Source organism: Chlorocebus sabaeus, chromosome 15 (assembly GCF_047675955.1).
Source record: "Chlorocebus sabaeus isolate Y175 chromosome 15, mChlSab1.0.hap1, whole genome shotgun sequence".
Taxonomy (NCBI): Eukaryota; Metazoa; Chordata; class Mammalia; order Primates; family Cercopithecidae; genus Chlorocebus; species Chlorocebus sabaeus.
This window is the reverse complement of record NC_132918.1, coordinates 77,385,329-77,962,044: the sequence shown is the minus strand read 5'-3', so window position 1 is coordinate 77,962,044 and position 576,716 is coordinate 77,385,329. Positions and strand designations below refer to the sequence as shown.

General features: G+C 43.3%; 5 protein-coding genes, 1 long non-coding RNA gene, 1 other non-coding gene and 4 pseudogenes across 15 annotated transcripts; 5 read left to right on the top strand and 6 right to left on the bottom strand.

The window, feature by feature from the left end:
- Nucleotides 1-39,944: 39,944 nt before the first annotated feature.
- Nucleotides 39,945-40,817, top strand: LOC103241831 (large ribosomal subunit protein eL30 pseudogene; annotated as a pseudogene).
- Nucleotides 40,818-47,373: 6,556 nt separating this feature from the next.
- On the top strand, nucleotides 47,374-48,385 carry LOC103242060 (immunoglobulin-binding protein 1 pseudogene; annotated as a pseudogene).
- A 54,336-nt stretch (nucleotides 48,386-102,721) lies between these two features.
- Nucleotides 102,722-152,302, top strand: DYNC1LI1 (dynein cytoplasmic 1 light intermediate chain 1). Its single transcript, XM_038002960.2, has 13 exons — nucleotides 102,722-102,962; nucleotides 103,167-103,240; nucleotides 131,065-131,181; nucleotides 131,866-132,096; nucleotides 135,750-135,919; nucleotides 139,661-139,754; nucleotides 142,715-142,850; nucleotides 144,594-144,705; nucleotides 147,816-147,875; nucleotides 148,004-148,048; nucleotides 148,670-148,790; nucleotides 149,705-149,860; nucleotides 151,378-152,302. Exons 1-13 carry the CDS (start codon nucleotides 102,817-102,819, stop codon nucleotides 151,485-151,487), a joined length of 1,572 nt encoding a protein of 523 aa, XP_037858888.1. The 5' UTR covers nucleotides 102,722-102,816; the 3' UTR covers nucleotides 151,488-152,302.
- Nucleotides 152,303-172,743: 20,441 nt separating this feature from the next.
- CMTM6 (CKLF like MARVEL transmembrane domain containing 6) lies at nucleotides 172,744-196,929 on the top strand. The gene is made up of 4 exons (XM_008009374.3): nucleotides 172,744-172,986; nucleotides 183,638-183,814; nucleotides 190,221-190,319; nucleotides 194,142-196,929. The coding sequence occupies exons 1-4, from the start codon at nucleotides 172,849-172,851 to the stop codon at nucleotides 194,277-194,279; spliced, it is 552 nt and encodes a 183-aa protein (XP_008007565.1). The 5' UTR covers nucleotides 172,744-172,848; the 3' UTR covers nucleotides 194,280-196,929.
- Nucleotides 196,930-219,922: 22,993 nt separating this feature from the next.
- CMTM7 (CKLF like MARVEL transmembrane domain containing 7) lies at nucleotides 219,923-283,911 on the bottom strand. 5 transcript variants are annotated; one of them, XM_073023674.1, is made up of 6 exons: nucleotides 283,515-283,748; nucleotides 232,444-232,620; nucleotides 225,227-225,325; nucleotides 222,337-222,418; nucleotides 221,931-222,030; nucleotides 219,923-220,522 (listed from the first exon to the last, which is right to left on the bottom strand). In XM_073023674.1, the coding sequence occupies exons 1-6, from the start codon at nucleotides 283,671-283,673 to the stop codon at nucleotides 220,339-220,341; spliced, it is 801 nt and encodes a 266-aa protein (XP_072879775.1). In that variant the 5' UTR covers nucleotides 283,674-283,748; the 3' UTR covers nucleotides 219,923-220,338. The 5 variants fall into 5 exon arrangements, with proteins under 5 accessions (XP_072879775.1, XP_008007562.1, XP_072879776.1 ...); XM_008009371.3 differs by lacking the exon at nucleotides 221,931-222,030 and having other exon boundaries at nucleotides 283,515-283,911; XM_073023675.1 differs by lacking the exon at nucleotides 225,227-225,325 and having other exon boundaries at nucleotides 283,515-283,749.
- A 22,061-nt stretch (nucleotides 283,912-305,972) lies between these two features.
- On the bottom strand, nucleotides 305,973-432,057 carry CMTM8 (CKLF like MARVEL transmembrane domain containing 8). Of its 4 annotated transcripts, XM_073023672.1 has the most exons (6): nucleotides 431,617-432,034; nucleotides 409,591-409,698; nucleotides 396,353-396,421; nucleotides 319,095-319,268; nucleotides 308,649-308,765; nucleotides 305,973-306,750 (listed from the first exon to the last, which is right to left on the bottom strand). In XM_073023672.1, the coding sequence occupies exons 1-6, from the start codon at nucleotides 431,761-431,763 to the stop codon at nucleotides 306,667-306,669; spliced, it is 699 nt and encodes a 232-aa protein (XP_072879773.1). In that variant the 5' UTR covers nucleotides 431,764-432,034; the 3' UTR covers nucleotides 305,973-306,666. The 4 variants fall into 4 exon arrangements, with proteins under 4 accessions (XP_072879773.1, XP_037858887.1, XP_008007561.1 ...); XM_038002959.2 differs by lacking the exon at nucleotides 396,353-396,421 and having other exon boundaries at nucleotides 431,617-432,030; XM_008009370.3 differs by lacking the exons at nucleotides 396,353-396,421; nucleotides 409,591-409,698 and having other exon boundaries at nucleotides 431,617-432,057.
- Nucleotides 410,908-413,428, bottom strand: LOC103241826 (keratin, type I cytoskeletal 18 pseudogene; annotated as a pseudogene).
- A 65-nt stretch (nucleotides 432,058-432,122) lies between the features above and the next one.
- LOC103241824 (uncharacterized) lies at nucleotides 432,123-487,530 on the top strand. 2 transcript variants are annotated; one of them, XR_012095605.1, is made up of 6 exons: nucleotides 432,124-432,846; nucleotides 433,355-433,453; nucleotides 437,773-437,998; nucleotides 475,388-475,541; nucleotides 479,045-479,244; nucleotides 479,605-487,530. It is a non-coding gene; the product is annotated as an uncharacterized lncRNA (long non-coding RNA). The 2 variants fall into 2 exon arrangements; XR_005241930.2 differs by having other exon boundaries at nucleotides 432,123-433,453.
- Nucleotides 475,636-479,047, bottom strand: LOC140713504 (small ribosomal subunit protein uS2B-like; annotated as a pseudogene).
- A 9,803-nt stretch (nucleotides 487,531-497,333) lies between the features above and the next one.
- On the bottom strand, nucleotides 497,334-497,433 carry LOC119626099 (small nucleolar RNA U13). The gene has a single exon (XR_005242287.2). It is a non-coding gene; the product is annotated as a small nucleolar RNA U13 (small nucleolar RNA).
- Nucleotides 497,434-499,792: 2,359 nt separating this feature from the next.
- Nucleotides 499,793-564,240, bottom strand: GPD1L (glycerol-3-phosphate dehydrogenase 1 like). Its single transcript, XM_008009367.3, has 8 exons — nucleotides 564,091-564,240; nucleotides 543,680-543,857; nucleotides 533,254-533,394; nucleotides 531,353-531,491; nucleotides 522,919-523,031; nucleotides 510,348-510,581; nucleotides 509,788-509,894; nucleotides 499,793-502,680 (listed from the first exon to the last, which is right to left on the bottom strand). The coding sequence occupies exons 1-8, from the start codon at nucleotides 564,135-564,137 to the stop codon at nucleotides 502,584-502,586; spliced, it is 1,056 nt and encodes a 351-aa protein (XP_008007558.1). The 5' UTR covers nucleotides 564,138-564,240; the 3' UTR covers nucleotides 499,793-502,583.
- Nucleotides 564,241-576,716: the final 12,476 nt, after the last annotated feature.

The following is a 576,716-nucleotide window of genomic DNA, read 5'->3' as shown; positions in this document are numbered from 1 at the left end:
GGAATGTCTTAATCTCCGCTCACTGCAACCTCCGCCTCCTGGTTCAAGTGATTCTCCTGCCTCAGCCTCCCAAGTAGCTGGGATTACAGGCGCCCACCACCATGTCCAGCTAATTTTTTGTATTTTTAGTAGAGATGGGGTTTCACTATGCTGGCCAGGCTGGTCTCAAACTCCTGACCACAGGCGATCCACCTGCCTCGGCCTCCCAAAGTGCCGGGATTACAGGTGTGAGCCATCGCACTGCACCTGCATGAACTTTTAAAAGTCCTTCTGTACTTGAAATTTGCTAGGAGAGTAGACCTCAAGTGTTCTCACAACACACACACACACACACACACACACACACGGGCCAGGCGCAGCGGCTCATGCCTATAGTCCCAGCACTTTGGGAGGCAGAGGTGGGAGGATCAGTTGAACCCAGGAGTTTGAGACCAGCCTGGGCACCACAGTGAGACCCTATCTCTACAAAAATTTTAAAAATTAGCTGGGTGTTGTGGTGCATGCCTGTAGTCCCAGCTACTCAGGAGGCTGATATGAGAGGATGGCTTGAGCTTAGGAGGCTGCAGTGAACTGTGATCATGCCACTGCACTTTGCACTCTAGCTTGGGTGACAGAGAAAGACCCTTTTTCTTTAGCTTTTTTTTTTTTTTTTTGAGATGGAGCCTCCCTCTGTTGCCCAGGCTGGAGTGCAGTGGTGTGATCTCGGCTCACTGCAACCTCTGCCTCCCAGGTTCAAGCAATTCTCCTGCCTCAGCCTCCCAAGTAGCTGTGATTACAAGCATGAGCCACCATACCCAGCTAATTTTTGTATTTTTAGTAGAGACAGGGTTTCACCATATTGGCCAGACTTGTCTCGGACTCCTGACCTCAAGTGATCCACCTGCCTCAGCCTCCTAAAGTGCTGGGATTACAGGCGTCAGTCACTCTGACAGGCCAGAAAGACCCTTTTTCAAAGCAAACAAACAAACAGAAAATGGTAATTACGTGAGGTGATTGATATGTTAATTAGCTCGCCTGTGGTAATGATTTCACAATGTATAAGTATATCAAGACATCACATTGCATACCCTAAATATATGCACTTTTTATTTGTTCAATCATACCTCAGTAAAGCTGGGGGGTGAAGAAAGGTCGTGTCAAGTTCTCCTTCCCTTGAGTCTGGGTTGGCCTTGTGCTCTGACCAATAGAATGCAGCAGAAGGGATGCGGAGGTAGTTCTGGGCCTGGCCCTTAAAAGGCATGACAACTTCCATTTCTCTCTCTTGGAGCTCAGCTGCCATGCTGTAAGGAGGCTCAGATTGTTCTGCTAGAGACAGAGAGAGAGAGATAGTGAGAGAAAGAGAGAGAGAAGATGTGGAGGAGAACCAAAGTATTGCAGCTGACAGCCAGCACCAAGGTTCCAGACATATGAATGAGGCCTCCCTGAATCATCCGGTCCAGCCCAGCTACCAGCTAAATACAGTCACGTGAGTGATCCTAGCTATATGAAAGCAGAAAGCCTGCCCAGTTAACTCTGAGAATTGTGAAAAGTAATAAACCATTGTCTTTTGTGTTCTTTTAATATCTAATTTTTAAAATTGTATAATTCATATGCCATGTAAATAATCCCTTTATAGTGCACAACTCCATGAGTTTTAGTATATTCATAAAGTCATGCAACTGTCACCACTATCTATTGCAAAACGTTTTCACCACCCCCCAAAGAATCTCTGTACCCATTAGCAGTCGTTGTCCGTTTCTCCCAGCCCCCAGCCACTAATCTGCTTTCTGTCTCTTGAGATTTGTTTATTCTGGACATCACATATAAAGAGAATCATACAATATGTGACCTTTTATGTCTAGCTTCTTTAACTTGGCATAATGTTTTCAGGATACATCCACATTGTAGCAAGTATCAGAAGTTCATTCCTTTCTATGGCTGAATAATATACCATTGTAAGAATATATTGGGCCAGGTGTGGTGGCTCAAACCTGTAATCCCAGCACTTTGGGAGGCTAAGGCAGGGGGATCACGAGGTCAGGAGTTTGAGACCAGCCTGGACAAGGTGAAACCCCATCTCTGCGAAAAATATAAAAATTAGCTGGGCATGGTGGCACATGCCTGTAATTCCAGCTTCTTGGGAGGCTGAAGCAGGAGAATCGCTTGAACTCGGGAAGCGGAGGTTGCAGTGAGCCGAGATCATGCCATTGCACTATGGCCTGGGCGACAGAGCAAGACACTGTCTCGAAAAAAAAAAATCGCATTCTGTTTATCTGTTCATCAGCTGATGGACATTTGATTTGTTACTGTTATTCAGCTACTGTGAAATAATGTTATGTAAACTTTCATGTGCAAGTTTTTGTATGATATATGTTTTCTCTTGGATCTGTAGCTATGAGTGAATTGCTGAGTCATAGGGTAACTGTTTAATTTGGGGGGGAACTGCCAAACTGTTTTCCAAAGTGGCTGTAGCATTTTATGTTCCCACTAGTAGTGTATGAGAGTTTTTATTTCCCCACATCCTCACCAACACTTGTTATTGTGTTTTTGATTATAGCTATCCAAGGAGAATGGAAAGGGTTACCTTATTGTGGTTTTGTTTTGCATTTCTCTGATGGCTAGTAATGTTGAGCTTATCTTCATGTGCTTATTGGCCATTCTACATCTTCTTTGGAGAAGTGTCTATTCAAGTCCTTTGCCCATTTTTATATTGAATTATTTGTCTTTTTTTTTTTTAAGAGTTGGGGCCTCACCCAGGACTGGAGTGTAGTGGCTCAGTCATAGCTCACTGCAACCTTAGTCCTCCCACCTCAGCCTCCCTAGCAGCTGGTAGCTGGGACTACAGGCACGCGCCACCACACCTGGCAGATTTTCCCCCAAAGTAGATTATTTGTCTTTTTTTTTTTTTTCTTTAAAGACAGAGTCTCACTCTGTCATCCAGGCTGGAGGGCAGTGGTGTGATCATAGCTCACTGCAGCCTTGACATCCTGGGCTTGAGCAGTCCTCCCACTTCAGCCTCCTGAGTAGCTGGGACCACAGGCATGTGCCACCATGCTAGTTAATTTTTTAATTTTTTTGTAGAGACGGGGCTTACTGTGTTGCCCAGGCTGGTCTCAAACTCCTGGGCTCAAGTGATCCTCTTGCCTCAGCCTCCCAAGTGCTGGGTCTACAGGTATGAGCCTCCATGCTTGGCTATTATTTGTCTTTTTAAAACAAAATTTTTTTGGCCAGGTGTGGTGGCTCACGCTTGTAATCCTAGCACTTTGTGGGGCCAAGGTGGGTGGATCATCTGAGGTCAGGAGTTCAAGACCAGCCTGGCCAACCTGGTGAAACCTCATCTCTACTAAAAATACAAAAATTAGCCAGGCGTGGTGGCAGGTGCCTGTCATCCCAGCTACTTGGGAGGCTGAGGCACTCCAGCCTGGACAACAGGAGCGAAATTCCATCTCAAAGAAAAAAAAATTGTTTTATTGCCAGGCACAGTGGCTCACACCTCTAATCCTAGCACTTTGGGAGGCTGAGGCGGGTGGATCATCTGAGGTCAGGAGTTCGAGACCAGCCTGGCCAACGTAGTGAAACCCCATCTCTACTAAAAATAAAAAAAATTAGCTGGGGGTGGTGACGGGTGTCTGTAATCTCAGCTACTTGGGAGGCTGAGGCAGGAGAATCACGTGAACCTGGGAGGCGGAGGTTGCAGTGAGCCAAGATCATGCCACTGCACTCCAGCCTGGCAAGAGAGCAAGACTCTGTCTCAAAAACAAAACAAACAAATAAACAGAATTATTATTTCTATTTTATTTATTTATTTATTTATTTATTTATTTATTTATTTATTTATTTTGAAACAGCGTCTCACTCTGTCACCCAGGCTGGAGTGCACTGGCGTGATCAGGGCTCACTGTATCCTAGACCTCCTGGGCTCAAGCACTTCTTCCATCTCCGCCCCCAGAGTAGCTGGGACTACAGACACGTGCCACCATGCTCAGCTAATTTTTTGTATCTTTAGTGGAGACGGGGTTTCGCTCTGTTGCTCAGGCTGGTCTTATACTCCTGGACTCAAGCAATCCGCCTGCCTCAGCCTCCCAAAGTGCTGGAATTAGAGGGATGAGCCACCGTGCCTGGCCTGTTTGTCTTTTTATTGTTGAGTTGTAAAAGTATATATTCTGGATACAAGTGTTTTATCTGATATAAGATGTACAAAAATGTTTAATCTATTATTTGTTTGTTTTGAGACAGGTCTTGCTGTCTCGCCACAGGCTGAATTGTGGTGATGCAATCATAGTTCACTGCAGCCTTAAACTACTAGGCTCAAGCGATTCTCCCACCTCAGCCTCCCGAGCAGCTGGGACTGCAGGCGTGCACTAGCACACCTGGCTAAGCTTTCTATTTCATTGTAGAGACAAAATCCCACCCAAAATGCTGGGATTAATATCAGGTGTAAGCCACCATGCCCGGTCAGTTTTTAATCTTACTGAAGTCCAATTTATCAACTTTTTCTTTTACCACTTTTGCTTTTGGTGTCAAATGTAATCAACCACTGCCTAATGCAAGATCATGATTTACTCCTATGTTTTCTTCTGAAAGTTATAAAATTATAAAGTTTTAGCTCTTACATTTAGGTCTCTGATTCACATTGAGTTAATTTTTACATATAGTGTGAACTATAGGTCCAACTTTATTCCTTTCATGTAGATGTCCATGTTATTCTTTTAAACTGCTAAGTTTGAAGATGCTTTGTTGTGCAGCAACAGGTAACTGAAACATCTACTAATTCATTTCCCCATCTGATTCAACCAACCAAGGTCTGTGCATTCTATTTCTTAAATAGGCTGGATCTTCCCATTCTCACTGCCACTCCATTCCTAAGCCTAAATCCTTTCCCACTGAGACCAGCGCCACTTCAACCTTGTCATCTTTTCTGTTTTCCTCCAGAATGCTTCCATTTTGCCAAAGATTTAAAAAAATACGAATCGAATTATATCAGATTATATCGGATTAAATCGGATTATATCCACACCCATTTAAGACAATTCAATGCTCTTAGCACCAAGTCCAAACTCATTAAAAAGACTTTTTCTTTTTCTTTTTTCTTTTTTTTTTTCTTTGAGACAGAGTTTCGCTCTTGCCCAGGGTGGAGCGCAATGGCGCGATCTTAGCTCACTATAACCTCCACCTCCCAGCTTCAAGTGAATCTGCTTCAACCTCTGGAGTAGCTGGGATTACAGGCGCCTGCTACCACACCTGGCTAATTTTTTGTACTTTTAGTAGAGACAGAGTTTCCCCATGGTGGTCAGGCTGGTCTCAAGATCCTAACATCAGGTGATCCACCCGCCTCGGGCTCCCAAAGTGCTAGGATTATAGGTGTGAACCACTGTGCCCAGCCTAAAAGGACTTTTAAGGCCCTTCACAATCTGTCTCTGACCTCTGGCTTCATGTCTCCATACTCCCCGCTTTGGCCATATTACTGGGGTTCTTCAGAGGCACTACATTGTTTTTTGCATTTGCCATGGCATTTGTCTATAATCCCCTTTAGCCTCCACCCCACATACTTTTTTTTTTTTTTTTTTAAGATTGAGTCTCTCTGTCACCCAGGCGGGAGTGCAGTGGCACAATTTCAGCTCACTACAACCTCTGCCTCCTGGGTTCAAGTGATCCTCTTGCCTCAGCCTCCTGAGTAGCTGGGACTACAGGTGTGCACCATCACGCCTGGCTAATTTTTGTATTTTTAATGGAGATGGGGTCTCACCATGTGCCCAGGCTGGTCTCGAATTTCTGACCTCAGGTGATCCACCTGCCTTGGCCTCCCAAAGTGCTGGGATTATAGGCATGAGCCACTGCGCCAGTCACACACTCTCTTGTGTAGGCAATGCCATCTCCTTCCAAGGAAGGACAAGTGTCATTTTCCCAAGAAGACTTTTTGACTGTCAAAGACTGTACTACCAGCACTTTGGGAGGCCAAGGCGGGTGGATCTCGAGGTCAAGAGATTGAGACCATCCTGGCCAACATGGTGAAACCCTGCTTCTGCTAAAAATACAAAAATTAGCTAGGCATGGTGGCATGCACCTGTAGTCCCAACTACTAGGGAGGCTGAGGCAGGAGAATCGTTTGAACCTGGGAGGCAGAAATTGCAGCGAGCCAAGATCACGCCACTGCACTCCAGCCTGGCGACAGAGCGAGACTTCGTATCAATAAAAAAAAAAAAAAGACTGTACTAACACCTTTCAAATCTTCTATTACACTTTGGGGACAATCTCTTGGCACAAATCCCCTTGTTACCACCCTAACTGTAATCTCCAAATTCTGCCTTTAAATATTATCCATATTGTATTTCCATTAATTTGTATATGTGCCTGATGCTTAGTAAGCACTGTAATATCTGTGAGCACACAACTTTAAAATATAACTCCTCACTGTATCAGGCTGTCAGTCTTTACTTTTGTATGGCCTTTGATGGTTTCATGCAGAGTTTATACAATTATTTCTCTTTTTTTTTTTTTTGAGATGGAGTCTCGCTCTGTCGCCCAGGCTGGAGTGCAGTGGCTGGATCTCAGCTCACTGCAAGCTCCGCCTCCTGGGTTCACGCCATTCTCCTGCCTCAGCCTCCCGAGTAGCTGGGACTACAGGCGCCTGCCACCTCATCCGGCTGGTTTTTTGTATTTTTTAGTAGAGATGGGGTTTCACCGTGTTAGCCAGGATGGTCTTAATCTCCTGAGCTCGTGATCCGCCCGTCTCGGTCTCCCAAAGTGCTGGGATTACAGGCTTGAGCCACTGCGCCCGGCCTATTTCTCTTTTTATCCTTAACATTCCTGTGATATGGATATTCATACCTGTTTTATAGATAAGGAAATGGGGGCTTTTTTTGATTTCCGAAAAGTAAATCTCTATGCAGATACAAAATATTGTTGATAGGCTGGGCCTGGTGGCTCATGCCTGTAATCCCAGCACTTTGGGAGGCCGAGGGGGGCGGATCACGACGTCAGAAGTTCGAGACCAGCCTGGCCAACATGGTGAAACCCCATCTCTACTAAAAATACAAAAATTAGCTGGGCATGGTGGCGGGTACCTGTAATCCCAGCTACTCCAGAGGTTGAGGCAGGATAATTGCTTGAACCTGGGAGGTGGAAGTTGCAGTGAGCTGAGATCATGCCACTGCACTCCAGCCTAGGTGACAAAGCAAGACTCTGTCTCAAAAAAAAAAAAAAGCAAGGCGTGGTGGGCAGATCGCCTGAGGTCGGGAGTTCGAGACCAGCCTGGCCAGCATGGTGAAATCCCATCTCTACCAAAAATACAAAAATTATCCAGGTGTGGTGGCAGGTGCCTGTAATCCCAGCTACTCGGGAAGCTGAGGCAGGAGAATCGCTTGAACCCAGGAGGTGGAGGTTGCAATGAGCTGAGATCGCGCCATTGCACTCCATCCTGGGCAACTGAGCAAGACTCCGTCTCAAAAATATATATATATATTTTTTAATAGAAGTATTAATAATACAATGGGATTTTCTCTATTATATCTGTATTTTGTAATTCTGTGTCCAATTACCAATGAAGAGTGTTTTTCAATGATCTATTGGTGCCATCTCCTGTGGACATTTTAAATTTACATGTGAAGAAAAAATATATATTTTAGATATACTTTTATTACTCTTTAAAACATAAATCCAATCAATTATTTCAACTATAAGTATAGGGAATTTGAGGAATAATATTTTTATCATCATCATCATTATATTTCAAAACACTGCAAAGTACAGAATATAATATGATAAGTCTGTTTACCACCCAGATTGAAAAAAGCTCAATGTTTGCCACATTTACTTGGGATATTTTATTGAGGAATATGCAGGTTAGTCCAGGTGTGATGGCCCACACCTGTAATTTCACTACTAATCAGTCTGTAACTGTCTTTTTTTTTTTTTTTTTTTTTTTTTTTTTTTTGAGACGGGATCCCTCTCTGCCACTCATCCTAGAGTGCAGTGGCACGGTCATGGCTCACTGCAGCCTTGATCTCCCAGGCCCAAGCATCCTCCCACCTCAGCCTCCTGAGTAGCTGGGATTACATGCATGCGCCACCATGTCAACTTATTTTTAAATTATTTTGTGCAGATAAGGTTTTACGATGCTTCCCAGGCTGGTCTCGAATTCCTAACCTCAAGTGATCTGCCAGCTTCAGCCTCCCAAAGTGCTGGGATTAGGGGCGTGAGCCACTGCTCCCAACCGCTTTACCTTTTTTTTTTTGAGATGGAATCTTGCTCTGTCGTCCAGGCTGGACTGCAGTGACCCAATCTTGGCTCACTGCAACCTCCTTCTCACAGGTTCAAGCAATTCTCCTGCCTTAGCTTCCCAAGTAGCTGGGATTACAGGCGTGTGCCACCACGCCCAGCTAATTTTTTTTTTTTTTTGTATTTTTAGTGAGACGAGGTTTCACCATGTTGGCCAGGCTGGTCTCAAACTCCTGACCTCAAATGATCCGCCCACCTCGACCTCCCAAACTGCTGGGATTACAGGCAAGCGCCGTAGGGCCCAGTCTCCTTTACTTCTTCTTCTTCTTCTTTTTTTTTTTTTTTTTGAGACAGGGTCCCACACTGTCCAGGCTGGAGTGCAGTGGCGTGATCTTGACTCATCACAACCTTGGCCTCCCAGGCTCAAGTGATTCTCCTGCCTCAGCATCCTGAGTAGCTGGGTTTACAGGCGCATGCCACTACCGCCCAGCTAATTTTTGTGTTTTTAGTAGAGACGGTGTTTCCCCATGTTGGCCAGGCTTGTCTTGAACTCCTGATCTCAAATGATCCACCCGCCTTGGCCTCCCAAAGTGCTGGTATTACAGGCGTGAGCCACCGCACCCAGCCCCTTTACTTCTTTAATCATAGTTTCCTTTAGTTTGTTCCAACATATCTCTAACCACTATTATACTTTGAAGAATTTGTTAAATCTGAAGTCTGGTTGCTCTCACATGCAGTATCTGTTGCCTGTTTTTTTGGTTCGTTGCTCGTTTTCTAGTGTGAATCACACTTTCCTGTTTCTTTGTATGTCTACAATTGTTTTTGTCAGAAACATTTTAGATAATGCAATATAGTAACTCTGTATACTGTCCCCTTCCTCTGTTTATTTATCTAGTGACTGGCTAGGTTTTTTAGTGTAGTCTGTTCTCCCTGCCTCCCCTCACTGTGTCAGGCTCCTCACGGGAAAAGACTGCTGCTCCTTAAGGGAAAAGGCTGCGTGCCCACTGTCACTCCAGGATGACAGTGGTTTTAACTACTTTCTTAGTTCCATTCCCTTATTCTGGGAGTTCAGATATGTTTTCTTACTAAAACATAAGACAATACTTTTTTAAAAATGGGCAAAAGAATATGAAATAACTATTGGCTTTAATATTCACATCATTCTATATTCAATATTTTTACACCAAATGCTCTACTGACATTTGTAGACACACACCTTTTTTTTTTTTTTTTTTTTTTTCCCTGAGACAGAGTCTCACTCTGTCGCCCAGGCTGGAGTACAGTGGTGTGATCTTGGTTCACTGCAACCTCTGCCTCCCGGGTTCAAGCGATTCTCCTGCCTCAGCCTCCTGAGTAGCTGGGATTACAGGTGCCTGCCACCATGCCCAACTAATTTTTGTATTTTTTAGTAGAGACGGGGTTTCATTGTGTTGGCCAGGCTGGTCTCGAACTCCTGACCTTGTGATCCGCACGCCTCAGCCTTCCAAAGTGCTGAGATTACAAGCGTTAGCCACTGCGCCTCTTTTTTTTTTTTTTTTTTTTAACAACAACAACAAAAAAGTTGCCCAGGATGGAGTGCAATGGCACAATCTCAGCTCATTGCAACCTCCACCTCCTGGGTTCAAGCGATTCTCCTGCCTCAGCTTCCCGAGTAGCTGGGATTACAGGCACCTGCCACCACACCTGGATAATTTTTGTATTTTTGGTAGAGATGGGATTTCACCATCTCTTTTTACAAAAAAAAAAAAAAGAAAGAAAGAAAAAAGAAATTAACCGGTCATGGTGGTGTGTGCCTGTAGTCTCAGCTACACAAGAGGCTGAGGTGGGAGAGTTGCTTGAATCCAGGAGGTGGAGGTTACGGTGAGCCGAGATTATGCCACTGCACTCCAGCGTGGGTGACAGAGTGACCCTGTCTCGAAAAAACAAATAAAAAAAAACCCAGAAAACTTTTTATTTTTATCTAATTTCAGACTTAGAAAAAAGTTCAGAGAATTCCCATATACCTTTCAATCAGCTTCATCTAATACTACCTTCTTATATGTCATAGTGTAGTCATTAAAACCAGGAAATTAATCTTGGTATAACTCAGGCATACATTGTTTTATTGCACTTTGCTTTATTGTGCTTTGCAATTTTTTTTTTTAAACAAATTGAAAGTTTGCGGCACCCCTGCATCACACAAGTCTGTCAGCACCATTCTTCCAATAGCATGTACTCACTTTACGTCATAGTGTCACATTTTGGTAATTCTCACAATCGTTCAAACCTTAGTAGTATTATTATATTATTGTATCTGTTATGGTGATCTGTATTTAGTGATGTTTGATGTTACTATGTAATTGTTTTGGGGTGCCATGGACTGTGCCCACATAGAACAGCAAGGTTATTCATCAATATGTGTGTTCTGACTACATCGTGGATCGGCCATTCCCATATATCAGGGTTCCCCAACACCTGGGTCACAGACCAGTACCAGTCCATAGCCTGTTGGGAACCCGGCTGCACAGCAGGAGGTGAGAGGCGGGCGAGCCAGCAAAGCTTCATCTGTATTGTATTTACAGCCATTCCCATTGCTCACATTGAAGAATTTGTTTGTTAAATCAATTTGAGCGCCACCTCCTGTCAGATCAGCAGCGGCATTAGATTCTCATAGGAGTGTGAACCCTGTTGTGAACTGCACATGTGAGGGATCTAGGTTGTGTGCTCCTTATGAGAATCTAATGCCTGATGATCTGTCACTGTATCTCATCACTCCCAGATGGGACTGTCTAGCTGCAGGAAAGCAAGGTCAGGGCTCCCACTGATTCTATACTATGGTGAGTTGTAAAAATATTTCATTACCTATTACAGTGTAATAATAACAGAAATAATGTGCACATTAATTGTAATGTGCTTGAATCATCCCCAGACTACTTCCCCATCCCCCAGTCCATGGAAAAATTGTCTCCATGAAACTGGTCCCTGGTGCCAAAAAGGTGGGAACTGCTGCTCTCTCTCCCTCTTTTTGGACCTTCGTATCCCCTAAGACACAGCAATACTGAAATTAGGCCATTTAATAACCCTGCAGTGGCCTCTGAGTGCTCAAGTGAAAGGAAGGGTCCCACATCTCTCACTTTAAACCAAAAGCTAGAACTTTCAGTACAATTTTGAACATAAGCAGTGAGAATGATTAACCTTAGTGAGGAAGGCATGTTGAAGGCCAAGACAGGCTGAAAGCCAGGCCTCTTGCTCCCAACAGTTAGCCAAGTTGTGATTGCAAAGGAAAAGTTCTTGAAAGAAATTAAAAGTAGTACTCTAGGCCAAGCATGGTGGCACACACCTGTAATCTCAGTGCTTTAGGAGGCCAAGGCAGGAGGATCACTTAAGCCCAGGAGTTCAAGACTAGCTTGGGCAACATAATGCGATCTTATATCTATAAAAAATAGAAAATAAAAATTAGCCAGATGTGGTGGCATGAGCCTGTAGTCCCAGGTACTCAGGAGTCTGAGGCAGGAGGATCGCTTGAGCCCAGAAGTTCGAGGTTGCAGTTAGCTGTGATCACACCACTGCACTCAGCCTGAGCAACAGAGCGAGATTCTGTCTCAAAAAATAATAACAAACAAATAAATAAAAGTGCTACTTCAGTGAACACACAAATGCTAAAAAAGTAAAATAGCCTTATTGCTGATACGTAGAAAGTTTGACTGGTCTGGGTAGATCAAACCAGTCACAATATTCCCTTAAGCCAAAGCCTAATCAAGAGCAAGGCTCTAACTATCTTCAATTCTGTGAAGACTAAGAGAGGTTAGGAAGCTTCAGGAAAAAGTTTGAAGCTAGCACAAGTGGATTCATGAGGTAAAGGAAGGAAGCCATCTCCATTACATAAAAGTGCAAAGTGAAGCAGCATGCACTGTTGTAGAAGCTGCAGCAAGTTACCCAGATCTAAGATCATTGGTGAAGATGGCTGCACTAAACAACAAATATCCAACGTAGATGAAGCAGCTTTATACTGGAACAAGATGCCATCTAGGACTTTTATAACTAGAGAGGAGAAGTCAATGCCTGGCTTCAAAGCTTCAAAGGACAGGCTGACTCTCCTGTTAGGGGTTGATGCAGCTGGTGACCTTAAGTTGAGGCTAATGGTCATTTACCATTCTGAAAATCCTAAGACCTTTAAGAATTGTGTTAAATCTACTGTGTCTGTACTTTACAAGTGGAACAACAAAGCCGAGATGACAGCACATCTGTTTACACATCTGGTTTACTGAATATTTTAAGCCCACTGTTGAGATCTACTGCTCAGACAAAAGATTCTTTTCAAAATATTATTGCTCATTGACAATATACCTTGTCACCCAAGAGCTCTGTCACCCAAGAGATGTCACCCAAGAGATGTACAAGGAGATGAATGTTGTTTTCATACCTGCTAACACAACGTTCAGTCTACAGCCCATGCATCAAGGAGTAATTTCAACTTTCAAGTCTTATTATTTAAAGAATATATTTTGTAAGGCTATAACTGCGATAAATAGTGATTCCTCTGATGGATTCAGGCAAAGTAAATCGAAAACCTTCTGGAAAAGATTCACCATTCCAGATGCCATTAAAGAACACTCATGATTCATGGAAGGAGGTCAGAATATCAGGATTCATAGGAGTTTGGGAGAAGTTGATTCCAATCCTCATGGAAGACATTGAGGAGTTCAAGACTTCAGTGAGAAGTCACTGCAGATGTGGTAGAAAATAGCAAGATAACTAGAATTAGAAGTAGAGCCTGAACATGTGACTGAATTGCTGCAACCTCATGACAAAACTTAAATACATAAGAGATGTTTCTTATGGAAGAGTAAAGAAAGTGGTTTCTTGGCCAGGCATGGTGGTTCACGCCTGTAACCCCAGCACTTTGGGAGGCTGAGGCAGGCAGGTCGCTTGATGTCAGGAGTTTGAGACCAGCCTGGCCAACATAGCAAAACCCCATTTCTACTAAAAGTACAAAAATTAGCCCGGTGTGGTGGTGGGCACCTATAATCCCAACTACTCAGGAGGCTGAGGCAGGAGAATCACCTGAACCCAGGAGGTGGAGGTTGCAGTGAGCCAAGATTGCGCCACTGCACTCCAGCCTGGGTGACAGAGCAAGACTTGGTCTTGAGAAAAAAAAAAAAAAAGAACGTGGTTTCTCGAGACAAAGTCTACTCCTGGTGAAGATGCTGTGAACATTGTTTGTTTTGTTTTGTTTTGTTTCGTTTTGTTTTGTTTTGAGATGGAGTCTTGCTCTGTGGCCCAGTCTGGAGTGCAGTGGTGTGATCTCAACTCACTGCAACCTCCGCCTCCCAGGTTCAAGCGATTCTCTTGCCTCAGCCTCCTGAGTAGCTGGGACTACAGGCATATGCCACCATGCCTGGTGAATTTTTGTATTTTTTGTAGAGACAGGGTTTCACAGTGTTGCCTAGGCTGGTCTTGAACTCCTGAGCTCAAGGAATCTGCTTGCCTCAGCCTCCCCAAAGTGCTGGGATTACAGGTGTGAGCCACTGCAACCCGGCCAGTGATCATTGTTGAAATGACAACAAATAATTTAGAATGTTACATACATTTAGTTAATAAAGATGCAGCAGGGTTTGACTCCAATATTGAAAGAAGTTCTACTGTGGGGTAAAATGCTATCAAACAGCATCGCATGCTGCAGAGAAATCTTTCATGAAAGGAAGAGTCCATTGATGTGACAAACTTCACTGTGGTCTTACCTTAAAAACTGCCACAGCCATTCCAACCCTCAGTAACAACCACCCTGATCGGTAAGCAGCATCTACATGGGGGCAAGACCCTCTAACAGCAAAATAATTAAAAACTTGTTGAAAGCTTAAATGATTATTAGCATTTGTTAGCAATAAAGTATTTTTTTTTTTGAGACATGGTTTTTTTTTTTTTTCTTGAGACACGGTTTCGCTCGTCACCCAGGCTGGAGTGCAGTGGCATGCTCCCTATTGCACTCTTAACAGACTTAAAGTATAGTATAAACATAATTTTTATATGCACTGGGGAACTAAAACATTTATGTGGTTTGGTTTATTGCAATACTTTATTGCAGTGATCTGGAACCAATCCTGCAATATCTCCAAGGTGTGCCCATACTATCATCTAAAGCATAGAACTTATTCAAATTTCAGCAGCGTTTCCAATGATGTCCTTTTCCTATTCCAGGATTTCACATTCACATGGCATTTAGTTATTATTTCTCTCTCTCTTTTTTTTTTTTTTTTTTTGAGACAGCGCCTCACTCTGTCGCCCAAGCTGGAGTGCACTGCATGACCATGACTCGCTGCCGCCTCTACCCCCAGACTTGAGTGACCCTCTCACCTCAGCCTCCTAAAAAAAAAAATGAGGTGAGTTTGGTGGTGTGTACTTATAGTCCTCCCAAGTAGCTAGTAGCCAGGACTATAAGCACACACCACCACACTCACCTCATTGTTTCATTGTTTTGTAGAGACGAAGTCTCACTTTGTTGCCCAGCCTTCTCCTTAGTCTTTTGCTGGTGTTATTTTAGAGTTAGGGTCTTGCTCTGTCACCCAGACTGGAGTGCAGTCACACAATCATAGCTTACTGCAGCCTTGACTTCCTGGGCTCAAGTGGTTCTCCTGCCTCATCCTCCCCAGTAGCTAGGATTATAGGCATATGCCACCATGCTGAGCTAATTTTTTCAAACCTTTTTTTTTTTTTTTTGAGAGACAGAGTCTTGCCGTACTGCCCAGGCTCTGAGTTTCTCCTAATGTCCTCAGTCTTTCTTTATCTTCCAATGATCTTGACAGTTTTTGGAGACTACTGGTCAATTTGGAGAAATTTGGAGAAGGCCCCTCAATTTGGGTTTGTTTGATGTTTTCTCATGGTTAGAACAAGGTTATGCATTTTGGGAAAGGATATTACAGGAATACAGCCATGCATTGCTTAAGGACAGGGATACCTACTGAGAAACGTGTCATTAGCTGATTTCATCATTGTGTGAACATCATAGAGTGTGTTTACACAAGCCCGGATAGTAGATCCTACTACACACCTAGGCTATGGTGTAGCCAATTGCTCCCAGGCTACAAACCTGAACAGCATGTTACTTTACTGAATACTGTAGGCAACTGTGACACAATGGTAAATATTTGTGTACCTAAACATAGAAAGGACACAGTAAAGGATAGTACAAAAGATAAAAAATGGTACACCCTTATAGAGCACTTGCCACAAATGGAGTTTGCAGGAGTTGAAGTTGCTCCGAGTGAGTCAGTGAGTGAGTGGTGAGTTAATGTGGAAGCCTACGACATTGCTGTACACTTCTGTAGACCTTATAAGCACTGTACACTTGAACTACACTGCATTTATAGAAAACAAAATTTTCTCTTTATTATTTATACATTTATTTATGTAGAGACAGAGTTTCGCTCTTGTTGCCCAGGCTGGAATGCAGTGGCATGATCTCAGTTCACTGCAACCTCTGCCTCCCGGGTTCAAGTGATTTTCCTGCCTCAGGATCCCGAGTAGCTGGGATTACAGGCATGTGCCACCATGCCCGGCTAATTTTTGTATTTTTAGTAGAGATGGGATTTCACCATGTTGGCCAGGCTAGTCTCAAACTCCTGACCTCAGGTGATCCACCTGCCTTGGCCTCCCAATGTGAAAGGATTACAGATGTTAGCCACTGCGCCAGGCATTATTTATTAATTTTTTAATTAAAAAAAAGAGACAGGGTCTCACTATGCCGCCTGGGCTAGTCTCAAACTCCTGGGCTCAAGCGATCTTCCCACCTTGGCCTCCCAAAGTGCTGGGATTACAGGTGTGAGCCACTGCACCTGGCCAGAACACCATTTCTCTTCAATGATAAATTAACCTTAGTTAACCCTATAATAACAATGCCTGGCTGGGTGCAGTGGCTCACGCCTGTAATCCTAGCACTTTGGGAGGCCAAGGCAGGTGGATCACCTGAGGTCAGGAGTTCGAGACCAGCCTGGCCAACATGGCGAAACCTCGTCTCTACTAAAAATACAAAAATTAGCTAGGCGTGGTGGCGAATGCCTGTCGTCCCAGCTACTCGGGAGGTTGAGGCAGGAGAGTTGCTTGAACCTCAGGGGTGGAGGTTGCAGTGAGCTGAGATAGTGCCACTTCACTCCAGCCTGGGCGAAAGAGCGAGACTCTGTCTCAAAACAAACAAAAAGAAAAACAATGCCTTCTTCTGGAATACCTGCTGAGGAACCTGCCTCAGACTGTTTTACAGTTAACTTTTTTTGTAATAAGTAGAAGGAGTACACTCTAAAATAATGATAAAAGTACAGCATAGTAAATACATAAACTAGTAACATAATTTAAAAATACTATTACCAAGTATTATGTGCTGTATATAATTGTATGTGTTATAGTTTATTTCTGTACAAGACAGAAATGAACTTTTTTTTTTTTTTTTTTGGAGATGGAGTTTTGCTCTTGTCATCCAAACTGGAGTGCAATCGTGCGAACTTGGCTCACTGCAACCTCTGCCTCCTGGGTTCAAGCAATTCTGTCTCAGCCTCCCAAGTAGATGGGATTACAGGCGTGTACCACCATTCCTGGCTAATTCTTGTTTTATTAGCAGTGACGGGGTTTCACCATGTTGGCCAGGCTGGTCTCAAACTCCTGGCCTCAGGTGATCTGCCAGCCTTGGGCTCCCAAAGTGGTGGGATTACAGGCGTGAACCACCGGCCCCGGCCAGAGCCCTCTATTGACATGTGTCTGCACAGTTATCATGCAAAGGAAGACATGTTACATGTAAAAAGATGGTGGTTGTAATATTCTTTGAAATAGCAAAAAATTGGAAAATATCTCACATGATCATTGTGGAAGATTGGCTAGATAAATAGAGACTACTCCATATCATGGAATACTAACTACCATTAAGGAAAAGGTAGAGAAAACAACTTAAAAGGGGAAAATATATATGAAAAACAATGGTTTTCAAAACATTGACTATCAGGTTATAAAGGACAGTGATCCTTGTGGACATGCATTTTACATATGTATTGAATACTTTTGTGCCTTTGCTTGTACATGCCTAACTTGAAAACACACATTTGCCATTGACCACTAGGTGGTACCATATCACAAATTATTCTACAGTCAGGATAGGCATTTTTAAACAGGTTTCTTGTTTTGAGAGTGTCTGATAATGTCTCCCTCAAAACTGTCAGGTTTAAACCTTGTAGGTCCAGTTCCAATATGAATGTAAAGAACTTAGCTGAACTACATACATAAGTAACCACATAGTGAGACTGATTGGGGTCTGTGTTCCTCCACTCAACTTGTATTTGTTGTGTCTGTGATGGATTAGCCACTATCTTTCTGATACATCTGAGAGAAGAAATATCTCTTCTCTGACTTATTTCTGTCTGGACTACCAGATATCCCTACGCATACCATCTCTTGTTTCTCCTCCTCAGTTCAACTGGTTCAGTCTGAGAACTTTATTGACTGTGGGTACGTCTTCCACCTTTGCCCTTTCATTTATCAATAAAACCAAAGAAAGAACAATAGTCCATTTCCTTAGGGTGGTACAAAGAGGCCAAGGCCTCACTATTTATAGCAAATAATGCAAGTGGAAATAAACCTAGGTATCTTGTCCTGCAGGTAACTTTGTTTTGGATCTTTGCTACTGTTTAACTTCCTTTGGTGACCAGCCATATTTCATTAACCTTGCAAGCAGTTGGACCTTGCTCAATTGCAGGAAATGCTGGGAAATCCCACTCAGCTGTCGCTACATCTTGTCCCAAAGCACTTGTAGACTGGCAAGGCTTGTTATCTGACTTCCTGTCATGGTAATTTGCTTTATCTCATGTCCCTTATCTTTTATTTCATTTTATTATTTTTTTGAGACAGGGCCTTGCTCTGTTGCCCAGGTTGGAGTGCAATGACATGCTCACAGCTCACTGCAGCCTCGACCTTCCAGGCTCAAGCGATCCTCCCACTTCAGCCTCCCTAGTAGTTAGGTTTATAAGAATGCACCTCCATGTCCAGCTAATTTTTGTTTGTTTGTTTTTGTACAGACAGGGTTTCACCATGTTGCCATGTTGCCCAGGCTGGTCTTGAACTCCTGGACTCAAGCAATCTGCCTGCTTTGGTCTCCCAAAGTGCTGGGATTACAGGCATGAGCCACCGCGCCTGGCCATATTTCATTTTTAATTGACAGATGATAATTGTAGATATTTATGGGGTAAAGTGTGATGTTTTGATACATGAATACATTGTAGAATGATTAAATCAGGCTAATTAACATATCCATCGCCTCACATACTTATTTCTTTGTGATAAGAACACTGAAAATCTCACTGAGCAATTTTGGAAGATATAGTCCACTATTATGAACTATAGTCACCATGCTGTGGGGTGGCTCACTAGAACTTACTCGTCTCGCCAAACTGATTAACAGTTCTTCTTTCCCCTCCACTCCCTCCCCTTGGCCCCTGGTAATCACCATTCTACTCTCTGCTTCCATTAGTTCCATTACAGGTGAGGTCATGGGGTGTTTGTCTTTCTGTTCCTGGCTTAGTGCACTTAGCATAATGTCCTCCAGGTTCATCCAAGTTGCCACAAATGACAAAATTTTCTTTTCTTTTCTTTTTTTTTTTTTTGAGACGGAGTCTTGCTCTGTCGCCCAGGCTGGAGTACAGTGGCCGGATCTCGGCTCACTGCAAGCTCCGCCTCCCGGGTTCACGCCATTCTCCTGCCTCAGCCTCCGGAGTAGCTGGGACTACAGGCGCCCGCCACCTCGCCCGGCTAGTTTTTTGTATTTTTTTTTTTTAGTAGAGACGGGGTTTCACCGTGTTAGCCAGGATGGTCTCAATCTCCTGACCTCGTGATCCGCCCGTCTCGGCCTCCCAAAGTGCTGGGATTACAGGCTTGAGCCACCGCGCCCGGCCCAAAATTTTCTTTTCTTTTTTGGGGTGCTGAATAGTATTTTATTCTGTATGTATCTTACATTTATTTGTATTTATTTATTTATTTACCTATTTATTTATTTATTGAGACAGAGTTTGCTCTTGTTGCCCAGGCTGGAGTGCAACAGCACGATCTCGGCTCACTGCAACCCCCACCTCCCAGGTACAAGCGATTCTCCTGTCTCAGCCTTCCAAGTAGCTTGGATTACAGGCATGCGCCACCATGCCCAGCTAATTTTTTTGTATTTAGTAGAGACGGGGTTTCACCACGTTAGTCAGGCTGGTCACAAACTCCTGACTTCAGGTGATCCACCTGCCTCGGCTTCCCAAAGTGCTGGGATTACAGGCGTGAGCCACTCCGCCTGGTGAGGTACGATACACTTTCAAACAACCAGATCTCATGAGAACTCTACCACCAGAACAGCAAGGGGTAAGTCCACCCCCATGATTCAATCATCTCCCATCGGGATATTCTAAGATAGAGTCCGAGAGATAAGATTCCTGGGTTAAAAAATGAATTCATATGTAACTGTGCTAGATATAGACAGATTCCTCCACACAGGCTTTACTAGTTTGCATTTCCCCGCAACATTTGACTGTCTGTTTCTGCACAAACTTGCCAAGAGAGTATGTTGTCAAACTTTAGATTTTGTCCGTATGGGAGATGAGAAATTGTCAGAATTAGTTTAATTTTCTCTTATTATGAACAAGGTTGTGCATCTTTTCATATGGCTAAAGGACATTGCATTTTGTTTTCTTGTGAAGTGTCTTTTAAAATCTCTAGTCCATTTTTCTATGAGGTTGATGGTCTTTTTCTTCTCTCTACATTTCCTAGATCTGCCCATTGAAAAGGTCTAGAAACAGTGATAAACCAAAGAGAAATGAGCACCCCAGGCACCCAGCGAGTGGTTTTCAAAGACCATTTCATACTGGGAAACTCAAGACTCTTTGGGGAAAATGGCTGCTTCGAAGTGTGGGATAGAAAATGAAATATGCAAAATAAGCCTGGAGCATCTTGTCAAAGCAGCTTTCTAGGAAGCTATCAAAGAGGTTGGTGTCAAAAGTATTCAGAAATCACCTTAAAGAGGTTGCACTGGTCAAATGTGAGATAATCTGAGTGTTAAAAAATGCAATGGATGGTTCCATCCTGGCTAACACGGTGAAACCCCGTCTCTATTAAAAAAAAAAAAATACAAAAAATTAGCCAGGTGTGGTGGCGGGCTCCTGTGGTCCCAACTGCTCGGGAGGCTGAGGCAGGAGAATGGCATGAACCCGGGAGGCGGACCTTGCAGTGAGCCAAGTTCGCGCCACTGCCCTCCAGCCTGGGTGACAGAGAGAGACTCTGTCTCAAAAAAAAACAAAAAAAGAAAAAAAAAGAAAAAGAAAAAAAGAAAAAAAATTGCAATGGATTGAAACACATAAAATAAATGTAAATTCATGAGTTTATAGTGCTGCTCAAACAAATTATTTAGTCACCGTTGCAGGATGGTAGAAAATAACTCATTTGGAAAGCTTGGAAATAAAAGTAGAGAATCAGGTATGTTTGCTGCCTTTCCAGTACCGCCATTTGGTACAGTACTTCTATGTCACCAAATAGTAGGTGAGGGGAAGTGGAAGTGTTCTTTATAGAAGTAGTCCAGCTGATACACAAAGAAGAAATGAAAAAATTGGAATATAACTACATGTAAATCCCTAATGGAGTTATCGATCTATTATTGACCATCAATAGCTGATGACGAGAGAGAAAGTTGTTATGTGCCTCCTAATTGAAGAACACAATATGAAGCAGTCTTGGCAAAAAATCAATCAAGCAAGCAAGCAAATAGACAAAACAAAACAAAAAAACAAAGTTGATTAAGCCTCTAGATCCAACTACAGAAAATTTGGAAGGCAGAAGAACATAAATAAACCAGGAGGAATGCAATCAGCAAAATTGAGTCAGCACTTTCTAATAGAATTTTCTACAATGATGAAAATATACAATATTTGCACTGTCCAGTAGCCGTTAGTCAATACATTGTACGGACATATCTGTAAGCCAGGTGTGAGCTTTTTGGCAAAGCTGGTCATAGGAGAGTCTACATAAGACCATGGATGTGTATTGATGGAGGGGCAGCAATGCATCAAGAGTAGGTGTCAAAGGAGGAGTAGATATTGAACAAGTCAGAGCCATGTGCCTATATGACTTACTTATGCCTTCTAGGCATGCTTCATTCCGTATCATATATACCACCACCATCTGATGATGGATTGCTGCACATGCCCCACTTCATGGCTTGGCAGGTGTATTAGTCCGTTCTCACACTGCTATAGAGACATACCTGAGGCCAGGTATGGTGGCTCATGCTTGTAATCCCAATACTTTGGGAGGCTGAGGCAGGTGTATCACTTGAGGTCAGGAGTTCAAGACCAGCCTGGCCAACATGGTGAAACCCCATTTCTACTCAGGCATGGTGGCAGGTGCCTGTAGTCCCAGCTACTTGGGAGGCTGAAGCAGAATTGCTTGAACTCGGGAAGTGGAGGTTGCAGTGAACTGAGATTGCACCACAGCACTCCAGCCTGGGCGACAGAGCAAAACTCTGTCTCAATGAAAAGATGGCTTGGTGCGGTGGCTCATGCCTGTAATCCAGACACTTTGGGAGGCCAAGGCGGTGAATCACCTGAGGCCAGGAGTTCAAGACCAGCCTGGCCAACATGGTGAAACCCTGTCTCAACTAAAAATACAAAAAAATTAGCTGGGCATTGTGGCAGGTGCCTGTAATCTCAGCTACTTCGGGATGGTGATGCAGGAGAATTGCTTGAACCCAGGAGGCAGAGGTTGCAGTGAGCTGAGATTGTATCATTGCACTCCACCCTGGGCGACAAGAGAGAAACTCTGTCTCAAAAAAAAAAAAAAAAAAAAAAAAAAAAGGACATAACTGAGTATCTGAGACTGGGTAATTTATAAAGAAAGGAGATTTAATCATTTAATCGACTCACAGGTCTGCAGGCTGTACAGGTTTCTGCTTTTGGAGAGGCCTCAGGAAAACTACAATCACGGCAGAAAGTGAAGGGGAAGCAGGCACATCTTTGCATGGCTAGTGGGAGAGAGAGGGAGAGAGATAAAAAGGGGAGGCGCTATACACTTTCTTTCTTTTTTTTTTTTGAGATGGAGTCTCGCTTTGTCACCCAGGCTGCAGTGCAGTGGTGCAATCTCAGCTCACTGCAACCTCCGCCTCCCAGGTTCAAGCAATTCTCCTGTCTCAGCTTTCCCAGCAGCTGGGACTATAGGTGCGGGTCACTATGCCTGGCTAATTTTTGTATTCTTAGTAGAGATCGGGTTTCACTGTATTGGTCAGGCTGGTCTTGAACTCCTGACCTCAGGTGATCCACCTGCCTCTGCTCCCCAAAGTGCCGGGATTACAGGCATGAGCCACCATGACTAGCCAAAATCAACTCAAAATTACTTAAAGACCTTTTTTTTTTTTTTTTTTAGATGAAGTTTTGCTCTTGTTGCCCAGACTGGAGTGCGGTGGCACGATTTCAGCTTACTACAACCTCCCCTTCCTGGGTTCAAGCAATTCTCCTGTCTCAGCCTCCTGAGTAGTTGGGATTACAGACATGTGCCACCACACCTGGCTAATTTTATATTTTTAGTAGAGATGGGTTTTCACCATGTTGGTCAGGCTGGTCTCGACCTCCTGACCTCAGGTGACCCACCTGCCCCAGCCTCCCAAAGTGCTGGGATTACAGGAGTGAGCCATTGCATCTGGTGAGGTACTATACACTATACACTTTCAAACAACCAGATCTCGTGAGAACTCTACCACGAGAACAGCAAGGGGTAAGTCCACCCCCATGATTCAGTCATCTCCCATGGGGCTCCTCCTCCAACATTGGCAACTATAGTTGGACAGGAGATTTGTGTGGGGACACAGGGCCAACTCATATCAGCAGGTCAGAGAGTTCCTTGTTCATAGAGTTACAGTCATGCGTCACCTAACAACAGTGATGTGTTCTGAGATATACATCGTTAGGTGATTTCATCACTGTGTGAACATCATAGAGGGTGCTTACTCAAAACTAGGTGGTATAGCCTACTACATACCTAGGCTATACGGTATAGCCTATTGCTCCTAGACTACAACCTGTACAGCATGTTACTGTGCTGAATGCTGTAGGCAACTGTAACACAGTGTAAGTATTTGGATCTCTAAACACAGAAAAGGTACAGTAAAGATATAGTATAAAAGATGAAAATAGTACACCTGTACAGGGCACTTAAGAATGGTGCTTGCAGGACTAGAAGTTGCTCTGGGTGAGTTAGTGAGTGAATGTGAAAGCCTAGGCCGTTACTGTGCACTACTGTAGACTTTGTTTTATTTATTTATTTATGTATGTATTTATTTATTTAGAGATGGAGTTTCGCTCTTGTCGCCCAGGCTAGAGTGCAGTGGCATGATCTCGGCTCCCGGATTCAAGCGATTCTCTTGCCTCAGCCTCCCGAGTAGCTGGGATTACAGTCATCTGCCACCATGCCCGGCTAATTTTTTGTATGTTTAGTAGAGATGGGTTTTGCCATGTTGGGCAGGCTGGTCTCGAACTCCTGACCTCAGGTGATCCGCCCGCCTTGGCCTCCCAAAGTGCTGGGATTACAGGCATGAGCCACTGTGCCCAGTCACTACTGTAGGTTTTATAAACACTATACACTTAGGCTATGCTAAATGTATAAAAAATATTTTTTCTTCAATAATATTTTTACCTTATAAAGTTTAAGAAACCTTTTTGACTCTTGTAATGACACTTAGCTTAACATACAAACACATAGTGCAGCTGTACAAAAATATTCTTTCTTTATATCCGTATTATATAAGTTTTTTTTTCTATTTTAAAATTTTTGGGCCGGGCACAGTGGGCAGTGGTGTGTGCCTGTAATCTCAGCACTTTGGGAGGCCAAGCTGGGTGAATCTCTTGAGCTCAGGAGTTTGAGACCAGCCTGGGCACCATGGTGAAACCTCGTCTCTATGAAAAATATAAACATTAGCTGGGCATGATGGTGTGTGCCTGTAGTCCCTGCTACTCAGGAGGCTGAGGTGAAATGATAGCTTGAGCCCAGGAGGTTGAGGCTGCAGTGAGCTGTGATTGCGCCACTGAACTCCAGCTTAGGTGACAGAGTGAGGCTGTATCAAAAAAAGAAAAATTATTTTGTATTTTACTTTTTAAATTTTTTGTTAAAAGCTAAGACACAAACACAAGGCTGGGCACAGTGACTCATGCCTGTAATCCCAGCATTTTGGGAGGATGAGGAGGGAGGATCACTTGAGCTCAGGAGTTCAAGACCAGCCTGGGCAAAATGGTGAAACCCCATCCCTACTACAAATACAAAAAACTAGCTGGGCATGGTGGTGCATGCCTGTGGTCCTAGCTACTCAGGAGGCTGAGGTGGGAGGATCGCTTGAGCCTGGAAGGTAGAGGTTGCAGTGAGCTGGGATTGTACTACTGCACTCCAGGCTGGGCAACAGAGCCAGACTCTACTTCAAAAAAAAGAAAAAAAGTAAGACACAAACACAAATATTCTCCTAGGTCTACATAGGGTCAGGGTCATCAATGTCACTATTTTCTACCTCAATATTTTCTCCCACTGGAAGATCTCCAGAGGCAATAACATGCATAGAGCTGTCATCTCTTATGATAACAATGTCTTCTTCTGGAGTTCCTCCTGGAGGACCTGCCTCAGGTTGTTTAACAGTTAACCCCTTTTCCTTTTTTAATGAGTACAAAGAGTAGACACCATGATTAAAAATATGGTATAGTAAATACATAAGCCAGTAACAAGTCATTTATTATCATTATCAAGTATTATGTGCTTACCTAATTATATGTGCTACACTTTTATGCAACTGGCAGTACAGATTTGTTTACATCGGTATCACCATAAATGCACAAGTAATGTGCTGTACTACAATGTTATAACAGTTACAATGTCACTAGGTGACAGAAATTCATTTTTAGAGTTTTTAAATTTTTACTTTGGTAGAGACAGAGTCTTACTGTGTTGTCCAGGCTAGTCTCAAACTCCTGGCCTCAAGTGATCCTCCTGTCTTGGCCTCCCAAAGTGCTAGGATTACAGGTATGAGCCACTATGCCCAACCTTCCAATAGGAATTTTTAAGCTCCATTATAATCTTATGGGACCATTATTGTATGTGTGGTTCATGATTGATTGAAATGTCATGATAAAGCACATGGCTATGCTTGACTTCCCATAGTCAAACATTCAGTCTCTAGCAGGGCTTAGTAGTAAATCAGAAATTGCTTCTTAAAAGGAGAATAATTAACAGCAAAAGAGGGCATGACTTTGCTCCAGAATTATACATATGTGTTCTAAGATTCTCCTCCTGGGGCTCACCAGTGGCTTGATCTAGTGCCTTAAAATTTTTTTTTTTTTTTTTTTTTGGCTGGGCGTGGTGGCTCACGCCTGTAATCCCAGCACTTTGGGAGGCCGAGGCGGGCAGATCAAGAGGTCAGGAGATCGAGACCATCCTGACTAACACGGTGAAACCCCATCTCTACTAAAAATACAAAAACTTAGCTGGGCGTGGTGGCAGGTGCCTGAAGACGCAGCTATTGGGGAGGCTGAGGCAGGAGAATGGCGTGAAGCTGGGAGGCAGAGCTTGCAGTGAGCCAAGATTGCGCCACTGCACTCCAGCCTGGGTGACAGAGTGAGAGACTCCGTCTCAAAAAATAAATAAATAAATACATAAATAAAAGTAAATAATTTTTTTTTTTTTTAACCAAAGAACATTCAAAGTGTCATGTGTCCAAAGGCCCAAGTGGCACAGTGGCTTGTACCACAGCCTGGATTTGCTGCAGAGTCTTTTATTGCTTTGGGACATCACTCAAAATTGGTTCCTTTACGCTAAGTGGGTTGGAGCAGCACACCCAAATATAGTATGTTTGCTTTCAAAATCCCAAGAAGCTAAATCTATAAAATCCTTAGAAGAAAATAGGCATAAAACTTTGTGACCTTGGATCGTGCAGTAATTTCTTAAAGTACAGCAACCAAAGAAAAAATAGATAAAATGACTTTATCAAAATTAAAAACTTTTGAACATCAAAGAACACTCTCAAAAAAATGAAAAGACCACCTACAAAATGGGAGAAAATATTTCGAATATTATATATCTGATAGGGTCTAGTATCTAGAATATATTTAAAAACTCTTACAACCCTGTGATAAAAAGCCCAATTTAAAAATTGACGAAGGATCTAAACAGGCATTTCTGTAAAGACATACAAATTGCCAAAAAGCACATGAAAAGATCTTTAACACCATTAATTGTTAAAGAAATGCAAATCAAAATCACAATGAGATACTGCTTCATACTCACTAGAATGGCTATAATAAAAAAGATTGACAGTAACAAGTATTGGCAAAGATGTGGAGAAATTGGAACCCTTATATATTTCCTGGTCAAAATGTAAAACAGTACAACCACTTTTGCTAGCAACTTGGAAGTTCATAAAAAACGTAAACATAGAGTTACCATGTGACCTAGCAATTCTACTCCTAGGTATATACCCAGGAGCATTGAAAACATATGTTTGAGGCTGGGTGTGGTGACTCACACCTGTAATCCCAGCACTTTGGGATGCTGAGGCAGGTGGATCACTTGAGGCCAGGAGTTCAAGACTAGCCTGGCCAATATGGTGAAATCATCTCTACTAAAAATGCAAAAAATTAGCCAGGCATGGTGGCACATGCCTGTAATCCCAGCTACCTGGGAGGCTGAGGCAGGAGAATCACTTGAACCTGGGAGGTGGAGGTTGCGGTGAGCCAAGATCGCACCACTGCACTCCAACCTGGGTGACAGAGTGAGGCTGTCTCAAAAAAAAAAAAAGTCCCCCAAGTACTTATACATACTTATATATAAATATTCCTAGCAGCATTATTCATAATATTCAAACAACCCAAATGTTCATCAACTCATGACAGATAGATACACAAAATGTGGTATATCCATACAGTGTAATGGTATTCAGTCATAAAAAGTAATGAAGTAGTGATACACATGACAACATGGATTATCTTTTAAAACATGTTAAGTGAAAGAAGCCAGCCTCCAAAGGCCACATATTGTGATTCTGTTTATAAGAGATGTCCAGAATAGGCAAATCCATAGACATAGAAAGATCAGTGATGGCCAGGGGCTGTGGGGAGGACTGTTAATAGGAATGGGCTTTTTCGGGGGGTGATGAAAATGTTCTGGAATTCGATAGTGGTGATGACTGCACAACTCTGTAAACATGCTGAAACCCATTCAACTGTACTTTGTTCTTCTTTAATCTGAAAGTAGTTCTTCAGTTTTTCTTTGTTATTTGTGACACTGACACCTTCGAAGAACACAGGCTGGTTATTTTGTACAATGTTCCTTGATTTGAATTTATCTGAAATTTCTTCATGATTAGATTCAGGTTATGCATTTTTGAGCAGAAATGATGTGCCCTTCTTAGTGTATCATTTCTGGAGACACACAACATCAGTTTTCCTGATGTCACTTTGTCCCAATATTGATGATGTTAACTTGGATCATTTGAGGAAGCTTGTCCAGGTTTTGTCACTGTCAAGTTACTATTTTTCTTTTCACAATTAACATGTAGTTTGTGGGAAGATACTTTGATACTATGAAAATGACTTATTCTTCATCAAACTTTCACACATTCATGATTTTCTAAATCCTCTATGGTTTAAAATGACTTGTTTCTACTCACACTAGAGACTGTTTAAATGTATTTGTGTTTTACTCCTAAATTAACACTGCTAGCTTTACATAAGAATGTTTTTCAAGAAAATTCCTGATACTCTGAATATCCTAATCAAAAGGGAAGCATCCAGGCTAAGAAAAATTTGCTACAAATAATTAAAAAACAGTAGGGGCCAGGCACAGTGGCTCACGCCTGTAATCTCAGCATTTTGGGAGGCCGAGGTGGGTGGATGATCTGAGGTTGGGAGTTTGAGACCAGTCTGGCCAAAATGGCAAAACCCTGTCTCTACTAAAAATACAAAAATTAGCCAGACGTGGTGGCAGGCACCTGTAATCCCAGCTACTCGGGAAGCTGAGGCAAGAGAACTGCTTGAACCCAGGAGGTGGAGGTTGCAGTGAGCCGAGATCCCACCACTGTACTCCAGCCTGGGCAACAGAGCAAGACTCTATCTTAAAATGAACAAACCAGTAGGGTGCCTTCTCTTTTCTGTTCTCTTTTGTTTTCAAATGTAAACTCTATGTCTAGACATAGAAATGAACACACCATTGTTCAGTATAATTATATCCATGGTTTATGGGGCTGAATCAGTCTGGTGGGGGAGGATTGACTAACAAGGAGGTTAACAGAATTTCCTCCTTCCCATTCAAACACAGATTGGAACAAATACAGGTTTGGAAATGAAAAATAATGTTTTAAATGCTTTTATTAAGGTTATCATTTGATTTTTTTTTTTTTTTTTTTTTTTTTTTTTTTTTTTTGTAGTCCGGGTGATGGTGCGTGCATGCAGATTTATAGAAAAGCTAGTGGTTTAGGAGACATTCTGGAAATAAAATACTACAGAAGGAAGTGATTGGGCTCCTTCGATTGATATTTCAGCAGCACTGCTTCCTGGCTACATGTGACCCTAACTTAAGCATTGTAAGCCTCAGTTTCCTCATCTGAAACATGGTGGGGGTAACAGTAGTACTCAACTTATGGTTTAGCAGTTTAAATGAGACATGTCAAGCACTTGCTGTGGAATTGGCACCTAGTAAGTACTCTGTAATGTTTGTTATTATTGTCCTTATCATTGAGCAACCTTTTTTTTTTTTTTTGAGACAGGGTCTCACTCTGTTGCCCAGGCTGGAGTGCAGTGTCATGATCTCAGCTCATTGTAACCTCTGCCCCTGTACTCAAGCGATCCTCCCATCTCAGCTTGCTGAATAGCTGGGACCACAGGTGTGCACCACCATGTCTGACTATTTTTTCGTATATTTAGTAGAGATGGCGCCTCACTATGATGCCCAGGTTGGTCTTGATTTCCTGAGGTCAAGCAATCTGCCCACCTCGGCCTCTGAAATTGCTGGGATGATAGGCATGAGCCACTGCGCCGGCCTACATTGAGCAGTTTTAACTGGGCTGGGGTTATTGCAGTGACAATGTTTTTAGAAGGGAGATTATTGACATTACAAGGCTGAGTGCACAAGCTTAAAATCTTACCACTGCCTATTAATTCTATCAGTGTACCCTCATTCCTTTTGGGCCATGAAGGAATTTGTAGCTCCAGTTGTTCCAATCAAAAAACAAAAGGCCTGAGGACATGACCACCCTCCTGAGCTGCCTTAGAGAACTGAGTCTTTGGCCGGGCGCGGTGGCTCACGCCTGTAATCCCAGCACTTTGGGAGGCCGAGACGGGTGGATCACGAGGTCAGGAGATGGAGACCATCCTGGCTAACACGGTGAAACCCTGTCTCTACTAAAAAATACAAAAAACTAGCCGGGCGAGGTGGCAGGCGCCTGTAGTCCCAACTACTCGGGAGGCTGAGGCAGGAGAATGGCGTAAACCCGGGAGGCGGAGCTTGCAGTGAGCTGAGATCCGACCACTGCACTCCAGCCTGGGCAACAGAGCCAGACTCCATCTCAAAAAAAAAAAAAAAAAAGAGAGAGAACTGGGTCCTGGAAGGGACAGGAACAGAGGCAGGAGAACACCAGCTCTAGAAGAATAGTTAAGGGAGTGGCCATAGCACCCAACCCCTGGGCTTAAATCTCACCTCCAGGAACAAGTGGTGTGAGCTTTCATTATTTGTATCACTCTGCTACTTAAGTATCCCCATTTGTAAAAAGAGGAGGATTATTAATTACTCTTTTTTTTTTTTTTTTGAGATGGAGTCTTGCTCTGTCGCCCAGGCTGGAGTGCAGTGGCGCGATCTCAGCTCACTGCAAGCTCCGCCTCCGGGTTCACGCCATTCTCCTGCCTCAGCCTCCCGAGTAGCTGGGACTACAGGCGCCCGCCACCACGCCCGGCTAGTTTTTTGTATTTTTAGTAGAGACGGGGTTTCACCGTGTTAGGCAGGATGGTCTCAGTCTCCTGACCTAGTGATCCACCCGCCTCGGCCTCCCAAAGTGCTGGGATTACAGGCTTGAGCCACCGTAATTACTCTTTATTAACAAGAGAAAAGCAAACAGAAGATTAGCAGTATATCTCCTGTACATATGAGAGATACCCAGAGAAATAAGTAAATCTCCTAGAGTAGATCTCAAAAAGTTGTCTTAGAGTTCAGGCTTAAATACCATGTTTCCTGAAACAAAGGAAGAAGGGTATGGGGAAAGCCTGTTTAGGGAGAGACGATCAAGAAAAGCATCTGAATAAGGGCAAGGTTTGTTATGACTTTTCTTTTTTTTTTTTAAGACTGGGTCTCACTCTGTTGCCCGTGCTGGAGTGCAGTGGCTCTATTGCAGCTCACTGCAGCCTTTACCTCCCAGGCTCAGGCGATCCTCCCGCCTCAGCCATCCAAGTATCTGGGACTGTAGGCATGCGCTACATGCCCAGCTAATTTTTGTAGAAATGGAGTTTTGCCATGTTGCCCAGGCAGGTCTCAAATTCCTGGGCTCAAGCCATTTGCACACCTCAGCCTCCCAAAGTGCTGGGATTACAGGTGTGAGCCTGTTACGACATTTTAAGTCAATTATTTCTCCATTGATAAGAGTCTGTAGTGATTTAGTTATCCTTCTCTTTCTGGTGCAGAGAGAAAGACACCTTTAAAAATGGAGATTTCCTTCATAAATGTCAGTTTGTCTTTCAAAAGGATAACTTTTCTGAGCTTCTCCTGTGTCTGCAGTTTCTCAGAAATAATCCTTATGCCAAAGGGGCACATCTGGGGTGGCATATTCTGGTCTTCTACAGTCATATTTTAGGGTGGCATGTCCTGAGCCCCACCAATAGTATTTTCTATGTATTGCACTGTGGGGAATTTAACAAAGGCAGTGGATTCTAGCATTGTTAACCCCTCAATAACTAGATGCATACCAGTTTTTCCTCCTACTCAAAGAGAACAGCTGGAGTTGGTTCCGTGTGTGCACAACACGGAACTGGATTTTTACCAAGGGCTGGCTTACTCAGTGCCAGGCACTGTTCTAAATACTTAACATGCATTAACTCATTGAATTTTTTTTTTTTTTTTTCCTAGCAGACAGGTGTCTCCCCATCACCCAGGCTGGAATGCAGTGGCATGATCATAGCTCACTGTAGCCTCTAACTCCTGGGCTCAAGCGATCCTCTTGCCTTAGCCTCCAGAGTCACTAGGATTACAGGTGTAAGTCACCATGTCCAGCTTTACTCAGTGAATCTTAACCATAAGCCTGTGACATAGGTTATATTAAATTTCTGTTTTACACAGATAAGAAATCTCAGGCACAGAGAGGACACGGTAAGAGGTGGAGCCAATTCAAACTCGGGCAAGTTTAAACTTTTAATAAGTAGGCTGCCTTTTAATATCTGGAAATATAAGCAGGAGCAGAACCTAAGAAGAGTCAGATCCTCCTAGCTGGTTATTAGGCACTTATGTCTTGACTTATGGAAACAGAAGGTTGGCATCCTGGGAGGTCACTGACCTCTTTGTAGCTCGTCCAAGCTAGAGTCTCTGTGCAGATAGAACACGTTGCTGTCCTCTCTGTGGAGACTTGTATAACTGGGGCAGGAGCGGAGGAGCCCATGGTGCTCAAAAATAGAAGAAAATGGTAAATAAAAGCTTTACAAATCAACAGCTGTCAGTGGATTCTCATAGATGAAAACAAGCTCATCCTAATTTGTTAAATTTGGCGACCTGAGGTACTTGCTGCTCAGCTCCTCCACATCATGTTCCCCCCTTTTGACCATCTCTTCCAGTAGTTGCTGCAGAAACTGGCTGTGAACAAGTGTAACCCAACGATACCTTGCCTCAGCTGACCTGTGTATCTCTTGCTTTCTGCCCCTGGGGCTTCCGAAAGCCGTGCTGCTGAATGGGATGGCTGCAAGAATCTGTTCAGCCATGCGGTTGCATTGGCAAACCTGGAAGTTCGAGAGTTAACACCTTATGGTGTAACTGTTGACCAAGGGGAGATAGGAACTAATAGATAAATAACCCTTCTTCTATTTTCTGGCACAAAACTGAGGCTCGTCCTACACAGCTCCTTAGAGTCCCCAGTGGAATTGAGCTCCAGGTGCCTACAGCAGTGACCTTGCAACACATCCTTGCACTGGCATTCCTTCCTTGTTTCTCTCTTGTCCCCAGATCTCTTCCCAAAACAAACTCCCGAACACATATCCTTGTCTCTGTTTCTGCTTTTTTGAGTGGAGCTTGGGGTAAGACATCCATTGTTGACGTTAGAAAATGCAAGGACTTCATGTTGTCACATCTTCCAATTTTTCAGGAGAAAATAAACGTTTACCTTTTTGTGTGAAATCTCCTGATTGTAAATGGATGTCCCAAATACATATAACATTGTCCAGATCAAATATTCATCAAACTAAATATGAAAGCAACCTGAATATAGTGGTTTGTAAATTTTTTTTTTTTTTTTGAGACAGAGTCTCACTCTGTCACCCATGTTGAAGTGCAGTGGCGTGATCTCAGCTCACTGCAACCTCCGCCTCCAGAAGTGATTCTGCTGCCTCAACCTCCCGAGTAGCTACGATTACAGACACACTCAACCACGCCTGGCTAAATTTTGCATTTTTAGTAGAGACAAAGTTTCACCATATTGGCCAAAGTTGGTCTCGAACCCCTAACCTCAAGTGATCTGCCTGCCTTGGCCTCCCAAAGTGCTGGGATTACAGGCATGAGCCACTGTGCCCGGCCTTTAAAATTCTTTATACCTAGAAATTGAGGATACAGTAATGGAAGGCCTTTTTGTTAATTAAACTTAAAAATTATAACTGTTTGGTCAGGTGCAGTGGCTCATGCCTATAATCCCAGCACTTTGGGAGGCTGAGGCAGGCAGATTGCTTGAGCTCAGGAGTTTGAGACTAGCCTGGAAAACACGATGAAATCTCATCTCTACCAAAAATACAAAAATTAGCCAGTCTCATAACCTGGTCTCAAAATAAATAAATAGATTAAAATTTTAAAAAACCTGTTTTATAGGTATTCACATTTTATCAAGTATTTTTATATACATTACCTCATGCAATAAATTAGAGAATTCTTGTTTACAGATCAAAATAGTTGGGCTGAAATACCAAGGTATGAGAGGACAGGAAAAGTGAGAAAGAAACAGAGACCTTGTGGCCTCCCCAACATTCGGGGCCATTTGGGACGGGTAGGACATCTGGCAGACCACTAAACCTCCACCCTTTTGAAGCTGTAAAATCTCATTCTGTTTGATTGATTTGCAATATCACCACATCCCTTCTTAAAGTATTAGTTTGCTTTTTGCCTTTTCTTTTTGTAAATTTTGAAGAAACGATTTGTGGTTTGGGGATCACTCTGAGCATTACTGCGATTTGGATGCTTCTGATTATTCTTTTTTTTTTTTTTTTGAGACGAAGTCTCGCTCTGTCGCCCAGGCTGGAGTGCAGTGGCTGGATGTCAGCTCACTGCAAGCTCCGCCTCCCGGGTTCACGCCATTCTCCTGCCTCAGCCTCCCGAGTAGCTGGGACTACAGGCGCCCGCCATGTCGCCCGGCTAGTTTTTTGTATTTTTTAGTAGAGACGGGGTTTCACCGTGTTAGCCAGGATGGTCTCGATCTCCTGACCTCGTGATCCGCCCGTCTCGGCCTCCCAAAGTGCTGGGATTACAGGCTTGAGCCACCGCGCCCGGCCGCTTCTGATTATTCTTTAACGATGTGGCAATTATATAGTTCATCTGTCACTGTGTAACAAATTTCCCATGATATGGCAGGCTTAAAACAATATGTGTAAACCCTCATGATTCTGTGGATTGACTGGGCTCAGCTGGTGGGTCTCCTGCTCCTGTGATATCAGCTGGGGCTGTAGTTGCCCTGGGGCTTCATTGGGCTGGGAAGCCTAGCTGGCTGTCACGGCTCACAGCTCCAAGCTGGAGCTCAGCTGGGCCGCTCTGATGAAACGTCTACACGTGGCCTCTCCACGTGGCTTGGGCTTCTCACAGCATGTGTCTGGGTTCTGAGAGGGAGTTTCCCAAGAGTGAGGATTCCGAGAGGGAGGAAGCAGAAGCCCAGAACTTTTGCTGGCCCAGAATTAGTACACAGTCACTTTAGCCACAGTTCTATTGGTAAACCAGTCACAAAGCCCAGATTTAAGGGAAGAGAAATAGAGTGCACCAAGGAGTTTGTGGCCGTCTTTAATTTCCTTTGGGAATTAAACCATTTCTTTCACAAAAAAAATATTCTCAATTACATCTATCTGATCGGGGCAATTCTTACGTTTCTCTTTTGCTGAACCTCAGATGTAGGGGGCTGAGTTAGTGATGTCATTGTTCATGACATCATTATCACAGTCCACACAAGACCTCTTGCATTTTATTTCTTGATCCTCTTGTTACTCCCGTTTCCCTTTCCATCCTCTTCCCACTGCTGGCAAACACTCGCAGGCATTTAAAATCCACATTTTGTTTACCGGTCTTCCTTCTAAATGTGTATTGTTGATTTGTATGCATGTATTTTGAATTAACATAAATGACATTCTCATAAGTACATCAGCACTGTTTTAAAGATTTGTTCGTGTTGCTATATATTTATTTAATCCCTTTCTTCTAACAGCTGCATGGTGTTCCACCATATTTTGCCTATTGACTCCTCCAGTGTGACCTCTCAGACTGCATCCAATTTCCCATCAATACAAACTACACTATGATAATACTGTTTCCTTTGTCTTCAGATGGGCCAGTATCAAAATTCCTTTGGGATATTTAACCAGGAATAAATTATGTGGTACAGGGTAAGCTTATTCCTCTTTTTTTTTTTTTTTAAAAAAAAGAGATCTTGAAAAATCCCCAGTGCCAGCCAATAGTTGTATTATCCATCTTTCTAATTTTTGCCAGAGGTGTAAAGTGAAATCTTAATGGTCTTTCATTCTTATTTCTCTGATTACTAACGAGTTTGAGTATTCCAGCATATGCTTGGTATAGCCTGTTTAGTTTTGCCTTTTATTAATTACTCATTTACTGGGGTTCCTGTCTTTTTCCTGTTGATGTATGAATCTCTTATATATTCTAGATATTAGCCACTTAGCAGTTTTAGACATTACGACTATCTCCTCTTATCTTGTTACTTGTTTGTTAACTCTTGCACAGTGGTCTTCACTACATACGAAGAGTTGATTAAATTTATCACATTTTTGTCTTATGGCTTACGCTTTTGAGTTTCATTGAAGAATTCCTTCTCAACATAAAGTCTCCCACATTTTCTTACTTAACGTTATATATTTATTTTCAAATTTAGGTCTTTAATCCATTGACAATCACCTTTGTATGTGATATTAAGTAGGAATCTAGCTTTATTTTTCCCCAAAATGTGGGCCAGTTTTTCTAAGAAATTTTACTAAATGACCACCTCTTCCCTCCTTGCTTTGTGGTGCCAGGAAGTGCCATATTTGTCATGACTTGGCAGAACCTTCTTGAGAATACAGACAAGCCAGAAGAAAACACAACTGAGCAATAGAGAGTGAGGCAGAGATGCTATTGTTTGTAGTCTTGATATGTCTAAAGCCAGAAATCCACTTCTTCATTTTTGCTGGGTTTTTGTCCTTTGTAACTAAAATGACCGTTACAACCATGATGTCCTAATCTCGCTTCTATGTAGAGAGCTAATTTCATATCCTGCTGAGATTCAAATGACAATGATAATTCCAGTTAACATGATTTATTCTTACTTGTATCAGTTAATTGAATTTGTGATATGGTTGGTTGGATTATTTTGTTTCTTTTTAACTTGAGACAGAGAAATATGCAGTTTATCATTATTTTTTTGAGACAGAGTCTGGCTTTGTCGCCCAGGCTGGAGCACAGTGGTGCGATCTCGGCTCACTGCAACCTCTGCCTCCCAGGTTCAAGTGATTCTCGTGCCTCAGCCTCCCCAGTAACTGGAATTACAGGCACCCAGCACCACGCCTGGCTAATTTTTGTATTTCTAGTTGAGACGAGATTTCACCATGTTGGCCAGGCTGGTCTTGAACTCTTGACCTCAAATGATCTGCCTGCCTTGGCCTCCCAAAGTGCTGGGATTACAGGCATGAGCCACTGCACCCGGCCAAGACAGAGAAATAATACAGTTGAAATGTGGTTTTTTGCTGAGATAACTGGGAAACATTTTGAGAAACTGGCAGATTTTGAGAAACTGACAGTTTTTCCCTATTAAAAGTTCACAGGAAAAACATAGGAAAAAAATATGTATATATTTTAGAGACAGAATTTTGCCCTGTTGCCCAGGCCGAGTGCAGTGGTGTAATCATAGCTCACTGCAGCTTCAAACTCCTGGGCTCAGGCAGTCCTCCTGACTCAGCCTCCTAAGTAGCTGGGACTAAAAATGTGTGCCACCACAGGCAGCTAATCTTTTTATTTTATTTTTTAGAGATGGGGTCTCGCTATGTTGCCCAGGCTTGTTTTGAACTCCTGGCCTTTTTTTTTTTTTTTTTTTGAGACGGAGTCTCGCTCTGTAGCCCAGGCTGGAGTGCAGTGGCCAGATCTCAGCTCACTGCAAGCTCCGCCTCCTGGGTTCACGCCATTCTCCCGCCTCAGCCTCCCGAGTAGCTGGGACTACAGGCGCCCGCCACCTCGCCCGGCTAGTTTTTTGTATTTCTTAGTAGAGACGGGGTTTCACCGTGTTAGCCAGGATGGTCTCGATCTCCTGACCTCGTGATCCACCCGTCTCGGCCTCCCAAAGTGCTGGGATTACAGGCTTGAGCCACCGCGCCCGGCCTGAACTCCTGGCCTTAAGCAATCCTCCCACCTTGGCCTCCTAAAGCATTTGAATTATAGACATAAGCCATTGTGTCCGGCTAGGGAAAAAAACATTTTGAGCTTGGGGTAGGCAAAGATTTGTTAGATACAAAACCAAAAGCATAATCCATAACAAAATTACTAAATTAGAGTTCTTCAAAAGTCAAACTTTTTTCTCTTTGAAAGATACTGTTAAGAGATGGAAAAGGCAAATTATGGCCTGGCAGAAAATATTTATAAGACACTTATCTGATAAACAACTTGTGTCCAGAATACACAAAGAATTTTCAAAATTCAATAATAAAACAACCTACCCAATTTTAAAAATGGGCAAGAGATTTGAATGCTCTTTACTAAAGAAGATGTATAGATGGCAAAAAAGCACATGAAAATATGTCCAACAACATTAGTCATTAGAGAAATTAAAACCACAATGTGATATTACTACATATTCATTAGAAGGGCTAAAAAGATTGACTATACCAAGCGCTAGTGATGATCTGGAGTAACTAGAAGTCTTATATACAACTAGTGTGAATATGAAATGACCAAACACTTTTTTTTTTTTAGACAGGGTCTCACTTTGTTGCCCAGGCTGGCCTCGAACACATGAGCTCAAGGGATCTTCCCACCTCAACCTCCTGAGTAGCTGGGACTACAGGAGTGCTACTGTGCCCAGCTCCAAATGATCAAACGCTTTGGAAAACTGCTTAGCGTAAGTTCTCCAAAAGACATTGTATTTGTTTCCTAAGGCTGCTGTAAAAAAGCACAAATTAGAAATGTATTGACAGAACAGAAATCTATTCTCTCACAGTTCTGGAGGCTAGAGGTCCCAAAACAACCCTGTCGGTAGGATTGGTTCTTCTGAGGGCTCTCAGGGAGGGTCTGTTCTGTATCTTTATCCTGGCTTCCACAGATGGCTGGTAAGTTTTGTCTTTCCTTGGTTTACAGCATCACTCCAGTCTCTCCCTTTGTGGAGTTCTCCCTGTGTGTCTCTATTTCAGTTTCTTTCCTCTTCTTCTATAAGGATATCAGCCATATTGGATTAGAGTCCCCCAAATTGAATATGACCTCATCTAACTTTGCAGATATCTGCAAAGACTATTTCCAAATAAGGTCACATTCACATGGACCAGAGGTTTAGGACTTCATATATACTTTTGGAAGACGCAGTTTGACCTGTAATATACATGTACTCGAATATTCATAAAAGCACAATTTGTAATAGCCTAGAACAGCAAACGATCTCGCTACTCATCAACAGCTGAATAGATAAATAAATCATGATATAGTCATGTGATGCATACCATAATACAATAAAAATTACCTACAACTATGGACAATATGGATGAATCTCACAAATAAAATGTTGGATAAGATAAATAAAAGAGCATATACTGGCTGGGCACAGTGGCTCACTCCTATAATCCCAGCACTTTGGGAGGCTGAGGCGAGTGAATCACTTGAGGTCAGGAGTTCAAGACCAGCCTAGCCAACATGGTGAAACCCCGTCTCTACTAAAAATATAAAAATTAGCGAGTGTGACGGCGCATGCCTATAGTCCCAGCTACTCAGAAGGCTGAGGCAGGAGAATCACTTGAACCTGGGAGGCAGAGATTGCAGTGAGCCAAGATCGTGCCACTGTACTGCAGCCTGGGTGACAGAGTAAGACTCTATCTCAAAAAAAAAAAAAAAACATTCTTTTTCACAGATTTTGTTGTTGTTGTTGTTAAGATATAGGATCTCACTGTGCTGCTTAGGCTGGCCTTGAACTCCTGGACTCAAGCTATCCTCCCATCTCAGCCTCCTAAGACTACAGGCTTGCAGCACTATACCCAGCTAAGAATTCTTAATTTGCCTCCTTAAGAGAAGTACATCAATAAATATGATTTCTTCAAATGTAGCAACTCTGAAATATTCACTTAGAGTCCCTCAGAAATCAAAAGAGGTTCAGACTGCTTAATTTTTTAGGCTCTTAGTTTTATATATACACAGAAATGCACAGACAGGGTGACAAATATTGTGTGATACATTGTGTAATGTATTTTATATTTTTACATTTACTAAATATAATAATTGTAACATAAAAGAATTCCAGACAATGTCAATGATGTCAAAAGTCCTAACATAGGTCCTTCTCACTGTGAAGGCACTATTCTAGATGGTGGAGATACATAGAGAACAGAATAGACAAAATCCTTGCCTGCTAAGAGCTTGCATTCTAGCTGGCAGGAGACAGGCAATAAACAATAAACATAAGAAATATGCTAATTCTGTGGTATGATAGAGGGGATAAGTCACCATGGGAAAAAAAAGCTAAGCAAGGAAAAAGTGTTCAGGGGAGACGGGGAGGGACGATGTTTTAATGGGGTGGGCAGGGTAGACTGCCTTAAGAAGGTGACAGTTGAGCAAAAATTTGAAGAAGAAAAGGGAATGAGCCATATGAATATCTGGTGGGAGGGGGGAATCACTTCAAATAGATGGATGTTCCAAAGGCCCTTAAGATGTAGCCATACTGGCATGTTTGAGGCAAAACAAGGACAAATTCCATTTGTATAAATGGAGAGAAATATGTGTGAAGGAGAGTAGTAAATGAATCAGACAGGTAAAGGGCATTCAGATTATACAGAGCATCTTAGGCACTATAAGAACTTTAGCTTCCTCTCTGACAGAAATGGAAAGCCATTGCAGGGATTTGAGCAGAAGAGTGACATGATCTGATTTCCATTTTATTATTTTGAGGCAGAGTATCATTCTGTCATCCATGCTAGAGTGCAGTGGCACAATCATGGCTCACTGCAGCCTCAAACTCCTGGGCTCAAGCGATCCTCTTACCTCAGCCTCCCTAGTGGCTGGGACTACAGGCATGCACCATGATACCAGGCTAATTTTTAAAATTTTTGTAGATACAGGGTCTTGTTATGTTGCCTGGTCTGGTCTCAAACTTCTGGCCTCAAGTGATCCTCCTGCCTCAGCCTCCCAGAGTGTTGGGATTACAGGTGTGAGCCATCACCCCATCCTGACTTCCATTTTAACCTAATTTTTCTGGCTGCTATGTTGAGAATAGATTTTAAGAGGCAAGTATAAAAGTAGTGAGACAAGAAAGGAGGTTAATTAAGTAATTCATGTGGGAGGTAACAGGAGTTTGGATCCGGATGATAGCAGAAGTGATAAGAAATGGTTACACTTGGATATATTCTGAACGTAGGGCCAGGAGAATTGGCTGACAGACTAAGATGGGTGAGCAGGAGGTAGAAGAGAAAAAGAAGAGTCATGGAAGATGCCAACCCAAGAACCAAGATGTGAAAGAGGGCAGACTGGGTAAGTTTGAGGCAGAATATTAAGAGCTCAGTTTGAACTTGTTAAGACTGAGATGCCCTTTTTTTTTTTTTTTTTTTTTTGCTTCCCGGCCATCTTAGCGGCTGCTCTTGGTTGAGGTCTGTCCTGCACCTGAGGCAGGAAGATGGTGGCCACAAAGAAGACAAAAAAGTCTCTGGAGTCAATCACCTCTAGGCTCCAACTCGTTATGAAAAGTGGAAAGTACGTGCTGGGGTATGAGCAGACTCTGAAGCCAAGGCAAAGCTAAATTGGCCATTCTTGCTAACAACTGCTCAGCTTTGAGGAAATCCAAAACAGAGTACTATGCAATGTTGGCTAAAACTGGTGTCCATCACTACAGTGGCAATAATATTGAACTGGGCACAGCAAGCGGAAAATACGACAGAGTGTGCACACTGGCTCTCATTGATCCAGGTAACTCTGACATCGTTAGAAGCATGCCAGAACAGACTGGTGAACAGTAAACCACGCAAAAATTTTCCTTTAATAAAATTTGCCTGAGCTTGTTTTTTAAAAAAAAGAAAGATTGAGATACCCCATTTGTCTTAAATAAAGATATTCAGTAGACTATTGAGTTCATGGTTCTGGAATTCAGGGGAGAGGATGTCTGTACTAGAGATGCTTGTGAGAGTCATCATCATATAGTGATATTGAAAACTGTAAGATTTGGATGAGTTTGGCATGAGAGTGAGGGTAGAAAAGAGACTCTCCTGGCTAACATGGTGAAACCCCGTGTCTACTAAAAATACAAAAACAAAATTAGCTGGGCGTGGTGGCGGGTGCCTGTAGTCCCAGCTACTTGGGAGGCTGAGATGGGAGAATGGCATGAACCTGGGAGAGGGGAGCTTGCAGTGAGCCGAGATCGCGCCACTGCACTCCAGCCTGGGCGACAGAGCGAGACTCCGTCTCAAAAACAAACAAACAAACAAACAGATCAATAAAGCAGAATAGAGATCCCAGAAATAGACCCACATAAATATAGCCAACTGATCTTTGACAAAGGAGCAAAGGCAATATAATGGAGCAAAAAAAGTCTTTTCTTTTCTTTTTTTTTTTTTTTTTAGACAGAGTCTCATTCTGTTGCCCAGCCTGGAGTGCAGTGGTGTGATCTCGACTTACTGCAACCTCCACCTCCTGGGTTCAAGCGATTCTCCTGCCTCAATCTCCTGAGTAGCTGGGATTACAGGAATGTACCGCCACTCCTGGCTAACTTTTGTATTTTTGGTAGAGACGGGGTTTCACCATGTTGGCCAGGCTGGTCTCAAAATCCTGACCTCAAGTGATCCACCCACCTCAACCTCCCAAAGTGCTGGGACTACAGGCATGAGCCATCACTCCTGGCCAAAAATAGTCTTTTCAACAAATGGTGCTGGAAAAACTGGAAAAACAAACAAACAAACAAACTCAAATCTAGATACAGATCTTAAACTTTTCACAAAAACTAATTTAAAATGGATCATAAAACTAAATGTAAACCTCAAAACTCTAAAACTCCTAGAATGTAGCATAAAAGGAAACTTAGATGACTTGGGTATGGCAATAAATTTCACTCATGGTTATAGTAAGGATTAAACAAAATAATACTTTAAAATATTAGAACAGTGCCTGGAATGTTTGCTTTGCATAATCCCGTGTTCCCCATTGCTATGAAGAAATCGTGTTTTGGTATATTCAATTATATTTTAATTGAACCACAGAGGCCATTTAGCAAGCCCATTAGTTAGATAAATTTTTTGACATACAAATAAATTATCTCTTACTTGATCTGTTTAATTAAAAAACAAAACAAATAGTTCTTTTTTTTTTTTTTACAATGCTATCTTGGGAACTGTGAGGTCCCCTGTCACTTGCCCCTGGGTGTGCTCCAGGAGAGTGACACAAGGAGCCTGAAGGTCACCTGACCCAGTGTCACTCACTGGCTGCCAGATGGATTCATAGCTGAGGTTTTTGGTAGGAAAGGAATTCACAAAACATTTTTTTTTTTTTTTTTTTGAGACAGAGTTTTGCTCTGTTGCCCAGGCTGGAGTGCAGTGGCGCCATCTCGGCTCACCACAACCTCTGCCTCCCGGGTTCAAGCAATTCTCTTGCCTCAGCCTCCCAAGTAGCTGGGACTACAGGAACACGCCACTACACCCGGCTGATTTTTGTATTTTTAGTAGAGATGGGGTTTCACCATGTTGGCCAGAATGGTCTTGATCTCCTGACCTTGTGATCCACCTGCCTCCGCCTCCCAAAATGCTAGGATTACAGGTGTGAGCCACTGCGCCCGGCATTCACAAAACATTTAAAAATTTTACTTGCCAACATTTAAAAATCAAGAGATTTCATATAAAAACTTGATTTCCAGACTTAATAAATTGCAAGATTCTGCAACCCTGGGCCTGAAACCCTGTAGCACAGCCTTCTTCTGTGGTACAGAATAAAGGCTTCCTCCTTTAGCTGTGCTGGTGTCCTCCAGTGCAATACGGCCCTACTGTTTCCAGCCCACTTGCTTCTCTCATTTGCTCCTCCCTGGTTCCTGTAGTCACCTGAGTTTATAACTTCTAATTATTTCAATCTTTCCCTTTTTAGATGTGGAGGCCGAGGTCCCGTAGAGAAATAGAGAGCTGGAACTGGAATCTTAGCCATCAGACCAGGGCTCTTTTACATGCCTTGTGTTGTTTATTTTATATTTGGTTGTTTTGAGAAAAAGATGATAGCTTTAAAAAAAAAAAAAAAAAGGTAAGACATAGTGGGGGGCCGGGTGCGGTGGCTCATACCTGTAATCCCAGCACTTTGAGAGGCTGAGGCTGGCAGATCATGAGGTCAGGAGTTCAAGACCAGCCTGGCCAATATAGTGAAACCCAGTCTTTACTAAAAATACAAAAAAATATTAGCTGGGTGTGGTGGCATGCGCCTGTAGTCCCAGCTACTTGGGAGGCTGAGGCAGAAGAATCGCTTGAACCCGGGAGGCGGAGGTTGCAGTGACCTGAGATCACACCACTGCACTCCACCCTGGTTGACAGAGCAAGACTCCAGCTCAAAAAATAAAAAAAATAAAATAAAAGACATAGTGGGGAAAACTAAAATTTAGAGATTTTTAGGCACCATTTAGGTGATTAAATTGAGATGAAGGAAAAAGTGGAGGTCAGTAGAATTCTTTTTCTCTGTAGAAAATAGCTTTATTGTTGGCCGGGCGCGGTGGCTCACGCCTGTAATCTCAGCACTCTGGGAGGCTGAGACAGGCGTATCATGAGGTCAGGAGATTAAGACCATCGTGGCTAACATGGTGAAACCCCGTCTCTACTAAAAATACAAAAATTAGCTGGGCGTGGTGGCGGGCGCCTGTAGTCCTAGCTACTCAGGAGGCTGAGGCAGGAGAATGGCGTGAACTCGGGAGGCAGAGCTTGCAGTGAGCAGAGATCGTGCCACTGCACTCCAGCCAGGGAGATGAAACGAGACTCCGTTTCAAAAAAAAAGAAAAGAAAATAGCTTCATTGTTTTGGGGGAAATGATGTATGTTCAGTGCAAAAGATTCCAGCAATACAGATAAGTACAAAGAAGAGGGTAAAGATTCCCCCAAATTTCACACTTCACTTATAATTTCCATTAACATTTTGATACGTAAATTTCTACATCCCCTCTTGACATATTTATAGATACACTTAATCTAACACCGTCTCAGCCAGGGATTATGTGTGAGTGTGGGGTTTTAGAGTTCCCACATAATCTTCATCAGTTTCCCTCCAACCAATTATTTGATATAGCCAATTGGGATATTTTTCAATTATATTAAGGTGCTATGCAACTACAAGGTCAAGCCTTCTTTGTCCCAACTCCCTTCCAATGAGATTGTTATGCACACATCCAGCCCACCTATATAGAAATTCTGAAGCTGCTAGATTGCATGTTTTTCTGAATGAGAGTATCCATACAAGTCACTCTCATTATGTTCTGTAATTTGATTTTCCCACCAATAATACTTCTGGAATATTTGTGTCTAGTATATAAACCCAGACTTTTAAAACCCCCCACAAATTTCCCTTTTAAGAACACCTTCAGCATCCTCAAGACAAGCTAGTTGGTCTCTTACACAGACTTTGCTCCATCTGATTGATGCCTGGGAAAATGGGAACAGCTGATTGAAACCCATTATGCACATTCAAGTCTGTTTGATTATTCACAATAGGCACTGATGAGAACAATTAGTTTCTCAATGATTGTATTAGTCAGGATTTGCTGCAATAATGCTGCATAACAGACAACTCCCAAATGTCAGTGATTCGTAAGAACAAATATTTATTTTTCACTCACTGGTCTGTGCATTGCAAGTGGGTTGTCCAGGCTCACTTGGGCTTAGGTTTGGGTCTTTTCTACGTGTTTCTCATTCCAGGACCCAGGCTAAGTGGGCAATGGCTACTTGGGGCATTCCCTCCTCAAAGCAAAAGGCAGAAATGCAGGAGGTCATGCCAAATTTCACAAACTCATATAAAGTCTCTGGTTAGATATAGCATATGATATATCCGCCCACATTGTATTGAGGCAAGAGAATGGGAGGCAGGAGGTTGCAGTGAGCCAAGACTGTGCCACTGCACTCCAGCCTGGTGACAGAGCAACTCCGTCTCAAAAAAAAAAAAAAAAAAAAAGAAAGAAAAAAGAAAAAACAGCCTGAGCAACATAGTGAGAACCTGTCTCTATGAAAAATTATTTTAAGCATAAAAAATGATAAAACAAAACAAAAACGAAGATATACAAATGGCCAATAAGCACATGAGAAGATGCTCAACATCACTAATCATCAGGAAAATGCAAATCAAAAACACAGTGAGATACCACTTCACAAACATTACGATGGCTATTATTAAACAAACAAACAAACAGAAAATAACAAATGTTGGTAAGGGTGTAAAGAAACTGGAACACAGGTAATTTGTGGTAGGAATGTAAAATGGTTCAGTCACAGTAAAAAACTGGTGGTTCCTCAACAAGTTAAACATAAAATAGCCATATGACCCTACAATTGCATTCCTAAGTATATACCAAACAAATTGAAAATGAGCACTCAAACAAGTACATGTACATATTCATAGCAGTACTATTCACAATAGCCAAAAAGTAGAAAAAGTGTAACTGTCCATCAATGGAGAATAAACAAATTATGGAATATATATATACAATGGAATATTACTCAGCCATAAAAAGAAACAAAATACTGATGTATGCTACAACGTGGATGGCCTCCAAAATATTATGCTAAGTGAAAGAAACCAGATACAAAATGTCACATTTTGTACAATTCCATTTATATGAAATATCCAGAATAGATAAATCCACAGAGACAGCCTCAAGCGATCTTCTCATCTCAGCTTCCTGAGTGGCTGGGACTATAAGTGCATGCCACCATGGCCAGCTAATTTTTTTTTTTTTTTTTTTTTTGTAGAGATGGGGTTTCACCATGTTGCCCAGGCTAGTCTCAAACTCTTAGGCTCAAGTGATCTATCCACCTCAGCCTCCCAAAGTGCTGGGATTACAGATGTGAGCCACTGTGCCCAGTCAAAAAGGCTACCTTTTAATTAGAAAGGCCACACTCAAGCTGGACACAGCAGTACATGCCTAGTCCCAGCTACTCAGAAGGCTGAAGTGGGAGGATGGCTTGAGCCCAGGAGTTCAAAGCCAGCCTAGGCGACATAGTGAGATCTCATGCTTTGAAAGAAAAAAAAAGTAAAAGAAAGGCTACACCCAGAGAGTCCAGTTTTAGACAACTTGAGTTGGAAGCACCTGCACCACATCCAAGTGGAGATGTTCAGGAAGCCCCTGGGTATAAGGCTCTGGAGTTTAAGAGAAAACTTGAGGCTAGAGAAACAGTTTTAGAGAAATTAGTACAGAGTTAGTAACTGGAGCTGTGGAATTACATGAGATGTCTCAGAGAGTGCCTTCACATTACCCTGTTAGAAAACGAAATAAGAAAAAACAACCAATTGTTTCTTTATGGACAAATCGCCAATTTGGCAAGGTAATAAACTTGGTGAATAACTCAGACTTTCTTCCTTTGAAATGTTGTTACATTTTAAATTTCCAATAAACCAAATTGGTTAGGTCACCAAATGGTCTACATGATAAATTACACATATATGTTATTCTAGGAGTGTCAACCTAAGTGTCAACAGTGGTTGTGGCAGAGACTGATGGTAGCCTCCTGCAATCTTCCTCTTCCTTAGCATTAAGAATCCTGATTATCTTGGCACGTTGATGCCCAGATTACTAATTCATTGTCTTCACTTCTTATAACTCTATTGAGATTTTCTATTTCTAGGTTATCTAATTTGTTAACATACAAAATCTTTTGTACTTCTGTAAACTCTGTGGTAATGTTCCCTCTTCTATTCCTGATTTCAGAAACCTGCAAGTTCTCTCTTTTTTCCTAGCCTAGCTAAAGATTTAGCAATTTTGTTGATCTTTTCAAAGAACCAACTTTTGATTTTGATTATTTTCTCCATTACCTTTCTGTTCTGTATTTCATTTATTTCTGCTTGAATCTTTATTATTTCCTTCCTCCTACTTGCTTTGGGTTTAATTTGCTCTTCTTTTTTTTTAGTTTCATAATGAGGAAGGTTGGCAATTGTTTTGACATTTTTCTTTTTTAAAATTGTAAGTACTTACAGCTATAAATTTCCTGTTAGCACTGTTTTATCAGACTCCCATAAGTTTTTGAACATTGTGTTTTCATTTTTACTCAACTCAAAGTATTTTCTAATTTCACCAGTGATTTCTCTTTTGACCCTTTAGTTATTTATGAATGCATTGTTTCATTTTCACATATTTGCAAATTCCCCAGATTTCCTTCTGTTGTCGAATTTAATTTTATTCCATTGTGATTGGAGAAGATAATTTGAATGATTTCAATCCATTTACATTTTTAACATTTTTGATATTTGGGAGGCTGAGGAAGGAGTATCACTTGAGCCCAGGGGTTAAGTCCTGCATGGGCAAAATAGTGAGATCTGCCTCTCTTAAAAAGAAAACACATCCTCCCTCCCCAAGATGGCTGCTGAAGATGAGTCACTGTTGCCGCGGCTCCCGGAACTGCTCAAAACCGGCAAACAGCTTCTGGAAGAAGTTAAAGTAGCGACTGAAACCACCTGTCACCGGATAGTCCAGGAGGTGTTCAAGGGCCCGGACCTCTTTGAGAAGGCTCCCGAAATGTTATCGCAGCTCGACTTGTTCAACTGAAATGAAGATTTGGAAGAGATTGCTTCCACCGACATGAAATAGCTGTTGGTGCCAGCGTTTCAAGGAGCCCTCACCATGAAACAAGTCAACCCCAGCAAGCGTCTAGCTCATCTGCAGCGGGTTCGAGAACACTTTATAAACTACTTAACTCAGTGCCATTACTATCATGTGGCAGAGTTTGAGCTGCCCAAAACCAAGCACCACTCAGCTGAAAATCACACTGCTAATTCCTCCACGGCTTATCCTAGCCTCCTTGCTATGGCATCTCAAAGACAGGCTGAAATAGAGAGATACAAGCAGAAGAAGGAGTTAGACCATGGGTTGTCTGCAATGAAATCTGCTGCGGAAAGTGGTCAAGCAGGTGATGAGCGTGTTCATGAATATTACCTTCTTCACCTTCAGAGGTGGATTGATACCAGCTTAGAAGAGACTGAGAGCATTGACCAGGAAATAAAGATCCTGAGAGAAAGAGACTCTTCAAAGAGGCGTCAGCTTCTAACTCATCTCTGCAGGATAGGCCTCCAGTGAAACCCTTCATTCTCATGGGGAACGCGGCCCAAGCCAAAGTATTTGGAGCTGGTTATCCAAGCCCAGCAACTATGACAGTGAGTGACTGGTATAAACAACATCGGAAATATGGAGCATTGTCAGATCAGGGAACAGTCAAGGAAACACCAGAGGAATTCAGGAAAGCGGCTCAGCAACAGGAAGATCAAAAAGTAAAGGAGGGAGAAAATGATGAACACGCTACAGAGTTTGGGAGTGGGATAACTGGAAGGACACCCATCCTAGGGGCTACGGCAACTGACAGAACATGGACTGATCTTCCCACAACACCACAGGACTGCAGGGTGCACACCTCCCCCGCCAAGGAAAACCATGCAGTCTCCTCCTCCTTGGGCTCCTGCTTCAGCTGTGTACAACGAAGGCAAAGATTCTAAGTATTGCTTTGCATTCGATGAAGTGTCAAGTGATTAACTAAGTGCGCATTTGTACCCTAGATGATGTGAGCCAGCAATCTTGTTTTGGCATCATCCTTCTCATCATGCTGTATTCCAATTTCTTAAGTGGAGAGAAAAGAGTGCCGAGAAATGACTCTGTTTAATCAATGGCTGTCTGAATTCTCTGAAAAAATAATAAAATTCCCTTCTATTAAAAAAAAAAAAGAAAAACAGTGATAGATTTTGATATGCATTTTATGGCCTAACATATGTTCTGTCCTAGAGAATGGCCCATATATACTTGAGAAAAATGTATATTCTGTTGTTGTTGGGTGGAGTGTTCTATAGATGTCTATTAGACCTAGTTGGTTTATAGTATTTATCAAGTCTTCTATTTTCTTCTTGATCTTCTGTCTAGTTGTTTTATCCATTACTGAATGTGACGTATTGAGATCTCCAACTCTTACTGTTGAATTGTCTATTTTTCCTTTAATTCTGTCAGTTTTTGTTTCATTTACTTTTTGGCTCTGTCATTAGGTTAATTATATTTATAACTGTTATACTTTCTTGAGGGATTGACTCTTTTATCATTAGAAAATGGCCTCTGAGTCTCTGGTAAAAATTTTTTGTCTTGTCTATTTTGTCTTATATTAATACAGCCATTTTAGCCCTCTTTTAGTTACTCTTTACATGGTGTATCTTTTCCCATCCTTTTGTTTTTAAGCTCTTTATATCTTGAATCTAAAGTGTGTTTCTTGTAGAATGAAATAATGGCGTTTGCAGCACCTGGATGGAATTGGAGACCATTATTCTAAGTGAATTAACTCAGGCATGGAAAACCAAACATCATATGTTCTCACTCGTAAGTGGTAGCTAAGCCATGAGGATGCAAAGGCATAAGAATGACACAATAGACTTTGGGAACTTGGGGGAAAGGGCAGTAGGGGGTGAGGGATAAAAGACTACATGTTGGGTATACTGTACACTGCTCAGGTGATGGGTGCACCAGAATCTCAGAAATCACCACTAAATAACTTATTCATGTAACCAAACACTGCCTGTTCCCCAAAAAACCTTTGAAATAAAATAATAATAACAACAACAACAATAATAATAAAAATAAAGTGTGCCACTTGTAGACACAATATAGTTGGATCACGTTTTTCATCAGTTTTGCCAATCTCTGCCTTTGATTGGAGTGTTTAAACCATTTACACTTAATGTAATTATGAATAAGAAGTTTTATAATTGTCATTTTCCTATTTTTTCCTATATTGTTAAATATGTTTTACTGTACCATTTTTATTCCCTTGTAATTTATTTTAGCATTCTTTGAGTTATTTTGTGTTGCCTTAGAGATTACAATTAACATCTAAACTTAAAACAATTTAGTTTGTATTAATAGTAGGTTAATTTCAATAGAATGCACAAACTTTTTTCCTGTATAGCTCATTCCTTCCCTCCCACTTTGTCCTATTATTGACATAAAAATTATACCTTTATACATTTTATACCCATTGACATAGATTTGTAAGTATTGTTTTATGTAGTTATCTTTTAAATCAGATAGGAGAAAAGGAACATTTCAAACAAAAATTACCTTTATACTGCTTTTTGTATTTACTTATGTAGTTACCATTACCAGTGGTATTTCTTTATTTCTTCATGTGGGGAGAGAATCTGTAAACAGGGCTAATTAAAATGTAACAAGGCTCACTGTTTTTTGTTTTTTTAACCATGATTCAATCAATTTCTTCAAGAAATGCTTTTTGTATTGTTGCAAGCCTTTGATTAATATCCAGTGTTCTGAAAAAGTTGATTTTGACTATTTTTGTCAGTATTTTTATTACTGTTATGGAGGAGTAGATTTTTGGAGATCCTTATTCTGGTGTTCCCACTCCAGTGCTCACCTAAACATTTTATATTTCCCATTTTTTTCTGGCAGCTATGGCGCTGTATGACTGAGTTTGGTCAATTAGTTATAAAATATATTGTGTGGCAGCTTCTTGGAAAGTCACCTTATCACAGATGTGGCGACTCACACCTGTAATCTCAGTACTTTGGGAGGCTGAACTGGGAGGATCACGTGAGTCCAGGAGTTTAAGATCAGCCTGGGAAACATAGCTAGACTCTATTTCTATTATTTATTTATTTACTTATTTATTTAGAGACAAGATCTCACTCTGTCACCCAGGCTGACGTGCACTGGTGTGATCACAGCTCCGTATAGCCTCCCGGGCTCAAGCAATCCCCCAATCTCAGCCTCTCAAGTAGCTGGGACCACAGGCATGCATTGCCAGGCTCAGCTAATTTTTAAATTTTTTGCAGACAGGTTCACACTCTGTTGCCCAGGCTGGTCTTGAAATCCCAGGCTCAAGTGATCCTCCTGCTTTGGCCTCCTAAAGTGCTGAGACTACAGGCATGAGCCACTGTGCCCAGCCTATACATTTTTTAAAATTAAAGAAGAAAACAAAAAAGAGAACCACTTTAAAAGGACATGGCCTTTGTACCTTTCTTGTCTCATTTCTCCAATCTGCTACTTGGAATGTGAATGTAATGACTAGAACTCTGGCAGATATCTTAGACCATGAAGATGGGGATTATACCTTAAGAACGATGGAGTGAAGATCTGGAAGTTGATGGATTATGATGGCTTTGGAACCACTGTACAGGCACTAGATAGCCAGTGGACAGACATTTTATATTAGAGAAATATTCTTCTGCTTTATTTGATGTTATTTTGGATAATTTTTCTGAGTAATTGTAGCTGAAATTAATTTGACTCATATAGTAGCTATTACTGGACTATAGCAGTATTCATGATTTTTATCTATTTCTCTTCTCCTTCCTTCCTTCCTTCCTTCCTTCCTGTAGCTGAAATTGATTTTGACTGATATAGTAGCTATTACTGGACTATAGTAGTATTCATTATTTTTATCTATTTCTCTTCCCCCTCCTTCCTTCCGTCCTTCCTTCCTTCCTTCCTTCCTTCCTTCCTTCCTTCCTTCCTTTCCTTTCCTTTCTTTTCTCTCTCTCTCTCTCTCTCTCTCTTTCTTTCACAGAGTCTCGCTCCTGTAGCCTAGGCTGGAGTGCAATGGCGCGACCTCGGCTCACTGCCACCTCCACCTCCCAGGTTCAGGCGATTCTCCTGCCTCAATCTCCCAAGTAGCTGGGATTACAGGTGCCTGCCACCACGCCTGGGGTTTCACCATGTTGGCCAGGCTGGTCTCAAACTCCGGACCTCAGGTGATCCACTCGCCTCAGCCTCCCAAAGTGCTAGGATTACAGGTGTGAGCCACTGTGCCCGGCCGATTTTTATGTATTTCTTTATATTTTTTGTATTACCTAGTTTTCCCATAACTAGTATCTATTACTTTTTTAGTCAGAACAAAAAGTATTTCCATGTAAATAAATGCATATGGTAATATTAATGTATATACTAAAACGTACATATATGTATTTAATATATAAAATGTTTATACATGCATTTATAATATATGTCATATTGGTATATGTATTTCTATATTTATTCACACAAAAATACACACACACACATATATTTCCATAGTTTTATGTTTTAGAAGATTGAAAACTGTCTTCTATTAGTTGGTCATATATCAGATGGATGAATTTCCAAAATAACTAGAACACAGTCACAACAATCAAGCAAATCAATAATTCAATCCCAAAACTTTGTTTCAGTTGCTATGATGGGGAGAGACAAAGATAAACAAGAGCTGATGGTAGAAATCACAGTGTTTGGGAGATGAGATGAACGGAGATTTGGCAAAGGCATACTATTGAAATAAGAAACATTGACACAAGTCAGTAAAGCAATATCTGCAAACCTTCCGCTCTACCTTTTCTGGAGGGACACAACCCACGCAGATCCAGGGACTCATGTTATTTCAGTGTTCCTGTAATATTTACAGTAGTGCCTTTAGTTGTTTTCTCTGACTACTATATGATTGCAACCAGGTAAGCCAGTTCTGTAGCCAAAACCATCTGGGAGGAGCAGCCTGGAGATATCTTGGAAAATAAATAAATATGACTCATTTATAAAAGCTAGATGACTGCCATACTTGGCCCTGGGTAAAATATAAGAGAATACGATTTAGGTGAGATTAAAAACAAAAGATCAGAATAAGCACTTCTTTAATCTATTTGAGAATAAGAATTTTAAGCCTCTCCCTGGAGCTTTTTACTTAGAATACTGAATTGCTCATGTTCTCTTTTTCCAATATTTTATTTTTTATTTTATTATTATTATTTTTTGAGTTGGAGTCTCACTCTGTTGCCCCAGGGGGAGTGCAGGGTGGTGATCTCCGCTCACTGCAAGCTCCGCCTCCCGGATTCACGCCATTCTCCTGCCTCAGCCTCCGAGTAGCTGGGACTACAGGCGCCCACCACCACGCCTGGCTACTTTTTTGTATTTTTAGTAGACACAGGGTTTCACCATGTTAGCCAGGATGGTCTCGATTTCTTGACCTCATGATCTGCTCACCTCGGCCTCCCAAAGTGCTGGGATTACAGGCGTGAGCCACTGCGCCCGGCCCCAGTATTTTATTTGTATTAGCTATACGTGCATACATTTTAAAAAACAAAATATTAAAAAGTTCAAAATCACCTCTCCTTTGCTCTCCAGTCCTACACTCTAGAAGCAACTACATTCAATACTTTTATTTGTTTATTCTTTTCTTGTTTGCATATTTTTAAATAATATGCATATTGTGTTATTTTCTGATTGATCAAATTTAGACATTGTGTATAGCTTTCTGAATCAGGCAGCTTCAAGTCAGAAAACTAAAACCCTTAGCAAATTTAGTAGCGAAAATTTAATACATTCATAAAGGGGTTGGAACTTCAGTTCCTTTCTTTTCTTTTTTTTTTTTTTTTGAGACAGAGTCTCACTCTGTCGCCCAGGCTGGAGTGCAGTGGCACGAGCTTGGCTCACTGCAACCTCCACCTCCCAGGTTCAGGCGATTCTCCTGCCTCAGCCTCCTGAGCAGGTGTGATTGTAGGCACACGCCACCACGCCCGGCTAATTTTTGTATTTGTAGTAGAGATGGGGTTTCACCATGTTGGCCAGGCTGGTCTCAAACTCCTGGCTCAAGTGATTGTCCACCTTGGCCTCTCAAAGTGCTGGGATTACAGGCGTGAGCCACTGCACCCGGTCCAGCCTTCAGTTCTTAATTAGGGGTGATTTTGCCCCCTAGGGAACATTTGGCAATTTCCGGAGATATTTTTGTTGTCACAGCTGGGTGGTGACTGTTGGTATCTAGTGGATAGAGTCTGTCAAGGAATGCTGCAACTCATTTTATAATACACCGGACAATCTCCGAAAACAAAGAGCCATCCAGACCAAAATGTCAATAGTGCTGAGTTTGAGGACCCTGGCTTAGAAAACCTGGAAGGATAATTAGGGGAAGTGGAGGTACCCTTAACTTAAGCAACTGCAGAAAACCATTATTATCTCCAGAGCCAGAGGGGCTCTGTCCACGGCAGAAAGAGTGGGAAGGAGAAAAATCCTGGTTTCTCCTTCACTGCCATCCTCCAATCCCTGGCTACCACTTCCTATTGGCTGAACTCAGCCAAAACAGTCATCGAGATCTTGGAAGCATAGTTTACAGAAGTAGCCTGTGCAATATGAGCCTGGGAAGGGGAAAGGCAGGAAATGAATTTAAGAACAAATAGGCAAATACCCAGCATATCCTCCCATTATGGATGACGAGGATCAAATTCTATTCAATGGCTTTCCCTTTATGTATATATTTAATATTAATCATATTATAATGAATAATGTTGCTTATTTATGTTGAAAAATGTTGCTAATTGTAGTTACATTTTCTTTCTTGTACAACTTTTTGTTTTTTCTGGAGTTAACAACCTTTTTGTTTGTTTGTTTCATTTTCTGTGCATGTATCACTAATTATTCCCAAATTACCCATTAGGTATATAAGACTTTTTCAATATTTTTTTTTCTGGTTCATTTCTTCAAATGCATTAGAAAGTATATTCATTTAATTTTTTTCATTGCCCTCCTTCCTAGAACCCTCTCTCCTTTAGCCATTGTTCATTGAAAATGTCCATAAGTTTCCAAGTCTTTTTTTTTTTTAACCCATTTATAATTTAGAAAAAAAAAAGTGCAGCTCGCTACCAGTGCAGGGTTCTTGGGGCAAATGGGAAATGGTTAAAGAAAATTTACTTCTTTATACTCTCCGTTGGCATTTCTTTGTTAATCACATCATTTTCCACGATGAAACAGCCACACAATAAATAATCCATCTCTTTCATTTATTCTGTCCCAGAATTGGCAGTAGTCCCAGGATCCTGTGTTAATCATGGGATGTGGCAGTCCATAGATGGGAAGTCTGACTTAGTAAATTAAATTCAGGTACCTTGCCTTTATTATTATAATTGTAATCAACAATGTCGGTGCGCCACCCTCATCCCCTATACTGTGCTGACATCCCCAGCCTCAGCTACTATAAGCATTGCCTGCTAATGGCACAAACGTATGCTTTTCTCTGGAGAACTGCTCTTGGTCAGTGGGAGCCAATTTACCTAGAAATGCTTGGGAGGTTATATTTTCTATCAGGAGGGCCAATGACTGACTGATATGGGGGCAGGCAGATAAACAAATGATGAGCCCTTTCCTTAAAGACGATGACTCTGTGATGTAATTCACACCATCCATGGGATCAGGCCGAAATTAGACTTCAGCTGAAACCCTATCATTATTTAACCTCTGCCCCTGCTCTATCCTTTACCTTCTTATAGGTTTCTACTGAAAGTACATCTTCAATATGTCTCTAGTACAAGAATCCCTGCCTTGATACCATTTGACCCAGCCATCCCATTACTGGGTATATACCTAAAGGATTATAAGTCATGCTGCTATAAAGACACATGCACACGTATGTTTATTGCAGCACTATTCACAATAGCAAAGACTTGGAATCAACCCAAATGTCCATCAGTGACAGACTGGATTAAGAAAATGTGGCACATATACACCATGGAATACTATGCAGCCATAAAAAAGGATGAGTTCGTGTGCTTTGTAGGGACATGGATGCAGCTGGAAACCATCATTCTCAGCAAACTATTGCAAGAACAGAAAACCAAACACCGCATGTTCTCACTCATAGGTGGGAATTGAACAATGAGATCACTCGGACACAGGAAGGGGAACATCACACACTGGGACCTATTGTGGGGAGGGGGGAGGGATAGCATTAGGAGATATACCTAATGTAAATGACGAGTTGATGGGTGCAGCACACCAACATGGCGCATGTATACATATGTAACAAACCTGCATGTTGTGTACACATACCCTAGAACTTAAAGTATAATAATAATAATAAGAAGAATCCCTGCCTTGGTTTCTTCTTCTGGGAGCTCAATTTAGACAGTGATGAACATTTGATATTTTTGGCCTTCATTCCCTCTTCCTAACAGAACCAGAGTTTCTTATTCTTTTTCTTTTTCTTTTTCTTTTCTTTTCTTTTCTTTCTTTCTTTTTTTTTTTTTTTTTTTAAGACAGTCTTGCTCTATCGCCAGGCTAGAGTTCAATGGCGCAATCTCGGCTTACTGCAACCTCTGTCTCCTGGGTTCAAGCGATTCTCCTGCCTCAGCCTCTCGAGTAACTGGGACTACAGGCACACGCCACCATGCCCGGCTAATTTTTTGTATTTTTAAAGTAGAGACGGGGTTTCACCATGTTGGCCAGGATGGTTTTGATCTCCTGACCTCGTGATCTGCCCACCTCGGCCTCCCAAAGTGCTGGGATTACAGGCGTGAGCCACTGCACCTGGCCCCAGAGTTTCTTTTTTGGGAAATCTGCTTCTTTTCCCTCTTTGTGGACAGTCTTGTGTCCTCTTCTGTGGACAGTCTTGTTGTGACTGTAAATCTAGGTACTCGCCCTTCCATCTAGAAGCTGAAGGAGTTACTGCATGTTCCTTCCACCGGACCCTTCCTCTTATTGCCCTGGTACAGCAGGCCCAGACACATAATCTCAATTTAGCCAATTCGACACTGTCTCCTGAGATTATGAGTTTTGAGTGAGTTAAACAAAGACAGAATAGCCTGTTGAAATTGACTTATCTCAGCATAGGCTTCTTCTGGACCCTTCTGTGGTTCTTGCCCACTTCCAAGTTATTTGGAGGGCCTTTTTGGAATGCCCCAAATCTTTTGGTAAATTCTTTCGTGTAAGTTCTCTCAACTTGAGTTATCTTGTTTATAATAAAAAGAATCATAAATAATGCAGTTATCTAATTTTTTTTGGTTTATATGCAGAGTGAAAAAATCTGGAACCAGATCACTAATTCAGGAGATGGGAGACTCAAGGCTTCTAATCTTAAAAAGGAAAAGCCTACCTGGATAGCCCTCCTTGCTTCAATGAAAAGGTAGGAGTTTGCAAAGCTTCTCTCACCTGGTTAAATTATACTTTGATCTTTTGTGAGATGCTGAACCAGATTCTTCTCTTAGAAAGCTGGTGTCTGGCTTTTAGTCTCAAAACATGCATCTCCATCTGAAACCTCCTCTCAGCTGGCATTTTTTCTTTTCTGATATGTTCACGCACCAGCCCTGAAAATAGAGCGATTCAACTGCATGAAGACAGCTGCACTTACTAATAAAAATATCTTCTGAAAGAAAATAGTCTTTTTTCTGAGTGGAATTTTACTCCAGAAATTGTTCAGTTTTGGATTGTAGGGAAGGAAATGAGCTCAACAGAAAAACCAAAATAGACACACATGATTGCAGAGGATCTAAAGACAACCTCCTGGTCTGAGTTGCCAGGCAACTGTCTCTCCAAAGATGCTGTCATTTTAATTTTATACAATAATTAGGTACCCAAATTTCTGACTCAAGATGTTTTGGGATAACAATGAATTCATCTTTTACGATTTTTTAAAAGTACAAGCAGAAACTTCTTTCTTGCTTGGAGTACATGTTTTACTGTTTATTTGTTTCCCCCCCACCCTGCCACCCCACCCCGCCCCACCACAGTATCTTTGTTGTGTTTCTTCAAAACAAATAAGTTTTCATTTCTTTGGGATGTTCTTGCTGGATCCTGCTGAGAATGGGGATGGATGGAAGAACACTTAGGATGTTGATTTCTAGCAGCTTCAGATTCTGATCCTATGGTTATTAAGATGTTTTATCCACAGGGAGTGAAAGAAAAATATTCCACATAAACATCAATATTCCACTTAAAACACCAGTCATGGGAAACTTGGCCTTATGATTAGACGCAAGGTCCCTGCACCTAAGTAAACAAAATATTAGGCCAGGAGCGGTGGCTCATGCCTGTAAGCCCAGCACTTTTGGAGGCTGAGGCAGGCAGATCACTTGAAGTCAGGGGTTCGAAATCAGCCTGGCCAACATGGCGAAACCCCATCTCTACTAAAAATACAAAAATTAACCAGGAGTGGTGGTGCTCACTTGTAATCCCAGCTACTCTGGTGGCTGAGGCAGGAGAATCACTTGAACTCGGGAAATAGAGGTTGCAGTGAGTGAGATCACACCACTGCACTCCAGCCTGGGCAATAAAGCAAAACTCGATCTCGAAAAATAAATTAAAACAAAACAAAACAATTTTTTTTCTTTTCTTTCTTTTTCATTTTTTTTTTTTTTTTTTTTTTTGAGATGGAATCTTACTCTGTTGCCCAGGCTGGAGTGCAGTGGCGCAATCTAGGCTCCACCTCCCAGGTTCAAGCAATTCTCCTGCCTCAGCCTCCCAAGTAACTGGGATTACAGGCACCCGCCACTGCGCCCAGCTAATTTTTGTATTTTTAGAAGAGATAGGATTTTGCCATGTTGGCCATGGTTGGTCTCAAACTCTTGACCTCAAGTAACCCACCTGTCTCAGGCTCCCAAAATGCTGGGATTACAGGTGTGAGCCACCACATCCAGCCCTGGACAAATAGCTTTCTAATTGGCCTTCGCATATCCACCCTAATGCCCTCCAGCTAATCTTCCGTATCTCGGTCATCTGATCTTAGGGCTCTCCTGCCTCAAAAGTTTTAATAGCTTTGATTTTTATCTGTGAGGGTTCATTTGCAGACAACTTACCTATGACTCTTTCCAGTAAAAAGGAGTTGATACAGGGAATTAAGTGCTTATGAAACTGTTGGGAGGACTAACGGGGTGGGTTCTAGGTTGGGTCCCCAGGAATGACTTTCAGGATACAATAGAACTGGACTGTTAAGGGAGCTGTTATCTTCATCCCAAATGGAGAAACTGGAAGCTGCCACTGGAACTGTGGGCTCTAAAGCACACGACCTTATCCAGGGATGAGGGCATTGCTACTGCTATACTTGCTGGCTCCCGAGTAATGCTGCCTCTCCTAGATCTGCAATGGCCCAATGAATAAATATATAAATTTTAAAAGACCCCCACATGCTCTTAGAACATTGGACCCCTTGACCCCAGAGCCCTTCGTAACTATGCTCTGGACCGTGCTCACCAGCAGAAACTGCAGAAACAGTGAAGCATGGGCTTGCCTCATCTCCACCTTCCAAGCCTCATTTAAGTGAATCCGATTGGCTGAATCTAGACGCCTCCAGTGCCCTAGTTGCAAGGTGTTTGTGAATGTAGGTTTTAGCTTTCCAGCCTCTGCAGTCACATCAAAGGGTAGAATGGATGGGCACCAATCTGTCACACTCTTGCTTTTAGGATGGAAACCATTCTTCATGTGGTTTGTAAGCCTTTTCATGGTCTAGCCTCTATCTCCCTCTTGGCCTTATCTTTCCCATGCTCCCTTCGCGCCGTTCACGCTCTGCCTTTCAGTCTTTCATATGCGCCATCCTCCCACTACGGGGCTTTGCACATGCTGTTTCTCTTCCCGAAATACTCTTCATCTACACCCGCTCCTCTTGACCTAGTTAATTCCTATTTCCCCTTTCAACTCAAGTGTCACTTCATTCTGGAAACCTTTGCAGCCTTCCCATCTCCTGGCCACATACCCCAGCTACAGGCTCTCATGGCACCTAATAGCTTTCCTTGGTAGACCCTTGCTGCAATTGCAATGTTGTAATTGTCTGATCATTTCATTAATTGGCTCCTCCACAAGGGTGTAGGTTCCAAGAGATTACAGACCTCATCTGTTTGTGCTCCCCATGTTCTAGAAGCATAGAGAAGAAACTTAAATTCCTTTAGGGGGAAACACTGGAGGTAAAGGGGAAGGAAGGCTGTTATGTTTCATTTTATATCTTTCTGAACTTTTTAATGATTCATGTACATGTATTTTAACCTTAAAATGTGTAGTAGAGGCCAGGCACAGTGGCTTAATGCCTGTAGTCCCAGCACTTTGGGAGGCCAAGGTGGGTGGATCAACTGAGGTCAAGAGTTCAAGACAAGCCTGGCCAACATGGGGAAACCCCCTCTCCACTAAAAATACAAAAATTAGCCAGGCGTGATGGTGCATGCCTGTAGTCCCAGCTATTCAGGAGGCTGAGGCATGAGAATTGCTTGAACCCGGGAGGCAGAGGTTGTAGTGAGCTGAGATTGCGCCACTGCACTCCAGCCTGGGCACAGAGTGAGACTCTGTCTCAAAAACAAAAACAAAAACAAAAAAGTGTGTAATAGAATTGAGGTGGAGGAGTATTTTCCCAGAGTGATTCAATTTCAGGGCCAGAATTAAGGACTTTGAAATCTTCAGAAGTTGACTTTCAAAAATCTATTAATTTCTAGTTAACTTATTGAAATTGCCTTTAAGAAAAGCCTAGAATAGGTATAATTTTCATGGAAATCCTCCTCAATAAAACAGAAACTTTTCTAGGAATAAGATCCTTCCAAAAAGAAGGAATCCCAGTTAGAGAAAAATGTTAAAGGATGCCACCCCTAGCCCTGGACCCATGAAACTCAAATTCTGCTAGTATAACAACAAAAACAGTGCTACTGTTCCTTCCACATAAAGTGCTACTGTTATTTTCTCTTTACTACACTTTCTAATTACTCTGTAATAAACACACTAAAAATCATAAAATTTAAAGTAAAAAAGAATTAATGTGATTACAACTATTCTAACATTTTTCTCTATTGAACCCTTTGAAAAACAGTTCACATAGATACTAGTACGTGAAGGATGGCTCCGAAAGACAATAATGAAACTGTGTCATTTACATAATCATCTTGCGAGTAGAAGCATGTGTTTTACTGCGTTCTGGTGCTACCAGTCATGTTAAATCACAATTCCAAGGAACAGCAGGGAAGGATTTAGAACTTACACTCAATAATGGGGTTGAAATGTGGACATTTCCTTTCAGGAAAAGGAATTATTACTGTCAAATCACCCCTCTGGCCTAAGACCAGTAGCTTTGGTTAGAGGCAGCAAAATAAAAGGACCTGAGAACACCCCAGCATATCCAGGGCTGTACTCTGAACACCAAGGGCTATGAGAGAGGAAAATCCCTAGACTATTCTAGAACCAAGGATTTTGTTGAATCTTGACGTTAGGAGAAAACTTGGGGGTCATCATTCTAGTCTAAACTCTGTCCCAGTTCAGAAACTTCTTCCTAACATCCTAGCCAGATACTTGTTTGATACGAGTGTAAACACTTAAAACAAGTTAAATAATTAGACATTAGCAATTAACACTTAAACCTTTTAACAAGTTAATACCAAGGGATCATTAAAAATAAGAAGTTGAAGGACCACCTGGGAGCATTCAATGGAGAGTAAGGGCCTCCAAGAATCCAGTGAAAGTATTTCTTCTCTTTCTTCTCCTATTGTGTTGAATTTCATCAACATTGCTTGAGTATGTGGTCTCTGGAGGAAAAACAAATTTATACTCCCCTTGCTTTTGTTTATATTTCTTCTTCATCAAAGTTTCCTCCCAATTAATTAGCCTATCCCATGACCTATCTTTGTTTCTTAAATGTAAAACATTTTATATACTAATTAGTGCTAAATTGCTTTAAGGCTTAAAAAAAAAAAAACAACCTTGGTGGCTCACGCCTGTAATCCCAGCACTTTGGGAGGCCAAGGCGGGTGGATCACCTGAGGTCAGGAGTTTGAGACCAGCCTGACCAACATGGAGAAACCCCATCTCTACTGAAAATACAAAATTAGCTGGGCGTGGTGGCTCATGCCTGTAATCTCAGCTACTCAGAGCCTGAGGCAAGAGAATCGCTTGAACCCAGGAGGCGGAGGCGGAGGTTGCGGCATTGAACTCCAGCCTGGGCAACAAGAGTGAAACTCCGTCTCAAAAAACAAACAAACAAACAAACAAACACCCTTAACTTGAATTTAGGAGGTCGCTGAAATGCAAGTCAGGTTGGTTAATACACTTACACAGCTAGTGAAGTAAACCATTTGGGCACCATCTTTGATTTCTCAAGTCACACTATTCAGCCTTACTCCATTAACTTCCTTTCTTTCTTAGCAACTCTATACTCTACACCTTCCATTGCCCAGTTTTGTTCTCTTAATTTAGAAATCGTAGCAATTGCAGTTTAGGAATTTTGCTAAATTTTGCTTCATTTTGCTAAATGAAGAGACGATGACTGTGCTCAAGATTTAGTCTTTTTTAAACTGCTATAATAAACCAGTCCTATAAGTAAGGAGAAAGAAATTTGGAGATATGTTAATGAACTAATCATACATGCTGTTGCTACAACTCTTCCCAAGCATCTTGAGAGAGAAAGCCAAAGAAATCAGGTTTGTCATCATCACAGACAATTAGGCCAGCAGAAGGATGTTCTCAGGCACAAAACAACTGGTTTTGCTGGCGGCAGCTTCTGTTGAATCATCAGTAAAATTTAAACAACATGTTGGAGTAAATGGCAAGAGTCAAAACGGGAGAAACCCAGAGACATAAGTTAGTCCTGTCTTCTGCTTATCAGCAGAACAGTCCGTAGTTATTTTAAAGTAATTTGAATGTTCAGACAAACAGAATAAGTTCTTTAAAGGATTTGCAGGTATGGCAGCTTAGGTGGGAAGTCTGGGAAAGCCAGAAGCTTAGGAATAAAACATATGGAGGCAAAGAAAATGCTTTTGTGAGTGAAGGAGAAAAAAATGGACTTGAACTCACAAGAACTGTGAAATGTTCTCATTTTTTTGCCATTTGAGAAGGATCTGTGACAAGGATGTGTGTTACTAAGGGTGTCACTTAATAATGGAAAACAGAGTCTATGAAAAACACTTAAACATGTGAGGGTGTGACAGCTAATGAGAAGGAGGCCTTCTCTTCCTGCTTCCAAAGCATGACCTCATTTTGCCCTCGGGTGGCTGAAGTGTATGCATCAAAGCAGAGAACCATCTGAACATGGGAGCACGCCCACTAACACTGCTGTTAATTAACTCTGGACCTGTGAAAACAAAGCACATCCTCACTCTGAATATGGAAAAGCTGAAGACAGTGAGCTCTTGCTTAGCTTTTTGGATTCCATCCTTGCAATAGCAAGACATGGCACCATTTGTGGAGGCCCACTATGTGCCAGGCATTGCTAGGCCATCATACTCACTATGGCACAACATCTCCTGAACAATTCAGTGAGATTGATGTTATCCCCACCCCATTTTTTACATGAGGGAACTGACTCTCAGAGAGCAAAAATGAGTTGCCCAAGACCACAGGGAGTAGAAAGCAGAGAAGACAGCCTTGTCTGACTCAAAATCCCAGGCTCTTTGCTGCTAAGAGATGTCTGGAAAAATAGAAAGTTGTTTGCTGCTTCTCAGAGCTGCAGAAAGATGTCCATAGCCCATCCCTTCCCTTCCTTACTACTTAGTAGCATTTCCTTGCTAAGTGTGTGTGTGTATATATACATATATATACACATATACACACACACACAGCAGTATACAGCAGGTCCTTGAATAACAGCTGTTCTTTTTTTTCTTCTTTCTCTCTCTTTCTTTCCTTCCTCCCTCCCTCCCTCCCTTCTTCCTTCCTTCTCCTTCCTTCCTTCCTTCCTTCCTTCCTCCTTCCCCTTCCCCCGTCTCCCCTCCCCTCCCCTCCTCTCCTCCCTCCCCTCCCTCCTCTTCTTTCCTTTCTTCTTCATTTTTCTTTTTTTTTTGAGATGGAGTCTCACTCTGTTGCTTAGGCTGGAGTGCAGTGGCAAGATCTCGGCCTCCTAGGTTCAAGCAATTCTCCTGCCTCGGCCTCCCGAATAGCTGGGACTATAGGCGAGTGCCACCACGCCCAGCTAATTTTTGTATTTTTAGTAAAGATGGGTTTTCACCATGTGGGCCGGGCTGGTCTCGAACTCCTGACCTCAAGTGATCCACTTGCCTTGGCCTTCCAGAGTGCTAGGATTACAGGTGTGAGCCACTGTGCCTGGCCCTTTCCTTCTTTCTCCTTCCTTCCTTCTTTCCTTCCTTCCTTCCTTCCTTCCTTCCTTCCTTCCTTCCTTCCTTCCTTCCTTCCTTCTTCTTTTAACTAGGAATTAAATTATCAGTTTTATTTGTCAAGAATTCACAACATAATGACTAATTGTATGTTGACAACGTTGAACTTTACCAGAGTCTGTGATTCTGGAAAGAAGGGCCCCGACCTCCGTATTATGGGAAATGGCTTGCTGCAAAGGGATGACCACTCTTTTGATTTATAAGACCTGGAGCAACCCTCTTTATTTGATTTAGTAGCACTATTTCCTACATGTAGTTCATCCTAAATTCACGTGGTAATTGAGGTTGTCATTTGTGTTAGCTAATTGCCTTTATCCAAAGGAAAAATTAAACTTCTTACAGCTCTTGAATATAGAGATATAGTAGGTAGTTTCAGCTTGGAAGCAAGTGCCTAGACTGAGACAGGGAGATAGAAGTGTGCTATTGACGCAAGAAAGTGCCATCACTGGGGCTTTACCTGGGAAATAATTCAACTGGTGAAGTTAAACAATAATCTTTCATTGAGCCTGGGCGCAGTGGCTCATGCCTGTAATCCCAGCACTTTGGGAGGCCGAGGCGGGTGGATCGCCTGAGGTCAGGAGTTTGAGACCAGCCTGGCCAACATGGCGAAAACCCGTCTCTATTAAAAGTACAAAAAATTAGCCAGGCGTGGTGGCAGGTTCCTGTAATCCCAGCTACTCAGGAGGCTGAGGCAGGAGAATCCCGTGAACCCGGGAGGCAGAGGTTACAGTGAGCCAAGAAGGTGTCATTGCACTCCAGCCTGGGCAACAAGAGTGAAACTGTGTCTTAAAAAAAGAAAAGAATCTTCCATTGAACCAGAGCTGCTCCTTCCAGAGCAGGACTAACTCCTAGGCGTGCCCAGAGTCAACCCCTTCCTTCCTTCCTTCCTTCCTTCCTTCCTTCCTTCCTTCCTTCCTTCCTGCCTTCCTGCCTTCCTGCCTTCCTGCCTTCCTGCCTTCCTGCCTTCCTGCCTTCCTTCTCTCTCTCTCTCTTCTCAGCCTCCCAAGTAGCTAGAACTACAAGCACAATCTACCACATCTGTCTATTAAAAACATTTGTTTTGTAGAGACAGGGTCTTGCTATGTTACCCAGGTTGGTCTCAAACTCCTGGCCTCAAACAATTTTCCTGCCTCAGCCTCCCCTAGTGCTGGAATTACAGGTGGGAGCCACTGCACCCAGCCAACAGCATTGTTTCATTCAACATCATTTCATTATAATGTCAAAGAGAAAAACAATTCATTCCTGGCCAGGGCCACTGTCTGTGTGGAGCTGGCACATTCTCCCCATGTCTGCGTGGGTTTTTCCCCAGTATTCTGAGTTCCTCCTGAATCCCAAAGATGTGCACATTAGGTGAATTGGTGTATCTAAATGGTCACAGTCTGATGAGTGTGCGTGTGCACATGAGTGTGGCCTGCGATGGAATGGGTCTTGTCCAGGACTGGTTGCTGCCTTGCCCCTGAACTGCTGGGATAAGCTCCTGCCACTGCAACCCTGAACTTGAATAAGCAGGTTGGAAAATGAATGAATAAAGAAAAACTATTATAAAATAAAAATGTGTAAAGTATCTGATCATCATACAAATGCACCACGATAAACAATGTGGGACAGAAGCACCTGGTGGGCCCTTCCTATGTGTGATTGTTTATGAGCCCTATGGTGGCGGGAGGTGCTCCTCACAACTTTCATTTTGCAAACATTGATTTCTTGATTTATTCCACAGCCACTATAATCACCATCACTCATTGATTCCCCCAAAACTGGGTAAATGGTTATCTTACTTATTTTTATTAATTTTTCTTTTTTTTTTTTTTTGAGACGGAGTCTCGCTCTGTCGCCCACGCTGGAGTGCAGTGGCCGGATCTCAGCTCACTGCAAGCTCCGCCTCCCGGGTTCACGCCATTCTCCTGCCTCAGCCTCCCGAGTAGCTGGGACTACAGGCGCCCGCCACTGCGCCCGGCTAATTTTTTTTTCTATTTTTAGTAGAGACGGGGTTTCACCATGGTCTCGATCTCCTGACCTTGTGATCCGCCCGCCTCGGCCTCCCAAAGTGCTGGGATTACAGGCGTGAGCCACCGCGCCCGGCCTTAATTTTTCTTAAATGTATGAATAACTCATATTTATGTCCATGTTAATATTATAAGTGTTTATTTAGAAGTTCGCTGATGCTTTTGTGACCAGAAATATGCCATAGAAATTTAAGTCTTGTTTGTATCATCTAGCCTATGGTAGAATTGGTTTTGTTATACATCGTTTCACTTGAAACCTATCGATGACAATAAGTGAGGATTTCCCGTGTGTGTACATCTGTGTGTGTATATGTTATAAAGGTATGTATCCTGTTCGTTCTGTTTCTCTGGAGAACCTTGTCTAGTACATTAAATGTGGTTCCCAGACCACCTCCGCCAGCAGCAGTGTCTCCTCAAAGCTTCTTAGACATCTGGAAATTCAGGCCCCGCCCCAGACCTACTGGATCAGAATCCCTCCTTTCAAGCTTGAGAAGCACCAATCACCTTCCTCACTGTTACATTTAATATGGGCCTTTAATAAAGTGCTAATTATCCTGCAGCAGATAGCGATTCTGAGAAATAGTTCCTGTGCCCTTCATTAAATCTTTGACTTTCAAAGGAACAATCATTTCTACACACCCCTTGCCAGCCCCAGAATCCCCATCAAGGAAGCAGGGGGAAGAAAAGCAAGGAAGTGTTTTCAAAGGGTTTGCTGATAAGGCTTCAGGCAGCTGCCCTGACTGGCACCTGGGTAGTACAAGGTAATGCTAAATATTAACACCTAAGAAGATTAGCACAGATTGCAGGAGGATTCTAATTGGGTTAAAGGTCACTTGCTTACACATCCCTTCAGTTTGAGGGAGCCTCGAACCGTGTGGGGGGAGGGGCCTCAGAGTGGATGTGGCAAGGCAGGAGGCCAGGAGGAAGAGCCCAGGCACAGTTCTCGTGACCTCCTGTGGGGTGTGAGCTCTGCTTTCTTCCAGCCTCGGTGGGGACCGGTTATGGGGACTCTTCCAGAGAAGAAGGTGGATAAACACGGGAAGGGCTTCTTGAGGCTCCAGGTTTTGAGCTAGAACAAGAGGTTACTTGGCAGAGGAAACTATTCAATAAGAGATAAGAAGAAAAAGAGTAAACTTAAAATAGAGGCAAGAGATTGCTAAAGAGAATAAAAAAGTCAAGATGGAGGAAAAAGAAAGAAAAACTTCTGCATTCCTGCAACCATATAATATTATCTATTTTTTTCATTGGGATCATTTTTTTGTTTTGAGATTTAAACACCGTTGCCTCCAGCTTCTGATTCCTTAGAAGTCTAAAGCTCTCCCGAAGTTTTTTTTCAGGTTGCCAGGAGCTTATGTTCTCATGATCCCATCAGGTTTACAGTCTACATGCCTTTCTAATGCTTGAGTCTCTTCTATGAAATCTCGCGCAGTGAAGGTTCCAGGTACAATACACAATTGAATACACACAATGATTCTGCCCGGGAGAAATGATATTCTAATTATTTTACAGATAAGAAAGGAAATGGTGGCTCAGAGAAGTGAAGAAATCAAGCCAAGGCAATATAGCCCGTAAACTGAGGAGACTGGATCTGGATTCCAGTCCATCTGATGTGTCGTAGTCGGATATATTGATGGTCCCCAGTGTCCCACGCCTCCTGGTGTCTGTACCCTGTGTGCTCCCTTCCTCTGGACTCTGGACTGGGCCTGTGACTTGCTTTAGCTAATGGAATCACTGTTGAAGGCCTAAGCTCTTGGTAGCCTGAGCTGCCTTGTAAGAAGGCAGACTACCCCGCTGGAGAGACCACACCAGTACTCAGATGACAGTGTGAGCGAAGCCCCAGGCACATGACCTCAATTTAAGGGATCCCATTTGTCCTTGGCCTTTCCAGTGATCTCAGCTGAGACCTCAGATGTGTTGGATGTTAAGCTGCAGCAGACAGCGCATGGAATAGATATGATGAAGCTGTGCCCTCTTCAAATTCCTGACCCATAGAATTGTGAAAAATAATACAATGCTTGTTGTTTTAAACCACCGTGTTTGGGGTAGTTTGTTATGTAGCCATAGCTTAAAAAGACACACACTGCTGTCCTGTGGCTGAGGAGAGTGAGATAATGATGGGCTCACGCAGTCCCCGAATAAGGACAAGAGAGCAGGGTTAAGAGTGGGTTAAGCAGAATTGTGCGGGTGGCCTGCAAGGGTGGAGAGAGGAAAATAAAAAGGGTATAATTATGCAGTCCTCTAGCAGGAGAAACAAGAACTGACAGAATTTTTAACCTTAGGTCAAATACCTTTGTCAGGCAGCATTTCTGGCCCAGTGCAAATCCTCATAACAGAATTAATGAGTATGACTCTTAGCACTAGATCAAAGAGAGAATTAATGAATGGAAAAGGAAAAGGCAAGACACAGAACCATCTATTTTAATTTAGACAAGAAGATAATAGACCAAACTATTTACAGTGGCTCTCTCTAGGTGGCAGGATTACAAATAATACTTTATTCTTTTGTATTCTCTTCTAGATTTTCCACATTTTCTATAATCACCTTTTTAAAAATTTAATCTTTTCAAATTTTCTTTTTTTTTTTTCGTGGTCACTTCTTTATTTTTGATACAAATGTACATGACACATGTCTTGACAATCAGCCTACCCAGCACCACACAGGTAGGGTCTGGTCCCTCAGGGAAGAGGTGGGACGGGGAGAGGAGCTGGTGGGTGCTGCCATCTTCCTCTCCGGGCTTCCCAGGCTGCAGCAGGTTCCAAGGCCTCCAGAGGGTGGAAACGCAGCAGGTGCAGGTAGCAAATTTTCAATATCTAAGAAATATAAGTACATGGATTTTTAAAACTGTCATACGGGCCAGGCATGGTGGCTCATGCCTGTAATTCCAGGACTTTGGGAGGCCAAGGTGGGCAGATCACTTTGAGTCCAAGAGTTCAAGACCAGCCTGGGCAACGTGGCAAGACCCCATCTCTACAAACATGGCAGGACCCCATCTCTACGAAAGATACAAAAAATTAACCGTGAGTGGTGGCACATGCCTGAAGTCCCAGCTACTCAAGGAGGCTGAAGTGGGAGGATCGCTTGCCTGAGCCCACGAGGCAGAGGCTGCAGTGAGCCAAGATTGCGCCACTGCGAGATTGCGCCAGCCTGGGTGGCAGAGCGAGACCCTCTCTCAAAAACAAAACAAAACAAATTGTCATACGTACAGTGCCGCAGAAAGGCACTTACCCTCTGCCCTATCTTTCCTCTTTCCATCTTGTACCCTACAGGCAACTCCTTAAAACTAATTCTGGTTTTAGTTCTTTGAGCGGTTAGGTCCACATGTCTAAAAATATTCTTGCAGTTCTATTAATTGGTTTATTAACCAGAGGCATCTACTCGTTTCCTGATACAAAATTCTTACCTTTTTTTTTTTTGAGACAGGGTTTCACTCTTGTTGTCCAGGCTGGAGTGCAATGGTATGATCTCGGCTCACTGCAGCCTCTGCCTCCCAGGTTCAAGCAATTCTCTTGCCTCAGCCTTCTGAGTAGCTGGGATTATAGGCGCCTGCCACCACGCCCACCTAATTTTTGTATTTTTAGTAGAGATGGTTTTGTCATGTTGGCCAGGCAGGTCTCGAACCCCTGACCTCAGATGATCCACCCCCCTCAGCCTCCCAAAGTGCTGGGATTACAGGCATGAGCCATGGTGCCTGGCCAAAATTCTTACTATTTTAATCAACATGTTTATTACCTACTATATACAGGCACCATCAGGTACTGGTGAGAGGGTAGAGAGTAACAGAGAGAGTTTTTGCTATTTCAGAGCATATATTCCAGTAAAGGGAGGTGGTTCACTAAACACAAATAAATAAATAATATCCAATAAGAAAAAGGATGAGGGAGAAAAAAAATTGGGTGTAGGATAGAATGGTTGAGTGTATTTTTCCAAAATTGGCTGCAAAATATCTCCCACATGCTTATCTAGCATATTGCCACTCACCTAGAGGTAGATTTTATTTTCCTTACCCTTGGATCTGGGTGTGTTGGTGACTTACCTATAACAAAGAGAACACAGCAGAAGCAATGCTGTGTGACTTCCAAGGCTAGGACATGCAGTGGTGGTGAAGTTCCCCTCCTTTGCTGGAATAGTTGTTCTTGAAACTCCCCAATGCTGACCAGGCATGGTGGCTCAGGTCTATAATTTCAGCACTTTGGAGTCTGAGGTGGGCAGATTGCTTGAGCTCACGAGTTTGAGACCAGCATGGACAATATGGCAAAACCCCATTACTGGACTAGTCATATGATAGAATACCACACTGCAATAAAAAGAATAAACTACTGAGGTAGCAGCAATAGAAATAATTTTCATTATGTTTGGTGAAAAAAAGACATACACAAGAAAATATACTTTTTGGTTTATCTGAAGATCAAGAACAGGCAAAACAGATCAATGGTGATAGAAGTTAGAATAGAGATTATTTCTAGGAAGAGGTGGATTGACGGGGAAGGAGCATGAGGAAGTGTTTTGGGATAGTAGTGATGTTCTATATCTCCAACTGAGTGACAGCTGCTCTGGTGTACACACATGTAAAGAGTCAGTGAGCTGTTCACTGAAGATCAGTGCACTTCAAGCACTCATTGTATGTGCAGTTGGCCTTCTGTATCCGTGGGTTCAACCATCCATGTTATTCCTAAATGCTGAAATTCAAGAAATAGAGTTTACATTATTATGCAAATATTACTCCTGGCTGAGTCAAGTTGGATGACAGAAGTACATTTCCTTCACAACAGGGCCAATCAATGCCATGACCTCTGTAATCACGAATATTCTTTTTTTTTTTTTTTTTTTTTTAAAGACAGAGTTTTGCTCTGCCTTCCAGGCTGGAGTGCAATGGTGCCGTCTTAGCTCACTGCAGTCTCCACCTCCGGGGTTCAAGTGATTCTTCTATTTCAGCCTCTTGAGTGGCTGGGATCACAGCATACACCACCATGCCCTGCTAATTTTTTGTATTGTTAGAAGAGACGGGGTTTCACTATGTGGTCAGGCTGGTCTCTAACTCCTGGGCTGAAGTGATCCACCCATCCAGGCCTCCCAAAGTGCTGGGATTATGGGTGTGAGCCACTGCACCTGCCATCACTTGAATATTTTTAACATCCAATTCAAATTCTCTTTTATTTCTGTATCAGTTAGCATTACAGTATAGCAAATCACTCTTAAATTTAGTGGTTTGAAATAACGATGGCAAGTCTATAGGTCAGCTAAGCAGTTCTATGGATTTGATTGGGCTTGGCCGATCTCTGATGGACTCATTCCCATGTCTATGGTTGACTTCTGAATTCAACTGAAAGGCGGATTAGGATTGTCTTGGCTTAGTTTTCCTCCATGTATTTCTCATATCTTTCCAACAGGTTAACCTGTGTGTTTTCTCATGGTGGAACTTCAAGAGAGAAAGCAGAAATATGCAAATATTTTTTCATGCTTCCCTCTTACAACAAGTTTGTTATCGTGCTACTGGCTTAATCAAGTCTCATGGCCAAGTCCAGAATTGGGGTATTTGCAGGGAGACTACAAAAGGGTGTGGACACAGGGCAGCCATTAATTGGGCCACTAACGCAATCACTCTGCACTTACACTACCAATTCCTCAAAACCATACCACTTCTTCTTCTTCTTCTTTTTTTTTTTTTTTTTAGACAGTCTCACTCGGTCTGGAGTGCAGTGGCATGATCTTGGCTCACTGCATCCCGGATTCAAGCAATTCTCTTGCCTCAGCTTCCCAAGTAGCTGGGACTGCAGGTGCTCACCACCATGCCTGGCTAATTTTTGTATTTTTGGTAGAGACAGAGTTTCACCCTGTGGACCAGGCTGGTCTTGAACTCCTGACCTCAGGTGATCCACCTGCATTGACCTCCCAAAGTGCTGGGATTATAGATGTGAGCCACCATGGTTGGCCTGCTTTATACTTCTTGTACATTTATTTCCCAGTGTTTCTAATTGGTTCTTTTTTTTTTTTTTTTTTTGTTGCTGAGAGAAGAAACATGCTTTCTTCACTACATGACTAATATCATTATCTTCTTATTCTTTTCTCTTTTTTTCTTTTTTTACAGACAGGGTCTTGCTTTGTTGCATAGGCTGGAGTTCAGTGGCATGAATATTGCTCTTTATAGCCTCGTCTTCCTGGGCTCAAGCAATCCTCCCACCTCAGCCTCCGTAGTAGCTGGGACTACAGGTGTATGCCACCACACACGGCTAATTTTTGTATTTTTTTTGTAGAAATAGGGTTTCGCCATGTTGCCCAGGCTGGTCTTGAACTCCTGGCCTCAAGCAATCCTCCCACCTTGGCCTCTCAAAGTGTATTATTTCTATTGTTCAAAATTTATTCCATGCTTCTTGAAAGCATTCTTGTGGGAGTTCACTGAGGTTTTGATTGAATGTGAACTGCATGTGTTTAGGTTGCTTAAATAGCTGATATCTTAGAGTGTCTTTTCATAGCTCTCCTCGGGAAGTTCCACTGTTTCTTATATACTACATCTTTATTCTGCAGAAAGAGGAGACAAAATTTCTAAGACTTCTCATGAATGATAATAAACGCGATGCTAGTATAAATCTTGTTCCTTTATTGGTGATCTTTTTTGTTTCTTTATTGTTTCTTACCCGCCCCTTCAGCTTTGCACTGTATAATTTATTTTACATGAGAGAGGAATAACCTCTCTTGTTTAAACTACTGCTAATTTTTCTCCCTGTTTTATGTACCTAACCTTAATTGTAACAATTATAATTTGGCTTCTGCCTGTCAGCCTGGGATCCTTCTCCACTGCAGCCATCGCCTGCATTGTTTCTGAGTTGCTTCCCTTTCTGTGTTTCATCTGGAGAAATTCCACTGGGCTTTTAAAATATCTTCCATGTCTTTTTCACATGGTCAATCTTCCCTCTAGTTTTTCAAACACATGGAAAACAGAGTAGTGGTTTGAATGTGCTTGTCTGCTGAATCTAACATCTGTAACAATTAGTATCTGCTACACTAACTGGTTTCTCTTATCAGGGTTTCCTGCAATTACTCTCAAAGGGCTAGATTGTCTTCGGTTGGGTTTCCCAAGAAGCAGACCTTAACACAACGATGTGAGTTGGGGCTGATGCCAGAAAGACTAGAAGAGAGCCTGATGGGCCTGACCAAGACTCCTGAAGTTAGAGAAAGCTCTTAGAAAAAACTTCTCAGGTGCTTGCGGTAGGAAGTGGATGGTGTTTTTGGAAACATAAGTACGGCTGTGACAATGTCTGCAAAATACATCCCATATCTGAGAGTCCAAGTCCCCATTTAATAAATAACGAAAGAATGAGCCAATCTCATGAAAGCACTTTGCCCTTGGCCAGGCGCGGTGGCTCACGCCTGTAATCCCAGCACTTTGGGAGGCCGAGGAGGGTGGATCATCTGGGGTCAGGAGTTTGAGACCAGCCTGCCCAACATGGAGAAGCCCCATCTCTACTAAAAATACAAAAGTAGCCAGGCGTAGTGGTGCATGCCTGTAATCCCAGCTACTCAGGAGGCTGAGGCAGGAGAATTGCTTGAACCTGGGAGAAGGAGGTTGCAGTGAGCCGAGATCACGCCACTGCACTCTAGCCTGGGCAACAAGAGCGAAACTCCGTCTCAAAACAAAACAAAAACAACAAAACAAAACAAAAAAAAGGACTTTGCCCTTTCTAATGTGGGTTTTATTGACTCAGTCTGACCCAGTGGACTGTTTCTCCTGAAGGTTTATTTTTGCTCCAAGGCAGTCCACCAAACCTCGTGGTTCCAAATGTAGGAAGAGATAGTTTATCTTATTATGTGTAGTCAGCTGATGAAAAAGATACCCTTTCAGGCTCCTGAGAACCAGAAGAGTATATCCTCCCTTCTGGCTGGGAAGCCAGCTGTCTAGCCATTCTATCTTCTGTGTCATGATGTAATTTAATTTCTAAAAACAACCCAAGTCCAGAGTCTGATGGCCTGGCCAAGTCTCGTCCATTTGTGCTCTCTCAGAGACGCTTGTCAAGGGCTTACATTTGTGCCCAAAAGAAATGGTAGATAATAGCCAAAAATTGCAAATGACTTAACCTGTTTGAAATTCAGTTCCTTTATTAGAAAAACAAAGAGCATGTGGGGGGAGATAATCTCCAGGGTTTCTACAAGCTTGAGGTCTCTGATTCTATATGGTGGCAGATATGGCCTGCGACTCCACAGCCAAGGGGGGTCATCTCTGTATGTCACAGATTTCCACTGAAGACCACTGGTAGGAGATGGCCCCTTACAACTCAGTCCCAGACGTCTGGCCTTCTTTCGACTCTGTAATCTCACATCTGAGAGTACACCCCAACAAAATACTCAGATGTCAAGTGGTCAGTACAAAAGTGTTCACCACAGTTACTGTAAATGGAGATTCACAGAAGAATCACCAAATGGTTTATGGAACACCCAGCTGATTAAATATGATTCGGACAATAGAAATATTTCAAAGAATGTTCAGTGGCATACAGAATTATTTATACAGCCTATTAGACACCATATAAAAAAAGGATACGGGCTCATGCCTGTAATCCCAGAACTTTGGGAGACCGAGGTGGGCAGATCACCTGAGGTCAGGAGTTTGAGATCAGCCTGGATAACATGGTGAAAACCTGTCTCTACTAAATATACAAAATTAACCAGATGTGGTGGCACATGCCTGTAATCCCAGGTACTCAGGAGGCTGAGGCAGGAGAATTGCTTGAACCCAGGAGGCGGAGGTTGCAGTGAGCCAGGATCGTGCCACTGCATTCCAGCCTGGGTGACAAAGTGTGACTCTGTCTCAAAAACAAACAAGCAAGCAAGCAAACAAACAAATAAACAAACAAAAACAGAATATAAGGCCAGGTGCAGTGGCTCATGCCTGTAATCCCAGCACTTTGGGAGGCTGAGGCAGGCGGATCACCTGAGGTCAGGAGTTTAAGACCAACCTGGCTAACATGGTGAAACCCCATCTGTACTAAAAATGCAAAAATCAGCGGGGTGCAGTGGTGCATGCTTGTAACCCCAGCTCTTTGGGGAGCTGAGGCAGAAAAATCACTTGAACCCGGGAGGTAGAGGTTGCAGTGAGCCAGGATCATGCCACTGCACTCCAGCCTGGGTGACAAGAGTGAAACGCTATCTCAAAAACAAACAAACAAAAAGCCAGGATATAAAACTATATGCTCTACGTAGAAAGATCCAACTGATTCCAATATACAATCACATTATAAAAGAGCTGAAATTTATATATTTAAAATTATATATATATATTTATCAATGATTATAAGATGGAATTTTAGTTTTCCTCTTTATCTTTTTCGGTATTTTCTACATTTTCTACAAATACCAGAAATATGTATTATTTTTACAAACAAGAAAAAAACAAGTGTTTTTTCTTTTCAGAAGAATTAAAACAGTACACATTTGGACTTTTGTATTTGTCTGCAAGAGTTCTAATATGGGCACCAGGCACTATTCTGAACATCTTTTACTCACTGGATTTAATTGTCATGGTTGTCATAGGTAATTAGCATTGCTACTTGCATTGTCTAGATATAATGATGGAGTCTGAGCCCCTATTCTTTCCTGTATCTTGCAAATCCTGCTGTCTCAGTTTTTGAGTGTCAGTGGTGTCATCTTCTGCCCAGACTTGTGCTGACACTAAAGAGAGAGGGTGACCTCATTTACTCTTAGTGCCGTTGGAGTTGGGGGATGGGAATTGCAGATGATGAGGCCTTTAATTCCACACTGTGCTTGCTCCATGGCTAGTACGTACAGCTGGATTTTCTGCTACTTTATTAAAGGCAAACAGACCTTGCAAGGCAAAAATGGTTTTCCAAATGACCATACTGTATATCTTAAGTGAAGAATACATGGTTCATTTATGAACCCAACTTTGACCCTTGTAGCAGATGCTGTCAGTACCACACCCATATGTTCTTTGCCTACCCGGAGGACTTCCTATGTCTCTCTGTTCTAGCACTCTCTCTGTCCTTGCAGCAGGAGTTGTTCAGTCCACTTCAGAGTAGTTCAGAAGTGTCAGGTAGTTAATGGCCCAGGAGCAGCTCTCAATCACTGAGGGATGGGCACTGGACTATGAATACCTCAACTCTCTCACTCCACAGTGGGAGAGTTTTGAGGCATGCTCCTGCAGACTCTCAGCAGGATTACAACCCATTTGCCAGCTGGGCACGGTGGCTCACGCCTGTAATCCCAGCACTTTGGAAGGCCGAGGTGGGTGGATCACTTGAGGTGGAGTTCAAGACCAGCCTGACCAACATGGTGAAACACCGTCTCTACTAAAAATTCAAAAATTAGCTGGGCATGGTGGCACATGCCTGTAATCCCAGGTACTTGGGAGGCTGAGGCAGGAGAATCACTTGAACCAGGGAGGCAGAGGTTGCAGTGAGCCGAGATCATGCCACTGCACTGCAGCCTGGGCGACAGAGCGAGACTCCATCTCAAAAAAAAAAAAAAAAAAAAAAAAAAAAAAAGGAAAAAAAAATTGCCTACAACAGAATTATTCCTTTTTTTTTTTTTTTTTTTTTTTTTTTTGAGATGGCGTCTCCCTGTGTCGCCCAGGCTGGAGTGCAGTGGCCAGATTCCGTCTCCCGGGTTTATGCCATTCTCCTGCCTCAGCCTCCCAAGTAGCTGGGACTACAGGCGCCCGCCACCTCACCCGGCTAGTTTTTTGTATTTTTTAGTAGAGACGGGGTTTCACCGTGTTAGCCAGGATGGTCTTGATCTCCTGACCTCGTGATCCGCCTGTCTTGGCCTCCCAAAGTGCTGGGATTACAGGCTTGAGCCACCGCGCCCGGCAACAGAATTATTCTTATTAACATATGCTTTATTAGCTTTCCTTCCTTCCATGTCTCCCTTACCCACTCTCTCACTTTGGTCCTGAATAAACGATTTGCCCCAAATTCTTGCTTCAAGGTCTGCTTTGGGGAAATACAAACTAGGAGAACCTCATTCCTTACGTATCTGACAGTACTCACAGGGTATCACTTTTACCGCCAAAAAACCAAGGTGAAATTAGGGGGACATTAAGTTTATTTTGATAAACATAGACCATGAAGCTGGAAGGTGTCCTAAATTCCAATGGTCTAAAACTTTCTAAGTTGGGTATTTTTAGCACCAGTTTTTAAAACCCTCAGTGCAAGTAAGCAGCGAATCATTTCATGTTACTACAGAGAGAAAACTCTTTCTGGACAATGGCCAAAAAAGAAATGACAAGAACCCACTTCATTTCTCTAAAGGGTTGAAGATATTTCCCCCTAGGCCAGCAAGAGCTTTTAAATTATTGTGCCCTAAAAATAGCATTCTCACCTGAATGGGTTATAAAAACTGAAATGATGGGTTATTTTCATCCTCCTCCAGAGCAGCTGCTCAGGAACTCCGAATGTGAGAGGAGATTATGCAATGACTTGGTACTGTCTTCGCCTTGCCAAAGCACATCATGGTTCTCCTGTGACTAGCTTTTGAGGTAATGCAGTAGGACATTTCAGGATCTATGCCTGGAGGGAAAGAAATGGGTGAAGAGTGGGAAAGACAAAGAGAGGATTTGAAGGTCTGGAAGGATGTAAGATGAACAAGTCTAGAGAGCTAATGTATAATGTGACGACATAGTTAATAAAATTGTGTTGTATTAGGGATTTTTGTTAAACAAGTAGATTTTGGCAGCTCTTGTTACAAAACAGAAGTATTTGTGAGATGACAGGTATGTTCATCTGCTTCATTGAAGTAACCATTTTACTATCTATTAATATATGTATCCCATAACATCATGCTGTAAACTTCAAATATATACAGTAAAATTAATTCAGGCTAGGTGCAGTGGGATTAAGCCTGTAATACCAGCACTTGGGAGGCTGAGGCGGGCGGATTGCTTGAAGTCAGAAGTTCGAGACCAGCCTGGGCAACACAAAGAGATCCCCATCTCTACAGAAAGAAAAAAAAAGATTAGCTGGCAGTGTGGGCCAGCACTTGTGGCCCCAGCTATTCAAGGAAGCTGAGATGGGAGAATCGCTTGAACCCAAGAGGCGGAGGTTACCCTGAGCGGAGACTGCCCCACTGCACTCCAGCCTGGGCCACAGAGAGAGGCTCTGTCTAAAAAACAAAACAAAACAAAAACAAACAAACACACACAAAAACAGATAAACTGATAACAAGGTAACTTTCTTTTTCTAACCACAATAGGTGGCCGGGCAGCAAACTCAAGGCCTGGAGGGCGGGGGCAGCTGGAAGCAGTGGAGTGGCCACCTGGTGGGGAGGCAGCGGTCCCACAGCCCCAAGCCCCAGTGAGAGTGCCTGGGGCTCAACCCTCGAGGCTGCCTCGGGTGCCAGCGAAGGCCTTGGTGAAGGCCAACCCTGACGTGATGCTGGCGGGACAGAGAACAGTCATTCTGGCCTGAGCCAGGGAGCTGTGTGTGGAGAGGGAAAGAGGAAAACTCTCCAGAGGAGAGATTTGGATAATGAAATAGAAGCTGTGGATGAATCTGCTTTTCCGGAAGGTCCTTTGGGTCGATTGTTCAGCGGTGCAGGTTCCGGGCCTTCATCTGTATCCTTCAGCTCGCCCCTCTCCGCAGGCCTCAGCATTGAAGAACAGTCTTGGCACTTGCATACATACTCTTCTTGTTCTATTCTCACCCACATCGGGATAAGCCACGATCGCAACCACTGGCTTTTCGGTACAAGATCTTTCACAATGTGTGTCCATCTTCCAGTCAGGCCTGGATGCAGCTGCTGCTGCTTGGAGCAGAGATGAAGAAAGTGTTCTCCTTAAGTGGCTTACTGAATGATGAGGAGCAGAATAAAGGTCTTTGATCAAAAGGGAAGGGGAGGGGAGGGGAGGGGAGGGGAGGGGAGGGGAGGGGAGGGGAGGGGAACTGTTGGTTACTGGGCTTAATACCTGAATGACGAAATGATCTGCACAGCAAACCTTCATGACACATGTTTACCCATGTGACAAACCTTCACATATACCCTCAAATCTAAAATAAAAGTTAAAAAAAAAAAAAAAAAGAAAATCTGGAAGGAACTAGGGCTTTGTGGGGCCTTAAGAATAGGGCCTCCAGGATTGTCCCAGTTTATGCCTGTCATCCTGGTGTAGCTATAAATAACCTCCTCTTTCACTCTCAAAAGTGCCTTGGTTTGAAATAAATTATGTGGTCACTCAGCCAGTTTAAGGAGACAATTGACTTGCTTAGCACTGTCTTTATGTCTCCCTATGGGGTAGCTTTTACTATTCATTGTTTGCCCAACTCTGAACACATCCAATTGTCACTCAACCTTCTATTCCTGGTGTCTTGCAAATGATGGGTATATAAAGGTGTTCGTTGAAGGAATGAAAGAATGGGAAGAGGCACTACTTGTTGATGGTAATTGGGACCTGGAATCACAGAGTTAATTTGGGAAGAGACCTTCAAACTCATCTGTTTGTAGGTGTGGAAACTCAGTCTCAGAAATGTGAAGTAGCTTGCTCAAGGCCATATCGTTACTGGCAAATCCAGAGCTTAATGTTTCAAAACTATTACTACTCAAAATGTGGTCCCTGGATGAGTAGTACCAGAAGTACCTGGTGGTCTGTTAGAAAGGTGGAATCTCAGGTCCCACCCCAAGAACTATATCAGTGTCTATGAAGGAGCCGATATTTTACCCTAATTCCAGGCTAATGAGTTAGGCTGTTACTGTTTCATGGATGCCGACAGAGCACACAAGCCCCGGGTCAGAGATAAAGGATTTTATTACTCTCATCACAACTGGCATCATGAACATAATGTTGTTTTTAATCAGTTCCCGATGTCTCCCAAGTCTCATAGGGGAGATGTGGAGAGGCCCAGGTGATGCTGGGTTTGTGTCACAGCTGAGACACGCTAAGATTAGGGAACTCACTGTTTTTATAGTGAGCAGTAAACAAGTCTGCTCTTGGTTTTTTGTTTAGGGTGGGGGGTGCTGGGGAGGGAAGTTACTTCATCCCACAATGTTACTCTCTGCAACAATAACCCTATGAATTGGTCCTGGTAATAAGCAGCCAGAGTCTTGCATTCTTGGGATACAGAGCAAGAACATGTAGGAGCATTAAGGGCCCACAGTGCACTGCTTCTCCCAAGAACCTACGGAATCCAAATCTGCACTTTTTTTTTTTTTTGAGACGGTGTTTCGCTCTTGTTGACCGGGCTAGAGTGCAATGGCGCGATCTTGGCTCACTGAAACCTCCACCTCCCAGGTTCAAGCGATTCTCCTGCCTCAGCCTCCCGAGTAGCTAGGATTACAGGCATGCGCTACCACGCCAGATAATTTTGTATTTTTAGTAGAGACGGGGTATCTCCATGTTGGTCAGGCTGCTCTTGAACTCCCAACCTCAGGTGATCTGCCTGCCTCGGCCTCCCAAAGAGCTGGGATTACAGGTGTGAGCCACCGTGCCTGGCCAAAATCTGTATTTTAAACAAGATCCCTTAGCGATTTGTTTGTACGTTAAAGTATGAGAAGTGCTGTTCTAGACTGCATGTCCAGAGCACCTGCTGTTTACAAATTAAGCCATCCATATACATGGAATCAACCTAGGACTCATATCATTACCACATGATATGGTTTGGCTGTGTCCCCATCCAAGTCTCATCTTGAATTGTAGCTCCCATAATTCCCACGTGTTGTGGGAGGGACCTGGTGGGAGATAATTAAATCATGGGGATGGTTTCCCCAATACTGTTCTCATGGTAATAAATAAATCTGACAAGATCTGATGGTTTTATAAGGGGTTTCCCCTCTAGCTTGGCTCTCATTCTCTCTTGCCTGCTGCCTTTCGCCTGCTGCCATGATTGCAAGGCCTTTCCAGCCATGTGGAACTGTGAGTCCATTAAAACTTTTTCTTCATAAATTACCCGATCTTGGATACGTCTTTATCAGCAGTGTGAAAGTGGACTAATACACCAGAATTTGCATCTCTTCCTCTCACACCCCTATTCATTTTCACTGGCCCTGACTTTACAGTATAACAATGCCGGGGAAGGGAGAGGGGAAAAGAGTCAAGAGTGGAGAAGAAAAAGAGGAGCTCACACAGTAAGTTCCCAACAGGGAATCATTTTTCTCATATAACAAATCCAGAGATAGTAGTTCAAGACTAGTATGCTAAATCCACAATGCCATTAGGAATCCTTATTGTTTTCATTTTTCTGCTTTTTCATCCTTAGCTTTTGGCTTTCATCCTCATGATTGCAAAATAACTATTGCACCTCCAGGCATCACGCCTTTATTCAAAGTAGAAAGGCAGAAGAGAAAAATCCATGTCAGATGAGCAGTTCCTTTCTATTATTAAAATAATGATTTTGCTGAAGCCCCATGCAGTGTACTTTTGTCCAAATTCCATTGTCGAGGAATGGGTCACATAGCCCACACCAAGCTATAAGGGAAACTGGGAGACTATGTATTTTAAGTCGCCCATTGCCCCTGAAATAAAGTTGCAGTTTGCTTAGAGAGGAAGATAAGAGTGGTGGATATTAGATAGACAATTAGTAGCTCATGCCATAGAGCCCACCCAAGCACACTGGGAATGGGGAGGGAGCAGGGGGATGTCTGGTCCCAAAGTTTATCACGAGGAGTAAAGAGGGCCATTGGCCTTGGCCTTGCAGTCACAAAGGGCCTCAAATTTAGTCTTTTGGCTTCACATATATTCAATCATTGCATTTTGCATGTATATTAAAATTATAAATGTATTTAAGGTAAATTTAATACACAGTACATTTTAAATAATTCTCTTTTGCTTTTTTTTTTTTTTTTTGAGACGAAGTCTTGCTCTTGTCCCCCAGGCTGGAGCGCAATGGTGCGATCTTGGCTCACTGCAACTTCTACCTTCTGGGTTCCAGTGATTCCCCTGCCTCAGCCTCCCGAATAGCTAGGATTACAGGTGCCTGCCACCACGCCCAGCTAATTTTTGTATTTTTAGTGGAGATGGGGTTTCACCATGTTGGCCAGGCTGGTCTCGAACTCCTGACCTCAGGTGATCCACCTGCCTCAGCCTCCCAAATTGCTGGGATTACAGGCGTGAGGCACCACACCCAGCCTTTTTATTTTTCTTTTTTTGAGATGGAGTCTCGCTCTGTTACCCAAGCTGGAGTCTCGCTCTGTTACCCAGGCTGGAGTGCAGTGGCACCATCTCGGCTCACTACAACCTCTGCCTCCTGTGTTCAAGCAATTCTCCTCCCGAGTAACTGGGACTACAGGCATGCATCACCATCACTCAGCTAAGTTTTGTATTTTCAGTAGAGATGGAGTTTTGCCATTTTGGCCAGGCTGGTCTCAAACTCCTGAGCTCACATTGATCTGCCCACCTTGGCCCCTCAAAGTGCTGGGATTACAGGCGTGAGTCACTCTGCCCAGCCTCTTTTGGCTTTTCTTTACTAAAAAAAATAAAAAATAAAAAACACAAAACTTCCAGGAGTTTAAAATATAGCAGTAACCTATGTCTCTCTTATTACGTGGCCCTTTTGCAATGGCATAATTAGTAAGAATGGGCAGTTGATGGAGTCCCACATATATCAAAAATAATTATCCTCTGTGATCTGGAGAAGTCAATGGGGCGAAGTAGGAGCAAGGCAAAGCAAGAGACATTTGGTGTTGTAGTTTTGGCTTTTTCCATGGGTGGTAGAAGTTGGATATCTTGGGTCTGGGAGCCATTTCGATGGCTTTATATCCTATCCAAGGCACTTCTCAAGGCAGAACAAAAGTAAAATTCCTGCCTCAGTGTAACCAAAGTCTGTTCTCTTAAGCAGAAGTAGACTGAATTCTGAGTCAAGATCATGACGCCCAGAGTGGCTACTTTCCCCTGTTTCTCATTCCTCCCTTTTTATTAACTCACTCCTTGAAGGAATCTCAGTCAGTATGTGTGTAGGGCAGATGCTGTGAAAGGGAAAGTTGCTATAGTAGGTTCAGTTAGAGCAAATTGGAGCACTGAACTTTAGCTAGTGTCCACTTACTCCAAATCTAGGCACCCAAAGCACCCCTAGCCCATGGTTCCCCATGCAGTACTCTGGCTGCATCACCTGCTTCCCTCTGATTATTAGAGAAAATACCAATAATGTTAGGAATGATGCCTTAGGTCCTTCTACTCAAAATGTGATCCACAGACCAAGATTATCTAGGAGCTTATTAGAAATGCAGAATCTCAGTCCCGCCCTCTGATATTCTGAACCAGGATCTGCATTTTAACACGATCCCTAGTGATTCGTGTGCACACTGAAGTTTGAGAAGTTCAACCTTAGCTGTGTTTGAGCCAAACTGTGTTTGAGGTTTGAGAAGCTCAGCCTAACAATGTGGTCTTCAAATCACACATCTCTTTGCTCATTCAGCCACTTATGATTGTAATTTGGTAGCTGCAGCAGGAATGCCTACCTCAACATCCTTTTCATTCCCTTCCTAACAATAGAACCTCCACTTTATTTGGGGTAACAATGTGCCTGGCTAAAAGACTACACTTCCCAACTGCCCTTGTAGCTAGATGGGGCTATGAGACTAGATCTTCATCAATGAAGTGTAAGTGGAAATATTTATGGGACTAACAGAAAGTCTCTTGAAACTCAGGGGATGTATCCTTCTTTTTTCTTTCCTCCTTATTGCTGCCTGGGACATGGACATCATGAGTGACTTCTAGCAGTCATCTTGGACCATGGAGTGACCTTGAGAAAGGAAGTTACAGGTTGAAGATGACAGAGCAGAAGAATGAAAGCTTATAGTTCAGATGACACATTGAAATTACTGAATCTATTTGGACTTACATATGACCAGACTTCCTTTATGGGAAAGAGAAATGTCTGTCTTGTTTAAACCACTATAATTTGGGTTTTCTGTTTCTATAACTGTTATTTGTGTGTCTAGAACTTACTGGCAAAAATAATTTGCCAGATGTTCAGCTCCTCAGAAAGGCGTCTCCTTGTAAATCAATAAAATAGAATTCTAGTTTATACACCAGTCTCTCTGAACTCCACTAATGTGAATCTGTCCCTGAGAGATGACCTGGTGACTAAGTGCTGGGGGCAAGGCAATAAGGGTGCCAGCTGGGGAGGAATACTTGGTGGCCAGCTGGTCCCTCTCAGGCAGCACACCTTGCTTTTCATTTTCTTCTAACCTTAATATGTACAATTAGCAAGAGATAGAGGGAAAACAAAAGGCCTACCTAATTTCAGACTGAATAATCCATTGTTCAATCTCTAAGAATCAACTTATTTATAAACTATTTCCTGAGTTAGGAAGTTAAGTGGTCTTTGTCTTTGAATGTTCTAAGTAGAACATTCATCTCTTTTGAAGGCTATTGTTGTATTCTTATTATTAAGCATGCAGAATTTCACTGTCATTCTGACATCTTAAATCACTTTCCACACTACAGGGATGAGTGTTAATAATTAATATTTGTATTATGCTATCTTATGAACCCTTTTGAATACTCAGTTTATTTAATCCTCAACAGCCCCATGAGTAGGTATTCAACCCATTCATCTATAGATGAGGAAACTGAGACTTAGAGAGATTAAGTAATGTACCCAAAGATACACAGCTCAGAAGTAGCATTTTTCCAGTCTCCTTGCCACCATGCCACACTGCTCTAATTCTATGCAGAGACTCACATTATGAGGCCAGAGTACATGTGGATGGGACATATTGGGGATGTGGCACATAGAAACTTTTTCAATCACACCATGTAGACATTGCATATTTATACATGCAACTGTCTATTTACAGCTGCAGGTTACACATTGGCTGCAAGCTGGTTTAGTTTTTCTTTTCTGAAGAGCTAGAAAGCACAAGAGATTATCCACATTACCCCCTCATCCCTCAGACTCCGAAGTCTAGAGAAGTAAAATGATTTATCCAAGATCTTAATTAGGTACAAGTCCTAGACTATACACCCCAAACCCCTTAACTCCATGAGAATGAATGTTCCTTCTAAAACATCATCATGATTCGCAGTAAATTCTGAGCAGATCATGGATATCACAGCAATGTTTTGGCCAAGATGAAAAAGTACTCTGGCTTGATAGTTGTATCAAGATGCAATCCTGGTTCCTAGTTAAATCTGGCCCTGACTTCCAGTCATTAACACCAAAATGAATCATTGGCTTTTCTGGGACCTGCATATTAGTACAGGAATTAATTCACTTAGAAGCCACACCCTGCACAGCAGCTCTGGTCTTAAAACAGCACATAACTTAACCTTCAAAATACTGTGGTTTTTTTTTTTGTTTTGTTTCATTTTGAGACAGTGTCTCACTCTGTCACCCAGGAGTGCAGTGGTACAATCTCAGCTCACTGCAGCCTCGACCTCCTGGGCTCAAGCCATCCTCCCACCTCAGCCTCCTAAGTAGTTGAGACTACAGGCATGCACCACCACAGCTGGCTATTTTTTGTACGTTTTGTAGAGATGGGGTTTCACCACATTGCTCAGGCTAATCTCGAACTCCTGGAATCAAGCGATCCGCCTGCCGCAGACTCCCAAAGTGCTAGGATTACAGGCATGAGCCACCGTGCTTAGACAATACTTTGAATATGTATTTGAAAAGAGCCTGAAATCAATCACAAGGTACCTTAAGACATAAATATTACTCTGTGGAGCTACAGACATGAAACTGGCTCTATGTAAGCTCTAAACCGTCAACTTGTCTTCTGATGTAGGAAGAGCTAGCTGTTCTTTTGAGCACCAGATGAAGTAGTTAGACTTCATGTTGTAGTTACAGTTAGACTTCATGTTGTATGAAAAACTCCGTATCTTTATATGCTAAAAGCATATTCAATATGGTCAAGATGTCCCCACCACAAAAGGTAGGTGAGCAGTAATATGCTGGTAGGCTGGCTCCCTGAAATAAAGCATCCTGATTTGTAGCATTTGCTGATATCCATGGTGTAAATTTCCCCTATGGCCAGATTGAAGCTCCCAACATAATGTAAGTGAACACAGCATTGGGAAGAGATGCACTCTTTAGCTCTGGCACTTTACTGAGAGTCCAGAACTGAGATTGACTTAGGGGTCTGTAGATTCGTATCTCCCACATTGCTCTCATTCCAGGACATATGCTTCTTGTCCAGAACATAAGTCTGAACCGTTTAATTTTTTCTTGTTCTTTTTTGTGTTTTGTTTTTTGGACCAATGCATTCAAATGAGTCAATGCAAATAGACTGCATATGTGATTCTTCTTTCCCTTATTTGAGAACCCGCAAAATTCGTTGCATCTTAATGAAGATCCAGCGATATTCACCCAGGTCATTTGCGAACCAACTGTTTTTGTGACATCCTGGTTGAATTTATGAAACACAGAAGAACATGCTCGCCCATATCCACCTCTGCAATGCTCCCAGATTCCCTACTGCCCTGGTCTCTCTAGGTAAACAGAATGAAGAGCTAAGTTCATACCAGCTGCAGTTTTAATATCCCCTAGCTGTGTAAATGAATGGATGTTAAAGCCTTATTTTTTCTGTTCCTTAGTATGACATTGGTGGATATTATTTATGCAGGCAATAAAAAATTATATTATTGTGTCACACTAAAAATAAAAATTAGAATATGCAAGCATTTAATTTCCATTTTTGGCAAGAAGCTTTTTAAAAATCTTTTTATTGAAGTTCACATACATATGTTAAATTATATAATGTACATTAATCTTAAATGCACAGCTTGATAAATTTTTACCTAGGTACACACATATAACAACCATCCAGATCAAGAACTAGAACATTTCCATCCCAGAAGTCTCCTCCTCATGCCCCTCCCCAGTCAATATATGCCCCTCGCCAAGGTATTTTAATATGTTTGTTTGAAGATAGTTCTTAATCGTAAACTCATAATAGTAGAACTGGTCCAGAATGCCTATTGTACAGATGAGGCAATGGAAACTCAGAGGTTAAGTGGCCCATTCACACTAGTTTGTTGTCTGGGCTAAGTCTAGGATTCAGCCTAGCCCGATGGCTCTTAAAGGGTGCCCCCAGACCAGCAGCATCAGTATCACACGTGAATTCATTAGAAATGCAAAATCTTACGCACCCACCCCAACCTAATGAATTAGAAACTCTGGGGTGGGACTCAACGATCTGTGCTGGAACAAACCCTCCAGTTGTTTCTTATGCTCATTCAAGTCGAAGAACCAATGGACCACACCGAAGTCTATAAGTCAAATATTAAAGTTAATAGAGTTCTTGTTTAATTGTGAGATTTTACTTAATACCAGGCATGAAATAGTTTTAAGGGGGTGCTTAGGAAGCATGGGTGTCCGTCTATCTCATTCAGTCAGTATAAAAAGGTACCCATTATCAGCATGATGTGGAAAAAGAATATGGTCTTAGTCCGCCATTCATTAAATGTGTAGATTGAGCAAGGCACTTAATCTCTTTGAGACTATTACATTTGTTTTGTATAATGTGTGTATTAATATATCAATAGGTGTGCATTACCTTATTTTTAGTAGTTGTATATGTCAAATATTTTGTAATTAAAAATTGAGGCGGGACGCAGTGACTCACAACTGTAATCCCAACCCTTTGGGAGGCTGAGGGGTGGATAGGTTGAGCTCAGGAGTTTGAGACCAGCCCGGGCAACATGGTCAAACCCTGTCTCCATAAAAAATACATAAATTGGGCGGGCATGGTGGTGCGTGCCTGTAGTCCCATCTACTCAGGACACTGAGGTAGGAGGATGGCTTGAGCCAAGGAGGCAGAGGTTGCAGTGAGCCAAGATCGCACCACCGCATTCTGGCCTGGGCAACACAGCAAAACCCTGTCTCAATCAATCAATCAATCAATCAATCAATCAATAAAATAAAAATTGGAATGAAAATTTTATATGGGTTCAAGAAGGATTTCAATGAGATAACTCAAGAAAAGATAACCAAATATTGTAAAATAAGAGAAGAAACTCCTTGAAATTTTACCACACAGAAAGGTCAGGTTAGACACATAATAATTTCCCTTTATTTTGAAAAGTTTTTAGGTAATTATGAGGTAGAGCAAGCTATTTAACACTCTTGTCCCTTGGTTTTTTCTAGTAGCTGAACTATGAAGTCCCTTATAGCTCTAGTATTTTATGAAATCCTAGAACTCAAAGCACTTTTTGAGAGCCTAGAATTCAGATCAGCTTGCCAGGGGTGCCCTGCTCCTGGCAAAAGTTAAAGGCAGTTTATTTCTGTCAGAGATAATTAAGCTGGGAGGGCTTAGAATACAGGGGACAATTTTAAGGATGTAATTGAGACCTAGAGCTGGCAGACCAATTAGGAACCAGCTGGAGCAGTGAGAGGAGGGATGCCGTGAATGTCATAGCTGCTGATAAGACAATGACTGTTCTGCCCTCCTTGATAACAGCAATGTTCAGGGAGCAAGTGTATTTACCTTGTTCTTAAGTGTTGGGTTATTTTGAATTCCACTTTAATAGTTACCTCATTGCCTAGTAAAATTGGATAATAATTAAAATACACACCATAAATTCAATGTCATTTTTGAATCAATTATTATGACAGTATTATGGTTATGTTTTTTAAAGTTAGAGTCCTTTTTAAAAATTATTTTATTTATTGTTTTTTTGAGACGGAGTCTCGCTCTGTCGCTCAGGCTGGAGTGCAGTGGTGTGATCTTGGCTCACTGCAACCTCCCCTCCTGGGTTCAAGTGATTCTCCTGCCTCAGCCTCCAGAGTAGCTGGGATTATAGGCGCATGCCACCACACCCAGCTAATTTTTGTATTTTTAGTAGATACAGGGTTTCACCGTGTTGGTCAGGCTGGTCTCAAACTCCTGACCTCATGATCCACCCACCTTGGCCTCCCAAAGTGCTGGATTTACAGGCGTGAGCCACTGCACCCAGCCAAGAGTCCTTATTTTTTAAAGATATGCATTGCAATATTTATAGATCAAATACTATGTCTTGAATGTGCTTTAAAATAATTCAGAGAAGGAGGAAGAGGAAGGAAGGTAAACTAAAGATTGGCCATGTGCTGATAACTACCGAAGCCGAATGATGGGTATGTGGGGTTCATTATATCACCCTCTGTACTTTTATGTTTAAAATTTTCCATAATAAAAAGGGTAGAAGAAAATAATAGTAAAATAAAATGCTTCAGAATTAGCTCCTTTTCTCAGTTATCCATGCCTGCAGAAATCCCATCCACTCTGTCTCCAAGTCCCATTGCTTGCCTGGGGCATTTTCCCAATCTGTTTGCTCGCCATCTGGTCTGAATTGATTTGCTTGCTATGCAATGACAAACTTTTAAACCAATGTTGATGTTGATTTCATCAAGTTAGAATTCTAAGAAGTTTTCAAAGGAAATTGGACTTTTCCATTCTTTTAGGAATGGAAACTATCACAACCCCTCCATACTGGACAGACCAATAAAGCATTTCTTATAGAAAAATTGAACACACACACACACACATATATATATATATATATTTTTTCAGTTGGAATCTTGCTGTGTCACCCAGGCTGGAGTGCAGTGGTGCGATCTCGTCTCATTACAACCTCCACCTCCCGGGTTCAAGCAATTCTTCTGTCTCAGTCTCCTCACTAGTTGGGATTACAGGTGCATGCCACCATGTCCAGTTAATTTTTTCTGTATTTTTAGTAAAGATGGGGTTTCACCATGTTGGCCAGGCTGGTCTCAAACTCCTGACCTCAGATGATCCACCTGCCTTGGCCTCCCAAAGTGCTGGGACTACAGGTGTGGGCCACCCTGCCCAGCCTGAACTTATATTTGTTAAGCACCTACAGTATGCCAGGTACTATTTTAGTATACTATTTTTTATTTGATGAAAATTGATTTAATTAGAAATAGATATTATTATCTCCCTCTTAGAGAGGAGGAAGTTTGACCTTGCCTAGGTCACACAGCTCACCAGGATTCCAGTTCATAGAAGGATAAATCCAAAGCTTATGTTTTTTCTATTGTGTAACCGTGTTCTGCATTCAGTGATACAAATGTCCACCTGGAGGCTTGTTAGAGATGAACCTCAGACTCCACCCCAGTATAACTGAATCAGAATCTGCATATATATATATATATATATATTTAAGACAGAGTCTTGCTGTCTTAAAAAAACTGGAGTGCAGTGGTAGGATCTTGGCTCACTGCAACCAACCTCCACCTCCCAGGTTTAAGTGATTCTTGTGTCTCAGCCTCCTGAGTAGCAGGGACTACAGGTGTGTGCCACCATGCTGGGCTAATTTTTGTATTTTTAGTAGAGGGAATTTCACTATGTTGGCCAGGCTGGTCTCGAACTCCTGGCCTCAAGTGATCCACCCACCTCAGCCTTCCCAAGTGCTGGGATTACAGGCATGAGCCATGAATCTGTATTTTAATGAGGATCCCAGGGTATCTGTGTGCACATTTAAACCATTCAAAATTGAGAAACTGTGCAATAAAAAAATAGCCTTATAAATTTATCTCAAACATTTCTGCTAACATTTATTGAGCTCCTACTATGTTTCAGATTTGTGTGGTTGTTTATTCCTCAGAAGAATCCTAATAGAGTTGAGGAAATATGCTTTGGCATTTAAGGAACTCCAGTGACACAGAGCTAATTAGTAGCAAGAGTCTAAATTTGAACTCGCCTTCATCTGATTCTGGAGCATGGACTCTATAATCCATTACCCTTACCACAAACATTAAATCCAAACATTCTGTATCATCTAAATAATGCAAATTAACTGCCATGCTCCTCAATTTAATATTAACATAATTTGATTCAAGACTTACCTTTGATGGGCCAGGCATGGCGGCTCACACCTGTAATCCCAGCACTTTGGGAGGCCAGGGCGGGTGGATCACCTGAGGTCAGGAGTTTGAGATCAGCCCAGCCAACATAGTGAAACCCTGTTTCTACTACAAATACAAAAATTAGCTGGGCGTGGGTGTGGACTACATGTCTGTAGTCCCAGCTACTCGGGAGGCTGAGGCAAGAGAACTGCTTGAGCCCGGGGGGCGGAGGTTGTAGTGAGACAAGATCGTGCCACTGCACTCCAGCCTGGCTGACAGAGCCAGACTCTGTCTCAAAAAAAAAAAAAAAAAAGACTTACCTTTGATGAGGAGGACAGTCTAAAACGTTGGACTCAATATAATATTGCTGTTACTTTAGACAAATCTTTAAACTATGAGTTCATGCCGCCAATGTTTCTTAGACTAGAGCCAGTGTATCCAAATAAGAATACATCAAGGCTGCCATGGTGGCTTATGCCTATAATCCGGGCACTTTAGGAGGCCAAGGCAGGCAGATCACTTGAGCCCAGGAGTTCAAGACCAGCCTGGGTAACATGGGGAAATCCCGTCTTTACTAAAAACACAAAAATTAGTGAGGCGTTGTGGGGTGAGCCTGTAGTCCCAGTTACTGGGGAAGCTGAGTTGGGAGGATTGCTTAAGCCAGGAAGGTCGAGGCTGTGGTGAGCCACGATTGTACCACTGCCTGATCTCAGTTCACCACAACCTCTGCCTCCCAGGTTCAAGTGATCCTCGTGGCTCAGTCCCCCGAGTAGCTGGGACTAGGTGGCACAGATGCATGTCACCATGCCCAGCTAATTTTTGTATTTTTACAAAAGACAGGGTTTCACCATGTTGGCCAGGCTGGTCTCGAACTCCCGGCCTCATGTGATGTGCCAGCCTCTGCCTCCCAAAGTGCTGGGATTACATGCATGAGCCACCACACCCAGCTCGCTCGCTTGCGCGCGCGCGCGCTCTCTCTCTCTCCATATATATACACACACACACACATACACACACACACACATAAATATATTTTAGGCTGGGCATGGTGGCTCATGCCTGTAATCCCAGCACTTTGGTAGGCCGAGGCTGGCAGATCAACATGGTAAAGCCTTGCTTCTACTAAAAATATAAAAATTAGCTGGGCGTGGTGGTGGATGCCTGTAATCCCAGCTACTAGGGAGGCTGAGGCAGGAGAATCACTTGAACCTGGGAGGCAGAGGCTGCAGTGAGCTGAGATTACACCACGGCACTCCAGCCTGAACAACGACAGCAAAACTCCATCTCAAAAAAAAAATATATATCTATATATAATATTTCATATAATATATGAAAATATGTATCTATGTATCTATATATAGATACATATTTTCTATATAGAGATATATATTTTTCTATATATAGATATATATACATATAGATATATATCTATATGTATATATGGATATATATTTTCATATATGAAAATATATTGATATATTTTACATATATACTATATCAATGTATTATATTGATATATATTTTATATATGTATATCAGGGTGGAAATTTTACATATATATGTATATATCAGAGTGAAAATTCCAGTAGTTTATTTGGATATTCCTCATTTATCAATATGTGAACTGAATATAGGATGAAGCTGACCCCTCAAAACAATCCTGGGATTTATTCAGGAAGGATTATAAAAGACAAAGTGCTTCTTGATTCCACTTTCACATTACTAGACAACTTAAGCTTTTGTTTTCAGTAGCAAAAAGTTTAGGATCCTTAGAATCTCCTTAAATATCTTCAAATAAACAACTTTGTAATATTGTATGGTGTAAAAGAATGGATTCATTTTGCTTATAAAAAAATTCCCACTGGGCAACTCTTTCATCCTCTTTCCCATGTGAGGAAAAAAGAAACATACATAATGTTTTGGTTGGTGAAGAACGTAATAGACTATAATTCTAGGCTTACTTTTAGTAAGAGCAATAAGAAGTCATAATTAGCTCTAAAGTAGACTAAATTGGTATGAATATGAAATCACCTACAGCTACAAAAGAGAGCACATTTCTAAAAATACCAGAGAATTATATTTTTTTCTGGTTTGGCCTAACGCAGAGCCTCCAAAGAAGAAAAACTTAATTACCTTTGTGATCTAGTGTTAGCAGATCTCAATCTATAAAATAAGTTATTAAATATCTTCTCCTTTAGGAAGCAAAGAGGGCGGTAGAGTGTTACACTGGAAATCGGAGAACTAAGTGGCATTAAAATCACTATCTAAATAAAAGTAATGAACTTGAACTTCAGAGTATTTGATTACAAGAAAATTAGATCCTCCTAAAATATGTATAATAAATATGCAATTAACAATACATTAGTCAGTGGACCTTTTTCTTTCCTCTTTTCAGTGGCAAAGAATAGATTAAAACAGTGATAACTAAGCACCCTAAAATTCCTATCTGTTTAGCATTGAAAAATGTGTAAGTAGATAATTAAAACAGTTAGATGAAGAATACTTCCAGCCTAAAAAATAAGTCTCTGTGTTTTCCCTGTGCATCTCACTTATTGTCCACTCAAGTTGCTGTATGAGTTGATTTTATAGGTTACTATCCTTCCATTCATCACCCATTTTCCAAGAATGAATATGGAAATTGTGGTGAGGAGTTCAGTCTGAAATGAAGGGCAATTCCACTATTACCTTATCCTGGAATTAAAAAAATAAATATTCTGGCCAGGCGCGGTGGCTTATGCCTGTAATCCCAGCACTTTGGGAGGCCGAGGCAGGCGGATCACCTAAGGTCAAGAGTTCGAGACCAGCCTGACCAACATGGAGAAACGCTGTCTCTACTAAAAATATAAAATTAGCCGGGCATGGTGGCACATGCTTGTAATCCCAGCTACTAGGGAGGCTGAGGCAGGAGAATTGCTTGAACCTGGGAGGCAGAGGTTGCGGTGAGCCAAGATCGTGCCATTGTACTCCAGCCTGGGCAACAAGAGTGAAACTCCATCTTAAAAAAAAAAAAAAGAAATCAGAGAGGTTTATTTCTGAATGATACATTTCTAAGCCAATGAAAAACAATTTCTTGGCCAGGCACGGTGGTTCATGCCTGTAATTCCAGCACTTTGGGAGGCCGAGGCGGGAGTATCACCTGAGGTCAGGAGTTCGAGACCAACCTGGCCAACATGGCAAAACCCCGTCTCTATTAAAAATGCAAAAAAATTAGCTGGGCATGGTGGTATACTCCTGTAATCGCAGCTATTCGGGAGGCTGAGGCAGGAGAATCGCTTAAATTCAGGAGGAGGAGTTTGCAGTGAGCTGAGATAGAGCCATTGTACTCCAGCCTGGATAAAAAGAATGAAACTCCATCTCATAAAAACAAACCACAACAAAACAAAACAAAAATTTCTTTGTAATGTCCTAAAGTATACTTGGGTATGCGTGTGCACGCTCACACACACACACATACACCAGTACTTTTTTTTTTTTTTTAAAGAAATGAGGGGCCAGGCATGGTGGCTCATGCCTGTAATCCCAGCACTTTGGGAGGCCGAGGTGGGTGGATCACGAGGTCAGGAGATCGTGACCATCCTAGCTAACGTGGTGAAATCCCGTCTCTACAAAAAATTAGCTGGGTGTGGTAGTGCACCTGTAGTCCTAGCCACTCGGGAGGCTGAGGCAGGAGAATGGTGTGAACCTGGGAGGCAGAGCTTGCAGTAAGCTGAGATCACGCCACTGCACTCCAGCCTGGTAGACACAGCGAGACTCCGTCTCAAAATAACAATAATAAGAAAGAAAGAAAGAAAGAAAGAAAGAAAGAAAGAAAGAAAGAAAGAAAGAAAGAAAAGATTTCACATTAGATGTAAAAATAAAAGGGCTTTTTTTTTTTTTTTTTGAGGTGGAGTCTCACTTTGTCACCCAGGCTGGAGTGCAGTGGTTCGATCTTGGTTCACTACAGCCTCCATCTCCTGGGCTCAAGCGATTCTCCTGCCTCAGCCTCCCGAGTAGCTGAGATTACAGGCATGCCCCACCATGTCCGGCTAATTTTTGTACTGTTTGTAGGGATGGGGTTTTGCAGTGTTGGCCAGGCTGGTCTTGAACTCCTGGCCACAAGTGATCTGCACTTCCGCCTCCCAAAGTGCTGGAATTACAGGTGAGAGCCACTGTGCCTAGCCCTTTCTGGGGTTTTCTATGAAAAAACCAACCCACCAAGAGAGTCCATTTCACTTTGTCTTAGGTATTTCTCCATCTCTTTATTTGTGCTAAGATACGATGTTCTGTGAGGGTTCACTTGACAAAAATTCCTAGGTGAGAAGTAAGAGGAAGGATAGGTCTATAATTAGAGGAGCTGGCGACTGCGAAATGAATTAGATACCCATCATTTCATTCTAAGGAGGTACTTAGAATGAGATAAACACGACTCAAAGGAAAGCAAATATAAATGACCGTGGGTGTTTGCTCTGTCTTTAATGGCATCCCTGGTTGGGTCTGCTGGGAGAGATGGCTCGCAAAGACTCTGCCAATTCTAGCATTACCAGTTTGTCTCAAATGTCAGGAACGTTACCAAAAAAAAAACAAAAACAAAAGATTCATATATTGTGTAGAGGATGGGACTATTTAAACTCAGAGGTCCTTTTCAACGCTATCATTTTAGTTGCTCATAGAGTGAAACTTTAAGGGTCCACTCATCTTGCTTACTTCCTTTTTCTCTTGATTTTGGCCTTTCAGCCAGCATTTAATACCAACTGTGACTGCCACCATTTGGTGCCACGGGTGAAGCAGGTTTTATCTGAAAATCTGCTGGTGGCAGCCTGTGGAACTGATGCAATAGGAAGCAGCCTAAGTGGCAGCTGCCTTGCTCTTGTTCCCAAACACGGAAGTCATCCCCAAAAGAAAGAGGAAGTGGTTCTACAGTCCCCGGCTCCAGACCTACGGAAAGTTCCCCTCCCAGTCAAACTAGTTTTCTGCATCACTTTTGTTGAGATAGAGAAATACCCAATGTGACCTTGAGAAAGCTGATGAGTTTGCAGAGGACGCTGGTTGACAGAGAGAGGAGAGAAGAGAAGCAAGCAGAGAGGAGAGACGTGTAGCTCTTGGGAGACAGGAAGCTGGAGAGAGGAGGAGCTGTCTCTCTTTTGGCTGGTGTTCCATTTCCCACTTACAGGCCCTGAGGTTCAGCTGAATTAGAAACCAAACCAAAAGACAGAGTCATCTGGGATACACCCGGGGAATCCCAGTAGGACCTGAGCACTTCCCAGATATAACATGGTAGTATTACTGATGAGCCTAAGGAAGCCAAGGGCCTTTAGGAAAACATAAATCTATATTTATATAACTTGTTAAAATAGGAAAGGAGTGGTGTGTATAATATACTTTTAAGTGATTTATATTTTTAAAATGGTTAAGGCTGGGTGTGATGGCTCATGTCTGTAATCCCAGTGCTTTGAGAGGCTGAGGCAGGATGATGGCTTGAGTTCAGGAGTTTGAGACCAGCCTGGGTAACATAGTGAGACCTTGTATCTACCAAAAAAAAAAAAAAAAAAAAAAAAAAAATCAGCCTGGGTAACAAAGCAAAACCCTGTCTGTATAAAAATTTTGAAAATTAGCTAGGCGTGGTGGCGTGTACCTGTAGTCCCAGTTACTCAGGAGGCTGAGGTGGGAGGATCACTTGAATCCAGGAGGTCGAGGTTGCAGTGAGCTGAGATCAGGTCACTGCATTCCAGCCTGGATGATAGAGTGTGACTTTGTCTTAAAAAAAAAAAAAAAGAGCTGGAGCATGGTGGCACATGGGTACAGTCCTAGCTACTCAGGAGGTTGAGGGAGGAGGTTCACTTAAGCCCAGGGGCTCGAAATTACAGTGAGCCATGATTGTCCCACAGCACTCTAGCCTGAGCAACAGAGCAAGACCCTGTCTCTAAATAAATTAATTTAATGGTTAAAATATCATAAAAGAGAGCTCCTGCTTTCAGGTGTTGGAATGAAGAATTTTTATCTTCTCTTAAATACACACACACACACATACACACACACAAGCATGCACACACGCACCCACACACATATTCTGAAATTTTGGAACACTGGTAACAAGTAGATTCATTCATTTATTCATATTTTCAGCAAATCTTTATAGAAGGCCTGCTATGTTCCAGGTACTAAGTGCTTGGGGTACATTACTGAAGAAGATAAAGATCCTTGCCCTCACAGAGCTTGAGTTCTACTAAACAAGTAAATCCTATACTATGTTAGGCAATAATAAGTGCTATGGAGAACGAAAAGAGAGCAAGGTAAGGAGAATCTGGAATTTCAGAGGTGAAGGGCCAGGTTGCAATGTTAAATGGGGTGGTCAGGATAGACATCACTGAGAAGTTGAGAACGGAGCACACTCACTGCAGGAGAAGAGGGAGTTGGCCAACTGGCTACCTTGGGGAAGACACTGGGATGGACCTCACCTCCTTACCTCCTTCAAAACAGAAGGAAAGGCCTCAAAGCAAAGAGACGCACAACAGATTCAAGAAACAGCAGCGGGGCTGAAGGTGGTTGAAAGGGGGAAATTGAAGGGAAGAGTGGAACGGAGGTCAGAGGGGCAGTGGGGCCAGATCCTGCACGGCGTTATGGGTCATTGTAAGGTCTTTGGCTTTTCCTCCAACTAAAATGAGGAGCCACCGTCGGGTTTTGAGCATAGAAGTGACGTGGTCTCACATTCTTAAAGGATCACTCTAGATGTTATGTAGAAGAGCCTTTTACAGTATTTAGGCACGAAATGATAGCTCAGGTCAAAGGGTATCAGGGGAAGTGTGGTAAGAAGTTGGATTGTGGGTATGTTTTGAAGGTAGAGACAACAGGATTCCTCATGGATTCAATGTGTCTGTGAAATAGAGAAGTCAAGCATGATTCAGGTTTTTGGCCTAAGCAACAAAGCAACAAGGAGTTGCTACCTAATGGGGAAAGCCATAGGTAGAAGATTATTTTGTTCCCATAGAACAGAAGTTCAGTTTGGGGCATGTTGAGTTTGAGATATCTATTAGATATTGAAGTGGAGATGTGGAATAGGCAGTTGGCTATATTAACTTGGAGTTCCAGATGGAGCTCTGGGCTGGAGCAATAAATTTAGAAGTCTTTATCATGTAGATGGAATTTAAAGTAGTTAGACTGGATGACATCACCAATGGAGTGAGTATAGAGAAAGAAGAGGAACAAAGACTGAGTCCCGAAGTCCTTGAACATTAACAGTCAGAAAAATGGGTAAAGAAAAGGAGACTGGGAAGGAACAAGTACCAAGGGAGGAAAAACACAAAGAGAACATGGTGACCTGGCAGCCACATGAAGGATATCCAGAAGGAACGAGCAACTGTATCCTGTGTTGTTGATAGGTCAAAAAGATAAGGATAAAGAGCATACCATTGTATTGAGCAACAGGGGGGTCATTGACAAGGGTAAGAGCAGTTTCTGTAGAGTCACAGGGGTAAAAGCCTGATTGAAGTGAGCCATAAGGGCAAGAGGGAAGAGGAATTTAAGATAGCATAGAGAGAAAATTCTTTTAAAGAGTTTTGCTGTTAAAGCAAGGAAAGAGGCCCGGGGTGGTAGCTCACGCTTATAATCCCAGCACTTTGGGAGGCCGAGGAGGGCAGATCTCCTGTGGTGAGGAGTTCAAGACCTGCCTGACCAACGTGGTGAAACCCTGTCTCTAATACAAAAATTAGCCAGGTGTGGTGGTATGCACCTGTAATCCCAGCTACTCAGAAGGCTGAGGCAGGAGAATCGCTTGAACCCAGGAGGCAGTGGTTGCAGTGAGCTGAGATTGTACCACTGCACTCTAGCCTGGGTGACAGAGGGAGACCCTGTCTCAAAGAAAAGGAAAGAAATGTAGTAGTAGCTGGTGAAGGAGTGGGGTTCAGAGAAATTTTTCTTTCTTTTTTTAAAATTAGAGAATCAATAGTATGTTTGTATGTTAATGGCAATAATCTAGTGGAAATAAAAAATGATTATATAGAGAAAGAAAGGGAATAATTGTTGGAACGATGTCCTTGAGTTGAAGTTAGGAGATGGGTTCTAGTGCATAGAGAATGCTTTAGTATAAGAGTATGGATTATTGGCCGGGCGCGGTGGCTCAAGCCTGTAATCCTAGCACTTTGGGTGGCCGAGACGGGCGGATCACGAGGTCAGGAGATCGAGACCATCCTGGCTAACATGGTGAAACCCCGTCTCTACTAAAAAATACAAAAAAACCAGCCAGGCGAGGTGGCGGGCGCCTGTAGTCCCAGCTACTCGGGAGACTGAGGCAGGAGAATGGCGTAAACCCGGGAGGCGGAGCTTGCAGTGAGCTGAGATCTGGCCACTGCACGCCAGCCTGGGTGACAGAGCGAGACTCCGTCTCAAAAAAAAAAAAAAAAAAAAAAGAGTATGGATTATTCTTTTAATACTTAGAAGGAGGGAAGAGTAGGAAAGTGCAAATAATGGAAGGGGGATAGATGTGTTAGTGGGAATCTGTGGAAGTTGCAAAGGATTCCAATAAGGAGAAAAAAAAAACACAACAAAGATTCAGAAATCAGAATGGCTTTGGATTTCTCAATGGCAGCACTGGAATCTAGCAGACAAAGGGGCCAAGGCTTTAAAAACCTAAGGGAAGATAGCTTGTAACCCAAGAATTCTACACTTAGCCAAACTATTATTAAGTGAGGATAGATTAAATGCATTTTCAAACACAGGAGGTGTGCTAGATACCTTGTTTGCCCCTTGAGATCCTTCTCTATTCCCACTTTGTGCTCAGGGAGGTAGACCTGCATGGGTTACCTCACTTGGGTCTCTTGCCCTCAGGCTCCTGGGTGGGTTTGGTCAAAGTGTGACACTGGTAGGAGATCAGGGGGCAGAAAGAAAGAGATGGATACTGTGTTCCTTTACTGAAGACTATAGATCTTGGTGGGCAACCCTTTCCAAACACTCCTTCCTCTATCCCTTTCAGGCCTAAGGCTTCCTGCTATTGCTAGTCCTATCTCTTCACACTGTTCACACCTTTGTAAACAGTCCCTCCATTAAGCTTTCCTCTAGCACCCCCTTAAGAATGCCATTTTTCCTCTGGTTGACCTTGACTGGATACACAGGTATCCAAAGACTTACCAGTGAGCCTTTTTATCATAAAACTATTGGAGGAAGTTCTACACTAAAACAAAAAGACACGAGATTGAGGCAAAGGGAATCTCCTGAACAATGGTGAAAGATAACAGGATGACAGCTGTGTATACAGTTTCAGAATAACCAACTCAGATGTAGCAGGCCAGAAGGTTCTTAAAGGTGTCTTTAAGAAGGTAAAAGTGTTAAAATATCTAACAAGGAGTTTTACACAGCTGGGACAGGAATTTGAAACTGAATTAAAGACATGGAAATCTAAGCAAATGAAAAAGAAGATGGTTGGCCAGGTGCAGTAGCTCACGCCTGTAATCCCAGCCCTTTGGGAGGCAGAGGTGGGTGGATCACCTGAGGTCAGGAGTTCAAGACTAGCCTGACCAACAAGGTGAAACTCCGTTTCTACTAAAAATACAAAAATTAGCCAGGCATGTTGGCAGGCACCTGTAGTCCCAGCTACTCGGGAGGCTAAGACAGGAGAATTGCTTGAACCCAGGAGGCGGAGGTTGCACTGAGCCAAGATCGTGCCACTGCACTCCAGCCTAGGCGACAGAGCAAGACTCTGTCTCAAAAAAAAAAAAAAGAAAAAGAAAAACAAGATGGTTATTAATTTTAGATGTAAGAAAACATTGGGCAATAAAGAAAAAGCAATCATAGTATAGAAAACAGGTCAATCATCAAACAGCATTTATGCAACAAAAATTCCAAGGGACTGCTGAATTATTTCCTTTTATAGACTTCCTCATAATATATAGCTTCCCTATTTTTGTAATGTGAAGCTTTTCACAGAAGGTATTTACCAGAACAGCACCTAAAATTACCAGGACATTTATTTTAACATGATTTGACCTAGGTCATTTTACAGACTAGATAGTAAAAAATCTCAGTTTATCTATAAACTTCTGATCTGTGTGACCTGGGGTAGGTTACTTAATTTCACTGACCCTTACAAAGTATGAGGATTGCAAATATAACACACAGAGTGCCTGGCACATAGGAGGCATTCATAAATGACCACTTTTGTCAGCCACCTTAATGGAAGAATGCTGGTTAGGGATATTATAAAACCACAAGGAATACAACTTTGACCTCAGCTTAGGTGGGGAATTGAGCATCTGGAAGTCATGAGGTGTTAGAAGCCTGACATTATTATAAAAGTAAACACTTCTCAGACTAAGCAAATATGATATGGAACTGACAACAAAATTGAGGGGAAAATGCTCTGAGGAAAAAGATGACTGAAAGAATAAAGTAGACTAAACTGGCTTTCAGAGGGGCCAAGAGCAGTATACAGCTCTCCTTTAGAACAGTGACATAAAGACTCAGCTTCTCCTGGTGGTGTAGGACTACTGGGGAGGGTTCTGGTTCCTTTCCTAAGTATACAAACAACAAAATCAAAAGTTTTATTTTATTTATTTATTTATTTAGTGACAGGGTCTTGCTCTGTCACCCAGGCTGGACTGCAGTGGCATGATCGCAGTTCACTGCAGCCTTGATCTCCTGGACTCAGGTGATCCCCCGACCTCAGCCTCCCAAGTAGCTGGGACTTGGCTAATTTTTTGTATTTTTTTGTAGAGCTGGGGTTTCGCCATGTTGCCCAGGCTGATCTCGAACTCCTGGACTTAAGCAATCTGCCCACCTTGGCCTCCGAAAGTGCTCGCATTACGGGTGACAGATAAAGAATTTTAGCTCCAAGAGTTCTTTAGGCCCATCACTTCTAGAGGTTGGTCAGATATTAATGGTTTGAAAGGTAAAGAAAGTCATTGATAACAATTAACATGTGGTGAGCGCTTAAGATTTGCCAGTCGTTATTCTAAGCCATTTTACATGAATCATCCCGTTTAATCTTCACAACAATTCTAGGTCCTTTTATCCTCATTTGACAGAGAAGGAAACCGAGACTCACGGAGGTTAAGTAAATTGCCTAAGGTTACACAGCCAGTAAACTCAAAGAGCTAGACCTGGACTCAGATTTGCCAGCCTCCAAAGGCTTCCAGACTTCTAACTGTAACGCTAATATACAGCAAATAGTCTTTAGTTGTGGATTTTCTCACTAGCATAACAGCATTGATCAGGTCATATTTTAGCAAGTGATTTTCAAATATGAAGTGATAGAGACAACGTACAAAGGTCAGGCAATTTTAAGCAAATGCTCTTACAGGTGTGTATTAGGATAGAGCCTTAAAACCATTGACTCCTTCTAAACATGGAGTTCAGACATTCGAATACATTTACCTAGTAAAGTTCTAATAGATATTTTAGGGCTAGTATAAGGCCATCCATGTATTCCCAGTGTCAACTGTGCTCGACGTAGTAAGTGTGGAATTAATGTCTAGTGACCGGTTAGATGACCCGCGTAGTGGGTCTTTTCAAATCTCACATGGAGGATCTCATACAAAAACATCAAGAACATTAAAGCAAGCCCTGACAATAATTTTTTTAAAATAACAGTCTATTTCCAGGGTAAACGATTACTTTGTCACGACGCTGCTTAGGGGTGGGAGAACCTGCTTCTGATGTGGGTCCAGGTTGAGGAACACTTCGCTACTTGAGAATGCAAGTAAAGTCCAGAAATCCAGGACCACAGCAATACTCCAGTCCAGGGTTGCAGGGCAGCCTCTTTACCAGCCGGGCGACCCATTTCTATCTAGGCGCCCGCGAAGCGCCGGTGTGGGCGGGGGACCGCTCCCAGCCTGAACAGTGGGTGGGCCCGCAATGACAATGCAGGAATTCCGCGCCTGCTGCAGGGTTTGGGGATCTGTCGGAAGGGCGGGAGGGAGCACTTTTCACCTGACACACCCAACCCCCCTGCTGCAGCCCAGGGCCGCGGATGAACGGAAGGCAAGCGGTTCAATACTGTCAGATCAGTGCACTTGAGCTGCAGCAGAGCGGCCCACCCCGCCGCCCGAACACGCTCAGCCCCTCCGAGCTGGCCAGGCAGCAACGCACGCGCAGTCTGTTCTCGCTCACTCCATCAGCCCCGGCCCGGGGCCCCGCCCCCGCACGCCCCGCCCCGCTCCCGTGCGCTGAACGCCCCATATCCGGGTTCCCGCCGCCTCCACCGCCGCCGCCTCAGCCGCCTCGCATATTTAGTCTTGCCGGGAGTGGTGTGATTCCCGATCAAGATGGCGGCAGTGGGGAGAGTCGGCTCCTTCGGTTCTTCTCCGCCGGGATTATCTGCGACTTACACAGGCGGCCCCTTGGGCAACGAGATAGCGTCGGGCAACGGTGGCGCCGCGGCAGGCGACGACGAGGACGGGCAGAACCTTTGGTAACGACTCCACCCCTCCCTCAGCCCCGGCTGGTTCCCCGGGCCTTGCGCGGACGCCCTGGGATCCCGTGCCCGCTGGAGCTCGGCGCCGGGCCCGGCCATTGCGTTCCCGGCAGCCCCATCCCTGGCGCGCCGAGGCCGGGTCCGTCCCTCCCGCGCTGCGGCTCCGGCCTCCGGCCTCACCTACGCCTTGCTTCCCGTTAGGTCCTGCATCCTCAGCGAGGTCTCCACCCGCTCGCGCTCCAAGCTTCCTGCGGGGAAGAACGTGCTACTGCTGGGTAAGAGTTCCCTGCCTCGCCCCGCCCCGCCTGGCCCCCAGCGGCCCGGGGTACCTGGTCCGCCGGCTAGCTCGCTGGCTCTCTTTGTGCGGACAGCCGGCCCAGCCCCGCCCCGCCTCCCGACCTGTCGCGGAAGGCTGGGCGAGAAGGGGAACCCGAGACCCTCGACCCAGGACCTACGGGGACCCGCCCTCCCTCAGGTTCCTCCTCCTCCCCGGGATATGGGGGTGGCCCTGACAGCCTCCCCTGGGAAGGACAGAATTCGATCGCTCATCTGAGGGATTCTGGTGGCCTAGGGTTTATCTAGAAATTGACAGTTTTTCTTTCATCACAAAATTGGTAGCAGGAGGCTCTTTGCAAGAACTCCGGCGCAAATGGCTTGCCATTAATATTTAATAGCTGACTCTTTGTATAATTGACAGAAGCTACAATTAAGACCTGGCGATAAATGTTCTTGATTCAGTGTTCTCAGGTACAATGTGCTCGTGTTGCAGCTACCTTAACTGTCACATGTAATTCTGAAATCTGTAAAGGACAGTAGAACACACCTTTCTAGTTAAGTCTCTTCAGCCAAATGGATGTAATAGGGAGAAATGGTCCAGTGTCAGTTCTCCTGATTGTTCTGTATCTCTTCGGCTCTCTGAAAGTTGTGTATTCTGTTTCTTTAGTGACTCTGGGGGTGGGGATAGAGGACTGAGGGAGAATAGTTCGCAGGTTCGTATTTTTGCAGGCTTAGGTCCTGAATCATTTATAGGAGAAATTTCTCTCTATAGTTCTTTACATGCAAGATAACTGAAGTTTGGCTTATACGATGATTAAATTTAAAAACTTTGGTGTTTGATATCGGCTCAATACCAGAGGTTCTTTTTTTTTTTTTTTTTTTTTTTTTAATGTCCACCTAAAAACAGGAAAGGAAACAAAGAAGTCAAATGCTACTTGATAGGCTGTATGGTTAAATATGAATGTTTACACAGAAAAAATTACTTTTTAAATGGACTTCTGCCAAGCAAGAATATATGATTATTGATATTCTTTAAAGCTGCATGGAGCTAGTTGAAAAATTAGTTTTTACTCTTGTTTTTAATGTGATTGAAAGCACCTACTGCAGATTAGCCTGGATTGAGTCACTGTCCTATCACATATAAGCCCTAAGATCTTAAGCAAGTTGCTTGACATTTATAAACCTCAGTTTCTTCATTTTTAAAATGGTTGTTATGGAAATAAAAATACCTGCCTCTAGGGTTGTGGGGGGATCAAATGAGTTAATGTTTGTATAGTGATAATATTTGCAAGTGATATATTTATCTTAAACTGAATTAGAAAATATTTGTGCTCAGAACTTTTAAAAAAATTGAATTAGTGCCTTCATAAGTGATATTAATAGGGCAAAAATAAATTAGGCTCCAAAAGCAAAAAATTGTAGAATATATTTTTAATTTACTAATTTAAACAAATTACCACTCATTACTAAGCTAAAATGGATTTAAGATCATATGACCTCATTGAAATCGATTCTATTTTAATTACTTTAAGTAAGACTTATTTGGAAACACTGCCATGGTAAAGGTAAGATTCAGTAGTTTTATTCTTATTTTATACATTTCCTCCAGTTATTTCTGCATATTAGATATTGCATAGATTATTCTGTTTGTGGTAAAACAAAAGTGGCAGTTTTGTTCATTTTTTGGTATACCGAATTTGCACTGAGGTTGTGCCATGGTTTTTTTTTTTAAACCCCCCTTTGACACTGGGTCTGTGCATGGGACTGAGTGTTCTTAGAGGTCCCAGCCTCCTTCACGCCACCATACAAGAATAGATTAAATTTCCTTTTTTATGAACTTAATAGTTCATAAAGTTCCATCTAGTATCAGGTAATAGCTTGAAACTTAGTATTTTTCTTTCAGTACTGTTGGGATTTTCATCAGAGTCCTTTTCAGCTTTGGAAGAAGCTAATAACTGATTTGTATACTGGTTACAAAAATAGAGTTAACTTCTAAGATACCTCTGAAGATTTCTTTCAGACATTTTACTATCACATATGGCAGCATTCACTCTGTGCTGGTGGAGGAAAGAAATATACAAATAGGGACTGTGGTTTTCTTTGTTATGAGTTCGAAGGTGCTAGGCAGGAGGATGCTTGGCCCTAATATATCTTTCATGAATGCAGGTGGTCTCTGGAGTCTCTTATTTTAAAAAACAAATCTAAAGCCAGGCACAGTGACCCAGCCTGTAATCCTAGCATTTTGGGAGGCTGAGGGGTGGATTGCTTGAGCTCACGAGTTGGAGACCAGCTTGGGTAATAATGGTGAAACCCCATCTCTACACAAAATTAAAAAATTGGCCTGGCATGGCAGCTTCTGCCTGTGATCCCAGTGCTTTAGGAGGCCGAGGTGGGTGGATCACCTGAAGTTAGGATTCCAGACGAGCCTGGCTAACATGTTTAAACCCTATCTCTACTACAAATACAAAAATTAACTGGACGTGGTGGCATACACGTTACTCGGAGGCTGAGGCAGGAGGATTGCTTGAGTCTGGGAGGCGGAGGTTGCAGTGAGCCAAGATCGTGCCATTGCACTCCAGCCTGGGTGACAGAGTAAGACTCTGTCTCAAAAAAAAAAAAAAAGAAAGAAAAGTTGGGTATTATGGTGCATGCCTGTAGTCTCAGCTACTTGGGGAGGCTAAGGTGGAGGGACAACTTGAGCCCCAGAGGCAGAGGTTGCAGTGAGCTGAGATGGCACCATTGCACTCCAGCCTGGGCAACAGAGTGAGACCGTGTCTCAAAAAATAATACTAATAAATAAAGTAAAACAAATCTGAGCCTTTTGCAAGGCTTTACATTTCAGAAACAACCTAGAATAGGAACAATGATATAGACCTAAGTACTCCCCTCACAACACACACAAATGGCAGTTTAGCTTTCCACATGCTCTCTTCTCCTACTACCTGATGGGAGAAAAGGGACATGACTAGTAATGCGTGTATGTGTAAGAGCCATTCTCAAAGGATTTTAATACAAATCTCATTTCACCTCCTCTCTCCTCCCAGATCAGGGCACCAATTTATAGATGGGTAATGAATTGTAGAGACCTGTTGAGTGGATTTTCCAAGGTCACACAACATAAGGGCCCTATTCTGTGACTCTGGCATGGATTTCTGACTTGATAGAAGTTCCCACAAGGGAGAGAGTGCCAGGTACAAAACTCTTTCTACTCAAAGCCTGTCTTTGAGCAAACGTACTGATAATTATTTTAAAGGAAAATCCAAATATTTATTGGATTCTGGGATGCAGCTCTCGCCATGGCACTTGTGTTTAAGTAATTATTTAATCTGCCTAGGCCTGACTTCTAATGAAATCCAGAAAGTCTATGATATTAACTCTTCTTTCTTGAAAGGTTTTGAGAATGGATTTCAGTAAGATTTGTTTTTAATAAAGGTAGAACTTCTTGCGCATGTATTTTAAGTAGATTCTAACTTCTAAATTGTCCTTTTTAAGAACTACATTTTCATTTTTACCTTTTATATTTAATTACTTTTAATACAATTGATTATATTTTTTGTTTGTTTGTTTGTTTGTTTGTTTTGAGATGGAGTTATCCTGGCTGGAGTGCAATGGCGTGATTTCGGCTTACTGCAACCTCTGCCTCCTAGGTTCAAGCAATTCTCCTGCCTCAGCCTCCTGCGTAACTGGGATTACAGGCATGTGCCACCACACCCAGCTAATTTTGTATTTTTAGTAGAGACAGTTTCTCTATGTTGGTCAGGCTGGCCTCCAACTCCTGACCTCAGGTGATTTGCCTGCCTTGGCCTCCCAAAGTGCTGGGATTATAGGCATGAGCCACCTCGCTAGGCATATTTGTATTTTAATAGCTGCCTTTAAAGGCAGTTTCTCCATATTGATTACTTTCCCATGTTTTGATAAGAAAACTCCCTAAGGAAAATAATAATTAATAATACCTAACATAGAGCACTTACAGGTACTAGTCATGTAAGGATTGTTTATGTACTCTGTCCCCTTAAAGATCAGGAAACAGACACAGAATTTGTGTTTTGTTTTTGAGGCAGGGTCTTACTTTGTCACTCAGGCTGGAGCATAGTGGTATAATCTCGGCTCACTGCAACCTCTGCCTCCTGGGCTCAAACCATCCCCCTGCCTCAGCCTCCTAAGTAGCTGGGACTACAGGTGCATGTCACCACTCCTAGCTAATTTTTGTACTTTTTGGAGAGATGAGGTCTCACTCTGTTGCCCAGGCTGGTCTTGAACTCTGGGCTCAAGCAGTTCTCCTCTCACCTCAACCTCCCAAAGTATTGGGATTACTGGGGTGAGCTACCACACCCCGCCAGACACAGAAATGTTAAGTAAATTGTCCTAGGGTTACATAGCTAGGAGGCAAAATCAGTATTCAAAATTTTGCAGCCTGAGGCCGACCCTGTGGCTCCTGCTTGTAATCCCAACACTTTGAGAGAGGCTCAGGGGGTGGATCACCTGAGGTCAGGAGTTTGAGACCAACCTGGCCAATAATATGGTGAAATCCCATCTCTACTAAAAATACAAAAATTAGCTGGACATAGTGGTGGGCTCCTGTAGTCTCAGCTACTCAGGAGACTGAGGCAGGAGAATCGCTTGAACTGGGGAGGCAAAGGTTGCAGTGAGCCGAGATCGCACCATTGCACTCCAGCCTGGGTGACAAGAGTGAAACTGTCTCAAAAAAAAAAAAAAAAAAAAAAAAGTGTGCATCCTGGCTCCCAGAGCTAGTACTCTTTTTTTTTTTTTTTTTTTTTTGAGACGGAGTCTTGCTCTGTCACCCAGGCTGGAGTGCTGTGGCTGGATCTCAGCTCACTGCAAGCTCCGCCTCCCGGGTTCCCGCCATTCTCCTGCCTCAGCCTCCGGAGTAGCTGGGACTACAGGCGCCCGCCACCTCGCCCGGCTAGTTTTTTGTATTTTTTAGTAGAGACGGGGTTTCACTGTGTTAGCCAGGATGGTCTCGATCTCCTGACCTCATGATCCGCCCGTCTCGGCCTCCCAAAGTGCTGGGATTACAGGCTTGAGCCACCGCGCCCGGCGAGCTAGTACTCTTAATCTATACAATCTCCCTAAAGGAAAAGAGCTTCCCTTGTAAGTAAGCGATGCTTAGCAGTTTTTAAGGAATTTTATCTGATTCTTCTGGGTGTATATCTTTTAGTGCAAACAATATCACTTATTTAGATTAATTGAATTCATTGTCAACAAAGATGACATATGTAACCCTGGTCCCAAGCACAGTGCCTGGTTTTTAGATAGGACTTCAGTATAACTTTTTGATTTGCGGTGTGAATTAATGAAAACTAGCTGGTCCTTTGTCAAGTCATATAAGCCTCATCTTTCTCATCTGTAAATTAGACTATTTGAATTTAGTGATCTCCAAAGCCTTGTTTGATCTGACATTTTATAAATTTTCTTGTTTTAATCTTGTGAGTTATTGAATATTTTTTTTTGTTTTTGAGATGGAGTCTCGCTCTGTCGCCCAGGCTGGCGTGCAGTGGCCGGATCTCAGCTCACTGCAAGCTCCGCCTCCCAGGTTCACACCATTCTCCTGCCTCAGCCTCCCGAGTAGCTGGGATTACAGGCGCCGCCACCTCACCCGGCTAGTTTTTTGTATTTTTTAGTAGAGACGGGGTTTCACCGGGTTAGCCAGGATGGTCTTGATCTCCTGACCTCGTGATCCACCCGTCTCGGCCTCCCAAAGTGCTGGGATTACAGGCTTGAGCCACCGCGCCCGGCCCTGAATGTTTTTAAAGAAATGTTTTAAGGCATATTGAAATTGGGTTTTAATTAATATAGATGTGGGCCATTTAATTCCCCCCAGGAAAGAAATGTAAAGTCGCTATATTGTTCCCTGAAGGTATTAGTCCGCGGTAATATGCAGCAGAAAAGTCCCACAAAATGCTGAACATCATTAGTAAATACATGTGAGTCTTTTTTCCCCCCCTTCAGGAATAAAACTCTATTATGCTTGAGCTATTGTAGGAAACCTTAAGATATACACAGTGGAATTCAGAGATCTGTGCAGAGAAGTAACTTGTAACTGGCAAGGGAGTGTATGGTTTTCTATGTGAGGACTGATTATAAAAATAATGAGAGTGTTCAGTCTAAAACTATTGATTTGTGGAGGAGCTGGGGTTAAAGATCATCAAGGTTCCATGAATTATGCTGTTTTCTGGCATGACTGGTTTTGGGAATATGATGCAAGGAATAGACTGTTACCATATATATGATATTGAATTTTTTCAAAGAATTAACATGAAATTATTTATTACATGTTTATTATATGTTACGGCTACTAAAAATACACCAAATATAAAGTGTTTTGAGAGTAAGATGGCATATTGGCATCTTATAATAGGGTCAGCAAACTTTTCTGTCAAGGGCCAGATTGTAAATAGTTTAGGCCTTGTAAGTCATATGGTCTCTGTTGCAACAACTCAGTTCTGCTCTTGTAGTTCCAAAACAGCCATGGATAATATGTAAATGAATGGATACAGCCTTGTTTCAATAAAACTTTATTTACAAAGACAGGCAGCAGGCCAGTTTTGGCCTGTGGCCTGAAGTTTGTGAACCTCTGTGTTTGTTTGTTTATTTATTTAGAGACGCGGTCTCGCCTTGTCACCTAGGCTGTAGTACACTGGCACAATCATAACTTATTGCAGTCTCAAACTCCTGGGCTCAAGTGATCTTCCTGCCTCAGCCTCTTGAGTAACTGGGAATGCAGGCATGTATTCCCACCATGTTGGCTAATTTTAAAAATTGTTTATATTTTTCTAGAGACAGGGATTTAGTATGTTGCCCAGGCTGGTCCCGAACTCCTGGGCTAAAGTGATCCTCCCACCTGTCTCCTGAATCACTGGGATTATAGGTATGACGCACAGCCCTTGGCTGTGTTAGGTGATTATTGGCATCAGTTTTATCAGTAAGCACAGATGCCAGTTAATAGAGATTTCTAGTTAATGGGATATGGTGTGTGGCACATAATAGGTGGCTAATGAATATTTGTTGAACAAATGATGGACAGTCTTTACTTAAAGTATCATTGTTATTCCAGTTAGGTATAGTTTGAGCACAGGTTTAAGAATTGTTAAGAGGACTTCATATAATATTTCCCCCAGTGCTACTGTCAAAAGCAGAAACCAGAACTGGCGAATCACAGATATAGGCTGGTAGAGCAGTAATTCAGCTGGTGTGAAATCCATGTGAGAGAGAATGTCAGCAAAAGCACTTAGAAAATATAAAACAGAAAGGAGTCTTGAAATAGGAAAAGAGAAGTCCAAAATTTAGTGTGGGACCCTGTCACTAATAAGTAAGTGGCCAGGCGTGGTGGCTCAGGCCTCTAATTCCAGCACTTTGGGAGGCCAAGACAGGCAGATTACTTGAGGTCATGAGTTCGACACCAGCCTGGCCAACATGGTGAAACCCCGTTTCTACTAAAAATAGAAAAATTAGCCAGGTGTGGTTGTGGGCGCCTGTAATCCCAGCCACTCGAGAGGTGGAGGCAGGGAGAATTGCTTGAACTCAGGAGGTGGAGGTTGCAGTGAGCCGAGATCACGCCATTGCGCTCCAGCCTGGGTGACAGAGCAAGAATCCATCTCAAAAAAAAAAAAAAAGTAAGTGACCATGGACTAACATTTTTGGGCCTTATTTGCTTTATGTGTAAAATCAAGACAGTGGCTATTAGAAAGACTCCCCAGATTATCATTTTATTCTTTTTTTCACCAAACATTTATTGGAGACATGTCATATATAAAATGCTTTAGTGAATCATCTGGGGTAAACAGGATGACTGAGACTCAGCTCCTGCCCTCCAGGAGCTTATAAACTCCCGTGGGGAAGAGACTCAAAGTAGTAAAGATCAAGTATGCCAGTATGAAATGATTGCTAAATAGGTCACAAAATATTTTGTGGAAAAGGTGGTATTTTTTTTTTTTTCTGAGTTTTTTAACTCACCTGACCAAAAGTCTTTTTTTTTTTTCCCCTGTGGTATGCTTCCTTATTTATTTTATTTTATTTTATTTTTATATTATACTTTAAGTTCTAGGTACATGTGCACAATGTGCAGGTTTGTTACATATGTATAGTTTTGCCATGTTGGTGTGCTGCACCCATCAACTCGTCATTTACATCAGGTATAACTCCCAATGCCATCCCTCACCCTCCCCCCCATAATAGGCCCCGGTGTGTGATGTTCCCCTTCCAGAGTCCAAGTGATCTCATTGTTCAATTCCCACCTATGAGTGAGAACATGCAGTGTTTGGTTTTCTGTTCTTGCGATAGTTTGCTGAGAATGATGGTTTCCAGCTTCCTCCATGTCCCTACAAAGGACACGAACTCATCGATTTTTATGGCTGCATAGTATTCCATGGTGTATATGTGCCACATTTTCTTAATCCAGTCTGTCACTGATGGACATTTGGGTTGATTCCAAGTCTTTGCTATTGTGAATAGTGCTGCAATAAACATACGTGTGCATGTGTCTTTATAGCAGCATGATTTATAATCCTTTGGGTATATACCCAGTAATGGGATGGCTGGGTCATATGGTATTTCTAGTTCTAGATCCTTGAGGAATTGCCATACTGTTTTCCACAATGGTTGAACCAGTTTACAATCCCACCAACAGTGTAAAAGTGTTCCTATTTCTCCACATCCTCTCCAGCACCTGTTGTTTCCTTACTTTTTAATGATCACCATTCTAACTGGTGTGAGATGGGATCTCATTGTGGTTTTGATTTGCATTTCTCTGATGGCCAGTGATGATGAGCATTTGGAAAAGGTGGTATCTGAGTACAATTTTGCTAAGTAGGGTGGAGAGGAGAACAGCCTGTGAAAAGGGCCTAAAATCCAGAGAAGAGGGCCTAGGCAGTTTAGGTATGGTGGAAGGAGCCCTGACAAAAGCCACAAGATCTTTGAGTCAGCCTCCCTATCCTTTGAAGCGGTGGAGTTGTGGACAAATTAGAACCCCCTGACCTGTAAACTGAGATTATTTCATACATTATTTCATACGTCATGGGATTAAAAGAACCAAAAGAAATTATGTCTAAAACACTTTCCTCTCACAATTGGAAATCACTATTTTAAATGATGAAAGTAATGCATGTTTCTTGCCAGAGAAAGAAAAAAAAAGAAAAAGGTAAGAAGATAAAGTGAAAATAGCCGTGCTCAGTGGCTCCCACCTGCAATCTCAGCACTTTGGGAGGCCAAGGTAGGGGCATGGCTTGAGACCAGCCTGGGTAGTACAGCAGGACTCTGCCTCTACAAAAAAAATTTAAAAAATAACTGGTGTGGTGGCACATGTCTTTTGTCCCAGCTACTTGGGAGGCTGAGGCAGAAGGTTCATTTGAGCCCAGGAGTCCAAGGTTGTAGTGAGCTGTGATCACACCACTGCACTCCAGCCTGGGTGACAGAGCGGGACCGTGTCCCAAAAGAAAGAAAGAACATGAAAATAATGCATGATCCTACCACTTAGAGGTAAGTGTTCATTTTTTCTTATTTATTTATTTTTTATTTTTTAGAGAGAAAGTTTTGCTCTGTTCCCCAGGCTGGAGTGCGATGATAGTGTAATAACAGCTTACTGCAGCCTCCAATTCCTGGGCTCAAGTGATTTTCCTGCCTTAGCCTCCTGAGTAGCTGGTACTACATGACACCATACCTGGCTATTTTTTGGAAAGATGAGAGTCTCACTATGTTGCCCAGCCTGGTCTCAAACTCCTGTGCTCAAATGAGCCTCTGTTCTTGGCCTCAAAGTGCTAGGGTTATAGGTATGAGCATCTATTAACATACCAGGTCGTGTTCATTTTCTCTATGTGAATATTTTTTTCTGAAAAATAAACTCATGATTTATATTACTCTTTTGCAGTCAGATGTTTTTTTAACTGAAGTTAAGTGTACCATGGTTCACTTCATGTAACATGAGTTTTTTTCATGTGAATAGATATGGCTTTATCTTTCTTATTGACTGAATAGTATATATAGCTATACCATAATTATAATGGATTGGTATTATAATGGACAGATTATTATTGTTATACCTCATTTTCCACTTGCCCCGTATTTTCTTTGGTTGGGATAAGTTCTCAGAAGTGGAATTGTTAGGTCTTCTAAATCTTTCTGCATAAGTATTGTCAGTCTTCTAGGAAAGTTGTACTATTTTACTATTTTACTTTTTTTTTTTTTTTTTTTTTGAGACAAAGTCTCGCTCTGTTGCCCAGGCTGGAGTGCAGTGGTGCTATCTCAGCTCACTGCAGCCTCCACCTCCTGGGTTCAAGCAGTTCTCCTGCCTCAGCCTCCGCTGGGACTACCAGCGTGTGCCACCATGCCGGGCTAATATTTTGCATTTTTTAGTAGAGACGGGGTTTCGCCGTGTTAACCAGGATGGTCTCCATCTCCTGACCTTGTGATCCGCCTACCTCGGCCTCCCAAAGTGCTGGGGTTACAGGTATGAGCCACCGTGCCCGGCCACATTTTTACCATCAGTATGTGAGAGTACTTGTTTGTTTAGCACCATTGCCAATACTAAGTATTATTCATTTTAATCTTTGACTACCTAGTAGGTTAAAAATTTGCATCTTAATATAAAGATGATGTAATTGTAGAATACATACCGTATTTGATTAAGAACCATTGCTTTAGTGTGACTTTGACCTCCTAGGGCATGGGAACTATTAATAGCCATTGTAATCAACCACTGTGGTTAGCATTTACTGATCTCGGTAGATATTTATTGGATTAAACTAAATGTTTTCTTTGTTTTTTTTTTTTTTTTTTTTTTTGAAACAGAGTTTTGCTCTTGTTGCCCAGGCTGGAGTGCAATGGCGCGATCTTGGCCCACTGCAACCTCCGCCTCCCTGGTTCAAGCTATTCTTCTGCCTCAGCCTCCTGAGTAGCTGGAATTACAGGCATGAGCCACCACATCTGGCTAATTTTGTATTTTTAGCAGGCGGGTGTTTCTCCATGTTGGTCAGGCTGGTCTCAAACTCCCGATCTCAGGTGATCTGCCTGCCTCATCCTCCCAAAGTGCTGGGATTACGGGTGTGAGCCACCGTGCCCAGCCAACTAAATGTTATTTTTAATTCATATCTAGACAGCCTGTGGGAGTAAGGAAAATGATTAAGGATAAGTTCTATTTTTTTTAATGTAATGTAAATTGCTGAATGATCAAAGGTGGAGCTTTGGCTAGCTGCAGGGATAGGAACTATCGTGTATTGTGTCTGTGACTTGTGTTGAGTGTTCTGCTAGGTGCCGTATTATGTAGCATGTTTACTGTTTTACAGGAAAGGGTTTTAAGCCCCAGGTTACACAACTGAACTGGAATTCATTTTATTTATTTTTTGAGATGGAGTCTTACTCTGTTGCTCAGGCTGGAGTGCAGTGGCACGATCTCGGCTCACTGCAATCCCTGTCTCCCTGGTTCAAGTGATTCTCCTGCCTCAGCCTCCGGAGCAGCTGGGACTACAGGCATGCCACCACGCTTGGCTAATTTTTGTATTTTTAGTGGAGATGGGGTTTCACGTTGTTGGCCAGGCTGGTCTTGAACTCCTGACCTCAGTTGATCCACCTGCCTTGGCCTCTGTAAGTGCTGGGGTTATAGGTGTGAGCCACCACTCCTCGCCTTGAGCTGGAATTCAAAATTGGGTTTGTCTTTTTGCTCTACAGGCACCCCTTGACATGTTGGAGGGATGTAGTCATAAATAGGCATGCATAAATGTTTATTTACAGTCACTTTGTCTGTGTCCTGCATTTGGTTAATAGTCTCTCCCTACTCTTAGCTGCCAATGTGAGGGAGGATGATGCCCTCTAGGAGATGGGGAGCACACCAAAAGTCCCTCACCTTACCTGGGTCCTCCAGATAACCTGTGAAGGCCATGCAGAAGATATATGCCACAAGTAGTTCAGTGAAGACCCCTCATGACTCTTCTCACCAGAGCTTTCAGATAAAATAGGATAATTTATGTCATATAAGGCCAAATCAAAAATGTCAGCTTTACAATGTTGATATTTCAATTGGATAAGGAAGGGATATAGCAGATTAGAATTCCCTGTCTCCTGATGATCATGATGCTGGGGACCATGTCAAACAGTGGCATGCGTACTTGGGAAGTGTTCAAGATAGCTATTATCATTAATGTGTTTTGTGTTCTTAATTGTTTTGCTTTGACTACTCATTTTTCACAATTCCTGTTTTTATTGTTATATATATATTGTTATATATTTTATTGTGATATTGTTATGTTTTTATTGTTTTTTATATATATGTTTTTATTGTATCTTATATTGCTGATGTAAGATACAAAGGAGTTGGGCCGGGCATGGTGGCACATGCCTATAATCTCAGCATTTTGGGAGGCCAGGGTGGACAGATCACTTGAACTTAGGACTTTGAGACCAGCCTGGGCAGCATGGTGAAATCCTGCTCTACAAAAATATACAAAAATCAACCAGGCATGGTGGATGCACCTGTAGTCTCAGCTACTCAGGAGGCTGAGGTGGGAGGATCACCTGAGCCTAGGAGATCGAGGCTGCAGTGAACTGAGATCTTGCCACTGCACTCCAGCCTGGGCAACAGAGTTGCCCTGTCTCACACACACACACACACACACACACACAGAAACTATATATATACACACACAAACACACATGTATATACACATATATACACACATATACACACATATATGTATACACACATATACACACACATATATACACACATACACATATATAATACGCATATATATACATATATATTAATTTTATTTCTAGCATATTACTGATCAAGAAGTAATGGATGAATCTGGGCACAGTACCTGTAGTGCAAGTTACTCGGGAAATTCAGGTGGGAGGATTGCTGAAGCCTAGAAGCTCAAGACTAGCTTGGGCAACATAGCGAGACCCTGTCTTTGAAAAAAAGAAGTAGTAATGGATGATAATTACGTAAAGTATTTTAAATCCATCACTATAGAGATGGTCTGATCTTACTCTCCTCCATTTAGAAGTTGGGGAACAAATGGAATTATCTGACCAGGTTTGCACAATCAATAATGACAGTGTTGCAGTTAGAAGTCACATTTCTAAGTCTTCACAGTTCTAATCTGTTAATTGTTGTTATTTTTTGAGACGGAGTTTCGCTCTTGTTGCCCAGGCTCGAGTGCAGTGGCACGATCTTGGCTCACCGCAGCCTCTGCCTCCATAATCTCGGCTCACTGCAGCCTCTGCCTCCTGGGTTCAAGCGATTCTCCTGCCTCAGCCCTCCTAAGTAGCTGGGATTACAGGCATGCACCACCACGCCCGGCTAATTTTGTATTTTTAGTAGAGACAGGGTTTCTTCATGTTGGTCAGGCTGCACTCAAACTCCACTCAAACTCCCAACCTCAGGTGATCAGCCCACCTAGGCCTCCCAAAGTGCTGGGATTACAGGCGTGAGCCACCGTACCCAGCCCCCTGTTAATTGTTATTATAAAGTTGATGGAGATTAAGTTCTATTGTTGAGTTAGAGATCTGTCAGGGATAAAACAGTATAACCCTGTACTGTTTTGGTGACCATGTGTGGAATTTGAGATTTTTTTTTTGTTTTTTTACATTTTTAAAGAGATGGAGGAATAAAACAAAAATGTGTAACAGAGACCTATGTGGCCTGAGAAGCTTAAAATATTTGCTGTCTAGTCCTTTACAGAAAATGTTTTCTAGCACCTGCATGTAGACATGAAAATAGCTTTATTATAATAGTATTGCTTTTGTGAAATTTTTGTTGTTGTTGTTTGAGACAGGGTCTTGGCTCTGTTGCCCAGGCTGGAGACCAGTGGTGCAATCACAGCTCACTACAGCCTCAGCCTCCTGGGCTCAGGTGATCCTCCCACCTCAGCCTCTTGAGTAACTGGGGCTATAGGTGTGTGCCACCATGCCCACCTAATCTTTGTGTTTTTTTGTAGAGATGGGGTTTTGCCATGTTGCTCAGGCTGTAATGAAATGATTTGTTTTTTTAAATATGCCCTCTTTAAGAAAATCTAGTATATAAACTTGCAAATTTAGATAAAATCTTCAGAAAATAATTTTAGCATCATCACCTAAAGGGTTTTTTATGGAAGGGCTTTCATCCAGTCTTTGAATAGGAACTCTACTTGTGTAATTGTACGTTTACACATCATTAACTATTTGGCTGGCAGTCTTAAAACTGATGTGTCTGTTTCACTGCCAGCTGAAGGCCAAGGAACTGAAGATAAGTAGCTGGATTATTTCAAGCATTGTTTGAAACCCCTTTTCTATACTTGCCACTTTAAAGGTGTAGAATAATGGTGTAGAATAAGGTAAATTTTTTTTGTTTTATTTTACTGGAGCTATTAGGTGTGTTGTGTTTTCCAAACAATAACTTATAATTTGGTGACTTAATTTTTTAAATTGCTTGTCATTAAGCATTTTTAAATTTTTATTATTTATTTTATTTTTATTTATTTATTTTTTTGAGACAGTCTCTCGCTCTCATTGCCCAGGCTGGAGTGCAGTGGCACTATCTCGACTCACTGCAACCTCCACCTACTGATTCAAGCGATTCTCCTGCCTCAGCCTCCCAGGTAGCTGGGATTACAAAGTGCCCATTACCATGCCCAGCTAATTTTTTTTTTTTTTTTTTTTTTTTTTTGAGACAGAGTCTTGCTCTGTTGCCCAGGCTGGAGTGCAGTGGCTGCCTCCCGGGTTTACGCTATTCTCCTGCCTCAGCCTCCCGAGTAGCTAGGACTACAGGCGCCCGCCACCTCACCCGGCTAGTTTTTTTTGTATTTTTTTAGTAGAGACGGGGTTTCACCGGGTCAGCCAGGATGGTCTCGATCTCCTGACCTCGTGATCCGCCCGTCTCGGCCTCCCAAAGTGCCGAGATTACAGGCTTGAGCCACCGTGCCCGGCCTTTTTTCTGTATTTTTAATAGAGCTAGGGTTTCGCCATGTTGGCCAGGCTGGTCTCAAACTTCTGATCTCAGGTGATCCACCCGCCTCGGCCTCCCAGAGTGTTGGAATTACAGGCCTAAGCCACCGTGCCCAGCCAAGCATGATTTTTAAACATATCAATGTCAAAGGGCAAGTATCCTGAACTTTAAAATGTTTTATCCTTCTAATTGTATAGGTGAATAAAGAGAAGAGGGTTCATGATGGAGTTTTTAGTATCTTCAAACATTGTGCAGCTTGGTTGTGGCAAGGCAGCTAAGGACTAACCCTCGGTCCAATGGCTAGAAAAAGTTTTCCTAAGTTTAGTGAAGGAGGAATGTATTATGAGCTTACACTATTAATTGATCTGTTATTGATGAGAGGTGGCCATTTGAGTTTTATATATGTGACCAATGAATGATTTTAATAGATTGTGATAAATGGCCAGGAAAAGCATATTTATGAAGTATATTATGAAAATAGAGACTGTGGTTGGAATCAAGAAGTAGGAAAGTTTGGGCCAGTTACCCTGGCTCATGACTGTAATCATAACATTTTGGGAGATTGAAGTGGGAGGATTGCTTGAGTTCACGACCAGCCTGGTTAACATAGGGAGACCCCATCTCTACAAAAAATTAAAAAATTAGCCAGGCATGGTGGCACACCCCTGTAGTCCTGATTACTCAAGCTGAGGTGGGGGGATTGCTTGAGCCTGGGAGGTTGAGGCTGCAGTGAGCCATAATTGCACACTGTACCCCAGCTTGGGTGACATAATGAGACCCTGTCTCAAAACAAAGAAACAAGAAACCCACAAAGCAACAAAAAGAATATGAAGGTTGGTGAAAAAGCTATACATAAGATGTAGTTTCTGTTTTTGGTGAGCAAGCAATCTCCTTAAAAGCAAAGACTTTATATCTTGCTAACTGTTACTCATTGAATGAGGGGCAGACCTGACACACTTATAGACTGCTGGAGGAAACACATGTATAAGATGACCCTCTGCAGTACAGTGTGCTAGAAGTCTGCAGTGGGCTATTCAGAGCACAGAGAGGGCACTTAACCAAACACGTGGAGTCAAAGAAAGCTTAGACTAGAAGAAGATAGTGTTCTCCCAGGTGAGGGGAAGGGAAGAGTATTCCAAGAGAAGTGATGGCATATGTGAAGGTGTAGAGTTGGGAGAGAATGAGGCCTCTGACTCTTTCCTGAAAGAGATTGTGTGTCTAGAGCCTAGTGTGTTGGTAGGGGACATGGTGAGCAATGAGCAGGAAAGATAAGGGAGCTTTCTGTAAGAATGTTGACCTTTACATTTTGCCCTTTACCTGTAAGAACAGTAGGAAGACCTGACAGGTTTTTTCCTCACATCTTAGGAAAATTCCAAACATACAGAAAAGTTGAAGGGATTTTACAGTTAATACTCATATATCTCAACCTAGATTCTACCATTAACATTTAATACATTTGCTTTATCTCATGTGTCCTGCTCTATTACCCATTTTTTAAAAATGCATTTCGAAGTAAGTTGCAGATATCAGTGCACTTTCCTCTAAATACTTCAGCATATGTATCATTAACTAGAATGCCCTGATGAAGGGTCTTAAGAGGGAGAGTGGCATGATGAGATTGGTTCAGGAAGATCACTCAGCTGCAGATGGGAATGGATTGGGGGGTGGTATATACTTACTGAATGCTCACTTTTAAGTGGTGTGTTAATAGAGTGAGGAGAAGAGAACTGGGAGGAGGCCATGTGTTAAGCTTTGTGCCTAAAGACATAAAAAGAGAAAAACAGTTTAACAAACAATATAATTGGAAGATGTGTATAACCCTAGAACAAGACTGCATCTTTGCAGATACCTCGGATCAGATTCCTGGAAAATAGGAGATAAAAAAATGGGATTTTGTTTACAGAATCTTTGTCGTCTTTAGCTTTTTAGACCTTTTATAAAACAGATCTGTTTTCAAATGTTGCATTTGCCATCAAGACAAATTATGTCAGACTGCATTTAGGTGTAAAGAAAGCGAAAGCTACATAATGCCCTGAGGGGTCTTAAGAGGATTTTGAATTGAAGTTTAAGATGTATGAAAAGAAGAAATAGCCTTAAAATGTTTATAAAACATGAATGTTCAATTTTCAATTACCAGGACCTGATGAGATGGCTCATGCCATAATCCCAGCACTTTGGGAGACTGAGGTGGGCGGATCACTTGAGGCCAGGAGTTCGAGACCGCCTGGGCAACATGGTGAAACCCCGTCTCTACTAAAACCACAAAAAGTAGCCAGGCATGGTGGTGTGCGCCCATAGTCCCAGCTGCTTGAGAGTCTGAGGCAGGAGAATCGCTTTAACCCGGGAGGCAGAAGTTGCAGTGAGCCAAGATTGCGCCATTGCACTTCATCCTGGGTGACAAAGTGAGACAAAAAAAAAAAAAAAAAATCAAAAATTTCAATTACCAGATGTTATTAAAGTTGATAAGTGAGAGAGGAGGAAGAGGGGTTGATAGAAATTTTGCTCCCAGAAAGATTTCGTTTCAATAAATAAAATGCTTCCGGAAACATTTTAAGAACCTTCTTCCTGCCAAAGCACTGTGTGAGGTGGTCAGAATATTCTTGGAAATAAGTTTTTGTTTTTTCCTTATTCTGTTTACCCTAAGAGCTGAAGGGAGTTGTACCCTTGCAGAGGTTGACCTGAATTCTCTTCGGAGGCATGGAATATTCTGTGCTACCACCAATCTTTGTGACTATAGCCTTGGCCTCAGTTTCCCCATTTGTAAGAAGAGGGGATTTATTACAGTTCCTTGTAGCCCCAAAATGCTGTGTTTATGAAATGTTATTTATTCTCAATGTGATCATTTCTAATTTGTTACAAGAAGTGAGAAATTCTGAAATCACAGGGTGGGGAAATAATCTGAAACTACCATGTTTAACATACTACATTTATTTGACCATATGCTCTTTCCTTTTTCAAATTTTATGTTGTAAAGTTTACTTAAAACATATTACAAAGTACTGAATGTTAAGAGGAATAGCTGTCATTTAAAATTCTAGCAGAGAAAAAACTATCAGCATAGTAAAACAAACTTCTGGTACTTCAAGTTAGATTCAGAAGACTAGGAACATATCCACCTGTCACTCAGAGGAAGTCCACAGAGAAGAATGCATTAATTCATTTTTCTTTCTCTTCTGAAAATAGCAGTGACTCTTGGAAGTGGAGATAACTGTTTTCTTCAGTGAGTCATGATACAAAATATAAAAACAGTCTTTGTTGTCATTGTTGTTGTTGTTACATAGATTAGAGATTTCTGTGTTGCCCAGGCTGGCCTCAAATGCCTAGCCTTGCCCTCTTATGCACCAGAACAATAGCCCTGAGCCACCACGGCTCCCAAACAGTCTTGCTTTAATGGTCTCTAAAGACATCAGCACTGTTGAGTATTAGGAAGACTGTGCCTTGGCATTAAATTCCTATGAATTTAGACCTGACTCTGTCATTTCCTACCTGTGTGAACTTGGATAAGGTACTTAACTGAGCCTCAGTATCCTACCTGCCAGATGGGAGATAATCACGCCCCTTAGAGTTGTTGTGTTAGTTATTGTTGGCAGGATACTCTTGCAGATAGGCACTCTGTAAGTGTTCACTGCTGTATGCTGCTTGCTGCTTCTGTAGAGAGGGAAGTGGGAACCACTAGTGGCTCCATTTGACTAAGGTATGGGCAAAGGGACATAATTCTAGTCTTTAATTTTTATTGTATGGAAACATGTTGACTTCATCCTTTTTCTGTCCTAGTTTTTCAGGCCTTTGCATTTCAAACTCGTTAATATATAATATAGTTTTAAAATACTCTCAAAGTAGGTAAGGAGACAAAATTTGTATCCTGCATTCAAGGATTTGTGAAACTTAGATCAATTTTTGGCTGCAACTGAATTGATAGCACTTTTTTATGGTTTGGTTTGGGTTTTTTGTTTTTGTTTTTGAGATAAGTGTCTCACTCTGCTTCCCAGGCTGGAGTGTAGTGGCATGATCACAGCTTACTGCAGCCTTGATTCTCCCATGCCTGAGCTATCCTCCCACCTCAGCCTCCTGAGTAGCTGGGACCACAGGTGTGCACCACCACACCTGGCCAATTTTTCTATTTTTTTTTTTTTTTTTGTAGATAGAGGATCTCCCTATCTTGGATCTTCTTGCCTTGGCCTCCCAAAATGCTGAGGTCCATGCCCAGCCAATAGCACTTTTTGTTGTTTGAGACAAGATGTGTCAGTGGCTGCTCTGTAGGAGGCTTAGAAGTATACATTTTAGGCTGGGTGCGGTGGCTTACGCCTGTAATCCCAGTATGTCTGGAATTGGTGAGTTCTTGGTCTCGCTGACTTCAAGAATGAAGCCGTGGACCCTCGCAGTGAGTGTTACAGTTCTTAAAGATGGTGTGTCCGGAGTTTGTTCCTTCAGACGTTCAGATGTGTCTGGAGCTTCTTCCTTCTGGTGGGTTCGTGGTCTTGCTGACGGGTGAAGCTGCAGACCTTCGCGGTGAGTGTTACAGTTCTTAAAGGCGGTATGTCTGGAGTTCGTTCTTCCCGGTGGGTTCGTGGTCTCGCTGGCTTCAGGAGTGAAGCTGCAGATCTTCCTGGTGAGTGTTACAGCTCATAAAGGCAGTGTGGACCCAAAGAGTGAGGGGCAGCAAGATTTATTGCAAAGAGCGAAAGAACGAAGCTTCCACAGTGTGGAAGGGGTCCTGAGGGGGTTGCCAATGCTGGCTGGGGCAGCCTGTTTTTATTCCCTTATCTGACCCCACTGACATCCTGCTGATTGGTCCATTTTACAGAGAGCTGATTGGTCTATTTTACAGAGAGCTGGTTAGTCTATTTTACAGAGAGCTGATTGGTCCATTTTGACAGAGTGCTGATTGGTGTGTTTACAATCCCTGAGCTAGACACAGAGTACTGATTGGTGCATTTACAATCCTCTAGCTAGACATAAAAGTTCTCCAAGTCCCCACTAGGTTAGCTAGATACAAAGTACTGATTGGTGTATTTACAAACCCTGAGCTAGACGCAGAGTGTTGATTGGTGCGTTTACAATCCTTTAGCTAGACACAGAGTGCTAGACAGAAAAGTTCTTCAAGTCCCCAGTAGATTAGCTAGATACAGAGTGCTGTTTGGTGTATTTACAAACCCTGAGCTAGACACAGAGTGCTGATTGGTGTGTTTACAATCCTTTAGCTGTACATAAAAGTTCTCCAAGTCCCCACCAGGTTAGCTAGATACAGAGTACTGATTGGTGCATTTACAGTTGGTTAGCTAGAGGTAAAGGTTCTCCAAGTTCCCCACTAGACTCAGGAGCTCAGCTGGCTTCACCCAGTGTATCCCCCACCAGGACTGCAGGCGAAGCTGCCCGCCCATCACGCGCCATGTGCCCGCACTCCTCAGCCCCTGGGCGGTTGATGGGACCGAGCTCTGCGGAGCAGGGGGCGGCGCTTCTCAGGGAGGCTCGGACTGCAAGGGAGCCCACCGTGTGGGGGCGATTGGGGCATGGCGGGCTTTTGGTCCCGAACCCTGCCCCGCAGGGAGGCAGCCGAGGCCTGGCGAGAACTGGAGCACAGTGCTGGCAGGCGAGCACTGCTGGGGGATCAGGTGCACCCACCACAACTGGGCCCTGGTGCTAAACCCCTCACTGTCCTGGGCTGGTGGTGCCGGCTGGCCACACCGAGTGTGGGGCCCGGAGCCCGCACCTGCGGGAACTCGTAGTGGCCTGTGAGCTCCGCCTACAGCCCCAGTTCCGCCCGCTTCTCTCCCTCCACACCTCCCCACAAGCAGAGGAAGCTGGCTCCAGCCTCGGCCAGCCCAGAGAGGGGCTCCCACAGTGCAGTGGTGGGCTGAAGGGCTCCTCAGGCGCCGCCAGAGTGGACGCCGATGCTGAGGAGGTGCTGAAGAGTGAGGGCTGCGAGCACATTGTCACCTCTCACCAGCACTTTGGGAAGCTGAGGCAGGCAGATCACGAGATCAAGAGATCCTGGCCAACGTGGTGAAACCCGGTCTCTACTAAAAATACAAAAACTAGGTGGGTATGGTGGCGTGTGCCTGTAGTCCCAGCTACTCAGGAGGCTGAGGCAGGAGAATTACTTGAATCTGGGAGGCGGAGGTTGCAGTGAGCCAAGATTGTGCCCCTGTACTCCAGCCTGGCAAGAGAGGGAGACTCCATCTCAACAACAACAACAACAACGAAGTATACATTTTGGTGTGAAAGGAGCAGAGTTTATAGGCACGTTTGTCACATGTACTTTTTAGGTACTAGGGATGCAGCAGTGAACAAAATAGAAATGCCTGTTTTTCTGGAGTTGCTTTTGAGGTTGGGGGAGACTAAGTAAAATACATAGTAACTTAGTAGGTTCAGTGGAAAAAAATAAAACAAGAAATAAACAATGTTGGGAGGTTGTAATTGTAAATGAGATAGGGGAAGAAAAGGTGGAGGTCTCAGTGACTCATGCTTGTAATCCCAGTGCTTGGGAGGCTAAGCGGGAGGAATGCTTGAGGCCAGGAGTTTGAGACCAACCTGGGCAACATAGCAAGACCCTGTTTTAAAAATGAATGAATGAATGAAGAAAGGTAACAGAGTGAGACCTGTCTCTAAAATGAATGAATGAATGAATAGTAAATGGTTGTTTGTAAGAAGGAATGAATGAATGGAGGTGGTCAAGGAGGCCTACCTGAGGAGGTGATATTTGAGGGAAGGCAAAAAGGAGTTTAGGCAGCATGCAGATATCTGAAGGAACTTTGTTCTAGGTGGAGGGAATAGTGGATATAAAGGCTTTGAGGCTGGACTCTTATATTAATTATGTAAGTCAATGTTTTGGGGAAAGTGGCAAGATGATGATAATGCTTTGTGCATATTGAAATGTGAGGTATTCATGGGACATCCAGTAGTAATGACTAGTAAGCAGTTCAGGAGAAGCTGATCCTTGAAGGAAGTCTGTGGGTCACCAGATTTTAGGTGGAATTGAAGTCATGGATATGCAGAGCCTCTGGGAATTACATATACAGTGAGAAGAGCAGAGGACTGAGGAACGAACCCTAGGTAACAAATGTTGGGTAGGGGTAGAAGAGCAGTCTGCAAAAAGACTTAGGACCAAACACTTCAGAGGCAGCTGGAAAAGAGGATGATGTTTCTGAAGTTATAGCCAGGCAGTCTTCTCTGACTTCTGTGTCTGCCTTTTCTCTGCCAACTCCCAACCAAAACAGCCTTTGAGTATAGTTGTCTCTGCCTCCATACCTTAGATCAGAACTACCTCATTTTTTGCTAGGACTCCATTAATAGTCTGTTGTCTAGTCTCTTTACTCCTAAACTTATTCTTGTCAGTCATTCTTCCACACTTTTCCATAGTAGTCTTTCTAAAGTACCTAAACTGTGCCAGTGGTTCCTCATTTTCAGAATAGTCTGACCTTGTCAGCCTGGCATAAGATGCCCTTCATGATCTGGCCTCTGTTTGTTTTCACCTTTTGTTTCCTTTCCCCTTCACATCCTAAATTTCATGCATTCAAATTATTTGTCCTTCCTAGAACGACTCTTCTTTGCTTCTGGGTCTCTGTACCTGGTTTTCTCGTGTGTTCTTACTTCCTGGAATGACAAACTCTCCATGGTTCATTAACCATACAAGATTTGGCTTAATTGTTACCTTTTCTGCAGACTTCTGACTTCCAAGCAAAACCAGGCTCTTCCCTCTGGGCTGACTTCCTGATTTGTTGCATATATCTGGTGTAGTCCTAATGACAGTATCTTGAAACTGTTTCCTATTTGTTATCACCTTCCAATTTATGAGCTCTTAGAGGACAACAATGTTGATATAAGGATCTTCACATTCTTAGTGTATGGCTTAGTGTAATAAATGTCTAATGCAGTGGTTTTCTTTCTTTTTTTTTTTTTAATTTGCTGTTAATTTTTTTTTTTTTTTTTTTTGTAATTTAAAAACAGATAGAGATGGGATCTCACTTGATCACCCAGGCTGGTCTTGAATTCCTGGGCTCAAGTGATCTTCCTGCCTCGGCTCCCAAAGTGCTGGCTTTGCAGGCATGAGCCACCACATCCAGCCATGGAGTGGTTTTCAGTGTGGCCTCTGTACCAGTGGCATCAGCATCTCTGGAAACTTGTTAGAAATGCAGATTCTTAGGCCCCACTCAGTATTTACTGGATTAGAAACTAAGGGGATGGGCCCCAGTAATCTGTGTTTTAACAAACTTCTCAGGTGATTCTGATACCTTATAACAAATCCTGCAGGTGATTCTGATAGTTCTAATAGTTAGAAAATTATTAAATCGTCCAGTGAAATGAATGATTGACAACATTCACAGAGAGGAATAAACTCTGATCTCATGATAAGTGGAGGAGAACCCTTCCACTTGTGTTCAGTCTTTAGAAAAAGGAAACAGCCATGCCTTAGTGATGGCTGCAAGAGCTTAAAATAGTGAGCATATATAGTTACATTGACAGTTTTGTTTGTTCGTTTGTTTTGAGATGGAGTTTCGCTTTTGTTGCCCAGGCTGGGGTGCAGTGGTGCTATCTCAGCTCACTGCAACCTCCGCCTCCCTGGTTCAAGCGATTCTCCTGCCTCAGTCTCCCGAATAGCTGGAATTACAGTCATGCACCACCATACCTGGCTAATTTTGTATTTTTAGTAGAAACGGGGTTTCTCCATCTTGGTCAGGCTGGTCTCAAACTCCTGACCTCAGGTGATCCACTCGCCTCGGCCTCCCAAAGTGCTGGGATTACAGGCGTGAGCCACCGTGCCTGGCCAACTGTATTTTGGCTCAAAATCTGTTCTGAATCAACTGACTTAAACCTTTAGAGATCAAAAGGAAGACACAAGCTTGTTATTGAAAAATTACCCATAATATCACCATCAGAGATAACCAAATTATCAATAATTATTTCTAGGTAATATGGTTTCTATTCTTTTGCTTAGATTTGTGAGATTTTCTGCAGTTATGTATTTTTTATTTGGAAACCTTTATATTTAAGTAATTTCAAATATTAATATTTTAAGAAATAAGTTGAAATAAACTCATCTGAAGTTTTTACCCTTATGAAGATATCTTTTCACTTTTTTAAGACTGACAAAAATTGTGTATATTGTGTACAATATGTTTTGAAATGTGTGTACATTGTGGAATGGCTCAATCAAACTAGTGTCTTTTCATTTTCTAACATTTAAAGTGGGAATTAAAGAAATAAGATAAATCCTGGGTCATATTATATGTAGTTTTACTTAACTGATTACTGCTTATTTTATGGATCTGTGTATGCTTTACAAAATACTTACTGAACATTGTGTTGTTCAGTAAGCTTCTGTTATAAGGCTGGGCACTAGGTTTTTACTTACAGTGCAAAACATTGTTTTTGTGGGATAATCCAAATTAAGTTGATATCATGTTAACTTAGAGGATTTCTTTCAGGAAAGTAGCCTGTCATAAGAGTAAAAACTTTAAGAAATCTTGATTCTTTTCCTAGTTCTAGAACAGATTCAGGCTCCTTTTGAAAGAAGATCTTCATAGATCTCTTCACATGGTATTTAAATTATTTTTATTATATAAAGTCTAATGCTTGTGTCTACTCAGGCAACTAGATATACTTTTTTTTTTTGGCTTATGGTTCCCAAATAACTCCAAACCCCAAAATTATAAGTTAAATGTACTTATAAATTAAATGCCATAGAAACTATACTAATTTATATAAGTACTTATAAATTAAATGCCATAGAAACTATAGAACTTGATAAAATTCAAATTAGCAACATTAATATAACAACTGATGTTTTGCTGAAATTAAATGCCAGTGTTGGGTTTAGTAATAGAAAGAAATATTTTTATATTTTATTTTTTACTGGTTATTATTTTCATTTTAAGCATTTTAGACATGATCGTTATGGGAATCATTGTCATCATAGATATTACTGTTTTTAAACCTAATCTGTTTTGTTGATTGGCCAGTTTAATTGTACATTGTAAAGACAGTACTGAAAAATACTAATTTAATGTCAAATTCTTTTTTTAAATTAGGTTAAATTGTATGTATTTACAGGACATGAAGTTTTGGAATATATATATGCGTTATGGAATGGCTTAATCAAGCTAATTAATATATATAGTACCTCACATAGTTGTCATTGTTGTGAGAACACTTAAAATCTATCTAATCTCTTGGCATTTTTCAGTACAGTATATAGCTAATAACTATAGTCACCATGTTGTACAATAGGTCTCTTGAAGGTATTCCTCCTGTCTAACTGAAATTTTGTAACCTTTGACCAACATCTATCTCCCCAACTCCCTCCTCCACCATGGCCCCAGTCCCTGGTAACTACCATTGTGTTCTCAACTTCTGTAAGATCAACTTTTTAAGGTTGCACGTATGAGTGAAATAATGGAGTATTTGCTTTTCGGTGCCTGGCTTGTTTTATTTAACACAGCAGTCCCCAGTCTTTTTGGCACCAGAGACTGACTTCATGGAAGACAGTTTTTCCATGGACTGGGTGGTGATGTTTCAGGATGAAACTCTTTCACCTCAGATCATCAGGCATTAGTTAGATTCTCCTAAGAAGCATGCTGCCTTGATCCCCAGGTATGTGCAGTTCACATTAGGGTTTGGGCTCCTATGGGAATCTAATGCCAGCACTGCTGATCTGACAGGAGGCGGAGCTCAGCGATAATGCTGTTGGCTCACCTCCTGCCCCATGTGGCCTGGTTCCTAACAGGCCACAGACTGGTACCCGTCCACAGCCCAGGGGGTTGGGGCCCCCTAATTTAACATAATGAAGAACCTTCCAGGTTCATTCATATTGTTGCATATCATGGAAATTCTTTCCTTCTTTGAGGCTAAATAGTATTGCATTTTGGGTACGTGTGTGTATAATATATTTGTGTGTATATATTATATGTACATATACATATGTACATATACACACATACACATACCAGATTTTCCTTATCTATTCTTTTGTTGATGGAGTTGATGGACAATTAGGTTGATACCATATCTTGGCTATTGTGAATAATGCTGCAGTGAACATTGGGAGTACAGATATTCTCTTTAATATATTTACTTCCTTTGGATTTCTTACTGTCACCTTTTTTATTGCCTATGTAAACGTACAGTTATTACTATGAAGTATTAGAAAATGCTTCATAAAAAGAACCAGTCTGCCCAGTGCAATTGAATATGGACTTGACTGCTCTGGGATACTTTGAATTTGGCGTGCCTGTGTGTTGACTCTCTTTTCTGTTCTGTCTGCTTCACTTGGCTTCACCTTGGCCCCAGCAGGATTATAAACACCATTGCAGAGGTGGGCACTGCAATCTTGTGGCAGCATTCAGATACAAAGACCTAAGACGTATTTTTTTTTTTAGCTTAACATGAAAATGAAGACAATTTTTAAATTCTCAGAGAACTCATAGATCTCTAGGAATAAGTCCTTAGATCCAAGCAACTCCAGTTTTATATCTATAAATACTATTACTATGATTCTAATAAGTCCATAAACAGTAACATATAAGTAGCATTTAAATACTCACAATATAAAAAAAGCACTCACTGAAACATTGAACAACTAGCCTAGTTTTGTTTTGTTTTGACAAGAGCCTCGCTCTGTCGCCCAGGCTGGAGTGCAGTGGCGCAATCTTGGCTCACTGCAACGTCCACCTCCTGGATTCAAGCAATTCTCCTGCCTCAGCCTCCTGAGTGGCTGGAATTACAGGTGCACGCCACGGTGCCCGGCTAATTTTTTGTATTTTTAGTAGAGATGGGGTTTCTTCATGCTGCAAGGCTGGTCTCGAATTCCTGACCTCGTGATCCACCTGCCTTGGCCTCCCAAAGTGCTAGGATTACAGGCATAAGCCACCGCGCCTGGCCTAGTTAGCCTAGTTAGCCTAGTTTTAAACCTTTTTAAAAAAATACTTGTGTCAAGTTTAAATCACATGATTTTCTGCCATTAACACTTTTAAGTCTATTTTTAATTTTTGTCTGTTGTACATTCCCCCTACACTTTTTCTTGCCCAACTTTTTATCCCCATTTTCTCCCCATCCCTCCTGTGATGTATTTTTTATGGCTTCATGGTTCTGGTAAGGGTCACAGTTCCCTGTCCTGATGTTCAGGGAACTGATTGATGCACCATCCATCCCCCTTGATTGGCCCTTAGGTGGACATATAACTCAAACTGGGCCAATTAAGAGTCTTTAACTGAGGTTCTTCAGAGTGAAAGCCAAGAGTAAGAGTCTTTTGTTCCTTGTAGATTAAACTGGGATGACATGAGAGTGGAAATTCCTGAAACCTAAGGTGTTTCATTTTACCTTCTCATCTCCTGAAAATTATCCATAGAGGAAGTCATTTGCAATAGGATAGGACAAGATTTAACAAGACCGGGAGGGAGAATCCTGGTCATGATGGAGTCTGCATCTTTATCTCTTTTTTTTTTCTTCAGACAGAGCCTCACTCTGTTGCCCAGCCTGGAGTACAGTGGCACAATCTTGGCTCACTGCAACCTCTGCCTCCCAGGTTCAAGCAATTCTTCTGCCTCAGCCTCCTGAGCAGCTGGAATTACAGGCATGCGCCACCATGCCTAACTAATTTTTCTACTTTTAGTAGAGATGGGATTTCACCATGTTGGCCAGGCTGTTCTCGAACTCCTGACCTCAGGTGATCCGCCTGCTTCAGCCTCCCAAAGTGCTGGGATTATAGGTGTGAGCCACCGCACCCAGCCAAGTCTGCATCTTTGATACTGTAGTTGCTCCATTATATTTCATCAAATTGTCTTTTTGGTTGAAGCTAGTTCCAGTTGGGTCTTTCACTTGGTACTAGAAAGCATCCTTAAATAATCTGTGTTGTAATTTATAAGATGTATCCTTTTTTTTTATATCTAGGTGAAGATGGAGCCGGAAAAACAAGCTTAATAAGAAAAATTCAGGGAATAGAGGAGTATAAGAAAGGAAGAGGACTGGAATATTTGTACTTAAATGTGCATGATGAAGACAGGGATGGTGAGTGTCATTTGTAACAAATTTCTGAAGTCTGTTGTGAGGTGCATTGCCATTCACATTAGTCTTTGATTTTTTTTTTTTTTTTTTTAGTGTGTAATTTTTTACTAGAAGTTCTGTGATGTCATGCTGGTCAAGAAATAGCTATGTTTAGGCATACTTTTATTAATTTGGGATTGGGATTCGTATATGATACTTTTAAGCATCTTAAGCTATCCTGGTGTGCAGATATTTCTTTCCTGCCATACTTAAAGAATCTCGATTTTTCAGCTCATGTTCCCTCAGATAGTGATTGTTTTGTTGACTCCCATTTCACCTTCTAATTTTCTGATAAAAATATTATCTACTCAGCTTTTATCTGTTAGCTATTTTTTCTTCTGTAGATCACTTGCCTTCTCATTTTTGTATATAATATCTTGGTATGCATATCTCTATCTGCTGATGGTAAAAACATAAACAAGTTATGCATCCTCTGGTTTTAGATTAAGAAATATGAAGTAGAGGATGCTACAGTGAAGTCATTTTAGGCCTTTAAATAAATTGGTAGATGGCCTAAATTGTTGAATTTTGTCAAAGCCAATAGCACATCTCCTGTGGAGATGCACTAAAATACCAAGTGGTACTGTTAGCTGGATGATGAAATTACTTAATCTTGTTGCCTTGGTTATTTTGTTTTGTCTGTTGTAGATCAAACAAGATGTAATGTATGGATCTTAGATGGAGACCTATATCACAAAGGCCTCCTTAAATTTTCACTGGATGCCATATCTCTGAAGGATACCCTAGTTATGCTGGTTGTTGACATGTCAAAGCCTTGGACTGCTTTGGATTCTTTACAGAAATGGGCAAGTGTTGTTAGAGAACATGTTGACAAACTGAAAATCCCTCCTGAAGAAATGAAACAAATGGAGCAAAAGTGTAAGTAGTCTAGAAATAGTAATGTAGGTTTCAAAAACAAAGTGTCTCAGCTGACTTTAATCATTAGAAATTTTTGACTATGAAAAAGGTTTAATGAAGTAAGCATATTGTAAGTACTTTTTTTTTTGAGACAAAATCTTGTTCTGTCACCCAGGTTGGAGTGCAGTGGCGTGATCTTGGCTCACTGCAACCTCTGCCTCCTGGGTTTAAGCTATTCTTCTCCCTCAGCCTCCTGAGTAGCTGGTATTACAGGCGTCTGCCACCATGCCCTGCTAATTTTTGTATTTTTAGTAGAGACGGGGTTTCACCATACTAGCTAGGCTGGTCTCGCACTCCTGACCTCATGATCCATCCCCCTCGGCCTCGCAGAGTGCTGGGATTACAGGCGTGAGTCACCGGCCTGGCCTGTATCTACTGTTTTTAAAATTCTATTTAGATGATGTGCTAGGTTTTAATATAGTTTCAAATTAGAAACATAAGACACAATGGTAAACTGTTTAGTAGAGATGCCTTGTCTCCTTGCCAAAAAGCTGTGTGTGTTCATTTTGGAAAGTAGCTTTGCAGGGTGAAAAAATGGAATCTTTCTTCAGCTGCTCATTTTCAGCAGTTTCATTTTTTAATTAGTAATCTTACTGACCTTGTCAAAATGAAATGTGCCTAGAAAGATGTTGACAGTATACATATAAAGATATTTAAATGGTTTTATGATTTACAAAGTACATATTTTATACATGCTCATGTGAATTGGAGATTTTTATGGGAATTATGAAAATTATATGAGTCATTGCTAACGGGTTTGTAAGCCAGTAACATTTTTTATTTACTTTTTTAAAATTTTTGAGTCAGGGTCCCACACTGTTGCCCAGGCTGAAGTGCAGTGGCACAATCTTGGCTCACTGCAACCTCTGCCCCCCAGGCTCAAGCCATCCCCCAACCTCAGCCTCCCGAGTAGCTGGGACTACAGGCACGTACCACCATGCCTGGCTAATTTTTTTATTTTTTGTAGACATAGGGTTTTGCCATGTTTCCCAGGCTGGTCTTGAATTCCTGAGCTCAAGCGATCCACCTTGCTCAGACCCCCAAAGTGCAGGGATTACAGGCATGAGCCACCACATTCAGCTGCCTGTAATATTTTTTAATGTCACTTAGAGTTCTTCATTTGCCAATATCGTGCTTTGCATAAGAAAATACGTAGGTGGGCCAGGTGTGGCGGCTCACACCTGTAATCCCAGCACTTTGGGAGACTGAAGCAGGTGGATCACGAGGTCAGAAGTTTAAGACCAGCCTGGCCAAGATGGTGAAACCCCGTCTCTACTAAAAATACAAAAAAAAAAAAAAAAAAAAAAAAAAGGCCCGGCATGGTGGCGGGCACCTGTAATCCCAGCTACTTGGGAGGCTGAGGCAGAGAATTGCTTGAACCTAGGAGGCAGAGAAAGACTCCGTCTCAAAAAACAAAAAAAAGGAAATACATAGATGAGCTCCTTTGTTGTTATTTACTGACAGTAACTTTTAAAGAGAAATTGACAGCTTGCTGGAATTTATGTGTAAGAAAACAGTAAAACTTGTATGTACTAAATCATTGAAAGGGATGTCTAAATACTTTTAATTTTGTTTGTTTGTTCGTTTACTATTGCCTGTGGAGTTTTTGTTGTTGTTCTTCCCTAAGTCTAGATTTATCCTAGAGTAGTAGTTGTTCAACTGTGGTTCCCTGGACCAGCAGCACTAGTATCAGTATAGCTGGGAACATGTCAAAAATACACATTTTTCACTCCCCATCCTGGACCACTGAATTAGAAACTCTTGAGGGTAGAAACAGTAATCTGGGATTTGACAAGCCTTTGAAGTGATTCTGGTGCATGATAAAATTTGGTAGCCACTGTTAAAATTTGGTAGCCACTGGTAGCCTCTGATCTTAAGCAGTCACCAGGGCTGCTGAGGGTAAATACAGACCCCTGTGTTTCTGGAGGGAACGGTGCCCAACTGTTCGGGATTCCCTATTCCTTGACCCCATGTAAATTCAGAACAGTTTTCCTCCATATGAGTCAGTCTTCATGATCCAAAGATCTGGCTCATAATTACTTAAAGAGAAAACACACATTTTTTTTCTAAGTAAGTAATAATGCACATTCTTTGTTTTTTGAAAATTGAAAATAGGGCTGGGCTCAGTGGCTCATGCCTGTAATCCCAACACTTTGGGAGGCCAGGGCAGGCGGATCACAAGGTCAGGAGTTCAAGACTAGCCTGGCCGATATGGTGAAACCCTGTCTCTTCTAAAAATACAAAAATGAGCTGGGCGTGGTGGTGGGCACCTGTAGTCCCAGTCCGTTGGGAGACTGAGGCAGGAGAATCACTTGGACGCAGGAGGTGGGGGTTGCAGTAAGCCGAGGTTGTACCACTGTACTCCAGCCTGGTGACACAGTGAGACTCCATCTCAAAAAAAAAGAAAAAAAGAAAATAGCCAGTCACCGTGGCTCACCCCTATTATCCCAACACTTTGGTACGCTGAGGTGGGAGGATTGCTTGAGCCCAGAATTCGAGACCAGCCTGGGCAACATAGTGAGACCCAGTCTCCACAAAAATAAAATAAAAAGTTAGCCAGGTGTGGTGGCACATGCCTGTAGCTACTCAGGAGGTTGAGCTAGAAGATCACTTGGGTTAGGGCTATAGTGAGCCATGATTGCACCACTGCACTCCAGCATGGGTGACAGAGCAAGACCCTGTCTCAAAATAAATCAGTAAATCAGTAAATCAGACTTTTGTGTATTTTTCCCAGTATTTTTATTTCTAAGCTGGAATCATACTTTGGCTTTATATATATCTCTTTTAATGTTACTATTTCCTACAATGTTAAATATTCTTTGAAAACTTGACATTTTATAGTTGTGTATAATTTTTTCTCATACACCATTTTAATCCTATGCTATGGACAGTTTGTTTCTAAATGTGTTTTGCTTTTAAACATGAAGAAGAGTTATATGGAAATCCCTGTGTGTGCATAACTGATTATGCCCTTGAGAATTCCTAGGAGAATAATTACTGAGTCCAAACATACATTTTCAAGTCTCTCGTTATGTTCACATTTACTTTATATTTTTTAGTGACAGTTTTGACAACCTTGCAAATAACTCCTAAAAACTGATCGGCACTGGTAATATTTCGTTAAGTTGTACCAGGGTTGCAGAATGAGCATGGACCAAGATTGAGCCTAGGTAAAAAAGGAGAGACCTGAGTAAAGGGTTTAGTGAAAGGAGTTAGTATTAGAAAATCATCTAGGCTATCTTTTAAGTTGTGGGATTTTTTCTCCCACATTTATTTTTGTTTTATCCGTATAGTGCCCTTTGTGAATTAGAGAAGGTAGAGAGACAAAACTAATTGTGACTTGGCCAAAATAGTTTGCATAAATTGAGCCAGGTCTAGATAGAACCCTACTTTGTAGAGCCATCCCATGCAGTAGTAGTATTCTGCCTCCTAATTATTAATGTGGGTTTGTCGTTTGTATATTCTCTTTAAAATAGGTTTCTCAAACCCTTTTTGTTTTTTCTCTTACACAAGACTAAGTATAAATTGGAGTAAATTTTATCTTTAGATTATGGCAAGAAAAGTTACCTGCTGAAATAAAGCAATTTCTAAATTGTGTTTACTTTGATTTTCAGTGATTAGAGACTTCCAAGAATATGTAGAACCAGGAGAAGACTTCCCAGCTTCTCCCCAGAGAAGAAATACTGCGTCACAAGAGGACAAAGATGACAGTGTAGTTTTACCTCTGGGTGCGGATACACTTACACATAACTTGGGCATTCCAGTACTAGTAGTTTGCACAAAGGTTAGTTTGCTTCCTAGGGATTCTGCTACTGATATTCACTGAGGATGAACAACTGTTTTGTTTTCCAGGTTTTTTGGAGTTAACACATTAGTCTCCTAGATGATTTTTTGTTAACAAATAATAGTTTAAAGTATTGAATGATATTAACATGTTGCTTTTGTGGTCTTAATTATAGTTTCTTTGAAAGAAAATGTTATTTCAAATACTCATGATTGAATTTCATTTTCATAATTCCCATTGAACTTCATTGTATGATCAGTCAGTTTAATAGAAATAATTACAGGTAAAATGATAGTTTATTGGTTTTTATAAACTTGTTTTTCAACATTTTTTTTTTTTTTTTTTGAGACAGAATTTTGCCCTTGTTGCCCAGGCTGGAGCACAATGGCACAATCTTGGCTTACTGCAACCTCCACTTCCCAGGTTCAAGCAGTCTCCTGCCTCAGCCTCCCCAGTAGCTGGGATTACAGGTGCCCACCACCACTCCCAGCTAATTTTTTGTATTTTTAGTAGAGATGGGCTTTCACCGTGTTGGCCAGGCTGGTCTCAAACTCTTGACCTCAGGTGATCCACCCACCTTGGCCTCCCAAAGTGCTGGGATTACAGGTGTGAGCCACCGCGCCCAGCCTCAACATTGAATTTTTATATGTTCTCTAATATCAGAGGATTATGTACTTAAAATAAACTTTTAAACTTGTAGCAGTGCTCATTATATGAAGTTGACATGCAGTTATCAAGTGTTTCTGGTTTTTAAAAAGGTTCTGATAGGATCACTATTATCAAAATTATATTATTGGTTATTTCACTGTATATGTTTTGTAATAAAATTAAGTTTCCTTTAAAAATAATTAATAGAAGACCAGGTGCGGTCGCTCAAGCCTGTAATCCCAGCTCTTTGGGAGGCTGAGGTGGGTGGATCACGAGGTCAGGAGATGGAGACCATCCTGACTAAAACCGTGAAACCCCTCCTCTACTAAAAAAATACAAAAAATTAGCTGGGTGTGGTGGCGGGTGCCTGTAGTCCCAGCTGCTCGGGAGGCTGAAGCAGGAGAATGGCGTGAACCTGGGAAGGCGGAGCTTGCAGTGAATCGAGATCATGCCACTGCACTCCAACCTGGGTAACAGAGCGAGACTCTGTCTCAAAAATAAATAGTTAATTAATTTAAAAATAATAGATCAGCTGGGCGCGGTGGCTCACGCCTGTAATCCCAGCACTTTGGGAAGCCGAGGTGGGCGGATCATGAGGTCAGGAGATCGAGACCATCCTGGCTAACACGGTGAAACCCCATCTCTACTAAAAATACAAAACATTAGCCAGACGTGGTGGCGGGCGCCTGTAGTGCCAGCTACTCGGGAGACTGAGGCAGGAGAATGGCATGAACCTGGGAGGCAGAGCTTGCAGTGAGCCGAGATCATACCACTGCACTTCAGCCTGGGTGACAGAGTGAGACTCTGTCTCAAATAATAATAATAATAATAATAATAATAATAATAATAAAAATAATAATAAAAAGATCAAGTTCATGTTCTCCCCACTTGGTCCTGAGTGTTATTTTTACTGTTTGTAAGTCATGGAATAGTTAAGAAAATGACAGAACCTAAGTCCTTTTCAGACCTGAAATTAATGCTTTTTAATATGTAAAATTTGCGCATATAAAATTAAAGGAGGGTATAGAATTTATTCATTGTTGGAGTAAAATTGATTAAAATATTTAAAACCTACCTTAGGTTTTACTTTACTACAAAAATGATCCATAACAAAGGAATAGAGTGACAGCATTTAAAATAATTAAGTTAAAGTCTGCCATCTGCTTTCAAGTGGTGGTTCTGGTATAGTTGTTACGTACACCTTTTCTGTAAAATAGTATCTTAAAATCTCACACTGAAATCCTTCTGTGTGATTTGTTTTTTATTTTGTTTCGGTTGGTGAAGAGCTGTTTACTGAAAGTTGGTTCCATTTTACAGCACTACTTGCCTTATGAAAAATATTAAAAGAAAAATGTTAAGCTTAAAGGGTCTGGAATCAGTATCAAGTGAGTCATAGAGTCATAACATTTTCAAACCAGAAGAGATCATCTACTGTATTTCATAAAATCTAAGACACTATCAGATGTATTTCAGTTTATGAACTTTTAAAATGGGTTAGGGGTATGGGGAAATGTGTGTTTCCAAAGGGAGAGAAGTGTGGTGGTTCAACGCCATCAGTTTAAAGACTCCAGAAATGGAGATTTCAGAGTGACTAAGTTTCTTGTCTTAAGTCCAGATTCTCTGATTTCAGTTAAAATATTATTTTATTTTATTTTATTTTTGATATGGAATCTTGCTCTGTCACCCAGGCTGGAGTGCAGTGGCGCGATCTTGGCTCACGGCAAGCTCCACCTCCTGGGTTCACGCCATTCTCCTGCCTCAGCCTCCTGAGTAGCTAAGACTACAGCCCCCGCCACCACGCCCGGCTAATTTTTTTGTATTTTTAGTAGAGATGGGGTTTCACCGTGTTAGCCAGGATGGTGTCAATCTCCTGACCTTATGATCCTCCCGCCTCGGCCTCCCAAAGTGCTGGAATTACAGACGTGAGCCACCGCACCCAGTCTTAAAATATTTTTATTTAATACTAAACCACCATGCCTTTCCAAAAGTGTCGTTAAGTCAAAGTATAGTAATTATTTTTAATCATTTGAAATCACTGTATTTGATAAAATGGGCAATGAAATGCTCATTATAATTATGTAATGAGACTGTTCTGTGCCATATATATGTTTTTATTTTCATTTTTATGGAGAGTTTTGCTATGTTGCCCAGCTAGCTTTGAACTCCTAGGCTCACTCCTCCCCACTCACCCTCCAAAGTAGTACAGATGCGTACCACTGCACCCTGTTAGGTCTTTTTTTGTTGTTGTTACTTTGTTTTATTTATTTATATATATATATATATATATATATATATATATAGTGTGTGTGTGTGTGTGTGTGTATATATATATGTAACAAAAAAATACATAGCAAATTTAACCTGAAACTAATATTGGGTGTAATGACCATTATTAAATGTTTATTTTTATATTTTACACCTTCAATTCAGAAGTGTTTTGGTGAAATTATTTGGATGTTGTGATATTTGAACATGACTTCTTTGTATTTTTCTTAGCATTTTTCTGTAGCAAGCAGCATTCAGAATTGTCTTATTGATTGTACGGGTGACATTTCAAAAATCAGTTGTAATTCCTTATTTTGTTATTAGTGAGATTGTAATAAGAGTGAATAAAAAGCACCAGAAAAGAAGGTCACTTGAGAATTATCAGATAAACACAGGAACAAAGAAGAAATGGTGAGAAGTAGAGACTCCCTGGATATGCAGAAGTGTTTTATAAAACTAAAATGGATGTTAGATCTTTTAAAACTTTGTTCCAGGTTATATAAGTAGTTGAGTTAGCAAATATGATTTCTTAGAACATGCTAGGCTTGTTATTCTTCCTTCCCTTCTGTACTAAAACTTTCTCTTTGGTATTCTGACCAGATTTAACGTTAACATAGAAGTTAATGCTTTTTAAAAAGATAAAATTATCCGTTAGTCCCTCCAACTAAAAGTTCATAGAGTACTTGATATTCTGTGTCCTGCTGTTCATTTACCATATCAGAGTGGTACTTTTATGATGTTCCCCTATCCAGAATTGAACTGTTTAAATTACTATATTTAATTTTGATTATTTTAAATGTATTATTGTTAATTATTTTAACTTAACAGTGTGATGCCATTAGTGTATTGGAGAAAGAACATGACTACAGAGATGAACATTTTGATTTTATTCAGTCACATATCCGAAAGTTTTGTTTACAGTGTATCCTTTTAAATACATTTATTGATTCAGCGTGCCACTTTACCTTTTTTTGTTTTTTAAAGTTAAAAGAATTAAATTGATGGACTTGAGAAATTCTGTAAACATTTCTCCTTCTGCCTCTGGTTGGAAATTTCATTTTAATTCCCAAATTATTTATATTTGGATATTTCGAGATAGAAAAGCAAATATTGAAGTATGTTACTTTGATTTGCTGTGTTTAAAGTATGCTTAAGAAAAATAATTATCAATTGTATGTGGAAAAGTCTAGTAAGCTGTATGAACAGATCTGATTGAAAAACTGTATTTGTTGGTGGGTGGTAGGGCAAAGTCAATATTGCATTTTTTTGTGTTTTCATTTTTAATTTATTTAGTGTGTTGTCATCTTCTCCACGTATAGCCTAACAGTGGTTTCAGAATCTGGGTCTGCCTATCTAGACATATTGGATTAGAGTATTCCAAAGGGAGGCTGGAGAATCATCTATACTTTAGAAACCTTCCTGGAAAATCTATCATAGAAAGTCTTGTTAATCTAGATTGCAAGGATTAGGTAAGCCAGTGAGTAGTAATTACATCTAAAAGAGGGAGAAAATGAAAGTTAACAGTGAATACTTTTTAGAGACTTTACTGTTGAAAACTTAGTTACACCTTGAATACACTGAAGAGTAAACTCACCAACCCTCTTGGATCAGATATTTTGCAGTTGCATTCCCCAGCCAAAGCTTTTGAGTCTGAAACGTAATGAAATGATATTAGGAATAGATAGTAATGAGTAATACACACATGTTTATAGTGTCTACAATTTATAAATCATTTTCATTAGTGGGCATTTAATTTAAGGACCACTTATAGAAAGCCTGAGTAAGATCACTTGACACTGATAGTTTCCCTTTCCCCTTTTCCCTTCTGTTCTTTCTCTTTATGGGCCTTTCTCTTTTGTCACCAAATGGCTGAGTTGGTTGAGTTAAAGGATACTAGTCTACCATAATGCCTTCAGAAATAAAATAAAAAGTGGGAGTAATTGTAGTATAGGTATCTGTAGCCCTTTTTTAATGTTATCTTTGGGGATTAGAAAATTTGAGAATAAACAGTCTCTTTAATCATTTATTTAATGCTATACTTAAAAATGTAAATACAGGGCCGGGCGCAGTGGCTCATGCCTGTAATCCCAGCACTTTGGGAGGCCGAGGCGGGCGGATCACGAGGTCAGGAGATCGAGACCATCCTGGCTAACATGGTGAAACCCCGTCTCTACTAAAAATACAAAAAAATTAGCTGGGTGAGGTGGTGGGCACCTGTAGTCCCAGCTACTCGGGAGGCTGAGGCAGGAGAATGGTGTGAACCTGGGAGGCGGAGCTTGCAGTGAGCAGAGATCATGCCACTGTACTCCAGCCTGGGTGACAGAGCAAGACTCCATCAAAAAAAATAACAATAATAGTAATATAAATACAGAAATGTAATCAGAAAGGAAGCTTTCTACCAAAATAATTAGAGACCATTAGAGCCAGTTGATTTTAAAAGATTACAAAATGTGAGAAGTCATCTCAAAATAATGAGGTATGTATTTATCAGTGACTGACAGTGACAGTTCAAAATCACTTTTATTAAAGTTTTAATTGCAATGTAAGTTTTTCAGTTACAGAAATGTTTCAAATTATCATAATTTGGTTTTCTTTGTGGGGAAGGTCATTAATGCAAAGTTCATACAGTTAAACTTTTGCCTAAGATTATGTTTGTCTCTACCATGTTAAAGTTTCATATCAAAGTAAGTTTAGTAAGTTGTATTTAGCAATACTGCTTTTAGGTTTATAAGCCTCAGGTCATGTCCCAGAAAATATGAGCATCCCAGTTAAGAAGTTAGACTGTACTCCCAGCATTTCCCCCTCGGCCTAGGTCACCATCTCCCTTGGAGAAACAAAGGCCAGTGCTAGAATGTGGGTTGTCATTAGAACTTCTGGGAGCCACTCTGAACCCATCAGTGGTCAGTGGTCACATTGTCCACGTATGTCTTAATATTTACATCCACTGTGTCTTTTGGATAAAAGGTCATCTTCATGTGAGGTTGTGTGATTTCAAGTTTTGTCATGAAATGTGCTTTTGCCTTGGGTTATTCCTGAAAGCTTCCTCATTGGTACCTGCTGGTTCACCTTTCAACATTGGGTTTCTGAGGCCGGGCGCGGTGGCTCAAGCCTGTAATCCCAGCACTTTGGGAGGCCGAGACGGGCGGATCACGAGGTCAGGAGATCGAGACCATCCTGGCTAACACGGTGAAACCCCATCTCTACTAAAAATACAAAAAACTAGCCGGGCGAGGTGGCGGGCGCCTGTAGTCCCAGCTACTCGGGAGGCTGAGGCAGGAGAATGGTGTAAACCCGGGAGGCGGAGCTTGCAGTGAGCTGAGATCCGGCCACTGCACTCCAGCCCGGGTGACAGAGCGAGACTCCGTCTCAAAAAAAAAAAAAAAAAAAAAAAACATTGGGTTTCTTTTGCCCTCTGCAATGAGTGTCCTGAGCCTTATCCCTGAAGTCTTAATTCCTGTGTTTAGTAAAAACTACAAAGAGGCAGTGTTACATACCATTTTTGTTGAAAAGGCAAACAAAACAGCTGTTGATAAGTAATATCCCCTCCATGAAGTTTAGGAAAGTTAAAGTCATAAAAATTGTCCTTTCATGTGCTTTAAATATAGAAGTAGTAGTAGTGTCAGTATTTCTAGATTTACCTTTACTTCTTAATGAGACTTCTACCTTCCTAAGTTAAATTGATCATGTAAAAATTCTTTTATCAATTGTAGCCCATATGAAGGTAGTATTTTTTACTTTTGAAGTTCTTGATTACCATATAATATACCTTTAGAGTTATTTCTGAAACCAAAATGCATAGAAATGAAAGTTAAGCTGAAAACAGAATTTTATGGTATTTGCTCATGATATTTGTCCAGAATTTTCTTTAACCATATTATTCAGATGGTGCAGCACTTATTTACACTTCAGTAAAAGAAAACAAAAATATAGACTTAGTATATAAATACATCGTTCAGAAACTATATGGATTTCCCTATAAGATTCCTGCTGTTGTTGTGGAAAAGGATGCAGTATTTATGTAAGTGCACTCTTAAATACATAATTTTATCATGTATTATTGCTACTATTTGATGGTGAATCATTATTTTCAGTTTTGAGTTGGGACCGATAGACCTTTCCATGATGAGTAAGTGACAATCTATCTGTTCCTAGATTGGTTTTTGTTTATAACCTGTCTTGATTTATCTATTATTGCCTTTTAGATTTACTGCTGGCCTGAGCCCTTTTTCAAAGGTTTTTACTATTATAGCTAAACTGTCTACTGGGTGCCTGTATTAGTGTATTGTATCTGCTTATTCTTTTTTTTTTTTTTTTTTTGAGACGGAGTCTTCTCTGTAACCCGGGCTGGACTGCAGTGGCCGGATCTCAGCTCACTGCAAGCTCCGCCTCCCGGGTTTACGCCATTCTCCTGCCTCAGCCTCCTGAGTAGCTGGGACTACAGGCGCCCGCCACCTCGCCCGGCTAGTTTTTTGTATTTTTAGTAGAGACGGGGTTTCACCGTGTTAGCCAGGATGGTCTCGATCTCCTAACCTCGTGATCCGCCCGTCTCGGCCTCCCAAAGTGCTGGGATTACAGGCTTGAGCCACCGCGCCCGGCCATCTGCTTATTCTTTAATTGATTATGATAGATAAATGGCCAAATATGTGATCTAGACATGCTTTTAAAAAGTTACCTGGCTGAGCACAGTGGCTCATGCTTCTAATACCCAGCACTTTGGGAGGCCAAGAGCGGATCACTTGAGGTCAGGAGTTCGAGACAAGCCTGACAAAGATGGCGAAACCCCCTCTCTAATAAAAAAATACAAAAATTAACCCAGGTGTGGTGGTGTATACCTATAGTCCCAGCTACTTGGGAGGCTGAGGCCCAAGAATTACTTGAACCTGGGAGGCAGAAGTTGCAGTGAACCGAAATTGCACCACTTCACTCCAGCTTAGGTGACAGAGCGAGACTCCATTTCAAAAAAGAGAGAAAAGAAAAAAAAGTTACCTGAATAGTCCAGGCGCAGTGGCTCGTGCCTAAAATCCCAGCACTTGGGGAGGCTGAGGTGGAAGGATTATTTGAGCCCAAGAGCCCAAGACTAGCCTGAGCAACATCGTGAGACCCTATATCTACCAAAAATTTAAAAATCAGCCAGGTGTGGTGGTACGCGCCTGTGGTTCAGCTACTTGGGAGGCTGAGGTGGGAGGATCACTTGAGCCTGGGAGACGGAGGCTGCGGTGAGCCATGGTTGAGCCATTGTACTCCAACCTGGGCAACAGAGCAAGACTCAGTCTCAAAAAAAAAGAAAAGATAACTGTATAAAATTAGGAGGTAATAATTACTGCCCCCTTCCCCCAAGTTAACACCAATGACATTTGTATTATTGGTAATCTTTTTTTGAGACAGGGTCTCACTCCTGTCGCCCATCCTGGAATGCAGTGGCGCAATCTCGGCTCACTTCAGCCCCTACCTCCCAGGCTCAAGCAGTTCTCCTCTCTCAACTTCCTCCTAAGTAGCCGGGACTACAGGTGTATGCCACCATGCATGCCCAGCTAATTCTTTTCCTTTTGTATTTTTTGTAGCGATGGGGTTTTGGCATGTTGCCCAGGATTTCATTTTAAGTAGAAATTAGTAAAACGTGGACATCATAATAAAAAGCTAATTCGTTTTCCATAATTGTTCAAATTGACTTCATAAAAGTGTTCCTTTTACATGATCTTGGACTGAATGAAAAAATGACTATATAAACGCTTGAGAATTTACCATATGTATTTCTTTCCAGTCCAGCAGGGTGGGATAATGATAAGAAAATAGGAATATTACATGAAAATTTTCAAACATTAAAAGCAGAAGATAATTTTGAAGACATCATAACTAAACCACCTGTTCGAAAGGTAACCATTTTAGTAAATAATTTCAATATTTAGACTTTAGACTGAGGGGAAGTCCATACTTCAAGATTGAAGGTAGAAAGGCAAAAATGTTCTTTTTCCATTTGGAGGCTTTCTAAGTATAATTTGGGTGTGTTTCTAATGTACGGTTTACATAAGGATTTGTTTTAGCAAAATATACATCAGCTATTCAGCTAATTAAATCTCTGCCCTTGGCATATTTATATTAGCAATTGTTAGTGCAGAATCCATATTCTAATATAGTGCCTTGGAAATCAGAGATTGGCATGAGTGAATATGTGGATCTTACAGAGCTTGAATAGGTAGAAGCCGTGAACTTTCCAATCTAGAGCTTGGCCAAAAGCCAAGAAGACATTGCTAGAATAATTCTGTTGGTTCTCTCTTTTGAGGCAGGTCTTGGATCTTCTCTCCAGTTAGTTACCCACATTAGCTCACAGCTATCCGAGAACTTGCAATTTTTTATATTGTTTTAGTTTTTTTTTTTTTTTGAGACGGAGTCTCGCTGTGTCACTCAGCCTGGAGTAAAATGGCATGATCTCAGCTCACTGCAACCTCCGCCTCCCAGGTTCAATCAATTCTGTCACCTCAGCCTCCCAAGTAGCTGGGATTACAGGCACCCACCATCTCGGCCAGCTAAATTTTTTTGTATTTTTGTAGAGGCGGGTTTCACCATGTTGGCCAAGCTGGTCTCGAACTCCGAACCTCAAGTGATCCGCCTCCCTCGGCTTCCCAAAGTGCTGGGATTACAGGTGTGAGCCACTGTGCCCGGCCCAGTTTTAGTCTTAACTCTGTTAAATCAGATCCCAGAAGATACACTGCTTTCCTGTATCTTGATTTCATGTTAAGCAGTGTATAGTGTTCTGTAGGTAGAGATGTTTCTGAAAGCTCTATAAAAATGAGTATTTGCATAAATAGACTATCCCTAATCTGAAAATCCAAAGTGCTCAAAAATCTGAAATACTTTAAGCACCAACATGACTCTCAAAAGGAAATGCTTATTGAAACGTTTTGGATTTTCAGATTATGGATGCTGAACTGATAAGTATTAATGCAAATATTCAGCAATCTGAAACACTTCCACTTCTGGTCGCAAGCATTTCGGATGAAGGACACTCAACTTGTGGTACTTCTCACTGTCTGACTTTAATCTTGACATACGTATCAAGAAAAAATAATTTTGATTTAGAGTGTTCAGAATCCAAACACTCATAACATAAAGCATCCATCTTCTGGGTTATTGTTAGTAATAAGAAAAGGTCAGCCAGGCGCGGTGGTTCACACCTGTAATTCCAGCCCTTTAGGAGGCCGAGGTGGGCGGATCACGAGGTCAGGAGTTCAAGACTAGCCTGACCAACATGGTGAAACCCTGTCTCTACTAAAAATACAAAAATTAGCCAGTCATGGTGACGTGTGCTTGTGATCCCGGCTACTTGGGAGGCGGAGGCACGAGAATCACTTCAACCCAGGAGGCGGAGCTTGCAGTGAGCTGAGATGGCACCATTGCACTCCAGCCTGGGTGACAGAGTGCGACTCCAAAAAAAAAGAAAAAATGAGGCCGGGCGCAGTGGCTCACGCCTGTAATCCCAGCACTTTGGGAGGCCGAGACGGGTGGATCACCAGGTCAGGAGATCGAGACCATCCTGGCTGACCCGGTGAAACCCCGTCTCTACTAAAAAAAAATACAAAAATCTAGCCGGGCGAGGTGGCGGCGCCTGTAGTCCCAGCTACTCGGGAGGCTGAGGCAGGAGAATGGCGGGAACCCGGGAGGCGGAGCTTGCAGTGAGCTGAGATCCGGCCACTGCACTCCAGCCTGGGCGACAGAGCGAGACTCCGTCTCAAAAAAAAAAAAAAAAAAAAAAAAAAAAAAAAAAGAAAAAATGAAAAGGTCAAATGAAAAATCAGTTGGTGTGGTATTTGGTTTGGATATTTATTAAAAGAAATGCATACATAAAAATAAAAGAGCAAAAATATTTTGCATTCTTTTACTAACAGATTATGCTTTTTTAATTTATCTTTTTCTTTTATTCATTCCACAAATATTTATTGAGTATCACCTCAGGCCCTGTTTAGGTTCTAAGTGCTAAATGGGAAGGAGAGTGATACATACAATAAACCAATACATAGACACCTGTCAAGTAGTGATAAGTGCTACAGAAATAAAGCAGGGTGTAGGGAGAATAAGCGAGGGGACTGAGCTGTGAGGCATGCTGTTTATGAACGCTGGGGGAAGGTCTTTGAAAAAGAGGGGAGAATGCTGAAAGCAGAGGGAACTAAAAGTGCACATGCCCTGAAGCAGAAATGTATGAGGAAGACAGAGCAAGAAAGAGCTGTGAGGAACGTTAGAGTGCTAGGAGATGAGAGGCAGAATTAAGTTATTGTGGGTCTTTTATCATTAGGCTACAGTAAGGACTTTAGGTTTCATTCTGAGTTAGACGGAAAGCGATTGAGAGTTTGAGCAGGGGAGTGATATAATCTGACTTAACCTTTTAAAAGAATCACTGGCTCCTGGGAAGAAAATAGATTGGGTATGTGTTATACAGCAAGAATAGAAGCAAGAGACTTTGCAATTCCTTTTCCTAATTACTCAGCTCATAGAAGAGCTATTATATTTTGATTTCGGAGAAACAAGGGACAAATTGCATTTCACTTAACTAGGATATTACTGGCCCTTTTAAAACACCGTAACTGCTGTTTAGCAGATTTTGTAAGCATGATTAATATGCTTGTGACTCTAGGGTTGTGCTGTTCAACACAGTAGCCACTTGCCTCATACGCCTTTTAAATGTAAAATTAGATAAAATTAAAAATCAATTCCTTAGTAACACTAGCCACATTTCAAGTGCTCAGTAGCCACTGGTGGCTAGTGACTGCCATACTGAACAGCAGAGATATAGAACATTTCTAGAACTGTAGCTAGTTACTGGACATCTCTGCTGGAGGCCTTGGGTAGGGCAGCTCACATATGTGAACGTAAATATAGTATAGGTAATGTTCAAATTCTTGAACTGTTTTTTAATTAATCTAGAGAATAAGTTACTAATGGTGTTAGCATAATATATTAAACTTGCTCATTTGTGCATTGCTCATTTCAGTTTGTACATGAGAAGGAAATTATGGCAGAAGATGATCAAGTGTTTCTTATGAAGCTACAGGTATGAAATTATATCAGAAGCAGACTTAGTATGGTTAATAAGTAAACTGTTCTTGTGTGTATTTTTTAAAAAAATACACCAGTATATGCTATGAATGTCTAAACTAGGATTATTTTGGTTTTTTTCAGTCCCTTTTAGCAAAGCAGCCACCAACTGCAGCTGGAAGGCCTGTGGTCAGTATTACAAATTTTGACAAAATGATTAAAATGCAGTACATACTATTTTAGTTCTTTTTTCTTAATTATGTACATACTTCATATGGGTGTGCTTTGATATAAACTTGAATTCAGAATTCTTCTGTAATTTGTGAGATTTTAAAAGTGTAAAGATCTATTGGTAACATTTGTTGTGTGTCAATACTCAGCCATTTATGTGTCATTTTACAAATTCTCACAACCACCTTATGAGGCAGGGCTGTTATTAGCCCCATTTTGCAGATGAGGAAATGGGAGCCTTAGGGAGGACATTGTGGCTTGCCTGAGATTATAAAGCTAGTAGAATACAAGTCCAGATTGGAAACCAAATCTGACTCCCAAGCTTGTAACTATACATCGTCAGTCAATATGTTCTTTATTTTCTATGAAAGGAAAATCAGTATGTTAAGATGTAATGAGCCTCTGTCTGGCATTCTCTCATAATGAGGACAGGATTGCTAACAATTTGGTCAATGACTTGCATATAAAAGTACCAGCAGAACAGGGGATAGTTGCAAAGTAATTTCTTTTTACAATAATAACTTTTGTGAAAATGGAAGTTTCAGGTTTTTATAATTGTATTTTCCTATTTTTACATAGGATGCCTCACCAAGAGTCCCAGGAGGCTCCCCGCGAACACCAAATAGATCTGTATCATCTAATGTTGCCAGCGTATCGCCCATCCCTGCTGGGTCAAAAAAAATTGATCCAAACATGAAAGGTACATCTCTTTTTAGGAGATAACAAGACGATACATTTTACGATAGAAATCTAAAATTCCACCTTTTGCCATAACTATTTTCATTCTTGTGCAGTATCTTTTAGGCTTCGTCTCTATGGACATATAATCTCATAGTTAACCAGACTGTAAACCATTTTACAGTGTATTTGTGATGTATCATTTCCATGATAGAAGTTTTGTTATATTTAATCACTTTCCTGGTAGATCATTGAAGAAATTCACAATTTACACTATAGTAGGTAATCTGCAATTAACATAAAGAAAAAAATGATATGCATAATAGTTATTTCTGTAGGAACAATTGCCATAAGTGGGATTAGTAGGTCAAAGAGTTTATGTTTTTATGCCTTTGGATAATATTCTTTCAAATGGATTATTCAACTTTGCATGTCATCAACATTGAGTGCTGCAGTTTTACCACAACCTGATTAACATGCTTTAAATACTACCTAATAAGAGTTTTTCCCCTAGTATTTTCCTTCTATTTTTGTTTCTCTTCTGTGAATTTTTTATTGCTATCATTTGCCCATTTATCTCTGGGAACTGCTACTGGTTTAGGATACCTAATATTTGAGACAATTTCTCAACAGTTCTATTTTTAAAGAATTCTTTTCAAAAGGGAGATATATATTAGTATATAACATCTTTTTGTTTAAAATACCTTTGACCTTTTAAAAATAACATTCTAATTTTTAAATAATTACACTCTTAAAGTTTACTCATTAAAGAAATTACTCAGCATCAAAAGATCAAACTAGACTTGAATTTGGAATATAAAACTCTTAAATTTTAAGTTTATTAATTTTCTGTGTGTGATTACTATAATAATAATTTATGGAAAAATCTTATGTTTTGACTAAAGCTTTTTGTTTTTTGTTTTTTGTTTTTTATAGCTGGAGCTACAAGTGAAGGCGTTCTGGCAAATTTCTTCAACAGTTTGTTGAGTAAAAAGACTGGCTCTCCAGGAGGCCCTGGTGTGAGTGGTGGTAGCCCTGCAGGTGGGGCTGGAGGTGGAAGCAGTGGTTTACCGCCATCTGCCAAAAAGTCAGGTATGCGTATGGGGAGCAAGTCACTTTTTTTAAAATAACAGCTTTATTGAGATACAATGAAGTTCACTGATGCATAATTCTGTGGTTTTGGTATCTTTACTAAGTTGGGCAGGCCATTACCATAATCTGATTTTAGAACATTTTTATCTCCCCAAAAGAAATCTTGAATCTTCTCTCTTTCTTCTGTGGATTTGCCTATCTGGACATTTCATGTAAATGGAGTTATACAATGTATGGCTTTAACAAATGTTTTTGAAAGTCATACATGTTGTAATATGTATCAATACTTCATTTCTTTTTTTTTTTTTTTTTTTGAGATGGAGTCTCACTCTGTTGTCCAGGCTGGAGTGCAGTGGCATGATACTGCAGCCTCTGCCTCCAGGGTTCAAGTGAGTCTCCTGCCTCAGCCTCCCGAGTAGCTGGGATCACAGGCACCTGCCACCATGCCCAGCTAGTTTTTGTATTTTTAGTAGAGATGGCGTTTCGCCGTGTTGGCCAGGCTGGTCTCAAACTCCTGGCCTCAAGTGATCTGCCCACCTCAGCCTCCCAAAGTATTGGGATTACAGGTGTGAGCCACCACACCCAGCCTTCATTCCTTTTTAATTGCTGAATAATATTTCATTATATGGCTATACCACATTTCATTTATCCATTTACTGGGTGATGGACATCTGAGTTTCATCTGCTTTTTGACTATTATTAATATGGTGCTGCTTTGAACATCCATTTTTGTGTGGATATTTGTTTGTAATTCTCTTGGGTAAGTACCTAAGTGGAATTACTGGGTTGTGTAGTAACTCGGTTTAAACAAAGGTTTTGAAGAACTGCCAGAATGTTTTCCAAAATGCTGTATCATTTTAAATAGTCATCAGCAGGTTAGGAAAGTTTGTTTCTCCATATCCTTGCCACATTTTTATTGTCATCTATTGTTACCACTCATCTTCTCTAGATGCTAAATTTTGGTGCTGTTTTCTGTTTTACTGTTCTTATTGTCTTGTGCCTTAAAAAAAAAAAAAAAAACCTTTATGAGGTTAAATGATAAGTGCCAGTTTTAACTCCATTTGGTAACAGATCTACAATTTAAAATGAGGGAATTTGTTTTTTCTTGAAATGTATGTATTTTTTATTTTTTAGACAGAGTCTCACTCTTGCCCAGGCTGGAGTGCAGTGGTGTGATCTCAGCTCACTGCAACCTCCACCTCCCGGGTTCAAGCAGTTCTCCTGCCTCAGCCTCCCGAGTAGCTGGGATTACAGCAGGGTTTCACCATGTTGGCCAGGCTGGTCTCGAACTCCTCACTTGAAGTGATCCTCCCACCTTGTCCTCCCAAAGTGCTGAGATTACAGGCGTGAGCCACCACATCTGGCTTGAAATTTTTTAATTAAGGGTTGTTTATATAATTTAGTGTGCTAAATAAAGTTAATGAAAGTGTTAGCAATTTTTAAATGAAGAGATATTGGTGAAAATGATACTTTCCCTTATATCTAAATCTTGTTGCTTTTCTTTTTCTTCAATGTAGGCCAGAAGCCTGTCTTAGATGTTCATGCGGAACTAGATAGAATTACACGAAAACCAGTTACAGTTTCTCCCACAACACCTACATCTCCTACGGAAGGAGAAGCTTCTTGAAGATACCAAATAAAGCCATTTATTCAGTTTTCTGGGATAAAGTAAACATGCCTCTGCCTTTTCCTTCAAAAGTGGAATTAGAAAGCTGGAGTGCTTCTTCAGATGGACTAAATTTATGTCTTTTTTTGTGTGTGTGTGTGTGTGGTTGCCCATTTTTTAGAAGGAGCTATACAGAAGAAAAATTACTCTACATTATGTAGGATTGCTGTTTGCATTGCCATTTTGCATAAGGAAGTAATTTTTGATTTTGAAAATCTCAAAACTTTTAGATCTGAAATAACAACCATGTGATCGTATTCTAAAGGCTATTTAAAACGTAAAAGGGTTTAGGGGAAGGGCAGAAAACATGCAATCTGGGCATTGACTGACTTGGAAGTCTAAGCTTATTTTAGTTATAACTATTAAAATCATTTTTAAAAATTTGTTAGTTTTGCTGACAGAGAAAAATCGTCAGTTGTCAGATTTTGCACACCAAAATAAATGTACCACCACACACGGAATATGCTAAGAAAACTATCAGATAGCGTTTGATACACTAGTCATTGTCTCAATCACTGATCCTGTAAGTTGTCACCAAAATATGATTTAGAAATACTGGCCAAGGTGTTTCTTTAACTGAGAAGAAAAGAAAGCACACTGCCTAAATGTGTAAAAGAAAAATGCAGAGGTTATTCAAATGTAAAGAGGTAACAATCTTTGGATTTGTCTATACATATATATATATATGGCTTTGCCTTAATATACCCCCTTTTTTGTTTGTGACTTTCAACTGTAATCAGTTAATAAAGTATTTATTCTCTGCATTCAGGTTCAAATAACTTGTTGCATTCTCTTATGTTTAAATTTACATGTGTCAACTAATAAATGAGATTCATTAGTACAGTCATCCCTCGGTATCCATGAGGAATTGGTTCCAGGACCCACCTCAGGTACCAAAATCTACAGATGCCCAAGTCCCAGATATAAAATGGCATAGTATTTGCATATAACATTCACATCCTCCTGTTTACTTTAAATCATCTCTAGATGATAATACTAATTCACTGTAAATGCTATGTGTATACTTATACTGTGTTGTTCAGAGGAAAATAACAAAAAAAGTGCCTGTTTAGTTGCAATTTTTTTTTTCAAATATTTTCCTTCTGCCATTGGTTCAATCCATGGATATGGAACCCACAGATACAGAGGGCTGACTAATTTAAAATGTTTGACCTAATTAGTAATATAATTATTAAGCATTCTGACCTAAGAGATAAATGAATACATGAGATTCCCTATCCTATAAATTTCCTTAATTTGGGAATTTGCCTTGGTCAATACATCTTCCTCACAGGCCTGCCTCAAACTGTAGGATCGTATGTCAGCATATCTAAGTAGATAAAAATATAGCCTTTTATCATTTAATGGGAAGAAGTTGTTTTAAAAGCTTGGCAGTTGCACTAACACATAGCCACTCCCTTACAGGTGAGAACACCTGTTACTGAGTGCGCTTTTTCAATACTTAGTTTTCAATTACTGTTTTAGAAACTTCAGTAAGAACAAATGGATCTTTTTATTGAAGTTCAGCTAAAGAACACATCTACATTTGACCTGAGTCATTTATATAGTTGGGGGCAAAATGGTTACTGCCCTTTAAATTGGTCTTTGTTGCTACTTTGAAATCAATATTCCGAAGTTTTTTTAAACAAAAAGTGTGAAGACAGTACTTCTCTATTATCTAACACAATCACTTCATTAAAACTTTAAAATCTATTTAGTCTTAACAGTATTTGACACCTTATATTTAATATAAATGTTAAAAATACATGAGAGTATGGGTATGGGTGGTTCACACCTGTAATCCCAGCACTTTGGGAGGCTGAGGTGGGAGGATTGCTTGAGCCCAGGAGTTTGAGACCAGCCTGGGCAACATGAGACGACATCTTTACAAAAAGTTATCAGGGTGTGGTGGCACATGCCTGTAGTTCCAGCTACTTGGGAGGCTGAGGTGGGAGGATCACTTGAGCCCAGAAAGTCGAGGCTGCAGTGAACTGTGATTGTGCCACTGCACTCCAGTTTGGGAGCTAAACCTTGTTGCAAAAAAATACATATATATATAATACATATGTATAAATATATATATGCATAGATGTATATGTGTATATGTATAGCTACATGTATAAATATAGATATACACGTGCGTGTATATGAGAGGATAAAATGGTGTTCATGGACATACAAAAATTTATGAAAACATTTTGTCTGATAAAATATTTGAGGTAGGCCGGGCACGGTGGTTCACGCCTATAATCCCAGCACTTTGGGAGGCCGAGACGGGCGAATCACAAGGTCAGGAGTTCAAGACCAGCCTGGCCAATACAGTGAAACCCCATCTCTACTAAAAATACAAAAAAGTAGCTGGGCGTAGTGGCGGGTGCCTGTAATCCCAGCTACTCGGGAGGCTGAGGCAGGAGAATCACTTGAAGCTGGGAGGCAGAGGTTGCAGTGAGCCGAGCTCCCACCACTGCACTTCAGCCCCAGTGACAGAGTGAGACTCCGTCTCAAAAAAAAAAAAAAAAATCTGAAACCTATTTTTGTACCATTTTTTTGCAAGTAAATTTGTTTTAAAACTATTTGTTTTTAAGCAAACTTTATTGAAGTACACAATACAGAAAAAATGTACAAGTGTATGGTTTGAAGTATCACAAGGTGACCACATATAACCAGCACCAAAATAAGCAACAGAACATTAGCCAGCACTCACAGAAGCTTCCAGTGTGCCCCCTCAATCAGTATCACCACCCACCAAGTAACCACTGCCTAACTTACAAATACGCAGATAAGTTTGGCTTATTTTTAAGCTTTATATAAATTGAATCTTACAGAGTTAATATTATTTTAGTGCCAGGCATCTTTCAATATCAGGTTTGTGGTTAATCCATTTTGTTGCATTTATCAATAGTTATTGCAGCATGTTATTCCATTGTGCAAATATAGTATCTATTATGCTATAGATGGGTATGTATTAGTTTCCTGTTACTGCAGGAAATTACCACAAATTTGGTGACTTAAAACCGTACAAATTTATTATTTTACCATGCTGGAGGTTAAAAGTCCAAAATAAGCCTTACTTGGCTAAAGTTAAGTGTCAGCAGAGCTGGCTTTTTTTTTTTTTTTTTTTTTTTTTGAGGCTCTAGAAGAGTATCTGTTGTCTTTCTTTCTGGCGTCTAGAAGCTGCCTGCATTCTTTGGCTCTTGGCCGCTTCTCCAAAGCCAGCAGCCTAGCATCTTCAACTCTGCATCCATCACATCACTTTCTTTCTGATCTCCCTGCCTCCCTCTTGTAAGGATTGAAGTGATTAAATTGGGCCCCCTTGAATAATTCCATATACCCTCCCTCAACACTTTAAATATTTCACTGCACTCTCTTGCTTGCATTGTTTCTGAAAAGGAATCAGATGAAATTCTTATCTTTGCTCCTCTAAAGGGGCTTTTTTCCTCTGGCTTCTTTCAAGACTTTTTCTTTAATTTTCTGCAATTTGAATATGATATGCCTAGGTGTAGGGTGTTTTTTTTTTTTTTTTCATTTATTTTCATTTTATTTTATTAATTTAATTTTATTTTTTGAGGCAAGGTCTCACTCTGTCACTCAGGCTGGAGTGCAGTGACTCAATCAGGGCTCACTGCAACCTCTGCCTCCCAGGCTCAAGCAATCCTCCCATCTCAGCCTCCCTAGTAGCTGGGGCTACAGGCATGCACCACCACACCCAGCTAATTTTTGTATTGTTTGTGAAGACAGGGTTTCACCATGTTGTCCAGGCTGGTCTCAGACTCCTGGGCTCAAGCAATCCTCTTGCCTCGACCTCCCAAAGTGTTGGGATTACAGGTGTGAGCCACCGCACGCAGCCCATTTATCTTTCTTTCTTTTTTTTTTTTTTTTTGAGACGGAGTCTCGCTCTGTCACCCAGGCTGGAGTTCAGTGGCGCCATCTCGGCTCACTGCAAGCTCCACCTCCCGGGTTCACACCATTCTCCTGCCTCAGCCTCCCCAGTAGCTGGGACTACAGGCGCCCACCACCACGCCCGGCTAATTTTTTGTATTTTTAGTAGAGATGGGGTTTCACCAAGTTAGCCAGGATGGTCTCGATCTGCTGACCTTGTGATCCACGCGCCTCGGCCTCCCAAAGTGCTGGGATTACAGGCATGAGCCACTGCACCTGGCCCATTTATCTTTCTTTTTTTTTTTTTTTTTTTTTTTTGAGACGGAGTCTGGCTCTGTCGCCCAGGCTGGAGTGCAGTGGCCGGATCTCAGCTCACTGCAAGCTCCGCCTCCCGGGTTTACGCCATTCTCCTACCTCAGCCTCCCGAGTAGCTGGGACTACAGGCGCCCGCCACCACGCCCGGCTAGTTTTTTGTATTTTTTAGTAGAGACGGGGTTTCACCGTGTTAGCCAGGATGGTCTCGATCTCCTGACCTCGTGATCCGCCCATCTCGGCCTCCCAAAGTGCTGGGATTACAGGCTTGAGCCACCGCGCCCGGCCCCATTTATCTTTCTTAATGCTTCCTGAACTTCATGGATCTGTAGTTTGGTGTCACATTAATTTGGGGAAATTCTCAGTCATTGCTTCAGATACTGATTTTGTTCCTTTCTTCTCTTGGTATGCCTACTATCTATATATTACACTGTTTGTAGTTGCCCCACAGTTCTTGGACATTTTGTTCCTTTGTGTGCGTGTGTGTGCATGTGTGTCTGTTTTCTCTTTGCTTTTCAGTTTTGGAAGTTGCTATTGACATGTCCTCCAGCTCAGCAATTCTTTCCTCAGCTCAGCAATTGTCTCCTTCAGTTCAGTCTATTAGTGAGCCCATCAAAGGCATTCTTTGTTAGCTTTTTCTTAGTCTCTAGCATTTCTTTTTGATACACTCTTAGACTTCACCTCTCTGATTACATTACCCTTCTGTTCTTGCATGTTGTCTACTTTTTCCACTAGAGTCCTTAGTGTATTAGTCATAGTTGTTTTAAATTCGTGGTCTGAAAATTCCAACATCCCTGCTATATCCCAGCCTGGTTCTGATGCTTGTTCTGTCTTCAAACTGTTTTTTGTATGCTTCACACTTTTGTGTTAACAGTTGGATATGATGTACAGTAAAAGGAACTCTGGTAAGTAGTTCTTTAGTGGTATGTAGAGAGAGGAAGCTTTCTATATTCCTATGATAAGGTCTCAGTTTTAGCAAGCCTGTGCTCCTGGGATGTAAACCTCACAAGTGCCTTTCAGTACCCCCACCCCTTTTAGGTGGGACAGGATGTCTAGAAGGGGCTGGAGTTAGGTGTTTCCCTTCCACCAGGTTGGTTTGGCTCTGATAAAACCTCAACAGGTGAGACTGTGGTAGAATCGTTTCTCTTGAGGACAGGGCTTGTTAAGAACAGAATGCTCTGGCATATTTCAAAATGGTTACTTTTTCCCCCTCCCCTACCAGAAGCATGAGAGATCTTCACGGTGAGATCTTCACTCTGATCTTCACTGTGAGAACCTGGGAGAGCTCCTAGAGGTAAAACTCATGAAGTGTGGGGACCCTCTTATGACTGGGTCTTTGTAGAATTACTAACTCACACACTTACCCAAACTGAGCCTCTGAGCAATTCATCACAGTTCAGATTCCTCTGTCCCAGTACCGGTTCCCGCAGAGGTGTATGCCCACTGGTTTCTGCTCCGGTAAGTTGTGATTGTGTGTCACTGGTCTGCCTCCAACTTGGGAGGCACTGGTTTGCCCTGTGACCATTTCTCTGACAGCTCTATTTCTTTTTTTTTTGAGACAGAGTTTTGCTCTTGTTGCCAAGGCTGGAACACAATGGCACCATCTCAGCTCACTGCAACCTCTACCTCCCGAGTTCAAGCGATTCTCCTGCCTCAGCCTCCCAAGTAGCTGGGACTACAGGCGCCTGCCAACACGCCCGGCTAATTTTTGTATATTTAGTAGAGATGGGGTTTCACTATGTTGACCAGGCTGGTCTTGAACTTCTGACCTCAGGTGACCCACCTGCCTTAGCCTCCCAAAGTGCTGGGATTACAGGCGTGAGCCACCACTCCCGGCCCTGACAGCTCTACTTCTTAGGACAAAATGATGACCTCAAAACTCCTTACATGCTCAACTGGAAATCTTATTTATCCCCCTCAAGATCCTCAGTCATATCTGCAAAGTTTCTTTGCCAAGTCAGGTAACATTTGCAGGTTCCAGGGATTTGAAAGTGGACGTTTTTTGGGGCACTGTTACTCAGCCTAACCACAGGATGCCTGGGTGATTTTTAGTATTTCAATTGTTATTATGAATGATGCTGTTGTAAACACTGTTGAATATTTCTGATGGAAAGCATGTTTTCATTTCTGTTGGGTGTATATGCAGGAGTGGATTATTGGGTCCATAGATTATATATGTTTCCAACCTTAGCAGAGAAAGCCAAAGTTTTTCCAAAGTGGTTTTGAGAATTCCCATTCTTGGGAGGAAATATTTGCAATCATAGATCTGAGAAAGGCCCAGTATCCAGAACATATAAAGAACTCTTACAATTCAATAACAAGACAGCCCAATTTAAAGATGGGTAAGGGATTTGAAGAGGCACTTCTCCAAAGGAGATATAAAAATGTAAAATAAGCTTGTGAAACGATACTTAATGTCTTTAGTCATTGGGAATATGCCAATCAAAACCACAATAAGATACCACTTCACAACCACTAGGATGGCTAAAATAATGAGTGTTGGTGAGCACTTGAAGAAACTGGAACCCCCATCCATTGCTGGTGGGAATGTAAAGTGGTGCAATTGCTTTGGCAAACAGTTTAGTGGTTCTTCATAAGGTTAAATGTTACCATATGACCTGGCCATTCCATGTCAAGGTTTATACCAAACAGAAATGAGAACGTATGTCCTCACAGAAACTTGTATACAAATGTGTACAGCAGCATTATTCATAATAGCCAAAAGGCAGAAGCAACTCAAACATCCATCAGCAGACAGATAAATGAAACGACATATCCATACAATAAAATATTACTCAGTCATGAAAAGAAATGGAGTGTCGATGTGTGCTACAACATGAACGAACCTTGAAAACATGTTAAGTCAAAGAAGCTAGTCACAAAAAGTCATGTTGTGTGATTTCAGTTATGTGAAATATCTAGAACAGCAAATGCTCTGAGACAGAAAGTAGATTAGTGGGTTGCTAGAAGGTAGAGAAAGGAGGAAATAAGGAGTGGCTGCTAGTGGGGTTAATTTGGGGGGTAAGGAAAGTACTCTGGAATTACATAGTGGTGGTAGTCGCACAATCTTGTGAATATACTAAGAACTACTGACTTGTACACTTCAAAAGGGTGAATTTTGGGCCGGGCGCAGTGGCTCACACCTGTAATCCCAGCACTTTGGGAGGCTGAGGTGGGTGGATCACGATGAGGTCAGGAGATCAAGACCATCCTAGCTAACACAGTGAAACCCTGTCTCTACTAAAAATACAAAAACTTTGCTGGGCCTGGTGGCGGGCGCCTGTAATCCCAGCTACTCGGGAAGCTGAGGCAGGAGAATCGCTTGAACCTAGGAGGCGGAGGTTGCAGTGAGCTGAGATCACGCCACTGTGCTCCAGCCTGGGTGACAGAGTGATACTCCTCATCTCAAAAAAAAAAAAAAAAAAAAGGTGAATTTTATGTTAATTATATATAATTTTTTTAAAAAGAATTTCCATAACTTACCAGCAACATGAGAGTTGCAGTTGCTCCACATCCTTGTCTACACAAACTATTGACTGTCTGCAATTTTAGACATTCTGCCGATGTATGGTAGGATCTTGTGGTTTAAATTGTATTTCCTTGATAGCTAATGAAATGAAACATATTTCATGTTTACTGGCTTTTGGATATCCTCTTTTGTAAAGTACTTGTTTAAGAGTCTTGTCCTTTTTGGAGGTGGAGGGGGCGGCTATATGACTTTTTCTTATTTATTTATTTATTTGAGGCAGAGTTTTGCCCTTGTTGCCCAGGCTGGAGTGCAATGGCGTGATCTCGGCTCACCATAGCCTCCGCCTCCCAGGTTCAAGTGATTCTCCTGCCACAGCCTCCCAAGTAGCTGGGATTACAGGTATGCCCTCCCACGCTCGGCTATTTTGTATTTTTAGTAGAGATAGGGTTTTTCCATGTTGGTCAGGCAGGTCTCGAACTCATGACCTTAGGTGATCCACCTGCCTCGGCCTCCCAAAGTGCTGGGATTACAGGTGTGAGCCACCATGCCTGGCCTGACTTTTTCTTTTTTTCTTTCTTTCTTTCTCTCTCTCTTTCTTTCTCTTTCTTTCTTTCTTTCTTTCTTTCTTTCTTTCTTTCTTTCTTTCTTTCTTTCTTTCTTTCTTTCTTTCTTTTCTTTCTTTCTTTCTTTCTTTCTTTCTTTCTTTCTTTCTTTTTCTCTTTCTTTCTTTCTCTCTCTCTCTTTCTTTTTCTTTCTTTTTTTTCTCTCTCTCCTTCCTTCCTTCCTTCCTTTCTTTTTTTTTAGTCTCACTCTTTTATCTCTTCCTTTGTAATGTCTTCTTGTTTATTACACCTATACTTCAATACAGAATATTATAGAACTCGTGAGAGGAAACACCTTTAATTGTTCCCCATCCCAGAGTAAAAACTTTCAATATTTCACCATTAAGTATATTTGCTGCATGCTTTCTGCAGAGACTCCATCAAAAACGGAAGTACTCTCAGATGAGAACATGTCCTGGCAAAAAAAAAAAAAAAAAAAAAGGAAGTGCTCTTTTTCTGTTGTTTGTTTGAGATGGAGTTTCACTCTTGTTGCCCAGGCTGGAGTGCAGTGCACAATCTCGGCTCACTGCAACCTCCGCCTCCCGGGTTCAAGCAATTCTCCTGCCTCAGCCTCCCGAGTAGCTGGGATTACAGGCACGCACCACCACGCCTGGCCAATTTTGTATTTTTAGTAGAGATGAGGTTTTTCCATGTTGGTCAGAGCTGGTCTCCAATTCCCGACCTCAAGTGATCCGCCCACTTCAGCCTCCCAAAGTGCTGGGATTACAGGCATGAGCCCCACCTGGAAGTGCTCTTTTTTTCTAGTCAGTTTATGTTATGAGTTTTATCATGAATGGGTGTTTAATTTTATCAAATGCTGTCTTCATCTATACAGATTATTTTCTTTTTTTCCATTAGTGGTATGAGTACATTATCTTTTGTTTCTCTTTTTTTCTTTTTTTTTTTTTTTTTTTTTTTTTTTTGAGACGGAGTCTCGCTCTGTCGCCCAGGCTGGAGCGCAGTGGCGCCATCTCCGTTCACTGCAAGCTCCGCCTCCCGGGTTCACGCCATTCTCCTGCCTCAGCCTCCCGAGTAGCTGGGACTACAGGCGCCCGCCACCTCGCCCGGCTAGTTTTTTGTATTTTTAGTAGAGACGGGGTTTCACCGTGTTAGCCAGGCTGGTCTCGATCTCCTGACCTCGTGATCCGCCCGTCTCGGCCTCCCAAAGTGCTGGGATTACAGGCGTGAGCCACCGCACCCGGCCAGGAATTCAAGGATATTTTTAAAGATATTTGTATTTTACTTGGCTAGACTTAAAAAAATTTTAAACGTATTTCTCAATCAGCTGAAGATAATTAGAGAGCAGATGGCAATAGTCATACTTTGGGAAATTGCAGATACACACACACACACACACGCAAATACTTTGAGAAATTGGGGATACACACACACAGCATGAGAGAGAGAGAGAAACAGAGAGGGAGAGAATTACAAACACATATACACATTTGGTTGCGCTCTATTACCACAGTCTTTTTAGAATTAGTTGGCAACAACTCTTTTCCATCTTATCTTGGGTTAGGAATATTTTCTGAAAAATACAGTAATTCTCAAATTTTTTGGTCACAGGACTGCTTTGCACTCCTACTTATTAAGGACCCCAAAGAGCTTTTGAAAATGTTTGTAATATTCATCTATATTTACCATATTAGAATAAAACGTAAAACATTTTATTCACTTATAAATAACAAATAAATTTTTTATGGGTTAACATAAATAACATTTTTAATGGAATATAACTTTCCCAAACAAAAAATGTATTGAAAATAGTGTCATTGTTTTATATTTTTGTAAATCTCTTTAATGTCTTGCGTGATAGAAGAACAGCTGGATTCTCATATCTGTTGCATTCAATTTGATGTGTTACATTGTTCTGGTTGAATTCTATAAAGAAAATCCAGCTTCATAGATATGCAGGTGAAAAAGATAGGAATATTTTAATAGCTTTTCCAAATAATTGTGAATTTTCTTTTTTGAGACTAAAATTTGACAAGCGTTAGTTTTTTAAGGATTAAATACAGTGTGGAATCCATTGGTCTATCCTACCCTTTTTAAAAATTTTATTTATTTATTTATTTATTTGATTTTGAAACAGCTCCATCACCCAGGCTGGAGTGCAGTGGTTCCATCTCAGCTCACTGCAACCTCTGCCTCCTGGGCTCAAGTGATCCTCCCACCCCAGCCTCCAGAGTTGCTGGGACTTCAAGCGGGCATCATCACACCCAGCTAAGTTTTTTGTATCTTTTTGTAGAGATCGGGTTTCACAATGTTGCCCAGGCTGGTCTTGAACTCCTGGACTCAGGTGATCCACCTGCCTTGGCCTCACAAAGTGCTGGGATTACAGGCGTCAGCCACCACCCCTGGTCCTATCCTACACTTTAAATAGATTATTACCCCATGTGAGTTTGTAATATCAATTTATTGGTCTTTTAGAAAATACTAGTTTACTGAGTTTCAAGGATCTTCTAAGTATTGATATTTCGTCAAAAACAAAACACACACACACACAAAACGATCTTCCAAGTATTGATATTTCTTCAAAAAAATCACACTGTAGTCTGACACGGTGGTGAACACCTGTAGTCCCAGCTACTCAGGAGGCTGAGATGCAAGGACCATTTGAGCCTAGGAGTTTGAGACCAGCCTGGGCAACACAGGGAGACTGTCTCATTAAAAAAAAAAAAAAAAAAGTGCCATCTGTTAATATTACTACTAATCTCACTAGAAAAGTCTAAGTGTTGGGAAGCTATCAAGTTCACTGGTACATACAAGTGTTCCAAAATGCTAATTTTACTGGAAAGTTCAAATGTTATGAATGGCAACAAATACTGTCAGTTGTATTCCTTGTATTGACAGGCTTATTTTGTTCATTTTTGAGAAAATGTCTGCCAAATACCTAAATCTGGAAACCTGTTCTTTCAAGTAAGATGGTTAAAAAAGTGGCTAGTTTTGCTTACTTATAAATAGCATGAGTTGTTCTTCTAGAGCTGCCATTGTCACTCAGCGTGCAGCAGAAATGCTATATGTGTACTTCCTATCTTATCATATAGAATTGTAAAAGGACTCATACTAAATGACTGCATTTTAACAAAATTAATCATTTACTTGTTCATCTAGGGAATTTTTAAGTGAAATTCGCTTTATTTTTTCCCATGTAGTGGTGAAGAATACAATGACTACAAATAGAGTTTGGCACCACTGTCTTGTTTCGTGCTATGGTGCTAGCAGTTTTACTCCACTAGCAGTGCAAACAAATGTCCTCACAGTGAAAAAGGCAAATGACCTCTTAGTAGTCTTTTGAAAATAGTCTACCTTACACAACCCCTGTAAGGAACCCCTGGTAGTCTACAAAAAATACAAAAATTAGCGGGGTGTGCATGCCTATAGTCCCAGCTACTCGGGAGGCTGAGGCGGGAGGATGGCTTGAGTCTGGGTGGCAGAGGTTGCAGTAAGCTGAGATCGAGCCATTGTACTCCATCCAGCTCTGGGCAACAAAGCAAAACCCTGTCTTGGTTGGGCGCGGTGGCTCACGCCTGTAATCCCAGCACTTTGGGAGACTAGGGCAGGCGGATCACAAGATCAGGAGATTGAGACCATCCTGGCCAACATGGTGAAACCCCATCTCTACTAAGATACAAAAAATTAGCCGGGTGTTGTGGTGCATGCCTGTAGTCCTAGCTACTCAGGAGGCTGAGGCAGGAGAATCACTTGAACCCGGGAGGCAGAAATTGCAGTGATCCGAGATCGCGCCACTACACTCCAGCCTGGCGACAGAGCAAGCCTCCATCTCAAAAAAAAAAAAAAAAAAAGACATGAACAGACAAATCAAAAATAACATAAAAATGGCCCTTGATATGAAAATGTGATCAGCTTTCCTCATGGGAGAAGTACACATTAAAACTACACTGAGGCCAGGCACGGTGGCTCATGCCTGTAATCTCAACGCTTTGGGAGGTCAAGGTGGGTGGTCAGGAGTTTGAGACCCACCTGGACGACATGGTGAAACCCTGTCTCTACTAAAAATACAAAAATTAGTTGGGCGTGGTGGTGCATGCCTGTAGTCCCAGCTACTCAGGAGGCTAAGGCAGGAGAACTGCTTGAACTGAGAAGGCAGAGGTTGCAGTGAGTCATGATCATGCCACTGCACCCCAGACTGGGCAACAGAGTGAAACGCCATCTTAAACAAACAAACAAACAAACAAAAAACTACACTGAAATATTATTTCTCCCTATTAGAATGAAAAAAATTCAAAGGCTTGACCACACTGTTGGAGAGGCAATGGAGAAATACCTGCACTTCTTCACTGCTCCTGGGAGTGCCATATAGTATAATCTCTAGTGAAGGAAATGTGCAGTTTAACAAAATTGCATATGCCTACTCAATAATGACATGCCTAGGAACTGACCCTAAAGATACAAAAGTAATACAAAAGTATTATTCACAATACAAAAGTAATATTCACACATGTATTAATCATTTGTAACTGCAAAATAGTGGGAACAACCTAAATGTGTATGGATAGGAAACTGGCTAAATAAACTGTGACATAGCTACGTGATGGAGTAACTACAATTTTTTCAAGTGAAATTGATTTCTATGAATTGACATAGAGTACCTTCTAGGATGTATTGATAAATGAAAATAAAAAGTACTAATATATATGTAACACACATACACATTTGTATCTGTCCCTTTCCACTAAAGAAACCCAGGAAAGATAACCAGAAACTAACAAAATTTGTTACTTACAGTGGAGGGGTGGGTGGGAATCAGGTGGAAGGTGTAGAGACTGAGTGACATTTCTCTAAGTGAACCTTTTGTATGTTTCTACTTTTTTTTTTTTTTTTTTTTTTTTTTTTGAGACGGAGTCTCGCTCTGTCGCCGGGGCTGGAGTGCAGTGGCCGGATCTCAGCTCACTGCAAGCTCCGCCTCCCGGGTTGACGCCATTCTCCTGCCTCAGCCTCCCGTGTAGCTGGGACTACAGGCGTCCGCCACCACGCCCGGCTAATTTTTTGTATTTTTAGTAGAGACGGGGTTTCACCGTGTTAGCCAGGATGGTCTCGATCTCCTGACCTCGTGATCCGCCCGTCTCGGCCTCCCAAAGTGCTAGGATTACAGGCTTGAGCGACCGCGCCCGGCCATGTTTCTACTTTTGAAACCTTTATCAAGGTTTCATATTTTCAAAAAATAAAATTTAACCAATAATGAAGACAAAACCTCTAAGATTGATTCTATGACCTGCAATGGCACTCATTATGAGGTCAGACGGTGTTAGGGCTGCCTGGGGATGATGGGGTCTGCAATTTAAATTGCAAATTGGACCCCACCCTTTCCCTTCCCCAGGCACTCAGAAGCTCCTACCTTTCTTTATCACATCCCTCACTCACGTGGTCAAACTGTCCTGGACTAAAATACCCAAATAATGATGGAAGCAAGGAGGTTAAGTGACACACCATCTTTTCCCCCTAACGACACCTAAGAACTGACCCTGCACTGGTTTACAGAAGCCTTAGCATTCCTTTGCCTTTGTGGCCCTCTGCTGGTGTAAAGAAAATGTGGAGGTTGATGATGTCACTTGCTTTTTCTCTAGTCTAGTTTTGTTGGGAGAGGAGCATTGATAAGCTGTCTTTCCTAGGAGATCTCTGATCCAAACTTCTTGCTTATCTGGTATTCTTGGGCACTTTGTGGAATTTGGAAATATTCATACAATTTAAGACTTTTCCTTTTCCTTTGCCTTTCACATCACTGCTCTTGTCTCCTGCTCTTTAACCACTGCTTTTCCTTGGCTCTTCTTCACCTTCTTTCCTACTCCCTCCAAAGTTCTAGCCTCAATCCTCTTCTTCCTATAAGTTCATCCCTTTAGCACTTTTATGGCTGTAACTATTCAGTTCTATGAGTATTTCCCAAATGCTTTATTTCCTCCCTCCAATGCTCCAGATCCTTTTTTTTTTTTTTTTTTTTTTTTTGGAAACAGAGCTGGTGCCTCAGCCTCCTGAGTAGCAGCTGGGATTACAGTCATGCACCACCATGCCTGACTAATTTTTGTATTTTTAGTAGAGACAGGGTTTCACCATGTTGGCCAGGCTGATCTTGAACTTCTAGACTCAAGTGATTGGCCCATGTCGGCCTTCCAAAGTGCTGGCATTACAGGTGTGAGCCACCACGCCCAGCCTCCAGATCCAAATTTGAAACTATTTATCACAAACTCCACTTGATGCCCTTTGGCACCTCAATCTCAGTATGTCCTAATCTGAGTTCTTCATCTTCCCTTTGTTGGAACAAATGACCCCAGATCTGGAAATAAGGATTACCAAGTGCCCTTTCAATGTCATACTAGCACGGTAGTTCTCAAAGTGTGGTCCCTGGACCAGCAGCATCACCATCACCTGGGAACTTCTTAGGAGTGCAAATTTTCAGGTTCCACCCAAGATCTACTGGGTCTGAAACTCTGGGGGTTGGACCCAGCAATCTGTGGCTTAACAAGCCTTCCAGGGGATTCTGATGATCCCTTAAGTTTGAGAACTACTGAACTAAAGCAGGGGCTAGCAAAGCGTGGTTTGTTGGCCAAAGCCAGCCTACTGCCTGCTTTATTTTTTTTTATTTTAATTTTTAATTTAATTTTATTTTTTTGAGACGGAGTCTCGCTCAGCCGCCCAGACTGGAGTGCAGCGGCACGATCTCAGCTCACTGCAACCACAGTCTCCCGGGTTCAAGCGATTCTCCCATCTCAGCCTCCTGAGTAGCTGGGATTACAGGCACCCGCCGTTATGCCCGGCTAATTTTTGTATTTTAGACGGGGTTTCACCATGTTGGCCAGGCTGCTCTTGAACTCCTGACTTCCGGTGCTCTGCCCGCCTTGCCCTCCCAAAGTGCTAGGATTACAGGCATGAGCCACTGTGCTCAGCCTATTGCCTGCTATTGTAAAAGTTGTATTGGAACACAGACACACGCATTTGTTAATATATCACCTACAACTACTTTCATTTTATAACAGAGTTGAGTTGAGTAGTTCCGACAGAGACCATATGGCTCTCATAGTCTAAAATAGTTACTATCTGGTTCCTTAAAGAAAAAGTTTGCCGGCCCCTAGACTAGAGCATTGTCTACAAAACCCTCCTAAGGGTCATCTGATGGTCTAGGGAAAGACAATTTTCTTTGAGTTAGTATTTATTACTGACTTGGGCTCAGATTCTGTAATTAAGGTATCAATTATAGAAAATTGGTAAATTGCAAATGATTTTTGTTAGAGGGAGATAAAAATGATTTCTCTGTGTTAGAGTTCATCACAAAGCTAACAATTTTATTGTTCGGTAGACCATTAACCAGTTTTGGATTTAACCTAGCAATCTTATTGTAGCATTATTTTTTTTCTTTCACTGAATACACCCACACCCACACACACACACACGTCTCTCATATCCTCCTCTAAACCAGTTTTACATTCTTCTGATTACTTGACTAATAAATTAGGTAGTTTTTTTGGTGTGCAATTTTATAACTTTATTTGATGTATTTAATGATCAGCAATTAGTTCTCATCCACACTGACTGTCTGTAGATTTTTTAAAGTGTTGCCAGAGGCGGTGGCTCACGCCTGTAATCCCAGCACTTTGGGAGACCGAGGCGGGTGGATCACGAGGTCAGGAGATGAAGACCATCCTGGCTAACACAGTGAAACTCCGTCTCTACTACAAATACAAAAATTAGCCGGGCGTGGTTGCGGGCGACTGTAGTCCCAGCTACTCGGGAGGCTGAGGCAGGAGAATGGCGTGAAACTGGGAGGCGGAGCTTGCAGTGAGCCGAGATTGCGCCGCTGCACTCCAGCCTGGGCGACAGAGTGAGACTCCGTCTGAAAAAAAGAAAGAAAGAAAGCAGTAACAGGTACATAAGTAGCCAAATAGAGCTTTTTTGGTGAATCTTCATCCTCATTCTGGATAATCACACGTGGATTCGGTATGTGATATTCCTTATTCCTTTGGCCCAGACAGCTTTGTTGAGCCTGGTATCAACTCGCACATCTCATCTGGAGCTCCCATCTCCTTCATGGCAAATTTCTGAATCTCTTTGAATGCCCAAGGGGCATGCTTCTTGAAGCCCACTCCATGGGTGTGCTTGTGAATGTTGATGGTGTATTCTCCGGTCACCACCTCGTTGATGGGGAAACGGCCCTTTTGCTCTTTGCACACTTCTTTGCGGGAATCATTCTGCTGGGTCCAAGCTGGAAAGGCAATATTTTATTTTATTTTATTATTTTATTTTATTTTATTTTTAAGACAAGGTCTCACTCTGTCACCTAGGCTGAAGTGCAATGACACAATGGCACAGTCAAGGCTCACTGTAGCCTCAACTTCCCCGGGCTCAAGCGATCCTCCTACCTCAACCTCCCAAGTAGCTGGGACTACAGGCCTATGCCTCCACACTCAGCTAATTTTGTATTATTATTATTATTATTATTATTTTAGAGATGGGATCCAATCTGGTCTTGAACTCCTGGACACAAGGAATCCTCCTGCCTGGATTACAGGCATGAGCCTGGTCTATTAATAAGTTAGATAAATCTTTGAAGCATGCTTACTATATGCTTGTATGAAAGTTATCTTTTTAATTTTTTGAAATTTGTACTTTGACACCAACAAGTGTTACTGCCTCCTATATTACCTCTGTCTGTTATTATTCTCCCTCCATCTCTTCGTTATCCAGACTTGAAATATTGGCACCTGCTCCAATTCCTTTCTTACTCTCTAAACAAATCAGTCCTCAAATCTCACTGGTTTTACCTTCAATGTTCTTTTGGCGCCATCCCCCTGACTACCGTCAGAGTTTAAGCTTCTATTCCCTCTCTCCTGAAGTTTTATAACAGCCCTTACCTGGATCTCTGTAACCAGTGTGCCTAAGGCTGCTAGAAAAATATCACCAAGGAAAAGCTCTGATAATTTCACTCCCCTTCCTAAAACTTGCTGCGGTTCTTCATTACCCAACAATAATGGAAAGGCCCAGTTCCTTAGCTTGATTTTCAAAGCCTTCCAAAATTTGATCTCCAGCTTATATTCCTTAACTACTCTGTCTTTCCCTGTTCCCTTCATTCACTGTACCTATGCACACTTTCTTTGCCTTCCTTCATACCACCCTACTGCCTGAATACATTCTGCCCTGTATCTGTATGTCCACACCGAAGTATAGTTTAACCCCAACTTGAAGCTCCACTGTAGTGATCCTTTTAACTGAAAGTTATCTCTCTCTGCTCTGAATTAGCAACATATTTAATTTGTATCTCTTCTATAACACATATCTCTTTCTATTTTGTAACATAGTCCTTTGTGGACATTACTGTGATATCACTGTAGGATAGCGTCTATAATCTAACTTTGTATCCACATTATTGCCTAACTGTGCTAATATCCATAAGAGAGCCAGTGAAAAATTGTTTAGCAGGAGCTGCTGAAAAAATTAAACTCTGAGCTGAAAAAGTAGTACTGAGGCAGGATAGGTAGTCAAGGAAGTGCCCCCAACAGTCAATACAATAAGCCTTAGCATTTGAATTGTGATTGAACTCAATCGAGCCAAGCTATCTTCAATAGGGAATTTCTCCTGTAGACAGCATGAGCACTTTGATTTTACCGTCCTCAAACTGACCCTTTGCTCATTATAATAGCATAAAACACACCCCTGGGTGGAGATTTACGATGCTAATGGGACACCTGAGGGATGAACATGCGTGCACAGCTACTGCACATGTGCAGCCAGAGGACCAGCCAGAAGATGCTTACTACTAGGTTGGTGCAAAAGTAATTGTGGTTTTTGCATTTAAAGTAACGGCCAAAACCACGATTACTCTAGCACGAACCTAACGGTAACACTTCTTCCCACCTCCTTATGAATAATCATGCAAATAATACATGATTAGCAATAATCTCCAGCAATAATCAACGCCATCTCATCCTTTTGAGCAGCCTGCCCTGAATTCTGTCTGTCTCTCAGGGTGTGATGTCTATTCTGTATTTAGTTTTCAAAATATTTTTTTCTTTTGCAATAAATTATGCTGCATCTCTTTTGCTGTGTGTCGCTTGTTTAAATTATTTTAAACTAAGAAGAACTGAGGTCTTGCAGCAGCCTCCAACACTACCACATTATTTTTTGAATGTCTGAAATCCCATCAAATTATGTTCCCCAATCTCTTCTTGTGAATGTTTTTCTTTCTTTTTTAAAAAATCAATATCTATTTTTAAAGGAAAACAGTGAATATTCTTTAAAACCTAAATTTAGTGTATCTTCCTTTCTTCTTTTTGTTGTATTTTTTTTTTTTTTACCATAAATAAGATTTCTCATTTCAACATAGTGAGTCCCACCATTTGACTATTCAGTTGTTTTATTCATTAATGAGGGTGACAGTTTTCTGTGTGAATATGCCCATCAAAAGAGTTTCCTATACAAGTATTTGCTCATGAAGCACTAACATTTTTATTTGGTCTTTTAATTTATGAAGAAAATGTAAGGGATGCCCATTTCTTTACCTGGGTGAAATATTAGTCTCTAAATCCTGGGCACCACCAAATCATTCAGAGCAAAGAAAATATGGCACGTCTACTGTCTACTACACAATGGCTCTCACTTTTATCACATTATAAAACAGTGTTTCTCTATGTGGATGGATTTGTTCCCAGATTCACATGAAGAGCTTGTTACAAAAGTATATTCCCAAGCCCCATCCACATTCAGAATCTTTGGGGCTAGATCTCCAAGAATCTTCATTTTAAATTAACATCACAGATGATTCTTTGCCATCTTGGAGTTTATGAATCACAGGCTAAATTCATGTCTTCTTCTAAAAATGCAAAGAGAAGCAGAGACCCCTAGAGAATTGCATAAGCGTGCCCTAAACGAACCAAGAGGGTTGATGAAGTCTCTTCGTCTTCCCTCTTGTCTCAAAGTATACTTCTTTGTAACTTTCCCCCAATACTTTATTTTGAAAATCTTTAAACATATAGAAATGCTGAAATAATTGTACAGTGCACACCCATATTACCGTTAATATGTTACTGCAGTTGCTTTATCAAAAATGTTTGTGTTTTGTGTTTTTTTTTTGAGACGGAGTCTCACTCTGTCGTCTAGGCTGGAGTGCAGTGGTGTGATCTTGGCTCACTGCAACCTCCGCCTCCTAGGTTTGAACGATTCTCCTGCCTCAGCCTTCTGAGTAGCTGGGATTACAGGCACATGCCACCATGCCTGGCTAATTTTTGTATTTTTAGTAGAGACAGGGTTTCACCATGTTGGTCAGTCTGGATTTGAACCCTTGACTTCAGATCCACCTGCCTTGGCCTCCCAAAGTGCTGGGATTACAGGTGTGAGTCACTGTGCCTGGCCTATCACAAATCTTTTATCCATCTCTCTAGTCATCAACTCATCTTAATTTTGGATGAATTTCAAAGGAAATTTTAGACATCAGTAGTGTCCAATTTGGGAGGATAGTGACTTGAAGAATAACAGGACAATGAATCCTTGTAGCCCTGGTGAAAATACAGTGGCCTTCTTTTGTTGGACAGAATTGGTGGCATCTTGGCCTTGAGAGGACATTCAGAATGCATGTAATCAAAGACAGAAGGGTAGTTCTGGCTGGTTCAAGGTGGCCCCTGCGGGGCAGTATCTACTTGTCTCTATTCATTTGAATGGGAGTTTTCGTTTGTTACTGGAAGAAGAAAGGGAGGTTTGGGGCCACGGAGAAATGTAGCAGCTGATGGCAGCAGAAACCCTTCTCTCTTCCATAGGTTTTGAGACTCCAATGGAGAGATGAGTTAGAAGCTGACGTTTTCTGGGTTAGTGTTTAGCAGCAAGGTTTCGAGTCAGACCGCTTAGGCCTGCATTCCAGCTGCTCCTGGCTGTTTGTCCTTGGATATGATCTCAGCCTCTTGGCCTCAGTTTTTTCATTTGAGAATGAAGGTAACCGACTTTATACTGTTGAACCTATATTGTTGTGAGGATCCTGTAACTCAATCAACTTTAGTTGCTAAAATATAATTGCATTCCTCCACAAGTTCATACAAAATTAACATACGTGACTGTAGCAGTTGGTGACCAAGAAAGAGACAAAGGAAATGATTTTGAAAAGTGAGCCTAAATGGAATTTGGGGAGACGCGGGAGGAACCATCCTGAAAGTCCTTACAGACAACTCATTGTACTTAAAATGAAATCCGAATTCTTCTCTTGGTCTGTAAGGCCTCCACATTATCTGGCCTTTGCCTACATCTCCATCATCTCATTTCCTCCTGTACTTATCCCTAGCGACACAGGCCTTTGGGCTTCAGATTGAACCAAACTCATTTGGTCCTCGGGACATTTGCACTTGCGTGAAAGGCTCGCCCCAGAACTTTACAAGCCTCGCTTCTCACACTTTGAGTCTCATTCAACTCAAAGATCATAGTCCTTAGAGAGGCCTTTCCTGACCACTCAGTTTAGTAGTGGCCATTTAAGTAGAGCACCCAATTCTCCATCCTTTTCTCCTTCTCCTTCCTCTTCTCCTCCTCCTCCTTCTTCTTTTTTTAACTAAATTTACCAACCCACCAGAGGTGCTGAATCCATTATTTTCGTGTCATATTTTCACATCACACTATTTTCACGTCACTTATCACTATCTGAAATTACTATTCATCTGTTTTCTTGTTTATTGTCTGTCTCTGTTACTAGGGATCCTGTGATTTTGGGGGGTACTTGGCTGTCACCCAAGCACCTAGAACGGGGTTCACTACACACTGAAAGTACGCAAAAATATTAAGTGAATGAACGAATGTCAGGGTGAAAGATGGAGGGAGGTGAGAAACCCAGCAAAGGCTCACAGAAAGAACTCAATCCTTGGATGAAAATAGGAAGAATCCCAAGCGCTAACAGGCAAGTTTGCTGAGAAGGGAGCAGGCGGGCCGAGGGCGGGGGCGGGAAGGGGCGGAGTCGGGCGGAAGAAGGGGAAGAGGCCCAGGAAGTGACGGCCGCCTCCCCGCTACCGGGGACTTCTGGAGTCCGAGAAGTCAGCGGTCCGGTTGCTGCGGCCGCCGTGCTCACCGGCCCGAGGCGATGGAGAACGGAGCGGTGTACAGCCCCACTACGGAGGAGGACCCGGGCCCCGCCAGAGGCCCCCGGAGCGGCCTCGCTGCCTACTTCTTCCTGGATCGGCTCCCGGGGCCCCGGCGCGTTCTCAAGGGTTTGCAGCTGGTGAGTCCGCGGTCAGGGAGGGCGAGCCCAGGCCGGGGAGCGGGGTCTGGCCTGGGCTTGGGAGGCCGCCGAGCTGCTTCGTTTCAGCTTGGTTGTTCAGTAAGAGGCGGTTTCCACACCTCTAGTTCCTTTCCTCTCCGCCTGGGGAGGGGGGCGTTACCCTCCGCCCTTCCGCCGGGCGGCCCCCAGTCCCACGGCGCTCCCCATCGGGATCCCACGAGCTGGGGCCACCCAGTATTAGGCGGGCTCAGGAAATGCGTCGGAGACCCAAGTCAGTCACTTCAGCATCTTTCGCTCATCCTCTGTGGCGACTTTCCTCTCTTCTCTCTGCTGCTACTCTGCATTATCGCCCACAGTGCCTGCATTTAGACTGTGAAGCGCTTTGTGTTTATCTTTCTCTGGCTCTTGCGGTTTTCCTGCGGCGAGCCCATGGGGGCAGCTTAACTTGCTGGACAAAGTCCTGCGATACCACGCGTGGCATTGAGATGTGTGTGTGTGTCCAGTAAATTGTCCTCTAAAAGTTTTATATTGACTGGAAAATAATTATTTCAAAATTGAGCAATATGGATTCTAAGTGGAAAGTCGAAAGGACAGCTTTTTGTGAGGATGTGCGGAGAGCAGAGCTAGGACATGGTATGCATCTTTCCGTTTTACTGAGTTTCTTTTAAGCAGTTAAAGTACCATAAACCTATTAGTGAAAACATCAAAGCATCTTTGGGATTTAAATTATTCACTTTACAGTCGTGTTGAGCTCCTGTGTACTGTTTCAACCACTGATGAGCAACGTTTTCTGCAGTAGAACCAGTTTAGGAAAAATCCGAATGCTTACAATGTTTATGAGTTTTGTTTTGTTTTACTTTGTTTTGTTTTTTAACCATTCTAAGTAAAAATTAGCTCATTGGTTTCCTTGGAAATAAATTCTTACAACTCAAATGACCAGAAGTTAAATTCTTAGAACTCAGGTGACCTACTTTTATTGAATAGAAAAACAGAAGTCGGAAAATCGGCTGTTTAGCGATCAAAACGATCACATCTGCTGATGACTGGGAAATCATTTGAAAGGAAGGGATAATGCCGCCTATGGAACCCAGTATCCCTGTAGGTAGTTCCACACTGGCCACCTTTAATTTATTACGAGGCATCGGGGGCTCTTCCCTGCCACTGTTCCTTTGCATAAGCTGTTCCTTCTACCTTCTTCCTTCTGCTCTTCTCTTGTGAGCTGTCATATGATTTTTAGGTATTAGCTGTATTTCTCTGCAGTAAAGCTAAAATTTTCTACGTGAATAGTAGAACTCTTTAGAACAGAAAAGAATATTCATCTGAAGCTTTTTTTTTTTTTTTTTTTTTTTTTTTGAGACGGAGTCTTGCTCTGTCGCCCAGGTTAGAGTGCAGTGACGCAATCTCGGCTCACTGAAACCGCCTCCCCGGTTCAAGCAATTCTCATGCCGGGTAGATGGGACTACAGGCACGCACCACCATGCCCGGCTGAATTTTTTTTTTTTTTCCCTGTATTTTTCATAGAGACGGGGTTGATCAGGCTGGTCTCAAACTCCTGACTTCAGGTGATTTTCGCTCCCCGGGCCTCCCAAAGTGCTCGGATTACAGGCGTAAGCCACTGCGCCCAGCCCATCCGAAGCATTCTTGCTGCTCAAAAAAATCATCTGTATTGGTTTGCTGCCCACAAAATCTCCTGTTTTCAGTTGCCTTTATTTTTTTTTCTTTCTAATAAAAAGTGGCAAAGCTAAAGTAAATTTTCTCATTACCTTCTTATAGTTTAGTAAACTGTAGTTTCGTATCTTTGGACTAGAACATAATCAGTTTCCTTCCTTATTGCTATTATAGAAGAAAACATGGAACAACCAGAAATGGTTGTGGTAAATGTTATACTTGGACACAGAGAAGATGAATTTGCCTTAAAAGATCGTTAGATTGTATTTGTTCTCCATGATTCATAAGAAGAAATGGAAAAAGAATAAAAACTAGTATCTCTTTATGAAATCTATTTATTTGTTTATGGGGAGATTATCATGTTACAAGAATGCCTTTAATATGGAGATTTAAAAGTACTTTTTCATTATTGCCTTTCACTTTGATGGTTGTCTTTTTGTTCCTGCTTTGTCTGTTTTGATAATGTCTTATCTCTTCACAGTAACAGTATATTACAGGAATTATCCAACAAGTCCCAAGAAAGTTACATATGAAGTCAGTAAAAGTTGTCTTCCAGCCTGGGGCTATAGGCAAGGCCTTGAATCACATTCTTCCTTTAGATAGATTGGTTGTTTTACTTTAGATGTTTACTTTTTTAAAAAAACTAAACAGAATTGGGAGCTCCAGTAAGGAAACAACTGTAATGGAGAAACCCATAATCAGAAGAGGAGGTGTTTTAACAAGGGACCTGCAAACCCTGTGAAATTTTATTCAAAATATTGTACACTTATATGTTTGAGTATATTATTCTGGACCCATAAATCTTAACAGGATCTATAAGATCCTACAAGAGAAAAGAAGCTTGCTCTGAAACTTAAAAACCAGACACTGTATATACTTAGGAAATTCTTACATTAGAGTCTTTGGAGGTTGAATTGGATTACCTCTGAGGTTCTTTCCACTCTTAAAATTTTTTTTTCAAACCTCTGAGACTCCATGGGGTTTGCTATTACAGAACTGAACATTGAAGGGATAGAGAGTGGAGCCTGTATACAGAGGAGATTAGATATAAAAGAACGTAGCTTCTCTGTCTCTTGAAGTTACATAGCTGTGTCTACCATTCAGATATGACCTAAATTTTTTTAAAACCCTGAGCATCCCCCAACTACCATTCACCCTTCCAGAGCTGAAGAAGAAATGCTCAGTTGAGAATTCAGTATAAGGAGTTACTGGAGTCCTAACTGTATGCAGTTTTTCAGTTTATACTATCCTTAGATTTGTCCATATGTTCATGTTTTATTTTGTGAATTTTTTTGAGGGAGTTTTTGTTTTAAGGGGAGAATTGACGTTTGGTAACCTAATTGCTTGCTGATACGCTGGTGCAGTGACCTAAATATGTGTAATTTTCTGTGCAACAAGCTCCACATTGTGTCCATGCAGTCAGTTGACTGTCCTGATAGCTGCACAGTACTGGGATTCTAGTCGCTCATCTGGCAAGCAGTTTTAGAAATCACCAGTGATTTTTCAATTTATTACATTATAAATGTTACCCTATAAGTACCAAGAAACAAATTACTTAGAAGCATTTCTTATATTAATGCTCTTTTCATTATTTAAATATGAAAACTGATGTGTAGTAAATTGAAATGTTCTATTTTTACCTTGAGGAAGATCCATAATGTCAGCAAATTATATCTTTGAACGTTTGTAAGAGTAAATATTTGCCTAAGGCAAGGGAGGCCTGGACTGTTTCTTCAGACCAGTGGATTTTTAAATTTGAACTTTACTTACAACTACAAGGTTTTTAATAGTAAAGTTCATTAATTTATAATTCATATCATTTTGTAGATGGAGCCTTATAATTAATGACAAACATTTAAAAGTTCTTTTTATGAAATATAAGTAGTAGACTGTTAAATTAATGGAGAATTCATATTTAATATAGTGACCATTTTAAGGAACACTTGAAATTTCAGAAAAGGTAGTGAAACTGAGGCCGGGTGCGGTGGCTCATGCCTGTAATCCCAGCACTTTGGGAGGCCAAGGCGAGCAGATCACAAGGTCAGGAGATCGAGACCATCCTGGCCAACATGGTGAAACCCCGTCTCTTCTAAAAATACAAAAATTAGCTGGGTGTTGTGGCGTGCGCCTGTAATCCCAGCTACTCAGGAGGCTGAGGCAGGAGGTGGAGACTGCCGGAGCCGAGATCGTGCCACTGCACTCCAGCCTGGCAACAGGAAAAAGAAAGGTAGTGAAAAAAAAAAAAAGGAAAAAGAAAGGGTAGTGAAACTGAAATGGAGAGACAGATGCAGGATAGTAATTATCCAGTGTTTAAATAACCAGAGCTGTAAGATCATCTTTTAGTCACTGAGACTTCCCAAATCTGTTGATGCTAGCAAATTGTTTTTAATGTATGATTTAATACATTAAGGGAAATATACAGAACTGTGGGTTTAACTTCACAAAGCCAGTCTTACAGGGAAAACCTACACAAACATACATACTCGTAAAAGGAATTTAACAAACATTTCATGGGGAGAGGAAGTACAGAGTGGGAGTCAGAGACTTGAGTTCTTGTCTGTGCAGAGCTAACTTGGGGCTTAACTGTCAGTAGCTTAATTCCATCTTTGTAAACATGACGGTGGGAGACTATGCCCTCTAAGGGCCCTCCTGACATTAAAAGCTTGATAATTCCCTTAATTATATTTGGGTAAAATTTTATGTCATTAAAAGGAGTTACATTGGGTATACAGTTGTTAGGTACTTAGCTTAATATTCAGTAAGCAATATTTAGTGTGATGACTTCATGCTATTGAGAACAAAACTGTTTACCAAAAAATAATAATTGAGCCTTTTTACTTACGGGTTACATTTACTATGAACTTCTTAGCTAATTCAGTGACATTTTTCTCTCTTCCTATTCTTGACCACTTTGGCATTTAATGCTGGCGACCACTCATTTCTCGAAATTCTTCCTTCAACTTTTACACTTTTTTTTTTTTTCAAGATGAAGCCTAGCTCTGTCACCCAAGCTGGAGTGCAGTGGCGCAGTCTCAGCTCACTGCAACCTCTGCCTCCTGGGTTCAAGCAATTCTCCTGCCTCAGTCTCCTGAGTAGCTGGGACTATAGGCGTGCACCACCATGCCCAGCTAATTTTTGTATTTTTGGTAGAGACAGAGTTTCATTATGTTGGCCAGGCTGGTCTCAAACTCCTGACCTCGTTATCCACCCGCCTTGACCTCCCAAAGTGCTGAGATTACAGGCGTGAGCCACTACGCCCGGGCAACTTTTACTCTTTTTTCTTTTTAATACAAAAAAGTGTCTGCTGGCGGGGTGCGGTGGCTCACGCCTGTAATCCCAGCACTTTGGGAGGCAGAGGCGGGTGGATCACAAGATCGGCAGATCGAGACCATTCTGACTAACACGGTGAAACCCCGTCTCTACTAAAAATACAAAAAATTAGCTGGACGTGGTGGCAGGCGCCTGTAGTCCCAGATACTGGGAAGGCTGAGGCAGGAGAATGGCGTGAACCCGGGAGGCAGAGCTTGCAGTGAGCCAAGATTGCGCCACTGCACTACAGCCTGGGCGACAGAGCAAGACTCCGTCTCAAAAAAAAAAAAGGTGTCTGCTTACCAAAAAAAAAAAAAAAATCAACTAAAAATATTAAAACCACTTTCCTACCCCTCATACTGCCAGATGTCACAGTGTGATAACAGTTTGGAGTATGTTTACCTGGTGCTTTTTAAGGAGTTTTCTTTTTTCTTCTTTTAATAACACTTCCTGTGGCTTGCTTATCCTCTGTTAGTTGCTCTTTTCCCTCCTATACTCAAACTGTAGAATTCCTTAGGCCCTACCCAATCCTCTGTTCCTCCTGTTTTCTAACCTACTAAACCAGGTAGGCGTTCCCTGCTGCCTTTAATTAGACATCCATATTCCCTTGCATGATCATCACACAACCACACCCAACTCCTAAACCATTTTTTTCTTCATCCCCATCCAGTTAGGTCAGTTGCCTTATTATCATTTTTGGATTTACTATGCAAATTCTTGCCCTTATGAATATGTTTTTTTTCATCCTCCACCTAGAATTAGCATGCCATCTGTCTCTCCAGGTTCTGTGTGTGTCTCTACCTGGTTTGAGTCCTGCTTTTCCACTCATTCTTCTCCAGCTCCTTAGAACATTTTCTTGAGATTTTCTAACCTACATATAATGAATGCTCAGTTAATGTGGTATAAAATGTGTGGTTAGTATTGTTTCTTGTACACTGAGCTTATTACTCCATCATTACATCTTCCTGTACATAGAACAGTGTTGGAGTGTTGCTAATTCAAGTACACTTTGAACTAGCAATTGTATAGTGCTGTGGGAGCTTACAGAGGAAGGTTAGTAGCCTCAGAGATGGGTAGTCAGAGAATTTTTTTTTCTTTTTTTTTTTGGTGGAGACGGGGTTTCACCATGTTGCTTAGGCTGGTCTCAAACTCCTGAGCCCAAGCAATCCTCCCGCCTTGGCCTCCCAAAGTGCTGGGATTACAGGTGTGACCCATCGCACCTGACCAACAGAATTTCATATTGACTATAGCTGGTAGTGCCAATTTCTTGGCCTTTAACTTGAGATGGGAACTAGTAAATGTCCAAACTTTCTTTTTTTTTTTTTTTTTTTTTTTCGAGATAGTCTCGCTCTGTCACCCAGGCTGGAGTGCAGTAGCGCCATCTTGGCTCACTGTAACCTCCACCTCTTGGGTTCAAGCAATTCTCATGCTTCAGCCACCGAAGTAGCTGGGATTACAGGCATATGCCACCATGCCCAGCTAATTTTTGTATTTTTAGTAGAGACGGGGTTTTGCCGTGTTGGCCAGGCTGATTTTGAACCAGGTTGGCCAGAAGGACTCAAGTGATCTGCCCGCCTTGGCCTCCCAAAGTGCTAGGATTACAGGTGTAAGCCACTGTGCCCTGCCAGATGTCCATACTTGATATTGTACTCCTTCATTCTCTTAAGATGTCCAGGCAGAATGCCTCTTACTGTTGCTCTGAGGCAATAGGTCAGTAAGGTCAGTAAGAATGACACCTGTTAATACATTTGGAATAGGACTTGTAATGACTGGAGACTGACTGCTTCTGGACAAGCTGGATCCCATCCTTTTTTTTTTTTTTTTTTTTTTTTTACCGAGAATAGACAAGCAGCCTGTGTCGGTCCTACAGATAACATTTTATTGCCATATAGCCTTCACACATGAGTGTGCCTAGTAATCTAATTGTAACATGAATGGTTCAACTATTCCCAGACCCTAATTAGAGTTTTAGGCTGGTATCTTCTCTCAGTTAATTGACTTTTATACACCTGAGGCATATTTTGTAAATTTCTCAGAGAGAAACTTTCAAAACTTGGACAAGATTTAACATAGAGGCAAGAAAAAGGCAAGTGAAATGTCAGATATTTAGTATTTTATTAGACCATAGTCATGTTAGAACTCATCCTGTAATTCTGATTATAGGAGACTAAGGAAGTGTCTTTACACAGTGGCCTTCTGGGATTTGTCTTGGTGTTGTCACTTTATATCCTGTGGTGTAATGATTGGGAGCGCCTTACCTAACACCTGTCTGAAGGAAGTTGTTTGGGACGTGCTGGGCTATTTCATGCTTCACTAACTTACAGGAAATCAGAGGGATATCTATTTTTTTTCTTTTATATAAATTCTTTGCTGTTGTGGGGATATATACATTTTGTGTAACCAGTAGGAGGGAGAGGAAATCCCTTAAAGGTTTGGATACCAGTACAGATTTGAATTTTTTTTTAAACTTTTTATTTTGAAATAATTATTGATTCACAGGAAATTGCAAAAAAAAAAAAAAAAAATACAGGGAGGTCCCATGCACTCATTTGTATGTGCATGTGTGTGTAATTCTGTGTAATTTTATCACATGGATAGGTTTCTATAATCACTACCACAGTCAAGATACAGAACTGTGCCATCAGCACAGGCTTCCCTGTGCTACCCCTTTGTAGCCACACCTTTCCCCTTTCTCTTGGCTGCCACTAATTTGTTAGCAATCATTATTTTTTTATTCTAAGAATGGGCCGTGAATGGAATCATACAATATGTAACTTTTTGAGATTGGATTTTTTTTTTTTTTTACTTTGAATAATTCTCTGGAGATTCATCTAGGACGTGACATATATCAAGTTTGCTCCTTTTTATTGCTAATATTCCATGGTATGGATGTACACAGTTTTAACCATTGGACATCTGGGATGTTTCTAGTTTGGGGCTACTATGAATAAAATTGTTATAAACATTCATGTACCGGTTTTTGTACAAATGTTAAGTTTTCATTTCTCTGAGATAGATGCCCAAGAGTTCTGTTACTGGGTCATATGGTAGATATATGCTTAGTTTTTAAACAGTTCAGCTATGCTGAACTCTTGTTCAGGATGGCTGTACCCTTGACTCTTTTTGATGAAAATGTTTTGTAGGATAAGGTATTTTCTATTACTATGAAATGTATCTGTTGATTTTGGTAACAATCTTCTTGCCATTAACCTGTCTGCTTGCTTCTACTGGCCTGACTGGTGTGAGAAGGGAATTCCCTTTAGCCTCTGACTTAGGTCATCAGTCGTTTTGATGGTTTTGGCCCTCAGCAGGAAATTCCCTCAGCTTCCACAAAACCCACACAAACTGCCCAAGCAAAATATTCTTCTTCACTCTCTTCCCTTCTATTTCTAGAGAAGAGTTAGCCCCAAACCTGAGCCCTGAATCCTATCTTTAGGGAGCCATTTTTCTACCTCTGTCTTTAGATCGACCCATCTTAGTGGTTTCTGCGTAAGTATTTAAACATGCTCAGTTCTCCCCCATGTTGAAATTCCCTTCTCTTTGACCTCATCCACTACTGCCCTATCTGGCCATTCTTTCCCAGCCACACTTACTGCCTATGCTGTCTCTCTTTCACTGCCTTACCCTCCCCTTATTTCCCAATACACAGTACTGTCATCGAGCTTCTCTCCCTGACTACCCTGGAACTTTTCTTGCTGATGTCACCGGTAACCTTCTTGTAGCTCAATCTAAGGTAGGTGTTTCAGTGTTGTTCTTACTTGACCTCTAAGTAGCATTTAGCACTCTTGATTACTTGTGTGTTTGTGCATGTGTGTGTGTAAATACTTTTTTCTTGGTTACTGCCCCTTTGATTGCTGCTCCTGGTTGTCCTTTGCTGGTTTCTTCCCTTCTGCATATCCTAGAAATCTTCAGATTCCTCAGATTTCCACATAAGGCTATCTTTCCTCCTTTGGGTCATCTCACCCTCCCACTCTGCTGCCTCCCACATCTTTATCTGCATGTTAGACCTCTCCGTTGAGCTCCAGACCATATGTTCATTTTGCTTTCCAACTACATCTTCACCTAACTCTTCCACAGACCTCCTCAATCACAGCATGTTTAAAACTGAATTTATTCTTTCCCCAGCACCCTTGCCTTTTAAAAAGAAAAAAACCTGACTATTTCTTCAGTGAGGACCAGTATGTTAGTATCACATACACAGCAGTTGGAAGTAGTTAAAACCCACTTGCGTGTAATTGAGTTGCCAAGTTAACCAGAGTTAACATTCACCACACCAAGCATCCTGACCTCACACTGGTCACCCACAGCCTGCCATGGCCAGTAGGCGTCTCATTAGCACACCCGAACTCCTGCTTCTGTTATCAGTTGAGTGTGTTGTTCCCATACAGGTTTATGCTAACTATACTTTTATGGCCATACAGTTAAGTACTACAAAGCTAAAACTGAGTGTGAAAAGGAATTTTTTTTTTTAAACTAAATTGAATGCTTTGGAAAGACTGAAAGATAAGTTACTAAAATATTTATCTGCCATGGAATTAAGGAAGAGCAAGGCAACTGTAAAAGGCTGGTAAAACTAGTCTGACTCTAGAAAGATTCTGAACTCTGTTTCTCAAGTGTTTACCATGTCACTTCACTTCAGATAACATCAGTCTGGAAGTGCTAGTCCATAGATGATGAAAGTGAGTTATTCAGAAAATGTGGAATTCCAGTCAGCAGACCCATAAAGAAAATACTCACTCCAAAAGATTGTTAATAAATGTGCATTTTTAAGTTAAAATGTTTAAGGTACATATGTGTTATCTTATGTTCCATATTATTTGTATGCATCTTGTCTGATACGAGCTTTTGCATTCTGTGCGATAAGAGCTTCTGCTGCATCTCTCAGTAATTGCCACTCTTCTCCACTGCTGCTCTCTATTCGCTATTATTTGCCCTGATTTCCTACATCAGCTTCCCAGTTGGATGTCCACCCCAAGGTTTGCCTTACCTCTGGTGCCTTCTCCATATTGTAGCCAGTGAGAACTACTGAAAGCATAAACCTGATCATTGTCAACCTTTACTTTAAAACCCTTAAAATCCAGACTCTTTGATTAATGAGGACATTTAGATCCGGCCTCAGCTTACCTCTCTAGCCTCATATAATAATTTTTGTGCTGCCGTTCTCTTCCCTCAAACTCTATACTTGAGCCGTGTTGATTTGACTCACTTTGGCAGTTCAGTTGGAGGTCAGGGTGTGTGTTGTCTGTATGTTGGGTCAAGGGGCAGGTGCTATGCTCTCATTTCTGAGCCTTTCTATGTACTGCTTCTCTGCTGGGAATTTCTTTCCTTAATCTTTCATCCCCCAAACTGACTCTGTTCTTCAAGTCTCAGCTTTCTCCTTCAGGAAGCCTTTCCTGACCCCAAAGTTGAGCTTCTCTCCTGTGTGCTTTTATAACAATATTATATATTTCCCTTGTTCTGGCATTAGTACACGATGGGTTAATTCTTTATTTACCTGTATTTCCTTCAAATCGGCCAAACTAAGTTCTGTGTAGATGAGGTTTATTCATTAATCTTGTTTGCCATAGTCTCCTCATTGTAAATATTTGAGTAAACGTATTATTCAGAAACAGCTTTCTAAATACTGTAGGTTCTCTGAAAAACACTGAAGTGAAATGTTTTTCTTCATTTGTAGTTGCTGTCTCTGCTGGCCTTCATCTGTGAAGAAGTTGTATCACAATGTACTTTGTGTGGAGGACTTTATTTTTTTGAGTTTGTAAGCTGCAGTGCCTTTCTTCTGAGTCTCCTTATACTGATTGTGTACTGCACTCCATTTTACGAGAAAGTTGATACCACAAAAGTAAAATCATCGGTAAGCATGAGAAAATATCATCCCCATATTAAGAGCATAGCTATTTTGTAATCTGGCATAGTTTTATTGTTTAAAGCAGTAATGTTTTCAAAACTCAGCAACGTGAAAAGACAGTATCCCTTGTTCCAACTCGCTCTGCTTCTAAGCACCTCTGGTTTTTCCTACCGAGGGGATGATAGAGAGGGAAAGTGAGATTAGAGTGAGAGTGGCAGACACTGCCAATAGTTTACAGTTATTGGTAGTTTAATGTAATTCACATTCGACTTAAGCCTAGGATTTTGTCACTTCTGATTTCTCACTTTTGAGTGTCACTCATTGGTTCTACAGTTATTAATTGTGTGCCTTTATTACATGCCAGGCATTTATATGCTAGACACTGGAGATAGAGTAATGAACTAATGTGAAATATTTCTGGAGCTTTAAAATAAAACATTTAAAGCTTAAAGCTTCAGTGATCAGGGAAAATAAAGCAACATGTAATTCTTCCTATATTTTGCTTTAATGGTATTATGAAAAGTTGTCTGTGAGTGAATTAAGAATGCATTTGTTGAATTTATTCATACATTTTCTTATAAAAATAAAAAGTACTTGAGAGTCTTATTTTTTACAAAATTAGAAATGCTTAACTTTTTAACACTTAGTATGCTGACCCGATAAGGTTTTTTGTTTTGTTTTGTTTTTGAGATGGTGTCTCACTCTGTTGCCCAGGCTGGAGTGCAGTGGTATGATCTCAGCTCACTGCAGCCTCCGCCTCCCAGGCTCAAGCAATCCTCCCACCTTAGCCTCTCCAGTACCTGGGACTATAGGTTTGTACCACCACACGTGGCTAATTCTTATATTTTTTGTAGAGATGAGGTTTTGTCTTGTCGCCCAGGCTGGTCTCAAACTCCTGGACTCAAGTGATCCACCCACCTTGGCCTCCCAAAAGTGCTGGCATTACAAGCGTGAGCCACCGTGCCTGGCCCTGACCCTGTTTTTGAGTATAGTTGAATGTGTGAGATGACATATGAAATAATTTTTATTTATTTATTTTTGAGACGGAGTCTTGCTCTGTCACCCAGGCTGGAGTGCAGTGGCACAATCTCGGCTCACTGCAACCTCCGCCTCCTGGGTTCAAGTGATTCTTCTGCCTCTGCCTCCCAAGTAGCTGGGATTACAGGTGTGCACCTGGCTAATTTTTGTATTTTTAGTAGAGATGGAGTTTCACCATCTTGGCAAGGCTGGTCTTGAACTCCTGACCTCATGATCCACCCTCCTTGGCCAACCAAAGTGTTAGAATTACAGGCATGAGCCACTGCACCTGGCGAAATAATTTATATATTGAGCAGTTTACTTCTTTAGTAGCATTTGAGTTGTCAGTAGTAGTTTGTGAAGAGTTGTACGTGTCAGGGTTGGCAAAATAATCCACATCTTTGAGGGAAGGGATTATGTAGATTTTGAACTTTTTTTTTTTTTTTTCTTTTTGAGACAGAGTCTTGCTCTTGTTGCCCAGACTGGAGTGCAATGGCAGGATCTCGGCTCATTGCAACCTCCGCCTCCTGGGTTCAAGCAATTCTCCTGCCTCAGCCTCCTGAGTAACTGGGATTATAGGCGCCCGCCACGGCTAATTTTTGTACTTTTAGTAGAGAAGGGGTTTCGCCATGTTGGCCAGGCTGGTCTTGAACTCCTGACCTCAGGTGATCCGCCTGTCTTGGCCTCCCAAAGTGCTGGGATTATAGGCATGAGCCACCGCAGCCAGCCTTTTTTTTTTTTTTTTTGAGACAGGTCTCGCTCTTTTGACCAGGCTGGAGTGCAGTGGCATGATCACGGCTCACTGTAGCCTTGATCTCCTGGTCTCAAGCAATCCTTGTGCCTCAGCCTTCTGAGTAGCTGGGGAGTAGCTGTGACTACAGACGTGTGCCACCACGCCCAGCTACTTTTTTTGATTTTTATTAGCCATGAGATCTTGCTGTGTTGCCTAGGCTGGCTTTGACCTCCTGGGGTCAAGCAGTCCTCCTGCCTTGGCCTTCCAAAGTACTGGGCTTAGAAGCGTGAACCTATGCCTGGCCCGATTTTGAGCTCTTACAAATAAGAAATAACAGTATAAAAACAAACCAGTAAGATTCTATTATTTTAGATTAATAAGCAAGCATTAAATTATATATTGATTATACACCTAAGATAGTTACTTTTTTCTGTATAACCTTTTGTACCTCTTGAATTTTGTGCTATAGGAATCTATTACCTTTTTATAAAAATATATTCTAAGTTAAAAAATAGACTGGAGTGGTGGCTCACACCTGTAATCCCAGCACTTTGGGAAGCTGAGGCAGGAGTAGCACTTGAGGCCAGGAGTTCAAGAGCAGCCCGGGTAACATAGTGAGACCCCATCTGTACAAAAAAAGGAAAAAATTAGCTGGGCATGGTGATGCGTGCTTGTAGTCCTAGCTGCGCAGGAGGCTGAGACAGGAGGATCACTTGAACCCAGGAGGTCAAGGCTGCTGCTGTGCGTTATAAATCACACCATTGCACTCCATCCTGGTGACAGAGTGAGACCCTGTCTCAAAAATAAATAAATAAATAAAAGTTTATACCAAACAGTTAAAAATTAACTTTGAAAAACAAGTTGAGTCTGAACCAAATCTATCAAGCATTTTATGAGCACACCTACACAGTTCTTGGTATAGTCAGTATGTGACCATTCTGTCATCGGGGCTGGTAATACAGGTAGCTGCTGTCAGCATGGATGTACTGTGTGCCAATTACTTTATGTGCTGTGATTTAGAATCCTTACACCTTATGCTCCATTTCTCTTTGAGGAAACTTAGGTTCAGGGTGATTAAGGAACTTGTCCAAAGTTAACACAGCTAGGATGGAAAATAAACTGGATTTGACACTCTGTGATCGAGGCAGACTTTTTTTTTTTTTTTTTAATTTTTTATTTCACTTTAAGTTCCGGGATACATGTGCAGAACGTGCAGGTTTGTTACATAGGTATACATCTGCCATGGTGGTTTGCTGCACCCATCAACCTATCATGCTAGGTTTTAAGCCCCGCATGCATTAGGTATTTATCCTAATGCTCTCCCTCCCCTTGCCCACCACCCCCTGACAGGCCCTGGTGTGTGATGTTCCCCTCCCTGTGTCCATGTGTTCTCACTGTTCAACTCCCACTTATGAGTGAGAACATGCGGTGTTTGGTTTTTATGTTCCTGTGTTAGTTTGCTAGGAGCAGAATCCTATTAGAACCAATGCCCTACCATCTTGAGGTGCTGTCATGGCTAATACCATCACTATAGGAATCTCTATGACAATGACAACAAGACTCATTTTTTTTTATGAAATGTATATTAAGAGGATACAGATACTCCTTAGAATTTTTGTTAATTATATTTGTAGTCTTTGAACATTTTCTTTTTTACAGATGAATATACCATAAGATTTGGACAAGGGAAAAGTTCTCAAGTATCTGAGCTGGTTGATTTATAGTTTTAATTTGTAAATATAAATATATATATAGACACACACACACACCAAATTCTGACTGGAAAAATTTATATTAAAAAAATTAAAAGTAGAAATCATTTTGTCATTTCTTATCTCAACAGTGAAACAACATCACCATAAAAATATTTTTAGAAATGTTTAGTTTTTATTTTAATGCTGCATCTGTAGCGTTTAAAGCACACTGATCATTTTGACAAGAAACGGTATTATAATATTGTCCAGTTTAGTATCATTTTGACAAGAAACAACACTGTAATATTGACCAGTATAGTATAATGGTGGAACCTGAAAAAAGTAAAACACTTATTATATCAAACTTGAGCATTTAAAAAGTCATTTTAGAGTAAATACTAGTTTAAAAATACTGAGAAAAAAGAAAAATTAGTCCTTTCATCCTAAAATAGCTTTTGTATTATTTTGCTGTATTCCTTTCAAGTCTTTTGTTTCCATTCGTAGGTGATTTTTAAAATTTAAATGATTTGTAATCTTAGAACATATATTCTACTTTTTACCTAATATCATAAGGATTTCATGTTTGTTTGCATGGTTTAAAAATCACTTTTTACTGTCTGCATATTAATACACTTAGATTTTAAATATTTTTTCATGCAAGAGAGGTTTTCTGTTTTAGAGGAATGTGTTTTGAGTGTGTGGTACTGGTGGTGCCTAGAGAGGAATAACTTTTTTTTTTTTTTTTTTTTGAGAAGTCGTCTTGCTCTGTCGCCAGACTGGAGTGCAGTGGCGCAATAGGAGCTCACTGCGTCCTCCACTTCCTGGGTTCAAACGATTCTCTGCTTCAGCATCCCGAATAGCTGGGATTATAGGCGTGTGCCACCACGCGCGGCTAATTTTTGTACTTTTAGTAGAGACCGGGTTTCGCCATATTGGCCAGGCTGATCTCAAACTCCTGACCTCAGGTGATCCGCCCACCTTGGCCTCCCAAAGGAATAATATTTTTTAAGAGAATGTTTTCTATCCCATGCCATTGCAGTCACAGTCTATTAGGAACAACAGTAGCCAACATTTTTGGGACATTTACATTTACTAGTGGTATATAGCTCAACATTTACATTTACTAGTGGTATAGCTCAGATTTGAACTCAGGTAGACTGGCTCTAGAACCCATGTTTGTTGAACACTGCATTATTGTCTCAAAATGATTGTCTTATTTCAATTAACTTGAATGTATTCTAAATATTAGTAAATATAATTTTATATTTATATGCAATAAATTTGAAATAACCAAAGGAATTAAAAAATAAAGTACTACAAGGAAACACCTTTTAGAAGCAGAGAAAACCTCCTTGTTTTTTTTTTCTTTTTTGAGACAGAGTTTTGTTCTTGTGCCCCAGGCTGGAGTACAATGGTGCGATCTCGGCTCACTGCAACCTCTGCCTCCCAGGTTTAAGTGATTCTCCTGCCTCAGCCTCCCAAATAGCTGGAATTACAAGCGCCCACCACCACACCCATCTAATTTTTGCATTTTTAATGGAGACGGGGTTTGACCATGTTGGCCAGGGTGTTCTCGAACTCCTGACCTCAGGTGATCCACCCGCCTCAGCCTCCCAAAGTGCTGGGATTACAGGCGTGAACCACTGTGCCTGGCGAGAAAACCTCTTCCATTTTTTATAAATGTTAAGTGAGTGACGGTTTAGGAATTTTGTGTTAAATAGTTTTATTGATTTTTTTTTTTTTTTTTTTGAGACAGTCTTGCTCTGTTACCCAGGCTGGAGTGCAGTGGTGTGACCTTGGCTCACTGCAACCTCCGCTCCTGGGTTTGAGTGATTCTCCTGCCTCAGCCTCCAGAGTAGCTGGGACTACAGGTGCCCACCACCATGCCCGGCTATTTTTTTTTTTTTTTTTGGTATTTTTAGTAGAGACAGGGTTTCACCATGTTGGTCAGGCTGGTCTTGAACTCCTGACCTCGATCCGCCTGCCTCAGCCTCCCAAAGTGCTGGGATTACAGCTGGGAGCCACTGTGCCCGGCCAGTTTTATTGGTATTAGGTTTAGTGGAGTTTGCAGTTCAGAAAACTCAAAAAGTATCAGACTTTGGAGTGGCTATCATTTTACCAAGTTTCCCTTTCTGAATCAAGTATATATGTCATTACTGTTTTCAGTTGGCATATGAGAGCCTTGTGAGATAATGCCTGAGAGAGCACTTGGAAACCCATGAAACATCTCATGATTGTAAGCTGCATTATGATGATATATGGAAGTTTTATGTAGTAGATAAGCTCATCATACAGGCTCACTGTGGATTACCCACTTGGAACAGTTGAAGGCAATATGTTATTCCAGAAAGCTTAAGTGTCTAAAAAACACACTCTTGGCATACATCTATTTAATAATGGGTGGTTTTTAAAATTCTCTCTTTTAGAAAGTGCTTTCAAAGCATTGGAATACTCTCAGAGATGTCATCCTACCATAAAATACTTTGAAAGGAAAGACAAATGCTTTTTTGCTGGAAGCAAGATGGAATTGTAATAAATGCTTTGGCTTAGATAATTGTATTATGTCCCAGAGAAAAAGAGGCACACACAAACACTTGTGCACATGCACACGAGATCTTTTCCAGGACTGATTTTTTTTTTTTTTTTTTTTGAGACTGGATAACAAAAAACGTCCCAATTAGCTGGGACTACAGGCTCATGCCACCTCTCCTGGCATAGGGGGCTGTTGTTATTAAAAGATTATCTTGTAATGTGTTCTCTCAATATGCCCAGCCCAGTGTGGGTACTGTTTATTTTACACAGTATTTATTGAATGCCAGGCTTATTGAAAAGTTAGAAGTTTGGGTATGTAAGTTTGGATTGTATCAAGAAAAACAAACAGCCAGAGCTTTTTAAAGTTAAAAATGAAAAAGTTCATTTCCATGAATCTAACTATTGTATTCCTTTTGTGTTTTGTATGTATGCATAGGATTTTTATATTACTTTGGGAACAGGATGTGTGTTTTTGTTGGCATCCATCATTTTTGTTTCCACACATGACAGGACTTCAGCTGAAATTGCTGCTATTGTAAGTACCTTGTATTTTTAACATTGCTTATTTTTGTTTCCTTAGAAATATGGAATTTGGAGGGTACTTGACAAGTTATACAGCATGTTAGAGTTGTTTTTCTTTTAACTTATTTTTTAGTGTAATTTTGAACAGAAGACCTTAAAGCAAATCAATATGATAGCCTTTGAAACCTAGAGCCTATAGAATTTGACGAATTTTGTTTAAAAAAAATCTACTTACTCCGCATATCAATGTGTTATTGCTAATGGAAGTGGTAAAATTGACTTTATTTTATATTTCTCCACTTTCAGTACAATAAATGCACACCTACATGCCAGGTGCTATTCTAGGTATGGAGAATATATGGGAGAAATGATTCAGAGGCTCAGCATAGAAAAGGAGACGGAAAAGTAAAATTGTAATGGAGTTTGTTAAATGAACCAATAGAAGTTATTCTGAGACTGGGTGCTGTGGCTCAGGCTTGTAATCCCAGCACTTTAGGAGGCTAAGGTGAGAGAATCACTTGAAGCCAGGAGTTCAAGACCAGCCTGGGCAAGCAACATAGTGAGACCTCATCTCTACAAGAAGAAAAAAAAATTAATAATAAAAAAGTTGGTCTAGACAGCAGTTTTCAGTGGGTTATACATATCCTTAAAGGTTCACTAGGACTTTTCAAGGAGTACGAGGCAGAGATAGTTTTGAGGAAATTAATTTCCAGCTTTTTAATCTCCATATGTAATCTTTTTTAAAACTAGTATGTCTGAGAATTTATCTCTGGTGAAGGAGTCTCACCAACTCTTTTCCACCTTCCCATTCACAGTCGCCACCCACCTTGCCCCGTCAAAAAGAAAAAATACTTGCGTGTCCTGAATCTTGCTGCATTAGTTCCTTCTTGCACTGCTATATAGAAATACCTGAGACTGGGTAACGCATAAAGAAAAGAGGTTTAATTGCCTCATGGTTCTGACAGCTCTATAGGAAACATAGCAGGGGAGGTCTCAGGAAATGGCAGAAGCCATGGCAGAAGGCAAGGCAGAAGCAGGCACATCTTACGTGGTCAGAGCAGGAGGAAGAGAGAGAGTGGGGAGGTGCTACGCACTTTTAAACAACCAGATCTTTCAATAACTCACTCTTACAAGAACAGCACCAAAGGGGAAATCTGCTCCCATGATCCTATCACTTCCAACTAGGCCCCACCCCCAACATTGAGGATTACAATTTAACGTGAGAATTGGCTGGGGACACAGACCCAAACCATATCACTTACTGTGGTGGATTACCCTGAGTTGTGAAACAAAACCCTTGAGTACAACAAAGAGACAGTTGAAAATAAAGATCCAATTTTTATCCGAAATTCTTGGGGTCAGAATTTTTTTTAGAATTCAGAATATTCTGGATTTTAGAAAGGTAGTGCTGTACATATCGTATATTACACAACACCCATTTGAGGGCCTGGGATAGTACTCTGTCATCTAACATTGGTTTATCTGAAATAAAACATACGAATATTTATAGTAAAAGAGATAAGAAAAGACTGTAAATAGTCTTCGTGTCAATTTTGAGCCAAGTGAATCATGAAAACCTTGAGTTAATGTAGTTCTTTGGGTTTCGGAATTGTAAAGCAAGGATCATGGCGTTGGACTGGTGCCAGTGCTGTGAACTTGAATGACTAGCAACTGGACGACAAATTGTCTTGCAAGTCAGCTGGTTTCCAACTAATACTTTATTTTTAACAAAATTAAAGTTAGGCTGGGCGTGGTGGCTCATGCCTGTAATCCCAGCACTTTGGGAGGTCAAGGTGGGTGGATCACGAGGTCAGGAGTTTGAGACCACCTTGGTCAACATAGTGAAACTTTGTCTCTACCACAAAAATTAGCCGGGCGCGGTGGCGGGCGCCTGTAGTCTCAGCTACTCGAGAGGCTGAGGCAGGAGAATCGCTTGAACCTGGGAGGCAGAGGTTGCAGTGAGCCAAGATTGTGCCACTGCACTCCAGCCTAAGTGACAGAGTGAGACTCTATCTCAAAAAACAAAACAAAAAAAACCCAAAAAATTGAAGTCGTAATTAATAGAGTTGTCAGCTAATACATCATTAAAACTGCTTTTTATGATAGAAAACTCAAAAGGAATTCAGAGAATTGCATGGCTATATTTACCTGTTCATGTGACAACAGTTTCGTAGCACTTACATGTGTAAAAACAAAACATAGAAATAAAATTAACACTGAATCTTGATTCATTCTAGCAATAAGCAATATTTATTCATGGGTACATAAACCAATAGAAGAGAAAAATCAAAGTTTTAATAGGGCTTTATGGTTAATTTCAGTTTCGAATCATTTTTGTTGCAGAGGAGTATGAGATGGTGATAAATAATATTATGAGTATAAAAATACGTTACTATAAAATTCTGTGGGGAAAGTGAAATGAAGTTGAGGAACAATTGAGTTCCAGTGAAAAAATTTACAGCTATAAAAAAAAAAAATTTGGATTTTAATTAGATGATGTATTAGACTGTCCCAGTATTTATATTTCACTGGGTATATTTAGTAGTGACTGGTAGTTTAAAAAGCCGATATTTATAATATGCTGGACATTACCTTTTGTATCTATTTAAATTATGAAAAGTTTTACAGACAAGTGCACGAGGAAGTCCTTTTTGTTTTTTAAATTCAGAAGTGTGTAAAGAGCTCGAAGATCGCTTGTCTGGAGTATGTAGTATAGAGGGCCTTATATGGACTGGAGAGCTCTTTGAGGCGATCAGAGACAGCTTCAAAAACAAGGGTGACATTTGGTCTGAGTTTGATGTATTTAAGAAGATTGCCAGGAAAATAAGGGGATAAATGCCATCAAGTGAAAAATAAAGATTCCAGAGGGAAAACGACTTGACTTTTGTGGCGGGGGATGGGAGAGTGGGAGGCCTTGATAATTAAATTTACATCGGATATGTTGGGGATATCTGGCGGAATTAATTAATTTGGAGCTCAGCTTACTTTGTGGTAAAATGAGGTGGAATGCATATTCTTTAGAAGGGGGAGGACAGGTCAGGAGACTGCAACAGACTGTAAGAGAATGTTATGAATAAAAATCGTGGAGATAGAGAGTATTAGATTTGGAAGAGACTTTAGCCATCACCTACATCAATTTTCTCTTTTTTACAGAGCACTTATTTGGCCCCCATATCCTTAAGGGTTTTGCTAGTGGAGAAGCTAAATTTGAAGCAGACGCATGGTCTTCTGTCTCTTGATAGAATTCTCAGAATGTTTGATCATATTTTAGAAGAGAACAATTGAGGAAGTGACTTAAGGAAGAGGAAGTAGGTAGTGGCGTTGTGCCACTGTGTCATTGCAATGTGACAACTGGAACGTGTATTTTATTTAAGTAACCTAATAGTATCTTCAAAATGGAATTTCTGTTTTGATATTAATAACTTTTTTCATTTTCACCTAGACTGAGTTGCCTAGTCACATTTCCTTATCACATCTGTGGGTCAATCTAACAATGCAAATATTCTTGTGTTCTGTATCATTTTTTAGGATTTAATGTTTATCTGTTAACCCTAGTTTCATATATTAGCCCTCTACATATAAACATGCACACCTAAGGCAGCACATTAGTACTTTGTGGGACTTCCGACTGATAGCCATTATTCTGGAAGTTTTTCTAACTTCTTTCCATTTTTTGATGACTTAAAAAATTTTTTTTTTAACATTAAAGAGTAGTTGTGTATAAGATAAAATTCATAAACATCTTGCTTATATGAAACACTGTCCAAGCCAAGTAGGAAATGTAAGATTATATTCCAAAATTCCTCCTATAACCTTTCCTCATTTTTTTCCTCAGGTGTTTGGATTTTTAGCAAGTTTTATGTTCCTACTTGACTTTGCCATTATGCTGTATGAAAAACGACAGGAGTCCCAGCTGAGAAAACCTGAAAATACCACTAGGGCTGAAGCCCTCACTGAACCACTTAATGCCTAAAGACTCTGGGGAGCACATGTTAACTAAGGTAGTGACTCTGCACTGTGGTACTTGAGCCCTGGCAGAAGCTCTTGTAAAATCTGTGTAATTGTTTAAACCACTTCTTTCGGAGAGCAAGAGGAAGGTCAAGTAGGCAGTTTTATCAATATTGTGTCAGCCACCACAAATTAGGCCAGCTAAGTTAAAAAATTAAAAAAAAATGACGATTGAAACTTATCTCAAATGGAGATTTTGGTGGGAGGAGGAGAGAACAGTTGTTTTTTAAATCACACAACTCAAAGGTTGATAAATGATTCTGTCATTCTGTTACAGGTCATTCTTTTACTAGGCTTAGCTTCCAAGTGATGCTTTATAGCTGTATAAACGTGATTATATTCATCTACTTAGAAACTGTTTTATTTTTAAATTAATTTGCTTAGCTGTTTGTTTTGATGCTTAGATTATGTTTTGTTAATGGGAATTTAACATATTTAAGAAACCAATATTTAAAATGTTGGTCTAGGTTTTTTTCCTTAACATATATTACCAGGCTTCACTGTATTTCACTCAGCCTTAAATTTTACAATATTTTTGGATAACTGTTATTAATTCTTTCTGAGACCTTGGTATAGCCTATAAAATGTATGGAGATGTTGGTATTTTGTGTGTATAGAAGCAACAATATCAGCAACTTCGTGTTTATACTTCACGTTGGTTGTTGATGTCAAGTGAGAAAGAGATTGTTTTGTAACACATAAAAAAATGGAAGAAACTGATACCACACCTAAGGACCAAAGATAAGAAAGACTTTTTGCCCAAAACAGTGAAAGTAATTATAAAAACAAGCTTTGACCACTTACCAAGTATCTGAAGAGATGAGTTCATACTATGATTTAGAAAGTGGTTCAATTCCCCTGTTGGCATATGATTATTTTTACTAAAATTAATACAGCTCTGTGGGTCTTCCTTAATGTTTTCTTTGAAGCCAGTCTGTTTTTTTAGGACCCCAGCCTTTCGTTTTTCATTGTTCGAGATGCCTCTTTTCTGTCTCCTTATCAGATGGAAATGGAACTATGTGCTGCTGCTTCATCTAGCAGAGGTTGACCTCTGGCTCTGACGCTTACTTTTTGTCAGTTGTCTTTAGGTGGTCCTGAATCTTGGGCCCTTTTAATTGTGAATACTGTGTAGCAGGATCTTGAGAGTCCTTGTTCTAACATAGGCATTGGTCTAGTTTGTCTTTGGCAAGGAACATCTTAAGAAAGTAAATATCCAGGGAACCCTGCCCAGACTAATACTGTTGGTGGCATACAGGAGAATCAAGCCATTCTCAAGAAATAACTTCATAACCAGAATTGTCTGTTGGCTAGCAGCTGTCACAGGTAGGCAGGACGCTTGGGATATAACCTTTCTGTCCAGGTGGTTCACAGACTAGACCTTTCTTATCCTCCTCCTGGAGTTTTGACCTGGGACTCTAGTGTTAAGATGATGAGCCCGTACATCAGGTCCTTCTGCACTTTGGTAGAAGTCTCCCAGGGTAGGTTTCCTATATTTGAAACAGTGGAATCATGTTTCCAGGGATAAAGTTGAATGACCTCATCCTTTTTTTTTTTCTCTCATCTGCCATTTGTGTGTCGTAGATGGGTTTTAGTTGCATGAATGTGGCTAATGTGGTTCTCAGAAATTGGTCAGTATGGCCTGACATAGCTTCTGCTCTGTCTTACTGACTCAGTACCTTTAGGATTTGTTTCAGAGTTTGGATACTAGTGTTAGTGGTAATGTCACCACTGTTTAGTTGGGAGATAATGAAACCAATCATGGATGCTGTTTTTATTGGGCATATCATCTAAGAAAGGAGAAATAGCTGAGTCTTGGGTCTAAGAATAAGGACTGATTCAGAAAACTAGTTTATGATAGGTCGACTAGAGTTTCACATCAAACCGTACCATTGTGATTTTTAATGTCATCTAGACCTATCTAAAATTCAGAGCATATCATCTGGCCTTCCTCAGGGTCGCCACCCATGCATTGGGCTTAGTCAAGATTGACAGATACATTCTCAGCTGGCCTGACATACAAAACATCTTGTCATTGAGCTTAAGTTCTGCTTGTTCTGAGGTTTCACCTCCATGTGTTTCATTGGTACAAAAGTGGATCTCTTAGTTGGTCACTTCATTCTTTCTTTTTCAGAAAGATAGTCTGTTCACTGGTAGATTTGGTCACTCTTAGAGTCTTCCTTCACATTGTTTTTTATGGGACCCATGAATGGTTAGCCTTTCTTTTCTATTGTAGCAGGAAATAGTAAAAAGACCATTGTAGTAAATACGTTCAAGGGGAACTTGGGACCAGAAACCACTGTTACGTACAAAAAATGGCAAACTCAATAAACTCAAATTTAAAATAATTTTTAAATTAATAGTTATGATACATTTAATTTTATATTTTATACAAATAGATTGCTTAGAATGGTTCTCAAGAATTATAAGGGAAATGAACTCAGTACAAAAATTTTATAATTACTTATGTTTTGTTTGGGGGCTGGGAAATATATTTTTACATTGTTTATAGCCAATCATTTTTATATTTGCCAATTTAAATCTTATGGGTCTTTTTTTATCTCTCTTGATGTCAAATTTTATAGTCTTTTAAAATAAATCCATTTAATTAAAATGTTCATACCTTTGTAAGTGTTTATTACAGAAGTGTGATGTTTAAATGAAACGCTGTCTCTGTAGTTGTGGGAGTTGCTGCACAATCTTGTTGAGTGCCTATGTAGAATACTAGATTTTGGATATATCTAGGATAGAAAAGAAACAAAACCATTTCCCTGGGCTGTCTCTCTTGTTGGAAAGTTAGAATACACGTTTAAACAACATTTTCAGGGAACCACAGAGGAAGACTTACAAATGCTTTTAAATACTTCCAAAGAAGCAATTTAGACTCTGTCACATTTCTAGATGTAGCTAACAATGCTAAAAACAAAATAGGCACATTCTGTTAGGAACTGTTCAATGATTGGGAAAATGTGAAGCAAAACTAGGGTGGTTTCTGGTAAAACTACAACTATTTGTGTAGTTTGCAAAATTCCTGCCTCCACCCTCTATGAGAATAACAGGATCTTTATAGTCATCAAGAACTCACCAGGATTTGTACATTCTTCAGAGTTTAGAGTTTTGTTTTGATAAAGCGCATTGTATCAATATGCAATAAGTTGCAAGGAGCAGAAAATCTAATTAAATGTGTCTTAAACAGTAAGAAAAACTTATTTCACAAGACATCTGGGTAGGGCAATTCCACATTGGTAAATTCAGTGGATAAATTATTCTACAAGTACAGTAATGTGTGTCATAGAAATTGATATAATAAAAGGGGGAGGCTGGGTGCAGTGGCTCACGCCTGTAATCCCAGCACTTTGGGAGGCTGAGGCAGGTGGATCACCTGAGGTCAGGAGTTCGAAACCAGCGAGGCCAACATGGTGAAACCCTGTCTCTACTAAAAATGCAAAATTTAGCTGGGTGTGGTGGCACATGACTGTAATCCAAGCTACTTTGGAGGCTGAGGCAGGAGAATCGCTCAAATCCCAGAGGTGGAAGTTGCAGTGAGCTGAGGTCGTGCCATTGCACTCCAGCCTGGGCAACAAGTGCAAAACTCCATCTCAAAAAAAAAAAAAAAAAAAAAAAGGAGAAGTATTATCTTTTCCCCAACATTTTTATTAACTACTTTTTAGAATTTTTGAATTTTTTTTGTTTGTTTTGGAGACAGAATCTCGCTATATCCTTCAGGCTGGAGTGCAGTGGCGCCATCTTGGCTCACTGCAACCTCTGCCTCCCAGGTTCAAGCGATTCTCCTGCTCAGCCTTCTGAGTAGCTAGGATTACAGGCGCGTGCCACCACACCCTGCTAATTTTTGTGTGTTTTTAGTAGAGACGTGGTTTCAACATGTTGGTCAGACTGGTCTCGAACTCCTGACCTCAGGTGATCCGCCTGCCTTGGCCTCCAAAAGTGCTGGGATTCCAGGCATGAGCCACCATGCCCGGCCTGAAATATTTCAAGCACTGGAAGCACAGAGGATAATACCTGTTGTAGACTCCACTCACCTTTAATAGATTATAACATTTTGCCGTATTTGCTTCAAGGTTGTAACTCTGGTTCATTCATTTTTGAATGCTGTTTGGTATTTCATTGTATGAACATGTCACAGTTTACTTACTCTCCTACTGATAGAAAAATTCTAACAGCATTTTCAGCTTTTGACCATCTTAACATTACAGTGAACAAATGTATTTGAACATCTCTTCTTGTGCACATGTGAAGGCTTACATGGTGGGTAAGTACTTAGAAGTTAAATTGTTAGGTGAGTCAGAAGGTACGTTATGATTTCAGCATGACTAAATATTTCCAAATAGATCTCCAAAGGGTAGACCCAGTTTATATTTCCCTCAGCAGTGAATGAGGTGCTGGTTTCCCCTCTCTTGTCCTGCACTTAATATTAGTTCAACGTAACATTTTTGCTCGTCTGGTACTGAAATGGTGGCTCATGTTTTTTTTTAATTTATTTATTTATTTTTTTGTATTCTTCCTGTTTCTGGTGAACCTGATTGTCTTTTCACTTGTTTATTGATCGTTATTTCTCAGAAATAGGAACAATAATCTGAAAATTCATATGGAAATGCAAAAGACCCTGGATTGCCAAGGCAATCTTGAGGAAAAAGAACAGACCTGAAATTAGCCAGGCGCAGTGGCCTGCACCTGTGGTCCAATCCACTCAGGAGGCTAAAGTGGGAGGATCGCTAGAGGACTCTAACAGCATTTTTGCCCAGGAGTGTGAGGCTGAAATGAGCTGTGATTGTGCCACTGCACTCCAGAGTGGGTGACACAGTGAGACCCCATCTTAAAAAAAGAAAAAAAAAAAGCCAAGCATAAAACAGTTTTGAAATTGTACTATCAGAAATTTTAAGATTTGATCAAGTCTGTTATTAGCATAGGTATTATAAAATACCCAAGAAAGCCAGCAACAGACCTATACATGTATATCCACTTAAACAGAAGCAACATGTATGTCAGAGAAGGGGCCACCTGTTGAAACAATAAACTAGATGGTGTGAGGCATTGACACAATACACCAAAACCAAGGTAGCATCAAGTACTAAATATAAGATGTAAACCTTTAAACATTTTAGAAAGTATAGAATATTCCTTTTTTAAATTAATTTTTTATTTATAATTGACAATTTTACATATTTATGGGGTACAGTGATGTTTCAATATAAGTGTGCATTGTATCAAATCAGGGTTTATCATATCCATCACTTTAAATATTTATTTCTTAGCGGTGATAACATTCAAAGTCTTCTAGCTATCTTGAAATACACACTACATCGTTGTTGTTTGAGACAGGGTTGTTTTGTTGCCCAGGCCGGAGCACAGTGCAGTCTTGACCCCCTGGGTTCAAGCGTTCCTCCCACCTCAGCGCCCCCAAGTAGCTAATTTTGTAGTTTTTGTAGAGACGAGCTTTGCCATGTTGTCCCAGCTGGTCTTGAATTGCTGGGCTCAAGCGATCCTCCCAAAGTGTTGGAATTACAAGGGTGAGCCACCACTGGCCCGCCTACATTATTCATTACTGTAGTCACTCTGCTGTATAATAGAACACCAGAATTTATTCTTCCTGTCCAACTGTAACTTTGTATCCATTGACCAACCTCTCCCAGTCCCCACTACGGCAAACTCACTACCCTCCCCAGACTCTGGTAACCATTATTCTACTCGCTAATTCTATGAAATCAACTTTTTTAGACTCCACAGATGAATGAGATCATGTGGTGTTTGTCTTTCTGTGCCTGGCTTATTTCATTTAACATAATGTCCTCCAGGTTCATCCATGTTGCTGCAAAAAAAAAGCAGGACTTCATTGTTTTATGATTGACCAGTATTCCATTGTGTATATATATACACCCACACATGCCACGTTTTCTTTAGTCATCTGTAGATGGACATTTGGATTGATTTTGTATCTTGGCTATTGTAAATAGCACTGCAATAAATATGGGAGTGCAGATAGCTCTTTGACATACTGATTTCACTACCATTGAATATATTCCCAGTAATTACACTGCTGGATCATATGGTAGTTCTGTTTTTAATTTTTTGAGGAACCTTCATACTGTTTTTCATAATGGCTGTACTCATTTACATTCCCACCCACAGTGCATAAGCGTTTCCTTTTCTCTACATCCTTGCCAACATTTGTATTTTTTGTCTTTTTTTTTTTGAGACAGAGTCTTGCACTGTCGCCCAGGCTGGAGTGCAGTGGCGTGATCTTGGTTCACTGCAACCTCCACCTCCCGGGTTCAAGCGATTCTCCTGCCTCAGCCTCCCGAGTAGCTAGGAAGACAGGCATGCACCAACACACCCAGCTAATTTTTGTATTTTTAGTAGAGATGGGGTTTCACAATGTTGTGCAGGATGATCTCGGTCTCTTGACCTCGTGATCCACCCGCCTTGGCCTCCCAGAATGCTGGGATTACAGGCGTGAGCCACTGGCAGCCGGCCCTATTTTTTGTCTTTTTAATAGTCGTCAATGAGATCATAGTTCATTGTGGTTTGATTTGTATTTCTCTGATGATTGGTGATATTGAACATTTTTTTCATCTATCTGTTGGCCATTTGTATGTCTTTTCTTGAGAAATGTCTATATAGGCGTTTTGGGCATTAGTGTTTTTTTTTGTTTTTTGTTTGTTTTTGTTTTTGTTTTTGTTCTGGGTTATTGAGCTGTTTGAGTTTCTTGTGTTTTCTGGATATTAACATCTTGTCAGATGGATAGTTTGCAAATACTTTTCTCCCATTCTATAGATTGTCTCTTCACTCTATTGATTGTTTCCTTTGCTGGGCCACAGCTTTTTGGTTTAATGTAATTCCATCTGTCTATTTTTGCTTTCATTGCCTGTGCTTTTGAGGTCTTATTCAAAAAATCCTTGTGCAGTCCAATTTCATGAAGCATTTTCCATTTTCTTGTAGTTTCGCAGTTTCAGATCTTTTAAGTCTACAATCCATTTTGAGTTGATTTTCATATATGGTGAGAGAGGGGTCTGTTTCATTTTTCTGCATATGGATATCCAGTTTTCCCAGCACTATATTTATTGATTTCCTAAGTTACCATTAACCAGCACCATTTATTTAAGAGATTTTCTTTTCCCCAATGTATGTTCTTGGTTCCTTTCTCAAATATCAGTTGGCAGTAAATGCATGGATTTATTTCTGGGTTATCTGTTCTATTTCCTTGGTCTGTGTACCAACCTCCAAATTTGTCCTTCCTTCCCTCCTTCCCTCCCTTCCTCTGTCCTTTCCTTCCTTCCTTCCTCCCTCTCTCCCTCCCCTCCCTCTCAGCAGGGTCTTACTGTATTGCCCATGCTGGAGTGCAGTGGTGTGCTCTGGCTCACTACATCACTGCAGCCTTGAACTCCTGGGCTCAAGCAATCCTCCCACCTCAGTCTCCCAAGTAGCTGGGACTACTGGTACACACCACCATACCTGGCCACCTTTTACAAATTTTTTGTAGAGCTAGACCTCACCTATCTCTTGCTTTTTTCTTGGAATTGCATTTAATTGGAAGATTAGTTTTGGGGGAAAATGGCATCTTACTGGTTGAACTTCACATTCATGAACATAGAATCTCCATTGATTTAGGTATTTTATTATTTTTCAGCAATTTTCTTTTGTTTTCATAAAGGTCTTACATATCTTTAGTCAGATTTATCCTAGATACCTTATTTTTATAGTTACCCGGAATGAGATATTTATAAGAAATTACATATTCTGATTAGCAAATTACATATTCTGATATGCATACTAGCATATTACTAGTAAAAGTAACAGAAGATGTCAGCAGGTTTGCTGAATATAAGATCAATAATCAAAAATCAGTTGCATTCCTAATACTCTACACACCTCTACTAGTTCGTCTATGGATTTCTGTCAGATGTCTCACATTCTGGATTTATCAATTTCTGTTATCATGTTATTTAACTTATTCCTTTATTTCCATATTTCCTGTAAACTGAAAGCCCTAAAGGCATGCTTAAATTCAGATTAAACTTTTTTTTTCTGTATTCTCTGATAATAACCACACTCAGTGCACACTTAGTGGGGTCAGGTGCTGACCATGTGTTCCCCACTCACTGTGAGGTTTCCCATCAACTTTTTAGCTAAAAGGTTTCATCCATGGATCTTTGCCTAAATCAGTTACTTTGTTAGCAGTTGCAAAATAGCAACTTTATAATTCTGTAATTCCTGCCACTTTTCTTTGCTAGAATTCCTCAGTAATAACATACTATCAAATTTTTAGCATGCATATTTGATTTTATAAAGATTTGTAATATTAATCAGAACTCCTGCTCATCTCCTGAATAACACTAAGAGACCTTAGAATTAATGGCCATCAGTTCTTCTCATGTACTATGTTGTTACTGCCTAGTATTTTACATTTATCTTATCAACTTCCTAAATTAACTATTAATGTTGTTTTATGCAGTCATTACTTATTTAGATTTACCAACATAGTTTAGTCTTTGCATCCCACCTTATTTTTGGTTACTGTTTTCTAACTCTGGTGTTGGATGTCCTTTCTGCAAGAGTGAAATTTCATTTTACCTTTACTCTTAAAAATAGCTAAGGTGGGTATAGAATTCTAGATTGAGGCCGGGCGCGGTGGCTCAAGCCTGTAATCCCAGCACTCTGGGAGGCCGAGACGGGCGGATCACAAGGTCAGGAGATCGAGACCATCCTGGCTAACACGGTGAAACCCCGTCTCTACTAAAAAATACAAAAAAACTAGCCGGGCGAGGTGGCGGGCGCCTGTAGTCCCAGCTCCTCAGGAGGCTGAGGCAGGAGAATGGCGTGAACCCGGGAGGCGGAGCTTGCAGTGAGCTGAGATCCGGCCACTGCACTCCAGCCTGGGCGACAGAGCGAGACTCTGTCTCAAAAAAAAAAAAAAAAAAAAAAAAGAATTCTAGATTGATAATATTTTTTCTCATTACTTCAAAGATATTATGTTATTCCATTGTCATCTGGCCCCGATGTTGCAAAAAGCTTGATGTCAGCCTGCATTCATACTAGGTAATCTTTGATTCTTTTAAGATTGTATCTTTGAATTTGGTATTGAGTTTCACTGGAGATGTCTGTGGATTTATTTTTATTTAACTTGCTGGGGATGTGTTGTGCTTCTTTTTTTTTTTTTTTTTTTTTTTTTTTTTGAGACGGAGTCTCGCTCTGTCACCCAGGCTGGAGTGCAGTGGCCGGATCTCAGCTCACTGCAAGCTCCGCCTCCCGGGTTTTACGCCATTCTCCTGCCTCAGCCTCCCGAGTAGCTGGGACTACAGGCGCCCGCCACCTCGCCCGGCTAGTTTTTTGTATTTTTTTAGTAGAGACGGGGTTTCACTGTGTTAGCCAGGATGGTCTTGATCTCCTCACCTCGTGATCCACCCGTCTCGGCCTCCCAAAGTGCTGGGATTACAGGCTTGAGCCACCGCGCCCGGCCGTGTTGTGCTTCTTTAATCTGAGGAATGAAATTGAATTTCTGGAAAATTCTCATCTATTTTCACTTGGAAATTTTCTTATTTTCTCTCTTGTTCTAGATTCCTTATGAGATGTATGTGGGCCTTTGTCATTCAGTCCTCTAATATTTAACCTTCCAATTTTTTTTCTACTTTTTTAATCTCTTTGTGCTGCAGATGTTTGAAGATGGATGATAGCCTCAAATGCTAATTTTTTTTCTTAAGCTGTTTTTAACTTATTCATTGAATTTTAACTAATTTGCTATTTAGCAAGTCTATTGAGTTTTTGACTTCATATACTACATTTTCTTTGAAACCATTCTATTAAGATCTTAAGTTCTTTTGGTGCTAATTCTCCTGTTTGTTGGATTAATGGAGTCTTCCTTCTCATATTGGTTCCATTTTATCATTTGGGAGTGTGACTCTAAGTTTCCAGTGGCTCAGTCCTTTTCATTTGATCCTCAGGTACTTAATCACCTCTGCACTTGGCATAGCCTCTGGATACCTTGCCTAGCCACCTGTTGCCCTCCTTCTCTCATCTGAAGACAGAACATTTAATGCCCAGAAGGATTGTTCCACTAGAAGCAGAATGGGACCTGCCGTTGGCACTGGACAAACCCATGTCAATCCATTGCTTTTCCTTTGGAATCCTCTTACGTTAAAACTCAGGTTTATGTGGGCTACAGAGAAACCAGCCTCTGTGGGTAGGTGGCATGGATGCAGACCCTGAAGTTTTAAATCACCCTTGGGTCCAGGTGCGGTGGCTCACGCCTGTAATCCCAACACTTTGGGAGGCCAAGGCGGGCAGATCACTTGAGCTCAGGAGTTTGAGACCAGCCTGGGCAACATGGCGAAACCCCATCTCTATCAAAAATACAAAAAACTAGCCGGGCGTGATGGTGCAAACTTGTAGTCCCAGCTACTTGGGAGGCTGAAGCGGGAGGTGGAGGTTGCAGTGAACCGAGGTTGTGCCACTGCACTCCAGCCTGGGTGACAGTGAAACACTATCTCAAAAAAAAAAAAAAAAAATCACCCTTGGCACCTCCTGTATCTGTCACCACAAAAAATGATGAATACTGTCACGCCAAAACTCAGTGGCTTAAAACAAAAACTAGTTCATGGGTCTATGGTTATGGTTTAGGCCGCAGGGCTCTTACATATCTGGGTGCAGGCTCACTGGTGATGGGAAGCTCACGCTTCTGGGTCAGCTTGTTGTCAGCTGGGGAAACTGGCCCCCCGTGTGTCTCTCATATCCCTTCCGCAGGCAAGCCTGGGAATATTCACTTGGCCGTGGCACAGGGGCAACAGGGACAAGCCCCCAAAGGTAAGTGGTTTTCAGGCCGCTTTTATCACATTCGTTAGCATTCCCAAGCCCAGGGTCAGAGGGAGGAGGTTCTACAGAGTGAGGGGGCAAAGGGCATGGTAAAGGGAGGGATGGAGGATGGGGCCATTCTTGAGCAGGCACTCATTCCTTATATCCCACTCATCTATCTATTTCCTTGAACTTGTGCCCTCAAAATCAAGAGCAGTCGCTCCTGCCATCAATGAGCATTCTCTGATTAAAGAATATTTTTACTGAACAAGGGAATACATTCACACAGTGAAATACAGAAATTCTCTACTGAGATGGAAAGCTGTCTAGCTTAATATGACATTGTGCTTCGTAGTACAGATAAAAGTAATGCACTGGGGAAACGAGCAGATTAGAAGTTGAGTATGCAGCCTGGGCAGCATGGCAAAACCCTGTCTCTACAAAAAATATGTAAAAATTAGCCAGGCCTGGTGGCATGCGCCTGGAGACCTCGCTACTTGGGAGACTGAGGTGGGAGGATCACCTGAGCCTGGGAGTTCGAGGCTGCAATGAGCTGAGATCACGCCACTGCACTCCAGCCTGGGTGACAGAGTGAGACCTTGTCTCAAAAAAAACAAAACAAAACAAAACAAAACACAACATGTTGAGTACGCACAGTTCCTCAAGCTTTCATTATCCCACAATTTATGCTGGACATAAAGAGACTACATGCAGAGAGGGACCTGACCCGTGGTGCCTCACGTGTTTATAGGGAAGTTGGAGGAGGCAACAGTACTTATGCAATTTTATAAGAATGAAAGCCCCTGGTAGAGTAATAAATGGCTGTATTCAAAAAGGGGCTTTTCCAAAGGTTCAGGGGCTGGACTCAGTATGTTAGTCCACTGCGCTGATTTGGACCTTTTCAGCCATCTCTCCAATAAGCTACTAACATGAGGGAGGAAACAAACCTCCACGCCATCCACATTTGTCTTAACCCCTGACCCTTGGGGTTCTACAGCTGGGCTGGGTCAGGGGTGACATATTTAACAACATGAGAACTGGAAGAGTAGTAGAATCTGGACATTTGGGACTGTTGTTCATACCTGTAATAGAAAAAGAGAGAGTGATTCACTTCCCCTTGGTCCCCATGCACTTCTAGGGTCAAACATTTACACCAGATCACTTGGGATCTGTCATCCTGTCTTAGGGATGACCCAGGTTGTCCTTTTTTCTGGACCCACGAGCTGCCATTTTGTTATAAGTACATAGCAGGCAGAGGAAGGTGGCCATAGAACACCTGCTTAATAAAGTATCCAAGTTTTAGTCTGTCCACAAAAATCTGAACAAAATGAACCATTCATCTATCCATTGAAGGGAGCTCGGGTAAGCACAGGGAATTATCAGCTTGTACAACTTGTAAATAGATGAAGATGGACCAGCTGTCCCTGTAGAAGTCCGCATTGAAGAGTCCAGTATAGTTGGCAGATAATACAGTCTTTGCAGTTAAACATGGCCTCCATAATTGATCACTGGGCATCTCAATCCTTTATGGTGGTTCCATGCCTATGGTGGATTTGAGCACAGGTTGATCAGTCTGTAATGGAGGTGATGGCCATGTATGTTTGATTGACTTTTTCACTCTAAATGCTTTTCACTAGATGTGGTTGCTTCATATAACCATATAGATAAATACTGAGTTTGTAATTAAATAGTTACATGTCCCCAAGGTAAGTGCCACCCAATATATGGTATGTCTTCTCTGGTCCAGTCCTGGTTGGCCCAAGGATCTGACCATACAGATGGGCCATTAGTGACAGCCCATGCAGCATGTTTAATCTTAGGGCAGTACTCTCTGTGGCCAGATGTCCCATCTGGAGTTCAGCCCATTGCACAGAGTGCCCACAGCTGTGGGCCATCACCCTTGCGCCATCACTGGATGGCTGTAGCATTCCAAAGGCCCTGCTTGCTCAGAGGTGGGTGAGCTCTTTCTTCAGTGATGCTTTCTTGTCAGGTGGCCTATTTCACAGGTGGCACCTTCATTAAACCAGCAGTTTTGGTAAAACGGTAGGAAAGACACTATTTTTGTCTCCTGCGTGGGCCACCACCTGTTTGGCCCACCCAGAAGATGGCTAAAGGCTGAGGAGCAGGGTTTGGCCCTTAATTGGAAGATCCATTTTCTTCTCGTGATGGGATGTTCTGGAGCTTGTCCCACCCATTTATGAAACTTGGTTCAGAATTGCAGGATGAGAATGTCAAGCTGAAGACTGTTTTGTATAGGTAGGGCTCAGTGATGCTGGCAGTGGCTTCTCAGCAGCAGGAAGAAGTCTTCAAGTTCAAAAGGTCGAAGACTAGAAGAACCAGAGAAGTCTGGTTTGCCAAAGGCTCTAATCAACCATGCAGTTAGTCCCAGACCCCTGTAGTTCCTTGAGGTCTGAAGGAAATAGAGGCTCTAGGGCAAGGCTTCTTTTACTGCTTTCTGGGCTGATTCTAAGGTTCTTTGTTGTTTGGGCCCTCACACAAATGCGGCCACATGTCTCATGAATTGGGGGTGGAAGCTGTAGGAATGAATATTCCTAGGTTGGGATGTACTGTCTGGGGGTGGAGGCTGTAGGAATGAATATTCCTAGGTTGGGATGTACTGTCTGGGGGTGGAAGCTGTAGGAATGAATATTCCTAGGTTGGGATGTACTGTCTGGGGGTGGAGGCTGTAGGAATGAATATTCCTAGGTTGGGATGTACTGTCTGGGGGTGGAGGCTGTAGGAATGAATATTCTAGGTTGGGATGTACTGTCTGGGGGTGGAAGCTGTAGGAATGAATATTCCTAGGTTGGGATGTACTGTCTGGGGGTGGAGGCTGTAGGAATGAATATTCCTAGGTTGGGATGTACTGTCTGGGGGTGGAAGCTGTAGGAATGAATATTCCTAGGTTGGGATGTACTGTCTGGGGGTGGAGGCTGTAGGAATGAATATTCCTAGGTTGGGATGTACTGTCTGGGGGTGGAGGCTGTAGGAATGAATATTCCTAGGTTGGGATGTACTGTCTGGGGGTGGAAGCTGTAGGAATGAATATTCCTAGGTTGGGATGTACTGTCTGGGGGTGGAGGCTGTAGGAATGAATATTCCTAGGTTGGGATATACTGTCTGGGGGTGGAAGCTGTAGGAATGAATATTCCTAGGTTGGGATGTACTGTCTGGGGGTGGAGGCTGTAGGAATATTCTAGGTTGGGATGTACTGTCTGGGGGTGGAGGCTGTAGGAATGAATATTCTAGGTTGGGATGTACTGTCTGGGGGTGGAAGCTGTAGGAATATTCTAGGTTGGGATGTACTGTCTGGGGGTGGAGGCTGTAGGAATATTCTAGGTTGGGATGTACTGTCTGGGGGTGGAGGCTGTAGGAATGAATATTCCTAGGTTGGGATGTACTGTCTGGGGGTGGAGGCTGTAGGAATGAATATTCTAGGTTGGGATGTACTGTCTGGGGGTGGAAGCTGTAGGAATATTCTAGGTTGGGATGTACTGTCTGGGGGTGGAAGCTGTAGGAATGAATATTCCTAGGTTGGGATGTACTGTCTGGGGGTGGAAGCTGTAGGAATATTCCTAGGTTTGGGATGTACTGTCTGGGGGTGGAGGCTGTAGGAATGAATATTCCTAGGTTGGGATGTACTGTCTGGGGGTGGAAGCTGTAGGAATATTCTAGGTTGGGATGTACTGTCTGGGGGTGGAGGCTGTAGGAATATTCTAGGTTGGGATGTACTGTCTGGGGGTGGAGGCTGTAGGAATGAATATTCCTAGGTTGGGATGTACTGTCTGGGGGTGGAGGCTGTAGGAATATTCTAGGTTGGGATGTACTGTCTGGGGGTGGAGGCTGTAGGAATGAATATTCTAGGTTGGGATGTACTGTCTGGGGGTGGAAGCTGTAGGAATATTCTAGGTTGGGATGTACTGTCTGGGGGTGGAAGCTGTAGGAATGAATATTCCTAGGTTGGGATGTACTGTCTGGGGGTGGAAGCTGTAGGAATGAATATTCCTAGGTTGGGATGTACTGTCTGGGGGTGGAAGCTGTAGGAATATTCCTAGGTTTGGGATGTACTGTCTGGGGGTGGAGGCTGTAGGAATGAATATTCCTAGGTTGGGATGTACTGTCTGGGGGTGGAAGCTGTAGGAATATTCTAGGTTGGGATGTACTGTCTGGGGGTGGAGGCTGTAGGAATATTCTAGGTTGGGATGTAGTGTCTGGGGGTGGAGGCTGTAGGAATGAATATTCCTAGGTTGGGATGTACTGTCTGGGGGTGGAGGCTGTAGGAATGAATATTCCTAGGTTGGGATGTACTGTCTGGGGGTGGAGGCTGTAGGAATGAATATTCCTAGGTTGGGATGTACTGTCTGGGGGTAGAAGCTGTAGGAATGAATATTCTAGGTTGGGATGTACTGTCTGGGGGTGGAAGCTGTAGGAATATTCTAGGTTGGGATGTACTGTCTGGGGGTGGAGGCTGTAGGAATGAATATTCCTAGGTTGGGATGTACTGTCTGGGGGTGGAGGCTGTAGGAATGAATATTCTAGGTTGGGATGTACTGTCTGGGGGTGGAAGCTGTAGGAATATTCTAGGTTGGGATGTACTGTCTGAGGGGGTGGAAGCTGTAGGAATGAATATTCCTAGGTTGGGATGTACTGTCTGGGGGTGGAGGCTGTAGGAATATTCTAGGTTGGGATGTACTGTGTGGGGGTGGAGGCTGTAGGAATGAATATTCTAGGTTGGGATGTACTGTCTGGCAGCCAATTTTGCTGCTGGGTCACTTTTCTTCTTCTTCTTCTTCTTTCCTTTTCTTTTTTTTTTTTTTTTTTTTTTTTGTAGTTTGTGGCTATTACAAAGTTTTTATTGATTTAATTGTGAAGTATCTATTTGAGCTGCGACACAGCCCCCAAGATGGTCACTTGAAAAGCAGGGCACTTGGGTTTTATCCTTGCTCAGGGCCCACCTGTCTTTCGTCAGTGGTGCTTGGGTGGCATGTTTTCTCTGTGCAGACATGACGGAAATGCCTGCCCATACGCCACCAGTTCACACTGTACTGGGTTTGTCCAACCCCCGATGCCATATCACTGGGAAATTCAGGGCAATAAAAGTGTGCTATATGCTGTGCTGGTGAAAGCAGGGGGATCTAAAATAATGCATTCGCAATACCCTAGGTTGCAAACCAAGTACCAGGTAGGATGGCAGCAAAACATTCCTTCACTTTTATTATGTCAGCACAATGGAAACAAAAGGTGGCCACACTCTTGTTGAAGCTTCCCTAATCCACAGTAGAGTTCCCAGCATCCATTCGACAGACAGGGATGTTCAGCTTAAAGAAAGCTCTGTATAGGCCAGGCGCAGTGGCTCCTTTGGGAGGCCGAAGCGGGTGGATCACCTGAGGTTGGGAGTTCGAGACCAGCCTGACCGACATGGAGAAACCCTATCTCTAGTAAAAATACAAAAAAATTAGCCAGGTGTGGTGACTCATGCCTGTAATCCCAGCTACTCGGGAGGCTGAGGTAGAAGAATTGCTTGAACCTGGGAGGCAGAGGTTGTGGTGAGCCGGGATAGCACCATTGCACTCCAGCCTGGGCAACAAGAGCAGAACTCCATCTCAAAGAAAGAAAGCTCTGTATAGCACCTCTTGTGGGTATAAAACCTGTGTGAGAAGACCAAATACTTTTTCTTCTCCCAGAAAGAGGCATTGTTTCAAATGTTATGCTTGGCAAGCTTTATGAGTAAACACCGTCCTGGGGTATATATCTGACTGCTCCTGATATGAGTCACCAACAGGGGTCACAATAAATGTATCCAGTGAACAAGTTCTTGCAAAAGAAGCACAATCCAGGCACACACACACACACATACCCTACCTCACAAAACCGCAGCCAGTACGTAGTAAGTTTAGGAATATTTAGGGCTTCCTCCTGGGTGGGAGTGAATCAGAGGATGCAACCCCATATCTAATTCTTGTCCCTCTGCTGTCATTTGCCCCAGACTGAGTTGTATCAGCTGAGACTTAGATCTTTGCTCCACAGGAACTGTGACATCCACTCCAGGTTTTGTATCAGGTCATCTGCTGTTCTGAGCACCCTTACAGCCCCCTAGTTAGTCCAGCTCTGCCTGTCCCTTTCATTCCATCCATACCTGGCTTTCAGCCATAATGTGTGTTATGCAGGGTTTTTTCCTGGGCTTTTTTTCCTGACATTCAGTGGCCTCATTACTCAGGGCTTGCATTTTGTAAGAAATCCACCTCTTTTTCAAATGACTTGCTTGTTTGAGAAGTTTAGTGGCTGAAGACTCGTTTTGTCTCACCCATCCCTCTGGGGCCTTGAGATCTTTCTCTTTCCAGTCCCCTGGCCAATCAGCCAAGCCGTTCACCACTCCCTGAGTCTGTATATTTTCTTTCCAGCAGATGATCAGATGCACTGCCCAGAGCTTTGCCCACTGGGAGTGTTTCCTTTCAGTATTTCTTTCAAGGCTATCCCTGGAATAAGGCTATTAGTGCAGCCAGCACACATTTTCAGCTTGTATCCACGTGGCCTGCTGAGCCATCATCATGAGTGAAGCAGGGAAGGAGAGTGAGCCAGTATGAGGATATTACTGAGTTAGCCACCACTGTGTGATTGGTTGCTCGATCCCACAGGACTGTCCTCTGAGAAGCTGTGTAAAATGTGCCTCAGGGTGGTCTGGTCCAGGAGAGAAGGAGGAAGAGTGCACGCACTGGTTCCTGTGTCCCATTGGTCAGTGTTACCGCACAAGGAGTGAATTCCCCTGCGCTTGCGAGTTGCACTGTGTGGCCGCTGAGCAGGTCCCATGGCAGTGTCCACAGGAAAGCGCCAAGGTGACAGTTGAAGGCCCAAAGCACAGCTATCAGGTTATGCTGGCATGGCACGGTCATAGGCCTTGCAGGGCTGGCACTGCAGTGGTGGCTGGATCAAGAGATAGGTGAGCCAAGAGGATGTAACATGTTGCATAATGGTGAGTGAATAAAGTCTGGAAGATTACATACAGCGTGGTATCTTTTCCATTTAATTATGAAGTACCAAGATTACAAGATAACGCAAACCCTTGATGAATGGGGGATCTGGGAGGTTACCTTGGGAGGGGAAAGATGGGAGGGTGATGAGCTGAAATAGCATATTGTTACAGTTAAATGTAAGTTGTCATGATTCTAGCTTCAGTGCTGACTATAAACAAAAAATAGGGAGGGAGGGAGGAAGGAGGCCATGCATGGACCATGATTAGAGTGTAAGAGTGTTATAAACTCCGGATGATGATTAATCTGTGTACCTGAGGTTCAGATAAAACGTGCAGGCTGGGCGCGGGGACTCATGCCTGTAATCCCAGCACTTCAGGAGGCCAAGGCCGGTGGATCATGAGGTCAGGAGTTTGAGAACAGCCTGACCAACGTGGTGAAATCCCGTCTCTACTAAAGTACAAAAATTAGCCGGGTGTGGCTGTGGGCGCTTGTAATCCCAGCTACTCGGAAGGCTGAGGCAGGACAATTGCTTGAATCTGGGAGGTGGAGGTTGCAGTGAGCTGAGATCGTGCCACTGGACTCCAGCCTGGGTGACAGACTGAGACTGTCTCAAAACAAAACAAAACAACAACAAAAAAACGTGCAAGTGGATGCTTCTAATGTGAATCCTGAACTTAGCTTTCCAGAGGTGTGGCTCTCCGCAAGGGATGCGGCGGCTATGCTTCCCGATGGCCACCAGGGGACGTGCGTGGCCAAGAGCGGGCGCGTCGCGTGCGGGCTCCCGCAGCCACCTGCGCGGTGGGTTTTGTTTTCGCTACAGGAGAGCTGTGTCCAGCTGGGAGGAGTGGCAGCAGGCACAGCTGTTGGCCGGGGACCCCGGGGGCTCCCCAGGGAGGGCCTCCGCCCAGCGCGCTGCCCCTGGGTTGGGGAGGAAGCATCTGCCAGACGGGCGGGGCCCCGACTTCCCCGAGAACTGCCAAGACCCTGGGGCAAGCACTGGAGGGCCCTGCCGGGAAGGGTCGCTACATGGGGGCAGGCTGCTGCAGCTAGGCCCCAGCAGGTGTGTTTGGCCTGAAGTGTATCTTTGAAAAGATACTTGGCAACATTTAAAAATCGGGAACTGTTTAGCCTGGAAATCCAGATGACCATTTCTCTGGGTCACTTGGGGCATCTGGCAGCACTTGGACAGCAGCTCGCTCCACATGCACCCCTGCCCGGCTGATGAGATTTGTCATAGTTTTGGTCAAATCAGTATTCCGCGTGACGATTATCTGGCTATTATCACTATTCGAAACTGAGCCAGGTGGCACACTTCATGCTGTGGTAACATTTCCTTTTTTACACAACTCTACGTGGAGTATTATTATTATTATTATTATTATTATTATTATTATTTTATCTTTTTGAGACGGAGTTTTGCTCTTGTTGCCCAGGTTGGAGTGCAATGGTTGATCTCGGCTCACTGCAACCTCTTCGCCTCCCGGGTTCAAGTGATTCTCCTGCCTCAGCCTCCCGAGTAGCGAGCATTACAGGCATGCGCTACCATGCCCGGCTAATTTTGTCTTTTTAGTAGAGATGGGGTTTCACCATGTTGGTCAGGCTGGTCTGGAACTCCCGACCTCAAGTGATCAGCCCACTTCAGCCTCCCAAAGTGCTGAGATGACAGGCGTTGAGCGACCGCACTCGGCCTATGTTGTTTTCTATGTACATAGAATATGGCAATAAAACCCAAACAGTCCACCGGTTGTCTCCCCAGCCCTCCTCCAACCTGGGCCCTTTCCATCCGCCTGCTCCCCGGTGGTTCCTGGCATTTCCCTTTATGTGAGTGGTTTCCACTTTTTTTTTTTTTTTTTTTATAGCAGAGAAATCCCCCTCTTCAATCTAAATTATGCATGAAACTCCATTATATAAAACGGGAAATATGGTATGAATACCAGTGACTAATTTACATTGATAACATTGACTTATTATAAAGTTAGTGCATAGGAACAATGGGATTAATTTGGAAAGTCCACAACTTGGATAAGTAAGGAGATAACTGCAGCTGCAGCTCCACGGTCGGATTCGTTCCGCGGCTGCGTCTGGGTTGCCCAGGATGGAGGAGTCCAGGCTTGCCCAGTGGGGTGGCGGGCGGGGTTTTTAGCAGCTCGCTTCACACTCTGGGTGGCCTTGCACTGACGGTGGCTGCACGAGGTGAATTACCCCCGGCAGGGGGCACGGAGGCTGAGGGGCTCCCAGTGTCCGTGTTTGCTATTGAAGGCTGGAGAGTGTTTTAAGTGTTTGCATATATTTTACTCATAAAATCGGGTATCTGTGAATCCGAAGCACCTCTGAGAGTTCACAGGATGCAGCTTCAGAAACTGCCACAAAGGAGGGAAGTGGTGGTTGCTGAGGATGGGCCCCAAAGACCTGCTGTGTTTCCATGGCAACAGAAGTTTGCTTTTCATGCTAGTGAAGAGGCCTGCAGGTGGGTGGCCCAGAGAATGGGCCAGCTCTGGGTCTATCTTCCCCCACCTGGGGCCTCTTCAGTGGCCTGGCTGGAAGCCAGGCTGAGCTCAGCACCAGGCTGTGGCACAGGGGGCGCCTCAGGCCCGGGTTAAGGGGGCCCCTTCAGGAACACACTTGTTCTCCCTCTGGGTCTGTCTGCAGACATCCAGCTCTGGCCCTGCCCTGTCATCCCAGCAGCCCGCAGTGGGGTGGTCCCAGGCCACGCCCAGAAGACAGCCAGGCCTGGGCTCACACCCAGCTCCATCACTAACCTCCCTTCCACTTGGCTTTCTCCTTGGGTCTCCCTGTTTCACTGTCCTTAAAGATTGGGAGTTCTATTGCCACAGGCCCGCCCCCCGGCCCCCATTACGGAAAACCCCACAGATGCTGCAGTCTTCCAGAGCCTGGCTGAGCAACAGTTTTCTGCCACTCTTATGGGTAATGAGAAAACCTGGCAGAAGCGTGCCCAAGGGATGGCACCGCTCTCGGCCTTCCTTCCTCCCTCCCTCCCTAGGAGCATGGCCAGAGAACTGGCTGCTTGTGGAGGGGGATGTGAGCAGACCGCTGTCGGCTTCATCTCCCAGTGCCCCTTTTGGCCACGGGTGCCAACACCCTTTCCTGGGGCCTCAGGTTGCCATGATGGCTCTCCTGGCTCCCTGCCCTTCCCCCCATGGGCACACCCCTTCCTCCTCTCACATCTTTGCTTGGACCTGCCTGGCTGTGACTGCTCTGGGAGCAGGGGTGGTGGGTGCACGGTTTGGGTTCCACAAGGCGCCTGGGTTGAACAGCTCCCAGAGAGCCTGGATTAGAGAAGACAAATGCACCCACAGCTGTGTTCTCCAGGACCCAGAATGCTTAGCTGTTAGAACATGGGGTGGCTGCTGTTGGGCTGTGGGTTGCCATTTTGGGTTGGTGTAATTTTTGCTCTTTCAGCTACTGAGGTGCCTCGACATAGGTCCTGAATTGACTTTTTTTTTTTTTTTTTTTTTTTTAAAAGACAGAATCTTGCTCTGTTGCCCAGGCTGGAGTGCGGTGGCTTACTGCAACCTCCACCTCCCAGGGTCGAGGAATTCTCATGTCTCAGCCTCCTGAGTAGCTGGGACTACAGGTGTGCATCACCATGCCCAGCTAATTTTTGTATTTTTAGTACAGATGGGGTTTCACCATGTTGGCCAGGCTGGTCTTGAACTCCCCAGGTGATCTGCCCACCTCAGTCCCCCAAAGTGCTGAGATTATAGGCATGAGGCACTGAACTTGGCCCTGAATTGCTTTTTTAAAAAGTATGGTAAAATAAATAAAATTGACCATCTGACCCATTTTTAGGCGTACAGTTCAGTAGCATGAAGTGCATTCATTCATACTGTTGTGGAACCACCATGACCATCCAGCTCCAGAACTTTCCATCTTCCCAAACTGAAACTGTACTCATTCAATAATAACCCCCGTTCCCCGCCACCGGCCCCGGGCAACCCCCCTTCTAGATTTTGTCTCCATGACTTTGACCGCCCTAGGTACCTCCTGTAAGTGGAATCATGCAGTGTCTGTCTGTCCATGTCTGGCTTATTTCACGTGGCATAACGTCCTCGGGTTTCATCTGTATTGTAGCTTGTGGCAGAACTTCCTGCCTCTTTAAGGCTGTCTGTATTGCTTTTGAGTAGTTTATACAAGTATAAACAGTACAAAATACGGAAATCTCGAGATCACTATCTTCTTCAAACTCCTCTCCTTACCTCCAGCGGGGCACAGAAACTCAGGTGTTCCCCCAGGTAGCATGAAGCAGCCCCTTCATTTCTGCAGCTTCTCCTCCCTGGGGCAGCAGGAGTACGGTCACCCTCCTTCCAGTGAGCTCCCTCTTCCTAGTTCACAAAGCTCTGTGACATCTGGCCTCAGTGGGAGGGGAGTGGAGCACGTTATTGTCTCACCTGTCCCCTGGGGCTGGAGAGTGCTTGTATGTTCCTCGCCCCAGGCCCCAGAGCTCTGGCCAGCCTTCCTCGAAAGCTCCCAGGATCCAGGGACTATGCTGCTCCCCACGCCCTCTGCTCTGCCTCTGGGTCTTCTCCACAGTGCCCAGAGGGGCAAGGGGCTCTGAGGGCTGAAGCCAGAATTTGGGAAGGGTCAGGAATTCGAAAATACCAAGACAGGAGGCAGTGGAGGTGCTTTTTTTTTTTTAATCAACTTTTATTTTAAGTTCCAGGGTACATGTGCAGGATGTACATAGGTAAACATGTGTTAGTTACACAGGCAAACGTGTGCCATGGTGCATGGTGGTTTGCTGCACAGATCAACCCATCACTTAGGTATTAAGCCCAGCATCCATTAGCTCCTTTTTTTTTGAGATGGAGTTTTGCTCTTGTTGCCCAGGCTGGAGTGTAATGGTACAATCTCGGCTCACTGCAACCTCTGCCTCCCAGGTTCAAGCGATTCTCCTGCCTCAGCCTCCCAAGTAGCTGGGATTACAGGAATATGCCACCACGCCCAGCTACTTTTTTGTATTTAGTAGAAACGGGGTTTCACCATGTCGGCCAGGCTGGTCTGGAACTCCTGACCTCAGGTGATCCACCCGCCTCGGCCTTGCAAAGTGCTGGGATTACAGGCATGAGCCACCGCGCCCAGCCCATTAGCTACTTCTTAAAAGGATCTTTCTTCCAATGCAGCTGTGGATGCAGTGAGAAGTAGGGTTTACTTCAGACACCCGCCAACTGACACCATTTCTCATCTCCTTCCTCCTTCGGTGAAACCAGCCTCAGACTTGCACCCACCCTAGAGCGTCTTTGATTCCAACAGTATCTCACAAATATTGCAATGCACACACACCACTGGGACTTGGTTATGATGCAGATGATTCTATTTTAGTTGGTCTTTGTGGGGCCTGGATCCTGCAATTCTAACCAGCTGCCAGGTGATATCCACTTTGTGGACAAGGCTTAGGAATTCCTGGCTCCCATTTCAGACCTATTGCATCTCAATTTCTTGGAGGAAGGCTGGTCGGCTCCCCCAGGGCACGCTGCACTGTGATGAGTTAATGCCTGGGTTTAGAGGCTGATCCTCCATGGGGCAGCTGAATGGTACTGCCCCCCTGGCTTAGATATTCACTGCCTAGGGTTGAAGCTGTGTCCAGGGGGAGTGAGTCACCATAGGAAAACCAGAGGGTCTCCTTCTTCCTACTGTCAACAGCATCCTCAACTGCCAATGGAAAGCCAGCTGTGTGCAGAGGTTGCCAAGATTACAGGGGCTCAAAGGTGCTGGCCCTGCTTCTAGAACGTCACTGACTGGCTGGGGCGCCACCGGGGCTAAAAGAGCTGAAGGAGCAGAGGATCGGAAGGTCATTGTCTTTTTTCTTTTTTTTAGACGGAGTCTCGCTCCGTCGTCCAGGCTAGATTGCAGTGGCACAATCTCAGCTCACTACAAGCTGTGCCTCCCGGGTTCACGCCATTCTCCTGCCTCAGCCTCCCAAGTAGCTGGGACTACAGGTGCCTGCCACCACGCCCGGCTAATTTTTTGTATTTTCAGTAGAGATGAGGTTTCACCATGTTAGCCAGGATGGTCTTGATCTCCTGACCTTGTGATCCGCCTGCCTCGGCCTCCCAAAGTGCAGGGATTACAGGTGTGAGTCACCGCGCCCAGCCCATTGTCTTACTTCAAAAGTGAAAAGCCAGTGTCCGCTTCGGGGAGGACCCCCACAACTCAGCCCAGAGCCGGCTGCTGGGGTATGTTCACCCACCCAGTTCCCTACAGGTGTCTCACCTTGCCCTCTGTCCACCATGGGTCCCAGCGCTCGGCTGAAAACTGCCCTCAGCTTCCAATCTTGACTATAACAAAATTTAAGGTCCAGGGAACTAAAAGTAAATTATGTTCTCCAGCTCCCTCACACCCAGGCGAGTCAATCACTTTTGCAACATTCACCTGCTCATTTCCTGTCATTCTGGTACCTCTCTGGGGATTAAGATAACGCTAAGGTAAGCACGCTGCTAGGTTACTGAATTCCAGGAAGGTCACAGGCAGGCAGGATGGGCTTCTTCTCTCCATTACACAAAGGGGGAACCAAGGTTCAGCGAGATGACCCGCACCATGTCGGGGACTAGTCAATGGCAGAGCTAGACTCAACCCCACATCTGCTGGCTCCCAGCCTTTCTTCCCATCATCCTTAGCTCTTTGCTTAAACATTTACTCCCTGGTGCTAGGGATGTGGCTATTTAGAAGGTGTGGTTTTACCAGACAGTTTTTGAGAGGTCACAGAAACCCTTGTTTCTAAAAAGGCCCTGTGGGCTCCAACAGCCACCCCTCAGCCAAGCTGCTGGCTGCACGGTCCGCTGCTCGCTGTCTGTGGAGGCCTCACCTGGCTCTGCGTTTTGCTTTCCTTCCTCACTGAGCAGACTCTGGCTCCTGCTACTACTCCTCCAACTGTCCTCCACCCAACTTTGCCCTCTTAGAGGGAGGCTCGAATGGTTACACCTGGATCCTCGTTGCTTGGCGAGGCCCACATTGTCACTACACGGGCAGGGGGCTCCCAGACCCACTGCCTCACCTGGACCGCGCCCTCCTCAGCTGAGGCTCCTCCATTCCATTGCCCTGGAGGAGCCGACCGTGCCAGGGTCAGCTCAGCCGTGTTCCTGCTCCGGCCCAGCTGCTACACAGGATCCCCCCCCGTTAGCAGCACAGGGCTCCAGATACACCACGGGTGCTGCTTCCTTAGATCATCCCAGACAGCCCGATGCCCCAAGCTGGCCAGCAGCCACAAGAGCAGCCCCAGAGCTCCAGCTCAAAGCCCACAGGGGCTGCCTCCATTTCCGGCAACACTCAGCAGAGGCAAGGATGGGGCTGGGAGTCAGACGAACCTAGATCCTGAGCCCACCTCCCCACTGGCTTGCCCTGTGCCTTGGGCTAGAGCCCCGATTTCATTTCTAAAAATGTGGTCCTATAACCTGCCCCCTTGGAGTCACTATCATTGCTATTGGCTGTGGTCGTGAATGTAGGTGCTTGCACACAGGGTTGCTCAAACATTGTTCCATCCCTCCTTTTTCTAGCCAACTGAGCAGCTCAAGATCAGGGAAACCGCGCATTTAGGGCAAGATCATTAATCATCACAGTGTAAACACAATCCTTAGCTTGCGCTAAAGCTCTTTCCAGGAGAAGGAGGACGTGAATATAAATGAGAACCTGCACATTTACCTAAAACTCAGCCCTGCTATACCATCCCCCAAGATGGAGAGAAAACCTGAAGTTCAGCAGTTCAGCAAGGGGCACCCTCAGAGCACGGGTGGAGGGCCACGGGCCAGACACAAGCTTGAATGGAAACTGTTTCAGGCCGGGTTTTACGGTCTTCATCTGGTTCAATAAGAAATCCTTGTGCAACTGGCCGAGTCAATATTTTATTAAAAAACGCATAAACGTGTACAATGGTAACAAAGGCAGAGACGGAGAGGAGACGCAAGATCTCCTTAGGGACAGGCTAACCACATAGTGTTTCTACAGGCACGCCTCGCTTCAGGAAAGAGGGTATCTCTAAGACTGGACTGACAAGCTAGATAAATTAGGAGGGGACTTTGTTTCTTAAGGCGCTTCACTCCCCCCTGAGGAGTGAAGTAGAAGGGATTTAGGCAGGAGTATTCACAAACCCCTCCAGCTGTGCTAAGTGGGGTTCATCAGTACCTGAGGTGGTTCTAGAAGCAGGAAGGCAGAAAACAGATTTCCCTGGAGGCTGCTTTCCTTTTCCAGAAGGGGAGGAATAGTCTCCCCGGAAGGCTGGAGGAAGAGTTTCTGGCTGGCTCAGGAGCTCTGGGAGCTGGCTTCCGGGGACAGCAGGAAGAGGGGGCAGGCCTTTCCTGGTTCCCACCAGCCTGACAGGACTTTGGCACGGGAACACAGGTCCACAGGCCTCGCCTGGAGTACACGTCCTCTTTGCAAAGCTCCTGAGGGGCCCAGGGGTTGTGCCCTCATCAGACAGCTGCATCTTGGGAAGGAAATGGCAAAGTCAGGACAGCTTGCCAGGGATGTGGTCCACCCACAAGCCACACTCCACAGGTTTGACTCCAAGTTCTGCTCGGGGGGCACCTCTGTCCTCCACCCAGCGCTGACTTTCACTGAGATGATTCTATTTTTTAAAAATACATTTCCAAACAAGAAAAAACTTCGGTAGCACAGAGGAGACTCCCATCCCCACGCCCCACACCTCAGTCTTACCTCAGCAGTAACCTCCATAAGCCATTTAGTTGTTTCTTTTGGTGATTCTTCCATAATTTAAAAAACCGACTTATACTAATATTTATAGATTTATCCTGTTAGACATCACCTATTAACTTCTTTTTCCCCCTACATTCTCTACTTTTAAAAATCTTCTTTTTTTTCTTTAAACGGCTTTACTGGGATATTTTCATAATTCACATACCATACAATTCTCCCATCTAAAGTGTTTTTCAGTATATTCACAGGACTCCGCAACCACAATTTTAGAACCTTTGCATCACCTCAAAAAGAAATCTCATCCTCATTAGCAGTCACCTGAGTCCCTCCCCCAAGCCCCAGGATCCTCATTAGCAGTCACCTGAGTCCCTCCCCCAAGCCCCAGGCTGCCGTAGGTCTACTTTCTGTCTCTGTGAATCCGCCTGTTCTAGACAATTTTTATTAGAGAAATCCTACACTCCATGGCTTAGTGTAGGATTCCATGAGTAATGCCTTCAAACAGGAGGCAAGTTAAATAAACTGCCCAGTCATGCCATGGACTTAATGCTGCAACCCACGGAGCCACTAAGAATTCCTAATGATGCTGGGAAAATGTTTGATAGGTGGCTAAGGAGGAGAAAAAACAGGTTATGAAACAGCACATGAAGTTTGATCCTTTTAATAAAAGCAACAGATACGTATTTTTTCAGAGAGAAAATACCGAAAGGATAGATACTCAGTGCTACTTCTGGGTAGTGTGATGACAGATGGCTTTTTCTTAATTTTTTAAAATACATTTTTCTTTTTTTTAGAGACAGAGTCTCACTATGTTGCTCAGGTTGGTCTCAAACTCCTGGGCTCAGGTGATCCTCTTGCCTCAGCCACCTGAGTAGCCGATACTATAGGTACATACTGCTGTCCCTGGCTCAGACGGTTTCTATTAAAAATATGTTTTTATCTATATTTTTTAAAAACCTACATTTTATTTTTGTCATTAGAAAACTTAAGAAAAAGCTGGCTGGGTGCGGTGGTTCATGTCTATAATCCCAGCACTTTCAGAGGCTGAGGTGGGACAACTGCTTGAGCCCAGGAGTTTGAGACCAGCCTGGGCAACATGGTGAGACTCCATCTCTTAAAAAAAAAAAAAAAATTGAAATTAGGCATGGTGATGCTGCACACATGTAGTTCCAGGTACTCACGAGGCTGAGGTTGAAGGATCACTTGAGCCTGGGAGGCAGAGGCTGCAGTGAGCTCTGATCGCATCACTGCACCAGCCTGGACAACAGGGCAAAACCCAATCTCAAAAAAAAAAAGAAAAAGAAAAGTAAAGAAAGAGAGAAAGCAAGCAAGCAAGCAAGAGAAAAAAGCTTGGCCACCCAAGGCTGAAATGCTAGGGCATCCTTGGATGTGTGGAGATGGGCATGTGAGGGGAGATTCTGGGGCCACATCTCCCCCTTTGCCGGCCCCTGTGCTCTAATACTACTTCTAAAGTCCCCTTGGGACACAGCCTTCTCAACAGCAGGGTTTGTCCCTATGGCTGAAGTCAAGAACAAGCCATCCCCCTGTTCCCGAGAGATCCTCTGTGCACAGATAACCAGAACTCACCTGTGGACTGGGTTACACATGAGATCTTGTAGGACAGCCATATGCTTGCCATGCAGAGGAAGGTGGCCATGAAACCAAAGATCTGCAGTGGAGAGAGGGGAGAGGAAGTTCACAGGCCGTAGGGCCAATTACTCAGGCAATCCTGTCTGCTTCTCATCTCTGCACTTGTTCCCTTCATGCCTCTGGCCAGAAAGGAGCTTGGAGAGTCATCTAACCCAACCACCTCATCCTGGATCAGGTGCAGAGAGGAAGCCCCAAGAGGCCCAGCCACTGGCCCCGGTCCCCCAGGTTGGGCCAGGTCAGGGCTGGCAGCCAGGCCTCTCGGTCTTTTGGCAGCCTCAGTGCCTGGTTTGGGTTTACATTTACAAGAGAGCTGGGGCTAAGCCAATGGACTTGGATTATCCTAGACCAGTAGAGAAGAAAAGGGTGAAATTTTAATTTGGGCTTAAAAAATCTGAACGTTCACATGATTTGTGGTGTAGTGGCGTTGTTCGCATTTTATCTGTAATGGTTTTCTGTTCCGTTCTGGCTTTACAGCCGTATAAGAGCCAGAAGCCGAGGCCTTTACATCTAGGTTTATGTTTGTACATATTAAACAATATTAGACTAAACTAAGTTAAGGCAGCACCCTTTCCCTTTCTCAGGGTCATCCGGCGCTCAAGTGTGAGGAAGGCTGACCTAGCCCAGCCCCCTCACTTGTAGATGAGATTCGGGTGCTGGGAGAGGAAGAGCGCCTGTGGGCAGGCTCATCAAATGGTCCAGGGAGAGGCAGTAGCTTCTTCTGGAATCTCTGGGCTTTGAAGCCTGCAGCCGTTTTCCTTGCTTGTGAACAACACTGGGAGCTGCAGTGGTGAAAACTTACTGACCACTTTACTACCTGCCTACCAGGGTGTGAGGCTCTGTGGGTGTATTGATTCCTTTAACCCTCACAACTCAGCTGGGCGGGAGCTACGATTACCCACCCCTGCTCCTCCATTTCACAACTAAAGAAACAGAGGTACAGGCGGTCAACTATTTTGCCAAAGGCCACAGAGCCAGCAAGGGCCAGATATGGGATGGGAGCCCAGGAAGCCTGACTCCAGAGTCCGCGCTCTGCAGTACCCGGTGCCTAGGTATTCTCGGACCCACGCAATGGCCTCCACTTCACTACACCAGCACTGGCGTCCGGTGAGAATGGCACAGGGGCAGCTAAAGGGTAGGATTTTCAACAAGGTTTGGTTTTCTTTTCAAGCCCAGATGCTGCTTTACATAAACAGCTGCCCCCACTTCTTCCCTGGGTTCCTTTTCCTGGGCTCCTTTTGTACCAGTTGTCTGCAGCACATAATTAGCCTATTAAGAGCCTGTCCCGGCCTCTCATTGTCTTTTCTGCACAATTAGCACATTATATACCATCCCAGTCTCCAAGTGTCTGCATTGCATAATTGAACAGTTTATTATATTGCTACAGAATGCTATTCTAGACTACAATGCCTTGTTTGCTAATTGTTTCATGTGTCTTGTCTCCTAAGCTAGATGACCACTTTCTTATAAGCAGGGACCATATTTGAAAAATTTCTTCTAACTTCCTCATAGCCCAGGTTTGGTCCTAGGTACAAAACAGCGTATGATGAATGTTAGCTATAGACATTCCAGGGCTAAACAGTTACGTGCAACCTGAATTACCAAACACAGTGGGAATCTCCCCAAGTGGGCCCGGAAACACAGTGGGCACAGGTCTCCTGCATGCCTCTTTCAGCACCCTGCACTGTAGCTGGGCAGGTGTTAAGCTGCAGGGGGCAACCATCCCTCTCTTCAGAGAGGGCAGAGAGAGGGGGAAGAGGGGTGGGGCGGTGGGCTGTGGGAGGGCCATGTGGAGCATCAGTGTTGGGAGGTTTGGCCACCCTCTACAGTGACCTTCTGCCCCCATGCTGACCTTCAGAGGACAGACTCCATCCCTCAGTGGAATTCCAGGAGCCAACCCACTCCCAGGCCAAAGTCTGGAAAGTTTTGGTAATATGTGTAAGTGAAGGACAATGAATGTCACATACAGAAAGAGCTCTTCTTTTTCTCTTTTTCTTTTTTTAAGACACGGGGTCTCAGTATGTTGTCCAGGCCAGACTCGAACTCCCGGTACAAGCATTCCTCCCGAGGGTCTGGGACTACAGGTGCATGCTGCTACATCTCGCTTCAGAGAGCTTTTCATAAAACTCATTTTTAAAATCTTGTCTACTCATCAGTGAAGCCAATCAGTGTTGGCCCACAGGTCACTGAACTAGAAACAGCTAAATCAGAAATCAGATGAATCTATGACTCTTTAAAAAATAGTATATACATCTGTATGTATATACATATATATGTATGTATATATCTCACAGGACTGTATTTCTGTATATTTCCATCTGCTTCTATTTATGGCTATCAGATGGATCAATTTTTGCCTCTGAAAGATACAGGAGTATTATTTCCTGGCCTGAATGCTGTTAAAAATCAGGAATGGCAAAGCTCAGGCTCATGGCATGTATCTCTAATTGATCACAGTACATTTCCCACTGGGCCCAAAAGAGGCCCCAGAATCTGTCTCCGCATAGTGTTGAGGCAGCCAACGAGCAAACGATCAGAGTGGGTGTGTGAATTAAAACCTGCTTGGCCCCCTGATTTCAGTAGTGGCTGTAAGAGAGAGAGGCCTGGGCTGCTGGGGCTCTGAATTTGCCAGCAGCCCTGACAATCCACCTTCTGGGACTGGACGCCTCTGCTTAAGGCTCTTTGAAGAGAGCTGATGACTGGATCAAGGTAGGTGTTGATTCTATGAAAGGAATGCCCCAGAAACCAAACCCTTCTCTTCCCCCATCAGGAAGAAAATGAGCATTTTAAATATGAACTCATTCCTAAAGGCTCCCCAAAACGTCCTCACCGCTCCGGCTACCAGTCCGCTCTGATTGTAACTCTTGGAAGCTGCCACGATGGAGGCGATGAGGAGGAGCAGGGTACCGATTAAATAGTGCAGAAGTTCCTGGGGGCAGAAACAAAGCAAAGAAGTGGGTAGGGTGGTCTATTCCTGGTTCGGGAAGAGCAACTGGGCATCAGAAGAGATGAAAAGAAAGGGAGACAGTGACGCTTCCTCTTCTCCCTTGCAACACGCAGATGGGATGAGCAATGCAGCTCGCAGGCAGCCAATGTGGGGGCTGAACAGGAAGAGGCCAAGCAAGACAGAAGTGATGCCGGGCAGGTGGGAAGGGAAGAGGACAGAGAGAAAGGAAGCTTCCGGTGTGAGCAGAGATAGCCACTAAGGACTCCTCTACTCCTGAGAGCAATATGTGGACAGTGCCTTCACCTTTGGCTAAAGCTACTAAAAGGCAAACGAGCTTCTTGCAACTTCCCGGCTGGAGAGTTTAAACAAAGCTCCAGCTCTGAGAAGCACAGTGCCTTAAAGAGATATTTGCCTTTCTCTTCTGCTTCAGAGAAAGTTCTGGGCTAACAATATGCTGGTCTTGTGTGACTGACTGGAGTGTCTGCCCACTATGTGAACGGCCCCGAGTGTGGACCTGAGAGGTGTTCATTCCCAGGGGCCTGTCAGACTCAGACTCTAGAATGAGGTCAGTGGCACTTCCGTGACGTGCCTGTGGATGTGTGGTGGCAGCTGGTTTTCTCACTCCTGAGCCTTCCTGCCCCCTCCTTTTTTTTTTTTTTTTCAGTTGTTCCCTCTTCTCTTTTCTCCAGAAGAGTGCCCTCCCGGCCAAGCTCTGCCGATGAATCCACTGGCGGGACCAGTTCCACCTCTGCTTCTTGCCTTAGCCCACGGGCTGTGTATCTCCACCCCACTCACTCATCATGATTAATCAGCATCCTTGCAGGCCCTGGATGAGACCAGGCCTTTCAGTAGCGAGGGAAAGCTTCCACCTCACCCTCTCTCTTTCCCATTAAACATCAGATCAGAGAAGAACTGAGGCTGGGGGCCACTTCCAGTGCTTGCCCTGAATCCAGGGTACATCCATGTTCAGTTGTCTTCAATGAGAATTTAGAAATCATTCCTTCATGAAGTTTTGTCCCTTAGGGCAGGCAGCTATTAAATTTTGGAAAAGCATTCCAATTTAAAGCTGTAGCTCCTCTCAAAGCTATGTAAAATCAAAGACCCTGGTTTCTCCCTTAGTGACTAGAAAGGAATATCACAAGATAGATCACAGAGATTTTAACTAAAGAGCAGATGAGTAACTGCAAGTTCCCCACCTCCAAGATTCTCACCTATTAAGACAGAGGAGGATGACACGGGGCAGAGAAAACCTACTTGAGAGAATCCTGGCCGGAAGTACCTGCATAGTATCTAACCAGAAATGTGTGGCTGAGTCTGTCCTTCCAACTTTCACTCCCCACGCAGCCCACTCTTGTGCTTGTCGCTGAGCTTCTGTTCTCTCCTTTGCTTGTTCAGTATCTGCATCAGGTAAGCCCCGGAGGAATTTGTTTTCAAAAGAAGCAGAAAAAATGCCATAGCTTTGAAAGGGTCCTTAGAACTTAGAAACACAAAGGAAATTTCTCTCAAGATAACAGTGGGTAATATGTTAAATGTGAACAATTAAACAATCTAATCAAGATGCAGAGGTGGTCAGATTGGATTAAAAAAACAAAGCAAAACAAGAGATAACTACAGTATGTGCTGTCTATGGGACAGAGACTTTATATTCAAAGATAAGGATATGGCATGCAAACGACAACCAAAAGAAAGCCAGGGTGTCTGTACTGCATTAGACAAAATAGAATCGAACACAAAAAAAGTTACTAGAAATAAAGAGGGACATTTTATAATAATGAAAAGCTGAATCCATAAGGAAGATATAACAATTATAAACATATATACACCTAATAAAAGAGCCAAACCACATGAAGGGAAAAATGAAGAAAACGAAGGAGAAAAACAGACAATTCAAAAATAATAGTTGCAGAATTCAATATCCCTACTTTCAGCAATGTATAGAACAACCAGGAAGAAGGTCAACAAGGAAACAGAAGATTCAAACACCACCATAAAATGACCAGACCTAAAAATCCTGTATAAAAACTCTATCCAACAAAAGTATAATATGCAAATATACAACGTATAAAATGTACACAGATGTACATTATACACCTTCTCAGATGTAAACAGAACGTTGTCCAGGATAGACCACATATCAGACCATAAAACAAACTTCAATAAAGGTAGAAGGACTACAAAATATGTTCTCTGAATACAATGGAATCAAATTAGAAATCAAGAGCAAAGGGAAATCAGGAAAATATATAGAGATTAAACAACATATTCCTAAATAATGAATGGATCAAAGAAAAAAAATCGTAAGAGAAATTAGAAAATACCTGGAGATGAATGAAAATGAAGATATAATATACCAAAATTATGGAATACAAGTAAAACAGTTATCAGGTGGAGATTTATAGCTGTAAATGCCAATATTAAAGGAGACGGAAGGTCTCAAATTAGATGATGACCTTCCACATCATCTTAGTCTGTTTTGCATTGTTTTAATAAAGGAATACCCACAGGTGGGTAATAAATAAAGAAAAGATGTTTATTTGGCTCACGGTTCTGCAGGCTGTATAAGAAGCATGGCACCTGCATCTGCTTCTGGCGAGGGCTTCAGGGAGCTTCTATTTCCTGAAGCAAAGGTGAAGGTGAGCAGGCATCACATAGCAAGAGGAAGGAAGCAAGAGAGAGGGGAAAAAGGTGCCAGCCTCTTTTTAACAATCAGTTCTCATGGGAACTAACAGAGCAAGAACTCACTTATTACCACTAGAACAGCACCAAGTCATTCATAAGGGATCTGCCCCCATGATCCAAACACCTCCCACTAGGCCCTACCTCCAATACTGGGAATCAAACTTTAACATGAGATTTGGAGGGGACAGATATCCAAACTATATTATACATTAAGACACTAGGAAAAGAAAATCAAACTAAACCTAAGGTAAGCAGAAGAAAGAAAATAATAAAGATTAAAGCAAAATTTATTAACATAATAGGAAAACAATTAAAAAAATCAATGAAACCAAAAACTGGTTCTTGAAAAGATCAACAAGATTGACAAATCTTTAGCTAGACTGATCAAAGAGAAAGAGAGAGAGAAGATGCAAATGAAAGAGGAAACATTACTACTGCATTACAGAAATAAAAAGGATATAAGAAATACAATAAATTGCATGCCAATAAATTCAATGACTTAGATGAAATGGACAAATTCCTAGACATATATACTACTAAAATTGACTCCAGAATAAATGACACAATCTGAAAAGATGGTAAAATTAGAGTTTGAATTAACAATAAAAAAAATTGCCCACAAGAAAAGCCCAGACCCTGATGGTGCCACTGCTGAATTCTACCAAATATTTAAGGAATAATTAATACCAATTCTGCACAAACTCTTTCAAAAGATAAAAGAGGAGGGAATATTTCCTAAATTATTCTGTGAAGCCAGTATTACCTTGATACCACAACCAGATGGACATCAGAAAAAAAGAGAACTACAGACCAATATCTCTTTTAAATACAGATGCAAAAAATCCTCAACAAAATATTAGCAAACTGAACATACCAGCATATAAAATGGGTTATACATTATGGCCAAATGGAATTTACCCCAGGAATGCAAGGTTGGTTCAACATACACAAACAAATCAGGCCAGGTGTGAGGGCTCATGCCTGTAATCCCCACACTTTTGGAGGCCAAGGAAGGATGATCACTTGAGCCCAGGAGTTCAAGACCAGCCTGGGCAACATAAGGAGACCTCATCTCTACCAAAAAAAAAAAAAAAAAAAAAAATTAGCCAGGCATGGTGGTGCACACCTGTGGTCCCAGCTACTCAGGAGGCTGAGGTGGGAGGATCGCTTGAGCCTGAGAAATAAAGGCTGCAGTGAGCCATAATTATACCACTGCACTCCAGCCTGGATGACACACCAGGATCCTGTCTAAAAAAAACAGAAACAAAAAAACGAAAAACAATGTAAGACACCATATTAATAATGGGAGAAAAACTCAGCACCTCAGTAGTTATAGAAAAAGCATTTGACAAAATCTAAGGCTCTTTTATGATAAAAACACTCAACAAAGTAGTGCTAGAAGGGAACTTCCTCAACTTGATAAAGGGCTTCTACAAAACACTCACACCCAATGTTATATTTAATGATGAAAGAAGGAATGCTTTCCTCCTAACATCAGGAAAAAGATAATGATGGATGCTCTGCCATTTCTATTCAATATTTGTCTAATTTATTCAACTAATTTCTTGCAATAAAGCAAGACAATGTTATGGCATCCAGATTATAAAGGAAGAAGTAAAAATATCTCTATTTGCAGATCCTGTTTATAGAATATCCTATGGAATCCACTAAAAATATATTAGAAAAATATATTAGAACTACTAAGTAGTTTAGCACAGTTGAGGACACAAATCAATATGCAAAAAGTAACTGGACTCCTGTGCACTTGCAATGAACAATCTGGAAATAAAAATAAGAAAAAAATCAATTTAAAATAGCACCAAAAAGAATAAAATACTTTGACACAAATTTAATTTTAAGAGTTCAGGCCAGGCACAGTGGCTCATGCCTGTAGTCCCAGTATCTTGGGAGGCTGAGGCAAGAGGATTGCTTGAGCCCAGGAGTCTGAGGATGCAGGGAGCTATGATCTTGCCACTGCACTCCAGTCTGGCTAACAGAGCAAGATCCTATTTCAAACAAAACAAACAAACAAAAAATACTTTTACTCTGAAAACTACAAAACATTGAAAGAAATAAAAGATTATCTTAAAAAATGGAAAAACTTTCCATGTTCATGGATCATATGACTTAATATGACTAGGAGAGCAATATTCTCCAAATTGATCTATGGATTCAACATAATTCCTATTATAATCCCAGCTGATTTTTGCAGAAATTGAAAACCTGATTCTAAAATTCATATGGAATTGTAACGATCCAAATCAACCCTAAAAAAGAAGAACAAATTGCATATTTCCTAGTTTTACAACTTACTACAAGGCTACAGTAACCAAAATAGTGTGATAATGGCATAAAGATAGACATATGGATCAATGGAATAGAATTGAGAGTCCGGAAATAAATCCATGTATTTAATGTTCAACTGATTTCAACAAGGATGCCAATACCATTCAATGGGGGAAAGAATAGTCTTTTCAACATATGGTGTTGGGATAATTCGATATCTACATGCAACAGAATGAAATGAATCTTTACCTCACACCCTATGCAAAAAACATTAACTCAAAATGGATCAAATATTTAAATATATGAACTGAAACTATAAAACTCTTGGAAGAAAACATAGAAGTACATTTTCACAATTTGAATTTGGCAATGGCTTCTTATATATAAGAAAAGCGTGAGCTAAAAAAAAATAGATAAACTGAATTTATCAAAATTAAAAACTTGTGCTTTAAAGGACACCATTAAAAGTGAAAAACAACAGAATGGGAGAAAATATTTTCAAGTCATATAGCTGATAAGGGACTTTTATCCAGACTATAGGAAGAATTCTCACAACTCAATAATGAAAAGACAAATAACCTAATTAAAAAATAGGCAAAGGACTCAAATAGACATTTCTTCAAAGAAAATATACAAATGGCCAAAAGCACATGAAAAGATGATTAACATCGTTACTCATTGGAGAACTGAAAATCAAAACCACAGGAAATAACACTTTACACTCACTAGAATGGCTGGAATCAGAAAGTCAAGATAGTAAGTGTTGGCAAGGATGTGGTGAAATTGGAACCTTCATACACTCCTGGTGGGAATGTAAAAGTGCAGCCACTCTGGCATACGGTCTGGCAGTTCCTCAAACAATTAAACACAAAGCGACCATATGACTCAGCAATTCCACTCCTAGATATATACCAAAGAAAAATGAAAATATGCCCACACAAAAAACTTACATATGAATGTTCATAGCAGCATTATTCATAACAGCCAAAAGGTAAAAACAACCTAAAGGTCCACTGATGATGAATGAAAAACAAAATGCAGTCTGGTCTATCCACACAATGGAATACTATTTGGTTATAAAAAGGGCTGGCATGGTGGCTCATGCCTGTAATCCTAGCACTTTGGGAGGCCAAGGTGGGAGGATTGTTTAAGGCCAGGAGTTTGAGACTGGCCTGGGCAACACAGTGAAACCTCATCTCTGTAAAAAATGCAAAAATTAGCCAGGTGTGGTAGCATGCACCTGTAGTCCCAGCTACTTGTGAGGCTGAGGTGGGAAGATCACTTGAGCCCGGGAGGTTGAGGCCACAGTGAGTCGTGATCACGTCACTGCACTCTAGCCTGGGTGACAGAGTGAGACCCTGTCTCTACAAAGAAAAAAAGGAATGAAATACTGATACATGCTACAACATGGATGAACCATGAAAACATTCTGCTAAGTGGAAGATGCCAGTTACAAAAGACCACAAATACAATTCCATTTACAGGAAATGTCCAGAGTAGAAAAATTTTAGAGACAGAAGATTAGTGATTGCTTAGGACAGGAGGGATGAGTGTTAGGGAGGTGACAGCTAAAACATATGGAATTCCTTTCTGAAATGATGAAAATGTTCTGAAGATGACTGTAGTAATGGTCATACAACTCTGGAGATATACTAAACTCCATTGAATTGTACCCTTGAAATGGGTGAACAACACAGCATGTGAACTGCATCTCAATGAAACTTAAAAAAATAATACAGTGGGAAGAAACAGTCTAGCAACTTCTGACTGTCTCTTCAGCCCCTACTAGTCCCTTTTAGCCAGAAAATCTTATCATTCAATCCTCACAACAGCATCAATACTCTTCCTTCCGTGTTCCTTTTCTCAACTCATACACACACAGCCATTCTCTGTTGCTTGAGAACATAAGCACGAGGCAATAGTCACAGCCTTCTTGTAGCTGGAAAGTGAGTTTTAAAAACCAGCAGGACATCAGGCAGAGATGTTCACCAAACAATAGGAAATTCAGGGCAGAGGCAGCAAAGAATGGTTAAAGAGGTGAGATGGGCAGATGGGAAAAACTCCGTCAGGTCTCAGTATGCCAGCTAACATCCTGACTTGTGCACGAGGAGGACAGGGCCAGGCCACTCTCTTACCGACAAGGGCCAGCTGATACAGGTGAGCACGCGGTAGAAGCGGAACAGGTGGACCAGGTAAAAGGCGAGGATCATTATCAAGTCGCAAATGGTGACCACTTCAAAGTAGCTGTAGGCGCTGTAGTTGGTCCACGAGGCGCTCCGCAGCACGCAGATGAAGGCAATCAGCAGGGTGACCTGCCACATAAATAGAGACATCAGAGAAATGCTTGCCCAAGACGGGCACCCAGGGAATAAACAACGGAAAACAAACCAAGCATCCCCCGGCAGTCCAAAATTGAAGAACTGCTATTAATACAACTCAGGTTATTTCCACACAAACTGGCTGGAAGGTTGGAAGGTACAACTTCATGTGGTACACACTTTGAAAACTACACGCTGGCTGTGAACACTGGTGACGGCAGAGACTGACTTTGTCCTCTCTGAAGTTCGTTAGACTGTGCTGGCAGGAAGCCCCCTCAGAAGCAGCAGGAAAACAGTAAAATATAAAAGCAGAACCATCCCTTTCATCTGCTGGATATCCACAGAGCAAAGACGACAGCGTGATGCTGACCTGGGGTTTACACATTAGGTCCAATTGTATGAAGTTGCCAATATTTGATGGTTTTTGACCTACAAAGATGGCAATTCATACCTTATAGCTATCAACTGACAGATAACAAGTTACCATTTACTGATGTCTGACATACATGATCTCATTAAGGCCATGCAGAACCCTGCCAGGTAGACAAAATCATCCCCGTGTTCATAAGGGTAGACTGAGGCATGCAGGTTCAATCTCAGTCCAAGGCTATCTGGCTTGTAAGCAGGAGAAGTGGGATTTGAAGCAGATCTGTCTGACTCTAAGGACCATGTTCCTCCACGTCAGATGGAGTTCTACCTCCCAAAAGTGTAAGCTCTCATCATAACAAGCCAAGAAAGGTGGACGGGTTCTCAACCCTGCGGGAATCCTGTTTAAGAGATGAGGCTGCTCACCATCATGGCATGTGGTGAGAGCTCACTAAGAAATATCGCAGCACGAGTGAACATGCTTAACAGCCTGCTACTGGATTAATAATCAGATGAAATATTATTAGCAATGCATGAGTACAAGAGAGTAGAATGAGTAAGAGTCAGAGCTTCTGTGAAGGCCACTCAAAGAGAAAACCTGTCTACTCCATGTAGGGGACAAACCAGTAACACACAGGGTTCAATGTGTGTAAAATCTTAGAATCTATTTTATTTATTTATTTGTTTATTTTGTTTTTGTTTTTTTGAGACAGGGTCTGGCTCTGTCTCTGAGGCTGGAGTGCAGTGAACCAATCTCAGCTCACTGTGACCTCTGCCTCCTGGGCTCAAGCCATCCTTCCACCCTAGCTTCTCAAGTAGCTAGGATTATAGGCGTGTGCCATCATGCCTAGCTGATTTTTGTATTTTTAGTAGAGATGGGGTTTTGCCATGTGGCCCAGGCTGGTCTCAAACTCCTGAGCTCAAGCAATCCGCCCGCCTTGGCCTCCCAAAGTGCTGGGATTATGGACGTAAGCCATTGTTTCCAGTCAGGAATCTATTTAAAATGCACAACCAACTTAGGAAAAAAATTATTTTATACTGCCTCTTTCCTATAGAGGAGTGTTTTTTTTTTTTATTTTTCCTTTGACATGGAGTCTCACTCTGTCGCCCAGGCTGGAGTGCAGTAGCATGATCTTGGCTCACTGCAACCTCTGCCTACAAGGTTCAAGTGATTCTTGCCTCAGCCTCCCGAGTAGCTGGGACTACAGGCATGCAACACCATGCCCAGCTAATTTTTGCATTTTTAGTAGAGATGGGGTTTCACCATGTTGGCCAGACTGGTCTTAAACTCCTGAACTCAAGTGATCCGCCTGCCCCAGCTCCCCAAAGTCGCTGTGATTACAGGCGTGTGTGCGTGTGTGTGTGTGTGGGGGGGCGGTATGTGAATGGGTGTGCGATTTTGTGTCCTGTGGGACATTTGGCAATGTGTGGATATATTTTTGGTTTACACAATTTGCGGGGATGGGGGTTGCGACTGGCATTTAGTGGGTAGAGGCCCAGGGTGCTGCTAAACACCCTGCAATAAATAGGAGAGCTCCCATAGTAAAGAATTACCCAGCTCCAGCCCCAAATGTGGCCCCTCAACTACAATACTATTGTTGAAAAACTGCTGTAGAAAATGTCAGTCTACAATGAGAATTAAATCACAAAATGGGGCGTGGTGCAGTGGCTCACGCCTGCAATCCCAGCACTTTGGGAGGCCGAGGCAGGTGGATCACCTGAAGCCAGGAATTTGAGAAGCCTGGGCAACAAGCAAGACCCTGTCTCTACAAAAAATACAAAAATTAGCTGGGCATGGTGGCGTGCACCTGTGGTCTCAGCGACTTGGGAGGCTGAGGTGGGAGGATGAATTGAGCCTAGGAGGTCGAGGTTGCAGTGAGCTATTATTATGTCACTGCACTCCAGCCTGCAAGACAGAGTGAGAATGCGTCTCTAAAAAATAAAAATCAAATCAAATCACAAAATGGATCTAACTCCAGTTAAAACAGTTGATGCTGAAATGCTCCTAGTTTCTAAAGCCCCTTGTGGCTAGCCCGCTACCAAGATCCTCAGCAACAGGTACAACAGCTAAGAGAGGACTGTCAGCCGGAAGCCTGAAGTGGGCATGGAGAGCGCTCTGCTTACCAGATCAAAACAGAAGAGTGTGGCTCTGACACGAAGAGTCCCTCAACATTTGTGTATTTCCCTTTGCTAATGAGCAACGCCAAGTGTTTTCATTTTTTCGGTTCCTCTGAAGCTAGCCAGCCATGGTGATACAATGAATCACACCTCTGCCTTACTCAGAAGTGTGAATGATCGCCAGGGCTTAGCTGCTACCTCAGTCTTACTTCCAGGCCACACCTACACGGGGAAGTCTAGGGGTCTTCCCAGCCCCACACTGACCTCCTCATGAACTCAAGAAGTATTATTCAAGGCATGACTGAAAATGTAGATAATGTGCAATTATGCAGTGTGATTCCTAGGTAAAGAGGCAATTTTGCATCTAGTTTAATGCAGAGATTAAAATAATTTTCCAACTCTTCGTTGAAGACAAAGTTAGCTCTTTATCATGGTGACACAGGGATGTGGAAGTTTCCCAGCGCACAAAAGGGGCCTGTGCAGGTCTTCCCGCTCCGAGCTTCCAGGGCTGAGTACTGTGTGACAGGAAGTGCATTCCTGCTCTGTTAGAAACATCTCAAACCTCCCTGGGAAACGTGCTCATGAAATAACACTTCCTGAATTCGGTTCACTTGGCCTATGGCCGTCTACCATATGCCTTTCTTTAGGAAAGCCCAATTTTAGAAAATCGAATTTAGCCAGAGTATGGTGTGTGCTTATGCATGCTCCTAAAAGCTTCCTTTTTGCCCAGGGATTCATTCATTCCAAGTTTAAATAGCCAGCATCTTAGCCAGCACATTAAATTAAAAACAAAAAAAATTTCACTGACATCAAACTTTTCAGAAATCCTTCTAAAGCCAGTAGGTAACTTCTGCAAATGCTGGGGCCCCCTGAATTATTTAGAGGCTTAATTCCTGGGTGTCAAAATAATCTGTACAACAACCCCCTCCCATGACATGAGTTTACCATATAACAAACCTACACGTGTACCCCTGAACTTAATATACAAGTTAAAAAAAAGGAAAGGTGACAATAGAAGAAAGAACAAGACAACAGTGGGGAAAAGGCGCTGGGGTGTTTATCCTTGCCCTCCTCCCGCCAGCTCTACCCCTCTCAGGTGTCTTCATGTTCCCAGTTAGAAAAGCAAATGAACGGCCGGGCGCGGCAGTTCACGCCTGTAATCCCAGCACTCTGGGAGGCCGAGGTGGGTGGATCACGAGGTCAGGAGATCGAGACCATCCTGGCTAACACGGCGAAATCCCGTCTCTACTAAAAATATAAAAAATTAGCCAGGCGTAGTGGCAGACGCCTGTAGTCCCAGCTACTCAGGAGGCTGAGGCAGGAGAATGGCATGAACCCCGGCCTGGGCGAAAGAGCGAGGTTTCCGTCTCGGAAAAAAAAAAAAAAAAAAAAAAAAAGCACATCAACAGACACGCCTGAATTGAGAGACGACTGGAGGTAGGGGTTCCAACTTGAGGACCGAGTGAAGCAGCTGGGAGGCTCCTGGAAGACAATGTTTCTGTGTAGAGTGACTTCCAAGTGATGCTGTCCAAAGGGTTCACTTGTCTCTTAAGGTGCCTTCTAGCTCCTCTCATAACGGTTTCTTATTTTATATTGAACTGTCATAAAAATAAAATATCTAACATAAATGTCCAGGAGTTTATTTCATTTATTTTATTTTTTTGAGATGGTGTCTCACTCTGTCGCTAGGCAGGAGTGCAGTGGCAACATCTTGGCTCACTGCAATCTCCAACTCCCTGATTCAAGGGATTCTCCTGCCTCAGCCTCACGAGTAGCTGGGATTACAGGCATGCGCCACCATGCCCGGCTAATTTTTGTATTTTTAGTAGAGACAGAGTTTCACCATGTTGGCCAGGAGGGTCTCGATCTCCTGACCTCGTGATCTGCATGCCTTGGCCTCCCAAAGTGTTGGGATTACAGGTGCGAGTCACTGAGCCCGGCCTATTTTTTTCTTTTGAGACAGAGTCTTGCTCCAGGCTGGAGTGCAGTGGCGCAATCTCCACTCACTGCAACCTCTGCCTCCTGGGTTCAAGTGATTCTCCTGCCTCAGCTTCTTGAGTAGCTGGGACTACAGGTTTGTACCACCACGGCCAGCTAATTTTTGTATTTTCAGTAGAGACAGGGTTTCACCATATTTGTCAGGCTGGTCTCAAACTCCTGACCTCAAGTGATCCACACACCTCAGCTTCCCAAAGTGCTAGGATTACAGGTGTGAGCCACGGTGCCCAGCCATGTCCAGGGGTTTTAAAGTAACACTGCAAGAGCCCTCAACTCAAAGCAAGGGTCCCACAGACCAGCCATGACACCACAGAGTCACTGGAATTAGAATTCCAGATTAAAAACATCACTCCCCGAAACCCGTGTCCTTTCTGACTCCATTCTGTCAGAATTCTTACTAGAAAGATTATTTTTTTGAAGGAGCAGAGGGTTTAAATTTCACAAGAGATGAAGCAAGCTGACATGATCTGAGAAAGTGACGGTCCCCTGAGGACTGTGGAACCAAACTAGTCTGGTTGCAGCTTGAGTGTACACCCGCAGCCAGCCAGGTGCCAGAAAGTTTGCCCAGGTTCTCAGCCTGGCTGAGTATCCTTCCAGAAAGAAATGAGATTTTGATGTCTAAGATGAAAAACTCTAGAGAAAACTCAAGAGGCAGTTTTCAAGAGATGCCTGCTTCTGAGCTGGGCTGGGGAGGTGTCTGGTGGTCTCAGGACCCTGTCTCCTGCCACCCATGCTGGGGAACATTTCCTCAGCAGACCTGAGCCCTCGTGCCTCTGCCAACTCTGATCCACTGAGTGTGCCTGTGTCTGGCTAACGATGCCGCCCAGACACCTTCTGTTTTGGAAGCCCTGAGCTGCATGCTGGTAGGTCACCCAACCCCACTCTCCCTGCGTCTGACCTTGGAATGAAACTTCAGTGAGAGAAGGCAGGAGGCGGAGAAGTAACTCATGAAAGCCAACATCAAAAGTCTCAGACCCAACTCTAAGAGGCTTTCCAGGAAATCCCCAGGATATGAAAGCCAGGCTTGTTCAGAAAGTCAGAGATGCGGATGAGGATGCAGTGCCTGGAACCTGCATTTGTAAATGCAAGTGGGCCCATAAATGACTGCTTGGCAGTGGCAGACAGGAAGAGGAATGTGGTATGCTCCCAACTTTGGCTGAATTTTGCACTGAGTGTAAGGAGATGTACCCGTGCCTCCCTGTTAAAGTCACCATCATCTGATAGCCTTTGTGCAATCTCATTAACACCCACTGGCTGAGAAACCTGCCCCGTGGCTTCCTCTAGGTCCTGTCTCACTCACCAACATCAGAATCTTGCCCCAGGGTCCTGCCCATGGCCCTATCCTCCCCAAAACCAAAACATAGTTCTGTTTTGTATCTACCAATGAAAATGCCATAGAAACCCGAGGGAGGGAGAATAATCTAGGAAACATGTCAGGGGTCCTGAGCTCTGGGACTTGGGCAGGTCAGTGATGCACCACTGGTTTCTGAATGTCACTGCACAGCAGAGTCACCTGTTTACAGCATACCGAAAACCAGATTCTATGTTTGTCCACGCTGGCGTTAATTCTGGAAGGACATAAGAATCTGGTAACAGCACTTGCCTCTGGGGAGGGGAAGTGATATGTAGTAGTTTTAAAAATCCACTTAGTTTTCTTACATTGTAAGAATCACATATTAAGTTTCAAAAAAGCAGTTTTAAAATAACACATCTTAGAGATCTTTAATGTCATGCAAATATAATTTTACCTTTCTCTTTTCACTGGCTATATACTATTCCCCAGTACGGCAGTGGCTTTATTTAACCCAGGGTTTCTCAACCTTGGCATTACTGACATTGGGGGCTGGGTAATTCTTTGTTGTAGGTGGCTGTCCTATAGGTTGTCTTATCACAGCATCCTGGCCTTTACCTATGAGGTACCAGCCTTTACCCAATCACCACTTGCAACAATCAACAATGTCTCCAGACATTGCCATAGGTCCCCTGGGGGGCAAAAATGCCTCTGGTTGAGCAGACCTACTTAATCTTTTATTGGTGGGCATTTAGCACATCTCCAGTTTTTCATTAATACAAACAACCTGGCAAAGCATTAGACGTACTTCTTGGTAACTGTATGAATATTTCTTTTTTCTCTTTTTTTTTTTGAGATGGAGTCTCTCTCAGTCACCCAGGCTGGAGTGCAGTGGTGCAAGCTCTGCTCACTGCAAGCTCCACCTCCCAGGTTCACGCCATTCTCCTGCCTCAGCCTCCCGATTAGCTGGGACTGCAGGCGCCCGCCACCACGCCTGGCTACTTTTTTGTATTTTTAGTAGAAATGGGGTTTCACTGTGTTGGCCAGGATGTCTCAATCTCCTGACCTCATGATCTGCCTGCCTCCGCCTCCCAAAAGTGCTGGGATTACAGGTATGAGCCATGGCGCCCAGTCTCTGTATGAATATTTCTGATAGATTCCTAGAAGTGAAATTACTGAGTGAAAGCATATGCACATTTAAAATTTTGTTGTTTGTTACCAAAATGTTATCCAAAAGAGATACCTGTCTCCCTCCACAGGGAATCTTGCCAACACAGATGAACAGTATTTAAAAAGAATGGAAATAATATCTTATTTGAATTTTCATTTCCTTAATTACTAGTGGATTACATATCATTTCATATGTTTATTGGCTGCTGCCTTTTCATGTTCTTGGCTTAATTTTCTATTGCTTCTATTTTTATTATGAATTCAAAGAACTCTTTATATTCTAAATACTAACTTACTTAGTCTCTTATAGATATTGCAAATATATTCTCTCCATTTCTCATTTGCCTTTATTTTTAGTCTTTTGTTTGACTAAAGTTAAAAGTTTTTATACAGTCAAATCTATACATCAGTTTTTATAGTTTCTGGGTTTTGTGTCTTGTTCTCTATCTCAAAATTATTTAAAAAAAAAAATGGCTGGGTGCAGTAGGTGTAATCTCAGTGTTTTGGGAGGCCAAGACAGGCAGGAGGATAACTTGAAGCCAGGAGTTCGAGACCAGCCTTGGCAACATAGTGAGACCCACATCTCTACAAAAAAAATTTTTTAATTGGCCAGACCTGGTGGTATGCACCTGTAGTCCCAGCTACTCAGGAGGCCAAGGCAGGAGGATCGCTTGAGCCTAGGAGTTAGAGGCTGCAGTAAGCTGTGGTTGGGCCACTGCACTCCAGCCTGGGTGACAAAGTGAGAACCTAACTCATAAATAAATAAAATAGTCTCCTACATTAAAAATAAATATTTGCTGCCTTTAAAAATATACATACAATTTTTAGCTCTTTAATCATCTGGGATTTATTTTATTATTATTATTACTATTATTATTATTATTTTTTGAGATGGAGCTTCACTCTTGTTGCCCAGGCTGGAGTTCAATGGCGTGATCTCGGTTCACTGCAACCTCCGCCTCCCAGGTTCAAGCAATTCTCCCACTTCAGCCTCCCAAGTATCTGGGATTACAGGTGCCCACCACCATGTCCAGATATTTTTTTTGTATTTTAGTAGAGACAGGGTTTCACCATGTTGACCAGGCTGGTCTCAAACTCCTGACCTCAGGTGATCCACCCACCTCGGCCTCCCAAACTGCTAGAATTACAGGTGTGAGTCACTGCGCCCCGCCTGGGATCTATTTTTGTAGATGGCATGAACTAGAGCATATAGTAGGGTTCTGACTGTATCTAGTCAGTCAGTCGACTGTATTAACCTATCTACTGGACAGCTCATTCTTTCCCCATTGGTTGAAATGCCACCATTAATAAAAACTTCTATCCACTGTCCAATCCACTGTCCGCACAGCAATCATCATCAACTTTAGAACACCTTAAAGTCTTAATGTAAAACCCTTCGATAGTCCCATACTCTTGAATCAGTTTCAGCATCCTCTAATGAGGCCCAGTGGAGCTGCAGGTTCTGATCCCAGCTACCTCTGCTTCTCTAAACACATTGGGTTCCTAGAGTTCCTCACACCCTGCCCCTCAGGAAGGTCCCGAATATTCTCTTAGGGTACCTTTGCAACCTGTACTATATCTATGTTTGTTGGTTAACTTGTTTACTGCTAACCTCCCCACCTAGGATGCAAGCTCCACGAGTACAGGGACCCTGTTGGTTTCACTTGTATCCTTTATGTGTCCTGCACATAGTAGGCGCTCAGTTCAACACTGGGTGAATGAATGGTTCCTGGGCTCATCCCATCATCCTCTGTGACAGCTCCATGACACTCTGTTGCATTTAAAAAGCCCACCTCCCTCCTTCACTGGTCTGTAGGACTTTAGGAGAGAACTGTGCTGTGTTTTTGCCAAACATCAATTAGGGACCCAGCACAAGGTCCCTTGTGACTAGGAGAAGAGGTGATTTTGGAGGCTGCCCTCAGAGCATCTTTCCACTTGGTAGAATGTGCTCATCAAATGCCCCCAGAGGGTGCCATTCAGGCTCTCCAGGCAGACTACCCAGGGTGTGGGTATGATGTAGGGATTCAGGTTCCAGATTCTTGGCTAGTGATGGGGCCAGAACATTCTCTGCTTGTTATTCAAGCCAGGCCACGTTCTCTTCATCCCTAACCGATTTCTCACAACAGGTGCAGCCCAGACAGATGGCCTGTACCCCAATCACATCACTGAGTCACCACTGTACTTCACTGGCAAAGGTCGTCAGGATCACATTTAGAAAGATCGGGCTGGGGCCAGGCGCAGTGGCTCACACCTGTAATCCCAGCACTTTGGGAGGCCGAGGCAGGTGAATCATGAGGTCAGGAGATCGAGACCATCCTGGCTAACACGGTGAAACCCCGTCTCTACTAAAGAATACAAAAAATTAGCCGGGCGTAGTGGTGAGCGCCTGTAGTCCCAGCTACTCGGGAGGCTGAGGCAGGAGAATGGCGTGAACCCAGGAGGCGGATCTTGCAGTGAGCTGAGATTGTGCCACTGCACTCCAGCCTGGGCAACAGAGCGAAAAAAAAAAAAAAAAAGAAAGAAAGAAAGATCGGGCTGGAAAGCTCAACTTGTCAAAAATGTCACTGTGTCCAAAAGGACAAGAAGCACCATTGACACTTATTGTGTAGCAAACCTGGTGGTTTGGTGCTTGTGTTGAACTGAACTGAAATCACAAATTTTGGTTTGCAACAAGCAATGGTTTTTCTCTAGCTGGTTTCTCTTTCGGTGTCTGACACAATTTCCTGGTTTCTTTTGGGGCTGACTAAATTTCAAGACAGCAAAAAGAGCATTTTCTGCCGCTCAGTCTTGTCATCACTGCAGGAGGACATGCTTCTTTAGACAGGCATGAGAGCGAAAGGACGGGGCTGTGGACGGCCATCTCCACAAGAAAATCCCTGGAGGAGCAGGTCATCAAAGGGAACCAAGGGCAGCGGACACAATGTGGGGATGGCACAGGGCATTGAGGATTGAACCCCAAAGAGAGGGGTATCTGCTATGGCTATCAGCATGAATCCTAGGATGACAAGAAGAGCAAAAGTAATCACTAACCCTGATTGTACGCTCACCGCGCACCAAGCTCTGTGTGCCTTACATCTGTGTGCCATCATAGCCTCACAAGCTTACAAGGTAGGCACTATTAGTCTCCTCACTGTATAAAACGGAAGGTGAGACACAGAGACATTGAGTTATTTGAGTTGATCATACAACTAGTGCATCCAGAGCCAGAGCTGGGACCCAGGCAGCCCAGCTCAGCAGGCACCCTCTTCAGGGCTGCTGCCTCTTGTTGCCATAGCAATGATGTCCCTCGCCATAGAGGCTGTGGCTCCAAAGGGTACCCCGGCCTCACCACTGGTTATTGACATGTGGTCACCAAAAGTGAACAGCATAGCGAGGAATGGGCAGGGAAAATGTCTGGGGGGTCAGGGCCATGGGAATCCCCAGGGGCAAAGGAAGCACTAGCCGAGGCAGGGCGGAAGGTATGGAAGCAGGGAGTGATTTGGGAAGCCCATGGTGGGAGGAGGCAAGTGGAGCGGCAATCATCTACTGAACACCTGCTAGATACCAGGCAGCGCAATGCTGGTACATTTAATCCTCACAACTGTGGCCAGGTGGCACTCTGCCCAATTCCCAGATCTAAAGAAAGTGAGGACCAAGGGCAGGTCACTCACCCAAGGAAGATCACCTAGATGGCAAGTGGTGGAACCAAGAAGCAAATCCAGGTCTATCTGAATCCAAGGCTCTTAAGAGGGAGCACATCCCAGAGGGAGGCCTCAAGAAGTACGCTTGGGCTGAAACAACTCTGTGGTTTGAGCTTGTACCCACCCCCAGGGTAGGGGGTGTCTCCTCTGAAGTCAGCAATGTTGACTGGGCTGGTCTGGAACTCCTGGCCTCAAGTTATCTGCCCACCTCAGCCTCCCAAAGTGCTGGGATTACAGGCATGAGTCACCGTGCCCGGACTAAAATTTTTTTTTTTTTTCCAGACAAAGTCTTGCTCTGTCGCCCAGGCTGGAATGCAGTGGCGCAATCTTGGCTCACTGCAAGCTCTGCCTCCCGGGTTCACGCCATTCTCCTGCCTCAGCCTCATGTAGCTAGGACTATAGGGGCCCACCACCACGCCTGGCTAATTTTTTGTATTTTTAATAGAGACGAGGTTTCACCGTGTTGGCCAGGATGGTCTCGATCTCCTGACCTCATGATTCACCTGCCTCGGCCTCCCAAAGTGCTGGGATTACAGGCATGAGCCACCGCGCCCGGCCCCTAAAATTTTTAACTAAGTTCATCACAACAGTCCTAGGGGGTAAGTACTACTATCATCTTTTCATGTAGAAACTGAGGCACAGAAGGTCAAGTAACTTGCTCAAAGTCACACAGCCAGGTTAAGGAGCCAGGCCTGGGACCATGGCCTGCAGCTGCAGAGTCCCTATTCCTAAACACTATGCTGCTCCATTGCAGGCTGCACTTGCTTGTATACAGAGCCCCCTGTCCCAGCTTCTGGCCTCTGTTTTCAGTCAAGGGCCTAAGTTCTGTCCCACCTGGGAGTGAGCACTGAGAGCTAGGTGACAGAAGGAAAGTCCGTAGTTTAACACTGCCTCAGATTCCCTCACACTGGCCAGCAGGGCTCTGGGACTCCAACTCACAAGGCTCAGCCCATTAGATAGGTTGCTCATGTCAAGTCTCTTGCTTTAATAAAAGTGTTACTCTAGTTATAGAAACAATACTTGCTCACTGTAGAAATTAATTCAGGCAGGTGTCTATTTAAGAAAACAAAAATTACCCATAATGCTACCCCTCAGAGATAACCACCTCCTCTGGCATTACGAGGTATTTATTTTCATGTATGTATGTTTCAAGCACATATGTACTATTTCCTCTTTTCAAAAACGGATCATACTGTACACATAGTTTTATCCTCTGCCTCTTAAAAAGATATTTTCTCATTTGCAGACGCCACCCATTCAATTCAATCCCCTTATCACTGCCCAGGAAGTTGTATATTTTACCTGTCTGCTTACTGTCTGTCACCCCAGAATGTGAGTCCTGTGATGATCTGTTGTGTTCACTGTTGTTTTACCAGTGCCAGAAACCTCGAATGGTATATTGGTTCTCCATAGATATCTGCTGAATAAGTGATTGAATGAACAAATGCAATTTTATATCCTTTTTCTGAGGGCCTTCTGTAGCCCAGGCACTGTGCTGGGCCACGTTCTTACTCCGTCTCCACGTACTGTCTAGAGGAGAGGTGAGTAAAGAAACACAAAACCATCACCCTGGTGTGAAGTCTTCTCTCTAACATGTGGGATGAGAGCAGCACGGTCACTCTCTCTTGTCCATCCTGAAACAAGTAGGGGCTTTATACTCAGAAGCAAAGGGTCATCAGGAGCGCTGTGTCACACACACACACACACACACACACACACACACACACTCAGATCAGGGCAGAATGATGCTTCAGTTGGAGACAAGCAGCCTACTAAGCGCACAGCCCATCGAGGCTGCCTCTGATGACTGCATCATCAACTATGTGCACAGTCTGACCTTGTGTGCACACAGCAGGGACTACATGGATTCCCTGTTTTGTCCCTAGTGCCCAGCACATAGTAGGCTGTCAATAAGTCACGTAGAACTGAATCTGGGGTTGAATCAAATTCTCAACAGTAAAAATGGCCAGCAGGCTGAGCATGGGCTCTTTGGGGTATGTAATAGGGAGTAGCCCTGAACACATGTGCTTTTATTTATTTTATTTTATTTTATTTTTTTTGAGATGGAGTCTTGCTCTGTCACCCAGGCTGGAGTGTAGTGGCACGATCTCGGCTCACTGCAAGCTCCACCTCCCAGGTTCACGCCATTCTCCTGCCTCAGCCTCCCGAGAAGCTGGGACTACAGGCGCCTGTCACCATGCCCGGCTAATTTTTTGTATTTTTAGTAGAGACGGGGTTTCACCGTGTTAGCCAGGATGGTCTCGATCTCCTGACCTCATGATCCGCCCGCCTCGGCCTCCCAAAGTGCTGGGATTACAGGCGTGAGCCACCGCGCCCGGCTGCTCACATGTGCTTTTATAAAGGCATCAGCAGAATGGGGACTGCCTGAGCAGGCACCGCCATGACAAGCAGGCACGCTGGCCAGCAGTTTAGACACATACTGTAATGATTGCAGATGAGATGAAACAACGCAGGATCTGCTTCACAACAATATGGGGGCAAATGAGTACAACGGATCTTTGGGTGGGGGAGGTGACAGAAATGTCAAAAATTGGATTGTGGTGATGGCTGCACAGCTCTGTCAGTTTACTAAAAATCACTGAATTGCACACACTTAAAAAGAATGACTCTTGATATTAATTTGTATCTCAATAAAGCTGTTCAATAATATGGCAGTGAAACCACAGCTCCACAAGGACTGACCATGAGTTGGTGACTGTTGCAGTCGGGTGACAGGTATACAAGTGTTCACTGTGCTATTCTCTCTACTTTTGTGCATGGCTGAAATTTTCCATAAAAAGTGTTTTAAAAATACACTGCTCCAGCCAGCCGTGGTGGCTCATGCCTGTAATGCCAGCACTTTGGGAGGCCAAGGCAGGTGGATCACTTGAGGTCAGGAGTTTGAGACCAGCCTAGTCGACATGGTGAAACCCTGTCTCTACCAAAACATAAAAATTAGCTAGGTATGGTGACACACGCCTGTAGTCCCAGCTACTCGGGAGGCTGAGGTGGGAGGATCACTTGCACCCAGGAGGTGGAGGCTGCAGTGAGCCGAGATCATGCCACTGCACTCCAGCTTGGGTGACAGAGTGAAACCCTGTCTCAAAAAATAAATAAAAAAAAAATACACTGCTCAATAAGCTTAGAGAAAGAACTAACAGTCATTAAGACAAAAGAGGGGAGGGGGAAAAAAGGATTCAGATTTGCAGTCATCACTCTTCCCCTAAAGGCGTGAGAGGAAGTTGTGAATTTATTCTTTTCATTTTTAAAACTATAAAATAATAATTCTGTTTAATAAGCAATTTGAACAGTGTGATACACAATAGGGCTTCACCCAAGAGTAGACAACGATTTTTGGTTCCTTTCCATAAACTGAATGAAAGTGCAATAGTTCACATTCTGACCACAGCCAGACCAAACAATGAGGCTCTCCGGTCACAAGTCACCAGTGCAAATACCAGCGCAGAGCCTAGGTGGGAGCAGGTCTGATGCAGTCAAGCAAACCTTGGCTGGTGTCTGAGTGGGGCCAGGTGGGCCGCAGGTGGACAGCTGTCGTCTGCGGCTTTCCATGACTCTCAGGTGCAAGGTGGGCTGAACACAGCTCATCTAAGTCTCTGTGAAGACCAGAAGAAACCTTCTGGAGCAACGACGATCAGGACTGGCTGGAAAAACCACCCAGCTGCTTGGATCAACTTGGCAGCGACGAGAGCCTGAGGTGTCTGGAAATATGTCTGGCATGGTACAATTTGACAAGCCAAACAAAGATGTTATATAAGCAGAAAAAGGAGCAAAAGGGCTCACACTAAGATGAGACTGACTCCTTACAGCCAAAGTCCAGGCTGGCTTAGCCCCCAGCAGGGAAGAAACCCCACAACACCTCAGCTTCGCTCCTTTCTAAACCTCTCACCTGCCTGAATCTCACAGACACCCTTGACTTCCTACTCTCTAGAGGCTCAGCACATGCTTAACCCCCTTCCTGACAGCTCACTGAAACTCCTGTTTATTTTACATTTCTCCTCCATGAGGTACCCGGATCCGGTTGGTACTGAGAGGAGGAGATGAAGGGAAAATTCACTGTCAGGCAGGTGGCTCCAGGAGTCGGACTCTGAGGCTGCAGGGAGGACTGAGGCTGCACTCTGGCCACCTCTGGCAATGGGGTTTGTTGCAAAGGGCCTGGGGAGCCTTCTCAGCACCTCTCAGGCAGGCTTTGGAGAGAGCTGGCGGGCCTTCCTCACCACTCAGGGTATAGCCACAAGTGGCCATCCTTCTCTCCTGCTCCTGTGTGTCCCTGCCATGTATTCTGGGACCCAGCCTCTCTCACAGCACACTCTTCACAGGGAGGACCGTATTTACCAGTCACTTCATGGGCCTCCGACCTTCCTTGTGTCCAGACTATGGCTAATGCAGTCCCTGCTCTAGCCAGTTTGGCCCAGGGTTAGGTGATACCACACACTGGCATAGCTTCCTCACAAGAGGCTATGGGCATGATAGACACGTGAGAGCTTGATCTAACGATCTATTCTAAATACTACAGAGGTCTAATACAAACTCCACACAAAATGAGGCTCACTGAACATGCCAAGGAATAGCCCCAAACTCCCTTTCCAACGTCTGCTTCTACTTTCCCATGCGTGACCCATGTCCAAATTGAAGTAGACTACAGGTCATTCTCCATCCCTTAATCCGCGCCTGCCAAACTCCTGCTTCTAGATCAGATTTCCAATCGAACTTTCTGTGATGATGGAAATGTTCTCTACCTGTGCTGTCCAATATGACAGCCCATGGCCTCCTGTGACGACTGAGCCTTTATGATGGGCTAGTGTGACCAAAGAACTGAATTCTTGATTTGATTTTCATTCATCTAAATTTAAATAGCCTCATGTGGCTAGTGGCTATGGTATGATACACTTCTAGACCGTCTAAGAAGCACTCTGTGCCCTCCTGGTCCCCATACTGAGGGCATCTCTCCTGCCCATGCTTTCTCTAGCATGTGCCACAGCTCCTTCCAGTCTCATTCTCACGCCCTTCATGAGAAGAAACTTCCTTCAGATCCAGGCAGGGTTTGGGTTTCTTTGGATCTCACAAGGCGGCCACTCAATAAAAGAACTCACTATGTGTTTGTCCTACTCAGTGGGACCAGACTTTTGTCCCTCCTTAGATTAAGTATTGGGCTTCTAGGAATGGCTACTCAGCTCGTCTGGAGAAGTCAGTAACCTTTCATAGATATTAGCCAGGGAGTGGTCCCTCCAGCCATGCCCTGAGTTCATTTCTATGTAAACCCAGTTGTATTTCCACTCAGTTCAATGGCTGGTGCCATTTTCAAGTGGTGTGGCTTTAACTTTATCATGTCTCAATTTCTTCACCTATATAATGGAAGTGATCATATACTCTACAAGGAAGTGATGAGGGTAAAATCAGTTAATACATATAAAGCACTGTGCTTGACACAAAGTAAGTATATAATATAGCACATTATAAAGTACATAATAAGTAGTGAAATAACTACTAACATTTAAGGGTTGATGGTTGAGCTTGGGTCTAAAAGGCACCTCTGGACTTAGCATTAAAGTATCGAATATCTAAAAAAAAATGCATATTCTGTGACCCAATAACTTCACCTCTAATAATTTTAAAACACTCATGCATATAGGCCAAGATTTATTTACAAGAACAGTCATGACAGTGTTATAAAAGTGGAAAAATTACAAAACCTGTAGATATGAAATAGTACTTGTTAATTAGAGAAATTATAGTTTAGCCTTATGACAAAATACTATGTAGCCATTAACAAAAACATTCACCTAGCAAAGAAAAAAAAAATCAGGCATAGAAGTTGTAACTCCACCCTTTCCACCACCCTAATAAAACCACAGATAATATATTTAAAGAAAAGTACTGCGGACAAAATGCTAACTGGGACTCTTTGGGGGTCACGGTATTATGGGTGATTATTTCCCCTTCATGCTTTTTCTGTGTTTTCTAAACGTTTGTATTAAAAATATTATTACTTTTGTAATTGTGAAAAATGTAGCTTTAAATAATCATGCTTTCATAACATGGGAAAATACTCATGACATAAATATTAAAAAGCTTAAGAAAGACTCATGGTGTGAAAATACAACCACTGAGAGAAGAAATGGAAGCCAAGGGCCTGGTGTGTTAACTGTGGTTAGCTCTAGTTTTAACTCAGGGTTTTAGGTTAGGGGAGCAGATATTCTAGTCTGCTCAGGCAAATCCCAGTTTTTGTTTTTTTTTTTTTTTTGAGACGGAGTTTCACTCTTGTTGCTGAGGCTGGAGTGCCATGGTGCAATCTTGGCTCACCGCAAACTCTGCCTCCCAGGTTCAAGCGATTCTCCTGCCTCAGCCTCCTGAGTAGCTGGGATTATAGGCATGCACCACCATGCCTGGCTAATTTCATACTTTTAGTAGAGACGGGGTTTTTCCATGTTGGTCAGGCTGGTCTCAAACTCCCAACTTCAGGTGATCCGCCCACTTCAGCCTCCCAAACTGCTGGGATTACAGGCGTGAGCCACCGCACCCAGCCAAATCCCAGTTTTATGCTTGTGACCAGGTGCCGACCGGGGTCCTCTCCTGCTCAAAAGTATCCTGCTAAAACTACACACCCAACCTAATTATAAGGAGTTCTAAGGTGTTTTTCTAGACTTCTAAATTCTAGTGAACTCAATGTGTTTCCTTAATTCCAATTTGTACCTTTCTATATTTTAGTGTTGTTGAGATTGGAATGTACTATACAACAGATTGGCACTCTTCCCCCACCAACCTAACAAGTTATAAAAATCAATGATCTTAAGGTTGGGGGGAGCTTAGAATTGAGGAAACAGAGCATGTTAATTTACAAATGAGAAAAATTTAGAAAATACATTAAATGCTCTTTTTAAAAAATTTTTTTCCTGGAAAGTCAAGATTCTAAGACCTGGGTAACTAGATAAAATCAGACAGATGAAATCCCTATATACAGGTAGGGTCTTACTGGGATTAGGAGCTCATGTTTCCCGCAGGTTCCCTGATGAGGCCAATAACAAAATAAAAGGGAGTGACTGCCAAGACATCTTCTCCAGGACTGGCAGGAGTGGGGCAGGATCTATAGCCCTTGCTGAGACATAAGCTTTTTTTTACAAGGAGCTGAAATAATACCAATAATGATAATTAGTTTCATAAATGGCTAATAGTCATTAGGCACTTATGTGCCAGGCACAGGGCTGTCAAATTATTATGACAACCCTATTATTCCCCTCATTCTGCAGATGAGGAAACTGAGGCACAGAGAGGCTCTTGCTCTAGGCCACAGAGCTGTCTGCACAGAGTTGGGCTTCAGTCCTTTCCATCTGGCTCCAAGGTCTTCTTAACCACTGACACTGCTTCTTGCCTCTTCTATGTTTTTTCTACGTTTTGGGCCTCTGGCCTCTGTTTTCAGCAAAGCTCTAACTGTAAAGGTTTCCCAGGACAGTGACTCATGCCTATAATCCCCGCACTTTGGGAGGCCGAGGTGGGCCGATCTTTTGAGCTCAGGAGTTCGAGACCAGCCTGGGCAACACGGCAAAACCCGTCTCTACAAAAAATTGAAAAGTTAGCTGGGTGCAGTGGTGCACACCTGTGGTCTAGCTGCTCGGAAGGCTGAGGCTGGGAGGACTGCTGGAGGCCTGAGAGGTTGAGACTGCAGTGAGCCATGATCATGCCACTGCACTCCAGCCTGGGTGACAGAGTGAGACCCTGTATCCCCCCCATTGCAAAAAAAAACAAAAAACAAACCACCTTTCCCCAAGGCCTCAGTGGTCTGGGAGAGGGGGCAAGAGGCTTAAACAAGCTCCCTGTAACCAGATATTCTTGGTAATGGGATATAAAAGAACACCCAACACTGCATTCATGTAGCACGACTGTGTTTTCCAAAAACGGCCACTGCGATACTCTTAGTCTCATATGCTCTTGCAGAACCTTGCCACTCCCCATCAAGAAGTACAATCTGTTTCCTCTCCCCTTGAAGCTGGGCAGGGCTTGGTGGCCGCCTGTAATGTGATGGAAGTGACAGGACGTGATCTGTAAGGCGAGGTCGCAGTCTACCATACCAGTTCTTTCTGGTCCGCACTCTCAGGCTGCTCGCCCTAGGAACCCTGGCACCATGTTACGGGAGGCTTAGAGCACGGGAGCGGCCATATGTAGGTGTTATGGCCTATAAGGCCCCCAGCCAGCATCAACTGTGATGTGAGACAGTAAGCCTTCAGATGACTCTGGCCCCAACTTTCAAATCTTCCCAGCCCAGGCCTCAGGCATTGTGGAGTAGAGATAAGCTTTCTCCACTGTGCCCTGCCTGGATTCCTGACCTGCAGAATTTGTGAGAGTAAGTGATTGGTTTACACCATTAAATTTTTGAGTAATCCGTTACAGAAAAAGCACTTAAAGAGAAAAAGGCCCTATCTGGCCTCTATTGAAAGTAACATATGCACCGTTCTGGGTTTCATGTTTTGATTCTTTGCACAGGGAAGTTGAAATCTATCCAGAGGACAGTCACGGGCACAGGTGAGAGAGACACCATCTGTGACCTGCACCTGGGGGTCTGGCTTAAAAATGCATCCTCAGCAGATACTCTCAGGATGGCTCAGCTAAAAGGCAGCTGTCACCTCTGAGAAGCTTGTTACTGAATATTATAGAATGAAACCACCCTGGTGGCCAAACCTTGAGAAAAGTGTGAGAAACCCACACCTCCATACTACATTACTGCAGTTCTGCTCGTTCTGAAATCTCTGCAGGCTAGAGACTCTGACAGGGCTAACTGCTGGGCCTGGGGCATCCACGCTCTGCTTCAGGTCAATGAAGAATGTCAGCGACAGAGGCACTTTCGAGAGCTCCTAGTTTTGGCTTCCCAGTAGCCACAGAAACTGAGAAGGAGCAGTAGGAAGACACAGAACTTCTGCCTCCACCCTCCTCTCGGCCCCTACCCCTGAGCAGCTTATAAGAATCATTTACTCATGTTCTAAGATTCCATCTGAAAAGAGAGTTCTATCAGCAAATATATCTACATATTGATTTTTCTTAAAATGAAATGTGGCCACTCTTCAGTGCCACAGCAGAGGAAGGTCCTTTTGAGTTTGGTGTGCTCATACCACCCAACGTGTGCTTCGTGACAATGCAATTATCTGACCACTTTTCCCTACTCAGCTGGCCTCAGAAGGATAAGAGGCACATGTACAGTGCTGTCACTGCAGTTACCCCAGCTGAAACCAGCCCAGATCGGATGACAGCAGCCAACCCCCAGCCACAGAAGCAAGCCTAATTTATAATGAGCGCAGTCAATCCCCAGCTGACCTCAGTCATGTGAGCAATGAACTCTTATTGTTGTATGCCACTGAGGTTTTGTGCCCAGTTATGATGGCTGGACTTATGATAGTTCAACTTATGATTTTTCAACTTTACAATGGTATGGAAGTGATACACATTCAGTAAAACATCAATAAATTACTTGGGTTATTCAACACTTTATTACCAAATAGGCTTTGTATTAAATGATTTTGCCTAACTGTAGGCTAATGTAAGTGTTCTGGGCATGTTTCAGGTGGGCCAGGCTAAGCTATAATGTTTGGTAGGTTGAGGGTATTAAATGGATTTTTGACTTAACAGGACTTTTAACTTACAATGGATTTCTCAAGAGTAACCCACCATAAGTTGAGGAGTGTCTATATTTGTTATCCAGCAAAAGCTAACTGATACATCTGTTCACAGAATTTTCCTGGTTTCCCAGTCAGGCAACCCTAGCTTTTAAAAAGGAAAGGAGAATGAAGTGATTCATTCAAGGATTATTTATTGACGGCCAAACACATGTCCAGCTCTGTGCTTGGCATTAGGGATACGAGACGACACTGGTTGCCATTTTGCCAAAGAGAATCCTAAGGAACCTTGACACAGAAGAAATAGTTCTGCTGCTGAGTACTTTGGCCACTACCCTGGGGAAATAAATATTTGGAGAAGCTGTGGGGCCAGTCCCAGCAGGAGGCCTGGCACCCAGCCCTGGGCCCGTGCCACAAGTGAGTGCCTGTTGAGTTTCACAGTGTGGGTGTAGGCCGCCTTGATTAAAACCCCAGGCAGCACAATGCCAAATAAGTGCCAGCCTGGGGAAGAAGAAATTAGTCTGGGATAAAAAACGACAAAGCAAGAATACAAAAGCCATTAAGGGATTTGTAAGCGTGTGTCACGGATGAAAAATCACTATTGTGGAGAACGTGTGATCATTGCATGGTGCCCTGTGGGGCCTGGGGAAGGAAGTCTGAGTGTTAGCCAAAGGCTGGCCTTCCATCAGAGGAAGGTAGGCCAAACGGGAGCAATAAAGCATGGCTAGCAACCCCCACAGGTCAGACAGTCATTCAACACAGCCAGTAGGGGCTAGTTAACCCCGTTGGGCCTCAGTTTCCTCATCTTTGGCATGAGGGACAATAATCAAACGTACCACAAAGAGTTGATGAGTTAATACAAGGATTAAATGAACGAATTCAGGCAAAATATTTAGAACAGCCTGGTACTGCTCCAGTAAATGCTCAACAAATGTTAGGTATTAAAACTCCTTTCAGAAGTTTGTTGGGAGGAAAAAAATGGGATAATGTTTGAGGTCTTGGCACAAAGTAGCACAAAAGTGATCATTCCTCTGAGTGCAGTGTGTTGTCACCAGGAGATGAGGACAGCTTAGACACGGACCCCGTCCTAAATGGTAAGGAGCTTAAGATGCAGACGCAAGTAATGGCAACAAACCAGGGGATAGATACTACCAGAGAGCTACAATTTGTGAGGAATAGAGGAAGGAGGTGGTCAGGCGTGGCCCTGATGAAGAGCAGACGTGGCCCTGGTGTGGACTCCACAAAAGCATTCCAACACACAGAGAAGGGGAATCAGAGGCTTCTGGTAGTGGGAACACAGCCAGAGAAGGCACAGGGGTGGGAAAGCACAAGAGTATATTTGGGAACAAGAGGGTTGTTGTCCATATTAGGCAAACGGCACAGGTATGTGAAGAGGTGTGATGGGAAGCAAAGCGGGCGGGATGGAGTGGGGATCAGATTCCAGGCTGAGGAAGCAGATACGCTGGGTGGGCAATGGGGAGCCAGTGAAGGTTACTGAGCAGAGAAGAGCCACAGCAGAATTGTTCTTGAGGAAAATGAATCTAGTAGCAGGTGGACTGGAGATGGGAGAGAAGAGACACAGAAGTCAGTTTGTAGGAGGCTGTGTCAGTTCTAGCAAGGTAATGGGGACTGAAATCAGAATACTGGCCAGAAGAAAAGGGAGAGGAGCTGGGTGGGAGAGGAGCTGGGTGGGAGAGGAGGGCAGCAGGTGGCAGGAATGTCCCAGGGAGCCTCCAGGGACCCAGGCTGCATGGTGAGGTGGGGAGCAGGGTCGCCTCCAATGGGAGGGTCCAGACAGCTGGTGAGACCAACAAAAAAACTCCCCCGACTTGCTTGGCTGCCTCAGATTGTTGACAATATGCTCAAGCGATTCCATCCATGCAAACTCTTCCAGAAACTAAACCGCTGAGTCAAGCAAGCAAGGCAGCAGGCCTTGCCACTTCTGCAGGCCATTAGCTGGCCCCCTCTCCTGCCCCCAGACCCAGCTCTGAGGAACAACACCCCGGAGAGGGCCTTTCCCACCTGCTCTCTGGCCGCTGTATTTGCTAGGGAACAAAAAGCCAGCTGTGGTAAACCGCCCTTCAGTCAGGCAGGCAGTGGCGTGGACACCTTGCCCCTTTCTTCCTCTTCCAGCCTTTTCAACCGTTCAAAGGCATGACCACTGTGACCTGCAGCCCAGGGGGAGCTGAAGTCATTTCAGAAGGCGGGGAAGAGTCAGCCTGTATTCTCCTTTGCTCTCTCAATTTTGAGTCATCTAAGTGCCAAGTGAAAACAAAGACCTCCCTTCAGAAAGTTCCCCACCTCCCTGGGCTTCACTTTTTAAAAATAACCTGTTAGGCCAGAACCTGGTCACTGCCTACATTTCCCCTTGCCCTGCCTGCAGGGTCATTCTCAGGCCTCCTGGCCACTGCAAAAGTCTCCTGGTGGAAAGACAAAGAAGGCCTTTCAGTCCCCATGAAGCGGACTCTGCCTCCGCCCTGATCTGGATGCCTCTGGAGGAAACAGGGGGGCCACAAAGAGACATGGAGGAAAGGTTCATCCTCAGCAATACCTCTCATGTGCCTCCTAATGGAGAACTAGACTGCTCAGATAAACACAAATAAATTGTTCTTCTAAGGTGACAACAGGGACTCAGCACTTGGTAGGACCTCAATAATGTGAAACAAATCAATTTGAATCTAGCTACTGGACTCAAATACTTCTTCCTAAATCCTGTTCCTGAATTGAGTTGCGTAACTTCATGTTTTCCTAACATGTAGGCAAAAAGGAGAAACACAGAAAGCCAAAAGAACACCAATCACAGAGAGAGGAAAGAGAGACCTGGATTCAGAATAACCCACACTAGACTATGAATACATGAATATCTCAAAAGGAAGGATGCAAAGTGGGTTGAGTCATTAACAAGCTTACAGAGAAACTCCAGGCTATCAAAAACCCTCCATAAAGTATTAGCATATCATATCCAACATATATAAGAAACATAAATGCACCACAGCTAAGGTTTGTCACAGGAATGCATGACTGGTTCAGTACTTCCAGATGTTTCAAAGGTATATGCCTTATGAATAGACAAAACAAGAAAACTCATATATTAGTATGAATTGAGACAGAAAAAGCATTTGACAAAATTCAATCTCCAGTCATGGTAAAAAACAAACAAACAAACAAAAAAAAAAAAAACTTTCGGCAAGCAAGGATAGGAGGGAACTTCCTTAACTGAGAAACGCATCTACAAACCCACAGCTAACTCATACTTGGTGAGACACTGCATGCTTTCCCCTAACATAGGGAACAAGGAAAGGATGTCTTTTCTCACATTCTCATACTGCTGCGAGTTGCAATAAGGTAAGAAAAATAGAGGCATATGGATTGAAAAGGAAGAAACAAAACTACTTCATTGGTAGACAACATAATGATCTATGTAGAAAATCCCAAAGAATCTACTAAAAACCTCCATAGAACTAATAAATAACTTTAGTAATGTCATGGGATGCAAAATCAGTTTACAAAAATCAACTGCATTTCAATATCTTAGCAATGAACAACAAGTTAAAAATTAAAAGCAAAGGAGAGGACTATTTACAATAGCAGCAAAAAGGGAAATATTTATTAGGTGTAAATCTTTTACAATATGGTGAAAACGATAGAACACTGGTGAAAGAGATCAAAGACCTGAATAATTGGAAGGGCTCACCGTGTTCATGGATTGAACAACATGGTATTGTTAATGAGCCAATTCTCCTCAAATGGATATGCAGGTTCAACACAATTTCAATCAAATCCCAGCGATAGGCTTACTGTTATTTTTGTAATATTGGAAAACTGATTCTAAAATTCATATGTAAAGGGCAAGGAATCAGAATAACCACAACAATTTTGCAAAAGAGCACTATCCAATTTCAAGATTTACTATTAAGTTATGGTCATCAAGACAGTGTGGTACTGGTGAAAGCACAGACAAATAGATCAATGCAGCAAAACAGACTCCAAAAATAGACCCATATGAATATAATCAGCTGGTCTTTTGAGAGAAGTGTAAAGTAATTCAGTGGAGAAAGGATATCCTTGTCAACAAGTAGTGCTAGAACAACTCGATATCCACATATAAAATAACGACCCTTGGCCCATAATTAACTCCTTATACAAAAATTAATTCAAAATGGATCACAGACCTAAAATATAAAACTGTAAAACTTCTGGAAGAAAACATAGGAGAAAATCTTTGTGACCTGGATTAAGAAAAGAGTTTTTAGGTAAGATACTGAAAACACAATCCATGAGGAAAAAAAACTGATAAATTAGACTTTATCAAAGTTTACTTTTGCCCTGCTCTTTTAAGAGACTAAGAGAAAGAAAAGGCAAGACACAGAGCAGTGGAAATATTTTGTAAATCACATTTCTGACAGAGAACTTTATCCAGAATATACAATGAATACTCAAAACCTAAAAATAAAAAAACAAGAAGCCTATTTTTAAAAATGGGCAAAAAATGTGAACAGATACTTTACCAAAGAGGCTATGTGGATGGTAAATAAGCACATGAAAAGGTGTTCAACATTATAGTCTTTAGGGAAATGGAAATTAAAACCACAATAAGGACACGCACGGTGGCTCACAACTGTAATCCCAGTACTTTGGGAGGCTGAGGCAGGTGGATCTCTTGAGCCCAGGAGTTCGAGACCAGCCTTAGCAACATAGGGAAACCTGGTCTCTAAAAAAAATACAAAAATTAGCTAGGTGTGGTGTTACACGCCTGTAGTCCCAGCTACTCAGAAGGCTGAGATGGGAGGATTGCTTGAACCCAGAAGGCGGAGGTTACAGTGAGCTGAGATCGTGCCACTGCACTTCAGCCTGGACAACAGAGTGAGACCCTGTCTTAAAAAAAAAAAAACCCAAAAACCAAAAACAAACCACAGTAAGATATCATTACATACCTATTGGGATAGCTAAAATTAAACAAAATCCAAACTAGAAAATTCTGATAATATCCAATGCTGGCAAGTGTGGTAAACAACTAGAACTCTCATACATTGCTATGGGAATGCAAAATGGTATAGCCACTGTAAAAAATAATTTTGTAGTTTCTTACACATTTGAATATATACTTAACATACAAACCAACAAAACTACAGATAGGTATTTACTTAAGATAAATGGAAACTTACATGTATATACACAAGAAAAATGCGTAAGTGAATGTTTATAGCAACTTTATTCATAATTGCCAAAATCTGGAAACAGATGTCCTTCAACTGGTAGACAGACACATATCCATACAGTGGAACACTACTCAGTAATAGAAAGAATATTTTTATTATCCATGTGATAACATGGATTAATTTAAACCCCTTTTCCTAAGTGAAAGAAGCCAGTCCCAAAGCTACATATTATATGATTCCATTTATATGCCATTCTGGAAACAGCAAAACTATAGGGATGGAAAACAGATCCATGGTTGCAAGGAGTTACAAGGTGGGGAAAGGGCTGACTACAAAGGGGCAGCATGAGGGAACTTGAGGGGGATGGAACTGTTCTGTACACACTGTGGTGATGGATGTATGACTCTATGCATTTGCCAAAACCCACAGAACTGTTCTAAGTGTTCTGAAATTGATTGTGGTGATGACGGTACACACTCTGTGAATAGACCAAAAACTACTGAATTGTCACTTTGAATCGATGATTTCTATAGTATGTGAATTCTATCTCAATAAAACTCTTATTTAAAAAACTTAAAAGAAAAAGACATCCGCCAAGAAATGGCACAATCACACTACTGCGGAATGAGAGTTAGATTGTGAAGAAGAGATGAAATTCAGACGTCCCAGCCCTTAGTACACTTTGTAAGAAGTTCACTTCATTTCCATAGAGCTTTTTCAGAACTCTTCCTTTCTCTGCCCCGGAATTTCTTGATACCAAAAGAAAACCTTCCAGCAATGCCATAGCCCCCAGTACTCACAGTTCATCTACATCAGAGCCCAGGCTTTTTTGAGCTTGCCCAGCAATTCATTCTTAACAAGTACATATGATTGGGCACGGTGGCTCATGCCTGTAATCACAGCACTTTGGGAGGCCGAGGCGGGCGGATCACAAGGTCAGGAGTTCGAGACCAGCCTGGCCAACATGTTGAAACCCCGTCTCTACGAAAAATACAAAAAAAATCAGCCCGACGTGGTGGTGCATGTCTGTAATCCCAGCTACTCGGGAGGCTGCGGCAGAATTGCTTGAACCCGGGAGTGAAAGCTACAGTGAGCCGAGATGGCACCACTGCACTCCAGCCTGCGTTGCAAGAGGAAGACTCTGTCTCAAAAACAAAACAAAACACAACACAAAAAAAGTACTTATGTGCACATATATATCATGATTAGAACAATGCTGATCTCAAAAAATCTCCCCCTACTTCATAAGAGAAAACTGAGATCAAGAGAGGGGACGTGATTTACCCAGGATTACCCATCTAGTGGGCAGCAGAGCCAAGAGTCAACCCAATGCTCTTTCTTCATCACCTTGATGTCTATGCTAAGTCAAAAACACGAGCCTGGCATGTATGATATGCTCTACAGATGACAGCTAAATGCAAAATCAAACGTCTGAAATGCCTTGAACAAAGACCAAGTGGACTCTCTCCTCATGCGGACACAGACCTGTGCTAATCTAATATTCTTATCAAAGGGACTAGCATAGATTTGTAGAGGCAAAGTGGAGGTGCGCAAAGGGAAAAAGGAAATGAAGACCTTGTAGAAAATATTATGAATATGGAATAGCAAGAACAGACTCAGCTGACTTCTGGAGAAAAGATTAAAGATCTCACTAGACTACTGAAAGGAGGTAATAAAATAATAACTAACATTCACTCAGAGCTTAAATACTTCAGAGAAGATCTGCACAGTAACCCTGTGCCGGTAATATTATCACCCCCATCTCACGGAAGAGGGAACTGAGGCACAGAGAGGGTAGGTGACGTACCCAAGATTTCACTGAGGAGTAGGAATCCAGCAGTTCCACTGCCCCAGTTTCCCTCCCTTATCAGGAGATGAAGAGCAGCATGAAAGAAAGTACTCAATCCCAACAGGAGGGCCTACTGAAAAGGCAGCATGAGAGTGGAAGATGACCTGCAGGTGTCACAAAGGTGCTGATGGTCTCAGGTCCCTGCTGGTTTGCTTGACACAAGGCAAGGGAAGTTATGAAGGTGGCCTGTGATCTGTACGGCAGTGAGAAAGTCACTAATCGACATTCTCATCCTTTAGAGAGTGCATCCACAAGGGGACATGTTAAAATGCAGGTCCTTGGGCCCCTCAGCCAGAGTTATTATTATTATTATTATTATTATTATTATTTTGAGATGGAGTCTTGCTCTGTCACCCAGGCTGGAGTGCAGTGGCATGATCTCGTCAGCCAGAGTAGTTCTTAATCCAGTAGGTCTGAGCTGGGGCCCAGGAATCTGCATTTTGGACAGGTTTACTTCCCTCCCCAGCCAAAGTACTTTGGCTGGTCCCTGGGCTAGACTGTGGACAACCTTGGCCTCTACAGAAGAGAGGAAATACAGATTAAGAGCCTGGGTTTGGAGTCAACCAGTTCTGGGGTCAAATTCCTATTGCCTCTTAGCTGTGTGACCTGGAAAGGCTATGTAACCTCCCAGGGCCTGTTTTCCACCTGGAAAGTAGGGGTGACAAATAGTAACCCACTTAGAGAGTTAGCTCTTCTAATACCTGAAAAGCACTACGCACACTTCCTGGCATGCATCACATGCTCTGCCCACAAGAGCTAAATGCAAAAGTAAAACTCTCACTGGGTCCATGCAGCACTTCTGTTGTCGTAAACAATTGGCAAGTTCCATATCGTAACATTCTTGGGTTATCATTTCCTCTTCCTTAGCTGAATTTTCTGGAAGGAATCTCTTCCTGTGTATGAATCAGAAACTCAATACAAGCCACACTTCCCCAGCGTCCCTTTTCCTCCCATGAAGCTTCAATGGTAAAGTTTCTTCGCCTCTCCCCTTGCCCCAGGGATGGAGACTGACATTGACCTAAAGTGGACATCTGTTCAGGGGCAGATGGTCTGTGCAGTCTGAGTATTTATTATCTTGGTAATTTGTACTTCACCTCTTCCTAAGGTAATGAGGCAATAAAAGGAGCCTTAGTAAGAAATGCCAAAGATGCGGGGAAGAGCAGAGACTTGCACCAAACAGAAGCTGTGAACACAGTGGTGAAATACAGTAGTGCTGAAATACAGTAGTAAAGAAGGTGCAAACTTTCAAAGTCAATGGAGAGTGAAGAATGAAAACTGAACCAAGAACATGTAGCTTGGTCATTTGGGTCTGGGGTGGTGGAATTCCCTGGAAATAGACTCAGAGAAAGATACTTGCATTCAAAAAGTTAACTGGGGAGTACTCTCCAGGAGATAACAGTGGGAGAGTAAGCCAGGCAGGACCAGGTGGAGGGAGGATTTGAGCAGTCATAATAAAGGCCTTGGCTGATGCTCTGAGGAGTGCTGAAGCTAGGACCGCTCTTCAGAGTTTTCTCTGTTGAAGCAAGGAGACCAGGCCTCCCTGACCCGCCACTGACCACTGGATACAGGCTGTCCCCAGGGAGAGGACAGGCATCATCTTGGGTGAGGAGAGTCCCTTTGGTGGACATCGATTTGTGGGGAGGGACTCGGTAAGTCACATTCTTGGAACCTGCGGGGGATGAATGCCTCAGCAATAAAGGGGATATCTGGGCACACAACAGTATGTTCACTGCAAGTGTTTAAGTGGGCTCTTTCCCCAAAAAAGTAGTTAAAAAAGAATAGAAAAATCTTGGCCCGGCCAGGCGCGGTGGCTCACGCCTGTAATCCCAGCACTTTGGGAGGCCGAGGTGAGTGGATCACAAGGTCAGGAGATTGAGACCATCCCGGCCAACATGGTGAAACCTCGTCTCTACTAAAAATAAAAAAATCAGCTGGGTGTGCTGGTGCATGCCTCTAGTGCCAGCTACTCGGGAGGCTGAGGAAGGAGAATCACTTGAACCCAGTAGGCCGAGATTGTAATAAGCCGAGATCGTGCCACTGAACTCCAGCCTGGTGACAGAGCGAGACTCCATCTCAAAAAGAAAAAATCTTGGCCCAAACTTGAATAGCCACAAAGGAAAAAGCTGCCCACGGACCAGGAACCCCCATGCTGGGGTTCCTAAATGGGGGAGAGAGAAAGCTGTTGTGTCAAACCAGTAACATTTGAGAGTTATTTGTTACAGCAGCTAGTGTTGCACTAACAAAAAAAAATGTAAAACTATGAGAAATGCTGTGAATAAAAAAAACTGGGTGCTACTAGAGGAGTTATAATGGAGATGAAGATTAGTTATTTCTGAGTACAAATGAAATGGACCAAAGGTGTGTTAATAGTATCTTCTAATCACTCTAATCTTATAGCAGTTAATAAATGAATGTATCAATGAATCAGCTAATTCATTTGTTCTGATATGTCAATGTCTTTAAGGCCATATTCATGTTACAAATAGAGATTATTTTGAAATCAACACACTAAGTTATATATCCTATGAATAAATATCTATCTCTCAGAATTTATCTTAAGGAAAAGAATCTAAGTCAAAAGAAAACTCTACTGCATACTGTAAAACAGGGATTGGCAATTTCTTTTTGGTAAATGACCAAATAGTACACATTTCAGGCTTTGGGGGCCACACAATCTTTATAGAAGTGCTAGTGCGAAAGTGGCCATATGTAATACATGAATGAATGGGTCTGGCTGTGTTCCAATACAACTTTATTTACAAAAACAGGTGGAAGGCCAGATTTGGTCTGTGGGCTGTAGTTTGCCAACCCCTGAAAATGTTCAGAATAATATCATTTACAGTAGCTAAAAGCTCAAAAGCAACCTACATGTTTAAAAGTGAGTGGTCACGTAAATTTAAAAATATCCACTTAGATGACTGTATATATTATGCGCAATTATGAAGCTTTTATAGCAACAGGGACATTACCAAATACTAAATTTTGTAATAGAAAAATAAGCAACAAAGCGGAATCTATTATTGTCAGTAGGGTAACAGCCCTGCAAACTTCACACATATTCTCAAACAAGGGCCAAAATATAACATTGTAGAAACTGTGGAATGGTGGGCCTATGGGTGAATTTAGTTGTTTCAAATAACTTTCAGATTTAATTATATTAATATTTCCCTATTCATATTTGTATAATAACATAAACATCTCAAAAACTTAAAAAAAAAACACGCTAGACCTATAAAATCCTTCAACTTAAGACCCAGATGAAAGAAAAACTGCTGGAGAAATTAATGATGCAGTGAGTGTGTGTGTGTGTGTCAGTCTCAATCTGTCACCCAGGCTAGAGTACAGTGGCATGATCTCAGCTCGCTGCAACCTCTCTCTTGGGTTCAAGCAATTCTCCTGCCTCAGCCTCCTGAGTAGCTGGGACTAGAGGCGTGCGCCACCATACCCGGCTAATATTTTTACATTTTTGGTAGAGATGGGGTTTCACCATGTTGGCCAGGCTGGTCTCAAACTCCTGACCTCAGGTGATCCATCTGCCTCGGCCTCCCAAAGTGCTGGGATTACGGGTGTGAGCCACCATGCCCAGGTTACAATGGATATTTTAATTTAGGTATATTAACATGCCCACTGCATCATTAATTCCTCCAGCAGCTTCTACGAGGCAGTCAGCTATGGTGGGGATGCTGGCAAAGCCCAACAGAACCACTACCATTTTTGTGGCTAACAGCTCTTCCATACTTCACCACTAGCAAAAAGCCTACTTTATGAACTGACCAAGAAGATTGCAAACCCTTTACTTTCTCTCCCAACTCTGGGCCTTTGCAGAGACTGTTCTCTCCTCCAGGACACCCTTCCACCTTTTCCTCCTGCCTTGCTCCTTCCCGTGCATTAGGTCTCAGCCTGGAGCTTCGTTCGAACTCCTGACCTCAAATGATCCACCTGCCTCGGCCTCCCAAAGTGTTGGGACTACAGGCGTGAGCCACTGCACATGGCCAAGTCGGGGTGTTTCAATGGCCACTGGAAAAACAGTTGTGTAGTTATCACTGCCTATGCATGTGGCAAGGTCAGACACACCAGCATCAAAACGTGTGGCATAGGTGCCAGCAGGAGGAAGAAAATCCCAGAGACAAGAGTAGAGCACCTTGACCCCTAGGGTGTGGGACTGATGGCAGGGACAGTGACTCAGGGGTCGCTTAGCATCATTCCCAAAGTGGGAGTCAAAAGCCAGTGCACAAACCCAGCACTGATGGCTTGTAGTTTTTGTATGGATTCTTCTGAGAAATGCTGCACGGCTCACACTCTTGATGGCATAGAGGAAAATAGCTCGTGTAGAAATATTCTAAAAACAAAAAGATTTAGAAGAGAATGCTCTGGCTGTAAAACAAGTTTTAGGGATATCTTAACCAATTTATTTTTCTTTACCTATTTTCCTTTTTATATATTCATAAAAATATATAAAATCTATTTAATTAAAAGTCATTTCAATAAGCATAAGACAAAAATTCTAAACGATAAGAAAGATTTGTGTTACCACATAATAAATATTTTTCTTTCTTTCTTAGGGAGTGCCTAAAACAACGGTGCCTTCAATGTGGTGAAATACCATCCTTGTTTAGGGTCTTGATTTTCAGCGACAGAGAAGCCGGCTCTGTCTCATTCACAGCTGTATCCCCTGCGGGTGACACAGAGCTGGGACACAGCAGCCATTCAATAAACATCTGATGAAGTGACTTAAGGTAGCGCCTCTGCCAGGCAAAGAGCCACAGCTAGGACCACACCAAATGGCTAACACTCGAGTGAGGAATGGTATTAGAAACTGAGCTTGCCATTTCTGGCATTTGATTCTTTTAGCCTTTAATCCAATATAGTAATGCCACTCTTCAGTGTTTCCTGGTGTTGCTTTAAATTAGAAACCCTGCCCTGACAGCCTGATGAGCTGACAGACACTTCTGTCATCCCTCTGCTTGTCTGTGTTTGCTTCTGCTGTTTTGATTGTGAGTCTGCCGAAACCTGTCAACTCAACTAAAGAAAAAAGAAAGGTGCTATCACAACAGGCTAGCAGCTGCTACAGAAACTGCATCTCTATCGCAAACTGTGGAGGGGAGGGTGGGCTGCTCCAGGACAGGCATCCTAGCCTCTCTTTGCTGGGGTACCCACCTGTGCCTTCTCCCAGCTTCTTGGCCCACAGGCTTGAAGATATGTGCCCCAGGCCCCATGGCCTGTTCTGGGCCCGGCAGAAGGGCTCTTTCCACTGCTGGGCCCACACCCCAGCCCCCTTCCTCAGCACGTGTCTGACACAGCATTATTTCATCTTCTGGAGGAGACCCAAGTCTCTCAAGCACTTCACCCATGCTGACTTTTTGGAAAGCAGTGTTATTACCAAAGGCCTTGTCAAAGAAAATACGCATGTGTTCATTTGCAAAAAGATTATGAGTATTTCCTGTGTTCCAGGTACCACCTTAGGAACTGGACACCCCGTGGTGACCTGAACAGAAAGATGGCTGCGCCTCTGCAGCTCAGGGCTTGGTAGAGAGGGCCCACCATCAACAGGTAATTAAGTGAACAAAGGGATTCTGGCTGGCAAAGTGCTGGAATGCAATCAGAACCAGGAGACAGGGTAGAGTGATGGTAGCAGGGTGGTGCAGGGGAATACTTAAGCTGAGGGGCTGGGGAAGGCCCTTCTGAGGCAGGAGAGGGGGCAGTCCAGCGGGGAAGCAGGCACACCCTAGACCTGGGTTTGTTTTTGTTTCCTCACTATACAATAGCAAAATAAGAGTACCTAAATGATAGGGCTATTGTGAGGATTAAATGAGGTGATTCACATCAAATTCACACAATAAGATTTGGTAGTTAGCCATTGTCCCAAGGAGGTGACATCTGAGCTAAGGTTTTTTAAAAGAACAGGACATCCAGCAAAGCTCAACTTTAACTATTAACTATTAACTTCAGATAAGACACCTGCAAAAGGGACTTTGGTGAAAACAAAAGCATTCAAATTGAGACAAGTTACGCCAAACATGATTTCTTTTCTTTCTTTGTCTTCTGCCTTCAGTGTAGCTACAAAATGCTGAGAATCAGAGGGTCCCACCAAACCGACTTTAATATCCAACAAAGGCACCGCTCTGTCCTGGACTGTTCACAAATGTCGAGGTCATGAAGAATAAGAAAGACTGAGAACCTGTTCCAGATTGAAGGAAATTAAAGATGTGACAACTGAATACACCTTATGATCTGGGATGGGATCCTAGACCCAAGGACATTAGTGGGTCAATGGCAAAATCTGAGTAAAGCTTGTAGATAAGGTAATAGCATTTGTGTTATTACTTTCCTGATTTAAGTAACTGTACTGCAGTTACGTAAGAAGGGGTCTTTCTTCTTAGAAAACGCATGCTGAAGTACTGATGGACAAAAGAGCATGATGCCTGCAACTCACTCTCAAATGGTTCCGAGAAAAAAATAATAGCATGTATACAAATGGAAAACAATCAAATGTAAAACGGTAACAAATGGAGAACCTGGGGGAGGGAGATATGCGGAGTTTTTTGTGCTGTTCTTCAAAAGTTTGTATAAACCTGGGATTATTTATAAATAAAAAGTTACAGCCGGGCGCAGTGACTCATGCCTGTAATCCCAGCACTTTGGAGGCCCAGGCGGGTGGATCACAAGGACAAGAGGTTGAGAGATTGAGACCATCCTGGCCAACATGGAGAAACTCCGTCTCTACTAAAAATACAAAAAATTAGCTGGGTGTGGTGGCGCATGCCTGTAGTCCCAGCTACTCGGGAGGCTGAGGCAAGAGAATTGCTTGAACCTGGGAGGTGGAGGTTGCAGTGAGCCGAGATTGCACCACTGCACTCCAGCCTGGCGACAGAGTGACACTTTGTCTCAAAAAAAAAAAAAAAGTTACAAAAATGTATAATTAAGAGACTTAAATCATCCTATATGTCTACAAACACTAAAAAGATAGCAATCAATTCACAACTAGTAGACTAAGCAATACTAACTTGACCACTTTAATACATATGTTTTTGGGTTGCAGTAGCTCATCTTTAAAGATTCTACTAGGGGCTGGGCGTGGTGGCTCACGCCTGTAATCCCAGCACTTTGGGAGGCTGAGGTGGGCGGATCACGAGGTCAGGAGATCGAGACCATCCTGGCTAACACTGTGAAACCCCGTCTCTACTAAAAAATACAAAAAAAATAGCCGGGCGTGGGGGCAGGCGCCTATAGTCCCTTGGGACTGTCCCAAGTACAGCTACTTGGGAGGCTGAGGCAGGAGAATGGCGTGAACCTGGGAGGCGGAGCTTGCAGTGAGCCGAAATTGCGCCACTGCACTCCAGCCTGGGCGACAGAGGGAGACTTCGTCTCAAAAAAAAAAAAAAAAAAATTCTACTAGGATGCAATAAGATTTATTTGGCATTCTAATGGTTTGGGGGAATCTGGGGATACTTTATTCATCATCTGTGGAAGGCTAGAAGCCGTGCTTCTTTGGAATGTACTTTCCATCTTTTGCCCCCACCCTGCCATCTGAGAACCACTCTCTGATGTTTTCTTCTGTCTTTATTGTTCTGTTTTTCTCAGCAGAAATTCAAGGACTGCTTCTGTCATTGAATAAGCTACCAAGGAAAAAGACTCCCTTGGTGCCCTGTTCAGATTCCCAGGTTCCCTTTCACCAAGTCTGTGCATCCATCCCCCAGCTACTGCAGGTGCTGCTGCTAACTTGTTATGCTTGCACCCTTCTGCTAGTGGTTTCCACTGGACAACTAGAGCTGTCTGATTCAGAGATCCCTGGGAGTTTATGTACCCTCCTTTCTGGTCTGTAGGCAACGAAAGGTGTACAAAAGCCCAGCTCCCTTGCCTCAGAACAGGGCAATCTTTGTGGTGCAGTTCATTCTCCAGTGTTGCCCATAGAATCAGGCTGAGGCTGGGCTTCTGAAACACGTCTTTGTCCTCCTCTTTCTACCCTTGCTTTCTTTCCTCATTCAATAAACCAGTTGCACAAGAATCCCCATATCTAGTTCTGCTTTTAGGGAAGCTGACTTGAACACTCCGTGTTAACGAACCTTGGGAAACACTAAGAAAAAAGCTAGTCAAGCAGGTCTTCTTGTTCCCGACTTAGACTCCTCTGGTTCCTAATATGCTAAAGAAATTTGAGTGGGATATGAGAGCAGTGGAACTCTGAACACTGTCTCAACACTAAGTAGAGTCATGAGAGCAGCGGAACTCTGAACACTGTCTCAACACTAAGTAGAGTCCTTCTCCATGACAGCGGACATGGAAGACCCCTAAAACCTGCTGGGAGAAGATCACAAGTTGATGTTTGAGAACGTGAGTTTCAGAACAGATGAAAAAATGTTCAAACGCATGCAACATTTGGTGCAAGTCCTCCACTTCCAGGAGTTGCTCCTTCTCATATTCTTGTACACACACAAGACTATGATATGTACAAGAGTAACCATTACAGCAGGCTAGATAACAAAAGGGGGAAATACCCTAAACGGCTGTCAATAGGGGACTAGTTAAATAAATATAGTAAATCCATTCTCTGGAATACAATGCAGCTATAAAAAAGGAGGAGAATGAGGACACTTTCTGAATGGATATGGAATTACCTCCAAGTCAGAAAGTTAGGTTATAAAAGTACACAGCAGTGAGTGTAGGTATGCTCTTATCTGGCACAGGAAGGGAGGCCGACACAGAAGCGTGAAACAACTCCTAAAGGTTACACAAGAAACTGGTATCACCAGTAGCCTCCTGTATATTTCCAGAGAGGAAAACTGAAAATTGGGGGACTTTGGTACATTCTGAATCTTGATCATGTAAATGTTATCTATTCAAAAAAGTAAATACAACTTAACAATGTACAACCACAGTTATTGTTTGCATCAGGATTTTGCTTTGGACTTGCTCCAAGAAAACACCACGGAGAAGAGGCTGACAGCCTGGAGATGGAGTCAGTCTGTATAACTTACAAGATATTTATTTGTTTGTTTATTTAATTTTTCAAGACATGGGTTCTTGCTCTGTCACCCAGGCTGAAGTGCAGTGGCACAGATCAGAGGTCACTGCAGCCTTGAACTCCTGGGCTCAAGCAATCTTCACGCCTCAGCCTCTCGAGTAGATGGGCCCACAGGCACGCACCACCACACTTGGCTCAGACAAGATAATTAAACTCCCTGCCTCAGTTTCCTCATCTGTAAAGTGGGAATACTAACATCTCATAGGGATATTGTAATCATGAATGAGTTCTTGCATGTAAAACAAGCCACAGGATGCCAAGAGCAATAACTTGATACATGGATTTACTCCATATGAATCTAATGATTACGTGACCAGAGCCCAGTGATAAACATGGCCACTGCCCCTGCTGCCCCCTGCACTGCTATTGCTCCATCTTCCCTTGCTGAGGAGCAGCCATCAGAGTTCCAGCTTTGATGCAGGATAAAAAGGCTTTTGTGAGTGCGTTACTTATCTATTGCTCTACAACCAATTACCACAAACTTGGCACCTCAACACAACATTCATTTATCATCTCACAGTTTCCATGGAGCAGGAGTCTGGGCAGAAGTCCACTGTTCAGGGTCTCACAAGACTGTAACAAGAGGCTGACCAGGCTTGGGGTCCTCTTCTGAGCTCACATGGCTCTTAGTGGCTTTCAGTTTCTTGTAGCCACAGGTCTGAAGTCCCGTTTTTTTTTTTTTTGAAACGGAGTCTCGCTCTGTCGCCCAGGCTGGAGCACAGTGGCGTGATCTCGGCTCACAGTGGCGTGATCTCGCCTCCCAGGTTCAAGCAATTCTCCTGCCTCAGCCTCCCGAGTAGCTGGGACTACAGGTGCCCGCCACCATGCCCGGTTATGTTGTATTTTTAGTAGAGATGGGGTTTCACTGTGTTAGCCAGGATGGTCTCGATCTCCTGACCTTGTGATCTGCCCACCTTGGCCTCCCAAAGTGCTGGGATTACAGGCGTGAGCCACTGCACCCAGCCTGAAGTCCCACTTTCTTGCTGGCTGTCAGCTGAGGGCTGCTCTGCCTTCCAGGCATGACCCTTGGATGCTTGTGACATGGCCCCTCACAGGCTCGCTCTCAACAAGGCAGTTTACTTCTTCAGGGCCAGCAGGAGACTCTCTCCCTTTGGGAAGGACCCAGTACTTCTTTTAAGGCTTTTACCTGATGAGGGCAGGCCCACCTGGGGAAAACCTTTTGATTAACTCAGAATCAACTCCTTTGAGACCCTAACTGCATCTGCAACATCCCTTCACCTTGGCATATGACATCCTGCCACCTGTGCCATATTCCATTGGTTAGAAGCAAGTCAGAGAATTCACTCACACTCAAGAGGATGGACTTACACAGGATGTGACTGACTAGGAGTCACCCTCAGGTGTGCGTACCATGGTAGGCTAGTGTGGGGGACTGCTTTCTGTACACAGAGAGACAGCACACCACGGTGGAAAAAGAAGACTTGCTGGACCTGGGTTCAAATGCTGGATCCACAACTTAATAGATGTATTCAACTTTGGACAGCTATGTATTTAACTTTTAACCTCTCAGCTCTGTTCAACCAAAAGGAGGAAAAACTGAATACTCCACAGAGTCATTAGAAGAGTTAAACAGGCTGGGCGCAGCGACTCACACCTGTAACTCCAGCACTTTGGGAGGCCAAGGAGCAGGGATTACTTGAGGTCAGGAGTTCGAGACCAGCATGGCCAACATGGTGAAATCCCGTATCTACAAAATTACAAAAATCAACAGGGCATGGTGGCATGCAACTGCAATCCCAGCTACTCAGGAGGCTGAGGCAAGATAATTGCTTTAACCTGGGAGGTAGAGGTTGCAGTGGGCCAAGATCAAGCCATTGCACTCCAGGCCGGGCAACAGAGTGAGACTCTGTCTCCAAAAAAAAGAAAAAAGAGAAAAAAAAAAAAAAAAAAAAAAAAGGAAGAAAAGGTAAAACAAAGGGAAATTGCATGTAAAATCACCAGACATAGTAGAGCAGGAATTGAAACTTTAGATCCCCTCTCTCTTCCCAGTCCTTCCTGGAGAAACTTAGAACTTAAAAATGAAGATAATAATAATGTTGGGTAATGTGAAAATGCTTCCTAAAATATGGCATATACTTAGTCGGTTCAATACCCCAGGGAGGGGTTTTCCCCACTCCAGCCAAATTCATCTCTGGCAAAGGATGAAGTCATCACTAGTACCTGCTGTTATGTCTCAGCACCTCCTTCTAGATCTGCCACAGCCTGCCCATCAAGCAAGAGCCAAATGAACATAGAGTACGACCAAGTAACGGACTGAATGCAGTGATCACAACACCATTTTCAAACAGTGTTTAATGACACAGGAAAATATACACAACATAATGATCATAAAAAAAATACTCCAAATTGTCCTTTTAAGAGCTCAAGTGGTAGACTTGGACCGCCTGGCTCCAAATCCACCTTCAGTATTTATGACTCTGTGCCTCAGTTTCCTTGGTGAATTGGAGATAATGATACGACCCACCCCATAATATTGTTGTGAGGATTAAGCAAGGTAACATATAAAAAAATACCTAGCCCAGCTGGCACTGTGGCTCATGCCCGTAATCCCAGCACTTTGCGGGGCCGAGGTGAGCTGATCGCTTGAGCCTAGGAGTTCAAGACTAGCCTTAGCAACACAGCAAAACACAGTCTCTACAAAAAATTAGATAGGCATGGTGGCCTGCGCCTGCAGCCCCAGCTGTTTAATACTAGGGAGACTGAGGCAGGAAGATCGCTTGAGCCAAGGAGGTCAAGGCTGCAGTGAGCAGAGATAGCGCCACTGCACTCCAGCGTGGATGACAAAGTGAGACCCTGTCTCAAAAACAAACAAGAACAACCAAAAGCAAAACAAAATAAAACAAAAACCACCTAGCCCAGTGGCTGTCACCTAAGGAGGTCAAAGTACTATTATTTAGTTAAGTACCACTCTCATAACTTAAGAGGAAATGTTTAAAGAGACTTCTTCACAAACCATGTTGAGAGCTGACGCTGGCTTCTCAGGGAATAAAGGAAATCTGAAGAGGAAGAAGAGACTGAAAGTATTCAGAGTTCACACTACAGTAATTCTCTCTGCTTTCCAGAAGGCTCCACTTCACTCTGTACCCAAAAGCATTTAATTAATTTCTCCTTTTCCCCTTCCCATTTATTTCAGAAGGAACTTCATTTTTCTCTTTAAAAAAAAAATGAGTGGCCAGGCATGGTGGCTCACACCTGCAATCTCAACACTTTGGGAGGCCAAGGTGGGCAGAACACAAGGTCAGGAGTTCGATACCAGCCTAGCCACATGGTGAAACCCGTCTCTACTAAAAATACAAAAGTTAGCCAAGCGCAGTGGCCGGAGCCTGTAATCCCAACTACTCGGGAGGCTGAGGCAGGAGAATTGCTGGAACCCAGGAGGGGAAGGTTACAGTGAGCTGAGATCATACCATTGCACTCCAGCCTGGGCGACAGAGCGAGATTCTGTCTCGAAAAATAAAATAAAATAAAATAAAAGAGCATAACACAGCTTTTAAGCTTCAGAGCAACCCTTTGGGAGTAGTAAGTGGAAACTGCGGGTTACCGCCTCTCTGGTTATCAATCGGTCTTTCCAACTATCTGAAGTAAACTGGCAGGGCGCCTGTAATCCCAGCACTTTGGGAGGCCAAGGCGGGTGGATCACTTTAGGTCAGGAGTTCGAGACCACTTTGGCCAACATGGAGAAACCCCGTCTCTACTAAAATTATAAAAATTAGCAGGACGTGATGGCCCGCGCCTGGAGCCCCAGCTACCTGGGAGGGCTGAGGCAGGAGAATCTTTTTTAAACCGGCAGGAGGAGGTTGCAGTGAGCCAAGACTGCACCACTGAACTCCAGTCTGGGCGACAGACTGGAGACTTCTTTAGACTCCGTCTCAAAAAAACCTAAACCAAACAAACAAACAAACAAACAAAACCTTTGCTTAAAGTAAACTAAAGAGAGAGGGCTCGGCAGAGGGAGGAGCGTGACTGCCCCAGGAAAAGGAAGAGCCGCGTCACTGCCCTTGCTGATTTAAACACAAGCCAGGTGAGGCGCGTTTTCTGCAGGAGGCTGAGAAGGGCTGTGCTCGCGATTTCCGCCCAGGAGCGCGGGGTGCCTGGAGCAGTGCCCGCGTCCCAGCCCCCTTTCCCCTCCGCAGTCCCCGGGCTGCTGCCGGCGCTGGGCTCGAAGCCAGGCCCTTCCCGATCCCAGGAGTCGCCCCGGACGCTGCAAGCCCTGCCAGGGAATGAGCAGCGAGCCCAGGAAACCACTGAACCAAAGTGGTAACAAAGAAGGCCAGCGTGCGCGGGCGGCGGCCGAGCCAGGCTTCCAGGGCCGCACGCTGGGCCGGGCGCGAGGCAGATGGCAGAGGGGAGGAAACAGATGGCTGTCCAGTGGCGCTGCACAGGAAGCGCCAGGGCTGGCAGGAAGACAGAAGGGCGGCCTTCGCTGCAACGAGAATTTAAATAAATACACCGGCCCACACAAGGAATCCCCCAGGATTCCAGGGTCCTGGCGTGCTGGCGGGGGCGGGGGTCTCTAGGGCCCCTGCAGTGGAGAAAACCAACCCCGAACCCCTCCTCTACCCGCTTTCGCCCTGGCTGCCGGGAAGCCTGGAGGACCTTGGGCTGGTGTTTCCATCCCTATCGCCTCACTCCAGCCAGTGATTCCCAGCCGGAGTGTAAGTGGTTATTTGAGGTGTCCTGGATGGGAATTCTTGCCAGTGATTACTAAAGCCTTAAGCTCTGCAGCCTGAATAGATAAGGTCTTCCACAAGACTGGAACTTCCATTCTTCAAATATATGCAGATACTGAGGCCATTACTTAAATAGAAGAACATTTAAAAACATTTTTGAATTTTCTAGTCTGTCTGTCACTGTTCCTTTTCCAAATCATCAGACACCAAAAATACGATGACAGCTTAAACACTATTACTATCACACTTGGCTCCTTGAAACTCCTGGATGATAAAGGGGTGCTCATTAATTTCTAGATGTTAAAAAGTCTAGAGAATTGTTTTATGCCAGCCACCTGAGTAGGGCAAGAGGCACTTCATTTCTCTCTCAGAAAAGGTCAGTGCGGTTTATCCTGAAGAAGTATTTACAGATGTGTACACCAGGATTCTCTACAAGGAGGTTCATCACAGCTTCCTTTGTATGCAGGCAGAACTGGAGGCTCCCTGAGCCACAGTGTACCATGCTACACACAACCACAGTACCTCCATGACTGGCCACGACAGCACTGTTAGAAACCAAACTGCAGATGAACAAAATGCACCACATATTAAACAAACAGCAAGAGAAGCATTTACAGCCAGGCATGGTGGTTCATGCCTGTAATCCCAGCACTTTGGGAGGCCAAGGTGGGCGGATCACGAGGTCAGGAGATTGAGACCATCCTTGCTAACACGGTGAAACCCCGTCTCTACTAAAAATACAATAATTAGCTGGGCGTGGTGACCTGTATCTGTAGTCCCAGCTACTCGGGAGGCTGAGGCAGGAGAATGGCTTGAACCCAGGAGGCAGAGGTTGCAGTGAGCCTGCGCCACTGCACTCTGGCTTGGGCAACATAGCGAAACTCCATCTCAAAAAAAAAAAAAAAAAAAAAAAAGAAAAAAAAAGAAAAGCATTTACAAAATATGTATAGAATCATCCTAGTTTTGTTTAAAGCAAAACACCACCAGCTGGGCATTGTGGCTCACACCTGTAATCCTAGCACTTTGGGAGGCCGAGGCGGGTGGATCACCTGAGGTCAGGGGGTCGAGACCGGCCCGGCCAACATGGAGAAACGCCATCTCTACTAAAAATACAAAAATTAGCCGGGTGTGGTGGCGCATGCCTGTAATCCCAGCTACTTGGGAGGCTAAGGCAGGAAAATCGCTTGATCCGGGAGGCGGAAGTTGCAGTGAGCTGAAACCGCGCCACTGCACTCTGAGATCACACCATTGCACTCCCACCTGGGCAACAGAGTGAGACTGTCTCAATTAAAAAAACAAAAAACCCACCACCAAAATTATGTGTATCTACTATAAAATAGTTTTACTTTTTAGTCTTGGGGAAGAGGGAGTGGGTGAATCTATTTTCTTCTTGTTCTCCCCAAAGTCTCCACAATGAACAAGTATTACTTTTATTAGCAGGAATAAAGTCAGTAACTTATTTTATTATATTTTAGTTTTGCATTTGTTTGGTCACTGATGGAAAGTAGTTTCTTGTCAGGAATGGGCTGAGGTCAAAGAATCTTGGCAGTTAGGTTCTTTGCTGCTTTTTACTCTCCAGCTTCCAGGAAGTAGGACACGGGTGTGCAGACTGTACTTGGGAACCAAACTAGACCCCCGCCTCACCCCCGCCATCCAGGTCTAAAGCAGAATATAAAGGGGTGGGCCCTTCTGGATGAGGCTGGGCTGTTCTGTGCTAACAGGTCTATTCACAGCTGTACCAGAGGCAGACATCCCCCACAGCTGAATTCCACTTGGCACCTAAGCTGTGAACTCCCAAAGTGAAGCCTGGAATTGCCCAGGCCTCTTAGAGGGTCTCTAGGACCCACCCTCCTGACAAGAAACCTTAGTGTACCCCCCCTAGCACCCAGTCTGGGAAGGCTCCTTCAATCTTATTTCAGACAAAACACCCTTTTAGGATATAAAGTATTTTGCACTGTCAAAATCGCACTGTCAAAATTCCAGTTTGCATTACTATTCTGAAATGAATAAAATGTAATATAACCCTAATCCCTGTGACAACCAAAAAAAAAAAAAAAACTTCCATAAAATTCCAAAATAACCCCTAGGGGGCGGTACAGCCCCTAGTTAGGAGTCCCTTCATGAATGGTGAGTTGATAGGATGCTTTGCTGATTTTTCTTAGACTAAGGACTATATATTTACCAAGATTTGGCAGACCCTGGGGTCTGGTCCCTGCACACCTCCAGTCTCATTCCCAATACTCCCACCCTGTTCTCTCCCCTCCAGCCCTAGAGATACTCCTCCCTTCACTAAGAGCCAGGGTCCATGCTCTTTTCTTTTTTGGGGGGATGGAAGGACAGTGTCTCGTTCTGTCACCTGGGCTGTATGGAGTGCAGTGGCGATTACCACTCACTGCGGCCTAGACCTCTGAAGCGATCCTCCCATCTCAACCTCCTGAGTAGCTGGGACTACAGGCACGTGCTACCACATCCATCTAATTTTTGTATTTTTTGTAGAGACTGGGTTTCACCATGTTGCCCAGGATGGTCTCAAACTCCTGGGCTCAAGCCATCCGCCTGCCTCAGCCTCCCAAAGTGCTGGGATTACAAGCATGAGCCATTGCGCCGGCCAATGCTCTTTATTCTGCTTGTGATGCAATTTCCTCATGCTCACATCAGATGTCCCTTCCTCAGAAACACCCTTCCTAATCCCCAAAAGGTCACACCCCCTAGTATATGCTCTATACCACTGAGTACTTCTCCTTCATAATTTGGAACCGGTTTGTAATTACATATTCATGACCATTTCGATTAATGTTTATTTTCTCTATTTGAGTATAAAGAGGCTGTCTTCTTTCCACAGTGCCCTAGCACACAGTCGTGATCACCTACTAGTTAGCTGATCACAGCAGGTGATCAACAAATATTTGCCAAATAAATAAATGAACCTCCCGGAAGATATTTAGATTTCCATCATTGCCGCTTGTGAAATACATTCTGATTCTCTGTCCATGTTATGGTTATGCAAATGTCACAGTCTGTTTTGCTGCACAGGCAGAAAGAGTCTATCTTGTTAATAGCTGTATTTCACACAGCATAAGATTAAGAGCATAGCAGATGCTCAATGGATAAGATGGCACCCATTTCTAAGTGTCTGGGATGGGATGATTAAGATAATTACCCCAATACTTTCTCATTTCTTGCTACATCTTTTTCCTTCCCACCCCTAACATATCACTTATCTCTAACTTAAACATATACTGAATAAAGGCACTAAAGGGGTAAATGAGCCACTCCCAATCTGAAAAACTTACACTCATCTGTCAAGATGCAATTTAAATATCACCTTTGCCCTCTGACCCTCTTCCATAAGGTGGGCAACTATCAGAACTTTTACCTTCCTGAACAGCCAATTTTGGTACTTGTTCATCCCCTCAGCTTGTCAGAGGCATCCTAACCAGAGTGACTCCATCTTGAATAAAGGCCAAGAGAAATCTGCTAGGTTACATTCCCAGGGGGTTGGGCACTCTTGGTCACAAGATGTTTATGGCTGAGGGAATGAGTTAATAATTTTTTTTTTTTTTTTTTTTTTTTTGAGGCGGAGTCTCGCTCTGTCGCCCAGGCTGGAGTGCAGTGGCCGGATCTCAGCTCACTGCAAGCTCCGCCTCCCGGGTTCACGCCATTCTCCTGCCTCAAGACTCCCGAGTAGCTGGGACTACAGGCGCCCGCCACCTCGCCCGGCTAGATTTTTGTATTTTTTAGTAGAGATGGGGTTTCACCGGGTTAGCCAGGATGGTCTTGATCTCCTGACCTCGTGATCCGCCCGTCTCGGCCTCCCAAAGTGCTGGGATTACAGGCTTGAGCCACCGCGCCCGGCCTTTTTTTTTTTTTTTTTTTAAGACAGTCTCGCTCTGTTGCCAGGCTGGAGTGCAATGCCACAATCTCAGCTCACCGCAACCTCTGCCTCCCGCGTTCAAGTGATTCTCCTGCCTCAGCCTCCCGAGTAGCTGGGACTGCAGGCGTGTGCCACCACGCCCGGCTAATATTTTGAATTTTTAATAGAGACGGGGTTTCACCGTGTTAGCCAGGACGGTCTCGATCTCCTGACCTAGTGATCTGCCCGCCTCGGCCTCCCAAAGTGCTGGGATTACAGGCGTGAGCCACCACACCCGGCCTGAGTTAATAATATTAACTAACTAAATAAAGACCCAGAACTTATGGAAATGTCCCAGTACTTTAAGAAGAAAAAGTATTCTTAGTTTAAGAATAGGTTCTGCTTTTAAAATAATGGCCCACTCATAAATTCTCACTAAGATCAATAATCACATAGGAAAGTAACAATACTAATAGCTTGTCACAAGCTGACCACAAGCTTTTGTAATAAAGTACACTATTTTTAATAACCTGTATAAGCAAGCATTGTATTTGCAATGGGTGCGTTCCTCCTTTTGCTTTCTGAAGACTCTCTACTCTGTAACTGAGTCATCTCTAGTAACTATCTTGACTTCACTATACTCTACAACTTGCCCCGATTTTTTTTCTGCATGAGATCCAAGAACTGGCTCTTGGGATCTGGGACAAGACCCCTCTTCCCATGACAAGCTGAACCACAGATTACTTGAGGGCAAGAACTTTGTCACAGTCATCTGCTTCTGCACAAATGGAGATGAATGTGGCAGTTATAAATGTCTGCTGAATGAACAAATAGATAGGGAGTGTTGGCAGGGCCACAAGCCCCATCCTGGGGCCTCCTTAATCCCACAGCAAAGATATCTAGACCCCTTCAGATCCCAGAGCATCCCTTTCAGCTCAGACCCTTCAGGCACTCAGGGGATGCCCTTCAGCCCACCTTTTGTGACTCCTGCAGGGGACTCCCCTTCTTCTAGGAGTGGGTGTGGCGGGAACACCACAGGGATTTCCTGAAGTGTAGCTGTTGCCTCCCCACACCCAGTGGCTGCAGGCAGCACACCTTGCCCCCTCACACTCAATCGACAGGTCTGTTTACATAATTACATACCATCCAGTTCACTCATTTAAAGTGTAAATCTCAGTGGTTTTTAATATATTCACAGAGCTGTGCAACTATCACCATCACCAATTTTGTTGTTGTTGTTGTTGTTTTTGAGACGGAGTCTCGCTCTGTCACCCAGGTTAGAGTACAATGGCTCAATCTCAGCTCACTGCAACCTCTGCCTCCCGGATTCAAGCAATTCTCCTGCCTCAGCCTCCGCAGTAGCTGGGATTACAGGCGCCTGCCACCACATCCAGCTAATTTTTGTATTTTTTAGTAGAGACAGGGCTTCACCATATTGGTCAGGCTGGTCTCGAACTCCTGACCTCAGGTGATCCACCCATCTTGGCCTCCCAAAGTGCTGGATTACAGGCGTGACCCACCGCACCCGGCACCATCACCAATTTTTTGAACATTTTCATCACCGCCAAAAGAAATCCCATATCCATTATAGCAGTCACTCCCATTTCCTTTCAACCCCTGCTCCCTGACCTAGGTAACCACTAATCTACTTTTTGTGTCTATGCATTTGCCTATTCTGGACATTTCATATAAATGGAATCATATAACACGTGGTCTTTTGTGATTGGCTTTTTTTCACACCTTACTGTTTTCATGGTTATCTATATGGTTACAGGCATCAGTACTTCATTCTCCCTTTTTATGACTGAATAATATTCAATTGTATGAATGTACCACCTAGTTTTAGTTGCTGTTTATACATTCATCTTTTGATGGGCAGCTGTGTTGTTTTCATTTTCTGGTGATTATGAATAATACTATTATGAACACATATGAACATGTAAGTCTTCATGTGGACATCTGTTTTCATTTTTCTTGGGTAGAGCTGGGAGTAGAAGTGCTGGGTCACACGGTAATTTTTGAGAAACTGCACAGTTTCCCAAAGTGGCTGCACCATTTTTGCATTCTCATCAGCACTGTATCAGAGTTCCAATTTCTTCACATCCTCCACATCTTCATCACTTGTTATTTTCTATTGTCATCTCCGTGGGTGTGAAGTGTTATCTCACTGTGGCTTTTATTTCCCTAGAACTATTAACAAGCAACAACTCTGCCAGAGTTATGAGTTTTAGAGATCAGGCCATTAGGTCTGGATCGGTTCCACCACTACTGCTAAGAGCTGTGTGACTTTAGTGTCTCTTTAACTCTTTAGCTAGTTTCCTTACCTATCAAACATGTTACTTCACTGGATTCTTAGAAACATTTCATGAGATTATACACACATGGTATATAGTATATAATTACTAGAACATTATCAAGAACAATAATAGGGTTTAAAAAATATAGCTATTAAAAAAAAGAGTCTCATACAGGTGCAGTGGCTCAAGCCTGTAATCCCAGCACCTGGGGAGGCCGAGGTGGACAGAGCCCTTGAACCCCCAAGTTCAAGACCAGTCTGGGCAACATAGCGAAACCCTATCTGTATCAAAAATACAAAATTTAGCTGGGCATCATAGTGGGTGCCTATAGTCCCAGCTACTTAGGAGGCTGAGGTGGGACAACCGCCAAGCCCAGGAGGTCAAGGCTGCAGTGAGCCATGATGACACCACTGTCCTCCAGCCTGGGCGACAGAGCAAGACCCTCTGTCTCTCTCTCAAAAAAAAAAAAAAACAGTCATTTAGCCGGGCACAGCAGCTCATGCCTGTAATCCCAGCACTTTGGGAGGCACAGGCAGGGGTGGATCATGAGGTCAAGAGATCGAGACCATCCTGGCCAACATGGGAAACCCCATCTCTACTAAAAATACAAAAATTGGCTGGGTGTGGTGCTGCGTGCCTGTAGTCCCAGCTACTCGAGAGGCTGAGACAGGAGAATCGATTGAACTCGGGAGGCGGAGGTTGCAGTGAGCTGAGATTGTGCCAATTAACTCCAGCCTGGCGACAGAGCAAGACTCCCTCTCAAGAAAGAAAGAAAAGGCCGGGCGCGGTGGCTCACGCCTGTAATCGCAGCACTCTGAGACGCCAAGGTGGGCGGATCACGAGGTCAGGAGATCAAGACCATCTTTGCTAACAGAGTGAAACCCCGTCTCTACTAAAAAATACAAAAAAAAAAAAAAAAAAAAAAAATTAGCTGGGCGTAGTGGCGGCGCCTGTAGTCCCAGCTACCTCAGGAGGCTGAGGCGGGAGAATGGCATGAACCCAGGAGGTGGAGCTTGCAGTGAGCTGAGATGGCGCCACTGCACTCCTCCTGCACTCCAGCACTCCAGCCTGGGTGACAGAGCAAGACTCCCTCTCGAAAAAAAAGAAAAAGAAAAAGAAAGAAAGAAAGAAAAAAAAAAGAGTCCTTAAAGTCAAAAGTCAAAACTTGTGACTGTGTCTCTACTCTGAAAAGGAAGACCGAAGAAACTGAATTATCATGGCCAGAAGATTATAAAAATTACACACGTATAAATGACATGTCAAGTATACACATTCACTTAGAAACTCATTTTCTAGTAATGGTGGACCCAGAAGAGGCCCAAGACAAGGGAAGTCATTCTCCAATGGAACAGCCTTTGCAGTGATTTCTTAAGACAACGTGTTGGCAGATCTATTGATCAGATCATGATGAAAACATTTCATGAGAAGCTGAGGACAAAAGGGTCAGCCTGTTCAGCATGCAACTGAGAAATCAATAGTCAAAATGAGAGACCCATAGAAAGAGAGCCCAATGGGTGCCATTAATTTAGCTGCTTCTGTCCTTCTCCAATGTTAAAACTTGGCTAAACAAGCATTTTCCAGCAAAGAAGACAAATGAGCCTCAAATGCCCAAGCAGAGCCTTAGAAAGGAGGAGAAGGGGGAAAATAGGGAGGAGTTAGACAAGAGGCCCAAGCAGATAGCCCTAACTAGGACTAACACGGCCATCCTGCAAGGGCAACTTTGCTCCCAGAGGGTCTGATCAAACAAGCCTGCGGCAGTGATGGGGAATCCTCCAGGGCAGGTGTAAGACTCCTCAGCATGGTTTTAAGAGGGGCACACAGAGAAGCAGGAGCCACATAGAGAAATTCTTCAAGTCTTTGTTCTCTTTTTTAGATCAACAGGCCCCACTCTTGTCACTTGTAAATTGGCCCAAGGGCCACAGGCCAGAGGCTAGCTGAGGAGCTTAAAATGAGATGGAGATTTCTCATCTCCCAATATCTTTATTCATCAAAATCATGGACCACATGAAGGCTTCTAATCTCCATTACCCTTTCTTTGTATCTTTTTTTTTTTTTTTTGAGACAGGATCTCCCTCTGTCATGCAGACTAGTGCAGTGGTGCAGTTCACTGACCTCCTGGGCTCAATCAATCCTCTCACCTCAGCCTCCCAAGTAACTGGGACTAGAGGCCTCTGCCACCACACCAGGTTTAAAATTTTTTTTTGTAGAGATGGGAGTCTCGCTATGTTGCCCAGGTTTCATCTCCATTATGTTTGTGTACCAAACTCATAGACCAACAAGGAGACTTTTCATCCCACAATATCTTTGTCCAGCAAACTCATGGGCCAAGATGGAGGCTTCTGATCCCATTCTCTGTCTACCAAACTCATGCCTTCCAATGCTCAGGTAGGGCCTGTCTCACCCCAGCCCTTCTTTTAAGGATGGTGAGATGGGCTGATCTCTTCTATTTGGCTGATCAGATCTCTTAGCCTGGGCCAAAAAATGCCCTGCTCAAACCCAACAATGCTCAGCACCAGATTTTTTTTGTACGTTGCTAAAATGCCTCTATTCCTAATTTTTGGTTTATCTAGACACACTTCCTAGGGAGGCAGGAACTCAGCGCCCCTTCTCTTTAGGTCTGGCCCAAGCAAAACATGAGGGCCACCTTATGCACACTCAGTGTCTGGTATAGCAGTGCTATAGATGCACAGACGTCCTGTGCCCAACCCCCTGGGGCCAGTCCACCTTAGTAGGCCCCAGCTTCTGGGTCTGTGACCTTGTCCGAGCCCCACACTCCTTTCCCCACACCTCTTTTTGAAACTTACCGCTCCCCTCCCCACCATTCTTGGTGCAAACATTACAATGGTGGAGAGTCACAAACAGCCCAACCCAGTTTCAAAACACATCATACAAACGGAAAAGGTGTTTTTTAAAGAAGAAAAAAACGGGAGGGGAGAAAAGAAAAGAGTGGGGAACAAGAGAATCGGCCAGGCAACGTCTGGCCTGGTAGAAGGCCCTTGTGCTGAGCTGGTCACAATCCAAGCCCAGACACTCATCCTGCCTGGCTCCACGGGTGACTCCCATTCAACAGTCTGGCTCCCCGACATGAGTACCAGCCCCTGAGAACAGGCCTTTCCCAACTGACCACCTGTCCTCCAGAGTCCCCTGAGACCCGGGCCCTCCCTCGGAACTTGAGAGCGCAGGGGACCAGGACGGCCGTCTCAGTGGTCCCAGTTCTTTTTCCCTACCATGGAACGGAAGACCCTCTGACCTCCTCCTTCGAGCGAAACTGCACACACAGCAGGGAAGCCCTGCCGCGCTGGGTTCGGAGCAGAGAGGAGGCCGTGGACGGGGAGGAGGTAGGGTTTCGCTGCCTCAGCGCCGCCGCCTGGGCGACTCTTCCACCCCCGACACGGGTTCGAAGCGGCGCGGCCCAGAGAAGAGGAAGAAAGACGGAAAGGAACTAAGCCCGTGGCTTCAGTCAGTAGGAGGGTCAGGCTCCGCAGGGGGATGGCCGGAGAAACTTGCAACCCTGGCGACCTGGGTCCGCGGGAGCAAGGTCGGGGGCGGCGCTGGGGGCTGAGCTCTAGCGCGGCGGACTGAGCTCCAGCGCCGGGGCTGCGGCCGCAACTTTCCCGGAGGAAGCCTGCCGCGAACTTTAGCGACGCGCTCCCCCGCCCGCCGCGCGATGCTCCCTGGGCTCCGGCCCGGTCCAGCCGCCCGGCGCGTCCGCTCCCCGACCCCTGCTTTCCCGGGACGCCTCGTGGGACCTCGGCCTCGCGCCCCGCGCTGACTTACCATCTGCGCCACTTTCAGCAGGGCCGCGTGGGTCCGGGGATAGCTGGGGTCCAGCAGCCCCTCCAAGGGGCTCGCGCTGGGCTGGGCCGCGCCGGCCCCGGGTCCGAGCGCGCTGCCGCTGCTGCACGTGGTGCGGACGAGCCCGGCTCCGTGCGACATCGCGCGGCCCCAACTCGCTGGCCGCCTCCCCGGACGGCTGCCCAGGGGCCAGATACGGAGGGCGGGCTGGGGGCGGGCTGGGGGCGGGCTGGGGGCGGGCGGGGGCGGGGGCGGGGCACCCGGGTCCCTGCCCCGCAGCCGGAGACTGGGAGCCGCCTCCGGCGGGATTCAGCCGGTGACTGGCCAGCCGGCGCCTTCCAGAAAGGTAGCGGCAGTCCCGGCCCTCGTAGATGCGCGGAAGTTGAACTGGAGCGAGAGGAAACCGGATGCCTTGGGTCGTGGCCTCTCCGAAGTGGGTAAGGCCCGGACCACAGCTGGTACTGAGCCTCCTGGGATTTTGTGTGGGTGTGGCTGCGGATGTGTGCCGAGAGCACTTTACTGAAGTTTAACTTACATACAGTGCGATGCCCAGACCTTACGTGTTCAGCTCCACTAATTTTTATATATGTGTACACCTGTGTAACCGTCGCCCAGATCAACAAATAGAGCGTGCCCATCACCCCAGAAAGTTCCGTGGTGGGCCTTCCTGACCTACCTTCCTTCCCTGTCCCCGTTCTTAAGACCTCTCCCCATCCAGCCTCAGGCAACTACTACAGTGTATTCTGCTTTCTGTCACTGTAGGTTCATTTTGCCTGTTCTTGTACTTCATAAACTTGAAGTAATACAGAATATTCTCATTCAACATAACAAATTAGAAGATCCATCCTGTTGGGAATATAAGTAGTTCATATCAGTTCCTTCCTTTTTATTGCTGAGTAGTACTCCACTGTGTAAAGATACCGTATTTTTATTTTTTTTTATTTTTTGAGATGGAGTCTCGCTCTGTCGCCCAGGCTGGAATACAGTGGCCGGATCTCAGCTCACTGCAAGCTCCGCCTCCCGGGTTTACGCCATTCTCCTGCCTCAGCCTCCTGAATAGCTGGGACTACAGGCGCCCGCCACCACGCCCGGCTAGTTTTTTGTATTTTTTTAGTAGAGACAGGGTTTCACCGTGTTAACCAGGATGGTCTTGATCTCCTGACCTCGTGATCCGTCCGTCTCGGCCTCCCAAAGTGCTGGGATTACAGGCTTGAGCCACCGCGCCCGGCCGATACCGTATTTTTAAAAAGTTTACCCAGTTGATGGACACCTAGCTTGCTACCTACCTACCTGCCTGCCTGCCTGCCTGCCGGCTTGCCTACCTCTCTCCCTCCCTTCCTCCCTCCCTCCTTCTCCACCTCTCTCATTTCTTTTCTGGCTATAGTGACTATTCTGTTACAAGTTTTTTTTGGTGGATACAAACTCTCATTTCTCTGGGATAAATATCTGCAAGTGAACTTACTGGTTACAAGGAGAGCATATATTTGCTTGTATTAGAAGCTGTCAGCATGGGCAACATGGCCAGATCCCATTTCTACAAAAAACAAAAAATAAAAATAAATTAGCTGGGCTGGGCGCGGTGGCTCACACCTGTCATTCCAGCACTTTGGGAGGCCGAGGTGGGCGGATCACGAGGTCAGGAGATCGAGGCCATCCTGGCTAACACGGTGAAACCCCGTCTCTACTAAAAATACAAAAAAATGAGCCGGGCGTGGTGGTGGGCACCTGTAGTCACAGCTACTCGGGATGCTGAGAATGGCGTGAACCCGGGAGGCGGAGCTTGCAGTGAGCTGAGCTTGAGCCACTGCACTCCAGCCTGGCGACAGAGCGAGACTCCCTCTCAATAAATAAATAAATAAATAAATAAATAAGCTGGGCGCAGTGGCACATGCCTGTTCAGGAGGCTGAGGCAGGAGTAGCCTTTGAGCCCAGGAGGTTGAGGCTGCAATGAGCCATGACAGCGGCATTGCACTCCAGCCTGGGCCACAGAGCAAGACCTTGTCTTAATTAAAGGAAAAAAAAAAAGAAAAGAAAAAGCTGTCAAACAGCTATCCAAGTGACATTCTATTCTGTATCCCTTCTGGGTTGTTTGAAAAATGAAGAGGCCAGGCGTGGTGACTCACGCCTATAATCCCAGCACTTTGGGAAGTCAAGGCATGAGGATCCCTGGAGGCCAGGAGTTCGAGGTTGCATTGAGCTATGATCTTGCCACTGCACTCTTGTCTGGGGGACAGAGTGAGACCCTATCTCTTAAAAAGAAAAAGAAAAAAAAATAAAAATGAAGACAGGCCCGAACAGGACTACCAAAACGAGGTATGTTATCAATGTTCCTTTTGAGCAGTGTCCCTGTGGCCATACTTACATTTATTCATTTGGAGATAACATCAAACAATCTGGCTGGGTGCGGTGGCTCGTGTCTGTAATCCCAAAGTCAAGCTCATGAGCCCAAGTTTGACGCCAGCATGGGCAACATAGCGAAACCCCATCTCTACAAAAAATACAAAAATTAACTGGGCATGGTGGCACATGCCTGTAGTCCCAGCTACTCAGGAGGTTGAGGTGGGAGAATCACTTGAGCCCAGGAGATTGAGGCTGCAGTGAGTCGTGATCACAACACTGTACTCCAGCCTGGGTGACAGAGCAAGACCCTGCCTCAAGAACAAAGCAAAACAAAGCAAAACATAAAACTACCTTTGTAAGTTTATTCCCTGCCAGTGCTGTCTTGTCATCAAAAGAGTTTTCAATGTGGCGAAGTCCTAATAATTCTTGTTTGTGGATGATACCCATGTAATCTCTGTTTTGGCAAGTCTTTTAGGTGATTCTGATGCACACTCAAATTTGAGAACCACTGTCATTGCCAGAGTCCACTGCAGTTGAGACATTTGGGGATTTATTACACTATTTATTCCACCTTTATGTACATTTGACAATTCTCATGACCAAAATAAATTGCCTTCCATGTGTGTCTTCTCTGTAGAAACAGTCACAGCTGCCTGGTACCTCCATTTCTTTCTCTGTAATACAGGAACAATTGCATCTAGGGGCTGTTGTGACAATGTGATAGATATGCAGGCGTGCTGTGACATTTCTGGCTCTATACCCACAGGCATGAAGTTAGCACTGTGTATGATTTTTTATGTAGATGTACATTTCACTCCTGTACTTGTCCAAGGCTTCAGGACCCACAATGGAGATGACAGGGCATCTTTGTTGAGATGACGGTTTCAGGGAAGCAGAAAAAACAAGTGCTGGATCATTTCTCCTTTGAGGGGCCTTTATCCAATTCAGCAGTCTTCTAACAGTGATTTTCAATGTATAGCCCCCCGACCAGCAGCACCTGTGAACTTGTGAGAAATGCAGATTCTAGGGGCCCACTCTGACTTGCTGAATCAGAAACTCTAGGGGTAGGGCTCAGCAGTGTGTGTCTTGACAAGTCTTCCCAACCCCACCCTCACTCCCCACCCCCTTCACCACCATTCTCTGCAATTCTGATGCATACTCAAGTTTGAGAACAACTGTCACTTTCTGAGTCTGTTCAGAAACATTGCTGGGCTTTTCTGCCTGTTGTTGACTAATGCACCACCCACCTCTGATAGGAAATAATCATTGTCCTGGACACTCTGTGTTAATCACTTTATTATGAGCACTTAAGAGCTTGAGCAAGATGCTTGCCAGTGCAAGGGCCATTGCTGGCCTGACTTACAAGAAGAGGCTTCAGAGGCTTGCCAAGTGCACTGAGATGTCTACACTAGCATGTTGTCTGCTAGGTGTGAATAGCTGCCCCTTGGGAAAGCAAGGTCTTAGGCAAAGGGCTTCATAGCCCACTTTAAAGATGTCACACTCTAAGAGGGAGCCAGCCAGGTCAGTGACCTCTGAATACCAGGTGAGAAATCAAGATGTCCAAATTCTCCTTTTCTTTGCACCGAGGGATTGCAGGTGGCTTATTAACAGTTTAAAGCTTCAATTCGAGTGGTACTCTGACTACAACTCTTTTTCACCAGTGTGCTTATGATGTTATATCTGATCAGATATAATGAAAAAAGTAATAAAATTAGAGTTGACTCTGTATTAGTCACGGTGCTTTTGGTGACAGAAACTAAAATCAAGCAAAAAGAAGAGTTCATTCAAGCTGGGAGCAGTGGTGCCTGCCTGTAGTCCCAGCTACTCAGGAGACTGAGGTAGGAAGATTTCTTGATCCCTGAAGTTCCAGGCCAGCCTGGGCAACATAGCAAGACCCTGTCTTTAAAAACAAAACAAAACAAAATAGGCTTGGCATGGTGGCTCATGCCTATAATCCCAATACTTTGAAAGGCTGAGGCAGGAGGATCATTTGAGGCCAGGATTTTGTGACCAGCCTGGGCAACATAGTAAGACCCCCATCTCTACAAAAAATTAAAAAATTAGCCAGGTGTGTAGTCCAAGCAACTTAAGAAGCTGAGGGGGGGAAGATCACTTGCGCCCAGGAGTTCAAGGTTACACTGAGCCATAATCGTGCCACTGCACTCCAGCCTGGGCAACAGAGTGAGACCTTGTCTCAAAAACAAACAAACTAATAAAAAGCAAAACAAAATAATTCATTGGCTTGAGTAACTGTGATGTGCAGAGGTATAGACCCACTTCAGGCATGGCTGGATCCAGGTGCTCCTCAGGCACAGTCAGGACCTCCATCTCCTGGCTTCACTTTGCTCTGTGTTGGCTTTTCTGTCAGGCAGGCCCTCTCATGAGCTCTGACAGCTCAGGCTTACATGATAATCCCACCTTCGTTATAACAGCCTGTCTTTTCCACTGGCTCTGGTACCGTCTTAGTCTGCTTGGGCTGCCATGACAAAATATCACACAGTGGGTGACTTCTCAGCAAGAATTCACTTCTCACAATTCTGGGGACTAAAAGTTCAAAATCCAGTTGCCATCAGGGTTGGTTTCTGGTGAGGCCTTTCTTTATAACTTTAGATGGCCACCTTCTTGCTGTGTCCACACATGGCCTTTTCTCTGTGGGCACGGAGAGAGACAGAGAGATCTCTGGTGTCTCTTCCTAAAGGGACACCAGTCCTATTGGATTATGGTTCCACTCTTATGACCTCATTTAACCATACTATCTCCCCAAAGGGTCCATCTCCAAATACAGTCACATTGGGGAGTAGGGCTGCAACATATGTATTTGGGGCAGGGAGGACACACGATTCAGTCCATAATAGGCACTATCTCTCATTGGTCCGAATATGGGTCATGGTTCCATCTTTCAACGAATTACTATGACCAGAGAAGTGGAACATTTTTGGTGGCCAGGTCAAGTTCTACCTACCCATGAAGCTGGGGGTGGGATAGTTTCAGCCCAGTAGAACCACAGGAACTGAGTGAGGAAGGGGTGGTTCCAAAAAGGAAAATCAGGGTGCGAGTATCAGAAAGGGGAGTGAATATTAGGCAGTGTTATGGACTGAATGTTTGTGTCCCCCCAGCATTTATAAGTTGAAGCCTTAACACCCAATGTGATGACATTTGGAGATGGGGCCTGTGGGCAGTAATGAGACTTAGGTGAGATCATGAGGGTGGAGCCCTCAGAGGGGGATTGGTGCCCTTATAAAAAAGACACCAGAGAGCCTGCTGGCATTCTCTCCACCATGTGAGAATACAACGAGCAAGTAGCCTTCTGCAAGCTAGGAAGAGAGCCCTCAACAGGAACCAAATTGAGGAGCACCTTGATCTTGCACTCTCCAGACTCTAGAACTATGAGCAAATAAATTTCTGGTGTTTAAGCCACCTGGCTATGGTATTTTGTTAGGAAGTCTGAGCTATGCCAGGCAGGCAAAGGCATCAGGTATCCATGAAACTCTTCCAATATCAGTCTTTAAAATCTTTTTCCAGTGAATTTATTTATTTTTTGTTTATTTATTTAGTTATTTAGATGGAGTCTCGCTGTGTCGCCCAGGCTGGAGTACAGTGGCGTGATCTCGGCTCACTGCAAGCTCCACCTCCCAGGTTCAAGCCATTCTCCTGCCTCAGCCTCCCGAGTAGCTGGGACTACAGGCGCCTGCCACCACGCCCGGCTAATTTTTTGTATCTTTTAGTAGAGACGGGGTTTCACCGTGTTAGCCAGGATGGTCTCGATCTCCTGACCTCGTGATCTGCCCACCTCGGCCTCCTAAAATGCTGGTATTATAGGAACGAGTCACCGCGTCCGGCCTCCAGTGAATTTGTAAAAGTTTATTGGGTTCTGTAAATCAGTCAAACTCTCAGGTCCTTCTGAGAATCCCCAATCAGCTGCCTTATATCCATTGGAAATGTATTGCATCAGGGTGGCTCCTGAGCCAAGGGCAGCCCATCAGTGGGTTGGCCAGTAGTGTTTGGAGTGGCCTTATAAGGGAACTTTGCCTAGTAAGAGTGGGAGCTCCACTGATGATCCTGTCTCCTGCGGAGTTTGAATATGAGGCATTGAGAGGGATTTAGCAGTTGGGACATAGAGAGAAGGTGGAAGCCAGGAGGCTGGATGGGCCATGGGAGGAAATAAGAAGGGCAGAGCAGAAGAGAGTGGCCCAGGCCCAGCAGAGGGAGAGCGGCATGTGCCCACCACAGTGGGGCCAGCCAGGACACCTGGTCTTTAGGGCCAGGTGGGACCCTGAGACCTTTGTCTTTGTGCTACCTGGCTGTGTGACTGAGAGGCAGGACTCTGGAACCAAACTGCCTGGGTTTGGCCCTTAGTTCCATCACTTGCTAGATATGCAACCTTGGGCAGGCCTCTCTGAGCCTCCATTTCCTTCTCTGTAAAGAGGAACAACAATAGAAATGAGCCCCCAGGGTAACTACGAGATCTAAATGGGATAAGAACTATGGAAACTGCCTAGAGTAGCGTCTGGCTCATAGTAATAAATGTGACTGATTTTATCATTTTTCCTAAGTCCTTATGTATGGAACAATGAGGATTCATTATCTGAGGGCTGAGGGGCTCCTGTAGGTTGCCATTTCCATAACCGTAAGCATCAAAGACCATCTTTAAGGGTGAAATAAAAGACTTTTTGGATTTAGGTAATCCAAGGAATTTTGAGAGCTGCTGGGGAAAAGTTTTACTGAGAGAGGAAGGGAGGAGAGGAGGATTCACCTTGTTATTTGCTCACAACCCTCACTCAGCAAATGTTACTGAGAGCCTTCCGCATGCCTGACCGAACACTTCCCAGAAGAATTCCCTCCCCCAGGGAGTTAGTAACCATAGCAATACAGGGAAATAGAGTCCGATAACTGAGGAAGCTGTGGTCGTCATCTCCGTTGGGAGGAGTAGAGGTCTGGGCTAGACGGTTCCCTGTTTGTGTCCAGCATTATTTAGCAGAGTGCCTGGCCCAAAGTAGTACTGTTTATATTTGTGGGATTAATGCAGAGCTGTAGCATCCCTGTAAGGGACGGCCCAAAGCTGGGAGTAACCAGCTTGTCTTGAACTGGGAGGAGAAAGTTTCAAAAAAGAATTTGTGCTTGGAACTAGGTCTTGAAGGGCGATTAAAAATGTATGGGGTGGGCAAAAGAGGGAATGACACATGTTGAGAAAGGAGGCATGAAACCGCACCATGGATTCCAGGCATTCCCAGTCCTTTGGCGTGACTGGAGTGTGGGGACATGGGGAAAAGGGCTGGGGGCCTTGGCTGGAGAGATACCACAGGACTGTGGATGCCCACCTTAGGATTTGTGCTTTATGTAGACAGTGAACACTGTGAGGATCAAAGGGGTTAAGATATGTCAAATACTGAGAACTGTTGCTGATAGTAAGATGATGAGTATGATGATGATAATGAGATCTCTGTCTTATCTTTCCTTATCCCATGCTGTCATTTGCAATCACCTGTGAAACCTATGAAAACTGTCCCTGCCCAGGCTCAGCCTTGGAGATTCTGATTCAGTGTGCTCAGGCAGGGGCTGGACATCCATGTTTGGGAAGAGTTGCACGGGTGATTTCGATGCATATATGACCCTGGTTGAAAACTGCTAACCTGGCAAATGTCCACCAATCTCACCAAGTCCAGCCAAAATGTTACGGCCTCTGAGAAGCCTTCTTTGAGTGATGAGTAATCCCTATGGCAATATTTACTGAGCATCGACAAAGTGCCAGGCCCTGTGTCAGGCACATGCGTACATGTTCTTTGCGCAGACTGAGAAAACAGGCAATATGTATGATAAATGCTAATGATAAAAGTGGGGTACTATGGGAGCCCATGGGGTGATACCTTACCCTGTCAGGGATGTGATGGGGAAGTCAGGGAAGGCTTCCCGAAGGAGGGGCCATCTTAGCTGCATACTGAAGGATAAAGATGTGTTAACCAGCCTTGGGTGGGTAGAGAGGAGAGTTCCAGGTAAGTACTTGGGCATGACAGATTAGAGGGTATGAAGTTCATGCAGGCTTAAGCATGAGGTCCAAGAAGTGGGTGGTGCTACCTGAGGCTAGATAGGTGGCAAGATAATATGGCAAATGTGGGTGAGCTACCTCACTCCTGTATGCACATGCACCCAGCCCTCTGCCCACACTGGAAGTGTGTGTGACATATCTCACTTAAGTCTTGGCTGACTCTTTTGAGACTGGGAGCTCATAGAAAGAAGAAGTCATGTGTGGAAACTCGCCAGTCAGGGTTATGCTGCCTTGGGTTTAAATCCTAAATCTGCCACCTACCAGCTCTGTGGAATCGGGAAATTTCTAAACCCAGATGGGACAGATGGGTCACGCTTTCCCATCTGTCCCAATGGGGATGAAAACTCATACCTATGTTTCCTAATCCAATTATTTTCTGCTGCAAATCAAAGCAACACAAAGGTTTGTGGCTTAAAATAATCTGTTGTTATCTCTCATGGTTCTGTGATTTGACTGGGCTCAGCCGGGTGTTTCTCATCTGGAGTCTCATGCTGTTGTAGTCAGAATGCAGCTGGGGATACAGTCATCTGAAGGCTCAGCTGGGTTGGACATCCGAGATGGCTCTTACATGGCTGACAGCTGATGCTGGCAGTTGGATGGGAGATCAGTGAGGGCTGTCACTGGAATGCCCACGTGTGGCCTCTCCACATGACTTGGGCTTCTCAGAGCATGATAGCTGGGTTCTGAGAGGAAACATTGCAGAGTAGGTATTCCAGGAAGCAAGAAGAAGCTGCCAAGACAGATAAGGACTACGCCTGGAACTGAACATCATTACTCCCTCTGTGTGCTACCAGTCAGGGCCTGCCCACATTGAAGGGGATGCTGAAATAAACTCCACCACTGGATTAGGAAGGTGTATGATGATACTGTTGTGATCATCTTTGGAAAACAGAATCTGCAAAGCCTTCTGTGAGGATTCAATAAATTAAGGCATGGAAAGTCCTCAGCACAGTGCCTGGTACATACTAAGTCTTCTGAAGTGTGCAGGCTCTTCTTGGCCTTCATCCTGACATCCTCAGCACCAATCACAATGCCTGGTATGCAGTAGTGGAGCTTTATAATTTTTAAATTAGACAGGGGGAGACCTGTTTACTATTTAGTTATGCTTAATTGCTATGCAGCCCAAGAATAATTATGACTGTCATTAAACAGGGAAGATCAACTTCACTCTTCTATTAAATTGAGTCTAACTCTAAACATGAAAGCTCAGTCTGCATTATTTGTTGAGCATGCAGAATAACTGTCTACTTAAAAATGGGCAACAGGCCAGGTGTGGTGGCTCATGCCTGTAGTCCCAGCACTTTGGGAGGCCCAGGCAGGTGAATCACCTGAGGTCAGGAATTCGAGACCAGCCTGGCCAACATGGCAAAATCCCACCTTTACTCAAAATAAAAAATTAGCTGGGCGTGGTGGTGTGCATCTGTAATTCCAGGTACTCAGGAGGCTGAGACAGGAGAATTGCTTGAACCCAGGAGGCGGAGGTTGCAGTGAGTCAAGATTGTGCCACTGCACTCTAGCCTAGGTGACAGAGCAAGACTCTGCCTCAAAAAAAAAAAAAAAAAAAAAAAAAAAAAAAAAAAAAAAAAAGTGGGGAATAAATTAGAGGAAACATCTGGGAATTCAAGAAAAAAGTGGAAAGAGGACTGGATTCAGATTTAGAAGACCTGGATTGGAATTTAGGGGCCGCAGAGCCATTCTGCATATCAGTCTCCACATCTGCAAAATGGGGTTCACATATCTTACCTCACTGGGCTAAGGACTAAATGAAATTTTACTTATTCAGGTATTTGGTGCCCATTAGTGGCCTCTGAAATAGGCTGGGATGAAAGTGGTTGGGCCTGGCATGTTGGGAGTATTGGCAGACAAGTGCAAACAGCACTTTGAGCCAGAACCTAGCAAAAACAAAACAAAACAAAACGCCCCTCTGGGTTGCCCTTGGCTTAGTCCCACCCTCTTTTGCGTAGCCCTCGCCCAGCTTATGTGCATTGTCCAGGGTCCCCTCGGGTTCCCAAAACAGAGCTCTGTGCACAGTTGCAGGTGGACAATAAAATTTGCTAACAATTGTTTCCCGGCTCTGGCAACTTGTACTTAGTTCCAGCCGGCAAGAGATGATTTGGCGCTGAACTGCACAGGTGGTCCCTGCATTACCCAATCTCCCCGCAATGTATCTCTAGAAAAACCAACATAAAGTTGACTGTCAACCAGCAGGCAGATCACCACTGATGTTTGTGTGTTTCGACATGATTGGCAAAAAGAGGTTTGACATTGGCCAGTGAGGGCACGCTGACATTTCATGGGTCAGGCAGTGAAGCTTTAGACAGTTGACTCTCATTTTTTGATGACTTCCTGTGTGATTATTTGCCGTGTCTCCCCAGGTAGACAGACCGTGGCCTCCCTGCAGACATTTTGCTTCATGAGTGCTCTCTATTGGTTATAACTTGCAGGAGAGTTGCTTCCTCATGCTTTTGGCTGTACCTGCAGAAAGGGCGGGAAAAGGGGAGGAACCCCTCATTTCGTAAACAGTGAGAAGGTCTGCGTTAAGGCCAGTTTTGCTTCTCTTGACCTCTGGAATAAGCAAGTGGGACTCCAGCTGCTGGCCTGCCTGCAAGTGACATTGTCCGGACCTCAGTGATTGCATTTGTGAAATGTTCACCCAGAAATGGGTTTGAAATGTTGAGAAAGGCCGTCAAACACCACACAAGTGTAGGGTATTATTAGTCTTTATGCTAATGCTTTCTGCCAGAACTGGTCCTTTTTTTTTTTTTTTTTTTTTTTTTTTTTTTGCGACGGAGTCTCGCTCTGTCACTAGCCTGGATTTGCAGTGGCACAATTTGGCACACTGCAACCTCCGCCTCCTGGGTTCAAACCATTTTCCTGCTTTAGCCTCCCGAGTAGCTGGGACTACATGCGCAAGCCACCAAGCCCGGCTAATTTTTTTTGTATTTTTAGTAGAGATGGGGTTTCACCATGTTGGCCAGGATGGTCTCGATCACTTGACCTCGTGATCCGCCCGCCTGGGCCTCCCAAAGTGCTGGGATTACAGGCGTGAGCCACCGCGCCCGGCCTAGAACTGGTACTTCTTTATGAAGCTACCAGCAGAGAAAGGAGAGGAAAAAGTGGAGACAGAGAGACAGGGAGACAGACAGAGACAGAGGGAAAATACATGTATCTGGGGAGAAAAAAGGATTACCATTTGTTATGGGCTAAATTATGCCTCGCCTGATCCGCCACCAAATTCGTATGCTAAAGGCCAAACCTTCAGTACCTTGGAATATGACTGTATCTGGGGACAGGGCCTTTACATAGGTAATTAAGTTAGAATGGGGTTGGTAAGGTGTGCCCTAATTCAATATGACTGGTGTCTTTGTAGGAAGAGGAGATTAGGAACAGGCGACACGGTGAGAAGGTGACTAAGTGAGGACACAGTGAGATGGTGGCCGTCTGCAAGCCAAGGAGCAAGGCCTCAGAAGAAACTCAATCTGCTGACACCTTGATCTTGGGCTTCTAGTCTCTAGAACTGTGAGAAAATAGATTTCTGTTGATTAAGCCACCTAGTCTGTGGTATTGTGTTACGGCAGCCCCAGCAAACGAATATACCATTTATGTTTTGCATTCAGGACCAATCAAGAATTCTTTCAGAAAACAAATCTCTTGATCATTCTCAAAATATCAAAAGCATTTTTTAAAACATTAAAAACTGTTTTTATCCTTAAAACTTGGGACTATCTCTTTGCCTTTTTTCTGAATGTAAATATATTATAAAACTGTAAACATAGTAACAATAAAGAGGAAACAAGCAAGAAAGATAAAAGCCTTTTAACTAAGGCTTAAACTTTTTTTTCCCTGTCTATCTGAAACTTTGTACCCTTTGACCAACATTCCTCTCTCCTCCCCCTCGGCCCCTGGCAACCCCCATTCTATTCTGCTTCTGTGGAGTGTGACTTCTTATAAAGTGCGATCATGCAGTATTTGTCTTTCCGGCACCTGACATGTCACTTAGCATAACGTCATCCAGGTTCATCCTTGTTGCAAATAACAAGATTTCCTTCTTTTTTTTAAGTGGAACAGCATTCCACTGTATGCCCACATTTTCTTTATCCATGTGTCTGTTGAAGGACATTCAGGTTGCTTCCATTCTCAGTTATGGTGAGTAATGCTGCAATGAACACGAAAGTGCAGATACCTCTTTGACACGCTGAGTTATTTTCCTTTGGGTGTATACCTAGAAGTGGGATTGTTGGATCTTAGGGTAGTGCTATTTTTAACTTTTCGAGGAACTTCCATACTGTTCTCCATAATGGCTGTACTAATTTACATTCCCACCAACAGCGTGCAAGGTTCCCTTTTCTCCTTATCCTTCCAAACGCTTATCTTTTTTGAGAAAGGTTGTTCTAATAAGTGAGAGGTGATACCCCACTGTGGTTTTGATTTGCATTTCCTTGATGATTAGTGATGTTGAGCATTTTTTCATGTACCTGTTGGCCATCTGCATATCTTTGGAGAAATGTCTGTTCAGGTTCTTTGCCCATTTAAAAATTGTGTTGTTTTTTTCTTGAGTTCCTTATATATTTTATTGTATTTACTTCCCTATTAGATTTGCACTTTGCAAATATTTTCTCTCTAAACTTAAACATTTAGTTAAGACCAAGTTTAAGTGCTCAAGCATTAAGGATCATGCCCTAAACTTATAAGAGATGCTGCCCTTCAGCCTGTGCCAGCTCTCATTTTATATACCATTCCAACAAGTCTAGTGAAAATTAAGAACACTTCATTAGAAGGGGTTAGACTGCTGCAGAGGGGAGATGTACGATCATAAAAGAGAGACTGTACTGTCAGTCTGGACAGTGAGGAAAGAGCCTGTAAATCTATGAAAAGTAGACACAGGATTTAAGAATGAGGCCATTTGGGGTGGTACTTTGTTGGATTACAGTATTATTCATAATGAACATCATCCCTTATTTTATTTTTAAAATTTTATTTCTTTTTTAGAGACAAGGTCTTGCTCTGCTACCCAAGCTGGAGTGCAGTGGCATGGTCAGCACTCACTGCAGCCTCGAACTCCTGGGCTTAAGCAATCCTCCCATCTCAGCCTCTCAGGTAGTTGAGACTATAGGCATGTGCTACCGCACTAGGCTAATTTTTCTGTTGTAGTTATTTTTTTTGTAGAGACAGGGTCTTGCTATACTGCCCAGGCTGGTCTCGAATTCCTGGACTCAAGCAATCCTCTTGCCTCAGCCTCCCAAATTGCTGCGACTACAGGCACATGCCATCATGCTCAGCTATCCCTTATTTTTAAAAAGTTAAAGTCCCGTGTTATTTAAGAAATCACAGAAGACTATTACATGCTATACATTGTCTAAGTATGGTAAACGAATATTCTAGAATTGTGTAAGACAGCAGAATAGTGTGAATGCAAGAACTTCTCTCCATGTAGGGTAGGAATACAAATGTAAATTCTCATAGTTTTTTTTTTCCTACTATACATAAGTAAACAGATGTAAATTTTCACAATAATCTTGTTACTCAAAATTTGTAAATGAGGGATTTGCAAGCAGGCAGCCACTGAGTAGATAATAACCTTTAAAGACTGAAATCCACTTCTTTCACGCTTAGCTCTCTTTCTTACTTTATCCATGAAATCTTTCGTAAATGAGATAAATGATGACCAAAGCTGACTACACTTCCTTCCCAAAAAAAGGCAAAGGCAACATGTGCAGTCCTCTCAGTGGTCCTCATGCAATTGCCCAGGCTGCTTATTTGCCTTTGCAAAGAGGCTGGAAGATTTTAATTTTTCCACAAGTAGGATCCTGATTATTTCAACCTAGTAAGACTACTGCTTTATCTTGTCTTTTAGTTAAAAATATTTATTTCCAGATTATGAATGTGTTTTATGCTTACTGGAGAAAATTGGGAGAAATACAGAAAAACAAAATAAAAAATCACCTTGCAATCCTGCCACTCTTTACTACTCAAGTTTGCTCTGCCTTTTGTAAATTTGAAGTTACACCATAAATATTTTCTACTAAAAACTCCTCGTAAACAGTTTTTAGTGCTACTGATATTTTTGTGTGCACAACTTTTCTCCATTATGTATTTTTAGAAAGACAACATGTTAACTGATCTTCGATTTCATAACCAATCTAGCAACCACGGTTCAGCACAGCTTGAGAAATGTATCTGTTAAAAATACAAAGTGGAGTCATTAATAATGGTGTGAGCTGATTCTGATTCTGAATAATCTTGGGAGGGGATATTGGGAGTAGATTAATTTCTGAAGGCTCATTGAGTAGATTTAACTACTTACTTCAGCTTTCTCCTGCCGTTAGGGTTTTAGGCTGACTCCAGTTGTTTCCCTGGATTAAAGACATGATTAACATCTTTCTGCATCAATCTTAAACTCCTAAGAGATACATCCTCAAATCAAGGGAACAAACATATATATGACTTTTCATATATAATGCCAAATAGATTTCTGGAAATGTACTACCTTATCCCCACACCTTGCAGAGTTTTCACTTGGTTCCTTTCCTCGCAGTTCAGATGTCTTCAGTAAACTAGGCTGGAGGAGTTGGGACGGAGTGAGAAAATCTGTGTCAGCCCAAGCTATTCTAACTGTGTAACCATGGGCAAGTCATTGACCACTCAATGGAGCCTCCATTGTCCCTATCAGATAAATGGAACAGTGGACACCTGCCTAATGTAAGGCAAAGATATATTTTTTTTTTTTTTTGAGATGGAATCTTACTCTGTTACCCAGGCTGGAGTACAGTGGCAAGATCTTGGCCTACTGCAACCTCCGCCTCCCAGGTTCAAGAGATTCTTCTGCCTCAGCCTCCCGAGTAGCTGGGATTACAGACGCCCATCACCACGCCCAGCTAATTTTTTGTAGTTTTAGTAGAGACGGGGTTTCACCATGTTGGCCAGACTGGTCTCAAACTCCAGACCTCAGGTAGTCCAACCGCCTCGGCCTCCCAAAGTGCTGGGATTTATGTGAGCCACCGCACCCGGCCAAGGCAAAGATTTGAGGATCAACCGATATTATGTTTGAAACTCAAGTATAAAGTTGTAGGTTGAGTTGTATGAAATTGCCATTTTTGTAGGACAGAGTCTAATAGTGACCATTTCACGTGGCTCAACCTAATACCGTATCATTAAATGGTTGGAGGTTATTTGGCTCCACAGCTCATAAACAGTCATTTCTATATTCTAGAAACCCATGTACTGGTTGTGTGTTTTCCCAGGTACCCAGTTCATTAGCCACCTGGTAGCTGCTATTTATCAAGCACTGTTCTGACAATCTATTTCTGGGCAACACAGATGCATCCACAGATTCAGCTCTTCACTTCCAGGTTCCTGGTGGCCTCATCACCCAGCTGTAGCCTCCTGCATCTCCTGGCAGTGTCTCATCCTCACAGCTGTCATTTCACAGACCTCTCTTAAGCTTGCCCTCTCTACTGGTTTACCTCTATTGTCTTCTGACTTGATAACCCTTCACGGTGTTCCAGGACTCTTCTTTAACTTCCTAGTCTTTTCACTTCAGTAGACATTTAATTGAACACATACTACATTCCAGGCACTGTGCTGAGCTCCAGAGGGAAGATGGGGATGAAACCTCACCTTCCCAGCTCTCCAAAAGATCACAAACCAGATGGGACATAGGAGGTAATAAACAATTCAACAGCATGGCAGATGGGAGAAGGGCTACAGTGGACATTTTTAAATATCCCACTTTTTTTTCTTTTAAAATCAACTTGATCAAGCTATAATTTATATTAAAATACACCCATTTTACGTGACTATTTTGTGAGTTTTGACAAATGTATACAGCCATGCAATCCCCACCACAATCAAGATGTACAGTATTTGTCACCTCAGAACATCTCCGTGTGCCCCTTTCTAAGCCAACGGCTCCACCCCTATTTCCAGGCAACCACTGATCTGCTTCCTGTCACTACAGCTTTGTTGTGCCTTTTCTAGAATTTCATATAAATAGAATCAAATGATTTTTTTCATCTGGCTTCTTTCATTCAGCATAATGTTTTGGTGATTCATCCACATTGTTGCCTGTATCAGTAGTTTGTTCCCTTTTATTGCTGAGCAGTATTCCATTGTATAGATACACAATGTATTCATTCACCATTTGATAGACATTTGGGTTGTTTCTAGTTTGGGGCAACTATGAATACAGTTGCTATGCATATTCTTGCACAATCTTTTGGTGGATATATTTCTTATGGGTAGATATCTAGGACTGGAATTGCTGGGTTGTAAGTATGGTTTAACTTTGTAAGTTATTATACCATTTTACATTCCCACCAGCAATGTATAAAAATTCCAGATGCTGCATAACCTTGCCAACACCTGGTATTTAAAAAAAAAATTTAGCCCTTCTAGAGGGTGTGAAATAGTATCTCATTGTGGTTTTGATTGCACCATATTTGATATCTAAGTTCTTTTTCCTAAATGCCAAGAGTTTAGGTCTAGACCTCATTCCCAACGTTCTTTGGCACTTAATGCTCAACTTACCTAGAGAGAGAGAAGCCACCTCTCCAGTGACTATTTGCCTTTACGACAACACAATACGGTGGAATTCTCCTAAGTTAAAATGGCTGGAGGCCAGATGGTTCGTGTTCCTCCTCCACACTCAGCTTTCCTATTGCAATGGCCAAAGACAGGTCACGCGGTGCTCCTTTGAGTACCCATCCTCCCAGCTCTTTCTCTTTCTAGGATTTTCCCATGCTGTTGCCACCTTCAGCAATAACTTTAGGAAGGCCCGAGTCACTTTCAAATGGGCTCTCAAAATGTCCCTTTATGTACCCTTCTACTGCTAAATAGCACTGGTGCTAAAGGTGGCTCCTCTTATCATCACTACCATCTCTACAGGCCCCTGTGGTGACTTGCTTGAAAGCTGTTTGCCAGGATGTCCTGTGTAATGGTGACAATGCATGTTGTTGCAAGTAATGGAAATTAGTTTAAGTGGGTAGAAATGCTCATGTAATTGCAAAGTCAAAGGTTGGTAGCATTCAGGGCTGAACTGATTCAGTGGTTCAATGATGTTGTCATTGATGAAGTTTCTTAACACATCTTTATTCTTCGTTACTGTTATCCTATGACTGACTCCCCCTTGTGGTCACAAAGTATTTGCAAACGACTTTCTGGCTACATATTTTCTCACCCAAGGAGAGGACTGTTGGTTCTAAGAGCTCCATCAAAAGAGCTGCAGGCCAGGCGCAGTGGCTCACATCTGTAATCCTAGCACTTTGGGAGGCAGAGGCAGGTGGATCGCTTGAGCCTGAGAGGTTGAGACCAGCCTGGACAACATGGCGAAACCCTGTTTCTACAGAAAATATAAAAATCAGCCAGGCGTGGTGACACATGCCTGTAGTCCCAGCTACTCGGGAAGCTGAGGTGGGGGGATCATCTGAGTCTAGGGAGGTCGAGGCTTCAATGAGCCGTGATTCTGCCACTGCACTCCAGCCTGGGTGACAGAGTGAGACCCTGTCTCAAAAGAAGAGAAAAAAAAAAAAAAAAAGAGTAAGCACGGATTTAATAATTCCACAGTCTATACAAAAATCAAAACATCACATTGTGGCCAGGCACAGCTCATGCCTATAATCCCAGCACTTTGGGTGGCTGAAGCACAAAGATCGTTTAAGCTCAGAGTTCGAGACCAGACTGGGCAATGTAGTGACACCTCATGTCTACGAAAAAAATAAAAAATTAACCAGGTGTGGTGGTAGATGACTGTGGTCCCAGTGGTCCCAGCTAGGCTGAGGTGAGAGGATTGCTTGAGCCCCGGAGGTTGAGGCTGCAGTGAGCCATTATTGTGCCACTGTACTCTGGGTAACAGAGTGAGACCCTGTCTCGAAAAATATAAATAAATAAATAAATAAATAAACAAATAAATAAAATAAAAAGAAAACCCCCCAAAGCCACATCACATTGTACCCACAAAATACATACAATTATTGTCAATTAAAACAAAACATTTAAAAAAATGAAGGAAAGGAAGTCATTTGTTGAGCACCAACTGTGTGCCAGGTGCTTTAAATATATAATACATTAACCCCAGCAGTTGATATGCTTGCTCTCCACACTTGCTAGCTAGATGACTTTTATAACATTTTATAAAATTGCTTAACCTCTTTGTACCTCAGTTTCCTCATCTGTAAAGTGAGGATAATCTAGTATCTACTGTGCAGGGTTCCCCTTCTGAGAGTTAAATGAGATAATAGATGGAAAGCCCTTTAGTACAGTGCCTGGCATAAAGGGTCAATGTATATTACGTAACACACACGTACACAGCATGCCTCTTTCCCAGAACTCCCAAGCAAGCCCTGGGTCACATGACCATCTCTGAACCAATCACTGTGGCGGAGGGTGGTCTCATGCTGATGAGCTGAGGCAGAGCCGTAGGCTACATTCCTAGAGTGCTAATGGAGTCGGCCTCTCACAAAACACTGGGGCTATAAGAGGGTGTTCTGGATACTGAATAAAAACTAGGGCAGTTTGAGACTATGAGGAGGAAGAAAAGATGCGGAGGAGGCAGCCACAAGGTTCACTATGCCCTGGGTTCATTTAGCTATTCTGAATATTCTAGCAAAAACAATGCTGCCATAGATAGGAAAGTTTTCTCAAAACATATCTTCCAAATGGAATATCTTTTTAATCAACACCTTTCTTCCCACTTGCCTTCCTAAGTTTCTGAAAAGTCATCACTCTGTGATGCCAAGCACTTTCTCCCAAACCCTATCTTCTTTTATATTTACCAAAAACCCATGTTTATATACTCCCCAACTTATAACAACATACATTATAATCTTCCCCATTATTCTAGGTCATCATCAACACTGGAAGTTATCTTACCTTCCTTCCCAGGTGTCTGCTTACAATTCACATTTGGCGGCAGATGTTGCCAGCAGAACATTCATGTGCATCCAAGTTAACAAGTGCTCAGGCTGCCACCTTTCAGAGTGTGTGTGCTTGTGTGTGTGTGCGCATGTGCTTGTACGTATCATATGTCCAGATTTTTTTTTCTGTGAAAATTTATCTTTTCAATTAAATTTCAATAAAACCAATTTTTTTCTGTGAAAACTCATCTTTTCAATCAAAATAATAATTGTCTAGAGGACAAAAATATGGACTTTAAGTTGATTATCTACCCAGGGCTGCATCTTCAGTTAGCATTTCTAAATGTCTACCTTCTATTACAGAGATACTTCAAGTATTTATAATCTTTTTTGTGCTGATGCCCTGAAGGGATTTTCCTGTGAAGGCAGCAACTTAAAAATAAAAAATAAATTACTGATATCGAACATCCTCTTCTCTAGATTTTCTTGTAGTTTTCAAAGGTTGGCCAAATATTTATCTTTTGGGAGAAGAAAGTTGCAAATAGCAATAAAGAGAGATTAATTGCCTAAAGCATTTTATTGATTTGCCATGAGTGGGTAAATATATCAAGTTAAAAACTCACTGTGCTCCGCCAAAGAGGACATGAAGGTTTTGGAATGGCTGAGAGGTGAATGCAGATGGCAAGTGCAGATGGCAGAGATGAGTTTAAGTACCTTGTATACTATCCCTGTAATAATATTTTTCAAGCTCCCAGAAACCTATGCTTATGTTGACTGCATTGTGTGTGGCTTTGTTTTCTCTTGTTATTAGAAAAAAAAAATTAAAGCAAACCCAATACACAACTTACAGCTCCAATCTGAACAATGGAGAATCATTTTGTTGTCTAAAAACCTATACTTAAAGCTTATTCATGAACGAAGCCTCAGTATTCAAAAGATGAAATAATAATTTTTCAGCTAAAAATAAATGCTTTTTGCTGTTGTTTTAGTGAACTCTCAGGTAACATAAAGGATCATGCTTCTGAAAAAACACCAATAAAATAAGACAGCAAGTGCCTCTGCATGGACACAAACTAGGCATTGTTCTTTTGAAACAGATGCCTTGGTGCTACCAGTTCAAGAAAGAAGTAAAATTACAGTCTACTTGAAGAACATTTCAAAGTGTGGTTTATGGCACTCTTCACCCGAGAAGTTACATTCTATAAATGTGGCCATCATTATAGAAATGACACACACATGCTTGCATGGAGCATAAACGCACACTTCTTTCTGTTTCCAGAAGCAGGCCTCTGTAGGTTACTGTTTTTCTGACTTTTATGGAGTGTTGTTTGCAACATAAAGTACTTGAAAAACCCACAGGGTATGTGAAAGGTGCACATGCTTTTGTGAGTGTGAGAGGGAGAGCTGGACGGAAAGGCAGAGCATGCCAACTGGGACTAGTTATTTCAGCTTTTCTGCAAAATCAGTGATGACGGCCAGGCGCGATGGCTCACGCCTGTAATCCCAGCACTTTGGGAGGCCGAGGCAGGAGCATCACCTGAGGTTGGGAAATCGAGACCATCCTGGCAAACACGGTGAAACCCCGTTTCTACTAAAAACACAAAAAAATTAGTCAGGCGTGGTGGCGGGCGCCTGTAGTCCCAGCTTCTAGGAAGGCTGAGGCAGGAGAATGGCGTGAACCCAGGAGGCAGCGGAGCTTGCAGTGAGCGGAGATCGCGCCACTGCACTCCAGCCTGGGCGACAGAGTGAGACTCCTTCTCAAAAAAAAAAAAAAAAAAAAAATCACTGATGACTGGGAATCAGCTCCCCAAAGATCACAGCACCAGCTGCCTACAGGTCTGTGCTATGGAAGCTCCGCCTTCCATGGCTTGCTACATTTTGGGCACAGAGTGGCCTTGTGTGCCCGCCAACACCACCCACTCACACACATCCATACCCTACACTCACCTCTCATTTTTGGAGCTCCCCTCCCCACTACCTCTTTGGGGGGGCCTAGTCCACAACCCCAGAACATTCTTCATTGGTACTTTCAAAGGTCTGTGGTGGGTATGACTAGACACTGAAGAAATCTCAACTCTCCTGTGTAGGGGTAATCAGAGCTTGGATACGGAGTTAGAATCAGAAAAAGAGAACCAGCACAAACAGAAAAACACAGCACTGCTAAACAGGTGAGAGACCAAGAGGCAGAGGCCATGGGAGTCATATCAACAGAGCGCACAGCTTCAGCTTTGTGCATTCTCATCAACTACACTAACGTTTCTGTGGTTTTTTGTTTTTCAAAAGCTCATATTGAAAAGTCATCCAAGATACACTGCTGTACTAACAAGAACCGTCCTACCTAAAAACACTTCCTCTAAGTACATACTGCCTTGCTGAGTTCTTCTCCTTACCTGATAATATCTAATAATGATGTTACAATGTTTTTGCACTGAAGATTTGGAATATTGAAACCTTTTGGTCCAGCAGTGTCTTATTATGTTTTTCTTTTTCTTTTTCTTTTTTTTTTTGAGACAGGGCCTTACTCTGTTGCTCAGACTGGAGTGCAGTGGCATGATCACGGCTCACTGCAACCTCTGCCTCCCAGGTCCAAGGGATCCTCCTATCTCAGACTTCTAAGTAGCTGGGACCACAGGGGCGCACCACCATGCCCGGCTTATGTTTTGTATTTTTGATACAGATGGAGTTTTGCCATATTGTCCAAGCTGGTCTCGAACTCCTGACTTCAAGTGATTCACCCACCTCAGGCTCCCGAAGTACTGGGATTATAGGCATGACCCACTATGCCTGGCCCAGCCCAGTAGTTTTCATAAAAGATAGTACACGTCTTACTGTGGTAAGCAATTTTTTTTTTTTTTTTTTTTTTTTTTGAGACACAATCTCGCTCTGTCACCGGGCTGGAGTACAGTGGTGCGATCTTGGCTCACTGCAACTTCTGCCTCCTAGGTTCAAGCGACTCTCCTGCCTCAGCCTCCCAAGCAACTACAGGCGCCCACCACCATGCCCAGCTAATTTCTGTATTTTTAGTAGAGACGGGGTTTCACCATGTTGGCCAGGCAGGTCTCGATCTCCTGACCTCGTGATCCGCCCGCCTTGGCCTCCCAAAGTGCTGGGATTACAGGCATGAGACACGGTGCCCAGTCAGCAAGATAATTTTAAGATATATTCAATATATTCAGATATTTATCCTTTTAATGGTTATATATTTTTTTCTAATGCATATTAGAAAAAACATCACAAGCACGTCAGTCACTGCACTTAGTAGCATAACTTCCCATGAGCTTATCACTGATGTCCAAGGCCAGGTCTGAATAGGTGCTTTCTGGGGCAACCTGTTAGCATATGAAAATCATGAACACTGATCGATGATCCCCAGAACTGGAGAGATGAATCTCCTGCCTCTTTGCCCTGGGACTATGGATAAGTGTCTCCTGACAATATCATACCATGCAGCCCTGTGAAGAGGGAGACTTCCCAGCCTCCTGCCAGCCTTGACAGCCTAGCCTCCGGCTTCAACAGTAGGTCTCCTTTCTCCAATCAAACACATTAGTTGGGATTTTGCAACATTTAATCAAAAAAGAATCTGGCATCTTAAAAGTTAGGTTTACAAACTTGATACATTCTCGATATTAGCAATTTATCTATTTAAACATTGTCTAAGAAAATACCATCTATGAAGACATTAATACATTAATAAGATACTTAAGAGTTCATTATAAGCTACAACACTGTGCAAATAAGTATCCAGTTTAATTGTAACAAACCACAATTTGTGAGCAAATTTAAGAATATAAAAAACATTAATTAGTTAAATACAATTCTCTGGGAATATACATTATACCTACAGCTGTTTTTACAGTGAGAGTCTTCCTTTTTTTTCCCTTTTAATTATCAAAATGGTAAATCACTGTATGGTCCTGGATCTCCATGCTATAAAACTGAAATATGTATTTCCAGCGTAGCAGATGGTGACCAGGAAGGCAAAGAACTGGAGAAAACAAAGCATAATAGAAGTGGGGTTTAGGGCACATCCTAATTAGCAAAAGTTATCATTTCACCTCCATTGAATCATGCACTCACTACCTTCTCTTGATACCAGGCTTTGTCATCTAAAACTACTTTATTGGTTCAATTACTATCCTTCTCAAATGACTTCTGGCTATGCTGTTTTTATTTTGGAGAACATGTGAAAGCCTGTAGTTTTGCTCAAATAACCTCAGGGAGTTCACTTAGGAGTGAATGCAGAGGCAGTGCATCTGAGAAAAGTGTATCATTTCTAATTTAGCACAGACAACCTAGGTCCAGGGTACAATCTGGGATTGCTACAGTGTCAGTTCACATAAATGAGTGGAGTGGGCCAGAGTCAGCAGTGAGCCCACATGGTGTGTGTGGTGTGAACAGGGAGGAGGAAATGCAGGCGCTTCTGAATTAATGGGGCAGCGTCCACCCAGTTCTAGTCCACTCTTGCTATGTGTTAACTTGAGCCCAGTCTTGACGAAGCTTGTGATTTTTAATGTCACCGGCATCCATGTGCTCTACTTTTATTTTATTTTGTTTTTTTGAGAGGGAGTTTCGCTCTTGTTGCCCAGGCTGGAGTGCAATGGCATGATCTCGGCTCACTGCAACCTCTGCCTCCTGGGTTCAAGCGATTCTCCTGCCCCAGCCTCCCAAGTAGCTGGGATTACAGGTGCCCACCACCACCCCCGGCTCATTTTTTAGTATTTTTAGTAGAGATGGGGTTTCACCATGTTGACCAGGCTGGCCTCGAACTCCTGACCTCAGGTGATCCACCCGCCTAGGCCTCCCAAAGTGCTGGGATTACAGGCATGTGCCACTGTGCCCGACCAATCTACTTTTAAATAGAGATCTTCAAATAGAAATAAAAGTAAAGAATATGATGAACCCCCATGTACCATCAATTAGCTTTGACATAATCATTCTGGCATTTCTGTCTAACTGCCTCCCCTCCTCCGATAGGCTTCTTTTGGAGATGGGCTATTTTAAGGCCAATCTCAGAGAGATTCTTAATACCAGTATTTTTTTTTAAATTAGAAAAATAATACACACTTATGGTTTAAAAATGCAAACAGAAGTATATAAATTAAAAAGTAAGGTCAGGTGTGGTGGCTCACGCCTGTAATTCCAGCACTTTGGGAGGCCAAGGCTGGAAGATCACTTGAGCCCAGATCCAGACTAGCCTGTGCAACATAGCGAGACTTAGTCTCTACAGAAAGTGAAAACATTAGTTGGGCATGGTGGTGCAGATTCTAGTCCCAGCTATTCAGGAGGCTGAGGCAGGAGGATGGCTCAAGCCGAGGAGTTCCAGGTTGCAGTGACCTATAATTATGCCACTGCACTCCAGCCTGGGTGATGGAGCAAGACCCCTTCTCTAAAAAAAAAAAAAAAAAGAAAAGTAGAAGTTCCTCGTCCCACTCCCCTCATTTCCCAATCCCATTCTCTAGAAGGAACCTCTACTGGTATATATTTTTCTGGGCATTCTCAATGCATAAACAAATATTTTTACTTTTAAAAAAAACTAAATGGAATCATATTCTGTTCATTTTCTGCAACCTTCTCCCACTTAATAAATTATAGGCAGTAGAATTATTCTTAGCATGCTTTAAACAGTTTTTCTCCCTTGAATTCTTATCTTGTTCCAGTCATTCAGCATTCATTCACTCAAGCATCTCCCAGCCTTTTCCCACTTCAGGCCAGGAGGGCCCCTGCCCCCTGCCAGTTTTAGATATTTTCAAACCAATAAGCCAACTGCTAATTTGTCACTACTGCAAGCGCTGCTTTTTCCTGCAGATGACTCTATCCTCCCCAGCCCCAAGCAAGCCTTGGAGAGGGAAGAGGACGATCATGTGGGGATGGAGGGCTACTCACCGATGAGGCCGCCCAGCTGTTGAAGTTGTGACTGTCCCTCTCGGAGGAGACGGAAGATGCATCTACAACAGCGGCAGAGAGGTACAAGACGAAGGCACTGCCGTTAAAGCACAGGCCCTGGGGGGGGACACAGGGGCAGAGTGTTTAGGGAGAGGGGAGGGTCTGCACATCTCTGGACTTCAGAAGTGACCACGGCTGTACCTCTGGTGTGGGAAGGGGCCCAAGTGGGACACCTGTGGGAGGGTGGGAGACAAGGCGGTGGGAAGGCAGCTCTCAGGGCCTTGGGGAGGCAGCAAGTGCGAGAGGAGAGGGTTTTACGGCAGCTCACACCAGATGCCACCCCCTGCCCCCACAAGACACTGAGACTGCATGCCGCCCCTTCAGTCATTTTGCTTCTTCGGTTTGCTCCTGAGCCTCATCTCATCCAGATGTCAGCCAAGCTGACACTGTCTGAGGATGGCAGGCAGCAGTGGCGCCCACTCAGTGGGCTCAGCCTCAGCCCCTGGCCCTCAGCAGCAGTTGTGGTCCTTGCATGTGTCCCTGACATAGAGGTGCAATAGAGTGCCCCCCCAAAACAGACCCAGCTGACTCCCTAACCCCCTGTTCCAAACAGGGAGGGATATTTAAGTGAGCTTCTCTGTCCTAGCTGTAAGTTCTTAAAAAGGCGGTTATAGACACTATTACAGCCCTTTGGGAACTAACGTTACCCTTGGCTTAACCTTATTTTTTCCTATTTTTAGAGAAGATATGTAAGTCCCGGTAGGTATTTGGTTTTCAGTTATGTCTAAACTCTAAGAAACCATGCTCTGAACCATGCAAAGCTGGGTCCTGCCTGAACAGGGGAGGGGCGGTGGTGAGGTGAAACCAGAGCAGAAACCAACTGGGGAGGAAGGGGGATGCCTCTCAAGGAGCGGGCCCTCTGTGGTCTAACATCTTTCCCTCGGTAACTTGGAGACAGAGGAAGGGGTAGGGGAAAGGGAGGAAGCAATCTTTTTCTTCTCAGAGAAAAAAAAGGTACATAGAATTTTCCCACTGCAGGCCCTAGCATTGTGGCAGAGGTTGGATGTCTTTGTCACCAACTCCACCTGTGCTCACATTGTCCCCGGGTCAGGGCACTTCACCTTTAAGATAAGGGCTTCATCACAGTCAGACCCAGGGTCAGGCTGCCGAAACTGTCCCCTAAGAAGCCCTGGTCTCACTGAATGACTCATTAGGATTGTTGGTTGTTTTTTTTTGTTTACTTTTTGGTCTAGAAACACATCTGTGCATTCACACAGAAGCTCTTACTGGTATTTTTCCCCCTTATCACCTCTTAGAATATAGAGTTACGCACATTTAGTACTTGCCAAGCCATTTAGTCTTGTCTCGCCACTAATACTTCATAATTTAACTTTTTGCCTATTGATGGGCATTTCAATGTTGCTAATTTTTCCAGGATTACAAATGCTACTGCAGTGAACATCTTTGAGGATGTGTTACAGGGCTGTCGTGCATGTCTAGTTCTTTATACAAGGAAAGAATGAGAATGAATGAAAGAGAATTCAGGGAAAGCTCAGCCTGGCCAGAACGGCCCTGATGTCCCGGGCCTTGTGCATGAACCCATGTGGATGAGAGGGGCAGAGGGGAGATGGGGGAAAGAAAGACTCTGAGTCTAGGGCCTGTGAACATGCAATGACCCCATCTCTCAGTAAGGATGGCCCATTTTTCTGAACTCTAGAGAAACAACAAACTGCTATTTCCCTTGGAAAGAAATGGGGAAGGGGAAGAAGCTTGGTAGAGACGTGAGTAGAAAGCAGGGGCATTCTCCTGCTGTGCACTCCCCACACTGGGGGCTCTGCCAGGTTATTAGAAGCCTCTCTCAGGCACTATCTCACAGTACCTAACTTTGTGACTTCCCTAGTCTTGTTTAACATTCCCAAAAGTAAACATGTCCAGGGGAATGCCTAGGTTGGAGGAAATGTAGTGAAAATAAGTGGAGGGATGAAAGAAAAGAGAAGAGCAAAGAAACCAGGATCATCATAAAAGTTAAAAAAAGAAATCTGGGCTACAGAAGTGAAGGAGGGATACGTGAAGCTTCAGAGGGCTCTAGAATGTCACTGAGCTTCATAGAAACATGAGGTCTTGTTGCTATAGAGAAATAGGCCCTGGATCAGAGAGTCTTCAAGTTGGAAAACCTTATAGCTCCTCCAACTGAAATGCCAGTTCCCTGGGCCATGGTGAAAGAGAGCTACAAGGAAAATATAGTAACTTAAAATTTCCGCTGGGTGCAGTGGCTCACACTTGTAATCCCAGCACTTTGGGAGGCTGAGGCGAGTGGATCACCTGAGAGGTCAGGAGTTTGAGACCAGCCTGGCCAACAGGGTGATGCCCCATCTGTACTAAATATACAAAAATTAGCCGAGCGTGGTGACAGGCACCTGTAATCCCAGCTACTCGGGAGGCTGAGTCTTGAGAATCACTTGAACCTGGGAGGGGAGGTTGCAGTGAGCCCAGATCATGCCACTGCATTCCAGCCTAGGTGACAGAGTGAGACTCTGTCTCAAAAACAAAACAAACAAACAAACAAAAAACCCAAAAGGTTTCCAACTTCTTTTTTTGGAGGAAGGGAGGAGAGAGAAGTCCACTGTTTTCTGAAAGTCAATCCCTCCTTGGTATGAAAATGTTCTCTCTTTTTTTTTTTTTTCCTTCCTCAAATACTGGCTTATTTTTACCCAGCTACGCATAGTACTTGTGGACATATTAAGATAAATCTCAGGTCTCAAGATAATGGAAAGAAGCCCTGAGATAATATACAGTTAGTAAGTTTGGCTGTGGTGACATGGCCCAAGATGGTGGCTTAGGAAAGAGAGTTCACTCCTATCTAAGGCGTAGGCAGCCAGAGCTGGTCCGGCAGCCTCAGGGTGACAGGGACACAGGCTCCATCCTCAATACTTGGTCATCTCTAGGGTCTCACCATTCTCCACATGGCCCGGGAGGTGTCCCACTACCACAGCAGAATCCCAGCAGCTAGGAAGGGGAGGTGGGGGAGGAGAAAAGCAGCAGCCTCACTTTAGGGCCATGAAGCTTCACACATCACCGCTGCTAACATCCTCTCAGCTGGAACTCAGTCCCAGGGCCCACCCAGTGGCAGAGTGGCCAAGGCTCAACAGAAACTTCTATTACTACAGAAGAAAACGGATACTGGGGAATAATGAGCAGCTCCTGTCCCTGGTGTTACATCTAATCAGACAGCTAAGAAGGCAAGATTTTCAGGCATCTGATATTGGGTCTTCAAGAGTTTAAAGACATAGCTACCTAGGTTCACCATCTGGCATACCCAAACTGCCGAAAATTGAAGGGAACAGTTGGGAAGGATGGCTCCCCTGGAGCTTCACCTGCCTTTCTTTTTAGCATTTATTTAAATATCCCTCTTATTAGTATAATCAGCATTGTACACATCTTTTCCATCAGAGTCCATTTCTTTTCTCTCTTTTTTTTTTTTTTTTTGAGACAGAATCTCACTCTGTCACCTAGGATGACTGCAGTAGTGTGACCTTGGCTCACTGCAACCTCTGCCTCTTGGGTTCAAGTGATTCTCGTGCAGCGGCCTCCCAAGTAGCTGGGACTACAGGCGTGTGCTACCACACCCAGCTAATTTTCTGTATTTTTAGTAGAGATGGGGTTTCACCGGGTTAACCAAGATGGTCTCAATCTCCTGACCTCATGATCTGCCTGCCTCGGCCTCCCAAAGTGCTTGGATTACAGGTGTGAGCCACTGCACCCAGCCTAATTTTTATTTTTAGTAGAGACAGGTCTTGCTATGTTGCCCAGGTCTTGAACTCCTGGTCGTAAGTGATCCTCCTGCCTTGGCATCTCAAAGTGCTGGGATTACAAGGCGTGGGCCACTGCACCTGGCCCAGAGTTCATTTCTTAAGGGTGGTACGGATGTCCTCCTCACCTGCGGCTTGCTTTTCTGGCTCTCTAGTCCCTATTACCACACATTAGTGGAAGAGACACTCATGCTTGACAGAAAGTTGGGTCTGGGCAAAGGCTGAGAAAAAGGTATAGGCTGATGCTGGATAAGAATCCCCTTTTCCCTCCCCACCTTGTCTACAACCAGCTAGTAAAGGAACTCAGTGCTACTAAAAGTACAGGAGTGGTATCAGCACTATCCGGAAATCTGTCAGAAAAGCATGTTCTCAGGCCCTACCCCAGACACACTAATTCAGGTCTGTTGGGAATCTCCATGTAGGTTTCATCTAAAAAGGTATATTTTGAATCCACAACCAAAAAAGAAGTAAGATATAATAAGCAACTAGAAGAAGGGCTGCTGGATCCAGGAGATGGGCCAGTAGCGCTCACAGCTATGTGGCTTTGGGCAAATAACCTCTTTAGCTGTTTCATCGGTGGCAGAGCTGCTGGCTGTCCCCTGCTGTTTCTCTCTTTTTATATGGTAACGGAGTTTCCAGCTGAGCACATGGCCACCTAAAAATTCCACCTTCCAGCCTCCTTTGGAAGGAGATGTGGTCAGGTGACCCCGTTTAGGCTAACAGAATGTGAGCAGATGTAACATATGCAATGTCAACACTATGCCTTAAAGGGAAGAAGTGTGCCCTTCGTTGCCCACTTTTTACCTTCCCTCCCCCTGACTAGGATGTAGATGTGGTGGCAGGTGCTGAAGCTGCCACCTTGGACCACAGGCCAACTGTTAAAGATGGCAGAGACACAAGAAAGGAGGAACCTGGGGCACGGGTAATCTTATAGAATGGGTGACTTACCTTGGGACTATCACAGGAGAGAGACATAAGTTTTAAACCAATGCTATTTTGGACCTCTCTTATAGGGATTAAACCTACCATCAAACTGATTGTACTCCATTTACAAAATGGGAAAAACGATACAAATCTCATCCATCTCAAAGGAGACATATTGCTAAAGATTTGTGTAAACTATAAAGTATACACAGTAGCTTACTTTTCTTATTCCTGTTTAAGGATTGTATCAGCTAGAGGCCAGAGGCAGTCATTTAGAACTTGACTGTGCCCGTCAAGCTAAGGCGTTTGGATTGACTGGTTAAGAGGAGACAGGAAGACTCAGTGAATCCTGATTATAACGTGATCCCACCAGGTGACAGCAGGGACTGAGGCCTGTAGGTTCAGGCAGGCTGGCTGGAGACAGTGCCAACAGGAAGGTCTCATTTTCTGACTCTCAGCCCCTGCTAATAAGTCATGTGCTCAGTTCTGGCACCATCATTAGTAGAAGGGCCTCTTGGAAGATTTGTAATAACAAATGGTGCTCTTTAGAGCTGCTGTGCTAAAAAGACTGCCAAGACCCAACATCTGGGCTGGCACTTCCTGCTCAGGATAGCACAGTGGAAATGGCTACTTCCAGGGGCAAGAGAAACTGGAACATCTGTGTATACTGGGAGCCAAACAGACGCCAAGGTTCACAACTGTGGTTGGTATTAGAAGACCTGCATTCCATTCCTGGCTCTCAAGCATCCTCTCAGTGTCCTAGTTTCTTCATCTGCAAAATGGAAATAAGGCATTCCATCTTTGCAGAGTTACTATAAGGATTAAATAAAATGATATAAAATATAAAGGACCCAGTGTGACATCTGGCACACAGCATGTACTTAAGAAATAGTAACTGCTGGCCAGGTGCAGTGGCTCAAGCCTATAATCTCAACACTTTGGGAGGCCAAGGTGGGCAGATTACCTGAGGTCGGGAGTTCAAGACCAGCCTGGCTAACATGGTGAAACCCCGTCTCTACTAAAAAATACAAAAATTAGCTGGGCATGGTGGTGGACACCTGTAATCCCAGATACTCAGGAGGCTGAAGCAGGAGAATTGTTTGAATCTGGGAGGCGGAGGGTGTAGGGAGCCGAGAATGCACCACTGTATTCCAGCCTGGGCGATAAAGCAAGACTCCATCTCCAAAAAAAAAAAAAAAAAAGAAAAAGAAAAAGAAAAAGAAAAAGAAAAAGAAATAGTAGCTGCTTTTACTGGTAAAGGGAGACAAATGCCCCTGCTCTCTGGAGCTCACAAGGCTTGCAGTGAGGTCAGCAGGATGAGCTACAGAGAATGAATCCTCAGGAAACACACGTGTGTAGACCCTAGTGCTTGGTGCTATGAAGAAGGCAAATGTTATTGCTTTGACCTTTTAGCTTAAATCAGATTTGCTGGAAAACCTATCCAAGCCTCCCTGAATAAATGGTATCATAACAGTTGTGGCCCAGGAGCTTCGAGGTGCCAGTAGGAACCAGCTGTGGTTCCTGCTGCACATTAAAAATGGATATAGGTCACTTTCTACCTCCCTAGACATATTAAGGGAATGAGCTATTGTTAAGATAAGACTCCAATGCAAAGTTCATGCCTTATCAATGGAGGCGCTACATGGGAGATTATAAAACTCTGGTTTCTGCAGTGGTCTCCCAGACAAGTTCCCCGGGGACTAAAACCAAGTCTACCAATCCCTTCTCTGCAATCGTAGATTCCCTAAATCCTCTGAAAAGCAAGGGTAAATTCAAAAGTCATTTGGCAGTAAAAGCTGACCTGAGCTGACGTGGGAGCAATGTGGTCCTCATTATCCCTCTTAGCAGGAAAATCCACGTGTTCTTGCAGAAACATGAATTTGTCTCATTACAGTGCAGTCCCAGACTCAGGGGTACATGTCACATATTGACATAAATGCACCAAATTACCTTATTACCTTTCTAACATTTAGAAGAAAAAAAAAAAACCTCTTAGGCCAGGCACGATGGCTCATGCCTGTAATCCCAGCACTTTGAGACCGAGGCAGATGGAGCACCTGAGTTTGGGAGTTTGAGACCAGCCTGACCAACATGGAGAAACCCCATCTCTACTAAAAATACAAAATTAGCCGGGCATGGTTCTGCACGCCTGTAATCCCAGCTACTTGGGAGGCTGAGGCAGGAGAATTGCTTGAACCCGGGAGGTGGAGGTTGCAGTGAACCGAGATTGCACCATTGCACTCCAGCATGGGCAACAAGAGTGAAACTCCGTCTCAAAAAAAACAAAACAAACTCTTAATTCACATCTGACCCAAAGGTTTTGACTCAGGGATTATGGATCTATATTTTTTAAACCAGTGTTTCCCACACTTTAGATGCCTAAGAATTATCTGGAAATCTTGTCATAATAGAGATTCTAAAGCCCTCTACAGAATTTCTGATTCAGTCAGTACAAATCAGGATTAGAGTAGGGCCTAACATTCTGTATTCTTAATAATCTCCCAGTGATGCTGCTGGTCCAGGGACCACACTTTGAGTAGCAAGAGTTTAGGCAGTCCAATTCGGCACCAGGAGCCTGTCAGCTGCCTCAGCACGAAGTCCCAGCCTGACAGTTGCTACGCTCCTGATTTGTGCTGGGACACGACAGTTGGGCTGGGATCTGAATCCCCCACAGGCTGTTCTGTAAGAGATTCTGCTGGGTAGTAGAAAATACAGAAGTTTAGTCAGAGTCTTTAGTTGTTAACAGATGGAAACTTTTTCCAGTCTCCACTCTGGATATTTGGTTAACACCATGTGCCCAACTCACAAATGCTTTAAGAAGTTACAAAGGTGTATTTATTTGTAACAGTAAACATAAACCCCAACCAGAAATCAGACATGTTTGACCTGTAGCTTCTGCCAGCAGCAAATGAATTTTAAGAATATGGCTGTAAGCGTTTTAAAATTGGGAGAGTTCACACCAAAGCCCAGATTTCTAGATCGCCTTAGAAAACAAACAGAACATTTAGCAATCCTGGGAGCACATTTCCAGCTTATTTATTTGTGAAGTGAGAATATTCTCAAGTTGTTTAAGATGCTAAGAAAGTGTGTCTGGGTGGCAAGGTTCAATACCATGCCGAGTTTACTCACTTGTAAGACCTGACTGGTGCCTCATGCATGTGAATGTACAACCCCTGACCTGGAGGCTGACAGCCTTGCTTAAGGGGGATAATGATTAAACCCTTCTAAAGGGACTAGGAGTCCTGGTTTCCTGGTGTCTGGTTGCAGTTCTTACCTACCACTCAGGCAGAGGAGGCCTGGAGCAGGATGAGATCAGAAAAAAAATGCAGATGGAAGTCAAGAGATGTGGACCCCTGCTGTGTGTAAATCTGTGCAAAGTCATAAGACTCCAAACCTCAGTTTCCTTATCTATAAAATGGGGACATACCTTATGATAATAAATTCTGATAATGCAAATCAAAGCATTTTAAAACTAGGGGTGCCGGAAGAAGGCATTGTTAATATTCTTTTTAAAATCCCATTAAAGGCAATATTTTTAAATTTTTAATGTAATAAATCAGGGAAGGAGTTTTAGGCTTGGAGAAGAGAAAGGCTATATATGATCTAGACAAGAGGTCCGTAAAGTATGGCTTGTGGGTCAAATCTGGCCCACCGCTAGTTTTGTTTTGCTTTTTTGAGACAGAGTCTCACTCTGTCACCCAAACTGGAGTACAGTGGCGTGATCTCAGCTCATTATAACCTCCGCCTCCTGGGTTCAAGAGATTCTCCTGCCTCACCCTCCCGAGTAGCTGGGATTACAGGTATGCGCCACCACAACAGGATAATTTTTGTATTTATAGTAGAGACAGGATTTCGCCACGTTGGCCAGGCTGGTCTCAAACCCTTGACCTCAGGTGTCTACCCAAAATGCTAAGATTACAGGCGTGAGCCACCGTGCCCATCCACCATCAGTTTTTGTAAATAAAGTTTTACCTGAACACAGCCATGCTCATTCATTTACAAATTGCCTATGGCTTCTCTCAATGCTGCAGGCAGAGTTGAGTGGCTGGGCCATGGGAGTATAGCCCAAGACGACTACAATACTTACTATCTGGTCCTTTACAAAGACAGCATGCCAACTGCTGATCTAGATAACATACTAGAAATTGAGACTCAGGCAAAAGGGGAAACAAGGGTACTGTCTATTCCTCCATCCCAACAATTTGCTCCCCTACTACACTGTCCAAGTTCCTCTTCTTTCAAGTTCACAGGCACTTTCTTCAAGACCCACCCTAGAACACAACTTTCTCCAAAATGGCATTCCTTAAATTCCAACCAACTTTGATTATTCCCTCATCCTGCGCTTCTGTAGTTACTATTACTTCAAGGTGCTAACTGTTTTTGAATCCAGCATCTAAACGAGTCTTTCCCTCCGGACGCCCACCTGAGGCAGCAAAACACCAGTTCTGACAAGGCTGCTTCCCCCACCCTAGACCGTGATTAAGCACCTTGTTTGGAATTACTTTTCAAACTTGCAACGCTTTCTTGAAAACCTTAATAAAGAGTCCTTACTTTTGGATTTGGGGAAATGGTCAAGAGTCAGTCAAACTGCTTTTGTGAAATAAAATAAGACTTGTTTTCCTGGGGGACTTAGCAACATAGAAAGAACAAAGCCAGGTGCATTCTGAACAATGATAGTGGTGTCTGAAAGTCTGCCAACTTAACTTAGTCTATAACTACAAATAGACTATATTTCAAATTTGGTTCATAAGTCAGTTATTTGGAATTAAATATTTTTTCTCACATATTGGTTGAAAACAGACAAAAAAAATAGTATCACTGGAGAGCTCTGTTTTATACATAAACAGATGTGGTACCACTGGAATTTCTTTTGTAAATCATTTAGCTACTTTGAATTTCCCCACCAGATTGTCAATGCTCTTAAGGCAAGGGGAACCCACCTTCCATCTCTGTGAATCCACTTAGGATGTGTGTGTTCGATCTCCAGGATGAAGCTAAATGTCCCTTCCTCTCTGAAGAGTTCCCAGTCATCCTAAGCTGAGGTGGCAGCCTCCATCACACTTTCTACACAGCCCCACTGCAGTGTGTGCCACAGGGTTTTGTATCTTCTCATTTTCTTACCTGTTTCCCCTGGACCGCATGTTCACCATCCTGCATCCAGCATGGTGCCAGAGCCAGGATGAGAATCCAGTCATTCCTGACAATTCTATTTTTCAAATATAGAAGAACACCTAGGTGTTCTAATTTCAATTTTCATTTGCATGCTAACTCCATACACAACGTGCTCTAGCATCAAAGAGCTGTGATGTACAAAGGGTTAAGGCCACAGCCCCAGGAGAGGTTTGTAGGAAGCATGACCTGCAGAGGTTGGTGCCCTGACATATTTATTTCCACGTGACATTGTTCACAGGGAAATAATAAAATGAGAGTCTACATGAGAGAACCTGGCTTTTCTTGATTCAGTCTTCTGAGAATTGGTTTGCAATTCTGCCTGAAAGGAATTTCTGGACCTTCTGATGTGCCCAGTTTCACACCCAGCTGTAAGCCACTTGAGAGGCACTTAGAGGATGTTGAGATTGTCTGCTGTGTCGGGTTCTCCATGGTATGGCCCACCTTTTTTGGGCAGAGAGACAGTCTTGGATTGACTAGTGGAGGACTAATGCCATCCTACCGAGCAGGCACTGGACAAGACCACCACCCACGGCTTCCTTACCACTGTTGTCCAGGGCACCTGGGGAATCCTGGTGTAGGTCATTGTTATGTAGACAATGAGGAAGAAGACGGTGAGGACCCAGTAAAATACAGCTACAAACATGACCCAGCCAAATGCGGGGACCCGGAAGTACTCAGTTCCAGCGATAAGCGTCCATACCAGCAGCCCCAGAACCTGTAAAGTGGTAGAAGCAGTGGAGAGAGGAAGGGAAAGTAGAAGATAAAGAAAAAGAAGGAAGTAGGGACAAAGAAAAAAAAATTATACAGAATGTCAATTACAACTTATTTATTTATTGATGTATTTGAGATGGAGTCTTGCTTCCATCACCCAGGCTGGAGTGCAGTGGTGCGATCTCGGCTCACTGCAACCTCTACCTCCCGGGTTCAAGGGGTTCTCCTTTCTTAGCCTCCTGAGTAGCTGGGATTACAGGTGTGCAGAACCATGCTCAGCTAAGTCAATTACAACTTTCATGCATATATCCCCACCTTCCCCTGCCGTGACTTAAAAATATTACAGGGTTTGCAAACGCATGTGCCTACAAATGCCAGGAAGGTAACCATGGCAGTCCAGGCAGGGATCAATAATGTCTTGTTTTAGGGGGTTCTCTTAAAATTCAGCCCTAGCTGATAGTTGTGGGCTGGTTTTGCCAGGTCTCCTCCACCCCAGGAGAACACAGAAACTCAAGCTTGTACATAATAATCTTGATTTTAAATATGAGCACTAATCAGGGGTTTTAAAACACCACTTGGTGAAAAACAACATCCATGGCTGGAATTTGCTCCCAGGCTGATACTTGCCAAGGAAACAAGACTGCAGGTGCACTTGGAGGTGGTCCCTGGAGCTGATCTGCTTTCAAGGGACGAACCTCTGGGCATTCCCTGCTGTTCTCACAGATGGCCAGTAACATGTGGTCTGAGACAGCTTTCAGAAGAGAGAATGAGCAACAGCCCAGTCCAGATGTAGACACTATTTTACCACACGTTGTGCATTTACCCCAGCAATAGTCATCCAACTGCTGATGAGGAAGACCATACCCAAACAAATTAACACCACTCACTGACTAAAGGTAGGCTTCATCAAGGAAAAGGAAACTGAGCTAAACTGTAGGTGTCTTGAGTCCTGGACAAAGGAAGGCTAGAGCAAGGTATGCACTCACATTCTAGCACCTTCCAAGTGGACTTTATTCCTAAGTCCCAGAAAGTTGAGATGTGAACCACATGCCCAGGACACAGTAACAAGAGTCCAGGGTGGGTTTTAGCCCTGCAAGTCCTGGTTTGCTGTGTGTGACTTAGGACAAAGAATTTCATTTCTGGTTTAGCTTTCTTTGTGGTATATGAAACAAAATACTAAAGTAACTCTAATCACCAGGCTTGGAAGACAGATTTCCTTTATTTGTTTAACACAGGAGCACCTACAATATCTGGGCTTCCTGCTGTCAGGCTCCAAGGACAGTGCTATACAAATTGTATAGATCCTGCTTGTAGAGAACTAAAGTCTAGTGGAGGGAAATACCTGACAGATTACAACTGTGGCAAATGTTATGAAGAAGGTAAAGGGTATGATAAAGGTCTGTGGTGGGGGAAATGACCTTGCTGGCAGGCACAGGAAGCATCGGAGAAGTCCAGGCTGAAGAATAACCTGAAGGCTGAAAGCACTGGCGAGACAGAAGCGGGAAGGCAACGTTATAGGCAGAGGGCACAGCGTGGGCAAAGGTCTGAAGGTGGGAAGGGCTCTGCTACCTTCTAGAACCTGTAAGAACAAGTAGTAAGTTAGGATATTGGTGCAAAATGTTAGAGACCTGAGGAAGGTGAGATGATATGAGCCCAGGAGGCCTAGAGATTTTGTGCTTTATCCAAAGGGCAGTGGGAGAGTTTTAAGCAAGAGAATGTTAAGATTAGGCTAGATTTTTTTATAAAGCCACTCTGGCTGCAGGTAGAGAATGGACATGTGGAGGGGAAAGGGGGAGCAGTGGTGTGGAGACAAATTCAGAAAGCGTGCAATAATCCAAGAGGGAAGAATATGAAGTCTTCAAGACCAATATGGTGGCAGTGAATATTGAGGAGTGAATTCAAGACAAATTTCAGCAGATGGGACTTTAATGGATTAGATATGGGGTTGGGGGAGGAGAAGGGAGAGGATACAATGGAATGATCCCTAGGTCTCTAGAAAGATTTCTGGAGTAGATCAGGGTTTGACTTGTTCTGTTGGAACAGTGGAAGAGGAACAGGTTAAGGGAGTGTTGTTCATGAGTTAAATTTTCAAACTACTCAGTTTGAGGTAGTTGGGGACCTTCAAACAGGGATTAGAAGAAGTGGATGGTGAAGAGAGAAGACCTCAGGCCATTCTTTAAGAAGGAAGACTTCCTGTGAAGATCTTGAAGCCATCAGACAGGTTTCCACGGGACATGTTAAACCGCTTCCCAAGAGAAGCCACTTTTCCGGTACAGTTTGGGTGCCTGTGCCGGGGAACAGCTAAGACTCTAAATGTTGTTGTTTCTGCTCTTTAGATTTGAGCATCAACATTCTTTTATCTGCTTGATATTAGTATATGAATTCCAGAGACAAGATGCTTAATGGAGATGTGCTTTTGTGTTTACATCTGTGGCAACGACACTTATTGAAAGTGAAGACACACAGAATGGGATATAATTCCAGAAGGCGCTAAGCCTCACACTAATGAGGTTTTTGGCCCAAACTGATTCTGACAGGTAATCTATACAATGTGTTTGACATTCTGTTGGATCAGTAAGACTGGTAATAGATGTAATCCGGCATGGCAGCGTCTGAAACATTTCAGGCTTCTTGATTGAGATAGGGTCAGAACGGCCCTTTGTGGATGATTCACATAGGAAACATAACAGTGAGTGAAGAGGCACTGTAGATGTGTTGATAGTATCTCTCTGTGTGATCACAAGGGCTTAAGAGTTTCCATCACAAGTCTGTATCCAGATAAACAGGCTCAACTCACAGCTCTTGGCTCTGAATGCAAAAACGTTTTTCATTATTAACACAAGTGAAGCCTGCTGTCCCGGGCTGCATTGTCTAGTTTGCTGGCTGTGGTCATCTTTTACACAAAGGCACAATATTGTTAACTGAGCCGTCTTTCAAAGAACAGGAATACTTGACACATGACCTCACAAGCAAACAAAGTAAAAAGAATGTCTCTGTCAAGAAAAGAATTGTTCTACCCAAGTGAATTTCCTAGGTAACTGAAATATATCAAGAAGCAAACCTTTTATCTCCACCATAGCCAATACTGATAAAAACCACTCTTCAAAAATGTTACTCATCTTCTGCTTTAAGATAAACCTAAATCTTTATTTGCTTAGACTACAAAAATACTGTTTGTTTTTGTTTTCTCTGATAAGCATTATAAGCATTTTTTTTTTTTTTTAGGCTAAGACTTTTTTTTTTAATGGCAAAACTAACCTTTCAAAGTGATAAATGCAGGTAAAAAATTAACACAGGGCCAAGCACGGTAGCTCACGCCTGTAAATCCCAGCACTTTGGGAGGCTGAGGCGGGCAGATCACAAGGTCAAGAGATCGAAACCATCCTGGCCAACATGGTGAAACCCCGTCTCTGCTAAAAATACAAAAATTAGCTGGGCGTGGTGGGGCATGCCTGTAGTCCCAGCTACTTAGGAGGCTGAGGCAGGAGAATCGCTTGAACCCAGGAGGCAGAGTTTGCAGTGAGCCGAGATTGCGTCACTGCACTCCAGCCTGGGTGACAGAGGGAGACTCCATCTCAAAAATAAATAAATAAAATAAAATAAAATAAAATGAAATAAAAAACACAGAAGTAGGCCGGGCACAGTGGCTCACGCCTGTAATCCCGGCACTTTGGGAGGCCGAAGCAGGCGGATCACGAGGTCAATAGATCAAGACCATCCTGGCTAACACAGTGAAACCCTGTCTCTACTAAAAATACAAAAAATTAGCCGGGCGTGGTGGTGGGCGCCTGTAGTCCCAGCTACTTGGGAGGCTGAGGCAGGAGAATGGCATGAACCCGGGAGGCGGAGCTTGCAGTGAGCTGAGATTGTTCCACTGTACTCCAGCCTGGGCGACAGAGCGAGACTCCATCTCAAAAAAAAAAAAAAAACAACACAGAAGTATATAAAGAAATGACAACCCCATCCCTATCCACCAGTTATAAAAATTCAAGAAAAACCAACATAAACAATTTTGTATTTACCCTTTCTAGCCTCTTTCCGAGCATTTATAACCACTGCCTGCACATCTTTCTTTTTCTCCCGTATAAATATGGATCACTCTGTTCACGGAGTCTATAACTTGCTTCTTTCAGTCAGTAATACCATAGAGGACAACCTTCCACACTACTACACACGCATCTCTGCCAATTTTAACAGTTGCTCAGTCTTCCATAATTCATGTAACCAATCCCCCATTGATGGAAATTTAGGTTGTCTTCTTTATGTATGTACAAAAATACCCAGAAACATTTTTATAACCTATGCCTTTGTATACCTGAATTCCAGGAGATGTCTAGGAGGAAAATTTCTAGAATACATATTTTAAGCTTTAGAGGTACTACCAAATTGTTTGGCAAAAGCTTGTACTAATTTACTGACCGGGCACAGCAGCTTACGCCTATAATCCCAGCACTTTGGGCGGCTGAGGCAGGTGGATCACTTGAGGCCAGGAGCTTGAGACCAGTCTGGCTAACATGGCGAAACCCCATCTCTACTAAGAATACAAAAATTAGCAGGGCGTAGTGGTGCGTGCCTGTAATCCCAGCTACTAGGGAGGCTGAGGCAGGAGAATACCTTGAACTGGGGAGGTGGAGGTTGCAGTGAGCTGAGATTGCACCACTATACTCCAGTCTGGGCGACAGAGCGAGACTCTGTCTCTAGAGGAAAAAAAAAAAATGCTTGTATGAGTTTATTATCAGTATATGTATGTTTTCCATCTTCACCAGACTAAATTTCTATGTTTTAATGGCTAAAAACCTGATTTTAAAAAACAGAACTCTCACTGTTTTAACTTTCACTGCTGTATTGAAATATAGCATAAAGAAAAGTATACAAATCCTAAGTGAACAGCTTGGGGAAGTTTCACTAACTGAACAAACCTGTGTAACCAGCATCCAAATGAAGAAACAGAACACTGCCAGCGCCTGAAAACCTTACCCCCATTTCTAGTTACTCCTCTCCTCTAAGGGTGACAATTGCCCTGCTCTCTATCATCCTAGATTAATTTCTGCTTTTGATCTTCATATAAATGGATCCTATAGTATTCAGTCTTATGTCTGACATCTCTTGCTAAATACTGTGAGAGAGTCATCTGCAATACCGAAGGTAGTTCCTTCTTTCTCCTGGTTTCTCAAATTTGACCATCAGAATCACCTGGAGGGTTTGTTGAAACAAATGGCTAGGCCTACCACTTGCCTGTGATTCAGGTCTAGGATGCATCTGAGAATCTGCATTTCTAACAAGCTCTCAGGTAATGCTGATGCTGCTGGCCCAGGGACTACACATGAAGAACCACTGATGAATAGCATCTTGTTTCTACTTTAATTTGCATTTTTCTTCATCAGTGTCAAGGACAGTAGAGCATGTTTTTGAATGCTTATAATGCCATCAACCATGTAGAGTTCTCCTCTTATTTCCTGATAGTTTTTCTTTTTCTTTTCTTTTCTTTTTTTTTTTTTGTCAGTGTGTGTGTGGTTTTTTTTTTAGACAGTCTCACTCCATCACCCAGGCTGGAGTGCAGTGGTGTGATCCTGGCTCACTGCAACCTCCGTCTCCCAGGTTCAAGCAATTCTCATGCTGCAGCCTCCCCAGTAGCTGTAATTACAGGAGTGCACCACCATGCCTGGGTAATTTTTTGTATTTTAAGTAGAGACAGGGTTTCACCATGTTGGCCAGGCTGGTCTCAAACTCCCGACCTCAAGTGATCTGCTCGCCTCAGCCTCCCAAAGTACTAGGATTACAGGTGTGAGCCACTGCACCTGGCCAGCCACTATGCCTGGCGTCATAGATTTTTAAAAGTCACTTTCTGATTTGTAGAGATCTTTACTAAGAGAGATGGTAACCAACCATATATGTGGCAAACATTTTCCCGATCCAGTTTTATTTTTCAAAGCCATACAGTCTTTTTTCTATGGAAGTTTTAAGTTTTTACATTTTTTTTTTTTTTTTTTTTTTTTTGAGACAGGGTCTCACTCTGTTGCCTAGGCTGGAGGGCAGTGGTATGATCAAGGGTCACTGCAACCTCTACCTCCTGGGCTCGTGATCTTTCTACCTCAGCCTCAGGAGTAGCTGGGATTACAGGAATGCACCACATCTGGTTAACTTTTTGATTTTCATTTCTTTGTAGAGATGAGGGTCTCGCTATGTTGCCCAGGCTGGTCTCGAACTCCTGGGCTCAAGTGATCCTCCTGCCGTGGCCTCCCAAAGTGCTGAGATTATAGGTGTGAACCACCATGCCTGGCTGACATAATTGATTTTCTTTAACTCTTATTTTTTTACCTTCTTAGCAAGGTCATTCTCAACAGAAGATTACAAAAACATTCTCCTGTATTTTTATAGTTTTGTATATATGCTTACATCTTTACTCCAACTAGCACTGAGTTCTATACATGGGGTAAATAAAGGCAAATTTTATTTTTTCTAGCAGATAGACACTTATCGGTGTCTTCCCATATATTGTGGCAGTTTCTGGAATCTTTATTCCATTCCATTCACCTGTGTTCATCTGCTGTGTCAGTGCCAATGACTGTAGCTTCAACATGTATTTCATGTATTTTAGCATTCTTGGAAAGTATATCAGACTGAACACCTAATTTTGCTCCCTCCAAAAACCCTTCTAAAATTTTCAAGAGGATGGGTTGAATAGGAAAAGAGACAACAGTAACATTTTTAGAAGCTTAGAACACAGCCAGGTGCAGTGGCTCATGCCTGTAATCCCAGCACCTTGGGAGGCCGAGGCGAGTGGATCACCTGAGGTCAGGAGTTCAAGACCAGCCTGGCCAACATGGTGAAACCTCATCTCTACTAAAAATACAAAAATTAGGCCTGACATGGTGGCTCATGCCTGTAATCCCAGCACTTTGGGAGGCCGAGGTGGATGGATCACCTGAGGTCAGGAGTTCGAGACCAGCCTGGTCAATATGGTGAAACCCCGTCTCTACTAAAAATAAAAAATTATCCGGGCATGGTGGCACATGCCTCTATCTAGTCCCAGCTACTTGGGAGGCTGAGGCAGAAGAATCACTTGAACCCGGGAGGTGGAGGTTGTAGTGAGCCAAGATCACGCCACTGCACTCCAGCCTGGGTGACAGCGAGACTCCGTCTCAAAAAAAAAAAAAACAGACTTAGAACACATATGAACAATGGATAACTGACTTAATGACCCTGAGAAAGCTGAGTTCTAAGGTGGTTAACAGGTAAGTCAAGAAACAAACCAACTTCACTGCAAAGTCTAAAAAGACTCAGGTAGCTCTAGGACAGAAAACGAAGGTTGGGGGTGGGAGAGGAGCAGCTAAAATAAGGAGGATTGGTGGGAAGCTGTTTGAAAGTCGCTAAGTCCTTACCCTTTGCTCTACTGCAAGCTGCGAGTTGATTGCCCCACTTCTGTCATTAGTGTAAAAGTTTATTCTCTAGATTAGGATTCCTCAGTCTCAGGCATATTGACATTTTGCATCAATAAAATTCTTTTTTTTTTTGAGACATAGTCTCGCTCTGTCGCTCAGGCTAGAGTACAGTGGCACAATAAATCTTGGCTCCCTGCAACCTCCGCCTCCCAGGTTCAAGTGATTCTCCTGCCTCAGCCCCCTGAGTAGTTGGGATTACAAGTTGGGATCACACCCAGCTAATTTTTGTATTTTTAGTGGAGATGGGGTTTCACCATGTTGGCCAGGCTGGTCTAGAACTCCTGACCTCCAGTGATCTGCCTGCCTTGGCCTCCCAAAGTGTTGGGATTACAGGCGTAATCCACCTCAGCCTCCCAAAGTGCTATTATAGGATTACAGGCATGAGTCACCATGCCCAGCCTGAAGAAATTTTTTAAATTGAAAATCATCTCACCTCTTGCAGCTCTCAGTGAGCTGATTTCAACTGCCCTCCTCTGTCCTTTGTGTGTACTCTCCTACCCCCACATCATCTGTATTCGAGTATTCTATGGACTAAGAAAACAAATGTCAGGTTTTTGTTTTTGAGACAGGGTCTTGCTCTGTCACTCAGGCTGGAGTACAGTGGTACAATCACAGCTCACTGCAGCCTCGACCTCCTGGGCTCAAGTGATTACCCCACCTCAGCCTCCAAAGTAGCTGGAATGACAGGTGCATGTCACCATGCCCAGCTAGGTTTTAAATTTATTGTAGAGCCGGGGTCTCACTATGCTGCCCGGGCTGATTTCGAACTCCTAGACTCAAGTGATCCTACTGCCTCAGCCTTCCAAAGTGCTGGGATTACCGGTATGAGCCACTGATTCTGGCACAATTTTCAAAATCTTCCAGAAAGACAATAAGTTTGTCCCTGAGGACTCCCTGCGGTATCTGCGAGCTTTGTGACAGCTATTCTGCTGCTCAGAGGAATTATCTGATAGCAGTGTTAGAAAGTCTCATTTATTCAAATACCTACTGAGCATTATTAGGACACAGGTTTTCTAGGCACTGTTGCTGGGGCAGGAAATGCTACGTTGCTATAGGACATCAGTTGGCTGATTTAGTTTTGACTTTAGCCTTGACTGGCAGAAGTACCATTATTGAAAATATACTCTAGCCTTGAAAACAGGTAACTTTTGACAATTAACTAGGCTAACCTAGAAGCAATGCACCAGCTGTTCCCATCTGGCTTCGCATTGCTCTGGTGAGATCTCAGCATACCTCTGAAATACCTCATTAGATTTTAAATCATTTATCATACTAATTCCTTGCAATGAAGCGGCATTGGAAATCAGTGATTGCAGATTTGCTATTATGTGGTCTGCCAGAAGAGAACCAACCACTATTACCGTGCCTGGCAGTTCTACTTCTGGTGCACATTTAATACGGCACACATGTGGCAACATTCATTCATTCAAAAACCTGAGGTCTTGGCTGGGCGTGGTAGCTTATGCCTGTAATCCCAGCACTTTGGGAGGCTGTGACGGAGAGATCGCTTGAGGTCAGGAGTTCGAGACCAGCCTGGCCAACGTGGTGAAACCCTGTCTCTACTAAAAATACAAAAATTAGCTGGGCGTGGTGGCACATGCTTGTAATCCCAGCCTCTTGAGAGGCTGAGGCAGGAGAATCACTTGAACCCGGGAGGCAGAGGTTGCAGTGACTTGAGATAATGCCACTGCACTGCAGCCTGGGTGACAAGAGTGAGATTCCATCTCAAAAACAAAAACAAAACACCTGAGGTCTCAATGGCAGTACAATGATGGGGAAAAAAGACATGGTGTCTGGCCCTAGAGAAGGTATGTCAATTGATATTTAATTATAAGCTATAATAAATCCTATGAAAAGAAACCATGCTGATACAAGAATGTAAAGCACAAGGACCCAACCCAGTCTGGAAGGTCAGAGGAAGTCAGAGACAAATAGGTGAATGAGTTAGCCAGGCAAAATTTGGGTGGTGGGAGGAATGCCAAAACTCTGAGACAGACACCCCAGCTGGTGACATGGGTCTTTTGGCGGTCTTGACTTGATACATGAAGACCAGGTGGGAATCCACTTGCAAAGAAGGCCTGGCATCAGACAGCAGTCTCCAAGGATGGCACCTTTTCTTAAAGCCAAGACTTATCCCATAGTGGTTTGAAGGCCAGAGAATGTTAGTGTTGGACTGATTAACTCATTTCACACGTGAAGAGATGCTTACAAATGAAGAGAAGTCCAGCACACGTTCAGAAGCAACCAGCCTAGGGTCATAGAGCTAGTCAGGGGTCAAAGCAGAACTAGTGTTCAGTGGCATCTTCCAATCTGGTGCTATTTTTATTTACCCTATAGTCTTCACTGTTTGATTCCCTGTTCCTTCCTCCTCCTTCCTGTCTCACTGAGGTGACACTACCACACATGGTAATAGCAGACCGAAAGGCAGAGTTTGCTTCATGGGGAAAATCCTTACTGTGGAGTCAGTCTACCTGAATTCCATTAGCCTTCGGGCAAGTTACTAACCCGAGCTTTGGTTTCCTCAACTGTAAAATGGGGATACAGAGGCTTCCCTCCTAGGGTGTGCGAGGACAAAATGAGTTAATCAGTGTATGCACAACAGTGCTTTCGAGGTGCTGTGGCAACTATTACTACTATGCTAATATTATTGCCAGGGTTTACAATGGTTCTTAGGAGGAACACCTCTCTTGTTTCTCAGGTAAAACACCTACTTTTCTCTGTAACTGAAGCTTTTTACACTTGTGTGGAGCCAAGAAGTCTATTTCCAGCTCCCTGGATGTACGGACTGAGCCTGAGAGTTCTCTCATAAGTAATAACGCCAATACGATGCCAGGCTAAGTGAACCGTGAATGCTTAACCCTGAACCTCTGTCTTCCCTGCCCTGTGTGGACACCTGAATGCCACATGGCCCACCTCAATACCATGGTGAGCATGCTCCTGTTCCTGTTTGGTTAAATGGTATAATGCCAAGGCCATCTGGCCTGGTAGGAAGAGCGGGGCTTTGAACTGTTACCACCTGTGTGACTAGGCAAATAGCTTTCATCTATTCAACCAATATTTATCGAGGACCTATGTACCCAAGCCCCTGGTAACAGTCTAGTATCTACTATGGAGTAAGGAAACGCTTCTTGTACCTTACCTCATTTGCCCCACACAGCTAGCCCCCTAAAATAGGTTTTTGTTTTTATTTGGTTTTTTTTTGAGATGGAGTCTCGTTCTGTTGCCTACGCTCGACTGCAGTGGTGTGATCTTGGCTCACTGCAACCTCCGCCTCCTGGGTTCAAGAGATTCTACTGCCTCAGCCTCCCGAGTAGCTGGGATCACAGGTGTATGCCACCACGCCCAGCTAATTTTTATGTTTTTAGTAGAGACGCGGTTTCCCCATGTTGGCCAAGCTGGTCTCAAACTCCTGACCTCAGGTGATCCGCCCACCTCGGCCTCCCAAAGTGCTAGGATTGTAGGCGTGAGCCACCACACCCAGCCTTAAAATAGGTTTTATCATGATGATTTTATAGATAGGAAAACCAAGGCACAGTGAGTTAAAAAACTTAGTCCAAGTTTATTTATTTTTTTTTTTTTGAGACAGAGTCTTGCTCTGTTGCCCAGGCTGGAGTGCAGTGGCAACCCTGGTTCACTGCAACCTCCACCCCCTGGGTTCAAGTGATTCTTCTGCTTCAGCCTCCAGAGTAGCTGGGATCAAAGGCACATGACACCACACCTGGCTAATTTTTGTATTTTTATTAGAGAGGGGGCTTCGCCATGTTAGCCAGACTGGTCTTGAACTCCTGACCTTAGGTGATCCGCCTGCCTTGGCCTCCCAAATTGCTGCTGGGATTACAGGCGTGAGCCACCATGCCCGGCCTCAAGTTTTACTGTACTACACATCAACACCATGCCGCAAGTAATTTAACTCTTCTGTGCCTCAGTTTCTTCATCAATACGTAGAGATAATACATATTTTCTAAAATCCACATAAGACAATAAGCTCTACAAATGATAGTTGCTATTGTGATTAATACTTTAAAATAACAGAGCAGTTTGGCAGACCATAAGCCTGCCTTAGAGGAATAGGCTGGTGTTTGAGACAGAGAAGCCGGCTCCTGCCATGTTCTTAGGGATGGGACATTACCTGGAATGCCACCAGCCAGTCCCTTCCCATGTGCAAGGTTCCGGGCATATGGAGATTCTAGTAAAGGCAGCAGAAGCCTCTACGCAAACCCACTCCCACTTCTGCAAAACAAGATGCCCAGCAGCTGCCCACCACTGTTGGCCCACTAGGGAGTGCCATCTTCAGACTGAATAGGGCTGATCACGACAAGGCCTTTTGAAGCGCTGGTCTTTCACATGGCATCTTGGTTAAGGACAAGTACATGGAAAACAGGATGGCAACTAATCCTATTTGCTCTGATGGCTTAAACATCTAAGTTAGAGAGCACGGGGCTCTTAATTCAATGAATTCCAAGAAATCTTGCAAGAAAGGTGACATATTACAGAGTCTGACATAGGAGCCTTATTGAGTCAGTAAACAGGCTGTGGGCACCTGCCACAGGCTAGGCACAATACTGAGTGCCCAGGGTACAAAGGTGAATGAGGCTTGGGTTTCTGCACAGGAGGAATTTGCCATCTAGTGCAAGAGACAAACACAATTCAGTTCTTTCTTTTCCACCAGGGGTTGGCAAACTTTGGCCCATGGCCACATGTGGCTCATTGTTTTGTATAGTCAATGAACACAGCCATGCTTATTCATGAATGTATTATCTATGGCTCTTTTCACACTACAACAACAGAATGTGTGGCCTCTTGGCGATAAAGCCTGAAATATTTACTATCTGGCCCTTTATAGAAAAGGTTTGCCAATTCCTGTTTACCACCACATACACTCTTTGCCCTAGGAAATACACACACATGCACATATATATGTCCTTATGTTTTTGTTACCTGTTTTTCAAATCAGGTTATTAAATATATCAAGCCGGAGACAATTATACAATGAAAGAGTATACCTCTTTCCTGGACCATCAAGGAGTTACATTATCCTCAAACTGACCTCTCCCTACATTTGTTTTCCAGAGTCAAAGGGGGCTCTTCAAGCCCCAGTCACCTCCACTCCCATCCCAGGTTCGGAGCCCTTCTGTTTAGCAAGCATGGCGACCGCCTTCACTTATCCACTAGAGGGTATCCAAACACTGCTTATGAAAGACTAAGGAGCTACAACCAGACCCTGTTCAATGGAGAGAGATCAGAGTTTACCATCTGTCTGAATGAGTTCCTACACTTAAAACGCCTTGCACAGAGGTGGCAGAGCATGGAAGAATAAACTCGACTCTCACCCATTAGTACCAGACGTTGCCTGGAAACAGATCTGACAAGAAATGCAGTCAGCTGGCTAAGGATGAATTAGTACAAAGACTTGGAAGGGCAAATTTAATCCACAAATTCACAGCCTCCTCCTTCTACCCCTGCAAAGTTCTTTTTATTTATGTATTCATCTTCTTGAGATGGAGTCTTGCTCTATAGCCCAGGCTGGAGTGCAGTGGTGTGATCTCGGCTCACTGCAAGCTCCGCCTCCCAGGTTCACGCCATTCTCCTGCCTCCCGAGTAGCTGGGACTACAGGCGCCTGCCACCTTGCCTGGCTAATTTTTTTTATTTTTAGTAGAGACAGGGTTTCACTGTGTTAGCCAGGATGGTCTCGATCTCCTGACCTCGTGATCTGCCCACCTCAGCCTCCCAAAGTGCTGGGATTACAGGCATGAGCCACCGCACCCGGCCTACCCCTACAAAGTTCTTACTGAAGTGTGTTTAATACTTTATAGGAGAACTGTGTGGAGCATCAACCAGTACAACCGAAGGGCTTCAGGCCTTGCTGCTTTCTCCAACAAGGCACTTGGCCTCTGGGCTAGAAAGGTAGTTTTTAATTGGGAATGGAGAGCTGGCCTTTAGGAGAAGCATGTCTGGATTGTGTGGGAGGATTTCGAAACACGTGGTCGTCTGTTTTCAAACACAGCATGAAGATGGGCATCTCCTTCTGGCCCTCTCTGACCTTTTCTGAAGTTCATCTGTAGGATTTCTTTGGGTACACTACTCCAGAACAGAACAAAACTTGAGACCTAGATGTTGCTAGTAATTTGTGAATTACCTTATTCTTGCTTAGGACTTTAGTCTCACATTCTACAATCAACTAAAGACCGGCACTGTGACAACACCACAGGACCCTGAATTTTCCCAGCAGGCAAGGGAATGGAAATCGGCCTACTGGGCTGGTTTTAAAATATGCCCACAAATTCTTTGACGCTCTTCTTGAAGGTAAGCTGGACTCCTGACTTGCTTTTGATAAACAGAAATGTAGCAGAAATGATGCTATGTGACTTGGGAGGCTGCGTCATAAAAAGGAGATAGCATCCCCCAGCTGTCTCACTCTTGGGTCACTTCCTCTGGGGAAGCTAGCAGCCACGTTGTGAGGACACTCAAGCAGCCTTGCAGGGAGGTCAACATGGAACAGAAATGAAGTTTCCCACCAATAGCCAGAACCAACTTGCCAGCCACGTGAGTGATGCTGATTCTCCAAACTGAATCCTTGGAAGTGGATTCTCCAGCCCCAGTTAAACTTTAAATGACTGCAGCTCTGGCTGACATCTGATGGAGCCTCAGGAAAACACCTGAGCCAGAACTGCTCAGCCAAGTTGATCCTGAATTCCTTACGTACAGACACTGTGAGCAATAATAAATGTCTACTACTGCTTTAGGCCATTACATTTAGGGGTAATTTGTTACACAGAATTAGATGACCAATATACCAAGTACCATCCAATTTTGCCTTATATACAATAGGTAGTGTGTTAGCTACAAAGCCTGGAAGACCCGGGTTTGTCACTAATTTGCTGTGTGACCACAGGCATAACTTTTCTCCTCTGAGCCTTGGTTTGTACCTCCACAAGATGGGTACAGCACCACCTAGGTTGCTACAGGGTCTTAAGGTGTTTTGTGATCTACAAAGATAGAGGTAAAAGCAGTGATATCAGTCTCATGTTTTTTCTTCCGGAGAATATGATTTAATGCTTAGCAGAGTTGATTTCTTAGCAGTAGTGGTCCTAGGGTACTCAGTCAGTGAAAGAGAGGAGTGGGAGGTATCCCATGCCTGTAATTAGAACCACTGGGCTAAGGGTGCTGAGGAACTGCAAGAGCAGAGGTTGGCATGCTTTTACTGTAAAAGGCCAGGCCGGGCACAGTGGCTTATACCTGTAATCCCAGCACTTTGGGAGGCCGAGGCGGGCAGATCGCAAGGTCAAGAGATCGAGACCATCCTGACCAACATGGTGAAACCCCGTCTCTGCTAAAAATACAAAAATTAGCTGGGCGTGGTGGTGCATGCCTGTAGTCCGAGCTACTCAGGAGGCTGAGGCAGGAGAATCACTTGAACCCAGGAGGTGGAGGCTGCAGTGAGCCGAGATTGCACCATTGCATTCCAGCCTGGCAACAGAGCAAGACTCCGTCTCAATCAAAAAAAAAAAAAAAAAAAAAAAAGGCCAAATAGTAAATATTTTTGGCTTTGTGGGCCACATGGTCTCTGCCACAACGACTCAATTCTACCACTGTAGCATGAAAGCAGTCATAGACAGTATGTAAATGAATGGGAGCAACTGTGTTTCACCAAAACTTTCTTGACAACAGGCAGCTGGCAGGACCTGGCTGCTGGGCTGTAATTTGCCAACCTCTACCTTGTAGCCTTGGCTTCTCCAATGATGTGGTCCGGTCCCAGTCCAGCAGGATCAGCCTCCCCCAGGAGCGTGTGAGAAATGCAGACTTTTAGGTCACACCCAGACCTGCTGAATCAGCATTTCTGGGAAGGAGCCCAGCAAGGTGTCTTCCCAAGCAGGTCAAGTGTTATTAAGAAGCACTATAGACCGGGCGCGGTGGCTCACGCCTGTAATCCCAGCACTTTGGGAGGCCGAGGCGGGCGGACCACAAGGTCAGGAGATCGAGACCATGGTGAAACACCGTCTCTACTAAAAAATAGAAAAAAAATAGCCGGGCGCAGTGGCGGGCGTCTGTAGTCCCAGCTACTCGGGAGGCTGAGGCAGGAGAATGGCGTGAACCTGGGAGGCGGAGCTTGCAGTGAGCCGAGATTGCGCCACTGCACTCCAGCCTGGGCGACAGAGCGAGACTCCGTCTCAAAAAAAAAAAAAAAAAAAAAAAAAGAAGCACTATATTCTTCCCTCTTTCTCATGGGTTGCTCCACCCACCAGGGATTTAAGAGGAATACTGGATGCTGATGACCCAATCCAAGATCTTCTCAGGACTCACAAAGAACACAAATCTTCCCCCAGAATCAGTGAAAAACACCTGGATCATGGTCCTGGATCACCAATAAGTAAAGTAGCAGCCAGCCCCAGCCAAACAGCTTAGAGTCTTCAAGAACACTGAACAAACTGTGTGAAAAGAAGACTCTTAGAGTGAGAGGATTGGAGTTGGTGATATTCCAGGGCCACCTCTGTCTGTGCAGGCCTGGATGGTGTTGTCTGTGGTCAGATGCTAACCTGGCTCCCACATTTACTTACTTCTTTAAACACTTTTCCATTTCACATGTTGGTTTCTGCTGTGGTTTGAATGTGTCCCCTAAAGTTTATGTGTTGGAAACTTGGTCCTCAAATGCAGCAGTGTTGAGAGGTGGCATTTTTAGGAGGTGACTGGATCATGAGGGCTCTGCTCTCACAAATGGATTAATCCATTCATGGATTCATGAGTTATCATGGGAGTAGGTTTGTTATCACAAGAGGGAGGCTGTTTTAAAAGCCAGTCTGGCTGTCCCTCGTGAGTCTCCTTGCTATGTGATGCCCTGCACCGCCTCAAAACTCTGCAGAGAGTCCCCACCAGCAAGAAGGCCTTCATCAGCTGCAACCCCTTGGCCTTGGAATTCCTGCCTCCAAAACTGGAAGAAACAATGGTTTTCTTAATAGATTACCCAGTCTCAGGTATTCAGTCATAGCAACAGAAAACAGACAATTTCCTTCTATTTTGGTGAAGCGGGGGGATAAAAGGCAAAGAGGAGAAGGAAAAAATGAATGCTATCTCCTAAGGAACAGAACTGAGATAAAGGCTTACAGGAAAGAAACAACAGGAAAGAGGATGAGAGAGTAGTGAGGAGGAGGCAAGAGTCCCTATAAAAACAGCTTTTTCCATTTCTGTGTGGGAGAGAAACGTTTACTGAATGACAATAAACGTCTCACCTCCAGTACCATCAGTATTTGTATAGGACGTCACCAGTTACATCACTCACATCTCATTTAGCCACACAACAGTTGTATGATGGAGATATGATCGTCTCTATTTTAGAGAGGGAAACCGAGGCCCACAGCAGTGAAAGGCTATGTTCAAAACTATGTTCTGCAAAGCTGCTGGAGCCTTGGCTGAAAGCCAGGTCTAAGGACTCCTTTCTGCTACAGAGCCTCCCAGCACTGCCTCAGGTCCACAGCTCAGTTTGAGGTCAAGATAAAATCTTACATGTACAAGCCTTGATTTGTGCCGACTCCACTTTATCACAGGTCCCCTGAAGGGACTGCACAGAGCCTGAGAACCGGCTCTACTTGGGATAGCTCCACCTCTGTCCTTCTACCTTTAGGCACTAGGGAGGAAGATGGGAGGGAGGGAGGGACATCACACAAAAAGGTTCAGATGCAGTTGTACAACTGTGCATGTATCAAAAGTCACATGGCTACTCTTTAATGTCAATCTCAAAAGAAATGAAATAAAAATCAAACAAGGAGGATGATGAAATGCTTGTTTCCACCAAAGATGCCAAGCATTTGCCCCAGCGCTGGCAGGTGTGAGAATCCATGTCCTCGTGCTGAGAGTCGCTGCCCTGGAGGGCCTCTCCCACTTGGTCAGGGCTGCTTTCTGGAGTCTGTCATTCCCTCAGTCCACTTGCCCTCTGGATGTTTAACTGCCTCTGAGTGCAGGAAGCAAGACTGCGCTTCATCTTCCAGGGAAGAGTTCTGATCTCCCGCCCCACAAGTATCCTTGCTTTTGTGAAGCTGACAGGGCCTGGCAGACAGACATGCTCTTTAGGAATCTATACTCCTTTGTCATGTCCATTCTTAACTCTAAAATTCCTGGGTTATTGGACCTTCTTTCAAACAGAAGAAAACTTGGGAGGGCCTTGAATCATAATGATCAGTCCAGGAAACACACGAGAACAGGTGACCTCCAACACATCTGTTCTACCCAGTTAGCCTTTGCCCCCACAGCTGCCAGCTGCACCAGGCTCAGTAGGGTCCAATGGCCAAGGTCAGTAAACTCATGGCTGCAGAGATGGAGAGAGTTGACCACCTGGCGCCTGAAAACAAGTTTAGGAATGTCAAGCCCTCCGTGGAGGTGAGTCTGACTGCACACATTTCCATGTGGCCTTTTCCCCAGGCAAGCTGGTCTGCTTCCGACGGGAGATGTGCAGCTTACTAGAGAGTTCCACCACCTACTGCGCCTGACTCCGACATGCCACAGTGGTCCTTCTTTGTCTACACCCATAAAGAGATGAGCACAAATACACTCAAGGTGGGGAGAATGAGATGTACAGGAAGGCTTCATACTCTCCCAGCTCTCCCAGGAAAGGAGTCGGATGGGGGTGCAGCCTGATGTCAGCTTGGCAAACCCACCAGTGCCCCTGGAGACCAAGCCAGGTCCTTGCTTCCATATCTGACATAAGAGCCCTGGCAGGACAGAGTTCTTGCCCCTGGCCAGGCCTCCCCACTTGGGCACAGTATGTCAAAGGTATGCTATTACTCAGGGAGCAATAGTAGGCACTGAGGCACTCAGGTAGGCACTGAGAGACCCAGCCCCCAAATGTGCCAGCAACATCTCCCTACCCTCCCTCCCTCACCAAGATGGCCCAGGGGCTAGGGGAGCAAGAGTGCAGGACACCCTTGGCCTCACCTGGAAGGCAGGAGTTGGCCTAGGATTTCAGTTTTCAACTGAGGCAGTGGAGGGCAGGCATGAGCAGGGGATGTCACAGGGTAGTAACAACACATCTTCCTGCAGCTTTCACTTTACACAATTTTTTTTAACTGTGGGGGGAGGTGCACTTTAAGTAGAAAGAAATTTAAAATTTAATTGTCACATTAAGGCAAAAGAATCTGACAAATACAAATTTGAATGTATTTTTAAGAGAAAAACTTTTTGGCTTCAAAAAGTTCAAATTGTGCTGAATTGGGGAGTTTCTGGGACATGCTCCTTCGCCCTCTTTTTTTTTTTTTTTGTTAATAGACTATTTTTTAGAGCAGTTTTGGGTACACAAAAAGTGATTGGGCCAGGCATGGTGGCTCACGCCTGTAATCCCAGCACTTTGGGAGGCAGAGGCGGGTGGATCACCTGAGGCCAGGAGTTTGAGACCAGCCTGGCCAAGACGGTGAAACCTCGTCTCTCTACTGAAAGTACAAAATTAGCTGGGTGTGGTGGTGCACGCCTGTAATCCCAGCTACTCCGGAGGCTGAGGCAGGAGAATCGCTTAGAACCTGGGAGGCGGAAGTTGCAGTGAGCTGAGATTGCACCACTGCACTCCAGCCTGGCGACAGAGGGAGACTCTGTCTCGAAGAAAAAAAAAGAAAAATTGATTGGAGCATGCAGAGTTCTCACATATCCCCTTCTCGCCTCCCTGAGCTCCCCTATAATTTGTATAATTGATAAGCCAATTAATGACACATTATTATTGACCAAAGCCCATAGTTTACATTAGGGTTCACTCACGGTAGTAGGCACTCTATGGGTTTAGACAAATGTATAATGACATGTATCAATCATCAGAGCAGCACACAGTATTTTCACCACCTAAAACAGTCCGTGCTCTGCCGATTCATCTTTCACCTGCATCATTTCTAACCCTCGACAACTGGTAATCTTTCCAATGTCTCTGTCCCTTTTCTTTTTTTTTGGTGGAAAAATGAATATGGAAATACTGTGCTGCAGTTACAAGACATGGATTAGGTCTAGCAAAATGGTTTGGTCTTTAGAAGAGTGCTAAATGAGAAAGGATTAAAAAGAAAAAAGAAATGTGTAGCCCAGTGCTTCCCAAACATCAGTGTGTACACAATCACCAAGGATCTTGTTAAAATGCAGGTGCTGACCCCGCAGGTCTGGGATGAGGCCTGAGATCTGCATTCCTAACAAGCTTTCTGGTGATGCCCGTGCTGTGGGTCCACAGAACATACTGAGCAGCAAGGAGCTAGATGAGGAATCACACAATTACAACCCAGTAGCCAAATCTGGCCACAGTGTGTTTGTACGGCCCACAAGCTACAAGTGGTTTTAAACAGTTGGAAAAAAATCAAAAGAATATTTTGTGACATATAAAAATATGACATTCAAATTTCAGTGTCCATAAATAAAGTTTTATTAGAACATAGCCGTGCTCATTCACTTGCATATGTCGTTGGCTGCTTTTGTGCTACAATGACACAGTAGAGTAGTTGCAACAGAGTCCATATGGCCCATAAAGCCTAAAATATTTACTATTCTGGCCCTTTACAGTTTGCCAACTGCTGCTCTAGACTGCTACCATCTATGCATGTTAAAAGCACACACATTCCAAACCTTCTTGTTTTATAAGAATACATACAAACAGCATATACATCAAACACATATTATTAATGGTAACCCATGGGAGAAGGGGAGGGAATAACAGTAAGAAACAAGAATAAAAGGCAACAAACCAAACAAGGGGGGCCTTTTGAGGACCAAGGAGGGTACAGTGCCATGAACTGGGTGGGGAAGTTAACTCTTTTCCCAAGTCCAACAGAGTTTGAGAATCACCGACCAAGATTGTCTCGCTAAGCATTTCTCTCCTGTTATAGGGATCCCCTAGAGGCCCCATGGAATGGTCTCTATTTTCAGAGACTGGCTGCTTTATACAGATTCAAGAAGGATCCAGGCCATTGAGGGTGCTCAGGACAGCATTAGAAGGCACTTCCCTAACCAGCCTGAATTCATGTCTCAGCAACCTTGTTTCTCAGCCCCTCCCCATGAGGCCTTTACCCTACACACCAGATATCCATTCCTATCACCTCCTTCTGTGCCCCTCTCCAAGCTCCCCACCCCTCATCTCCTGACTCCTCTCTGCCACTCCTCAGGTATCAAAACCCACTGTGGTTTTGCTTGAGATTCTATCCCAGCTAATAAGCCCCCCCTCTCTTCCAGCTGGGTTTCACGTGGCAGAGGTCACCTTCCTTATATACGCCTGAGGCTACTGATGCTCAAAGGTAACTGTCCCCACTGCAGGTCTGCAGCAGGTGGAACTAGAAACCAGCACCCCAGCTTTACATTTTGTGCTGCGTCCACTGTGACGGGCTGCACCTAACCCAGCCCCATATGGACAATGTCTTGCTTTTCTAATTGCTCTGTACTTCTGTAGGATTTCAACTTTTTCATCCAAAATTTGCTTGAATCCTCATTTATTTTACGGTTGCCTCACAATTTAGGTATTGCTTTTTTTTTTTTTGAGACGGAGTCTCGCTCTGTCACCCAGACTGGAGTGCAATGGCGCAATCTCGGCTCACTGCAAGCTCCGCCTCCTGGGTTCACACCATTCTCCTGCCTCAGCCTCCCAAGTAGCTGGGGCTACAGGCCCGAGTAGCTGGGACTACAGGCGCCCGCCACCATGCCTGGCTACTTTTTTTTTCTTTTTTAGTAGAGACGGGGTTTCATCGTGTTAACCAGGATGGTCTCGAGCTCCTGACCTCGTGATCCTCCTGACCTCATGATCCGCCTGCCTTGGCGTCCCAAAGTGCTGGGATTACAGGCTTGAGCCACTGTGCCTGGCCAGGTGTTGCTTTTTTTTCCTTTTTATTCATGACGTGTGTGAGAGTGTGTGTGTGTGTGTGTTTTCAAAAGAATGTAACATTTAACACCTTAATCATTTTTAAGTACACAGTATAGTAGTGTTGACTGTCTGCACACTGCTGTGTAGCAGATCTCTAGAACTTTTTCATCTTGTAAAAGTGAAACTGTAGATGCACTGAATTGCAACTCCCCCTTGCACCCTCCCTTTATCCCTTGGCATTCTACTTTCCATTCTACTTTCTAAGAGTTTGATTAGATACCTTATATAAGTGAAAGCATGCCGTATTTGACTTTCTGCGACTGACTTATTTCACTTAGCATGATGTCCTCAAGGTTTATCCATGTGTAGCATATAACAGAATTTCCTTTTCTTAGACTGAATAATTCTCTATTGTATGCATATCCCACATTTTCTTTACCCATTAATCTGCTGATGTGCATTCAGGTTGCTTCTAACTCTTGGTTATTGTGAATAATGCTGCAATGAACATGAATGTACAAATATCTCAAGATCCTTTTTTTTTGTATGGTTTATTTGTTCATTTTTTTTTTTTTTTTTTTTTTTTTTGAGACGGAGTCTCGCTCTGTCGCCTAGGCTGGAGTGCAGTGGCCAGATCTCAGCTCACTGCAAGCTTCGCCTCCCGGGTCACGCCATTCTCCTGCCTCAGCCTCCCGAGTAGCTGGGACTACAGGCGCCCGCCACCTCGCCCGGCTAGTTTTTTGTATTTTTTAGTAGAGACAGGGTTTCACTGTGTTAGCCAGGATGGTCTCGATCTCCTGACCTCGTGATCCGCCTGTCTCGGCCTCCCAAAGTGCTGGGATTACAGGCTTGAGCCACCGCGCCCGGCCCATTGTTTTTTTTTTAATCAGCTGAATATAAGATTCAAAATCCTGTTTTTAATTCTTTTGGATCTGTACCCAGAAGTTGGATTGTTTGGTCATATGGTAAATTTTATTTTTAATTTTTTGAGGATCCTCCATACTGTTTTCCAGAGTGGCCTCACCATTTTACACTCCCATGAACAAGGCACAAAGGTCCCAATTCGCCACATTCTTGTCAATACTCATTATTTTCTGTTTATTTATTTTTAAATTATACTTTAAGTTCTAGGGTACATGTGCACAATGTGCAGGTTTGTTACATATGTATACATGTGCCATGTTGGTGTGCTGCACCCATTAACTCGTCATTTACATTAGGTATATCTCCTAATGCTATACCTCCACCCTCCCTCCACCCCATGACAGGTCCCACTGTGTGATGTTCCCCACCCTGTGTCCAAGTGTTCTCATTGTTCAATTCCCACCTATAAGTGAGAACATGCAGTGTTTGGTTTTCTGTTCTTGCAATAGTTTGCTGAGAATGATGGTTTCCAGCTTCCTCCATGTCCCTACAAAGGACACGAACTCATCCTTTTTTATGGCTGCATAGTATTCCATGGTATATATGTGCCACATTTTCTTAATCCAGTCTGTCATTGATGGACATTTGGGTTGGTTCCAAGTCTTTGCTATTGTGAATAGTGCTGCAATAAACATATGTGTGCATATATCTTTATAGCAGCATGATTTATAATCTGCCGATTATAATCTGCATGATATATATTATAATCTGATTATAATCTGCATGATATAATCCTTTGGGTATATACCCAGCAATGGGATGGCTGGGTCAAATGGTATTTCTAGTTCTAGATCCTTGAGGAATCACCACACTGTCTTCCACAATGGTTGAACTAGTTTACAGTCTTACCAACAGTGTAAAAGCGTTCCTATTTCTCCACATCCTCTCCAGCACCTGTTGTTTCCTGACTTTTTAATGATCGCCATTCTAACTGGTGTGAGATGGGATCTCATTGTGGTTTTGATTTGCATTTCTCTGATGGTGAGTGATGATGAGCATTTTTTCATGTGTCTGTTGGCTGCATAAATGTCTTGTTTTGAGAAGTGTCTGTTCATATCCTTCACCCACTTTTTGATGGGGTTTTTTCTTGTACATTTGTTTGAGTTCTTTGTAGGTTCTGGATATTAGCCCTTTGTCAGATGAGTAGACTGCAAAAATTTTCTCCCATTCTGTAGGTTGCCTGTTCACTCTGATGGTAGTTTCTTTTGCTGTGCAGAAGCTCTTTAGTTTAATTAGATCCCATTTGTCAATTTTGGCTTTTGTTGCCATTGCTTTTGGTGTTTTAGATATGAAGTCCTTGCCCATGCCTATGTCCTGAATGGTATTGCCTAGATTTTCTTCTAGAGTTTTTATGGTTTTAGGTCTAACATTTAAGTCTCTAATCCATCTTGAATTAATTTTTGTATAAGGTGTAAGGAAGGGATCCAAATTCAGCTTTCTACATATGGCTAGCCAGTTTTCCCAGCACCATTTATTAAACAGGGAATCATTTCCCCATTTCTTGTTTTTGTAGGTTTGTCAAATATCAGATGGTTGTAGATGTGTAGTATTATTTCTGAGGGCTCTGTTCTGTTCCATTGGTCTATATCTCTGTTTTGGTACCAGTACCACGCTGTTTTGCTTACTGTAGCCTTGTAGTATAGTTTGAAGTCAGGTAGCGTGATGCCTCCAGCTTTGTTTTTTTGGCTTAGGATTGTCTTGGCAATGCGGGCTCTTTTTTGTTTCCATATGAACTTTAAAGTAGTTTTTTCCAATTCTGTGAAGAAAGTCATTGGTAGCTTAATGGGGATGGCATTGAATCTATAAATTACCTTGAGCAGTATGGCCATTTTCACGATATTGATTCTTCCTATCCATGAGCATGGAATGTTCTTCCATTTGTTTGTGTCCTCTTTTATTTCATTGAGCAGTGGTTTGTAGTTCTCCCTGAACAGGTCCTTCACATCCCTTATAAGTTAGATTCCTAGGTATTTTATTCTCTTTGAAGCAATTATGAATGGGAGTTCACTCATGATTTGGCTCTCTGTTTGTCTGTTATTGGTGTATAAGAATGCTTGTGATTTTTGCACATTGATTTTGTATCCTAAGACTTTGCTGAGTTGCTTATCAGCTTAAGAAGATTTTGGGCTGAGACAATGGGGTTTTCTAAATATACAAGCATGTCATCTGCGAACAGGGACAATTTGACTTCCTCTTTTCCTAATTGAATACCCTTTATTTCTTTCTCCTGCCTGATTGCCCTGGCCAGAACTTCCAACACTATGTTGAATAGGAGTGGTGAGAGAGGGTATCTTTGTCTTGTGCCAGTTTTCAAAGGGAATGCTTCCAATTTTTGCCTATTTGGTATGATATTGGCTATGGGTTTGCCATAAATAGCTCTTATTATTTTGAGACACGTTCCATCAATACCAAATTTACTGAGAGTTTTTAGCATGAAGGGCTGTTGAATTTTGTCAAAGGCCTTTTCTGCACCTATTGAGATAATCATGTGGTTTTTGACTTTGGTTCTGTTTATATGTTGGATTACATTTATTGATTTGCATATGTTGAAACAGTCTTGCATCCCAGGGATGAAGCCCACTTGATCATGGTGGATAAGCTTTTTGATGTGCTGCTGGATTCAGTTTGCTGGTATTTTATTGAGGATTTTTGCATCAACGTTCATCAGGGATATTGGTTTAAAATTCTCTTTTTTTGTAGTGTCTCTTCTAGGCTTTGGTATCAGGATGATGTTGGCCTCACAAAATGAGTTAGGGAGGATTCCCTCTTTTTCTATTGATTGGAATAGTGTCAGAAGGAATGGTACCAGCTCCTCCTTATACCTCTGGTAGAATTCAACTGTGAATCCGTCTGGTCCTGGACTTTTTTTGGTTGGTAGGCTATTAATTATTGCCTCAATTTCAGAGCCTGTTATTGGTCTATTCAGGGATTCAACTTCATCCTGGTTTAGTCTTGGGAGAGTGTAAGTGTCCAGGAAATTATCCATTTCTTCTAGGTTTTCTAGTTTATTTGCGTAGAGGTGTTTATAGTATTCTCTGATGGTAGTTGGTATTTCTGTGGGGTCGGTGGTGATATCCCCTTTATCATTTTTTATTGCGTCTATTTGATTCTTCTCTCTTTTCTTCTTTATTAGTCTTGCTAGCAGTCTATCAATTTTGTTCATCTTTTCAAAAAACCAGCACCTGGATTCATTGATTTTTTGAAGGGTTTTTTGTGTCTCTGTCTCCTTCAGTTCTGCTCTGATCTTAGTTATTTCTTGCCTTCTGCTAGCTTTTGAATGTATTTGCTCTTGCTTCTCTAGTTTTTTAAATTGTGATGTTAGGGTGTCAATTTTAGATCTTTCCTGCTTTCTCTTGCAGGCATTTAGTGCTATAAATTTCCCTTTACACACTGCTTTAAATGTGTCCCAGAGATTCTGGTATATTGTATCTTTGGTCTCATTGGTTTCAAAGAACATCTTTATTTCTGCCTTCATTTCGTTATGTACCCAGTAGTCATACAGAAGCAGGTTGTTCAGTTTCCATGCAGTTGAGAGGTTTTGAGTGAATTTCTTAATCCTGAGTTCTAGTTTGATTGCACTGTGGTCTGAGAGACAGTTTGTTACAATTTCTGTTCTTTTACATTTGCTGAGGAGTGCTTTACTTCCAACTATGTGGTCAGTTTTGGAATAAGTGCAATGTGGTGCTGAGAAGAATGTATATTCTGTTGATTTGGGGTGCAGAGTTCTGTAGATGTCTATTAGGTCCACTTGGTGCAGAGCTGAGTTCAATTCCTGGATATCCTTGTTAATTTTCTGTCTCGTTGATCTGTCTAATGTTGACAGTGGGGTGTTAAAGTCTCCTATTATTATTGTGTGGGAGTCTAAGTCTCTTTGTAACTCTCTAAGGACTTGCTTTATGAATCTGGGTGCTCCTGTATTGGGTGCATTTATATTTACGATAGTTAGCTCTTCTTTTCGAATTGATCCCTTTACCATTATGTAATGGCCTTCTTTGTCTCTTTTGATCTTTGATGGTTTAAAGTCTGTTTTATCAGAGACTAGGATTGCAACCCCTGCCTTTTTTTGTTTTCCATTTGCTTGGTAGATCTTCCTCCATCCCTTTACTTTGAGCCTATGTGTGTCTCTGCCCGTGAGATGGGTCTCCTGAATACAGCACACTGATGGGTCTTGACTCTTTATCCAATTTGCCAGTCTGTGTCTTTTAATTCGAGCATTTAGTCCATTTACATTTAAGGTTAATATTGTTATGTGTGAATTTGATCCTGTCATTACGATGTTAGCTGGTTATTTTGCTCGTTAGTTGATGCAGTTTCTTCCTAGCATTGATGGTCTTTACATTTTGGCATGTTTTTGCAGTGGCTGGTACCGGTTGTTCCTTTCCATGTTTAGTGCTTCCTTCAGGAACTCTTGTAGGGCAGGCCTGGTGGTGACAAAATCTCTAAGCATTCACTTATCTGTAAAGGATTTTATTTCTCCTTCACTTGTGAAACTTAGTTTGGCTGGATACAAAATTCTGTGTTGAAAATTCTTCTCTTTAAGAACGTTGAATATTGGCCCCCACTCTCTTCTGGCTTGTAGAGTTGCTGCAGAGAGATTCTCTGTTAGTCTGATGGGCTTGCCTTTGTGGGTAACCCGACCTTTCTCTCTGGCTGCCCTTAACATGTCTTCCTTCATTTCAACTTTGGTGAATCTGACAATTATGTGTCTTGGAGTTGCTCTTCTCGAGGAGTATCTTTGTGGCATTCTCTGTATTTCCTGAATTTGAATGTTGGCCTACCTTGATAGGTTGGGGAAATTCTCCTGGATAATATCCTGCAGAGTGTTTTCCAACTTGGTTCCATTCTCCCTGTCACTTTCAGGTACACCAATCAGACGTAGATTTGGTCTTTTCACATAGTCCCATATTTCTTGGAGGCTTTGTTCATTTCTTTTTATTCTTTTTTCTCTAAACTTCTCTTCTCACTTCATTTCATTCATCTGATCTTTAGTCACTGATACCCTTTCTTCCAGTTGATCGAATCGGTTACTGAAGCTTGTGCATTTGTTACATAGTTCTCATGCCATGGTTTTCAGCTCTATCAGGTCATTTAAGGACTTCTCTACATTGGTTATTCTAGTTAGCTATTTGTCTAATCTTTTTTCAAGGCTTTTAGCTTCTTTGCGATGGGTTCGAACTTCCTCCTTTAGCTCGGAGAAGTTTGATCGTCTGAAGCCTTCTTCTCTCAACTTGTCAAAGTCATTCTCTGTCCAGCTTTGTTCCGTTGCTGGCGAGGAGCTGCGTTCCTTTGGAGGGGGAGAGGCACTCTGATTTTTAGAATTTTCAGCTTTTCTGCTTGGTTTTTTCCCCATCTTTGTGGTTTTATCTACCTTTGATCTTTGATGATGGTGATGTACAGATGGGGTTTTGGTATGGATGTCCTTTCTGTTTGTTAGTTTTCCTTCTAAGAGCCAGGACCCTCAGCTGCAGGTCTGTTGGAGTTTGCTGGAGGTCTACTCCAGACCTTGTTTGCCTGGGTATCAGCAGCAGAGGCTGCAGAAGAGTGAATATTGCTGAACAGCAAATGTTGCTGCCTGATCATTCCTCTGGAAGCTTCGTCTCAGAGGGGTACCCAGCCGTGTGAGGTCAGTCTGCCCCTACTGAGGGATGCCTCCCTGTTAGGCTACTAGGGGATCAGGAACCCACTTGAGCAGGCAGTCTGTCCGTTCTCAGATCTCAAACTCCGTGCTGGGAGAAACACTACTCTTTTCAAAGCTATCAGACAGGGACATTTAAATCTGCAGAGGTTTCTGCTGCCTTTTGTTTGGCTATGCTCTGTCCACAGAGGTGGAGTGTACAGAGGCAGGCAGGCCTCCTTGAGCTGCGGTGGGCTCCACCCAGTTCGAGCTTCCCAGCCGCACTGTTTACCTACTCAAGCCTCAGCAATGGCTGGTGCCCCTCCCCCAGCCTTGCTGCCACCTTGCAGTTCCATCTCAGACTGCTGTGCTAGCAATGAGGGATGCCCCGTGTGCATGGGACCTACTGAGCCAGGAATGGGATATGATCTCCTGGTGTGCCATTTGCTAAGACCCTTGGAAAAGTGCAGTATTAGGGTGGGACTGACCCGATTTTCCAGGTGCTGTTCGTCACGGCTTCCCTTGGCTAGGAAAGGGAATTCCCTTACCCCTTCTGCTTCCTGGGTGAGGCGATGCCTTGCCCTGCTTCAGCTCTCACTCAGTGGGCTGCACCCACTGTCCTGCACCCATTGTCCGACATGCCCCAGTGAGATGAACCTGGAAATGCAGAAATCACCCATCTTCTGTGTTGCTCACGCTAGGAGCTGTAGGCTGGAGCTGTTCTTATTCAGCCATCTTAGAACCTATTTTCTGTTTATTTGATAGTGGCCATCCTAACAGGTGTGAGGTAATATCTCATTATGGTTTTGATTTGCATTTTCCTAATGACTAGTAATATTGCGCATATTACCATATGTTTGTTGGCATTTGCATATCTTTTTCTGAGAAATGTCTACTTAAGTCCTTTCCCCATTTTAAAATTTGATTTTTATTGTTGTAGTTGTTGAGTTGTAGGAGTTCTTTATATATTCTGGATATTAACCTCTTATCAGATACATGGCTTGCAGGTATCTTTTCCCTTTCTGTAATAATTGTTTCCTTCGCTGGGCAGATGTTTTAAGTTTGGGATAGTCCCATTTGTCTACTGTTGCTTTTGCCATCTGTGCTTTTAGTGTCATATGAAAGAAATCATTGCAAAGTCCAGTGTCATGAAGCTTTTCTCATTTTCTTCTAGGAGTTTGAGTTTCAGGTCTTACATTTAGGTCTATAATTTATTTTAGTTACTTTTTATACATGGTGTCAGGTAAGGATTCATCTTCATTCTTTTGCATGTGGATATCTAGTTTTCCCAACTGTTTGTTGAAGAGACTGTCTTTTCTTTCTCATTGTGTAGTCTTGGTATGTTTGTCCATTTTTCCATAGACCATTTGGAAAATGATCTATTATCCATAAATGACACATATTGATCACAAATTATGAATGTCCACAGATCATTTGACTACATACATGAGCGTATATTACTGGCTCTCTATTCTGTTCCATTGGTCTATATGTCTGTCTTTATGCCAGTACCTTTATGTAGCTTTGTTTTATATAAATATAAAACAAACATATGCATTTTTTTAAAAAGGACCTTATTATGTTGCCCAGCCTGGAGTGCAGTGGTTATTCATAGGTGAAATTATAGTTCATTAGAGTCCCAAACTCCTGGGCTCAAGAGAGCCTCCTGCCTTAGCCTCCCAAGTAGCATGCCACTGTGCCCAGCTTGTATCACCTTTTAAAATCAGGAAGTGTGGGGCCTGTGGCTTTATTCTTCTTTCCTTCTACTGTTTTGGCTCTCTGGGGTCCTTTGTGGTTCCATAGGAATTTTAGGATTTTTTTTTTCTATTTCTGTGAAACAAAACAAAACAAACCAAAAAAGCCACTGGGATTTTGATTGGGATTGCACTGAATCTGTAAATCATCTTTGGTAGTATGAGCATTTTAACAATATTACATCTTCCACTCTATGAACAGAATGTCTTTCCATTTATGTCTCCTTTAATTTCCTTCAGCAGTGTTTTGTAGTTTTCAGTGTAAAAGTATTTTACCTAAGTGTTTTATTCTTTTTGATTGTATTGTAAATAGAATTTTCCTAACTTCCTTTTTTGATTGCTCATTGTTAGTACAGAGAACTGCCAACTGATTTTTTTTGTGGGTTGATTTTGTATCCTGCAACTGTACTGAATTTATTAGTTGAACAGCTTTTTTGGTAGAATCTTTAGTGTTTTCTACATACTAGGTCATGTCATTGGTTAACATAGATAATCACTCTTTTTCCTTTCCTATTTGGATGTCTTTTATTTCTCTTTCTTGCCTGGAAAGGACTTCTGGTCTTATGTTGAACAGAGGTAGAAAGAGTAGGCATCCTTGCCCTGCTCCTAGTCTTAGCCAAAAATCTTTTTTGTACCACTGAATATGATGTTAGCTGTTGGCTTGTCATATATGGTCTTTAGGATGTTGAGGTAATTTCCTTCTATTTCAAGTATGTTTAGTGTTTTTACTATGAAACGGTGTTGAATTTTGCCAAGTACTTTTTCTGCATCAATTGAGATGATCATATGGTTTTATCCTTCGTTCCATTAATGTGGTGTATTACATCAGTCTTCATGTTGAACCATCTTTGCATTTCAGAAATAAATCCCAGTTGAACACATATAATCCTTTTACTGTGTTGAATTTGGTTTACTAGTATTATGTTCAGAATTTTTTAATCAGGTCAGGCATGGTGGCTCATGCCTGTAATCCCAGCACTTTAGGAGGCCGAGGTGGGTGGATCATTTGAGGTCAGGAGTTCAAGACCAGCCTAGTCAACATGGTGAAACTCCATCTCTACTAAAAATACAAAAATTAGCTGGGCTTGGTGGCGGGCACCTGTAATCCCAGCTACTCGGGAGGTTGAGGCAGGAGAATTGCTTGAACCTGGGAAGTGGAGGTTGCAGTGATTGCGCCACTGCATCCAGCCTGGGTGACAGAGCTAGACTCTGTATTGGGGAAAAAAAAGAAAAAAGAATTTTTGAATCAATATTGATATTGGTTTGTAGTATAGTATCTTGGTCTACTTACAGTATCTTTGTCTCATTTTGGTATCAAGGTAATGACGGCCTTGTAGAATAAGTTTGAAAGCATTCTGTCTTCAATTTTTTGTAAGAGTTTTAGAAGGACTGGTGTTAATTCTTCTTTAAACATTTGGTAGAATTTTCTAGTGAAGCCATCTGGCCTTGGGCTTTTCTTTGTTGGGAGGTTTTTGATTACTGATTCAATCTTTCTAGTAGTTATGGGTCTGTTCAGATTTTTCATGAGTCAGTCTTGGTAGGTTACATGTTTCTAGAAGTTTATCTGTTCTTCTAGATTATCCAATTTGTTGGCAAATAATTGTTTATAGAAGTCTTTTATGATACTTCAACTTTTTTTTGAGCAATTTCTTTTCTTTCATTTCTGATTTTTGTTATTTGAGTCCTTTCTCCTTTTTTCTTAGCTGAGCTAAGGGCTTGTCAATTCTGTCAATCTTTTCAAAAAACCAACTAAATGCTTTTTTTTTCTTTTTTCTTTTTTGGTTCTGCTCTGTTGCCAAGGCTGGAGTGTAGCGGCACGATCAGAGCTCACTGCAGCCTTTACCTCCTGGGCTCAAGTGATTCTCCTACCTCTGCCTCCCAAGTAGCTGGGATTACTTTTTTTTTTTTTTTTTTGGAGATAGAGTCTCACTCTATTACCCAAGCTGGAGTGCAGTGGCATGATCTCAGCTCACTCCACCTCCTGGGCTCAAGCAATTCTCATGCCTTAGCCTCCTGAGTAGCTGGGATTACAAGTGTGCACCACCATACCTGGGTAATTTTTTGTATTTTTAGTAGAGATGGGGTTTTACCATGTTGGCCAGGCTAGTCTTGGCCAACCTGGCCCCAAGTGATCCACGTGTCTTGGCCTCCCAAAGTGCTGGAATCACAGGCATGGTCCACTGTGCCCAGTCACTTAATTTTTTTTTTTTTTTTTTTTGGTAGAAATGAGGCTAATTTTTAAATTTTTTTGTAGAGATGAGGTTCTACTATGTTTTCTAAGTTTGTCTCGAACCCCTCAGCTCAAGTGATCCTCCTGCCTCAGCCTCCCAAAATGTTGAGATTACAGGCATAAGCCATTGCACCTAGTCAAGTGTTGCTTTCTTGATTGCAAAAATCACATATCCTTATAGCATACAAATGTATAGCACATAAATGTATTCATGGGTTCTAATATTCACTGATTATAAGTTCACCTATTGCTATAATAGAAAAGAATCTGCATGGAGAAAGTGGCCAATCTGCCATAATACTAAAGATGGTGCAGGCAGTTTCTCCTCTCAATGTATTCCAAACTTCAATCTTTTTGACCTGCCACATAAAAAATGAAATTTCTACCTACATTAAATACTAGGAGAGGCTGCAGCACAGTTTATATAATTTGGCAGATGGGAATGGAACCCTCCAGTTACCCTCTGAAAGCCCCTATATGCTGAATCTGGTATTTTGCAACTGAGAAAAATCCAATTTTGCTTGACAGTCTCAAATTCAAATTTCATTCCAAGAGGAGAAGAATCAAAACCTTCAGGCAATCAAAGTAGGGCAACTCCTTAAAAATAAAATCCTCCTTGGAGGGTGATGAATTATTGAGTTTAGGAGTATGTTTTATTTTTAAATTTAACAGCCATCAATATTGCCTTTCTAATATCTTTTAAAAATGCATCAACAACCATATTTTTAAATCTAGGTGAGGCCCAACATTTTAAGGGATTTTTTTCTAAAAGATGTTATCAAGTTGCTGTAAATCAAAATTTATTTTAAAAGCCTCAGGGGCCGGGCGCGGTGGCTCATGCCTGTAATCCCAGCACTTTGGGAGGCCGAGGCGGGCGGATCACAAGGTCAGGAGATCGAGACCATCCTAGCTAACACAGTGAAACCCCTCTCTACTAAAAATACAAAAAATTAGCCGGGCGTGGTGGCAGGCGCCTGTAGTCCCAGCTACTTGGAGGCTGAGGCAAGAGAATGGCGTGAACCCGGGAGGTGGAGCTTGCAGTGAGCCGAGATCGCGCCACTGCACTCCAGCCTGGGTGACAAAGCGAGACACCCTCTCAAAAAAAAAAAAAAAAAAAAAAGCCTCAGAGAAGTACTATTCAGAAGAGAATGCATATAATTCTATTTGGAAGGACAACCATTTTCTAATTTAGTTTCCATGTAAACTTGACTTTTCCTGGATTGCACCTGTTTACAGCACCTTTGTGAAAACCTCTTTTTTTTTTTTTTTTTTTTTTTTAACTCTTGTAGCAGCAGAATGAAGGTCACTAAGGTTACTGGACACCAGGACAACGAAGGAAGTCATGCACAAGGCCAGTGTATACAAGAAAGACGACAGAGCCCCTTCCCTCGAAGAATGTTCAGTGTGGCCAGGGAGATAAAACAAATAGAAAACTAGCACTGCAAATGTAGCCAACGGCAAGGGTCCAGGAAGTGGAATCCCATCAAGACATGTTGAGAGCTTCATTCTTGGGGTATGGGGTTGACCAATAAATGACTCTGGGTGCCCGGAGAGAACTCACTGCCTCAAAAAGGCCAGGACTGACTGTGCCTGGTGGCTCACACCTGAAATCCCAGCACTTTGGGAGGCCAAGGTGGGCAGATCACTTGAGGTCAGGAGTTTGAGACCAGCCTGGCCAACATGGTGAAACCCTGTCTCTACTGAAAATACAAAAATTAGCCAGGCGTGGTGGTACGCACCTGTAGTCCCAGCTAATTGGGAGGCTGAGGCAAGAGAATCACTTGAATCTGGGAGGCAGAGGTTGCAGTGAGCCAAGATCATGTCACTGCACTCCAGCCTGGGCGACAGAGTGAGACTCTGTTAAAAAAAAAAAAAGAGAGAGAGAGAGAGAAAGAAAAGTCAGGACCTCAGTGTGAGCAGTTGTACTCCAGGCCGGGCTGAGGCTGGGATTTGGCACCTACCTGCTTTGAGGACATGGTAAAAGGCCATAAAGTTGGCAACACTTTGGACGGTAATGTGAGGTATAGAGGGAAAGGGTGGTTGGGGCCGCACTGGAGTGCTCGGAATGGCAGGTTAAGGAGTTCAGATTTTAGTCACTGAGCAGGCAGTGATAGAACTAGAGGCATTTTCTTTTCTTTTTTTTTTTTTTTTGAGACGGAGTCTCGCTCTGTCGCCCGGGTTGGAGTGCAGTGGCCGGATCTCACCTCACTGCAAGCTGCGCCTCCCGGGTTCCCGCCATTCTCCTGCCTCAGCCTCCCGAGTAGCTGGGACTACGGGCGCCCGCCACCTCGCCCGGCTAGTTTTTTGTATTTTTTTAGTAGAGACGGGGTTTCACCATGTTCGCCAGGATGGTCTCGATCTCCTGACCTTGTGATCCGCCCGTCTCGGCCTCCCAAAGTGCTGGGATTACAGGCTTGAGCCACCGCGCCCGGCCACTAGAGGCATTTTCGAAAACCTATTCTGGCATCAGTGTTGCAGAGTTGGCACATCTTCAAGATCTCCTTTGCCAATGGCTGTATGGGGAGACCCAGTCATGCGATCGAGTGTGACTAGTCAGCAGGATTTGCTTCGATGCAATGTTGCCTAGAAGGCCAGCAGATGAGTGGTATAGTGGGGAGGGCCCTGCCAGGGTGGATTCTGCACCTTTCCTGGCTGCCTTTGCCCCTCTTGGGAGCAGACCTGCATTCCTGAGAGAAGGTTTCATGCCAGTCATCCTGCACTGGCTGCTTCACAAGTCTCACTAATAAACGCCCCATCCTGGTTGAAGCCACTGATGCCACTGCCCCTGGGAGAGGAATATCCCTCCCCTCGGTGGGCTCGAAAGCTCCACGGGCATTTCACAGTTAGCTGCTCACCCCTTTGGGCTTCCTTTGTGACTACTGAGTGATGAGAAGGAAAACTGTGCAGTGCCCAACTAATTTTGGAGATCTGCTGGAGTATGGAGAATCACTTTTATTCAAAAATTTGGGAGTTAGGTAGGGAAGAAGCACTGTCACAGAGAAATAAATAAATACATTTTCATTGAAAATCACAACCAGAAATATTGTAGGGGAGAAGACAGCTCACAGAAATTTAAAAAGTAAAACAAAACTTCACACTAAAATTTAACCTGGGTAGTTCCGGGCCTCACCTTAAGACCCCTGAGAGAGTAAGTTCACTCTCAGAGGCGTGAGATAGTTTGGCTGAAAAGCTTAGAAAGTACAGGCTTACAGAAACGAGACTTGTTAATTTAGATGCCTACTGTGACATTTCTGTTCCATTACGTCTTAAAAAAAAGAGAAGTCCCCTCCCCTACTCTAGGAGCAAGTGATTATTCATGGCTCAGCATGGCCTTTTATGTGAACTGACAATTGTGGAGGCTTTTTAAGCATGCAAATAATAATGCATCTCTATTATTGGAACTTCCCCCCTGTAACTGAGTTACACAGAAGCACCCCTTGGTCTATTTCACAATTTAAATAGGCATGTAATGACCCACTGGGGATGGTCATAAATCAATGCTCCCACTAAAACTGGAATAAGTGCTGCTGCCAAGTGAGCTGAAATTTTAAACAGTTCACTGAAGGATGGCAGAATATGCTACCCTGAAATATGCTACTTTGGCATAGGATTAATTTGAGCTAAAGACACTTGGAAAACAACAGGTGCAAGAGGGGTGCTCTGACCGCCCCCTTTTCTTCCTGAAAGCAGGAGATAAAAAGATGCCCTCCCTGCCCCAGAAGGAAAGGGAACATTCTTATCACCAGAAGTGGGGAACTGAGGCCAAGAAAATTCTGTGCAAACAGAACTTCCTAACATAACTCTGATCTTCCTTTGGTCTCCTCTTATGTTACTTTTTCACGATTGCCTCTTTTTGTCCAACCTAGTAGATAAGCATTTGGGCTTTGCAGTTTCCTTGGGTCTTTGTTTTCCTATGGGGGTTCCCACATATGTGTAAAAATCTATAAATCTATACACTTCTCTCCCGTTAACCTGTCTGATGTCAATTTGATTCCCAGCCAGATGCAGGGGGTTGGTAGGTAATTCTGCCTCCTCTACATCACTGAGCTCCTTCCTGGGTAAGATGCTGCCAAAAGACCTTGCCATCTTTGTCCTTAGACAAGTTTAACAGTAATAATTCCCTAAATGAGGAAAAACAGACCATCTGCTACCTTTCCACCCTCTTAGAGAAGCATGGCATAGTTTTACATAAGGGAAAGACATAGCCAAAATTAGCCAATAAACCTGAGACAATTCCACACTTAAATCAACAGCTTGCGCGCTGTAGACAACAAACCCTCCTCTCAAATGTTAACAGACAGGTATTGATAATATTTATAACAAGTCTGCGTTCTCTTTTGGAAGGAAAGGCCCAGGGAACCCTTATTCTCTGGGAATAGCTTGAAAGCATTTTTGGATGGAAGTAGATTTTCCAAACTCACCAGATTCAGCTACCAGACTGGAAAAAGTTTTTTTTTTTTAATGTCATAAGCATACGACTTCATAACCAGATCTCTACTTTGTTATTCTTAAATAAATGGGGTAATAGGTCATGTTGCAAACCACTGGTGAAATGAAAAGTCTGATAATTGTGAAAGACATGGAAATTAAGGAAGGGGTTCAAAAAGAAAACTAAAGCGCAGCCGACTCAACCAGCAGTAGAAACAGGAGGGCTGGCATCTCAAAGTTTACCATCCATCTCCCAAATTCACTTTTAACAGATTCAAAGCCATTTACTTCTTCTTCCATCCAATTTTCTACAGAGCTGTTGGCAACTAGCAGAACTGGTCAGTTTTGGCCCTGGCCTGCATCATTTTGCAGGGGAGAAAAAGAGAAACAGTGAACACTCTTGGAGTCTCTAGCATGGGCTTCCTAAGTATCACCACTCATCTCTGCAACAACTTGATAGTGTTGATTTTATCCACGTTTTCAAAGTGGAGAAACAGAGGCTAACTCGGCAACTTGCCCAAAGCAGGCAAATAGAGGCCGAATCTGTACCTGATTTTCTGACTTCTAGAGGTTTTACTCATTTATAAGATCTTCGACCATCTCTAGAGTTATGCTCAAAATGCCCAAGGGGATGCAGCAGTTCAGGGTCACAGACGTCCTCTGTGTGAACCTGAGAAGGAAAGGGGCTTTACTACAAAGCTCTGGGAGTCTCATAAGTTCCAAGGAAGCATGTGATGATTCAGTCTCTGGTCTAAGAACAACAGGTAACTATATGGAAGGACTATTGGGGGTAAAAGTTACAAGGTTACCTTATAGGTAAAAGTTACAAAGTATGAGAGTCAAAATCTGGCCATGCCCACAATAACTTAAAAAAATATATTTTACACATGGAGTAAAACAAGCTTGTTTTTGTAAACTACATACGATAGAGATGGTGAGTTGGGGAAGAACGTGAAAACGGTTATTCCACTGTTGCTGCTTGCTCCCAGAAATCCATGAATGCATCTCAAGGAAGTGAACTTGGGACAGGAACCTGGATGGATGCGTGGCTAGTAGAAAGCTACCCGAACATGCCCTCAATAGCTGTCCAGCTGTCCCCATCCTTCCTGCCCCCAGCCAGGCTGGCCTCGGGAGCTCAAAAGCTGCCAGATGTGCAATTGGGAGGTCTCACTCCTAGTCTTGCCACCAAAGCATCTGAATATCATCTCCCCTTGGCTGCAGCATCCCTGGTCCTCCAACTGCTAGGCTGACCTCACTGTCTCTTTGCTTGTAGGAAAGGCCAGGCCTCAGGGCTAGCACCTGGGCCAGGGTCTATGGTGAGAGCCTCTGCAGCATCCCCTGAGGTCTCACCCCGCCCAAGCCATAAAAGACCCACTCTGGAGAAGCAGGAACCAAGATCTTCCAAGATGTCATGGGGAATGCAAGATGTCCCCTTCTGCTATCTCGGTCTCTGGATTATTCTGTATCCCAACCACATGAAAGAAAAAGGCAATCCCAATTGTAAATGTTAGAGCTCCGGTCACTTAGAGAGAGACTTACAGCAACTCGGTCTGAGGTCTAATTTCCCAGGGAACGCTATGCCACTATTGGCTCAGCTTGGGCCAGGCACCCACTTTTGAACCAACCATCTATGCCATGGCTGGGGTGGGAAGGTCGGTGGGAGGATATCACAGTAAGTGAACACACCCTTCCCACTGCCACCATACATGTGAGTCTGTTAGAAGGACTAACAATTCCTAGAAACACTGTGAACAAATAACAGGTATCCATTACCAGGGCAGTATGAGAAGCAGCCCAGTCAGGAAGCTACTTAGGTTATCAGTCCATGAGGAGATTACAAATCCTCACGGGGAAACATTAAACTTGGTGTCATACAACTTCATCCTTTAGAAGCAAAATGTAAATTAGTCTCATGCCTGCTCCTCACTGACTCCAAATGCTCTTGTAATTAATAAACACACCACTCAAAAATATTTAAAAGATGACCAAATAATTACCTTCTTGACTACTCCAGGGAGGAAAAAAACCAAAAACAAGCCATCTAATGAATACACAGCCAATGTGCCATGTCACAATAATCTGAATTGGACTGCACGCTCAGTTGGGTTCTTAAACCCCTAGGCATACAGCTCTGGGACCCGTGGTTTTCCTCATACACACAGTAGACTCAAATTCCAAGTACCACCAATAAAGGCCTCTTCGGGGCCTCCCATGGGAAGGGAATTCCATTATTTAGCACTGCAGTCAGCAAACTTTCTCTTAGACAGGACCAGATAATGAACGGTTTAGGCTTCAGAGGACAGACAGGCGCTAACCCATCTCTGCCGTTGAGGCCGGAAAGTGGCCAACATATAAACGAATGGGCATGGCTGTGTTTGAACAAAAACTTCCAAAATCAGGGGCCAGGTGCCATGTCTCACGCCTGTAATCCCAGCACCTTGGGAGGCCAAGGCAGGTGGATTACTCGAGCCCAGGATTTTAAGACAAGCCTGGGCAACATAGTGAGACCCTGTCTCTACCAAAAATAGAAAAAAAATTACCAGGTGTGGTGGCTTGCGCCTGTAGTCTCAGCCCCTTGGGAGGCTGAGGTGGGAGGATTGCTTGAGCCTGGGAAGTCAGGGCTGCAGTGAGCCATGATTGCACCACTGTACTCCAGCCTGGGGGATGGGAGTAAGACTCTGTCTTAAAAAAAAAAATTCTAAAAACAGGCAGTAGGCCTGATCTGGTCCCCAGGTTGTAGTTTGCCAGCTCCTGATTCAGCAGATTATGGTCATAATTTCCCTTCACAGCAAATGGAGTTTGGGGGGTCCTAGGCTGGGGGCTCCCACTCGGGAGGGCACACACCTCCTCAGCACAACATGGCACTGAAAAGGTCAAGCTTGACCTCCCTCCTCCTCCTCACAGGGCTCCACAGAGGCATCAGGGTCCACGTGCACACCCAGGCCCCCGTCGCACGTGCACACCGGGGTGAATGCGCTCCTGCCCCTCTTCCCACCACGGTTTTCTACATTCAGCAGTTTTTCAAGGGAATAAGCTGACATATGAACCCAGTGTTGTTTCACCAGAGTCGCGTTTCTCTGGGAAACAATGCTGGCCGCTCCCTGCTTCACCCTAGGAAAACACACCGCTGACTTGGTGTTATTTTTAAACTCTGTCTGCTTGACGGGTCCTGTAAATAAAAGGGCCTGTCTTTAGCTGATACCAATACTGTGTTTTGAAGACTAAAGCAATTCCTGACCCAGGAAAACTCCAGAAAAAAGGAAAGTCATTGACTGCTGTCTATGAAGTACAAAGATGCTTTACATTTAGTTTGAGGGGAGTGGGTAGAGAAGGAAGGAGCTACTTTATCATCTGTTAAAGTAACTCCAACAAAGAACTGGAAGTAAAATAAGACCACAGGGCCAAACGAAGTCACCACTGTTTCATGGGTGATTTTTGAGGAGAGGAACTAAGTTTACACAGTGTTTTAAAGATGAAAGGACACCGGTTTTCCTGTACCCTTGTATTACCCAGCATACCCCCCACCCTGGTGCCGCACTGCACCCCAACTCAAAGAAAAAGATAAAAATAAATGCCAGTGAAGACCTCTGGGCATATCTTGAGGCATCAGTGTAAATGAATCCTATTTGATACATAACAGCTTTATTGAGAGATAATTCATACACCATAAATTCAACCACTTAAAGTATTCAACAGATTTTAGTATATTCATAGAATTGTATAGCCATCATCACAATCAACTTTAGAGGATTTTTATCACCCTAAGGAAATCTCTTCTGCATTAGCAGCTGTTCCCCATTCTCTCCCACCCCTACCACCCTCAGGCCAAGGTAACCACTCATCTATGGTCTCTATGGGTTTGCCTATCCTGGACATTTCACATGAATGCAATCATGTGAGATGTGGCCTTTTGTGTCTGGCTTCTTTCATACACCTTAAAGTTGTCAAGATTCCTCCTCGTTGTGGCATGTAACAGTGCTTCAATCTTTTTCATGACTGAACAATATTCCACTGTTCGGTATACCACGTTTTGTTTATAGATCCATCAGTTGACAGGCATTTGGATTGTTTCTACATTTTGGCTATTGTAAAGAATGATGCAAAAGACACTTGTGTACAGCTTTTGTGTGTTTTCATTTCTCTAAAATCAAATACACTTTCAAATGCACAAGGGAAGCTTGCTCAGGAGCTGAGGGAACAGCCCAGCAAGGGGTCAATTTAGATTTTTAGATCAGAGAATCATCAGGTCTCCAGTCGGAAGGAACACAAGTTTTTCCTGGTGCTGCCTCTCCTACAAGCGGCAGGGAGCAGAGCATACCTACGTAAGAAAGTACACACGGGCCTCAAATTTCAAGTTCAATTTTGGCACAGTACTGACTGCAACCCCCAAAGACTTTTATGTTAAGCATCCTGACATGAGCTGAAAAACCAATACTTCCTAGGGTTGTTTCCTCAAGGACTGTTTTGACAGTTCTGCCATGCCTGTCTTCACAGCAGCAAGAGTTTGCACAAATATCTGAATATTTCCTTGCCTTTTACCTTTATTAGCCTATTAAAGTGAGTGGAAGATGGAAAAGCAGAACTGCTGATGCTAGTGCTAATACTGTTAATTACATGTTCACAGGATGACAGTCACTAGACGGTTCAATTAAAAAGGGCCACTTAACATGTAGGAAATGCTGGAAGTAATTCTCTACAGAGCATCTAAAAAGCAAGGTGGAGAAAACTTTAAAAGTATGCACTGAGGATTCATGTTTTTAAAAAAACCTAGCACGGCAAATTTTCAAGTATGATAGTATTGTGATTTTGTGGGGGCACAGGGAGAGACAGGGAGAGGAGGAGGAGGAGAGAAGTTAAGCTTAACTCACAAATTTATATTTTATAGCCAGATGTGGTGGCTCATGCCTGTAATCCCAGCACTTTGGGAGGCCCAGGTGGGCAGATCACCGGAGGTCAGCAGTTCGAGACCAGCCTGGCCAATACGGTGAAACCCCGTCTCTACTAAAAATACAAAAATTAGCCAGGCATGGTCGTCGTGGGTGCCTGTAATCCCAGCTACTTAGGAGGCTGAGACAGGAGAATCCCTTGAACCTGGAAGGCAGAGGTTGCAGTGAGCCAAGATTGCACCACTGCACTCCAGCCTGGGTGACAAGAGTGAGACTTCGTCTCAAAAAAAAAAAAAAAAAAATTATATATATATATAAAAAAATAAAAAGTTAATATTTTCAAAAATATTAAGGAAAATTCCTATTGTTTAGGGCTACCTATGAAAATATTTATGGATGAAATGATATGCCATCTAGAATTTCATTTAAATCCTGCTGGAAGAACAGGTAGGGACATGGATGAAACAATACTGACCATAAATTAATAATGACTAAAGCTGAGTAGTGGGCAGATGGGATTTTATTGTGCGCAGTTTCACATTTCCCACAATCAGATAAAAATAAAACCAGCCATTCCTGAGACTTAAACACAGAAAGAAGCTCCCAGGGTCTCAGCACTGCTAACAGGGCTGCGGCTTGCTGCAGACACCTTTATAAAAGGAGGAAGGGTGGGGTTGAATTCCTTCTAATTATTTTAATTCTTCAAATAGATAACACATTGACATGGTTAAAAAATGAAAAAGTGTAAGAGGTTAGACTGGGAGAAGTCTCCTTGTCTCTGGAATCACCCTTTGGGGTCTTCCTTGCCACGGCTTTTCCTGCCTACTCTCTAGAGGTGGACAATGTTCTTAGTTTCTTGTGTATCTTTCCAAAGTCATAATTAATCCCCCCCGACATCCCATAGGTTGCTTTCCTGATTTAACACATTTGCATTTGGGAGATCTTTTCTAAGACGTTAGAACACATTTTTTTTTTTTTTTTTTTTTTTTTGAGACAGAATTTTGCTCTTGTTGCCCAGGCTGGAGTGCTGTGGTGTGACCTGGGCTCACTGCAACCTCTGTTTTCTGGTTTCAAGTGATTCTCCTGCCTCAGCTTCCCAAGTAGCTGGGATTACAGGTGCCCACAACCACGCCCAGCTAATTTTTTGTATTTTTAATAGAGACGGGGTTTCACCATGTTGGCCAGGCTGGTCTTGAACTCCTGACCTCGTGATCTGCTCACTTCCACTTTCCAAAGTGCTGGATTACAGGCATTAGCCAATCACACCCGGCCCTTATTTCTTTTTAAACTGCTACAAAGTTGGTATTCCTGAGTAAGACAGTGTGTCTACTAGTTCCCTATTGGTGAGCATTTTGGGTTGTTTCCAGTCTCTTCCTACTGCAAACAGTGTTGCATAGTATCACCTTTACACATGCCACTTTGTATGTGTTCAGGTTCACCTTAGGGTAAGTTTATACAGAAGTATAACTACTAGGTCAAAGGGTACCTGCATTCATCATTGTGATGGCTACTGTTAAACTGACTTTCATAAAGGTTAGACCAATTTATTTCCCACCAACAATGTGTGAATTCAAAAATAAAATCCAAAGTCATGACCATTTACCTCCTTCCCTTTAGCAGTAAGTCTTTCTTCCAACATTAACGTTTATTTTCCTACTAACTGTCATTTCAAGTAAGATGGACCAAGGTAAAGGTGAGGAATTTACTTTAAAAAAGTAATCACAATTGTCCATACTTACTGTTTAATCTATATTTTAAGTATTTATGTAAAAAATAAACTAACATTTACTGAGAAGTCCCTGTGGTCCAGGCAGCTCTGAGCCCTTTCCATGTACTGAAAAACTTAATCCTAGCCTGGCCCTGAGGTCAATCCTATGACCAACTGTGATTTCAGATAGAGGAAAGTAGCACAGATATGAGTCCCTGTCCCAGGTCCCACAGCTTGCAAGTGACAAGCGGATTTCAGATGTACTTCACCCTTTCCCTTGGCTGCCTATCTGTGCAGAGCTCTCTGAAGCGTTAGAAATTTAGATCCCAAGACACTTCCAATATTCAGTTCTCTTAGAGTAATATGTAAGTCTAATGCTCAATTTCCAAACACTGGCTTGTCCTGCATTTTTAGGAATAAATTATATGCAAAAACATCCTCCTATCATAGGAAGATATCTACCATATTGGCAAATTGACTTTCAAGTCTGGACTTACAGTCAGGGATTTGATCCTGCCATGTAATAACTGGTTTCTAAAAACTTTACTGAAAAATTTAGCTTTCAACTCAAGTCATTCAACTCACCTTCCCATCTCACTCCCAAATATTATTTCCCCTGAATAAATCTGGAGTTTCAATGAAAATTGCTGCTGTTTTAGGGGGAAAAAAATTCCCAAACAAGCAGGAACTTCTATGTGCAGCTTTCATTTCATATTCGGGTAGCATAGAGCTCAACAATTGATTCAACATCTCCATCAGGCTCTATACATTTAGCCATAAACCTTTCAACAATAAAGGTTGCATTCTTGTCATGCCTTCTGTCAACCTTTTACTAAGCTGCTCTAAAACGTTGCCCATCTGTCAAGGCTTAGGACACAATGTGTAAACACCGAGCATCTGGGAAAGTCAGAAGTATTCTCAGGGGAATTTTATTTTTAAGACAATGGCCAAAACTTCATCAAATCTGCTTAACTAGTGAATGGACTTGAGAAAGTAAAAAGGCGAAATCACAGAAAAGATCAAGTAAAATGTTAGATCTTGGTAATGTTCTTTTGTAACTTTCCAGAGGATGTGTAGTTATTTGAGAGTACACAACTAAGGAGAACTAAGGAGTTTCTCAAAATAGATCTGATTCATTAAAAAGAGAGGGAGCGAGAGGAATCTGGGTTTCTGAAAAGAAAGTAAGTACAGGTTGTCAACTCCAGATAGTTTAGGAATTAGTATTTAATACTACACAAGCCACCAAAAATATGCCATCTGTTCCATAAGTCACCTTTTTCAAAGCATGTTCTCAGAAATAGTTTATGAAGCAAAGGTTCATGGTCAAATCTGGGAAAAGCTGGACTCAAGCCATCTCTTGGAAATGTGTCATATTAAAGCTAACCTGGCCTTCCAACCTTGCTCAGCCATGGAATCTCTTTCGCTTTAACATTCCGGGGATCCCACTGTGGGTGCCTTCGCTGAGCACCTGGCCAGTGGTGCCTCTATTCTAGCAATTGGTTCATCCTGCCCTGTTTTGTGGTTCAGTGTCCACATCTCTTCCTTGAACTGCAAAGTCTTTGAAAATAGGACTGAGCGCGGTAGCTCACGCCTGTAATCCCAGCACTTTGGGAGGCCAAGGCGGGTGGATCACTTGAGGTGAGGAGTTTGAGACCAGCCTGGCCAACATGGTAAAACCTCATCTCTACTAAAAATACAAAAATTAGCCAGGTGTGGTAGTGTGCGCCTGTAATCCCAGCTACTCGGAAGGCTGAGGCAGCAGAATCACTTGAACCCAGGAGGGAGAGGCTGCAGTGAGCCGAGATCATGCCACTGCACTCCAGCCTGGGTAACAGAGTGACACCCTGTCTCAAAAAAAAAAAAAAAAGAAGAAGAAGAAGAAAACAGAGGCTGTGGCTTAGTTACCTTTGTTTCCCCATAGCACTTAGTTCACCACTGAACTAAAGACCAAAGGCTCATTGGGGCACTCAAAGGTCAGGAAGTATGAACAGGGAAACAGGGACAACTGTGATGGAATTTTTTTTGGCACTTACTAAGTTTTCACCTGTGTTCACTAGAACACACAAAAAATAAAGATCTGTGTAAAAGGCTATCAATATCTCCATCAACAAGGCCTCAATTGGACCCCCCTACCCTGAGCCCACCCTAGAAAATGTTCCTTCCTTATCAATAATGGAAAGAAAGAAAGAAAAAGGCATATTAACATTTCTGGCCCAGGTGTGGTGGCTCATGTCTGCAATCCAAGCACTTTGGGAGGCCAAGACAAGTGGATCCCTTGTGCTTAGGAGTTTGAGACTAGCCTGGCCCACAGAGTAAAATCCTATCTTACCAAAAACACAAAAATTAGCTGGGTGTGGTGGCATGTACCTGTAATCCTAGCTACTTGGGAGGCTGAGGCACGAGAATTGCTTGAACCCGGGAAGCAGAGGTTGCAGTGAGCTGGGATGGTGCCACCGTACTTCATCCTGGGTAACAGAGACTCTATCTTAAAAAAAAAAAAAAAAAAGATAAAATTTCTGGCATACTCTGCCTACCCAGCCTCTCCCCAGTAGGACCTGCCTTCACACCCCTGGGGTCTGAAGGGCTGGCTCCTCTGGAACTAGGAACTTGCATCAACCCTCTCTCAATTTCTGCTGAGCAGCCACTGGTCTGGAGCTTCCAGCACTCATCAGCAAATCCTCTGGTACCTCAACCAGCCCCCACAGTCCTGTACACCCAACATTGCTCTCATGTCATAGAACCACAAAATAACAAGGTTGCCCTTTTCTTAACTCACACTGCTCCCCTTTCTCCAGATAGCCCAATGGTTGATGGAGAACAAAGTAATGATGCTTTACTTTTGTAGGGTATAGCTGCTACTGCAGCTGTACCAGTCTCCAAAAATGAGAACTAGATCCTGTGGAACCCTCTCCAGGAACTAGCCTTGGCAGCTTCTCTGAGACTGAGTCATCTTCTCAGATGCTCAGACTAAAGTGTGATGCTTAGACTACTGGCATCCAAATCTTTTTTTCTGAGACAGGGTCTCGCTCTGTCACCCAGGCTTGAGTACAGTGGTACGATCATGGCTCATTGTAGCCTCAACCTCCCAGGCTCAAGCAATTCTCCCACTTCAGCCTTCTGTGTAGTTGGAACTACAGGCTCATGCCACTATGCCTAATTTTTTGGCATTTTTAGTAGAGAAGGGGTTTTGTCATGTTGCCCAGGCTGGTCTCGAACTCCTGAGCTCAAGCAAGGTGCCCACCTTGGCCTCCCAAAGTACTGGGATTACAGATGTGAGCCACCAGGCCTGGCCCGGCATCCAAATCTCTTGGAGAAATTGTTAAAAATGCAGACATCTGGGACCCATCCCAGAACTACTGGGTCAGAATCTCTGGGGGTTTAGTGCTCTGGAATCCATTTTAACAAGTTATAGGTAACTGATACACTTTGCAAAGCACTGCTTTAAAAGACTAGGTGAAGAAGGAAGAGTGGGAGGAAGAATGACTCATTGTGCTGTTATAGGAAAAAAGTGTTCTTGTCACACGACCAGGAAAGATTAGGCTCGTGGACACATAGAAGGGTGAGGAATGGAATTTACTGGGTGAAAAGGAAAAAGGAAAAACAACTCAGCAAAGTGAGATGGAATCCTGCTAATAGGCTCTCTGCCTGACTGACTGAATCCCAGCTCACTACACAGGAACACGAAACGCCAGGCTCCTCCCTGCTGCCAATGGCGTGAACTTTCCAAGGCCCCACCCTGTCCTCCCAGTGCTCAGGTGGGCATTATTCAGAAAGAATCAGTTGGGAAAGAGTGGGCTTCATCCAGGACCAGCAGTCCGATTTTTCAGCTTTCAGGCTGTTCTAGGCTTAAGGTGGGGTTTCATTGGGGGCAGGAGTTGGCTGCCTCCTGTCGCCATTGGTGGTAGGCAGAATAATGGCCTCCAAGAGATGTCCATGTCCTGATCCTCAGAACCTGTGAATATGTTACCTTATATGGTGTGATATTGTGAAATAAGATGTACATTTTGGTCTTCATCCATGGTTCTTGCCTTATAGCTCCTAAAACCCTTATAATTTCCTAAGTGATTAGAGCAATAGAAGTATCTTTTATTATAAGATTTGGTCTTTTGTCCTTGGTTCCTGGAACACCTCTGGACCAATAAAGGTGAAAAGAAGTCTTGTTATTTAACAACAAGCCCCTTTCAACCACACCTGAGTTTATGTTAAAAAGGTGATTTCTGGAAAGCCACTGGATAACCACCACAGGATGGGGGGCGGTTGCTAGGGGCACAAATCATGTGATTAGAGGGTTAGAACCTTCAGCCCGGCATCCCAACCTCTGGGTAGGGGAGAGGGACTGAAGATTGAGTTGATCACCAATGGCCAGTGATTTAATCTAGCGTGCTTCTGTCATGCAGCCTCCATAAGATCCTCAAAGGACAGAGTTTGCAGAGCTTCCAGGTTGGTGAGCAAGAACACGTTCACATGCCAGGAGGATGGTGACCTCCAATTCCAAGGGGACAGAGCTGCTGCTCCATGCCCCTGCCCACATGCCTTGCCCTGGGGACCCCTGCCTCTGGCTGTTCATCTGTATCCTTTGTAATATCTTTTACAGTAAATGTGTTTCCTGAGTTCTGTGAGCTGTTCTAGCAAGTGATTGTACCTGAGTGTGTGGCGGTGGTGTGGGGGGAGATCACAGGAACTTCAATTTGTAGCTAAGTCAGACAGAAATTGTGGGTAACCTGGGGACTGAGAAAGAAAAGAAACTTTTTCTCTGAGGAATGCAGCCCCCCTTTAAATCATCAAGCCTAGGGAGGCACTGAAATGAGACAGTTCATTTCAGGGGTCACATCCTCCCTCTCTGTGCTTGAACTAAGTAATCATCTCCAAGTTGCTTTGCTATGAGGGCTCTAAACTACCACCACAAATAGCTATAAATTAACGTAATGATGCCATACTATGGGTATGGACATAACCCATACCCTATAGTTCAACAATGTATAGCCAGTCACTCATCAATGTTACTTCTGTAAACCAAGGAGAGAATTCTTGAAAAACAATTTTTCTTTAAAAGCTGAAGCTTCTCTTTTGTTCTCCAGAGGACTTCCCAGTGCTTCCTGGGCTGCAGTCATCAACTTATCCCAAACCAATTCTCTACCTATATTAATTTGCCTCAGTGTCTTCCTTTAGGTCAACAGGACCTACTACTTACAATTGGCGTTTGAAGTGGGTAGGGGCAGTCTTGTGGGACTGAGACTTCAACCTGTGAGATCTGTGCTAACTCTAGTTACTGTCAGAATTGAATTGATTTATAGGACATCCAGCTGGTGGAGAATTGGTTGGTGTGGGAAAAAGAAGTGCACATGTGGCCACAGAAGTGGGCTGATGATGAATACTAGAGAGGAAACAGGAGTTGTTCTATTCACATGGCAAAGAGGACATTGCATATGTGATTAAGAATCTTAAAGTGAGAAAGTTCTCCTGGATTACCAGATGAGCCTGATATAGTCACAAGGGTCCACAAAGGTGAAAAATGAGTCGGGAGAGTCAGATTTGAAGATGACTTTGAAGATGGAATAAGGAATCATGAGCCCAGGAAGGCAGCTGGAGAGACAAGGGAACCAATTCTCTCCTAGAGCTTCCAGAAGGAGTGAAGTCCTGCCAGATGGCAAATATTTTAAGCTTTGCAGACATATGGTCTCCGTCACAATGACTCAACTCTGTCCTTGGAGCACAAAGGCAGCCATAGACAGTTCACAAGTGAATGGCTGTGTTCCAATAAAACTATTTGTAGACACTGAAATTTGAATTGCATATAATTTTTTACAAACTGCAAAATAGTATTCTTGTTTTAATTTTTCCACAGTCATTAAAAAATATAAAAGTCATTCTTAGCTTGTGTCTTGGGGCGGGGTTGGCCTGTAGGCTGTGGTTTGCTGACCACCCCGATACCGTATATACTCTTTTGTGTCTGGCTTCTGATTCAACACAATGTCTAAAATTCATCCAGGTTGTGTACATTAGTAATTAACATTGCTGTGCAGTGTCCCATTGTTGACTATGCCACAACTGTTTATTCATTCACCTGTTGAAAGGTTCAATTGTTTACCTTGTCTTTATCATAATCATTATTAATTATTGCAATATTAAGCATATGCTCTAAAAATGTCCAGAATGAAAAGCAAAAATTATAGTAGCTTAGGTGTTTAACATTTTTTTTCCAACTTTGTATATTTCCAAATTTCTATGTTTTCCTCCAACTTTCTACAATTCACAATTCTTTATACTTGTATGACATGAAAATGCAAACCAATCCCATAAAACAAGTCAGAGTATTTCCTAGTTTGTTTAGATATTCAGAGTCACACCTGGCACCACTCAAAAGCTGAGCCCATAGCTGACCATAAGGATAATCCTGGAGAGAAATTCTCAGGTTCCTGGGAGGAAATGGCGCACATGATTGCTGTGTCGAGCCTCACAGTATGATTTCTTCCTCGCGCTACAGGAAAATAACGCCAGGAGAAAGTAGTAAACGGCTATTTTTAAGTCCGGCCTAGTTTACTTGAACTCATTTCTTCCTTTGGCACCCCTCATTGGCAACGACAAGGCCTCCCATTAAGACGTTATTTACTGGATGGGAGATTTCTAAAGCATCTCCAGACAGTGTATCTACAGCTCGGGTATATTTTTTTCTTGGAGCAAAAACACAGCTGAACTGTAAATTTAAGCTGAAGCCTGACAGTATCAGCAAAATCCCTTTGCTCTAGAATTCTGCCATGCTGGAATGCTGATGCGAATTCTGCCATGCTGGAATGCTGATGCGAATTCTGCCATGCTGGAATGCTGATGCGACCTTCCTTTGGAGAGCCGTCTCCCAGATCTGCCCCCCACAGCTGGGTACCTAATTTCAAAGCCACACTTTAGCCTTGATAAACTAAATTTTTGGGGGAAAAACCCGCAAAATTTTTTAAATCATCCACAGCTCCACTACTCCTTTCTACACATGTGAGAACAGTAAAAATCAGAATGGATGGATCTCCTATGTTCACTTAGTCTCATTTTGAGATGTCCTTAATTTGCTTTCTCTTTTCTAAAAACTGAGCTGTGAAAATAAAGACTGGCTGTGAGAACCTCAAATGGTCCTGCAGAAAGCAGGGCTGACGAGGCAAGGTTGAGGGTGACTGAACTCAGTCATCTGATGCCTGGGGGGTGTGAACAGTGAAAGTTCAGGATGCCTGCAGTATGAGGGGGCCTTCCCTGCATAAAGCTCTCATTCCCTACTGTGACTTGGGAAATCATAAACCGCAGGAGCACAGACAGGGCTAGCACAGCGTATGAACACCTGTTCTGGACTTCTGATGGACCACAGGCTCAATGAGAATAGCCAAGTTACTGAAAGCATGGCTGACCTTTGAGGAAAAGTGAGACACCTAGGTTCTGTAAGTCTGGAATACCACATGGACACAAGAGTCGAGCATGGGGGCATAAGAAAAAAGTTGGTTGGCTGGGTATGGTGGCTCATGCCTGCAATTGCAGCATTTGGGAGGCCGAGGCAGGTGTATCACCTGAGGTCAGGTGATCGAGACCAGCCTGGCCAAGATGGTGAAACCCTGTCTCTACTAAAAAATATAAAAATTAGCCGTGTGTGGTGGTGCACACCTGTAATCCCAGCTACTCGGGAGGCTGAGACATGAGAATCACTTGAACCCAGGAGGTGGAGGTTGCAGTGAGCTGAGATTGCACCACTGCACTGCAGCCTGGGTGACAGGGCAAGACTCTGTCTAAAATAAAATAAAATTAAAATTGGTAAATTGGTTCAGAGCTCAGGCATGCTCTTGCCACAGCACCAAGTCTAGAAAGGCTCAGGCAATGCTCTGCCCCACCCCCCATTTCTGTGAACCAGCAGTGAGTGAGTGAAGGATGCTTGTCTGGAGATGAGCAACTTGGTACAGACTCAGCACTCCCTAGGACCCCGAGCTCTCACTAAGAAACATCCAATGACCTTTTAAACCTCCTGATTCTCCCAACCTCATAATGCCATAACCTCAGGGACTATGGCTGTCTGAAGACAGGGGCCAATCCCTTCCAGTCGTGGTTGATACAGAGCTGCCACGATGACTTTCCAGCACAGGAAGGAACATCTCTAACTGGTGGGGCTGCTGTGCCCCAAACTCTGAAAGAGTTTTGAACCTTAGGTTCCTAGAGCTGTTACCACCTTATTTTCATGTAACAGTTGCACCATAGGATCTAATGGATAATATGTATTAAAGTTCACTAAGCATCATTGTGTCTATCAACCCATATTAAAATACATTAAGAGCAGATTATGTCTATTTTGAGTACCTCATACATACCTTGCAGTGTTCTAAGGGCTTTCCATGTATTCTTATTTAATTCTCATCATGATTCTGAGGTAGGTACCATAATTAGTTCCATTTTACAGATGGAGAAACTGAGACACAGAGAGGTGAAGTCATGCTGAGGTCATGAACAACGTAACAGCCCCGATCTCATGCCTTTTCCAACTCTAGTGCACTCTCCACTGTCCCATCCAAGCAGCTAAGTTCTGGAGAAGAAACTGCGGGGTGGAAATGCTTAGCTGTGTGCTCAAGAGCTCTCCTGCAATTGTTTTCTTTTAAGCATAACCATGCCTAGGGAGGGGGACTTTACATAATTGTTTTCCTCTATAAAGACAACTCAATATATTCTCTGTAGCTTGATTTTTTATTTCTTCACAGTATATCACTAACATCTCTCCCACTGTAGACATGAATCTGCTTCTGCGTTTTCTGATGCTGTGGAAAGGACGACCATTTAGTCTGAATGTCTCCTCCTCCCTGTGCTAAGTTAGAGACAAGGAGTTGGTAGAGTCTGAAGGAGGTGTGACTCTCATCCTGAAAGGATGCTTAAGTCTCTTACGATAACAATTAAATGGTAAGGAAAAATCCTCGACACCCTGTGGTGTCTTCTATTTTCTGCTCTCTTCTCCTTTTGAACTGAGCCGCTAAAAGGAATGGTCTTAACTGGGTATCTCAGTATTCTCTTGGCTTCTCCGAGCCTAAACTCTCTTAAATGCTTTAGCTGACTTATTTCCCTTTGCCCGCTCCTTGACCATGGCCTGCCAGGGCCTTCTCCATTTGTACCTTTGCCCCAGACTGGCTCTCAAAGTGTGGTCCCAGACCAGCAACATCAGCATCACGTGGAAGCCTGTTAGAAATGCAAATTCTATGGCTCCACTCCAGAGCTACTGACTCAGGAACTCTGTGGGTGGGGCCTGGTGACCTCCGATTTAACAACCTTCCAGGTGATTCTGATGCAGATAAAGTTTGAGAACCATTGCCTTAGACAAACCCACCCCCAGCAGTCACCTCCTCCCATTGACTGGAAAGTCCTACATCTTCATCTTCAACCTTAACTTCTCTTCAAGCTACGCACCTACATATGTAAGTACGCTCTCTGGACATCTCTGCCTTGCCACGGTCTCCTATACTCAACACTGCCCAAAAAGGACCTACTTCTCATGTCCTCCAAGATCTGTTCTTTCTCCCTTATTCCCAGCAACTCATGCCAACACCATCTCCCCACCTACCCAAGACAGAAACCAGGAAGTCATCCTAGACTCCTGCTTTTCCCTCATTCAGTCAGCCACCAGGTCGGGTTGATTCTACCTCCTCTCTCCTTTTTTTTTTTTTTTAAGACGGAGTTTCACTCTTGTTGGCCAGGCTGGAGTGCAGTGGTGTGATCTCAGCTCATTGCAACCTCTGCCTTCTAGTTTCAAGTGATTCTCCTGCCTCAGCCTCCCGAGTAGCTGGGATTACAGGTGTCCGCCACCGCGCCCAGCTAATTTTTGTATTTTTAGTAGAGACGGGGTTTCACCATGTTGGCCAGGCTGGTCTCGAACTCCTGACCTTGTGATCCGCCTGCCTCGGCCTCCCAAAGTGTTAGGATTACAGGCATGAGACATTGTGCCTGGCCTCTCCATTTTTATGACCTTAATTCAGGTTCTCAGCTGGCCTAAGTCAGCTTCCAATGAGGCACCCAAGGACCTAACGTAGTATCTGTCTTTTCCACCCTCACACTCTTGCCAAGATAATCCCTCTAAAACATGAGTCTAAATGCATTAACCCTACCTAAAACTCAAGGTTGCCCACTAAACCTTAGCACCAAGTCCCAACTTCTCAACAAGGAAGTCCCCAGTCTCATCTCCTGCTGTTCCTACAGACATTCCAGATACATGTAACCATATGCCTCAGCAATCTTACTCCTGAGAATATAGCTCCCAAATTATCAAACAGTTCCATAAGGTGACTTGTACAAAGATATTTATCACAGCATCCAGAGTTGGAATCAACTTTGGCTTCCATCACTGGAAGAGTGAATAGGTAAAAGGTGGTGGATGCATACTCTGACTAATCAATGGCTCTAATTAAACTCCCTATGCAAGGTCACTTTTCAGCTCCTCCCATCAAGTGGTGGAGTCTATTTCTCCACACTTTGAATCTAGATTGGACTTGTGGATTGGACTCATGCCTTGGTTTAGCCAACAGAATATGGCAGAAATGACTGTGTTCAAGTTCCAAGTACAGGCCTTGAGCAATTCTCCTCCCTTGAATTCCTGGCCTTGCCATCAGGTGACCAAGCTCAGGCCAAACTGATGAAGGATAGCAATAATGTACCATGGCCCTCTTAAATCATGCAGTCTCCAGCAGATCACAGATGAATGAGTGACACCAGCTGAGATCAGCCGACCCAGACACAAATCAGCCAAACCACTCAACCAACCCCACAGACTCATGAAAAAGGAGTGACCATCGTTTTAAGTCACTAAGTTTGGGATGGTTTATCACAAAGCATACTAACTGCTACACACTCCGAGGAGTATCAGGAAGCAATCCGAAGCAACAGAATAGATGGGTCCATAACAACATGAATCGATTTTAATAGCGTAGGGTTAACTGGAAAAGAACTGAATGAGATATCTTAACACAATTCCATTTACGTAAGTTATCTATAGTCAATACACATTTTATTTTTTAAAAAATACGCAAAATTAAAGAGTTCTATTATGCTTAACCCATGAATATGGTTGCCAACAGCATGGAGGAAAGAAGGCACAAATGAGGAAACAGTAGGAGGCCTCCATGGACCAAGGATGATGCTGTATGAACTGAAGAGTGGGATTTCTCAAACCTCCACACTTAGTAATGCCTACTCATCTGGTAAATCCCAGCCCAAATGGGGCTCCTGTTTACAGCCTGCTGTGCCATCTTCTCTCAGATCATTAAGGTTTGCAGATGAATAAGAAAGTGTATTTACCATAGTTTTGTGATTGTCAACAGCTGTGATCTAACCAGCTTTGAAGGCAGGGTCTAGGACTTCATTTTCTTGGAACACCCAGTATCTCATATACTGCAAACATTTGTCAATAAACGTTTCCTATCCAGTAAAGCAGTTTTTCCAACCTTGGCATTAGTGACATTTTGTACCTGATGCTAATACCACGCTCCTAGTTGTGACAATCAAAAATGTCTTCAGTCGCAGGAGAATGGCGTGAACCTGGGAGGCGGAGCTTGCAGTGAACGGAGATCGTGCCACTGCACTCCAGCTTGGGTGACAGAGCAAGACTCTGTCTCAAAAAAAAAAGAAAGAAAGAAAGAAAGAAAGAAAAAGCCTCCAGTCATTACCAAATGTTCCCTAGGGAAAAAACACGGCACCCTGACTCTGAGAACCACTGCCTTAGCCGCTTGAGTCCATAAAGCCACAACTCGAAGATGGCTTTGTAGAAACATTTAATATGTTTGAAACAAAAATGTTTGAGATCAGGAATTACATCACTCTCTACCTAATACTGCCTAAGGGAGATTTAGATTGCCAAAATATTTCCTTCTTAAAGAGATGGTTCTCAGCCACTAGCCCAAACTAATGTTTTAGTTCACTACCCTATGGGGAAAGATTAAATACAAAATTCACTTGGGCTTTCTCATCTATGTAGAAATATTCCTCCTCATAAGCTTTAGTCAAATCTTTTATTTACAAAGTTTAAATCTGTCTCCTTAAGTCAATGCTATAGACTGCTGATTTCTGTCATACTGCAGAAGCTTTTTATCTAGCTGAGGCTGCTAAAGCAGACGTTCCTACTCTGTACTATTAACTGGAACATGAAAAACCAACACGTAACCAAGCTGAAAGAATTCTGCCTCATTTATCTTGTGTGTGCCACCAGGGCAAACACCAGGCATTTTAATAACCTCATCTGGACCTTCGGTAATCATTGCAGGCTACTAACTCCAGACAAATATTTGCCTTGGAGGTTTCTCTACAGAGACAAGTAAACTAAGCTTCTTTTGTTCATATAGATTGAGTATCACAATCTAGAAAATACAGAGCACTCACATAATTCATTTCTTGTAACTATACAAATAAAGGAGTAATGGAAATGATTCTACAAAGAGCTGATGGAATACATTTCCTTTATACTTTTCCTTTCCCCTATGCCACCTCCAACAACAAATCAAAGTACAGCTGAGAAGAACATCAGTGGATGTTACAATCAGAGAGGCCACGTCTGTTGGGGAAGAATTCATTCTCCTTGTCTCAGAATAGGACCCCCATTTTCACCCCCCTGCCAACATCCAGACTTTTACACGAGAATAGGGTCTCTTTTATAAGACCTGGCAGATGCTACTGTAACTAAGTGACCAAACTTGGCAACACTGATTTTGGTACAACCAATCATCATGTGATCACAACCAGATACATGCCAGCACCACCTGGGCTGTATTCTTACCCAAATGGTCTAACAGGCTGGGGATTTTTCCAGATTAAAGGTGACTAAAGAAACATGGCAACTAAATGAAATCTGTTGATCCTTGACTGGATCCTCAAAAGGCTGAGGTAAAGGACATTCTTGGGGCAATGCAGGAAATTTGAATATGGACTGCATCACATATTAGGAATTGATGCTAAATTCCTTGATTGTGAAGGTATTACAGTTAATTTAAATAATTTAAGAGTTATTTAACGATTTTTGGGAAATACATACTGAAACACCTAGGGAATAAACGTCAGGCCTGCAACTTCCCAGTGGTTTAACAACAACCACAACAAAAATATGATCACACACATTCACACAGAGAGAGAAAGCAGATGTAAAAAAACGTGAACTGGCAAATATATGAGGGAGTCTACAAAATTTAAGCGAACGAGTCTATATTGTTCTCTTGTCCTATAGATTTGAAATTTTTCAAAATTACAGTTGGGTGGAGGGGGGAGAAGCTCGGTTGCCATCAATGTGTAAACAAGCCAGAATGTTTCAGAAATGCAACATACGGGAAAAATGTATAAGAACCAAATAGTATTTCCTGTCTCAAATCTGAAGATAAGCGACTCAATTTACTTTTAAGTGTTTGGAGGCATAAGATAAAAACAAAAATGAAACACCTGAATCTAATCCAACATGTTTGACCCTGTCACCACATTAAGAATGAGCTGAACTCAGAGATTTTGATACATCAGAGTTCTCAAAAATACTAGAAATACTTCACTGATATGATAATGGCCTTGAAGATTTATGCAGATACGAAATGAATTCCAAGCAGAGCATTAAAGTAATCTTCATAACTTGTTAACACAACTGCTCTCAAGAGAATGTTGAGAAATCTTGCCAGGAAAGGCTTACAGTTCCCAGCAAGCAGTAACTATCAGCAACTTGAGAAGACAAAGATCTTTTTTTAAGAACCTTACTTATTTGCAACCTACATTTATTTTGGATCCTAGACTTGTGCAATTTGGACACTCAATTTAGAGTTTATGTAATAGTGATAGAAAATGATGTGCTGAAGAAAGGGAGGAAGCTGTGCAATCGGGCATGTGATTTTAAGAGCTGGGGATTAAAGAGACAAAATTGGTTTAATAAAACAAAATGGGGCCACCAGGGTATTTAAGTGTGCGACCAGGCTCCTCTCCAAAGACAACGAAGTTCTACATCTAATGCCCCAGGGTTCCTCTGTTCAAATTCAGCCAGTCAATTTCATGCCACGGGTCTTGAAAGATCCTGAAGTTATAGACAAAACTTGGTGTGTATGTGCACAGGTTTCCAAGGAGAGGGACCAAGCCTTCTTCTGTTTTCAACAGATTCCTCACCTCCTCAAATAGGTGAAAAACCCATGCCTTGTGAAATTTGCTCCAATCTCTTCTCTAGGCTTGAAAATCCAGGGAATTCCAAGCACTCACAAGTCTACTTTTAAATTCAAAAGGGCCTCTGATTCCTTCTCTTCTACTTCCATCTGTCTCACCACTGTTCCAGCTCTGTTAGGGGGCCAATCGCCTTTTGGGAGCCTTGTTTCATCTTATCCTCCCTTAGGCAAGGAAATCTTTGTTCTCAGACTTAAAACTAACTTTGAACTGGAAAGTGACCTAAGATGTCGGGAACAACCATAAACTGAACAGCATATAGGGACAGTCAATTCCATTTTGTACTTTTCTATCCAATGCTGTGCTACTTGTTCCAATAAAGAATTAACTTGAAGGTAGTTATTTTGTGGGGGTATTTTGTTTGGTTTTTGAGACAAGGTCTTTGTCACCCAGGCTAGAGTGCAGTGGTGCAATCATAGCTCACTGCATCTCCAATTCCTGGGCTCAAGCAGTCCTCCCACCTCAGCCCCCACTCCAAGTAGTTAGGACACATGCCACATTCCAGCTAATTAAAAAAAATTTTTTTTGTAGAGACAGGAGTCTTACCACATTGCCTATGCTGGTCTCCTGCCTTGGCCTCCCAAAGCATTGGGATTACAGGCATGAGCCACCATGTCCAGTCTATGCTATTCTTATTTAGGGGGGAAAAAAAAAGTCAGCAGTCAGTGATCACTGTTAATTCCACCAAAAGGAATTTGGGTCTACTCTATTTTTGTTGCAAACATTTTAGCACCAGAAAGAATATTAATGACTATGAATTCAAGCTTTTCATTTGACACATGCAAAAACAAAAGTACTGTGATCTACCCCATGTCACATGGCTGGTTAGGCACACTTGAAACGGAAACCTCCTGACACTCAGTCCAATGTTCTCTGACATCTCCTGCCTTTTCACACTAACGCTCTCTGAAAAATACTATTTTTCTTTTTTGTTTGTTTGTTTCATATCAATGATAAGAACTGCTGGCTGGAAACTAAAATCATTAGTGGAAACCTGTATGAGATTTCAGGAATCTCCACTGCAATGTCACCATTGATGCTGGGAGGAGCCACACATCAAGTTCACACACCTGAACTTGATGAAGTTCAGGTAGGCAGAGGACCCCTCCCAAGGACTGTGTCTCCCCATCCCTCTTCATCCACCACTCTCCCTTGACCACTTTCTGCACCACTGGTAGGAGGGAAAGATAAGGTGGAATCCTTTTGCCCATATATTAAATGATTATTTAATTGCCCTGTTTCTAGTTTTAAAAACAAAAGGATAGAAATTTACATATTGTTATTTAAAATGTCTTATGTTGCTTTCCATATATATGGCTGTCAAAGTATAATTTTTTTTGGAAAAGGTCAGCTCTTGACTCATATAGAGTATGCATATGCCAAAGCTTCTGTAACTTGATGAGTTTGTCAACTTAAGCGGAATGACAAAGCTGGCTCAAAGGTGGATGGCACAGAAACCTAAGCAGGGCAAAACATCTGTGGAAAGATGAATGCTGGAATAAGGCTGGAAACTTAGAAACAAACCTGCTTAACGTCCTGCCAGGCATAAAGCAGTGCCCCCGATGCTCCTTTTCTGCCTTAGAAAACCCTTCCCATCTTAACTGGACAAAAATCATTTGCAGTTTGTTAATCTCAGCCATTTGTTTTTGTAAGATCTGCAGGTGAAGGATGATTTTTGTATTTTTAAATAGTTGAAAAAATTAAAATAATTTTTTTTTTTTTGAGATGGAGTTTCGCCCTTGTTGCCCAGGCTAGACTGCAATGATGCGATCTTGGCTCACCGCAACCTCCACCTCCCAGGTTCAAGCAATTCTCCTGCCTCAGCCTCCCAAGTAAATGGGATTACAGGCATGCACCACCACGCCTGGCTAATTTTTTGTATTTTTAGTAGAGACAGGGTTTCTCCATGTTGGTCAGGCTGGTCTTGAACTCCCGACCTCAGGTGATCCACTTGCCTCAGCCTCCCAAAGTGCTGGGATTATAGGCGTGAACCACCGTGCCCGGCCTAAAAGAATATTTTATAACATAAAATGAAACATGAAAATGCTATGACATCCAAATTTCAGTGTCTATAAATAAAGTTTTATTGGAACAGTGTTAGGGCTCAGAAGACAATACCCTAAAGTAAGGACTCAGAAGCAGTTTCTCTCTGACCTTCTCCTGCTTGCCTCTCAGCCTCATTCCCCCTTTCCCCCAAAAAGGCAAGCCACAGATACTAGAATCCCTCTTCCCCAGTGGAGATCATGGAAACCAAAACCCTTTTTCCCAAAGCCAATCATAAAATCTAAAACTTTCCCCTACTTTTCTGTGTAAGAATTGGCCACGAAGAAATAATCTGACTGACCTTGTTTGGTCGTAGGTCATAAGACCCCCATTCCAGAAAGGGTTCTGCCCCATTCCTGGAAGCAAATTATGCTGCAGAGAGTCCAAGAAGAATCTGAACACACAGCCCTTGCTGGGTTCCCTCCCTCAGCCTATTAGCATTAGATCATACCCTTTTGGTCCAACCACAGTTCCACACAGCTATCCATTCATCATCAAACTTAAGCATAAAAATGGACAGCTTCCCCTGTATCTTTGGGTCTTCGATCTGAAGACTCCTGTGTCATGTAAAACTATGATCAAAGAAATGTGTTATGCTTTTTGTCTGTTAACCTTTTTGTTATAGAGATGTGGCCATGATTTTCATGATGGAGAAGAAAGGCATCATCCCTTTTTAGCACCTACAGTGGCTGTATCCATTCACTTATGTATTACCCGTGGCTGTTTTCACACTATGATGGCAGAGTTAAGTAGCTACGGAGAGTACATATTTTGGCCTACGAAGCCCAAAATATTTACTATCTGGCCATCTGCAGAAAAACATGGCTATGTTTTTCCCTAGAATATCAGATGATCTTTGCTGGGTTTGTCAGACAGTGTTGTTCTAGTAGGATATTAAAAGGGCACTCAGTCATCTTCTTGAACCTTTTTCTAAGTTTCAGGTAAATTTTTCTTGAAGACTATAGTCAATGATAATTTAATTATAAATTTAAAAAGAAATAAGAGTATAACTGGATTGTTTGTAACTCAAAGGATAAATGCACGAGGGATAAATGCACGAGGGAATAGACACCTCATTTTCCAAGATGTGGTTATCATGCACTGCATGCCTGCATCAACACATCTCATGTACCCCCTGCATCAACACATCTCATGTACCCCACCTACTATGTAGGCACAAACATTTTTTAAAAAGTTTTCTTAAAAATGACCTAATACAAGTTTATATTTTCCTCTTGAATCAATGACTCCTATAAAAGGGAAGTTGATCTCTGGTGTAGAGACAGCTGAGCTAAATAGAATCTTGGCATTTCAGCGGTTAAACCAAGTACTCCAACAAGTTTACAAAATACAGAGTAACCTAAGCCAGTATTTTCACTGATTCAAACCAACGGTCCTTTTTAAATTCTTCTCCAAAAGGAAGGAGTAAAGGAAGAAAAATTAACATTTTGAAATCGTGCCTTGAAATTTTCTCACCTCACACTGTATGATAATACAGGCTCTAGGCCCATGGGCTGTTTTCTATGAAAATACGTCAGGACTCTGAGGTGTGATCCCAAGAGGGATTTGAAGCAGCAGTCTGGACCAGGCACAGTGGTTCGTGTCTATAATCCCAACTCTTTCGGAGGCTTGTGTGGGAGGATCATTTGATTTGGCTTGGGCAACATAGCCTGGACCCCTGTCTCTTAAAAAAGAAAAAAAAAAATATATATATATATATGTGTGTGTGTGTGTGTGTGTGTGTATGTATGTGTGTGTATATATGCACACATATATACACATATATACACACACACATATATATTAGCTGGGTGTCGTGGTGTATGCCCCTAGTCCCAGCTACTTGGGAAGCTGAGGAGAACTGCTGGAGCTCAGGAGAAGGCTGCAATGAGCTGAGATTGCACCACTGCACTCCAGCCTGGGTGACAGAGTGAAACCCTGTTCTCAAAAAAAAATTTTTTTTTAAAGCAGCAATCTGATAAGGAGCTGAATGGTAGGAGAGCAAGTGAAATACGAAGTCAGGATTGTTTCAATTTAATTAGCAGAAGCTGGATATAAGAAAAATACCTAGCAAGGATCGCCCTGGAAAGAGACCAAGAGTTCTTATTCTGAAATTTTTTAAAGAGAACGAAAGATTTCAGAAAGTCAAAAAAAAAAAAAAAAAAGAAAAAGAAAAAGAAAAAAAAGTCATATGTTTATAGTATCTCTGTATTTTAGATCCTCAAATATTTATACAGAGTTTTTAATTAGGGGCTGGACGTGATGGCTCACGCCTGTAATCCCAGCACTTAGGGAAGCCGATGCGGGTGGATTGCTTGAAGTCAGGAGTTCGAGACCAGCCTGGCCAACATGGCAAAACCCCGTCTCTACTAAAAATACAAAAATTAACTGGGCATGGTGGTGGGAGCCTGTAATCCCAGCTACTGGGGAGGCTGAGATAGGAGAATCGCTTGAACCTGGGAGGCAGAGGTTGCAGTGAGCCCAGATTGCGCCACTGCACTCCAGCCTGGGTGACAAAGCAAGACTCCAGCCCCCACCCGCATCATCCCTGCCCCCCGCCAAAAAAAAAAGGTTTAGTTAGGGGATCAGAGAGCTTTTGTTGGTGTTCTGAGCAATGGCTGCTGCTAACGACCATGAAACCAGCTGAAGAACACAAGCCAGACTTCTTTACCTCAGTCCTTGAATTTCTCATCATCTCCAATTTTAAAAATGTTATTCTTACCCAGGGTTCCCTCATAAACACTTCAAGTCCTTAAATTAGTACCCAGCCCATTTTCCCAAATCCTTCCCACACACAAACCTTATTTTCCCCACCCACAGACCTTTATTTTAAACTGCCAAATCCCTCTGAGTTTAAGAACTTTATTTTTCCTTAACTTCCACAAGCTGGTAATTAACTTTCCAAATGAGGCTGGTGAACAATAGAAGAAATTGTTATCTTTCACCATCAATGTTTTGCACAAGATGCTGTGATGACACTGCTGGGATTTCAGACAGACAAAGCAGCCTGGCATGTCTGTGCCACCCTGAACAGGGCTGCTGCTAGCCACAGCATTCTCTGTGCAAGGCTACCACTGTATTCCCCAAGGTGAGCTTTAGTCACAAATGTTGGTCATAGATGAGAATGGCCTCATCAAAGTTTAGGTACAGGCCAGGTACGGTGGCTCATGCCTGTAATCCCAACACTTCAGGTGGGTGGATCATCTGAGGTCAGGAGTTGGAGACCAACCTGGCTAACATGGTGAAACCCCATCTCTACTAAAAATGCAAAAATTAGCTGGGCATGGTGGCGGGCGTCTGTAATCCCAGCTACTTGGGAGGCTGAGGCAGGAGAATTGCTTGAACCCAGGAGACAGAGGTTGCAGTGAGCCAAGACTGCACCACTGCACTCCAGCCTGGGTGACAAGAGTGAAACTCCATCTCAAAATAAATAAACAAACAAACAAATAAATAAATAAAATAAAATAAAGTTAGATATCCCCAGACTGTGTACGTTCAAGGTGAGAAAATGATGTAATCTTTCTTCAAACCCAGAGGGCAATTTTTCTAAAATCATCTTTTTGCACCAACACATCCTAAGGGGATGTTTTTCTCTCTGTTCAATGGCTAGACCACAAACCTTCCAGAAAAACAACTGTCCTAGGAGAGCAAACACATGGGGAGGGGGCGGAGAAGGCATCCTGAGGATCCCTTATTTACAATAAGAAAAATGTGGAGATCATGGTGGATGGCTCTGTTGCCCTCTACTGGCCAGGTCAAGCATCACCAGCCACAATAACACACAGTCAGCTGCCCTGGTTTTTCCCTTTGTGGTTTAATTAGGCACTGCTCCTCCCAGGGAAAACCTGGGTGAGACAGGCAGGAGGCCCCTGCCCATGGAACCTCAGATCTGGTAGGAACATCTAATGCAACATGGGCACATTACACAACCCTAAGGGGTGCCATTCCTGTGGAATACATCAACAGAGCCCTTGCACTTAAGCAATCCTGCAGCCCCAGTGGGTCATTTAATAAATGCCCCAGAATGGTAAGTGATCATTCCAGGGTCATCAGACCTGTGATGGACCAGAAGCAGGACCTGTTGCTTGTCTCAAGGGAGGGGCAAAGGGAAACAAGATTTCTACAAAGGAAAACAGGTTCCGACTGGGCTGGCCCCTGTGAGGAGAGCCAAGTCAGAACATGTATCCACTTCCTATTCTACGCTTCAGCTATCCATCTGTCTAATCTGTCTAGCCATAACTCACTGTGCCAGGTACTCACTGCAGATACATACCACCAGATGGGTGAGACATGCCTACGCCGGAGGGGGCTGAACAATTAGGGAGATTCAGACAAGTAAACCAGCAATTACCCTGTAATGCTGTAGAAGTCTGGGTCAGGTGTGGTGGCTCATGCCTGTAATCTCAGCACTTTGGGAGGCCGAGGTGAGAGGATCACTTGAGCTCAGGAATTCAAGACCAGCCTGGGCAACATAGTGAGACCTCATCTTTATTTAAAAAAAAAAAAAAAAAGGTCTGAAGCAAAGAAGTCCTGACTGTTACTGAGCACAGCGGGGCTGGCACATGACCCCGACTGAGGGGGGAAAATCAAGGATGGTTTCCTGAAGGCAGTGACATACAAGAGAGAACAAAAGGATTTCAAGGATATATAGATATTAGCCAGGTGAGATAGGCATGGAAACCACTACAGGCAAGTGGAATAGCAGGTAGAATAAAGCAGAGATGAGACAGCATGGAGCATTCTAGGAACTGGAGGTCCAGTGGGGCTGGAACATATGGTAGATAGATATCCAGGCAACAAATAAGAGAAAGGCGGGCCCCGGACGACACAGGGCCTTGCAGTCCAGGAAAGGGGTCTGAACCATAGCCCAGAGGCCACGAGGAGCTGCTAGGGGTTTAAGCAGAGGGGAGACCTTAATAGATGTGGGTTTGCGTTTCCTCCATTGTACTAGGCTCTGAGGAGGTTCCATGAAGGGCAGTCATCCTTCCTGCCCCCAAGGAACTTACAGCTCCTTAACAAAACGATATACAGTAGTTGGATCTACACTTACTACTGTATCATTTACTTCTATTCATTGGGTGTCTATCACCCTAATTGGATGCAAGCTCCACAAAGGCAGGGATTTTCTGTTTCCACCGCTACATCCTCAGGTGATTTTTTTTTTTAGACGGAGTCTCACTCTATTGCCCAGGCTGGAATGCAGTGTCGCAATCTTGGCTTACTGCAACCTCCGCCTCCCGGGTTCAAACAATTCTCCTGTCTCAGCTTTCTGAGTAGCTGAGACTACAGGTGCATGACACCATGCTCAGCTTATTTTTGTATTTTTAATAGAGACGGGGTTTCACCATATCAGTCAGGCTGTTCTGGAACTCCTGACCTCAGGTGATCCACTTGCCTTGGCCTCCCAAAGTGCTGGGATTACAGGCATGAGCTACTGCGCACAGCCTAAATCCTCAGTTTTTAGATCTATGCCTGGAACAAAATATGTGTTCAAATAATGGCTGAATAAATCACCATTCACTTTCTATAAAGTTTTTTTTTTTTTTTTGAGACAGAGTCTTGCTCTGTCACCCAGGCTGGATTGCAGTGGCACGGTATCAGCTCACTGCATCCTCTACCTCCCAAGCTCAAGAGATTCTTCTGCCTCAACCTCCCGAGTAGCTGGGATTATAGGTGTGCACCACCACGCCCAGCTAATTTTTGTAGTTTTAGTAGAGACAGGTTTCACCATGTTGGCCAGGCTAGTCTCAAACTCCTGGCCTCAAGTGATCCGCTCGCCTGGGCCTCCCAAAGTGCTGGGATTACAGGTGTGAGCCACCACATTCGGCCACAGTTTTGTGTGTTAAAGAATAGACACAATATTTACCACATACAAAGGCACATGGAAGGCAGGGCAGAAAACAAGAAGACAAGTCTGCCCTCGAGGAGCTGATGTTTATTAAATGCCTATCTGCTGCTGCATACTTCATGTGGCTTCTCCTAGGGAAGTATTGTTCCCATTTTACAGGTGAGGAAACTGAGGCTCCAAGAAGAAATTTGACCAAGGATCCAGAGATAGTAAGTGGTAAGACTGGAATTCAAAACCAGACCTGTCTGAGCGCAGACTCCCACCTGGCTCTGGGCAATAGCTATGTGACTGGCAGCTGCACAAGGCAGCAGCAGTAAGCTAGAGGGAACGTGGAGAAGGATGAAAATGGAGCGTAAAGCACAATCAGAAAATGTTTCTTGGAGAAGAAGGCATCTGGAAGCCTCATAGGATGTGAAAATGCCTGAAGTGAAACGGAAGAGCCTTCCTGACAGAGGGACAGCAAGCACAAAGGCCCGGACACAGACGTGCACAGGACACTTGCCACTCAGGGAAAAGCAGACTAGGCTGAGTTCACTTAGCTCCTTGTTCATGCTACGTAAGGCTGGATCAATGTTAGGCAGGTTACAAAACATGAGACACTGCTCATCTATGGGATAGGCAACAATTCAAACGTTTCACAATCCTGTTGGTGAGGCTGTGGAGAAACTGGCCTCTCAAGTCACTGCTGATAAGAGTACCAAAGGGCACGACTCTCATGGAGGAGAAATCTGGAGGTGGCCACGAAAATGAGATGTATTTATCCTTGATCCTGCAACCCCAGTTCTGGGACCTAACCTAGAGGTACACCCGCACAACCGATACACCTGCACAACCGATACACCCGCACAACCGATACACCCGCACAACCGATACACCTGCACAACCGATACACCCGCACAACCGATACACCTGCACAACCGATACGCACAACCGATACACCTGCACAACAGATACACCCGCACAACAGATACACCTGCACAACAGATACACCTGCACAAAGAAGGATGACACATGAACAGGCTTACTCACAGAGCAGAGCAGTTTATTTATTGAGGTTGAGTCTCCCTCTGTCACCCAGGCTGGAGTGCAGTGGCACAGCATCCCAACTCACAGCAACTTCTATCAGCCTCCTGAGTAGCTGGGACTACAGGCACGTGCCACCACACCTGGCTAATTTTTGTATTTTTAGTAGAGATGGGGTTTCGCTGTGTTGCCCAGGCTGGTCTCAACCTCCTGACCTCAGGTGACCCACCTGCCTCAGCCTCCCAAAGTGCTGGGATTACAGGCATGAGTCACCACACCTGGCCTATTTATTTCTTGAGACAGAATCTCACTCACTGTGTCACCCAGGCTAGAGTGCAGTGGCACGATCTCAGCTCACTGCAACCTCCACCTCCCAGATTCAAGCAATTCTCCTACCTCAGCCTCCCGGATAGCTGGGATTACAGGTGTGCACCACGCCTGGCTAATTTTTGTACTTTTAGTAGAGATGGGCTTTCGCCATGTTGGCCAGGCTAGTCTCGAAGTCCTGACCTCAAATGATCCGCCCCCCTCAGCCTCCCAAAGTGTGGGGATTATAGGCGTGAGCCACCACGCCTGGCCTGAGCACAGTTTAATAGCTACAGATTGGAAACAAGTACCCAACTAACCACAGTGGACAAGTTCGATCAATGATGGCACCTCCACACCATGGACTGCTACACAGCTGCCAAAGTGAGGGCAGCCTCCACTGATTCAGAGATCTCTAGGATATCTATACATGTAAAAGTTAAATATGTATATACACACACATATATGCACATATATATACACATATATCATCTATTCTGGGATACATGTATCAGGACATGGACAGATGTCTATCAGGACATGGATATATATCTATCTATTAGGATATGGATAGATGTCTATCAGGATATATGCATGTCAGGAAGAGAAGCTATGTATATAGATTGCTCAAGGAAAAGGGTGAAAATCAAAATACATGTTCACATTTGCCTCTATTTGCATAAAGCAGTAGTTTTCAACTACATGTGATTTTGCCCTTCACAGAGCATTTGGCAACCTCTGGAGACATTTTTGTCGCCATGACTCAGGTCAGGGGGCTGCTACTACTGGCATCTAGCAGGTAGAGGTCAGGAATGCTGCTAAGCATCCCACAATGCACACAACAGTCCCCTACAGCAGAGAATTATCCAGCCCCAAATGTCAACACTGCCCAGGTTGAGAAACCCCGGCCTAAAGGATAAACAGTATCCTTTGTTTATGTAAAGAAAGGGAAATAAGAAACCTAAAGTTGTCATGTGTAAGAGGTAGCGTTAATGGCAGGAAGGCGGGGGAGAGCAAGATTTCTGTGCACAGCTTTTCATACTTTTGAACCATGTAGATAGATTACCTAGTCTATGCCTATTTGAAAATTGAGTTTAATTGAGAAAAGAGAAACACAAAGTTGCAACATATGGGAAACAGGAGAGGCTTTAGATCAAGACTCAGCTGGGTTTCCAGAAACTCACAAAGCATCCTTGTCTCTTGGCCCCAGTCTTATCTGCGAGGCATCTATACGAGAGGAGCTCAAGGTTCCTTTGAAATCTCCAATTTCACAATCTCCTCTGATTTCAAGCTGCCCTGCATGATGAAGGTGGGGACAATTCAAGGTGGCGTGGGTTGAATGTGGGAGGCAGACATTTCTACCACACACAAACTCAAGCTCATGAATACTTGGATTCTCCTGAACATTTTCTCCAATAATCTCTCCTTGAAACACAAAACATTCTGTTTCCAGGCCAGGTTGTTAAAACTCAGACCACAAGGTTGATCCGGATAGAAGGTAATGAGAGCTATACACCTGCAGGAAGAGTTCAAGTAGATATAATCTCACCTAATTTATTTTTCCACCTTCCAAGAAAATATTTACATCCTATATGCAATCAACAAGTAATAAAAAACAACAGTAATACAGGCCATGAAACTAGTCGTGACTAGTTATACAGAGTGGCAGGAAAGGGCTCCCCCTCTAATCATACATTCTAGGAACTAGGTTTAAGGAGGCCGGGCTTGGGACCCAGCCACACAGTCCCTAGATCACAGGCTTAACAGACCACACACCAGGTAGGTGATGGGTATCACAGGTTTTCTAGTGGGAAAGGGCAATTCAAAACTAAGGTTTCCAGATTCATTCCTTCATCTGGATTCCCCTGTGGCCATGCCAGAGTGGCTACTACTCATCCCTGTATTATCGTTTGATAGAACGCAGTCTGAACTGACAACCTACCTGCTTCACTTTCTAGCTATGTAGCTTTGGATAAGTTACTAAACATTTCTGAGGCTCAACTTCCTCATTTATACAAGGGAGAAATTATCTCATGGGGTTGTTTTGAGGGGAGTAAGTGCCTAATGACTTGTCAACAATTGACCTTCAATAAATTTTCTTCTCGGCTGGGCACGGTGGCTCACGCCTGTAATCCCAGCACTTTGGGAGGCTGAGGGAGGCGGATCACGAGGTCAGGAGATCGAGACCGTCCTGGCTAACATGGCGAAACCCCGTCTCTATTAAAAAAATACAAAAAAAAAAAAAAGCAGGGTGTGGTGGTGGGCACCTGTAGTCGCAGCTACTCGGGAGGCTGAGGCAGGAGAATGGTGTGAACCCAGCAGGCAGAGCTTGCAGTGAGTGGAGATTGTGCCACTGCACTCCAGCCTGGGTGACAGAATGAGACTCCGTCTCAAAAAAAAAAAAAAAAGAAAGAAAGAAAAAATTCTTCTCTACTCAAACTCACCTTTGCCTCTTATCTCCCATTTATCCTACATATTGCTAGCAGTAAAATCTTGAAAATTAAATTGGCCAGGCACAGTGGCTCATTCCTGTAATCCCAGCACTGTGGGAGGCTGAGGTGAGGGGATCACTTGAGCTCCAGAGTCCAAGACCAGCCTGGGCAACATGACAAAACCCCGTGTCTATAAAAAATACAAAAATGAGCCAGGTTCGTAATTCTTCAACCATTTTACACTAGCTGCTGCAAGCCTTTGCTGGCTGTAAGATTAGTTGGCCTACACTTGGTCTAACCAGATGCTTATGTAATCAGTCTGCCTTGTTCTTCTGTCATCAGCCCATGACACATGATTGTAACTCGGTATAAATGTGACGCAAACACAAACACAAGTGTCTAGCCTGAAATCACCCAGAAGCCCTTGGGCGAATTTTAAATTCCAGAATTTGCTTGAATTGTTAAAATAACACAAAAATGTGTTTTTAATGCTTGAAAATACAAGCACTGGCCCTAGTCTGAGAAACAGCAGCAGGTTGGATCAGTTCTAAACTCCATGTTCCAGCACTAAAGTCCTCCAAAGCTGGCCTTCGATTACCTGTTTCACATATAACACATTTTAGAAGCGGTTTAATATACATGTACATTATCCATACTCACACAAAACTGTGATTTGAATTATAGTTACATCGAATGTGTTTAGGAACTGACTGACATCTTACAATACTGATGCTTCCCATTCATGAACATGGTACAGCTTCCCATTTATTTAGATCTTTATCTTTCTATGAAGTTTCACAGGTCTGCTCCATAAAGGTAATATATGTAGTAAGTTTTAGAAATTATATTTGCAAACTGTGTATTGTTTGTATGCAGAAGTGGAATTGACTTTTGTATTATGATCTTACATTGAGCAATCATGCTGAACACTATTCTGTAAATTCTCTTCGATTTTTGTTGTAGATAATACTGATTATGCATAATGACTGTTTGTTTCTTTTTCTTTTCTTTTTTGAGACAGGGTCTCACTCTGTCATCCAGGCTGCAGTACAATGGCACAATCTCAGCTCACTACAGCCTTGACCAGGCTCATGTGATCCTCCCAAGTAGCTGGGGCTACAGGTGTGCACCACCACACTTGGCTACTTTTTGTATGTTTTACAGAGATGGGGTTTCATCATGTTGCCCAGGCGGACCTCGAACTTCTAAGCTCCAGCAATCTACCTGCCTTGGCCTCCTAAAGTGCTGAGATTACAGAGGTGTGCACCAAAATGACTGGCCTCCTTTTCCTCCAATCCTTATATTTCTTATTCTTGTCTTACTACGCTGGTTAGGGCCTCCAGTACTACGATGAATATAAATGGTAATAGGATCCTTATGTTCCTGATTTTATAAAAGGAAGCTTCTAATGTTTCATCACTAAGTATGGTATTTGCTGGAGGTTTGGGTGGCTGATCCTACATTTTCTATGCATCTATTTCAGTTAGACTGGCTTTCTTATTAATATACTAGCATACTGGCATCACGGCTAATATTATTACCTCAGATAATATTTCAGGTGTTGTGCTCAATACTGTATATTCTCTCCCCTCTCCTAGCCTGGAAGGATCCCTCCTTTCTTTTCTACTATCCATCCTTCAAGGCTCCTTTCTGATCCCACCTCCTCCAGGAAGCCTTTTCTGACACCACGGCTCTCTGAAGCTTCCTGACTTCTTACTCATTTGGGGAAAAGCCATCAGAGTTTGTCTTAGAGGCCATAGAATATACAGCAGAGTTCATTCTCAAACTCAAGGCCCAAAAGACAGTTTTGTTCAGCACACACAGTGTTGGTTAATTCAGTGTTTTGAGAATTTTTAAAGAGGAGGTTCATCAGGAGATTTTAAATTAGAATTCAGATTTAGGGCATCTCTGAGAAATTAGATCTGTTATCACTGGGGCTTTCCCTTCTTTATGGGCACAACCAGCTGTAGCCAAGTACCAGTGCCCTCTTCAGATGGAAGTTTCAGTCTCCGGTTCATCACAAACCCACTGCTCCCTGTTGCCTTACAACATGCTTTACTCATATATTCTGCCTTCCTGGCCCCTGTATGCAGTTGATTTTGTGACTTCTGGTACAAAAGAAACTGCAAGACACAAAGTACTACACCATGGCTTTGTCACTTACTGGTATAATCTTAGGCAAGTCACTAACTCTTTGAGCCTTTTCATGGTTTCCTCACCATGAAAATGAGCTAATGGCATGTACCTCAGCTAATTCATAGTGGTAGGAAATACAAATGAGATAGCTCATTGGAAACCAAAAGGTGCTTTAGAAATGACAGCTGTGGCCGGACACGGTGGCTCACGCCTGTAATCCCAGCACTTTGGGAGGCCAAGGCGGGTGGATCACGAGGTCAGGAGATGGAGAACATCCTGGCTAACTTGGTGAAATGCCGTCTCTACTAAAAATACAAAAAATCAGCCGGGCGTGGTGGCATGCACCTGTAATCCTAGCTACTTGGGAGGCTGAAGCAAGGGAATTGCTTGAACCAGGAAGGTGGAGGTTGCAGTGAGCTGAGATTGAGCCAATGCACTCCAGCCTGGGTGACAGAGTGAGACTCTATCTCAAAAAAAAAAAAAAAAAAGAAAAGAAAAGAAATGACAACTGTATAGCCTACTCAACACAGTGAGACCCCCATCTCTACAAAAAAGTTTTTAAAAAATTAGCTGGGTGTGGTGGGTGCCTGCAGTGCCAACTACTGGGGAGGCTGAGGTGGAGGATCACTCAAGTTCAGCAGTTCAAGGTTACAGTGGGCGATCATGTCACTGAACTCTAGCCTGAGTGACAGAGCAAGTCCCTGTCTCTAAAAAATAAAAAAAGAAATGATAGCTGTATTTTCTTCTCATTACTCTCACATATGAAAGTCAGCTCCTCAATTAAGTTGTAAACTCCTTGAGAGCAAGACCCATCACGTAAAATCCTGTGTTAGCAGAGTCCTGAACACAGAGAAACAAAGATGTTGTCAAAAGACCATGGATTGCAAGTCAGGCCAACTGTGTTCAGATTCCAGGCCTAACTATGCGATATCTGGCAAGTGACTTAATCTTCCAGAACCTTAGTTTTATGATCCATAATAAAACATGTCAAATAAATAGTATATATCATGTGAATTAAGATTTTGTAAATACTTTTTTTAAAAGTCGTAAGCGGATTAGCTCTCTCTTGCCAAACTTCAAGCACGGAAGCCTGTCTGGTGAGGGGCAGCTGGCATATGAACATATTTCCAGGTTCTTTAGTGGTTTTCCTTATAATCCTACCAGCAGCCTCCAGATAGTTTTCCTATCTCCTTCACTCACAACCAAAGTCTGAATCAATATCTCTTCTACCATCTCCATATGGTTGAGGGAATACATTAAATAATGAGGGATACATAAAATAACGTGCACTTTTATTCAAAGAATAATTTTCTAAAATATTTATTCGGATTCTCACAATCTAATCGAACACAGAAGGCATTTATGTATTTTAACAAAGCCTTATTTCCCTAACTCTCATGTTTTCATTTAACTTTACTCTGAATTGGCACTTCCTTGTAATTCCTATCATACATAAAGACAAAATATACAACTTTTCTAGATTTCACCCAACCTATATTAAAATTTACTTGGACACTACAAAAATAAATCAGCTCGTAATGGTTTAATGGTATTAACAGTTGAAGGATTTCAAGATTTTAAGACTGACGGCAGTATCACATTGGTCCTTAACCTACTTAGGAGCAAGATATCTGAGGGTTTTAGGTAAAACTTTGAAAACAAAATTTATGACTCTAACACATTAATTCTTATGAAGACAAAAAATTGAAGAAAAATTTCAAATTCAGAGAAGTAAATGGCTGTGTGTCTGAAAGAATGTACATGATCTTACCTTTTGTAGATTCAAACATTAAGAAGGTGCCCAATAAAACTGATGGTTAAATGCGAGGCACCTTAAATTGTTTCGTTTTAGTCCTCAAAGCAACTTTGTAATGGATTGGGTCAGTATAGCTATTTTAGACAGAAAAAGGAATTTAACAGATATTAGCTAACCCCAAATTAAGCAAAGCAGCCACAAGGAGGACGCCACTGCACCTCACCATTCCACCTTGAAAGCAGAAGAAACCAAGTTTCAGAGGGTCTGAGAGATCTGCCCATGCTCACAGCTGAGAGGCTATCAGGCCGGGCTGGAGCCCACATCCATCTGCCCTTTCTAGCAGACAAGTGCACCTTGACAACACACTACAGCAAACTTGTCCCACCTGCAGGATGGCTTTGAATACAGCCCAGCACAAATTCTTAAGTTTTCTTAAAACATGAGTTTTTTTGCGCCCTTTTTTTTCAGCTCATCAACTACCGTCAGTGTTAGCGTATTTTATATGTGGCCCAAGACAATTCTTCTTCTTCCCGTGTGGCCCAGGAAAGCCAAAAGATTGGACAGCTCTGCTCTACAGCAAGCTGCCTAGAACACGTGTGTTACACCTTCCTATGGGAAATGGTGCCAAACGTACAGAGCCTCCCATGTGAAATGCATGCTGGGTTTATTTGGGCCACAGGAGCAGCCTTCGTCCCAGCCCAGAGAGAAACTCATTGCACAGATATGCTTTTGTGGGGAACATTAACTTTGCCACCAAGTTATATAGTTTCCGCGGCTTCTTTGTGTACCCCAGTGGCCAGCAGTGTGGAGAAGGAGCTTGCCAAAAGTGATGGTGCCCATCACAGTGCACAGACTGTGGAACTGAGGCCACATCTAGTCCAGCACCTATAAGCTAAGAGAGACTTTTATACATTGAAATGGTTGGAAAGAATTCAAATTTCAGATTCATAAAAAGCCTTATTTTTAATTTGCAATTTAAAAGATTTAAAGTTGCATTTTTAAATGCACCACACTCATTCATGCACCGATTGTCTCTGGCTGCGTTTGTGCTACAGTGGCCAAGGTGGACCGCTACAAAAGAGAGCGCATGCTCTGCAAAGCCTGAGCCACTACTATCTGACCCTTGACAGGAAAAGTCTGCCACCTCCTGGAGTTGAGTGTTTGCTTGCAGAAGGTCCTAAGCTTTAGCTACATTATACACATTTAATTCTCCCACTGCCCTGAGTGGGAGGTATTGACCTAACTGCAGACAGCCTGAGAGAATTTAAGTCACCTGTGTCCACAATTACTCTTTCATCTAAACATCTGACTTCAAAACACAGGTGCCACACGCTGTGCTAGGGGACAGAGAATTTAGCCATGAACAAAACAGACTCAGCTTCTGCTTTTTCCTGGGGGAGAAAGGCAAAGAGCAAATAGGTAGTTAAGAATTACGTTAAATGCTAGGAGAAAAAGGTCACCTCTCAGCTGGGGTAATGGCGGATTCAATCCAACTCTGTTGCCAATGTCCTGCTTTTTAATTTTGAATTATAGACTCATAAACAGTGTAGAGAGGTCGTATATATCCATCACCCAATTTGTCTAATTAGTGGCACCTTATGTAACTACAGTACTTTATCACAACCAGGAAACCGAAATGAGCGCAATACACTTCACATAGATTTCACCCATGTTTACACGTACTACTACTATTATTTATTATTATTTTTTGAGATAGAATCTTGCACTGTCACCCAGGCTGGAGTGTAGTGGCATCATCTTGGCTCACTGAAACCTGCCTCCCAGGTTCAAGCAATTCTCATGTGTCAGCCTTCTGAGTAGTTGAAATTACAGGTGTGTGCCAATATGCCCAGTTGATTTTTGTATTTTTGGTAGAGACCAGGTTTCATCATGTTGCCCAGGCTGGTCTCAAACTCCTGGCCTCAAGTGATCCAACCGCCTTGGCCTCCCAAAGTGCTGAGACTACAGGCAAGAGCCACTGCACCCAGTTGTACTATTATTTTTTGTGGTATATTTTTGTGTATAATTCTATGCAAGGTCCCTGCTTTTTACTACTATATTACATAATCCCAAATTGAACCACCTCTAGCATGTACCCAAAGTGGCCCTGAAAGCAATTAACATTTAGGTACCGTCCTCTACCCTCCCTGAGGAATCTCTGCTTGCTCTTGAACCAGGTCATATGACAAAAAGGTGTGTCCCTTCATCACCTTCGCTGGGGCCTCTCAGATTCTGCATTAAACTGCTCATCAAAGTCAGGACTTCAATTTTCCCCTTTACAAGGAAAGTCACATGAATCCTGTGTCTGCATTTCTGCCAATTTTCTTAAGAACAAAACCCAGGACACCACTCAAAATTCCTAATATAACCGCCCACATGAGAGAACGCTCAAAATAGAACCAGGAAAAAACAAAAGCAAAAACAAAAACCTTTCCCTCACAACTGACAGGCTTCTTCCTTTCTTGTAAGAAGAACTGTAATGCCATTCATTTATACAGTAAAATATTTATTGAGTTCCTCCTGGCTTCCAGGTACTGGAGTACAAAGACGAATAGATGCAGTTCACACCCCCTGCGAGCTGTGGTCACAGGCTGGGCTGGAGACAGGCACCGATCACCTAGAATGTCTCCTCAAAGTCCTACGTCCACTTTTAAATGATACTATATAGTTGGCTACTAGGATTTTTCAATAGATAACCCAACGTGATGACTAAAGGGGAAAAAGTATGAGATATAATGCACAGGCTGGTAGAAGGGCAGGACAAGGTGAGGCAGCCCCACCCTGCTTCCCTGGGCACTGGGCTGGCAGAGGGCATCCAGCTGCATGTGATTCCCCTCACAGATCCCAACTTAACCCTCAAGACTCCCTCACTGCTTCCTCCTGTTCTTTCAGGCCAGGTTTCTTGTTTTCCACTCCTGTTTTGTTAAATCTAAGTGTGTATACATATATATCTATTTTTTGTTGTTTATTTTTGAGACGGAGTCTTGCTGTGTTGCCCAGGCTGGAGTGCAGTGGCACAATCTCAGCTCACTGGAACCTCGGCCTCCTGGGCTCAAGTGATTCTCCTGCCTCAGCCTCCCAAGTAGCTGGGACTACAGGCATGTGCCACCACACCCAGCTAATTTTTTGTACTTTTAGTAGAGACAGGGTTTCACCATGTTGGCCAGGCTGGTCTCGAACTCCTGACCTCAGTTGATCCACCCACCTTGGCTCCCCCAAAGTGCTGGGATTACAGGCGTGAGCCACTGCGCCCAGCCCGAAGTGTATATTTGTGTGTGGGTTTATGTATACTCATAAAGCTACTTCAAATCCTTTTTGGAAAGAAGTGTGCTATAAATATTTACAAATGGAGTTTCAGAAAAGGTGCTACAGTCATCTGAACACACCTAGAGCGCTGTTTTCTGGCCATAAACTAAGGGCACATCTGAGTGCCTGCCTGGATTGCCTCATTTCTTGCTTGTTCCTCCTCCAGGCCTCCCTGACATTTTAGTTCTCCAAGCGTGGAGGGTGGGATGGAGGGGAGGGGAGGGGATGTGTGTGGGCATGTAAAAAACAAGTTTTTTTGTGTGTCAAGATAAATCATGAAAGGCAGACACAGTAAACATCCTGCTGTGTAGGAGAGACCCATATGATGGTCAGCTGCCCGGCCTGAAATGCCTAGACGTGTCCTGGGATCAATGGCACCTCAGTAAACTGTCCCCATCCTGTTCCGCAGGCTCCAGCTTATGCATGGGGAAGGAAGCTAACTCCCCTGGGATGTGCTGGTCACGTTACATGCGCCTGCGATGTGCAGCTCCCCGACTGCAGTACAGAAGCCAGACAGCAAGCGCTCAGTCTGAAGAGAAGAAACTCAAATGGCTTTTCCCCCAGTTAGAGCTAATTCACAAAGTTTTGCTGTATGACACGTTATAACGTGATAAAACAGACTATCCCAAGGTGTAAAAGAGAGAGAAATGTAAGTACAGCAGCAACAGTAAGAGCAGGGACAAGATGACCACATGCTTCCCAAGGCTAAAGCAGGGATTCTCAACTCCCTGAGTTAGGGATTTCATTATCATGCTCCTCCCTAAACATTTATAAACATTTTCTCCCCCTGCATGAAAAATTATTTTTCTTTCAACATTTATTTAGTGCCTGTTATGTGCAATTTAAGTCCTAACAATAGAGCAATGAAAAATACAGTTTCTACTCTCACATAACTCATGTTCTAGTGGAAGCATCAGACTAAAAAACAGTACATATGTCAGATGGTGACAAACGCTATGGGAAAATATTAGGTAGGCTAAGGAGATAAGGGTTAACTTATTACATAGAGTGTTCAGGGAAAGGAGGTGCTGAAATAAGACCTGGAGAAAGTGGGTTCTAGGCACGGGGAAGAGAAAATACAAACGCCTAGAGCTGGGGCATGCCTGCTGTGTCACAAAAGCAGTCAGGGGGCCAGAGCGGCTCACCCAGGACTGGAGCGTGGGATATGAGGTCAGAGAGGTAAGGGAGGAACCCATGGGGTCTTGTAGACTGAAACTGAACAGACTGGCTCTCTCACTCCAAATGCAATGGGAAGTGGAATACCATGACACATCTTACCAGGATATCTCTGGCTGTTGTGCTGAGAACAGACTGGTGTAGTGGGTCGGTTACAGGCGGGGAAATCAGCTAAGAGGCAATACAAAAATAAGACAAGAGAGAATGTTAGTTTGGCTGAGGGTGATTATACTGCAGGTGGTAAGAACTGATAACATTCTGGGTATATTTTTTTGAATTTCTTTCTAATATCGCCAAATCACCATTCTCATAGCTAAAAATAATTAACAATAATATCCAATACCCAGTCAATATTCAAATAACCCTGATCATCTCATAATTATTTTATGGTTGCTTGGATCAATATCCAAATATGGTACATATATTGCAACTGATTGACATTTCTCTCTTAAATCTCTTTTAATCTATAGGCATCTCCTCTATTACTTTTTCTTTAAATTTGTTTTTTGAAAAAACTGGGTCATTGGTCCTGTACATACAATCTGGATTTTGCTGACTGTGTCCTCATGGGTTCTTTTAATATGTTTCTCTGTTCTCTGTATTAACCCAAAATTGATACTTAGCCTGAGTTCCCTATGATACATATTAGAAAAGATGGTGAGTGGGCATATACAAATCTGGGATCCAGGGGAGAAGTCTAGGCTGAGGCTAGAAATGAGTATTTATACTCATTTATATACATTCAGTATATATACTCTACAGAGAGAGTTGAAAGCCATGATTCTGAGGGAATGAATGTAGATGGAGAAGAGGAATGTTCTAAGTCCTGAGCCCTGGCACTCTTGTGTTTACAGTTGGGGAGACAAGGAGGCACTAGGAAAGATGATGAGGTGCACATCCAGTGAGACAAGAAAAAAAAAATTAGGACAGTGACCTTTGAAGCCAAGAAAATAAGATATTTAAAGGTTTGAGGGGAGGGGTCAACTGTGTCGATGTGGCCTGCAGGCTCAATGTGGTAAGTGCTGAAAGTTGACCACTTGGCTTTGGCAAAACAGACATCACTGGTGCCCTCGGTAAGAGCTGTTTGGGTAGACTAGTGACAAGGCTGATTGGAGAGGGTTCAGGAGCAGATGGGATGAGAGGAATTAGGAAATAAAGACAACTCTTTCAAGAAGTTTTGCTGCAAAGGTGGAGCAGAGAAAAAAGGTGACAACCGTTGAAGAATGAGACCTAGAGGGATGATTTGTTACAGTTTTCAAGATGGCATTCATCACAGCATATTATCGCCAGGAAATTTTAACATCACAGATAAACTGTCTATTTACATACCACATGTATATATGTACTTTATTCATTTTAAAAAGGTAAGATTTCCCTCCCTACCGCCAAGAACCTGTTTTTGCTCCCTTGCAAGCAACACCGCCCCTTAATGAGAATGCATGTGCTAAATTAACAAAAAATGTTCCAAGAGAAGAGACGAATCCAGCTGCCTGACTCTTCCAACTTTTATTAATGTAAAGAGTTTCTTTGATGGGTAAGAGAAATATTTTCAGGTACAGTGTAGCCACTAGAGAGGTGCCAGGGAAAACAGAGCTTACAGCTAAACATGTGCTCCTACACAAAATCCTGCCATGATGGGCCTACAAGATATCTCTATATTCTAACAGTCATACACAGGAGCATCAAACCTCAGGATTGTCCCCATGCAGAGATGGGGTTTGGGGAGTTCCAGGATAACTCCCTTCAGAAATAGCTGGGTACAGTGAATTAACAGTCCACCATTTAGAGTCAGGAAGAACTGGTGTGAATCCCACCTCTGCCGCTTCCTGGTTGTGACCTTCGGTTACTATAATCATTCAGCCTCAACTGCTTTATTTATAAAATGAGACAAAGGTAGTTCCAAATATAATTGTCACTTTTTTTTCTTTTTTGCCTGTTTTCTCTTGTCTTGGAGACCTATCTTTCCTTCAATGTAATTGGAGTAGGGTTGATTCCATGCCAGGTACCAGAAGTAGACAGATAACCCAAGTGTGGCCAGAGCACTTATAATACCAGTGAGGGGTCTTCAGTGTGAGTCATCCAGGTTCTTGGCATTTTGAGCAAAGAATTGGACAAAACACACAAATGAAGCAATGAAAGCACAGATTTTTGAAACGAAAGCACACTCTACAGTGTGGGAGTGGGCTCAAGTGTGCTGGTTATGGACTTTTCTGGAGTTTAAATACCTTCTAGAGATTTCTCATTGGTTACTTGGTTACATCCTATGTTAATAAAGTTGTGGCCCATGACCAGTCTGATTGATTGCAGAAGGTGACCAATCAAAGGCTGAAGTGAAGTTACAAAGTTATACCCCTATGCAAATGAAGACTAGGCCCACGACCAGTCTGACTGGTTGCAGGAGGGGACCAATCAGAGTACTTTCCATTTTCCATCTGCCAGGAAGAAAAAGTGGGTGGGGGTGCAAAGGAAGTAGCCTCTGATCCTTTCGTTACCTGGGCATGGAAAGTTGGGGTTTTCCTTTTGATTCCGTTCTAGGAAATCAGCGTGAATCAGCCTTAGGCTCCCTGCTTCCAGACCCTATTCTCCCCCCTCACTTATGCCTGGCCACATTGACTGGACCGAGAATGACCATGTGACCTGAGCTAAGTCAATCAGGGACTTCCTCCTGATTGGTGGCCACTATGAAGTGCTTGGTTACCACTGTGAAGAAACAGATTGATGGTTTCTTAAAAAGTCACTAACTATAAGAAAAATACAGAACTGTGGGTGGCATCTTTGTCATCATGCAGGGGAAGTCTTTCTAAGAATGAAGTTTATTCAGAAGAAAGCACAGCCAAGACACTGAGGAGAGAGACTGAGTCCTGCTATCTATTGAACTCCTGGTTCCAGCCATACCTGAAGCTTGATACATAGCTCAGCTTGTCAGATACATGAGCCAGTAAGTCCTCCTCCTTTTCGTTGTCATGGAAGCCAATTTAGCCAAGTTTCCATCATCTACAGCTGTACAGGTTGTGACTAATACAGTATTTCACTGTTAGATATTAAAAATGCTTTGAAGTTCTAGGAAGTGTCTTTCTATGAATGAACACTCAGTAAACAGGACTGACCGTTAGTCTTTTATGTACCCAGTGCTGTTCTGGGCATCAAGTATATAAAGTAAGTAAACTAAAAGGTATTATGTAACATTAGCAGCTTATGTATTAGATTATGTCAACAGAGATAACTCAGTTTGGGAAGGGAGGCATGGGGCTGTGTTATCCAGAGAAGGAGTTTGCCAGGCCTGAAAGGGAGGCCAGGTAATTCTAAACAGAGGCAGCAACACATATAAAAGCATGGAGGTATATTGAAAGAGATGATCGGGGTTAGTTGAGAAGGCAAACTCAAATGTCTACAAGGACCAAGCAGGTAACATAAATGAGTAAAACACATCAGTTATAAGGCAACAAATGACAATGCCTCTTGGCCTCAGTTATGGGAAGACTGGAGAGAGCTGAGGGTAGTAGCAAATAAGTGACTGGAAGGCCCCTCACAGCACAGAATATAGTTTGTCCATACCATCCACTCTCACCTTCTGCCTTTAGCAAGAAGTGGGTTTTAGCTATTCACACGGCCACGTGGATAAGGACCACATTTCCCCAGTTTCATCTACAGTCAGACATGGCCATGCTGTACATTCTGACCAATAGGATGCCAGAGGAAATGATACATGTAACTTCCAGGTTGGATCTTGAAGAAAGGGACCTACTTCTCCATCCTGCTGAAGGCTGGAGCAGGCAGGAGGTGGGAAATGAAGCAGTATCTTGGACCAGAAGATGGAACCCACTGCAGAGAACAGGGCAAAACAAGACAAAAGTAGATAGTGTCTCTGACACCATGGAGCTATCATATCTGCCCTGGGCAATTAGTGCTTTGACTGTCGCGTGAGAGAAAAACAAGTTTCTACTTTGTTTAAGCCACTTGTTTTGGTCTTTGTTACAACAGTCAAACATGCATCTTGACCAACACTCTTATATGCAGAGGGCGGCCACTTCTTGGCTCCAAAGGATTACTGCCATGAGGAACTGTAGGCTCAGTACTGTGCATTTGTCCAATTTTCCAAGAGATCATGGAAATCTAGATTTTCTTATGACATCTGATATTCACATACTGGCAACTAATTCTGATTTTCAGCACTGGATAGGCCAACACAACTGGTCTGGGGCCCGGTATCATTCTGGTCCACAGCCCTCTCCAAAATAACAACTTCATTGGAACAAGTAACATAACTTACGGTAATAGAGTCCTTTGAGTTTGGGCAACACAACACAGTGCCTGCAAACTCTCATTACCCTCAAATGCAGTCCCATTCCCTGGAGAATAAGCCAGATGTGGTGGCACACACCTGTAATCGCAGCTACTTGGGAGTTGAGGCAGGAGGATTACCGGAGCCCAGGAGTTTGAGTCTAGCCTGGGTAACATAGTGAGACTCTGTCTCAGGAAAGGAGAGGAAAGGAAAAAGGAAAGGGAAGGGGAAGGGGAAGGGGAAGGGGAAGGGGAAGGGGAAGGGGAGGGGAAGGAAAGGAAAGGAAAGGAAAGGAAAGGAAAGGAAAGGAAAAAGGAGAAAGGAAGAAAGAAAGGAAGGAGAATCCTTGGAAAATGGAAAGACAAAGCCTCTAAGTCAGCAGCAGCAACCACGGTGGGGCCTTACTTGCCCACAGTCTCACCATGTAGGGCCTCCCTGGACACCAGTGGCCTTTACCAGGATTAAACTCTGTTCCTTTCTCTTCTCCCCTTCTCTCCTTTTCAAGACTAAATAATTTCTCAGGGCTGGGTGCGTTGGAGCACACCTGTAGCTCCAGCTACTCGGGAGGCTGAGGTGGGAGGACTGCTTGAGCCCAGGAGCTCAAGACTGTCCTGGGCAACATGGTGAGACCCCAATCTCTACAAAAAAATTAATAAGTTAGCCGGGGATGGTGGGATGTGCCTGTAGTCCCAGCTTCTCGGGAGGTCGAGGCAAGAGGATTCCTTGAGCCAAGTTCAAGGATGCAGGGCACTATGATTGTGCCACTGCACTCTAGCCTGGGCGACAGAGTGAGACCCCATCTCAAAAAAACAATTTTTTTTTTCCTCAGCAGACAGGGCTAGATATTAGAATCATGAAGCTAAAAACAGCAGGTGAAAAAGGCAGCCCTCAGTTTGATATGGAAGGTCTGGCAGCCTCACCAAACAAGTTCATCCAGACAAACAGCTTTGTGGAGGAGGAGTGGGAGGTGGCATAAAGGAAGACGCAGAAGGTGCAACATCCAATGCTCATTTTGTGGGAACCACTGACAACATGGGTTATACGAAAACAACCAAAGTGGCATCAGCATTGCACGGGGCCCCAGCTCATACTCCCCTCCACAGAACAAAGATCTTTGGGCACAATTTCAGCTGACTCCAGCTTTCTCCTCTGGATTCAGGTAAAGCACCTGTGCAAAGGTCCATGGTTAGCCACAGGCAATTACTCTAATTGCCAGTCAAGCAGTGCCCATGAAAGTATTGCTCATACAGGTTCAAACCACTTGCTATGCTCTCAAGTCAAAATAAACATCAGGGAAATACCCACGGCATTGCTGTTGCACAATAAGAAGAATAAAAACAATCATGTTACAGGAAAAGAAGTTCCTGTTTATAAGGCCCACTGCCCTCTAGGGAGTTGCTTTGGGTTTGGTGAGAAGTGTTTTCTCTGCAGTGCCCTCACTGAATTAAGATACACAGTTTGGAGGTAGGAGCTGGAGAGTTTCCCTGCACAACAGAAGGAGAAGGATTTGGAGAGGAAAAGGATGAGTAATCCAGGAGGGAAGGGAGATCAAACAGAAGTGGGAGGAGAATGGAACAGGAGGTAGGTCTTTGCATTCTCCAAGAGCCTCTGTACCGGTCATCGGTCAACACCTAAAACCAACCCACCACTGGGACCAGTGAGCTTTTTACAGACACCAGAGATGGATGACAGCAAAGGATAAAGGAGGTGGGGTAGAAGGCGGAAAAGGGCAAGAGAATACGGGCTCTTTGGGAATTAACTGAAGGACACAGGAGTGATGACTCACACCTGTAATCCTAGACTGTGGGAGGCTGAGGCAGGCAGATCACTTGAGGCCAGGGGTTCAAGACCAGCCTGGCCAACATAGCGAAACCCCACCTCTACTAAAAATACAAAAATTAGCTGGGCGTGGTGGTGCACACCTGTAATCCCAGTTACTCTGGAGGCTGAGGCACGAGAATTGCTTGAACCCTGGAGGCAGAGGTTGCAGTGAGCTGTGGTCGCACTATTACACTCCAGCCTGGGTGACAGAGCAAGATTCTGTCTCAAAAAAAAAAAAAAAAAAAGAAAAGAAAAGAAAAGAAAAAGAAATACATGGGAGGCCTTTGTGTTCATCACAGAGATTCTGAGCAATTTCACCAATAGCTTTGAGGGACGGAGAGGTCCCCATGCCATTTGGATACTATCACCTCCCCCAGAACAAGAGTTATGAGTTCTTATAATGTGCCAGTGCTAAACAATTTACATGAATTTCTATTCGATTCTTTCAATAATCGTAAGAAGTGGGTATTATTAGACATATTTTACAGATGCTTTAACATGTTAAATATTTTGCTTAAGATCTCAGAGCTAATAGCAGCAGGGCCAAGATTCAAAGCCAGGTCTGTTTGGCTCCCAATTCTGTGTCATTCTGCTCAGAAAAAGATCACATTTAGCTTGCAGAAAAGTGATTCTGGCCAGGTGTGATGCCTCACACCTGTAACCCCAGCACTTTGGGAGGCTGAGATGGGTAGACTGCTTGAGTTCAGGAGTTCGAGACTAGCCTGAGCAACATGGCGAAATCCTGTCTCCACAAAAAAATACCCAAGTTAGTCAGGTGTGGTGGTGTACACCTGTAGTCCCAGCTACTTGGAAGGCTGAGGTGGCACGACTGCTTGAGCCTGGGAGGTTGAGGTTCCAGCGAGCCGTGATTGCACCACTGCACTCAAGTCTGGGTGACAGAGTGAGACTCTGTCTTTTAAAAAAGAAAAGAAAAGAAAAGTGATTCTGGTTACATGCACTAATCATGGGATACACTGACATCCCAAGCCCCTTGATGTATGGTACTAAGAAGGACAAACATTGCTTCAGTGGGATTTCTGCCAACAATACATAACCTGAATCTACTCACGAGGAAACACCACACACACCTAATTTGCAGAGCATTCCCCAAACAGCTCACTTGGATTCTTCAAAATTGTCAAGGTCCTGAAAGACAAAGACTGAATACTCTAGACTAAAGGACACTAAAGAGACATGATGACAAAATATAATGTGTGATCTTACGCTCTATCTTGGACAGGGAAAAAGAATATAAAGAACATTATTAGGACAATTTGGTAAAATTTGAGAATGATAGTTACACTGTGGTTATGCAGGAGAATATTCTTGTCCTTTAGAGACGCATGCTGGAATAGCTAGGGTATTCAGGGATGTGATGTCTGCAACCTACTCTCAAATAGTTCCATAAAATATGAAGCAGACAGACAGGAAGGAGGGAGGATGAAGCAGGATATTTACATTTGAGAAATTACAGTGAATGTGTGAGGAAGTTCACTACACTGTCCTTACAACTTTTCTTAGTGCCTTGAACTTTCTTAAAATAAAGAAAATTAAAGGAATTCTGACTTCAATTTCTGACACTGTGACAGACTGGGTATCCTCCCAAATGAAACAAGTATGGGTAAAACATGAATTTTTTCTTTTTTTTTTTTTTTGAGACAGGGTCTCACCCTGTCACCCAGGCTGGAGTGCAGTAGCACGATCACTACTCACTGCAGCCTTAACCTCCTGGGCTCAAGCAATCCTCCCACTTCAGCTTCCCAAGTAGCTGGGACTGCAGGCATGCACCACCACGCCCGGCTAATTTTTGTAATTTTTTGTAGAGGCAGGGTCTCGCCATGTTGCCCATGCTGGTCTCAAACATGATTCGCCTATCTCAGCCTCCCAAAGCGCTGGGATTACAGATGTGAGCCACCGTGCCCAGCTAAAACATTTTTAAACATGTTGCTGAGCTGGCATGAAAAGAAAATATCCCAAGAAGCCAAACATTAAATAAAACAAGAATCCTGGGAGTCATCAATGCCAAAATCAGTTTCCACCCTGAGAGTCTGTTAAATCTTGAGGACTCTTGAGCTTCTATCCTTTTTTAAAACTACTTCAAGATATAATGCATACATCATAGAATTCACCTTTTAAAAGTGTAGAATTCAGTAATTTTTAGACTATTCAAAGAGGTGTGCAACTACCACAACTATCTGATTTCAGATGATAACATTTTTATCATCCCCAAAAGAAACTTCACACCTATCAGCAATCGTTCTCCATTCCTCCCTCTCCCAGCACACGCTAATGCACTCACCTACTTGCTGTTTCTACGGATGGGCCTATTCTGGACATTCCCCATAAATGGAATTTGACAATATGTGGCCTTTTGTGTCTAACTTCTTTCACTTAGCATAATGTTTTCAAGGGTTATCAACACTATAGCATGTATCAATATTTTATTTCTTTTTATTGCCAAATAAGATTCCATTGTATGGGTATTCTGTTTATCCATTCATCAGTTAGTGGACAATTGAGTTGTTTCTACCTTTTGGCTATTATGAATAACGCTGCGATGAACATTCGTGACCTTGAAAAAGCATGTATGTGTGTATCTATGTGTGTGTGTGTGTGTGTGTGTACAGATATACATATAACTTGGAATACTTTCTTTTCATGCCAGCTCAGCAACATGTTTAAAAATATTTTAGCTGGGCACGGTGGCGCACATCTGTAATCCCAGCACTTTGGGAGGCTGAGATGGGCGAATCACTTGACCCCAGGCATTTGAGACCAGCCTGGGCACGTACACGCGCGCACGCACACACACACACACACACATATACATATATTTGTTCCAATTTCTCCACACCCTTGCCAATACTTGTTACTATCTTTTTAATTGTAGCCATCCTTATACGTGTGAAGCGGCATCTCATTGTGATTTTGGAATGTATTTCTCTAAATGTCTAGATGTCTAATGATGTTTAGCATCTTTTCATGTGCTTATTGGCTGTTTGTATATCTTTGGTGAAATATCTACTCAAATCCCTTGTCAAACTTTCATCTAGATACAGGGTTGTTGGAGACAAAGCAAAGGGCCCATTTAAGGAGAAAGTCTAACAGGAAACCACCCATGTACAGTTGGGATCTTAAAAGGCCATCCCTTCAATGTGAGGATGGACAAGAAATTAACTCAGTGTCCAGAGGGAGCAGCAAGATAACTTCAGTATCTCAATCTTGGCAATGAGTGGAGGGTTAAAAGATCTCCCTTTCAATTTATAACCACACTTATTCTGTCATTTGGGTTGGGTCTGAGTCTATGTAGGCCATAAAGAACACAGTAGATCTGGAAAAGTTCAAGAATTTCTAGAAATATAAGAGAATTGAAATTCAAAATCCAATGATAGATTAAACAGCTAAAAAAAAGAATTATTAAAATTGAAGTTATATAAATAACTAAAATGCAGCCCAGGAACCCAGAGTTGAAAATTATCAGTTTAAAAGACACGGAAGATAGAGTCTAAGGATCTAATACATATTTAGAGTTTTAGAAGTAGATGAAATAAAATGGGAAAGACAATATTCCCAATATTTTAAGAGATAATGCTGATAATTTTCCATTATTGTTGAAAGAGTAGTAATTAGATCTAAGAATCTCAATCAAACCCAAGGATAAATAAAAAGAAAACCTTAGCTAGGCATATCATAATGAAGCTGCTGTATACAAAGACAAAAAAATTTTAAGCTAAAGTAGCTAAATTTAGAAAAAGAATGGCAATCTGCAATTCTGACTGCCAGCATCAACAACAACCATGGAGACCAGTAAGATAGAAGAATGATACTTTCAAATGCACTGAGACAAAAATAACTGCCAACTTAGAATTCTGTAACTTGTATAATTATCTTTCAAGAATGAGAAAGAAAAAGGTTTCCAGAGAAAAATAGGAGATGTGAGGTGTAAGAAAGAACAATGAGCAAAGATATAAGGCAACTATGTGGGTTGTGAGTAAAGCTAAATTGTTGACTATGTAAAACAACTAGAATGCTTAATTTGTAGGTGGAAAAGTAGCTAACACTAAATAACAAGAAAATACTATAGATTGTGAAGAATGTTATCTGATTTAGAGTTCTGAGGTCTTTGTATTTGTTTAGGAGCAGGATAAAAATACTGTTTAATTTTAGCCTGTATAATAGACTAAGTATGCATGTTAAGACAGCTAGAGATCTACTAAAAGAATACAGCATAACTTCCAAACAAACAAAAGGGAATGAGAAACACACACAAACAAAGTTAATCAGTTCAAAAGATGGCAATCCAGGAGGCCATCAACCTAGAAGGGGCAAATCATGGTGCATTCATAAAATAAAATGGTAAAACTTTAAAAGTTAAGGAACAGCAGCTACCTATGTCAATATGGAAAACACTCAATGATGAATGGAAGAAGCAAGTCAGAGAAGGAAATCCCACGTGATTCTGTATTCCATAAGATGCAAAATGAGGCAAGGTAAACAATACTTGGAAAATTTTGAACTTTATAGAATACAGAATGTGGCCGGGCGCGGTGACTTATGCCTATAATCCCAGCACTTTGGGAGGCCGAGGCGTGCGGATCACCCGAGGTCGCAAGTTTGAGACCAGCCTGACCAACATAGAGAAATCCCATCTCCACTACAAATACAAAATTAGCCGGGCGTGGTGGCACATGCCTGTAATCCCAGCTACTCGGGAGGCTGAGGCAGGAGAATCACTTGAATCCAGAAGCAAAGGTTGCGGTAAGCTGAGATCGCACCATTGCTCTCCAGCCTGGGCAACAAGAGTGAAACTCTGTCTCAAAAAAATAAAATAAAATAAAAAATAAATTAAGAAAAGGATACAGAATGCATACATGCTTAAAGAAAAAACAAAACAAAACAAAACATGATAGTGGTTACCTCTGCAGAAGAGGGCAGGGGCTACAAGCCGTCTCTAAAATATCGTAATGTTCTATTTCTTAACCTTAGTGGCTGCATATGGTTACTTGTTTGATCATGATTTAAAGTCTAGGCCAGGCCCAGTGGCTTACATCTATAATCTCAGAGCTTTGGGAGGCCAAGGCAGGAAGATCGCTTGAGGCCCGGAGTCTGAGACCAGCCTGGACAACATAGTGAGACCCTATCCCCACACACACAAATTTTTTTTTAATTAGCCAGGTAGCTTGGTACGGCGGCTCATGCCTGTAATCCCAACATTTTGAGAGGCCGAGGCAGGAAGATTACTTGAGTATAGGAGTTTGAGACCAGACTGGGTAACACAGTGAGACCTGGGTAACACAGTGAGACCCCGTCTCAAAAAAAAAAAAAAAAAAAAAAAAAAAAAAAAAAAAAAAATTAGCTAGGCATGGTAGTGCAAGCCTGTAATCCTAGTTACTCAGGAGGCTGAGACAGGAGGATTGCTTGAGTTCAAGAGTTCAAGTTTAGAGTGAACTATGATCATGCCACTGCACTCCAGCCTGGGCAACAGAGCAAGGCCCCATCTCTTAAAAAAAAACAAATTGTATATGGGTTTTAGTACTGTATGATATTTTACACAAAAAAGTTTTAGTGAAACAAAGAAGGAATCTTAGTTCTGGGGGCACGCAGAAAACATCTCCCCACTTCTCAGTTATGTAAATCTGCAACCTAACTCTTGTGGACTGACCTTTTTCGTACCTTGGGAGACTGGAAACATAAGCGTCAGCTCCCACCTGAGCTCTTGTTCCACAGGCTAGCCGCTAAACCAGCCTGGTAGTAACCAGTGACCTAGTTAACTGAGCTTTGGTCTTCCACCTTTCACAAAAGCAACCTAATCACATAAAGGGAAGTTTAAAAATCTCACATTAGCTTCCCAGGGAGGTATGAACATTAGTTCATGATATGAAATGTGAATAAAAAGGAAAACTGCTCAATATTCATGTCACAATTAAAAGGAATCTTAGACATAATTTCCAAAGCATAAGCTAGTAGAATATTAAATATACCTGTTATAGATCTCTTCAGACATCTCTCTCCCAGAGGAAATTCCCTGAGACCAAAAGAAGGTCAGAGCTTCAAAGAACACAGACATTTCTCCCCCCTGAAACTAAAGTTGCAGGGAGATTAGCTGACAAGCTCTCAATATTGTTTACTCCGAGACTGCTGTGAACAGTGTCAGGCAACATAACTGCCTTTTGTCTCTAAAGGTGACTTATCTGAGAATATCCCTTCAAGCCTGCTCAGTGTTTAGTGCTTCAAACAAAGTGATCTTTGATGCTTTTCAGTTTTTGATTGATGTAGATTACTTGTTGCATCCTTTAAAACCTAAATTTAAAGATTTCTGTCCTACCTGAAGCCCTTTCTGGAAACAAGGCAGGTTAAAATACACAATAAAGATCCCCATTTTCCCCACAGAAAGCGGCACCTGTTATAATTAGATTTTGAATAGATGAAGGAAAGGGCAAGGCAAGATAAGGCATGAGATCAGAGCTTTGCATGTTTTCCAACACAGGTCACTAAACTCAGACCTCTGGAAAATTGACTACCCCATGGTTTTTTAGGACTTCTTTGAAGAAAGTCTATAGGAAGACAAATCAGTGGAATCTTCCCACTCTACCTACAGAGCTGGCATCACTCATGACGGTGTCTAGATCATTCTACTAATCATTTGCATAGTCTAAATGAACTCGTTATGTTCAAAGTTCAAATAAGCAGGTCTCTGTGGTTTTTAATATAGCTTTTAAGCTTTCTTTAGTTACAGGTATGATCCTGATTCTAACCCTAGTATATACCAGAGAGGCTAAATTCTATGTTCCCGCTCACTGCTGAGTGTGTGAAAACTCACTAGAGGCTGATATGACCACTCATTCCAAATACAGCCCAGTCCAAGCAGAATTAATCTACAACATCTAGACCGGCTGATAAAAAAAAAGGGAAGAAATAAGCCTATAGTAACCCAAGAAATAAGCTAATATTTACCTCTGAGACAGAGTTTCGATGTATTTTTGCTCACTTTATCTTCTACTAACGTGACATCGTCATTATCTTTCTCATTATTACAGATGGAAGTCCAGGAAGTATCAGGTCAGTTGTAAAAGTTACATAGCTAGAAATCAAATGTGTGTCTTAACTGAAATAGGGCAAGTCCTTACGATGTTTTAGAAGCAACACAAATCACAGGTGGCCTTCCACCTCCAACACAGTGACCCAGGTAGAATCCAATGAAGTGGATGTAGTAAATACTCCACGTGGATCCACTCACCTCTGCCACATTCCCCTTGCAGTGTGCCTTACTTCTCACTAGAGGCTGGAAAGCTGGACCACAGCTCGGGTTCCACACAATGAGGTAGCTTCGGCAGGCACACCCAACCTAGACTTAGAAGGAAAAAGACAACACCATGGCCCAAAGGACATGCTTTGGATGCCTCTATGTTCCTGCTGGCAGACATAGCTGTGGAGGTACTTGTTTTTCTGCGTCAGTCCACAGAAAACTGAAATCCCAGCGTCCCATTCCTTGCTTCATAGCGTTGAGAGGCAAGTCAGGGGGCAGCCATTTGGTATCATGACTCGCAATGGGGACAATGGACATCCAGGACCCAGCAGACATGAGAGTAGATCCTGCTTCCTTGCCCTCCTTCTGATGGCAGGCCAGTTCCGTGGTATGATTCCAGTAGATGCTCCTGGAAGCTCAGCCTAGAGCCTGCTCCTCCAACCCTACCAAAAATTTTGGAAGCCAACTAATGATGCATAATAAATCCCTTGCAGCTTCAACCAGCTACAGTAGACTGACATCTTCAGTTGAACTCTAAGACAATGAATATTCTACTTTCCCATGAAAGGGGCATATTACTAGGCTGGAACCATGAATCTCATGGGTGTGTACAGAGGATGGACAAGCAATCAGATGGCATTTATTTCATGCTGAACTCCACAAGGGTGTGGTTGACTCGTTCATGTGTTATTTAAGAACTGTTTCCTCAAATCATGGCTCAACTAGAAACGGAAATGAGAGAAAGAAGGGATTCCCCACAACCTGGGACTGGTTTATTATCAAGTGAGATAACGAACGTGAAAACCCTTTAAATGGTAGAGTGTTTCTCTAAAAGTACAGGCACCTTCCTAGAAACAGTGCTACTCATAAATCTTAGCAAAAACAAACAAATGGTATTTTCCTGCCAAATTTTAGATTTAACTCTCTCTATGGGGTGAATAAAGGACCAAATACCTACAAGGAATAAATGTCTCTTGAATTTCACCTCAAATTTGAAAACTTGAGTTTTTCCTACTATAATTTAATATCTTTTTAAGCATATTTTTCTTTACATGTCTTAAATCCTGTAATTGATCATTTGTTTCAACAAACATAGAAAAGTGCTATTTACCACTATATTCTAAGGGCTAGACACAGATTCTGGCACACAGTAAATATTCAACACATTTTTATGACAATAAATAAGATATGTATTATTAATTTGCACTGTAAAACCCATAGCATTTTGTTTTCTTAGTTTTTATTCTTTTTTTTTTTTTTTTTAAGAGACAGACACAGTCTCACTCTGTTGCCCAGGCAATCCTCCTGCTTCAGCCTCCCAAGTATCTGGTACTACAGCCATGCACCACCACACCTGGCTCATTTTTAAATTTTTTGTAGAGACATGGTCTTACTATGTTGCTCAGGGTGGTCTCAAACTCCTGGCCTCAAGCAATCCTCTGGCTTTGGCCTCTTAAAGGGCTGGGGTTATAGGTGTGAGCCACTGTATCCAACCTTCATAGCATTTTAGACTGGGAAAGACCTTGAAGAGCTTAAGAATCAATACTAAGACATAACCTGAGACAAAGAAATAGCTGAAAAGTTTCCCTCTTAGGAACTAGAGTAGTATAAAATGATTTTCCCAAAATTAATCTATGTGTCATATAAAAATCCAATATAATCTGACAAAGGAAAGGAGGCACCAGCAGTGACTGTGAAAAAAGTTATAAAGGTCAACTTGAAGAAGAAACATATAAACATGTGAAAATTGGGGAAAAAAAATTAAAAAAAAATCACAGCTGGGATAGATTATCCTATCAGATATTAACATGTAATCTAGAACTAACATGGAAACAAAGAATAGAAAGTGTACAGTAGAACCCAAGCAGGTACAAGTAGTAAATGAAAAACAGAAAGCAATCCAGGTAAGGGAATGTACAATGAATTTACCAATATGCAATGTTGGGACAACTGAGAAGACATTTGAAAACAAAATTAGAGCCCAACTTTATATTTCTGCTGAAATGCAGTTCAATATTAAAGTTAAATATTTTAAAGCACAAGAAAAATATAGGTAAAATATTAATGTATAGTTCATTATATTTAGCTTTGTTAGTGAGATAGTACTTTCTTCTTTTTTTCCAATGACCTCTGAACTTTATATTGGCCTCCTGCTCCCCAAAGGGCAGCCTGCTTCTGCTGGCTTAATGTCTCAGAACTTTGGTGTCATTGGTCAGATACCACTTTGCCATCCACTATCCGGCGGGTGGTGGTCTTTTGGATGGTTTGCACGGAGTTGCTGCTGTAAAGGGCATCACCAAGATTGAAGTCCACGCCATCTTCCAGCAGGCAGTGGTAGGTGGTAATCTCAGCCTCCAGCAGACCTTCATGTTCAGCACAGCCTCATACTCCTAGGCCTGGTGCTGTCCCTCTGCCCGGGTCGGTGCCAGCTCTGACTCCAGGTGCAGCAGGATACCGCTCAGCTGCTCCATCTGCAGCGTGTAGTGGGCCTCCACCTCCCTCAGGCTGTTCTCCAAGCTGGCCTTCAGATTTCTCATGGAGTCCAGGTCGACCTCCAAGGACTAGAGTGTACCTCTCAGCTCCGTGAGCGGCATCTTAGCAGCTCCAACCTCAGCGGACTGTGTGGTGACCACTATGGTGCTCTCCTCAGTCTGCTGAGACCAGTACTTGTCCAGCTCCTCTCAGTTCTTCCGAGCCAGCTCGTCATATTGGGCCCGGGTGTGTTCCATGATCTTGGCAAGGTCCTGAGATTTGGGGGCGTCTACCTCCACAATCAACCCAGAGCTGACAATCTGCAAGTTGCAAGCCTTTTACTTCCTCTTTGTGGTTCTTCTTCATAAAGAGCAGCTCCTCCTTGAGAGGCCTCGATCTGTGTCTCCAGCTGTAGCCAAGTGACATTGGTGTCATCAATGACCTTGCAGAGCCCATGAATGTCATTCTCCACAGACTGGCGCATGGCCAGCTCTGTCTCATACTTGACTCTAAAGTCAGCAGCAAGACGGGCACTGTCAATCTGCAGAACAATGTGGGCATTGTCCACAGTATTTGAGAAGATCTGAGCCCTCAGGTCCTCGATGGTCTTGAAGCAATGGCTCCAGTCTCTGACCTGGGATGCCTTCTTCTCCAGATGCTCCCGGATTTTGCTCTCCAGCCTCCGGTTCATGGTCTCTAGGCTCCTCACTCTGTCCAGGTAGGAGGTCAGGTGGTCGTTCAGGCTTTGCACGGTCTCCTTCTCGTTCTGGATGCCTCCCATTCCTGCCAGACCCCTGGCTGTCCCCGCGGCCAGGTCTCCGGACCCTATGCCACCCTGGAAGCCAGTGGAGTGGGACACGGCGATTTGGGAACCAGAGCCCCCCGGCACCTGCAGAGATGCTGGCTGCGCCGCTGACTGGCCGGACGCCATAGCTGGGCACCTGGACAGAGCCCAGGGACCGGCAGTTGGTGGAGAAGGTGGAACGAGTGGTGAAGCTCATGCTGTCCAGAGGCGGGGGTGTGGGGAAGTGAGGGGACAGAACTCAGGCTTTGCTGACATGTTAGTGAGACAGTACTTTCTAAGGATGATGCCCAACATGGGGAAGACAATAAGACTGAGAGATTTGAAGATAAACTTTAGATTTTGTAAATAAAATCACTATGGCACTTTGGGAGGCCAAAGCGGGAGGATTGCTTGAGCCCAGGAGTTTGAGAACTGGGCAACAAAAAAAAAAAATCAGCCAGGCATGGTGGCATGTAACTGTAGTCCCAGCTACTCAGGAGGCTAAAGTGAGAGGCTCACTTGAGCCTGGGAGGTCGAGGCTGCAGTGAGCTGTGATCGTGCCACTGCACTTCAGCCTGGTGACAGAGCAAGACTATCTCAAAAAAAAAAAAAAAAAAAAAAAAAGGCACTGTAAATAAAACTAAGAGATAAGCTAGAAAAAATATTCACAACAAAGAGGGTCAATATTCCTAATAGATGCTAAAAATATCTATAAGTGAGTAACAAAACTACTGAACTTCTTTGTAGCTAAACCTGTATGTTGACCTCTTTATCCTTCCCAAATTCCACTGAAATGTCTCCCACCCCCAAATTTAAAAAATACGTAGTAGTGCTGAAAAGCTACAAAAAGCAGCAACAGCAGTCTGGAGCAGAGAGAACTTCCTGGAAGGCACTTCAGAACAAACCAATGATAACCAAGGGAGTTTCTTGTCTGCAGCTCTGGAGCGAAAAATAGAGGACCCACTAAAAAAAAGCAAGCCTCCAAACACCCTCAGATAAGCCAAGGATTCGAAGCAATAACCAAAATCGGAGAAGGAATGAGTCAAGGGTAATCTGCTAAGGAGTACATTTAAAGACTTAGAAACTACTGAGTGAATTATCTCCCCCCCCCTGCAGCAGCTACTTCTGGAAATAGCCCCCAGTAAAGATTTGAGATTTCCAGATGCTTCAACAAGCTATTTGCACACATCATAAGAAAGCCTATGCAGCTCCACTACCCCTAGTTTCCCCCTCCCAGGCCTGTCAATATTTCCTTTCCTTTGAAAAACCACCAGATGCAGATCACATGACGAAAACCCATCTTCACTGCCGGGGTACCGGGATTCTCACTTAAGCTGAGCAAACAGGCTCCAGTCATTTCATCTATGATTACAAACATGGACAACCATTAATCGCCAAATGACTGAAGAAAACAGCACAGGAGAAGCAACAGATTCAGCAAGCAGAAGTGGTCTCTCAGTAACAAAGAAAATACACTCAAGATCCTTACAGTGATTCAATAAAAAAGAGATCAGACTAAAAGCAAACATTTTAGAATGACTAATTGTTGGGAATTAAAACTATCAAAGCCATAATAAAGCAATAGATGGGTTGAAAGGCAGAGCATACTTAACTGGAAATCTGAATTTGGGCTTAAAGTGCAATTTTTCTAGAAAATTACACTCTTTGCAAAGTACAAAGAGAAACATGAAAGAAAAATTAGGAGATACTGAAGATAGTTTAATCTGTCCTGGAACTCCTGGATTGAATTAAGATTCCTTTAAAGGAGAAAACAAAGAACCAATACAGAAAATAAGAGAAATTTCCCTATGCCGAAGCTAGATTTGTATAGTACTCATAAAGAGCCCAAAAAGTGACGAGGAGGACAAATAAAGAATGCCTTTCCAGGCCAGGTGTGGTGGCTCACTCCTGTAATCCCAGCACTTCGGGAGGCTGAGGTGGGTGGATCACTTGAGGTCAGGAGTTTGAGACCAGCTGGGTCAACATGGCAAAAACCCGTCTCTACTAAAAACACACAAATTAGCCAGGCATAGTGGCCGTGCCTGTAATCCCAGCTACTGGGACATAGAATTGCTTGAACCCAGGAAGCAGAGGTTGCAGTGATCCGAGATCGTGCCTCTTCCAGACATATAGTGGTATCTAGGGAGATATCACCATAGATCCCTAAAGTTAGGGAAACAATTTCAAAAGCTTCTAGGGAGGGAAAAAGACCATTTAGTTACTTAAAAGGAAAAGAGAACCTGATTCCCACAGAGGAGTGGATCTGAAGCCCAGCGAAAGCTAGCCCTCTGACAAACATTATAGAAGTTACAGTTTACTGCAATAGATGCAAGGAACATATTCTCAGCAGGTAACACCAGGAAATATCAGGCTAGAGCTGTCCTGAGAGATGGGCCTTGTCTCCCTGAGTCCTCCCAGATTAGAGTGAGGGCAGGGAGAGATCCCATCAGAACTTGGGAAACTCCAAGGAAGGCCTTAACAATCTTTTATTCCAAACCACATCAACCTGAAGAAACTTCCCTATAATTATCTTACATGGTTACAAAACTGCCTTTCATAAGCCATTTCTCCTGTATATAACACCGCCATTTCACCTACAATTTATTGCTACACCACCAGTGTACATTTGCATGGGTAGTAGTACAAGACATCATTCACGCAAGACTCTGCTGCAACAAAGTCTGTGGGAATGTACATTCACGAATGGTCAAGGTCTGGGAGATACTGAGACTAACAGGCCTGTTTAGATACTACCAGACCATCAAGTCGCTTATTAACAACACTGAATGCAGCCAGGTACCGTGACTCACACCTGTAATCCCAGCTCTCTGGGAAGCTGAGGCAGAAGGATTGCCTGAGCCCAGGAATTGGAGACCCGCCCGCGCAACAAAGTGAGACTCCTATCTCTACAAAAAAAATATAAAAAAATATCCAGGCATGGTGGTGCACACCTGTGGTCCCACCTACACAGGAGGCTGAGGCTGCAGTGAGCCATGTTTGAGCCATAGCATTCCAGCCTAGGTGACAGAGTGACACCCAGTCTAACAACAACAAAACAAATAAAAAAACAAAAAACACTGGATGTTAGAAGACAATGAAACAATATCCTCAAAGAATTAATTTTAAAAAATTGTCTTGGCTGGGCATGCTGGCTCATACCTGTAATCCCAGCACTTTGGGAGGCAACACAGGTGTATCACTAGAGCCCAGGAGTTTGAGACCAGACTGGGCAATGTGGCAAGATCCTGTCTCTACAAAAAAAATTAGCTGGCCATGGTGGCAAGTGCCTGTGGTCCCAGCTACTCGGGAGGCTGAAGTGGGAGGATCACCTGAGCCTGGGGATGTTGAGGCTGCAGTGAGCCAAGATCATGCCACTGCATTCCATCCTGGGTGGCAGGGTTAGATCCTGTCCTCACCCCTCCAAAAAAAAGAACTGAGTAAAAATTAATGAAATTTTGAGATCTATAGCTTTATACTAACCAAATTATTATTCAAGTATGAAGGTAAAAGAAGATGTTATGGATGTGCAATGATTCAAAAAGTTTACCACTTTCAAACCCTTTCTAAAAGAATTATGCAAAAAGGTATCTCCAGCAAAATGAAAAATCAAGAAAGTAAGTGACACAAAAAATAACATGAAAAGTAATATCGTGAACAAATTTAAACTTGTGGTTAAGTCTAAATAGTTGTTCAGTAATATGGGTGGAAATCTTAAGATGACTGCCAAGCAATGATTCCTAAGAAATCATTTTTTAAAAAGTAGTACAGGGATTGTAAAATGGCACATGCACTTTGAAAAATAGTCTGGCAGTTCCTCAAAAAGTTAAATGGAGAGTTACTATATGATGACAGCAATTCCACTCTTAACAGCATGAAATATATTCAAGAGAAATAAAAACATATATCCACACAAAACCCTCTACATAAATATTCTTAACAGCATTATTAACAATAGTTAAAAGGCAGAAACAACCAAATGTCCATGAACAGATGAATAAAATGTGGTATTTCTACACAATGGACTATTAGTTGGTTAAAAAAAAGAAATGAAATACTGATACATGCCACAACATGGATAAATCTTGAAAATACTATGCTAAGTGAAAGAAGCCACAAAAAGAAGTCAAAGAAGACCATATATTATAGGACTCCTTTTATAGGAAACGTCCAAAATAGGCAAATTTATGGAGACAGACAGTAGATTAGTAGCTGACTAGGGCTGGTGGAGGGAGGATTTGGGAAGAGATGGAGAATATATGTTAGTGAGTATGGGGTTTCTTTTTAGGGTAATGAAAATGTTCTAAAAGTAGTTGTAGTGATGATTGTACAATGCTGTGAATATTCTAAAAGCCACTTAGTTGTATACTTTAAATGGGTGAACTTTACAGTATGTAAATTATATCTCAATAAAGCTGTCATTTTTTTTTTTTTAATCCAGAGAAAGTTGGCTGACATAAAGTACATGGTCAGGAATAGGTAAGGAGGAAAGTGTTGTCCTTTGAATGGAATCATATAATTATATATCTTGATTAATTATCTGGATATTTAGAAAACTATTAGCTTAAAATTTGGGTAAAAATTTTAAAGTAACTCCAAACAAATAGAATTTATAACTTTAAATCACTAGAGGAAAAAATAAGGAAAATTCTAAAGAATTCTAAGAATTCTAAATAATCACAATAAATATAAATGTGTTAAATTCCTATATTGGAAGACAAGTTCTCAGACTGGGTATAGAAATAAAATCTAACTATATGACACATATAGAAGATGTACTTATAACAAGATGACAAGGAAAGGTAAAAAATAAAAGGGGTGTCTCCTTTTGGAGGACATGAAGTGTTTTGGAATTAGAAGTGGCAATTGTACAACATTGTAAATGTAGTAAATGCCACTCAATTGTTCATTTTAAACTGGTTAATTTTATGTTATACAAATCCCACTCAATTAAAAAATAAAGGGACAAGGCCAGGTGCAGTGTCTCGCGCCTGTAATTCCAACACTTTGGGAGACCAAGGCAGGTGGATCACCCTAGGTCAGGAGTTCGAGACCAGACTGGCCAACATGGTAAAACTCTGTTTCTACTAAAAATACAAAAATTAGCTGGGTGTGACGGAGTGCGCGCCTGTAATCCCAGCTACTCGGGAGGCTGAGGCAGAAGAATCACTTGAACCTGGGAGGCAGAGGTTGCAGTGAGCTGAGATCGTGCCACTGCACTCCAGCCTGGGCAACAAGAGTGAAACTCCATCCTCTCCCCCAAAAAGTAAAAAATAAAAACATAAAGGGACAAGCTGGACACATTAGTGCTCACCTGCAGTCCCAGCTACTTGGGAGGCTGAGGTGGGAGGATTGTCTGAGGTCATTAGTTCAAGGCTGAAGTGTACTATGATTTCACCTGTGAACAGCCACTGCACTCCAGCTTGGGCAACACAGCAAGAACTGGTCTCTTAAAAAAGAAATTGGAGAAATGCATGGTGAAAATAAATTACCATGATCAGTTTAAAAAGATAAAGAGGCTGGGCACAGTGGCTCACGCCTGTAATCCCAGCACTTTGGGAGGCCGAGGAGGATGGATCACCTGAGGTCAGGAGTTTCAGACCAGCCTGGCTAACATGGTGAAACCCTATCTCTACTAAAATAAAAATACAAAAATAGTTAGCCAGGCGTGATGGCAGGCAACTGTAATCCTAACTACTAGGGAGGCTGAGGCAGGAGAATCACTTGAACCTTAGAGGCAAAGGTTGCAGTGGGCCAGCATTGCGCCAACTGCACTCCAGCCTGGGCGACAGAGTGAGACTCTGTCTCCAAAAAAAAAAAAAAAAAAGATAAAGGGACAAGAAAATAAATAAATGCTATAAAAAAAGCTGGTCTGACAGGATTAGAATCAGACAAAATGCAACACATCAAAGGAAACTAAGGCTGATTTTACATATGCACATAGCCACAATATCCCTAGATATGATATTAATAAATCAAATCCAAGAGTAAAAAACATTTAAATTCAATAGTTTATTAAAATCATATAACTAAGTAGAGGATATCCCAAGAGTACAAGAATAATTCAACATTAGGTTTCCTAATACAGTTCACTACATTAGCCAACTGAAATAAACAAAACTCAAACGATCACCTCAATAAAAAGCACTTCCCCACCAAAACAATCCTATCTCCTAGCTCCATTTCCATTCCTACTGCTCAAATCATTCCTAATTAAAAAGGGGACACAGTTAAACTTCCCTTCCTTAACTCAATAAAGAATAACAGACCCTACAGTTAAAACAGTACTATCATTATAATACTGGAAATATCCAATTAAAGTTATGAGCAAGGCAAGGATATCTACATCATCCCAATTATTTGACATTATACTGGAAATCTTAGTCTATGCAGTAATGGAAAAAAGTATGAAAAGAAAATGAAAACCACCCATATTCAAAAAGTATGAGAATAACTCAAGATAGCTACACACAAGACAAAAATTTTAAAATTAACAGCTTTCTTATACATCACAAATAATCAGAAATGAGTGAAATCCAATTCATTTTTGACAAATCTAATTTATCAAAAATTGAAAATACTTAAAACTGAGTAAGAAATGCCTAAGATTAATCTGGAAAAAACTCAGCACTTTAAGAACATAAAATAAACTGAATAAATGAAGAGATACAACATTCCTAGATGGTAAGATCTGGTAATAGAAAGTCAACTCCTCAAATTAGTTTATAAATATAATGAAATCACAATCCAAGTTGAAATGGAATTGAAGAAACACTGATTCTAAAAATCACCTTAAATGTTAGTATAAGTATACAGCGATAGCAAAGAAACAGAAAATTTTGTATGGCTTACCCTATTGAATATTAAAATACATAACACTATAATAATTAAAAGGGCCTGGGAATTCACACAGGAATAGAACAAAATAGGGTTAAGAAATAGTTCTGCATATAAGGAAATAAAATATGATTAATAGTGATGCAATTGGATATCCACTTGGGTAAAAAAGTAAAATTCTTACATTATACACACAAGAAGATTTTCTTAAAATTTAAGACGGTAAATATTTTTATTGTATTTTTTCTGAGATAGGGTCTGGCTCTGTTGCCCAGGCTAGAGTGCAGTGGCAGCACGATCATGGCTCACTGCAACCTCCACCTCCTTGGCTCAAGCCATCCTCCCACCTCAGCCTCCCAGGTAGATGGGACTACAGGCACACGCCACCATGCCCAGCTAATTTTGTGTTTTTTGTAGACACAGGGTTTCATCATGTTGCCCACACTAGTCTCAAACTCCTGAGCTCAAGCCATCCACTTGCCTCAGCCTCCCAAAATGCTAGGATTTCAGGTGTGAGCCGCCACACCCAACCAAAAAAGTAAATATTAAAAAAAAAAAAAATTATCCTGTATTTTCTTCAAGTATTTGTGTAACCCTGGGGCTGGGGAAGCCCTGTTTAGCTAAGTAATGCCCAGAAGGCTAAAGGAAGATAACAGTTTATCTTCATACAAATTTCATACATATTAGAATTTCTGACAAAAAAAGTGGCACGAATACTAATAAAAAGTAACATGTGGCTGGGCATGGTGGCTTAGGCATGTAATCCTAGCATTTTGGGAGGCTGAGGCTGGTGGACTGCTTGAGCCCAGGAGTTCAAGACCAATCTGGGCAACATGGTGAAACCCTGTCTCCACCAAAAATACAAAAAATTAGCCGAGTGTGGTGGTGTGTGCCTGTAGTCCCAGTTACTTGGGAGGCTGAGGTGGGAGGATCACCTGAGCCCAGGAGGTTGAGGCTGCAGTAAGCAATGATCACACCACTGCACTCCAGACTGGGCAACAGAGTGAGACCCTGTCTCAAAAAAACATAAATTAATTAAAAATAGATGTCTAATAAGCACATTTAAAATGTTCAACTTTAATGATCACAGAAATGCAAATAAAAACAATTTGCTCTTTTTCACATGTCCAGGCTCCCCTCAATATTATTTATAGCTGATGTTCTCTCTGACCAGTTGGTGTCCATGCCAAATTGGTTTTTATTATTCCAAATATCTCCTACCCCAAACAAGTTGGCAAATATCTAAAGAAAATTTGAGTATTTGCAGAAATAAATCTTGTTATATGCTGAAACACCATTCGAATGCAAGCTGGTATGAACTTTTTTGTATAATTTGGCAGCAACACCAAAAGCCTTAAAAACATATGTCAAACCACAAAATAATTATTAGAACTAGTAAATTAGGTCGACAAAGTTATAGAATACAAGAGAAAGGATATAGAACTCATTTGGAGGCTGGGCATGGTGGCTGACGCCTGTAATCCCAGCAATTTGGGAGGCCGAGACAGGTGGATCATTTGAGCTCAGGGGTTTGAGACCAGCCTGGGCAACATGGTGAAACCTTGTAATTTTTTTGTATAAATTTTTTATATAAAGTAAGAGAAATAAAAACTCAATTGGAGTTCTATAATCTGGCACTGAACAATCCAAACATGAACTTAAGAAAATACTTCCAATTGCAATAGCATCAAAAAGAATAAAATAATTAGAAATTTAACAAAAGAAGCACAAGACATGTATACTGAAAATTACAAAATATTGTTGAAAGAAATTAGAGAAGACCTAAATAGATATAAAGATATCCCATGTTCATAAGTTATAAGACTTGATTTTGTTATGATGGCAGTACTCACCAAATTGGTCTATAGATTCAACAGAATCCAGATTGAAATCCCAGCCACCAGGTTTTCAGTAGTTTGTTTTGGCACTGTAGGACAAGCTGATCCTAAAATTCATTTGGAAATGCAAGGGGCCCAGAATAGCCAAAACAACTTGGAAAAAGAACCAAGTTGGAGGACTCTCATTTTGAATTTCAAAACTTACTACAAAGTTACAGTAATCAATACAGCATGGTACTGGCATAAGAGTAGAGATGTGCATCAATCAAATATAACTGAGAATCCAGAAATAAACCATCATATTTATGATCATTTGATTTTCAACAAGAGTGCCAAGATAATTCAATGGGAGAAAAACAGTCTTTTAATAAATGGTGCTGGGACAATTGATATCCATATGTGAAAGATTGGGGTTAAACCCTTCCCTCACATCATAGACAAAAATGAACTCAAAATGAATCGTAGACCTAAATATAAGACCTACAACTTTTAGAAGAAAATAGAGAATATCTTTGTGACCTTGGATTAGTCAAAGCCTTCTCAGATATGACATCAAAAGCACAAATGACAAAAGAAAAACTATAAAAATTGGACTTTTTCAAAATTAGGAACCTTTGCACTTCTAAGGACATCTTCAAGAAAAGTGAAAAGATAACAGACAGAATGGGAGAAAAATACTTTCAAATCATATATCTGACAAGGAATTTATCCCAGAGTGTGTAAAGAACTTGTACAACTCAACAACAGAAGACAAATTAACCCATTTTTAAAATGGACAAAACCTTTCTGAAGAAAATGTACAAATGACCATTAAGCACATGAAGATTGCTCAATATTGTTAGTCATTATGAAAACGCAAACCAAATCCACAATGAGATACGATCTCACATTCACTAGGATGGCCAGAATCAAAGAAAATAAGCCTTGATGAGAAAGTGAAGAATTAGAACTCTCAAGTTGCAGCAGGGATTGTAAAGCAGTACAGTCCCTTTGGAAACAGTCTAGCAGTGCTTTAATTTTTTTTTTTTTTTTTTTTTTCTGAGGCAGGATCTTACTCTGTCACCCAGGCTGGAGTGTAGTGGCACAATCTCAGTTCACTGCAGCTTCAACTTTCCTGGCTCAAGTGCTCCTCCCACTTCAGCCTCCTGAGTAGCTGGGACTACAGGCACATACCACCATGCCCAGCTAATTTTTTGTATTTTTTGTAGAAATGGGGTTTCGCCATGTTGCCTAGGCTGGTCTCTAACTCCTGGGCTCAAGCGATCTGCCTGCCTTGACCTCCCAAAGTGCTGGGATTACAGGCGTGAGCCACCACACTGAGCCACTTCAATATTAAACATAAAGATATGACATTACCCAGTAACTCCATTCCTTGCTAAATGCTCAAGAGGACTGAAAACATACGTACACATAAAAGCTTGTACATGAGCTAGGCAGAGTGGGTCATGACTGTAATCCAGTACTGTGCAAGGCCAAGGTGGGAGGATCACTTTAGGCCAGGAGTTCAAGACCCTGTCTCTACAAAAAATTAAACAATTAGCCAGGCAGGGTGGCCCACACCTGTAGTCCTAGCTACTTGGAGGCTAAGGGGGAGAATTGCTCAAGCCCAGGAGTTTGTGGTTACAATGAGTTATAATGATGCCACTGCACTCCAGACTGGCAACAGAGTGAGATCCTGTCTCTAAAAAAAAAACAAAACTGTTAATTAAAAAAAAGAAAACTTGGGCCAGGTGCAGGGTGGCTCTTGCCTGTAATCCCAGCACTTTGGAAGGCTGAGGCAGGTGGATTACCTGAGGTCAGGAGTTCCAGACCAGCCTGGCCAACATGTGAAATCCAGTCTCTACTAAAAAAATACAAAAATTAGTCAGGCATGCTGGCAGGCATCTGTAATCCCAGCTACTCAGGAGGCTGAGGCAGAAGAATCATCTAAACTGGAGAGACGGAGGTTGCAGTGAGCCGAGATTGCGCTACTGCACCCCAGCGTGGGCAACAAAGTGAGACTGTGAGAAAGAAAAGAAAAGAAAAGAAAAGAAAAGCTTGTACATGAAAGTTCACAGCAGCATTATTCATAATAGGCAATATGAACATCCCATGTTTATAGGTTATAAGACTTCATTTTGTTATGATGGCAGTACTCACCAAATTGATCTATAGATTCAACAGAATCCAGACTGAAATCCCAGCTGCCAGGTTTCTGTTTGTTTTAGCAGTATATGAATTTGGCATCGATTATAAGCTGCACCCTGATTCAGGTATTAAAACATGAACACGAAGTACCTATTACAACTCCATCAACTGATAAGTAAACAAAATAATGTATACATCAGTGAAATATCTGACAATTAAAAAAAAATGAAGTACTGATACATACTACAACATGGATGACCCTAAAAAACATGATGCTAAGTGAATGAAGTCAGATCAAAAGGGCCACATAGGATTCCACTTATGTGAAATGTCCAGAAGAGGCAAATTCATAAAGATAGAAAGTTAACTTGGTTGTTACCAAAGGTTGAGGGAAGGGAGGAATGGGGAGTGACTGCTAATAAGGATGAAGTTGTTTTTGAGGGGTGAAAATGTTCTTTAATAAGGGTAGTGACAGTAGGAAGACATTTTTTAAAATTTTTAAAAGAGAAAATATTTGGCTGGGCATGGTGGCGCATGCCTATAATCCCATCACTTTGGGAGGCCTAGATGGGTGGATCACTTGAGGCCAGGAGTTCGAAACCAGTCTGGCCAACATGGCGAAACCCCATCTCTACTAAAAATACAAAAATTAGCTGGGCGTGGTGGTGCGCATCTGTAATCCCAGCACTTTGGGAGGCCAAGATGGGTGGATCACTTGAGGTCAGGAGTTTGAGACCAGCCTGGCCAACATGGTGAAACCCCATCTCTACTAAAAATTCAGGAAAAAAAAAAAAAAAAATTAGCCAGGTGTGGTGGCTTATAATCCCAGCTACTCAGGACACTGATGCAGGTAAACTGCTTGAACCTGGGAGGCGGAAGTTGCAGTGAGCTGAGACTGTGCCACCGCCCTCCAGCCTGGGCGAAAGAGTGAGACTCCATCTCAGGGGGAAAAAAAAATTCTAAAATAAGACAGTGGTGATAGCTATACAACTCTGTGAATATCCTAAAAACCCCTGAGTTGCAGACTTTAAAAAGGTCAATTTTATATGTAATTATATCTCAATAAAGCTGTTTTTCAAAAACACAAATGCCAAAACTCACAGAACGCTACACTAAACAATGTGGATTTACTGTATACCTTAATAATCTTTTTTGTTTGTTTGTTTTGGGACGTAGTCTCACTCTGTCACGCAGGCTGGAGTGCAGTAGTGCGATCTCGGCTCACTGCAACCTCTGCCTCCCAGGTTCAAGTGATTCTCCTGCCTCAGCCTCCAGAGTAGCTGGGATTACAGGTGTCCGCCACTACGCCTGGCTGATTTTTGTATTTTCAGTAGAAATGGGGTTTCATTATGTTGGCCAGACTGGTCTTGAACTCCTGACCTCAGGTGATCCTCCCGCCTCAGCCTTCCAAAGTGCTGGGATTACAGGTGTGAACCACCTTGCCCGGCCAATAAACTTACCTTTAAAGAAGATTCATATACCCTCTTATCAATTCTAAGTAATCATCCTCAAAAAACACTAAAGAACATCCAGAAAGATTTAGCTTCAAAGATGTTTAAAAGGAGGAAATAAACATACATTGAACAGTAGGAGCCTGGATATTTACGGAATACTATGTGGCCATTATGAATGTCATGAGAAATTAATCACTGATGAAAACAGGTAATATATCAGGTCTCAGCAGGAAAGCAGGCACATTCAGATTGGGTAATCTGAGTAGGGTTTAATAAGGATGTTGTTTATACAGCGGGGTGCAGGAAAACCGCAAGCTATAGGGCAGTACTTGGCAATCAGAAGCGGGGGTGAGCAAATAGTTATCGAAGTCAGGGAAAAGAGCAGTGTGCAGAGAGCTGCTAGGTAGCCTGTCTTCTGTGCAGGGACACAGACAACCAGCAGAGACCCAGCAGGGAGGAACCCTGGGGAATGAAGGTCCAGAACCTGCTCTCCTCTCACCCGAGAGTGTTGATGATACCAGTAGATACAGCCAGTGGGACATCAGAGGGCAGGGAGGCCCTTAAGAAGTCCATACAGGAGCACGGTGGAGAGGGAATCTGAAGGACAAATGGAAGGTATCCAGCACAGATGGTCACAGCAGGAAACAGAGTGGTTTACAAGAGACTACGCTTTAAAAAAAATTACAGATGATACATAACTTAAATTTTGGAACAACTGTGAGGCCAAGGTGGGTGGATCACTTGAGGCCAGGAGTTCGAGGCCAGCCTGGCTAACTTAGTGAAACGCTGTCTCTACGAAAAATACAAAAATTGGCCGGGCGTGATGGCGTGCATACCTATAATCCCAGTTACTCAGGAGGCTGAGGCACGAGCATCGCTTGAACCTGAGAGGCAGAGGTTGCAGTGAGCTAAGGTTGCAGTGAGCTAAGATCACGCCACTGCACTCCAGCCTGGGGGACAGAGCAAGACTCTATCTAAAAATAATAACAACAATGATAAAATTAATAAATAAAAGTTTTTTCTACAAATGTCGGGTATTGTTTTTAAGAAATGGAAACCATGTTCACTATTTTTTAAAGGAATTCAACAGGGCAATAGAATAATTAAAATTCCAGCTCTCAGTAAACCCTATTTATCCTTCCCAACTAAGTTTGCTCATGACAGTAAATAAATAAAAGGTGACTTAACATTATTACATGGATACTATAATTCATTTTGAAGTCATCAATAACAGGAAGGGCACAATTTACTCAGCTTCTTACAAACCACTTTCATTCTTCAAGTACTTGTAATAGTTATGAGATCACAGCATCCTACAATTCACAGGTCAAGTACTGGATTGCTTCTAGCTTGTTATAAAACTTTAAAACAAAGGAAACTACCATGGTTTGGTTTCCACATGATGTTACATTGGCTTCTCTGCCAAGATATTATAGCAGCAGGGATGAGTATTCAAGCATCTTCCAGTTCATGGTAGACCAACTTTGAATTCACTCCTGATCAACATAGCCCAGCCCCCAGACAAGCACATGAGAGGGAGCTGTGGAAGGTCAAGTCCTGGGAGCTAGAAGGTTTGATGGTTTCTGGCTGCAACCTCTGCCTCCTGGGTTCAAGCAATTCTGGTGCTTCAGCCTCCCAAGTAGCTGGGATTATAGGCGTGCACCACCATGCCTGCCTCATTTTTGTCTGGCATTTGCTGGAGTTAAAATATACCAAAGGAAAAGGCTGGAAGCAAAACAGCAAAAACTGGAAGCTGAAGAGAAGGCAATGAGACAAGGAGATAACTGAAGAGTAATCCAGGGTATTTTGCTAAGCATTTCATGCACAGTTGTGTGGTTCGGGTCCTGACAACTTTATGAGATACTTTCCAATTGAAAGAATGGCTCACACTGCACATGGTGAAGAGCAGAACCAGAAACTGAACACAGGTCAAATGCATTCAACCACAGTGAGCTGTACTGCCTTCCCGAATTTGTAATGTAAAAGTCAGTCTGAGTGAACTGCAGCTGAGAAGACAGTTATCCAAAACTGTGTCCAAGGATACACTCCCAACCTATACCTTTAACTTAAAAGAATGTGATTTTTTTTTTTTTTTTTTTTTGAGACAGGGTCTCACAATGTCACCGAGGTTGGAATGCAGTGGCGCAAACCCAGCTCACTGCAACGTCGACCTCCTGGGCTTAAGTGATCCTTCTGCCTCAGCCTCCTGAGTAGCTGAGACTACAGACTCCTACCACCATGCTGGGCTAATTTTTGTATTTTCAGTAGAGATGAGGTTTCACCATGTTGGCTGGGCTGGTCTCAAACTCCTGGGCTTAGGCAATCTGCCGGCCTCAGCCTCCCAAAGTGCTGGGACTACAGGTGTGAACCACCATGCCCGATCAACAATGTATAAATGTTTATTTTTTATAAACTTTTAAAAGAGCCATTGTTTTATTTTGGTTGGGTGAGGTGGCTCACACCTGTAATCCCAGCACTTTGGGAGACTGAGGTGGGTGGATCACTTAAGGTCAGGAATTGGAGACCAGCCCAGCCAACATGGCGAAACCCTGTCTCTATGGAAAATACAAAAATGAGGCAGGCGTGGTGGTGTACGCCTATAATCCCAGCTACTTGGGAGGCTGAGGCACCAGAATTGCTTGAACCCAGGGGGCAGAGGTTGCAGTGAGCTGGGATTGCGCCACTGCAATTCCAGCCTGAGTGACATTATGAGACCCACTGCACTCCAGCCTGGCAACTGAACCAGACTCTGTCTCAAAAAAAAAAAAAAATTGTATTTTGTTTACTAAAAATACCTTTGTAAAATGGGGGAGGAGTCTCCTAAAGCTTACATAAATTTCCCTTACTTGAGAGAACACACCAGGTGCCCAGTACACTGGGAGAAAACACACTCAAATGAAGGCACATCATTGTGATATTTTAGATCTCTGGGAAAAAGAAGGTTCAACACATTTCCAGAAGTCAGGGGGTAGAGGGAGATAAATAATTGAAGTAAAAATTTTTACAGCCAGGTGCAGTGGCCCATGCCTATAATCCCAGCACTTTGGGAGGCCGAGGCAGGCAGATCACTTGAGTTCAGGAGTTCGAGACCAGCCTGGACAATATGGCGAAATTCTGTCTCTACCAAAAATACACAAAAAATCAGCCAGACATGGTGGCCCATGCCTGTGGTCACAGCTACTGGGGAGGCTGAGGTGGGAGGATCACTTGAGCCCAGGAGGGGTAGGTTGCAGTGAGCTGTGATCACACCACTGCACTCTAGCCTGGTGACAAAGTAAGACACCATCTCAAACAAAACAAAACAAAACAAAGCAAAACTAGATCAGAATAGCTAAAGGACAATAAAAGAATACATTTTAAATCCTGAAGAAAAACATTTTCAATCTAACACTCTTTACCTAGTCGAACTAGGAATTGTGTATAGAATCAAGATATTCTGAAAGGTGCAAATTTCCATTTCCACATGCATGCTTTCTTAGAAAACCACAAGAGGCTTTGTGTGCCCCCAGTGGAAGCGAGGCAAGACAGAGGACACTGGACATGGGAAGCAGAGGATCCAACCCAGGAAAGAAAGGAAGAGAATCTTCAGGGTAATGGTGCAGGACAGTCCACTCGGCCAGCTGTGCGCAGGCCACCAGGCCAGAGGCTCCCAGAGAGGCCGGTCATGAGGATGATTCCGACAGAATACCCAAAGTCTCTCAGCTTCTTGACAGGAGACTTAAATAACTAGGGTTAAATTAGTGACTAAATAGCTGGAGAAATATGAAACGAAAAAAGAGAATTAGTAACACCAGGGCAAAAAAGAAATTGGGCAGGAAAGGAAAAGCATTCATAGTCTACTCAGTGGGTCAGTTGCAAGTGGTATGTACAGTGTCATAAGTCAACACTGGCTGCTCATCTAAGCCAAATCACCTGAAGACTACACAGCTGCCCCCTGACTTAACAATGAGGTTACATCCTGATAAACCCACCCTAGTGGAAAGTATCCAAAGTCAAAAATGCATTTAATACCCCAGCCTACCAAACATCATAGCTGAGCCTAGCCTACCTTAAACGTGCTCAGAACACTTAGGTTAGCTTACGGCTGGCAGAATCACGGCACGCTGGAGAGGATGGGTGGTTTGCGCTGGTGATGGCGTGGGTGACTGAGAGCTGACCAGCATCATGAAAAAATATCTACCGCGTATCACTAGCACAGGAAAAGAACAAAATTCAAAATTCAGAGTATGATATCTACTGAATGCATACTGCTTTTACAACATCTGTAAAGCTGAAAAATCCTAAGTTGAGCCATCCTAAGTGGGGACCTATATTGGGAGACAGGAAGAGGGTGTGTATAACTGGAGGCAGGGAAGAGGGCATCCCAGCTAAAGCCTCACCTTTCAGAGTAGAAAGGCAATGGATAATATCTACCACTGGGTGGGTGAGGGAACACCAAAAAACAGCATGATAAACATGTTGTTTAGAGCTCTAAGAGATGAAGATAGTCGGAGAAACGTACATTTCTGCCTGTAGGACCGAATCTTTAAAATATGGGCATAATGTGGAGCACAGTGGTTCATGCCTATAATCCCAGCACCTTAGGAGGCCAAGGTAGGAGGATTGCTTGAGCCTAGGAATTTCAGACCAGCCTGGGCAACACAGAGAGACCCTGTCCTTAGAAAAAAAATTAAAAATTATCCAACTGTGGTGGTGCATGCCTGTGGTCTCAGCTACTCGGGAGGCTGAGATGGGAAGATCGCTTGAGCCGGAGAGGACAAGGCGGCATGACGGTGCCAACTGCACCCCAGGCTGAGAGAGCAAAACCCTGTCTCAAAACAAAGCAAACAAACAAACAAAAAAGGTGCATAATTATCTCTGTCAAAAATAAAAACTATAGTAGTAATAAGGGTGATTTTGCTTACATGTTTTCCCATCTTTTTCAAACAACTTAAATGAAATCTAAAAGGATACATGCTAACATGTCAACAGTGACTATTTCTAGTAATGGGATTGTGGGCCATTTACATTTCTTTCATTTTGTATTTCCTGAAAAGTGCAGTACACAGAGCATATTGATCATAAATCAGAAAAAAAAAAAAAAAATGGCGTTATGCTTCATGCCTGGCCCAAATCCACCCCAAGGTAGAAGGCCCATCTCCCTCATTCTAGCTTTTGTTTGCGCTGCTGAAGCACAGGAGCCTGCCAACTCCTCCATTTGCACAGCAAATATTTGTTGAACTCCTAAAAGCCAGGCCCTGCAAGGCGATTCTAATACCTTCGGCTTTTGAGTCTCCTGAAGTCCTCAATACCTGCTGAGGCAACCAGCTGGGAGAGGAGCTAAGCCAACACTTCTCATACCTTATGTGCACTATGACCACCAGGAGCTTCACAGAGCAGGTCCGGGTGGGATCTGAGACTGGGGGAGCAAGCAAGCTACTTGAGGTACACGGGATTTACTTCAGGTTTCTCAAAGGAACTGGCCAGGTGTTCAGTCACTTCTGCACCGTGATGGTGTGCCCATTCTCTAACTCCTACATAGGCTCGATTTGAATTCCCAAATATTTAACAAAAGTCTATGAGAGATGGCAGAAGGGCACTGCTGAGGCAGCTGGCAGCTGTCTCAACTGTTCGCAGTTATTAGCGGGGCCCTGCAGAAAGGCAGGCCTGGGTTTGAATCCATGCTTCACCATCCACCGGTGTGATTTACGTCCCCTCTCTAGGCCTTCACAGGGGAGGGTGGTTGTGTGGATTACACGAGGGTATGAGGACATCTGAAGGGCTTGACAACACTCTGGTACACGAAGAAGACTCAAACAGTGACCACCTCTAGCTGCTGACAGGGCTCTAGTCCTTTCTCAGCCATGAAGGACTGGCTGGGACTTCTGGGGAGATCACGTGAGTTTCCAGCCTCTATGCCCTCCAATGGAGAGAAGAACGCCCATGCCCTGCCTCCTTCCCAGGAATGTTCTGAGCCTAAACCAGGATGTGCACAGCACCTTGCAGAAGACCTCTTTGGTCCTAAAATAGGTTGCGGCACTCTGATTTTATTCAGGAAAATTTTCCTGACTCACCTCAAGGTTACTACCGGGGAGATAAATTAGGAAAAGAAAGAAGCCCTTTCCTCTTCCCCTGATCTTAGGAAAGCTTTATTTTCAGGGAAGAAGCCATCCACGTGGAGATCAGGTGAGAAAGACACCAGGTTTCTCTGACACTCAACACAAACTCAATAGCCACTAACCCAAGTAACCTGCTCCCAGGATTTGCTGCCGCACGAGAGGGCCCACCAAGCTGCATTTCTCCCACAGCAAGACATCCTGAGGATCACAACCCTTTCTTCCCAGGAGAGCCAGAGTTTGTTGGACCTTGTTTAGAGAGTCTTGCACTTTGGGAAGAAGGCGAGGCTGAGCAAAACCGTTCCCTAAAGCCCGCGGGAAGATGTGAGCAGGCTCCATCCCGAGAAGCACGGCGGCAGCACGCGCCCAGGTCCAGCTGAGCCCCCCGCCCCCCCCGGCCCGTCCGCACTCACGATCTCGGCCACGATGAGGAGGCCGGGCAGGGTGCGGAGGAACTCCCGGTCGTAGGCGAAGCTGCTGCTGCTGGTGGAGAAGTTCTCTGCGAAGGAGCTGGCGGTGGTGGTGACCGTGTGCGAGCGGGCGCGCTGCGGGTCCTCCATCGTCGAGCCACTGCCGGGCTGGCGCGTCCCCGGGGACCCCCGGCGGGTCTGCGGCTGGACGCGCGGCCCTGCGCCCCTGGGACACAGGCGCGGGGGAGGGGAGCGCGGCCGGCGCGGGGCAGGGGGTGCGAGGGGGCGCCCGCCGGGGGCTGTCCAGGCGCGACGCGTGTCCCTCGAGTGCGCGGCGCCCCTAGCGCCTCGGTGCGCGGGCTCCCGAGCTGCGCTGCGGCCCCAGAGGAAGAGGAGAGCGAGCGAGGGGAGGCTGCCGGGCAGCGGGGGAAGGCGGTGGAGGCCCGGAGGAGGGGAGGGGGCGTGGAGAGGGGCGGGCGGGAGGCGGGCAGGAGAGGGACCGCCCCGCGGAGGCGCAGCGGACGCCCAGCGTCTTCACCTGTTGCCCGACTCCCAGCTGCCGAGAAGGCGCCGCGTCGCACCCAGGGTGGCTGGGTTGGCAGCCCGGCGGGCGGCGCGGAGGAGAGGGCGCAGGGGTCCTCCTGGCCGTCTTCCGCTCCCCTCCCGGCTTTTGCCTCTGTCAGGCCCCGCCTGGCCCGGGCCTGCAGCCGCCAGTGACCTGTTTCCTTCCACCTGGGCGGGTCGGGGGCTGCGGGCATTGGGGCCCCTTAAGGAAACCCAGGCCTCCAGGAACCCCGCCGCTCCAGGACTCGGCGCGGAGGGAGTGACTGAGCGACGACCGAGGCAGGGGTGATGTGGTGCCGCGAATGTTCGGGAAACGGCAGGAATGATGACCCGGCCGGACCTTAGACCCGAAATCGATGAGAGGCCGCCAGCACTGCCCGGGAGACGGCCCGCGCTTCTCCCCCTCCTGCTGCGGCCGCCGCCAGAGCCCGGTGTTATTTCCTGCCCCTCCTGTCGGGAACAATTTGAGGAACCAACTTAATCGCTTGGCTTTGAGGGCGCGACGCTTCCAGGCGCTCTCCTCGGCTCTGTCCCGCGGACCCGTGGAGCCTGGGTGACGGCGCCTGGGCTGGAGGAGGGGAGATGTTTGGGGTCCCTGGCCAAGATGAATCAGCGTGACCGTCCCGTCACCCTTGAGGGAAAAAAAAAAGTTTCAAGAAGGCTTGAAAGGTGTGATTTGTGTAAAGTTAACTTTAGGACAAATGAGCGGTGCTTTCCTGGCATGGGAAGGGGTTGGGGGTCCTCCTTTACTGAGGCAGTTTGTAACAGGGTCAGGAAGAACTGAGCTCGGGTGCTTGCGTTTATCGGCTGTATGACCCAGAGCGAGTGGCTCTACTTTTCGGGCCTCAGTAATGCAGTCTCTAAAATGCAGGCTTTGACAGATGGGCCTCTGAACAAAAAGATTATCTTCCTGTTGGTCCCTCCTTCTATTTTGTGAAACGGTAGCAAGAAACATTTTATCTGGAAGCCACCAAGAGAAAAGGAAATAAGGAAAGGAAGAAAAGGCTATAAATCGAGGGTAACTTTGATTCACAGTGAAGGCATTTCTGCTGATTTGTTCCAAGACAGGTTAAAAAAGAGATCACAAGGGACATTTTCTTCACAGTGTCTTATCGAATGTGCTGAGAAGAAAGCAAAAACGACAATCTAATAAAACAAGGAATTAATGTCTTTTAAGTCTAGGACCTAGCCAGGAAGACCTCCGGGAGTAAAAGTTGAGGCTTTAAAAGCATGGCAAAGATGGAAGATGCGGAGAAATTCCATCCATGTGTATTTGGTAAGCACCTTGGGCTGGTGGGTAAATTCTTAAAATTTAAAATATAGCACTTTTCCCTGGAGCAGTAGTTCTCAAAGTGGTCCTTGGACCAACAGCAGGTAAGTTCCCTGGGAACTTATCAAAAATGCAAGTTCTCAAGCCCCACCCCCAGACCCACTGAATCAGAAACTCTGAGGGTGGAGCCAGGAAGCTGTGTTTGAACAAGCCTTCCAAAAGACACTGATGCTTGCTGAAGTTAGCTACTGGTTTAGAGAAACTATTAATGAGTATGGGGAAATAAGAGATACATACATGAAATGTCTGGAGGAGACTCAACCATCATGCATGACATTTAGTGAACGCAAAAGACAGGGAGTCTAGACAACTCTCTTTCCATAGTATAAAGGACAATCCTCTCTTAAAATTCTTGGGGTCAGATGAATTTCTAAATTCAGATTTTGTTTTTCAATTTAGAAAGGTAAAATGTGCATGTATCATATATTACATAATACCTTCGGTAAGGTCTGGGGTGACACTCTACTAATTTTCTGCAAGGAAAATCATGAATTACCTAAGTATATGCTTGGATTATCTATTGCAATGTAACAAATGTTCACAAAACATTAGTGGCTTAAAATCACCATTTTATTTGCTCAGAAATCTGTTGTGTCAGGAATTTGGGAAGGGTTTGGCTGGCAGGTTCTTCTGCTTTGCATGGTGTGATTGGAGTCATTTACTCAGCTGCTTTCAGTTGGTGACATGGCAGGACTTAGAAAATCCAAAAAGTCTTCATTCCCATTTGAGCATTTCAGTGCTCTTTCAACTTGCTTCTCCGTGCAACTTTGGGCTTTCTAACAGTATGGATAAGCTCGTGGTGGTTGGGCTTCTACCTGGCAGCTGGCTGCTGGAAGAGACTTTCTAAGATGGGCAAATGCAGAAGCAGATCTCTTAAGGCCCAGCCCTGAAGGCTACATAGACTCACTTCCACCACATTCTATTGGTCTAAGCCAATGAATGACAAGGCCAGCCAGATTCATGCAGAGGGGAAACAGACACTACCTGTGGATGGGAGGAGCAGTAAAGAATTATGGCTGTCTTTTAATCTAGGTGAGATAAAGATAATAAATAGCTTTGCATCAGTTTAGGTTACGTTTTTCTACCAAATATGTTTTATGCAAGCTCAGGAAAAAAGTTTTGGTTTTCAGCTTTTGAGATTTCAGAATTGCAGAGAAAAAAATATACACTGGTTGCTTGAAAACTAGCTGCCCCTTTCTAACTGCTGCCTACATTTGGGTGATTATCTTCCACCTGAAACTCTACTGATTGGTGCCCATTCTTCCAATAACACCCTTATCCAGTCCACCTTCCATCTTCCTGCAAGAATTATTGTCCTGAAACCCCAGGCTAAGGTACCACTCTGCACAGCATAAGGGCCTATATAAGATACTTCAGCCTATCTCTTATGATCACTTTTCTCAACCACTCTAGAATGCATACTGTTTCAGCCCCAGATACACTTTGCATATATCTCTGTAAGTGTGATCCCTTTATGCCCATAGCCAGCTTTCCTCTTTGCCTAAAAGCCTCCTACCTTCACACAGAGCTCAGAATCTGCAATCTTCATGGCCCATTTTAAATGCCACCTTTTCTGTGATTTCTTTGGATTTCCATGAGCTTTGTTCTTTTCTTTGTTTTACAATTCATTGATTTTATGCATTTCTTTTTACTACTTCTCAAGAGATATGAATTACCCTTCCTTGTCTGCCCCCTGCTATAGGAGGTATTGAACGAATGCTGAGGCCCAAACGGTTTTTTTTTTTTTCAGACAGGGTCTTGTTCTGTCACCCAGACTGGAGTACAGTGGCATAATCACAGCTCACTGCAGCCTTGGCCTCCTAGGTTTAAGCAATCCTCCCCACTCAGCCACCTGAGTAGCTGGGACTACAGGCGGGCACAACTACATCCAGCTAATTCGTTTTTTATTTTTTTGTAGAGATAAGGTCTCACTTTGTTGCCCAGGCTGGTCTCAAATTCCTAAACTCAAGTGATCTTCCCACCTCAGCCTCCCAAAGTGCTGGGATTACAGGTGTGAGCCACCATGCTGGCTCCAAGCTTCATTCTTAAGTACAGAAAAATGTCAAAAGAAAAGCTAAGCCCTGTACCCCCATAATGCCTTAATGCAGAAGAAAGCTTCAAGCTGAGACTTCTGGGAAGTATTTGATTTGTAAAAATGGTGAAGAAAATGGAAACAGGTACAGCCCAAGTGACACCACATGTGTCAGGATGAGCAGGTCCTGTGCAAATAGATGACAGAAAAATCTAAGAGCTGTTAGCATGGAGTGTAGGGTTTATGAAGAGTCTAAAATATGGATGCCACAAGGCCATATTACCCAATGAGCCAAAGTTATGAGACACAGTACTCTCAAAGGTCTGTAGGGTCAAGGCCATTCAGTGGAAGCCCAGGACTCATTAATAATTGAAAGAAAAAAATGGACGGCTTATAACTTCCACCTGCTCTCTGAGAAAGAGAGGACCAGGGACATTCCCGTTTTTTAGGTAATTTTCATAGGTTTATGTTTCTCCTCACTGTAATTCTAGTTTTAAATTCTGGTAGTTTAGGCCAGGCGTGGTGGTTCACACCTGTAATCCCAGCACTTTGGAAGGCCAAGGTGGGCGAATCGCGAGGTCAGGAGATGGAGACCATCCTGACTAACACGGTGAAACCCCATCTCTACTAAAAATACAAAAAATGAGCCGGATGTGGTGGTGGGCGCCTGTAGTCCCAGCTGCTCGGGAGGCTGAGGCAGGAGAATGGCATGAACCTGGGAGGTGGAGCTTACAGTGAGCTGAGATAGCGCCACTGCACTCCAGCCTGGGCAACAGAGCGAGACTCTGTCTCAAAAAAAATAAATAAATAAATTATGGTAGTTTCATGCAAGAATCATCAATGGATGTTGGGTGAAAGTGTGATGAGAAAAAGGATATTTACATTATCTCTTGAAAAATAGAAGTAACAAAGAAAATAACAAAAAGATTCATTTCAAAGTCTTCAGAAGATACTATTCTCCCTTTGAAATTCATAAGTGTACAGTGGAGAAACCTTTGGGATATCACCAGACATTATGTATCTCCTAATGTGATATAGTGAGAAGGAACCAACATCACTTCTGTGATATTCTTACCAAATGCATAACCTGAATTTAATCCTGAGGAGGGAGCAGACAGACGGAAATTGAGAGATGGTTTATTAAGTGTCAAGTTCATGAAAGACAAACACTGAGGAACTGTTCCGTACTAAAACAGACTAAGGAGACCTGACAGTGAAGTGCAATGTGAAATCCTGGATTAGAGCCTGGGCTGGAAAAAGAACAATAGTGGGACAATTGGTGAAATCAGAATAAATTGTGTAGATCAGATAAACATTGTGTCAGTGTTACATTGATACAATGATAACATTGTATTAGTGTTAATTTCATGATTTTGACTCCTTTTTTTTTTTTTTTTTTTTTTTTTTGAGATAGATTCTCACTCTGTCACCATGCTGGAGTGTAGTGGCGCAATCTCGGCTCACTGCAACCTCCAACTCCCTGGTTCAAGCGATTCTCCTACCTCAGCCTCCTGAGTAGCTGGGATTACAGGCATGCACCACCACGCCTGGCTGATTTTTGTATTTTTAGTAGAGACAGAGTTTCACCATATTGGCTAGGATGGTCTCCATCTCCTGACCTCGTGATCCACCTGCCTCGGCCTCCCAAAGTGCTGAGATTACAGGCGTGAGCCACTGCACCTGGTGATTTTAATTCTTGTACTCAAGTATTAACATTTTGAGTATCTGGGTAAAAGTTTATATGAAATCTTTTTACTATTTTTTTTTTTTTTTTTTTTTGAGATGGAATCTCAGTCTGTCGCCCAGGCTGCAACCTCCACCTCCCAGGTTCACGCCATTCTCCTGCCTCAGCCCTCCGAGTAGCCGGGACTACAGGTGCCCACCACCATGCCCAGCTAATTTTTTGTATTTTTAGTAGAGACAGGGTTTCACCGTGTTGCCCAGGCTGGTCTTGAACTCCTGAGCTCAGGCAGTCTGCCCACCTCGGTCTCCCAAAGTGCTAGGATTACAGGCCTGAGCCACCATGCCCAGCCTATTTTTGCAACTTTTTAAAGACTGAAATTGTTGCAAAAAGAAAAGTTAAGAAAATAAAAATAATTACTTACGGTTGATTAAAAATAGAGCTCTCTAATCCAAACAGTAGTTCACACTCTCCAGGCACACTGGATTTTGTGGTTTATCCATCTTAGAACTTCTGCCTCCCTTCATCTTGCTATTAATACTTGTCTTGTAGGGAAAGAAATCAGGAGCTTGGCTGAGAAGTAAGAGAGTTCTTCCAACTCCAGTCCCCAAAGCCACCAGTGAGCCTAGTCCATCTTCAGTTTGAAAATAGGAAGAGATGGAACCTAAATCCATTCACTAATGAACTTTTGGATCTCTGGTGGATTTGAGTTCCAAGAGGCTCTGTCAATTTGACCAGAGGTTTTCAGCCCAAATGACAACACGGTGAGGCATATAAGGTAAGAAAATAAGTGAATTGAGCCAGATTGTTTTCAGAATGGCCTCTTGAATTGTATTCTTCTGAACCAGACACATTTGGGCTTACATATTAACTTTGTATCAAATTCTTTACTTACACAAAGAGTACCTTCACTGTATTTTTCTCAAAACATATGACCTCCTGGGTCTCACTCTCATTTTTCTCTTTAGTTGGAGACACAGGGACAAGAAATACTTCACTTTCCTCTTCCTATGGGGAAAATAACACTTGGAGAAACTGCGAGTGTCGTGAAATCAGCCCCAGCATTTGAACTCCGTTGGGGCAGAATAGGGAGTTGGGGCGGGGGCAGGGGGTCTGTGGTGAACAGGAGCACGAGTGCTCTAAAGGGGCCATCTCAGTTTCTGCCCCACCTGATTATTGCCTTGAAAGAATTCGGGCCTAGTGGCCGGGCTCGGTGGCTCACGCCTGTAATCCCAGCACTTTGGGAGCCCGCGGCAGGCGGATCACGAGGTCAGGAGATCGAGACCATCCTGGCTAACACGGTGAAACCCCATCTCTACTAAAAATACAAAAAAGTAGCTGGGCGTGGTGGCGGGCGCCTGTGATCCCAGCTACTCAGGAAGCTGAGGCAGGAGAATGGTGTGAACCCGGGAGGCGGAGCTTGCAGTGAGCCGAGATTGTGCCACTGCACTCCAGCCTGGGCGACAGAGCAAGACTCCGTCTCAAAAAAAAAAAAAAAAAAAGAATTTTGGCCTTGTGTTGACAGAAATCCCAATTTTTATTAATAAATATTGGCAGCTGGTATCCTTTATTTCAAAACACAGTGTGTCGCCTTTGTGGGCCAAACAAACATATCCGAGGACCATCATTTGACGCCTTCGGATTCAGACAAAGCAAGGAGACTTTCTCTTCTCTCTCCAGCTGCCTCGGACCCCCACCTCCCTGGAAGGCCCTCCGGAGGCCTCAGAGGACACAAAATTTGGGTCAAGAGGGTGACTCTAAGAGCAGAGTAGCTGGAGGAAATATTTAGAAGAGTGGTGAATAAAACGTGAAACAAATGGGATGCTGCTAACGGCAGAAGAGGGCTTTCTGAGCCAGGGAGTTTCAGATTGGGAGACTATGGAGGGATGTTAAGAATTAACTTATTTAGAAGTAGGCATTCTTAGAAGATGTAATAATAACTAATTTATTGTTGGCCTATTTTGTGCCAAGCACTATCTTAACTCTTTGAATCATTTTATTAGGTCACTGATTTAAAAAAATTTTCTGTGTGGGGGCAGTGGCTCATGCCTGTAATGCCAGCACTTTGGGAAGCCGAGGTGGGCAGATTGCTTGAACCTAGGAGTTCAAGACCAGCCTAGGCAACATGGTGAAACCCTGTCTCTACAGAAAATACAAAAATTAGTTGGATATGGTGGCACATACCTGTAGTCCCAGCTACTCACTTGGGAGGCTGAGGTGGGAGGATCGCTTGAGCCCAGGAGGTTGAGGCTGCAGTGAGCCATGATTGTAGTGTTGCACTCCAGCCTGGGAAACAGAGCAATACCCTGTCTCTTTTAAAACAAAATTCTTAGGAGTCTTGACCTTAATGAGAAAGATGGATTTCTCAAAGTTCTTAGCTGCATCCATTGGCTCAACATTTATTTATCTAATATGCCACTCACTATTAAAATACATAACTCAATAAGACACTATCCCTTCCCTTAATGAATAAGTCATCAAGAGAGTGAGAGAGACCAGTACATCAGTGATGGGTGGGACCCCTGCCAGGCCACAGGTGGGCCCAGGGCCACCCCCATGTAAGGGGAGGCTGGTGAGGTCAGCCTGGGGCTCAGGCAGTTTCCTCAAGGAGCAGCCATTTAAACTGTTTTCAAGGGCCATTCAAAGTTAGCTAAGGAAAGAACAAGAGGACAGAGGAGGAAATTCTAGAAGGAGGGACACAACCTGTCCCAACAAGATGCATTATGACCAGTGTGTTTGCTGAGAAATGCAGCTATAGGGAGTTTCAACCCTCTGCCCCCGCAGCCATAGGAGACAATGGGCCATCCCTGCTCCCTCTGCATTCCTTCAATAAATGTTCACTAAATTCTGCTTGGCAAAGGGGCAGATGTGGAGAAATTCCATCAATGAGCATTTATGAAGCTTGAGATCAAACCGTACTCACATCCTGTTCCGGATAGTGAAAGGGCACAGGGTGTGTGTGTGTGTGTGTGTATAATCTTAGAAGGGTGAAATCCTTGAGTCTTTTCCTGGTCTTCAGACTTTTTACTTTTTTTAGCAATTACTTTGACAAATCAGTAGAAAATTTAAATTTCTATATATACTTAAATGTATACACACATACGTTTTTCCACAAAAATCAGTAAGAGGACTGGAGGATGGGGTGGGGGTGGGTGGATACACACAGTTCACTTTGTCCTCTGTAGGGTGGCTTAGTTAACCACAGATCAGGTTGCAGAGCAGAAAGTAACTGAGGTTTGTTGAAGAAAGGGCAGGTTTACCTGAAACATGTCTTGAAGGGGCCCAATTCAAAGAAGGAAACAGCATTAATGACAAGCGGATGGAAACCCATGAATGACTGTGTTTGTGGATGAAGCCCAAGTGAGATGGATGTTGGTTTTAGAGAAAAGATCAGCTGAGTTTGGAGGACCTGCTCTAGGAGTTCCGTGGAATCATGGGAAATCACAAGGCAGTGGCTGCTAAAAATACCTTGTGCATGTTAATAGCACCTTGTTAAAAGTACATGGGCCAAAACCTGTAGGCTTTATTTGTATTTTACTGACAAAAATTCTAGGCCCCCTTAAAAGGTCTTGGAAAAGGTGAATATGAAGGTCCTAATGCCAACGCCTTTCTCTGCCCAAGGAGGAGCAGGAGCCTGTCCATCCAAAGCTAACAACCCCTAAAGAAGTGCCACGATGGTTGCAAAATGAAATCAGAAGCACATCAAAAAACTGGACAACAGGCCAGGCATGGCAGCTCATGCCTATACTCCCAGCACTTTGGGAGGCTGAGGCGAGCTGATCACTTGAGCTCAGGAGTTTGAGACCAGCTCAGGCAACATGGTGAAACCCCAATAGCTACAAAAACAAAACAAAACAAAACCCTTCCCAAAATTAGCTGGACATGGTAGCACATACCTATAGTTCCAGCTACTCAGGAGGCTGAGGCAGGAGAATCGCTTAAGTCTGGGAGGTTGAGGCTGCTGTGAGCCACCATTTCGCCACTGCACTCCCTGGTGACAGAGGGAGACCCTGTCTCCAAAAAAAAAAAAAAAAAGCAGAGTAATTACACCCATAACATGCCTCACCAGAAGACTCTCTGAAAGGAACACATTAGGCAAGCAGTTTACAGAGTGGTTATTTGCTTACCACGTTATTTGGCTTTAGAAAGAATTAATTGGAGGGCTCTTCTGAGCCAAAGGAGCCAACAAACATTTAAATGTTTATGGACAATAAACTATTTGAGGAGACATGATGGAGCTGAGAAATTTAAAGGTGGCTAGGGTCTTTAAAGAGTTACCACCAAGAAACATCAGTAAAATATCAACTTTGTACAAAAGATATATTTAAGTATGCAATCTTGAAGAGTTACCAGCAAACAAAAGGTAAAATGTATTACAGGGTTTTTCTGGAAATTCTATTGCCTATCTTTTATAATGTCAAGAATCACTCCTTTGTTTTTTACTTTCCATGTTCAAATCCACTTTGCTGGAAGGTAAGTAACTGGTCCTTCGGGCCCAGCCTGTGCCTGCCTTGGGAGTTGGGGGAGAGGCTTTGGGTCCGCGTTTCTAGGCCTCCCATTGCACAAGCTGAAGTAATGTTAGCATTAGGTGTATGACTGCATGACAAACTGTTCCTCCCCTCCCTTGACCTAGTGAATCTGTAACCAGAAAAGCCAGTTAGATCTCCTGACACGTTGGGAGGGTGGGGGCTGGTGGGGAAGGAGCAGGGGATGCCTTCATGGGAGCCGTGATTTCACACTGGGGAGTCCTGGTGCCTTGCCTGTGAGGGCATTCACAAACTTCAGAGCGTGATGGCACTGCCAGAGAGAAGAGAATTCACCATGGACACCTAGCCTAGCGCCTGGCAGATGGTAAGCATTCAACAAGATCTGGAGAGAGAAAGGGGTTAAAAAACATGGTACTTTTCATAAAGTCAGAATATTATGAGGCCTCCAAACATGGCATTGTGGACAGTTAAGATCCAGCTGGGCACTGAGCCTCACATATTGTTATTATTTTTCTTCTCTCCATCTCTAGGAATGGTGCACATTCGCTTTATCACACAAGGAAGAGTTTTATGTAGGGTTTTTTGTTTGTTTGTGTTTTTTTTTTGAGACAGAGTTTCACTCTTGTTGCCCAGGCTGGAGGGCAATGGCAGGATCTCAGTTCACTGCAACCTCTGCTTCCCAGGTTCAAGTGATTCTCCTGCCTCAGCCTCCCAAGTAGCTGGGATTACAGGCATGCGCCACCAAGCCTGGCTAATTTTTGTATTTTTAGTGGAGACAGGGTTTCACCACATTGGTCAGGCTGCTTTCAAACTCCTGACCTCAGGTGATCCACCTTCCTCAGCCTCCCAAAGTGCTGGGATTACAGTTGTGAGCCACTACGCCCGGCTGTGTTTTGTTTTTGTTTGAGACAGGAGTTTCACTTTGTTGCTTGGGCTAGAGTGCAGTGGTGCAATGATAATTCACTGTAGCCTCGACCTACTGGGCTTAAGCAATCCTTCCACATCAGCCTGCCAAGCAGCCAGGACTATAGGCATACACCACCATGCCCAGCTAACTAAAATTTTTGTTTTTTGTAGAGATAAAGTCTTACTATGTCACCCAGGCTGGTCTCAAATTAGTGGCCTCAAGTCCTCCTCCTGCCTCAGCCTCCCAAAGCACTGGGATTACTAGCATGAGCCACCATGCCTGGCCTTATGTAGGCTTTTGTTTTGAGATGGAGTTTCGCTCTTGTCACCCAGGCTGGAGTGCCATGGTGTAAGCTCAGCTCACTGCAACTTCCGCCTCCCAGGTTCAAGTGATTCTTATGCCTCAGCCTTCCGAGTAGCTGGGATTACAGGCACCCGCCACCATGCCCGGCTAATTTTTTGTATTTTTAGTAGAGATGGGGTTTCACCATGTTGGCCAGGCTGGTCTCGAACTCCTGACCTCAGGTGATCCACCCGCCTCGGCCTCCCAAAGTGCTGGAGTAACAGGCGTGAGCCACCGTGCCTAGCCTATGTAGGCTTTTTAAGACCCAAATTAGAGATTACGATCACGTCCCTTCTGTAGTCTTTTCACTTGTTTTAACTACCCAGATATGGCAGAAACTCTGGTTGGTTGCTAGTGTCCACTCTTCCCTCCTTCAAATATAGAATTCTAAAACCTTAGCTGGACACACAGCCACCTGATTAAAGATACTTCCCAGTCTCCCTCACAATTAGGGGTGGCCGAGTAGCTACACAAATAAAAATAATAATAGTTTATACTCTTATATGTGCTGAGTAATTCTCCTAAATGCTTTAGATATACTAACCCATGTACTTTTCACAATAACTTCATGAAATGTTTAAAAACAGGAGCACCAATATGTTAAATGACTTGGCCAAGGCCACACAGATAGTAAATGGTAGAGCTGGGGTTTCATCTCAAAAATAGGGCTGCTGCATTTGCCATTAGCTTACATTTAGCCCGATGGATGAGAGCAGAACTTCTAGGCCATGCCCTCAAAGGGGAGAGGATTGCTGTCCATTGCCCCTTCTCTCTTTCCTCCTAGCTAAAAATCACCATCTTCAACTACAAGACGGATGCTCCATACTGAAGTTGGCAGGACCGCACGATAGGAAGTGTCTGGGTGCAGCAGGGTGCAGTGGTCTTTAATCCCAGTGCTTTGGAAAGCTGAGGCAGGAGAATCACTTGAGGCCAAGACCAGCCTGGGCAATGTGGGGGACCCCATCTCTACCAAAAACAAACAAACAATTAGCCAGGTGTGATGGCATGACCGTGTAGTCCTAGCTACTTGGAAGGCTGATGCAGGAGGATTGCTTGAGCCTAGGAATTCAAGGCTGCTGAGAGCCATGATCATGCCATTGCACTCCAGCCTGAGTGACAGCGTGAGACCTTGTCTCTCAAAAAAAAAAAAAAAAAAAAAAAAGCCTAGGGTTCCCAAAGCCCAGAACTATCCATCAGCCTGAATTCCCAGTGTTCAGATTGTTACATGAGAAAGAAAGAAGTGTTTAGCTGATTTTAGCCATTGTTATTTGGAGAGGAAAGGTAGTCTTTCATCACAGCCATACTGTAACAAGGGGTATACCCTAACTAATCTAGGTCACAGTGGGAAGGGAAACATATCTTTGAACACCTACTGTATATCTGGTGTCTTCATATATTATCTCATTCAGTTCCTACAAAAGTTCTGCAAAATAGGGAGTATTGGCCAGTATCTGCAATGAGGAGTCTGAGGCCCAGGGTGGTAATTGGTCTAAGGTCACATAATTGGATAGTTGAATAGGCTGGGATTTCAATAAGTCTTCACCAAAGGCCTCTTTTTCACTACTCTACAGCAGTGCCTCCTGGAGATGGTGACTCATTCATAAGAGACATTTCCATGTCTGTAACATGATTCATAACCCTTTTATTATTCTTCAAAGCAATCTGATCAGATTGGTACTCTTAGTTCCAGTTCATAGATGAGAAAGCAGGGAAGACATGCAATTATACCCCCAAAGTCAACAGAGAGCCTAGATTTAGAAGTTGCAGCTGCAGAAATTAAAGACTGATGATTCCTTTACAAATAGAACCAGTTTGAGACCCCAAAAGCCCTTATTCTTGAAGCTTGCAAAATAGCTGCTCATTTTTTATAAATTTTAAAGGAGGTGGATGTTGCTATGACACAGAAATGCTACATTTAAGCTGATTTTTAAGAATCTTTCCTAAAAGGTTTGACTATTCCAGGTTTGTGGGTCACATTAGACCTTCTAAGCTGCAGGGACAGTTTCATGAAGCCCCTCAGCCTGGAAACTTGCCCTCTTCCAGAGATAAAGGTGGTAGTTACTGAGATTCTCGCATACTCTGCCATGTACAACCTCAAGGTGGGAGACCTGGAAACCTCCCCACCCCCCAGCCCCAAGTCCCAAGTTCCACTGTTTTTCTTCTTTGGATTCCTGTGGGAGAGCAGCTTTCTCTGTTACAAGTCTACTTGGGGGAAATAGTGACCAACTGCTCCCCACTACATATTTCCTGGGTTAACCGGATGATATGGTTTGGCTGCGTCCCCACTCAAATCTCATCTTGAATTGTAACTCCTACGATTACCACGTGTCATAGGAGGAACCCAGTGGGAGGTGATTGAATTATGGAGGTGGTTGTTTCCTGCACTATTCTTGGGATAGTGATGAATCTCATGAGATCTGATGGTTTTAAAAATGGGAGTTTCCCTGCACAAGCTCTCTCTTTTTCTTTTTTTTTTTTTTTTTTTTTTTTTTTTTTTTTTTTTTTTTTTTTTTTTTGAGACGGAGTCTCGCTCTGAGGCCCAGGCTGGAGTGCAGTGGCCAGATCTCAGCTCACTGCAAGCTCCGCCAACCCGGTTCACGCCATTCTCCTGCCTCAGCCTCCTGAGTAGCTGGGACTACAGGCGCCCGCCACCTCGCCCGGCTAGTTTTTTGTATTTTTTAGTAGAGACGGGGTTTCACCGTGTCAGCCAGGATGGTCTCGATCTCCTGACCTCGTGATCCACCCGTCTTGGGGCCAAAGTGCTGGGATTACAGGCTTGAACAAGCTCTCTCTTGACCTGCTGCCATCCATGTAAGATGTGACTTGCTCCTCCTTGCCTTCCACCATGATTGTGAGGCCTCCCCAGCCACGTGGAAGTGTAAGTCCTGTTAAATCTCTTTGTTTTGTAAATTGCCCAGTCTTGGATATGTCTTTATCAGCAGTGTGAAAATGGACTAATACACAGGAATAGCCAGATCAAGCTGGGTCTCACACCTAATTTCCCAGGGAAGGGGCACAATGTTGTAGCTTAAGCCCACTGCCTGCCTTTCATCCAGTCAACAATGCCCAGAGAGAATATAGCCATGGGGATTTGGGAAAAGGGCTGTTCTGATAGAAACTGCAGGAGCCAACGACTTAGGACATTGTTACAGGGACTTAGGACAGGATTCTCAACCCTGGCTGCACATCAGCATCACCTGGGGAATCTTAAAAATCTGCCAAAGTCCAAGCCCTACCCCAGAGACTATGATTTTTTGGTGCTTTGTCAAAAGTTGCCCAGGTGATAATTTGTAGGCCATAGTAAGATGTTTGCAGTGTATCTTAACAGTACAGAAGAATCCTCTCAGAAAGGTTTTAAGTGGGGAGCTGTGTGTTCTGAAAAGTGCTTTGCTTTGTTCTGTGACTTGTTAGTGGCTCCATTCCCTTCAGGTGTTAAAGAAACATCCGAAGATTGGCTTATTGAAGGTGGTCCACAGACCAGTGACATCATCATCACCCGGGAGTTTATTAGAAATACAGAATCTCAGGCCCCACCCCTGACCTGCTGAACTACAGTCTGCATTTTAACAAAATCCCCAGGTGCTTTGTGTGCACGTTAGACTTGAGAAATGCCACCTTGAGACCCTCATTCTCAAACTTGGTTGCACAGCAGAGTCATTTGGGGAGTTTTTTAAAACACTGAAGCCAGATCCCACCTCCAGGGATTCCGATTTAATTGATCTGAAGTACAGTCTGGGAACTGAGCTTTTTTTTTTTTTTTTTTTCTTTTTTTTCTTTTTTTGAGATGGAGTCTCACTCTGTTGCCCAGGTTGGAATGCAGTGGCGTGATCTTGTCTCACTGCAACCTCCGCCTCCAGGGTTCAAGTGGTTCAAGCAATTCTCGTGCCTCAGCCTCCCAAGTAGCTGGGATTACAGGCACCTGCCGCCATGCCCAGCTAATTTTTGTGTATTTTTAGTAAGATGGGGGTGTCACCATGTTGGCCAGGCTGGTTTCGAACTCCTGACCTCAAGTGATTTGCCTGCCTCAGCATTCCAAAGTGCTAGGATTACCAGCGTGAGCCACTGCACCTGGCCGGAATTGAGCTTTTCAAGAGCTTCCTGGGTGACTGTAAAGGCAGCAAAATTTGAGAACCATGGCCTTAAGGGTCTTCCCTTGCCACACTCTCCACTTCTCTCCCTGCCCCCAAATTAACTAAAGAGTCAGTCCTGAAAATCTCCTTTCTGTTAGGACAGTGAATTCCAAGAAAGCCATTATCCTAGTTATCCTATTGCGCTATTTGATTTAGATTTAAAGTAAGTAACTCCAGGCAAAAATATAGCCCTAAAGATTCTATTTGAATCTTTTCAAGAATTGATTGAAAAAGTTATGCCTATCTATTTCTCTACCTCTTCTATCTCCAGAACCACACCCCTAGGCGTCAGCCTGGACTTTTCTCTCTCTTCCAAGCCACTTTTTGAAGGCAGGGAAAGGAAAACATAAATATTAGGCTTCCTGATGCTCACCTTGGTGTCCACAGCACAGAATGCCATTTGTCATTGATTCAATGTCTCAACCTGGGGAAATTTTCCATTTTGCTTAAGGTCTCAGCCTTCTGGGCTGCTCAATTTATGCTTTGCTCCTGCTGTGAGCAGCTAAACTAAAAAGCTCTCCAGAACCCGTCAAAGCCAGTTCAGGTTTTCTTTAGCTAGATAGCATCAGAGGGAAATAATGGAAAGCTACTGCAGAACAATTGTCCTTTTATGTCAAGGCAGCTTTCACTGAGGGAGGGGACCCCTTTGCTTTATTATTCTCAAAATTAGCCTCACAGGAAAGGGTCTGTGCTCTCTCCCGGAATGTCAATCATCACCCCAGTCCAGGGCTTTTCAATGTCACCTCTCAATCTCCCCCACTCCTTTCTTTTTCTTTTTTTGAGTAATAAGAATCACGTTTCCTAAAATTGATTGAGGGAGATGTTGAAACTCAAAACCAGAGAACTTAAAATCTGTGGGAGGTAGGAGGCTTTTCAGCAAGCAGTGACTGGTAAAATATGGCAGAGTCAGACATAGCAGACTGAACCAACCAGGACTTTGGTCATCTCCCCAAATCTAGAGAGCCACCAAATCAAACAAACAGCCACCTGGAACTATGAACACATGCCACGGTTCCTCAGAGCCTCCTAAACTATATCTTGAAGTTGAAAGATGAGTTCATGTATGAAAAGAGGGAATTGATAGCCATTGAGATTTCTTCCCCAAACCTATCAACCCCTCCACTATGGGGGCCATCATGGAAGAATGAGTTTGATCCCACCCCCAGCTCCTTGACTAGACCATGATTGGTTCAGGGCAATTGGGGCTTATCCCACTTCCCTTTGCCATTGTGATTGGTATGGAGAAAGCTGGTCTGAGGACCAAGCCAATATGTTGGGGAAAGATAGAAAAATGGAGATGCAGCCCTCAATGATAACTCCCAATGCTCAGGAGTCAGTTCCTACATATCCTAGCTTCATTATCCTGGAATGAGATAATTCTGAGCCATGTGTTGTACATCAGTTCCTAGAGCTTCCCTCGGGGTTAACCTCCAGATGCCCAGTGTCTGTAAGTAATTTAGCAATGCCCCCTCCATTAGCTGCCTTCTCTACTCCTCATTACTTCACAGTTCTCTTCCCATACTCCCTTCAGATCCCCAAATAAATGACTTATGCCCAAATCATTGATGCACATCTGCTTCCAGGGGAAGTCTAAACTAAGACAGTTTTGTTGAAGTTGAATTTTTAGACTAAATGTGTGGCTTTCTCTTTGTGGATGCCAGGATGTTTGCTGGCCCTTTGCCTGTCTCACCCTTTCTCCCTGGTGTCTGCCAGACAAACTCCTACTCATGCTTCAAGACCCAATTCAAGCTTATCCTTCTCTGTGGGTTCTTCCTAGGTCAAGTAAGAAAAGTTAGTCATGCCATCCCTTAGGTCTTCATTGAACAATGCACAACACTCCAGTTTTGAAGTGATCTTATTAGAGTTAGGTGTTTACCTGGTGATGTTTCTTCTGATCTAAGGGCCTTAAGAATAGATACCTCTGTTCTCCTAGCACAGGGTCTTAGCACAGAGCTTATCACACAGCTGACACTGAACAAATGTTGGTTGAATGGATAAAAGAATAATCTAAATAACTAGATACCTGACTGGAGTCTAATTAGAGATTGACATCCAACTCTCTAGAATTCAGAGGTTATACTTCCTGCCTTTTGAAACTGGCACTCTAAAGCAGAGAGAGGCTCTTAACTTGCATGGATACAGGAAATCTGGAGACTCCCAGAAATTGTCTGCAAAACGAGGCCTGCCCAAGTATTGATCTGAGCAGGTCTCTGCTGTCATCAGATTTTTAAGGAAGTGTGTGATTCAATTCATTCAATGACATTTGATAACTATTATATGCCTATTACACACTAAGTATTGTGCTAGGTGCTGAGGATAAAGCAGTGAAAAAAAAAACAGACAAAATCCCTTCCATACAAAGGGGGAGACAGAAAATAAATCATAAATGAAGACAAGTGCCATGTAGAAAGACAACTCACAAGGAGGAAAGGTTACAGGGGGACTGTGCTGTTTATCTGGGATGGCCAGGAAAGGCCTCTTGGCAGTGGCAATAGGCAAGGGGGCAGGAAGCAGGGAGACCAGTGAGGAGGTGACCACAATAATCTAGACAAGCGGTGATGATAGCTTGATGCTGGTGGTCACAGGGGAGGAGATGAGAAGTGGTTACATTCTGGATATATTTTCAAGATACAGTCAACGGGATTTGCTGATGGATTGGATGGGGATATGAAAGAAAGGATTGGCAATGACTCCAGAGTTTTTGGTCTGAACTTCGGGATGAATGGAATTGCCATGAACTGAGATGGGAAGTCAGTCTGTGGACAGGCAGTAAAGGGGACTTTAATCATTGTCCCAGAGAGACTTCACGACTGGTGACAGACATCTCTCTTTCCCCAGCTGCTTCCTGTCTTTCGTGAACCCCGGAGAGATACAACGAACAGTTTTTTCCAAGACCTTTCTGAAGCTGAGGCCATGGTGGTGGCTGCTCGAGTCTAACTCCACAGCCTGTGGGAGATGTATTTGTTCCCATAATTAATTATCTTGGAGACAAATCATGAGAGAGGCATTGCTTCTCCTCAGCATTCTGCAGCCTTCTCATCCGGGTTCTCTCTCACCCACCAGAAGGAACATGTGGCAGTAGAAGCAGCAGAGATTGCCTGCTCTTAAAGATCCAGGCTATAGCCCTAGCTATCAGCTGGCCAGTGCTAGACAAGTTATTTAATTTCTTCTCCCCTGGTTTCCTAATCTGGAAATAATGATTGTCATAAAGATTACAGGAAATGAAGGCGTGTGTTCCATTACACTTGCTGCCTGACAAACTACCCCAACGGGTAATGACTTACGACAACCACCATTTTATTATATCTCACAGATCCTGTGGGTCAGGAATTTGAGCAGGACTTGGCCACGTCATTTATGTGATCCTTGTAGTGTCAGCTGAGGTTGCACAGCTGGCGGATGGATTGGCTGCAAGAATCCAAGATGGTGTCACCCATGCCTGGCACCTTGGTGGAGATGGCTGGAAGCCTGGGCTCCACTGGGACAGTTGAGTGGGGCACATACACGTGGCCTATCTGGAATGACAATCTTAGTTGACTTTTTTTTTTTTTTTTTTTTTTGAGATGGAGTTTCGCTCTTGTTGCCCAGGCTGGAGTGCAATGGTGCAATCTTGGCTCACTGCATCCTCTGCCTCCTGGGTTCAAGCAATTCTCCTGCTTTAGCCTCTCGAGTAGCTAGGATTACAGGCATGTGCCACCACACCCAGCTAATTTTGCATTTTTAGTAGAGATGGGGTTTCTCCATGTTGGTCAAGCTGGTCTCGAACTCCCAACCTCAGGTGGTCCACCCACCTCTGCCTCCCAAAGTGCTGGCATTATTGGCGTGAGCCACTGTACCCAGCCCTTAGTTGACTTCTTACGTGGCAGCTGGGTTATCCCAGAGCAAGCATCCCGAGAGAACCATGTAGAAGCTATACAGCCTTTTCTGACCTAGCCTGGAGAGTCAGATGACATCATTTTCTTCACATCCTTTTAGTTGCAAGTGAGTTGTAAGGCCAGCCCAGACTAAAGAGTATGGGAATTAGACCCCAGTTCTCATTGGAGGAGTGACAATATCAGATTGTACAAGAGCATATGGGATGGGAGAGAATGTTGTCGTGTCCTTAGAAGTGTTAAATGAAATGAAGGAAATAAAGCACCTGGCATAGCCGCAGGCTCATAGTATGTCTTTCAGTAGTGGCATTTCCTCTCCCTTGACCTTTTTGTCATTGCCACTTAAGCCCCTTCTGTTTCCCAACAGGGTTTTGCCTTAAATCATGCCCTATGGAGGAGAGACAGGTAATTGTTCATACTCACCTTATGCTATTTGCACACCGCCAAAAGCAGTGATTCCTTCCAAACCCACAGGAATCAAACTTTTATTGTTAGAAGAGATGTTTTTGAAAGTGGTGTAACTGGAGCCTCTGAATCACAGCCCAAGCTACTTGCTATAGTCAAGACCAGTGTTTACAGGAGAGAGCCCTAGAGTTGGGGTCAGGAGGTCAGAATGACTAGCCATTTGGCTTTAGCAAGTTGCTTAAGTCTCAGAGCTGCTTTAGTTTCCTTAACTGTGCAACAGGGATAGAAATACCCCGTGAAATAAGTTTCACAAATCAAGCAATTGATTTGTACAGTGTAAAAGACTATCCAAATCTCAGGTGCTGGATTACATTTTTTAGGTCATTCCCAATGAAATGGTGGCTAAACTGAGGCATTGACTAGGGTCACATTTGTGTTTCACTCTAATGGTTTTTAAACGTGGCTGCAAATTCTTTGACCCTTCCCCCACCAGGATGTGAAGTCTATGTCCTGTCATGTATATTGTACCCTTAAATGCGGGTGGAAGTGATACTACGTGACTTCAGCTAGATCATAAACAGAGATACTGTTTTTATCCTATTCACTGGAATAGTTACTCCTGAAGCCCTGAGCTACCACGTAGGAAGTCTAACTACTCTGAGGGCCTCCATGCTGTGAGGAAGCCCAAGCCACATGAAGAAGTCATATGCAGACACTCTGGTTGAAGAGTGAAGTCAACTTGACTAAGTGAAGCCCAGATGGTCAAGTCATCTCAGCCCAAGTGTCAAACATGTGAATAAGAATGCCTTCAGATTATTCTAGCCACCAGCTACCCAAGTCTTCCCAGCTGATAGCCAGACATTATAGAGCAAAGACCAGCGAGTTCTGTAGTGCCCTGGTCTGAATTCCTGGCCATTAGATTCCCTGAGCACAAAAAAATGGTGGTTGTTTTACATGAACAAGTTTTGGAGCGGTTTACCACACAGCAGCAGATAACCAGAACAGCCAGTATTATAGCATTTTTTACCTTGTGCATGCTACGTACATACTCAGATCGCTTGTCTGAAAAATGGGGATGTAATAATAGTACTCACAGTCTAACTGGAATTTTGTGAACATTGGATAAGTTAAGAGACTTGTGTCTGGCATAGCAAATGCCCAGGGAATACTTTTTCCTATTGTTCTTACTAATATTCAGACACTCAAGGCTGTGATCTTGCAGAGCCGTTTGAGAATGAACACTGTCGGTTTTCAGGTGGGATCATTTTAAGCAGCTTCACATCTAACATTCATGCCTCTCCTGGAGGCCCGGCTCCTCACCTGTCACAGGTGTGTTACATCTGCTGGCTTGGGGACTTAGTGATGGTGCCCTTGGGAAGTTTAGGCTTCGGGGGAGGGGCTTGTGGCAGCTGCGCAACCCTCTCCTTTTCCCTCTCCCTACTGAAAGCCCAGCTGCCTCACTTTAGCTGTCCGTAGAGAAAACAATTTTCCAAATTTCCTTTCTCCCTAATTCTCACAACATCCTAGTTATTAAGATATCTGTATCAGTCAGGGACCCGCCCAGAAACTGACGGTACCATCAGATTGGGTGATTTGAGAAGGGTTTAATAAAATAACTATTTGAGAAGTTATGGAAAGGGTAGAAAACCACATGGGGCAGGGGCTGTGCAGTGGCCGAGGCTTAGTGCCAGGTGGGCCCCCACGGGCCAAAGAGGGCTGTCTGGTACCCAGAGCAGGATGGGAAAGTATAGAGAGGAGATCCACAGGAGCAAAGCGAGCTCAGCCAACCCAAAGTCATCATCCTGATTTAATTTACAGGGGAAAAACCATGAAGGTTCAAATAGGTTAAGTACCTTTCCCAAGGATATAAGGAAATGCATGCCACTTCCTGGAGGGATGGCCCAGTCATTCTCCTTATGAGTAGGTATTTGAATCCAAGTTCCCTGATGTTATTACAAGATGTGTGTGTGTGGGTGAGTGGTGGTGGTGGTGGTGGTGGAGGAAGTGGAATATGACCGAAATACATTTGAATTGGAATCTTTTAAAATTACATTGATGTCAAGTGGCTTCATTGGGAGAAAGATTCACTAGTCTGGGCTAATGGCCACGGGCAGTGAGGAGAGAGAATGATTAAGGTAACTCCTTCTGAACCCTGGAAATCATCATCTTGAATGGAAAGACATCTAATGTTTTTTTCCTTTTTTCCACTGGGTTTTCAATGTGACTTCAACTCAATTCTTCCTTTTCTCTTATGTTTCAGCGAAGTCTGGGTTCTAATGAAGACTGAGCTGAGAAGTATTTGCTTCCCATGCTAGTAAACAGGCAATATTTGTGTTATCTAAGAAGTGTATACCAGCCGGGCACAGTGGCTTATGCCTGTAATTCCAGCACTTGGGGAGGCAGAGGAGGGTGGATCACTTGGGGCCAGGAGTTCAAGACCAGCCAGGGCAACATGGCAAAACCCCATTTCTACTAAAAACATATTTAGCTGGGTGTGGTGGCATGCGCCTGTAATCCCAGCTACTTGGGCGGCTGAGGCATGAGAATCAGTTGAAACCTGGAGGCGGAGGTTGGTGAGCCGAGATTGCACCACTGCACTCCATCCTGGGTGACAGAGCAAGACTCTGTCTTAAAAAAAAAAAAAGAACTGCGTAACATAGGCTAATGCAAGAGAGATTTGGGCTGATTTCAGGCATGAACAAAGTTGACTTTTCACTGAATCTCTCTGAGCCTTATCTAGGAGGCTGGAGTGTAGCCAGAAGCATAGATTCTGAAGCCAGACTACCTGGCTTTGAATACCAGCTCTGCCATTTCTAACTATGTGACCATCAGCAATGGACTTAACCTCTCTGTGCCTTGGATTCCTTATTTGGAAACCAGGAATTGTAATAAGAGCACCTGCCTTCTAGTGCTCTTGTCAGAATTATACTGCTAAATATTGTAAAGCACCAAGAGCAGCCGCTGCTTGCCATCAAGTAGCAATAACTATTAGCAATTTTGATCTCATAGTATGGTTGTGAGTATCCAATGAGTCTATAACATGTAAAGTACTCAATATAGTTCTTGAGACCTAGAAATGTTAGGGTTTGTTTTTACTTTTCATTCATTTATGCAACAAGTATTTATTGAACACATAGTAAGAGGCAGACTTACTGTGACACTAATTACGCTTAATCTATAAGCCCCTCAATTGCACAGGCCCTTCCAAAGGCCCCAGGAGGACTTCTAAGAATGTCTTTATTTATTTATTTATTTATTTTGCCTAGTTGTGTATTCTCTTTCTTAAAGAAGACTCTCAAAACTACAAAACTTTCTGACCCCATGAAACCTGGGTCTGCCTTCTTAAAGTTTATTATTAGGAGTAGTAATTATTATTTGGGTGAAAATCATAATTATTTGTTGGAAAATTAGGTGTTGTTATAGGTGACTTCTGAGGTCTTATTTTATACCCTGGATCTTTATGCATTTAAATATCCCAAAGAAAGCCAGCCATGGTAGACTCACAGGCCAGTGGCAGAGCCCTGTATTCAAATAGGGATGACAGCATTTCCTCCTTTGTCACCTCCTGCTTCCCCTTTGGCACATTGTCGTCATGGTTGTCCCATCTTATTAAGCCTGAAAGTTTATATGAAACAAAAATGGTTTGCATCAGCTGCTCCCTATGATGCGTTATCTCAAGGCTATGGACTGGACTAGGATTCTTTCGGTAGGGAGGAGGCTTAGAGAATGTGGAACCCCAGACCTCACAGATACAAGAACAACCTGGATAGATGAGTGCTCAAAGTTAGGACCTAAGCCCAGCACTCCTTTCCCTACAGACAAGCAATGATCCATATTTGTCCAAATACCACATAATGGGTGTCCAGATGTTTTTTTACAGCGTACCAACTGTTCAGGTATCTGCTGCACACATGCAAATATCATTTCCAGCCTGCCCTGGTGGAATGGCCTGTTTGGATAGCAAATAAGACTTTGCTCCCTCTGAAAGCCTCTGTACACAGAATGCGTGCAGCCCACCTGACCCGAGGCAGCTGACTTGGGAAAACAAACAAATTTGTCAACAGGCACAGCCATTAAAGACACACACAGAAAATTTATTTTACATGGTTATAAGTCCCTCTAGAAGAACCTGTGCTTTTGTGGACTAGAAATACCATCGTGAGTAAACTAAAAATAATTAGACATTTTAAACCATAGCAAGGTATAGTTTCATATATATCTAGTGCTATTTATTGTCATTCTGGGGGGGAAAAGTATAAAATAGGATTGCCCATCATATAGGTCATTGTGGAAAATTACATGCAAATTTAATTTATTCCTTATGCCAGACGAGCACATATAATTATCTGCAGTGGCTCGGATTGAAGTTTTAAACAGTGCTGGGAATGGCAATGGGTAAAAAAGGAAAGCTTTGGATGGGAGCTTTCAAATAAATACTCCATTAGAGCTGGTTTATTAACTTTTGATATTAAATGAATATTTCTATGACAGACTTGTTCCAGGAATAAATTATCTTTAACCTTCTCCATGTACCCAAATGTTCATACAACTTTCAAAAATTACACTGGGCAACTTTGCTTTTAATAGTGCCTTTTATACATGGCCATTTGAATAAAGGTTCTTCACAAGTTAAATAATTTAATTGCACATTATTTTTAAAAGCCTAGCTTTAAAAGTACTAGGGGATCGCAATGGATGGTGATTTTTATTTCAGTTGTTTTTTCATCCAGCTCCTTCCTTTTTGTTCCCATAACATATTATGTAAACTTTCATTAGAGCCAGTGACAATCTGAGTGTACATGTTTTTTTCCAGTTGTTGTATCAATAGTTTCTCCTCTGACTCTTAAAACTGTCCCACCTTGGGGACAGTTGCCCGGTTGCTCTAATTATAGCACAGGTCACCCTGAGTTGTGGCATCTCCCTACTGAGATTGTGGGTTCCCTGAGGAAGGGAGCCCTTTATTTTCTTTTTATCTTTTTGTCCTCAGTGCCAAGAACAGAATCTGAGACATGCTAGGTACCCTGGAAATGTTTACTGAGGAACTAAAGTCAACAAAGGATTGATATCTTCCATTGAGATTTTTTTATTAAGCCCAGTCTTAATTATTTCATTGTAGTTATTGTATTGTGCTTGAGCCTGCTCATTAATCACAATAGGCCACTAGTAATGACTGAAAAAGAAAAAATGAATTGACTTGAAATCCCTTTGACTGAGTGATAGAGCTTTAAGAAGATACGAGGCAGAGGAAGACAAAGGAGGAGGTAAATATCACCCAAGGCATATGGGAGTGTTCCACAAACAGCAATGATTTCAAAATTTTCTTACGGAACAGGATCTGCCACTCCAAAACCAAAGTTTGGAGAATGAAATCTCCCTTGCAGTCAACAAGTATTAAGATCTTTCAATATTTATACGGATAATCCCATGCTGAAAAGAAAATTATTTATAGTGCCTGACTTGCGTGTGGCTGTAGAATAATATGTTTTAATCTTGAAAACATAAAAATGATAGTTTATAGAATTATAATAACTATCTAGTTCTTTCTGAAAAGTCTAGAATCCTTAGGGAAATGCATGTTAAGATTCAGTTTTAATATCAGGTAGTTCACTTTTATTTAGTAGAGTAGTAGAAATAGTAGTTTTGGTTCATAAATTTATTCCTCTGCTGAAATTATTCCCAAAACATAAGACTGAAAGGGGAATAAGATTTCCCTCTGATAATAAAGAATATTTAGGAAAATTATCACTGGATAATTTGAGTCTTACAGTTGTTTAAGGAAATGGCTACCGTAAGCACTTTTTACCACTAAATTGTGAAAGCAGTAAGAACTCATTGTCTAACAATAAAGAAATGCAAGAAATGAAAATTGCTTCTTTTCTATTCTTCTCTTCAGAAGTAACAATAATTTTATTTTATTTATTATTTATTTATTTATTTTTGGAGACAGAGTCTTGCTCACTCACCAGGCTGGAGTGCAGTGATGCGATCTTGGCTTACCACAACTTCTGCCTCCCGGGTTCAAGTGATTATCCTGTCTCAGCCTCCCAAGTAGATGGGATTACAGGCACCTGCCACCATGCCCAGCTAACTTTTGTATTTTTGGTAGAGACGTGGTTTCACCATGTTGGCCAGGCTGGTCTCAAACTCCTGACCTCAGTTGATCTGCCCACACTGGCCTCCCAAAGTGCTGGGATTACAGGCGTGAGCCACCGCGCCCGGCCAATAACTGTATTTTTTAATTTAAGCAAGATTTAAAAAGGTTTTTGGCCAGGCGTGGTGGCTCATGCCTGTATTCCCACTACTTTGGGAGGCCAAGGAGGCTTTTGAGGCCAGGAGTTTCAGACCAGCCTGGGCAACGTAGTGAGACCCCATTTCTACAAAAAATAAAAAATTAGCTGGGCATGGTAATGTGTGCCTGTAGTCCTAGCTACTTGGGAGGCTGAGGTAGGAGCGTCACCTGAGCCCAGGAGACTACGGTGAGTCATGATTGGACCACTGCACTCCAGCTTGGGTGATGAAGTGAGATACTGTCCAAAAAACACAAAACAAAACAAAAGAAAAAAAAAAACAATCCACGCACGGTGGCTTATGCCTGTAATCCCAGCACTTTGGGAGGCCAAGATAGGTGGATGGCTTGAGCCTAGGAGTTCGAGAGAAGCCCTGGGCAATATGGCGAAACTCAATCTCTATCAAAAATAAAAATAAAATTAGCTGGATGTGGTGGCGTGTACCTGTAATCCCAACTACTTGGGAGACTGAGGTGGAGGATCGCTTGAGCCTGGAAGGTCGAGGCTGCAGTGAGCTGTGATCACACCACTGTACTCTAGCTGGGGTGACAGAGAGAGACCCTGTCTCAAAAAAAAAGTGAATATGTGTTGTACACACACACACACACACACGCATACATCAATGCAAAGATACTTTTTCTGGAGGTCAATGTCACTCTACTTGTTAATTGAGTATAAATCAGTTACCAGTTATAATCTTGAAATCCAATGATTCCAAAAGAGCATTTCTTTATTTTTAATTTTAAAGAAAAGAAGTTGCAAGCACAGTAAAGGTCCTTGGAACCCTGAAGCCAGCTTCCCCCAGTGGTTACATCAGATATAACCATAGTATACTATCCAAGCCAGGAAAGTATTTGTTTGTTTGTTTTTCTTTTTCTTTTTCTCACTTGTTTTTGAAACATCAAGTCATCATTTTGGGAAAATCCTGCTATAAATATAACAAGAGGCCCTTTGAATTCTTTATACCCACATAAAATTTTTCTACAAGGTTTCTATATAGGAGAAGGACCGATTAACATTTTTAATTAGTGAAAGTAACAAGATACCAGGTCACAGGCCTGGGTAGTTGTCAACAACATAACATGTAATGGGCTTCGATGGACAATATTGTTTTAAATTCTAGGAGTTATCCCTCCTAGTTTGAATAACTGAATTTAACGTAACAAATGATATTGATGGCCCAAACACGTTTATATTTAGTGGCAATGAGTTTGAAAATAAATTTTTCTTAAAGTACTAGGTACTTCATAGTACATCATATATACATCACATATACTTTGGAGCATTGCTCCAAACAGCAATCAGTAGCATCTGTAACAATCGTAAGAATGATGGCACCAGTATATTTTAGTTGGAATTTAAAAACTTGCCTTCAAGGCCTCACCCACATTAGTTCCTCAAAAGCTATGTGTTTTATTTTGGCACCTTCATTTGGTACCTCATTCCCTTCACTCTTGAGGTTGCATATAGCAAAATCAAAGAAAGCAAATAACACAGTAATTAAGAGTGTTCCCAAAACACAGTTTCATCGTTATTAAGCAGATGGTTTGGGGCTTGGCAAACATAATGACCGTATATTTCATAAGCCAGAACTATGAAACAGAGAACAATAGCAAGTCAAAGGAATCTGTAAGATAAAAAATTAATTTATTTAATTAAGAAATACTTACTGAAGGTCACCTGGTGGGCAGGCACAGTCCTGGGCACTGGGTATACAATACTAGATTAGACTTTTTCCCCCAACAGTTTGACATCTCAAAAGTAGAGAGGTAGCTAATGGTGTCTAAAAAGCACTATTGGGCTGGGCGTGGTGGCTTACACCTGTAATCCCAGCGCTTTGGGAGGCCGAGGCAGGTGGATCACAACGTCAGGAGTTTGAGACCAGCCTGGCCAAAATGGTGAAATCCCATCTCTGCTAAAAATACAAAAACTTAGCCGAGCATGGTAGCACGTGCCTGTAATCCCAACTACTCGGGAGGCTGAGGCAGGAGAATCACTTGAACCTGGGAGGCAGAGGTTGCAATGAGCCGAGACCATACCACTGCACTCCAGCCTGGGGCACAGAGTCAGACTCCATCTCAAAAAAAAAAAAAGAAGAAAAAATTTAAAAGCGCTATTGTCCAGATAGTAGTTGTCACTGCTTACACGTTTGTGAATTTAGTTGTAATTCCTTTAATGTTTTGGTCAGTCTTAGTCCATTTTGTACAGCTATAACAGAATATGTGAGACTGGGTAATTTATAATGAACAGAAGTTTAGGCCAGGCACGGTGACTCATCCCTGTATTTTCAGCACTTTGGGAGGCCAAGGCAGGCGCATCACCTGAGGTTAGGAAATCGTGACCAGCCTGGACAAAATGGCGAAACCCCGTCTCTACTAAAAATACAAAAATCAGCTCAGTGTGGTGGCAGGCACCTGTAATCCCAGCTACTCAGGAAGCTGAGGCAGGAGAATCACTTCAACCTGGGAGGCAGAGGCTACAGTGAACTGAGATCATGCCACTACACTCCAGCCTGGGCAAAAGAGGAAGACTCCATTTCAAAAACTAAATAAAATGAAAAATAAAAAGTTTATCATTTCATGGTTCTGGAGGCTGGGAAGTTCAAAATCAAGGGGTCAGCATCTAGTGAGGGCCTTCTTGCCACATCATCTCATGGTGGAAGGGCAAAGAGAAGATGAGAAAGAGAGAGTGGATAGAACTCAGCCTCAAGCCCTTTTAGAATTGGCTTTAATTCATCCTTAAGAGCAGAGCCCTCATGACCTAAGCACCTCACGTTAGGCCCCACCTCCCAATACTGTTGCATCGGGGATTACGTTTTCAACACATGTTTTTTGGGAAGACATACTCAAATGATATCAGTCAACAAATCATTTAAAAAGCATTTAAAGAAGAAATATGAGTCCTGGTTATTGTCTAAAACCCTTCTATTGACCCAGAAAAATCATTAAGACTCACAAAATGGGTGTCAAAGCATTGGGAAAAACCTGGAGACAAGAATGGAGCGCTGTCTTTTTTTTTTTTTTTTTTTTTGAGACAGAGTCTCACTCTGTCACCCAGGCCAGAGTGCAGTGGCGCGATCTTGGCGCCTGCAAGCTCCACCTCCCAGGTTCACGCCATTCTCCTGCCTCAGCCTCCCAAGTAGCTGGGACTACAGGCATGCACCACGACAGCCAGCTAATTTTTTGCAATTTTAATAGAGATGGGGTTTCACCGTGTTAGCCAGGATGGTCTCGATCTCCTGACCTCGTGATCCGCCCACCTCGGCCTCCCAAAGTGCTGGGATTACAGGCGTGAGCCACTGTTCCCAGCTGGGAAGAATGGAGCACTTTCTTAAAAGATCCTGAATATATACGATACTCTGGATGTCTTAGAGGACAATATGATACATATACAATCTATATATTATATATGTATAAATAAACATATTTTCCTTTTACATATACACAAGAGGAAGATATGATAAAAATTTGTGTAAATAAGTTTATTAAAAAGCCCAAAGTAATCCAATAGGAAAATAAAAATATTTCAATGGATGGTGCCAGAACAATGGATACCAACTAGAAAAAATAATTTGCTCTCTACCTCATACCATATCCAAAATTAATTTGAAACGTTAAGGTGGTAGATAATTGGGGATAAAATTTCAACTTTTTTGTATGACTGAAAATTTTCAAAACAAGATGGTGGGAAAAATTTTTAAAAAGAAGTCCAGGCTGGGTGCAGTGGCTCATGCCTGTAATCCCAGCACCTGGGGAGGCCAAGGTGGGTGGATCACAAGGTCAGGAGTTCAAGACCAGCCTGGCCAAGATGCTGAAACCTCATCTCTCCTAAAAATACAAAAATTAGCTGGGCATGGTGGCAGGCACCTATAATCCCAGCTACTCGGGAGGCTGAGGCAGGAGAATCGCTTGAACCCATGAGGCAGAGGTTGCAGTGAGCCAAGATCACGTCATTGCACTGCAGCCTGGGCGATAGAGTGAGACTCCATCTCACAATAAATAAATAAAAATAAAAAATAAAAATAAATCCAAAAGAGCTCTTTCAAGAAGTACAAAACAAAAAATTTAAGTGATAAGGAGTCATTGTCTCATAGTTTAGTTGATAGAGTTTCTCTCCACTTTATTAATTGTACACAAAATAATGATACATCTTACAGTTGATGAAATTTTAGATTTGAAGAAATGTAATAGTTCATAGAGTGGAAGAGAATACAGTCTTCCCTGACCTTTAGGACTTTACAGTAGAGGAGAAAGGAACATGAACCTCAGAGTGGGTGGCGCTGAGTGCTGTAATGGGACCGTGGGAGTGCACCTACAAAGCAGTCCTTATATTTTAGAGCTTTACAGATTGCACTGGGTTTCCACATTTATATTTGTGGCATCTTCTTAACCATCCTGTAGGTAGGCCACACGATTAGCCCAATATACATTGGTTTAATGAACCCATAAAAAGAAGTTAAATAACTTAACTAGGATCATTCGGTTAGTAAAGGCTCAGTCTCAGACAAGGTTCTTCCAATAGTTCTTCCTCCTAAGCCACATTTGTTTTAGGTTGGGTTCCCTAGAAGCAGAGCCTGAGATGGGGATGCCTTTGTGTAAGGGATTTATTGAGGTCATGATCTCAGGAAAAACCTGTAAGGGACTAAAGGATGCAGCGTAGGGCCAGAGATTGAAGCTAAGTGATGATGTAGGTTCAGCCCAAGTCCAGCCTCAGTCTGATCTCATGGGCAACCCTGGAGAGGGAGTTTTCCCACTTTGGGGTAAGAGGCTGGGCTTGTATACCCCTCTTTCGGTCTGCCAATGGCGTTGGGTGCCACACCTTCTCATGTTGGGAATATGCATCTCTGAACAAGGTGGTTCTGAGTGCAGTTCTCTGGAGAAGGTGGGGAGCTGTGACCTGTTAGCAGCCAACAGTCAGCAGCAGCTAGGGAATCATTCTGCCAGCCAGGTAAGGCCATCTGGGTGGGGCAGCAACCACATCTACTACACCGCCACCGCTCTCAGTGAGAATTCTATCAGAGACATAGCCTCACATGTTATCTTAGGGGAGGGTCATTGTCCTCGCTAATGACTTCCCTGTGAGATATTGTGAACAGGTAGCATTTAGCCATTAGGCCTGCTCTGAGAGTCAGACAGTGTTTACTGAAAAATAGATATTCCCATGACATTATGTTCTATACTGGTCTAGAGGTCTTAGTTCCAGAGGCAGGAATGCTGCCATCAGGAGACACAACAACGTTTCCATTAAACTGGAAGTTAAGATTGTCACCTGGTCACTTTGGGCTCCTCCTACCTTTAAGTCAATAGGCTAAGAAGGGAGTTACAATGTTGGCTGGGGTGACTGACCTGGACTACCAAGATGAAATCAGTCTGCTACTCCACAATGGAGGTAAGGAAGAGTATGTGTGGAATACAGGAGATCCATTAGGGGGTCTCTTAGTATTACCATGCCCTGTAATTAAGGTCAATGGGAAACTACAATAGCCCAATCCAGGCAGGACTACAAATGGCCGGGAACCTTCAGGAATGAAGGTTTGGGTCATTCCACCAGGTAAAAACATAAGTAAATAAATAAACACAACCTGCTGAGGTGCTTGCTGAAGGCAAAGAGAATACAGAATGGGAAGTAGAAGAAGTTAGTCAACAATACCAGCTACGACCATGTGACCAGTTGCAGAAACAAGGACCGTAATTGTGAATATTTTCTCCTTGTTTTGTTAAGAATACGTTTGTGCATGTATACACTTGTACTAAGAAAATATCTTCATTCAAAATTTCCTTTCTTTTTCCTTTATTATGTGACTTAAGATTTTTTGACTTTATATCAGCATTTAAGTGGTGTTAACTTTATGTAAAAACATTTAGGTTAAGGATTAGTGTGCTTCCGGTTGTACAAAGGATAGCTGTATTATGTTAGGTATAATTATGACCTTATTATTGTCTTCATTTGGAGATTATATATGATTTCAGGAAATGTGTATGGTTTCAAGTTGACAAGGGGTGGACTTGTGATCGTTAATATTGTCAACCTGATTGAATTGAAGGATGCAAAGTATTGTTCCTGGGTGTATCTGCGAGAGTGTTGCCAAAGGAGATTAACATGTAAGTCAGTGAACTGGGAGAGGTAGACACACCCTCAGTCTGGGTGGGTACCATTCTCATCAGCCACCAGCCTAAAAGCAGGAATGGAAAAGGCAGACTTGCTGAGTCTTCCGGCTTCCATCTTTCTCCTGTGCTGGATGCTTCCTACCCGCGAACATCTGACTACAAGTTCTTCAGCTTTTGGACTCTTGGGCTTACACCAGTGGTTTGCCAGGGGCTCTTGGGCCTTTGGCCACAGACTGAAGGCTGCACTGTCAGCTTCCCTACTTCTGAGGTTTTGGGACTCGGACTGGCTTCCTTGCTCCTCAGCTTGCAGATGGCCTATTGTGAGACTTCACTTTGTGATCGTGGGAGTCAATTCTCCTAATAAACTCCCCTTCATGTATACATCTATCCTATTAGTCTGGTCCCTGTAGAGAACCCTCTCTAATACAATAGAGTTAAAGACAAACTCCTTGTATTTGTCTTGACAGAGTTTCTCTCCACTTTTATTAATTGGACACAAAATAACGATATATCTTACAGTTGATGAAATTTTAGATTTGAAGAAATGTAATGGTTCATAGAGTAGAAGAGAATACAGTCTTCCCTGACCTTTAGGACCTTACAGTAGAGGAGAAAGGGACATGAACCTCAGAGTGGTGGCGCTGTTCTGTTGCCCAGGCTGGAGGGCAGTGGCACGATATTGGTTCACTGCAACCTCCGCCTCCCGGGTTCAAGTGATTCTCTTGCCTCAGCCTCCCGAGTAGCTGGGATTACAGGTGCGTTTCACCACACTCTGGTAATTTTTTGTATTTTTAGTAGAGACGGGGTTTTGCCATGCTGGCAGGCTGGTCTCGAACTCCTGGCCTCAGGCTATCTGCCTGCCTCAGCCTCCCAAAGTGCTGGGATTACAGGCGTGAGCCTCCATGCCCAGCCCTTTTTGTTTTTTGAGACAGAGTCTTGTTTCGTCACCCAGGCTGGAGTGCGGTGGGGTGATCTCGGCTCACTGCAATCTTTGTCTCCTGTGTTCAAGCGATTCTTGTGCCTCAGCCTCCTGAGTACCTGGAATTACAGGCGTGTGCAACCATGCCTGGCTAATCTTTTTATGTTTAGTAGAGACAGGGGTTCGCCATGTTGACCAGGCTAGTCTCAAATTCCTGGCCTCAAGGGATCCACTCTCCTCGGCCTCCCAAAGTGCTGGGATTACAGATGTGAGCCACAGTGCCAGCAGATTTTGCTACTTACTATTAATTAAGGACTCAGACTTTGTAACGTTCCATGTAAATTAGTAGATTTGTGTCTAGCAGAGGTGCAAATAATTTCTGTCTGGTAGAAAAATAATGCCAAAGATTACAATTTTATTGCCTTGCAGGATATTAACCAGCTTTATATCTAATCTAGCAAACTTATTCTAACCTTTTTTTAAAGGATCATATAAATCCTAGTTCCCCAAGCAGTCCAGCTCTATTTTCTGATTGGTTCCCTTGCTAATTAATGAATTCAATAAATTTTGACCTTTTTGTTCCATATTTGTATGAAAGTCTAATTTTTTCAGTTTTCGAAATTATACTTTGATGAAGGCCATTGCATACCATGCTAAGAGGTATGAAATTTATCCTTAAAAGAGGGGGAAAACTTTGAAATATTTATGCACAAGAATGACATGATTATATTGGCATTTGGAAAGGTCATTTTTTTCCGGCAGTGTCTTAAAGGAGTGAGATAGTCATTCATGTGAAATTTAATTCTGAAAACCAGTGGACATTTGGTGGCAACAGTAGCGATAATAATTTCTGAATATCCTGGGAGCAGGTAGTAATTTCTATATGGAAATTGTATCATGTACAGAATCAAGGAAGAATGGTATTTACACTGCAGTTTAGTAGGATGTCCTACATATTAATATCTATTAACAACCACTATGGTAATCAGAGGTCATAAATATTGTAAGTAGATAAAAGATGTTGTACTCTAGGGTTACCATCAGAAGCACATTATCAATGTACCCATGGATATGCAGTTAGAACAATGAGCCATCACTTGCCTTCAGCTGGGAAGAAAGCCAGTTTATCTGATGTGAAGCAATCTCTAGTACCTTTTTTCTTCTCCTGGTATTCTCTAAACCCAAGAGGTGACGAAGAATAAGGAAACATCTTGGGAAGCTCAAATTCTCTGGGAACACTGCCTCTGATCAGTGAAACCAGGGAAAGGAAGGAGACATACTATTCAAGTGCCTTTGTGTTTTAAACCATTGGAGTGAGGGCACTGGTGTTCTGCATACTGCTGTACCCATTGTGTCACCCTCTGTGGAGGCACCATTCATACTGTAGACATTGTAGATCTGGATAAGTATGCCTATTTTTGGTAGTTGTCAGTAAAATGTCTTGGATCAGGATTGCGTTTTTGCACAAAGGCACCAAATGGGCTAGGAGTGGCCTCGTAAATGATCAACTTTTTCACATGTATTTAAAAATGATAACAGGTCAGATTCCTAAGATTTGGGGGCTGGCATTCTGAAGTATTTTTCTCATATTACTCATTATTGTACCACCATTTCTCCCTTAAGATGGACCTATTTCTCCAAAGTTCTGGAAGGTAAGCAGAAGGCACAAATTCTTCACCCTAATGAGCATGATCTTTCTGTTTTGTATTACTTTCACATTTAGAATCCTTTCTACAGATGACACTTGTCCATGTATCTATCTATCTAGACAGAGTCCTGCTCTGTTGCCCAGGCTGGAGTGCAGTGGCACAATCTGGGCTCACTGCAACCTCCATCTCCTGGGTTTAAGCAATTCGCATGCCTCAGCCTCCGGAGTAGCTGGGATTATAGTCACGTGCTACCACGCTCTACTAAAATTTTGCATTTGTAGTAGAGACGGGGTTTTACCATGTTGGTCAGGCTGGTCTCGAACTCCTGGCCTCAAGTGATCCACTCTCCTCGGCCTCCCACAGTGCTGGGATTTTAGGAGTGAGCCACCACGCCCAGCCACACTTGTCATTTTAAAAAGCTGCTTAGCATCTACTCTGCAGTTAAGACATGACTTTGAATTTAAGACATTACTTTGAATTTCCTTTGGGAAACCACTGTTTCCTCATTGTCAGCCATGTGGTTTAGATGGGACTGATTCTAAGGCTGAGCCCTGACTGGCCTAAGTCACCATCTTGGCCACTTGACTGGTTCAGCAAAGGGAATATATCCCAATCAGAACTAGTGAGACAGGAAGGTATTTTCTGGGGATATTTTGCTGCCACACAGGGGAACCTGACACTGCTGGAGGGAGAGCAGCTGGTATAGTATGAGAAGAAATCTAAAAGCATAGAAAAAAAAAGTCACCCATGGAGACATCATTTGAGGCTTGGATCACACTGATTCTGAAGCCAGCACTGCCTTTGGATATTGTGGTTATGAAAGCCAATGTAATCCATCTCTTCTTCAAGCAATTTGAGGTTTTTTAGGGAGGTTGGTTTTGTTTTGTTTTGATCTTGGTCACATGAAACACACACACACACATCCTTAACTAATCCATTGTATTTCTTATGTGATTTGGATTTATTCATTTTCAGACTAGTGACTTAAAGGATGACTCCATGCTAAAGCAGATCATTTTAAAAGTAACTATTTGATATTAAAAGCACTTAAGGTCAGGCATGGTGGTTGATGCCTGTAATCCCAGCACTTCGGGAGGCCAAGGTGGCAGGATTGCTCGAGCCCAGGAATTCAAGAACAGCCTGGGCAACATAGGGAGACCTCGTCTCCCCAAAAAATTTAAAAATTAGCTGGGTGTGGTAGCACACACCTGTAGTTCCAGCTACTCAGGAGGTTGAGCTGTGGGAGGTCAAGGTTGCAGTGAGCCACGTTCGTGCCACTGCGCTCTAGCCTGGGTAACAAGCAAGATCCTGTCTCAAAAAAAAATAAAAGGGTGGGTGGTGTGGGGTAGGCACTTCAACACTTAACACAAATTGCTGACATGAGAGCCTCATATTATTTGAAATTTACAATTCCTTTTTTTTTTTTTTCCTCTTAATCAGAAATGATTACCCTGACTACTCTTTCTTGATGCTTTGCTTTGGATAAATGAACTGTAATATCATGCGTTTCACAGTATGGGTCCATTCAGGAGAAAGAACCACACCATAGGTGAAGTAGAGGAGGTTTTATATAAGAAGTGTTAACTATGCTAAAAGAGTAACAATAAGATACAAGAAAACGCTATATGGTGCCCTGGGCTGAGGGAAGGTACCAAAGGAAGCACAAACTTGAAAGAGGTTCACATCTCGCTGGAGAAGGTATGGTTCAGCCCACTGGGCAGCAGAGTGGTTTCCAATTCTGCTGGACCAAAGCTGGCCTGCAGCTGCTGGAAAGCAAAAGGCCACCTTCCAGAGGGCAGCCTGGGAGCTGGGCTTGGGTGAGCGTGGGAGTCTGCATGGGGACAGGAGCCCCTCAGGGTACATGGACTGCACCGGAGCTTTGGTTTCCATGACAAGAGGGCCATGGAAAGGCTATCGCCAGGCTGAGGCTGTAATGTCACAGAAGGACTGTATCCTGGGCTGGGGCAGGCTCTACTGGATGTCCCGGGACCCATGTAACTGACCCCGGGTTCACTCGGGAAGTGACAGGAGAGTCTCTTCCTCCTGCAGTTTCCTCCAGCGCCCTGTACAGAGAAGTTTAAGGAACATCATGCCCTACTTCAAGAAGAAATGCTTCAAAGAATCCTAGGCTGATCCCAGAGCATATACTGAAGGTTGCATTCAGAGCTGAGAAGCAATAAATTGTTTTTCCCAAGAATACAGCTCTGTCCAATTCATTAGGGACTGTTTGTGGGGAAAGAATGACAGAAGTTGCCTCATCCTACATACTCAAATTCTGAGTGGGGTTAAGGGTTTCCTGAAGGGGTGAACTTAGTCTAGGCAGGTGTCCACTAGAGTGTTCTATGTACTAGTATGAAGCAGAAAAAAATGGAGATATGCTGTGTCAAACAAAGTGATAAGATCGACTTACTGTTGGACACTCCAGAGCTTTAATATGCTAATGTATAATGACTTCTCTTCAAATTAATCAAACTGATAACCCTTTTTCCTTCAGGGTTATGTACCAGTTGCCTATAGCGGTTTTTTTTTTTTCTCAAAATTCCCACATCTTCCCACATTCTCTTCTTACAATGTGATATTAAAACTCTTCCCATGGAGAATTTGGATCTGTTTTTCTTCCTCTGAAATTTGGGTGAGCATATGACTATGTTGGAAGCGATACTACATGGCTTCCAAGGTTAGATTATAAAAGACAAAACAGCTTCTGCCTGGTTCTCTTGGGACAATTGTTCTCGGAACCTCGCCAGCATGCTTTCAGGAGCCTAAGCAGTCACATGCAGGTTTTATGTCCAAAAGGCTCAGCTGTAGTCCCGACCAACAGCCAGAATCAATCACCATACACGTGAGTAAGGGTTCAGTTGATTCCAGCTCCCAGCCATTGAGTCGATCCCAACCTCCAGGTCTTCCCAGTCAAGGCCTCCGACACTGTGCAGCCGAGGCAAGCCAGCCATATGAAGTCCGTCCCAATTCCTGCGCCTGTAGGATCCACGAGCGTAATACAATGGTTGTTCTTTAGCCTGGATTGTCACACAGTGATAATGACTGGACCACACCCTGTAGGAAAGCCTTTCTCGCAAATCCCAGCTGTGTTACAGTTTTGTCCCATCCTTCAATCCTTCTTTTCACTAATATCCGGCTGTCCACTGGCTAGACCAGATATCCACTGCTCTACCAAAACGATTGCCAGTGTGCTGTGACTCTGTGAGCAAATTCTTCTCCTCTGTGTGACCCATACTGACCCGGGCACTTTCCAGATTCTTCTCCATAGTGCAAGATACGTTCTCATTAGGTCTGGAGAGGAGAGGATGCTTGACTTAGCCCAGGATGTTTACCCTTAGGTTTGTGTTTTGGTCACAAAATGTAAAGAAGCGAGTCTGAGCATAGCCAGTTCTGTTTCTTCTCTTTCAGAGTGACTGCCCAATGGGGTATTAGCCCTCCTCAGAACTCCTCCTCCTTCTTCCCCCTCCTCCTCTTCCCTTTCCCCCTTCGTTTTCCTCTCTCCTTCGCCTTCCTCTTCTTCTCCTCCTATTCCTCTTCTTCACTCCCTCCTGCTTCTTAAGCAGTTACCAGAAGCCAGGCACAGCAACATAACTAGGTGTGAGCAGTGCTGTCATCCCCTGGTTGGTGCTGTTCGTGTTCCTTATCCCTGTGGATCCCTTTACCATTTCCCTACATGCAAGTTCCCCAGCCAGCACCTGAGTCTCTGGTTTCTTTGTCCTAGAATGGTTCTTGGGCTGCCTAGTTGCAAATGCCTGGCAGTTTGCATACCTCCTTCCCCCAGTAGCCCTAAACCCTTGTGGAACTAAACCAAAACTTTCCTCTACGGGATCTGGCTTGATATAGCACTTTAGCTTGGCCCTCTTCCCTTCCCTGTCTCCTGGGAATATTTCCTGATACGTCACTTGTGCATGAATCCTATTCTCGGGTCTCTTTCTGAGAAATTCAGCTTAAGACATTTCTATTTAATAGTCAGGGAAACTGAGAAGTAAATTGCACAATCTCTGTTAAAAAAAAAAAAAAAAGTGATTGACATTGAGATTTTAACCTGGCTTCCTTTAGATCTCAAATCTGCTTACCTGCTCATTACTCAATACCGCTTCCTGAAAGAAGGCAGCCATTCAACACCTAGGTCTCTCCCCAGTACAGCTATAGGCAAAGCACTGCTAGGAAGAGCCAGCCATGACAAGTCAGCTGCGTGTTTATCCACCATCCCACAGTTCTTTAAAGTGAATCCTTTGAGAGCAGATCGTGCTATGTTGAAGTTTGCAGCCCCACAACACGATTATGCTCATGACTGTGCAGTTTGAACAGGGTTTGGTAGGGAAGGAAAGGAAGTCTCTGTTCCATGTGGTGTCAGCTGCAGGCCTCAACTGGGGAAAATCTGCTTCTAAGATGGCTCAGTCAGGCCGTCAAGTTGGTGCTGTCAACTAGACAATCAGCCAGGGCTGAGGCTGGAGGGATCTCTCTAGGTGGGTCTCTTCATGTGGCTTCTCATAGCAGCAGAGCCAGGTTCCAAGGGCAAGCCATCCCCAAAGACAGCCAGGAGGAAGCTGGGTGGCTTCTGTGGGCTGGGCTCAGACGTCAGATAGTATCACTTCTGCCCTTCTCTACTGATGGAGGCAGTCACAAAGGCCCACCCAGTTGTTTCAGGGGATGGGGACAACCGTAGACTCCACTTCTTGTTCGGGAGTGGCCAGGTTCTGGAAAAACATGTGTGATGGGAAATATGACTGTGGCCATTTTGTGGAAGCGCAATCTGCCACCCAGGTATCCTGTTCATTCCCTTGAGTTAGCTTCTGCCAGGCATGGAAGACACAGGCATCAATAATTCCCAGGTTCCCAACTTCTGCTCCATCATCCGAGAGGAATGCCCTGTTTACCTTTGGCCCAGTTTGGGTTGCATCTTTGTTCCAATTGCTGTGGTACAAGATTGGATAATGTTATTGGTTTACTTGGAGTTGGGGCCCTACCTCTGCCAATCCCTGTGGCTTAGGGTGTGAGATCTGAAAGCAGATGACTCTAAACAAGAGGATAAGAACAGGTTGAGGGTGAGGAGTAGAGCCAGAAGAAGGGGGGTGTCCTGTCCTGAGCAGACACATTAATAACTATCCACCATAGGCAAGAGACCCTGACCTTAAGACATGCAGTCTTGGAGGCATTGCTCATAAAGAATGCTCTTCCCTCCCCTTCCTCCGGGCGACCAAGAATGTGGCTCCTTGGATAAATGGGCTCCCGGCCTGCCATCCCAAGGGAGGACTTGTATTACTTTATAGACCCAATTCTGCCAATGTAGCTAGAGGTTTAGGTGGAAGTTGTGGAGATTTATGATTAAAGAAACAAACCCAGCAGGTTTAGCAATAAATAGGATCCATTTCTTCTTGGAAGTTTCTGCTCTGAGAAGGTGTAAAGTTGTAAGTTTTATGATCCTTGATGGCGGCAGTCAACTCACATATGTTTCTCAGAACAATCTCTTTGGTTGAACACTTAGTATTTTTGTTTTATTTTGTTTGAAATTATTATTTATTTAAATGGACGGATATCATTGTATGTTTTTTTTATCATGTACAACATGATGTTTTGAAGTGTGTATCTATTGTGGAATGGTTAATCTAGCTAATTAACAAAGGAGCCCTTCAGATTTTGAAGGCCAGCATTGGCCCTAAAAAGCAAGAACTGCTTGAGACCACCTGAATACAATTTAGATTTTGGGAGGCCAAATATTCAAGACCTTTTATAATCTGGATCCAGCTAAAAAATGATAGCCTTTATTTCCACTACCGATTTAAGCTTCAACAAGAAGAATTTAACATAAGGTTTTAAAAGCCAGGCACAGTGGCTCATGCCTGTAGTCCTAGCTCCTCAGAAGGCTGGTGGCGTGAATCCCTTGAGCCTAGGAGTTCAAGGCCAGATGAGGAAACAAGTGACATCCCATCTCCCAAAACCAAATAAATAAAAATAAAATAATGTCTTAAATATTCCTTTTCTTTCTTTTTTTTTTTTTTTTTTTTTTTTTTTTGAGACAGAGTCTCACTCTGTCACCCGGGCTAGAGTGCAGTGGCACGATCTTGGCTCCACCTCCTGTGTTCAAGCAATTCTCCTGCCTCAGCCTCCTGAGTAGCTGGGATTACAGACATGCGCCACCACGCCTGGCTAACTTTTGTATTTTTAGTAGAGATGGGGTTTCACCATGTTGGCCAGTCTGGTCTCAAACTCCTGACCTCAAGTGATCTGCCTGTCTCAGTCTCCCAAAGTGCTGGAATTATAGGCCTGAGCCACCGCCTCTGGCCTAAATGTTTCTTAATACTTTTATTTTCACCTCGGGTGGTTTCCTTGGAAATGGATTATAGATACTTTTTGTTTGTTTGTTTTCTTCCTTTTTTAAATATAATTGAGGAAACCCAAGAAACATAATTCTGGGGGACATAAAATTCCTAACTCAACAGGATCCCCTCAAAGTCATCAGGTGCTGCTGGAATATGTCTGTGGGAGAGAACACGCTGCTGTAAGAGGCTGTCCATCTTCCAACACCCGACAGTCCTCACTATGAAAAGGGTATTACATTAAAGCCAGATCTGCCTCTCTGTCATCCAGCAGTGCATTTCTGGGCTCTGAACCAAGAAGCACAATTCTACTTCTTCCCATGACCACCTTCTGGATATTTTAAGATGTTATCAGGTTCATTACACATGTTCAGCCCAGACTTTCTGTGGCCTAAGTTAGTCGTACCCAGAATCCAAACCCCACACCATTCTGACCGTCCTCCTCAAGATGGATCTTCATTTTGGATGTTCCCTCTGAAAGGGGAGTGCTGTACTGAATATGGTATTTCTTCATTCTTTCATCAACTAGGCATTGAGCGCCTAAGTGGGGGGCAGGCACTACTTGTCATCCAGGGATCTAGAAGAGCACAGGACAGATGCAATCCCTGCCTCACGAAGTGTGTTGTATCTCGAAGGAGCTGGACATGCAGAGTGTCAGGTGTTGGGGAGCTGGGCATGCAGAGTGCCAGGTGCTGCTTTGATTTTTCCTGACCACCACTCTTTCGTCCTATTCATGCTGCCTAAAACTGCATTATCTTGATTTCCACAACAAACCATGTGCCATACAAACTGGGACAATGCCAGGCACCTGTCGTCCCATACCTGTGCAGTTGTATTTATTTTATACATAAACACAGCTGTCATTTCCCTTTTATCTTGTTGGCTACACCTCAGGATTCTGATCTGTTGAAATCATTTAAATATTGATTATGCCATCTCTTTTATTTGCCATTTCTTTGAGTTTGGGTTTCATTTGCAAAGTTGATAAGCATGGATTTTAAGGTTTTTGCTTTTAAATTAATTGTTGATTTTTTTCAAAATGTGAAGGACAGAGGAATAAACAGTACCACACTAGTTCTAAAAGTCTCAATAAAAAACTTGAATGAACAGCTAGCTATGAAAAATAAGTTGTAACGTTCTATACCAGTGTAGGATGACTACAGTTAACAATAATATATTATACAGGCCAGGCGAGGTGGTGCACGCCTAAAATCCCAGCGCTTTGAGAGGCCGAGGCAGGGCGAATCACTTAAGGTCAGGAGTTCGAGACCAGCCTGGCCAACATGGTGAAACCCCGTCTCTACTGAAAACACAAAAATTAGCCAGGTGTGGTGGTGCATGACTGTAATCTCAACTACTCAGGAGGCCAAGACATGAGAATCGCTTGAACCCGGGAGGCGGAGGCTGCGGTGAGCCGAGATCATGCCATTGCACTCCAGCCTGGGCAACAGAGTGAGAATCTGTCTCAAAAAAAAAAAAAAAAAAAAGGAAAGAAAACAAAACAAAACAAACAAAAATCCCCCACAAACCCAATAATATTTTATACAGTTTCAAATGGCTAGATAACTAGAAGGAGGATATCGAATGATTCCAACACAAAGGAATCATAACTGTTTGAGCTGATGGATACACTAATTACGCTAATCTCATCGTTGTACATTAAATGTACTGAAACATCTCTATGTACCCCATGAATATGTACAGTTATTATTTGTCAATTAAAAAAATAAATACTTGAAAGAATGAATATGTACTTTTCCCTGAAATTTTTAAAATCTGCTTTTCAAAAGTCACATTTACTATTCTCCAAATCAGTTGACCACTTTTTTCCAAAGGGTTCCTGGCATTTCAGTCAGTGTAACCAGACTGGTTGTAGTTACCTGTTATTTAGAGGATTGTACAAATTACCATACGCCCACTAATCCTCCCCTTTCCCCTCTAGAAAGGAAAAGTGGGTTATTTGAATGCAATATTCAATTTACCTTTGGTTGTGCCAAAGAGGATAGCCTTTAAAAAATAATCTGAAGTCCAAAAAGACATCTGCTGCACCCTTTTGTTGGTAATTTTAAAACCCTGGGCTAGTCAGGAAGATTCTATTTTTATGCTCATTGTTGAGAGAATCAGGTAACAACAGGAAAACAACCCTACAGAGTGAAATCAGATAATCCCAGACAATGGGTTGTCTGGCCACTGCCACAGAGCTTCTGGTCCAGCCTGCAGGGAGCTAATGGTCTTCTCACAACCCTGGAGCAAGTTCCGGTTCCAAAGGCTTCATGGAGCAGAAGTTGGAGCCATATCAAGCAGGCCTCTGATTTATGAGGGTAAGTAAGACAGGAGAATAAACATGGCTGCTGCCTGTGCTGAGCCAGGCTGTGTCATGGGGTTGAGGCGTGTGTGCCTCTGTGTGTGTGGGCGTTCCTCATGGGCACAGACGTGGCTGCCCAGGATTTTTGCAGCATGCAGTGTTGGTGAGGTAAAATTCTGAAACCAAAGATTGTTTATAATCTTGCTGTTACAGGGACTGACAGATTTTTTTTAATTATCAAAATTAAAACTTCTTTATGTCTCCCAGGAAGTGTGTGGACTCCTCATGCACCATGGTGTGTGGGAGTGGATTCGGCTTTGTTGGCCTGGAGAACAAGCAGTCTGAAAATACTTAGAGAAATTAGATGTGCAAATATGTACCTAACAGCCCAGTATTCTCCTCTCCTGGATATATGACCCAGAAAATCTCATTCCTAGGTACATGAGGACACCTGGAAAACAACATTCATTGCAGCATCCTGTGTGATAGAGGAGTTGCAGGCAACCTAAGGTGTCCCTCATTGGGAGGGTAGGAAAGTACACTGTTGAAGAGAGGCAGACACTTGGACCAGATGGAAGCAATGAACTCAAGGTACGTCCATAATATAGACAGACTTTGAAAACATGATGTTGAATGATAATACTTTGTATTATTATCATTTTATTTCTTTTATTTTTTATTTATTTTATAGTAGAGGGAGATCTAGAATTGTGCAGCTTGATGTGTGGTCCACTGTCCACAGCCTCAGAATCCCCAGGCCACCTGTTACAAATGTTAACTCTCAGGCCCCATGCAGACCTGCTGAATCAGACTCTCTGGTCCAGGGATCTGTGTTTTCTCCAGATCATCCTGATGCAGCTAAAGCTGGATTACATTTACATGCACTTAAAATGCATACATATACTAAGTTGTGCTCTGTATTTTTCAAAGGTAGGGTCATAGCTAAGGAAATACTACACATTATAATGAGTGCTGTTGGGGAGAAGGGTGGAATGAAAATGCAGAACAGAGACGGGTGCGGTGGCTCACACTTGTAATCCCAGCACTTTGGGAGATTGAGGTGGGTGGATCACCTGAGGCCAGGAGTTCAAGACCAGCATGACCAACATGGCGAAAATTTGTCTCTATTAAAAGTACAAAAATTAGCCAGGCATGGTGGTGTGCACCTGTAATGTCAGGTACTTGGGAATCCTGGAGGCAGAGGTTGCAGTAAGCCAAGATCGCACCACTGCACTCCAGCCTGGGCGACAGAGTGAGACCCTTTCTTAAAAAAAAATAGAAAAAGAAAAAAAGAAACACAGAACAGAGATGAAGGGGGAAAATCCAATAAAGTAAAATACATATAAAAATGAGGCACAGGGCAGGCAGAGATGATAGTAAGTGATAAACTGAATCATAAAAGAACTTAATTCTGTAACTGATATTAAAAATATTTGCCTGGTTCCGAAAATCCCAAAGAAAACTGGCATGCATTTGTAGTCCCAGCTACACAGGAGGCTGAAGTAGGAGGGTGGCTTAATGCCAGGAGTTCAAGATCAACCTGGGCAACAGAGCAAGACTCTGTCTCTGAAAAAATAAAAATTAAAAAAAAAAAAAAGAAGGTAGGAAGGAAGAAAGAAAGGAAAAAGAAAAAAGAGAAAGAAAGAAAAAGAAGGACAAGAAAAGAAGAAAAAAGCTGGAGAAAGAATTAGGACTTCAGATCCAGGGGAAATATTTTTTGCCCGTTATTTGAAGTCCACTGACTCTGCTCCGGCCAGCAGAGGTATATTCAGTGAGTCAAACTGCCTATGTATGAACAGAAAATCAGTTCCTTCTGCTCCCCATTAACAAATATTTACGGAACATCAGTTTAAGGGAATGCCAAATTATTAGCTTGCCCAAGATGTCCACATCTCGTATTCTGGCCCTAGAGGATTACCTGATTTTAAGAGACCCGTAAGTCGGGTGCAAGGATGTAGTTGGAAGAAAAACACAGTTTCTCTAGTAACCATTTAGCCTACAGACCACGTAGGACATATTCAGAGAATCCGGTCTGAGGAGGCCTCGGCCCACCCAACAAGAAAGTGGAAATGACCACAAAAAGGCCAACTTTTCTCCCGTTTGTTTTTTTCCTTTGTTTGAGACTCTTACTTCTGACTGCCGGGAAAAGCTGAGTGGTGGTTTCACTTGGCTGAGACCTTATTAGGGAATTAAGGTGCTGGAGGAACAGAGACACCTCATGGGTGGACAGGTTGGCATGGTGCTGACAAGGGGTCCTGTGTGTCCCGGGGCACACCAGCCGCTGGCTCATCTGAATGCCCTCTCAGTGGTGAGGAGTTGAGTGGCCATCTGAGGTGGCTGACAGTGACAGGTCCACAGCCTGGGAGTGGAGAGGGCTGGGTTCTCACTGGGTTCTGGAAAGGGAGACCACACCATCACCATTTATCATCCAAACTGTGGCACTTTGAAAAAACCCTAATTACTTCTATGTGTATTTCCTAAACCTAAGGACGTTCTACATGGATAGCAGTGCCATTATCTAATCTCCAGTCCTCAGATTTCACACGGCCTGCTGATGTACTTTTTTTCCATTCAGGATATAATCTTGTACCATGTGTTGCATTTAGTTGTCGTTTCTCTTTAGCGTCCTTTAATCTAGAATGGTTCCTTAGTCTTTCTTGTCTCTCATGACCTTGATATGTTTTGTGGCTCAGTTGTTGTGTGGAATGTCCCTTAGTTGGGGTTTGTCTGATATTTCTTAGTGACCAGATGCGGTTTATATATTTCTGGCAACAATATCACAAAAGTGCTGTTGTGTCCTTCTTGGCACATTTTTTCTTTTGTTTTCTTTCTTTCTTTCTTTTTTTTTTTTTTTGAGACAGAGTCTCACTCTGTTGCCCAGGCTGGAGTGCAGTGACGTGATCCTGGCTCACTGCAACCTCCACCTCCTGGGTTCAAGCAATTCTCCTGCTTCAACCTCCTGAGTAGCTGGGATTACAGGCACACGCCACCATGGCCAGCTAATTTTGTATTTTTAGTACAGACGGGGTTTTACTATGTTAGCCAGGCTGGCTCGAACTCCTGACCTCATGTGATCTGCCCGCCTCGGCCTCCCAAAGTGCTGGGATTATGGACGTGAGCCACTGTGCCTGGCCCTTCTCAACACAATATTTTTTTTTTTTAAGAAACTGATGTTTATTTTCCATCAACCTTATTTCCATGTTCCTTAAGAGCCCGTACAAGAACAGCTTAAGACCATTCAGTGGTTGCTTTTACCCATTCAGTGGCCTGAGCAGTGGGAGCTGCAGACCAGTCTTCCGTGGCAGGCTGAGCGCTCCAGTCTTCAGTAGGGAACTGCTGGATAGGCACAGAGGGCACCTGCACACCTTCAGACCAGTCTGCAACCTCAGGCTGAGTAGCAGTGACCTCAGGAGCTGGAGCAGTCCATTCACCTTGATTTCCTTGTTGGTCACAGCCTTTTCAGTAGCAGCCTGCTCTTCTTTTTCAGTCTCTTCAGGATCTCTGTAGAAGTAGAGATCAAGAATGACCTCCCACGGGTGTTTGCGGGAAATGGTGCCATGCATGCGCAGAACTTCCCGAGCCAGCATCCACCACATCACACCCACTGAGTGAGTGCCCTTGTTGTTGCATGGGATGGCAATGTCCACATAGTGCAGAGGAGAATCTGTGTTACACAGAGCAATGATAGGTAGGTTAACATAAGATGCCTCTGTGAGAGGCTGGTGGTCAGCCCCGGGGTCGGTAACCACAAGAAGCTGTGGCTCCCAGAAAGCTGCCTGGATCTGGTTGGTGAAGGTTCCAGGGGTGAAGCGGCCAGCAATTGGAGTGGTTCCAGTGGCAGCAGCAAACGTCAGCACGGTCCTCTGGCCAGTATTCCTGGAGGATATGACACTGACATCAGCAGGGTTTTCAATGTCAACAATGGCACGAGCTGCCAGCAGAAGCTCCTCCCAGGTCCTCTTCAGATTTAGGATGTAGATGCCATCACTTTTCCTTTTGCAGATGTACTGTTCCATCTGGAAGTCAAGATTAGTGCCACCTAAGTGGGTTCCTGCTGCAAGGAACTTAAGGACATCCTCCTCCTTCATTTGTAGGACATCAAGGGCTCTGGATATTGTGAAAGTTTCCCTTTAAGTTACGACTGGAATCCAGAACAACGCCGTATGGACCACTCTGTGGGTAGCGCGGAAAGCTCTCAGCACATCTTAACAGGAGGCACATGATGTCCATCGGTACCATCTGTGAAGATATTAATCTTTGTTACTGGATTAAGCATCTGCCAGATTTCTCTACGGTAAAGTTACTATTTTTTCCTTCATAATTACAACAGTTTTTTAGGGAAATACTTTGAAAGCATGCATATAGCAAACATGTATTTTGAGAGGAAAAAAGGGTGCTACTGATACTTAAACTGTGACAATAGAAGCAAACGTATTATCCTGGGGAAACTAGGACATATAATCATCCCAGTTCTGAATGACTTTTGTTATTTCCTGGTGTAATGTCCAGGTTGCTCCCAGCCACATTTTAAGGGTCACATTCATGGCGAAACCATTTCTGAACCCCCTCCTCTCTGCCTCCATTTCACCCTGTGAGATGACCATCATAGACTGTTAGGTCTCTCTGACTTCCTGTCTCTTTCTTTCTATCTCAGACTGACAGCTCCTTGAAGGCAAGAACCTTGTCATATCTTTATCTCCTAGGGCCTTACATGGGGCTAGTACAGGAGAAGCACTGCCTAAAAGTTTGAATTCATACTGACCTTCTCTGAACATTGGTATTCCATCTTTTGCAAAGAGGAATAATGAATTTTGCTGAATTGCCTCTAAGGATCAACTGTTATGAGATTTTATAAGTGAAAGCACTTTATAACCTACAAAGTGCCAGAGGACTCTGAGGCATTATCGTTTGTTTGGAGCTAAGAATGACTCCAACACCAATGAGTACTGCTGGGTCTCCTCTCACACTCAGCAGGTGGCCACCCAGACTCTCATCTGAAATCAACTTGTTCACTCCTTCGTCCTAAGGGTAGTTCCTGTGGCTGTCTTTTTTGTCTTAGTAGCTTCAGGGATGAGCACAGAACACAGCCGGGATACTCAATACATGTTTTGAAAGAACACCCACATGAATGAACGAATCTAGCCCCTTTCCCTCTTCTTAGTGTCCAAATCTCCCAAAAGAAATTTAAGAACTAGCACTGGACCTGACACAGTATTGTGTAGGCATTCAAGATGAATGCTATGTAGAGAATTACAGCAAGTAAAGAGATTGAATTTGTAATCAAATAACTACTCACAAAGAAAGCCCCAGACTCAGATGGCTTCACTTGGTGAATTATATCAAACATTTGAAAAAGAATGAATACCATTATCTTCACAAACTCTTTCAAAAAGTAGAAGAGGAGGGAACATTTCCCAACTCATTCCATGATGCCAGTATTATCCCTGATACCTGAGACAACTCAATAAAAGAAAACTCCAGATCAATATCCCTTATAAATGTAGTCAAAAACCTTTAACAAAATACCAGTGAAATAGAAGAATTATACCCCCTGGACAATGGGATTTATCCCAGGAATACAAGGTTGGCAATATATGAAAATAAATCATGTAATATACCACATGAATAGAAAAAAGGACAAAAGCCACATGGTCATCTCAGTAGACACAGGAAAAGCATTTGACAGAATTGAACATACATTCATGACAAAAACACTCAACTAACCAGGACTAGAAGGGAACTTCTTAAACCTGATAAAGGGCATCTACAAAAAGAAAGCTCGTAGGTAATATCATACATAATGGTGGAAGACAAATGCTTTTTTCCTAAAATCAGGAACAAAATAAGAATGTCTGTGCTCACCACTTCTACTCAACATTCAACTAACTGACAAATTAATTAGGAAAGAAAATAAAATAAAGGGTATCTAGATTTGAAAGGAAGAAATAAACTATATGTTATCTATTGGCAGACATAGGTCTTGTATATATGAAATTACGAAGTATCCACTAAAAATTACTGGAACTAATAAACAAGTTCAGCAAGGAGGTAAAATCAATATACAAAAATCAATTGTATTTCTATATGCTGGAAGCAAACAATCTGAAAATGAAATTAATCTAAAAATTCCATTTCCATTTATAATAGTATCAAAAAGAGTAACCTACTTGGGAATAAGTTTAACATAAGAAGTATAAGACTAGTACACTCAAATTACAAAACACTGCTGAAAGAAATCAATGAAGACCTACACAGATGAAAAGATATCCCATGTCCATGGATTGAAAGACTTAACATTGTTCAGATGGGAGTACGCCCTGGAGTGATCTATAGTTTCAATGTGGTCCTTATCAAAATCTCACCTGGATTTTTTTGTAGAAATCAACAAACTGATCTTGAAAATCATATGGATTTGTTAATTAGCTCAATTTAGCCATTTTATAATGTATACATATTTCAAAACATGTTGCATGTGATAAATATGTACTATTTTTATTTGTCAATTAAAATTAATTAAATAAAAAATGAAATAAACCCAACAGTAATGAGAAAAACTAAAAAGAAAAATCATATGGAAATTCAAGGTATCCAGAATAACCACAATCATCTTAAAAAGGAAGAATTAAGTTGGAGGATTTGCATTCCTCTATTTCACAACTTACTGCAAATCTGTAGTAGTCCAGACAGTATGGTACTGGTGTAAGGATAGATATATAAGTCAATGAAATAGAAGTGAGAGTTCTGACAGAAATTTATACATCTATGGTCAACTTGTTTTCTAAAAGGGTGCCAAGACCATTCAGTGGAGAAGGAAGTTTCTTCAAAAATGGTGGTGAAACAACTGGATAGCCATATGCAAAAGAACGAAATTGAACTCCTACTTAATGCCATATACAAAACTTCATCAAAATGGAGCAAAGACCTAAATAAATGTGAGAGCTAAACTATAAAACTCTTAAAAGAATGCATAGGCTTAAATCTTCATGATCTTGGATTAGGTAATGGTTTCTTAGCTATAACACCAACAGCACAAGCAACAAAAGAAAAAATAGATAAATGAGACTTCATCAAAATTAAAAACTATTATGCTTCAAGGACACCTTCCAGCAAATGAAAAAGAAAACCACTGAAAGGAAGAAAATGTTTGTAAATCATGTATGTGACAAGGGGCTTGTATCTAGAATAGATAAGAACTCTTACAATTCAGTAATAAAAAGATAAATAACCCAGTTTTAAAATGAGCAAAGGATCTGAATACACATTTCTTTAAGAAGATACACAAATGGCCAATAAGCACATGAAAAGATGTTAAACATTATTAATCATCAGGGAAACATAAATCAAAACCACAATGAGATACTACTTTACACCTACTAGGATGGCTAGAATCAAAAGGTAGATAATAACAGGTGCTAGTGAGGCTATGGAGGAATTAGAATCTTCGTATTTGTGCTGGTACAAACATAAAATGATAGAGACACTTTAATAAAGTCTGGCAGTTCTTCAAAATGTTAAACATGGAGTTATCGTGTGACCCAGCAATCCCACTCTTAGGTGTATACCCAAGAAAACTAAAGACATGTCCACACAGAAACCTGCACACACATGTTCACAGGAGCTGTTATTCATAATAGCCCCAAAGTGGAAATGACCCAAACGTCCATCAACAGATGAATGTGGTAAAGCCATATAAGGGAGTGTTATTTAGCCATAAAGAGAAATGAAGTATGTGCACCTGCTACTTCATGAATGAACCTTAAAAACATGCTAAGTGGACTAAGCCAGAAACAAAAGGCCACATATTGTGGGATTCCAGTTATATGAACTGTCCAGAATATGCAAATCCATACAGACAGAAAGTGGATAAATGGTTGCCAGCAGCTGGGGGCAGGGAGGACAAGCAGTGACTGCGAATGGGTTGGAGTTTCTATATAAGGTACAGCCTTTTCGGTTTGCCTGGGACTGAGGGATTTCCCTGGGATGTGGCAGTACTTCCAATGCTAAAGTTGGGGCAGTCCCAGCTAAACCAGGACGAATTGGTTGCCCTATTCCATACCTGCAAATGAATGTGTTGAATTAGATTGTCTCTAAAGTCTCTTCGAGTTCACAATTTCTTTGAGATTTGTGAAAAAAACAACAAAAGCAACAACACATGCTAAAAAGCAAGAAAAGCCTGTTTTCCTTTCCCTGTCTGATAAATGATACTCCCTGGGCTAGCTTGCTGTCCACACCTGGCGGCTATTCCCCGGTCATCACAGCGAGCAGCAAATTCCCTGGTTTCGGGAGACGCATGGGTACCATGCATCTAAAACAACACACATGCTTAGTCTCTAACCCCAGATCAATTGAATCAGAATCTCTGAGGGTGGGACCCAGGCCGCGGGTCTGTTTTTAAAGCTGCGTGGGTGATCCGAATATGCAGCCAGGTGTGAGAAGCAGTGCAGGGTGATCTGAGAGCCGCCCAGCTCCTCTTTCCCTTTACTCCCAGCCTGTGCCAGCCCCTCCATTTGATTGGACCAAGTGTTGCTGAGACATAGGAGATGAGCCAGTCAGAGCCTCTCTCTGGAATTTGAACTAACACATTCTGGGAAGCTTGAGAAAGGCTGGAGAGGCCATAGCGGGTCAAAGGCCAGTGTGCTGGGGAGGAGCAGAGGCTGAGGGAAACCAAACAAGACCGAGAGAAACTGAGTAGAGAGAGGGCAAAGCAGACATGCAGAGGTCAGAGACAGAGCAACTGGTCCATTCCAGGGTTTTCCTAATTCTAGTCTTTTGTATTTTTATAATAAATCCTCTTTTTCTTAGCAGTGGAGGAGATTCTATTTTTCAAAGATGGCTACAACAGTACCTCCATCCCACATGCTCTCCTCAATGTGACTTTGCCACTCCCCCATCAGGACGGGGCCTGTGATTCCTTTCCCCTTGAATCTGAGCTGACATTACCATAGTCAACACAGTGCAGTGGAAGTAACACGATGTGCCTTCCAAGGGTAGGTAAAAAAAAACATGCAGCGTCCATGTAGTTGTGACATATAATAAAATGGTTTTGCTTAATCAACGAAATTTTAGGGTAGTTTGTTATATGGTGATAGTAAGTGGGACAGGTAGTCTAAGAAAATCCATGCTCCTTGTCATCAAAAGAGCCTGAGGAGCACGCCTGACTCCATCTCTCAAGGTCTGTCCTCATTTCTAACTCAGCCTTGATTTCATTTTCACCAGGCACCCAGCCACCACCTGTCACCACCAATGGGTACACTTGAAGTGTAGATAGGAATTGCTGATGCTTTCTCAGCCAGAATAGTTCTGAAAAGTACACAATGCAATTATGAAGTATTAAGAGGAAATGTAAGCAAAATATCTTTTAAATGTGGTAAAATAGACATAGAACTTGCCATTTTAATCATTTTAAGTGTATAGTTCAGTGGCATTAAGCACATGAACACTGTTACACAATCATCACCACCATCCACCTCCAAAACTTTTTCATCTTCCTAGAATGAAACTCTGTACTCATTAAACAACTCCCCCCACTCCCCCACGTCCCTGGAACCACCACTATACTTTATGTCTCCATGAATTTGGCTACTCTGTGTACCTCATATAGGTGGAGTTATACAGTGTTTATTCTTTTGTATCTGGCTTAGTTCACTTAACATAATATCTCCAAAGTTCATCTATGTGGTAGCAGGTGTCAGAATTTCTTTCCTTTTTAAGGTTAAACAATAGTTCATTGTATGGGCAAGACGCGGTGGCTCACACCCATAATCCCAGCACTTTGGGAGGCTGAGGCAGGCGGATCATGAGGTCAGGCATTCGAGACCAGCCTGGCCAACATGGCAAAACCCCATCTCTACTAAAAATACGAAAATTACCCAGGCGTGGTGGCGCGTGCCTGTAATCCCAGCTACTCGGGAGGCTGAGGCAGGAGAATTGCTTGAACCCGGGAAGCCAAGGTTGCAGTGAACCGAGATCGCGCCACTGCACTGCAGCCTGGGTGACAGAGCGAGACTCCGTCTCAAAAAAAAAAAAAAAAAGAAAGAAAAAGAATAGTCCATTGTATGTGTAGAACACATTTTGTTTCTCCATTCATCTCAGTGGACAATTGGATTCCTGCTACTTTTTGGCTATTGTGATTAATATTACTATGAATGTCAGCATACAAATATCTGAGCCCTTGCTTTCAATTCTTGTGGGTATATACCCAGAAGTGGAACTACTAGATCATACGCTAATTCTGTTTTTAAGGTTTTGAGGAACCACTATACTGTTTTCCATAGCGGCTGCACCATGTTATGTTCCCACCAGCAATGCAAAGCGGTTCCCATGTTCAATTTTCCCACATCCTTACTGACTCTTGTTATTAACTACATATCATGAAAAAAATAAGCTTCCTAATGAGTGTGAGGGGGTATCTCATTGTGGTTTTGGTTTGCATTTCTCTAGTGATTAGTGATGTTGGGCATCGTTTCATGTGCTTATTGCCATTGTATATCTTTGGAGGAATGCCTATTTAAGCCCTTTGTCAGTTTTTTAATTGAGTGTTTTTGTTGTTGTTGAGTTGTAGGAATTCTTTGTATATTCTGGAAATCATTCCTTTATCAGTTATATGATTTGCAAATATTTTCTCTCATTCTGTGGGATGCTTATAAACAATATTTAAAAAGCCAAAAAAGATTTTATATCTTCCCTTTTTTTTTTTTTTTAAAAATGAAGTGTCGCTCTGTCACCCAGGCTGGAGTGCAGTGGCACAATCTTGGCTCACTGCAGCCTCCGCCTCCCAGGTTCAAGGGATTCTTCTGCCTCAGCCTCCTGAGTAGCTGGGATTACAGATGTGCACCACCACGCACAGCTAATTTTTGTAATTTTAGTAGTGATGGGGTTTTACCATGTTGGCCAGGTGGTCTTGGAACTCCTGCCCTCTAGTTATTTGCCTGCCTTGGCCTCCCAAAGTGCTGGGATTACAGGCGTGAGCCACCATACCCGACTGAAAAGGACTTTCTAAGTGTGGTGCCAAAGCAGAAATTATAAGGAAACTAATTGAACAATTTGACTACATAAAGATGAAAGTGTTAGTTATGATAAAAATATCATAAACGAAAAGGCAAATGACACTGAAAGCTATTTTTTTTACATTTTAGGACAATGGAGTTTAATGTATAGCAAAATTCAATAAGCAAAAGGTAAGTCCCAGTAAAATTAAACAGGGCAAAAGACACATATAGTTATACAAGCAGAAATACACAGTCCTGTCTACACCTGAAAAACCTCATGGAAGCAAAACTGGTCTCTTGCCTCCGTCATGTCCCATGGTTAGAAGAAAACAAACATTTTGAACCCTCTCTAATCCTAGCCCCCCAAATAAATGAACTCCAGAGCATTTCCTATAAGTTGCTGACTATTTAATGCAAACAACTTTATCCCAGACTTTTGCAAAACTGCTGTCTGAAGACTACTCCAGCCTTTGTAGAAATGATAACCATGTAAGAAAATTGCTGGTTTTCTGTCATGAACACACCAACTGTAAATTCAGTCACCGTGGTAATTTTGCAGTGTTTGGTGTTAATGACCTGTTGTGTTTTTTATCTGATGAGCAGTTCCTTCTAGGTCCCCATATTTCTTGCAAGTAAACTTTTTCCTTTTCTAAGTGCTGTTATCTCCAGATCTTCAACTTACTGATACTTAAATGCAAATTGAAAATATGAAGATACCATTTTCACCTATTAAATGAGCAAAGTTGTATTTTCCAAGATATTGCTCCATGCCAGATGCATGGGCGCTAACCTGGGCACTCATACGTGGCTGGTAGGCAGTTGAGTCATATTTATTGAAAGCTTTGAAAATCTACCCTTCAAATCCTGTAATTCTACCTCTAGCAATAGACCAATGGATATATTAGGTTGTGTATCCCCAAATTAAAACAAAACACTAAAAATGCCATCAACTTATACATGGTTAAGTATATTTCCTAAGGATATTTAATACTACGGGAAAATGCTCTTGGTTTAATACAAACTGAAAAAAAAATGGGATCATATAGGGTGATTGAAATTTTGACATCAAAACCATATATATGGCATCCAAAAAACTCAAGAGGAAAAAGAAAGCATTTTAATTACCACCCTTTTCCTTTCTTTAAGAAGAAAAAGAAATCATTCTGTTCTGCTGACGTTTAATAACAGAGAACAGTAAAACTGCTTCAGTTCAATTAATTTAGAATCATATATAATGTTCTGTGTGAAAGTGGATGAAACTGGGTGTGATGGTTAGGAATGAAGAAAATAAGCAAGAGGGGACAGAGAAAGAAAAGGGAGAAGGTTGGGCACAGTGGCTTACACCTGTAATCCCAGAACTTTGGGAGACCGAGGCGGGCAGATCACCTGAGGTCAGGAGTTCCAGACCAGCCTGGCCAACATGGTGAAACCCCGTCTCTACTAAAAACACACAGAAAGTTAGCTGGGCATGGTGGCGCACGCCTGTAATCCCAGCTACTTGGGATGCTGAGGCACGAGAATAACTTGAACCTGATAGTCAGAGGTTGCAGTGAGCCAAGATCACGCCATTGCACTCCAGCCTGGGTGACAGAGTGAGACTCTGTCTCAAAAAAAAAAAAAAAAAAAAAAAAAAGAAAGAAAAGAAAAAGAAAAGAAAAAAAAAGAAAGAAAAGGGAGTAGAAGAGAGGCATGACAGTACAGGGATGCAGTGGAGTGACAGACTTGGAAACCTAGGCATAATGATCAAATGAAATCAATCCATGGGGCACTGTTTCTCTCTCTCTCTCCTCCTCTACACACACACACACACACACACACACACACACACACACCCCAGCCTGTTGTTTCAGAAAGCTGTCATAGAAACCAACGAAGAAGTCAGCTCTGTGAACCAACAAGAACACAGATTCTTCTGCAGATACACGTACTAAAGTTGAAAGAAACGATGTTCACATCAAATCCTTGTCAATAGAGCACACGCAGGAACGTGCACGCTGGAGTTTGCAGAGGACATCAGAGATGTCTCAGAAGTTGTGATCAGTTGTTCTGGAGGAAAAATAAATCGCATTGCAAGTGGCTCAACACACTTCTGTGGAAATTGCCAATAAGCATTGTGTGCATACTCCCACCTCCAGGAGACAGGGACCTCAGGCCAGGTTACTCAACTGTTTATTGGAGTTCTGATTTAAAAGAATGAAACCAGCTTAAAAAATAAAAAAGCCAGGGCAGGGGAGCAGGCAAGGACTGGCTGAAAGAAAAGAACAGGCTGTTATTTACAAAGGACACACACATGTGCACAGACACGCAGGTGCAGACCTGTAATGTGATCAGAAAGGCAGTGTACCAGAAAATGAAGCAGAAGTTTTTATTGAAGATCAAAACCAGAAGTAATTGTCCATGGCAGGCCCAAGGTACTGTACTGCTAAGCAAGCCATGCTTGCTTCTGTGGGCACAGAACTCACCACCCAGGAAAGATCTCTGACTTGCTGGGTCAAAGGAGGTCTGTCCTCTCTCAAACTGAGACTCACACCTTGGATTGCCCAGGTTTGAGAACTCTTTATCAGATTAAAAACCTCTAAGGAATCTGCCTCAAGTAGTAGAAAAATAGCCCAGATTTGGAATTAGTAACGTGTCACAAACACAGGAGAATTAGCACTAGGTATCTGGAAAATAAAGCAGGGTTTGCTGGCCCAGTATGAGAGAAATAGATCAAGTTAACAGCGTAGTCATTTAGCTGCTTATGGAGAGAACCCAAGAAGCGATTTGACACCTGTATGTGCCCTGCCTGGTGTGGATTTCAGGAACCCCGGGGCCTTTGATTCTCATGTGGTCACTCCCTTCGGTAAGCCAAGGTGACACAATCTCTGAGGTGGCTGAAAAGACCATAGCCAGAAAGTCCAGAGGACGCACAAACGTATCTGTGAGTTGGATAATGGCAGGATGCATGGCGCAAACACCACACATCCCTCTCCTCTTTCCTTTAACTCCAAGAAAAGTCACCTCCATCTGGAGCATAACTGTGCCACTATCTGGAACAGAAATGGGGCAGGGTTGTAAATGACAAGGAAACATAGACAACCCCCCAGTAAGGTGGCAAAGCCTTTTGTGGATACGAAGGGTGGATGCTGAACTCCCCACCCCGCCCGTGAGATGGTTACTGTGGTGACTGCTGTGTGAGCCCAGTGACATGACAGGGAACAGAAACACATGCATTCAAGGAAATCCTCAGAGGGATGAGAAGGGAGGGAAATTGATTTGACAGCTTGTTGCTGCCACAGCTTCCTTAGCAAAGATAAGATCAGGATGGGGTTTATTTTAAAAGAGACATCCTGATGTCTACCCAAGATGTCCGTTCTTATTGTATTTACTCTGTTGGCAGGAGTAAGGAAGAAGTCATTTTTGGGTAAACGCTGCTTAAAGTAGTAGCCATTCCAAATTTGCATAGCAAATTTGTAAACGGGGAACTGAAAATGAACCAAGAAAAACTATCACATCCTTGGCAACCTACCCTTCACAGGGCTTCAGCTGTGTTTTCTTAGAAACACAAACCATCTTTGTCAACAGAACTTTGAATACCCTCTCATAAGGTGTAACTGGCCGTCATACTCCAGTCCCTTTAAAAAGGGGCCTGCAGCTGCTTCACCGAGAACCAGTGAGTTTTGCTTCACAGAATTGCAAATTTGGTGGCTTAAATCATGTAGACTAAACATCCCTAAATGACAGTGGTTTACAGACAAAAGTTGGGATTGCTCCTCAAAGAGATCTGCATCAGGTCTGGCTGTTCAGTGGGATCCCCTGGGGGCTCTGGAGACGCGCTAAGTCTGGTACCCACTCTAAAGCAGTGAAATCAGAATCTCAGAAAGGCGAGCAGGTCCTTGGCATTGTTCTCAAAGGCTTCCAGGTGATTTCAACACGGACCTGGGTGAGAAAGAGTGGTCCAGGGCAGAGCTTGTCAAAGCAAATGGGCACAGGACTCACCTGGGGATCTCCTTCAAGTTCAGAGTCTAATCCAGACAGGTCTGGGAGACTGGAGAGTCGGCGTTTCTAACGAGCTTCAGGTGATGCTGATGCTCTTGATCCCAGGCCACACAGGATAACAAAGGTCCCCAGGCCTGCCTCTTTATGGGGATTGGAATGGAGGATTCTCGCCAGTGAAGTAAAGTTCAAAGCCAGTCAGAAACTTCCTGATCATCATGGTAAAAAAAAACAAAAAACAAAAACAAACTTTTTGTGTGTGTGAGGAGAGGTCAGGGGTAAGCAACCAGATCAGATGAGTAGAAATCAGATGCTATTAAAAACAGTTTTGAATTTCGTTACATTTTTCAGTAAACATTACTTCAACTGATAAATGGGAAAACAAAATGTAGCATATCCCTACGATGAAATATTATTTGGTCATAAAAAGGAATGGAGTTCTGATACATACTGCAACATGGATAAACCTTGAAAAATGAGGCAAAATGAAAGAAGTCAGTCACAATAGACCACATATTATATGATTCCATTTGTATGTCCAGAATAGGCAAATTTATAGAGACAGAAGGTAGGTTGGTGGTTGCTTAGGGTTGGGGATGGGGGAATAGGGAAGTGATAGCCAAAAGGTGAGGTTTTTTTTTTTAAGCTTGTGAAAATGTTCTAAAATTGTAACAAAAACCCATTGTACACTTTCAATGGTTGAATTGTATGATATATGAACTACATCTCAATAAAATTTTTATAAAATACTGGAAGATCTTTGCAGTGCATATAAGCAATTTGGTTGTATTGCATATACAAATAATATGTATTTTAAATGTATTGCATATACTATATTGTAGTCTTTAATATATTATCTTTATATTATATACAGATATACATGATATAGAATATAAAATATTAAGATCATGTAAAGACAGACTTTCAGGAGCAAAAAAAAAAAAAGGAAGAAGAAAAGGAAAGTAGAGGATATGCACAGTCAACTCACAGGAGTTCATTAGAAGGCCAATGAACACAAGGAAAGAAGCTCAACATCTTGGAAATCAGGGAAATGAACATTAAAATATCAACCAGATACCATTTCAGACCTATCAGATTGGCAAAAACCTACACAAGTTAGTATGGCAACACCAGGTGATGCCGAATGTGGAGAAATGAGAATTCTTCTTTACTAATGGTGGGAGAAGAGATTGGTTCAAGGTCTTTGAAAAGCAATTTAGTAATATTTTAGTAAATTTGAAGATGTGAGTATCCCATGGCTTCCTAGTATATACCCATGAGAAAGTCTCACTTAGGTACACAAGAGGCAAGCACAGAAATATTTTCCATCGTGTTTCTTTATTAGTAAAAAAACAAAAACAAAAACAAAAACAACCTTCAAACAACCTAACTCCCATCAATAGGGAAATGAATAACTAGAATGGGATTTATTCATATAATGGAAAGTAAGACAGCAGATAAAAATAAATGAATTTGAGCTATTGTATGCAATAAAAATATTTAAAATATAGTTCATATTTTATCTCCTTAAAAATGAGACTAAATAGAGCAAAAGTATAAGAGAAAGTCAAGTTGATAAATATATATATTGCTTGCATCTGGCACACCATCACTCCTGCCACACTGCATTGGCAAAGCAAGTCACAAGACCAAACCCAGATTTGAGGGCCTGGGAAGTATAGTCTGTCTGTAAAGTCTGTAAAGTCTCATGACCAAATGCATGGATTCAGGGAGGGGTGAAGTGGAGCCAAGATCTACTACATCACCATGTTATTTGATCAGCCACGTCGCCGTGTCATGGGCCTACTTCCAGACAGGAACCGACTGGAACAGAGCACTCCCTAGTGGTCATCTCTGGGCTAGATACTGAGGACACACAGTATCAGTAGAACCTCTGGCTTAGGGAGAATTGCCCAGTCACCAGGACAGGATGTATGCACAAAAAGATCAGTAAGATATTCAACTTGAAGACACAATTGACCCATGTGTTGAAGGAAAGGTAGGACTTAGTGTCCAGTGGAGACAAGGATGCTCTGGGAAGGAGAGGTGCCTTGAAGAAAGACTGGTGGTAGCCACTCCTCTGTGCCTTTGCAAAATGGGACCACTACCACTTTCCTTGAAATAAGTTATAGGAAAGGGCCTGACATGTAGTAACCGCTCAGAAAATGTGAATAGGCTCTGGAAACTGAGCTCTAACCCCGATCTGCCTCCACATCCCACTCACTTTTCCAACTACCATCGCACTGTCCCTTCTTCCCCCACTCCCAGGCTTTCCGCCATCACAGAGCCTTAGTACATGCTGCTACCTTTACCTGGAACACCTCTTCCTTCCCTATTTAATTCCACCCCATCCTGCCTCATGGGTCGAGGGTCACTTCCTCAGGAAAGCTTTCCTTGACCCTAGTTACAACTTTGCTTAGCACACGACATGTCCTCAATAAGTATCTGTTAAATGAACGATGTTGGTTGAATAACCCTTGCGCAGTGCTGCCCTCAAGTGACTACTCTGGGTATTGCAATCATTAATTTTAAACGGACTCCGAATGGTTGTCACACTTAGGACAGTAGGATCAATGAGAACAGGGTCCTGAATGAATAAGTCCTGAGGAATGGGGTGCAAGATTTATAAATTACCCGCAAGAAATGAAGTGTGAACTTCTGAAGTTCAGGCCTCACCCTGGACACTGTGCTGGGCTTAGACTCCCACTTCTTCCTTCCTGCCACACAGATACTTCCTTCACCCAACTCTGGCTTCAGTAACTGCCTGGGCACTGGCCTCACCCAACATGTCTGCTCCTCATCCCCTTTTGATCTGTTGTCCAGAGTGTCCTCTTGCTTCCTGGACATCTCCCTACAAAGGCCCCAAGAAATTCAATCCAAATATGGATTTGTCCTTTTCTCTCTGGGTTCTTTCCATCATGAAGTCCCCTAATATGTTCAGGGAATTGGGAAAAGCAAAGGACATGTTTTCTGACTTCTCAAGAAACCCAAGACAAAAGATACTATTTACAGACAAGAAAATTAAGGCCTAGGGGGAACTTACTTCCCCAAGTTCACACAGGTCTAAAATTTAAACACCCACTTGACCCTAAAGTCCTGAAACGAGAGATGGACTAGTTTTAGAGGGTCATGACTTTAAGAAAAATAAAAATCTATGAAAACAAAGTTTGGTACAGGGCCTTAGAAAGGATTTACACAAGTGAGGGTCTTGAAGCTTAAATTTCATTAGCTTCATGATTACACAGCATCCTAGTGAAAATTATGCTATCTCCAAAGATAACGGACAAGCAAACCAGAAAGATTAGGATGCAAACAGGTTTTATCTTTCCTATCACTCTCCTTGCTGAAACTGCCTCCTTTAAAAGTATTTCCCAGGTGTGTTCCTGGAATCTTTTCTAAAATCAAAAAGCAGGAAGCAAGTGTTTTTTTGCTTTTGTCAGAATGTCAGTGTCAGAATGAGAGACAGAGAGAAGAAAACAGAAATTTAATAAAGATGTTCATAAGTGGATCTCCAACATCAAGGAAGGGAAAGAGATCAAGAAGTAACAAAAGTCCCCCAGACATCTAGGTGGACACGGGCCAGCAGTGAAAGTAAAGCTGCTGTATGTCAAAAGTTGTGGTCTGGGAGCTTCCGGATAGCTGAACACATGGAGGTCCCTGGAGACTGGCGTGCCCAGCGAGGGCATGGAAGCTCCATGCCACTGGCCCCATACCTGGCTCTATGCATCTCTTCATTTGTATCCTTTGTATTCTGCGGACTCACATTTTGCTCCAGATCTCTATTTCCCAGGCTGTGTCCCCTTGCAGAGAAAGGCTGCATCAACTCTATTTTTCTTGTTTAAAAAATTTGTCTGCTAACCTAGGGATTGACAGACTTCAAGCCAAATCTGGCCCTCTGTCTATATTTGTAAATAAAGTTTTACTGGAACAACGAAAAATTTGTGGTCCATTTTGAGTTTAAAAGTCAAAGTGAAACTTAGACACTGGGCAGCTTCCTAGTACAAATTTAGCTTAGTTCATAAGAAATATGTGTCCTTCTAAAAACGTGACCGAAATGCCATAGGAATAAGGATGTTGTCTTTCACAGGATGCCAACTGCCTAGGGAAAAGTTACTCACGAAGAACGACCTCTAGTGGGCAAGGGTCATAGTTAATTAGAACCTGGAACTCCCCCAGAAAAGCATCTTACCCCCATTTCAGCTTGTTTTGACAGTAGCTTGAAGAGGTTTTGCATAAATAGTGAATTTGTGGTTAAAAAAAAAAAAAATGTTTCTTGTTTTAACATTCGTTATAAACATCATTTAAATGAACCTTTCTGTGACTATAAAAACTTTCAAGGCCAGGTGTGGCGGCTTACGCCTGTGATCCCAGCACTTTGGGAGGCCCAGGTGGGTGGATCACCTGAGGTCAGGAGTTTGAGACCAGCCTGACCAACATGGTGAAACCCTGTCTCTACTAAAAATACAAAAAACTAGCCGGGTGTGATGGTGGGTGCCTGCAATCCCAGCTACTTGGGAGGCTGAGGCAGGAGAATTGCTTGAACCTGGGAAGTGGAGGTTGCAGTGAGCCGAGATCATGCCATTGCACTCCAGCCTGAGTGATAGAACAAGACCCTGTCTCAAAAAAAAAAAAAAAAAAAAAAAGAACTTTCAATACCAACTGTTACAACTATAGTAAGATGGCTGCTTTCACACAATGAATGGTAGTTCTGGATAACAAAAAATTTTATTTTTCACAGTGAAACTGATAGAAGAGACATAAATGATTGATAAGTACACAGGCTCACATTTCTGGGATTTATTGGTTCAATTTAGGTCTCCGGTTATTATAAATAATTCCCTAATAGAGGCTGTAGAGGTAATTCGGAACAGAAAGTGAGGTCAGAAGCATAAACTGCAGCCATATTTGGGAAGGGGGATTTGGCGGTTTCTATTAAAATATCGAACACACATACCTTTGAGCCAGCAATTCCACTTCCGGGCTTTTATGCTGTAGATTCACTTACATAAATGAGCAGAAATCCATGTGCAAGAATGTTTTCTGCACCAATTATTACAATAAAAGGAAGACAGAAAACAAATAGTTATCTTTAATAAACTAAGGAAGAGTCAGAAAATGACGCAGATATGCAGAATGGTGTAGGAGATTATATGGATACAGAAACTTCCATATTAAAACTATTTAAAAAGTTTTAAAACAGTATTGTCTTAAAATGTGTCGCATGCATGAACACAGTACACTGATGAAAGTTTGCCAAAGAATTAAGAGTGATTACACTTTCAACCCTTCACATCACTGTTTGCTTTTGCTTAACTATGAACACCCATTACTCAAAGGAGTTAATGTAGTTTTATCTAAGAGTTAAGAACACACTGACTTTTAAGCTAAACTCCCCAGGTCCAAAACCTGGCCTCATTAATTACTATCTCTGTTATTTGGACACATTCTTTATCCTCTTTGTGCCTTAGTTTCCCCATCTGTATATGGGGGTGATACATTTTTATTAGTACGTTCGTATACGCAGAGCACTTAGAACAGTGCTAAAAGTGGGCCAGGCATGGTGGCTTATACCTATAATCCCAGCACTTTGGGAGGCCAAGGTAGGAGAATCACTTGAGGCCAGGTGTTCAAGATCAGCCTTGGTAACATAGTGAGACCCTGGTTTTACAAAATATTCAAAAATGAGCTGGGTGTGGTGGCTCATGCCTGAAGTCCCAGCTACTGGAAGAGGCTGAGGCAGGAGGAATGCTTCAGCCCAGGAGTTGGAGGCTGCAGTGGGCTACGATAGAGCCACTGCACTCCAGCCTGGGCAACAGAGGGAAACCCTGACAAGAAAGAAAAGAAAAAAGAGAAGGAAGGAAGAAGGAAGGAAGGAAGGAAGGAAGGAAGGAAGGAAGGAAGGAAGGAAGGAAGGAAGGAAGGAAGGAAAGAAGGGAGGGAGGGAGGGAGGGAGGGAGGGAGGGAGGGAGGGAAAAGAGAAGAGAAGAGAAGGAAGGAAGGAAGGAAAGAGAAAGCGAGCAGTGCTGAAAGTGTTTTGCTACTGTTATTTTAACTTACAATTTTAAAAACTAGGCGTTGATATATTAGGGGAAAACGGGGTGAAGGGTACCTTTGCAATTTATTATGAATTCATAATTATTTCAAAGTAAAAAAGTTAAACATGCAGTTGTTAAAAATAACTGATATAAAAGATTGTCAAGATGTCATGTTAAGTAAAAAAAAGCAAGATAAGGAACAATGCATCTAGTAGGCTCAATTTTGTGTAGAGAAATGGGGAAGGGAATAAGAATATATATATTTTGCTTATGTGTATGAAATGAAATTCTAGAAGAGATTGTTACAAACTAATAACTACTTGGGAAGCAGGCTTTATTTTTTAACCAAATGACTGTGTTACCTATTGAAAAATTATTTAAAAATAAGACTAGTTACAAAAAATGCAAATAACACTTCTATCATAGCATAAAAGCATTTTCATTTGTAATGAGTCAAATAACACCAATTTGACAGATAACACGGTGCATTGAGTTGAATGGTAAAGTACTTTCCAATGACTTTATTTCACTCACAATGTGTACAATTCAGATAAGTTTAATTCCTCAGTCTTTGAGGGGGAGCTGAAGAACCACTCCTTCGGGTTTCAGACAGACATGGTTTTAGAAGTTACAAGTAGCATATGGCCTTATCTAAGATCTAGTGACGTTTCTAACTTAAAGCTTTTGAAACGAGGAAGACATCTTAAGGACATCACCACCTGGTGAAGACTTCTCTGATGTTAAGCACACGTTGTAAGTCCTGGAACTTGCTGGCATTTGTCCTAGAAAAAGAAGGATGAGGCCGAGCAAGGTGGCTCACGCCTGTAATCCCAGCACTTTGGAAGGCTGAGGCGGGTGGATCACAAAGTCAGGGGTTTGAGACCAGCCTGGCCAACATGGTGAAACCCTGTCTCTACTAAAAATACAAACATTAGCCAGATGTGGTGGCACGCCCCTGTAATCCCAGCTACTTTGGAGGCTGAGGCAGAATTGCTTGAACCCTGGAGGCAGAGGTTGCAGTGAGCCTAGACTGTGCCATTGCACTCCAGCCTGGGTGACAAAGCAAGACTCTGTCTCAAAAAAAAAAAAAAAAAAGAAAAGAAAAGAGAAAAAGAGAGAGAGAGAGAGAGAGAGAGAGAGAGAGAGAGAAAGACGATTAGATATACAAATTTGGATTTAGCCAGAGTTATCCTGGGTAGGGAAGAGTCAGACAGACACACCCATAGGCATGCCCACATTCATATATAGCCTCCTGTGTCCAAAAAAGTGATGGCAAAACAGACACTGTGATGCTGTAGTGACCAAGGGATGAAAATTTCCCTAATCTCTTGATGTTTCTGCAAGTTCCGTTTTTAAATTCCTGAAACATCTATTTTTTTTTTTCATGTCTGATAATAAGTAGATGTTGTGACAGGTTTGAGTGGGGGCACATCTCACACATGAGCATGAAAACTCAATCATCACACTTATCAACCACAAAAGGATCTCCTCAAACATCTTTTTAGCAATGAATGAAGTTATGCTAGCTGCTATAACAAGTAACCCCTATGTCTCAGTGGCATAATACAATAATTTTTATACCTATCAATCACAGACCAATGTGATTGGGGGGGGGTACTTTCTCCACATTGTCTTGTAGAATCCTGGCTGAAAAGGGGTCCATCATCTTCAATGTATGGCTTCCAGAACATACTGGAAATTGATATCCAACCAGCACACACAGAAGAAATAATGAAGAATCAGACAGAACAGAACACCTGAAAGTGGCATTTTTGTCTCCCTATGTCATTGGCTACAACTCAATCATGTGGTGCCACCTAACTGCTGGGGAGGTTGGGAAATGTAATTTAACTGTGTATCTACAAAAAAAAAAAAAAAAAAAGAAAGAAAGAAAGAAAGAAAAAATAATTTAGTGAACACATGGCATTGTTTCTGCCACAAACAGATATTGCCATGATCATTTAACTTTTCTCCTTTAATATGTTGATTTCCTGCTCTTTATGGACCTTTACAGCAATTCTATGAGGCAGGCTGCACAGATATTATTCCCACTTACCAATGAGAAAAATGAACTTCAAAGAGAAGTTAGCTGACTTGGCTAAACAATATGGATATTAAATGGTTAAGCAGGAGCTAGAACAAATCTTCCCACAGTACCATGCCTGCTGTCACCCATCCCTACCAAAGGTAACATCACTTGCTTCAGTAACTTGAATCAATCATAGCTTCAGTAAATTAGATTATCCATATAGATTCTTCATAAAGCATATTTCCTCAAAAATGTTCACCATCAACTTAGTTTATATGCAGTCATAAAAAGTTATAAAGACCACGTGATTAAATTTTATTGGAGATACATTATGGAGAATAACAACATTGAATGCACATAATTAAATTGGGACAAATTTCAGCCTTTTCTTCAAAAATTGCCTCCCTTTTCTCTCTTCTGTAACTCCTATCAGATGTATGTTCAAGTCCTATTCTATCTTCCACTTCCCTTCTAAATCCTCAAATATTTTCTTTGCTAATACTTTAATGTCCTCAGATCTAATTTCCAGTTTGCCAATTCCATCTGCAGCTCTGTCTAATCTAGTCTTTAATCTTTCCATCTGCCTATTTTTAAAATTCAAATGATTATATTCATTCCTAAATGTTTGAATAGGTTCCTTTTCAAATCTGCCTGGTTGGGATTTTTTTTTCCCTCCCATATAATTTATGTTTTAATCCTTCTTTTATGCCTTTATTTTAAAAAATATCTTTCAAAGCATCTGGCCAGGCTCATGCTTGTAGTCTCAGGACTTTGGGAGGCCAAGATGGGAGGACTGCTTGAGGCCAGGAGTTTGAGACCAGCCTGGGCAACATAGCAAGACCCTATCTTAATAATAAAAAAAAAAAAAGGCTGCGTGTGGTACCATGCCCCTGGAGTCTTAGCTACTTGGGAGGCTGAGGCAGGAAGATTGCTTGGGCCCAGGAGTTGGAGGCTGCAGTGAGCTATGATCACACCACTGCAGTCCAGCCTGGGTGACATAGTAAGACCCCACCTCTATAAAGGATTTCAGATGATTTTTAAAAAGCGTCTATGGTATTACTCAAATTATCTGAAATCCTAAGGTTCTCTGTTTTTAAAAATCTGTTGGTTTTCACTCATAATGAATTATTTTTCAATTATTTATCTTTTCAAGACAGTGTCTCACTCTGTCTCCCAGGCTGGAGTGCAGTGGCATGATCTCTGCTCACTGCATCCTCAACCTTCCTGGGCTCAGGTGATCCTCCCACCTCAGCCCCCTGAGTAGCTGAGACCACAGGCGTGTGCCCCCACAGCACTCCAGCCTGGGTGACACAGCGAGACTCTGTGGCAAACAAAACAAAACATTTTTCTCCCCATGGGGCCCAGCCTCCTTATTTGTGCCTATACCTGGCTTTTCTTAGCTCATTTTTCCCGACAACATAGCTTTTGGTGGGCTCTCGTGTAGCATAAGCTTCACGACCCAATCCTTTCGACTCTGCCAATTGGTCCCCTATTTGTTTTAGGATTCTAGGAATTTCCCTTATATTTTTATGAGATCAGCACTGGATTTTCCCAGATTTTAAAGGTATATATGGAGTGGGGAGAAGGGGATTTCAAATTCACCAGAAGGTCTCCATCCTAAACTGCAATTATATAAAAATATCAGTAAACAATAAAAACAGATGCATTTAAGGCCTGGGATTAGAGATGAAGCCCTTCTGTTGAAAACTGTTTTTGATATTGGTAATGAAACACAGTTCAGGAAAAAAAGAAAGAGCTGACGTATAAAATGATTACCTAAATTGGTAAAAAGAAAAACAGGATCCACAGCGCAAGTTTAGGGGGTTAAATGTTTATTAAATCAAGCTTTTAAATTATATATCCACCTACAGTCTGTAAACAAATATAGTACACATGTATGTAAAAGGCTAGCAGATAAGAACCAGTGGAAAAGCTAAAGTTCCCTTTGCACACTGGCACCTCATCGCAACACTCCTCTTGGTGTGGATGCCATGGGGCCATGTTATAGTCAAAAGTTAAATGAAAAACCACAAGTTTAGTTTGACTCCATCTCCTAGGGTGGATTTCATTTGGATAGTTGTTCCACATTATAGGAGGGTGGATCCTAGCAAGGCAACAGTGTAGTTTTTACATTCACAGATTGGCTGAAGTTGTACAAATTGAGCTTCTAGTCTAGGTGTCTCCTTCCCTGTTACCACACTTTGTAAGAAATGTGAATTAAAATGAACAATGGACCACAGGTGGTTATAAAAATAGATAACTCGCAGAGTCATAAATATCTACAGTTAGTAGAGCAGAAACTTATAAAATTTACCTTTTTCCATAATGTGCAGAATATCCTAAGTATGTTCAAGAGACACAGTCAGCAGACTTCAGAGTGGTCATTACAAGGGCATTTGTAAAGAAATAACACTCGAGTACAAACCCAGAGTAAGAAGCTGAATGCAGACGAAAATACGCAAAACACGCAAAGTCCCAACTCCTCACATCTCATTATGCTACTTACTAGACACCACAATTAGCCTACAGCCCTTTATGGATCTTTAAAAGTAACTTTTTGTTACCCATGTACATACTTTAACAGAGATTTTTCATGAGACAAGCAAAGTGGGTTAACGGCGCCAAAACTGCTGAAAGCTGGAGTGTTTTGTGTGCTTTCGTATACATCTGTGTATGGGGCTTTAAAACGCTCCAAAAATGTTTTGGATAGAGTCTTTAAAATTCCCATGAAAATCTATTTTATAGTCATTTCAAGGTATAGAAAAAAAGAAATCCTAAACTGGGGTTGAGGGACAGCCCCAAATCTCACAAAGTAACTGAAATTCCAGGAATATATAAATTACATTCATATGTTCCTTTAACACATATCAAGTGCTATGTAAGGTAACTGCAATGCTATTCTGAAGCCAATCTCATTCAAAACAGTACAGTAAATCCCATCCTAATTCTACAGTTAAAGCACTTATTCCAGGTAATGTGCGTTTCAGCAAAGCTGACGTCTTGTACAACAGTGTCACCTTAAAGCTTCATCAAAGATTCACAGCAGGCCTAAACTGGAGAAGTTCAGAACCAACAATACCACAGGTAGTTATTCATCCTAATTTCTCACAGGGAGTGAAGGGTCTACTTGAGTTATCCTAAGGTCACCTAAGCCTAAGAACAGCGTTCCCTGAAAACTCTGGCAAGTTTCCTCACCAAAATCTCTCTTCAGTGTAATGTGTTTGGGACTTGCTGGGCTAGAAAAATGGGTTCCACTGATGCATAAACATACATTCTACACCTTCAAGAGGTGTACACACGTAGTGTTTCCCAAACTCACTTGACCTTTCCAGGGAACACCTGGAATAATCACTGGATCTTGGGACACTCATTTCCTAGGGAACACGATTAGAGGAATGCCACGTTAAAGCAGGTTTTCTAAAGTAGTGGTTCCAGAACTGTAGTGAGCATCAGAAGCACAGATGCCATACCCCTTCGGAGGTCCAGGGTGGGACCTGGGAACCTGCATTTCTGAGACCACCCCCTCCCCACCAAGTGAAGCTGATGCTGCTGCACTGAGGACCGCCCTTGGAGTGGCACCGTAGACAGGATGGCCTGCACAGATCTCAGCGGCAGGAAGCCCTCCTACTGCCTCAGGAAAGGCTGCCCATGGCATTTGCCACAACCAATTAGTCGGAGGTCAAATCAGCCCAGTGACTTCTCAGAGGGTCATGCACCTTGGCGTTGCACTTGACTCCTGGCTCTGTCCCTGCTCACTAGCTGACCAGGAGGAGTGACTGCATCTAACAAGAGGAGTAACAGTAGCCCCCCACACCCCCCAGTGGATCTGTGATGCTTAAGAAAAATGTTTGCAAAAAATGCACTAACTAGCCAAAAGCATCATACAGGTGTCTGTTAATCAGAAGAAGGTGCCAGCCACAGCAGGAAAATCCCAGGTGAGTTTTCTGTCTTCTGTTACTGCTGAGCCTTGATGAAGGCACATTCTGACAACTAACGAAGAGAAAAGAGGCTAAAAATGCAGACAACTGCAGTGAGGGGAAAATACGAGCGGATTACCTAATTTAAAATACCTGATTGTTCAAAAAACAAAGGTCAGCCCACAATCAAAATAGTTAATTATGCTGGCTTGAAGATAGTGTTTAAAAGTTAAATATGTTGATCTTTGAACACACTCACTCCTCCACTCTACCATGTTAATGCTGGTTAAAATTTAACATTAGAAGAATGAGAAAAAAAAATCCTCCAATACGTATGAATTACACCTAAAAAATTTAGTTGAGATCGTAACAATCTTATAAGCTACCATTATGTGGAAATTTCATAAGCAATTTTGAAAAAAGACATTTAATTTTGGCTCGTAGAAACATCCACAGAATGAGGAATAAACCACCATTCACACGTGTGCACGTGTGTTTAGTTACTGCCCAGTACATCTTTGCCAATGAACTGCCTCTCACAATTCAAAAACGATCCTGTAAAATTCCATACATATCCATGATGAGATTACAGTCAAACAAACATCATGCTGCTAAGTCCTGGTTTCCACGTGAACCCAAAAGATTGATCAGAAAGGCAGAACTTCCCCCAACACGCTGCATGATTCACTTTATGTATGCTCTGGATGGCTCTGAAGACAAGACAACATCTCTTGAACCGGTCTGCTTTCGTAGCAGATCTGATACACAGCAGTAAACAATGGAAACCTAGTTGGGAAGAAATGTGAAGAGACAAGGTTAGGCCACTAGATTTACCTCAGAGAATAAGTTAGGTTTTCTGTCCTAACAGATTGCAGGTCAGTATGTGACTATGGAAAACACGGTACGCACTTTCTACATTCCTTTATCATTTGTTCTGCAGAGAGCCTCTGGAATGTGGCTGTCAGATCCTGGTTCGACCTAGACCATCCTCTGCCTAATTAAGCTTGGAGCACACTTTCCACAAACAAGTCACACGGTGATCCTACCAGGGCAAACTGTTGTCATTTACATGAAGAGTTGTGGCTCTGACTCTTGGTCAAATCTTGGATGAGTCTATATTCTGTCATTATTTTAAAAGCTGTACAAATAAATCTTTAAATTGCTCTCCCTTCTCCAAAAAGAATCATCCCAAGATAAGGATGAGGCAGTCTACACATCACCACAAATAATGTAGGCTGGAACGTTCCCACGAGACTCTGAGTGAGGACCTACGAGGAGCAAAGCACTCATCTTATGTCAGAAGCTTGATTTAGCTTACCTCTTCTTCCAAGATGTGAATACAGATATAAGTGAAAAGTCACTAAAGAAATAATTTCATCAGGCTTTGTTTCTTTTCTTTTCTTTTTTTTTTTTTTTTTTTGCGACAAAGTCTCACTCTGTCACCCGGGCTGCAGTACAGTGGCGTGATATTGTCTCACTACAACCTCCACCTCCTGGGTTCAAGCGATTCTCCTGCCTCAGCCTCCTAAGCGTAGTTGGGATTACAGGTGTGTGTCACCACGCCTGGCTAATTTTTGTATTTTTAGTAGAGACGGGGTTTTACCATGTTTTTCAGGCTGGTCTCGAACTCCTGACCTCATGATCTACCCGCCTTGGCCTCCCAAAGTGCTGGGATTACAGGCGTGAGCCACCGCACCGGCCCAGGCTTTTAAATATACACACACACAGCTCAAAGTGAGCTTGGCAGAATCAACGGAGTCTTGAAAGGCAATCCTGAAAATTAGCTGGACAGAATCTTATAATGATAATTTAAGAAGAACAAATAGTACTAATGATCACATGTCTTTATGAGAGTCTATCGTTGTAGGGCTGTTTTTTCATTGTAGTTTTTTTAAGGTATGGAACGTTTTGTTATTTTTTTGGAGTCAGGTAGACCTAATCAAATCTGACTCTACAGCCTACTAACTCTCGGCAAGTTTCATAATCCTTCTAACCCTGTTTGCCCATCTGTAAAATGGGACTGGATACACAACCTTGCTGCAAGTATTAAATCACTCGTGTGAAGTGTACAGTACACAACTGGCAAATAGTGGGTGTGCAGTAACGACAGCTTATAATAGCAGCCACAAGATGGACAGTGTGTCCTGGACTGAGAAAGCTCCATGAGGACGGGGACCAAGGCTGTTTTTTTCACTACTGTATTCTCAGTGCCTGGTACCAGGCACAGCAAGGGGCAGGTGCTCAGTGAGAATTCGTTGAATAAATTCCTGTGGATGGGATTTAAAGCCTAGAAACTTCAGCCCCTTTCTTTGTCCCTCCATGCTATGTTTCCCTGTTCCTGAAACAAGAACAATGCATATGTCCCCAAAGAAGTGTGGTAGCAGATGACTGACCATCAAAGCCATTTCCAACCTGCTTTTCCCTTTCCCAAGGTTGGAAGAGACTACTCACCTTCCTAGCCTTTCACCTAGAATTAGCCAAGCAACACAGTCCTAGGCAGCAAGACATCATGTATCTGCTGAAGGTTTCTGGGGGAAGATTACTCTCCGCGAGAGGCACTAGAGGAAAAATCTATTACCCTAGACTACTCTTGTTCCCTTCCTGAGTGTAAAAGTGAATGTGATGTCTGGAGCCGCTGCAGCCATCTTGAGGTTCAAGGGAAAGCCAACGGGATCACTGAGATGCTAATCCAGAGCTAGAGCCCCTGGGCCAACACTTTAGTAATGTTCATCTCCATATTCCCTGTTACAACTGTGTGTTGCTCTTGCAGCTGGAAGCACTCCTAACTTTTAAAACTAGCATTTCCAAAGTGCATTCTGTGGATGGGATGTTAATGAGATATGAAGTGTGTGGAAGGGAAATTTCTACAGACAAGTAACTTGTTTAATCCTTAAAATCACCCCATGAGGTAGAAAATATTGTCCCCATTCTGTATAAGAGTAAATTGAACCACCATTTTGGACTCTGAAGCCAATGTTCAACCATTAGGCTACACTACCGATCTAGATATTATTTTCTATTATATAAAATGCTAAAAGGCCAATTAGATCAGTTTGGAAGACTCTCTAAATAAAGTTAGAGGTGAAAGGAAGAAAAATACAACATTTCATTTAAAAAATTGACAAACCAGAGGCCCGGGCGCGGTGGCTCATGCCTGTAATCCCAGCACTTTGGGAGGCTGAGGCAGGTGGATCACGAGGTCAGGAGATTGAGACCATCCTGGCTAACACGGTGAAACCCCATCTATAATAAAAATACAAAAAACTAGCCAGGCGTGGTGGTGGGTGCCTGTAGTCCCAGCTACTCAGGAGGCTGAGACAGGAGAATGGCGCGAACCCAGGAGGCAGAGGTTGCAGTGAGCCAAGATCACACCACTGCACTCCAGCCTGGGCGACAGAGCAAGAATTTGTTTCAAAAAAAAAAAAAAAAATTGACAAACCAGTCAGCTATCCCACTAATCAATACGCAGGGCTTAAGATGTTTCAGACTTCAGACTAAGTGCAGGGATGTACAGTATTATAAATAAAGCCATGCCAGGTGTGGCAGCTCATGCCTGTAATCCCAGCACTCTGGGAGGTCAGGGTGGGCAGATCGCTTGAGGCCAGGAGACCAGCCTGGGCAACATGGTAAAAAAACAGTCTCTACTAAAAATACAAACATTAGCTGGGTGTGGGGGCACACACCTGCAATCCCAGCTACTGGGGAGGCTGAGGCAAGAGAATCGGTTAAACACGGGAGGCGGAGATGGCAGTGCTGAGATTGCACCATTGCACTCCAGCCCGGGTGACACAGTGAGACCCAGGCGCTTACCACATGCGCCTCAGAGAACACGCTGTGTACGGGCTGAATGATGCCCTCCTCCCAATTCACGTGCTTCGGTCCTAACCCCTAGTACCTCAACATGTGACAGGGCCTTTGAAAAGGTAATTCAGGTAAAATGAGAGTCTGAGAAGGAGGCAAAGAAAAGTTCTATTCAAGAAAAGAAGGTACCACAGGGAGTAAGAGGATGTACTGCAGGAAGTTACGTTGGTGCTAGATGGAGGGGGCCACCTCTGCCTAAGGACCATGTGCTTCACTCCATAAGAGCAGGAGGCCTCTGAATGTGAATGCTCAAGCTAGCAGGGATCATGGCGATCATCTGATCCTCCATCTTAAGTTTGTGGATAAGAACACTGGGGCACAGGACAGCTAAATACGTGACTTGCCCAAGGCCACATGGCTAATAAACCACAGGGCAGCCTTGAATGTTGCCCTCCTGCTATTTTTTCTATAGCAATGGAGAAGAGAAGGGAGGGGAGTAGGAAACAGAGGAAGACCGGAGAAGTGGTGGTCAGAATGAAAAAGAAAAAAGGAATCAAAGTAAGAGGTGGTGCAAAGGGAGAACAATAGGCCTCTGCCTTCGGGAGGCAGGTGGTACAAAGAATGGAGAGGAGTCCCAGGGGATTCTACACTCCAGCCCAGGAGAAGGGTGCTGCCACCTTCAATCCAGCAGCGATGTCATTAAGCACAGGTGCAGCCTGTTCAATTTCTGATCAGAAGAAATAAAATGGGACATGACCAAGGAGAGCTGCCTGCTCAGAGCAGAGATTGACCTGCTTGATTACACCTGCTTTGGAAACAGGAAGCTCCTGGCCCCAGAATCGCTGTTCTAGTCCATGTCCCCCCGGAGCTAACAGACTAGTGCCCAGCCAACCTGTCCATCCAGAGAATCCTCTCAAGGCAGCCCTTGCTAGCACACAGATGCCACCTGAAAATTCTGGCTGGGAGAGTCTCACCAAACAGACAGGTTTTTTTTGAGACTTAAAAAAATTTCTTGATAAATGCTCAGTGGTCATTCAAGTAGTCCAACCACACACAAACATATCACTGTCTGCTGCTAAGTAGGTAAGGAAAACCATACACGTCAGAGGCATTTTCCTTTTAGCCACAATTTAGAGGTAGCTCTCCTCCTTTGGCAGCCTGTTTGTGAACTTCCATCTCTGCATGGCTGGTTTTAAAAGCCATTTCAGAAAAATAAAGTGCAAATTAAAGGGGGAAGACAAATGCTCCATCCACCCTCATTTTTAACTTTCAGTATGGAACTCCATGGCTGATTAATTTGCTCTGGGTAAAAGATGGAAGGGTGCTGGGTGCAGGGGGCGGTGAAGATGCGCGACTGCGACCAGCAGACACCTGAACTGACGGAACTAGGATGAAGGAGCTGCAACCAGAGATGACAGCAATGCCATCCATGACCCTCCTCCCAGCTGGGAGAGAAGCTCATGCTCTGAATTAGCCAAAATCAGCATGTCCATCTAGCTGCCCAGCTCCCTCCAGTCCTAGGCAACCAGACTTCCCCTCCCCCAGAGGGTGTTTCGGGAGAGTTAAGGATACATACAATATGCTACATAAGCATTTATGTGGTGGTATAGTTGGCATCATGATTATGGTCCCCCACAATCATGCTCAGTAAATCGGCAAGAGAAAGTGCTGTGGAGCAGGTAGCGCTGGGGAGTGGCCTCAGGAGAGGCTGAGAAGCTTTTGTGGTGCTACAGGGCTCACTCTCTCAATCAGGTGGCAAATAAACTGACTCCAGCCCACCTTTAACACACAACTGGCCTGGAAGGGCAATGGAGGATGGATGCACCCACCCATCTATCCATCCATTCACCCATCCCACCCATCCACTCACCCATCCACCCATGCACCCATCCATCATCCATCCCTCCATCCATCCATCTCATCCCATCCCACCCACCCATCACCCATCCATTCACCCATCCCACCCATCCACTCACCCATCCACCCATGTACCCATCCATCATCCATCCCTCCATCCATCCATCTCATCCCATCCCACCCACCCATCACCCATCCATTCACCCATCCCACCCATCCACTCACCCATCCACCCATGCACCCATCCATCATCCATCCCTCCATCCATCCATCTCATCCCATCCCACCCACCCATCACCCATCCATTCACCCATCCCACCCATCCACTCACCCATCCACCCATGCACCCATCCATCATCCATCCCTCCATCCATCCATCTCATCCCATCCCACCCACCCATCATCCATCCATTCACCCATCCCACCCATCCACTCACCCATCCACCCATGTACCCATCCATCACCCATCCATCCATCTCATCCCATCCCACCCACCCATCACCCATCCATTCACCCATCCCACCCATCCACTCACCCATCCACCCATGCACCCATCCATCATCCATCCCTCCATCCATCCATCTCATCCCATCCCACCCACCCATCACCCATCCATTCACCCATCCCACCCATCCACTCACCATCTACCCATGTACCCATCCATCATCCATCCCTCCATCCATCCATCTATCTCATCCAATACCATCCCACCCATCATCCATCCATTCACCCATCCCACCCATCCACTCACCATCTACCCATGCACCCATCCATCATCCATCCCTCCATCCATCCATCTATCTCATCCAATACCATCCCACCCATCATCCATCCATTCACCCATCCCACCCATCCACTCACCATCTACCCATGCACCCATCCATCATCCATCCCTCCATCCATCCATCTATCTCATCCAATACCATCCCACCCATCATCCATCCATTCACCCATCCCACCCATCCACTCACCCATCTACCCATGTACCCATCCACCATCCATCCCTCCATCCATTCACCCATCCCACCCATCCACTCACCCATCTACCCATGTACCCATCCATCATCCATCCCTCCATCCATCCATCTCATCCCATCCCACCCATCATCCATCCATTCACCCATCCCACCCATCCACTCACCCATCTACCCATGTACCCATCCACCATCCATCCCTCCATCCATTCACCCATCCCACCCATCCACTCACCCATCTACCCATGTACCCATCCATCATCCATCCCTCCATCCATCCATCTCATCCCATCCCACCCATCATCCATCCATTCACCCATCCCACCCATCCACTCACCCATCCACCCATGCACCCATCCATCATCCATCCCTCCATCCATCCATCTCATCCCATCCCATCCCACCCATCATCCATCCATTCACCCATCCCACCCATCCACTCACCCATCCACCCATGCACCCATCCATCATCCATCCCTCCATCCATCCATCTCATCCCATCCCACCCACCCATCACCCATCCATTCACCCATCCCACCCATCCACTCACCCATCTACCCATGTACCCATCCACCATCCATCCCTCCATCCATCCATCTCATCCCATCCCATCCCACCCATCTATTCATCCATTCACCCATCCATCATCCATCCATCCATCCATCCATCCATCCATCCATCCATCTCATCCCATTCCCTCCCACCCACCCACCCACCCATCATCCATCCCTTCATCCCATCCCATCCCATCCCATCCCATCCCATCCTATGCCCCATCTACCCACCCGATGAAGAGACTAGAAGGCTGTGCACCAAACCTTAACAGAGCTCCCTTTTGATGGTATAATGTTGGGCTAACCTGTCCTTCCTTCTTTTCTGACTTGACATTTTAATAACCTGACCATACTTTTTTATAAAACAAAAAAGTAATCATTTTTACAAATTTTAAAACTTATAATATGTAGCTTTTACCAAACACCCTGCAAGACAAACTAGAATCTTAAACTTCATATTTTATAACGTGACTTATAGAATTGAGCTCCTTTCACTGAAGTTGAGCCTGGTTTCGTGTAAACACATGTTTTGGGGGTAAGTAGATGCTTCTCATCACAGATGTTTACATCACACAAAGGACTGAACTAATCCAGATAAGTTCTAAGGGCAATTGTCAAATAGTCTAGCTCATCTCCGTGGGGCTGGAAGTCCTGAGAAAAGGAACGATGGACATTTATCTGGTCTCATGGGCGACTGAGAGACTTACTTGTCCACTAGTCCCTTCTGTTTGAGGATGCGGTACACTTCAGCAGAAGTCTGAGGTCCTTGGAGCTTTTGCCCATTCAGCATCTCCTTCTCCAACTCTTCAATAGTCTTAAAAATAAAGGATTTTAAAAAAAAAGAAAAAAACTATGGTAAAGACTGAAGAATCATTTATTTGTTTAATTTTTAAGTTTCGTTTTATTTTGTAGAGATGGGGTCTTGCTATGTTGTGCAGGCTGGCCTCGAACTTGTGGCCTAAAGCAATCCTCCCACCTTGGCCTCCCAAAGTGGTGGGATTATAGGCATGAGCCACCATGCCTGGCCTAGCATCATTTATTTCAAGAGCAGAGTGGAGAGAACAGTTTCAATCCCCTGCTGGAGGCCAAGGAAAGATACAGACACAAAGATAAAGAACAGAAGAGTCAAGTGACAAAGCAGCCAGGCAAAGAGAACAATCCCAGCAAACAGATGCTGGCATGAAATCTCCACTGGGCTGCGGCTCACCCCAAGCCAGGAGTCTCAAGTGAGGAAGGAGGGGGTGCGGGAGGGCAGGTGAAGGGCTACCTTCCCAGTTCTGGCGAAGGCCTCGGCCACCCTGCGGTTCCGCCCTCCGTAGCAGGTGGTGATCAGGTCGGCCACCCCGCAGCTCTCTAGGAAGGTGGCTGTGGACACCTGGCCCTTGCAGAAGATCCTGGCAAAAGCAATCATTTCCATGAGTCCCAGGCGGATGACGGCAGCTTTGGTGTTGTCTCCACAGCGGAGGCCATCACAGAACCCAGCTCCCACAGCTACAATGTTCTGCAAAGGAGATGACAAAGCCCAGATGCCGTTACAGCACCCACTGCGGGTATGGATGCCAGAGGTGGTGGGGGATGCTGAGGCAGGGACAGACCAGATGGGATTGGCTCTCAGGGACATTGGCTCCATCCTCCTCAAAATGCTCAATGCCGGGTTCTGCTCTTGTACACCTGGGTGAAAGAGATGACGAAAGGAGAGACAAGGCTTCCCTATTCCCCTTCTAGGGCAGAGCCCATATTTGGGGTCAGCAGTTGAAGAGCATTGGCCAGAAAATCAGAACAGCTGATAGTAGTCTTTGGTTAAATAATATTTGGATAAACTACTTTACTTTTTGTTTTGTTTCAAATGGAGTGCTTTATGCAACCACAACATTCATACAGAAAAGTACACAAATGCTAAGTGCACAGATGGAAGGATTTCCACAAACTGAACACACCCCCATAGCCAGCACACTGATAACGGAAAAAAGCACAGCCGCCTCCACCAGCAAGGGTAACCACCCTCCTAACTTCTCACGGCATAGCTGTGTTTTACCTGCCTTTCAACGTTTTGTGAATGGAGTCACACAATATGTAATCTTTTATGTGTAGCTTCTTTGTCTTCATTCAACACCGTGTTTGTGAGATTCATCCACACTTTTACATAGAGCACATTTATTTTAATTGCTGCATAGTACTCCATTTTGTGACTATGCTGCAATTTATTTAATTGTCTTCTGTCACCTGGCGCTGGGGTAGTTTCCAGTTTGGGGCCATGACAAATAGTGCTGCCATAGACACCCTGGCACATGCCCTCCAGTGGCTACGTGCAGGCAATCCTGTTGGGTATGACCTAGGAGCTGAAACACTGGGTCATGAGGCCTGTATGTGTGCAGCTCAAATTCCAGCCTTTTGTTTCATGTAATAATCCCCAAATGAGTATTTATGGATCACTCACTCTTTGCATGGCCTCTGCTAGACACAAGGCAAATGAGACACAGAGCCTGCCTTTTCAGAAGCTGAGAATCTGGTATGGGGACTGGCAATCTAGGCCAACCGCCTGTTTTGTAAATAATGCTTTATGGGAACCCAGCCCTACCCATTCATTTACACATCATCTATGGTCCCAGATTTGAGTAGTTGCAACAGAGACCGTATGGTCCACAAAGCCTCTTCTATCTGGCCCTGATGGAAAATGTTTCCCAACCCTGATCTTACAGGAAAAATAAAACGTGTACAAATAACTGTAAGGCTCAGCAGAAAGTGATATTCCATAAAAGGTACTGAGAATCCGAAATTCCGTTTCGACAGGTATGCACTGAGTATGCACTGTGCGGGGAGCACTCACTCAGCCCTGGAGGCACACAGGGATTGCAGGGGCTGGGGGTATGCCACGGGGAATGTAGGGGCTGAAGATGCCCCCAGGGGAGAGCTGCAAAGATCAGAGTTAGACTCAGAGCTTGTCCTCAAGGAGCTGACAATCTGACTGAGAAAAGAGACACAACAAAGTACATCAAAAGGCAGAGGGGAGAGAGTGTGCTGACAAGTGCCAGGAGCCACAAGTTTCCGTTCAAAGCAGGGAAGGCCAAATGGAGGCGGTGACATCTGAGCTGGGCTTCAAATAAGAAGGAAAAGTCAGATCAGCACCTATGACAAGTAACACTTGCATAGCTGCACAGGTGGCCACTCAGTGGGAACTTCAGTTGAGCCCCTGGGTTCCTGGCCCCTTCCACTTTTCCAGCTTCTTCACCAAGAACACTCACAACAACAACAACAACAACAACAAAATCCAACTATCTAACCACACTAGCAATTCCAGTAATACCTGGTGACTATACAGAGTCCTGGGAGATTTTAAAACATGAAGCTAGTTTGGGAAATGAGTTAAAATAAGTGTATTTTTAGTAAAACCAAGTTTTATAGTGAAAGAATAACTTTTCTTAACACATCAGGCCTATAAAATGTGAGGGATGAGGTGAAAAAACAGAATGAGCTGGGGAATAAAAACATCTGCTCTAGTACACAGGCAGTTTTTGATAAAACACATCAAACTAGCATTGATGTGGCCGGGCTCACCATGACAAACAGACTTGGTCATTTAGATACAGCTATTGCTCGCCAGGAGACTGAGGCACAAAGCTACTTCACATGACAAAAACATCCAATTGGGCCTCCTGAAGTTTCCGTCTACTCCCCACAGGCCCACAGAACAGAGACCTCTGTTGCCCTCTCCCACGGGGTGACGTGGAATAAAGAGGGCGAGAGAATAAAGGATGGGGATAGGAAGGCCCCCCAGTGTCTTCTCTTCCTTAGCAATCATGTGAGAGCTTACTGGGCTTGCCGCTTACGCCTCTCACTGCAGTCAACACAGAAAGAAAAAAGTAGAAAAATTCTCGAAAAATGATGCAGGCAGAGCTGATGAGGAATTGGTCCTAGGAACTGACAGCCTGACCAAGTGCATATGTCTTCGCAAGGTACCAACGTGCCTGAACCTGCAAAAGCTTCTCAGCCTCTTCCTACCACACAGGCTATGCGAACTGTAGGTTTCATCGGTTCTCAGACAGCAATCATCTCAAACTTGCACGTGCAGGGATGATGGACGGGGGCAATTCTCGGCTTACATACGCTCAGCAGCAGGCAGCATGAGGGAAGAGGCAAGGCAGAGGCTATGTGAAAGGATCCTGGAGAGACGCTGGGGGTTGGGTGGGATCCGGTTCTGCAGCTCCGCTTCCAGAAGGGGTGAGCTGCCGAGTCAGGATGGGACACCCAGACCTTTTAGGATGAGTACTATGCAGAGGCAAACAGCAGGAACCATAAGAACACCTGTGGCTGGGCCCACCTAGGTCTGGACGCCCTTCCCAGCATAGCAGCCAGCTAAGGAGGCTACAAGGAGACAGAAGCGGTGCACGGCACTGACATCCAGAGAGCCTCTACACGGACACAGTGTGACCTAGGGCCAACCACTCCACCTATCAGGCCATCTTCACTGAAGATGTAACATTCAGGGCTTGGACAAGATTTTTCAAGGCCCTTCTGGTACTGACATTCTTTCAGGGAAGTTGGTGCAATTGTAGCCTGCACTGGGGCTGCAACCAGTACTAGGGCAACAGGTTGACACCTGGGGCCATGCAGGTGGGCTGACTGCCAAAGCCCAGAGGCCAGCCCTTGGGTGAGCTGGCCAAGTGGTTGTACTGAAGTTGCCATGCAATGTGGCGAGGCTTAGGCTGTTGGCCAACTCGTCAGATTCCTGAAATTGCTCTCTGATGCCCCCTGAACTGTGTCCCTGTGTCCCCGTCCATCACAACGTGAACCATTCTGAAACTGTTATATGAAAACCCAACCCCAGGAAATGTCTATGGGCTGAATGGGAGAGAACATGGACTTCTGTTCAACAAGGGGCTCCTGTCAACAGAGGAGGGAGGCACCTATTTATTACGTGCCTTCAGTGAGCCCAGGCTAGTTACACACTGCCTCATCATCATTCCCACAACTCTGAAGCATGCACCTACCCTCCTGCTTCCCAGCTGGTACACTGAGGCTCAGAGAGGTTTAGCGGCTTGCCAAGAACACCTCACTGGTAAGAGACGGAGTCTGGATGTGCTCCTGGTGCCTGGCTCTGCAGCCCGCTCTGTCCCCTGTGCCTTGCTGCTCCAGTGTGGGAAATCTGCCCTTCCTCCACCCTTGGTCAAAAGACCTGCCTGACCCTTTGCAATTCGGTGTCAAAGGAGAGTGTCTCCAGGCCTACATCAAGGCTTGGGAGGTAAAAAGGGTAGCTTAGGTTGGGCGTAATCCCAGCACTTTGGGAGGCTGGGGCAGGTGGATTGCTTGAGTTCAGGAGTTTGAGACCAGCCTGGGCAACATAGTGAAACCCTGTTTCTACCAAAAATACAAAAAGTTAGCCAGGTGTGGTGGCATGCACCTTTAGTCCCAGCTACCTGGGAGGCTGAGGTGGAAGGATCACTTGAGCCAGGGAGGCGGAGATGCAGCGAGCTGAGATCATGCCGCTGCACTCCAGCCTGGGTGACAGAGTGAGCCTGTCTCAAAAAAAAAAAGCTTAGGAGAAGAAAAGGTAATAAAAAATAGCAACAGCTAATCTTATTGAACTGTTCTAAGAGCTTCATATATTATGACCTCATTTAAACCTCACAACATTGTGACAGGGCAGGTCCTATTATCATGGTAACATGATAGGACACTGAGGCACAAGAGTAAGGAGCTTGCCGAGGAGATCACGCCACACTGTGCTGCTCTAGGACCAGGGAGTGAAAGGCACAGAGAGGCCACCGCACAGTCCAGATGAGAACTTTCTGACAGGAAGAGCTGACCCCACCCAACAGGAAAGATTTAGCAGGAGCTCTCTGCAACCGGAACCATCGAAGCAGGACCGTACGGACAGGCCCTGAGCTCCAAAGCAGTGCTTCCGTGTTGCTGTACTCAGAAAAGCCAGATGAGGGTGCCTGGGAGCTCCCTCACAGCTCCTCTGCGGCCCCTTCCCTGCAGGGCATGGGAGTCTAGACCACCCCAAAGCTTCTACTAGAAGCCTTCACTAGGCCTCTAACCTCCCCACCAGGGGAGATCAGGAGACCTAGTGCAGGGTAAATAAACGCCTCTCTTCTAAGAGGACCCTGGGCTGCAACCCAGTTTAGTCGCCTTATGACAGATCTTGAAATCCTCGTTCTCTCCTTCCACCACTTATCACTGTCAAAAGAAAAATAAACATACTGAGCCAGTCAGAGCGTGTTGGAATAGCATCTGAGCAGATGTCCTCTGAGATCACTCAGATGTGAAAGTCATCATTATCCACTGTGCATTTAAATCTGCTTTAAACTCTTTTGGAGCTAAAAATACCATAATTTTCAGAAGACAGACATGTGTAGCCCTTCCCCATCTCCTGGGTGATGGCAAGACTCAGAGGTAATCATCCACTCCCGAGTGCACTCCTTCCAGTTCTGAACAAGGGTGGGTCGGATGGGGCTCAACTCCTCTCCCACTTCCACCTTTCCATAAAAAGAATATACAACAGGAGAACCAGCCCATGCTACCTGCAGGTTACACAAACATTCTCACCACCCAGCAAGAACTGCCTCCCTGAAACCCAAGTCAGTACTCACTGTGTTCTCTCAGTCCAGCAATCCATCTGACTCCTGAGGCTAGCTGCTAAGAGGAGACTGTCTGCGGGGTTTGGGATTACTAAACGAACGGCACCACGTGTTGTTTGCTGCTGACCCCTGTCTAAGGCAGCCTGGCTGAGATGTCAAGGAAGGCTGAGGCAGGTCCACACCTGGCCCACCAAGCTGGTCATACCAATATGAAGCTGCCTTAGCTGGAGCAGCGTTGTCCAACAGAAGTTTCTGCAATGATAGAAAATGTTTTATATTTGCTCTATCGAATACAGTAGCCATTAGCCACACGTGGCCACTGAGTCTTTAAAATGTAGCTACTGTGACGCCGAAATGGAATTTTCAGTTTTTAAGAATTTTAATTAACTTGAATGTAAATGTAAATAGTACATATGCTTAGTGGCCAGCATGTCGGACTATGTAGGCCTTGCTCTCACTCACATGAAGGTGCTCTTGGGCGAGCAGTGGCCCTGACTACAGATGAGACCCAAAGCTGGGCATCCTGGCATGGTTCATCACAGCCAAAGCCCTGGAGCAAACCTACATGCCCAGCAATGAGAACTGCAGAACAGCGCCATAAAGGAACACCACCAGCCTGTGCCAGCCTGTGCCATGGGCTGCTGCTTTATCCCCAATCTATTCTTTCCTTCCACAATAATAGTCTCTTATTTCAATGCAAGTGTATGGCTATCCAGAAAAAAGATCCCCAAAATGATTTTCCAGCCTCCCTTGTAGCTAGTTATGGTCACACCTAGTGTACCCAGTGAGATGAAGCCAAGTGACAAGGTTGATTTTCCAGAACCTTCCTTGAAAGATAGCTGCCACGTGCCCTTTGTCCTTTCTTTTGTTTTTTCTTTCTTCTTTCTTTTAACCTTGCTGCCTGGAAGGCAGATGTGACATTGATGCTCTGGTCACCTTCACAGACCATGAAGACAAGGGCCACACCCTATGCTACCCTATGCCATTCAGTGTTTGTCCTCTCCAAAACCCATGTTGAAATTTGGTGGCCACTGTGGCAGTGTTGGGAGGTAGGGTCTAACAGGAAGTGTTTTGGTCATGCGTGTTCTGCCTTCATGAATGGACTGAGGCTTTTCCTTAGAAAAAAGACTCTGGGAGTGGCTCTCTGTTTGCCTCTTCCACTCCTCTGCTGCGTGAGGGTCAGCGCTCCTCCCCTCCAGAAGCATTCAAGGTGCCACTTGGAACAGACCGTGCCCTCATGAGACACCAGAACTGCTGGTGCCCGATACTGGATTTCCCAGCCTCCAGAACTGTTATGAACCAACACGTTTCTGTTTATTATAAATCACCCAGTCTCAGGCATTCTGTGATAGCAGCACAAAATGGGCTAAGGCACCCAAGTGAGCTGGAAGAAGCCTGGGTCCCTGCAAATTCTGTAGAATAGAATTGTCATATATAATCTGGATTTTACATGAGAAAGAAAGAAGCTTCTACCTTGTTCAGCGAGTATAGTTTGAGCATTCTAATCTGAAAATCCAAAATCCAAAATGCTCCAAAATCTGAAACTTCTGGAGCACCAACATGATGCGCAAAGGAAATAGTCATTGGAGCATTTTGGATTTCCAAATAGGGATGATGAACTGGTAAGTATAATACAAATATTCTAAAATCGAAAAAATCCAAAATCCAAAACACCTCTGGTCACAAGTATTTTGGATAAGAGATGGTCAACCTGTATTATTTTTGGTCTCTGTTAATGAAACTTAATCCTGATAAAGAATCTATTAAAAATGATAGCCTTTTGGCCAGAATCACCATCTTCCAGTAATTTACCAAAATGAGGAATACAAAAGGGAAAGAGGAGAAGTACCTGATATATGCTCTCTAGGCCTTTTAGAAAACATGAAGTTGCTCTTTTGGCCACATATATGTGAATCTATCAGAAAGGTGATATTGGCAGGGTGTGGTGGCTCAGGTCTATAATCCTAGCACTTTGGGAGGCTAAGGCTGATGGATCGCTTGAGTTCAGGAGTTTGAGATCAGACTGGGCAACATGGTGAAACTCTGTCTCCACAAAAAATACAAAAATTAGCCAGGTATGGTGGTGAGCACCTACAGTCCCAGCTACTCAGGAGGCTGAGGCAGGAGGATCACTTGAGCCGAGGAGGCAGAGGTTGCAGTGAGCTGAGATTGCACCGCTACACTCCAGCCTGGGCAACAGATTGAGACCCTGTTTCAAAAAAATAAAAAATAAATACATAAGCTAAAAAAACTCGTTTTAAAAAGATGATATCGTAGACATCAAGGGTATGGGCACTGTTCAAAAAGGAATGTCCCACAAGTGTTACCATGGCTAAACTGGAAGAGTCTACAATGTTCCCCGGCATGCTGCTGGCACTGCTGTAAACAAGTTATGGGCAAGATTCTTGCCAAGAGAATTAAAGAGTGTATGGAGCATATTATGCTAAGAGCTGAGATAGTTTCCTGAAACACATGAAAGAAAATGATCAGAAAAAGAAGGAAGCCAAAGAGAAAGGTACCTGGATTAGACTGAAGTACCAGCCTGCTCCACCCAGGGAAGCACACTTTGTTGGAACCAATGGGAAGGAGCCTGAGCTGCTGGGACTGATTCCCTATGAATGCATGCATAATAGGTGTGAAAAATAGGCTGGGTGTGGTGGCTCACACGTGCAACCACAGCACTTTGGGAAGCTCAGGCGGGTGAATCACTTGAGGTCAGGAGTTCGAGTAGCTGAGATTACAGGCACATGCCACCATGCTCAACTAATTTTGTTTATTTTTTGCAGAGATGGGGGTCTCGCTGTATTGTCCAGGCTGGTCTTGAACTCGTGGACTAAAGCAATCTTCCAATCTTGGCCTCCTAAATTGCTGGGATTACAGGGATGACCCACCACGTCCAGTCATTGATGTGTTTTACCATTTTTTTTTTTTTTTTGAGACAGAGTCTTGCACTGTTGCCCAGGCTGGAGTGCAGTGGTGTGATCTTGGCTCACTGCAAGCTCCGCCTCCTGGGTTCATGCCATTCTCCTGCCTCAGCCTCCTGAGTAGCTGGGACTACAGGCGCCCGCCACCATGCCCGGCTAATTTTTTGTACTTTTAGTAGAGACGGGGTTTCACCGTGTTAGCCAGGATGGTCTCGATCTCCTGACTTTGCGATCTGCCCGCCTTGGCCTCCCAAAGTGCTGGGATTACAGGCGTGAGCCATCGCACCCAGCCGATGTGTTTTACTTTTTTAACTTTAACAATCTTTGGTAATATTCTCCATACTAGCCAATTACAAAATGTACATTACAGATGTAATACATCTACTGGCCAGCGACAGCCTGGCCAACATGGCAAAACCCTTTCTCTACTAAAAATACAAAAATTAGCTGGGCATGGCGGCACACACCTGTAATCCCAGCTACTTGGGAGGCTGAGGCATGAGAATTCCTTGAACCTGGGAGGCAGAGGTTGCAGTCAGCTGAGATCACACCACTGCACTCCAGCCTGGGCATGACTCTGCCTCAAAAAAAAAAAAAAGTTGTTTTAAAAAAAAAGACCACTGGACTATTTAAAAACACACAAAACAATAACATAAATCAGGTGCTGTGGTGCCTACATATAATCCCAGCTATTTGGGAGGCCGAGGCAGGAAAACAGCTTGAGCCCAGGAACACAAGACCTCTCTCAGATGGAAAAAAAGATAACATAGATGAAACTATATACTTACTATTTTTATACTTTGCTGTATGAAGTACCTCTTAAAATTTACATTAAAACAAACAAATACACCTCCAATCAAAGAGGCCAGACACAAAAGAGGGCATACTGTACAGTTCCACTTATAAAAATCCTAGAAAATGCAAACGATGGCATATAAAAGCAGATCAGTTGGCTGCCCAACTGGAGGCTGGTGTGATGAGGAACCTCAAAGGGACACGTGGAGTTGTTTGGGGATAATGGAAGCGTTGTGTACTTTGGTAGTGGTTTTCATGAGTGCATGCACACAACTCTCAAAAGCCGTTGTATTATAAACTTTAAATAGATGCAGCTTGATTACATGAATTACACTTTTTTTGTTTTGGAGACAGAGTCTCACTGTCGCCCAGGCTGGAGTGCAGTGGTGTGGTCTTGGCTCATTGCAGCCTCTGCCTCCCAGATTCAAGTGATTCTCATGCCTCAGCCTCCTGAGTAGCTAGGATTACAGGCACGCACCACCACGCCCAGCTAATTTTTGTAATTTTTAGTAGAGATGGGGTTTCCCTCTATCGGCCAGGCTGGTCTAAGACTCCCATACTCAAGTGATCCATCTGCCTCGGCCTCCCAAAGTGCTGGGATTACAGGTGTGAGCCACCATGCCTGGCCTATTTACATGAATTATACTTAAAGTTGATTTTTAAAAAGAATATATCCTTACTAAGAGATGAATGCAGCTAAGAGTTCGTGAAGGACATTCGGAAGGTAGTAAGAGGCACTGGTACAAAATGATTATGCATAAATCCTTTGAATTTTCTATTTTCTCCTTGTAGAGAGCTGTTTTCATATTTTTCCTAGTAAGTCAAATGCTCCACATTTTTTAGTACAAAAAGTTAATGTATATTTTGTAAATTGGCTAGTATGGAGAATATTAATAAAGACTGTATGTAAAAAAAGTAAAACACATCAGTGGCTAGACGTGGTGGGTCATGCCTGTAATCCCAGCACTTTGGGAGGCCGAGGTGGGAAGACTGCTTGAGTCCACGAGTTCAAGACCAGTCTGAACAACACAGTGAGACCCCATCTCTACAAAAAATAAACAAAATTAGTCGGGCATGGTGGCATGTGCCTATAGTCCCAGCTACTCAGGAGGCAGAGGTGGGAGGATAGCTTGAGCTTGGGAGGTTGTGGTTGCAATGAGCCATTATTGTGCCACTGCACTCATTCTGGGCAACAGAGCGAGACCCTGTCTCAAAAACAAACAAACAAAACACACACGCACAATCAAACTACCTGAACAATAAGATCTAGTTTTTGTTTTAGAAAGGAGCCATACACATATGTACACACTAAAAACATTGGAAGGGTATATACAACAAACATTAACTGTGGTTATTTCAGGATGTAGGATTGTCAGTGATTTGATTTTTACTTCCTTCTTTACACCTTTCTGTTGTGTGAAAACAAGGAATATGACGATGTTATAGTCTGGGGGAACATCCCATCACTGTTGTTTATGTAATGAAAGCAACATATGGCCATGTGTCCTTGCTGTGGCAGGCTCTGATGAGAGAGGGCTTCGTTTTATTCATGCTGCCTGGTTACTAACCACAAAAGTCAAATTGTACATAATAACCAAAGAAACCAAGCTAAGACTCTTAAAACCCGTGCTCATGCTCTGACTGTGCTGGTGTTTGCTACTCTAAAGTCATTCGCTCTTTGGATCTCGATTTCCTTATCTGTACAAGACAATGGTTGGATTTAATAATTGCTACAAGTGCCTGTTTCTCAGTTTTCAAAAATCTCAGCTCTGATGCAAACCCATAGGAATGATGGTAACCGATCTCGTTTTAAAAGATTAGGTGCGAAGTTGCAGGGAGGTTGGTTAAGGGCCTTCAACCCCCACCTCCCTGCATCCCCCATGAATCACTTTCCATCAAGGTAGCAGGCACATCCACTTACAGTCTTCCTGCCAGCAAAAATGAAAGCCATTCTGAGTTCAGACACAAGACCAGCATGGGTTCCCGTTAGCAGCTTTTCCAAAGCCCTCACCTCAAGCTAGACTCTTTGTTCTGGGCAGGATTTCACAGCTTCTCCATGACCACCAAAAACATCCAGTCACTTAAAAACAGTTTTGGAGCAGCTCAGGCCAGCACTGAGCAATTAGGCATTCATGATGCCCCCTGCTGTTGAGTGGTAATTAGTTTAATGAAGGACTATTAAAAACACATAAAAATCTCAACCAACAAAAATAAACAAAGCAGCCAAAGTCAGTGTCTTATACGTGTAACTGGGCCTGCATGTAATGTAATGCTAATGCAAAGAATGCCCCACACAGGCGTTCAGAAATATGCATGTGTGCTCCCCAGGAGCCCAAGCGTTTAATTGGCTTCCATTTTTAAAAATGCTCATTGTATATCATGACCACACATATACATACGATGTTAATTCTAGAGAGTGGTTTTCACTTCTGACTCGAAAAAAACGTATTCAATTTATGAGAAAGCATAGACAGGCATTCTTTCCACCTTTGCAACTTCCATCCAACAGACACAGATGACTGGTGAATTGCCTAACCTCCTCCCTAGGTGCTCAAATTTCTGAAGGGTGGCTTTTTGCTGCAAAAGAGATGACTCAGAAGTGGCTCAAAAGGGACATTCACATTGAGAACTTTTTATTTCCCCGATTCCCCCCACTCTTTTTTGTAGATGGTAGTGAAATGAAGGCAACTTGGATTGTGAGGGGGAAGGAGCAGGTAGCTGCTGCCGCACGGCTTTCTGCTGGTTGTTCCCCAAGTCCCGGCAGAGTGAGGGACAGTGCCTACGGCTTTAAAAGCCAGCAGTCAACAAGTCAGGAACCCAGGTGTGGAGACCTCCCTTTTCCTCAAAAGAGGGGGAAAAAAGATAACATAAACTATATGCTTACTATTTTTGTACTTTTCTGTATGAAGTACCTCTTAAAATTTACATTAAAACAAACAAAAATACACCTCCAATTAAAGAAGTCAGACACAAAAGAGTGCATACTGTACAGCTCCACTTACAAAAATCCAGCAAGCCCCTGGCCAATGGAGGGCGCTTCTTTAATCACATCTTCTCCCTCTAGAGGGCAAAGACAAAACTATTCTTAGAAAAACCTCTACCAGCAGCAGATTGTTTTTCCCCTTAACAAGAACAACCAGCCAAACAAGTAGAGTAGCATAATTCAGAGGGAACAAGATCCTTTTCCTGCTCAGGATGAAGTGTGGGAGAAAAATGTGAATGAATAGAATCGTTTGCTCCTGGGTGAAACCCTACCATCAAGGAACTCCCATACTTTCCAAATATCAATGCTGCCAACTTCCCAAAGACCAAAACATCACAGTCCCCCCATATTTACAAGTTAAAGCAAGCCACCAGTAAGAGAGGAACTGAACCACCCAGGAAAGGCTGCAGCAAAACAGGAAGTTATAAACAAGGCTCTCGATTCACTATTCTTCGCTGATGTGGGTGCACAGAACACAGAGCCCATTCTTGAGGATTAGACTCAATGATGCTAACATTTGCCTTGCTTGATGAACTCCTCCCCTGAGGCTGACTTTACCTTAAGCGCACCACAGAGTTCAACAGTGTCTGCATCATCAACCACGGTAATTCGAAAATTTGGAGTCTGTAGAAGTTCTTTGAAGAGAAGGCCGTTCTCCATTACTTTGCTGCCTGTCAAAAGGTCAGACAAAAAGGATATTAATAGTAGTCTCTAATCTTAATTTTCACACCTAATACCCTTTAAAATAACTTTCTGCTTACTATAAAAGTAACATATGTTCATGATAGAATATTTAGAAAATACATAGGAGCAGATATAAAGTAAAAATATCCTGTTTCCAATAGAGGTGATCATTTACAATTTGACATACATTTTTAACTGACTGAATGTGAATCTAAAGCTTTTCTTGGCCAGACATGATGGCTCACACCTGTAATTCCAGCACTTTGGGAAGCTGAGGCAGGTGAATCACTTGAGGTCAGAAGTTTGAGACCAGCCTGGCCAACATGACAAAACCCTGTCTCTCCTAAAAATACAAAAATTAGCTGGGCGTGGTGGCGCATGCCCATAATCCCAGCTACTTGGGAGGCTGAGGCAGGAGAATCTCTTGGATCTGGAGGTGGAGGTTGCAGTGAGCCAAGATCGCGCCACTGCACTCCGGCCTGGTTGGCACAGTGAGACTCTGTCTAAAAAAAAAAAAAAAGCTTTTCTCAAAATTAGGAACATAACATATACGTGGTTTTATCATCTGCTTTCTCTGAATTTGAGAAGATGGAAATGCTGTCAGAGTACTTGTTTTTGCTACCACTATATTCCCCTCCTTTGGGACAGTGCCTGGGATGTGATGACGTTCACTAGTTTTCACATATTTATTATAGTTATATATAGTTTTTTGTTTTGGAAACCTTTGATTAAAATATAAAAACAAACAAAAATAAAGTCTTACACACAAAGCCTGATGTGAAATCTGCTGTGGTTGGTGGGGGTCAGGGTGAGGTTAACCAAATCCACCCTACCCAGCTCTAGAGAGACTGAAAATCAGGATCATAAGGTTTACCAGCCAAGTCCTGGCTCCCAAATCAATGTCACCACACAGAGATAGCAGAAGGCACACTGAATACTACAGCACTTGGGCTCTGTCTGCCTCAAGGTGGGAGACCAGCTGTTCCCAAGCCTGTCTGCACAGAACAATCATCTGGGGATCTTCACAAATACCAAAACCCATGCCTCATCTCAGACCAGTTAAATTACAATCTCTGGAGTGGAGCGGGCATCAATCATTTTTGAAACTCCCCAGGTGATTCCAATGGGCAGACAAGTATGAAAACCTCTGATACAACCTCCTTCAGCTTCTGCTTCATCGGTAACAATACTACGGTACAGCTAAATGAGAATCATATGTGAAAACAGACTTTCAGTGGTAAGAAGCACTCAGAGATCCCAAGTAATAATCATGGAGTTAGCTGACATTTGTATGCTTATTTTTTTATTTACTTATTTTTTTTGAGATGGAGTCTCCCTCTGTCACCCAGGCTGAAGTGCAGTGGCGCAATCTGGGCTCACCACAACCTCCGCCTCCCAGGTTCAAGCAATTCTCCTGCCTCAGCCTCCCGAGTAGCTGGGATTATAGGCACCCACCACCACGCCCGGCTAATTTTTGTATTTTTAGTAGAGAGGGGGTTTCACCATGTTGGCCAGACTAGTCTTGAACTTCTGACCTCGTGATCCACCCGTCTCAGCCTCCCAAGGTGCTAGGATTACAGGCGTGAGCCGCCGCGCCTGGCCATGCATGCTTATTATTATGATTTTCTCCATGTACAGACAGGGAAACAGAGGCCCAGAGAGGTTTGCCAACTTGCCCATGGTCAAACAGCTGGTAGAAGGAGAGCCCAAATTCTAACCCATACACTGCTCTGGCTGCCAGGGCCCATGCTCTGCGTCTCTATCCTATGCCACCTCTTGGGGATGGGAAGAGAGAGGATAAAACAAGCAAAAATCAAACAAACATACATCAGAATTAGAGCTATACATTTCCAAAACACAAAAAAGCATGATTATCAGCCAGCACGGTGGCTCACACCTGTAATCCCAGCACTTTGGGAGGCTGAGGTGGGCAGATCACAAGGTCAAGAGATTGAAGCCATCCTGGCTAACACAGTGAAACCCTAATTTAAAACCTACCATAATTTAAAATGGTCCCTATGCATCAACAAAGGATGTCTGGATAACCACACTGCAATGACCAAATACATAAAATGTAATATTTACATAATATTATTATCTAACATACAATCCACATTCAAATCTCACCAATCACCTCCGCATTGTCTTCTACAGTAACCCTCCCTGCCCAATCCAGGATCCCACACTGCACTCAGTGCTCATGTCTACTAAAAATACAAAAAATTAGCTGGGCATGGTGGCACGCACCTGTCATCCCAGCTACTTAGGAGGCTGAGGCAGGAGCATCGCTTGAACCCACGAGGCGGAGGTTGCAGTGAACCGAGATCGTGCCACTGCACTCCAGCCTGGGTGACAGAGCAAGACTCCATCTCAAAAAAAAAAAAAAAAAAAAAAAAAAAGCCAAAAAAACAGCAAGATTGTCAACAACTAAAATTACACCAAGAAGTGACACAATGTCAAAATAATCCAGGCCATCTGAGGGTTGAGAGAGGGTGGGGAGTGGATGAAATGAGACTGGCTCAGTTAATCATTTCTAAAGATGGGTGATGGGCACGTGAGGTTCATGATACTGCTCTACTTTTGTTTTCTGAAAAGTTTCATAATAAAACACAGTATCTACATCCAACACTTAGAAACACAGGCTACTCTGTAGTATTACTGTTCTTTCATTTAGCTGAGTTCCCCTTTTCCAAATGTTAGAACTATGTCAGTTTGTGCAAACTGTTCTCTTCCTTTTTAAACAGTACACCAGGCTATCTAGGTGACTCTGCAACACTCTTGCATCATCTTGGCTGGGTAAACCAGCCCCTGGCCCCTACATCATATTACAGCCTCGCCCTCCTCCCACTGCTCAGTGCCTCCAACACGAAAGATGCTTCTGAACATTGCAGACTGGCCCCTCCCTCACGTCACTTTAATCCAGCTGTCTGCAGCTGGATGCTTGGTTGCTGGTGAACAAACTGAGGAATGGGCAGGGGAACGCACACTCTTGGCTTGCCATAGATACAATGTAGGGTCTATGGGTTCCTCTGTGGCTGCAAATAACACACAGTGTCCATCCAAAAGGTGGGCTTGATTTATAGCAATCTCATATTTTCTCAAAGGTACCTTTTAAAATTTATTACCTTAAATCATGGATAAGAGGTACTGACTTTATTTATTTATGAGACAGAGTCTTGTTGTGTTGCCCAGGCTAGAGTGCAGTGGCACTATCTCGGTTCACTGCAACCTCCACCTCCCAGGCTCAAGCGATTCTCCCACCTCAGCCTCCTGAGTAGCTGGAACTACAGGCATGTGCTACCATGCTCGGCTAATTTTTGTATTTTTCGTAGAGATGGGGTTTTGTCATGTTGGCCAGGCTGGTCTCGAACTCCTGACCTCAAGCAATCCACCTGCCTTGGTCCTCCCAAGTACTGGGATTACAGGCATGAGCCACCACGCCCAGCCCACTAATTTTATTATTAATATAATACCAGTCATAAGCCAGCGTGTTGGCTCACGCATGTAATCCCAGCACTTTGAGAGGCTGAGGCAGGTGGATTGCTTGAGGTCAGGATTTCAAGACCAGCCTGGTCAGCATGGCAAAATCCCATCTCTACAAAAAAATCTCTACAAAATCCCATCTCTACAAAAATCCCATCTCTACACTGCACTCCAGCCTGGGCAACATCGTGAGACTCTATCTCAACAACAACAACAACAACAACAACAAACCCCAGTCATAAACAGTGATATGGTAAGCAGGGACTCAGGGCACCTGTACAGAACAGATAATGCCGGACACCCATGTGGGAAGGCTGCCCAAAACTCGATGTAAACCAAAGACAGGAAAATCCCCTTTCTCTGTCACACCAAGTTTTAGAGGCAATTAACCTATTTAATAAAACTCCTTCAAAACCCTTATTTTAGTTTGTGATTCCATATGTGTTTGTGTGCTTAGAAGATCCATCAGGAGCTTATGTATTCTAGACATTTGGCACCATGCCTGATATATAAGAGGGTTTGAAAAATATTTGTGGAATGACTGGATAAAAAGTCTCAGAGTCTGTGGTATACCCCAAGAACGAAGGGAGACCTCACCACAAGAGGGCACTGTAGTTCACCATGACAGGATTTTGAAGCCTGAAGCTGCCCTATCTTTTCCCTCCACAGAAGACTCAAGGGGGCCACGATTCCTGAACCTACCATAATTTAAAATGGTCCCTATGCATCAACAAAGGATGCCTGGATAACCACACTGCAATGATCAAATACAGAACATGTAATGTTTACATAATATTATTATCTAACATACAATCCACATTCAAATCTCACCAATCACCTCTGCATTGTCTTCCACAGCAACCCTCCCTGCCCAATCCAGGACCCCACACTGCACTCAGTGCTCATGTCTCCTTTTTTATTTTTACGAAAAGGTCTTGCTCTGTCACCCAGGTTGGAGCGCCGTGGTGCGTGGTGCAGCCTCCACCTCCCACGCTGAAGCAATCCTCTCACCTCAGCCTCTCGGGTAGCTGGGACTACAGGCATGCACCACCACCCCCAGCTAATTTTTGTATTTTTAGTAAAGATGAGGTTTCATTTGTCATGTTGGCCAGGCTGGTCTCAAACTCCTGACTTCAGGTGATCTGCCCGCCTCGGCCTCCCAAAGTGCTGGGATTACAGGTGTGTGCCACCATACCTGGCTAATTTTTATATTTTTTGTGGAGATGGGATCTCATTATGTTGCCCAGGTTGGTCTCAAACTCCAGGGCTCAAGTGATCATCCCACCTTGGCCTCCCAAAGTGCTAAGATAATAGGTGTGAGTCACCACGCCTGGCTTGGTAATATATCTTTAGTCCTCTTTAATCTGGGACACTCCTTTAGCCTTTCATTGTCTTTCATGACACTGACTTTTTTAAAGAGTCAAAGATGTCATAGGCCTGTTGTTTTGTAACATATTCCTTACTTTGGGCTTGTCTGATATTCTGATATTCTCATGATTAAATCCAGGTTACAGGCCGGGCACAGTGGCTCGCACCTGTAATCCTGGTACTTCAGCAGGCTGAGGCAGGAGGATCCCATGAGGCCAGGAATTCAAAATTAATTAATTCAGGTTATATAAAACAATTTTTAAAACACCACTTTCATATTCTATCTCACTTTCAATGTTTTACTTAATTTTTTTTTTTTAAAAGAGATAGGGTCTTGCTGTCACCCAGGCTGGAGTGCAGTGGCGTGATCATAGCCACTGCAGTGACTACAGCCTTCCTCAAACTCCTAGCCTCAAGGTGATCCTCTCACGGCAGTCTCCTGAGTAGCTGGGACTATAGGTATGTACTACCCACCAGGCTAATTAAAAAAAAATTTTTTTCCTTTTTTGGAAACTCCCAGCTACATTTCCCAGGCTGATTTCAAACTTTTGGCCTCACAAGATCCTCAGCTTTAGCCTTGCGAGTAGCTGGTATAACAGGCATGAGCTACTCCACCCAGAAATGCTTTACTTAATTTAATTCAGGTCATCAGTGCCTACCACAGTCCACCCCACAGACAAGGCATAGAAGCACCAGGTAAAGAAATGCCAGAGGGAAAGAAACGTAACTTGTGTGCTTTTATCTGTCTTTTCAAACTAAAGAAGCCTAATGCACCCAACTAGAAACTTTCCTACAACAAACAGGGCTAGAGTTACAGCCAGGATTGGATCAGGGACTGAGACTGGAGATTAAGATTTAGTCTTCCAGAATGAACTGGGAAAGAATTACTGGCAGATACGATTGAGTTGGAACGAACTAGTTAATAGTCTTTTTGGGAAAATATGAGTAATTACATAACAATTTCATAGGCTACATTAAAACTGCAGATGAATAAAAGAATTAACTGTAAAAGAATAAGACCTATTCATTTATGTATGTCCTAGGATACATATATAAACAAATTTTTTGCAGAAGAATATTTAGAAACTGCTAATAGTAAAAGCCATTAAAAAAGAATGAAATCAGCTGGATGCGGTGGCTCACACCTGTAATCCCAGCACTTTGGGAAGCCAATGTGGTGAAACCCCGTTTTTACTGAAAATACAAAAATTAGCTTGGCGTGGTGGCACATGCCTGTAATTCCAGCTACTCGGGAGGCTGAGGCAGGAGAATCGCTTGAATCAGGGAGTTGGAGGTTGCAGTGAGTCAAGATCATAACACTGCACTCAAGCCTAGCGACAGGGTGAGACCCCATCTCAAAAAAAAAAAAAAAAAAAAAAAAGAATGAAATTATGTCCTTTGCAGCATGGATGCAGCTGGAAGCCATTATCCTAAGCGAGTTAACACAGGAACAGAAAACCAAATACTACATGTTCTCACTTATAAGTGAGAGCTAAACACTGGGTACTCATGAACACAAAGATGGTAATAACAGGTACTGGGGACTACTAGAGAGGAGAGAAAGGAGGGAAGGATTGAAAAACTCCCTATTGGGTACTATGCTCACTACCTGGGTGACAGGATTAGTCATCACCCAGACCTCAGCATCACGCAATACACCCATGTAACAAGCCTGCACATGTATCCTCGGAATCTAAAATAAAAGTTGAAATTATAAAAAACAAAAAAGAAACTGCTAACAGTGATTCCCTCTGGGAAGAGGGAAATGGATGGGAAATTACAATCTTAGTTCTACTTTTCCACCTTCTCATGGTGCTTGAAATTTTTTTTAAACCTGTGTATCACTTTTGTAAATGACAACCTGGGCAGGTCATATCACAGGCTATTCTTTTCTTCTTTATATTATTTGTGATACTTCTCCTCTCCAAAAAATACTGTTTTTCAAAAAAAAGTTTTGTGTCCAAATATATGGAATTGTTGATGGAATGCTATGCAGTTATGAGGATGTACAGTATGTTAACAGACTGAAAGGTTTTTGTTACATATTCAGTGAATAAAGCAATTATTAAACAGTATATGATTTACTACAAATATAATAGTTTGTACAAATAGAGAAAAAGGATATAAAACAAAACTATCAAAATTTTAAAATAGCTTTCTTTTGATTATCTCTATCTTTTTTTTTTTTTTTTTTTTTTTGAGACGGAGTCTCGCTCTGTCGCCCAGACTGGAGTGCAGTGGCCGGATCTCAGCTCACTGCAAGCTCCGCCTCCCGGGTTTACGCCATTCTCCTGCCTCAGCCTCCCGTGTAGCTGGGACTACAGGCACCCGCCACCTCGCCCGGCTAGTTTTTGTATTTTTAGTAGAGACGGGGTTTCACCGTGTTAGCCAGGATGGTCTGGATCTCCTGACCTCGTGATCCGCCCATCTCGGCCTCCCAAAGTGCTGGGATTACAGGCTTGAGCGACCGCACCCGGCCGATTATCTGTATCTTCCATAATAATCATGTAAAATACCTCCATAATTAAAAATAAAAATTAAGGTAGAAAATTCCAAAAAACCCTAAAAAGTCCTATGTATAGGCAGGTATAAGAATCTGGAGCTACATTTTCCTGCGCATTCATCTCACGCAAGCAAGCCTGACATCTCTCAGAGCTTCCTCTTACAAAGCTGCCACGGAGAAATGATTCATATTGCTTGCAGGTTTGACAAGGGGGAAAGTAAGTTCTGCAGTGGTAGACAAACTTTTGCAAAGCATCTGAAAATACAATAATATTACTCTTCCAACAAAGCATCCTTTAATATGGTACATGGACACTTGAGAATGAATTGTCAAAGCCCCTTTTAAAAGAAATGAAAATTTTCATAACGTCAGTGTGAGAACAATGTATCTACTCTATTATATGTAAGAGTAGAAAAGGCTCATGACTATTTCAGGAAACAGAAGACTCAAATTTGTTCCTGGCTTCTACAGTAGTGTGGAATCTTGAGGCAGGTAATTTATTCTCTGAGTCTTATTATTCACCTGAAAATGGGGGTCATTCAACCGATGTTTAGATCTCATTGGAATCAATGAGGATCCAGATACTAGCATCTGTAAGAAAAGAAAATTTGCATTTCCAAGGCCAGGGGACCCCTACCATGGATGTAGCCACCTGTTTCTTGGTACAAGCAACCTTGCACCTTTGTGTTTAACCTCAATAATTCACTATTGGATCACAGCAAGTCAGAATGGTCTTCTTGGCCGTATTCATTTATATTCATTCTGGAGGTTGTTGAAACACTTCAGTCCCACAAAATAGCCTCCTTACGTAAACCCCCGCCCCACTGAATGCCCACTTAGGAATGTTAAGAGGGACAGTGAAGAGTCTATTACAGAAAATATCAGAAATGGAATATGTACAAGTTCAAACATCCAATGTCCAGACTCCCGGGGCCCCTCCCAGGCAGTGCTTACCAATGGTGGTCTCACAGAACTTCTCTGCAGCCACCTCATTGGCAATGTTGGCTCCCATCAGCACACTGATGTCAATGCCCATCTTCTCGCGGATGATGTCAGAAATGAGTTTCAGCCCCTCAGGGCCCTCGTCTATGCCCTACAAGGATGCCAAGAAGTTAGGAGAAAACAAACCGCCAAATCAAAGAGGCATGGGATAGCAGATGTCCCATGGCTACTCAACTTGAAAAATGTCTCCTACTTACAAGAGTAAGCATCTCTACTGCCTATGCACAGCTTAAAGAAGAATCAAATGAAGAAAATAAACATGTACTCATCACTCGTGTTAAGAAATAGAATGTGACTGTCACCACTGAAGTCCCCTGTGTGTCTCCTCTCAAGTTCATCCTCCTTCTACCCCTGCTCCCCAGTGTGAACCACCGTCCTGAATGCTGTATGCATCGCTCCCTTGCTTTTCTTGATTATTTTACCACATCGGATGGTCCCTAAACAATGTTATATGTCACTATCCCTGGTGTTTCAGGTCTATAAAGAGAATTGTGCCATTCACCTGTGCTATCTTGAATTACAATATCGTTTTAGAGATTCACTCATGTGGCTGCATGAAACTTCTGGTTCGTTTCTGTTCACTTACTGCATAGTATTCCGAAATGAATAGTTCACATTTCATTTGTCTGTTCTCTTGCTGATGACATTTGGGTTGCTCTGGTTTGCCTTCATGAACATTCATCTGTAAATGCTCTGGCACAGCCTCTCTCGGGAGTTCTTTTTTTTTTTTTTTTTTGAGACGGAGTCTTGGAGTCTCGCTCTGTCGCCCAGGTTGGAGTGCAGTGGTGCGATCTTGGCTCACTGCAAGCTCTGCCTCCCAGGTTCACGCCATTCTCCTGCCTCAGTCTCCTGAGTAGTAGGGACTACAGGCCCCCACCACCCCACCTGGCTAATTTTTTGTATTTTAGTAGAGACGGGGTTTCACTGTGTTAGCCAGGATGGTCTCGATCTCCTGACCTCATGATCTGCTCTTGGGAGTTCTTAATCTTTCCAACAACATGGGCCTTACCCCTGGTAGTCTGGTGAAGTTTATGGACTCATTCTCAGAATTTCAGAGGCATAAAACCAAACACCTAAAATAACCCAGGAATCCAATTATGTTGAAATTTGTTTAAAAAACAAATTTACAATAAAGTAATATATGCACTGTTTTATTATTGCAATTAGAAAAAGATGTCACGGCAGGTCTAATAATTACCACAATTTCCAAGTAGTGACGAGTATAAACGATACCTTGAGATATCAGAAAAAGGTGTAAAGTGAAATGAAAGCCCTGTGACTCCTATTGACCAAAAGGTTTCAGATCCTGCTAATACTACTGTTCCTGAAACGTTGGCTATGAGCTGCATTCACAAATGAAGAGAATGTTCATTTCACTTACAGGATAAAATGAGTTAGAATGCAAGGATTTTTTTTTCCTCCACAATTAAGTGCATGAACTTCCCGCATTCACCCTGTGGACCTTCAGAGGTTGTTTGTGGAGTTCTGGTTAAAAACACACGCTTTAGGGTATATATCCAGGAATGGGCTCTAACGGTTATTAATCTCCCAGCTAATTCGAACTGCTGGTGGTTTCCAGATGGCAGGCTGAGCCCCCAGAGTGGACTGGCAGGGGCAGCACAGCTCCTCACATCACGGCTGCTGCTAGTCTGCTGCCACAGAAAGCAGCCCACTCTCAGCCTGAGCTAAACTCGTCTTGTATGTTTTATGGCCTTTTGGGCATCTTTAAAAACACAAACGAAAAACTGCCACAACTTCCCCTTCAGCTCCACATCTCAAGCAGATGAGAGTGTGAGGAAATGAAATTTCCTGATAAGCAATGTGCAGCCCTGGGTGGCGTGCACTCGAGTTACCTTGATGAGGGTGATTCCCAGCGCTTTCTTGGGCACTCTCCCAGTGATCTCATCACAGATCCTGTGAATGAACTGGTGGGGAATGACAAACACCAGCAGGTCTGCGTCCTGCACAGCCTCGCTGAGATTTGAGATGGCAACCTGCAACCAAAAGGCAGAGAAGACAGTTTCTCCTCCTATATCAAACTATGCCTGTCCACATGGTTTCACTCACTGACCATTTATCAGATGCCTACTATGTGCAGAATACTGCACAGATAGACAAGGAAGGCAAATGTGTTTGCTTTGCCTTCCTTATTCCTTATGGGGGTCTGAAGCAGAGAAGGTTTGCCTCTGTCACCAGCTGGGCGGGTGACTTATCCTCTCCACCCCTCAAATGCCTTATCTGCAAAAGGCACCACTAATAACACTATGTGGGTTGATCTCTGTTGCTCTCCCACCTCACCAGCCCTCCATTCATTTTCTGCTCTTCTCTGCCCCATTCTTTTCCCAGGAGGCTGCTTTCTCTCAACTGTTTCCCCAGGCTCCCTTGTTCTCTGGCTTCCAGTGGGCTTCAGGCAACGGGAGGCACTGTCAGGTGACCAAAGTCTGGGAGGAGAGACAGGTCTCCTCGGGCCACTTCTGCCCAGGCTCACAGTGCTTCTGGCTTGGCTTCATTCTACAGCTGCACCTGCTGCCAGGCAGCCCCTTTCTCAGGCCATGTCTCTAAGCCCTCTTCAGGCTGGTGACATGTTCTTTCCCTGACCCTTTCAGGGGTGGTAATGGCTTCCTGCTGTTGCTAATCTCTGAGCACTTCACAAACCCCTGTTGATTCCCTCGACCCCATGGCCCCTCTGTAAATGATCCTACACTAAACTCTCCTTTGAGAGCACCGCTGTGAGGACTAACTGATATAGAAAAGTACCCGAGACTTGATATACACTCAATACATGTCAGCTATTATGACAATTTCATTCCTTAAGGGTGAAGATTAGTTTAACACGGCAGAAGTGAGGGCATGCAGTGCAGACTCCAGGGCACACGGTCTCTGGCAAAGGCTGCCTGCTGCGCCTAGTATCTGTTCTTCCTTATTCCTCAGCATTAGAACCCCTAGTTTCAAGCTGGGCTCCTGAATGCCAGCAAAGAAGGCTGTTTCCCTGTGCTCCTTGCAGCTAGGTATACCGTGTGACTGAGTTCTGATCAAGGCAGCATCAGTGGAAGTGCTGCCTGTGACTTCTAGAAAATGTCCTGGAAGGTCCTTCTCCTTCCTTTTGCCAGTAGGAATGTGAAGGCATGGCTGGAATTCAGACAGTCATCTTAGAGCAGAAGGAGGACAGCACATGCCGAGATGGCAGAACAGTGGAATCAAACGAATCTCTGCCACCATGATGCTGCACCAACCACAAACGTCTTTACATGAGAGAAAAATGCACAAGCATTTACCTTGCTCAGACCACTGTTATTTTAGGTTTTCTGTCATACGTATTTAAACCTAACTATAACTGCCTTAGTCCCCATTAACCAGGGAACCCCTGGTTCCCAAAATGAAAGGCCTTGGATGAAGATTCTTCTCTGAGGAAACCGTGTCTGTCACAGGAACATCATTCAGAATGGGCCAGCCTCTGAGGAAACCTAGTTTGGGGGTTGTGATGGAGCCTGCCAACTCCCAGCCAAAATTCCTTCTCCCCTTTCTCTATAATCACAGACCTGTAAGCTGGTTGCTGGTCATCTAGCCAAGGACTGTATTTCCCAGCAGTCCTTGCAGCTACACACGGCCATGGACCAAGTGCTCATTGTTGGATGTGAGAGGGAGAAGTGGGTTCCACTGACAGCCCAGAGCCCTCAAGACAGTGAGTTGCCTCCTCCACACTTTCTCTTCCCCCTTCCTGTGAGCTGAAAACCTTGATAACTTATCCTTGATCACAGTGACGGTTACAAGGCCTAGGAGATGGTACAGGAAAAAAAAAAGGGACCAAGAATAATAGTGTAAAGCGAAGCACTAGAGTATTTCCATGTGAGAGGAAGACAAGTCTCTTGTTCTTTGTCACATGATTATGTCTTTGGCAGTATCTTAGCCTATTACCTTGACTAATGCCTGTGCTAAGAGTTACTCCCTCACACAAAGGATTCCCCAAAGAAAATATATCCTCAAGTTTCATTCCCTTATCCCTTCAGGAGGTGTGGAGGACTCCTATAATTTATTGCCTAGCCTCCATTCCCCTTCTTCCTAGCAGAAGTTTCCTTAAACTTCCTTTCCAAAGCTATCACTTCCCCATTTTAATCATGCCATTTGGGTGGAATTGGCCCCTACCCCACTCCAGGGGTGGTTCTTAACTTGTTCAAGCTAATGGGCACATTAAACAATCAGCGCTAACAAGAAACCAGCAGATGTCTTCTGGGAAACAGACGCTTGCTTGTTCTTCAGGAGTAGCCATGGGTCTTTCCTTGAACAGGGTGGGATGCTGCTGTGAAGTCTAGAACTACTGCATCCATGTTTACAAATGTGAGGGGAGAACCTATGCCACGGGGCTCCCAAGTGGATGAAGCCAACTTTGTGGATGGCAAAGCAGAGGAACAGAGGGAAAAACAGGGCCCTGTTAATATCATGTAAGCTGCTGGTTCAGGCTACACCTGAAGTCAACACTACCTGGATCTTTAGTTACAAGAGCCCAAACGTTTAGCTTTAAGCTGATTTGAATGACGACCTAGAGTCACTCCCCATACAGCAGATCAAACCCAAAGCCCTCGTTAGTGGCAGACCCAAAGGCAGGGGAGGCCTATTTGCCTATTTTCCTCTTTGGAAAGGCTTCTCCAGATTGGTAATCTAGGCTGGGTAGTCCACAAGTGGGGAAGATTTATTACAAAAAATCCACCTGCCACATTATTCCTCTCACACCTGGAGACTCCACCCCCTCCAACAAAGCATTTTTTGATTCTATTCCATTAATCTCCCGATGCAGGCCAGGTGCCATGCTCATGCCTGTAATAATTCCGGCACTTTGGGAGGCTGAGGCGGGTGGATCGCTTGAGGTCAAGAGTTTGAGACCAGCTTGGCCAACATGGCGAAACCCCATCTCTACTAAAAATATAAATTAGCCAGGTGTGGTGGTGCACACCTGTAATCCCAGCTACTCAGGAGGCTGAGGCGTAAGAATCACTTGAACCTGGGATGGGGAGGTTGCAGTGAGCTGAGATTGTGCCACTGCACTCCAGCCTGGGCGACAGAGCAAGACTCTGTCTCAAAAAAACAAAACAAAACAAAAAAACAACCCTCTTGATGCCAACCCATAATTGGCCTGTGTGTCCTTGATTAGCAAAGCTCATCGTTTTGCTCTCATGTGTTTGCCTGTGTCCCACCCATCCTCCCACGGCCTTCACAAGAACTCCGATCGGCCCTTCCCCTTCATACTGGCCTTGCTCAGATGGACATTTATGCACCCTACTCCCTGGTTCATATGAAGCCTGGCCACCTGACATTTAATTAAAACCTATTCCTCCGGACCTACTGTTTCTCCTCTTCCCCATCCACCTCTAACACATACACTCTCCTCCCTTTCTCACTTTGGGGCATTTTCAACATGGTGAAGTGGAAAAAACACCAGAACCAAAGAGAAAAAATGTAGGTTTGAAGGTCTGGGTTGCACATCTGCAATTGACCAGTTGTGTGACCTCTGGTGAGCGACTCAGCTTCATCGACCTCAGTCACCCCATATGTAAAATGAAGATAAAAATTACCTTTCCGACCTGGCTCCCTCACAGAGCACTTTCCAATTAAGTAATATGAGTGACAGTGTTTTGAAACTACAAAGACCTTAACAAATGAAAGCGTATTCATCAGAAAAATCTACCTGTGTCCTGCAAATCCTTAACTTTTAAGGAATCGGCCTATTCCCATGTCTCTTGCTAAAATACATCCCCATCCAGGCTCAGTGGCTCATGCCATAATCCCAACACTTTTGGGAGGCTGAGACGGGAGGACTGCTTGAGCCCAGGAGCTCGAGACCAGCCTAAGCAACACAGTGCGACCTCGTCTTTACAAAAAAAAATAAATAAATAACCAGGTGTGGTGGCGGGTGCCTGTGGTCCCAGCTACTTGGGAAGCTGAGGTGAGAGGATCACTTGAGCCCAGGAGGTCAAGGCTGCAAAAAGTTGTGATTGCACCACTGTACTCCAGCCTCAGGGACAGAGTGAGGTCCTGTCACAAATAAATAAACAAACAAACAAACCATTCTCAAGGAAGCTGCCAGCTGGTCAGGATTTCTTCTGTTTCTTACATTTCCTTCTTAATAAATCAAAGGGGAACCTGCAGGTGGTAGGGAATGTGACGGTCTTTAGGACAATGTGGTTGGGGCTTATTCTCCTTGGTGGAATACTTGGGGTTTAACTCACAGAAGCAACATGCACAATGCGAGCTGTATTTTTATGGTGTGCATGGTCCATTCACAGACCATTATTCCTCTTACACAGTATGAGAATAAGTTCTCATCAGCTAATGAGATCATGTGAATCTCATCTTTCAGAATAAAACCTTTTGCTAAGCGCCTACCCGATTTTCTGCTCTGAAAATAATCAGGAGCTGCTTTGGAAATGGTGACTGATTATGTGAGCCTCCTGCCAAAAATCTTTCTGAGAGTGTCCGTCATTCCACGTCCTGAAACATGCCAGGAAGCACAACTCAGAACAACAGGTCTTGCCTTTCAACGGCAAGTAGGACAAACAACCCAGAACGAAGGCATCAGGGCTGGATTGCTTAATGCCCAGACTTTCAGGAGCCCAGTGCTCTTGCTTCAAGTTAATAAAAACCTAACAATAAATAAAAATCATTGGAAACAAAGCTGGCGAAGTCTGTGTGGATAAGCCTGAAGGTTCTTTTGTACCTCCTGGATCCACCATCACTGTCCATAGCGTGTGTTCAATGAGCTTTTACCTGTTAGCAACATCTTAGCTGCGGTCATCAGAGTGGGCGAGAAAAAGACCTCACTTCTATCATCACAGACTGACCTCGTCACCCTCCAAAGATGCTATTTTATGGTCTTTAAAAGCAATTAGGATTAAAACGCTTTCTCCATTCATTCATGACTATAAATAGGCTCACTGGATCAAGTGTGAAGAAAAAACATCTAAGTAGGAAAGTAAGAACTGCTCCTCTCTGCACCAGAAATAATCACTATCGATATTTTGGTACATTCCTTCCAAGGCCTTTTTGAGCCTATGGAAATATCTAAAATTGTATTTACAGAATTAAAGTAATACTCTTATATCTTTTAAATATAGTATTATAAGAATATTCCTGTCATTCAAATGAAGACTTTTCCCCCTAAAATCCATGAATCTTACCACAAACCTTTTTGTACCAACATCATAGTAAAGACAGATGAAACAATGATAAGCCAAATAAAAGATACCAAGGCTGCTCTCATTTTTATCTAATCTCTTAGGGTCACCACAGTTATTTCTACCTCAAGTCTGTATGAATCTACATGCTGAAACAATTCTGGTTCCTAATGAGAATGGTGTGGTTTAACAATGGTCCAGCTGCCGTGGGTGCGCAGAGCATCACGGCCAGCCTCTACTGCCAGTCAGCTAACCAGACACCATGGCAACTCACCTACACTCTCTGGAGGATGTGTGTACTCAGATTCAAGACAATACCAGGAGCAAAACACACAGCAATTGTCGTACCTGGGACATGGTAGAAGCTTAAAAATACTGTAATTCCCTTCTGTTCTCCTCATCTCACTTGCAGCCAAGATCTTAGGTGAAATTCACATACTTGGCTCTACATACTACATGCAGAAATACGACCCTCAGACAGAGGACCTTATCTGATGATTCTTATGTAAACATGCCACTGTTGGTAAGTAAGGCTACTTCTAGAAAAACAGCTATCCACCGCCTGGATTCCCCAGTACAACACCAATAATATCAATTTATTATGTACTCCCATGGTTCCCAAAACATGGCTCCTGAACCAACAGCATCCCCATTACCTGGGAACTTGTGAGAAATGTACATTCAGGGACCCCACCTGAAACCTACTGAATCAGAAACTATAGGAGTGGGCCCACGTATCCCTGGGAAGCTCTCCCAGTGATCTGATGAACACTAAAATTTGATGATCACCATGGAAAACTACTCCTCTAATGAAATCAAAGAGTTAAACCCAGGGAAGAAAGGAGTTAACAGTGAGGCTTCCCACTGAACTGATATTTTAATTTTCAGAAGGCTTTCAGCAAAAATTAGTAAGTATTACCCCAACCCTAGTTCCCAAATGTAAATGATTAATTTTTTTTAAGTCTTGCCCTAAACTTATTTTCCATGTGATACCACCTAAAGCACTGAAACAAAACTCTTCATCCTAGTTTGTTCTTCCTTACCACTTCCACTATTCTTGGCATTTATTCAGACCACAAATAATGTCAGGCACTATTTCAGGTGCTGAGGAGACATTAGTGAATACAGACCTAGGCAAGAAACTATACTCAAAGAGCTCACAGCAAAGTAAAAAGGTAAACATTGGACTTCTTAATTAAAAACTTTTGTGCTTCAAAGGATACCATCAAGCAAGTAAAAAGAAGACCCACAGAACAGGAAAAAATACTTGTGAAGAAAGGGGACCTGTATCTAGAATATATAAAGAATTTGAATAACTCAATAATAAAAAGACAATCCATTTTTAAAATGGACAAAGGATTTGAATACACTTTTCTCCAAAGATATACAAGTAACAATAAGCACAAGATATTCAACATGGTTAGCCATCAGGCAAATGAAAATCAAAACCGTGAATGAGACACCCGCTAGGATTAAAAAGTCAGATAACAGCAAGTGCTGGTGAGAATGTGAAGAAATTGGAACATTCATACACTGTTGATAGGAATGTAAAATGGTACAGCCACTTTGTAAAACAGTCTGGCAGTTCCTCAAAAAGTTAACTCTACTCCTAGGTATACACACAAAAGAACTGAAAACATATGTTCATACAAAACATTGTATATAAAGGTTCACATTGTACAAAAAGCTATTATTCACAATACCCAAAGAGAGGAAACAGCTCAAATGACCATCAACTGATGAACGGGTAAACAAAATGTGGGACATCCATACAACAGGATCGTATTCAGCCATAAAAAGGAACGAAGCACTGATACACGCTACAACATGGATGGAGCTTGACAACATTATGCGAAGTGAAAGAAGCCAGTCACAGAAGACCGCATATTGTAAGATGCAATTTATATGAAACATTGAGAATAGGTAAATCTATACAGATAGAAAGTAGATTAGTGGTCGCCTAGGGCTGTGGGACAATTGGGGACAACAGGAGGCAACTAGGAAAGGGTACAAGATTTCTTTTCAAGATGACGAAAATGTGTTAAAATTGGCTGTAGTGATGGCTGCATAGCTATGTAAATGTACGAAAACAGTCACTGAATTTTATGGTCTGTGGATTATATCTAAGTGAAGCAGTTTTTTAAAAAGCAGGCAGAAGATGAGAGGCAATGGCAACTATATTTCATGGGGGTGCTGGAATCTAAATCCTGGTGTCATTGGCTGAAGCTGGAACAGGGATGCAAGAGTCCTCTACCTTGATGAGCTCCAAACACAGGCTCTGGAAACAGAGCTAGAAAACAGGATCAACCATTTTGCAATTACAGAAAATAATGAGCATTATTTTCTTTTTTTTTTTTTTTAGATGGAGCATTCCTTTTTTTTTTTTTTTAAGATGTAGTCTTGCTCTGTTGCCCAGGCTGGAGTGCAGCGGCACAATCTTGGCTCACTGCAACCTCCACCCCCTGGGTTCAGGCAATTCTCGTGCTTCAGTCTCCTGAGTATAGCTGGGATTATAGGTGTGCATCACCACACCCAGTTAATTTCTGTATTTTTAGTAGAAATGAGGTTTTGCCATGTTGGCCAGGTTGGTCTTGAACTTCTGACCTCAAGTGATCCGGCCCCCTCAGCCTCCCAAAGTGCTGGGATTACAGGAGTGAGTCACTGCACTCGGCCTTCAGAAAATAATGAGCATTATTTTCATTCAGATCTAAAGGGAAATCGCAAACCCAGAAGGGCTCAGTTTTTAGTGAGCAGGCAATGGCATGGTGAAGTCACTGTAACAGAAGGCTCCCATGTGGGAGGGGCCACATGATGAGTGTGGACCTGGGGAAGGGGCAGGTGGGCAGCAGTTTGGGGGTCTCACACAGAAAAGTCTCAGTCTGAAGTCAGCACATCAAATGACAGCATAAACAGTGAGCTTGTGTTGACGGAAATGCAACAAACCTCTCCTGTTTGAACTGGAAAGAAAAACAATGACTAAAAATTGGTCTTTTAGGTGGCTACCTGAGGCTGGAGGGTGAGGGACTGGGGACATGTTGGTCAAAACTTTCACTTAAACAGGAAGAATAGGTTCGAGAGATCTATTAGACATCAGCAGGGTTCTGGGAGCGAATTCTCCTGCCTCTGTCCATACCCCGTGACCAGGGGTGGGTGGTGGAGTCAGTCATATGGGGGGCAGGCTCTCTCAACTCCTCTGTGTCAGTTCCTTCCCCCCCACTCTCCCTGTTCACAGCAGAGGCTCTAGCTTCACAGAACCACTCAGCAGATTCACTTCCCCCAACACTCCTTGAATATCCACTGGAGGAAAAGCACTGCGCTAGGGACTGTGGGTGAAAGAAGAACCAGAAAGCAAGGTCACACACTGAGGGCACGCGGAGGTAGACAGACAGGTGCACAAGGGACAGGCACCAGGCAGCGTGGGAGGAAAATAACAATGAAACAAGTAGTTTACCAAAGGGAGGAGGCAACCAATTCGGATAAAAATGGAAAAGTGAAGCTCAAAAGAATGATCTGACCCAAGAATGGATTAGAGATGACCCCAGAGGCCTTCCATTGGAGTGGGAACAGCCGCCTCTTTCATTCTCTCCAGCAGATACTTGGACAACTTAACTTCTAAGCTCACAACCCTAAAGGTTCTTCCTCCCCCACCAACTGCACCAGGAATCACTGTAGGGAAATGCTGGCTCACCCGAGTCCAGAGCAGAAAGTCATCATTGTCGGGAAGGCAACAGATTCAGCATGCTCAGGAGCATGCTCGGGGATGAGTCCACCAGGAATCAATCTGAACCGTAGCCCTTAGCTGTGTGACCCTGGACAAGTTCATTAGCCTCTCTGAGTCCTCGTTTCCTCCACTATATAATCAAAATCATCATCCTAATAGGAAAACCAGTAGTATCAACCTAAGAGCGTTATTGAGAGGATTAAATTAGACTATATGTATTGCTTAGCATGGTGCTTGACACTAACAAATACTGTAACTAAAACTTCCCCACATTTACTGATTTAGAGATCGGTCTCCCCTGCTCAGTTCCTTGAGGAAAGCAACACTGTCTTATTCCTCCTTCTGTCCCCAGCACCCAACACTGTGCTTTGCATGCACAGTGCATGCTCATAAGGTTTGGTGAGTGAATATATGCAGTAAAGGGTATTTCACTAACACAGGAGATGAGCTTCTTGGGTTAACCATAGGAATCAGACAGCCACAACTGTCTGGTTTTCAAAGAGATTATGATAGAAAACCACAAAGAGGTGAATCTGACAAAAGAAGAAGTTCATCAATTCCATTCAGACAAGCAGCAGGGTACACCCTTTTCACTCCCCAAGCTCATTTCTTTCTTCCTCCGCAAGTCAATAGAAGGAGGTCAGGCAATAACCTGTATTTTTCTCTCCCAGACTTAATAAGCTTGAATTTAAACTGTCAATCTTACATTTTCCCATTTTCTTCTATCTCCTTCCGTAATTTAGGCCTTGACCCTGACTTTAATTACAGACCAGTGCATTAGCTGTCCTAGCAAGCTGATCTCATGCACTTAGGGTATACCAGGAGCTACTTGGGGAGCATGAACAGCCTAAGGCAAGTTCGTTAGTTCCAGCCGTGGCTGGCACTTTGAATGCCAAGCAGGAAGTCTGTTATGGGCTGTACTCAGAATGTGACTGTATCTGGAAACAGTGTCTTTAAAGAGGTAATTAACTTAAGTCATTGGGATGGGTCTTTATCCAATATGACTGCTATCTTTGTAAGAGGAGATTATGATAGAGACGGGATCAGAGGGAAGACCACGTGAAAATACAGAAGATGCTATCTACAAGCCAAGGAGAGAAACCTCAGAAATCAACCCTATCAACACCCTGATCTCACACTCAAAACCTCCAGAATTACAAAAGATACATTTCTGTTGTTTAAGGTACCAGTCTGGCACTTTGTTAAGGCATTCTTGGCACACTAATAGGAAACCCATTTTCAGAGTCAGAAAAACCAAAATCAACCAACCAATTGGTAGTGGAAAGGAACTGGGGAAAAGAAAAGCAGCTTTCCCAGTTCCAAGTCCCAATGCTGCTCCACCAAGCATAACTTGCGGAATGAACCAATGTACGTTTCACCCCAAAGTCTTACCACATTTTCTGGCAGCTTGTGTCCAGGAAGATATTTTACATTTTCATGGTCATTATTTATGATGTCTGTCAGTTTTCTGCCATTAACTGTTTCTTCAAAGACCCACATCTTCACTGTGGAGGCAAACTTCTGAAGTTTCTTGACATTATTACCAATTATTTTTGCAACAGCTGAACCCCTACAAAAGAAACCGTGGAAAAGAACAAAAATAAACTCACTTGGGCAGGAGAGAAAAAGCATTTGATTAAAATTCAGAAGACTTGTGTTTTGATTCTGATCCAAACACCGAGCTTACTCGAGATGTGATGTGTATCAGCCCCAAGCCATTTGAAACTGAGTTGTTTTCACCACTGCCTGAGACCGGGAAAGCACCAGAATTTGGTTTAAGGTCAAAATGCACCACCCCTTGAAACTAGTAAGAATCAACCTATCTTGGAAGACAACATCACAGGCAGAAAAGAAATCCACCCCAAAGCATGAAAATGACCCTAGAAGGTCTTCAAAGGATATTGAGATGTACCTATGGTAAAATAAACTGTGTCTTGATGAACTGCAGCAGGTGCAAGGCAGAAGCACAGAGGAAAGACAAGAACCCGAGTGGACTCCCGAAGAGGAGCAAAGGGAGAGCACAGGGCCCAGTTGCTGAGTACTTTGCACTCCCTCCTCTCCACAACCAAGCCGGCCTCTGGCCCCTAAGCTCCCTTTTCTCTGCATCTCTATTTAGCAAACATGTTCTAGTGATGGCTCAGTCTCCCATAGGCTTTCCTACAGGGGACAAAAATGACCCTGATTTGTTAACATCAGTCCTCCCGACAGCAGTGCGTGTCTGCACGTGGCTCCTGCAGCAGAGGAGGTGGGACCAGGCACCTGTATCCATCGCACAGAAGCCGCTGCTGGGGCCACAGTGGGCACTCAATCCTAGCTGAGCCTGTCAGCTCTCCCCTCTGGACTTTCCACTGAGAAACGGTTTGTTTCTTAGCTGACTTTCCTGGTGTGAGGAGTAAATGAGAGAATGCAGTAAAGAGCATCTTGCAAATTCATGTGCTAGGGCAGTTGCTACTTTTTCTCACAATTATTCTCAAGACAATTTGATGAGATGGAGTAGGGGATGATAACAAAAGGTGGGGGCAGCCAAGCGGCTGCAGAACACGTTGGAGACATTTATTTTCATCCCCTGAAGAATCTGTTATTCTAACCCAACTATAATTCATCCCAGCATATAAACCTATATGCTTTAACAACCACAAAACTTCAAATAATTCTAACAGATTATAAGTATTGTCCCCTTCCTGACATAGAACGGATAAACTAAACAAGTGGTTCTCCACTTTGGCTGCACAGTTACCTGGGAGATTTAAAAATCCTGAGTCCCAGACCACACCCCAGGCCAATGGAACTGGCACTTCTGCGGTGGGACCAGGCATCTGTACTTTTTAAAGCTCCCTGATGACTTGATGTGCAGCCAAGGCTGAGAGCCACTGCTCTGCACAATGATTAGAATTCCGATGCCCTCCTCCCTCACAAAAGAATAGCTGTAGATATCAAGGCTATGCAGCTGTACCTGTGAAATTCTTATTCTATGCCAGCAGAACAGGTTATTAGATAAATACCCATTAATCCAATTCTCCTACTGACACTTTGTAGAAAGCAGGCCAGGAACCTCCCACCATCACTACCACCTTTATTCTAATCTTGGAAACAGCTGCTCACGTACTCACAGGGAGATAAAGGCTGTGGTTCACAGTGTTCCCTGGCATCAAGTAACTTTCACGAGGTCAGAGAGAACAAGTGTGGTTCTGGGGGACTGAGCGTCAACCGATGGGGGGCTATGAGACACCAGGAATCTAAGTCTAGTAAGTCAAGTGGAAAAGTAAATCAGAACCAGGAATCCCTCCCCGTGATCTCACTGGAATACACTTGCTTTCCCCTTTACAGCTGCCTCCTGGGGAAGCCAAACATTTGCAACCGGAGACAAACCTGTAGTATTTACTGCAATGAGTTGGATTGATTGATTGATTGATTGAGACACGATCTCACTCTGTCACCCAGACTGGAGTGCAGTGGCGCGATCACAACTCACTGCAGCCTTGACCTCCTGGGCTCAGGTGATCCTTCCACCTCAGCCTCCTGAGTAGCTGGGACTACAGGCACGTGCCACCACCCCTGGGTAGAGTTACGAAAATTTAAACAAACATTGGTACTGTTAAGAACTAGGCCCTTCAGACCATGTCTGTATGTCCTTTGGGATTCAATGGGGGCTTAAAGTGACAGGGTAAAAATTAATAAGGGGAATTCCAGTTATTTTACTCTTGGGGGGCCATCAAGACCTCATTCTACCTCATTCCTGGTTTCATCAATAATTTCATTCATTCACTTATTTATCTCAGTCATTAAATATTTACTGAGCACCTACTGTGTGTAATGCATTGGGCCGGATGGTGATAATACAGCAGGGGAAAGGCAACGTGTTCTTTGCTCTCAAAAGCTCACCACCAGCTCAGAGAGATGAATAGCTAAAAGGCGTTCATGAGGCTGTGTGTGATAAGAGGTGGAGGAAAGTGGAAGCAGATGTGGTTAGAAGGGTAAACTGCAGTGGACTTCAATACAAAGGACCCAACTGCAATACACGTTGATCCATGACAAGTCTCCCAGGCTCAACCTTCTATTGGGAGAACCATAATGGACAGCCCGGCCCAGGGTGCAGGGAGAAGACACAAGGATGGTGCTCGGGAAGACCAAACCCCTGCGGAGAAGCAAAAAAAGGCTTCGCAAATCAGGGCTGGGAAAAGCAGACACAGCAGTGCTTTCCACCTAGTACTCAGCTAACTGCAGACACATGAGTGAGCCCGACCAGCTGATCCCTAACTCAAAAGCAATCTTAAATGCTTGTTATTTTAAGCAGCTGAGTTAGGGGAGAGTGGGCTGTGTTGCAGCAAAAGCCGATAGATGTACAAAGACAGAATCTTTGACACAACTAGAGGCCTCTCCAAGTAATTTTTGGCCAAGCTGTTGGATTTGCCACCCAGGGATTGGCAATGTAGTGGGAGGGATTGGGGGTTGGGGTAGTGTTGTGTTGAAGGAAGGACTGTGGAATTAAATTCACGGATGGAGAGGAACAAAACGATCCTAGTACCTTAAGGCCTAGTTTTGTTCTCTATATATAATTTATACAATAATTTTTTTGGCAAGGGTGGCGGGGAGGCAGGGCATGGAGGAGGAGGACCAGGGCTTAAAACACTATATTTCATTTTGTTTTAACCCCCTTTGGTATACTCTCTCTGTTTGTTTGTTTGAGACAGTGTCTTGCTCTGTCCCCCAGGCTGGAGTGCAGTGGTGCAATCACAGCTCACTGCAGCCTTGACCTCCCAGGCTCAAGGGAATCGTCGCTCCCTGGCCTCCTGAGTAACTGGACTACATGTGTGCCGCCACGCCCAGCTAATTTTAAAAAAATATTGTAGAGACGGGATCTATGTTGCCCAGGCTAGTCTTCAACTCCTGGGCTCAAACAATCCTCCCACCTCAGCCTCCCAAAGTGCTAGAATTACAGGCATGAGCCACTGCGCCCAGCCCAATCTCCACGTTGAACTCAGTATTTTCTCTGTTGTCCACTTTTATCTGTATGGTTTATAAAAAATCAAAAAGTATAACCCGTACCCCAAACTCCTTTGTGCCTCTGGAATGGTACTAGAGGCATTTGTCCCAAGTGTTACCTCTTCTGACCAATATGAAAGAGCAGCTTCATTTTTCTTGTGGATCAAATAGAGCAAGAAAAATGTTTTGGAGGAGCCGGAGGGTTTTGAAGGGACCAGAATCTACTTATAAGTGACACACCCTGTTCTAAAGAAATGGGCCGGGTGCGGGGGCTGACGTGCTGGCACTTTGGGAGGCCGAGGCGGGTGGATCACAAGGTCAGAAGACTGAGACCATCCTGGCCAACACGGTGAAACCCCGTCTCTACTAGAAATGCAAAAAAATTAGCTAGATGTGGTGGCATGCGCCTGCAGTCCCAGCTACTCAAGAGGCTGAGGCAGGAGAATCGCTTGAACCCGGGAGGCAGAGGTTGCAGTGAGCTGAGATCACACCACTGCACTCTAGCCTAGGCTACAAAGGAAGACTCTGTCTCAAAAAACAAAAAACAAAAAACAAAAAAAAAGAGAAAGAAATGTGACTGACCAGCAGAAGGCCAGTCCAAAAATGTGCATAGATATTTTAGAGCTGAGCTTAAAATAAAAGTACTGACTACAGCCCACAAAGGTGGTTTGCATGTGAACAGGTCATAGTTGGGGTCCTGTGGCCACACTGCTGGCACTCTCCATGTCTCAGCTGGTTTCTGTAACACTACACAAGCATAGTCAGGCACAGGTCTTATCTATCCATCTATCTATCTATCTATCTATCTATCTATCTATCTATCTATCTATCTTTCAACTCCCGCATATCTATCTCTCTGTCTACCTGCCTGCCTATTTTTCAACTCCTGCATATCTATCTGTCTGTCTGTCTTTCAACTCCTGCATTTTGAGAATCAAGGGCATAGGTCTTCACAAGCCTGGGTCAAGAGCATGAGCAGCCACCTCCACATCAGGCTCAGCTCATCCGTCTACAAAATGATAGGTGGGGCAGGTAATCTTTAAGGTTCCTTCCAGGTCTATGATCTAATCCAGTGCTTCCCAAAGTGAGAAATGGGGACTAGGGATACACACAAAACCAAATGACACTGAATCACTCGTGCCCTTCTCAGCTCTCATGGTCCTAAGCGAGTGCAGAATGTCTCGCTGCAGTGCCATCAAGTGGTTCCCATCTCTCCAGCGTGTGCTAATTTCCCTTCTTCACAAAGTCTGAAGAGGCCTCAGACTCTGACCCTTGGCAGGTAGTAATATCTGGCAAGAATTCTGTAACACCGTCTTGTTTTCATTCTACTGGCTTTTGTTGTTGTTACCTTCTACTTGTGATATTTACTATAGTGGTATGAAGTTGTCTTTTAAAGTAAACATTTAGGCTGGACACAGTGGCTTCCACCTGGAATCTCAGTGCACTGGGAGGCTGAGGAGGGAGCATTTCTTGAGCCCAGGAGTTTGAGACCAGCTTGGGCAACATAGTGCGATCCTGTCTCTACAAAAAATAAAAAATTAGCTGGGCATGGTAGCTGTACCTGTAGTCCTAGCTACTCAGGAGGCTGAAGCAAGAGGATCAGTTGAGCCCAGGAGGTCAAGGCTGCAGTTAGCCATGATCATGCCACCACACTCCAGCCTGGATAATGGCACACACTGTCTCCAAAAATAAATAAATAAAAATAAACTTTCAAAGAAAGAATAGCAATCAAATACTACTACAGCTATGAAGCAGACAGAGCCAAAGCCATAAGGGTGCTGCCTGCATGATGCGTTTAATCCTGCCCAAACTCTTCATCTTGCAGATTAAGATGCAGGAGACTGAGTCATGTTCACCTTGCATCCTACAATCCGGTACGGCCTCCAGGTGGGTCTGACCTGGGGAGGAGGCTGGGGAGCCTTCCAGGCAGAAGGAAGGCCCCTGGAGCAAAGGTCAATAACTAACTAAGACAGAACTTGGAGGACTCAGGTTTGCTGATGGCCAGTCCTGGGTCTTTACATAGATGTATAAAATTCTATTACCCATGAAATCATGAATCGTCTTAAGTCTTAGACCTTAAAATATACACTGATTCACAAATCCTGTAACGCTATGCAAATGAAATTTAAAAGGAACTTGAGTAGATGGGTACTTCATATAAGATTTCATTTAATCTTTATTACAGCCCACAAGAGAGGTGCCACATTATCCCCATTTTACAGATGATGAAATTGAGGCCCAAAGAGCATAAATCAATTACCTAAGTCATGCTGTCCATCTACAGTCAGCAATTCAAACCCAGATCTGAGTGTCTCCAAAGCCTGCACTTGTTGCTAATTTATATTTGCCCTATTGTAGGGTAGAATCTTTTATTGAAAATATTTATTGAGCACCCACTAATTTTAGACACCATGCTGGGTGCAGGGGATGCAAGGGAATAAAAGCAGACACGTCCCCATCCTCATGGAGCTTGGAGACTGGTAAACAGAGATTGATGTTGTTTCAACAAGCACAGAAAAAAGTGTAACTGTACTGCCAGGCACAGTGGCTCAAACCTGCAATCCCAGCATTCTGGGAGGCTGAGGTGGGCGGATCACGAGGTCAGGAGTTCAAGACCAGCCTGATCAACATGGTGAAACAACGTCTCTACTAAAAATACAAAAATTAGCCAGACGTGGTGGCGGGCTCCTGTAATCCCAGCTACTCAGGAGGCTGAGGCAGGAGAATCACGTGAACCCGGGAGGCGGTGGTTGCAGTGAGCCGAGATTGCGCCACTGCACTCCAACCTGGGCAACAGAGCAAAACTCCATCTCAAAGAAAAAAAAAATTTATATATATATATATATACATATATATATATATCTGTACCACAGCGACCTATGTGGTCAAACAGGCAACACAGCGACACCTGGCGATGACGTCAGGGAAAGCTGGGAGAAAGTGTAGCCAGGGCGGAGCTCCGAGGCTTAGTGGGCCTTACCTGGGGAGGAGACTGGGTACCTTCCAGGCAGCAGGAAGGCCCCTGGGGCAAAGCTCAGTCATAGCCCGTGGCATGGCCAACAATAGGCACAGATTTTATCTAGAACTAACATGTCCAGGGAGGAGGGAAAAGAAGGAAGAGGACAGAGGTTAAGGGAAGGAGAGAAGAGGAGATAGTGCAAGAGAAATGGAGAGGATCAGGGAGACAAAGGGAGGAGAGAAAGAGGAGGCAGGGAAGGTGGAGAAAATGGCGTGGCAGGGGCAAGAGGCAAGGAAGGGACAGGGTGGGCAAAAACAGCACCAATTTGGTGCCTACCAGGTGTCAGGCACTGTTTCAAATACCTTACCCACATTATCCCTTTTAACCCTTCTGCTCTACAGCCCTGAGTCCCAGCTGGATGGACACCCACCTGCAGCAGGTCCTAACCCCCAGCTTGGCAATGCCCTCCCCGCCTCCGCCCCCAGCTAACCCTTTGCCATTCACTCTGTCCACAGCCTTCTCACCCCTTTCTCTCTAAAAAGGTGTAGTATTTAATTAGGCTGGGGATGTACTACTTCAGCCAAGGAATGGCTGCCTGTTTTTAAATAAAAATAAAAATTTCAGGACCCTCTGAATTTATTATGCCAAGGGGGAAGTTAGGCCTTGGAGACTGGGTTATGTATAATTTGCATGCTTGCAATTCTGCTTCACTCTCTGCCCCACTATTCTTGACTTCCTCATTGTAAATGACTAGGAGAGACCAGATCTTCCCACTTCTAATTGCTGATCTTTGTTGTACATTAACTGCCTCCTTCATTGTCCTGTACCTAACTCACACCAGATAGCGTCAGTCCAAGACCCAATGATGGTTAATCTGCAGTGTGGAATGTTAAATATACCTCCCCCACCACTCAAAAAGACCACCTTGACTAATCAGATCATTGTAACTATGCATTAAGCCTTACACAGAAACATGCTGAAATCCTAATTTCTTGGAATCTGTTCTTTCTGGGCAGGCTCACATGGTGTTTTTTTTTTTTTTTTTTTTTTTTTTTTTAAGACAGAGTCTCACTCTGTCACCAGGCTGGAGTGCAGTGCTGCGATCTTGACTCACTGCAACCTCCGCCTCCTGGGTTCAAGCAGTTCTCCTGCCTCAGGCTCCCCAGCAGCTGGGACTACAGGCACACACCACCATGCCCAACTAATTTTTCTATTTTTAGTAGAGACAGAGTTTCACCACGTTGGCTGGCATGGTCTCGATCTCTTGACCTCGTGATCCGCCTGCCTCAGCCTCCCAAAGTACTGGGATTATAGGTGTGGGCAACCATGCCCAGCCGGCAGGCTCACTTTTAACCTTTGCACTTAATTAAACTCTCTTTAAACTAGATTCTGACCTTTTTGATTATTTTAGGTTGACACTATCAAGTTGGGCCTAAACCTGATGAATTTGAGGCCAGAAAGGACCCTACAGTCCATCCTTCCTTTTACTATGGAGGAAGTGGAGGTCCAGGAAGAATTCGCCATCAGCTAGATTCTCCACATTCCATGTCCCCATCTCTTCCAGAGCTGACCCAGGCTCGTTCCATGGGCAAGAGGGTGGTCCTTTGTGGTTTAAATAACATGTACTTTTTCACTCATAAAAGCAACACATGAAAAAATAATTATGAATAATCTCATCACCCAGGGAGAACCACTATTAACATTTTGTGTAATTCTTTGTAGTCAAAGGGCTTTTAAAGAACAACCAAATGCCAGAGTATTCAATGCAAATGTTAAAAATGAAGTATTTTAAAAATAGATTCAACCTGGTGAATGTTTATTTGATCTCTACATAGGGAAGCTTTCTAAGCTTGAAATCAAAGAAAGAAACCACAGAGGAAAAAAGATCAATGTGAACAACTTCACTTAAAAGAGTAAGGAGACTGAAAAGGCTTTCTATCAAAATTCAAACTGTAGAGGAAAACGCTTATGATAGAATGTTACATTTAACAAAAAGGATGCAAAATTGTACATACCATATGATTGCAAGTGTGCAATTAATAAGTAATACCACCTCAGACCCACTTAGATAGCTACTATCAAAAACACAGAAAATAATAAGTGTTGGTAAGGATGCAGAGAAATCAGGACCCTTGTATACTGTTGGTAGAATTGTAAAATACTGCAGCCACTGTGGAAGACCAAATGGCAGTTCCTCGAAGAATTAAAAATAGAACTAACATATGATCAAGCAATTCTGTTTCTGGGTATATACCCCCAAAGAATTGAAAGCAGGGTCTCAAAGAGATATTTGTACACCCATGTTCATAGCAACACTATGCACAATTGCCAAAAGGTAGAAGCAACCCAAGTGTCCATCAACTGATGTATGGATAAGCGAAGTGTGGTCTATACATACACCCGCGTTCATAGCAACACTATGCACAATTGCCAAAAAGTGGGAGCAACCCAAGTGTCCATCAGCTGATGTATGGATAAGCGAAGTGTGGTCTATACACGCAATGGGATATTATCCAGTCTTACAAAGGAAGTTCTGACACATGTTACAACATGGATGAACCTTGAAGACATTATGCTAATTGAAATAAGCCAGACACAGAAGGATAAACAATGTATAATTCTACTGATATGAGGTACTTAGAGTAGTCAAATTCATAGAGACAGAAAGTAGAAGTGTGGTTTCCAGGGACTGGGGAAAGAGTGGATTGAGGAACTGTTGCTTAATGAATATAGAGTTTCAGATTTGCAAGATGAAAAGAATTCTGGACATCTAATTCTTTTCAATATTTTCGTTGTTTTCAATACAAATGATGTGAATATTCTTAACCCTACTAAACCGTATGCTTAAAAGTGGTTAAGATGGTAACTTTTATGTTATGTGTATTTTGTCACAATTAAAAAAACATACACATTTAAAAAGGATTGCAAGAAAACACAGAAGCACTAGCATAAGATCCAGCCTGTGGTCAGATCCTATTAAAAGTGTAGTCCATGGACCAGCAGTGAAAACATCCCTGAGAGCATGTTAGAAATGCTGAACGTCAGGCCCCACCCCAGACCTGCTGAGTCAGAATCTGCTCTGTAACACAATCCCCAAGAGATTCACATGCACACTGAAGTGTTGATATAGTAGATGCACAACAAACACTTGTTGCATGAATACATCCTTTCTTGTTGGTAAGGTTACAAGCAAATGTTATGGTGTTCTTCATACTTGCCTATCTTTTCCAGATTTTCCCAGTATTAGTTTATTTTTTTATTCTGATTTTAAATCATTCCCATTTAGATATTTTAACAGACCCCAAATCCAAAGCAGACAAGTTTCAGCAAGTCCCAAGGCCTGTTAGCCAACCAGAAAACAGAAACTATGGAGGTAACTGAAATCCACAGATGCTCCCTAAGTCTCATTTTAGTCGATACTTATTTCCATATTTTTTCAGAGCAGCCAAGTAGGAGCAGTTTGGGATGGACCACACACCTATCAGCCTGTTCAAAAATGGCTATCCATGACCTGGTCAGCCATGCTATCAACCCCACACACCATGGGAACAATGTTCATCTGAGTGAATGGAGGAATGGTCAGCGATTAATTCAGTCAGAATCAAAGACATAGGTAGCAGGAGAATCTACCTGCTCACTCAGAAGAAGAACACACAGGATCCTGGAGAATGTCTAAGTCACAGTCTCAAATTACCTTTAAGGACCACCAGTCTTAAGCAAGGATGGCAGAGAACCAAACTGTCCATGGCGCTTCAAACAAGCATATTCTATATCCTAGCACAAATTTTTTAGATATATACATTCTGCAGGCCCATCTATTGATAATGGAAAGAACCATGTAGTGCAAATTCTAACAGCCACCTGACACCTGGTCTCTGTTGACATAATAACTGAAAGACTATACACCCCTGCCCTCATTCCTGGATAATGAGAATCACTGAAAACCATTTGCAAACATCCACCAGAGTCTCAATGATGCAAAATCTCAGCTTTCAAACCTGAGATCTACACCAGACATGCTAGGTAATCCAGAACAAAAAAACTTCTTTTCTGCTCATGTTTCTAGGTCCTCCACAGCTGGAATGTCACTCTCCACCTTCCTCATACTTGCTTATTACGAAGTGAAAAACGAAATAAGAAATCACGACTAAATTATTTCTCGTGTATTGCTAATAGTTCTAGCTTCTACCAACATATATGCAGATGGTTCAGTATGAGGCTATTCACTGCAGAACTCTTAGAATATCCATCAAGAGCAAACTGATTAAACAAAAGGGTATCTATGCCCAGGAATATTACACAAGTATAAAAAAGAATGAAATGTTCTTTATGTATAGATATGGAAAAGGCTTCAAGACACAGTTACATGAAAAAGCAAGGAGAAAATAAGTATGTAGAGCTCCACTGCATATGTAGCTACACATAGTATTTACATTTTAATTAGTTAACATTTAAATTTAGTCCCAATAGCCACATTTCAAGTGGGCAGGAAGGCAGAGAACTTCAACCACTCTACTGCATAGTATCTGTGTAACTTACAACACATTACGTAACTTTGTAAGTTCAGACTTATTATAAAGTAAGGATGATGACAAGACAGTACCTCATACTGTGAGGATTAACTGAGATAACACATAAAGTGCTTAAGGGGTACCCGGGATAGTCCTTACTACTGAATCTAACGTTTGTGCAGCTGTGAAGCAAAGCTGAGCACGAGCTGACTGTGTCAGGCAAGGCCTCACAGATGGGTTCTACTTGGGTAGAAGTAACTATTCCAAGTAGTAGTAAATTTAAATATGAATAGTAGTAAAATTAGTAGTAGTAAATCAGTCCAAGCTAGATGCTGTCAGTCCCCACCCCAATCCCTACCCCAGCTTGCTACTGTAGGTCACAGCACCCTTTTCTGGCAAAGATACTCTCTTCCCCAGAATCCTTCTCAACACAAAACTCTGCAGCCACCATCAATCAGCTATAGTCAGTGCTTGAGATGAAATCTATCTGCCATCATTGCTGGTCCTGGTTGTGAGGCTCAGAATCATGTTACTCAAACTCACAAGAGTTCATTTTAAGCAGGTTACTGTAAGATTTATTGTTTAAAACAAGATCCTTTTGAGAATGCTCTGAAATTAGACTGGGACAAGTATAAATCATTGTCCAAGACAAATGTGAATGCATGTTCACTTAATGATATGTGATAATGCAAATTTATCCATAATCATTTCTAACATTTACATAACATGTTACAGTTGTCAGAATGTTTACACACGCAGAATTTCAACAGACAACCCACACAGTGGAGAACCATGGAGTACAGTCTACAAAAGGCACTTCCTGGCACTGGGTGGATCCACTCAAGAAACCCAACTTATAAAAGTTCAACCTGGCCGGGCGCGGTGGCTCACGCCTGTAAGCCCAGCACTCTGGGAGGCCGAGGCAGGCGCATCACGAGGTCAGGAGATTGAGACCATTCTGGCTAACACGGTGAAACCCCGTCTCTACTGAAAATACAAAAAAATTAGCCGGGCATAGTGGCACATGCCTGTAGTCCCAGCTACTCGGGAGGCTGAGGCAGGAGAATTGCTTGAACCCGGAAGGTGGAGGTTGCAGTGAGCCAAGATCACGCCACTGCACTCCAGCCTGGGTGACACAGTGAGACTCTGTCTCAGAAAAAAAAAAAATTCAATCTACAAAAAAGGGGTTTCGATGCTTGAAGACATTTCCATCGAGCTGAGGTAGCTACATGAATTACTGATTTCATCTTGGGGATATTTCTGTCCAGATAGCCAGTGTTAGGGCTATTAGGTTAGAGTTTTCCTCCTCCTCCAGGACTGGAGAAACACAAATCCTTTGGTTCTTTTTTTGCCTATAACACATGCAAACCACTTCCTTTCTTCAGCACTGAGAAAATCCAAATGATAAGGCTATAGTTTTCTTAGAACATACATGCGCATCTGCAGAACTACTCTGGCTGTAATGATAATGAGAGGTGAAGCCACCTGGACTTCCTGGGTCGAGTGGGGACTTGGAGAACTTTTCTGCCTAGCTAAAGGATTGTAAATGCACCAATCAGCACTCTGTAAAAACACACCAATCAGCACTCTGTAAAAACACACCAATCAGCACTCTGTGTCTAGCTAAATGATTGTAAATGCACCAATCAGCACTCTGTATCTAGCCAAAGGATTGTAAACACAGCAATCAGCACTCTATAAAATGAACCAGTCAGCAATCTGTAAAATGGACCAATCAGTGCTCTGTAAAATGGACCAACCAGCAGGATGTGGGTGGGGCCAAATAAGGGAATAAAAGCTGGCCACCCCAGCCAGCAGCGGCAACCCACTCGGGTCCCCTTCCACACTATGGAAGCTTTGTTCTTTTGCTCTTCAAAATACATCTCGCTGCTGCTCACTCTTTGGGTCTGCACTATCTTTATGAGCTGTAACACTCACTGCAGAGGTCTGTGGCTTCACTCGTTAAGTCAGCGAGACCACGAACCCACCAGGAGGAATAAACAACTCCAGATGCGCCACCTTTAAGAGCTGTAGCACTCACTGCAAAGGTCTGCGGCTTCACTCCTGAAGACAGTGATACCACGAACCCACCAGAAGGAATAAACTCCAGACACATCTGAACATCTGAAGGAACAAACTCCGGACACACCATCTTTAAGAACTGTAACACTCACTGCGAGGGTCCGTGGCTTCATTCTTGAAGTCAGCGAGACCAAAAACCCACCAGAAGGAACCAATTCCAGACACAGTAAGAATGAGAAACTGTTTTACTACCTAGGACAGTGTTTCTCAGACTGAAGGTTATGCAGGTACAAAATAAATACGAGGAGAAAAGATCACAGTTAATCACCCACAGTAACATTTGCTACTGTGAAACATTTGTTTCTGGTTGGATAGGAAGTGTCCTCTATCATAATGTAAAATTGTATGTCAGTTAGTTGCAAGTCAAAAAATTTAAAGCCACAGATTTAGGAAACTATGAATCTCCTGAACACATGGACTAGAAAAGCATCTGGCCTCATTCGCGCTACAGCTTGAAAAGTGCCTATTAAGCTCATGAAGGTTTGCCTTCTCTTACTCTTATTAGAACCCAACCACCACATGGAGAAGCCTGAGCTAGGCTGCTGAAGGATGAGAGACATGTGGGCTGGTCACTCCTGTCACGCTGGCTGAAGCCTGCCCACTGCTGGATGTGAAGGAGGTCATCTAGGACCAAGAGTCCCAGCCATGCTGGGTGTGGTGGCCCATGCCTGTAATTCCAGTACTTTGGGAGGCCAAGGCGGGAGGATTACTTGAGAGCCAGGTGTTTGAAATCAGCCTGGGCAACATAGCGAGACCCCACCTCTATGATGAAATCTGAAAATTAGCCAGGCATGATGGTGTGTGCCTCTAGTCCCAGCTACTTGGGAGGTTAAGGTGGGAGGATCGCTTGGACCTGGGAGGTTGAGGCTGTAACGCATTGTGATCATGCCACTGTACTCCAGCCTGGGTGACAGAGTGGGACTCTCAAAAAACAACAACAAAAAGGTGGGTGAGAGTGTCCAACCAACTCACCAGCCAACCACAGCCATATGAGTGAGCCTGGGCTATATCAGCAGAAAATCTGCCCAGGTTAGCCCAAACTGTTAAACCCCAGAATCATGAGCTAATAAATGATTGCTGTCTGAAGCCACTAAGTTTGGGGGTAGACTGTTAGGCAGTGAGAGATGACTGATTCAGCTCTCCTCTTCCAATTGTGGAAGAGACTGAGCCTCAAAGCAGAATAACTACAAAGTGTCACCGGTATAAACTCATGGGAGCCCAGGACACTTCTGGCACAATGAGCTTAGTTCCTGACATCACCAAGGTGGGGAGGAGGAAAGGGAAAGGAGAATGGTGACACAGATGGTGAGGACCCCAGAAACCACCATCCACCTGCAACTACTGAGACCTGGGGATGCTACCTGGCCTGCCAGAGACAAGATTTAGGGGATATGTGACTTTTCTGTCCAAAGGGACATGACTTAGAGAAGAGGAGGCTCACCCAGGTGTTGCTCTGGGATTAATAGGTAAAAGTTAGAGGTGATAGGTTTTTAGTTTAGATTTTTCTAAGATTTTTCTTCACATACAAAGAAGAAAAAAAAAATAAGAGTTTTCTAACAATCTTCTAATTAATTTTAAGATGAATTGCCTTGAAAATAGCAAATGATAATCATCTGTCATAGCTACAGAAGAAGGGATGGCTACATTGATGGGAAACTGAATGAGATGATTTTTAAGGCCTTGCTTCCATTTTATTTCTCAGAAGGGGAATATAAAATTGGATTTTTGTTGGGAGGATACTCAACATTTTTATGAAAATGATATTTGTCCTCATGTAAAAGTATGCTTCACACTGAAAAGGGTAAGAATTTACAGAAACGTGGTCTTTGGGGTTAAAAGGATCTGGGTTTCAAGTTCATATTATTAACTGTTGACCTAAGCAAGTTTTCTCTAAATCTTAGTTATGTCATCTAACATAGGGATAATAATAGTACCCCACAGGCCTGTTATAATGTTTAAATGAAATAACACCATGTACATGACACACAGAAAATGATCAATTATTATATTTATGCCTCTTAAGGAACAGAAGAAGATGGAATGGAAGAATGAAGCAAGAATGGAAGAGGTGAAGGTTAAGAAATGAAAGATTAAGGTAAGAAACTGAGAGCTCTCGACTCATTCCTAGAATAGTAGTCATTATTATATTATATATATATATTTTGATAGGGTTTCCCTCCTGTCACCCAGGCTGGAGTGCAATGGCGCCATCTTGACTCACTGCAATCTTCACCTCCTGGGTTCAAGTGATTCTCCTGCCTTAGCCTCCCAAGTAGGTGGGACTACAGGCACATGCCATCATGCCCAGCTAATTTTTATATTTTTTTGTAGAGACAGGGTCTCACTAAGTTGTCTAGGCTGGTCTTGAACTCCTAGGCTCAACCAATCCACCTGCCTCAGCCTCCCGAAGTGTTGGGATTACAGGTATGAGCCACTGCGCCATGATTTTTATTTATATTTTATTTATTTTTTTTTTAAATTTAGAGACAGGGTCTTGCTATGTTTCTCAGGCTGGACTCAAATTGTGGGACTCAAATGATTCTTCCACCTCAGCCTCCCAAAGTGTTGAGGTTATAGACATGAGCCACTGCACCCAGCCACACTCATGATTTGTACACTGAACAGGTGTGGGAGATGAAGGAAACAGGTGATTAAATATTACTTTTTAAAAAGCCGTACAAACTTTCTCACCTTAGCCCACAAGGGAACTCTAAATCTCTTCCAAGTTCATCTCCAGTCCATCCTATCAACTCTCACTCAATTTCCAAGGTAGAAGTGTGTCCGTGCGCCTGTCCTCAGGGAAGGATTATTTCTGCCCATAAAGGAGCTAACTTATAGTCACTCAAATTGTTTCTGAGCTCTCCGTGTGGCGAGAATCACAACAGAAACTGAGTAGCGCAGACAAAAGGGTGTCCAGGGAGGACGAACAGCCAGGATGCTGCACCCAGCCGATCCTAGCAGACCAAAAAAAAAAAAAAAAAAGAGTCACAGGTCCAGTTTCAGTCATCAGTGCAAAGTGGGCCAAAGCGCTCCTTGACCTTCAGTATCAGAGAAAATGTCAGGCTGTGGGGTGATGTGAAAACAAGGACAAGAGATAGGCAACTCCCAAGGACACTCCTCCAGCTGTCTATCAGCCACTCTCCTCGTCTCCTGTCTTCTCTCCCATCCTCTCCCTCTCTACCCCTTGGCCAAACCCCAAACCAGTCCATTTTGTGACTTAATGACAACTCTGATCAAGGATGATGAAACTAATAATACTAATAGAAATTGTCATTTACTGAGTGCTAGTCACCATGCCCTCTCCCCAGATCATTTCATTTAATCCTAACCATAATCCCAGACAGCAGGTATCAACGTATGATTCTTAGAGAGAAGCACTTTTCCCAAGGCCTCAGACCTGCCAAGTGGCGGACCCAGGCAGTCAGATTCCCAAGCTCTTTCTTATACCACTGCACTACCCTGCCTCCAAAGGAGATTTAGGATGTGTTTCTGGACATATGCTTCCTATCACAAGGGTTTGGCTGTAAATACAGCCCTGAGATTTTAACTCTAGAACTTTATTTTGCACTGTATCTGGGTGATCTTCCCAAGGTGCTGGTTAAAAAAAAGAAATTTTGGGCCAGGCACTGTGGCTCATGCCTGTAATCCCAGCACTTTGCGAGGCCAAGGCGGGCAGATTACTTGAGGCCAGGAGTTCAAGACCAGCCTGGCCAACACGGCAAAACCCCGTCTCTACTAAAAACACAAAACTTAGCTGGGCGTGGCGGTGCCTGCCGGTAATCCCAGTTACTCAGGAGGCTGAGGCATGAGAATCACTTGAACCCAGCAGATGGAGGTTGCAGTGAGCCAAGATTGTGCCATTGCACTCCAGCCTGGGTAACACAGCTAACTCTGTCTCAACAACAAAACAAACAAACAAAAAAGAAACTGTTTCATCTTTGAAAGAACCTGAGAAGCTTTTGTTGCTTTTCCAAATCAAAGTCACAGAGCCAGGAAAAGTCACGCAGGTTAGGAAGTCCCTCCCTGCACCTGCGGCAGCGGGGCAGCACAGCAGGGCTCCGCTGGATGCGTGAGGGCCCCTCCTCTGGCCTCCTCTCTCTAATCTGTGTAGAGAAAATGAGCTTCACCAAAGAACAGGACAAGGGCATGTTATACAACATGTTTACTTTCCTGCCCAGGACCTTCCTGGCTGAAGCTCCCTGGTAAGCCAGCTAAATTCAATATTCTGGTAACTGTATTGCAACTGATGACAATTGACTTGGGAGAGGCACTCCATGTGAGAGTTCTCATATGTGACAAACACTTTTATTTACACAAGGAGGCTAAGCTGCCTTAAACTTCCAAGTATAAATATTGCTCAAGCAACTTGACATTCCTGAGGTAAGAACCCGATCTGGAAGGGTAGGTCTATCTCTTCTTGATCTGTATTAAATTTGGCAAAAGGCTAAAGTTCCTTAAGCAAAAAAAAAAATCTCATTCTCAGGGGATATGATTAAGCAAGTCTAGTTTCAGTGGTAATACTGACACAAGTGGTCTTGGGACCACATTTTAAGAAACACGATTTAAAATGTAAGCAGTTATTCCATTCCACTTGGCATTTCCTTCGGTCTTATCTTCCATGCCCTCACTGATCCCAGACCTGAAGGTAAGTTGTTTAAGGACAGGGACTGTGTCCAGCTGTGTCTGCATCCCTGGTCAGACCACAGTATCTACACTGGGCAACACTCAAACGTCTGCTGACCAGAGCTGAACACCCCTCTGGGGCTTCTCCATGTTGTTTTCAGTTCCTGAGTTCCTGAATCCTTCTGGGGAGGTCGTGATCCTCTCTCTAGGACTTGAGTATCTCTGTACCCACGGCAGTGGCACAGAAGCCAAGAATTGTTCCCGTCTAATCCCATAATTAATGAAGCCAGGCAGCCAGCCCAAACTATCAGCACATTTCTCAATTGCTCTGCTTCAGTATCACTGGCCAAGTTCTACTCCATTTCCCTAGGCTGGAGTGGGCCAAGGAAACAGTCAAGTACACCAGAATGAAGAAGCCATGGGCAGGCAGCCAAATGCCAGCAGAGGGGGCAGGAGGCTCACTTCACTACTCTTGCTCCAGGCCCAGTTCCAGCATGGCAGAGCTGTGTTACTTGTCCTGCACCTTGCAAATTAGGAAAAGGGGCTGTCATCTGTGGAATTTTACAGAATAGAAAACTAATGTTAAAAAAACATGTGCTAAATGGGTGCCTTTCAAATGGCATGGGCCAACAGGGGAGCTGACACTGCACTCAAGTGACCTTGAGATTAAAACTGGCAAAGCCAAGCTGAAAGTACATATTAAGCTCTGCAGCAGCAAGGTACCAACTCCATTAAATGTTGTGTAGAACATTCTGTTGTTGGTTGAAGAATGCAGCTCACAGAAAAGTATACAATACCCTAGTATTTGTAGGGGGGAAAGGAATATATGTAAGCATTCACTTGCATGGAATTCCTCCAGAAAGGACAGAAGTAATTCATAAGACTGGTTTTCCTTCAGGAGGTATTCAGGGGGGATAAATGTGGATGGGTGATGTTTCACTGTTTTTGGTATGCTTTGGTTTTTGTTTTTTATTTTTTGTTTTGTTCTGTTCTTTTGAGACAGGGTTTCACTCCCTTTTTTGAGACTAGAGTACGATGGTGCGATCTAATTTTGGCTCGCTGCAACCTCTGCCTCCCAGGCTCAGGCGATTCTCCTGCCTTAGCATCCCAAGTACCTGGGACCACAGGCATGTGCCACCATGCCCAACTAATATTTTATTTTTTGTAGAGGCGGGGTTTCACCATGTTGCCCAGGCTAGTCTCAAACTCCTGGGCCCACCTCAGCCTCCCAAAGTGCTGGGATAACAGGCATAAGCTATGGCGCCCGGCCCTGGTTGTTAAACAATGTGAATGTATTATTCAATCAAATATCATTATGGTTTTAAAAATTAGTTCTGAGGCAGGGAGCGGTCGCTCACACCTGTAATCCCAGCTGCTCAAGTGGATGAGGCACAAGAATCGCTTGAATCCGGGAGATGGAGGTTGCAGTGAGCCAAGATCGTATCACTGCAGTCCAGTTTGGGCGACAGAGTCTTAGTATTGACTTAGCATATGCCAGGCACTAGGGCAGATGCCATTCTCAAAAGTTGGAGACAGATAATCAAATAACTCTTTATAAAACAATGATACAGGCCAGTAATAGGGACACAGAGAGAGGCCACTGGCCTTGCTGGGATGGAAAAGTGAAGAACCAGGTAAGGTTTCCTTCAATAAGTACTTTCTGGGCCAAGTCTTGAAAGAGTAAAACTAAGACCAACTACCTAGGACCAACTGCTGCAGCACTTCTGATGCCTGTCACGCCACAGAAAAACCGGTAAACAGGAGCACTGAAAGGACATCATCACTCTTAACTATATTGTACACCAGTCCCTTCAGTGTGGCGAAGAGTGTACAGCAATGAAAAAAGGCTTAGAAACACCAGATGCTACACTTTGCTTCCTTCCCCCTTCACACCCCCACCTCTACATTCACCCAGACACACCAGAGAATCCCACAGTGTACGTTTGATTAAGGGTACTAGAAGAACTGACATTTCTAAAGTGCTCCATAAAATGTTAAAGTCAAATAAGGCCCCAAAGAGACTCAAAGCTTCGCAAACATCTCGGCAAGGGAGAATTCTCAACGCCTCAGGGGCAGCGGCCTGTTGAAACTTGGATTTTCTTCCTGATACGACGCGCCTAAGATAGTGGACCTATCAGAAGCGGGGGCGAGACGGGCACCTTGAAGGGTAGAGCCTGCCCCACCCGTGACCTGGGCAGCAAGAGCCCTTTAGCCCTCTCCGCCTCGGTTTCCTCAACACCGAAACTGCAGTAAGAATGCTCGAGCCTCCTCCAAGTCCTTGACCCAGGAGATCCGCCGTGGAGAACGGAGCAAGCCCTTAGGATGTTGTGCAAAACACCCAGGCGTGGCAAGCAGGTGGCTTCTGTGCGCTCAGTAACGAGGGCGCAGACAGGTGCCCGCGTGCGCGAGGTGCCCTCTCTCCGCGCTGTCCCCCGCACGCACGCGGGCCCAGTGCCTCCCGAGCGAGTGCCCCGGTGCGGCCTCCTCGGGCGCACCGTGCCCAGCCCAGCAACGAGGTCGCCCACCCCACCTCCCTGCGCGCAGTGCCCGGTGCCCACGCCGCAGCATGGGGCGCGCAGCCCTCACCGCCCGGGAGAGGCGCTTCCTGGAAGCGGAGCCCCGGCCTCCAACCCGCCGCCGCTCACCAGTTCCCCGAGCCCACGATGCACACTTTCAGGGGCGCCGCTGCCATGGCCAGGCCGAATGTAGCCGCCTGGACCGTGCTTTCCTGGCCGGCTGCCCACCTCCGCCTGCTCAGCCTTGCCCGCAGCGGCTGGCGGCGGCCCCGCCCCGTTCGCCTCTCCGCCAATGGTCGCGGCCACCCCCGCCCGGCTCCGGGGGCACAGCTGACAGCCGGGCAGGACTCGCTTCGCCACTCCCAAGAACCACTGCGCACGCCTGGCCCTGACCGGCCTCCCGGCCCGGCTCCGGCACCGCCCCACCCTGCCCGAGGCACGTCGGGACATGTAGTCCTCATCCACTGTCGCTGCGCGGCCCTAGACAGCAGCTCCTGCCGCGCCACGTGCAGGCCCGGGCCACTGAGCAGCGACTCCCGCCCCTGGTTCCCGGTGGAGGCCGCACTCCATCCTCATGGGTGGAGGAGACCCGACCATCTCGCCGTGGTGCCCCCTCACGCTCCTTTTTCCCTACGCGGGAAGGGCTGCCACATTCTTATTTGGAGCCGAGAGAGGCTCCTAGGTTGACTCTCAAGTCGACCAGACTTGGGGCACAGCTGGAAGTGCCCACCCTGCCTTGTCATCCTCTGCCTCATTTGCACACACAAGACACAGCCTGGCACCTCTGAGCTTCTTAGTGAACTTGGATCTTCAGAGGGCTTTGGAATTTGGCTGGACAGTATCTGCACTTCAAGGATGACACCTTTTCTAGTTAGAGTCAAGATAGAAACTTGACCTGGTGCGGTGGCTCAGGCCTGTAATCCCAGCACTTTTGGAGGCCGAGTCAGGAGGATCACTTGAGCCCAGGAGTTCGAGACCAGCCTGGGCAACATCATTAGGAGCCCCACCCGTCTGTACAAAAATTTAAAAAATTAGCCAAGCATGGTGGCTCACACCTGTAGTCCTAGCTACTAAGGAGGCTGAGGTGGGAGAATTAAATGTGCCCAGGAGGTCGAGGCTTCAGTGAGCCAGGATAGGGCCACTGCACTCCAGACTGAAGGACAGTGAGACCCTGTCTCAACAAAAAATAAATACATAAAAATAAAGGAAAAAAGGTAACAACAGCTTGCATTCAGTGGGTGTCACCCTCACACACTTGGCAGGAATTGCCTTACCATTGTCTTTGCCCAGGGCCTGACTTATCCCTTGCTTGTGGTTTGTTTGCATTTGTGATTAACACAATGCTCTCCTCCTTCTTGACAAATAGAACCTTAGTTTGTTCATTCTGAGCATCAGTCTCTGCCAGGCACTGTGCTAGACATTGTCAGAGTAAGACAAAGTCCTTTAAACCAGTGGTTCTCAAAGTCTGCTGCATATTAGAGTCAATGGGGCTTTTAAAAATCCGCATGCCCAGGCACTATTGCAGGCCAATTACATCAGAATGTCCCAGGGTGGGATCCAGGCATCAGCATATTTGTTTATTTATTGACTTATATATTTTTCGAGACAGTCTCCCTCTGTTGCCCGGGCTGGAGCAGAATTTTTTAAAGTTCAAGAGGTAATTGCAAAAGGAAGCCAAGATTGAGAACCAGAAGACTGAAATATCAGTGGATTTTGGCTAAAGAAACAAATACTCTAGTACCTACAAAAAAACTAAGCCTAGGCTGGGTGCCATGGCTTATAACCCAGCACTTTAGGAGGCCGAGGTAGGCAGATCACCTGAGGTCAGGAGTTCGAGACCAGTCTGCCCAACTTGGTGAAACCCCGTCTCTACTGAAAATACAAAAAATTAGCCAGGCATGGTGGCGGATGCCTGTAATCCTAGCTACTCGGGAAGCTGAGACAGGAGAATTGCTTGAATCTGTGAGGCAGAGGTTGCAGTGAGCCGAGATCTTGCCACTGCACTCCAGCCTGGGTGACAAGAGTGAAACTCCATTTCAAAAAAATAATAATAATAATACTAAGCCTATTCGTTTGATGCTCAGAGAATTGTTATTTTTGCTTTGTTCTCTACACTGAATGAAATAGTTATTTGTGTTACTTATGATATTTACTTAAGGAAATACTTAAAAGGAGCTGGTGAGCCAGAGCAGTCTTTCCATCCCCTCACTAATGGTTTGTTCTCAATTATTTGCAATAATGCAAAGATACATGCAGGGATAATGGGAAAGATGGGCTAGTCAAGCTTCATTAATCCTTTCTGTATTTGTGTAACAGAATGCATTTGTCAAATTGAATAATGAAGTCATGTACTTGGGTAGTATACATACACTGCAAATATTTATATTATCTAACTGAACTAGGATCCCTTCGTCTGGCACAGTAAGGCCAAATACCCACACCAAGGTTTGCAGAGGGAGAAAGAAGGGTGTTTATCTGTAGGGCACCAAGCAAGGAGAATCAGGTAGCTCCTCCTTGATGGGTGGCAAGTAAGGGTTTTTAAAGGCAGTTGGGGGCCAGGTGCGGTGGCTCACACCTATAATCTCAACACTTTGGGAGGCGGGGCAGGAAGATTGCTTGAGCTCAGGAGTTCAAGACCAGTCTGGATAGCACACACCCTGTCTCTACAGAAAGTTAAAATTAGCTGCGTGTCCCAGCTAGTCAGGATAGGCTGAGATGAGGGGATTACTTGAGCATAGGAGGTCGAGGTTGCAGTGAACTGTAATTGTGCCACTGCACTCCAGCCTGAACAAAAGAGCGAGACCCTGTCTCAAAAATAAAAAGTAAAATAAAGGTGCGTGGGGCAGAGGTTACAGGTAAAGTCGTAAATCAATACATGGAGCTACACATTGGTTTGACCTAAAAAGGCAGGACATCTCAAAGGTGGTGGGTGGGGGGACCCACAGGTCATAGGTGAATCAGAGATTTTCTTGTTTGCAATTGGTTAAGGAACTTTAAATAAAACTTTGTCTAAAAATTTGGGATCAGCAGAAAAGAACGTTAGTTCTCAGCCCAGGCAGTATAGGGAGACCCCATCTCTACAAAAATAATTTAAAAATTAGCTGACCATGGTGGCACAGACCTATGGTTCCAGCTACTTAGGAGACTGAGGTGGGAGGATTGCTTGGGCCTGGAAGGTGGAGGTTGCAGTGAGCCATGATTGTGCGACTGCACTCCAGCCTGGGCAACAGAATAAAACACTATCTCCAAAAAGAAAAAATAAAAGAAAAAAAAGAATGTTAGTTCTGATTTGTAGGCATGACTTTTAGGCCCTCTGGAAGACATTTAGAACAAAGAACAGTGGTCAGAGTTCAATCTTCAGTTCCTCCTTATCTGAAGTCTACATGCCAGTGGATACATTTGGTGAGGGTCTGGGTTTCTAAAAAACAACTCAGGGACACATGTTAAGATGCATCATTAGTTTCCATAGGGACCATCTTTGGACTCTAACTTCCTTGGCTTTTTTTAAATTTTTTAAATTTTTAGGTAGAGTCTTGCTCTGTCATCCAGGCTGGAGTGCAGTGGCACAATCTCAGTTCACTGCAACCTCTGCCTCCCAACTCAAGTGATCCTCTCCCTCAGCCTCTTAAGTAGTTGGGACTACAGGTACATGTCATAATGCTAATTTTTGTATCTTTTGTAGAGACAGGGTTTTGCCATGTTGCACAGGCTGGTCTTGAACCCCTGAGCTCAAGTGATCTGCTCACCTTAGCCTTCCAAAAGTGCTGGGATTACAGGCGTGAGCCACTGTGCCCAGCCTTGGCTATTGTTTTAAGTTACTGTTACCTTCTTGCTTATTAATTTGCTCATTTACTTCTCAAGGCTGGGTAGGTGCCTGGAATTTCCCTTGAATGAACTCAAGATTTTCTGTTATTTCCATGCTTGGGAGATCCACAGGCCTTTAAGAGGGGTCCCTGCTCTGTCTCCGTTACACCAAATTATTCATTTTTAGCAGTTGCCTAAAAGTTTTTCGTTTATTTTTTAAAAGGGGGTTTTTTGGTAGAAAGAGGGTCTTGCTATGTTCCTCAGGCTGATCTTGAACTCCTGGCCTCAGGCAATCTTCCTGCCTTGGCCTCTCAAAGTGCTGGGATTATAGGCAAGAGCCACCACTCCTAGCCACCTAAAAGGTTTTTTTTTGTTTTTTGTTTTTTGTTTTAATTTTTTGGGGGCCACATATAAGTTTTGTAACTTCTCTGGAAACTCTTATTCCTGAATATTACAACTACATTTGCATGAACGTGAGCTACCCAGCTATTCTGTGTGTTGGGGTGAATAGGGGCCATGGGGGCTACAAAGTCCAACAGAGTCAAAGGACTGAGAAAAGACAAGTTAAGAGAGAAAGTGGGACCAGGGGGCCAATGCTAGTATGTAGGCTGCAAAGGCCCTGAGCTCTGGAAACCCACGCTATTTATTGCTGATAAAACAAAGAAACAGGTGGTGAGGATGTGGGGGTTGAAAGGAAGTGGTGTATCAAGCGAATAAGCTACAGCTGTGATGGTTTAGCATTTTCTTTGAAACATATGGCTACTTGAGATAATGGGAGAAAGGAGCCAGCAAGTCTAGACCCATTCCAAAGGCCACAAGGGGTTTTAGACCCTGGACCCTGGACATATTCCAAGCCCTGCCTCAGCTTCTCTGCCAACACTCAGCTTTTCTCCCAACACTGTGGACATATCCTGTCCAGCATCATCCTACAGTGTTTACTGGTGACCTGATATGCACAACACATTGTGCGAGAACAGACAGAGAGGATAGTCATTTGGTTTTACAGACTGGTTACAAAGATTAAAACAAAAAACAAATAGGTGCAATTTATGAACCTAATGTTGAGAAAATAAAGCAAGTTCCGGGAGAATACATATAGTGTATTCCCATTTCTGTTAGTTCAGAGACAAGCAAAAATAAATCTATCACTAGGGATTCACATGTAGTGAAACTGTAGAGGAAAACAAGGGAAGGAAACACACAAAATGGAGGATCATGGATATGGTGAAGGGCAGGGTTAGTTATTTACACATTTTGCACATGTTAAGTCATTTTTGTGTAGATGTTTAATGAAAATCACAGGCAACAGGAGAACCCGCAGTACAGAGGAGTGAAGAAAGCCAAACCAACCACAGTGGATAGGACCTAGTGATCTGCTTTCCAATTTTGAGATAGCTGATCTTCTACCAGTCCCACTCTTTTGTCTAAGATGACAGCGCCAATGATGTTGGTCTTCTGTGTGCCACCTTCTCCAAAAGGGTTGAATAGCCTGGAAGACAAAAGGTTAGCCATTGTCATTGTGACAGTGCCAACTATTTGGGGACCTGAAGAAGGCTTAGGGCAGGGGTGTCCAACCTTTTGGCTTCCCTGGGCCACATTGGAAGAAGAACTGTCTTGGGCCACACATAAAACACCCTAACACTAATGATAGCTGATGAGCTAAAAAACAAACAAAAAAACAAAACAAAACAAAAACAACTTGCAAAAAAAATCTCATAATGCTTTAAGAAAGTTTATAAATTTGTGTTGGGCTGCATGTGGTCCACAGGCTGTGGGTTGGACAAGCTTGGCACAGGGCGTACATAATTTCATGCATGGAGACAATGTCTTTAACAACATGACTGGTTCATGCATTGTGGTAGAAAGAGGTGCCACTAGCTGGCCAGGTAAAAATCAGGTAGCACTTTGGAAACTCAGCCCAGAAATCTCCTTAGCAAGGTCACTGAGTTCATGAAGTACACTTTTTATTTTCCACATTACAGAAGGCAATGGCAACAGTGTTGTCAAACTTTTCTGTAAGTTTTCTGTCAAACTTTTCTGTCAAACTTTTCTGTAACTTTTCTGTTGTCAAACTTTTCTGTAACTGCAGTCCCCTTTCCTCTCTCTGGATAACATTTCCCTCACTTTAAGTCCTCACCCCCAGTCTCCTACACGGTTACTAACATGCTCCCAGAGGCGTTTCTGGCTTATATCTGCTGCCCAGTCCCAAAGCCAGTGCTGTGTGTTATGGTGTCATCAATACTCCACTTCTGGGTACAAAAATCTGTCCTGATTATTGCTTGTTGCATAACAAACCATCCCAAAACATAGATCTTAAAACAACATTTCTTTATCTCTGGAATATTACATAGGGATGGATGTTCAAATGCGGCTGGAAGATCCACTTCCAAGACATCTTGCTTGGATAGAGCAAGATGGAGGCCAAAATGGCTGCCAAGTTGTGCCTGTTGCTGGCTGGGAGCTGGGCGGAAGCTGAGGGCTGGAGGCTGGAATCCTCTGCGTGGGCCTCTCTGGAGCTGCATCTCCATGGCATAGTGCCTGCATTCTGCAAGGAAGCATCACAAGAAAACCAAAATGGAAATTGCTAATTTCTTAAGACTTGAGTCCAGAAATGGCCATGACATCACTTTTGTTTTGATCAAAAAATTACAGAGCCCAAATTCTAAAGGAAGGGACATAGGCTCTACCTCTCATTAAAAGAAGTGCCAAAGAATTTGGGGATTATGTTTTAAAATTGCCATTGCCATGCTCTATATTATATATTCATATTACAAGTGAGGACACTAAGGTACAGCTACACTAAAAAACACTTTCCAAGGGTCCAGTGGTGAGCCAGGACCAGAATTTTTGGATTCATATCCTGCACTTATCAACTGTTCATTTATTCTACATGTACTTACTGAGCACCTACTATGTGCTGGTCACTGTGCTAGGTCCCAAGAATTAAATATTAAACAAGAGCTGGGTGAGGTGGCTCACACCTGTAATCCCAGTACTTTGGGAGGCTGAGGTGGGTGGATCACTCAAACTCAGGAGTTCGAGACCAGCCTGGGCAAGACCCCATCTCTAAAAAATTAGCCAGGTGTGGTGGTGCATGCCTGTAGTCCCAGCTATTCAGGAGGCTGAGGCAGGAGAATCACTTGACCCCAGGAGGTGGAGGTTGCAGTCAGCTGAGATTGTGCCATTGCACTCCAGCCTGGATGACAGAGTGAGAGTCTGTCTCAAAAACAAACACTCAAGAGAGGCAAGGTTCCTGCCCTCTTAGATGCTTATATTTAAAGGCAGATGTAGACCAATGAACAGGGAAGCACCCTAGTGTGATAAATGGTACCAGCTTACTATGGCAGCTCAGAAAAAGACCCTTGTCCCAGATTTGGGAGTTTAGGGAAGGCTTCTTAGATAAAGTAAGATCTCTGCTGAAGCCTGAAGAAAAGGTGGCATCGGCAAAGTAAAGGGGTGGGAGAGCAGCCAATGAGCTGTTCCACGCAGAAGGAACAGCACAGGGAAAATTCAGAGTCTAGAGAAAGAATGGGATGTTCAGGAGCTAAGAGGAGTTTAATATGGATGGAGGGAAGAATGAATGAGTGACAGAATATGAGGGGAAAGGGGAAATGGAAATAAATAAAAGCAGAGAGGTAGAGGAGGTACCTGATTATGGTTGGCCTTATAAAGCATATTGAAAAATTAGAACTGAAATTCTGAAGGCCAAAAAAAAGCATTATAGGGTTTCAGCAGGAGCTTAACATCATCAGTCTTGTGTCACAGGAAGCATGCTCTGGATGAATTCACAGGGAGAAGGCCCAAAGGCTGAGACCAGGAAGGAGCCTGCTGCTGTATTCCATAAGAGCCATAATAATGGCTTAGACTGAGATGGAGACCAGTGTGGTGGTAACAGTGATGGAGACAAGTGATTGAAACTCAGACGTATCTAGGAAGCAGAAAAAGAAGACTTACCACTTTCTCAGGTGCGAGAGAGGAAAGGGTCTAGGATGACTCCAGCTATCAGTCTTGGGCAACTGAATGAATATCATTTGCTAAAATGGGGAACCCAGGAAGAGAAACCGATGTAGAGAGAAGGATGACGAACTCAGTTGTAGACAAGTTAAGTCTGGGGAAGGTCATTTGATATCCAAGTCCAGATTTCAGGGAGGCAGTTGGATGTGTGAGCCTGAGATAGACACATTTGTAATTTACCAGCATGTACTTAGAAGTTGCAAGTGGTCAGTGCCTAGAACAATGCCTAGCAGAGAGTGGGCACTCAATACATGCTGAATGAAAGTGATTGGCATCACTCAGAGAGATGGGAAGACAAACCAGGACAGACTCTGGAGTGGACTTAATATTAACGAAGAGGCGCATGAGAGGACGAGAAAGAAACAATGAGAACCTCGGGTGGTATCACAGTTGCCAAAGGAAGGCAACATTTCAAGAAGGAAGGATGGTCACAGGGGAGTTGAGAGCGGTCAAATAAAAACCAGGGTTGGGTGCAGTGGCTTATGCTTGTAATCCCAGCACTTTGGGAGGCTGAGATAGGCAGATTGCTTGATCCCAGGAGTTTGAGACCAGCCTGGGCAACACAGCAAAACCTTGTCTTTAAAAAAAAAAAAAAAAAAAAAAAGGATAGGACTAAAGTGTAATGTATCTTCAGGCTAGGAGGATGTTGGTAGGGCCCTCATAGGGTTGTGCAGGTAGCGCACTGCACAACACCAGCAGGCACCATGCACACTGCAGACATTGCAGATTGGTATACCTAAGATGACTATTTTCTGATAGATGGAAGCAAGTGTCTTGTAAAAGGGAAATATTTTTCCAGTCTTCTTGAAAGCAATATATGGGCTAACCACAGGCCTGTTTTTTGCTGTCTCTGGTCAGAGTAAGTCACTTTCAGTTTTGGAGCTGAGCATAAACTCATTGTGTGGTGGGTGGAGGTATAAATAAACGGAAGGTAGGGAAGTGAGGCTTGAGCAAGTGCAGATATCTTAGTCTGTTTGTGCTGCTATAACAAAATCCCTGAGACTAGACAATTTATAAAGAACAGAATTTTGTTTGTTTGTTTGTTTGCTTTGTTTTGAGACAGAGTCTACCTCTGTCGCCCAGGCTGGAGTGCAATGGCAGGATCTTGGCTCACTGCAACCTCCACCTCCCAGGTTCATGTGGTTCTCGTGCTTCAGCCTCCTGAGTAGCTAGGATTGCAGGCTTGTACCATTATGCCTGGCTGTTTTTGTATTTTTAGTAGAGACAGGGTTTCACCATGTTGGTCAGGCTGGTCTCAAACTCTTGGCTTTAAGTGATCTGCCTGCCTTGGCCTCCCGAAGTGCTGGGATTACAGGCATGAGCCACTGAGCCCAGCCCAGAAATTTATGTCTGGAAAGTCCCAGGTCAAGGTGCTGGCATTCAGTGTCTGGTAAAGGTCTTCTTGCTTGTCCTCACGTGATGGAAGAGCAGAGAGGGGGGGAAAAAAGGGCCTAATTCCCTGTAGCCCTTGTAGCCCTTTTATGAAGTCATAATCTGGCCAGGTGCTGTGATTCATGCCCATAATCCCAGCACTTTGGGAGTAAATCATGGGAGGATTGCTTGAGCCCAGGAGTTCGAAACCAGCCTGGACCACTTGGCAAGACCTTGTCTCTACAATGTAAACAATATAAAAAATAGCTGGGCATGGCGGTGCACACCTATATCCCCAGCTACTTGGGAGGCTGAGGTGGGAGGCTCCCTTGAGGCCAGGAGGTTAAGGCTTCAGTGATTGTGCCACTGCACTCCAGCCTGGGCAACAGAGCAAGACTCTGTCTCAAATAAACAAATAAAGTCATAACTCCCAATTAGAGCCCTCACGACTTAATCACCTCCTAAAGGACCCACACCTTAATACTAGCAAATTGGGGATTAAGTTTCAACATGAATTTTGGAAAAGACACAAACATTCAAACTGCAGCAGTAGACAGTGTTTTCTAGAAGTTTTTGCTGTGAGAAGATGAGAGATAGGGACACGAGGAAGAGGAGAGGCAAAACTAAAGGGTAGCGAAGTAATTTTAGGTTTTTTTGTGCTTGCTTGTTTTACATCATGTGGAGGAGGCTGGAATATGTTGAACTAGTCCTGGGGAGGAGCCAGTAGAGAGGGAGATATCTAAAATACAGGAGAGGCCAGGTGCGATGGTTCATACCTGTAATCCCAGCAGGAGGATCTCTTGAGTGGCTGTGATTCCAGCTACTCGGGAGGCTGAGGCAGGGGGATCCCTTGAACCCAACAGTTTGAGGTTGCAGTGAGCTATGATTGTGCCACTGCACTCCAGACAGAGCAAGACCCTGTCTCAAAAGATAAATAAAATAAAATACAAAAGAGAATGAGAAGGACAGTGAGAGTAAGAATGAGAGAGAAATTAGTCTTTTCTTTTCTTCTTTTCTTTTCTTTTCTTTTCTTTTCTTTTCTTTTCTTTTCTTTTCTTTTCTTTTCTTTTCTTTTCTTTTCTTTTCTTTTCTTTTCTTTTCTTTTCTTCTGAGATAGAGTTTCGCTCTTGTTGTCCAGGCTGGAGTGCAGTGGCGTGATCTCGGCTCACTGCAACCTCTGCCTTCCGGTTTCAAGCGATTCTCCTGCTTCAGCCTCCCGAGTTGCTGGGATTATAGGCACCTGCCACCATGCCCGGCTAATTTTTGTATTTTTAGTAGAGATGGGGTTTCACCATGTTGGCCAGGCTGGTCTCAAACTCCCGACCTCGTGATCCGCCTGCCTCAGCCTCCCAAAGTGTTCAGATTACAGGTGTAAGCCATGCGCCCAGCCAAGGGATTAGTCTTATATTAGACGAGGTGGTCCCAGAAAAATTCTCTGAGAACGAGACATCTGAATGCATGGAAGTAGCCTGCCCTGGGAAGGTGGGCAGAAGAGAACTCCAGGGAGGGGGACCGCCAGTGTGAAGGCCCCGAGGCAGTGCAGAGCCTGCATATTTGAGGAACAGAAAACTACAATTAATAAGTAAGTATGAGAGAGAGGAGCATTTCAGAGACACAGTCAGCCCAGATTAAATAGCAGGGGCTTGTGGTCCATGGTACTAAAAAAAAAAAAAAAGGATTTCCCACTAGGCAAATCTGAGTCAATGCATGCATTAAAATTAATAATAATTGTTATGAATGTAAACTCTTTGAATAAAAGTTCATGAGCCTATGCCAATTCAAAGAAACAAGTAAACAAACAAGGCAGAAGGGAAACAAGTGAACAAGGCAAACAAGTCGAATGTCAACCCATAAATATGGAAAGAATGAAGGCTCTAGACAATCATCGATGGATGCTAACAATAGTGATGAAAGTCTGATGTGGGACAGGATATTTACTTAGCATCAAAGTGTCCATACAAATTGTTTACAAAGGATAAAACAGTAACTTTACTGTAGAGGAAACTGACTGACACCACCTTAGCCACATGGTCAAAGTCATCGCCAGTGATGGGACAAACTGACACATGCACCTTCTTGGACTAAAATGAGAAGATATTTGCTGAATATCAGTGTGTTAGAGATCTATTTTTAAATATAGGACTTCAGGATTTTACAGATTAAAATATTTTTTTTTTTTTGATGTCTGACAGAAAATTGTCCATTTCTTCCAAATAAGGACACAAGCTATTGCCATATCCTATTACCATTTTATTTCATCTTATTTTATTTTAATTCATCTTACTAATCTTACTTTATTTAACATATATTTTGAATAACTAGTGCATCCATATGGTTCAAAACCCAAACATCTTAAAGAGGTATACAGTGAAATTCCTTTCTTTTCCAGCAGATGCCCAATTCCCTCCTTTGAATAAACCTTTTTCTCAATCCCAATTTATTTGTGTATCCTTCCAAGAATATCCCACACATATACAAATACAGTTTTTTTCTCTCTCTCTTTTTTTTTTTGTTTTTGAGACAGAGTTTCTCTCTGTTGCCCTGGCTGGAGTGCCCAGGCACAAACATGGCTCACAGCAGCCTTGACCTCCTAGACTCAAGCAATTGATCCTGTCTCCTCATCCTTCTGAATAGCTGCGACTTACAGGTGCGAGCCAGCACACCTGGCCAATTTTTTAAAGTTTTTTATAGAGATGAAGTTTCACCGTGCTGCCCAGGCTGGTCTCGAACTCCTGGGCTCAAGAGATCCTCCCGCCTCAGCCTTTCAAAGTGCTGGGATTACAGGCGTGAACCACTGTGCCTGGCTCCTCTGTTTTTAATTTGGATGTTATGCACATTGTTCAGTTACTTGCTTTTTCACTAGATGTCATTTGGCATTAAAAATGTCAGTCAACATAAAAGGATGCACATAATGAAAACTTAAAAGAAAAATACTTAGCTTTTTGGAAAATACTCCCCCAAAGTCTTTATTTTTCTTATTTCTCTGTGACACTGAAAACTTATTCACAGGCTGATATTGGTTAGATTTTTTCCTCTAATTCCAAGTAAAACATACACTTGGACCACTGTAGAGAAATATTTTATCCATTCTGCCTTACCCCACATATGTCACAGCTTTACTTCCTCATTACACACCCTACAATCTCTGGTGGTGACATTTGTTCTTGGTATAGCTGATTTCAAATGCAATTATCCATCTTCAATATTGTTATTGACAGTCCAGTGATAAATTACAGATTTTTGGCAGAAGAAAACAATGCCTCCTTCTGGAAACTTATATCGGCTTTTATCTCACTTCCTTGGGGAATAGAGACATAATGGATAAAAGGCAGATTTGGCTGCTTGAAAGACCCGAATAGAGCCCCAGGCACTTAGCAGTAGCAGGTGTCAATTGTAATCTGTTCACATCAAAGTTTATTACATTATCCAGGAGGTCTGTGTGCCAGGTTTTATCCAGCAACTGCATGTTTTCACCAGTTCCTTAAATTAGGACAGTGTGAAAATTTGTTGCTTCTTTTACAAACCACACTACCATAATCTACGTTTGGTTTAGAAGCCAGCTCTTA

What these genes read in the sequence shown, in the direction of transcription:
- DYNC1LI1 (XM_038002960.2), top strand. Translation starts at nt 102,817, where the DNA reads ATGGCGGCAGTGGGGAGAGTCGGCTCCTTCGGTTCTTCTCCGCCGGGA. An exon ending in GCATGATGAAGACAGGGATG is followed by an intron (nt 131,182 to 131,865) that starts GTGAGTGTCATT and finishes TGTCTGTTGTAG; the next exon opens with ATCAAACAAGATGTAATGTA. An exon ending in CTGCAGCTGGAAGGCCTGTG is followed by an intron (nt 148,049 to 148,669) that starts GTCAGTATTACA and finishes ATTTTTACATAG; the next exon opens with GATGCCTCACCAAGAGTCCC.
- CMTM6 (XM_008009374.3), top strand. Translation starts at nt 172,849, where the DNA reads ATGGAGAACGGAGCGGTGTACAGCCCCACTACGGAGGAGGACCCGGGC. An exon ending in CCACAAAAGTAAAATCATCG is followed by an intron (nt 183,815 to 190,220) that starts GTAAGCATGAGA and finishes ATGTATGCATAG; the next exon opens with GATTTTTATATTACTTTGGG. An exon ending in CAGCTGAAATTGCTGCTATT is followed by an intron (nt 190,320 to 194,141) that starts GTAAGTACCTTG and finishes TTTTTTCCTCAG; the next exon opens with GTGTTTGGATTTTTAGCAAG.
- CMTM7 (XM_073023674.1), bottom strand. Translation starts at nt 283,673, where the DNA reads ATGTCGCACGGAGCCGGGCTCGTCCGCACCACGTGCAGCAGCGGCAGC. An exon ending in GTATCAGCTGGCCCTTGTCG is followed by an intron (nt 225,326 to 232,443) that starts GTAAGAGAGTGG and finishes TTCTGCCCCCAG; the next exon opens with GAACTTCTGCACTATTTAAT. An exon ending in GCGGACTGGTAGCCGGAGCG is followed by an intron (nt 222,419 to 225,226) that starts GTGAGGACGTTT and finishes TCTCCACTGCAG; the next exon opens with ATCTTTGGTTTCATGGCCAC.
- CMTM8 (XM_073023672.1), bottom strand. Translation starts at nt 431,763, where the DNA reads ATGGAGGACCCGCAGCGCGCCCGCTCGCACACGGTCACCACCACCGCC. An exon ending in TCCTCATCGTGGCCGAGATC is followed by an intron (nt 409,699 to 431,616) that starts GTGAGTGCGGAC and finishes TTCTAAGTCTAG; the next exon opens with GTTGGGTGTGCCTGCCGAAG. An exon ending in GCAAGGGGAATGTGGCAGAG is followed by an intron (nt 396,422 to 409,590) that starts GTGAGTGGATCC and finishes ATTGCCTCTTAG; the next exon opens with CTGATTTCCCCGCCTGTAAC.
- GPD1L (XM_008009367.3), bottom strand. Translation starts at nt 564,137, where the DNA reads ATGGCAGCGGCGCCCCTGAAAGTGTGCATCGTGGGCTCGGGGAACTG. An exon ending in ACAAGCTGCCAGAAAATGTG is followed by an intron (nt 533,395 to 543,679) that starts GTAAGACTTTGG and finishes TTTTGGTTGCAG; the next exon opens with GTTGCCATCTCAAATCTCAG. An exon ending in GTTCTGTGAGACCACCATTG is followed by an intron (nt 523,032 to 531,352) that starts GTAAGCACTGCC and finishes ACCTTTTGACAG; the next exon opens with GCAGCAAAGTAATGGAGAAC.